Genomic DNA, 576,716 nt, shown 5'->3' on the forward strand with positions numbered 1-576,716 from the left:
TATGTTCCTTAATTACCATAAACAGTTCTCAGAAAGCACTTCAGAAAGGAAAGTTGGACTCACGTCCCTGCCCACAAAGAAGAGGAATTCTGCCTTGCCTTCTCCTGTAACGTGCAGAAATCCTTCCCATTCACCACCGAATACTTTTGTATGCTCCCTCTGTGTTCATGTTTGCACACGGCTTATTAAAGTAGAAGTTACCTGCAGTAATTCCATCTCGGTTCCTTTCCAAGGTTCCAGATTATCCATAATCAGGGTAATATGATAATTTTCTGTGAACGAAAATACTACAATGTGAATGAAAATACTGCAACCATGTCACTAAACAAAGAATGCTGAAAACAAGTCATCAGCGACTGCTGCCGCACCCCAGTGAAAACAGGCCTGCAGCCACTCACAACGGTGCCCTCTGAGCAGACTCAGAATAAGAAAGGACAGATTACTGGCCCTAGATAGCTAGGTGCTTGTCTAAAGAATATATTCAGTGAGCCCAAATGTTGGCTTCCTCCCATATATTGAAAAGCACTAAATTCTTGAACGTGAGATACCTGGCTTTCTTTAGATAACAAGCAATGTTTTATTGTTCTAACTACCTGGTCTTTGTTGTAAAGCTCCTATATAATCCTAGCTTCTCCACTACTCTTGGGAGCAGTCCCTCAGAGTGTTCCGAGAGGCGGTCATCCTGGCTCGAGTCCTCCTGACAAATAAAACATAACTCTTAATATTCAGGCTGCACGTTTATTTCAATCAAGTCCCAGAATAGACACAACTCATCAATTCTGTAATGGGACACACTGGATCAGGAACCAAAAGAGTGTAGTAGTCCCGAAGAACTACGGCTCCCTCTTTCTTCCTGTCATTATACAATCCCACCAGAACTCATTACTATGCTGTCTGCTCCTCTGGCAACCAAACTCATAGAAGAATGAACTCAGCAGAGCACCATGCTGGGGAGAACCCCCCGCAGCAGCACTGCAGGCTGCCTGCCCTCCCGCACGCTCTGCCGACCGCTAGTGTCCTCCGTGGAGACCAGGTCAAAAGAGCTGTTCCCAACAACTGCAAAGTCCCACATATTAAATAAAAACATTTTATTTTATACGATATGTTACATATATACCCATCTCTGAAAACAGCTTTGCCAGAAGCCCAAACCTTCAATATTAATATGCAAAGGCAAACCCGGTCCCCAAGGGAAAACAAGTCTTAAGACGACGCTAAGGCCTCCAAAGTCCTCTCCACGACAATGAACCAATCTGCCTGCAGGTCTGCAGCTGCAGGAGGCTACATGTCTGCTTTTAAAGCAGCCCCTTCCTGCCCTCGTGTGCTACAATGCCCTTTTATGCCCTCCCATCGCAGGGCAAGAGCAGCCGCTGCAGAAACTTGCAGGGGGCTCAGAGCCAGGGATTATGCCCAGGTCACACTGCAAACCTACTGCCCGCCTCACAGCCCCCAGCCAGCAGGTCACCTGGAAGTCACAGCAAGTGCCCCAATCCAGAAGTCTCTTCATTTGCCAGCACAACTGATCACTGGTCTCCAACCTTCGTCAGTTTTGCACAAAACAGCACCTTCTACTGTGAAGCGGGTTGTTTTCGCTTCTGTGCCCCATCCTTACTGGAAACGTTAAGGGAAACCAAAAGGCCTCTTCTCAACCCTTTTCTGATGACACCCTCCCACCCACAATACTCATATGCTCAAGAGTTTGGATCCACGTGATTTTGTTTCCCTTATGCTAAGTGGCTCAAAACACTGCGGGATTCTTTCTCCTTTGAGTGTATTAGCACTCAGTTTCTCGGCTTTAATCTGTTTTGGTCTCTCTCTTCAGTGTCCCTAGAAGTTGCCACCTCTTACTCCCTTCAGCAGCCTCCCTCCCAACATCTATTCTAGGGAATCAGCTGTGATGAGGGAGGGGCCCGGGGGCAGTCACAGAAGATGCAACTAAGGCACAGAGAGGCTACATAATTTGCCCAAGAAATCACCTTGAGCCACCAACAGAGTGTGTCATGTCCATCTATTTAACAGTTATGCTAAGCAAGTTAACTTTTTGTAGATTATGTTTATAAACAGATGAGAAATCAAAATTCATACAAGGACACACATCAACTCTAAGATGTTCATTAACTCCACTGTTTTGTTTCAATTTATTTTATTTCTATTAAAAAATTGAGAACCCCTGCAGCCTATATAGCAAAATGTTACTGGGTTTTAAATCCAGAATATAGAGGGGTTATGTCATTACTCATTCTTATATGTATGTTCAGAAGACAAAATGATTTGAAAGTCTCTCTCCCCGCCACCTACTCACTACTGGCTCTCACCAGAGCTCCCAGATCACACATCTAATACCGTTTCACTTTACCCACAGCTGAACTCATCAGTTTTCCCCCAGAACTCCCTCTGCAGCTTTCCGTCCTCAGAACACAGCAGGACCATTATTTAACTCATTAATCCACCCAGAAACCTGGGCCTTACTCCATCCTACCTTCACAGACAGCATTCATCCTTTCCTTTTAACCATCAAAACATGCCTTCAATCTGTTCGCTTTTACCCACTGACTGTCCTACCGCTCAAGTGGAAGCCACCAACACTGCCCACCTGGACTCACGAGTCTCCCAAGTGGCCCCACAGCCACTCTTCCCTACTTTAGACAAATGGGATTGTGTCACTCCCTCGCTTTTTGGACTCTTCAGACCCAATTTTCTTAGAAGAAACTTCAATTTCTTCACCTGGTGAAGGTCTTTGCCATGAAACTGTCAGCTCAGGGAGGGCAGGACCCGCCCTCTCCCCTTGGCCCCGCCCTCTGGCAGAGCTTCAGCTTGGGAGGACCTGCTGAGCTAAATCAGCCTGTATTATAAACCTGGTCTTGAGTTCTTAGCAAACAACTTCACTTATCCATACAAATCCAACGTAGATTAGAAAGATTTTAGATGTTGAGCTAGAAAATTGATTTGGGGATTTTGCACTGGCAACCTGCAAGTATATGTTCTAATGATTGTGTCTTGTTAAAACCACACACAGATTAAAGGAGTATTTGTGGAATGTCTTCGGAGTAAAAGGGACTGTACTTTTACAGATTTTATGTTTTATTACATGAACAACCAGGACAGGGTCACAAATGGAACCGCCTCACAAGTGACAGAAGACAGGTGAGACGCATATAGCAACAGGTCACAAAGATGGTAAGAGCAAAGTTGTTTATCCAACCCCCGAAAAAATTCCTCCAAGAACAGAAAACTCACAATTTTGAAAATAAAATTCTATCATCTAAAGAAAGAAAATAAATAATCCTCTTCATCAGGGTTTCAAGATCTGAATGCAGAGTTATTAGCAGGCCATACTGAATCCTAGCACAGAAAAATCAGATGGACTAGTGGTGAGTAAGTTCCAGGAAAACGGCAGTAATTCCTTCACTTGAAAGAGGACACACACTCACTTGTTGAAGGTGACTGTAAACAGCATTCTGCAGAAATTCAGATGATTCAGACACCGCTTCTACATGGTGATGACACGGAAGGACGGCTTGGATGCATGCTTCTAACTGAGTCACCGGCATTCTTACACTGCAGGGGGAAATGGAGGCCCTCAGCCAAGAGCACAGATGTTCCTGTCATGTATCCCAGATCGTGCCTCGGGGACTCAGTGTCCTGTAGCAGTCCGGCCCCAGGCGAAGACCCGCAGCGTGGCCCAAGCAAGCAGGAGGGGCACTGTGCTTGAGAAATCCCATCCCCGATGGGGGCAAGACGGGCTGGTGGGGTTGTGTGAACCTATAAATGCTCATAGAAATAAACCTGCATACATTCACGTGATAAAATTAACTGTAGCAGGCTATTTAACAAAATTTCAATTATCAGTGTTAATTTTACCATTCCTTTCCTCTTGTCCCCTGCACTCTGAGACAGGCTTAGGCTCTCTCACACATGCAGCTCTGATGCAATAGTTGTGAATTTATTTTATTTTGCTACAAGTGTTTTCGCTCCTAGTGTCGCTGTGACTGTCGTCTCTTAACACAGTCAGATGTCTTCCTGGATCTCTCCCTGTGTTCCTTGCTCCTGCTTCTCAGATCCTGAGATAAAGAACAGGTGAAGGCATATGACTGGGAATGTCAATGTGGACTTGATCAAAGTCCTCAGTGACCCCCTAGGTGAGTGCTGCCCACCCCTTACCTTCAATTCTCAAGGTTCTGCCCAGGGTGACATCCAGACAGGAGAGATTCCTGGGCCCAATTAAGAGCTGTGTGGCTTGGGTGCGGGGAAAGGTGCAGGAGCTGGTTCCGTAGACGGTCACTTCCATATCTCTGCTACTCTCTCTCCCGAGGCCCCGCTGCCAAGCCCCCAGGCTCCCTGATCTTCTGTCCTTCTCTTCTACTCTAATTCAAGCCCATTTCCTCTTCCTTTATTCCCTGATTATCCCCAGCTGGAGTGATTTTCCCATCACAGATTCTGAAAAATTTTCCTGCAGCTGAAAAACAGGTCTCCAGAGGTCAATGCCCATATGGTGGTTCCTGAAGAGAGCCCCTGGTTAGGGGGACCCTCACCAACACTCACGGGGCATCAGACATGTTGCAGGGTCAACCACCCCCAACAAGAGTTTGCTGTGACCCCAAAGCACGCACAGCATCCCTGCTCACTAAAGTGTAGTTTTAGTCCTTTATTAAGAAGCAAAAATAAAATAATTGCTCATGTTTCTTACTAAAATTATTTATGAGGTAGAAAAAGTAATTCTAATAGAAAAGAACAAATTTCACTCCATGTTAGATGTGTTCGTCTGACTTTAAACCTGTACCTTGTTTTCTAGGCTCAGATTTGCTGTTTCTGCACCTTTTGTAAAAGAATGTTGCCTTTAGCCTGAAATACCCAGGAGGGCCTATTCTCCGGGCTCTGATCTTTAAGGATATTAGCTCTTCTACACTTATGTACAGATGGCAAGTTGCAAAATAGAGAATAACCTTTCTTTTTTTTGGAGGTTATACGGGGGCACCATAATTTGACCCACATGGACAGCTGCAGGAACAAAGGATTCCAAGGACAAACAATTCGTACAGCAAGAAGTTTGCAACAACCAGCCACATCCCCGCTGCTTTTAGTATAAAAGGAGACTGAATTCTGCCTTGGGGAAGAGAGTTCTACTGGATATCAATATGCCATTTTCTGGGTCTGCCGTCTTTTCAAATAAAGTCACTATTCCTTACTCCAACATCTCATCTCCCGATTTATTGGCCTGTCATGCAGCAAGCAGAACGAGTTTGGACTTGGTAACAAAATGACTGCATTAGAGGTAGTATGTCTCCACTGTTTCCTCATTTCCAGAATGTCACAACCTATCAGTTTTATATGCTGTTTAACAACACGAACAAAAAATCTATTATACGGAACTGATTCCAAGAAATAAAATTATTTCTACTCCTTCAAACATTTTTTTTATTTTGTTTTGTTATGCCTATTGAAAAGAAAATAAAAGTCAAATCATTTTATTTCACGTATTTTTTAAAGCTACATATTGTAAGTACTACAAAGATATTTAAATTGCAATAAAAATTGTTCATATATTAGTATAAAGATATATACACAATCAATGCAGATTAGGAAAGGAGTAGATATTTAGTAAAAATCCACCGCACATCCAGTCTCTTACAAGCATATCCTGGAATATAAACTCTATTACCCCGGAGTCCCCCACCCCCATTCTCACTGCGGAGTCCCTTAGTAATCAACTACCAAGGCACCAGCATAGAACCATGCAATCACTATTTTAGGTATAAATGAGAGTATTAGCTCATTCAATTCTAAAACAGAAACCTTAAAATAAATACTGAACTTATTTACAGATAAACAAATTTGGACACAAAAAAGTACAGTTTCTCCCCCAAGACACAAAGATAATAATTGGTAAAGGCAAGATTTGAACTAATCTGCCTGATTCTAAAAGCTAAGGTGGAAATCCCCTTTGACTTTGGAGGTACAGCAGCACAACCTATCACCCTATCTTTGTTCAGATCTAGCTTTAGACAGCCTGAGACAGCACCCCATTCCTATGGAACTCGAGGGCAAACAATAACAATAAGGATTTTATATTCAGTATTTTCTTAAGTCTCAATTATATAAAGTGTCAGCAGATCAGCAGAAAACTCTGGGAAATATGAGTGGGTCCAGAGCTTTTTGCTGATAAGAAACTCATTCTATCAGGACAGAGTGACCTTCCCATGAGAGGCCTCATGTACATAAACTAAAGCCAGCTGAGCAATGAAAACTAGCAAGAACATGGAACTCAAGCAAGAAGGATGCCTGCCATCCCCTGCCCAGTTGCCTCTTCACCCGCATGGACAAGATGGCAGAAGATCCAAGTTCTTGTCCAAGTGACAACATCATGGATTCTCACCCATGAAATGTTATGACTCTATGCTGTCTTAAGTCCTTTCCAACTAAAATATGATGACACCAATATCTCAGCAGAATGTCTATGTCTCCACCTTCTCTCTTCTATTAGGAGACTATATCTATGGCTACAAAGCCGAAATTCAATTAAAAACACCATGCACGAAGCCTAGTGGAAGTCTGTGTAAGAGACATTGTTCTCACGCTCAGTGAGTGAAAACTCAGAAAAAGTGGTCCTTCTCCCTCTGCAAGTGGGAGGTAGCCTGATTGTGTGTGTGTGTATGTGTGTGTGTGTGTGCACACGTGTGTGTGTGTAAATCAAATACAACGTATTCTGGGATGTGCACAGATTTATTTTTTATGTTACTATTATTTCGTGAGAATGAGCCTACCTTTAAATTAATTTGAATCTATTATTCTGAGAGAGTCTCAGGCTCTTTTGGTGGAGGATGTGAAAGGGGAAAGGAAAGGAGGAAAGAAGTAAATGAAGCAAAGCTGTAAGAGTACTGCTAGGGAAAGGCAAGACATTATTTTTGTTCCTACTTGCATCACACACAAATTAGGGACTGGCTTTCCCCCATGTCTTGTCAAGCACTGAGTTGCAGAAGAACAGGCAACAGCCCTTTTCTCACTGAGCTTGTGACTATACGTGGCATCTTATAGACACAAATTATTTAACCTGATCAAACACTCTAGCAGCAGGATGTAATTCTCCTACTTTGAGAGACAAGGAAACAGGAAGTGAAAGAGGGTATATAGCTTGACCAAAGTCAGAGGACAAGTAAACTAAAGAGGATGAATTCAAACTCAGATCTGAATGCAGAGTCTGATCTTCCCACTACTAGGGCTGGAAAATCCTTAACACACAGGGTCCCCAGCTCCTCTGCATTGTTCCTGGCACCAAGCATTTCCCATGGCGATGGTCTCCAGTTCTCAGACACAGCGCTCTGTGCAGCCAATAACCTCCATTCGACCTTGATCATCTACCTGCCACGCCCACCAGGCTTCACCATACAGGCAGGAAAGCTGGCTTTCAAGTGCATACAAACCCACCCCTGGTCTAACCTGGACTCTTCAGCAGCTTTTCCAGCATAAAGGCAGCCATGAAAGTGCTCACAGTTTGTACATGAGCCACACTACCTCTCTCCATCTGTCTCCCCACGTATACTACTTAGCTATGACCATTTTGAGAATCTTGGAAACAAATTTTTAAAAACAGAAAAGAAAGGATTCTGTAACAAGTACTTAATACTTACAATTTTAAATGAGAAGTTACAAAGTGAGTATTTACAAACCGAATCTGCCTTCCTAGGTGTCAGTTTTAACAGTTAAAAAATATAATAGCAAAAATTTCTCACTTAAAAAATTAACAAAAACATCAACAATAATCTGGAATAAACTCAAAAACAATGCCCATGTTGTATATGGAGGAAGTACAGGACTGTACTGAGGGGTAAAGTAAGAAGTGTGAAAGTAGAGACATCAACCTTTTGTATGGAGGAAAGCAGTTTTGTAAAGATGTACGTTCTCCTAAAGATAATTCAAAATTACTAAAAAATCCCATGGCAACACTTATCCTTTTTTTAACTTGAAAAAATTATATTAGAATTCTTCAGGAAAAATGAAGTCATAATAATAGCAAAGAAAAATAGGGATCAAAAAGCAAATCAAAAAATTGCACTGTCAGATATTAAATAAATTTTTACAATATGTAAGATATAGTGCTAGAGTAAGAAAGTAAGATTGACAGAAATAAACCATGAGCTCAAAAAGAGACTCTAGTGTACATAAGTATTTTTTACAGGTGGGATTTCAAATTAAAAAGCAAAGTATGAATTCAATAATTGTCTTGGTACAATCAGAGAATCCCTGGAAAAAACAAATTCTTTTCCAGTCATAATGACCACAAGAAAAGTTACTGAAAGTGATGTAAATATTAGAAAGTACTAATAAGGGCAAATACAACTCTTTGCTCATATCAATTCAGCTTCTCCTCACTGTAACAAGTACCATTCTCATCTCCATCTTAGAGATTAGAAAAACCTACAGAAGAGATTTGTAGCATTATAAGAAAGCATTTCTAAGAATAATATCAAGAATAAAACCCAAAAAGAAGACATTTGCTATCTAAAGGTTATTTTGGGCCACAACAAAAATGAACCTACTGAACAAAATGAAAGGCAAAAAATGACAAGGGAAAGCTCTGTGATACATGTTGATGAAGACAAGGGGCTAATGTTCATAATATACATAGAGCTGTCACAAAGCAACAAGAAGCTCCCCCACTTAAATGTTTGCAAAGGACAAAAGGGATCATTCACTTTTTAAAAGTTAGGTGGCTAATGAGTGAAAAATGCTCAATACCACACTGGTCATAAAGGGCAAACTAAAACAATGGAAATCATTTTGCTCATCATATTGGCAAATATTTGTAAAAGATATTCTAGCTAGTGTCCATTTTTGAGACAACAAACTGTGAGCGATCTTTTGGAGGACGACATGTCAATGGATATATAAACCCTGGAAAACGTGTGTACACACAGGCTGAACTTCACTTTTAGGAATCGTTTCATTTACAAAAAGAATCAGTTCAAAAAGATGTACTCATCAGAGCATTTACACAGCACTGTTTACATTGGTGGGAAGAAAACCTGAAGTGGAATCATACCCAGGGATAGAGAATTGGTTACAAAATTTATTCTACATCTTTTCATTCCCCACAGGAGAAGGAATTTCTAGATTCACTTGAAAGGAGCCTGTGATTTATGTAGTTGTCACATCCAAGGACTAAATTTCCAGAAACCTTAACTAAAGGAATACTCATACAAGATCACAGGAATGTTTGTACAAGAAGGATGCCAGTCAGACACCCTTTCTGACAGTGGAAAATGGAGAAAACTTAAGTGTCCACCATCAAGACAATGATGCGGTAAATCACGGTGAGCTGTGGCCACTAAAGTTCCGGTGTTTCGGCGTGGTCCAAGGCCTTGTCCACAGTTCTCTCCCACGAAAGGTGTCCTTACACAAGAGACCAAACCTGCACATCAGGAGACCACTCTACTCTATCTGAAAGGACCGGATGAGTCTGGAGGGAGAGGACGTCTGTGATATATACCTTAGTGAATAAACCGAGCTGCAGAAAACATATAGTATGGCCTTATTTTTCAATAAAGCTTATATACACACACATATACATAGATTTCTCATATACGTTTATGTATGTGTATATATATATGACATAGGCCTAAAGGTCATGAAATATATACTCCACATTGTCAGCAGTTTTTACTCTCAGGAAAAAAGGGGAAGGGAAGTAGGGGACTTTCGGTACCACCACAGTTCTCTTTTCAGTATTCCAGTTAAGTTTACTTGGAATTTAAAAGTTTACTTAAGTCCAAAGTAAAATGGACAGGGATTCCACAACACAGAATGCTATAATGGTCATTAAAAATCATGCCAGCAGAGATAGAATACTGTAAAAAAAATTGTAATAAGCCGAATGGAAAATGGAGGTCTCCATACAGCAAACAGGCACACAGTGCTCGCTGGTTTTTATGACAGAGTTAATACACACTGATGAAAAGAACAGAAAATAGATTTTAAAGTGTTAATTATTATCTCTGAATACTGGGAACAGGATAGACCCTTTTGACCCTTTTTTCAGACTTTTATACTTAATACACATTATTTTTCATCTGAAAAATGCATTTATAGATGTCTAGTACCACACATTGGAAAAAATACATGAGTACTTACAGAAACAAATAACTAGGAGACACCACAGCACCATCACACAGTGCAGAATGGGTGATCCTGAATAACACCACGCAGTTACATAAGGACCCAAAAAGTGAAAGCACCCGCTGTAACAGGGTGCAGCCCCCTTCTATTTGTCAGTTGTGTCTTCAGGGCTGAGGCAGTTCTGAGCACGGCCAGTGTCAGTGCTGGTGTCTGGATGGATGCCACTGGAGGTGAAGGCACCTGCAAGCCGAGAGAAAGAACAGAAATCATCCTCTGCTTTTTCTGTCTTGTTCCTTTTTCACTTTTAAAGAGAGGCGGAAATAAGATAAACTGAATCTTCCCTACTGAAATTTCAGTAAACAGCTTTATATTGTTCACAACTTATATTCTGCCTATAACTGTCTTTTCAACAAACCATTATATTTATTAAATGTTAATTAACTCAGGTAATTAACTACCTGTTGAAACCTATTAAAGAACATAACATGCACTACGTGAAAGCACCACACCTGCAGTGACTAGCACAGCTGTCTTGACGACAGTGCAGTCAGCCCCCACCATCCCGTGGCCCTGAGCTCCTGATGCTGGGAAGAGAGCACGCTGCCGCCTCAGGCGGAGAAATATGGTAAAAGCATTTTCTGAAATCTACAGCACTGACAAAACATAACTGATTAATCCCAGGCTCCTTTGAGGCTGTCATTTTCCGTTTCTGGCCAACACCCGTCAATGAGCAGAACCACCCCATTCCCGAGTCATGGGACTCACGTGGGCAGAAGTTTTGGAGAAATTTCCAGGTATAGAATGTAAACCAACTATACATAAAACTCTGAAAAAGAAAAGATGCAATAATCTGATTTTGGAAGACACTCAATATATTCTCCTAAGCCTTAGTAGTTGGAAAGGCTGGGCTTCTCCTAAGCCACTTATTTATTTCACAGCCAGTGAGCATCTCCCACAAACCCTGCTTCCCTGTGTGTGCTGGGAGCCTCAGGCACATTGATGCTGTCTATCTTATAAGTCACAAGGCAGAGGCGTGTGTCTCACGCCTGCAACTCTCACACAGGCTCAACTCCGAGCCTCAATTTGTGAACTTGGCCCCATTTTCTCACCTGTTTATTTGGTATCTGTTCTTCTGTAAGCTGCCTGAAATGCTTCTTGAAACAAGTCAGAAGAATGAGTGGGTAGAGAAATGGACAGATGGACAGGTGAGAGATGGGCAGACAAATAGTGAGACTCCAAGAGAAGGGGAGCAAACAAAATTTCCTATGCAAAACCCTCTTCTAGTCAAGGAAGAAAACCACCACAAAGAAGTGTGAAGAGGCAGGTGGCTTAGGACTGTTTCCTGGATTCCATGAAACGTCACACCAAGAGATGAGAGGGTAAAAGTATAAATAATAAAAGAAAAAAGCATGCATGTTTGAAAAATATATCTACATTTAGTACTTTCTAAAGAATAGATTCAAATCATCAAGGCCCAATAACCCAATCCTTGGGTATTTACAGAAGTGAGAATCCCTTCTCCAATCAGCAAGGCATCCATTCGGAGCACTGAGAGTCTACACGGTGTGGTCATAAAGGCGTCACCGCAAAAGCTGTGCTATCCTGCACTTGCGAGGAATGAGCAGGTGTGCTCGGGCTGCCCACTCGCATCATTTACACCCCACAGCACCTCTACAGGGTAGGGATGCCTAGCGAACCCCGTCTCTGCAGGACAGAAAACCAGTCCTGGAGAGGCTAAGCCGATCTACCAGTTCTCCATCTCACAATACTTGTCACTCCAGAGCAGGACTCGAACTCGGACCCACGTTTGTAACCACAGTACTACCGTACTTTATGTGCTTTTTGTGTGTATAATACATTTGTTTCTGGCATGAAAGGGTATTTAATAAATGATTGGTTGTCTTGTCTATCTCATTATCTCACAATCTTTATATTTTTGAATTGTACACTTCCCCTGGAGAAATGAACGGAAAGAGCGGTGGTCAGAATGAGGTGGGGCTCCATTCTTTATCTGTTACCTCATCTCATCCAAGTCCCCAAACATGGAGAAGGAGCAAAGGTTTTCTTCATCATTTAAAGAGAGGGCTCCAGTGATGGTGACTTACTCAACTCCAAAACCGAGTCTGGGGGAAGGGCACATGCAGCAACGAGAACAGTATCACCTGTAGGAAAGCAAAAAGAGCTCAGGGGATGGTCAATGGGTCAGCCTGATTTAATTTCAATCGATAATACAATAACACACTCTAAAAATACTAGCATGCAACGGATTTGATCTTTCTTGACATCAAGCAAGTTTCCACAGCCCACATGTAACATTATCATGAACTAGTGAAAGGATGAGTCCACAGACAAGAAAAATCAATGCCACAGGCAGGCTGAAACCCAGGCTGGAAGAAAGGAAGGGAAAGGGCATAGTTAAGAAGACGGGAAAGTCTGGGAAAAAGACATCATCACAAGGACTCTCAAGCATCATCCAGCAATCATATAATCATTCTTTCAAGAGAGAATTACTTAGGTCCTATTTTGTGCGAGATTTTACAAAGGGCAGAGAGACCGCAGCGTCCATGGTGGCAGCAATTTGCGGGGCTATAGTACAATTCAAATCCGGTAACTTGCAACTTGTACTCAGTATAAAGGGAAAAAAATAAAGTAAAATAATACTATGTAAACCCTACACATTGCTGAAAAAAAATTAAAGAACACCTAAATACCTGGACACACAACGCAGATTCCTGGATCAGATCACAACATTCCTGGGATGGCAGTGGTCCCCAGAGCGATGCAAACATACAACGTGGTCTCGATCACAATCCCAGCGGGCTCCTCTGCAGAAACTGACTAGCTGCTGCTACAATTCCTATGGGAATTTGAGGGTCTCAGTAACCAAAACGTACTTGAAATAGAAGAACAACGTGAGAGGACTTGTAATTCTCAATTTCAAACCTTACAGCTGTATCTCCAAGTGAGATTAGAGGCCATTTTTAAGTTATTATTTTGTTTATCCTTATTTTCTAAATTCTGTACAATGAATATACCTGTTAGAATAAGAAAAATAAAAAGTTAGGTATCTTTTAAAACTTGCACACCGATTCATTTATTGGGAAAAAATTATTTTAACTCTAAAGAAGTAAACATATATCTAGTGAAAAAGGACTACTTAAAAACAAGCGTGCATTTACAATTTTCATACATTGAAAACTGAAAAGCACAAACACATCAAGTTTCTTGGGAGACTCGTGAAACATATTAATAATTATTTTCAAAAATTCTAATTGAAAAATGAAAACTCAAGAAAGGGAAATTCGTGATTGATAGGCAACTGCGAACACGTGGAGAGCAAAGGCCTTGAAATCACTGTTCCTTTAACTCTGCTACTAGCTCAATACGAGAGGAAATTCCTCACTGAGGGGACAGTGGAATCCCATGCATAAGATAGGATACACAGTACAAACTGCAGTAGTATCGGGAGTGAATATGTTAGAAGAATTCTGAAGTTACAACATTGCTGAAAAACTATAAAAACACTGACAGACAGATTAAAACACACAGTCATACATATTATATAGAAACATGAACTCTGCTCCCATGTTGCATAGAAATACAAACATATTTGTTCATTTATGGGCACTGATTACTTTATCCCAGGTAGAATATTTCAACTAAAACAAATAATCAATTTTACACTCCTATTGTCAAATGTACTTGATAAGTTACTCTGCTATGTAACCATATGTGTCTAAGATAGATCTAAAATTAGTGAAAAAGAGCTTTGTATGGTTTCTTGAATTCTTCTCAAAATTCCAAGCTTAATTTTAAAATAGATCTGAGCAGTATTTCTATATTATCTTTTCCCTTGTGAAATGAACAACACAGTCTTTTTTCAAAATTCTGTCCTTACAATGATTCACGAGCACATTATCCTCACAAAACTGCTGGACAGCAGAGCACTATCCAGACACTGTGACCAAATAAATGAAACACAAGGAAGACAGTGACCCTATTCTGGAGGGCTTATAGTCTGTGTCAACACTGGGGTTTTTACTTGGTTGGTTTGATTGGGTAGCAAAATAAAATCAATCAAGTACTTTCTTCTTTGAGCATTCTATAAGTCATGACTGTTTTTAGTGTCATTAGCAGGAAAGACTTCAGCATGACTTGGTTAGGTCAACTAGCAACAATCATCACTGGAGAGTGAGTAATAAAGAAGTTAACTGATAGCAATGCTTCTGCCTACATGAGACCTAAAATAAATCTACACTGACATCTGAAAGGAAAATAAGGAGATGAGGTCCCCAATGAGAAAACAAACTAACAAGAAATCAAAAAAGGAAAGATGTATTCATTAACGATTCCAGGCAGTAGTGGAGCATGGTGGTGAAGATCACAGATTCTGGGGACAAACATGAGGGTCTGAACTCCCACAGCACTGGGTAGCTGTGACACTGATATTTCAGGGAAATTTTCTGCATCTCAGTCTCCTATCCATAGACTGGGGACAACAACCGTACCCATCTCCTAGAATGTTCCTACAAATTTAGATATTTTATACATAAAATTTTAAATAAAATACTTCAGATTTTAAATAATACCCCAAAAGCAGAAGGAACAAAGAAAACAGAGATAAATTGGAGTTCATCAAAATTTAAAATTTGCTTCAAAGGGAACCATACAGAAAGTGAAAAAACAACACACTGGAGAAAATTTTTTCAAATCACTTATCTGGTAAGGAATTTGTATCTCCAAATGAAGAAAAAACAACCCTACAACTCAACAATAAAAAGGCAACTCAATTAAAAGGTTAATAAAGGATCTGAGAAGGTATTTTTCAAGAAAAATATAGAAATGTCAAATAAGCACAATGAAATGATGTTCAATAGCATTAGCTGTAAGCGAAATCAAGTCAAAACCACTAGGAGAAACAGCTTCACACTCACAACAATAGGTTATAATAAAAAAAAAAGGGTAACAAGCACTAATGAGGACACAGAGGAAGCGGAGCGCACAGCCATTGCTGGTGAGGACGTAACACAGCGTGGCCACTTTGGAAAACAGCCTGGCAGGGCCTCAGAGACTTGAACATTTGGTTTCTGTCTGACCCAGCAATTCTGCTCTCTGGGCACACACGTAAGAGAACATAAAACAGATATCGACATAAAAAATCCCACATGAGTGTTCACGGCGACATTACTCATCACAGACAAAAAGCAGAAACAACCCAAATGCCTATCACCTGGTAAATGGGTAAACAGAGGGGCCCAGCCATACAGTGGAAAGTTATTCAGCAATAGCAAAGAATAGAAGAGTGACTCAGGCCACAACATGGACAAACATTGAAAACGTTACTGAGTGTGAAAGAAGTCAGTCACAATAGACGGTTCCACTTACATGAAGTGACTCGATTTACATGAAATGTCCAGCACAGGCAAATCCACAGAGAGAAAAGTGGCTCCTTAGGGCTGGGGGAGGATGGGGAAGATGGGAATGTCTGCTTATGCATACGGGGCTTCCTGTTGGGGGGATGAAAATGTTCTAAGATTGACTGGGATGCACAATTCTGGGCATAGAGTAAAAACCGCTGTACATTTTAATGGGTGAATTGTATTAAAACTGTTAAGAACAAAAGCATCTCGGGCCAGTACCTTCCATTGTAAATGCAAATTGCTAAATTTTATTAGAGGAAAAAGAAACTGCCCTCAGCATGAAAGCAGGAGATTAGCAAATGTGAGTTAACCGAAATTGGACAAGAGCATTTCACTTGAAACAGTTGCTGAGTGTACACGAAATATTCAGAAATAGGAAAAATCACCTTGACATCACGAAGAACATTCTGCTTCAAATGCAGATCAAGTATTCGGCAAGCCCAGCTGCCAGAAATGACCAGAGAAGAATCCTGGTTCATAAAACTAGCACCAGAGCCAACAAGGAATTGGTGGTGAGGAAAGTAGGTGGCGAATATCTGGAACAGTTTGCTGCAAATAATTTCTCCACCGAAAATATAAAAATAAAATGAAAGTGATGAAATGGTCTGTTGACATCACGTGAATGGGCTTCCTTCGGTGCTCGACTCTTCTGTAACCCAGACTGAGAGACTCAGGAGAATCAGCATGGCTCCTGGGGGTCCCCAAAGGACTGCCCACCAGCACACTGACCACCATCACATCTACCAGGGTTGAATTGCAGGGAAGAGACCAAGTTCTGAAAGGTACAGGAAATGTTGACAAGGGAAGAAAAGGCTGAGTTCAGTCCTGGGACAGAGGCCCTCTGAGCAGAGGCCAGAAGGCTGCAGGTGAACTGCTGTAGCCCTGGGGCAGGAAGGGATCACGGGGGAGCATATCTCAATTCTCTTCTCTCTCTCCCTCCAGTAGGAGAGCTAAAGCCTGCATCCTCCTCACATGGAACTGTGGGTTCTGGCTGGCGGAAGTCTTACAGACACGGAATGATTATTCAAGACTCTGTGGAAAAAGTCAAGAAATCGAGAGGGAGTAGGGAGCCATCTCCATGAGCCTCTCAAATATTCCCATATTTATTGTGTATAATCAAAGGGAAAATTCGTTAACAGTTGTGAGAGAGTAAGGAGGAAATTCGGGAAAGACAGGATGAGGCAGAGATTGTAGAATACACAATGAGTACAAAGGATTAGTGTATCTTTAGGGAAGTCATGGGTGAGGGGAACAAGATACATTTTTTATATGTTCATTACAAAGCAGACCACCAGACCAGCCAGGTCCTTGTTTTGGGGATTATAGACTATCTAACAGCACACAAGCCCAGCGTTTATAGCTGAGGGTCTCGGTCCTTCGTTTGCAACCAGCAGAGTGCTATCTAAAACCTCAACTACACAAGCAAAGCATTGTCTCTGCTTTTTAAGGCAACGAGACTGGAGTGAGGATGCACCGGCACTCGCTTGCAAAGCAGTATCAAAGCATATTTTTTCTTCTTAAAGTTCAGAGGCGACTGGGCTCTGTTATAAATTGTTAACCCAAACATGGGCTCCCACATGGAACCATTATGGAGGACACCCTAGGATGACAAATCCTGGATGTGGGTCTTTTCCTGCCATCTTCAGCCACTCTAGCAGGGTCTAGGCACATCCGAGATTAACGATCCTACGGAACCACCCACTCTCTTAACTCCTGGTGCTTGAAACTTAATTTTAGCTCTACACAACTTTCCGTAGAAAAGTTTCAGAAATAAAAGATATAATATTCCTTTTATATCTCATCATATTACTGATTTTTCTGATTGCTCTATGCTGCTTCTACTTGGTAAAACACCTCATTCTGCAGGTGAATTCAGTAATTTCCATTGTGCATTTCTAGCCAGTTTGGGCTCGCTAACTTCTATTGGTCAAATATCGATACACTTAATTGATTTCTTTGTTTATCAATTTCAGCCAGGTGGAGAGGGATTGTCACTCGTTTCCTCAGCTCAACCTCAACTCTTTTCTCATCAACTCAGGCCTCCTGAAAACAAAACAAAGTATTTGTTTCCCTTCTACTCTTTCCACAAACCCAACAGGAAACATCAGCCTGGAGAAAGAATTCAACACAAATGTTAAAACAAAAATCTATAAACCTGAAGCAACTCCATCTCCGAATCATGATACACAATGACATGAGAGTAATTGTGTCAGCCACAAAGCATGAGGGAGCCTGACTACCTGATTCCTATTCTTCAAAGGAAGGAAGGAAGGTTTTCGTATTTTTTATTATCATTCTTGGTCATTGTTTCTGATTATGCCAAAAAATAGTTTATGAAATAATTATGCACTGCAATAACAGATTTTTAATGTATCAATTTTAGAAGGCATTCAGAGGGGATAGGAAAACCCACCTCTGTAAAACATGCAAAATTTCTTCCCCTGTTAAGAACACGAATACAAATTGCAACAGAGAATTCAAATTCTTGTGGAGAGGAGCAAAAGCCACAGAATCAAAGCAAAGTAATTACAATGAGTCAATTTAAAATTCACTGGACAAACATGCTCAATGCAAACAAATAATTTCAAAGGCACACTGAAAACCATTCACTTAATGATCTGCAGGCTAGAGGAAGAATTTCCCTCTTTAACAGACAACAGAAATCATTAGGGTGCCCCACCAAACCTGGAGCAGAGAACAATCAGGTTTTTAACAGTTCTGATAAATCAGCATGTTCTAAAGATCAAAATCCAGAAATTTTAAACATTCATTCAAACCACAATGAAACAAGCACTTCAAGAAAAAAAAACACAAAGAAACTAATCACAGAGATCATTTAGATAGATCAATGAGAATTTCTTGTACCGCTGGAAGAAAGAACAGGCTATAACCTTTTACTTGAAAAATAAAACTTCTTTTAAAGGTAAATGCTAAAACACATTTCATCATTCATGTTGCCTTAAAAAATCTGAGGTATTTGTATCTGATCAGAAAAGCAATTCTGAGTAATAGTATGTTACAATTCAGTGCCAGTTTGCTTTAGAAGAAAAGAGAAAAGTTACTGTTTCTCATTCTGCACAAAGTTTAAAGTACCTCCCTGCCTCTATCTCCTCCATTTCCTAAGCTCAATCTCCCTAATCTTTCTGAAACAAGTATGAGAAAGTCTTATTCCCAATATGCCAAATGAAAAAAGTATATCAATTTATTTGTGTAAATATATGCCTACACCTTGAAATGTAGGCGAAAGTTATCAGAAGTCTATATGGAACTTCTTTCTACCTTCCTGAAATCACACACACAAACGTTCACACAGACACAGACACATACCCCCTGGATTACTGGGCACTTCACAAGCTTAGTACTTACAACTTGTAGAAGATAACTTTGTAGTTAATTTAAAATACAAATCTGTCAGCTTTTGAAAGTCTTCATCATCTGCTAAAGCATCTAAATATCAAAGAGACCCAATTAGCCTTCTCTGTAGAATGTAATTTCCTTTGATGGCAAAACAGACCCTAAGAATTACTGGATTAAAGATTCGTGTTTATCACTACCTATGATCGTTTTTAAGCACATTAACAGATTCAGAAATGTATGTCTCATCAACATTTATTCCTATAGAAATAGCATACGTGTTCAATTGTCTATACAGTGACTAGTTCCCATGATGGTGTTTAAGAGCTATTTTGTGTATAGCAATATTTATATTCAAGTGCAGAAAAGGAGGGTGTGTATTACTCAGTTGTAGAGCACCGGATTAGCATGCACAATGTCCTGGCTTCAGTCCCCAGTACCTCCAATAAAATAAATAAACTAAGTGCATATTTAAAAATAAGAATAAACACAGGGAAATATACACAAAATGTTATGATAAATCACAGAGAAAAAATGTGACAATGAGTGTGTATATGTCCATGAATGACTGAATCATTGTGCTGAACACTGGAATTTGACCCAACACTGTAAAATGATTATAAATCAATAAAAAATGTTAAAAAAATAAAAATAAAAATAAATAAATAAAGTTGCAAAACAAAAAAAATAAGAATAAAGTTACAAAAAAATGCAGACTAAAACCCACTGCAACCTAGGTGCTACAATTACACTAAAAAAACAAGTGTTTCTATCAAATATTCACTATGTGCCAATCACAGAGACAACCACAAGTCACACCTGAAGCATCACGTGTGATTCTCAACAACCCTACTAAGTAGACACGGATGAGAAACCCGGCTCTGCGGATGAGGAGACGGAGCTCGGAGGAGCCGGGGACGCTGACCGTCCTGCTCCGTGTGACACCGCGTCAGCCCAGGGCAAGCACTGACAGTGCTGCACTGAGGGGACACCCAGCTGCATGGACCCTTGGGGTACTGGGGAGTCCCAGGAAACACTAAAAATTTTTCAGTGAAAAACCAGCTAAAATATATTACACTGTGCCGCATCCCTTAAACAGGGAACGTGAATGAGACCTTTTTGATGCCTCCGTGTCCTTTCTGCCATCATCAGTTACTTGCCCTCACAGCGCGACCAGTGATGATCTGGATCCCATATGAAGTGCACTCAGATGGCAGAGCTTTTAAAGCTGTTTTATGAAGTTTGTAAGACTCTGTCTATGCTTCACAGTGGCGGTCATCCATCACTTCTCACCAGTGTGGACGTACCACCTGAAATCATTCCTTTCTGCTTTTTAAAATCCCTTCATCTACTCCAGACTTTTCAACAGCAAAGAAGCAGCTCAACCACAGACACTGGATAGCTTTTCAACAAATGGACTCGAACAGCCCATCTGACTACCTGGAAGCCCTTGTCTTCTATTAAACCCACTTCCAGGCACTTCATCATTTTCTGATTGGTGGACTCGGCCTCTGACTGGCCTACTCAGAGAGCTCCCAACCTCACATCCAGGGGTGGGAGAGGACCCTGCTGTTGGGGGTAATCAGTGAGGAAGGTGGACATCCTTCAGCCACGTCTGCACGGGTAGAAGTGCCACAGAGTGCTCAGAAATTATACCGTCATCACCCCTGGGCTCCCATGGACTGGTTTCACATTAACCAAACCCATGAGACACTGATGCAAGAAAACCAGAAACTTAGCTTATTAATGTAACAGAAGACGTGAATCTATGAACCAGACTGAAATATCAGAGTTCAACCATGAGTACATTTTCTCCTCCACGGCCCAATCACGGGCAGGCAGTCACATGGCAAGCATGGACAGAAACGGAGCAGGAAAGGTTTCTAGATTAACTCAATGGACTAAATTTCTATTATACGAACAGATCTACTGCCCAGAAGACAATTAACGCCAATCATGGTGCACTCTCCGTGGACAGTGGCAAGACATGACAATGAGCACCCGTGTAACTCTCCTTTCCCTGTCCTTTATTGGCTAACTGATGCACAGAGGTACAAAGATTCAGGGATGCTGATAACGCTAAACACCCAAAGCCCATCTCTGGGAGCATCAAAACCAGACAGCCAGGGTTTAAATACCAGCTCTGCCAATTACTAGTTCTGTGATTTTGCCAACTTACTTACCCTCTGTGTGCCTCAATTTCCACACTGTAAAACTGGGATAATAATCAAACCTTCCTTACTCGCTTGTTGAGAAGATTGAAGGATTCATTTCTGTAAAACACTCAGAAAAGATTGTAGCACATTTTGGGTGTTCAACTAATGTCAACTTAATATCAAAGTGATTTACAAGTCTCCCCTCTAATCATCTTATGTGTTTCCTGGCTAGCCTAAGTCCCAAAGAACATCCTTATTTCTCCTTTTATAAACTCTTGGGGAGTACCCTTATGATCCATCCAACCACCTGTTTAAACTGAGGGAGGGGATGCCTCCTAACCACTCCTCTGGGCCATGGAGTGTGCTTCTCCCTTCACACCCCTGGCCCCTGGCCCACAGTTACCACTCATCACACTAACAGAGTAAGGTGTGAGTCCGGGGAGACAAGTGGGGCATGTGAAACCCTTCCTTTCACTCCAGTGTTGGTCACCATTGGGAAGCACCTGGGATGCTCAGCTCCATGGCAGGAAAGCCCTATGCATGAAGGGGCACGTCCTCTCAAGGGAAGGCTCGCTGTGGCCCAGAGCTTCATGGGACAGGGTGAGTCTCTACTTCTGGGACACAGTATCATGACACGCATTTTCCCACAGCCTTGAAGTTCATGGAGAATGTGGCTTCATCAGTAACAAAGAAGACATTTATCGCCTGTCTACTCTTTTGTGTCATCTCTCAGTTGGCTGCTGGAGACAACATGAGTATAAGTATTGGATCTCCTTAAGCCCCAAAATATATGAAGTAACAAATAATTCTGTGGCTTAACATTGGTTCAGGGTGACTGTGTAACAGTTTTGACTCTGCTGATGCTAAATTATGGGTATAGGAACTATGGAACCTCCTCAAATATCTTTCATCATAAAAACAGCTCTTCTTATTTTCCTGTATATTCCTGTCTTCACCTCAAAGAGCAGATACTATAAATTCCTGATGTAGGATGAGGCTGCCGCCACAAACTGACTCAGCTTGAAATTAATATCCAAGATGAAGCAGCGGATACACGTAAATATTCACGATTGTCAACTCTGCTCACGGGTCTGGGCCCGTCACTGCCTGAACGGGGGTGAAATCCCCACCCGTGTCTGGGAGAGAAGCGCGGCTCTTCCCCGGCTGACCCAGGCTTCACGGGCTATTTCCCCCCACAGACTGGCTTCAACGATTAAAAGCTCTCAAGGTTTTTACACCATGCAAAACTAAAAGACATTTCTGCAAATGGAGCACTTCTCAGGCTTAAATCTTTTTTTGCCTAAATCACCCAGGGGGAAAAAAGAAACATGACTCTGCAAAGTCTCTGACCCTCACCACTCACAGGAGTAGAACGGCCACAGCAGAAGATGGCTCTTCACATTGCAGGATGAGAACAAAATAAAGATGCCCCAACAGGCACTCCCAGAGACAGCGCTCAGCAGTCTTCTGCACAATCACGGTTGTGCAGCCCTCATCACCTTCTATTTCCAGAACACTTCATCAGCCCAAAAGAATCCCCCTATCACTAGCATTCACTCCCTAATCCCCCTCCACTCAGCCCCTTCCAACCATCACCTGCTCTCTGCCTCTGCATGTGCCTATTCTGGGCATTTCAGATCACTGAAATCAACAATTTGTGACCGTTTGTGTCTGCTTCCTTTCAAGTAACAAGCTGTTATCAAGGCTTGTATATTTTGAAGTGGTATCAGTATCTCTTTCTTTTTTTTTTTGAAAACTTTAAAGATTATTAGAAGGTGGTAAGTACTATCAAAAAGAGTAGAGTGGAGCATAAGTGATTGGGTTTCAAACGGAAAAGTGTGGGTTGAACAGTCAGGGTGGACTTCCAAAAACAGGTGGCCTTTTTTATTTTCCTCTTTTTTTTTTCTTTTTAATTCGTTCTTACGTGTGAATAATGTTCCACTACATGGAGATACTACATTCTGTTCATCCATTCAGCAGCTATTTATGGACGAGGCCAGAAAAATGAGTGTAAGAGGTGACTAGCATGGATGGCCTTTAAGCAAAGGGCAAAATGTGCTTTCAAAAAAAGCCAACAAACAGAGGCACAAGGAAATTCAGTGCGTTTCTGAGCAAAGTGCTTGCTTGCTTCGGCAGGACTACCATGCAGGACTGTGGCGGATATTGGCAGGAGTCATGGTGTGGGAGTCACCTGAGAAGACACCCTACTGCAAGTAGCTCAGCCAATTCTCCTCCCTCATCCTGTATTGTTAGAGCAATGTTTCTAGGTTACTCTTATTTCAAGTAATAGCACTTTAACTGCACATCTGATCATCTCCATCAGACCACCTTACCTCCAAGCCACAGAAAATCATTCACAGTCCGGAGCAGCTCCAGGACATAATGGTGACGGATTAGGGAGTCCTGCAGCATTCCAGCCTGCAGGCACAAACCCCACATGTGCCCTGGTGATGTCCAGAAAATAAAATGCATGGAAATATCTCACTGTTTGTACACGACATCTGCCCTCAAATTGCCCGAAAATCATGCTGGCAAAGCACTACTCAACTCTCTCACTACAAAAAAAAAAAAAAAAAAAAAAGCTAAGAAGGCAAATTTAGGCTCTTGCATTGAAAACCAGCAACCATCACTGCCAGTATCTGAGCTGGAATGCTCCTGACTTCGAAAACCACTGCGCAGTTACTTTTCAAGCGTGAAACTCATAGATGTATTCCACGTAGATGATATTGCAGTAGGATTTTTCTTTTCAAAATTTCCACTTGCAACATTAGCACAAGAAAGTTTATGTTTAGGCTTTAAAAAAAATCAATTATCCTCCACTTTCTTAATTTTGAACTTATTATTATTTTATCAATTGGGCTATGCTACGTATTATAAACCGTTTGATTTCTGAAAACAAGACCTTTATGACCTCACTATTTCAGAGAAAACTTTAACGATTCTTTGAGAGGTGGGGCCTGGGGCGCCCACTAACAGCTCTTTAAATACTGACAAGGATGTGCTATTAAGTAATGCAAAGGTTCTAACTCCACATTAGCTCAGAAAGCAAAGAAACTACACCAAAGACTTCCTTAAATATTTTATATATTCCTATTCTTTTGAATATTAAATTTCTTAAAAGATATGATTTTTTTGAAAAAGAAAACAGCTGTATTAAATTTCCTCTCACCAAGAAAGCAATCTTTATGAAGAAAAAAACCCCTGTGGAAATCGAAATGCCAGGACGTTTCTATCTAAGTGAACATCCAGATCTGAACACAAACCTAAATCCTATCAGATCTCACTTGAAGGAGCTCAACAAAGGCCTGGGCAACTCTGGAAATTAGCTCTTTTGTTCCAAATGTTGGCTGAGCTAAGATCATCACACTAGGCAGGGAAGGAGAGAAGAGGACAGTCCACCTGGCGGCCTCATCCGTTTTCTTCCAGGCACAAAGTGCCTCTAGGGCGGCCCGCTAACAAGCCCCCATAAGAAAAGCCGGCATCCACACTGCCCCTGATGTCCTCAAGAAGCCCCGATGCCCATATCCCAGCCTGTGAATGGTCTTCTACTGAACCCCCATTTGGTGGCACCCACCCCCTCTTCGCCGCTACACAAACACACAGAGCCACGGCAGCCTTCCCAAATCACAAATTTGATTAGGTCAACCCCACTTCAAATGCTTCAGAGGCTCCCTGTTAGAGTTCTAGCCCCACCCCAGACCCTGCTCGCCCAGCCTCACCTAAGTACACAGGTCCTCAGTGACCTCAGTGGCCCCCTGACCTGCTCCTACTTCCCACTTGCTCCAGTCTCATTTTGACTGTTTCCCAAGGAAGCCTTCCCTCCCTCCAAACTCCACAATTTGTTCCTCTCTTCCTAGAACATTCTAGGCTAAGTCAACTTCTGACAATGCTAAGCTCTCAAGAAGCAAATACATTTAGCTTAATAAAGTGGCTACACTCTGTCTCCACTAGACTCACAAAAGTGCACGTGTAATGAATAAATGAATGACGGCTTGGGTCTCAAAGGGACAGACATACATGCTCTCTCCTGTCCCGACCCATCTGTCTGTAGAATATCAGAAGCAAAACCAGAAGTTCCTTTCCTGATTATCACTTCTGTTGACACCCTTCACTGCCTACTGTGTCAGTTCTAGTAAAACTCAGCTTATTCCAAAGCCCTACATCACGGACTCCTTCCAGTGTCCTCCCCAGCAGGGGCTCCCTCCACCCTGGACCACACAGGGCACTCTCCCCGGGTCCCCACGCCAAAAGCCTCCAGGCCTCTGCCCGGGCTGCACCTGCGACCTGAGCCACATTCTTGACTCCTTCTCCTGGCTGACTCTTACTCTGTCCTCACAACTGAATTTAGAGCCCATTTCTTCCAGGAAGTCCTCTCTGATAATGTCCTTAAGTCTTGTCTGGGCTCTGTCTATAGCAGCAATATATGGAGACCAACTGGTTGCCTGCTCCTAATAAGACCACGAACCCTTGGGGGCCACGTGGGAAGGAGTGAGAGATTACAAGACGGGTGGGGGAATCAAAAAGCAAAAATCACAGCCCAAGTCCCAGATTCAAGGATACTTTCTCAGAAAAAAGTATAAACTATTTCACACGTGTCCAATTTGGCTACTATTTTTGTGGCTTGTGGACAGCAAGAACTTGGTGTTCTAGTCCAAAACCCAGGTTACATGCAAAGAAATGTATATATTCATATCCAAAGGAAACAAGAGCTGCTCAACAACAGTTTGCAGTTAGAACTGAAAGGAATTTTGATAAAGGCAATCTCTCTCTCTCTCTTCTTTCTTTTCTGGAATCATATAATTTTAGAAGTATTTGCATGACTAACAGATGGCTACAGCCCGTGATTCTGCACTGGAGTGTTTGGGGCTGAGGAAGACCAGATTACATTCACTCTGTAAATGAAATCACACCAACACACTGATAGGTGCCGTGGTCGTGCAGCTGATGTTCCAAAGCAGGCAACCTTATTCGGTAAGAGAACTCTAAATAGAAAGGAAGAAATGCAATGTCCTACACTGAATTTCATTTGCTATATGGGCCATTAAATGATAGTATATCTTGACTAATGAAACCCAAAAATAAATTGTCAAGTCGGGTTTCTTCATCTGACCGTTTTATGCTAACATCGGATATTAAACCCTCACTCCATATGGAAAGCTGAGGCCTACGCTGCAACACGTTTACATCCCGTGGAAGAAAGCCGACCAAGGGAGAATTGGAGAGTTCCCTGTAAAAGCTGTGAAGTGTGGTTTTGAACCTATACATCATTTGCAACCACATAATCGACAATGGAGTTAGATGTTACCTCTGTGGGCGAAAAGCACTGCATGCTTCAGAACCATCAAAGAACGCTGAGCTTTGTGAAACAGTCCTGAGGCACTTAAATCATACTTTTTCTGAAAGGCTCCTAATCTGACCCACTTCACCATTCCAGGTATAAGAGGGAAGTACTGGAAACAGTACAGAGAACATGCCCTTGAAGTCTGACAAGGTCCTGCTTGAATCCTGCTACAGCATTTACCAACCGCTAAACAGACCAATTCCTTAACCCCTCTGAGAAGGCTTCCCAATCTGCAAAAGGGGGCTGCCACCGCCCACCTGGGAGTCATGGATGTGAATGAAATACGCAAGTAGGGCGGCCGACTGGTACCTGACACGGGGCCTGGCTAGTTTCCCTCCGCTGCCCTTCTCCCCCTTTAAACTTGCACTGATCCCCCTGGTAAGGATCAAGCCCCCGGAACAGACTGCCCCTATCTTCTGTGTATCCCTGGATACATGCCTTACCCTTAGGAGGCCAGAAAAACAACTGCCTCCTCCCAAGTCACTAACAATATTCTTAAGAGTCTGGGTATTTTTAACTATAGTTTTCAGGGAGACTATTCCAGAACTTTCCAAGCACCATTCTCCAGGTTGGCTGCCCTCCCAGTGCCCATCCTTCTCACCTCAGATCCTCTGTCTGACTGCCTTCTGTTCATGGGAAAGCGAGTCCGGTAGGGTGGGGACTCCCTAGGCCTCCCTCCCTCCCTCACAGGTGACTGTGACTACCTTCTCCCCACTCCAACTCCAGCTTCTGAGGATTCTAACCTCCCGTATCCTGCAGCCTCTACATCTTCCCAAGACTCACAAGTGGCCAAGAATCTCCCTTCAGATTTCTTTCTGGCTGGCCCTGCCGACCCCCAGGCCCCTTAAGGATAAATGGCTTTGCTCTGAAAATGGCAAACACCTCTGAATGACACACCAAAGCTGCATGGTCTGGGCTTTCCTCCAACCCAGGCACAGCCCTGCCCCCCCTCAGCCTCAGTCTGCAGCCCTCGAGAAGATCTAATTCACATGCAAGGCTGTGAACACCAGCTAAGAATGACGACTCCCAACGTGTATCTCTAGTCCGGCTCCTTCACTTGAGCCCCAGTCTCATAGAGCCGAGTGCCTCTTTGAAGTCCTAACTTGGATGACAATTGGCATCTTAAAAATGCCTCATGTCCACCATTTACTCTGGAATTTGATTCCTGGCAGGTACCTCCCAGACTCTTCATTTTAGTTACAGCCCCAGCACCCACCTAGATGTCTGAGGTCACATTAAATTTCCACTGTTCCCTACCCCCGTCCCTGCCCTGGAATCAGTCCTGTTATTTCTGACAATAAGCCCATCTCAAGTGTGGTTCTGCAGGGACCATGGCCAGAACCCCACAAGCTCACAGCATGGTGCACTGAATAACAGTCCTCCGTAGGGTGCTTCCTGGAGGGGGAGGCATCTCCTGCCGCTGGTCACCTCAGAAGGCATGGATTCTCACACAGGAGGCCCAGGAGAAGGGAGTCAAGGTTTTCCCGTGGTCTGAACTTTGAAGGGCTCGAGGTCTGGGGGAGCTCCTAGTTAGCAGACACACTTGCCAGTGAGCAGATGAGGATGGGGGAACCCAGGCAAGGCTGTTCTCACTCCAACTCCTGGGCTCTCGGGAGCCATGGGAAAGGCCTGTGTCCAGGGTACAGCCCGGCCATCACAGATCCCAGCCTGCATTTTCCAACCCGGACAGCCTAGACTCCATCTACTTGAGACACTTATTTCTGTTCTGTTCCCCACCCAGAATGTGATGGACTCATTCAGATATTCTGGCCTGTCTCAAGCGAGACAAATTCAGTGAAAAATGAAGTGTCCACATTTGGACCAGAGCATGAAAGGAGAAACAAGGCCTCATGGTCAGCATGCTGGTGGTGGCCAAACCCTTTCAACGGGTGAGATGAACTATGGTGAGGGTGAGAATCCAAGGTCCTAGGTCGGCCAAATCATCTTCCTTCACGGTTGTCTGGGGTGTTGGAGACTGACTAACACAAACTAACGACACCGCTATCAGTGGTGAACGTCAGCTGCAAGAGAAACGGTTTCAGCTCTTTACTGCTAACACGGGTTAAAAGTAAATGCCGGGGCAGGGAGGTCTGCACGGCTGCTGGGGCAAACCACAGACCCAGCTCTGAATGCCCACTGACTGGAGCAGAGAGGAAGCTATGGCCCTTTTAGCTGTCCCTGTGTCCAACAGATCCAGGTGAGCCAGATACTTAGGAGAAGGCCATGTATTCCTGATACTCAGAAAAACCAGCCTCGTAAAGGGAACAAATAGTGGCATGGATTTTAGAACCTATTCTGCCCCTTTATGTAGGCAAAGTAAAGTAAATGGCACGGGGAAGTTGAATGCAAAAAAAAAAAAATTAAAGAACCAAACGGTGACTGCTTCCTCCAACAGCATCCCCTGCAGCTGCTCACCCCCGAGACGGCCACTTCCTCACCAGTGACCGCCGGCCAGGAAGCGACGTCACGCACTTCACACAGAGACAGCCAGGAATAGCGGGCCGAGCACGTTTCTGTAAAAGAAAGAATCGAGCAAGATGCTGCAGAATTTGACTTAACAAGTTTAAATACTCCATGAAAAGAATCCCTCAGCAGCCGCCTAAATCAATTCGCATCTCACTTCTTCAAAACAATCAAATTTAATAAGGACGCATTTGTCACCAAATAAAAGGAGGACCAAACAGGTTCCTCAAAGCAAGGATTTTAACAGGTATCAAACACCAGTGGGTAATGTGCTAATAAGTAAATATTCCAAAATATTAGAAAATAAAAAATTACTAGGATAATACATGGATCAAGACAGCTGTTAAGTTTTGGCTTTTAAAAGCGATTGAGACAGCACGGATGGTAATCTGTCTATTTCCAATGCAGGGTGTGCACAGCCCACATTTCCAGATGCAACAACATGCTCACTGGGCAGTACAAGTGAAAAAGGAATAAAGAAAAAGGAAAAGAGGAACAAGAGAAAATTAGAAACACACAAGAACAAAAATGATTTTGACAGCATGTACAAGAATTTACGTGAGTGTGTGAGGCCAGGAACGCGGGGATGGTGAGACTCAACCACACCTCCTGCTCCAGGGAAAGCAGGGGCCTGAGGGGAGCGGCGCTGCCCGTGGACCCCAACGTGTTCAGCGCCCCTAACCAAAATTCCACCTACAAGCGTCTAGGCAGATGTTGAGCTACAAATTGTGGTCGCATTTCAGTCTGAACCGTTTTACTCACTTCCACCAAGAGTAGCAGGAGAGAATTAGGCTCTGCTCCTGCAACATATCATTGTTTAAAAAAATTAATGACTGTGGAATACTAAAAGCAACAATGGGGTAAAAGTGACTGGAGGAGAATGTGCTTGACCCGAGCTCACTGGCCGCATTATCTCACTGACGTTCAGATGCTGGCTGAGCTCTTATGGTACCAGAACAGACAGACCCAAGAGGAGGGAGGTTTAATGCGCTGCTGTATTTTGATGCCGGGAGCCATGCCTGGTACACGAGGTTCTGGGTAATCAATGGTGACAGTGTCAATCACTGTGGGATAAGTACACATCCGGCTAATCCGCCAAGTCCCAAGGGCAGACTTCAAAAGACAAAAACAAGGTGGCATTCTCTGGTGGGTCTGCAGACTCAGAGACAAGCATTTGTTGAGCAAAAATGTCACCAGTGCCTCCTATGACAACAGAGGAGGCACTGGCGTGGGGGCTGGAGCAGGGTTCCAGGCTTCCACTGCTCACTCACCAGTCTGTCCAGGGGGAGAAGGTGGCCCTGCTTACGTTGCACCGATGCACCTACCTTGACTAATGCCTGGGGCCTCAGCAGGAGTTGACAGGTGAGGGGAACGGAGCCAGACTCTGTGTAGCACGGTGCTGGCAGCTATGCCCTCAGCAGTGCCCAGGCTCCTAAACATGCTAGCTCATCCCCTAGAAGCAGATGGGGAGTGCGGGCATGTAGATCACAGGGCCCTGAGAGGACAAGTACAGATCATGGCCACGACATGCCTCTCCCCTTCCTTAAGCCATTGAGGTATTACTGGGAGGAACAGAAAATTCATCCAGAACCCGCTAGGTTGTGTCTCACAGGTGGGACTCGTGTCCCCTGTGCTTCTCACTCACAGGGCTGGTCTAGACATTCTTTTTATCAATTCTCTAGCATCTTCTCCTCCAACTTATCAACAACCAGAAAGTAGGATCTGATCTTAGGTAAGTTCAAGAATCACAGAGCACTTCCTTCACGGCAGGCCCAGCAGCATGTGCCAGGTTCTGCGACAGTTACCTGTGGGACCACCATGAGCCCTCTCCAGACTCAAGGACAGAGGCCGTAGGCCGGGGTGACACAGCTTCCCTCACTCTCCCCAGCAAAGGGGTCCATGTCTCGGCAAAGACATCTCACCCTCTTCTGCCCGAGGGACAACACGATAGATACACCGGGAAACAGAGCAGAAGTTGGGGTGGTAGGCAGCCCAGAAGAGCTCGTCTGTATTTCCGAGGCAAAGTGGGGCCTTTGACTTAATCACAGGGACAAACTGAGAATGAACATTTCCCTGCTCTGTCCCAAACACCGTGATACGCCTTTCCCTGCATAAGGAGTTCATTCGGAAGTCCCTGGCGGTGTTTCTGATGTCCTAACTTGACATGGTGGCTGTCGGGCAGGAAGAGAGGGCTTGAGCAGAACAGGTGCTGGTCCTGGGAGGCAGGAGACACCGGCTCCAGCCCCAGCTCAACCAGCGCCTCGTTCCGCCTCTCGGGGTTCAGCATCTCATCTATAAGCAAAGGGATGAGACTGTCCCAGGACAGGCTGCCCAACAGAAATGAAATGAGAGCCATGTAAAGAAAGTTTCCCAGTTGCCAGTTTAAAATGGTAAACAAAGTAAGAAACCAACAAACAAAAACCAATACTAGAAACTGATTTTAAGAACAGATCTTACTTAATCTACTGTATGTTAAATACTATCATTTTGACATGTAATCAATATAGGAAGTAAAGAGATAGTTTATATACTTTTACTAGGCAAGCCTCAGCGTCTGATGTGCATTTGACCTACAGCACATCTCAGCTCAGTCCAGCCTCCTACCCAGTGCTCCTAGCATCCGTGGATTTGGCTACTTTATTGGACAGCAACTCCAGGGTTCTCACCATGTTCCTGGCTGTAAAGCGGGAGTCAGTGTCCACACTAACCCTAAAAGGATCTCTCTGAAACAAAGGCGGATTCACTTTGAAATGTCTGTAAACCCGCGGGCTGCACCTCCCTCCCCCCTTGGCTACAAGACAGACTTCTTCCTTGCTGATCCCTTTCTGGCTGTAGGGAAGCAATCCAGCACACAGCCAGGGTGGACTGTCCTCCAGGTAAATTTACCTGCTCTCTGTGTCCAGTCTCATGAATTCCTCCTTCTCAAACGGGATGCAGAGGAGGGGGATCTTGTCCCCAGATTTCTTGGGGCCACCAGCCAGCCACTTGGACTTGAGCAAGATGAAGAGTGACTCAGTGAAGTTCTCAATCTTCTTCTCCACGACCCTGCAGTCCTCGTAGTTTGAAGGCAAAGTCGGTGCGCGGCTGCTAGACTACATCCACATGCAGTACAAAGACAAAAAGCTGAGAGTCATTATCGAGGTGCCATACAACTCCTCTGCACGTGGAGCTTCTCGAAGGCCTTGGCAGAGAGACAGTCGTTAATGGTGACAAGGCCCACAACATTGCGGTGGGTCTGGAAGATGCTCCACCCAATGTCGGGCACATAGTGGTGCCTGTAGTGGATAAAGAGTGTCCACTGGGAGCCGCATGGGCTGATATGGCTCACCAAGGTGAGTAGCTGATAGATGCAAAAGAAATTCTCCTCTGACATGATCTCTAAGTATTGGACCACAACGGGACGAGGCTGGTGGTCCTCAGCACACTGCACGTAGTCAGGGATGCTCATGTTGCAGGCCCTGCCGAGTGGGGAGAGGAGATCGAGGTACATAATCTGCTGTGTGCTAAGGGCCCATCTGGGTTGCGGTGACCTGGTGTGTACCAGCCAGAAGGCAAGGGAAGCCAAAGCAAATCCAACGGTACAGTTTGTCCTCAGAGTCTGCACATGGCTACTGTAGCTCGGATCACATTACCCAGCTTTTGTTCTAGGCTTCCTGCCTCTGCAGAGAAGGGTCATTTCTTATTTTATATTTCCAAGCACCTAGCAAGGCCCTGATGCAAAGTCACTGCTCAAAAATGCTGAATAAAGAAATGAACAAAGGAAATGCTTTCCCCAACCCCCTTCAGCAGAATATAAAGAAAAGGAACACAGTAGGATCAAAAGATCTGGATTTCTATCCAATTTATTTGAACTCCTAAGCTTCATAATAATGGATAAGAAAACTTGCCTTGGGGAAGAGTGTACAGTTCAGTGGTAGAGCACATGCTTAGCATGTACGACGTCCTGGGTTCAAACCCCACTACCTCATTTTAAAAAAATGACACAAATAAATACACCTAATTACCCAGCTGAAAAAGTGTTTTTTAATTCAAAACTCAAAAAAAAACCTTGCAATTGACACAACATTGTGAACTTGACCATACTTCAATTAAAAAAAAAAATCCTTGCCTTACAAGAATATATCTGGATTACGGATGTTTGAAAATGTAATATGCCTAGGGTACCACCTGCATAAGAGGAGGTGACTGTACAAATGTTCTATCCCTCCTTTATGAGCTATACTTCCTTTGGGGGGTTATAACCTCTCAGAGCTAATTTTCTCAGATTAAAAATATAAATATTACCTGATTCTCAGTACTGCTGAAGAATCAGATAACCCTAAGAAAGCATCTGACCCACAGAGTTTACTCAATAAATGTTTGTTGAATGAATGAATAAACAAGCAATGTGAATGCTGCTCCCTGCCACAAACCATCATAATGGTACTGCCTGGAATTCCCAAGCCCACGTACACCCGACACTGCACTAAAAAAGTGGGTGACCTGGGCAGGCCTGTGTTCTTCTCTAAGCCCCAGTTTAATCATGTATAGAAATAAGGGCAATAACACAAACCTCAAATTGTTAGTGAGCCAGTAATGAATTGTACCCCAACACTGCAAGATGGAACCATTAAGAAACCTGGGCAAAGGGTCCATATGCCCTCTCCATATAATCTCTTACTACCACATGGGAATCTACATTACATCTCAAAATAAGAAGTCTAATATTTTAAAGAGGTCATTGAGGTTAGGTGAGCTCACTGTCTCAAATAAGGAACACACAGTAAAATAGGACAATGCCCAGCCCATGAGATACACTCAGTTAACATTCCCACTGAACCCACTAGTCCCTCCAACTTCAGAGCAAGAGGATGGGTCCTCGTGGCAACAGGCCACAGCACCTGAATCTAACAAAGCTAATGGTGTCCACTTCCAAGAGCCCCTGTCACCAACCTTGTTCTAATTTTCTATTTGTAATTTTTTACTTTTCATTAAATTGAAACTCCCAATTGCATACAATTCTTACCAGATATCATGATGGCAGCCCTTCAAAGCCTGACCACAGAGATCATGATGGCAGCCCTTCTTGGTGAAACAATAAAATGAAAAGCCATTTCCACAAGACCTCTGTGTAAATCTACTAGGAAACTTCATCCTGGACTGAGGAAGAGGACTGGGGAGTAGTGGGTAAACTGGGGTATGGAGAACTATGGGCCACCTGTCCCACGATGGACTTTAGACTCACCCTCACCCTACAGGAACTTCAAAATACACACAGACAGAGTGCTATGGACAAGAATTTCTTTTTAATCAAATTCCTGAATCCCTAGCAGATCTTGTTTCTACCGAGACACAAATGGCTTATGTGTATAATGTTTCACAAAAGCCTTAAAATATTATCACCCCAACTTGACCCATCAAGAAACTGAGGTAGAGAAGTTTATCACATTCTACAAGATTAGAGAGAGGCCACGTCAGACACCGTATTTAAATCCAAGTCCCTGCTCCAGTGCTCACACTAGAAAATGTCACATACTGCCTCTTTCCTGCCCTCTCCCTGCAATAAATCCCTGAAGAGTCTTTTCTGTGTCACCTGGAATCAAACTCACATCAATATTTCACAAAGAGCTATGTAACTCCTTAGAGGATTTATCAAAATCTAAAGGGTTGGGTTGATAGGAGAAATTTGCATTTTCTGTTTCTCAAAGGAAACATGGCTTTAAAAGAAACTGAAAAGTACTTATCTAGTCTAAGCCCTCATTGTGCACAGAAAGAAACGGAGGCTCAGAGGAGAAGAGGAAAGGGCGTTATTAACAAATATTGCCTCAGCGCGGCACCAAGCCAGCCCTGGGCACTTCTAGGGGAGGATCTGGAAGGCCCAGGAGAATGAGTGTTAGAAAATAGAAAGAGAAGAAGCATATAAGGCCCCGTCTCTACACCACCATACCATGAATTTCCACCAATTACCCAGTATGGGTGCAGCCAATATTAAGGTTGTCTAAACAGGTTATTGAAACCTGGAATTCTCAACCATAGTGGAAATTCCAGCATTTACTGTGCTTGTTTCCCAGTTCAAGCATCAATTCAGTGGGCACTCTGTACCAGGGACTACACGAGGCCTGGAGTTCTCCCAAATACAGATCTCTATTACCACGTGTGCAAACCACATAAAGGCCAGCAGAAGAAAAGTGCCCACAGATAAGATGGAATTACTGAAACCGAAAGCAGCCAAAGAGCATATATTACTAGGAAAAACGGTGCTCCTAGAAATGGACTCATGGACATAGAAAGCAAACTGTGTTTAGCAGGCAGGAAAGGGGGGATTAACAGATACAAATTAGTAAATATAAAACAAATGACAAGGACCTGCTATATAACACAGGGAACTGTATTCAATTTCTTGTAATGAGCTATACTAAAAACAATCTAAAACATATGTATATACATATGCATATGTTTATAACTGAATCTCTGCTGTACACCTGAAACTAACATTGTAAATTGACTACACTTAAATAAAAAATAATTTAAAAAATAAGTAAAAATAAAAGCAACGCCATTAAGAAAAAATAAAAGAACACTCTAATCCCCTTAGCTGTAGGTGGTGGAGAATTCTGGTTGCAAGCACCAAGTCCACTGGATCACTCCAGCACTGGCTGTCACTCTTTCTGACCATCAGAGAGTCACTTGCTTCACTGAGGTTTCTTTTCTCTTCTGTGAAAGGCTACAGCTGCAACTAACGATGTATAGAATCTCATCATTCACAAGCCCAACAAGTAGTGAGGACTTCCCATGGGCCCGGCTCTGGACAGAGGAAAAGATAGGGTCCGAGATATATTCATGGGTAGAAGAAGTTTATGCCTTAAAGACATTAATTCTTCCTGTTTTGATAGACAGATTCATTGCAATTCTGATTAGAATTCCTACCAGATTTTTCTTGGAATGTAACAAGTGAATTTATGGTCAAGAATAGCCATGAAATTTCTTTAGAACCACCACTGGGGAGGGGTGGATAGGTCATTAATTTCCACTGCTCTTTCTGAAGTGATAAAAACGTTCTGGAATAATAATGGTTGCACCACTGTGAATATGCTAAAAGCTGCTGAATTTTACCATTTAAATGGATGGATTTCATGGTGTGTGAACTATATCACAATAACACTGTTATATGAAAAAATATTTCTTGACAAATATTTTTCTGTTTATACCACTACTCTGTCCCACAATTTAAGAAAAACAAAAAACCAATACAAACCAAACTCTGCCAGGAGCTCTTTAGGACTGCAATATCCCTGGGTCTCCAAGGCCTCTGGTGGTGCTGTTCCTCTTAACACACACTAGCTGGGCTGGGCAAGTTAGGGACTGTAACTATCTTTTAAAAATCGACGGTCACACGTTTCACCCTTGGAGAGGGAAGGAAGGAGGATATTACAGCTTCATGCCTTCAGCTCATTTTTAACAGAACCAAGCCCTGCTTGCACCACTGTAATCCCTCTCACTATAAAAACACGTGACATCAACAAGCATCGCCATCATAACACCTGAAAGTGTTCAAGGTACTTACCTGGGGCAGAAACCCTGAGGGAGGAGACAGAAGCTCGCTCAGCACTCATGCTCCCTTTTCCCGACTCCACCAGGTGAAGCTGGGCGATACAGCCAGAGGCTCTCATCCCGGGGAGCAGCACACACGCCACTGAGCTGGTCCTGAGGGAGGGTGAAAGGGAAAGGAGGGCAGCCCCTGGGGGAAGGGAAAGCGGGGCGGGGGGGGGGACGCGGGCTGCAGCCCCGCTCGGAGGCCAGCCCCAGCCCCACCATAAGCAGCCCGCTCCCGTCCGGGTCCGTAGACCAAGCCAGCCCGGGACACAGCCCGCCCATTGGTAGAGACGGGCAGGCGGCCAAGGAGAGGAAGCCCGGGAGGAGAGGACTCGAGGGAGGGAGAGGGGAAGGGGACGCCAGCCGCGGACTGAGGGGAGCCCGGCTGGGTGAGAGGTGGCAGGCGCACACCTGGACCCGGACAGCTGTGGCCGGGGCCCCGGGGCAGGTGGTGCTGTCAGAGGGGTCTGGCCGGAGCAATTCAGCTGAACACGGGCTGACTGGCGCCCTTGGGGGCTGTGAAAGGCGGACCACCCTCCCGCAGCCGCCTGACCCCTTTCCCGGGAGCCCCCCACCTTGCACTTCCACAGCCAGAAGCCCCGGCCCCAGGCAGGAACCAAAGGCATACCGGGCGACAGAGTTGAGAAGCATTTGGGGCCAATCCCCGGCTCGGACACGGAGCTTTCAACCAGCGGACCACCTGGCACCGACTGCGCATGCGCAGGAGGGCCATCGATCCTCTCTGGGTTCTGCAAGAGAAGGTGGGACAGCGAGGGAGGGAGAAGATGGGAGCGGGTGGAGAGGAGGGGAAAAGTGGAGGGGTACAGATGGACAGGAAGAGCAGAGAAGGGATGGATCTGGATAGGGGAGTGTCGTAGCGGAGTTGGAGAGAAAAAGCTTTACCTCTGGGGCACCCCGAGAGGGCAGACCTGCCTCTGTACCATTCTGTAACCGTTGAAGTCCCGCAGCTCATGTTTTACCTCCCTGATCCAGCCCTCTATCAGATGCTTCTGCAGAAACCCTATGGGGATAACACCCGTTGCCCCCACGCGGAGCTGGGTTTTCTGTTGCTCTGAGAACCAAGCACCCGCAGGTGTTGTCGCTCAGAACTTCCTTGGGAAGAGTACATATTCCCGGTTAACACGCTGGGAAACAGGCAGGAAGGATCTCTGCCTTAGCTCCACTGTCCCAGGTGTTGGGCTGGCAGGGAGCGGTGTGGTACAAGATCAGAGCCCCAGACAGAGCAGACTGCCTGAGTGTTGGTGCATAGTCCCCATCCCTCCTGGGTAAACCATACCCAACACTAGTGGAAACATCAAGGGCTCACAGTAGTTCCCTGGGTGTGGGAGAGCTGTCCTCATGTGAAGGAAAAGTCCAGCTGGGCTAACAAGCTAAGTCACAAATCTAAGTGTGATTAGTGTCGGTTTAATGATCTAAATTCTGCTGGGCTATCTCATATATCTGAAGTTTAGTGTCAGTTTATTGGGCTAACAACCTAACTCGTAATTCCAAGCTCAACAAGTGTCAGTAATGTGATCTACTACAAATTGATAAGCTCCAGTGTACTGATTCCTTGCTTTTTGTTCTTTGAGCCTTATTGGCTAATTCCCCCTTACTTGTAATTAAGCCTCTAAAACCTCATGTGCACGTCTTGAAGGTGCTCAGAACTTCGGAGCAGGAGCCCCTCTGAGCCCACCGGCATAATACTTCTGAGTACACCAACACCCCGATTGGTGCTTTTCTTGGCTGGCCTGTTTCCATAACACTCAGCTCCAGTGCCCAGCTTTCTAGGTAGATAGGAGTGTTACCAAGTCGAAATTCTTTCTCCTCAGTGCAGGGCAGGACAATAAGTTGGGAGACCAGATGTTGGGGCATGGAATAGCAAGTTTCTGTAGACCTAGATGGCAAACTAATGTCCTGGAAAACCATCTCCCCAAGTCACAATTCAGGCTCCTTTCCTATGTGCTTGGTTGTTGCAAACTTCTTAGTGTAGGAATTCCTTCTTGTTAGAATCCTTTGTTCTTGCAGCTATCTGCGTGGGTCAGATCCCTGCAAACCTCCAACAAAACAAACGTTATTTTCTATTCTGTAATTTGCTATCTTTAAATGAATGAAAAAGTGTTAAATATCCTTAAAGGTCAGAGGCTTCAGAATAGGCTCTCCTGTATATTTCAGGCTCCAGGCAACATTGATTACAAGCAAGATGAAGCCTAGGAGACAGAGCATAGGGTTAAATTCAAAGGAACAGATCTAATATGGAGTCAGATTTGTTCTGTTCTATTACCCGGCCAGAAGCCACTTGAGGATTTAAATCCGTTTAAGTTAAAAATAACTAAAATTTTAAAGGAATTTACATACATATGTGGGAATGTGCAAAGCATATCTGGAACAGCACCCAAAGGATAGCAAACAGTGGCATCTCCAGAGAGGGCTGAAAAAACAGAAGATGAGGGAAAACTTCTTTCACTTGTGTATTTTTGTGCTCTGTTTGAGTTTTTTTTTTAACCATTTGCTTGTATTTCTTTTTCAGTTAAAAAAAATGTGTAATGGAACAAAGGAGTAACTAGCATAGCAAATACAGCAGCCATGGAATCACTGAGTCATCACTTTTGATTTAAGCCAGAAAGCATTTATTGACTCTCTCCAATGTGCAGTCGTGTTTTAAGAATTCTTTTAATATAATTATTATTATTATTATTATTATTATTATTATTATTATTATTATTACTACTACTACTGCTACTACTATTAATATTACTATTATTACTATTATTTTATGAAATAATAACACGGTTTATCTCACCCCTGCCCATGGCTGGTGGAAAACCAACTGAGTTTTTCTTGAGTTGTTTTCCAAGGAGTAGAGATGAGTTTATAAACAGAACACATCTTCAGGGTAAAACAGGCAGAGTGCTTTTCCAGCAGGCCAGACATCTATGAAGGGTTTTCAACAGAGGCACCCAGAAGCTGAGAGAGAAAGCCTCCAGGACACTACAAAAAGCTGCCCAAACTGCCTTCTCCATGGCACTACTGAAATAGGAAAGAACAAATCTGACTCCATATTTGATCTGTACCTTTGACTTTAACAAAGCCAAGTTAATATGCTCCGGTCCTTTCATGGGTTATGATGTCACAGAGGAGATGGACAGGCCAATAAGGAACCACTCTGCCGTGATTACAGAGCCGGAGAAAGGGATGGGCTGCAAGATGTATGACGCAGCCGCAACTGTGCCCGTGCTTCTAGGCAGGTATCCAAAATCGCCTCGACAATGTGTCAAACACTTGTGCCCACGTCCTCATCAACAGACATGTATTAAAGACAAATGGAAACATATAAAAGGCCAATACCCTTGCTGGGTACACCGTCCAAATAACAAAGTCTCAGTTTGACAACTGGCCATCTCGGTTCCCTGGGATTCATTCTTGGAGAACCTTAAAAACCACTCCTCTGTCCTCAAGAAGTACTGCATATTTGTCCTATCTTTGGCTCAGGGATGGAACACGTTCAAGTGAACTTTAATGTCTGCACAGATTTGACTGTCTTTCTCCAGGTTCACTTGTCCATTCCAAAGAGGCCTGAGCTAACTCCATCCTCCGTAAGATCTATTCCCTCCAGGGACAGCTCATTGAGCCTGCAATTAAAAGCCAAGTGAACAAGACTGTCCTCAGCTAAAAAGTTCACCCACCCTTCACTGTTTTCTTAATCTCCTCTCCTGGCTAATTGCAACAGACTAACACCTCCCTCCACCAAGATACCCAACTATGTCATTTTGTCTCCCCAAAGAGAAAGTAAGGTCCATAAAAGAGGAGAAAACTACATAGTCACCTCTGAATTCTTAGCATATAGTAATGTCAATAAATAGAACTCAGATTATTGCTACTTTCCTTTAAAACCATTCTGGTTATTTGAATGAGACCTTGGAAGAGAGGTGTTTGCTGTCCAGTATCTTGATCCACAAGACTCTGGAGGCCTTTTTCGGAATAGCTGTTCACTGATTCATTCAAAACACAACTTATCAATCAAGGAGTAGCTGTGGTTTTCTGCCAGGAGTTTGTGGTCACTCTCATGCCAGAACAGCTTTAAACTATATCCTTACTTTGGATTTGTTATTTTTCCCCTCTTCCAAAAAATTGACTTTCCTTACTTTCTTGTCTTGAGGAATTTTTTTTTTCCTCTTTCACCCTTTAGTAAACCAAGATTCTCAGGATGGGCTAGGCCCATTATATGATCACCCATCCAACTCCTAGTGTGAGAGACCTGGGGCTAAACTCCTGCCCTCCTGTCAAGGCAACTGAAAATCAGTTCAGGAGCCAACCAGCACACCACGGATTCTAATGCTCACTTATCTCCCAGAATCCCTGTTTTCTCGTTTGTCTTGGCTTCTGAGGATTTCCCCTTTCTTGACAATTAGTTGTGCAGCTTGAAAGATGAGGAAGGAAGGTTTTATTTCTCAATCAGCATTTTAAGAAACTTGTCTAATGAAGGTTTCCAAGAGGTTCTACAACCCTCCATTGCCGAGATAGAAAACACACTAGACATTTTCTAAATTTAGCTCTCATGTGCATTTTTTCTTTGCTTTTTTTTCTTAACTGCTAACAGACATTATTTAATTAAAAAAATATAAGGCCCCAAAAAGGATAGAACACTGAAGGGGCAAACAATATTAAAGGGCAAAGACAGAAAAATGACAACTACTCTACAAAGTTAATATAATACATACACTATGTATCAGATCAGCACTTCTCAGTAACAGCTAATTGAAACATGACCATGAGGTAAAATTTCTCTCCTGTCAGGACATGGCCAACAGAAAATACAATTAAACCAACACACTAATATCCTAAGTCTGGCAAGGTACCGAAGGCTACAAGCTAAATGTGTCTTCTTCTGGAAAAGAAGGAGACACACCAGCTCTTCTCTGTGGAGCCGGAGCCCACGGGAGGACGGTGAAGTGAGCTCTGTAAGTACCCAATTAGCAAAGTGAGTGATGAATAAATAGACGTGAGCTTTGTTGACAGTGATGATACTACTATTCATTTGTCCTTTAAAGTATGACTTCACTTTCAGTGATCAATAATTCGGCGTCCTCAGGAGTTGAGATTTTAGGAAAATGCACAGCCTGGGCCCAGACTTCCTCTTTAAGCTCGTGACTCTGCGTAGATATCTCAAGGGCACTCCCAACTCAACCTGCAAAGAGCTGACTTCACGGTGCTCCTCCCATAGCCGTCCTGCCCAGGGCTCCTGGTCGGAGGGTAAGGTCTCCCTGCGTCTCCCAACTCAGGCCCATTACTCACAGATGTGAATGGACCCCTCCTTCAGGGACCAGATATCCTCAGTCACAGAGTACCACCACCCTCAACTGACCTACCAGATACTCACTGGCACTCACTCAGCACTGACTCTGTGCTGGAGACCACACTGCACACTGCACAGTGTATCTCTCTGGATCTCCACAACAGTCCTGGGAATTGGGTACATCACTGCTTCAATTGATTAGATAAATTGTTTCAATTCCTTGCGTGTGTCATTCAAACTGACACGGCTACTAAGCCACAAGCCTGGGCCTGAAAACCACTTGAAAATTGAACACTGCTACACCTCGCAGCCACCCTACTCTGACTCATCACATCACCTCCTGCCAAGCCTTCTTAACTTTTCCAAGCATTCTACAAGACAAATGTGAACTACGAGAGCACCCTACTCTCCTACTTAAAATCTGTCAAGGATGGTGCACTGCCCTTAGGAGAAAGCCCCACCGGGCTTGAGCACAGCCTAAGACCCCAGCGTCCGCGTTCCCTGCGTGGCTGCGCTGCCTCACCCACCACGCAGCTCTACACGTGCCGTGTCCAGGACAGGGATGCTGACTCCGCACAACCCAGGGCTTGTCTCACTCGAACAATGATCACATTCTTCAGTTTCATCTTCATTACTGACTCTCACAAAAATGTTTTCTCATGATGAATCAATATCTTTTTCCTTACAATTTCCCATCATTGATAATGAGCTCCCCCCAAAAGAGAGAAGACCTAATTCTGTCTCCTTATCTGTAAAGTGAGAATAACAAGGAAATATATGAGGTTTTAAGAGAAATAATATTCATGTGAGGCTGAGGGACAATTCCATCATACAGTAAGCACTCAATGTGTGCTTAATTAATATTAGTAAGAATATATTGCATTCTAGCAACCTTCAATCAATGTTTTATGACTTTGTCCAACAGACTACTGACAAACTGTTGGACAAACCACTTTGAGCAGATCAGCACTAGCGTACTGGGAGAGGTAAGCGCTGACTCCAGTTACAGCTTCAGCCACCCAGCACTACGGGGCGGGGGCAGTTTGCTCAAACTCTTACATGTTGCTTGAGCATTTAGTCCTCGTTATAGAATAAAGACAGGTGTACTTTAGTCAAATCTCCTGAAACATAAATCTTCAAAGATTGATGCAAATTAGGTTTCAAGTACAACACTCTCACTAGAATTTATTTGAAAATTATAGTCTTAGCTACTCCGCACATCAAAAGGGCATAATCTTAATGTATCTGACTAAATACACTGAAAGGGTTGTTTAAAAGAAATTAAGAAGAAGCCATTCTGAATAAGCTCTCAGTATCATCTGCACAAAGCCCCACCCATGGGTCTCCTTTTTCACTTCCACATAGGTGTTTTCAAGTAGCTTACCTTGGGTCTTGGTTTCTTATAACACGGGGCGGGGAATAGTTGTGGATAGATTTATGTAGCAAATATATACCTAGGGTATTTGCTGTGAAGGAATTCTAGAAATAAGAAGATTGATATATAGTACCACCCATAAGAAACTCAGCCTTTCCATTTACAACAGCATTAAGAATAAAGTGAGAGATACATTTAACAAAAATTTACAAGATTTGTACATTGAACTTTTTGAAGTATCACCAAAATAAATTTTAAAAGATCTACATATATGGAAGACATTCCATTTTCATGGAATGATTGACAATATTATTAAAAATGTTAAGACTCCTCAAAGTGATCTATATATTCAGTGGAATCCCTATCAAAATTCCAGCTAACTTCATTGCAAAAATTGAAAAACTGATCCCTAAATTCATATGGACGTGCAAGGGGCCCAGGACAGCAAAAACAACCTTGAAAAAGAAGAGTAAAGTTGGAGGACTCACTTTAAAGTGTACCAAAATGCTATAGCACTAAGTCAGTATGAAACTGGCATAAGTTTGGATAAATAAATTTAAGAGACACAATAAAAACCCACGGGGAAAACTTTCATTTACAGACAGTTTTCCACCTGGGGGCCAAAAACACTCCATTGAAAGAATAGTCTATTCAACAAATGGTGCAGGGACAGCTGGGTATCTGCAGGCAAAAGAATCAATCTGGAATCTGAACACCCATATTTTATATAACAAATAAAATTAATTCAAAATAGATCACAGACAGAAATGTAAAAATTAAACTTATAAACTTTCTAAAAGAAGACACAGTATAAATCTTTGTGGGCCTAGGATAGGCTTTGGTTTCCTGGATACAATACCAAGAGCACAAGTGATAGAAGAAAAAAGCAGATAAACTGGACTTCATCAAAATTAAAATTTTTTATTACAAAGGACATCATCAAGAAAGTGAAATGACAGGGGAAATGGTTATCTCAAGTCAGAGAGGGCTTAGCAAGAAAAATAAAATAAATCATTTCATCTATCTGCCTCCCCTGTAAAGAAATTGTTTTAATGTTTAAAAAAATATAGTGAAAAGACAGTTTGCAGAATAGAAGAAAAATTTTGCAAAGCATGTATCTAATAAGAGAGTAGTATCCAGGATATATAATGAATGCTTTCAACTGAACAATACAAGGAAATAGACACAATTTTAAATTTACCATGAATTTAAATAGATATACAAATGGCCAATAAGCATATGAAAAGATGCTCAGCATCACTAGCGAAATCAAAATCAAAATGAGATCTCATTTTACACCCACTAGGATGGTTATAACCAAAACATGGACAATAACAAATGTCATTCAGGAGGCAGAGAAACCTCATATGCGGCCAGGGGAAAGGGACAATGGTGCAGCTTCTTTGGAGAAGTCTGGTATTTCCTCAAAAGCTTAGAGTTATATGGCTCAGCAATTCCACTCCTATATGTAGAGTCATCCCTCAATACCCTTGGGTAGTTGGTTTCAGGAACCCCACACCCTGGATACCATAATCCAAGGATGTTCGAGTCCCTTTACAATCAGCCATCTGGATCCATGTAGTGGAAACTACAGATATGGAGGGCCAAATGTACAGCCAAAAGAATGAAAACATATTCTCATAAAAAATTTCACATCAATATTCATAGCAGTATCATTCAGAGTAGCCAAAAGTTACTAACAATATCCATCCATCAATGAACGGATAAACAAAATTACCAAGAATAGGCCCACAAACTTTTGGTCATTGAAACTTTGACAAAGGAGGTGACAACATACAATGGAGTAAAGACAGCCTCTTCAGCAAATGGTGTAGGGAAAACTGAACAGCTGCATCTTAATCATTGAAGTTGGACTACTGCCACACAGCATACACAATAAAGAATTAAAAATGTGTTAAAGACTTAAACATGTAGACAAGACACTGTAAACCTCTTAGAAGCAACCATAGGCAAAACATCTGACATACATCTCAGCAATGTTTTCCTAGAGCCGTCTACTCAAGCAATAGAAAAACAACCAAAAATATACAAGAGGGATCTAATTAAACTTACAAGCTTTTGCACAGCTATGGAAACAGTAAGCAAAACAAAAAGACAACCAACCTATGGAATGGGAGAAAATATTTGCAATAAATGAAACTGCTAGTGGCTTAATTCCCAGAATATGTAAGCAGCTTTTACAGTTAATATGAAAAAAAACAAACAATCAATTCAAAAATTGGCAGAAGTCCTAAAGAAACATTTCTCCAATGAAGACGTACAAATGGCCAGTAGCCACATGAAAAAATGTTCAATATCATTATCAGAGAAATGCAAATCAAAACTGCAATCAAGTATCACCTCTCACCAGTCAGAATAGGCATCATTCAGAAGTTCACTGACAATAAATACTGGAGAGGCTGCGGAGAATTGGGAACACTCCTACACTGTGGAGGGAATTCAGTTTGGTGGAGCCATTGTGGAAAAGTGTATAGCTGTTCCTCTAAAGACAAAAAATTGACCTCCCATATGAACTAGCAATGCCATTCCTGGGCATATATCCAGAAGGAACCCTAATTCAAAAAGACACCTACACCCCAATGTTCACAGCAGCACTATTTACAATAGCAGAACATGGAAACAACCGAAATGTCCACTGAGAGATGACTGGATTAAAAAGGTTGTAGCATATTTGTCCAATAGACTACTATTCAGCCATAAAATAATAATAAAATAATGCAATTTGTAGCAACATCAATGGACCTGGAGAATGTCATTCTAAGTGAAGTAAGCTATAAAGAGAAAGGAAAATACCATATGAGATTGCTCACATGTGGAATCTAAAAAAAAAACAAAGAAACAAAAAGATAAACTTATCTACAGAACAGAAACAGACACAGAGACATAGAAACCAAACTATGGTTACCAGAGGGGAGAGGGTGTGGGAAGGAATAAATTGGGAGTTCAAGATTTGCAGATACTGAGTATGTAACAAATAAACAGCAAGTTTATACTGTATAGCACAGGAGAATATATTTAATATCTTATAGTATCTTGTGTTTAAAAAGAGTATGAAAATGAATACAGGTATGTTCCTATTTAACTGAAGTGTTGTGTTGCACACAAGAAACTGACACAAAATTATAAACTGACTAGACTTCAATGAAAATATTTTTAAATAGACCAAAAACGAATAAAAGGAAAATGACATTATCAAACAAAAAGAATAAAGTACTAATTCAAGCTACAATATGGATGAACCTTGAAACTTTATGCTAAAAAGCCAGACACAAAAAGTCAAATAGTGCCCTTTAAGGTGAACTGTATCTAAGCTTTTATTTTACTACTCCTGTAAATTTTCCGGTGGTTTGAAATCTATCAATATCAAAATAAGATGTATTATACATTAAAAGCTTAAAACACTTCCTCACAGGAGGGCTTTTATTATTAAATTCAGAAACGCATATAAAGCTCTTGGAAAAACACTTTGCACCTCCACACACAATCACTGCTGTCACTGCCACTCAGAGGGTGGTGCCAGCACTGATGAGAGCAGCCTCCACTCGCTCCCCTGCAGAAAGGAGTGAAGGCCTGAGCTCTGACAGGCAGGGTGAGCGTGAACCTGGGTCAGACACAGCCATGTCCCAGGCTCTGCGTTACCCAACTTTCTTATAAAAACTGCAACATGAAATGTAAACATGCTAGAGGGATGTATCTTACAACACAGGGAATACAGACAATGTTTTACAGTAACTATAAATGGAGCATCTATTGTACACCTGAAACTAATATCATATTTTAAATCAGCTATAACTTTCTAAAAAATTAATAAATATTTCTAAATTGTTTTCACTTTAATATTCAATTCGGTTTTTAAGTAACTACTAAACAGCTTAGAATGTATAAAAGCATTTAATTGTGCTGTTTGTTTACATAATTATTCACATTCAGCCTCTTGCTAAAGAGAATTTAAACAATTCTTTTAAAAACAGCTTAACAACCTTAACAACAAAAAGGCAAACCTGAGAGTGAAGAGAAAATGGAGATTCAATACTTAAATGAAACCAGGGGGAGATAAACTCATAAAAATGGATTCCATGAAGTCAGAGCAAGTGTTAAAGGCTGACTAGAAATTCAGCTGTAGGATTCTTGGCAGCTAAACCAAAAAGAAAAGATGATGGGGCGGGTGGTAGAGCGTGTGCTTAGCGTGCACGGGGTCCTGGGTTCAAGCCCCAGGGCTTCCACTAACAGATAAATACATCTAATTACCTGCCCCCATAAAAGATCACCAAAGAAAAGAAAAAGAGAAATTTCTTTCCCAAAAAACCCTGATATTAAATTTGGATTAAATACTTAAAAAAAGCAAAAAAGAAAAATAGAAAAGATAAGTGACACTGTGAAGGAAAACCACAGCCGGTCTAACAAGCTAAGTCACAAATCTAAGTGTGATAAGTGTCGGTTTACTGATCTAAGTTTTGCTGGGATACCTGGTAAATCTGAAGTTTAGTGTCAGTTTACTGGGCTAATAAGCTAACCCGAAAATCCAAGGTCAACAATTGTCAGTAACGGGATCTGTTCCAAATTGATAAGTTTCAGTGTACTGATTCCTTGCTTTTTGTTGTTTGAGCCTTATTGGCTGATAGCCCCATACATGTAATTAACCGTATAAAACATCATGTGCACATCTTGGAGGGGCTCAGAGCTTTGGAAAAGAAGCCCCTCTGAGCCCACCAACGTAATAAATCTCAATACTCCAACACTCTGAATGATTCTTGTTTCTTGGCTGGCCTGTTGTTTCCATAACAACACAAGGGATAATGCCCGTGAGATAAATCTGCAGTGGCTGCTGGCAGGTCCCCATGTCTCACGTGGGAAAATCTGAAACATCCTTCTCAATACTCAGAGTCATCATAAGCCCACCCCAAACCTGCAGCCTTTAAATGCAGGAGCACAGGTAGGGCCTGGCCTTTGCTGTCTCTGTGTCATCACAGTTAGACAGGATGGAAGGGGGAAGAGCACAGCCATTCAAGGAAGGCCACCGCAATTAACAGAAAAATGGTGAAGGATTCAAACCCCAATAGGTCTTGAGGCTCAGGATGAAGAGATTTAACTTCTAGCAGATCTTGAGATTCAGTAAACACCCATTGTAATAGTAATGTGGTGAATAACATGCCCCAGGCAACATGGCAGTCCCAATGATAGCTACAAAAGGTCAAAGGGTGGGAAATGGCCAACTCCCTGGAAATCCCAGCCCCTTGCCCTAAGGCTGGTCCTTCTACTTATTAGCATATGAAACCACCAAGCCCAAGAAAACAAGCAACACAGCGCCACCTCGTGGTCACCAATCTCTTTCCCTCTTTGGTGAAGGCCCACATTCTGTCTGTGAAGTGTGTACCTACTTCTAATCTGAGCATCAAACCCCCACACCTCGTGAAGTTTCTCTTGCCTATCAATGTATCTCTCTGAATAAATATACCTTTACTCAACACTGGCTTGCTCTTGAATTCTTTACTGCATGAAGTCAAGGAACAAAATCTGGTGGGGCACATCCCAGGGACTCAACAAAAGCCTGGGACACAGCCCTTCTCATGCCCAACCTTTTTTTATTCTTGTATCAACAGGACTGGTCTGTGAAGGGAGGTCTGAGACCCCAGCTAAGAGACAGAAGCAGCCTCCAGGGCTCCAGCTTGCAGGCAGCCTCTCCCCCAGCATGGGTCTTGGGGCCTGCCCGGTTCTCTGTGTTTCTCTGTTGTGCTGACTCCCCAGCCAGACAGCGTACTCCTAGGCCTGTCCCCACAAAACCCTTCTCTCCAAAATACAAGCACATCATGTCACAATCCTCTTGTTCAACCAGGAAATGTTCAGCCCACTTTTTTCCTCCCCAATAAAGTACCCAACTGTCCTCCTTCCCATCACATCACTTCTTTTTTTGTGAGAACTCTGCACTCGCCACACCCCATCCTGAACACAGGTGTCTTGCTAGCTGTGACCGAGATGTTTCTTTCTCACATAGCCTGCGTCCTTTCTCTTTCCCTTTATTACCTTAAAAAAGCCTTTCCTGAGTCACCCACCCCACTGATTCTGAACTCACAAAGTGCTGAGGTTGCAGTCACTATGTGCATACATCCCAGTTTTGGTTAAGTTTCCATCGCAAGATCTTCATTAAGGAGCTGCATCAAGAAGTTTAAAGAGGCTATTCTTACATCTGAGTGGAGGAGCCTGCAAAAAATTTACATGGCTTTGAAGAGAGAGTTAACCAGGGACAGAGAAGTCACGGGTCCTAGTCAAAAGTTTCATGAGGCAAAATGTTCTCCCAAGGCTCAGAGTGGCTTCTGAACATGGAGTCGGCAGGAAGGAGGTGACAGGCAGTGATTAGGGTGGGTGATACAGGGTACGCTCCCCCAGCCGGGAAAGAATAGGTTTTTTTCTAGTTTTCCAAACAATTTCTTGCTGCCTTTCTTCCCTTATTACCACATACCATTTCCTACGAATTAAGCATATCAATGTAAGTCATTTGGGGCACTTGGGAGAAGCTACACGATGCCATTCACAGGGCCGGGACATGACAGCCACACCTGTCAAGGTTGAAAGACCAGTGGGAATATTTCCATGGTAATCATGGGCATGCAGCAAACTCCCCAGCTTCAATGACCTCCTCTCAAAGTTGGCGCCAATAAAGCTACCAGTCAAAATGCGTGATGATTATGGCCAACATCTGTTTATTAGTTAAGTGCCCGAGACAGCTGTCGCTTAATGGGGAATGAGTACGATCAACGAGGCCCTGTCCACCTGGCCACACGCGCCCTGCCTTCCTGCTTTGGTGCAGCAGCAGAGTTTGTTAAGCTGAGGTGAACGCCCCCACAGCAGCCCGACGGGAAAGCTCCCAGCTCTGCACGGCGAGATGTGTTCCTTTCCTTCTCAGAGCTGATCACAGTTTGCTGTCGTCTGTTTTTATGTTTATCCCTTTTGTAACTGCCTCTCCTCCGGAGATTTTGCTCAAGCAGCACGGGGCCAGTTGTGTCTTGCGGCCTGCCGGATATTTTGGGCAGGGAAACAGCCGAGCCCACATCTGGCTCTGGTACTGAACGGAGAATGCACAAGGCCCAGGAGCCCATGCTGAACCGAGGCCCCTGCATCCAAAATTATGGTCTGACTTTGGGCAAATTACATAGTCTTTTTTACCCTGAGATTCCTCATCTGTCTATGAAAATAACTGCCCATGGAACACAGCGTTACAAGTATTAAAGGAAATCACCAAATTCACAACCTAGCCAAGGGGCTACCAGTGCATCCTCAACAGATAAATACTGCCTTTACAGTTCTGACACACGCCAAGCTTGGTGGCCGCACAAAGTGTAAACTGCTAAGTGCCAGTGTGTTAAGTGTTTCATGTGTGCTATAATACCCTTTAGAACTTACAACAATCCCAGGAAGTAACGAATATTATCATGCCCATTTCACAGATTCACCAACAGGTTAAGAGTGGTTACATTCTAGTCCAAGGCGCTACGGTGAGGTAATGGCGATTTCAACGTGAATATGGCCCCAGGCCTGGGCTCCATCTCTGTCCCATCCACCTGACCACTTGCCTATGAAATCCACCTGTCCAATACCCAAGTTTGAAGCCGGCCAGCTCTTAAATGCAATGTGTGCCACCGTTTGTCTATGTTCCTTAATTACCATAAACAGTTCTCAGAAAGCACTTCAGAAAGGAAAGTTGGACTCACGTCCCTGCCCACAAAGAAGAGGAATTCTGCCTTGCCTTCTCCTGTAACGTGCAGAAATCCTTCCCATTCACCACCGAATACTTTTGTATGCTCCCTCTGTGTTCATGTTTGCACACGGCTTATTAAAGTAGAAGTTACCTGCAGTAATTCCATCTCGGTTCCTTTCCAAGGTTCCAGATTATCCATAATCAGGGTAATATGATAATTTTCTGTGAACGAAAATACTACAATGTGAATGAAAATACTGCAACCATGTCACTAAACAAAGAATGCTGAAAACAAGTCATCAGCGACTGCTGCCGCACCCCAGTGAAAACAGGCCTGCAGCCACTCACAACGGTGCCCTCTGAGCAGACTCAGAATAAGAAAGGACAGATTACTGGCCCTAGATAGCTAGGTGCTTGTCTAAAGAATATATTCAGTGAGCCCAAATGTTGGCTTCCTCCCATATATTGAAAAGCACTAAATTCTTGAACGTGAGATACCTGGCTTTCTTTAGATAACAAGCAATGTTTTATTGTTCTAACTACCTGGTCTTTGTTGTAAAGCTCCTATATAATCCTAGCTTCTCCACTACTCTTGGGAGCAGTCCCTCAGAGTGTTCCGAGAGGCGGTCATCCTGGCTCGAGTCCTCCTGACAAATAAAACATAACTCTTAATATTCAGGCTGCACGTTTATTTCAATCAAGTCCCAGAATAGACACAACTCATCAATTCTGTAATGGGACACACTGGATCAGGAACCAAAAGAGTGTAGTAGTCCCGAAGAACTACGGCTCCCTCTTTCTTCCTGTCATTATACAATCCCACCAGAACTCATTACTATGCTGTCTGCTCCTCTGGCAACCAAACTCATAGAAGAATGAACTCAGCAGAGCACCATGCTGGGGAGAACCCCCCGCAGCAGCACTGCAGGCTGCCTGCCCTCCCGCACGCTCTGCCGACCGCTAGTGTCCTCCGTGGAGACCAGGTCAAAAGAGCTGTTCCCAACAACTGCAAAGTCCCACATATTAAATAAAAACATTTTATTTTATACGATATGTTACATATATACCCATCTCTGAAAACAGCTTTGCCAGAAGCCCAAACCTTCAATATTAATATGCAAAGGCAAACCCGGTCCCCAAGGGAAAACAAGTCTTAAGACGACGCTAAGGCCTCCAAAGTCCTCTCCACGACAATGAACCAATCTGCCTGCAGGTCTGCAGCTGCAGGAGGCTACATGTCTGCTTTTAAAGCAGCCCCTTCCTGCCCTCGTGTGCTACAATGCCCTTTTATGCCCTCCCATCGCAGGGCAAGAGCAGCCGCTGCAGAAACTTGCAGGGGGCTCAGAGCCAGGGATTATGCCCAGGTCACACTGCAAACCTACTGCCCGCCTCACAGCCCCCAGCCAGCAGGTCACCTGGAAGTCACAGCAAGTGCCCCAATCCAGAAGTCTCTTCATTTGCCAGCACAACTGATCACTGGTCTCCAACCTTCGTCAGTTTTGCACAAAACAGCACCTTCTACTGTGAAGCGGGTTGTTTTCGCTTCTGTGCCCCATCCTTACTGGAAACGTTAAGGGAAACCAAAAGGCCTCTTCTCAACCCTTTTCTGATGACACCCTCCCACCCACAATACTCATATGCTCAAGAGTTTGGATCCACGTGATTTTGTTTCCCTTATGCTAAGTGGCTCAAAACACTGCGGGATTCTTTCTCCTTTGAGTGTATTAGCACTCAGTTTCTCGGCTTTAATCTGTTTTGGTCTCTCTCTTCAGTGTCCCTAGAAGTTGCCACCTCTTACTCCCTTCAGCAGCCTCCCTCCCAACATCTATTCTAGGGAATCAGCTGTGATGAGGGAGGGGCCCGGGGGCAGTCACAGAAGATGCAACTAAGGCACAGAGAGGCTACATAATTTGCCCAAGAAATCACCTTGAGCCACCAACAGAGTGTGTCATGTCCATCTATTTAACAGTTATGCTAAGCAAGTTAACTTTTTGTAGATTATGTTTATAAACAGATGAGAAATCAAAATTCATACAAGGACACACATCAACTCTAAGATGTTCATTAACTCCACTGTTTTGTTTCAATTTATTTTATTTCTATTAAAAAATTGAGAACCCCTGCAGCCTATATAGCAAAATGTTACTGGGTTTTAAATCCAGAATATAGAGGGGTTATGTCATTACTCATTCTTATATGTATGTTCAGAAGACAAAATGATTTGAAAGTCTCTCTCCCCGCCACCTACTCACTACTGGCTCTCACCAGAGCTCCCAGATCACACATCTAATACCGTTTCACTTTACCCACAGCTGAACTCATCAGTTTTCCCCCAGAACTCCCTCTGCAGCTTTCCGTCCTCAGAACACAGCAGGACCATTATTTAACTCATTAATCCACCCAGAAACCTGGGCCTTACTCCATCCTACCTTCACAGACAGCATTCATCCTTTCCTTTTAACCATCAAAACATGCCTTCAATCTGTTCGCTTTTACCCACTGACTGTCCTACCGCTCAAGTGGAAGCCACCAACACTGCCCACCTGGACTCACGAGTCTCCCAAGTGGCCCCACAGCCACTCTTCCCTACTTTAGACAAATGGGATTGTGTCACTCCCTCGCTTTTTGGACTCTTCAGACCCAATTTTCTTAGAAGAAACTTCAATTTCTTCACCTGGTGAAGGTCTTTGCCATGAAACTGTCAGCTCAGGGAGGGCAGGACCCGCCCTCTCCCCTTGGCCCCGCCCTCTGGCAGAGCTTCAGCTTGGGAGGACCTGCTGAGCTAAATCAGCCTGTATTATAAACCTGGTCTTGAGTTCTTAGCAAACAACTTCACTTATCCATACAAATCCAACGTAGATTAGAAAGATTTTAGATGTTGAGCTAGAAAATTGATTTGGGGATTTTGCACTGGCAACCTGCAAGTATATGTTCTAATGATTGTGTCTTGTTAAAACCACACACAGATTAAAGGAGTATTTGTGGAATGTCTTCGGAGTAAAAGGGACTGTACTTTTACAGATTTTATGTTTTATTACATGAACAACCAGGACAGGGTCACAAATGGAACCGCCTCACAAGTGACAGAAGACAGGTGAGACGCATATAGCAACAGGTCACAAAGATGGTAAGAGCAAAGTTGTTTATCCAACCCCCGAAAAAATTCCTCCAAGAACAGAAAACTCACAATTTTGAAAATAAAATTCTATCATCTAAAGAAAGAAAATAAATAATCCTCTTCATCAGGGTTTCAAGATCTGAATGCAGAGTTATTAGCAGGCCATACTGAATCCTAGCACAGAAAAATCAGATGGACTAGTGGTGAGTAAGTTCCAGGAAAACGGCAGTAATTCCTTCACTTGAAAGAGGACACACACTCACTTGTTGAAGGTGACTGTAAACAGCATTCTGCAGAAATTCAGATGATTCAGACACCGCTTCTACATGGTGATGACACGGAAGGACGGCTTGGATGCATGCTTCTAACTGAGTCACCGGCATTCTTACACTGCAGGGGGAAATGGAGGCCCTCAGCCAAGAGCACAGATGTTCCTGTCATGTATCCCAGATCGTGCCTCGGGGACTCAGTGTCCTGTAGCAGTCCGGCCCCAGGCGAAGACCCGCAGCGTGGCCCAAGCAAGCAGGAGGGGCACTGTGCTTGAGAAATCCCATCCCCGATGGGGGCAAGACGGGCTGGTGGGGTTGTGTGAACCTATAAATGCTCATAGAAATAAACCTGCATACATTCACGTGATAAAATTAACTGTAGCAGGCTATTTAACAAAATTTCAATTATCAGTGTTAATTTTACCATTCCTTTCCTCTTGTCCCCTGCACTCTGAGACAGGCTTAGGCTCTCTCACACATGCAGCTCTGATGCAATAGTTGTGAATTTATTTTATTTTGCTACAAGTGTTTTCGCTCCTAGTGTCGCTGTGACTGTCGTCTCTTAACACAGTCAGATGTCTTCCTGGATCTCTCCCTGTGTTCCTTGCTCCTGCTTCTCAGATCCTGAGATAAAGAACAGGTGAAGGCATATGACTGGGAATGTCAATGTGGACTTGATCAAAGTCCTCAGTGACCCCCTAGGTGAGTGCTGCCCACCCCTTACCTTCAATTCTCAAGGTTCTGCCCAGGGTGACATCCAGACAGGAGAGATTCCTGGGCCCAATTAAGAGCTGTGTGGCTTGGGTGCGGGGAAAGGTGCAGGAGCTGGTTCCGTAGACGGTCACTTCCATATCTCTGCTACTCTCTCTCCCGAGGCCCCGCTGCCAAGCCCCCAGGCTCCCTGATCTTCTGTCCTTCTCTTCTACTCTAATTCAAGCCCATTTCCTCTTCCTTTATTCCCTGATTATCCCCAGCTGGAGTGATTTTCCCATCACAGATTCTGAAAAATTTTCCTGCAGCTGAAAAACAGGTCTCCAGAGGTCAATGCCCATATGGTGGTTCCTGAAGAGAGCCCCTGGTTAGGGGGACCCTCACCAACACTCACGGGGCATCAGACATGTTGCAGGGTCAACCACCCCCAACAAGAGTTTGCTGTGACCCCAAAGCACGCACAGCATCCCTGCTCACTAAAGTGTAGTTTTAGTCCTTTATTAAGAAGCAAAAATAAAATAATTGCTCATGTTTCTTACTAAAATTATTTATGAGGTAGAAAAAGTAATTCTAATAGAAAAGAACAAATTTCACTCCATGTTAGATGTGTTCGTCTGACTTTAAACCTGTACCTTGTTTTCTAGGCTCAGATTTGCTGTTTCTGCACCTTTTGTAAAAGAATGTTGCCTTTAGCCTGAAATACCCAGGAGGGCCTATTCTCCGGGCTCTGATCTTTAAGGATATTAGCTCTTCTACACTTATGTACAGATGGCAAGTTGCAAAATAGAGAATAACCTTTCTTTTTTTTGGAGGTTATACGGGGGCACCATAATTTGACCCACATGGACAGCTGCAGGAACAAAGGATTCCAAGGACAAACAATTCGTACAGCAAGAAGTTTGCAACAACCAGCCACATCCCCGCTGCTTTTAGTATAAAAGGAGACTGAATTCTGCCTTGGGGAAGAGAGTTCTACTGGATATCAATATGCCATTTTCTGGGTCTGCCGTCTTTTCAAATAAAGTCACTATTCCTTACTCCAACATCTCATCTCCCGATTTATTGGCCTGTCATGCAGCAAGCAGAACGAGTTTGGACTTGGTAACAAAATGACTGCATTAGAGGTAGTATGTCTCCACTGTTTCCTCATTTCCAGAATGTCACAACCTATCAGTTTTATATGCTGTTTAACAACACGAACAAAAAATCTATTATACGGAACTGATTCCAAGAAATAAAATTATTTCTACTCCTTCAAACATTTTTTTTATTTTGTTTTGTTATGCCTATTGAAAAGAAAATAAAAGTCAAATCATTTTATTTCACGTATTTTTTAAAGCTACATATTGTAAGTACTACAAAGATATTTAAATTGCAATAAAAATTGTTCATATATTAGTATAAAGATATATACACAATCAATGCAGATTAGGAAAGGAGTAGATATTTAGTAAAAATCCACCGCACATCCAGTCTCTTACAAGCATATCCTGGAATATAAACTCTATTACCCCGGAGTCCCCCACCCCCATTCTCACTGCGGAGTCCCTTAGTAATCAACTACCAAGGCACCAGCATAGAACCATGCAATCACTATTTTAGGTATAAATGAGAGTATTAGCTCATTCAATTCTAAAACAGAAACCTTAAAATAAATACTGAACTTATTTACAGATAAACAAATTTGGACACAAAAAAGTACAGTTTCTCCCCCAAGACACAAAGATAATAATTGGTAAAGGCAAGATTTGAACTAATCTGCCTGATTCTAAAAGCTAAGGTGGAAATCCCCTTTGACTTTGGAGGTACAGCAGCACAACCTATCACCCTATCTTTGTTCAGATCTAGCTTTAGACAGCCTGAGACAGCACCCCATTCCTATGGAACTCGAGGGCAAACAATAACAATAAGGATTTTATATTCAGTATTTTCTTAAGTCTCAATTATATAAAGTGTCAGCAGATCAGCAGAAAACTCTGGGAAATATGAGTGGGTCCAGAGCTTTTTGCTGATAAGAAACTCATTCTATCAGGACAGAGTGACCTTCCCATGAGAGGCCTCATGTACATAAACTAAAGCCAGCTGAGCAATGAAAACTAGCAAGAACATGGAACTCAAGCAAGAAGGATGCCTGCCATCCCCTGCCCAGTTGCCTCTTCACCCGCATGGACAAGATGGCAGAAGATCCAAGTTCTTGTCCAAGTGACAACATCATGGATTCTCACCCATGAAATGTTATGACTCTATGCTGTCTTAAGTCCTTTCCAACTAAAATATGATGACACCAATATCTCAGCAGAATGTCTATGTCTCCACCTTCTCTCTTCTATTAGGAGACTATATCTATGGCTACAAAGCCGAAATTCAATTAAAAACACCATGCACGAAGCCTAGTGGAAGTCTGTGTAAGAGACATTGTTCTCACGCTCAGTGAGTGAAAACTCAGAAAAAGTGGTCCTTCTCCCTCTGCAAGTGGGAGGTAGCCTGATTGTGTGTGTGTGTATGTGTGTGTGTGTGTGCACACGTGTGTGTGTGTAAATCAAATACAACGTATTCTGGGATGTGCACAGATTTATTTTTTATGTTACTATTATTTCGTGAGAATGAGCCTACCTTTAAATTAATTTGAATCTATTATTCTGAGAGAGTCTCAGGCTCTTTTGGTGGAGGATGTGAAAGGGGAAAGGAAAGGAGGAAAGAAGTAAATGAAGCAAAGCTGTAAGAGTACTGCTAGGGAAAGGCAAGACATTATTTTTGTTCCTACTTGCATCACACACAAATTAGGGACTGGCTTTCCCCCATGTCTTGTCAAGCACTGAGTTGCAGAAGAACAGGCAACAGCCCTTTTCTCACTGAGCTTGTGACTATACGTGGCATCTTATAGACACAAATTATTTAACCTGATCAAACACTCTAGCAGCAGGATGTAATTCTCCTACTTTGAGAGACAAGGAAACAGGAAGTGAAAGAGGGTATATAGCTTGACCAAAGTCAGAGGACAAGTAAACTAAAGAGGATGAATTCAAACTCAGATCTGAATGCAGAGTCTGATCTTCCCACTACTAGGGCTGGAAAATCCTTAACACACAGGGTCCCCAGCTCCTCTGCATTGTTCCTGGCACCAAGCATTTCCCATGGCGATGGTCTCCAGTTCTCAGACACAGCGCTCTGTGCAGCCAATAACCTCCATTCGACCTTGATCATCTACCTGCCACGCCCACCAGGCTTCACCATACAGGCAGGAAAGCTGGCTTTCAAGTGCATACAAACCCACCCCTGGTCTAACCTGGACTCTTCAGCAGCTTTTCCAGCATAAAGGCAGCCATGAAAGTGCTCACAGTTTGTACATGAGCCACACTACCTCTCTCCATCTGTCTCCCCACGTATACTACTTAGCTATGACCATTTTGAGAATCTTGGAAACAAATTTTTAAAAACAGAAAAGAAAGGATTCTGTAACAAGTACTTAATACTTACAATTTTAAATGAGAAGTTACAAAGTGAGTATTTACAAACCGAATCTGCCTTCCTAGGTGTCAGTTTTAACAGTTAAAAAATATAATAGCAAAAATTTCTCACTTAAAAAATTAACAAAAACATCAACAATAATCTGGAATAAACTCAAAAACAATGCCCATGTTGTATATGGAGGAAGTACAGGACTGTACTGAGGGGTAAAGTAAGAAGTGTGAAAGTAGAGACATCAACCTTTTGTATGGAGGAAAGCAGTTTTGTAAAGATGTACGTTCTCCTAAAGATAATTCAAAATTACTAAAAAATCCCATGGCAACACTTATCCTTTTTTTAACTTGAAAAAATTATATTAGAATTCTTCAGGAAAAATGAAGTCATAATAATAGCAAAGAAAAATAGGGATCAAAAAGCAAATCAAAAAATTGCACTGTCAGATATTAAATAAATTTTTACAATATGTAAGATATAGTGCTAGAGTAAGAAAGTAAGATTGACAGAAATAAACCATGAGCTCAAAAAGAGACTCTAGTGTACATAAGTATTTTTTACAGGTGGGATTTCAAATTAAAAAGCAAAGTATGAATTCAATAATTGTCTTGGTACAATCAGAGAATCCCTGGAAAAAACAAATTCTTTTCCAGTCATAATGACCACAAGAAAAGTTACTGAAAGTGATGTAAATATTAGAAAGTACTAATAAGGGCAAATACAACTCTTTGCTCATATCAATTCAGCTTCTCCTCACTGTAACAAGTACCATTCTCATCTCCATCTTAGAGATTAGAAAAACCTACAGAAGAGATTTGTAGCATTATAAGAAAGCATTTCTAAGAATAATATCAAGAATAAAACCCAAAAAGAAGACATTTGCTATCTAAAGGTTATTTTGGGCCACAACAAAAATGAACCTACTGAACAAAATGAAAGGCAAAAAATGACAAGGGAAAGCTCTGTGATACATGTTGATGAAGACAAGGGGCTAATGTTCATAATATACATAGAGCTGTCACAAAGCAACAAGAAGCTCCCCCACTTAAATGTTTGCAAAGGACAAAAGGGATCATTCACTTTTTAAAAGTTAGGTGGCTAATGAGTGAAAAATGCTCAATACCACACTGGTCATAAAGGGCAAACTAAAACAATGGAAATCATTTTGCTCATCATATTGGCAAATATTTGTAAAAGATATTCTAGCTAGTGTCCATTTTTGAGACAACAAACTGTGAGCGATCTTTTGGAGGACGACATGTCAATGGATATATAAACCCTGGAAAACGTGTGTACACACAGGCTGAACTTCACTTTTAGGAATCGTTTCATTTACAAAAAGAATCAGTTCAAAAAGATGTACTCATCAGAGCATTTACACAGCACTGTTTACATTGGTGGGAAGAAAACCTGAAGTGGAATCATACCCAGGGATAGAGAATTGGTTACAAAATTTATTCTACATCTTTTCATTCCCCACAGGAGAAGGAATTTCTAGATTCACTTGAAAGGAGCCTGTGATTTATGTAGTTGTCACATCCAAGGACTAAATTTCCAGAAACCTTAACTAAAGGAATACTCATACAAGATCACAGGAATGTTTGTACAAGAAGGATGCCAGTCAGACACCCTTTCTGACAGTGGAAAATGGAGAAAACTTAAGTGTCCACCATCAAGACAATGATGCGGTAAATCACGGTGAGCTGTGGCCACTAAAGTTCCGGTGTTTCGGCGTGGTCCAAGGCCTTGTCCACAGTTCTCTCCCACGAAAGGTGTCCTTACACAAGAGACCAAACCTGCACATCAGGAGACCACTCTACTCTATCTGAAAGGACCGGATGAGTCTGGAGGGAGAGGACGTCTGTGATATATACCTTAGTGAATAAACCGAGCTGCAGAAAACATATAGTATGGCCTTATTTTTCAATAAAGCTTATATACACACACATATACATAGATTTCTCATATACGTTTATGTATGTGTATATATATATGACATAGGCCTAAAGGTCATGAAATATATACTCCACATTGTCAGCAGTTTTTACTCTCAGGAAAAAAGGGGAAGGGAAGTAGGGGACTTTCGGTACCACCACAGTTCTCTTTTCAGTATTCCAGTTAAGTTTACTTGGAATTTAAAAGTTTACTTAAGTCCAAAGTAAAATGGACAGGGATTCCACAACACAGAATGCTATAATGGTCATTAAAAATCATGCCAGCAGAGATAGAATACTGTAAAAAAAATTGTAATAAGCCGAATGGAAAATGGAGGTCTCCATACAGCAAACAGGCACACAGTGCTCGCTGGTTTTTATGACAGAGTTAATACACACTGATGAAAAGAACAGAAAATAGATTTTAAAGTGTTAATTATTATCTCTGAATACTGGGAACAGGATAGACCCTTTTGACCCTTTTTTCAGACTTTTATACTTAATACACATTATTTTTCATCTGAAAAATGCATTTATAGATGTCTAGTACCACACATTGGAAAAAATACATGAGTACTTACAGAAACAAATAACTAGGAGACACCACAGCACCATCACACAGTGCAGAATGGGTGATCCTGAATAACACCACGCAGTTACATAAGGACCCAAAAAGTGAAAGCACCCGCTGTAACAGGGTGCAGCCCCCTTCTATTTGTCAGTTGTGTCTTCAGGGCTGAGGCAGTTCTGAGCACGGCCAGTGTCAGTGCTGGTGTCTGGATGGATGCCACTGGAGGTGAAGGCACCTGCAAGCCGAGAGAAAGAACAGAAATCATCCTCTGCTTTTTCTGTCTTGTTCCTTTTTCACTTTTAAAGAGAGGCGGAAATAAGATAAACTGAATCTTCCCTACTGAAATTTCAGTAAACAGCTTTATATTGTTCACAACTTATATTCTGCCTATAACTGTCTTTTCAACAAACCATTATATTTATTAAATGTTAATTAACTCAGGTAATTAACTACCTGTTGAAACCTATTAAAGAACATAACATGCACTACGTGAAAGCACCACACCTGCAGTGACTAGCACAGCTGTCTTGACGACAGTGCAGTCAGCCCCCACCATCCCGTGGCCCTGAGCTCCTGATGCTGGGAAGAGAGCACGCTGCCGCCTCAGGCGGAGAAATACGGTAAAAGCATTTTCTGAAATCTACAGCACTGACAAAACATAACTGATTAATCCCAGGCTCCTTTGAGGCTGTCATTTTCCGTTTCTGGCCAACACCCGTCAATGAGCAGAACCACCCCATTCCCGAGTCATGGGACTCACGTGGGCAGAAGTTTTGGAGAAATTTCCAGGTATAGAATGTAAACCAACTATACATAAAACTCTGAAAAAGAAAAGATGCAATAATCTGATTTTGGAAGACACTCAATATATTCTCCTAAGCCTTAGTAGTTGGAAAGGCTGGGCTTCTCCTAAGCCACTTATTTATTTCACAGCCAGTGAGCATCTCCCACAAACCCTGCTTCCCTGTGTGTGCTGGGAGCCTCAGGCACATTGATGCTGTCTATCTTATAAGTCACAAGGCAGAGGCGTGTGTCTCACGCCTGCAACTCTCACACAGGCTCAACTCCGAGCCTCAATTTGTGAACTTGGCCCCATTTTCTCACCTGTTTATTTGGTATCTGTTCTTCTGTAAGCTGCCTGAAATGCTTCTTGAAACAAGTCAGAAGAATGAGTGGGTAGAGAAATGGACAGATGGACAGGTGAGAGATGGGCAGACAAATAGTGAGACTCCAAGAGAAGGGGAGCAAACAAAATTTCCTATGCAAAACCCTCTTCTAGTCAAGGAAGAAAACCACCACAAAGAAGTGTGAAGAGGCAGGTGGCTTAGGACTGTTTCCTGGATTCCATGAAACGTCACACCAAGAGATGAGAGGGTAAAAGTATAAATAATAAAAGAAAAAAGCATGCATGTTTGAAAAATATATCTACATTTAGTACTTTCTAAAGAATAGATTCAAATCATCAAGGCCCAATAACCCAATCCTTGGGTATTTACAGAAGTGAGAATCCCTTCTCCAATCAGCAAGGCATCCATTCGGAGCACTGAGAGTCTACACGGTGTGGTCATAAAGGCGTCACCGCAAAAGCTGTGCTATCCTGCACTTGCGAGGAATGAGCAGGTGTGCTCGGGCTGCCCACTCGCATCATTTACACCCCACAGCACCTCTACAGGGTAGGGATGCCTAGCGAACCCCGTCTCTGCAGGACAGAAAACCAGTCCTGGAGAGGCTAAGCCGATCTACCAGTTCTCCATCTCACAATACTTGTCACTCCAGAGCAGGACTCGAACTCGGACCCACGTTTGTAACCACAGTACTACCGTACTTTATGTGCTTTTTGTGTGTATAATACATTTGTTTCTGGCATGAAAGGGTATTTAATAAATGATTGGTTGTCTTGTCTATCTCATTATCTCACAATCTTTATATTTTTGAATTGTACACTTCCCCTGGAGAAATGAACGGAAAGAGCGGTGGTCAGAATGAGGTGGGGCTCCATTCTTTATCTGTTACCTCATCTCATCCAAGTCCCCAAACATGGAGAAGGAGCAAAGGTTTTCTTCATCATTTAAAGAGAGGGCTCCAGTGATGGTGACTTACTCAACTCCAAAACCGAGTCTGGGGGAAGGGCACATGCAGCAACGAGAACAGTATCACCTGTAGGAAAGCAAAAAGAGCTCAGGGGATGGTCAATGGGTCAGCCTGATTTAATTTCAATCGATAATACAATAACACACTCTAAAAATACTAGCATGCAACGGATTTGATCTTTCTTGACATCAAGCAAGTTTCCACAGCCCACATGTAACATTATCATGAACTAGTGAAAGGATGAGTCCACAGACAAGAAAAATCAATGCCACAGGCAGGCTGAAACCCAGGCTGGAAGAAAGGAAGGGAAAGGGCATAGTTAAGAAGACGGGAAAGTCTGGGAAAAAGACATCATCACAAGGACTCTCAAGCATCATCCAGCAATCATATAATCATTCTTTCAAGAGAGAATTACTTAGGTCCTATTTTGTGCGAGATTTTACAAAGGGCAGAGAGACCGCAGCGTCCATGGTGGCAGCAATTTGCGGGGCTATAGTACAATTCAAATCCGGTAACTTGCAACTTGTACTCAGTATAAAGGGAAAAAAATAAAGTAAAATAATACTATGTAAACCCTACACATTGCTGAAAAAAAATTAAAGAACACCTAAATACCTGGACACACAACGCAGATTCCTGGATCAGATCACAACATTCCTGGGATGGCAGTGGTCCCCAGAGCGATGCAAACATACAACGTGGTCTCGATCACAATCCCAGCGGGCTCCTCTGCAGAAACTGACTAGCTGCTGCTACAATTCCTATGGGAATTTGAGGGTCTCAGTAACCAAAACGTACTTGAAATAGAAGAACAACGTGAGAGGACTTGTAATTCTCAATTTCAAACCTTACAGCTGTATCTCCAAGTGAGATTAGAGGCCATTTTTAAGTTATTATTTTGTTTATCCTTATTTTCTAAATTCTGTACAATGAATATACCTGTTAGAATAAGAAAAATAAAAAGTTAGGTATCTTTTAAAACTTGCACACCGATTCATTTATTGGGAAAAAATTATTTTAACTCTAAAGAAGTAAACATATATCTAGTGAAAAAGGACTACTTAAAAACAAGCGTGCATTTACAATTTTCATACATTGAAAACTGAAAAGCACAAACACATCAAGTTTCTTGGGAGACTCGTGAAACATATTAATAATTATTTTCAAAAATTCTAATTGAAAAATGAAAACTCAAGAAAGGGAAATTCGTGATTGATAGGCAACTGCGAACACGTGGAGAGCAAAGGCCTTGAAATCACTGTTCCTTTAACTCTGCTACTAGCTCAATACGAGAGGAAATTCCTCACTGAGGGGACAGTGGAATCCCATGCATAAGATAGGATACACAGTACAAACTGCAGTAGTATCGGGAGTGAATATGTTAGAAGAATTCTGAAGTTACAACATTGCTGAAAAACTATAAAAACACTGACAGACAGATTAAAACACACAGTCATACATATTATATAGAAACATGAACTCTGCTCCCATGTTGCATAGAAATACAAACATATTTGTTCATTTATGGGCACTGATTACTTTATCCCAGGTAGAATATTTCAACTAAAACAAATAATCAATTTTACACTCCTATTGTCAAATGTACTTGATAAGTTACTCTGCTATGTAACCATATGTGTCTAAGATAGATCTAAAATTAGTGAAAAAGAGCTTTGTATGGTTTCTTGAATTCTTCTCAAAATTCCAAGCTTAATTTTAAAATAGATCTGAGCAGTATTTCTATATTATCTTTTCCCTTGTGAAATGAACAACACAGTCTTTTTTCAAAATTCTGTCCTTACAATGATTCACGAGCACATTATCCTCACAAAACTGCTGGACAGCAGAGCACTATCCAGACACTGTGACCAAATAAATGAAACACAAGGAAGACAGTGACCCTATTCTGGAGGGCTTATAGTCTGTGTCAACACTGGGGTTTTTACTTGGTTGGTTTGATTGGGTAGCAAAATAAAATCAATCAAGTACTTTCTTCTTTGAGCATTCTATAAGTCATGACTGTTTTTAGTGTCATTAGCAGGAAAGACTTCAGCATGACTTGGTTAGGTCAACTAGCAACAATCATCACTGGAGAGTGAGTAATAAAGAAGTTAACTGATAGCAATGCTTCTGCCTACATGAGACCTAAAATAAATCTACACTGACATCTGAAAGGAAAATAAGGAGATGAGGTCCCCAATGAGAAAACAAACTAACAAGAAATCAAAAAAGGAAAGATGTATTCATTAACGATTCCAGGCAGTAGTGGAGCATGGTGGTGAAGATCACAGATTCTGGGGACAAACATGAGGGTCTGAACTCCCACAGCACTGGGTAGCTGTGACACTGATATTTCAGGGAAATTTTCTGCATCTCAGTCTCCTATCCATAGACTGGGGACAACAACCGTACCCATCTCCTAGAATGTTCCTACAAATTTAGATATTTTATACATAAAATTTTAAATAAAATACTTCAGATTTTAAATAATACCCCAAAAGCAGAAGGAACAAAGAAAACAGAGATAAATTGGAGTTCATCAAAATTTAAAATTTGCTTCAAAGGGAACCATACAGAAAGTGAAAAAACAACACACTGGAGAAAATTTTTTCAAATCACTTATCTGGTAAGGAATTTGTATCTCCAAATGAAGAAAAAACAACCCTACAACTCAACAATAAAAAGGCAACTCAATTAAAAGGTTAATAAAGGATCTGAGAAGGTATTTTTCAAGAAAAATATAGAAATGTCAAATAAGCACAATGAAATGATGTTCAATAGCATTAGCTGTAAGCGAAATCAAGTCAAAACCACTAGGAGAAACAGCTTCACACTCACAACAATAGGTTATAATAAAAAAAAAAGGGTAACAAGCACTAATGAGGACACAGAGGAAGCGGAGCGCACAGCCATTGCTGGTGAGGACGTAACACAGCGTGGCCACTTTGGAAAACAGCCTGGCAGGGCCTCAGAGACTTGAACATTTGGTTTCTGTCTGACCCAGCAATTCTGCTCTCTGGGCACACACGTAAGAGAACATAAAACAGATATCGACATAAAAAATCCCACATGAGTGTTCACGGCGACATTACTCATCACAGACAAAAAGCAGAAACAACCCAAATGCCTATCACCTGGTAAATGGGTAAACAGAGGGGCCCAGCCATACAGTGGAAAGTTATTCAGCAATAGCAAAGAATAGAAGAGTGACTCAGGCCACAACATGGACAAACATTGAAAACGTTACTGAGTGTGAAAGAAGTCAGTCACAATAGACGGTTCCACTTACATGAAGTGACTCGATTTACATGAAATGTCCAGCACAGGCAAATCCACAGAGAGAAAAGTGGCTCCTTAGGGCTGGGGGAGGATGGGGAAGATGGGAATGTCTGCTTATGCATACGGGGCTTCCTGTTGGGGGGATGAAAATGTTCTAAGATTGACTGGGATGCACAATTCTGGGCATAGAGTAAAAACCGCTGTACATTTTAATGGGTGAATTGTATTAAAACTGTTAAGAACAAAAGCATCTCGGGCCAGTACCTTCCATTGTAAATGCAAATTGCTAAATTTTATTAGAGGAAAAAGAAACTGCCCTCAGCATGAAAGCAGGAGATTAGCAAATGTGAGTTAACCGAAATTGGACAAGAGCATTTCACTTGAAACAGTTGCTGAGTGTACACGAAATATTCAGAAATAGGAAAAATCACCTTGACATCACGAAGAACATTCTGCTTCAAATGCAGATCAAGTATTCGGCAAGCCCAGCTGCCAGAAATGACCAGAGAAGAATCCTGGTTCATAAAACTAGCACCAGAGCCAACAAGGAATTGGTGGTGAGGAAAGTAGGTGGCGAATATCTGGAACAGTTTGCTGCAAATAATTTCTCCACCGAAAATATAAAAATAAAATGAAAGTGATGAAATGGTCTGTTGACATCACGTGAATGGGCTTCCTTCGGTGCTCGACTCTTCTGTAACCCAGACTGAGAGACTCAGGAGAATCAGCATGGCTCCTGGGGGTCCCCAAAGGACTGCCCACCAGCACACTGACCACCATCACATCTACCAGGGTTGAATTGCAGGGAAGAGACCAAGTTCTGAAAGGTACAGGAAATGTTGACAAGGGAAGAAAAGGCTGAGTTCAGTCCTGGGACAGAGGCCCTCTGAGCAGAGGCCAGAAGGCTGCAGGTGAACTGCTGTAGCCCTGGGGCAGGAAGGGATCACGGGGGAGCATATCTCAATTCTCTTCTCTCTCTCCCTCCAGTAGGAGAGCTAAAGCCTGCATCCTCCTCACATGGAACTGTGGGTTCTGGCTGGCGGAAGTCTTACAGACACGGAATGATTATTCAAGACTCTGTGGAAAAAGTCAAGAAATCGAGAGGGAGTAGGGAGCCATCTCCATGAGCCTCTCAAATATTCCCATATTTATTGTGTATAATCAAAGGGAAAATTCGTTAACAGTTGTGAGAGAGTAAGGAGGAAATTCGGGAAAGACAGGATGAGGCAGAGATTGTAGAATACACAATGAGTACAAAGGATTAGTGTATCTTTAGGGAAGTCATGGGTGAGGGGAACAAGATACATTTTTTATATGTTCATTACAAAGCAGACCACCAGACCAGCCAGGTCCTTGTTTTGGGGATTATAGACTATCTAACAGCACACAAGCCCAGCGTTTATAGCTGAGGGTCTCGGTCCTTCGTTTGCAACCAGCAGAGTGCTATCTAAAACCTCAACTACACAAGCAAAGCATTGTCTCTGCTTTTTAAGGCAACGAGACTGGAGTGAGGATGCACCGGCACTCGCTTGCAAAGCAGTATCAAAGCATATTTTTTCTTCTTAAAGTTCAGAGGCGACTGGGCTCTGTTATAAATTGTTAACCCAAACATGGGCTCCCACATGGAACCATTATGGAGGACACCCTAGGATGACAAATCCTGGATGTGGGTCTTTTCCTGCCATCTTCAGCCACTCTAGCAGGGTCTAGGCACATCCGAGATTAACGATCCTACGGAACCACCCACTCTCTTAACTCCTGGTGCTTGAAACTTAATTTTAGCTCTACACAACTTTCCGTAGAAAAGTTTCAGAAATAAAAGATATAATATTCCTTTTATATCTCATCATATTACTGATTTTTCTGATTGCTCTATGCTGCTTCTACTTGGTAAAACACCTCATTCTGCAGGTGAATTCAGTAATTTCCATTGTGCATTTCTAGCCAGTTTGGGCTCGCTAACTTCTATTGGTCAAATATCGATACACTTAATTGATTTCTTTGTTTATCAATTTCAGCCAGGTGGAGAGGGATTGTCACTCGTTTCCTCAGCTCAACCTCAACTCTTTTCTCATCAACTCAGGCCTCCTGAAAACAAAACAAAGTATTTGTTTCCCTTCTACTCTTTCCACAAACCCAACAGGAAACATCAGCCTGGAGAAAGAATTCAACACAAATGTTAAAACAAAAATCTATAAACCTGAAGCAACTCCATCTCCGAATCATGATACACAATGACATGAGAGTAATTGTGTCAGCCACAAAGCATGAGGGAGCCTGACTACCTGATTCCTATTCTTCAAAGGAAGGAAGGAAGGTTTTCGTATTTTTTATTATCATTCTTGGTCATTGTTTCTGATTATGCCAAAAAATAGTTTATGAAATAATTATGCACTGCAATAACAGATTTTTAATGTATCAATTTTAGAAGGCATTCAGAGGGGATAGGAAAACCCACCTCTGTAAAACATGCAAAATTTCTTCCCCTGTTAAGAACACGAATACAAATTGCAACAGAGAATTCAAATTCTTGTGGAGAGGAGCAAAAGCCACAGAATCAAAGCAAAGTAATTACAATGAGTCAATTTAAAATTCACTGGACAAACATGCTCAATGCAAACAAATAATTTCAAAGGCACACTGAAAACCATTCACTTAATGATCTGCAGGCTAGAGGAAGAATTTCCCTCTTTAACAGACAACAGAAATCATTAGGGTGCCCCACCAAACCTGGAGCAGAGAACAATCAGGTTTTTAACAGTTCTGATAAATCAGCATGTTCTAAAGATCAAAATCCAGAAATTTTAAACATTCATTCAAACCACAATGAAACAAGCACTTCAAGAAAAAAAAACACAAAGAAACTAATCACAGAGATCATTTAGATAGATCAATGAGAATTTCTTGTACCGCTGGAAGAAAGAACAGGCTATAACCTTTTACTTGAAAAATAAAACTTCTTTTAAAGGTAAATGCTAAAACACATTTCATCATTCATGTTGCCTTAAAAAATCTGAGGTATTTGTATCTGATCAGAAAAGCAATTCTGAGTAATAGTATGTTACAATTCAGTGCCAGTTTGCTTTAGAAGAAAAGAGAAAAGTTACTGTTTCTCATTCTGCACAAAGTTTAAAGTACCTCCCTGCCTCTATCTCCTCCATTTCCTAAGCTCAATCTCCCTAATCTTTCTGAAACAAGTATGAGAAAGTCTTATTCCCAATATGCCAAATGAAAAAAGTATATCAATTTATTTGTGTAAATATATGCCTACACCTTGAAATGTAGGCGAAAGTTATCAGAAGTCTATATGGAACTTCTTTCTACCTTCCTGAAATCACACACACAAACGTTCACACAGACACAGACACATACCCCCTGGATTACTGGGCACTTCACAAGCTTAGTACTTACAACTTGTAGAAGATAACTTTGTAGTTAATTTAAAATACAAATCTGTCAGCTTTTGAAAGTCTTCATCATCTGCTAAAGCATCTAAATATCAAAGAGACCCAATTAGCCTTCTCTGTAGAATGTAATTTCCTTTGATGGCAAAACAGACCCTAAGAATTACTGGATTAAAGATTCGTGTTTATCACTACCTATGATCGTTTTTAAGCACATTAACAGATTCAGAAATGTATGTCTCATCAACATTTATTCCTATAGAAATAGCATACGTGTTCAATTGTCTATACAGTGACTAGTTCCCATGATGGTGTTTAAGAGCTATTTTGTGTATAGCAATATTTATATTCAAGTGCAGAAAAGGAGGGTGTGTATTACTCAGTTGTAGAGCACCGGATTAGCATGCACAATGTCCTGGCTTCAGTCCCCAGTACCTCCAATAAAATAAATAAACTAAGTGCATATTTAAAAATAAGAATAAACACAGGGAAATATACACAAAATGTTATGATAAATCACAGAGAAAAAATGTGACAATGAGTGTGTATATGTCCATGAATGACTGAATCATTGTGCTGAACACTGGAATTTGACCCAACACTGTAAAATGATTATAAATCAATAAAAAATGTTAAAAAAATAAAAATAAAAATAAATAAATAAAGTTGCAAAACAAAAAAAATAAGAATAAAGTTACAAAAAAATGCAGACTAAAACCCACTGCAACCTAGGTGCTACAATTACACTAAAAAAACAAGTGTTTCTATCAAATATTCACTATGTGCCAATCACAGAGACAACCACAAGTCACACCTGAAGCATCACGTGTGATTCTCAACAACCCTACTAAGTAGACACGGATGAGAAACCCGGCTCTGCGGATGAGGAGACGGAGCTCGGAGGAGCCGGGGACGCTGACCGTCCTGCTCCGTGTGACACCGCGTCAGCCCAGGGCAAGCACTGACAGTGCTGCACTGAGGGGACACCCAGCTGCATGGACCCTTGGGGTACTGGGGAGTCCCAGGAAACACTAAAAATTTTTCAGTGAAAAACCAGCTAAAATATATTACACTGTGCCGCATCCCTTAAACAGGGAACGTGAATGAGACCTTTTTGATGCCTCCGTGTCCTTTCTGCCATCATCAGTTACTTGCCCTCACAGCGCGACCAGTGATGATCTGGATCCCATATGAAGTGCACTCAGATGGCAGAGCTTTTAAAGCTGTTTTATGAAGTTTGTAAGACTCTGTCTATGCTTCACAGTGGCGGTCATCCATCACTTCTCACCAGTGTGGACGTACCACCTGAAATCATTCCTTTCTGCTTTTTAAAATCCCTTCATCTACTCCAGACTTTTCAACAGCAAAGAAGCAGCTCAACCACAGACACTGGATAGCTTTTCAACAAATGGACTCGAACAGCCCATCTGACTACCTGGAAGCCCTTGTCTTCTATTAAACCCACTTCCAGGCACTTCATCATTTTCTGATTGGTGGACTCGGCCTCTGACTGGCCTACTCAGAGAGCTCCCAACCTCACATCCAGGGGTGGGAGAGGACCCTGCTGTTGGGGGTAATCAGTGAGGAAGGTGGACATCCTTCAGCCACGTCTGCACGGGTAGAAGTGCCACAGAGTGCTCAGAAATTATACCGTCATCACCCCTGGGCTCCCATGGACTGGTTTCACATTAACCAAACCCATGAGACACTGATGCAAGAAAACCAGAAACTTAGCTTATTAATGTAACAGAAGACGTGAATCTATGAACCAGACTGAAATATCAGAGTTCAACCATGAGTACATTTTCTCCTCCACGGCCCAATCACGGGCAGGCAGTCACATGGCAAGCATGGACAGAAACGGAGCAGGAAAGGTTTCTAGATTAACTCAATGGACTAAATTTCTATTATACGAACAGATCTACTGCCCAGAAGACAATTAACGCCAATCATGGTGCACTCTCCGTGGACAGTGGCAAGACATGACAATGAGCACCCGTGTAACTCTCCTTTCCCTGTCCTTTATTGGCTAACTGATGCACAGAGGTACAAAGATTCAGGGATGCTGATAACGCTAAACACCCAAAGCCCATCTCTGGGAGCATCAAAACCAGACAGCCAGGGTTTAAATACCAGCTCTGCCAATTACTAGTTCTGTGATTTTGCCAACTTACTTACCCTCTGTGTGCCTCAATTTCCACACTGTAAAACTGGGATAATAATCAAACCTTCCTTACTCGCTTGTTGAGAAGATTGAAGGATTCATTTCTGTAAAACACTCAGAAAAGATTGTAGCACATTTTGGGTGTTCAACTAATGTCAACTTAATATCAAAGTGATTTACAAGTCTCCCCTCTAATCATCTTATGTGTTTCCTGGCTAGCCTAAGTCCCAAAGAACATCCTTATTTCTCCTTTTATAAACTCTTGGGGAGTACCCTTATGATCCATCCAACCACCTGTTTAAACTGAGGGAGGGGATGCCTCCTAACCACTCCTCTGGGCCATGGAGTGTGCTTCTCCCTTCACACCCCTGGCCCCTGGCCCACAGTTACCACTCATCACACTAACAGAGTAAGGTGTGAGTCCGGGGAGACAAGTGGGGCATGTGAAACCCTTCCTTTCACTCCAGTGTTGGTCACCATTGGGAAGCACCTGGGATGCTCAGCTCCATGGCAGGAAAGCCCTATGCATGAAGGGGCACGTCCTCTCAAGGGAAGGCTCGCTGTGGCCCAGAGCTTCATGGGACAGGGTGAGTCTCTACTTCTGGGACACAGTATCATGACACGCATTTTCCCACAGCCTTGAAGTTCATGGAGAATGTGGCTTCATCAGTAACAAAGAAGACATTTATCGCCTGTCTACTCTTTTGTGTCATCTCTCAGTTGGCTGCTGGAGACAACATGAGTATAAGTATTGGATCTCCTTAAGCCCCAAAATATATGAAGTAACAAATAATTCTGTGGCTTAACATTGGTTCAGGGTGACTGTGTAACAGTTTTGACTCTGCTGATGCTAAATTATGGGTATAGGAACTATGGAACCTCCTCAAATATCTTTCATCATAAAAACAGCTCTTCTTATTTTCCTGTATATTCCTGTCTTCACCTCAAAGAGCAGATACTATAAATTCCTGATGTAGGATGAGGCTGCCGCCACAAACTGACTCAGCTTGAAATTAATATCCAAGATGAAGCAGCGGATACACGTAAATATTCACGATTGTCAACTCTGCTCACGGGTCTGGGCCCGTCACTGCCTGAACGGGGGTGAAATCCCCACCCGTGTCTGGGAGAGAAGCGCGGCTCTTCCCCGGCTGACCCAGGCTTCACGGGCTATTTCCCCCCACAGACTGGCTTCAACGATTAAAAGCTCTCAAGGTTTTTACACCATGCAAAACTAAAAGACATTTCTGCAAATGGAGCACTTCTCAGGCTTAAATCTTTTTTTGCCTAAATCACCCAGGGGGAAAAAAGAAACATGACTCTGCAAAGTCTCTGACCCTCACCACTCACAGGAGTAGAACGGCCACAGCAGAAGATGGCTCTTCACATTGCAGGATGAGAACAAAATAAAGATGCCCCAACAGGCACTCCCAGAGACAGCGCTCAGCAGTCTTCTGCACAATCACGGTTGTGCAGCCCTCATCACCTTCTATTTCCAGAACACTTCATCAGCCCAAAAGAATCCCCCTATCACTAGCATTCACTCCCTAATCCCCCTCCACTCAGCCCCTTCCAACCATCACCTGCTCTCTGCCTCTGCATGTGCCTATTCTGGGCATTTCAGATCACTGAAATCAACAATTTGTGACCGTTTGTGTCTGCTTCCTTTCAAGTAACAAGCTGTTATCAAGGCTTGTATATTTTGAAGTGGTATCAGTATCTCTTTCTTTTTTTTTTTGAAAACTTTAAAGATTATTAGAAGGTGGTAAGTACTATCAAAAAGAGTAGAGTGGAGCATAAGTGATTGGGTTTCAAACGGAAAAGTGTGGGTTGAACAGTCAGGGTGGACTTCCAAAAACAGGTGGCCTTTTTTATTTTCCTCTTTTTTTTTTCTTTTTAATTCGTTCTTACGTGTGAATAATGTTCCACTACATGGAGATACTACATTCTGTTCATCCATTCAGCAGCTATTTATGGACGAGGCCAGAAAAATGAGTGTAAGAGGTGACTAGCATGGATGGCCTTTAAGCAAAGGGCAAAATGTGCTTTCAAAAAAAGCCAACAAACAGAGGCACAAGGAAATTCAGTGCGTTTCTGAGCAAAGTGCTTGCTTGCTTCGGCAGGACTACCATGCAGGACTGTGGCGGATATTGGCAGGAGTCATGGTGTGGGAGTCACCTGAGAAGACACCCTACTGCAAGTAGCTCAGCCAATTCTCCTCCCTCATCCTGTATTGTTAGAGCAATGTTTCTAGGTTACTCTTATTTCAAGTAATAGCACTTTAACTGCACATCTGATCATCTCCATCAGACCACCTTACCTCCAAGCCACAGAAAATCATTCACAGTCCGGAGCAGCTCCAGGACATAATGGTGACGGATTAGGGAGTCCTGCAGCATTCCAGCCTGCAGGCACAAACCCCACATGTGCCCTGGTGATGTCCAGAAAATAAAATGCATGGAAATATCTCACTGTTTGTACACGACATCTGCCCTCAAATTGCCCGAAAATCATGCTGGCAAAGCACTACTCAACTCTCTCACTACAAAAAAAAAAAAAAAAAAAAAAGCTAAGAAGGCAAATTTAGGCTCTTGCATTGAAAACCAGCAACCATCACTGCCAGTATCTGAGCTGGAATGCTCCTGACTTCGAAAACCACTGCGCAGTTACTTTTCAAGCGTGAAACTCATAGATGTATTCCACGTAGATGATATTGCAGTAGGATTTTTCTTTTCAAAATTTCCACTTGCAACATTAGCACAAGAAAGTTTATGTTTAGGCTTTAAAAAAAATCAATTATCCTCCACTTTCTTAATTTTGAACTTATTATTATTTTATCAATTGGGCTATGCTACGTATTATAAACCGTTTGATTTCTGAAAACAAGACCTTTATGACCTCACTATTTCAGAGAAAACTTTAACGATTCTTTGAGAGGTGGGGCCTGGGGCGCCCACTAACAGCTCTTTAAATACTGACAAGGATGTGCTATTAAGTAATGCAAAGGTTCTAACTCCACATTAGCTCAGAAAGCAAAGAAACTACACCAAAGACTTCCTTAAATATTTTATATATTCCTATTCTTTTGAATATTAAATTTCTTAAAAGATATGATTTTTTTGAAAAAGAAAACAGCTGTATTAAATTTCCTCTCACCAAGAAAGCAATCTTTATGAAGAAAAAAACCCCTGTGGAAATCGAAATGCCAGGACGTTTCTATCTAAGTGAACATCCAGATCTGAACACAAACCTAAATCCTATCAGATCTCACTTGAAGGAGCTCAACAAAGGCCTGGGCAACTCTGGAAATTAGCTCTTTTGTTCCAAATGTTGGCTGAGCTAAGATCATCACACTAGGCAGGGAAGGAGAGAAGAGGACAGTCCACCTGGCGGCCTCATCCGTTTTCTTCCAGGCACAAAGTGCCTCTAGGGCGGCCCGCTAACAAGCCCCCATAAGAAAAGCCGGCATCCACACTGCCCCTGATGTCCTCAAGAAGCCCCGATGCCCATATCCCAGCCTGTGAATGGTCTTCTACTGAACCCCCATTTGGTGGCACCCACCCCCTCTTCGCCGCTACACAAACACACAGAGCCACGGCAGCCTTCCCAAATCACAAATTTGATTAGGTCAACCCCACTTCAAATGCTTCAGAGGCTCCCTGTTAGAGTTCTAGCCCCACCCCAGACCCTGCTCGCCCAGCCTCACCTAAGTACACAGGTCCTCAGTGACCTCAGTGGCCCCCTGACCTGCTCCTACTTCCCACTTGCTCCAGTCTCATTTTGACTGTTTCCCAAGGAAGCCTTCCCTCCCTCCAAACTCCACAATTTGTTCCTCTCTTCCTAGAACATTCTAGGCTAAGTCAACTTCTGACAATGCTAAGCTCTCAAGAAGCAAATACATTTAGCTTAATAAAGTGGCTACACTCTGTCTCCACTAGACTCACGAAAGTGCACGTGTAATGAATAAATGAATGACGGCTTGGGTCTCAAAGGGACAGACATACATGCTCTCTCCTGTCCCGACCCATCTGTCTGTAGAATATCAGAAGCAAAACCAGAAGTTCCTTTCCTGATTATCACTTCTGTTGACACCCTTCACTGCCTACTGTGTCAGTTCTAGTAAAACTCAGCTTATTCCAAAGCCCTACATCACGGACTCCTTCCAGTGTCCTCCCCAGCAGGGGCTCCCTCCACCCTGGACCACACAGGGCACTCTCCCCGGGTCCCCACGCCAAAAGCCTCCAGGCCTCTGCCCGGGCTGCACCTGCGACCTGAGCCACATTCTTGACTCCTTCTCCTGGCTGACTCTTACTCTGTCCTCACAACTGAATTTAGAGCCCATTTCTTCCAGGAAGTCCTCTCTGATAATGTCCTTAAGTCTTGTCTGGGCTCTGTCTATAGCAGCAATATATGGAGACCAACTGGTTGCCTGCTCCTAATAAGACCACGAACCCTTGGGGGCCACGTGGGAAGGAGTGAGAGATTACAAGACGGGTGGGGGAATCAAAAAGCAAAAATCACAGCCCAAGTCCCAGATTCAAGGATACTTTCTCAGAAAAAAGTATAAACTATTTCACACGTGTCCAATTTGGCTACTATTTTTGTGGCTTGTGGACAGCAAGAACTTGGTGTTCTAGTCCAAAACCCAGGTTACATGCAAAGAAATGTATATATTCATATCCAAAGGAAACAAGAGCTGCTCAACAACAGTTTGCAGTTAGAACTGAAAGGAATTTTGATAAAGGCAATCTCTCTCTCTCTCTTCTTTCTTTTCTGGAATCATATAATTTTAGAAGTATTTGCGTGACTAACAGATGGCTACAGCCCGTGATTCTGCACTGGAGTGTTTGGGGCTGAGGAAGACCAGATTACATTCACTCTGTAAATGAAATCACACCAACACACTGATAGGTGCCGTGGTCGTGCAGCTGATGTTCCAAAGCAGGCAACCTTATTCGGTAAGAGAACTCTAAATAGAAAGGAAGAAATGCAATGTCCTACACTGAATTTCATTTGCTATATGGGCCATTAAATGATAGTATATCTTGACTAATGAAACCCAAAAATAAATTGTCAAGTCGGGTTTCTTCATCTGACCGTTTTATGCTAACATCGGATATTAAACCCTCACTCCATATGGAAAGCTGAGGCCTACGCTGCAACACGTTTACATCCCGTGGAAGAAAGCCGACCAAGGGAGAATTGGAGAGTTCCCTGTAAAAGCTGTGAAGTGTGGTTTTGAACCTATACATCATTTGCAACCACATAATCGACAATGGAGTTAGATGTTACCTCTGTGGGCGAAAAGCACTGCATGCTTCAGAACCATCAAAGAACGCTGAGCTTTGTGAAACAGTCCTGAGGCACTTAAATCATACTTTTTCTGAAAGGCTCCTAATCTGACCCACTTCACCATTCCAGGTATAAGAGGGAAGTACTGGAAACAGTACAGAGAACATGCCCTTGAAGTCTGACAAGGTCCTGCTTGAATCCTGCTACAGCATTTACCAACCGCTAAACAGACCAATTCCTTAACCCCTCTGAGAAGGCTTCCCAATCTGCAAAAGGGGGCTGCCACCGCCCACCTGGGAGTCATGGATGTGAATGAAATACGCAAGTAGGGCGGCCGACTGGTACCTGACACGGGGCCTGGCTAGTTTCCCTCCGCTGCCCTTCTCCCCCTTTAAACTTGCACTGATCCCCCTGGTAAGGATCAAGCCCCCGGAACAGACTGCCCCTATCTTCTGTGTATCCCTGGATACATGCCTTACCCTTAGGAGGCCAGAAAAACAACTGCCTCCTCCCAAGTCACTAACAATATTCTTAAGAGTCTGGGTATTTTTAACTATAGTTTTCAGGGAGACTATTCCAGAACTTTCCAAGCACCATTCTCCAGGTTGGCTGCCCTCCCAGTGCCCATCCTTCTCACCTCAGATCCTCTGTCTGACTGCCTTCTGTTCATGGGAAAGCGAGTCCGGTAGGGTGGGGACTCCCTAGGCCTCCCTCCCTCCCTCACAGGTGACTGTGACTACCTTCTCCCCACTCCAACTCCAGCTTCTGAGGATTCTAACCTCCCGTATCCTGCAGCCTCTACATCTTCCCAAGACTCACAAGTGGCCAAGAATCTCCCTTCAGATTTCTTTCTGGCTGGCCCTGCCGACCCCCAGGCCCCTTAAGGATAAATGGCTTTGCTCTGAAAATGGCAAACACCTCTGAATGACACACCAAAGCTGCATGGTCTGGGCTTTCCTCCAACCCAGGCACAGCCCTGCCCCCCCTCAGCCTCAGTCTGCAGCCCTCGAGAAGATCTAATTCACATGCAAGGCTGTGAACACCAGCTAAGAATGACGACTCCCAACGTGTATCTCTAGTCCGGCTCCTTCACTTGAGCCCCAGTCTCATAGAGCCGAGTGCCTCTTTGAAGTCCTAACTTGGATGACAATTGGCATCTTAAAAATGCCTCATGTCCACCATTTACTCTGGAATTTGATTCCTGGCAGGTACCTCCCAGACTCTTCATTTTAGTTACAGCCCCAGCACCCACCTAGATGTCTGAGGTCACATTAAATTTCCACTGTTCCCTACCCCCGTCCCTGCCCTGGAATCAGTCCTGTTATTTCCGACAATAAGCCCATCTCAAGTGTGGTTCTGCAGGGACCATGGCCAGAACCCCACAAGCTCACAGCATGGTGCACTGAATAACAGTCCTCCGTAGGGTGCTTCCTGGAGGGGGAGGCATCTCCTGCCGCTGGTCACCTCAGAAGGCATGGATTCTCACACAGGAGGCCCAGGAGAAGGGAGTCAAGGTTTTCCCGTGGTCTGAACTTTGAAGGGCTCGAGGTCTGGGGGAGCTCCTAGTTAGCAGACACACTTGCCAGTGAGCAGATGAGGATGGGGGAACCCAGGCAAGGCTGTTCTCACTCCAACTCCTGGGCTCTCGGGAGCCACGGGAAAGGCCTGTGTCCAGGGTACAGCCCGGCCATCACAGATCCCAGCCTGCATTTTCCAACCCGGACAGCCTAGACTCCATCTACTTGAGACACTTATTTCTGTTCTGTTCCCCACCCAGAATGTGATGGACTCATTCAGATATTCTGGCCTGTCTCAAGCGAGACAAATTCAGTGAAAAATGAAGTGTCCACATTTGGACCAGAGCATGAAAGGAGAAACAAGGCCTCATGGTCAGCATGCTGGTGGTGGCCAAACCCTTTCAACGGGTGAGATGAACTATGGTGAGGGTGAGAATCCAAGGTCCTAGGTCGGCCAAATCATCTTCCTTCACGGTTGTCTGGGGTGTTGGAGACTGACTAACACAAACTAACGACACCGCTATCAGTGGTGAACGTCAGCTGCAAGAGAAACGGTTTCAGCTCTTTACTGCTAACACGGGTTAAAAGTAAATGCCGGGGCAGGGAGGTCTGCACGGCTGCTGGGGCAAACCACAGACCCAGCTCTGAATGCCCACTGACTGGAGCAGAGAGGAAGCTATGGCCCTTTTAGCTGTCCCTGTGTCCAACAGATCCAGGTGAGCCAGATACTTAGGAGAAGGCCATGTATTCCTGATACTCAGAAAAACCAGCCTCGTAAAGGGAACAAATAGTGGCATGGATTTTAGAACCTATTCTGCCCCTTTATGTAGGCAAAGTAAAGTAAATGGCACGGGGAAGTTGAATGCAAAAAAAAAAAAAATTAAAGAACCAAACGGTGACTGCTTCCTCCAACAGCATCCCCTGCAGCTGCTCACCCCCGAGACGGCCACTTCCTCACCAGTGACCGCCGGCCAGGAAGCGACGTCACGCACTTCACACAGAGACAGCCAGGAATAGCGGGCCGAGCACGTTTCTGTAAAAGAAAGAATCGAGCAAGATGCTGCAGAATTTGACTTAACAAGTTTAAATACTCCATGAAAAGAATCCCTCAGCAGCCGCCTAAATCAATTCGCATCTCACTTCTTCAAAACAATCAAATTTAATAAGGACGCATTTGTCACCAAATAAAAGGAGGACCAAACAGGTTCCTCAAAGCAAGGATTTTAACAGGTATCAAACACCAGTGGGTAATGTGCTAATAAGTAAATATTCCAAAATATTAGAAAATAAAAAATTACTAGGATAATACATGGATCAAGACAGCTGTTAAGTTTTGGCTTTTAAAAGCGATTGAGACAGCACGGATGGTAATCTGTCTATTTCCAATGCAGGGTGTGCACAGCCCACATTTCCAGATGCAACAACATGCTCACTGGGCAGTACAAGTGAAAAAGGAATAAAGAAAAAGGAAAAGAGGAACAAGAGAAAATTAGAAACACACAAGAACAAAAATGATTTTGACAGCATGTACAAGAATTTACGTGAGTGTGTGAGGCCAGGAACGCGGGGATGGTGAGACTCAACCACACCTCCTGCTCCAGGGAAAGCAGGGGCCTGAGGGGAGCGGCGCTGCCCGTGGACCCCAACGTGTTCAGCGCCCCTAACCAAAATTCCACCTACAAGCGTCTAGGCAGATGTTGAGCTACAAATTGTGGTCGCATTTCAGTCTGAACCGTTTTACTCACTTCCACCAAGAGTAGCAGGAGAGAATTAGGCTCTGCTCCTGCAACATATCATTGTTTAAAAAAATTAATGACTGTGGAATACTAAAAGCAACAATGGGGTAAAAGTGACTGGAGGAGAATGTGCTTGACCCGAGCTCACTGGCCGCATTATCTCACTGACGTTCAGATGCTGGCTGAGCTCTTATGGTACCAGAACAGACAGACCCAAGAGGAGGGAGGTTTAATGCGCTGCTGTATTTTGATGCCGGGAGCCATGCCTGGTACACGAGGTTCTGGGTAATCAATGGTGACAGTGTCAATCACTGTGGGATAAGTACACATCCGGCTAATCCGCCAAGTCCCAAGGGCAGACTTCAAAAGACAAAAACAAGGTGGCATTCTCTGGTGGGTCTGCAGACTCAGAGACAAGCATTTGTTGAGCAAAAATGTCACCAGTGCCTCCTATGACAACAGAGGAGGCACTGGCGTGGGGGCTGGAGCAGGGTTCCAGGCTTCCACTGCTCACTCACCAGTCTGTCCAGGGGGAGAAGGTGGCCCTGCTTACGTTGCACCGATGCACCTACCTTGACTAATGCCTGGGGCCTCAGCAGGAGTTGACAGGTGAGGGGAACGGAGCCAGACTCTGTGTAGCACGGTGCTGGCAGCTATGCCCTCAGCAGTGCCCAGGCTCCTAAACATGCTAGCTCATCCCCTAGAAGCAGATGGGGAGTGCGGGCATGTAGATCACAGGGCCCTGAGAGGACAAGTACAGATCATGGCCACGACATGCCTCTCCCCTTCCTTAAGCCATTGAGGTATTACTGGGAGGAACAGAAAATTCATCCAGAACCCGCTAGGTTGTGTCTCACAGGTGGGACTCGTGTCCCCTGTGCTTCTCACTCACAGGGCTGGTCTAGACATTCTTTTTATCAATTCTCTAGCATCTTCTCCTCCAACTTATCAACAACCAGAAAGTAGGATCTGATCTTAGGTAAGTTCAAGAATCACAGAGCACTTCCTTCACGGCAGGCCCAGCAGCATGTGCCAGGTTCTGCGACAGTTACCTGTGGGACCACCATGAGCCCTCTCCAGACTCAAGGACAGAGGCCGTAGGCCGGGGTGACACAGCTTCCCTCACTCTCCCCAGCAAAGGGGTCCATGTCTCGGCAAAGACATCTCACCCTCTTCTGCCCGAGGGACAACACGATAGATACACCGGGAAACAGAGCAGAAGTTGGGGTGGTAGGCAGCCCAGAAGAGCTCGTCTGTATTTCCGAGGCAAAGTGGGGCCTTTGACTTAATCACAGGGACAAACTGAGAATGAACATTTCCCTGCTCTGTCCCAAACACCGTGATACGCCTTTCCCTGCATAAGGAGTTCATTCGGAAGTCCCTGGCGGTGTTTCTGATGTCCTAACTTGACATGGTGGCTGTCGGGCAGGAAGAGAGGGCTTGAGCAGAACAGGTGCTGGTCCTGGGAGGCAGGAGACACCGGCTCCAGCCCCAGCTCAACCAGCGCCTCGTTCCGCCTCTCGGGGTTCAGCATCTCATCTATAAGCAAAGGGATGAGACTGTCCCAGGACAGGCTGCCCAACAGAAATGAAATGAGAGCCATGTAAAGAAAGTTTCCCAGTTGCCACGTTTAAAATGGTAAACAAAGTAAGAAACCAACAAACAAAAACCAATACTAGAAACTGATTTTAAGAACAGATCTTACTTAATCTACTGTATGTTAAATACTATCATTTTGACATGTAATCAATATAGGAAGTAAAGAGATAGTTTATATACTTTTACTAGGCAAGCCTCAGCGTCTGATGTGCATTTGACCTACAGCACATCTCAGCTCAGTCCAGCCTCCTACCCAGTGCTCCTAGCATCCGTGGATTTGGCTACTTTATTGGACAGCAACTCCAGGGTTCTCACCATGTTCCTGGCTGTAAAGCGGGAGTCAGTGTCCACACTAACCCTAAAAGGATCTCTCTGAAACAAAGGCGGATTCACTTTGAAATGTCTGTAAACCCGCGGGCTGCACCTCCCTCCCCCCTTGGCTACAAGACAGACTTCTTCCTTGCTGATCCCTTTCTGGCTGTAGGGAAGCAATCCAGCACACAGCCAGGGTGGACTGTCCTCCAGGTAAATTTACCTGCTCTCTGTGTCCAGTCTCATGAATTCCTCCTTCTCAAACGGGATGCAGAGGAGGGGGATCTTGTCCCCAGATTTCTTGGGGCCACCAGCCAGCCACTTGGACTTGAGCAAGATGAAGAGTGACTCAGTGAAGTTCTCAATCTTCTTCTCCACGACCCTGCAGTCCTCGTAGTTTGAAGGCAAAGTCGGTGCGCGGCTGCTAGACTACATCCACATGCAGTACAAAGACAAAAAGCTGAGAGTCATTATCGAGGTGCCATACAACTCCTCTGCACGTGGAGCTTCTCGAAGGCCTTGGCAGAGAGACAGTCGTTAATGGTGACAAGGCCCACAACATTGCGGTGGGTCTGGAAGATGCTCCACCCAATGTCGGGCACATAGTGGTGCCTGTAGTGGATAAAGAGTGTCCACTGGGAGCCGCATGGGCTGATATGGCTCACCAAGGTGAGTAGCTGATAGATGCAAAAGAAATTCTCCTCTGACATGATCTCTAAGTATTGGACCACAACGGGACGAGGCTGGTGGTCCTCAGCACACTGCACGTAGTCAGGGATGCTCATGTTGCAGGCCCTGCCGAGTGGGGAGAGGAGATCGAGGTACATAATCTGCTGTGTGCTAAGGGCCCATCTGGGTTGCGGTGACCTGGTGTGTACCAGCCAGAAGGCAAGGGAAGCCAAAGCAAATCCAACGGTACAGTTTGTCCTCAGAGTCTGCACATGGCTACTGTAGCTCGGATCACATTACCCAGCTTTTGTTCTAGGCTTCCTGCCTCTGCAGAGAAGGGTCATTTCTTATTTTATATTTCCAAGCACCTAGCAAGGCCCTGATGCAAAGTCACTGCTCAAAAATGCTGAATAAAGAAATGAACAAAGGAAATGCTTTCCCCAACCCCCTTCAGCAGAATATAAAGAAAAGGAACACAGTAGGATCAAAAGATCTGGATTTCTATCCAATTTATTTGAACTCCTAAGCTTCATAATAATGGATAAGAAAACTTGCCTTGGGGAAGAGTGTACAGTTCAGTGGTAGAGCACATGCTTAGCATGTACGACGTCCTGGGTTCAAACCCCACTACCTCATTTTAAAAAAATGACACAAATAAATACACCTAATTACCCAGCTGAAAAAGTATTTTTTAATTCAAAACTCAAAAAAAAACCTTGCAATTGACACAACATTGTGAACTTGACCATACTTCAATTAAAAAAAAAAATCCTTGCCTTACAAGAATATATCTGGATTACGGATGTTTGAAAATGTAATATGCCTAGGGTACCACCTGCATAAGAGGAGGTGACTGTACAAATGTTCTATCCCTCCTTTATGAGCTATACTTCCTTTGGGGGGTTATAACCTCTCAGAGCTAATTTTCTCAGATTAAAAATATAAATATTACCTGATTCTCAGTACTGCTGAAGAATCAGATAACCCTAAGAAAGCATCTGACCCACAGAGTTTACTCAATAAATGTTTGTTGAATGAATGAATAAACAAGCAATGTGAATGCTGCTCCCTGCCACAAACCATCATAATGGTACTGCCTGGAATTCCCAAGCCCACGTACACCCGACACTGCACTAAAAAAGTGGGTGACCTGGGCAGGCCTGTGTTCTTCTCTAAGCCCCAGTTTAATCATGTATAGAAATAAGGGCAATAACACAAACCTCAAATTGTTAGTGAGCCAGTAATGAATTGTACCCCAACACTGCAAGATGGAACCATTAAGAAACCTGGGCAAAGGGTCCATATGCCCTCTCCATATAATCTCTTACTACCACATGGGAATCTACATTACATCTCAAAATAAGAAGTCTAATATTTTAAAGAGGTCATTGAGGTTAGGTGAGCTCACTGTCTCAAATAAGGAACACACAGTAAAATAGGACAATGCCCAGCCCATGAGATACACTCAGTTAACATTCCCACTGAACCCACTAGTCCCTCCAACTTCAGAGCAAGAGGATGGGTCCTCGTGGCAACAGGCCACAGCACCTGAATCTAACAAAGCTAATGGTGTCCACTTCCAAGAGCCCCTGTCACCAACCTTGTTCTAATTTTCTATTTGTAATTTTTTACTTTTCATTAAATTGAAACTCCCAATTGCATACAATTCTTACCAGATATCATGATGGCAGCCCTTCAAAGCCTGACCACAGAGATCATGATGGCAGCCCTTCTTGGTGAAACAATAAAATGAAAAGCCATTTCCACAAGACCTCTGTGTAAATCTACTAGGAAACTTCATCCTGGACTGAGGAAGAGGACTGGGGAGTAGTGGGTAAACTGGGGTACGGAGAACTATGGGCCACCTGTCCCACGATGGACTTTAGACTCACCCTCACCCTACAGGAACTTCAAAATACACACAGACAGAGTGCTATGGACAAGAATTTCTTTTTAATCAAATTCCTGAATCCCTAGCAGATCTTGTTTCTACCGAGACACAAATGGCTTATGTGTATAATGTTTCACAAAAGCCTTAAAATATTATCACCCCAACTTGACCCATCAAGAAACTGAGGTAGAGAAGTTTATCACATTCTACAAGATTAGAGAGAGGCCACGTCAGACACCGTATTTAAATCCAAGTCCCTGCTCCAGTGCTCACACTAGAAAATGTCACATACTGCCTCTTTCCTGCCCTCTCCCTGCAATAAATCCCTGAAGAGTCTTTTCTGTGTCACCTGGAATCAAACTCACATCAATATTTCACAAAGAGCTATGTAACTCCTTAGAGGATTTATCAAAATCTAAAGGGTTGGGTTGATAGGAGAAATTTGCATTTTCTGTTTCTCAAAGGAAACATGGCTTTAAAAGAAACTGAAAAGTACTTATCTAGTCTAAGCCCTCATTGTGCACAGAAAGAAACGGAGGCTCAGAGGAGAAGAGGAAAGGGCGTTATTAACAAATATTGCCTCAGCGCGGCACCAAGCCAGCCCTGGGCACTTCTAGGGGAGGATCTGGAAGGCCCAGGAGAATGAGTGTTAGAAAATAGAAAGAGAAGAAGCATATAAGGCCCCGTCTCTACACCACCATACCATGAATTTCCACCAATTACCCAGTATGGGTGCAGCCAATATTAAGGTTGTCTAAACAGGTTATTGAAACCTGGAATTCTCAACCATAGTGGAAATTCCAGCATTTACTGTGCTTGTTTCCCAGTTCAAGCATCAATTCAGTGGGCACTCTGTACCAGGGACTACACAAGGCCTGGAGTTCTCCCAAATACAGATCTCTATTACCACGTGTGCAAACCACATAAAGGCCAGCAGAAGAAAAGTGCCCACAGATAAGATGGAATTACTGAAACCGAAAGCAGCCAAAGAGCATATATTACTAGGAAAAACGGTGCTCCTAGAAATGGACTCATGGACATAGAAAGCAAACTGTGTTTAGCAGGCAGGAAAGGGGGGATTAACAGATACAAATTAGTAAATATAAAACAAATGACAAGGACCTGCTATATAACACAGGGAACTGTATTCAATTTCTTGTAATGAGCTATACTAAAAACAATCTAAAACATATGTATATATATATGCATATGTTTATAACTGAATCTCTGCTGTACACCTGAAACTAACATTGTAAATTGACTACACTTAAATAAAAAATAATTTAAAAAATAAGTAAAAATAAAAGCAACGCCATTAAGAAAAAATAAAAGAACACTCTAATCCCCTTAGCTGTAGGTGGTGGAGAATTCTGGTTGCAAGCACCAAGTCCACTGGATCACTCCAGCACTGGCTGTCACTCTTTCTGACCATCAGAGAGTCACTTGCTTCACTGAGGTTTCTTTTCTCTTCTGTGAAAGGCTACAGCTGCAACTAACGATGTATAGAATCTCATCATTCACAAGCCCAACAAGTAGTGAGGACTTCCCATGGGCCCGGCTCTGGACAGAGGAAAAGATAGGGTCCGAGATATATTCATGGGTAGAAGAAGTTTATGCCTTAAAGACATTAATTCTTCCTGTTTTGATAGACAGATTCATTGCAATTCTGATTAGAATTCCTACCAGATTTTTCTTGGAATGTAACAAGTGAATTTATGGTCAAGAATAGCCATGAAATTTCTTTAGAACCACCACTGGGGAGGGGTGGATAGGTCATTAATTTCCACTGCTCTTTCTGAAGTGATAAAAACGTTCTGGAATAATAATGGTTGCACCACTGTGAATATGCTAAAAGCTGCTGAATTTTACCATTTAAATGGATGGATTTCATGGTGTGTGAACTATATCACAATAACACTGTTATATGAAAAAATATTTCTTGACAAATATTTTTCTGTTTATACCACTACTCTGTCCCACAATTTAAGAAAAACAAAAAACCAATACAAACCAAACTCTGCCAGGAGCTCTTTAGGACTGCAATATCCCTGGGTCTCCAAGGCCTCTGGTGGTGCTGTTCCTCTTAACACACACTAGCTGGGCTGGGCAAGTTAGGGACTGTAACTATCTTTTAAAAATCGACGGTCACACGTTTCACCCTTGGAGAGGGAAGGAAGGAGGATATTACAGCTTCATGCCTTCAGCTCATTTTTAACAGAACCAAGCCCTGCTTGCACCACTGTAATCCCTCTCACTATAAAAACACGTGACATCAACAAGCATCGCCATCATAACACCTGAAAGTGTTCAAGGTACTTACCTGGGGCAGAAACCCTGAGGGAGGAGACAGAAGCTCGCTCAGCACTCATGCTCCCTTTTCCCGACTCCACCAGGTGAAGCTGGGCGATACAGCCAGAGGCTCTCATCCCGGGGAGCAGCACACACGCCACTGAGCTGGTCCTGAGGGAGGGTGAAAGGGAAAGGAGGGCAGCCCCTGGGGGAAGGGAAAGCGGGGCGGGGGGGGGGGACGCGGGCTGCAGCCCCGCTCGGAGGCCAGCCCCAGCCCCACCATAAGCAGCCCGCTCCCGTCCGGGTCCGTAGACCAAGCCAGCCCGGGACACAGCCCGCCCATTGGTAGAGACGGGCAGGCGGCCAAGGAGAGGAAGCCCGGGAGGAGAGGACTCGAGGGAGGGAGAGGGGAAGGGGACGCCAGCCGCGGACTGAGGGGAGCCCGGCTGGGTGAGAGGTGGCAGGCGCACACCTGGACCCGGACAGCTGTGGCCGGGGCCCCGGGGCAGGTGGTGCTGTCAGAGGGGTCTGGCCGGAGCAATTCAGCTGAACACGGGCTGACTGGCGCCCTTGGGGGCTGTGAAAGGCGGACCACCCTCCCGCAGCCGCCTGACCCCTTTCCCGGGAGCCCCCCACCTTGCACTTCCACAGCCAGAAGCCCCGGCCCCAGGCAGGAACCAAAGGCATACCGGGCGACAGAGTTGAGAAGCATTTGGGGCCAATCCCCGGCTCGGACACGGAGCTTTCAACCAGCGGACCACCTGGCACCGACTGCGCATGCGCAGGAGGGCCATCGATCCTCTCTGGGTTCTGCAAGAGAAGGTGGGACAGCGAGGGAGGGAGAAGATGGGAGCGGGTGGAGAGGAGGGGAAAAGTGGAGGGGTACAGATGGACAGGAAGAGCAGAGAAGGGATGGATCTGGATAGGGGAGTGTCGTAGCGGAGTTGGAGAGAAAAAGCTTTACCTCTGGGGCACCCCGAGAGGGCAGACCTGCCTCTGTACCATTCTGTAACCGTTGAAGTCCCGCAGCTCATGTTTTACCTCCCTGATCCAGCCCTCTATCAGATGCTTCTGCAGAAACCCTATGGGGATAACACCCGTTGCCCCCACGCGGAGCTGGGTTTTCTGTTGCTCTGAGAACCAAGCACCCGCAGGTGTTGTCGCTCAGAACTTCCTTGGGAAGAGTACATATTCCCGGTTAACACGCTGGGAAACAGGCAGGAAGGATCTCTGCCTTAGCTCCACTGTCCCAGGTGTTGGGCTGGCAGGGAGCGGTGTGGTACAAGATCAGAGCCCCAGACAGAGCAGACTGCCTGAGTGTTGGTGCATAGTCCCCATCCCTCCTGGGTAAACCATACCCAACACTAGTGGAAACATCAAGGGCTCACAGTAGTTCCCTTGGTGTGGGAGAGCTGTCCTCATGTGAAGGAAAAGTCCAGCTGGGCTAACAAGCTAAGTCACAAATCTAAGTGTGATAAGGGTCGGTTTACTGATCTAAATTCTGCTGGGCTATCTCATAAATCTGAAGTTTACTGTCAGTTTATTGGGCTAACAACCTAACTCGTAATTCCAAGCTCAACAAGTGTCAGTAACGTGATCTATTACAAATTGATAAGCTCCAGTGTACTGATTCCTTGCTTTTTGTTCTTTGAGCTTTATTGGCTAATACCCCCTTACTTGTATTTAAGCCTTTAAAACCTCATGTGCACGTCTTGAAGGTGCTCAGAATTTCGGAGCAGGAGCCCCTCTGAGCCCACTGGCATAATAATTCTGAGTACTCCAGCACTCAGATTGGTGCTTGTTTCTTGGCTGGCCTGTTTCCATAACACTCAGCTCCAGTGCCCAGCTTTCTAGGTAGATAGGAGTGTTACCAAGTACAAATTCATTCTCTTCAGTGCAGGACAGGCCAATAAGTTTGGAAACAAGATGTTTGGGCATGGATTTGCAAGTTTCTGTAGACCTAGTTGGCAAACCAATGTCCTGGAAAACCGTCTCCCCAAGTCACAATTCAGGCTCCTTTCCTACTTGCTTGGTTGTTACAAACTTCTTAGTGTAGAAATTCCTTATTCTTAGAATCCTTTGTTCTTACAGCTATCTGCGTGGGTCAGATCCCTGTAAACCTCCAACAAAAGAAACGTTATTTTCTATTCCGTAATTTGCTATCTTTTAATGAATGAAAAAGTGTTAAATATCCTTAAAGGTCAGAGCCTTCAGAATAAGCTCTCCTGTGTATTTCAGGCTCTAGGCAACGATTTTTTACAAGCAAGATGAAGCCTAGGAGACAGAGCATATGGTTAAAGTCAAAGGAACAGATCTAATATGGAGTCAGATTTGTTCTGTTCTATTACCCGGCCAGAAGCCACTTGAGGATTTAAATCCGTTTAAGTTAAAAATAACTAAAATTTTAAAGGAATTTACATACATATGTGGGAATGTGCAAAGCATATCTGGAACAGCACCCAAAGGATAGCAAACAGTGGCATCTCCAGAGAGGGCTGAAAGAACAGAAGATGAGGGAAAACTTCTTTCACTTGTGTATTTTTGTGCTCTGTTTGAGTTTTTTTTTTTAACCATTTGCTTGTATTCCTTTTTCAGTTAAAAAAAATGTGTAATGGAACAAAGGAGTAACTAGCATAGCAAATACAGCAGCCATGGAATCACTGAGTCATCACTTTTGATTTAAGCCAGAAAGCATTTATTGACTCTCTCCAATGTGCAGTCGTGTTTTAAGAATTCTTTCAATATAATTATTATTATTATTATTATTATTATTATTATTATTATTATTATTATTATTATTACTACTACTACTGCTACTACTATTAATATTACTATTATTACTATTATTTTATGAAATAATAACACGGTTTATCTCACCCCTGCCCATGGCTGGTGGAAAACCAACTGAGTTTTTCTTGAGTTGTTTTCCAAGGAGTAGAGATGAGTTTATAAACAGAACACATCTTCAGGGTAAAACAGGCAGAGTGCTTTTCCAGCAGGCCAGACATCTATGAAGGGTTTTCAACAGAGGCACCCAGAAGCTGAGAGAGAAAGCCTCCAGGACACTACAAAAAGCTGCCCAAACTGCCTTCTCCATGGCACTACTGAAATAGGAAAGAACAAATCTGACTCCATATTTGATCTGTACCTTTGACTTTAACAAAGCCAAGTTAATATGCTCCGGTCCTTTCATGGGTTATGATGTCACAGAGGAGATGGACAGGCCAATAAGGAACCACTCTGCCGTGATTACAGAGCCGGAGAAAGGGATGGGCTGCAAGATGTATGACGCAGCCGCAACTGTGCCCGTGCTTCTAGGCAGGTATCCAAAATCGCCTCGACAATGTGTCAAACACTTGTGCCCACGTCCTCATCAACAGACATGTATTAAAGACAAATGGAAACATATAAAAGGCCAATACCCTTGCTGGGTACACCGTCCAAATAACAAAGTCTCAGTTTGACAACTGGCCATCTCGGTTCCCTGGGATTCATTCTTGGAGAACCTTAAAAACCACTCCTCTGTCCTCAAGAAGTACTGCATATTTGTCCTATCTTTGGCTCAGGGATGGAACACGTTCAAGTGAACTTTAATGTCTGCACAGATTTGACTGTCTTTCTCCAGGTTCACTTGTCCATTCCAAAGAGGCCTGAGCTAACTCCATCCTCCGTAAGATCTATTCCCTCCAGGGACAGCTCATTGAGCCTGCAATTAAAAGCCAAGTGAACAAGACTGTCCTCAGCTAAAAAGTTCACCCACCCTTCACTGTTTTCTTAATCTCCTCTCCTGGCTAATTGCAACAGACTAACACCTCCCTCCACCAAGATACCCAACTATGTCATTTTGTCTCCCCAAAGAGAAAGTAAGGTCCATAAAAGAGGAGAAAACTACATAGTCACCTCTGAATTCTTAGCATATAGTAATGTCAATAAATAGAACTCAGATTATTGCTACTTTCCTTTAAAACCATTCTGGTTATTTGAATGAGACCTTGGAAGAGAGGTGTTTGCTGTCCAGTATCTTGATCCACAAGACTCTGGAGGCCTTTTTCGGAATAGCTGTTCACTGATTCATTCAAAACACAACTTATCAATCAAGGAGTAGCTGTGGTTTTCTGCCAGGAGTTTGTGGTCACTCTCATGCCAGAACAGCTTTAAACTATATCCTTACTTTGGATTTGTTATTTTTCCCCTCTTCCAAAAAATTGACTTTCCTTACTTTCTTGTCTTGAGGAATTTTTTTTTTCCTCTTTCACCCTTTAGTAAACCAAGATTCTCAGGATGGGCTAGGCCCATTATATGATCACCCATCCAACTCCTAGTGTGAGAGACCTGGGGCTAAACTCCTGCCCTCCTGTCAAGGCAACTGAAAATCAGTTCAGGAGCCAACCAGCACACCACGGATTCTAATGCTCACTTATCTCCCAGAATCCCTGTTTTCTCGTTTGTCTTGGCTTCTGAGGATTTCCCCTTTCTTGACAATTAGTTGTGCAGCTTGAAAGATGAGGAAGGAAGGTTTTATTTCTCAATCAGCATTTTAAGAAACTTGTCTAATGAAGGTTTCCAAGAGGTTCTACAACCCTCCATTGCCGAGATAGAAAACACACTAGACATTTTCTAAATTTAGCTCTCATGTGCATTTTTTCTTTGCTTTTTTTTCTTAACTGCTAACAGACATTATTTAATTAAAAAAATATAAGGCCCCAAAAAGGATAGAACACTGAAGGGGCAAACAATATTAAAGGGCAAAGACAGAAAAATGACAACTACTCTACAAAGTTAATATAATACATACACTATGTATCAGATCAGCACTTCTCAGTAACAGCTAATTGAAACATGACCATGAGGTAAAATTTCTCTCCTGTCAGGACATGGCCAACAGAAAATACAATTAAACCAACACACTAATATCCTAAGTCTGGCAAGGTACCGAAGGCTACAAGCTAAATGTGTCTTCTTCTGGAAAAGAAGGAGACACACCAGCTCTTCTCTGTGGAGCCGGAGCCCACGGGAGGACGGTGAAGTGAGCTCTGTAAGTACCCAATTAGCAAAGTGAGTGATGAATAAATAGACGTGAGCTTTGTTGACAGTGATGATACTACTATTCATTTGTCCTTTAAAGTATGACTTCACTTTCAGTGATCAATACTTCGGCGTCCTCAGGAGTTGAGATTTTAGGAAAATGCACAGCCTGGGCCCAGACTTCCTCTTTAAGCTCGTGACTCTGCGTAGATATCTCAAGGGCACTCCCAACTCAACCTGCAAAGAGCTGACTTCACGGTGCTCCTCCCATAGCCGTCCTGCCCAGGGCTCCTGGTCGGAGGGTAAGGTCTCCCTGCGTCTCCCAACTCAGGCCCATTACTCACAGATGTGAATGGACCCCTCCTTCAGGGACCAGATATCCTCAGTCACAGAGTACCACCACCCTCAACTGACCTACCAGATACTCACTGGCACTCACTCAGCACTGACTCTGTGCTGGAGACCACACTGCACACTGCACAGTGTATCTCTCTGGATCTCCACAACAGTCCTGGGAATTGGGTACATCACTGCTTCAATTGATTAGATAAATTGTTTCAATTCCTTGCGTGTGTCATTCAAACTGACACGGCTACTAAGCCACAAGCCTGGGCCTGTAAACCACTTGAAAATTGAACACTGCTACACCTCGCAGCCACCCTACTCTGACTCATCACATCACCTCCTGCCAAGCCTTCTTAACTTTTCCAAGCATTCTACAAGACAAATGTGAACTACGAGAGCACCCTACTCTCCTACTTAAAATCTGTCAAGGATGGTGCACTGCCCTTAGGAGAAAGCCCCACCGGGCTTGAGCACAGCCTAAGACCCCAGCGTCCGCGTTCCCTGCGTGGCTGCGCTGCCTCACCCACCACGCAGCTCTACACGTGCCGTGTCCAGGACAGGGATGCTGACTCCGCACAACCCAGGGCTTGTCTCACTCGAACAATGATCACATTCTTCAGTTTCATCTTCATTACTGACTCTCACAAAAATGTTTTCTCATGATGAATCAATATCTTTTTCCTTACAATTTCCCATCATTGATAATGAGCTCCCCCCAAAAGAGAGAAGACCTAATTCTGTCTCCTTATCTGTAAAGTGAGAATAACAAGGAAATATATGAGGTTTTAAGAGAAATAATATTCATGTGAGGCTGAGGGACAATTCCATCATACAGTAAGCACTCAATGTGTAAGTAAGAATATATTGCATTCTAGCAACCTTCAATCAATGTTTTATGACTTTGTCCAACAGACTACTGACAAACTGTTGGACAAACCACTTTGAGCAGATCAGCACTAGCGTACTGGGAGAGGTAAGCGCTGACTCCAGTTACAGCTTCAGCCACCCAGCACTACGGGGCGGGGGCAGTTTGCTCAAACTCTTACATGTTGCTTGAGCATTTAGTCCTCGTTATAGAATAAAGACAGGTGTACTTTAGTCAAATCTCCTGAAACATAAATCTTCAAAGATTGATGCAAATTAGGTTTCAAGTACAACACTCTCACTAGAATTTATTTGAAAATTATAGTCTTAGCTACTCCGCACATCAAAAGGGCATAATCTTAATGTATCTGACTAAATACACTGAAAGGGTTGTTTAAAAGAAATTAAGAAGAAGCCATTCTGAATAAGCTCTCAGTATCATCTGCACAAAGCCCCACCCATGGGTCTCCTTTTTCACTTCCACATAGGTGTTTTCAAGTAGCTTACCTTGGGTCTTGGTTTCTTATAACACGGGGCAGGGAATAGTTGTGGATAGATTTATGTAGCAAATATATACCTAGGGTATTTGCTGTGAAGGAATTCTAGAAATAAGAAGATTGATATATAGTACCACCCATAAGAAACTCAGCCTTTCCATTTACAACAGCATTAAGAATAAAGTGAGAGATACATTTAACAAAAATTTACAAGATTTGTACATTGAACTTTTTGAAGTATCACCAAAATAAATTTTAAAAGATCTACATATATGGAAGACATTCCATTTTCATGGAATGATTGACAATATTATTAAAAATGTTAAGACTCCTCAAAGTGATCTATATATTCAGTGGAATCCCTATCAAAATTCCAGCTAACTTCATTGCAAAAATTGAAAAACTGATCCCTAAATTCATATGGACGTGCAAGGGGCCCAGGACAGCAAAAACAACCTTGAAAAAGAAGAGTAAAGTTGGAGGACTCACTTTAAAGTGTACTAAAATGCTATAGCACTAAGTCAGTATGAAACTGGCATAAGTTTGGATAAATAAATTTAAGAGACACAATAAAAACCCACGGGGAAAACTTTCATTTACAGACAGTTTTCCACCTGGGGGCCAAAAACACTCCATTGAAAGAATAGTCTATTCAACAAATGGTGCAGGGACAGCTGGGTATCTGCAGGCAAAAGAATCAATCTGGAATCTGAACACCCATATTTTATATAACAAATAAAATTAATTCAAAATAGATCACAGACAGAAATGTAAAAATTAAACTTATAAACTTTCTAAAAGAAGACACAGTATAAATCTTTGTGGGCCTAGGATAGGCTTTGGTTTCCTGGATACAATACCAAGAGCACAAGTGATAGAAGAAAAAAGCAGATAAACTGGACTTCATCAAAATTAAAATTTTTTATTACAAAGGACATCATCAAGAAAGTGAAATGACAGGGGAAATGGTTATCTCAAGTCAGAGAGGGCTTAGCAAGAAAAATAAAATAAATCATTTCATCTATCTGCCTCCCCTGTAAAGAAATTGTTTTAATGTTTAAAAAAATATAGTGAAAAGACAGTTTGCAGAATAGAAGAAAAATTTTGCAAAGCATGTATCTAATAAGAGAGTAGTATCCAGGATATATAACGAATGCTTTCAACTGAACAATACAAGGAAATAGACACAATTTTAAATTTACCATGAATTTAAATAGATATACAAATGGCCAATAAGCATATGAAAAGATGCTCAGCATCACTAGCGAAATCAAAATCAAAATGAGATCTCATTTTACACCCACTAGGATGGTTATAACCAAAACATGGACAATAACAAATGTCATTCAGGAGGCAGAGAAACCTCATATGTGGCCAGGGGAAAGGGACAATGGTGCAGCTTCTTTGGAGAAGTCTGGTATTTCCTCAAAAGCTTAGAGTTATATGGCTCAGCAATTCCACTCCTATATGTAGAGTCATCCCTCAATACCCTTGGGTAGTTGGTTTCAGGAACCCCACACCCTGGATACCATAATCCAAGGATGTTCGAGTCCCTTTACAATCAGCCATCTGGATCCATGTAGTGGAAACTACAGATATGGAGGGCCAAATGTACAGCCAAAAGAATGAAAACATATTCTCATAAAAAATTTCACATCAATATTCATAGCAGTATCATTCAGAGTAGCCAAAAGTTACTAACAATATCCATCCATCAATGAACGGATAAACAAAATTACCAAGAATAGGCCCACAAACTTTTGGTCATTGAAACTTTGACAAAGGAGGTGACAACATACAATGGAGTAAAGACAGCCTCTTCAGCAAATGGTGTAGGGAAAACTGAACAGCTGCATCTTAATCATTGAAGTTGGACTACTGCCACACAGCATACACAATAAAGAATTAAAAATGTGTTAAAGACTTAAACATGTAGACAAGACACTGTAAACCTCTTAGAAGCAACCATAGGCAAAACATCTGACATACATCTCAGCAATGTTTTCCTAGAGCCGTCTACTCAAGCAATAGAAAAACAACCAAAAATATACAAGAGGGATCTAATTAAACTTACAAGCTTTTGCACAGCTATGGAAACAGTAAGCAAAACAAAAAGACAACCAACCTATGGAATGGGAGAAAATATTTGCAATAAATGAAACTGCTAGTGGCTTAATTCCCAGAATATGTAAGCAGCTTTTACAGTTAATATGAAAAAAAACAAACAATCAATTCAAAAATTGGCAGAAGTCCTAAAGAAACATTTCTCCAATGAAGACGTACAAATGGCCAGTAGCCACATGAAAAAATGTTCAATATCATTATCAGAGAAATGCAAATCAAAACTGCAATCAAGTATCACCTCTCACCAGTCAGAATAGGCATCATTCAGAAGTTCACTGACAATAAATACTGGAGAGGCTGCGGAGAATTGGGAACACTCCTACACTGTGGAGGGAATTCAGTTTGGTGGAGCCATTGTGGAAAAGTGTATAGCTGTTCCTCTAAAGACAAAAAATTGACCTCCCATATGAACTAGCAATGCCATTCCTGGGCATATATCCAGAAGGAACCCTAATTCAAAAAGACACCTACACCCCAATGTTCACAGCAGCACTATTTACAATAGCAGAACATGGAAACAACCGAAATGTCCACTGAGAGATGACTGGATTAAAAAGGTTGTAGCATATTTGTCCAATAGACTACTATTCAGCCATAAAATAATAATAAAATAATGCAATTTGTAGCAACATCAATGGACCTGGAGAATGTCATTCTAAGTGAAGTAAGCTATAAAGAGAAAGGAAAATACCATATGAGATTGCTCACATGTGGAATCTAAAAAAAAAACAAAGAAACAAAAAGATAAACTTATCTACAGAACAGAAACAGACACAGAGACATAGAAACCAAACTATGGTTACCAGAGGGGAGAGGGTGTGGGAAGGAATAAATTGGGAGTTCAAGATTTGCAGATACTGAGTATGTAACAAATAAACAGCAAGTTTATACTGTATAGCACAGGAGAATATATTTAATATCTTATAGTATCTTGTGTTTAAAAAGAGTATGAAAATGAATACAGGTATGTTCCTATTTAACTGAAGTGTTGTGTTGCACACAAGAAACTGACACAAAATTATAAACTGACTAGACTTCAATGAAAATATTTTTAAATAGACCAAAAACGAATAAAAGGAAAATGACATTATCAAACAAAAAGAATAAAGTACTAATTCAAGCTACAATATGGATGAACCTTGAAACTTTATGCTAAAAAGCCAGACACAAAAAGTCAAATAGTGCCCTTTAAGGTGAACTGTATCTAAGCTTTTATTTTACTACTCCTGTAAATTTTCCGGTGGTTTGAAATCTATCAATATCAAAATAAGATGTATTATACATTAAAAGCTTAAAACACTTCCTCACAGGAGGGCTTTTATTATTAAATTCAGAAACGCATATAAAGCTCTTGGAAAAACACTTTGCACCTCCACACACAATCACTGCTGTCACTGCCACTCAGAGGGTGGTGCCAGCACTGATGAGAGCAGCCTCCACTCGCTCCCCTGCAGAAAGGAGTGAAGGCCTGAGCTCTGACAGGCAGGGTGAGCGTGAACCTGGGTCAGACACAGCCATGTCCCAGGCTCTGCGTTACCCAACTTTCTTATAAAAACTGCAACATGAAATGTAAACATGCTAGAGGGATGTATCTTACAACACAGGGAATACAGACAATGTTTTACAGTAACTATAAATGGAGCATCTATTGTACACCTGAAACTAATATCATATTTTAAATCAGCTATAACTTTCTAAAAAATTAATAAATATTTCTAAATTGTTTTCACTTTAATATTCAATTCGGTTTTTAAGTAACTACTAAACAGCTTAGAATGTATAAAAGCATTTAATTGTGCTGTTTGTTTACATAATTATTCACATTCAGCCTCTTGCTAAAGAGAATTTAAACAATTCTTTTAAAAACAGCTTAACAACCTTAACAACAAAAAGGCAAACCTGAGAGTGAAGAGAAAATGGAGATTCAATACTTAAATGAAACCAGGGGGAGATAAACTCATAAAAATGGATTCCATGAAGTCAGAGCAAGTGTTAAAGGCTGACTAGAAATTCAGCTGTAGGATTCTTGGCAGCTAAACCAAAAAGAAAAGATGATGGGGCGGGTGGTAGAGCGTGTGCTTAGCGTGCACGGGGTCCTGGGTTCAAGCCCCAGGGCTTCCACTAACAGATAAATACATCTAATTACCTGCCCCCATAAAAGATCACCAAAGAAAAGAAAAAGAGAAATTTCTTTCCCAAAAAACCCTGATATTAAATTTGGATTAAATACTTAAAAAAAGCAAAAAAGAAAAATAGAAAAGATAAGTGACACTGTGAAGGAAAACCACAGCTGGTCTAACAAGCTAAGTCACAAATCTAAGTGTGATAAGTGTCGGTTTACTGATCTAAGTTTTGCTGGGATACCTGGTAAATCTGAAGTTTAGTGTCAGTTTACTGGGCTAATAAGCTAACCCGAAAATCCAAGGTCAACAATTGTCAGTAACGGGATCTGTTCCAAATTGATAAGTTTCAGTGTACTGATTCCTTGCTTTTTGTTGTTTGAGCCTTATTGGCTGATAGCCCCATACATGTAATTAACCGTATAAAACATCATGTGCACATCTTGGAGGGGCTCAGAGCTTTGGAAAAGAAGCCCCTCTGAGCCCACCAACGTAATAAATCTCAATACTCCAACACTCTGAATGATTCTTGTTTCTTGGCTGGCCTGTTGTTTCCATAACAACACAAGGGATAATGCCCGTGAGATAAATCTGCAGTGGCTGCTGGCAGGTCCCCATGTCTCACGTGGGAAAATCTGAAACATCCTTCTCAATACTCAGAGTCATCATAAGCCCACCCCAAACCTGCAGCCTTTAAATGCAGGAGCACAGGTAGGGCCTGGCCTTTGCTGTCTCTGTGTCATCACAGTTAGACAGGATGGAAGGGGGAAGAGCACAGCCATTCAAGGAAGGCCACCGCAATTAACAGAAAAATGGTGAAGGATTCAAACCCCAATAGGTCTTGAGGCTCAGGATGAAGAGATTTAACTTCTAGCAGATCTTGAGATTCAGTAAACATCCATTGTAATAGTAATGTGGTGAATAACATGCCCCAGGCAACATGGCAGTCCCAATGATAGCTACAAAAGGTCAAAGGGTGGGAAATGGCCAACTCCCTGGAAATCCCAGCCCCTTGCCCTAAGGCTGGTCCTTCTACTTATTAGCATATGAAACCACCAAGCCCAAGAAAACAAGCAACACAGCGCCACCTCGTGGTCACCAATCTCTTTCCCTCTTTGGTGAAGGCCCACACTCTGTGAAGTGTATACCTACTTCTAATCTGAGCATCAAACCCCCACACCTCGTGAAGTTTCTCTTGCCTATCAATGTATCTCTCTGAATAAATATACCTTTACTCAACACTGGCTTGCTCTTGAATTCTTTACTGCATGAAGTCAAGGAACAAAATCTGGTGGGGCACATCCCAGGGACTCAACAAAAGCCTGGGACACAGCCCTTCTCATGCCCAACCTTTTTTTATTCTTGTATCAACAGGACTGGTCTGTGAAGGGAGGTCTGAGACCCCAGCTAAGAGACAGAAGCAGCCTCCAGGGCTCCAGCTTGCAGGCAGCCTCTCCCCCAGCATGGGTCTTGGGGCCTGCCCGGTTCTCTGTGTTTCTCTGTTGTGCTGACTCCCCAGCCAGACAGCGTACTCCTAGGCCTGTCCCCACAAAACCCTTCTCTCCAAAATACAAGCACATCATGTCACAATCCTCTTGTTCAACCAGGAAATGTTCAGCCCACTTTTTTCCTCCCCAATAAAGTACCCAACTGTCCTCCTTCCCATCACATCACTTCTTTTTTTGTGAGAACTCTGCACTCGCCACACCCCATCCTGAACACAGGTGTCTTGCTAGCTGTGACCGAGATGTTTCTTTCTCACATAGCCTGCGTCCTTTCTCTTTCCCTTTATTACCTTAAAAAAGCCTTTCCTGAGTCACCCACCCCACTGATTCTGAACTCACAAAGTGCTGAGGTTGCAGTCACTATGTGCATACATCCCAGTTTTGGTTAAGTTTCCATCGCAAGATCTTCATTAAGGAGCTGCATCAAGAAGTTTAAAGAGGCTATTCTTACATCTGAGTGGAGGAGCCTGCAAAAAATTTACATGGCTTTGAAGAGAGAGTTAACCAGGGACAGAGAAGTCACGGGTGCTAGTCAAAAGTTTCATGAGGCAAAATGTTCTCCCAAGGCTCAGAGTGGCTTCTGAACATGGAGTCGGCAGGAAGGAGGTGACAGGCAGTGATTAGGGTGGGTGATACAGGGTACGCTCCCCCAGCCGGGAAAGAATAGGTTTTTTTCTAGTTTTCCAAACAATTTCTTGCTGCCTTTCTTCCCTTATTACCACATACCATTTCCTACGAATTAAGCATATCAATGTAAGTCATTTGGGGCACTTGGGAGAAGCTACACGATGCCATTCACAGGGCCGGGACATGACAGCCACACCTGTCAAGGTTGAAAGACCAGTGGGAATATTTCCATGGTAATCATGGGCATGCAGCAAACTCCCCAGCTTCAATGACCTCCTCTCAAAGTTGGCGCCAATAAAGCTACCAGTCAAAATGCGTGATGATTATGGCCAACATCTGTTTATTAGTTAAGTGCCCGAGACAGCTGTCGCTTAATGGGGAATGAGTCTTAGAAACAACCATAGGCAAAACATCTGACATACATCTCAGCAATGTTTTCCTAGAGCAGTCTACTCAAGCAATAGAAAAACAACCAAAAATATACAAGAGGGATCTAATTAAACTTACAAACTTTTACACACCTAAGAAAACAGTAAGCAAAACAAAAAGACAACCAACCTATGGAATGGGAGAAAATATTTGCAATAAATGAAATGGCTAGGGGCTTAATTCCCAGAATATGTAAACAGCTTTTACACTTAATAAGAAAGAATAACAAACAATTCAATTCAAAAGTTAGCAGAAGTCCTAAAGAAACATTTCTCCAATGAAGACGCACAAATGGCCAGTAGGCACATGAAAAAATGTTCAATATCATTATCAGAGAAATGCAAATCAAAACTGCTATCAAGTATCACCTCTCACTAGTCAGAATAGCCATCATTCAGAAGTTCACAGACCATAAATACTGGAGAGGCTGCGGAGAATTGGGAACCCTCCTACACTGTGGTGGGAATGCAGTTTGGTGGAGCCATTGTGGAAAAATGTATAGAGGTTCATCAAAAGACAAAACCTTGACCTCCCAGGTGACCCTGCAATCCCACTCCTGGGCATATATCCAGAAGGAACCCTAATTCAAAAAGAGACCTACACCCCAATCTTCACAGCAGCACTATTTACAATAGCAAGACATGGAAACAACCGAAATGTCCACTGACAGATGGCTGGATAAAGAGGTTGTAGCATATTTGTCCAATAGACTACTATTCAGCCATAAAATAATAATAAAATAATGCCATTTGCAGCAACATCAATGGACATGGAGAATGTCATTCTAAGTGAAGTAAGCCAGAAAGAGAAAGGAAAATACCATATGAGATTGCTCACATGTGGAATCTAAAAAAAAAAAAAAAAAAGAAACAATAAGATAAATTTATCTACAGAACAGAAACAGACACAGAGTCACAGAAACCAAACTATGGTTACCAGAGGGGGGAGGGTGTGGGAAGGAATAAATTGGGAGTTCAAGATTTGCAGATACTGAGTATGTAAAGAATAAACAGCAAGTTTATACTGTATAGCACAGGGGAATATATTTAATATCTTATAGTAACTTATGTTTAAAAAAGTATGAAAATGAATGCAGGTATGTTCCTATTTAACTGAAGTGTTGTGCTGCACACAAGAAACTGACACAACATTATAAACTGACTAGACTTCAATGAAAATATTTTTAAATAGACTAAAACCAAAAAAAATGGAAAAGGATATTATCAAACAAAAAGAATAAAGTACTGATGCAGGCTACAATATGGATGAACCTTGAAATTTTATGCTAAAATAAGCCAGACACAAAAAGGGAAATAGTGCCCTTTAAGGTGAACTGTATCTAAGCGTTTACTGTACTACTCCTGTAAATTTTCCGGAGATTTGAAATCTATCAATATCAAAATAAAATGTATTATGCATTAAAAACTTAAAACGCTTCCTCACAGGAGGGCTTTAATTATTAAATTCAGAAACGCATATAAAGCTCTTGGAACAACAATTTGCAAGTCCACACACAGTCACTGCTGTCACTGCCACTCAGAGGGTGGTGCCAGCGCTGATGAGAGCTGCCTCCACTGGCTCCCCTGCAGAAAGGAGTGAAGGCCTGAGCTCTGACAGGCAGGGTGAGCGTGAACCTGAGTCAGACACAGCCACGTCCCAGACTCTGCATTACCCAACTTTCTTACACAAACTGCAACATGTAATGTACACACGCTAGAGGGATGTATCTTACAACACAGGGAATACAGACAATGTTTTACAGTAACTACAAATGGAGCATTTTTGTACACCTGAAACTAATATCATATTTTAAATCAGCTATATCTCTATAAAAAATTAATAAATATTTTTAAAATGTTATCACTTTAATATTCAATTCGGTTTTTATGTAACTACTAAACAGCTTAGAATATATAAAAGCATTTATTTGTGCTGTTTGTTTACATATTTATTTACATTCAGACTCTTGCTAAAAGAGAATTTAAACATTTTTTTAAACACAGCTTAACAACCATAACAACAAAAAGGCAAAACGGAGAGTGAAGAGAAAATGGACATTCAATACTTAAATGAAACTAGGGAGAGATAAACTCATAAAAATGGATTACATGAAGTCAGGGCAAGTGTTAAAGCCCGACTAGAAATTCAGCTGTAAGATTCTTGGCAGCTAAAGCAAAAAGATGATGGGGCGGGTGGTAGAGCGTGTGCTTAGCGTGCACGGGGTCCTGGGTTCAAGCCCCAGGGCCTCCAATAACAGATAAATACATCTAATTACCTGCCCCCCAAAAGAGCCCCAAAGAAAAGATAAAGAGAAATTTCTTTCCCAAAAAACTCTGATATTAAATTTGGATTAAATACTTAAATAAAAGATAAAAAGAAAAATAAAAAAGATAAGTGACACTGTGAAGGAAAACCCCAGCTCGGCCAGCAAGCTAAGTCACAAATCTAAGTGTGAGAAGTGTCGGTTTACTGATCTAAGTTTTGCTGAGCTACCTGGTAAACCTGAAGTTTAGTGTCAGTTTACTGGGCTAATAAGCTAACACGTAAATCCAAGGACAACAATTGTCAGTAGCGGGATCTGTTCCAAATTGATAAGCTTAAGTGTACTGATTCCTTCCTTTTTGTTGTTTGAGCCTTATTGGCTAATAACCCCATACTTGTAATTAACCCTATAAAACCTCATGTGCACGTCTTGGAGGTGCTCAGAGCTTTGGAAAAGAAGCCCCTCTGAGCGCGCCAGCGTAATAAATCTCAGTACTCCAACCCTCTGAGTTATTCTTGTTTCTTGGCTGGCCTGTTGTTTCCGTAACAACACAAGCGATAATGCCCATGAGATAAATCTGGGGAGGCTGCTGTCAAGTCCCCATGTCTCACGTAGGAAAATCTGAAACATCTTTCTCACCACTCAGAGTCATCATAAGCCCACCCCACACCTCCCGCCGTTAAATGCAGGAGCACAGGTAGAGCCCGGCCTTTGCTGTCTTTGTGTCATCACAGTGAGACAGGATGGAAGGGGAAGAGCACAGCCATTCAAGGAAGGCCACAGCAATTAACATCAAAATGTTAAAGGATTCAACCCCCAATAGGCCTTGAGGCTCAGGATGAAGAGATTTAACTTCTAGCAGATCTTGAGATTCAGTAAACATCCATTGTAATAGTAACGTGGTGAATAACATGCCCCAGGCACATGGCAGTCCCAATGATAGCCACAAAAGGTCAAAGGGTGGGAAATGGCCAACTCCCTGGGAATCCCAGCCCCTTGCCCTAGGGCTGGTCCTTCTACTTATTAGCATATGAAACCACCAAGCCCAAGAAAACAAGCAACACAGTGACACCTCGCGGTCACCACTCTCTCTCCCTCTTTGGGGAAGGCCCAAAATCTGTGGAGTGTGTACCTACTTCTAATATGAGCATCAAACCCCCACACATCTTAACGTTTCTCTTGCATTTCAATGTATCTCTCTGAATAAATCTACCTTTACTCAACACTGGCTTGCTCTTGAATTCTTTACTGCATGAAGTTAAGGAACAAAATCTGGTGGGGCACATCCCAGGGGCTCAACGAAAGCCTGGGACACACCCCTTCTCATGCCCAACGTTTTTTATTCTTGTATCAACAGGACTGGGCTGTGAAGGGAGGTCTGAGGCCACTGCTAAGGGTCAGAAGCAGCCTCCAGGGCTCCAGTTGGTGGGCAGTCTCTCCCCCAGCATGGGTCTTGGGGTCTCCCCAGTTCTCTGTGTTTCTCTGTTGTGCTGACTCCCCAGCCAGACAGCGTACTCCTAGGCCTGTCCCCACAAATCCCTTCTCTCCAAAATACAAGCACATCTTGTCACAATCCTCTTGTTCAACAAGGAAATGTACAGCCCACTTTTTTTCCTCCCCAATAAAGTACCCAACTGTCCTCGCTCCCATCACACCACTCTTTTCTTAGTGAGAACTCTGCACTCGCCACACCCCATCCTGAACACAGGTGTCTTGCTGGCTGTGACCGAGATGTTTCTTTCTCACACAGCCTGCGTCCTTTCACTTTCCCCTTATTACCTTAAAAAAGCCTTTCCTGAGTCACTCACCCCTCTGATTCTGAACTAACAAACTGCTGAGGTTGCAGTCACTATGTGCATAACTCCCAGGTTTTGGCTATGTTTCCTTCGCAAGATCTTCATTACGGAGCTGCATCAAGAAGTTTAAAGAGGCTATTCTTACATCTGAGTGGAGGAGCCTGCAAAAAATTTAAATGGCTTTGAAGAGAGAGTTAACCAGGGACAGAGATGTCGCGGGTCCTAGTCAAAAGTGTCATGAGGCAAAATGTCCTCCCAAGGCTCAGAGTGGCTTCTGAACACGGAGTCGGCAGGGAGGAGGTGACAGGCAGTGAGTAGGGTGAATGATACAGGTTACGCTCCCCCAGCTGGGGAAGAATAGGTTTTTTCCAGTTTTCCAAACAATTTCTTACTACCTTTTTCTATTATTGTCACATACCATTTCCAACGAATTAAGCATATCAATGTCAGCCATTTGGGCCACTTGGGAGAAGCTACACGATGCCATTCACAGGGCTGGGGCATGACAGCCACACCAGTCTAGATTGAAAGAACAGTTGGGGTATTTGCAAGGTAATCACCGGCATGCAGCAAACTCCCCAGGTTCAATGACCTCCTCTCAAAGTGGGGCCAATAAAACTACCAAGCAAAGTGCGTGATGATTATGGCCCACATCTGTTTACTAGGTAAGTGCCCGTGAAAGCTGCCGCTTAATGGGGAATGAGTACGATCAACGAGGCCCTGTCTACCTGGCCACACGCGCCCTGCCTTCCTGCCTTGGTGCAGCAGCAGAACTTGTTTAGCTGAGATGAACACCCCCAGAGCAGCCCCGACGGGAAAGCTCCCAGCTCTGCACGGAGAGACGTGTTCCTTTCCTTCTCAGAGCTGATCACAATTTGCTGTCGTCTGTTTTTATGTTTATCCCTTTTGTAACTGCCTCTCCTCCAGAGATTTTGCTCAAGCAGCACAGGGCCAGATGTGTCTTGCGGCCTGCCGGATACCCTGGGCAGGGAAACAGCCGACTCCACATCTGGCTCTGGTGCTGAACAGAGAGGGGAGAAGGCCCAGGGGCCCATGCTGAACCGAGGCCACTGAACCCAAAATTATGGTCTGATTTTTGGCAAATTATACAGTCTTTTTACCATGAGATTCCTCATCTGTCCATGAAAATAACTGTCCATGGCACATAGAGTTACAAGGATTAAAGGAAATCACCAAATTCATAACCTAGCCAAGGGGCTACAAGTGCATCCTCAACAGACAAATGCTGCCTTTACGGCTCTGACACATGCTAAGCGGGGCGGCCCCACACAGTGAACGCTGCTACCTGCCAGTGGGTTAAGTGCTTCATGTGTGCTATAATACTCTTTAGATCTTACAACAATCCCAGAATGAAACGAATATTATCATGCCAATTTCACAGATTCACCAACAGGTTAATAGAATTTGAATTCTATTCCAAGGCCCTATGTTGAAGAAATGGCGATTTAAACCGGAATCTGGGCCCAGGCCTTGGCTCCATCTCTCTCCAATCCACCTGACCACTTGCCTATGAATTCCACCTGTCCAATACACAAGTTTCAGCCGGCCAGCTCTTGAATGCAATTTGTGCCGTTTGTCAATGTTGTTTAATTACCATAAAATGTTCTCAGAAACCACTACAGTAAAGAAAGGTGGACTTAAGTATTTCTGCATTGCGTTCTCCTGTAATGTGCAGAAACCCTTCCCTGCACCACCAAATCCAAGTGCATACTTCCTCCATGTTTATGTTTGCACACGGCTTATTAAAGCAGAAGGTACCTGCAGTAATTCCATCTCGGTTGCTTTCCAAGGTTGCAGATTATCCATAATCAGTCTGTGAACGAAAATACTACAATGTGAATGAGAATACTGCAACCATGACAGTAAACAAAGAATACTGAAACCAAGTCATTAAAGGCTGCCGCCACCCCCCAGCGAGGACAGGCCTGCAGCCCAGCTGCTACAGCAACTCACAATGGTGTCGTCTGAGCAGACTCAGAATAAGAAAGGACAGGCTACTGGCCCGAGATAGCTAGGTGCTTGTCTAAAAAATGAATTCAGTGAGTCCAAATATTTGCTTCCTCTCATACATACAAAAGTACTAAATTCTTGAACTTGAGATACCTGGCTTTCTTTAGATAACAAGCAATCTTTTATTGTTCCAACAACCTGGTCTTTGTTGTAAAGCTCCTATATATCCTAGCTCTTCCTCAACCTCTTGGGAGCAGTCCCTCATAGAGTTCTGTGTGGCTGTCCTCTCAGCTCGAGTCCTCCCGCCAAATAAAACATAACTCTTAACTTTTAGACTGCACATGTATTTCAGTCAACAGTTTTGGACACCATGAAGCACCACAGCAGATTTCTCTCCACCTGAACTCTCCGAGTAACCGGAGCCTTGGTACCAGCAGTGGCCCTTTGTGCCCATCCGCCTCCTCGGGGAGTCCAGATGAATTTGGGTGAGTCTCTCCTGGTTCTCGGATCTCACATATTGGTTGATGATCCTAAGTTTTATCTGGCGGTGTATCCAGGTACGTGGCCCTCCAGTTGAAAGAAACTGAGGTGAATTACCCACCCAGTGGAGACATACTGGGTGGGGCCTGGTTGAAAGGTAATAGGAAATACCCACCTTGAGGATATGTCCAAAGTGGGGCTGGTGGAAACATATGAGGAAAATATTCACCCAGTGGAGACATCCCGAGTGAGTCCAAGTTGAAAGACACTGGGTTCAGGACTGAGTGGTTAGGTAAGAGTCTGGTCTAATATTTTCCTCAATTTGGTTACCTCCATTGAATTTTTCAGGATAAAAGTAAAACTCTTATGAGGAAACTTTCAACTCCAAAATTCGGAACATCCTCCTGGCTGGTGACAGCTTTCTCGGGTGACAGAGAGTCTTCCAGGAGTGGTAGAGACAAAGACTTCATGCCACAGAGTTGTCCCTGTGGGAAACCTTACTAGCAAATTTATTTTGAGAACCCGACCTTACAATGGGGAATAGAACTTTCAAAAAAAAAAAAAGAACAGAAAAAAAAAGAAAAGAAAAAGAAATGACAGATTGCCAGTCTCCAACTATTACCCCAGCCAGGTTTATGTACATACAAAACTTACAACATTAATTGGGAATAAGGAAAAAAAAAACTTACTCTGAAAATAACTAACCAGGCCTGATAAAAGCATTTTTTGGAATTCTGAACTTATAAAAACAAAATCCCCTTTAGGGGGAACTTGGATTTCTCTTCCTGTGTCCTTGAAATGTAAATGTTTTATCTTTCTCTGGGTGTTTTAAGTGTGTGTAGGTATGTATATGTATGTTTAGTTTATTTTTTAAAGGAAACCTTGGACTCCGCCATACGAAAGTTTCAAGTATTGTGTACATATGGTGGCCACGCAAATAAATTGGGATTCTAAGGAATTCTTTGATTGTACCAATTTTCAGATATTTTGTCATCTTAAACTTTGTTGCATCAGCTTGGACCACAAAGGCTTTTAGCTTTTGGAGAGTAAACCTTTGAATTTCATTTAGGCAACACCCTGACTCTCATGTGGAAGGGCCTCTTCATCTTATTGGTTTAAAATCAATATATATATATATATATATATATTTGTATATATATATATATATATTTGTATATAATTTGATGGCCATATGATGGATTTTTTAATTTGGAAAAACTTTTTAATTGGTGAAAGTTTAAAGTGATCTCATTATAAACAGCTGTTTTATTGGTATCTATTAAAATCAAGTTTAAATGTAGAAAAACATATCTAATGGTTAACCTAAGAACTTAGTTAAAAAAATAAAACTGGTTTGAAAAGCTACATTTGTGTTTTTCCTTCCCGATAAATGTTTCTAGATATGCTAATAAAAATTTAGGTTAATTAATGTTAATTAGGTTGAATAACTGGAAAAATGATTGTAAAAATGTCGAAAAAAAAATAAGTGGCTTATCCCAAAAGGATAAATATTTTTATATGGTTATTTTGAATCAAATAAATAAAATGGACATTTTTGGATTTACAAACAAGGTTTTGATACTACACAACGTAAAGTTAAAAAAAAAGGGCCAAAGAGTTCACCTACCCCCCCCAAGATTAAAGTTCAAACAAGTCAATTTTATTTACCACAGTTTAAAATATATGTATATATAGACTGAAATACTTGATCAATAATTGTGATAACAGACCAATTAATGAAATTAAAAACTGAGAAGTGCCTAAGCTCTTTGGCTGAAACTTGGGCATCCTAGAGACTGTTCTATAAAATTAGATACAATGCACAAAAAAAAAAAAAAGGTTTCTTGCACTCCTTCTAGAAATAAGAATTATTGATTAAACTTAATAAATATAAAAATTAAAGGTATAAGATTTAATAAAATTGAGATAAAAGTTTGTGAAATTGGTATATTTAAATGGTCTTTATACAAAACTTTTGCTTATGTTGTGGGATACATATGTTTCAGAGGAAAAACGCTTCCCCTTCTTGGTATTATAAGGCTGGGCACATATCTGTCCCTCTGAAAATATTAATTGAACAAATTAAAATAAACCAATATAGTTACATAAGCCTTCCAATATAATGTAAAACTAAAAACTAATTTGAGTGGCTAATAAAAAAATACAGGTTTACCCTGGGTTTAACTTATAACACAAGGAAAAGAGACCTTACTAAATGCCTTATGCAAGTTTTGGAAGACATAATTAAGTAAACCTTAAAGTTTTAAAACATGGAATTCTTTGTTTACAGCTCTTCTCACTGATACAAAAATGCCAATTAAGGAGATAAAATACGGCCTGGGTGACAGAGCAGTTATCTGGGGACCTGGAAGTCAGTGTCTTTGTCTTGCAGATCAGAAATATAAATACAACAAACAGTGACCTAGAACTGAGCCTAAATAGCTCAACGAAATAAAACTTAAGGCCAAGAAATTTTTGGCATATTAGAACTCAGAACTCTGACGGGTCCTTCAGACTTTGTGAAGAAATTTTAACTGTCTGTTTCATAAATAGTAAGCCTTAGTGATTTGAGCAAGCAAATTCAGCTTACTCCAACTATTATTATACCTATCTTATAAGTAAGTTTTAAAGTGAAGCTATGAGATCTCTAGCTTTTGTCTGATTATAAGCCTGTGTACACATTATAGAAGTGAGATATTTCTACTGCTAAAGAAAAAAAATTCAAAGTCAAAGAGCTCTGCTTAATTGACATAAAAATATAAGAGCTTAAACATTAAGTATTTTTAAAATAAAAACTGAACAAATTGACTTTCAGAGTCATGTGAATTGGAAAATATTCAATATTAAGATAATATTTGATATTGTTTAGTTTAAGTATGTTCTAATTAATATAGACATCTTTAAAGTCATCAATATTATGTATAATACCTTTACTGTACCTAGGTTTAATGAAAGTCAAATAAGATCCTGTTATATCTGTTTCAGATTTGTCAAAAAAAAAATAAAAGTAATGTGCTGTGGTAAAATTTTAAGTAAATTAAATGCAAATGAGCTGAGAGCTTTGGGTAAATATTTAAAATATATTTTTAAAATGTATGCTTAAGATAATCTCTAAATGTTTGGTATCTTTAAATTCTAGTGTTGTGCTAAATTAAGTTAAATTACAAGATTTTATTAAATAGCTATGCCATTTTCAGATAAAATAACATTGAAATACGAATTACTTAACATTTAACTTCCTCTTACAGTGAAACTAAAGGTGTATAGAAATATTAATATATGGTTGGTGCCACACGGAAATAGTCTCTATTAGTAAGGGAATGATCTCAGTATCCTAGGAAAGTAATATAAATATGTAAAGGAAGATATAAGAATGGAATTATATTTCGTTAATGAAAAATAGTGACTTTCTCCTGAACCTAGTTACTTCTGAATGGAAGAAAAATAAGGGACACACTAATATAAGTATAGAAAGCTGTGGAAGGCTTGTGGAAAAGGAACCCCGAGGAAAGAGTTTTGTACATGGTCAGAATTGGCTAAGTTTAGAAACAAATTGGGCAACGTAAATGAATCTTAGAAGTAAGCTGGTACAAGATTAGAATTGTTTTTCTCTCTGTTAAGAGGAAAAAATTTTCTTAAAATGTTAATCCACCTTCAGTAACAGATTGTAAAACTTCTTATACCACTTAGCTGATCTGTTCTGCCTTTACATTTGACGTATTTTCTTGTTAATGAATTAGTACTACTTTACAGTGATCTATATGTTTATCTGACCAAGTGTTCTGAAATCTTTCAAAAAGCTCCCAAATATAAAATTCTAATTAATTAAATAAAAATTAATTTAATTAATTAAAATTCTTTTAATCTCCAGTTAAGTTTGGGATGCTACAGAATGCCCCTGAAATATCCCAAAGAGAGATTTTAAACTATAAATTTTCATTTGGCATTTTAAATAACATGGAATTGTCAAATGAATCATAAAACTTCTAAGGTTATATTGAATGAGACAATATTATTAATATAGATATTGTAGAAATTATATGGACTCCCTAAAATTCTGGTATATCTGAAATGTTACCAGTGATAATTATGGGTATAGTGAACATGTTCCTTTATTGATTATAGTGTAATGGTGTTTAACCATGCTTTTAAATCTTTTGTCATTTATAGACAGTTAATTGTTTTCTTCTGATGGTTTTGCAAAATGCTTTCTCTTCAAGGAGATTTACTGATTTCTAATAAATTTCAAACTATAGCACTGAACTAAACTGGCTAAGACATTTTAAAGTTCTAATGAAAACTCTCATTAAAAGAATTAGTTACATGGGACTGAGTAACCTGGTGAATATGGTTATAATTTTTGATATTGTTTGAAATACTACTGGCTTTTAACCTGTTTCCCAGACATAAAGAATCTCTTCTCCTTAAGCTAGTTACGGTTCACAGCAATTTGATAAATTATACCTATGTAATCACACTTGGAACAGTTATCTTTTCTCTCTATCTGATCCCTCAAGAGACTAAAAACACTTAGGTCCCCAGTGGCTTTATCAAACAAATTAGGGAGATCATCTCTTAACAGATATAGGAGTATAAAGGTATTTTAAGGATTTTAAAGAGAAAAGAATTTACCTAAATCTGTAAGGCAGAAACCCATGAAAAGCCTTGACGTGGCTTTCTTGGCCTTAGCAAACCTTAACATTCTACCTTGAGACTCCGTATTAAAACTTCCAACACAGCCAATTTAAAAAAGCCTATATGATCAAATAATCAGACTTAACTTGTAAAAAATTAATCTTGATTTGGCTATATTTGAGAAAACTGAGGGTAACTTAAGAGAGAAGAATAATTATATTTTAGTGGATATTAAATTCTAGTTTTGTTAATTGAGGTCCATATTTACTAAGACACTTCCCAGATCATTCCTTGCTGTTATGTCACATTACTGTACAGTTTAATTGAATTATGAAAAGGATACTCTAGGTTTGTTCTGAAGCTCAGTAATCTATCCTTGGGTAAAGTTCCAATGCCTCATGACCTGCAGCCAGGGGATTATACATACTGCAACAGGCATGACTTAAAGAACTGTCTCCAACCTGAATGGAAGGACCCTTTTTCAGGTACTCTTAACTAGACCATACAAACCAAAGCTGAAGGAAACGGAGTCTCGGATTCATTTCCTATCAGAAACATCCCCTGCAGTGCACTGGCCTATCGAGCGCTGCTCACCTTAAAACAATGCCCAAATGGAGAAAAAGCTACCAGACCAGGATGAGAAGAAGACGACATCTGAGCTAGACAGCTGACCCAAGACACCGGACCAGGCCTGTATACCAATTACTTTGATAATTTCTCCAACCTTTGATTATGAACTACTCCACTTGTTAAGTTTATGATAAATTACCTATGTCTAGTACTTCTGTGTTACCTTGGTGGGTTTCCCTACTCCAAGGCTCTAACTAGATAGCCCTCAGAAACGTTATTCTAAAAAGAAATTATAGTTCTGTTTAGGCCACTGTTGATCTTACAAGGTGGGAGATTTCACCTGGCCAATTAACACCTGCTCTGACCCTGACCATAAATATGAACTTTCTCATAGGATCAAACTCAGAAACACAAGCAAAATTTTTACCCAAAAATACAACTTCTCGACTATTAAATTCTTACTCGTGACTTTATTAACATTACTAGCTGTATTATTTATATCCTGTCTATTTTATAAAATTGTTGTCTGTTACATTTCCCAATGTGTAACTAGGCCCACAAGATTGATGATGGCTAAACATCTTGAAGAAACAGATAAAATTTATAACCCTGAATAAAATAAATATAATAGTGTGATTCTAGGTATGGAAATGAGCAAAGAAGGGTTAACACTTTCTGGATCATAATAGACTAGTAAGACAGGTGATCCAGATAACTTTTAGTTATCAACAGGGCCTGATAAAAAAAATTACACCTTGAATGGCAACTCAGAAGATTCTTCACCTGAACTAGGAATGAGCCATCCTAGCACCGTGGGACAAAATTGGTCATGAAATGTCTCTCAAAATATTGGTCGAATTTAGGACCAAACGGGAGCACTGTGAATGAAAATACTACAATGTGAATGAAAATACTGCATCCATGACAGTAAACAAAAGAATGCTGAATCCAAGTCATCAGCGGCTGCTGCCAATCCCCAGCGAGTACATGCCTGCAGCCCGGCCTCTCAGCCACTCACAGTGGTGCCCTCTGAGCAGACTCAGAGTAAGAAAGGACAGGATACTGGCCCTAGATAGCCAGGTGCTTGCCAAAAAATGAATTCAATGACCCAGATATTTGCTTCTCACCATACATAGAAAAGCAGTAAATACTTGAACTTGAGATATCTGGTTTTCTTTAGATAACAAGCAATATTTTATTGTTCCAATTACCTGGTCCTTGTTGTATGCTTCTATATATCCTAGCTCCTCCCCTACCTCTTGGGAGCAGTCCCTCAGAGTGATCTGAGAGGCTGTCATCCCGGCTCGAGTCCTCCAGCCAAATTAAAAAAAGCCCTTAACATTTAGGCTGAACGTTTATTTCAATGACGTTCCAGAATAGACACAACTCATCAATTCTGTAATGGAACACACTGAATCAGGAACCAAAAGCGTGTTTTAGTCCGGAAAATCTCCAGGTTCCTATTTCTTCCTGTCATTATACAATCCCTCCAGAACTCATTAATTTGCTGTCTGCTCCTCTGGCAACCAAACTCATAGAAGACTCAACTCAGCAGAGCGCCCTGCTGGGGAGAACACCCCGCAGAAGCACTGCAGGCTGCCTGCCCTCCTGCACGCTCTGCTCACCCTTGGTGTCCTCCGTGGAGACCAGGCCAACAGAGCTGTTCCTAACAGCTACAAAGTCGCACACGTTAAATAAATCATTTTAATTTATATGATATTTTACGTATATACACATCTCTGAAAACAGCTTTGCAGAAGCTCAAATCTTCAACATCAATCCCCAAAGGCAAATCCGGTCCCCAAGGGGAAACAAGACTTAAGACGACGCTAAGGCCTCCAAAGTCCTCTCAAGGACCGTCAACCAAACTGCCTGCAGGTCTGCAGCTGCAGGCGGTTACATGTCTGCTTTTAAAGCAGCCCCTTCCTGCCCTCGGGTATTACAATGTCCCTCTAAGCCCTCCCATCTCAGGGTAAAAGCAGCCGTTGCAGAACCTTGCAGGGAAGCACTGACAGGACTGGACAAAGAGGATCAGAGCTAAGCTAATACTTCTGATGACACGACCTTGTCACTGTGTCACTTTACAGATGAATATATAGAGAGAGAGATATGGGGTGATATTGCTCAAAGTCACACAGCTAATAAGTGGCAAAGTCTATAACTCTGTTCTTCCCTTCGGCGTGACACCCCAGCTGGGACGCCCACAGGGTTCTCTCATGCCTGCCTGAACAGTCCTCTCCTGTCACTCATAACCCACCACAGGATCTGACCCTAGCCTGCCTTTTCAGCATCTATTCCCTCCAGTCTCTCAGGAACAAGGCCGTTTGGGCCACTGTATGACTTCCGGCTCCCGGAAACCTCATTGCTCAGGCTGGTCTTGCCTGTGCATCCGGCCCGCTGCTCAGAGGCTCTTCCTCCCCTGCAGGTGTAGGTTTCCAATCTCCGCAGGGACACCCCCTCAGGGGAGCCCTCTTCTCGCTCTCAGCACGGCAGGTGTCCCAGGCCACATCCCGAGCTGCCCCATTAGGACAGTGTGCACCCAGATCTGTTAATCAGACCAACAGCATCAGAGCCAGGGATTATGCCCGGGCCACCCTGCAAAACTACTGCCCGCCTCACAGCCCCCAGCCAGCAGGTCACCTGGAAGTCACAGCAAGTGCCCCACCCAATCCAGAAGCCTCTTCATTTGCCAGCATCGCTGATGACTGGTTTCCAAACTTTGGTCAGATTCGCACAAAACAGCACCTTCAACTGTGAAGCAGAGGGTTTCGCTTCTGCTCCCCATCCTTACTGGTAATGTCAAGGAAAACAAAGAGGCCTTTTCTCAACACTTTTATAAAGACACCCTCCCACCCACAATACTCATATGCTCAAGAGCTTTGGATCCACGTGATTTTCTTTCTCTTATGATAAACGGCTCAAAACACTGTGGGATTCCTTCTATTTAGATGGTATTTGTACTCAGTTTATCGGCTTTAATCTGTTTTTGTCTCTCTCTTCAATATCCCTAGCAGTTGCCACCTCTTAATCCCTTCAGCAGCCTCCCTCCCAACATCTACTCTAGGAAATCAGCTGTGATGAAGGGCCCTGGGGCAGTCACAGACGATGCAACTAAGGCAAAGAGAGGGTCCATAATTTGCACGAGAAGATCAGCTTCAACCCCCAACAATGTGTGTCACGTCCCTGTGTTTAACTCTTATGCTAAGCAAGATAACTTTTTGTAGATTATGGTTATACACAGATGAGGTATAAAAATACATACAAGGACACATATCTACTCTAAGATGCTCACTAACTCCACTATTTTGTTTCTACTTATTTCTATTAAAAAATATTAAGAACCTCTGCAGTCAGTATAGCAAAATGTTACTGGGCTTTAAATCCAGAATATAGAGGTGTTAATTGTGTGATTACTCATACTTATTTGTATGTTCACAAGACAGAATTATTTGAAAGTCCCTCTCACCTCCCCCTATTCACTACTGGCTCTCACCTGAGCTCCCAGACCACACATCTAACAACCTTTCACTTTACCCACAGCTGAACCCATCAGTTTTCCGCAGAACTCCCTCTGCAGCTTTCCCTCCTCAGAGCACAGAAGGACCATCATTTAACTCATTAATCCACCCAGAAACCTGGGCCTTACTCCATCCTGCATTCACAGACAGCCTTCATCCTTTCCTTTTTACCATCTAAACATGCCTTCAATATGTTCGCTTTTAAACACTGACCGTCCCACCGCTCAAGTGGAAGCCACCAACACTGCCCACCTGGACTCACGAGTCTCCTAAGTGGCCCCACAGCCACTCTCCCCTACTTGAGACAAATGGGACTGTGTCACTCCCGCGCTTTTTGGACTCTTTTCAGACCCACTCTTCTTAGAAGAAACCCCAAGTTCTTCACCAGGTGAAAGTCTTTGCCATGAAATTGTCACCTCAGGGAGGGCAGGACCCGCCCTCTCCCCTCGGCCCCGCCCTCTGGCAAAGCATCAGCTTGGGAGGACCTGCTGAGCTACACCAGCCTCTATTCTAAACCTGGTCTGAGTTCTTAGCAAACTGCTTCACTTATCCATACAATTCCAAGGTAAATTAGAAAGATTTTAGATGTTGAGCTAGACTATTGATTTTGGGATTTTGCACTGGCAACTTGCAAGTATATGTTCTAAAGATTCTGTCTTCTTAAAACCACACCCAGGTTAAAGGAGTATTTGTGGAATGTCTTCGGAGGAAAAGGGACTGTACTTTTACAGGCTTTATGTTTTATAACATGAACAACCCGGACAGTGTCACAAATGGAACCGCCTCACAAGTGACAGAAGACAGGTGAGAGGCACAAAGCAACAGGTCGCAAAGATGATTCTCCAGCCCCCCCAAAAAATTCCTGAAACAACCAAAAATTCTGAATTTTAAAAGTAAAAGAGTATCATATAGAGAAATGAAATAAATAATGCTCTTCATCAGGGTTTCAAGATCTCACTCCAGAGTTTTTTAGCAGGCCATACTGAATCCTAGCACAGAAAAATCAAATGGACTTGTAGTGAGAAAGTTCCAGGAAAACTGCAGTAATTCCTCCACTTGTGTAAAGACATACACTCACCTGATGAAGGTGAATGTAGACCGCATTCTGGATAAATTCGGAAGCTTCCAGGCTCCGCTTCTGGATGCCAAGGACATGGACAGCTTGGAAGCATGCTTCTAACTCAGTCACCGGCATTTTTAGACTGCAGGGGAAACGGAGGCACCCAGTCAAGGGCAGAGATGTTCCTGTCTGTCTCACAGTCCGTGTCTCGGGGATTCAGTGCCCTGCAGCAGCCCGGCCCCAGGCAAGGACCAGCAGCGTTTTCCACCCAAGCAGGAGGGGCACTGTGCTTGAGAAAGCCCTTCTCCGATGGGGGCAAGAGGGGCTGGTGGGGTTGAGTGAACCTATAAATGCCCACAGAAATATGCCTGCATTCATTCAAGTGATGAAACAACTGTAGCAGGCTATTTAACAAAATTTCAACTGTCAGTGGAAATTTTGCCATTCCTTTCCGCTTGTCCACTGCACTCTGAGACAGGCTTAGGCTCTCTTACACCTGCAGCTCTGTGCAATAGTTGTGAAGTCATTTTACTTTACAGATACCACGGTTTTGCCCAGGGTGATATCCAGCCCAGAGAGGTGGCCCAGGCCAATTTAAAGCTATGTGGCTTGGGTGCGGGGACAATTACAGGAGCTGGTTCCGGAGCCAGGCCCCTCCCCACCTCTGCTCCCCTCTCTCCTGAGGCCCCGCTGCCAAGCACTCAGGCTCCATGATCTTATGTCCTACTCTTCTACTCTACTCCAAACCCTTTTCCTTTTCTTTTTTTCCCTAATTATTCCCAGCTGGAGTGATTTTTCAATCTCAATATCTGAAAAAAATTCCTGCAGCCGAAAAAGAGGTCTCCAGAGGTCAATGCCCATATGCTGGTTCCTGAAGAGAGCCCCTGGCTACGGGGACCCTCACCAACACTCACGGGGCATCAGAGATGTTGCAGGGTCGGCCACCCCCAACAAGAGTTTGCTGTCACCCCAATGCCTGCACAGCATCCCTGCTCACAAAATATAGTTGGTCCACTTATCAGTTATTAAGAAGCAAAAATACAAAATTGCTCATGTTTCTTACTAAAATTATCTATGAAGCTGGAAAGGGAATTGTAATAAAATATAACTGTTTTTACCCTATGTTAGATCTGTTCCTTTGGGTTTAAACCTGTGCCCTCTTTCCTAGGCTCAGACTTGGTAGCTCTGCACCATTTGAAAAAGAAAGTTGCCTTTAGCCTGAAATCTACAGGAAAGCCTATTCTCCTGGCCCTGATCTTTAAAAATGTTAGCTCATCTGCACTTCTGTAGAGATGGCAAGTTGCATACTAGAGAATAGCCTTTGTTTTTTTGGAGGTTTTACAGGGGTACCATGATTTGATCCACATGGACAGCTGCAAGAACAGCGGATTCAAAGGACAAACAATTCATAAAGCAAGAAGTATGTATGCAACAACCAACCACAACCCCGCCCCTTTTTAGTATAAAAGGAGACTGAATTCTTACTTGGGGAAGATAGTTCTCCAGGACATCAGTCTGCCGTCTTCTGGGTCTGCCAGCATTGCAAGTGAAGTCACTATTCCTTGCTCCAACACCTCATCTCCCGGTTTATTGGCCTGTCATGCGGCTAGCAGAACGAGTTTGGACTCGGTAACAAAATGACTGCATTGGAGGTAGTATGTCTCCAATGTTTCCTTGTTTCCAATATGTAACATGCACATCATTTATGATCTAGTGCAAATAATTCATCAAAGACAACCACAAAAAGAAACTATACTCACCTAGCTATCAACACTGAAGTCACAACCTGTCAATTTTATATGCTGTTGAACAACACAATGGAAAAACCTAACATAGGGAGTTGATTCCACGGAAATAAAATTATTTCTACTCCTTCAATACTTTTTCTTTTCTTTTCTATTTTATTTTGTTTTGCTTATTGAAAGGAAAATAAAAGTCAAGTCATTTTATTTCACGTATTTTTTATAGCTACATTCTTTAAATACTACAAAGAGATTTAAATTGCAAAAAAATTGTTCATATATTAGTATAAAGATATATACACAATCAATGGGGATTAGGAAAGGAATGGACATTTACTAAAAATCCACTGCAATCCTGTCTTTTACAAGCATATCCTGGAATATAAGCTGTATGATCCAGGGGCCCCACTCCCATTCTCACTGTTGTGTCCCTTAGTAATCAACTACTAAGGCACCAGCATAGAACCATGTGATCAGTATTTTAGGAATAAATTAGGGAATTAGCTCATTCAATTCTAAAACAAAAACCCTAAAATAAATACTGAACTTATTTACAGATAAAGAAAATTGGAACCAAAAAAGTAGTTATTTCCCCAAGGTCACAAAGCTAATAACTGATAAAGACAAGATTTGAACTCATCTGCCTGATTCTAAAAACTAAGGTGGAAATCCCATTTGACTGGGGAGGGTCCAGCAGCACAGCCTATCACCCTATCTTTGTTCAGATCTAGCCTTAGACAGCCTGAGACAGCACCCCATTCCTATTGAACTTGAGGGCAAATGATAACAATAAGGATTTTATATCCAGTAGTTTGTTAGATCTCATTTATATAAAGTGTCAGCAGGTCAGCAGAAAAACTCTGGAAAATATGAGTGGGTCCAGAGCTTTCTGCTGATTAGTAACTCAGTCTCTCAGGACATAGTGACCTTCCCATGAGAGGCCTCATGGACATAAACTAAAGGCAGCTGAGCAATGAAAACTAACAAGAACCTGGAACTCAAGCAAGAAGGTTCCCTGCCATCCCCCACCCAGTTGCCTCTTCACCCGCATGGACACGTTGGCAGGAGACCCAGGTTCTTGTCCAAGGTACATCATCATGGATTCTCATCCATAAAAATTTATGACTCTATGCTGTCTTATGTCCATTAAAACTCAAATATGATAACACCAATATCTCAGCAGAATATCTATGTCTCCACTTCCTGTCTTCTAATAGGAGAATATTTTTATGGACAAAAAGCAGAAATCCAATTTAAAAAACCATGCACGAAGCCAGGTGAAATTCTGCTTAAGAGACTGCTCTCACGCTCAGTAAATGAAAACTCAGTAAAAGTGGTGCTTCTCCCTCAGCAAATGGGAGGTAGCCTGATGTGTGTGTGTGTGTACGTGTGTGTGTGTAAATCAAATACAATGAATTCTGGGATGTGTACAGTTTTTTTTAAGTCACTGTCATTTCATGGGAATGAGCCAACATTTAAATAATTTGAATCTAGTGTTCTGAGAGAGTCTCAGGCTCTTGGTGGAGGAGGTGAAAGGGGAGAGTGAAGGAGGAAAGAGGTACATGAAGCAAAGAAGTAAGAATACTGCCAGGGAAAGGCAAGACGTTAGTTTTGTTCTTCCTTGCACCACATACAATTTAGGGACTCACTTTCCGCTGATGACTTATCTAGCATTGAGTTGAAGGAGAAGAGGGGTCAGCTCATTGCTCACTGAGCTTGTGACTGTATGTGGCATCTTATAGACACAGATCATTTACCCTGATCAAACACTCTAGCAGCAGGCTGTAATTCTCCTGTTTTGAGAGACAACAAAGCAGGAGTTCAAACAGGTTGCATAACTTGACAAAAGTCAGAGGTCCAGTAAATTAAAGAGGATTAATTCAAACTCAGATCTGAATGCAGAGTCTGATCTTCCCACTCCCAGGACTGGAAAATCCTTAACACAGGCTCCCCAGCTCCCCTGCATTGTTCCTGGCACCAAGCATTTCCCATGGCAATGGTCACCATTTCTCACAGACACAGCGCTCTGTGCACCAAATGACCTTGATCAGACCTTGATCATCTACCTGCCACGCCCACCAGGCTTCACCATACAGGCAGGAAAGCTGGCTTTCAAGTGCATACAAAGCCATTCCTTGTCTAACCTGGGCTCTTCTGTGGTTTCTCCAGCCTAAAGGCAGCCATGACACTGCTCACAGTTTGTACATGAGCCACACTACCTCTCTCCATCTGTCTCCCCACCTATACTGCTTAGCTATGACCATTTTGAGAATCTTTGACACAAATTTTTAAAAACAGAAAAGAAAGGATTCTGGAACAACTACTTAATACTTACAATTTTAAATGACAAATTACAAAGTGAGTATTTACAAACCGAATCTTCCTTTCTAAATTTCAGTTTTAAGCGTTTAAAAATATAATAGCAAAAAATTTTCACTTACAAAATTGACAAAAACAGAAACAATAATCTGGAATAAGTTAAAAAATAATGCCCATGTTCTAAATGGAGAAACTTCAGGACTGTACTGAGGGGTAAAGTAAGAGGTGAGAATGTAGAGACATAAACAAATTGCATGGAGGAAAGCAGTTTTGTAAAGATGTAAGTTCTCATCAGAATAATTCAAAACTTACTAAAAAATCCCATGACAACTCCAATCTGATTTTTTTTAACTTGAACAAAATATTTTGGAATTCTTCAGGAATAATAAAATCATAATACTAGACAAGAAAATTTGGGATGGAAGTAAAGAATCAAAAAAAAATTCAAACTGCCAATTATTAAATAAATTTTTACAATATGTAAGTTATGGTGCTGGAGTAAGAAAGACAGATTGACAGAAGGGAACCATGAGCTCAAAAAGAGACTCTAGTGTACATAAGTATTTTGTAAAGGTGGGATTTCAAATCAAAGAGAAAAGTATGACTTCAATAATTGTCCTGAGACAATCTGAGAATCACCTGGAAAGAATAAATACTATTCCTCTCATAAGGACCACAAGATAAATTACAGACAGTAATGTAAATATTAAAAAGTACTAATAACAGCAAATACAACACTTTGCTCTTATTAACTCAACTTACCCTTACATTATCAAGCACTATTATCATCTCCATCTTAGAGATTAAAAAAAACCTACAGAGGAGATTTATTCCAGTATAAGAAATTATTTTTAAGAATAATGTCAAAGATAAAACCCATAAGGAATACATTTATTATCATAAGAATATTTTGAGACACTACCAAAATAAAAATCCTCCTAAACAAAATGAAAGGCAAGAAATGACAAGAAAAAGCTCTGTGATACATGTTGTTGAAGACAAGAAGTTAATGTTCATAACATACAAAGAGCTTCACAAAGCAACAAGAAGCTCCCCCACTTAAATGTGTGCAAAGGATAAAAGGAATCATTCATTTTAAAAAAGTCAAATGGCTAATGAGTGAAAAATGCTCAATACCTCACTGGTCATCAAATGCAAACTAAAACAATGAAAAAGCACTTTTGCTCATCATATTGGCAAATGTTTTTAAAAGATATTCTAGCTAGTGTCCATCTGTGGGAGAAGAAACCATGAGCGACATTTTCAGAGGATGACATGTCAATGGATATGTAAACTCTGAAAAACGTACGTACACACTGACTCAACACCACTTCTAACAATCGTTTCCTTTAGGAAAAAACAAATTTAGTCCAAAAAGATGTACCCATCAGGGCATTTACACAGCACTGTTTACAATGGTGGGAAGAAAAACTGAAGTGAAATCATATCCAGCAATAGAGAATTCGTTACATAAGTAATTGTGCATCTTTTCATTCCCCTATGGAAGGAATTTCTAGAGTCACTTGAAAGGAGTCTGTGATGAATGCAAATGTCACATCCAGGGACTAAATTTCCAGAAGCCTTAACTAAAGGAATACTCATAAAAGATCACAGGAATGTCTGTGCAAGAAGGATGCCAGTCAAATATCCTTTCTGACAGTGGAAAATGGAGAAAACTTAACTGTCCACCATCAAGACAATGATGTGGTAAATCACGACGAGCTGCGAGCAATGAGGGAGCCGGCGTTTCGCCGTGGTCCAGGGCCTTGTCCACAGCATTCTCTCACCAAAGGTGTGCGTGGGAAAGAGACCACACCCGCAAATCAGGAGACCCCTCCACTCTATCTGAAAGGACCGTGTGAGTCTGGAGTGGGAGGACGTCTATGATATACACCTGAGTGATTAAAGCGAGCTGCAGAAAAACATATAGTATGGTCTCATTTTTAAATAAAGCATATATACACACACGTATACATGGAATTCTCATATGTGTGTATATATGTATGTCATAGGCATAAAGGTCATGAAATATATATACCAAATTTTCAACAGCTTTTAATCTTCAGAAATAAGGGGAAGGGAGGTAGGGCCTTCCTGTACCACCACAGTTCCCTTTTCAGTATTTCAGTTAAGTATACTTGGAATTTAAAAGTTTATTTAAGTCCGAAGTAAAATGGACGATGCCTCCACAAGACAGAATGCTATACTGGTCATCAAAAATCATGCCAGAGGAGATAGAATATTGTAGAAAAACATATAAAAAGCCGAATGGAAAATGGAGGTGTCCACACAGTAAACAGTCACAGAGTGCTCTCTGGTTTTTTATGACAGAGGTGATACACACTGACGAAAATATACGTTAACGTGTTAATTATTATCTTTGAATAGCGGGACAAGGATAGCCTCTTTTGCCTACTTTTTCAGACTTATTATTTTAAATGCACATTCTTTTTCATCTGAAAAAAAGCATTTTTAGGTGTGTAGTACTACGCATTGGAGAATAATACAAGAATACTTAGAGGAACAAGTAACTAGGAGACAAGGCAGCAGCATCACACAATGTAGGACGGACGATCCTGATTAACACCATGCAGTTACATAAGGACCCACAAATTGAGAGCACCTGCTGTAACAGGGCGTGATCCCCTTCTATTTGTCAGCAGTGTCTTCAGGCCTGAGGCAGTTCTGAGCACGGCCAGTGTCAGTGCTGGTGTCTGGATTGATGCTACTGGGGGTGAGGGCACCTGCAAGCCGAGAGGAAGAACAGAAATCATCCTCTGCCTTTTCTGTCTTGTTTCTTTGTTACTTTAAAAGAGAGGCATATATAAGATAAACTGTGTATCTACCCAAATGAAATTTCAGTAATGAAACCGTTTTTAAAGACTTCACAGCTTATATTCTGCCTATAACTGTCTTTTCAACAAAGCATCATATTTATTAAATGTTAATTAACTCAGTTAATTAACTCCCTGTTGAAACATTCTAGTAAAGAACATGAAATGCAGTATGTAAAAGAACCACACCTGCAGTGACTAGCTCAGCTGTCTTGACGCAAGTGCAGTCAACCCCCACCATCTTGTGGCCCTGAGCTCCTGATGCTGGTAAGACATCACGCTGCTGCCTCAGATGGAGAGAAATGGTGAAAGCATTTCTTGAACCCTACAGCACTGACAAAACATAACTGACAAATCCCAGGCTCCTTTGAGGCTCTCATTTTCTGTTTCTGGCCAACCCCCGTCAGTGAGCAGAACCACCCAATTCCCGAGCCATGGGACTCACGTGGGAAGCAGTTTTGGAGAAATTTCCAGGTATAGAATGTAACCAACTATACATAGAACTCTGAAAAAAGAAAAGATGCCATACTCTGATTTTGGAAGACACTCAAAATATTCTCCTGAGCCTTAGTAGCTGGAAAGGCTGAGCTTCTCCTAAGCCACTTATTTATTTCACAGCCAGTAAGCATCTCTCACAAACCCTGCTTCCCTGTGTCTGCTGGGAGCTTGAAGCACACTGCTGCTGTCGATCTTATAAGTCACAGGGCAGAGGCGTGTGTCTCACGCCTGCAACACTCACACAGGCCCGCCTCCTAGCCTCACTGTCTGAACTTGGCTCCATTTTCTCACCTGTTTATTTAGTATCTGTTCTTCTGTAAGCTGCCTGAAATGCGTTTTGGAACATGTCAGAAGAATCAGTGGGTTGAGAAATGGACAGATTGAGAGGTGAGAGATGGGCAGACAGAGAGAGAGACTCCAAGAAAAGGGGAAAAAATAAAATTTCCTATGCAAAACCCTCTTCTAATCAGGGAAGGAAACCACCACGGAAAAGTGTGAAGAGGCAGGTAGCTTAGGACTGTTTCCTGGATTCCATGAAAAGTAACACCAAGAGATGAGAGGGTAGAACTTTAAATAGTAAAAGAAAAAAAGCACGCATGCTTGAAAAATATATCTACAATATGTACTTTCTAAAGAATAGACTCAAATCTACAGGGCCCAATAACACTATACTTGGGTATTTACAGAAGTGAGAATCCCATCTCCAAACCACAAGGCATCCCTTCGGAGCACTGACAGTCTACATGGGGCGGTCATAAAGCCGTCACTGCAAAAGCTATGCTACCCTGCACTTACGAGGAACTAGCAGCTGTGCTCGGGCTGCCCACGCGCGTCATTTGCACCCCACAGCACCTCTACGGGGGGGGACGCCTAGCGAGCCCCGTCTCTGCAGGACAGAAAATCAGTTCTGGAGAGGCTAAGCCAACCTACCAGTTCTCCATCACACAGGACTTGTCACTCCAGAGCAGGAATCGAACTCGGTCCCACGAATGTAACCATGGTACTACCGTGCTTTGTGTGCTGTTTGTGTGTATAATACATTTGTTTCTATCATGAAAGGTTATTTAATAAATGATCGGTTGTCTTGTCTATCTCATTAGCTCACAATTAATCTTTATACTGTTGAATAGTACTCTTTTCCCGTGAAGAAATGAACGGAAAGAGCGGAGGTCAGAATGAGGTGGGGCTCCATTCTTTATCTGGGATCTCATCTCATCGAAGTCCCCAAACAGGGAGAAGGAGCAAATGTTCTCTTTATCTTTTAAAGGGAGGGCTCCAGTGATGGTGACTTACTCAACTCCAAAACCAAAGCTGGGGAAAGGGCACATGCAGCAATTAGAGCAGTATCAGCTGTAGGAAGGCGAAAAGAGCTCATGGGAGGGCTCAGGGGGCAGCCTCATTTAATTTCAATCGATAAAACAATAACACACTCTAAAAATATTAGCATACAATGGATTTGCTCTTTCTTGACATCTAGCAAGTTTCCACAGCCCACATGTAACATTATCGTGAACTAGTGAAAGGAAGAGTCCACAAACAGGGAAAATCAATGCCACAGGCAGGCTGAAACCCAGGCTGGAGTTTAGGAAGGGAAAGGGCATAGTTAAGACCTGAGGAAAGGCTGGGGGAAAAAATCATCACAATGACTCTCAAGCATCATCCAACAATCATGTAATCATTCATTCAAGAGAGAGTTACTGAGGTCGTATTCTGTGCAAGATTGTACAGCGGGCGAAGCAAGAGCGCAGCATCCATGGTGGCAGCAAGTTGCGGGGCTCAAATACATTTCTGATCCCGGTAACTTGCACACTTGTCCTCAGTATAAAGGCAAAGATAAAAAAAGTAAAATAGTACTCTGTAAACTCAAAGCATTGTTGAAAAAAAAGTTAAGAAGACCTAAATACAAGGACAGACACTCCACACACTTTCCTCTATCAAAAGACAGTGCTCTTGGAATGGCAGTGCTCCCCAGAGCGATTCGTATATTCAACGTGGTCTCGATCACAATCCCAGCGGGCTCCTCTACAGAAACTGACTATCTGCTGCTACAATTCATTTGGAATTTCGAGGATCTCAGTAAACAAAACGTACTTGAAAAAGAAAAATTTGAGAGGACTTGTAATTCTCAATTTCAAACCTTACAACTGTACCTCCAGGTGAGATTAGAGGCCATTGTGAAGTTATTACTGTGTTTATCCTTATTTACTAAATTCTCTACAATGAATATTACTGTTACAATAAGAAAAATAAAAAATAAGTTATCCTTTAAAACATGCACACAGATTCATTCATTGGGAAAACATTATTTTATCAATAAAGAGATAAACAAATATCTAGTGAAAAAGGACAACTTAAAAACAAGAGTGCATTTGCATTTTTCATAAATTGAAAACTGAAAAGCACTAAGACGTCAAGTTTCTAGGGAGACCAATGCAACATAGTAATAGTTATTTTCAGAAATCCTAATATAACAATGAAAACTCAGGAAAGGGAAAATCGTGACTGACAGCCAACTGCAAACACATGGAGAGCAAAGACCTAGAAATCACAGTTCCTTTAACTCTGCTCCTAACACAATAGGAGAGGAAATTCCTCACTGAGGGGACAGTGGAATCCCATGCATAAGACAGGATACACAGTACAAACTGCACTAGAATCGGGGGTGATTTTCTTAGAATTCTAAAGTTACAAAATTGCTGAAAAACTATTAAAACACTGACAGAAAGATTAAAACACACAGTCATACATATTATATAGAAACATATGAAGTCTGCTCCCATGTTGCATAGAAATACAAACATATTTTTTCATTTATAGGCACTGATTACTTTATCCCAGGTAGAATATTTCAATTAAAACAAATAATCAATATTACACTCCTCTTGTCAAATCTACTTGATAAGTTACTCTGCTATGTAAACATAATGTGTCTAAGATAGATCTAAAATTAGTGAAAAAAATCTTTTTATGGTTTCTTGAACTATTCTCAAAATGCAAAGCTTAATTTTAAAACAGATCTGAGAAGTAATTCTATACTACCTTTTCCCTCATGGAATAAACAACAGTCTATTGTCAAAATTCTGTCCTTAAAATGATTCACGAGCACCGTATCCTCACAAAACTGCTGGACAGCAAGGCACTATCCAGACACTGTGACCCAACAAATGAAACACAAGGAAGACAGTGACCCTATTCTGGAGGGCTTATAGTCTGTGTCAACACTGGGGTTTTTATTTGATTGATTTGATTGGGTAGCAAAATAAAATCAGTCAAGTACTTTCTTCTTTGAGCATTCTATAAGTCATGACTCTGCTGTTAGTGTCATGAGCAGGAAAGACTTAAACATGACTTGATTAGGTCAACTAGTAGCAATCATCACTGGAGAGTGAGTAATAAAGAAGTTAACTGATAGCAATGCTTCTCCATATATGAGACCTAAAATAAATCTACACTGATATCCAAAAGTAAAATGAGGAGATGAGGTCCCCAATGAGAAAAAAATCTAACAAGAAATCAAAAAAGTAAAGACTTTTTCTTTAACGATTCCTGGAAAGAGTGGAGCATGGTGGTGAAGAGCTCAGATGCTAGGGGAAAATATGAGGGTCTGAATTCCCACAGCACTGGGTAGCTTTGACACTGATATGTCAGTGAAATTCTCTGCATCTCAGTCCCCGATGCATAGACTGGGGACAACAACAGTACCCATCTCCAAGAACGGTCTAAGAATTAAGTTATTTTAAATATACAAGTTTAAATAAAATACATCAGATATTTAATATTACCCCAAAAGCACAAGGAAAAATGAAAACAGACATAAATTGGAGTTCATTAAAATTTAAAACTTTGCTTCAAAAGTCACCATCCAGAAAGTGAAAAAACAACACTCAGGAGAAAATTTTTTCAAATCATTTGTCTGATAAGGAATTTGTGTATCAAAAATAAAATTCCACAGCTCAACAATAAAAAGACAACTCAATTAAAAAATGAATAAAGGATCTGAAAATATATTTTTCAAGGAAAATATACAAATGGCCAATAAGCACAATGAAACGATGTTGAATAACATTAGCTCTAAAGGAAATCAAGTCAAAACAACTAGGAGAAACCGCTTCACACTCACTACAATAGATTATAATCAAAAACAGATTAACAAGCATTAATGAGGACACAGAGGAAGCGGAGCTCGCAGCCCTTGCTCATGAGAACGTAACACAGCGTGGCCTCTTTGGAAAACATCCTGGCATGTCCTCAGAGAATTGAATATTAGGTTTCTGAATGATCCAGCAATTCTGCTTCCTGGGCACAGAAGTAAGACAACTGAAAACAAATGTTCACATAAAAACTCCTACAGAAATTTTCACCATTACTTTTCTCCATTACTTTTCAGAGCCAAAAAACAGAAACAACACAAATGTCTATCACGTGATGAATGGGTAAACAGAGGGGCCCAGCCATACAGTGGAATATTATTCAGCAATAGCGAAGCATAGAGTACTGACCCAGGGCCACAACGTGGACAAATATTGAAAACGTTACTCAGTGTGAAAGAAGTCAGTCAAAATAGACGGTTCCACTTACATGAAGTGACTCGATTTGCATGAAATGTTCAGCACACGCAAATCCACAGAGACAGAAGAGTGGCTCCCTGGGGCTTGGGGAGAATGGGGAAGTTGATAATGTCTGCTTATGCGTACTGGGTTTCCTGTTGGGGGGATGAAAATGTTCTAAGATTGACTGGGATGCACATTTCTGGGCATAGAGTAAAATCCGCTGTACATTTTAATGGGTGATTTGTATTAAAACTATTAAGAACAAAAGCACCTTGGGCTAGTACCTTCCATAGTAAATGCAAATTGCTAACATTTATTACAGGAAGAAGAAACTGCCCTCAGCATGAAAGCAGGAGATCAGCAAATATTAGTTAACCGAAATTGGACAAGAGCATTTCACTTGAAACTGTTACTGAGTGTACACGAAATATTCAGACATGACAAGGAAAATCAGTTTGACATCACAAAGAAGCATTCTGCTTCAAATGCAATTCAATGATTCGGCAAACCCAGCTGCTACAAATGACCAGAGAAGAAACCTGGTTCTTAAAACAAGCACCAGAGCCAACAAGGAAATGGTGGTGAGGAAAGCAGGCGGCCTAAAATCTGGAATAGTGTGCTACAAATAATTTCTCCACTGAAAATTCAAAAATAAAATGAAAGTGATGTAATGCTGTGTTGAACCCACGTGAATGGCCTTCCTGCAGTGCTTGACAGTTCTGTAACCCCGAATGACTCAGGAGAATCAGCATGGCTCCTGGGAGTCCCCAAGTAACTGCCCACAAGCACGCTGACCACCATCACATCTGCCAGGGTTGAATTGCAGAGAAGAGACCAACCTCTGAAAGGCACAGGGAATGTTGACAAGGGAATAAAAGGCTGCAGTCAATCCTGGGACAGAGGCCCTGTGAGCAGAGGCCAGAAGGCTGCAGGTGAACTGGAGTGGCCCTGGGGCAGGAAGGGACCACAGGGGAGCATATCTCAATTATCTCCTCTCTCTCCCTCGGGTAGGAGGGATAAAGCCTGCATCCTTCTCACCTGGAACTGTGGGTTCTGGCTGGCGGAAGTCTTACCGACAAGGAATGAATTACTCAAGACTGCGGAAAAAGGAAAGAAAGCGAGAGGGATTAGGGAGCCAACTCCACGAGTCTCTCAAATGCTCCCATATTTATTGTGTATAATCAAAGGAAAAAGTCATTAACAGTTGTGAGATAGTAGGCAGGAACTTGGGGAAAGAAGGGATGAGACAGAGATTGTAGACTCCACCATGAGTACTAAGGCTTAGTTTACCTTTAGGGAAGTCATGGGGTGAGGGGAACAAGATACATTTTTTAGACATGTTCATTACAAAGCAGACCACCAGACCAGCCTGGTCCCTGTTTTGGGGATAATAGACTATCTAACACCACGCAGGCCTGGCGTTTATAGCTGAGGGCCTGGGTCATTGCTGTGCAATAAGCAGAGTGCTATCTATACCCTCAAATATGTAAGCAAGGCATTGTCTCTCCTTTTTATGGCAAGGAGACAGAAGTGAGGATGCACAGGTGCTTGCTTTAAAGCAGTTACTAAGCACATTTTTTCTTCTTAAAGTTGACAGTCGGCTGGGATGTGTTACAATTTGTTAACCCAATCATGGGCTCCCACATGGAACCATTATGGAGGACATCCTTGGATGACAAATCCTGGCTCTGGGTCTTTTCCTGCCAGCTTCGGCCACTCCAGCAGCGTCTAGACACATCCCTGAATAACGATCCCACAGAACCACCTAAACTATTAACTCCTGGTGCTTGAAAATTAATTTTAGCTCTACACAACTTTCCGTAGAAAACTTTCAGAAATAAAAGATATTGTATTCTTTTTATATCTCATCATAAGACTGATTTTTCTGATTGCTCTAAGCTGCTTCTACATGGAAAAGCACCTAATTCTGCAGGTGAATTCAGTACTTTCCTTTGGGCATAACTAGACAGTCTGGGCTGTCTGACTTCTATTAGTCAAATACCGATACACTTAATTGATTTCTTTGTTCATCAATTTCAGCCTGGAGGTGAGGGTCTGTCACTATTTTCCTCAGCCCACCCTCTTCTCTTTTCTCATCAGCATCTCAGGCCTCCTGAAAACAAAACAAAGCATTTGTTTCCCTTCATCTACACTTTCCACAAAGGCAACAGGAATCATCATGCCTAGAGAATGAATTCAACACAAATGTTACAACAAAAATCTATAAACCTGAAGCAACTCCATCTCCGAATCATGATACACAATGACATGAGAGTAAGTGTGTCAGGTACAAAGCACGCGTGAGCCTGAACACCTCATTTCTATTCTTCAAAGGAAGGAAGGTTTTCATATTTTTTCTTATCATTCTTTGTCATTGTTTCTGATTAAGCCAAAAAATTTTTTATGAAATAATTAAGCACTGCAATAACAGATTTTCGCTGTATCAATTACAGAAGGAATTCAGAGGGGATAGGAAAACCCACCTCTGTAAAATATGCAAAATTCCTTCCCCTGTTAAGAACACGAATACAAAATTCAACAGAGAATTCAAATTCTTGTGGAGAGGACAAAAGCCACAGAATCAAAGCAAAGTCATTATTATGACTCAACCCAAAATTCACTGGACAAACATGCTCAATGCATTCAAATAATTTTTAAGGCACACTGCAAACCATTCACTTAATTATCTACAGGCTAGAGGAAGAATTTCCCTCTATAACAGACAACATAAATCAATAGGTTGCCCCACCAAACAAGGAACAAACATCAGATTTTTAGCAGTTTTGATAAATCAGCAAGTTTTAAAGATCAAAACCCAGAAATTTTAAACATTCATTCACACCAGAATGAATCAAGCACTTAAAAAAAAAAAACCCAAAGAAACTAAACACATTGATCACATACCTGGATCAATGAGAAATTCTTGTACAGCTGGAAAAAAAGAACAGGCTATAGCCTTTTACTTGAAAAATAAAGCTACTTTTAAAGATAACTGCTAAAACACATTTCATCATTCATGTTGCCTTGAAAAATCTGAGGAACTTGTCTCTGATCAGAAAAGCAATTCTGAGTATTACTATTTTACAATTCAGTGCCAGTTTGCTTTAGAAGAAAAAAGAAAAGCTATTGTTTCTCATCTTGCACAAGGTTTAAAGAACCTCCCTGCCTCTATCTCCTCTCATTTTCTAAGCTCATGGTCCCCAACCCTTCTGAAATAATTATGAGAACCTCTTATTCCCACCAATATGCCAAATCACAAAAGAGTATCAATTTATTTGTGTAAACATATACCTACACGTTGAACTGGAGGAGAAAGGTTTCAGAAGGCTATATGGAACTTATTTCTACATTCCTGAAATCACACACATACACGTTCACAGAGACACAGACATATACAAACTGAATTACTGGGCACTTCACAAGCTAAGGACTTACAACTTCTAGAAGATAACTTTGTAGTTAGTTTAAAATACAAAACGGTCAGCTTTTGAAAGCCTTGAACATTGCAAAATCATCCAAATATCAATGAGATCCAATTAGCCTTCTCTGTGGAATGTAATTCCCCATGATGGCAAAGCAGACCCTAAGAAGTAGTGGATCCAAGACTCGTGTTTTTCACTAGCTATGATCGTTCTAAAACACGTTAACAGATTTAGAAAGGTATGTCCCTACGACATTTATTCGTATTGAGATGGCATAAGTATTCAATTGTCTATGCAGAAAATAGGACCCATGAAGGTGTTTAAGAAATATTTTGTGTATTGAAATGTTTATTTTAAAGTGCAGACAAGGAGGGTGGGTATTACTCCGTTGTAGAGCACCTGTTGAACATGCAAATGTTCCTGGCTTCAATCCCCAGTACCTTCATGAAAATAAATAAATACAAGTGTTTATTTAAAAATAAGAATAAATTTATATAAAAAAATAAATGCAGACTAAAAACCACTGCAATCTAGGAGCCACAATTATAATAAAAAACAAGTGTTTCTATCAAATATTGACTATACGCCAATCACAGAGACAACCACAAATCACACCTGACAAGCATCACGTGTGATTCTCAGCAACCCTACTAAGTAGACACGGATGAGAAACCAGGCTCTGCGGATGAGGAGACGGAGCTCGGAGGAGCCGGGGACGCTGACCGTCCTGCTCCCCGTGACACCGCATCAGCCCAGGGAAAGCGCTGACAGAGCTGCACTGAGGGGACACCCAGCTGCATGGAACCTTGGGGGATTGAGGAGTCCTAGAAAATACTCTAAAGTGTTCAGTGAAAAAACAGCTCAAATATATTACACTGTGCTCCATCCTCTAAACACGGAACATGACTGAGACCTTTTTGATGCCTCCGTGTCCTTTCTGCCATCATCAGTTACGTGCCCTCTCAGCGCGACCAGTCATGAACTGGACCCCATACGAAGTGCACCCCATATGCAGAGCTTTTAAGGCTGTTTTATGAAGTTTGTAAGACTCAGTCTATTCCTCACAAAGGCGGTCATCCAGCACTAGTCACCGGTGCGGATGTACCACCTGAAATCACACCTTTCTGCTTTTTAAAATCCCTTCATGTAATACAGAGTTTTAAACAGCAAAGAAGCAGCTCAACCACAGACAGTGGACAGCTTTTCACCAAATGGACTCGAACAGCCCATCGGACTACCTGGAAGCCCTTTTCTTCTATTAAACCCACTTCCAGGTACTTCATCTGATTGGTGGACTCGGCCTCTGACTGACCTACTCAGAGAGATCCCATCCTCACATCCGGGGGTGGGAGAGGACCCTGCTGCTGGGAGAAATCAATGAGGAAGGTGGACATCGTCCAGCCACATCTGCACGGGTAGAAATGCCACATGCTCAGAAATTATACCGTCAGCACCCCTGGGCTCCCATGGACTGGTTTCACATTAACCAAACTTATGACACACTGATGCAAGAAAACCAGAAATTTAATTTATTAATGTAACAGGAGATGTGAAACTACAAAAGAGATTGAAATATCAGAGTTCAACCATGAGTACAGATTCTCCTCCATGGCCCAATCTCGGGCAGGCAGTCACATGGCAAGCTTAGACAGAAGCAGAGCAGGAAGAGTTTCTAGATTAACTCAATGGACTAAATTTCTGTTATAAGAACAGATCTACTGCCTGGAAAACAATTAACGCCAATCACGGGGCACACTCCATGGGCAGTGGCTGAGACACGACTGTGAGCCCCTGTATAACTCCCCTTTCCCTGTCCTTTCTGGTCTAACTGATGCAGAGGTACAGAGATCCGGGATGCAGATACCTCTAAACTCCCAAAGCTCATCCCTGGGAGCCTGGAAACCAGATAGCCAGGGTTTAAACCCCAGCTCTGCCACTTACTAGCTCTGTTACGTTGGCCAAATTACTTACCCTCTGTGTGCCTCAATTTCCACACTGTAAACCTGGGATAACAATCTAATCTTTCTTACTCACTTGTTGTGAAGATTGAAGGATTCATTTCTGTAAAACTCTCAGAAAAGAATGTAGCATATTTTTGGTGCCCAACAAATGTCAATTTAATAAGAAAGTGATTTACAAGTCTCCCATCTAATCATCTTCTGTGTTTCATGGCTAGTCTGAGTCCCAAAGGAAATCCTTATTTCCCCTCTTATAAACTCTTGAGGAGCACCCTTCTCTTTCAAGCCACCACCTGTTTAAACTGAGGGAGGGGATCCCTCCTCCCCACTCCTCTGGTCCATGGGAGACTGCTTCTCCCTTCACACCCCTGACCACTGGCCCACGGCTATCCCTCCTCACACTAAAAGATTGAGGTGTGAGTCCGGGGAGACAAGCAGGGCATATGAAACCTTTCCTTTCCCTCCAGTGTTGGCCACCATTAGGAAGCAGCTGGGATGCTCAGCTCCATGGCAAGACACTCCTGTGCATTATGGGCCAGATCCTCTCAAGGGAATGCTCGCTGTGGCCCAGAGTTACCTGGGACTGCGTGAGTCTCTAATTCTGGGACATAGTGTCATGACACTCACTCTCCCACAGCCCTGAATTTCATGGAGAACGTGGCTTCATCAGTAATAAAGGAGACATTTATCGCCTGCCTGTTCTTCTTTGTCATCTCTCAGTTGGCTGCTGGACACAACATGTGTATAAGTATTGGGTCCCCTTAAGCCCCAACATATATGAAGTAACAAAAAATTCTGTGGCTTAACATTGGTTCAGGGCGACTGTATAACGGTCCTGACTCTGCTGATGCTAAATTATGTGTTTAGGAACTATGGAACTTCCTCAAATATCTTTCATCATAAAACCAGCTTTCCTTATTTTCCTGTTTCTCAGTAATTGCCAAAGACTATCAAATGATGGCTTCACACCAAACAGCAGTTAAGTTTATGAGCCCTCTTGACATACACACTGTGCTAAACACTTTACATAATTTCTTATTCTCACAATTCTACAAAGCAGAAATGAGTGTCCCCATTTCACAGACGAGGGAAAAACTCCGAACGAACTGACTCAGGATCACTTAGCTCAGTGGCAGCGCGTGCACGCAAACCCAAGTCAAAACACTACACCCCTTCGTATATGTACCAAATCTCCTACCACCCATTGACATACAGCGGTGGGGATAATACTTAGAGAACTCAGTACACTTTTCAGCTTTAAGGTGCTCTTGTAGCTCTTTTATAAAATCCCGGCTCACTGGTTTCTAACACTGCAAGAGAAGTCCGATGTTCGGAGCGCCGGCCAGGGCGGAGCACCGGTGGAGAGCACGCAGCCGCACAGAGCAGCGGAGCTACCGGCGGCGCAGGCAGGGGGAGAGCGGCCCCCCCGCCTGTCGGGCAGGAACACAACCCCTGACCGAGGTGCTGGGAGGGGGCACGACCCGCCATCATGCCTGTCCAGTCTGCAACATCTGACTGCGGCATCCGGAGGGGCAGTGACCCGCCCGCCCGCAGCAAAAGAGAGCTGCATCTGACGCCGTGTTAGGAGGAGGCGCGATCTGCTTGCCGACAAGTGCTGGGAGCAGCACAGAAGAGGGCGCCAACGGAGGGCCTATGAAAACAAGCTGAGCTTCCAAAACAGGACGAAGACAGAAGGACTTCACATTAAAAGCACACAGACTCCAGGAGAACAACGACAACAACCCTTTTTTTCGGTTTGTTTTGTTTTGATTTTTGTTTTTCGGTTTTTGGTTTTTGTTTTTGTTTTGTTTTGTTTTTAATCTGTTTTTACCTGTTCTATTTTCAATTACTCTCTTAATTTTTACTTCTTAATTCATTTCTATTTCTCTTGGATTTTGATGTCCTGTTATTGATTAGACACAGGCTTCAAACACATATATTCATCTCCCCACCCCCCTTTTTTATTTTTTAAAGGTTTTAAAAGGACGTCTCCACCCGATTAATACTCTACTTCAACTCGCTCTTCTATTATTCATTATACAATGTTTTCAAACCCTTTCTCCCTTCTTTTAAAAATATTTCTCTCTCTCTCTTATTTTTTTCTCTTTTTTCTCTTTATTTTCTTTTTTCTTTTTTTTTCTTTTTTTTCTAAGTTCTATTCCTAAATAGGCATTAGATAGATAAAATTCTTAAGATCCAAAATAGAGAACTGATACTCCATAAACCACAATGCCAGAGAGGTATAAGCAAGATGAAGAAGCAGAGAAACCTTTCCCAATTAAAAGAACAAGAGGAGTCCCCTGAAAGAAAGCTCAATGAAATAGACTTCAATAGCCAACTAGATCAAGATTTCAAAAAAGGAGTGGTCAAATTGCTGAAGGAATTAAAAGAGATAGTGCTTAGAGAAATAAAATATGTCAAAAATGAAATTGAAGCTATAAAGAAGAGCCAAGCAAAATGGGAAAACTCATTGACAGAGATGAGGAATGATCTAACAGCTGTGCAAAGCCGACTAGTTAATGCAGAGGAACGAATTAGTGATCTAGAAGACAGGGCAACAGAAAGCACCCATTCAGAAGAACTACAAGATAAGCAAATAAAAAATAATGATAATAGCATAAGGGACCTATGGGATAATATAAAGCATCCCAATCTTCGCATAATAGGGGTCCCAGAAGGGGAAGAAGGATCAAAGGGGATTGAAAAGGTTTTTGAAGAAATCATTACTGAAAACTTCCCAAACTTAAAGAAGGAATCAGATATACAAGTACAGGAAGCTCAGAGGGTCCCAAACAGGAAGAACCCAAATAGACCCACACCAAGACATATCATAACCAAGATGGCCAGAGTCAAGGATAAAGAAATGATTATAAAGGCAGCAAGAGCAAAGCAAAGAGTGAATTACAAGGGAACCCCCATAAGGCTCTCAGCTGATTTCTCTACACAAACACTACAGGCCAGAAGGGAGTGGCAAGATATATTCAAAGCCCTGAATGAAAAAAAGATGCAGCCTATGATACTTTATCCAGCAAGGCTACCCTTTAGGATAGAAGGAGAAATAAAGAGTTTCACAGACAAAAAAAAAAAAAAGCTGCAGGAGTTTAGCAACACTAAACCCATGCTAAAAGAAATATTGAAATGGCTATTCTAAATTGAAAAGCAGCAGGATGCTACAGAAATGAGAACGTACAGCTGGAAAGGTGATAACCCATGAATTACAGATAAAGAAAACACGAAATTATAAAAGAAGACATACAAATCACTGAGAGTGGGAGAGGGAGGCAGGGAAATATAGAATCTTTTTTTCTTTCTTTTTTAAATTTTTTTAACAGTAGGATGGGTTTGAGATCATGTTATTATCAGTTTAATAAAAACGGGTAAAGGTTAATAGATTTACAAAAAAGGGTAACCACAAGTCAAAAATTTACAAGGGAGTCACAAAAATTAAATAAAATCCATGATAATACAAAGGAAAATTACCAAACCACAAAAGGAAGAAGAAAGGAACAAAGAGGATATATCAATTCAACTGCAAAGATAAGTTCAAAATGGCAATAAACACACATCTATCATTAATTACTGTAAATGTTAATGGACTAAATGCTCCAGTCAAAAGACATAGAGTGGCAGAGTGGATAATAAAGCAAGAACCTTCAATATGCTGCATACAAGAGACCCACTTTAGGGAGGACACATATAGATTGAGAGTGAAAGGATGGAAAAGGATATTCCATGCAAATGGAAAAGCCAAAAAAGCAGGTGTTGCAGTACTGATTTCAGACAAAATAGACTTTAAAACAAAGGCCATAAATAAAGATAAAGAGGGACATTTTATAATGATTAAAGGAGTGATACAAGATGAAGACATTACACTCGTTAATATATATGCACCCAATATAGGAGCACCTAAGTACATACAAGAATTACTAACAGAGATAAAGGGGGATATTGATGGGGATACAATCATAGTTGGAGATTTTAACACTGCATTAACATCACTAGACAGATCTTCCAGACAGAAAATACACAAGGCAACAGAGAAATTAAATACTACAATAGAAAAACTAGATTTGGTGGATATTTTCAGAGCTTTACACCCCCCAAAAATAGAATATACATTCTTTTCAAGTGCACATGGAACATTTTCCAGGATCAATCATGTACTTGGGCACAAAAGAAACCTCAACAATATTAAGAAGATAGAAATTATCTCAAGCATCTTTACTGACCACAATGCCATGAAACTGGAAATCAACAACAGAGAAACAAAAGAGAAAAAAAGAAAAGCATGGACATTAAACAATATGTTATTGAAAAAACAATGGATCAATGAGGAAATCAAAGCTGAAATTAAAAAATACCTTGAGAAAAATGATAATGAAAGCACAACCACTCAAAACCTATGGGACAGCAAAGGCAGTGCTAAGAGGGAAGATTATAGCAATACAGGCCTTCCTCAAAAAAGAACAATCTCAAATAAACAAGTTAACCCAACACCTGAATGAATTAGAAAAAGAACGAAAAGCCCCAAAAAGCAGCAGAAGGAAGGAAATAATAAAGATCAGAGAGGAATTAAATACAATAGAGATTAACAAGACCATAGGAAAAATCAACAGAATCAAAAGCTGTTTTTTTGGGAAAGTAAATAAAGTCCACAAACCTCTGGCCAAACTCACAAAGAAGGAAAAAGAGAGAGCACAAATTAGCAAAATAAGAAAGGAAAATGGAGAAATTACAACAAACAAAATAGAAATATAGAATATCATATGAAAATATTATGAAAAAGGATATGGAACCAAACTGGATAACCTAGAGGAGATGGACAAATTTCTGGAAACATACTGTCCACCAAAACTGAATCAAGAAGAAACTGAACACTTGAACAATCCGATCACTAGAAAGGAAATAGAAATAGCAATTAAAAACCTCCCAACAAATAAAACTCCAGGACCGGATGGCTTCACCAGGGAATTCTACCAAACATAAAAGAAGAACTCACACCAGCCCTTCTCAAACTCTTCCAGATGATTGAAAAGGAGGGAATTCTCCCAAACTCATTCTATGAAGCCACCATCACCCTGATACCAAAACCAGGCAAAGACACTACAAAAAAAAAAAGAGAATTATAGGCCAATATCACTGACGAACATAAACGCCAAAATCCTCACCAAAATTTTAGCAAATAGAATTCAACAACACATAAAAAAGATTATACGTCATGACCAAGTGAGGTTCATCGCAGGGACACAAGGCTGGTTCAACATACGCAAATCAATCAATGTAATACATCACATCAACAAGAGAAAGGACAAAAACCACATGATCATCTCAATCGATGCAGAAAAAGCATTTTATAAAATTCAACATCCATTTATGATAAAAACTCTCGCCAAAGTGGGTATAGAGGGAACATATCTCAACATAATAAAAGCTATATATGACAAACCTACAGCCAGCATAGTACTCAACGGTGAAAATCTCAAAAGCTTCCCACTAAAATCTGGACAAGACAAGGATGCCCACTATCACCACTCCTATTCAAAATAGTCCTGGAAGTCCTAGCCACAGCAGTCAGGCAAGGGAAAGAAATAAAAGGGATCCAAATTGGAAAAGAAGAGTTAAAAGTGTCATTATATGCTGATGACATGTTACTATATATAGAAAACCCTAAAAGGTCCACACAAAAGTTTCTAGAGCTGATTGAAGAATTCAGCAAGGTAGCAGGTTACACATTTAACGTTCAAAAATCAGTTGCATTTCTTTACACTAACGATAAATCAACTGAAAAAGAAAGTAAAGAAACACTCCCCTTTAAAATAGCACCCAAAGTAATAAAATATCTGGGGATAAATCTAACCAAGGAGGTGAAAGAATTATACACAGAAAACTATAAACCATTGATGAAGGAAATTAAAGAAGACTTTAAAACATGGAAAGATATTTCATGCTCCTGGATTGGAAGAATCAATATTGTTAAAATGGTCACACGGCCCAAGGCAATCTACAGATTTAATGCAATCCCTATCCAATTACCCAGGACATATTTCACAGAACTAGAACAAATCATAATAAAATTTATATGGAACCATCAAAGACCTAGAATTGCCAAAGAATTACTGAAGAGAAAGAAAGAGGCTGAAGGAATAACTCTCCCAGACTTCAGACAATACTATAGAGCTACAGTCATCAAGACAGCATGGTATTGGTACCAAAACAGACATATAGATCAATGGAACAGAATAGAGAGCCCAGAAATGAACCCACAAACTTTTGGTCAACACATCTCGACAAAGGAGGCAAGAATATACAATGGAATAAAGACAGTCTCTTCAGCAAATGGTGTTGGGAAAACTGGACAGCAGCATGTAAAACAATGAAGCTAGAACACTCCCTTACACCATATATAAAAATCAACTCAAAATGGATTAAAGACTTTAACATAAGAAAAGATACAATGAACCTCCTGGAGGAATACATAGGCAAAACATTATCTGACATACATTTCAAAAATTTTCTCCTAGAAGAAATAAAAGCAAGAATAAACAAATGGGACCTAATGAAACTTACAAGCTTCTGCAGAGCAAAGGAAATCAGAAGTAAAGGAAGAAGAAAATCTATGGAATGGGAGAAAATTTTTGCAAATGTAACCGACAAAGGCTTGATCTCCAGAATATATAAACAGCTCATACATCTCAATAAGAAAAAAATAAACAACCCAATCCAAAAATGGGCAGAGGACCTAAACAAGCAATTCTCCAAGGAAGACATACAAATGATCAAAAAGCACATGAAAAAGTGCTCAATATCACTAATTATCAGAGAAATGCAAATCAAAACTACAATGAGGTATCACCTCACACCAGGCAGAATGGCCGTCATTCAAATATCCACAAATGACAAATGCTGGAGAGGCTGTGGAGAAAGGGGAACCCTCCTGCACTGCTGGTGGGAATGCAGTTTGGTGCAGCCACTATGGAAAACAGTGTGGAGATTCCTCAAAAGACTAGGAATAGACTTACCATATGGCCCAGGAATCCCACTCCTGGGCTTGTATCCAGAAGGAAATCTACTTCAGGATGACACCTGCACTCCAATGTTCATAGCAGCACTATTTACAATAGCCAAAACATGGAAACAGCCTAAATGTCCATCAACAGGTGACTGGATAAAGAAGATATGGTATGTTTATACAATGGAATATTACTCAGCCATAAAAACCGACAACATAACACCATTTGCAGCAACATAGATGCTCTTTGAGAATGTCATTCTAAGTGAAGTAAGCCAGAAAGAGAAAGAAAAATACCATATGAGATCGCTATTGTGTGGAATCTAAAAAACCAAAACAAACAAACAAACAAAAACAAAGCATAAATACAGGACAGAAATAGACTCATGGACAGAGAATACAGACTTGTGGTTACCGGGGAGGGGGTAGAGGGTGGGAAGGGATAGACTGGTATTTCAAAGTTGTAGAATAGATAAACAAGATTACACTGTATAGCACAGGGAAATATACACAAAATGTTATGATAAATCACAGAGAAAAAAATGTGACAATGAGTGTGTATATGTCCATGAATGACTGAAAAATTGTGCTGAACACTGGAATTTGACACAACACTGTAAAATGATTATGAATCAATAAAAAATGTAAAAAAAGAAAAAGAAAAGTCCGATGTTGCCACTGTTTGCACAGGAAGTCTGAAATGTTCACAGCGAGATCACAGAATAAAACTAAGTCATAAGCAGAATAATATTTCCAGGTAGTCAGACATAATGGACAATTTGCTACCCTGAAGCACTAAACAAAGGAATAAAAAAAAAATAACGTTGTTTAAGACTTCCTTTACAAACAGGAAAGTTAAGACTGTAAGAAAGTGCAACAGCGCCACCTATGGCTTAAAAGGCCTTCCAGGTTGCCTGGAAAGATGCAACACAAAAATTGTCTGTGGATCAGAAACAAGAATCAGATAACTAAATGCTTTTGTAGCACATACTGCACTTCGCTTCAGGAAAGGGAGGGGTATTCAGTACTTAATCAGATATTGCTAATACTCCTGAATATATACAAAAGACACAGGCTCATGGAAACTCATCTTTGAAGTGGAAAGAATCCAGTCCAGCCACTTCATTTTACAGGAGGGGAGACTGAGATCTGGGATCTATCCTCCTGGCCATCAGCAGCAAAGCTCTCCTAGTCCTCATGTCTTGCACTGTAGCAAAAACCAACAGACCTGTACTAGCCCTATATTCATAAATGTCATGTCTGTATTTTTTCCAACAGTAGGTAATCTAAGTATCTTGCAAAATACTTCTCAAAGAGCCAGGAAGTCATAGAAGTGTATTGAAATACAAAAACATTTATTTACATATTAAAACAGCATGAGCTTTTTTCTATTAAAAAAGCTGACATGTCAAATCAATGTTTTGATATTTTAAAACTTATTAAGAGTGCAGAAAAATAAATCAAAATTTTCTTTAATCACAAAAGAGAGAAGCTTATTCCCTGAAAATGATCAATGTGGATTTTTCTAAACTTAATGCTTCTGGTCAGATTCCTACGAATTTAAATGTCTGAGTGTATAGTTACACGGCAGCATGTACACTGAGTTGTAACAATACACATTCTGTGTAAATAATCTTCAAGGTCGTCTGCTTAAGTCAATTTAACTAGTCCCTGTCTCAATAGAATGATACAGATTTCATTAAAACTTCATACTGCACGCACACACACACACAAAACCCTGAATCCTTGTTACTTTAAGCCATATTCATATATATCCATATTGAATATGCATCAGAAACAAGCCACCCTCTTTAGTATTCACAGTTGATCCTTCTAAACTATCTGTCATTGTGACAGCACATTTTTACTAAGCAGCTCTTGAATGCTTTGTATACAAGGCATCTACCTCTCACAGTCAGACACGGTAAACGGCATCACTCAAATTTCACAAATGAGGAAATATACTTAAGCCATGGAAACAACGTACATATTTATCATCAGTAAAGAAAAGAGTAAAGATTTTACTTTCAATATTCACTGACAAACTTTTCCTCCATACTAAGACTACATACATAAAATAAATTCAGTCACTGTAAATTATTCTGTCAAAAAGCACCACTAGAGAAAAACAAGCAACATCAATAGCAATGATTGGACTTTCAAAGCCCACTCCTATTTTGCACTATAATCATTTTTAATGTTTTGTTTTTAGTGCTTACATAGCACTAAAATAAAGAAAACATAAACTATTTAAGTCATTACCTGAGAATGCAACATTTGTGAAAATGTACAATTTTAATTTATGCCACTCTGTCTCACATTCTCAATGGTGTCTCTCCTCTGAAGGCCTCATCAGGCTGAGATCGCCAAAATCGGTCATTTATGGACTCACAGGTGTTCTGGAAACCACTCAACGGGAGGCTGATCAGAGGAGAAATTGAGAATGCATCCTGTGCAGCCTGGGTTCCAGCACCGAGCTAGGCACCGCCAGCTGCGTTTGATTTGGGACAAGCTGCCCACCTCTCAATCCCTCAGCTGCAAAAAGGAGACATTTATACCTATCGTCAAATACCTGCTTTGAAGTAAAACATGAGAAAAACAGTTTAGCCTTTGGTAGGTGTCCACTCACAGCAAGCTTGATCATGATGATGATGAGGATTACTTTTAATAAGTTAAGCTAGACCAAAAATTAGAAATCACCATAAAGGAGAAACATTTTAACTCAATAAGCATTTCCTTTTGAATGGATTGAAGAAAGTTCTAATGATTTTTTTAATAAACCAAATTTTGTCCATTAATTTTAGATTTACAAGTTTATAGACAAGTCTCCAAAAAAAGAATTAGAGGCCTCTAACCTCTGCATACTAAGAAAGTAAAGTTTAAAAAAATTATGGGGGAGAGTATACCTCAGTTGAGATAGTATGTGCTCAGCACGCGTGAGGCCCTCAGTTCAGTCCCCAGTAACTCCATTTAAAACCTTTTTTTTAAAAAAAAAAGGAGAATTAAAGGAAAAAGATGGAGGACTACGGAATTTTTTTAGAGAATCCACTCAGATTTAAGATGGGGAAAAAATATCCATTTCTCACAGGAAATCTTGAGAACTATGTAAACCGGATCTGAGTTGCCTAGTCTTCTTTAACATTATTCATGAATTCATATTACCAAGTCTTAAAACTACCTGATAACCCACAGTGGTGATAGTGATCATAAAACCTGCCAATGCGGATCGAACTCCGGCTAGGGCTGCTCTGTTCTGACATCTCTGTCCCTGAGGCCTCACCAGGCTGACAGCACTAAATTTTGTCATTCATGAGCATCTCGTGTAAGTCTTCCATTTGTGCTTCTCAGTCTCCTCTCACCAGCCCCTCTGAGGGAAGCACTGTTATAAACTTCCCCACCCGCAGATAAGGCCACTGAGGCACAGAAACTAAACCTGCTCCAGGTCGCATCGGCATTAAAGGACGTCTGTATTTCTGCTGTTTTGCGATTGACAAAGGAATTTGAGATATCAATACAAGATAGACTGTTAAATAATCAAGTCTGTCAGGTCTTCACCTCAAAGAGCAGATACTATAAATTCCTGATGTAGGAAGAGTCTGCCGCCACAAAATGACTCAGCTAGAAATTAATATCCAAGATGAAGCAGCGGATACACATAAATATTCACGACTGTCAACTTCACTCACGGGTCTTGGCCCTTCACTGCCTGAACGGGGGTGAAATCCCCACCCGTGTCTGGGAGGGAAGAGCGGCTCTTTCAGGTCTCACCCAGGCTTCACGGGCTGTTTCCCCCTACAGACTGTCCTAAACGATTAAAAAGCTCTCAAGATTTTTACACCAGGCAAAACTGAAAGACATTTCTGCATATGGAGCACTTTCTCAGGCTTAAACCATTTTTGTCTACACTCAGCAAGGGGGAAAAAAGAAACATGACTCTGCAAAGTCTCTTAGCCTTACCACTCACAGGAGTTGAATGATCTCAGCACAAGATGACACTTCACATTACAGGATGAGAACAAAATAAAGCCGCCCCAACAATAGGCACTCCCAGAGACAGCGCTAAGTAGTCTTCTGCACACTCACGGTTGTGCAGCCCTCACCACCATCTATTTCCAGAACACTTCATCATCCCAATAGAACACACCTGTCACTAGCAGTCACTCCACAACCCTCCTCCACCCAGCCCCTTGCAACCATCATCTGCTCTCTGCCACTGCATGAGCCTATTCTGGGCATTTCAGATCACTGAAATCAACAATATGCGGCCGTTTGTGTCTGGTTCCTTTCAATTAACGTGCTGTTATCAAGGCTTTCCCATGTTGAAGTGGTATCAGCATGTGTCTTTTCTTTTGAAAATGTTAAACTTTATTAGAAGGTGGTAAATACTATCAAAAATATTAGAGAGGGGTATAAGGGATGGGGTTTCAAAGGGAAAAGGCCGGGTTGAGCAGTCAGGGTGGACTTCCCAGAGCAGATGGATTTTTCATATTCCCCTTTATTTATTTTTTCTTTTTTATTCACTCTTATGTCTGAATAATGTTCCGTTAAATGGAGATACTACATTTTGTTCATCCATTCAGCAGCTATATATGGACGAGGTCCAGAAGAATGAGTGTAAGTGGTGGCTAGCAAGGCCGGCATTTAAGCAAAGGGCAAGATGTGCTTTCAAAAAAAAAAAAAAAAGCGAACAATCAGAGGCACAAGGAAATTCAGCGCGTTTCTGAGAAAGTGCATGGTTGCTTCAGTAGGACTGCCGTGCAGGGCTGTGGGGGAGAGTGACAGGAGACACAGTGAGGGAGTCACCTGAGAATATTCCCCACTGCAAGCAGCTCAGCCAATTCTCCTCCCTCATCCTGTATTTTAGAGACATTTTTGCTAGCTTTTCTCTTATTTCAAGTAACAGTACTTTAGTTACACATCTGATCATCTGCATCAGACCACATTAGCTCCAAGCCACAGAAAATCATTCACTGACCGGAGCAGCTCCAAGACATAACATTGATGGACCAGGGAGTCCTGCAACATCGCATCCTGCAGGCACAAACCACACATGTTCCCTGGTGATGTCCGGAAAGTAAAAGGCATGGAAATATCTCACTGCTGCTGCACGACATCTGCCCCCAAATTGCCCCCAAATCATGCTGGCACAGCACTACTCAACCCTCGCACTACCAAAAAAAAAAAGAGAGAAAAGGAAAGGAAAGGAAAGGAAAGGAAAGGAAAGGAAAGGAAAGGAAAGGAAAGGAAAGGAAAGGAAAGAAAAGAAAAAAGAAAAGAAAAAGAAAAGAATAAAGCTAAGAAAGCAAATTTAGGTTCTTACATTGAAAACCAGCAACCATCACTGCCAGTATCTGAGCTGGAATGATCCTGACTTCAAAAACCACTGTGCAGTTACTATTCAAACGTGACAGACATATATGTATTTCACGTAGATGATATTACAGTGGGATTTTTCTTTTCGAAATTTCCAGTTGCAACATTAGCACAAGAAAGTTTATGTTTCAGTTTTTAAAAAAATCAATTATTTTCCACTTTCTTAATTTTGAACCTATTATTATTTTATAAAGGGAGCTATGCTGCAGATTATAAACCAAATATCTGGCTTCTGCAAAAAAGACCTATATGACTTCACTATTTCAGAGCAAGCTTAAATGATGCTTTCAAAAGTGGGGTCTAGGGCGCTCACTAACAGCTCTTTAAATACTGACAAAGATGTGCTATTATGTAATGCAAAGGGTCTACCTACACATCAACTCAGAAACCATAGAAACTACACGAAATCCTTAGTTTATCATTTTAAAATATTCCTATTATTTTGAATATTAAATTTCTTAAAAGATAAGATTTTTTTTTGAGAAAGACATCAGTTGTATTAAATTTCCTCTCACCAAGAAAGCAATCTTTATCAAGAATTAATACCCCTATGGAAATCCAAAAGACGGGACGTTTCTAGCTAAGTTAACCTACAGATCTCAACACAAGACTAAATCCTATCAAATCTCACTTGAACGAGCTCAGCAAAGTCCTGGGCTACTCTGGAACTTAGCTCTTCTTTTCCATATGTTGGCAGAGCTAAGATCATCACACAAGGCAGGGAAGGAGAGAAGAGGTAAGTCCACCTGGCGGCCTCCATCTGTTTACTTCCAGCCACAAGGTGTCGCTAGAGCGACCCCGCTAACAAGTCCTCCCCATAAGGAAATCCGGCATCCACACTGCCCCTGCGGTCCCCAAGCAGTCCCAACGCCCCTCTCCCACTGGTGGCCTCCGAGCCTGTGAATGGTCTTCTAATGACCCTCCCAGTTGGTGACACCCTCCCCCTCTTCCCTGCTACACACACACACACACACATACACACACACACACACAGCCAAGGCAGCCTTCCCAAAGCACAAATTTGATTACATCTCCCCCCTTCAAACCCTTCAGAGGCTCCCTGGTAGAGTTCTAGCCCCACCCCCGACCCTGCTTGCCTATCATCACCTCAGTACCAGGTCCCCAGTGACCTCAGGGGCCCCGTGACCTGCTGCTACTGCCCACTAGCCTCCAGGTTCATTTTGACTGTTTGTCAAGGAAGCCTTCCTTCCCTCCAACCTCCGCACTTTGGATTAGGTGCCCTGCTGTGTTAATAGAACATTTTAATCTAAGTCAACTTCTGACACTGCTAAGCTCTCAAGAAGCAAGTACATTTTGCTTACTACTGTGGGTCCACCCCCTCTCCCCTAGGCACTCAGAATTGCGTGTCTTATGAATAAAAGAATGAAGGGGTGGGACTCAAACGGACAGGCAGAGCTGCTCTCCTAAAGGTCACTTCCTGCTGACACCATTCACTGCCTCCTCTGTGTCAGTTCTAGTAAAAACCAAGCTCCTCCAAAGCCCTCCACCGCTAGGCCCTCTCCAGTGTCCTTCAAAGCAGGGTCACCCACCACCCTGGACCACACAGGGCAGTCTCCCCGAGTCCCCACCCCACAAGCCTCCAGGCCTCTACCCGGGCTGCTCCTGCCTCCTGAGTCACCCTCTTGATTCCTTCTCATGGCTGACTCTTACTCTGTCGTCAGAACTGAATGTAGAGCCAATTTCTTCCAGGAAGTCCTCCCTGATGATGTCCTTTAGCTCTTGGCTGGGCTCCGTCTACAGCAGCACTTCTTGGCGACCAACTGGTATTTGTCCACCTGTTCCTTTGAGACCATGAACTCTTGGAGGCCACGTGGGAAAAAGGAGTGAGGTGACAAGAGGGGTGGGAAGAGCAAACAGCAAAATCACAGCTCAAGTCCCAAATTCAAGGATTCTGTCTCAGATAAAAAGAATAAAATGTTTCATACGTGTGTCATTTGGCTATGATTTTTGTGGCTCATGGAAAACAAGAGCTTGGTGTTCAAGCCTAAAATCCAAGTTACATGCAAAGAAATGTATATATTCATATCCAAAGGAAACCAGAGTTGCTCAACAACACTTTGCAGTTAAAATCCAAAGGAACTTTGATAAAGGCAATCTCCCTCTCTCTCTTTATTTTTATTTATTTTCTTTTGGTATCATATAGTTTTAGAAGTATTTGTATAACTAAGTGTTGGCTGCAGCCTATGATTCTGCACTGGAGTGTTTGGGGCTAAGGAAGCCCAGACTACATGCACTGTGTAAATGCAATCACACCAACACAACGACAGGCGCCCTAGTGGCAGAGCTGAAGTTCCAAAGCAGAGAATCTTATGTTGGAAGACATCTCTCAGTAGAAAGTAAGAAATGCAATGTTCTGTACTCAATTTCATTCACTTTATGGGCCATTAACAGATAGTATATCTTGTCTAATGAAACCCGAAAATATATTGTCATCTTCGATTTTCTCCATCTGACTGTTTTATGTTAAATTTGGATATCAAACCCTCACTCCATACGGAAAGCTCAGGCCTACGCTGCAGCACAGTTACATCCCGTGGAAGAAAGCGGATCAAGGGAGAACTGGAGAGTTTCCCTTCAGAAGCTGCTAAGTGTGGTTTTGCACCTGTACGTCATTTACAACCACACCATCGTCAAAAGAGTAAGACCTTACATCTGTGGAGCAAAAAGCACTGCGGTGCTTCCGAACCATCAAAGAACACTGAGCTTTGTGCAACAGTCCTGAGGCACTTAAAGCGTACTTTCTCTGAAAGGCTCCGAAACTGACTCACTTCACCATTTCAGGTACAACGGGGAGGTACCGGAATTAGTAGAGAGAACATGCCCTTGAAGTCTGACAAGGCCCTGCTTGAATTCTGCTACAGCATTTACTAGCCGCTAAACGGACCAATTCCTTAACCCCTCTGAGAAGGCTTCCCAATCTTCAAAACAGGGCTGCCACCGCCCATTTGGGAGGCATGGATGTGAATGCAACACGCAAGTAGGGCGGCCGACTGGTACGTGACACGGGGCCTGGCTAGTTTCCCTCAGCTGCCCTTCTCCCCCTTTAAACTTGCACTTTTCCCCCTGGTACGGGTGAAGCCCCCGGAACAGACTGCCCAATTCTTCTGTGTATCCCTGGATACATACCTTACCCTTAGGAGGCCAGAAAAACAACTGCCTCCTCCCCAGTCACTATCAATATTCTTAAGAGTCTGGGTTTTTTTAACTCTATGTTTCAGGGAGACTATTCCAGAATTGTTCAACCACCTTTCTCCAGGTTGGCTCCTCTCCCAGCGCCCATCCCTTCTCACTTCAAATCTTCTGTCTGATTGCCTTTTGTTCGTGGGAAAGAGAGTCCGCTAGGGTGCGGACTCCCGAGGCCTGCCTCCCTTCCTCACAGGAGAGTGTGACTACATTCTTCCAACTCCCCACTGCGACTCCAGCTTCTGAGGAGTTTCCCCTTGTGGACCCTGCAGCCTCTGGATCGTCCCAAGATGCGCACACGTGGCCAAAACCCTCCCTTCAGATTTCTTCCTGGGTGGCCCTGCCCACCCCCCAGAACCTTAAGGATAAATGCCATTCCTCTGAAAATCACAAACGCCGCTGACTGACACACCAAAGCTGCATGGTCTGGGCTTTCCTCCAAACCAGGCACAGCCCTGCCCCCACCAGCCACAGTCTGCACCTCTTGAGATGAGCTGATCCACTTGCACGGCTGTGAACACCAGCTAAGAATGACGAATCCTAACGTGTATCTCTAGTCCGGCTCCTTCACCTGAGCCCCAGGCTCATAGACCCGAGTGCCTCTTGGAAGTCCTAACTTGGATGACAAATGGCATCTTAAAAATGCCTTATGTCAAAAAAAAAAAAGCCTTATGACCACCATTTACTCTAGACTTCGATTCCTGGCAGGTACCTCCCAGGATCCCCATTTTAGTAACAGCCCCATCACCCACCTAGGTTTTTGAGGTCACATTCAATTTCCACTGTTCCCTCCACCTGGCCCTGCCCTGGAATCAGTCTTGTCATTTCTGTCGCTAAGCCAGTCTCAAGTCTGGTTCTGCAGGGAGCACGGATGGAAAACGTTAAGCTCACAGCAAGGTGCACTGAGTCACAGTCCTCCGATGGGAGTTCCCTGGAGGGATAGGCATCTCCTGCTGCCGGTCACCTCAGAAGGCACTGGATTCTCACAAAGAAGGACCAGGAGAAGGGACTCAAGGATCTCCCGTGGTCTGAGCTTTGAAGGGCCTGAGGTTTGGGGGAGCTCCTAGTTAGCTGACACTCATGTCAGTGAGTAGATGAGGATGGTAGGAACCCAGGCAAGTCTGTTCTCGCTCCGACCCCTTTTCTCTCGGGAGCCACGGGAAAGGCCTGTTTCCAGGGCACAGACCAGACATCACAGATCCCAGCCTGCATTTGCCTACCCAGACAGCCTAGACTCCTACTTGCGACTCTTACTTTTGTTCTGTTCCCCCCCCCCCAGAATGTGATGGACTCTTTCAGAAAGTCTGGACTGTCTCAAGCGAGACCAAGTCAGTGAAGGATGAAGTGTCCACATTTGGACCAGAGCATGAAAGGAGAAACAAGGCCTCATGTCCAGTATGACAGTGGTGGCCAAACCCTTCCCCTGGGTGAGATGAAACAGGGTCGGGGTGAGAATGCAAGGTCCCTTCACGGCTGACAGGGGTGTTGGAGACTCACTACCGCAAAATAACGACATGGCCGTCAGTGGTGGACATCAGCTGCAACAGACACAGAGTCAGCTATTAACTGCCAAAAAGGGGTAAAAGTAAAGGCCGGTGCAGGGAGGCCTGCACGGCTGCTGAGGCAAACCACAGACCCGGCTCTGAATACCCACTGGCTGAAGAAGAGAGGAAGCTACGGTCACCTTTAGCGGTCCCTGTGTCCACCAGATCCAAGTGAACCAGCTCCTTAGGACAAGGCAATGTTTTCCTGATACTTAGAAAAACCAGCCTCATAAAGGGAACAAAAGAGTGGCATGGTTTTAGACCCGCTTCTGCCCCTCTATGAATGCAAAATAAAGTAAATGGCTCTGGGAAGGTGAATGCAAAAATAAAACCAAAAAAACAAAAAACTGGTGACTGCTTCCTCCAACAGAGTCCACTGCAGCTGCTCACCCCCGAGCCGGCCACTTCCTCACCAGTGACCGCCGGCCAGGAAGCGCCGTCACGCACGTCACACAGCGACAGCCAGGAACCGTGTGCCGAGCACGTTTGTGTAAAAGCCAGAATCAAGCAAGGTGCTGCAGATTTTGACTTTCCAAGTTTAAATACTCCATGAAAAAAATCCCTCAGCAGCCGCCTAAATCAATTCGCATCTCTCTTCTTCAAAACAAATAAACAAAATTAGTAAGAGAGCATTTGTTACCAAATATAAGGAGGAACAAACAGGTTCCTCAAAGCAAGGACTTTAACAGGTATCAAACTCCAGTGGGTGATGTGCTAACAGAGCAAAAATTTCAAAAAACTAGAAAATAAGAAGATGACTAGGATAATATATGAATCATGGCAACTGTTAAGTTTTTGCTTTTTAAAGCGATGGAGACAGCACAGAGGGCGATCTGGCTATTCCAATGCAGGGTGTGCACAGCCCACATTTTCAGACCCAACAACATGCTCACAGGGTGGTATAAGAGAAAAAGGAAAATAGAAAAAGGAAAAGAGGAAAAGCGAAAATAAGAAACACACAAGAACAAAAATAACTGACAGCATTTACAAGAAATTACGTGAGTGTGATGAGGACAGAGACGCGGGGACGGTGAGACCCACCCTCACCTCCTGATCCAGGGAAGGCAGGGGCCTGAGGGGAGCGGTGTTGCTGGGGGACCCCAACGTGGTCAGCGCCCCAAGCCAAAACTTCACCTAGTTGCGTGTAGACAGCTTTTGGGCTACAAAATGTGTTCACATTTCAAGCTGGACAATGTTACTCACTCCCACCAAGAGGAACAGGGGAGAATTAGGTTCTGCTCCTGAACCAAAGCATTGTTTAAAAAATTAATGACTGTGCAATAGTAAAAGTAACTATGGAGTAAAAGTGACTGGAGGAGAACGTGCTTGACCCGAGCTCACTGGCCGCGTTATCTCACTGACGTTCAGATGCTGGCTGAGCCCTTGTGGTACCAAAACAGACAGACCCACAAGGAGGGAGGTTTAATGCACTGCTGTATTTTGATGCTTGGAGCCATGCCTGGTACACGAGGTTCTGGGTAAACAATGGTGACAGTGTCAACCACTATGGGCTAAGCACACATCCAGCTACTCCACCAAATCCCAAGGGCAGACTTCAAAAGGCAAAAACAATCTGGCATTCTCCGGTGGGTCTGCAGACTCAAAGCCAAGCAGTTGCTGAGCAAAAATGTCACCAGTGCCTCCTTTGACAAAAGAGGAGGCACTGGCCTGGGGGCTGGTGCAGGGCTCCGGGCTTCCACTGCTCACCCACCAGTCTGTCCAGGGCGAGAAGGTGGTCCCTGCTTACATTGCACCGATGCACCTACCTTGAATGACGCCTTGGGACTCAACAGGAGGTGACAGGTGAGGTGAACGGAGCCAGCCTTGGTGTAGCACGGTTCTGGCAGCTATGCCCTCAGCAGTGCCCAGTTTCCTAAACCTGACACCTCATCTCCAAGGAGCAGAAGGGTAGTGTGGGCATGTAGATCACAGGACCATGTGAGGACAAGTACAGATCATGGCCACGACATGCCTCTCCCCTTCCTTAAGCCATAGAGGAATGTCCGGGGAGGAAGTGAAAATTAATCCAGAGCCTGCCAGGCACCACACGCAGGTGGGACACGGATCCCCTGTGTCTGTCATTCACAGGACTGGTGTGGATTTTCTTTTTATCAATTCTCTGGCATCTTCTCCTCCATCTTACCAACAACAAGAAAGGAGAATCTGACCTTAGAATCAGACAATCACAGAGACCCTCCTGCACAGCGGGCCCGGCAGCACGTGTCATGTCCTCCGACCGTTACCTGTGGGACCGCCATGAATGCTCTCGAGACTCAAGGCCCGAGACCGCAGGCCGGGGGGGACACAGCTCCCCTCAATCTCCCCAGTAAAGGGGGACCACCTCTCGGCAAAGACATCTCACCCTCTTCTGCCCGAGGGACAGCTTGAAAGATACACAGGGAAACATAGTAGAGGGTGAGGGGGTAGGCAGCCCAGAAGAGCTCGTCTGCCCTTCCAAGGCAGAGTGGGGCCTTTGACATAATCACAGGGACAAAGTGAGGACGAATTTTTCCCTGCTCTGTTCCATTCTCCGTGACACGCCTTTCACTGCATAAGGAGCTCATTCGGATGCCCCTGGCAGTGTTTCTGATGTCCTAAATTGGCATGGTGGCTGTCAGGCAGGGGAGAGGGCCTGAGCCGTGCTGGTGCTGGGCCTGGGAGGCAGGAGACACCGGCTCCACCCCGAGCTCAACCAGCACCTCGTTCTGCGTCTCGGGAATCAGAGTCTCATCTATAAGCAAAGGGATGAAACTGTCCCAGGACAGGCTGTCCAACAGGAATGAAATGAGAGTCATGTAAATAACGTTTCCCAGTTGCCACGTTTAAAATGTAAAAAAAAAAACAAAAAACAAGTAACTGATTTTAAGAGCAGACCTTACTTATTCTACTGTATGTAAAATACTATCATTTTGACATGTAATCAATATAGAAAGTAACAAGATAGTTTATATTCTTTTTACTAGACAAGTTTCAGCGTCTGATGTGCATTTGACCTACAGCACATCTCAGCTCAGACCAGCCTCCTCCCCAGCACTCCTAACATCAGTGGCTGTGGCTACGCTATTGGACAGCAACTCCAGGGGTCCCACCAAGTTTCCTGGCTGGAAAGGGGGAGTAAGTGTCCACACTAACCCTAAAAGAATCTCTCTGAAACAAAAGCAGATTTACTTTTAAACGTCTGAAAGCCGGCGGGCTGCACCTCCTTTCCGCCTTGGCTACAAGACAGCCCTCCTCCTTGCTGATCCCATTCTGGATGTAGGGAAGCAATCTTTCACACAGCCAGGGTGGCCCGGCCTTCAGGTTGACTTGCCTGCTGTCTGTGTCCAGTCCCACGATGTCCTCCTACTCAAATAGGATGTAGAGGAGGGGGGTCTTCTCCCCAGAATTTTCGGGGGCCCCATCCAGCCACTTGGACTTGGGCAAGATGAAGAGTGACTCAGTGACGTTGTCGATCCTCTTCTCCACCACCCTGCAGTCCTCGTAGATTGAAGGCCACGTCGGTGCGCGGCTGCTCGGCCACCTCCCCATGCAGCACAAAAGACAAAGAGCTGAGAGTCGTAGAGCGTGGTGCCATACAGCTCCTCTGTGCGTGGAGCTTCTAGAAGGTCTCGGCCAAGAGGCAGTTGGTAATGGTGACAAGGCCCACGACATTGCGGTGGGTCTGGGAGTCACTCCATCCATTCTCGGGCACATAGTGATACCTATAGTAGATACAGAGTGCCCACTGGGAGCCGCACGGGCTGATTTGGCTCACCAAGGGGATTCCATTATAGATGCAAAAGAAATTCTCTAAGATGATCCCCACGGGTTGGACCACAACGGGGAGAGTCTGGTGGTCCTCAGTACACTGCACGTAGTCAGGGGCGCTCATGTTGCAGTCCCTGCCGAGAAGGGAGTGTAAATCGATGTACATACTGTGCTGTGGGCTGCGGGCCTCACTGGGTTGCAGCGACCTGGTGTGCACCATCCAGAAGGCAAGGGAAGTCCAAGCGAATCGTGGATAAGTTTGTCCTCAGAGTCTGCACATGGCTACTGAAGCTCAGATCACATTACCCAGCTTTTGGTCTAGGCTTCCATCCCCTGCAGAAAAGGGTCATTTCTTATTTTCTGTTTCCAACCACCTAGGCAGGCCCTGATGCAGTCGGTGCTCAAAACTGCTGAATAAAGGAATGAATAAAGGAACTGCTTCCCCACCCCTCAGCAGGATATAATGCAAAGAACCATAGTAGGATCAAAATATCTGGATTTCAACTCCAATTTATTTGAACTCCTAAGGTGCAGAATAATGGGTAAGAAAACTTGCTTTGGGGAGGAGGGTACAGTTCAGTGGTAGAGCATGTGCTTAGCATGTTCAAGGACCTAGGCTCAATCCTCAGTACCTCATTTTAGAACAATGAAACAAATAAATAAACTTAACTAACCCCCTCAAAAAATATTTTCTCAACTCAAAATTCAAAAAAAAACCCACCTTGCAATTGACACAACATTGTAAACTTGACTATAATTCAATTAAAAAAAAACTCCTTGCCTTACAAGAATATATCTGGATTATGGAATTATGCAGATGTAAAATGCCTAGGGTACCACCTGCATAAGAAGAAGGAACTGTACAAGTGTACTATCCCTCATTTATGAGCTATTTTTCCTTTGGGGAGGTTATAACCTCTCAGAGATATTTTTCTCATATTAAAAAAAAAAAAGAAAATATTACCTGATTCTCCATACTGCTGAAGAATCAGATAACCCTATGAAAGCATCTGAACCACAGAGTTTATTCAATAAATGTTTGTTGAATGAATGAATAAACAAGCAAAGTGAATGCTGCTCCCTGCCACAGACCATCATAATGGTACTGCTTGGAAATGCCAAGCCCACGTTCCACCCAAATCTACACTAACCACGTGGTTGACCTGGGCAGACCTGTGTGCTTCTCTCAACACCAGTTTATTCATAAATAGAAATGAGGGCAATAACACAAACCTAAAAGGGTTAGTGAGTCACGAATGAATAGTACCCCAACTTTGCAAGATGGAACCATTAAAGAAAATTGGACAAAGAGTCCATAGGCCCTCTCCATATTATCTCTTACAACTACATGGGAATCTACATTACATCTAAAAATAAAAAGTCTAATATTTTAAAGAGGCTATTGTGTTTAAATGAGCTCACTGTCTCAAATAAGGAACACACAGTACAATTAAGACAATGCGCAGCCCATGAGATGCACTCAGTAAATAGTCCCACTGAACCCACTGGTCCCTCCAACTTCAGAGCATGAGGATGTGTCCTCGTGGCCAGAGGCCACTGCACCTGAAGCTAACAAAGCTAATGGCCCCCACTTTCAAAAGCCCCTGCCACCAACCTAGGTCTAATTTTGTATTTGTAATTATTTTTCTTTTTATTAAATAGAAATCCCCAATTGCATAGCCTTCAGGTCACCAAAACCTGACCACAGAGATCATGATGGCAACCCTCCTTGGTGAAACAATAAAATGAAGAGCCATTTCCACAAGACCTCTGTGTAAATCTACTAGGGAACTTCATCCTGGACTGAGAGGAAGAGGACTGGGGAGGAGGGGGAAATCTGAGGCACACAGACCCATGGGCCACCTGTCCCACAATGGACATTACACTCAACCCTCACCCTCCAGGAACTTCAAAATACACACAGACAGAGTGCTGTGGACAATATATATGTATTTTTAAAGAAATTCCGACTCTCTAGCAGGTCTTGAATCTACAGAGACACAAATGGCTTATGTGTATAATGTTTCACAAAAGCCTTAAAATATTACCACCCCAACTTGACACATTAAGAAACTAGGGATAGAGGTTTATCACATTGTGCAAGATTAGAGAGATGCCACATCAGACACCGTATTTAAACCCAACCTTTGCTCCAGTGCTCACACAAGAAAGTGTGACATACTGCCCCTTTCCTGCCCTCTCCCTGCAATCAATCTCTGAAGAGTCTTTTCTGTGCCACGTGGAATCACAATCACATCAATTTACCACAAAGAGCTATGTGACTCCTTGGAGGACGTGTCAAAATCTAAAGGGTTGGGATGGGAGGAGAGATTTGCATTTTCTGTTTCTCAAAGGAAACATGGCTTTAAAAGAAACTGAAAAGCACTTATCTAGTCTAAGCCCTCATTGTGCAGAGAAGGAAATGGAGGCTCAGAAGAGATGAGGAAAGGGACTTATTAACAAATATTGCCTAAGTGCAGCACCAAGCCAGCCCTGGGCCCTTCTGGGGGAGTACCTGGAAGGCCCAGGAGAATGACTGTTAGAAAAAGGAAAGAGAAGAAGCATACAAGGCCCTGTCTCTATACCACCATACCATGAAGTTCCACCAAATTATCCAGTATGGGTGCAGCCAACATTTAGGTGGGCTAAACAGGTTATAGAAACCTGGAAGTCTCAACCATAGTGGAAATTCCAACTTTTACTGTTTTCTTCCAAGTTCAAGCATCAGTTCAGTGGGCGCTCCATACGAGGGACTACACAAGGCCTGGAGTCCTCCCAAATACAGATCTCTATTATCACGTGTGCACACCACACACAGGCCCACCAGAAGAAAAACGCCCACACATAAGATGGAATTACTGAAACAGAAAAGAGCCAACCAGCATATATTGCTAGCAAAAACGGTGCTGCTAGAAATACTCATGGACATAGAAAGCAAACTGTTGTTAGCAGGCAGGAAAGGGAGGATTAACAGATACACATTAATAAATATAAAATAAATGACAAGGACCTACTATATAGCACAGGGTACTATTTTCAATTACTTGTAATGAGTTGTACTAAAAACAATCTGAAAAACATTTATATACATATGCATAAGCTTATAACTGAATCTCTGCTGTAAATCTGAAGCTAACATGGTAAATTGACTACACTTCAATAAAAAATAATTTTATATAATAAGTAAAAATAAAAGCAACGCCATAAAAAAAAAGTAAAAGAACACGGTAATCCCCTTAGCTGTAGGTGGTGGAGAACTCTGCAAGCACCAAGTCCACTCGAACACTCCAGCACTGGCGGTCACTCATTCTAACCATCAGAGAATCACTTGGCTTCTACGAGGTTACTTTTCTCTTCAGTGAAAGGCTACAGTTGCATCTAATGATGTATTGAACCTCATCATTCACAAACCCAAGAATTAATGAGGATTTCCCATAGGCCTGGCTCTGGATAGATGAAAAGATAGGGTCCCAGATATATTCATGTGTAGAAGAAGTTTATGCCATAAAGACATTAATTCTTCCTGCTTTGATAGACAGATACATTGCAATTCTGATTAGAATTCCTTCTAGATATTTCATGGAATGTAACAAGTTAATTTATGGTCAGGAACAGCCAAGAAACTTCTTTAGAACCACCACTGGGAAGGGGTGGATAGGTCATGCATTTCAACTGGTCTTTCTGATGTGATGAAAACGTTCTGGAATAATAATGGTTGCACAAATGTGAATATGCTAAAAGCTGCTGAATTGTAACATTTAAGTGGGTGGACTTCATGGTGTGTGAACAATATCACAATAAAGCTGTTATATGAAAACATCCTTCTTGCCAATTATTTTTCCCTCTATACTACTAGTCTGTCCCACAATTTAAGAAAAACAAAGAAAAACAAAACAAAACAAAACAAACCAGATTTTGCCAGGAGCTCTTTAGGAGTGCAGTGTCACTGGGTCTCCAACGCCTCGGGTTGTGCTGTTCCTGTTAACACACAATAGCTGGGCTGGACTAGTTAGGGACTATAAGTATCTTTTTAAGATCAACGGTCTCACGTTTCACCCTGGGAGAGTGAAGGATGGAGGATGAGACAGCCTCATGCCTTCAGCTCATTTTTAACTGAACAAAGCCCTGCTTTCACCACTGTAATTCCTCTCAGTATAAAAACACGTTACATCAACAAGCACCGCCATCATAACACCTGAAAGAGTTCAAGGTACTTACCTGGGGCAGAAATACTGATCAAGGAGACAGACGCTCCCTCAGCACTGCTGCTCCATTTTCCCGACTCCATCAGGAGAAGCTGGGCGTTAGAGCCGCGGGCTCTCAGCCCAGGGAGCAGCACCCACGCCGCTAATCTCGACCTCAGGGATCGGGAAACGGAGAGGAAGGCAGCCCCGGTGTCGCGGGGCAGGGAGAGCGGGGTGGGGGACGCGGGCTGCAGCCCCGCTCGGAGGCCAGCCCCAGCCCCAGCCCAAGCCGCCCGCCCCGTCCGGGTGTGCAGACCTCGCCCACCCGGGACACAGCCCGCCCAGTGGTGGGGACGGGTCGGCGGCCAAGGAGAGGAAGCCCGGGAGGAGAGGACTCGCGGGCGGGAGAGGGGAAGGGGACGCCAGCCGCGGACTGAGGGGAGCCCGGCTGGGCCAGAGGCGGCAGGGGCACACCTGGCCCTGGAAAGCTGTGGCCGGGGCGCCGGGGCAGGTGACGCGGGCAGAGGGGCCTGGCCCGAGCAATCCAGCTGAACACACGCTGACTGGCGCCCTGGGGGGCTGCGACACGCCGACCGCCCTCCCGCAGCCGCCTCACCCCTTTCCCGATATCCCCTCACCTTGCACTTCCACAGCCAGAGGCCCCGGCCCCAGGCAGGAGCCAAAGGCCTACAGGGCGACAGAGCTGAGAAGCCATTGGGGCCGATCCCCGGCTCGGAGCTGGAACTTCCAACCCGCGGTCCAGCTGGCAGCGACTGCGCATGCGCAGGAGGGCCATCGATCTGCTCTGGGTCCTGAGAGAGAAGGGGAACCGAGGGAGGGAGAAGAGGGGAGGAGAAGGGGAGGAGGGGAAAAGTGGAGGGAGACACATGGACAGGAGGAGCAGAGAGAAGGCAGTTATCTGGAATTGGGAGGGGAGTAGCAGAGATGGGGAGAAAGCGTTTTACCTCTTGGGGCATCCCGAAGGAGGCAGCAGTCCTGCCTATACACCCTTCTCTAACCCGTCATTGCCCACAGCTCATATTTTACGTCCCTGGCCCAGCCCTCCAGCTAAGGTCTCTGCAGAAACCTTACGGGTATCACACCCGTTGCCCCCACAAGGAGCTAGGTTTACTGTTGCTCCGGGAACCAAGCACCCGCAGGTGTTGTTTCTCAGAACTACCTTGGGAAGAGTACATATTCCCCTTTTACACGCTGGGAAACAGGCAGGCACGATCTCTGCCTTAGCTCCACTGTCCCAAGTGTTGGGCTGGCAGGGAGCGGGAGGTAAAATGTCAGAGCCCCAGAAGGAGCAGACTGCCTGAGTGTTGGTGTATAGTCCCCATCCCTCCTGGGTAAACCACACCCCAACCTCTGGGAATAATCAAGGGCTCACGGTAGGCCCCTGTGTGTGGGAGAGCTGCCCTCAGTCCCAGTACCCAGCTTGCTAGGTAGGTGGAAGTGTTATTGAGTCCAAATTCATTCTCCTCAGTGCAGGACAGGCCAGTAAGTTGGGAGACCAAGTGTTGGGGCATGGAATAGCAAGTTTCTGTAGACCTAGATGGCAAACTAATGTCCTAGAAAACCATCTCGCCAAGTCAGAATTCAGGCTGCTTTCCTATGTGCTTGGTTTTTGCAAACTTCTTGGTGTAGGAATTCCTTCTTTTTAGAATCCTTTGTTCTTGCAGCTATCTCCCGGGGTCAGATCCCTGTAAACCTCCAACAAAACAAACGTTATTTTCTATTCTGCAACTTGTTATCTTTATATGATTGGAAAAGTGTTAAATACCCTTAAAGGTCAGAGCCTTCCAAATAGGCTCTCCTGTATATTTTAGGCTCTAGGCAACATTGTTTTACAAGCAAGATGAAGCCTAGGAGACAGAGCACAGGGTTAAAGTCAAAGGAACAGATCTAATATGGAGTCAGATTTCTTCTTTTCTATTACTGTGGCAGAAGCCACTTGAGGATTTAAGTCCCTTTAAGTTAAAAATAAGTAAAACTTTAAAGGAATTTACATACATTGGTGGGAACGTGCATAGAATATCTGGAACAGCACACAAAGGATTGTAAACATTGGCATCTCCAGGGAGGCGTGTAAGAACAGAGGATGAGGGAAAACTTCTTTCACTTGAGTATTTTTTGCTCTGTTTGAATTTTTTTATCCATATGCATATATTTCTTTTTCAGTTAAAATAAATGTGTAATGGAGCAATGGAGTAACTAGCTCAGCAAATACAGCAGCCATAGACTCACTGAGTCATCACTTTTGATTTAAGCCAGGAAGCATTGTTTGTCTCTCTCCTATGTGTCCAGTGTTGTTTTAAAACTTCTTTTATATATTTTTTTTTATAAAATAATAACATGCTATCCCTCACCCCTGCCCAGGGCTGGTGGAAAACCAACTGAGTCTTTATTGAGTTGTTTTCCAAGGAGTAGAGATGAGTTATAAACAGAACACAACTTCAGGGCAAAACAGGCGGAGTGGTTTTCCAGCAGGCCAATAGCGCTGACCGGTTTTCAATAGAGGTGCACAGAGGCTGAGAGAGAAAGCCTCCAGGACCCTACAGAAAGCTGCCCAAAGTGTCTTCCCCATGGCACTACTGAAATAGGAAAGAAGAAATCTGAATCCATATTAGATCTGTTCCTTTGACTTTAACCCTGTGCCCTGTGTCCTAGGCTTAGTCTTGTTGTTTCTGCACCTTTTGTGAAACAATGTAGCCTAGATCCTGAAATATACAGGAGACCCTATTCTCAAGGCTCTGACTTTGAAGGATATTAACACTTTTCCATTCGTATAAAGATAACAAGATACAAAATAGAAAATAACATTTGCTTGTTGGAGGTTTACAAGGATCTGACCCAGGTGAAGAGCTGCAAGAACAAAGGATTCTAACAACAAAGAATTCATACACCAAGATTGCAACAACCAAGCATTCCCGCTTCCGCTTTTTAATATAAGAGCCTGAATTCAGATTTGGGATGATGGTTCTCCAGGACATTGGTCTACCATCTTCTCCGCTGGCTTTACAAATTTAAGCCGCTCTTTCTTGCCCCAAATCCTTGTCTCCTGTTGTGTTGGCCTGTAATACACGAGTAGAACAAGCCTGGACTCGGAAACACAAACATACATTGAAAGTACGCATTTGGTATATTAAATGACATGCTTCCACTCGTATTCCTGAGGTTATCTTCTCTTGACCACTCCTACTATATTTTTGAAAAACCTGTCATGTGGACACAATTCCATCTCTAGCCACTACCCTTCCAGGTAAGAACTGATGCCAAGAAGGTAATGAAAGTTGCTAGAAGGTATTACCTCGCCAAAAAAGAGCAGAAGTGGGTTCTGGCTGATGTTCAGGAGCAGGCCGGGGCACCTGACCAGATGTCATAAGTACGGATAGACATCTGGGCACCAAAGGAGAAGCTTCTAAACTTCCATGAGGGACTTGTTGGATAGGAAGGAACAGTCCCAGACTATAGTTCTGATCCCACCACGAGCTTCCTGGGCAAGGCTGGGCAAGTTATTTAAATTCTCTAGACCCGTGCTGTCCAACACGGGAGCCACCAGCCACATGCAGGATTATGATGTTATTCTGTAGCCAGACAGAATTATAAATAAACACTTTATTGCAAAGGGTCAGCAGGTATAATATTTAAAAACATTATTGGTTATCTTGCCCTAACAAGTTATTTTTGTATGTCTAGATTTCTGTGGTTTGTAATGCCTGCAACTAATGATTCCCTTACAGTGAGGTATTTTGAAATTATAAGTTACTGGACACAGTACACTCATATCACAGTTGAAAAAACTGATCCAAATAAGCAAGGTGATCTGACTTATTAGTTATGAGCAGGGGCTCTGGGGCCAGCCTGCATAAGTATTAATTCTCACTCTCCCTCCAGGGAGTTCTGTGTGAATCTTGGACAAATTATTGTTGTTGTTGTTGTTGTTGTCGTTGTCGTTGTTATTATTTGTGCCTCTTTTTCCTTACCTTTTAAATAGCGAGGAATATGTTGACTCTATCCCCTACAGTGTTGGCAGGATTAAATGAGTAAACGTCTGTGCTGCCCACTTCCTGGGTTTCAGCATTCTCCAGGCAATCAGTGCCAAACGCAGTGGCATTCTTCACTGTCTTCGTCAGTCTGGGATTCTGTAACAAATTACCGTGGGTCGGGTGGCTTAAACAACCAGCATATTCCTTACGGTTTGGAGGCTGAGGCTTTCAAGGTCAGTGTATCTGGGAGAGGATTGCCAGCTCGAAGATGGCTGTCTTCCCACTATCTTCATGGCCCAGAGAGGAGAGAGAAGCAAGCACTTTGGGGCCCTGTATAAGAACACTAATACCATTCATGAGGGCTCTACTCTCATGACCTCATTTTATCCTACTAATCACCTCCCAAAGGCCCCGCCTCCCTGTACCATCACCCTGGGAGATGAGGTTTTGACAGATGGATTTTGAGGGGATGCATTCAGTCCACACATTGGCTAACTCTCCCAAATATGCAGTCATCAAACCTGTAGCTAATTTCAAAATAATGTTTATATCTCTCTACCCATTTCCATTCCTACATCTACTAACACTGAAGCCCTGTTACATTTTATTTCTTATTTTCCTTGTAGAGGTTTAATTGATTCCTCTAACTCCAAGGCTTCACTCGCTCCAGTCTGCTTGACAGCCCTGCCAGGTAGGTCTTCCTTAAATCACCTTCCCACTTCACCTGGTTGTTTTTTAGCGGTAAATGTCAGAATTCTCTCCACACCCGATCCTACACCTTTAATCCCTTACACTACCGCTCACTATGTTATTTTCCTATTACCACTGTAACAAATTCCCATAAGCTTAATAGCTTAAACTAGCACAGAATTTTCAGCTTATGGGTGTGTAGGTCAGAGATCCAACACAGTTCTCATTGGGCTAAATTCAAGGTACCAGCAGGATTCCTTCCTTCTAGAGGGTCTAGAAGAGAATGTTTCCTTTTTTTTTCCCCCAGTTTACAGAGGTCACCCACCTTCCATAGCTTGTGCCCCTCAACTTCCTCCATTTTCATGGTCAGCAGCCTTTCTGAACATTGCTCCATCGCTACACCTCCCTCTGATTTTAAACTCAGCTGGGAAATATCCTCCATTTTAAGGACACCTGTGATTACATTGGGCCCACTTGGACAATCCGGGCTACTCACCCTATTGTCTCATCTCAGGATCCCCTTGTCCCATCCCACTCAGGCAGTATGTATGTGGCTGTGACATTCACCTTGTGTAACATTTTCTCTCATGAGCAATTTATGGTTCAAGGCACTTATAAGTGCCTTTTTGTTTTTCTTCCTTATCCTTTCTACATTCAGTATGTCTGGTGAGATTATATGAATCCTTTTTATTTGTGCCCCTGCACTAATCTTTAATAATGTATCATGGGTTTAAAAGGCTAACTAATAGACAATTTAGGAGACAGAAATCCTCTAAGATTTTTATCCTAAAATATCTGTCATCCCTTTTGCCATGTACAGTAACATGGCACAGGTGGCTACCCTGTGGCCGGGGAGGGACATGATTCTGCCATCACACTCCTCTCATTCTCACCAATGTGCTGATCAACTAACCAAGGACCTATGCTCTCCACTTCACTCACTTCCTCCTCCTTTCCATTGACTATCCTGTTCCCACCGCTTCCTTCATTCACCACATCAGGATTTCATGACCACATTCTTCTCTAAATGAAATGGGTATCTTGCATCTAATGTCTGACAGCTGTTCTTATTGTATATGCACACACTGTCCTACACATAATCCCGTCCATCTCTTTATTTTCCTTGAATCATCCAGAAGAATCAGTTCCATGATGATGATGACGATAGTGACAATGATGACAGGGGCCTCTCAAGGATTCTGATAAAGAGGGAATCGATAAAGGGAGGGAATCATTGCAAAATTGCCCCAGAAACAGGCTTAAAGGTAAATAACTCTTATAGTGTTTAATGAAATTGACTAATATTTAACTATTTTTAAGACTTTATATCACTGAATTTAAAATTTTAACGGGAATTTTCATTCACCACTAACCAAGATTCAACTCTAGGACCAAAATCTAAGGATTTCTGTCTTCTAAAAAATTGCCCACTAGCCTTTTAAACACGTGATCCTTTTAAAAAGTTTAGTGCTGGGCTGACAATAAGCAGGATTCATATAATCTCACGAGACACAGTGAATGTGGAAAGACTAAGAAATAAAAACAAAAAGCCATTCATAACGTCTTGAACTTTACGTTGCTCATAGGAGAAAATGTTTGCCAATGTGAGTGTCACATCAACATGATGACTGAGTGGGATGGGGAAGCTGATCTTCCTCATCAGTCATTTATGCTGATTTGTTAGATGCCAAAACAGTTTCCTCATTGAAATTGCTTCTAACAAATATGGAAGAATTTAGGTTCTACCAAAAGCAGGCTAAACATTTTCCCCTGCTTTCAGGTCTCTGGACTGAATGTCCCCACAAGAAGGACATGATTATGTTTCATAGGGAAGTCTTCCTGAGAAGCAACAGGCTTTCCTAGGGCAGAACTGCAGGGCCCCCCATGGAGGGCTGGAGGAGGTCTAGAGGGGACACTGGAAAAACAGCAGGAGTGAGTTCAGATACTGCTGCTCAGGTCGCCAAAGTCAGCATTGCTATCTCTAAGGATATGACATTCTCCCAAATGTTCCATGAGTGAAGGAGCCTGTGAACACTAAGCAGGTTGTTAAGACACAGCAGCACATAACTTGCGTGACAACACAATTAGAGTATGATTTGATATTTGGAAAATAATTAGCCCATTGTTCTTTGAAACTGCAGCAGTAGCAATAGAAATAAAAAAGACTGAGCCGTCTTGGAGACAACAATCAATAAACAATTCTAAATCTGCAGAATTCCTTGACAATATTCAAGCAATGAGCTAGATGTGTGCTGCAGATACCTCTTACTGCAGGGCTCACTCCTGCAAAGCATAGAACTAGTTTCTCAGCACACAGAGGGAACCAAGTCAAGATTCCTAATCTTTTGAGATTTACTATATGGCTGGAAAGATCAGACAAGTACATACAGCCAAATATGATTAAATGTAATCAAATATTATCAAATGTGATTTGAGCACAGACAAAAGTGAAATTCCTTTCACCTGGGATGTAGAGAGACTTCTTCAGAAAATGTGGCTTTGGAGACGGCCAAAGACATGGGTGGAATTTTGGCAGAACAGGATGTAAGGAATTTAAAAACTTATTCTAAAATTCATATAAAAATTCAAAGGATCCAAATATCCAAAACAACTTTGAACAAGAAAAACAAAGTTGGAAGACTTGCACTATCTGATTTTCAGACTTTATTTTATAAAGCTACAGTAATCAGAAATTATGGTGTTGGTGTAAAACAGGAAAATAGAATAATGGAACACAATAGAATGTTCAGAACTAAACCAACACTTATACAGACAATTGATTCTCAAAAAGGATGCTGTGGAGAAAGGGTCTTTTCAACATGTAGTGCTGGAACAATTAGATAGTGATACACAAAAAAAAAATGAACTTTGATCCACACCTCACAAAATATACAAAATTTACCTCAAAATGGATCATAGATCTTAATAGGAAATCTAAAACTATAAAAGAGCTAGGAGAACAAGCATAGGCTTAAGCTTTATGGCCTTGGGTTTGGCAAATATTTCTTTGCTATGACACCAAAAGTATCATCTATTTTAAAAAGAAACTGATAGAGTGAACTTTGTCAACATTAAGACTCTTCAAAGCTCTTCTAAACACTGCTAAGCAAATGAAAAGACAAGCCATAGACAGAAGCTATTTGCAGATCATAAATCTGATAAAGGTCTCTCTTTGTATCTGATCCAGAATAGAGGTCTCAAAATTCAATAATAATTCTAACACCTGAATGAATGAATGAGGCCAGAAAACACAATTCAGTAAAGATATCCAGATGGATAATAAGCATATGAAAAGATGCTGATTAAAGATGTCATTAGTCATTAGAGAAATACTTTTAAAAGCCACAGTAAGATACTAGTTCACATACATACTAGAAAGAATACGATTAGAAAGACTGACCTTACAAGGTGCTGGCAAGGAAGTAGAGCAACCAGAACTGATACACACCACGAGGAATTTACAATAGTACAACCATTTTGGAAAAGTCTTTAACAGATTCTTTTAAAAAGGTAAACACCTATGTACCATATAATCCAGACATTCCTCATCTGGTGCTTTAGAAAGGAAAAGCATATGTCCATACAAAGACTTGTAACCAAATATTCACTGCTATTTTATTTATAATAGCACAAGTTGTAGATAACCCATACATCCATCAAGAAGTAAATGCAGAAAGAAATGATGGTCTATACAAACACTGCTCACAATAAACTCTTCAGTAAAAACTCAGCACTAAACAATACTCTACTATAAGACAAATAAGCTATTAATACAGCAACACAGATGATTCTCAAAATAATTACACTGAATGAAAGAAATCAGACAACATAGAGTAGATAATGCATGAATCCATTCATATAAGGATCTTGAAAATGCAAACCAATATGTTGTGATAGAAAGCAGATCAATGGTTCCCAGGGGAAGAGACGGGGAGGGAGGGAGGGACAACAAAAGGCAGGAGAGAAGCTTTGTGGGTGATGGGTATGTTCACTGTCTTGAGTGTGGTCATGGTTTCTTGGGGATATTCTTATGTCAAAATGTATTAAGCTGTACACTTTAAACGTGTGAAAATTATTTTGCCAAGTATACCTCAAAGCTGTTTTAAGAAAAAAGGCACTTTAGTCCTGATCCACCTCAGCGCCTGATTGGAGTGACATGATCAGTCCCTCACACTGTCTGCCTAACGGGAAGGTAGAAAAGCTCTCACGGAAGATAACATGGATTTTTCATTTGCAATGTCTGCCATGTAATAAAGAATTTCTAGACATGCAACATGTCCAGACTATATGACAGATAACATGAGAATAAGGAGCATTAGACAAAGGATGCAAACCCCCAGGTGATGTAGGCATCAGAGCTACCAATAAAGGCTATAAAATACTTTTAATATATTCAAGAAAATAAGGAAATGATGGGAGAATAGATAACAGGGTAGAGACTTTCACCAGAGAAATATACTGGAATGTATTTTTAAGAAAAATCAAACAGATACTCTAGAACTGAAGCTTTCAGCTCTGGAAACAGGTAAACAGAGCTAATTAGGATCTCTTTTAAGTAAAACTTTCAGTAATTCCGGGTAAAATATAACAACAATGTAACACAGAGCTAACTATGGAGAGAGAAGTTCCCTGATGACAAAACAAAGGGGACATTTAAAGCCCAGAGTGGTCATCTTGTGAGCTGATGCCACCGCACCCTGGAGGGAAGGGGTTTTCATCTGCACATAAATAGGGATAAAATGTCCATTTAGGAAAAAGGGTCCATACCAGATGTTGAAGACTCTTCCTCTATATCTATATAGTCAGAGACAGAGATGTAAAGTGGCAGCAGAGGTCACAGTGACACAGGGCCCTGGGCCAAGGAGTGTGAGCACCTCTGCAAGCTGGGAAAGGTAGGAAGACGAATCCCTCCCAAGAGCCTCGGTGTGGAACTTAGCCTTGGCCACTCGTTGGTTTTAGCAACTGACATTGACCTTGCACTTCTGCACCCTAGAACAGTGGGAAGATGAATGTGTATTGCTTTAAGCCACTGAGTCTGTGGTCCTTTGTTACAACAGCAATAGGAAAGGAACTCAGGAACCAATATGAACTTGAACCACAGGCTGCCTGCTGTGCTGGCTGGAAGTCCTTTGTCTCTGATCCTGGGGGAGTGTCCTGTCCTCTGGCAGCATCCACAAACTACCTCATGCTAACTTGGCAGTTTGCAGAGGGTTAAATCTTAACCCTGCACAGTTCTTGATATTTAGTTAATAAAAATGATGGTGTCATCATGGGTATTTTTCCATCTTTTAAATACCCTTCAGTCTTCTAATAAAGCTACTTCTAATTAAGAGACTGTGTAAATAGTTTTCAATCTTCATAATAAATAACTGTGGTTTTATCTGGTTACTTAAATTATGAATAATAATGTTCACATTTGTAAAAGTTATTAAAATCAACATTGTTTAATGAAAAGATCATTTCTTTTTGCATGAACATGTATTAACTACAAGAAATGTTCCATGCTTTGTTCTACGATTTACTGTTAGAGCCTTAAAGAATAATATTTTCCTCAAAAGATATTACGACAAAGGGATTTCTTTTGGTGGAACAGTTCCGGCATCAAATCTGGTGCATGTCTCAGGCCACTGGCAACACAGAGATGATAGAAATTAGGAGGCATTATAAACACAGAATCATTTTTAAAGGAATTAAAAAAACTGGATGTGTGTAAACAAAGAATCAGAGGATATTCTGGTGAAATAAATGTATTTTTCAGCTTAAGCAAGACACGGGGTGAATAAATCTGAAATGAAAAAAACACCCAGAGATTAGCAGCGAGTCATGCATGCAGTGTGAATGATCAAAACCAAGTTGTTTCCAAACCAGTGTGCAGGCTTGATGCCTTCATGAATCAAATCTGTGTGGCAACAGGCCACCTCGAATACATGTTGATGAGGTATTTATAAGCCCTTCACCATCCCAAATCAAAGCCCACGCACGAGCCACAAGACCATCACCTACACATTTGGAAAACACACAACATGGTGAATAGCACTTTTCTTGTTCAGTAGCCGGTGGCCGCGAACTGTGAGCAGACAGAGATACAGGGACACAGAGGCACCTCCCCTCACTCAGCTGATAAACTTCCGTGCATTCCTGGGGACAGGATTGTCATAAAATGCACCATGGATTGATCCTCCTCCTAGGAAAGGAACCGTAGGGCTGTCATTAGGTTTGAGCAGGGGTGGGTGGAGGATCTCGGAAGAGTTGTTTCAGAACAACCAATAGAATTCTTGGCCACCGTGACCACGAAAGACAAGTCCCCTGCCATCCCGGTAGGCACTTGGGCTCCTGACAAAAGCTGGGCTCAGTAAAGGATTAAGTAGAAGGCACAGGCCTGAGGGATGCCCCAGCAATAGGCAGGAGGTAGGGCCTGGTTTATACTGCTCTAGGTGTATCCCAGCCTCATCTGAATACGAAATCAGAAATTTGCAAAACAGCAGAGTTGGGGTGGATCATCCACTCCAGACTCCTCACCTTACAGTTAAAAGGGTGGCAACCCTGACAGGCAAAGCAACGTGCTAAAGGCAGAGCGTGGAAGTGGCAGCGCCAGATGAAACGCAGCGTGAAACCCCCGTTCAAGGCCGCTGACTCTGACGACGGGGCCAAGGTTTCCAACGAGGAGAATAAGACAGTGTAAATACTTTGTTCCCCCTAAAACCCCAAATGTTTTTTAAAGGCACAAAAACTCACCTTAACTAGCTCTCTTCTGAGGGGGCTCTCTTCTGCTTCTTCGTCTTTCTGTCTCCATTTCCCTCTCTCAGACACAAACACATTCAGTTTTGTGAAAGGGGACTTCCTGCCATACAAAGACAGACTTCACATCTTCAGAAAGATACCTGACAAAGCACGTTTCTCAATTCAAGTCTTTGTGTGAGTTCTGGGCAACTGGCTTATTTTCTAGAACAATCGGTAGTTACAAAATCAGGAAATCATTTTCCACAAAGGAAGAGTTCAGGTCCGTGTTGATAAAGCTGGGGATGTCACATTTCATGAGTCTGTTCGGCTCCTCCTCTGGCCACCTACTGCTTCTGATGGCTTCCTGGAGCGGAATATCACTGTAAAGGGCTATGGTAGGGATACCAGCTTTGGCCTTGTCCAAGTGGTCCACTCCATTGATGTAGCAGTGGAAGAGGGACCTAGATTCGTGATTGCACTGCCAGAGAACACCTTGGGCAGCAGCCATCTTCCAAAGTCTGACACAAAGCTGTTCAGTCTGAATCTCTTCTCGGGAGACTCTGCATTGCTATAAAGAAAACCAAAAATAAAATATCGTTCACACTTTAGCTCGGTGACCTGAAGAATCAGTTTTTGCCATCTGCTGAGAGTAAATCCCTGCACAGAGCATACTGACATGCACTGGAAGTGAAAGACATCACTTCTGAACACATACAATTAAACCTAAGGCAAAAGTCTAAAGTGAGGGCCCTTGGACCAACCTGAAAAGACATCGTTCCCTGAGAATCCTCAATATTGGTGTCTCGTACACCAGTGTTTCTCCGTGGGACACTCAGATCTCTTCATCAGGATTCGTTAAAGTGCTTCTTAAAATGCAGTATTCTGGGGTGCACACCCTCAGAGTCTCCAGAGGTAGAGACTGGTAGTCTGTATTTTCATAGCCACCAGGATCACTAAACATGCTCAGGTTTAGCACCGTGGTCCACATCGGGTCACCTGAGCATCGACAATTCTGTCTCACGGGGTGGGGGGTGCCATGTGTGTCAGGGTGCTGTCCTACCCACGTGTCTCCCCTGATTCTCAGAACTGACAGTGCTGCCCCATTGGGCACGAAATACCACCATTTCACAATGCATACGCAGGGCGCCCGACTGACAGATACAATCAGTGATAGGACAGGGGACAAAACTCAGCTTCCTGATACCTACTTTCAGAAGAGTGATCAATTCAAGGGTAATAAATCAGTGAATGAGTGAATAACATGACTCTCGTTAGTCCCACGAGTGCCTGGAAGAGCAAGCCTGGGCACACTGAGAACCATAACAGCCCATCTACTTAAATGTCATCCTCCACAGATCTATGTAAAGGTTACTTCCATCCAGGCAGTGACTCCAGAAGGGCAAGAATCATGTATGAACACACTCTCAAATCCAGAACAGAACCTGACAACAATTAGGCTCTGGAGTCTGTGTTTAGCGAGTGTGGAATCTCAGTGATTCCAGCTCTTACACATTGTCTTCCCATCCCACCCCTCACGATATGGCCCCTATGACCAGTTCTCCCAGGGCTGGGGCCACGGAACCCATTTATAGGACTGGAAGAATCTGATCATATAAACCATCCCCCAGATTATCATCAAGAGTCACCTGCATTTCAGGGAACAGTAATCCCAGAAGCTTTGCAGTTCAGGCAGCTGAGGGATTTTTATATCAGCTCTGTCTTCTACTGTGACTGCCTGGGTGACATCAGACAAGGAATTCTGAAAAGCCTGAACTTTTCCTTTCAGGAATAATCTAATTAACAAATCTCGTTGACCACTCAAGAAATGTGATGTGAAGATCAATGATTTACACAGGAGTACAACATTCACTAGGTCGTGGATTTAGAATCAGAGAAAAATCATTTGAGAAAGATTGACAGAATGTAGCTTTAATGCGAATTTAAGTAGTCTTACCTTTCAGTAAATCATCTTCCCCTACTTATCACTTCACCCAAGTTTAAAAATGTTTGAGAACAGGGATGAGTGTGCCAGCAATCTGAGACCCAATAACCTAAAATGTCACCTAGGAAAAAGAGGGGAGTAACATATTTTTAAAAAGCATGGTGAGGATGGCGGGGCCATCACCAACCCCAGACTAAGAAGCTCTGAGTAATAGCTTTCCTGCCTGCCTGGGACATCAGCTGATATGAAAATCCACCCAGAAAACTCACTGTCCAGCAGCTCTTCCGTAACACAGGATACACTTTCTCAGAATTAAGAATTGCGTCCAGTAACCACTTCGCTGAAGAATAAAGACAAAGGAGAACAAGAGATTTCTGCCCCTCCCAAGGGAGAGCCCAGACCTCGGGCTGCATGCACTGCGTCCACCTCCCTGGAGAAGAATAAACGGACAAGGGCGTTCTGCGAAACTGGGGCAACAAATGTTGAGATGGGAACTAATTGATCAGCTGACCAGGGACAGCCCCCTCCGTCGCTGCCTTGGCGGCTGCCTCAGTGCTCTCAGCCCATCCTGCCCACCTCTGGTGGCTAAGCTGTCAGGGAAACTGCTTTGCGACCTGGAGCAAGAGAGGCTGCCCTCAGGCCAAGCTGCGGAAAAGATGGGAGCTAAACCCCCTGCTCCCAAGCAGCAGGCTCCATACCCTCGCCAACACCCCGCGGCCCCCGCACCCTACTGCAACCCCGGGGAAATATGACCCGAAGAAGTGTGACCTGGGAACGAGGGGCAGCAGAGGCCGCCCCCACGTCAGGCCTCCAGAGAGATTGGTGCTTATCCTCCAGCTGTCCAGGGGCAGCCCCCGTCCTCTCCACCTCCTGATCTCACTGCGCCCACCTCCCAGGAGCAATCAGACCGGGTGTGCGGTGTCAGGCGAATCTTGCGCCGGAGAGGACGTCCCCAGGCCAGGTCAGGGGAGAGGAGAAGAAGTGGCCCCATTAGGCGGGGCAGCAGGCCGTCGCAACTGCTTCTGCCCCTCGACCTCATCGGGCCCGTCTCCCAGGAGCAAGCTGACCTGGAGACGGGCATCCGGCTTCTTGGGCAGCAGAGGACGCCCCCAGGATTGGTCGTGGGGAAGACGAGAGCAAATTGACAGGCCCTGCGCTGCAGGTCTTCTACCTCCGCCATCGCCACCCCCTCACCTTAAAGTCACCGCCCAGGGCGCCCCTCCCCCAGCAGGCTGATTGGGACAGGTGCGTCTGGTGATCTGGGGCAGGAGAGGCCACTCCCACACCAAGCCATCGGGAAGACGGGAGCCAATCCACCAGCTCCCCAAGGCAGCCCCTACCCCCGCAGCAGCCACCACTCTTGCCCATGACCTCACAGTGGCCTCCTCTAGGGAGCAGGCTGACCTGGAGATGGACGTCCGGCGAACTTGGGACAACAGGGACCGTCCCCAGGGCAAACCATGAGGGGAAGTGGGAGCAAATGGACAAGCTCCATGGGAAAACCTGCCGCTGCTGCCACCACCCCCAAAGTACCAAGTCCAACTCCCGGGGTCAGGCCGACTAGGATACACGGGTCTCGTAACACAGGGCAACAGCGACAGCCCCCAGGGCAAGACGCGGGGAAGATGGGAGCAAATGGGCCGCTCCCCCGCTGCAGGCCGCCGACCACCGCCACCCCTGCACCCTGACTACCCTGCCTCCCGCCCCCAGCAGGCAAAGTGGGACAGGGGTGTCCCGGGACCTGGAGCAGCAGAGGCCGCCTTCAGGCCACGCGGTGCAGACATGGAGCTAATCCACAAGATCCTCCGGGGCAGCCTCCCTATGCCCGCAGCCACCACCTTACCAGCCCCCTGACCGCACCGCACCCATCTCCCAGGAGCAAGCTCACCTGGAGTCGGACCTCAGGCAAATCTCCGGCGGCAGAGGTCGCCCCCAAGCCAGGCCACGGGGGAGAGAAGAAATGGAGCAGCTCCCTGGAACACATCCCCTGCCCCTGCCGCCTCCGCCGCCGCCTCCCAGGAGCAAGCTCATCTGGAGAACCGCGTCCCGCCTCTAGGGCAGCAGAAGCCGCCCCTCGCTCCGCCGCTGGGGAGAGCGGAGCGAATTGACCGGCTCCCCCGCGGCAGCCCCCCTCCCCCCGTGGGCCCCGCACCTTAACGGCCCCGCCCCCACTCCGCACTCAGCAAGCTGAGTGGGACAGGAGTGTCCGGCGACCTGGGGAAGCAGAGGCCGCTCCCAGGCCCAGCAGCCGGGAAATGGCAGCTATTCCACCCGTTCGCCAGGGGTAGCCCCGCTCCGCCCCTCTGCGGCTGCCGCCGCCCGCTGACCTAACCGCCCCACCTCCCAGGAGCAGGCTTACCTGGAGTCCAACATCTGGCGAATCTCCGGCGGCCAAGCCCCACCCCAGGCCAGGCTGCAGGGAAGAGAAGAAATCGACCGGCTTGCCCGGGCAGCCTCCCAACCGCCACCGCCGCCGCCGCCGCCCCAAAGCATTGCAATAGCCTCCCGGGGTCAGGCTGACTGCAAGGATATGCACTTGCCTTCTAATCCTGGCCACGTCCCTGAGCACCTCCCTGCATCCCTACACTCCCTGCACCTCTGAACCCCTGCTACACTCTGCAATTCTGCATCCCTCCACCCCCACATCCCCTGAAATGCCTGCACCCTCCACAGCCCCTGCAGCCCTGTCACCAGTTACACTTTTGCACTGCTTACACTCCTGCACCCCTGCATGTCCCACACACCACCTCTTGGGCCTTTGGCAGAGTCTCTGCTGTTAGACCAATGCACAGGGACTCACTCTTTGCCAGTACATGATGCATCAGTGGACGTCAGGGGTTGCCTGCAGGAAGGTACATGTTCCCGGTCACTAGCCTGGGCCACTAGGGTGATCTCTGTGAGGTCACCCAGGATGGGTTCAGAGATGCTGTTCTCTGGGAAGAGAGGAGTTGAAACCGGTCTTGAGGGCAGAGCTGTGCTCACCAGGCAGTCCACGCTTCATGTTTTACACAGGGCTTCGGAGAAGTGAAATGGATCCGGCCAAGTAAGACCGGCCTGCTGTGCGCCCAACTCAGTCCTGGGCTCTGAGTCAGACCGACTGGCTCCCACACTCAGGGCCCAGTTTGGGCACCTGAATTGTCCCTTTGAGGCATCCCATCAGTTCTCAGGATGAAGCCTGGCTGCTTCCACCCCATGGCCCTCCCTCCTACTGTGCTGGCCTCAGGAAGGTTCCTTATTTGGGGAAGAAGGCAGCCCACACCCTACCCCACCCCTCACGTTTCTCTAACCCAGGCTGGTGCTCTCTCTGCTCCTCAGAGTCTGGGAAGCCATCCCTCTTCAGTTATGTCCCTTCTGAGATGGACTTGCTTCCACTCAATTCTAGGCGAGGATGCACCATGGAATGCACTGGGTAAGAGAACCAAAATAAATAATTTCTTCTGTGAGGTTGTCTGTTTATCTGCTGGGGCTGGGCTGTGTGTAGTTTGCTACAGCTATTGGTGTGAGAGGCTAAAACAGCCTGTGTGTCCTTGTTTTCATCTCCCCGCTGTCTTTGGGTTTTCCCTAGACACTCCTGAGACATTTACTTCTTTTAGTTTTACTCCTGTTATTACACACGGGCCCTACTGACATGGAGGTAAGGTGTTGGGGGAGCGGGACAGAGCAGGGCATCTGCAGTCCTGTGATTAGTTCTTATTGAGCCTGTGCCCTGAGCTGTGACCTCCACAAGTGTGTCTCTTTCCCCCCACCCCAATTTGGGTGACACAGAAGGGATTTCCCTTCTCCCAGGTTGGTTAGGCTCTGGTAAAATTATTTCTCATTAAAAAAACAAACAAACAAAAAACAACTTCCCCCAATGAAACGGAATGTTCTGGGTGTATTTCAATACAGTTATTTTCTCCTTTCCAGGCAGGAAGAATGAGGAGTTATCCTCTGACCTTCATTCTGAGAACAGGACACGGTCCTGGATGTAAAATACATGTAAAAGAGCATGGGGCCCCTCTGACTGGCCCCCTGGAGTTGTCACACTCTGATTTCCCCACACTGAGCCTCCTGCTGGCCTCAGGGACCTGTTAAATCTACCTGCCCCCAGGGTTCTTACAAAAGCAGGTTCTGCCTTGGGAGCTGTGTCTCTCCAAGCCTGCCCGCTGTTCCCTTTGCAACCTCTCTGGGTTGGGAGCATCTTTCCCCCTCAGTTTTCTGGGATCTAAGAAGAGCAGTGGGTTTGCAGCTCCCTCAGATCTGGTGTTATTTTCAGGACAGGAGGAAGAACTTCTGAGCTGCACACGAGCTGGACCAGAGGCTGGAATCCTCCCTTCCTCTGCCACTGTGCAATCAGTGGCTGTGGTTCTAGCCGAGTTTCTGAAGATGTGGACTTAAACACACATATCCCAGCCCCCACAGGAGCACACAGTCTCATAAATCCACCTAGTTTCCACTGGTAACTATGGAGCCGATGGGGACACGGGTTTCGGGACCACAGAGGCCTGACTGCACGACTTGCTCCGTGGCCTATTTACGTGGTTGCTCTGGGCCTTGTCTGAAGTGGCTTGCTTACCACACCTGGTACGTGGGAAACACAAAATAAGTACTAGAACCTTCACTTTTTCTCCCTCCAGGGCCTTCAAACATAGAAAGTAATAAGTGAACTCAGACAGCCTAGTCACCACAATGAGGTCCGTCCAGCCTGGCTCTCCTGAGTGACGGGCACTGACTTGCACCTTAACTCGGAACAGTAGGGGAACCGCCTTCCTCTAACTGGGCCTCTCCCCACACCAGGCACGCCCGCAGCTCACACGGGGCCAGCTGCCCCACTGAGGTGTGTGCTGGTGGCTTCAGTGTGACCTGGCCCTGCCGGGACATGAACCTGCAGTGAGTGAGGTGGAGGGTCGGGTGGAGGGGGGTCCCTTCTGGGGTGGCAGAGGGCCCGGTAGCACCCCTCCCAGCCTGGTGCCTGGGGCTCCCTAACACCTCCTACAGCTCCTTGGTTGGCTCCGGTCCTGGCCACTCCACACACCCTCCGAGTATCTTTTCATTATGTCCCTTTTCTGCTTTTATCAGCGAGAAGTGGCTTCTGTTGCTTGTTCAGTGAAACAGTACATCGGGAAACCAGACTACTTCTAACATCAGTAAAATACCAACCTCGGTCAGCTCGCCGGGCAGACCGTGCAGCACAAAGGCTTGAACAGGGCTGTGCGAACGGCTTACGTGAAGGGCCCTCAGCATCTGTCTTCAGAGATACAGAAGCTGATGGTTCAGGTAAAACCTCAGGGTGGGATTGAGGAATCCAAAGCTGGTTGGTTTCAAAGGCTAACTGGTCAGAACAGACCCCTGAGCTGTGGTCAGAAGCCTGGCTCAACGTCACGCAGACTCAGCGCCCTAAGTGCCGGGTGGGGCCGGTGCTGTTCCCTTTGCAGGCTCTCGTTGGGGATTCACTGTAGCCCCTTAAATACAGCAGAAATTCCAGCCCCATTAGCCCCCACCCTGAGTGTTCCATGACACAAATCCCGGGAGTGTTTAATTTTCATCTTTGTTTAGGAGGATGAAGGTGGTTCAAGAGAAGACATAAATTCACACTTAGTGACACAAGGTCACAGCCAGTACTTCCTCCACGGAGAGCTATGTGCTCCCACAGTGGTGGCTGGGGGCTGGGCAGAGACTATCTGCTGGTCCCAGAGGGACTCGCTCCTCTGGCCACAACTCATGGGTTGGACAACAGATCCAGAGGGTGACAGAGCATCTTTCCTGGGAATTTGGAACTGACACATAGAAATCAAGTTCACTCATCTGGGGATTGGCGGAGGGGAGGGGCGGTGGTTGGAAATCAAATGAAACCAGAGCATGAGAGAAAGTTAGAAGTGAAAGAGCGAGAGACAGATAGACTGAGCTTGTGAGAGCAAAGAGTCAGAAAGAAGGCAAACAATCAGGGGACAGAGGAATTCCAGCTCCTGACTGTCCAGTCTGTCCCAGCCCATCAACGACCCCGTGAGATGTTTAAAAACATTCCAGTTTTGCAGATTAGGAAACAGGCTGAAAGAGGTGGGGGCTGGGTTTGGGTGCACAGTTAATTCAATTGCCGCTGGACCCCACACTTCCCATTGCCTGAAGGCACCCTAATCCTCACTGGGACCCCTGTGGTCCTCTGACAGCCCAGCACCCTGATCAAAGGGCCCCTGCAGGAGTGGGAACCCCTCTTGAGTGTGGAGAGTTCCCTGCCCCGAGATGCCATGCATCAGCAGGCTCCCGCTCACCCCAGGTTAACATCAGCCCAGCTGTACAGTCTCCCGACCCGCTTCCCTCCCTGCCAGGCACCCCCATCCTTACCACCGAGTGTACTGCAGGAATTCAGGCACAGGGATGCCCAAATCAACTCGAGCCCACCGGCTATAGAAACAGCAGACTCCCAGCCCCACCTGGGTTGCGAGGGGACAGAAGGTGTCCTCAACTTTCATGTGTCTAAGACAATCTTCTTCAGCTGGAGGTTCTAGAGAAAAATAAAAGGTCCAAAACATAGTTCAGTGAGGAATTCCTCCAAGGACCTGACTCCGGTGTCTACAACCATGTGTACCTACCCCCGGACTTGGGGTGAAGGTGGATTTATTGATCAGCACAACCCCTGGTGGCCCAGCTCCTTGGCTTGGCTGCCCAGAGGGGGCTGGGGGAATGGGTAAGGCCAGGGCACTCAGGAAAAGCACAGAGGACCTGACCTCTCCCTTCTGCACTCGTAAACCCTTCCCCAAATCTCAAGGCATTGGACAGAGAGCCGCCACAATAATGAGATGCTCCCATCTCTTCACTCACTCCTGTCGGTTCACTTACATGCTGAGCATCCACTGGGTCCCAGGACATGACACATAGGAAGGCTGATGGGACAGGCTTGGTCCTTCCCCCTGGAACCTGTTCAATCTGATCAAAGAATGATCACTCATAAAGAGTTTCTCAAAATTATACAGAGACCAAAGACCAACTGCAGAGTGAACCAAATTTAAAAATATATATGAAGATTCCCCAGTCTCCCCGCCTAAGGTTAACAGCATAAAGCAAAAAATTCTTGCCTTTAATCACCAAGGAAGTTGTCACCCGCTCTCAGGTGGAAAGGAGAGTTATTCTTTGAGCACGTCACAGAAGTGCTCCATCGGATTGGACCAGGGCACCTACATTCATTCAGCAAATTTGTATAAGCTCCTACTACGTACGGGAATCTCCTAACTAGACCGTTCCCAAGGCTCTCGGGCTTTATCAGTCAACAAAATAGACATGACTCCCCATCACTGGGGGCTCAGAATTTTAGCAGAGGAAACAGGCAGCATGTTGGGGTAGCAAGAGTTTGGAAAAATTTTTAAAAAAGAGTGATATGAGCAAACTCGGGTGATGGCGGTGGGGTGGGAGGCAGGCAGGAGGGAATAAGGCGATCCTGGCAGATCTCACGGAGTAATGAACTTGAAGCAGAATAGATCCGGAGGAAGAAGGAAGAGCCGGAGCCAGAGGCCCCCAGAGTGAGGGGGAGAGTGTGGGCGGAGAGGCAGAACACGCCGGGTCCTGAGGCCTTTGTGACGACTTTGGCTCCTAATGACATGGTGACCCGTTTAGTGAGTTTTGAGGGGAGGGGTGATGTAGTCCAACTTATGCTTTTGTGTTTGTGTCTTTTGGGGGGAGGTAATTTATTTATTTTAATGAATGTGCTGGTGATTGAACCCAGGATCTCAAGCATGCTAAGCATGCGGCCTACCACTGAGCTACACCCACCACCCCAATGTATGTTTTTACAGGCTCCCTCTGACTCTGTGTGGATGAGAGATTGTAGGAAAGCAAAGATGAAAACAGGAGGCTATTGGTATCCAGGAAGGGCTGAAGGTGGCTCTTAGGAGGGCAGGGAGCAGAGAGCAGGTATTTAATTAAGACAGAATATCCAGAATTTTCTAACAAGCTGGATTTGCTGTCTGTGAGTGTAAAAGAAAGAGAGAGAAAGGACATGGTTCCAACATCTGGGCCTGGACAATGGGAGGGATGTCCTCTCCGGATGGGAAAGGGGATGGGAAAAGGTGGGGCTGAGCAGGTGGAAAGGGGCTGGTATCAGCTCAGTTCTTTAATGTCATGGTTAAGGGGTGTATTACATATTGCCACAGAAGTGCCTAATAGGTAGAGGAATCTGTTTTCTTTTTCTTTTTAACATTTAAAAAATATAATTTAAACATATTAATTGTATTATGTGAATGATTTGGGAATTTTGTTTCATGCCAAGGTATATGTTATATATAGCCAAATGGAACATATATCAAAAAAGGGGAGAAACGAGGGCTTTCACATAAACTGACTGTCCGTAACGTAGGTAAAATTTCAATAAAACCAGTCTTCAGGGCAAAAACCTCATCTCGGTGTTACATAAAAATAAATGAAAAACGACTATGTTGATGTACCATTATTTCATGTTACATAATAGCCCCAAACTAACACAGTGTTTAACTATGAGGCTTGTAGAAATACTATTCGCTTTATTCACATAAATACAGAAGTGCAGAAATGTTCTAAGGTAGAGTTAGCATCTTAGTGGAAATAATACATATTTGAGCATTTTACATGATATATATGTACTGATTCAAAATTTGGAAAAGTAATTACATAGTAGAACATATGTATGAATGAGAAAGCAAGATGAATGAAAGGAAAAGAATGTGATGTGAGTCTCAGGGATAAAGGCTCAGATGGAAAGGGGAAATCAGGGAATTTTGGAGAAATCGAGAAATTGATGGCATGCCAATTTCCAAGGCTGGGTTGCTTCCACCAAAGGAATAGCAGAGAGAGAGAGGAGAGGCCCAGGAACCCACCCTGGGGAACACCCACAGTATATGTTTGGAAAAAACAGGAGACATTGGCAAAGGACCAGCCAGCAGGCCAAAAGCAGAAACAGACAGAGCAATGGGCTGGAGGTTGAATGAAGCAGGAACACGGGTAGGAGGGATGGAAGAGCTGGGTCAAATGCTGCCGAGGGGCCAAGCATGATGAGGAGTCAAAATTGACCACTCTATTTAGCAACATGGGGTCACTGATGGCCTTGACAGGGCAGTTTCCATAGAGCGAGGGATCAGGCGAAAAGCCAGAGTGGGTGTAAAAGGGGATGGCTCAAGAGAAGATGCAGACAGTGAGTTTAAACAACTCCTTAAAGATTTGCTGCAAAGACACAGGGTGGCAATTGGTGGGGGTGAATTAGGGTCAAGGAGTGCTGTTTGTTTAAGAGGATGGACGTTTATATACTGATGGTGCCAACTAGCAGGACAACAAAATAGATGAGGCAGTGAAAGAGAGGATGGTTTTGGGAGTGACAACCCAGAGAAGATGGGAGGGATGGGGCCTCGGGGACTTTTGGAGGAACTGGCTTTCGATGCCAATTTTAATAAGCAGTGGGGCACCGAGAGTGAGGTCACAGACATCAGAAGGTGAGCGCATGTGCTGGGAGTTGCTTGTGAAATTTCTCTTCTGTTGGCTTGTTTGCTTGTTCAAAGTATAAAACTAACGTTACCAGCTGAGGAACAAGGAGGAAGAAAGAGTTACTGGAGCCATGAGCAGAAGATAAGAAAGAGCCTTCCAGGGAGAATGGGACAGTAAAAAGGGCAGGGGGAGGCGGGGGAGTGAGCTCCCAGAAAGTTACATTTTCTCTTTGACGTCCCCAAATGTGTGATGTGTTATTACCCTTCCTGCTGTCTACAAAATAAAAATTAATTATATTTCAGAGGAAATGCTATTTCATTCTAAGAGGCTGCCTGTTTCTCAGGAATGGTCATCTTAAACTGCAAATATTACAAACAACGTTGAAAAGATGAACCTGTGTACATAAAATCCCCTATTTTCTATTAATCTGTTTACTACTTAGTTCCCCTATCAATAACACATAACAAATACTGCCATGATGGAGGTACATCGATGCTTAAAAGGAAATGAGATCTGTATCCTTTTGCTAAATTCCATGGCTTCCTTAATATGCAGTTCCACTTGGAATTTAGGAATGTCTGGTATAAGAAGTGAGAAACAGTTTGAGAAAATCCCGGCTCAGAATTATACATCACAACCACATCTCACAAGTATATACAGCCGTAAAAAAGTTTAAAAGCAAAACTCCGTAACTATTCTTAAAGACCTTTGCAAACCTGGGCCTGCCAAGATGTTTCCAAACTGGAAAGGAACTCCAATCTCTTGCCTGGTACCGGACCAGAGGCTGGCCAGCCTTTTCTGTAAAAGCGAGAGAGTAAATATTTTCAGTTTTGCAGATCATTTTGTTGTAACCATGCAGGTAGGCAATAAGAAAGCTAAGAGCACTGGGAGACAGGAAACAAACGGGCATGCCCACACTCTCCCTTCCACTCAGGGCAGCTTCTCTGTGGTGGGGAGCTTTGCCACAATCACTTGCTTCTTTGTTTCCATTGGTTTCTTTGTTTCCACCTTACTGCTCAAGCTCAGAACTTCAGGTGGGCCTGGTCCTTCAGCATCCATGCAGAGAAGGCTGAGCGGGGTTGGGAACCCCACCTGATGGAGAAGAGAGATTACTGGGAGGGACATTGTGGAGGCCACCATGACACGAGACAATCACACCTTCCGGGGTGAAAGGGAATGAAGACAAGGGAAGGACACAGTTGTGGGACCCCTAGGTCGCCTGCCAGGCTTGTTCTCCCTCCACGGCAACCATGGGGGACTGGGGGGTGTTGGGCTTCAGCTACGGTGATTAGGATGAAGGGACTCAATATAAAGGACCCTCCACCTCCTCACTAGGTTCCAAACGCAGCCCCTCTAAGTCCACCCTCTGAGTTTCTGGAACTCTGCTGGAAGAATACATGAGCAGGCCAGAGCCAGAGCCCAAGCCAAACATGACAGGGGTCTCGTGGGGCTGTAACCCCATGCTCAGTGGTCGGGGACTCCTTGCAAATCTGCAGAAATCCCTGTTCCACCTCATTCCTGGGAGAAACCCCAGATCTCCTCCTGCTCTGTCTGTTCTTCTCTTGAGGCTATTGTCCTGGAGGGATGCTGAGTCCTTGAACCTGGTCCTCCAAACGTACATAAGCAGCCTGTTCAATAAAACAAATTATGCACTTTTTCACATTTGCCAGTTTTTTGATTCCAGAAAGGCTGTGGGACTCATTCTCACAGTCTCCTGTGCCGCCACCACATGGTGGCCCTCTGCTCATGTAAACACGATTTCCCACAACCGCACCCTGCCTCCCAGCTTGTCAGAGGGGAGTGTCCCACAAAGACACAGGTGTTTGTGAGGATCCTGTCCCCCAGCAGAAAGCCTGCTCCTGGAGCCACGGACAGGGATCTGGCCTCCTAAGCCGCTCAGCTCTAATTCAAAGCCTAAAGTGGGGGCCCCGAACATTGCTGAATGACTTTCTGAATCACCTGGACTGGAGGGGACTGATTTTCTTTCCAGGAATGGAGGTAGCGTAGCCTCCATTTTCAGGGCTGACCTTGACGATGGATCTAGTTCCCCCGACTGCACCGCAGGAAGGAGAGGCCCTTCCATCCCACAGCTTGGAAACCCAACCCAAGGGAGTACTGAAGCAGTGCATTGCTGCAAGGTCCAGCATCCCTGCAGAGTGGCCTCTGCCCTTGAATGAGCCCCTTCCCAGGGCCTTTCTTGCCCGGACACGACCACACCCCAGGCTGTGCCAGAGCTCTGGGGCTCTGCGTGTCCAGGGCACACAGGTGGGACCTGAGCCAGGTGTCCCCTGGGCCTCAAGGGAGAGAGGTCTGCTTCTGTATCAGGGGAAGGTGACCCCACAAGGCTGGCAGGACACTCTCAATATGGACCTCCAGGAGCCCTGAGAGCAGTTTCCCTGCAGGTGTTAAGAGCCATCATCAGGAGGGCAGGCCCCTCTTTGTGCAGACCATCCCGCAGTGCTGGGCCCACGTGCTGACCACAGAAATCTACATGCCCCCAGGATACCCCAGGCAACCTCACAACTTCGTCACTTGGTGACCTGGGTACCACGAGCTCCTTGGCCATCCCATGAGGGTGGTCCTTGCAGGCATGGTCTCCAGGTTCTCCCGTTGAGAAATCCCCCTGGGTTTCTGTGGTCACAGAGCACACACCAGAAGATTCTAGTCCTGCAGTGACCCCCACAGCAGTCAGCTCCCCTGTGCATGTCCAGGGACAAATGACAGCAATTTATTGCCAGGAACCGTGATGAACAAGGGGGTGGGATTCCATACTAAGTTCAGGATCCTGGTAACTCACTCTGCACCCCAAAAAGCTTCCATGAGAAATGTGTGTATTGGGATGTCTGTGCCCCTAGAAGAGCTGTTCCTGAGGGTTCCTGGGACCCTCCAGCCCCTCTCAAGGTTCTCAGATCCTGGGTCTAAATTTCTATCTTCCTCTTTTGGTGTATGGCCACCTGTGTCTCGTGGTCACAGGTCACTTTATTGCATGACTTGGCATGTTCTTAGTGCTCGTCCTCCACCCCTGCACTAGACTCCCAAGATGTTCCCACTGACCCTTGGCTCCCTGGGTGGCTCGGGGGGCCCTAAGTCTGCACCCTTCACTCTCCTCCTCTATCCCCACCTCTGGGGCCACCCCTAGGTGGACTTGGAGGTGTTTGTAAATGAGTCTTACACAAGGACATGTCTGGACAAAGCAGGACCCCACCCCCGGAAAACTCACCTGCTCCCTTCTCAGAAGAGGACCCCACAGCCCCACATTGCCTCCCAGGGGTCTACTCAGGACACAGTCCTCCAGTTCTGGGCAAGGTGGCTCCCTGGAATCCTTGCTCCAGGAAGAGTCTCTCTGTCCTTCTTCAGAGTTTAGAGGTGTTCCCATGTCCCTGACCACCAAGATGCCCAGCACAGTCCCTTCAGTGACCTGGAGAGACAAGGAACTTATGTGGCCACAGGTCTCACAGGACACACCTGCAGGGACCCCAGGCTAAAGGGCTGTCCTTCTGCCTTCTCAGGTGTGGCTCCCGTGGTACCTTTTTGCAGGGGGTCCAAACGGGGAGTGTGGCCCAAAGCAGTTCATGGGGCTCTCTGGGCAGGGAAGACTTGGGCCAGGTGGCCTTGCCTGGTTTCCCTGCTGGGCCACTCTGAAAACCCCCACTCCTCTGGCTGTGGCTGGAGGCCCCCCAAACCTCAGGGCGGGGCCCTTTCTCTCAGCCTCCACTGACTCCAAAGCCACGCTGGTGCTGGCCAGGGGAAAGAGCTTTCTTGCCTTCTTTTGGCCAAGTTGCCACAGGTGGATGCTGCGGGGAGCTGGAGAGAGAGGTAGCACTTGCTCAGATGTGAGTGGTTAAGCAATTTGACACCCTGTCAACTAGCCTTAAACATTGGAATGAGGACTTTCCCGGTAAAGCTGGAAGTTACTTTCAGTAACTTGTCTAAAGATTTCTTTCTTTTTTTTCCACTTAAAGACTCATAAAATCTCTCCCAGGTCATTCCTGGTATGGACCATTATCCAGGGATCAATCAGGAAATGCAGGAGGAGAGGGGTGGGGGTGGGGGAGAGGGGAGGTTAGATCAGAGCCCACGGAGAGGAGATGCCCCTCCCAGGAGCCACACACTGGGCTGTGGCTTCTGGCATCCAGCTCTCCTGTTCTCAGGCCCATTCCATCTGCGGAGTTTTCCCAAAAAAACAATGGTGGAAGGGCCATGGAGGACACCTAGACCTTCCAGAATAGACAGGGGGAGCAGAGTCACCATGCTGGCCCTGGGTTTGGAGACAGACCTGCAGTGGAGACCACAGGCTTCTGAGAAGCCAGTTTCGAAATAAAGGCAGTATGCGCTGGAATACCCGGTTCTAGCGAGTTCTTCATCATAGACATGTAATTTACATAGTTCTCACCACGAAATTCTGTGTTCCCAACACGCTACATGAATGACGGCTTCAACACACATTCACTTCTGAGATGTGAACAAGTGTAGAGCCGCTCTTTCATCCAGCATAATGGGCATGGCTACACCTAAGAACACTTACCAAGATTTCTCAGCAAGAGCCAATTTCGAAATAAAGGCAGTTTGTGCAGGAAAAGCCTGTTGGAGTGAGGGCTTCCCCATACACATGTAAGTTATATAGTTCCCCTCACCATGAAACGCTGTTCCCAACATGCTACATGCATGAAGGCTTCGACACACATTCAGTTCTAAGATGTAAGCATGTGGAGAGCCGCTCTTTCATTCAGCACAAAAGGCATGGTTACACCCAGGAAGATTTACCCAGATTTCTCAGCTGCTTCCTTCAGCCAGATTCAAAATAAAGGCAGTTTGTGCTGGGAAAGCCTGTTGGAGCGTGTTCAGAGCTGTTTCGGGCTCTGTCCCAGCTGGAGGGTGCAAAGCCCAACCTCCAGAAAGAGGGACCAGGACCCCACCCGCCAGGTGGTGTTGCCTTTGTTGGGGAACAGTGATCTTTGGGTAAGATATTTTGCGGCTCTCTCTAAAAACTGCTTTGACTTAAGTTTGCATCCTAGTCACCAGTTCCAGGACAACAGAAAAGGCATACCCTACATCCCTTTGCACTCAACTCTTCCCAAAAGAGCAAATATTTGTCCATGAAAATACCAGCTGCTCTTCTAAGGCCCACTAAATACCCAGCAGTGTGGGCGGTGCACTCTTGATCAGGGACAGGAGGAGAGGGAACAGCGGTCCTCCGGCAGGCTTGACCTGGTGTGGCAGCTGCGCTGTGGGTGCGTGGTGGGGAGGGAATGCAGGGAATCCTGTTTGAGGGGCCTCTGTGCACGCCTGCATTATAGTCTGAGGTTTCATACAAAGGCTCCAGGCATCCTAACTGATCAAATACAGCCCCCACCCTTGGGCTGGAACCACCAGGAGATAAGTACCTGTAACAGGGACAGTGCCTGGTGTGGGGAGAGGTCATGGGACACTCCGGGGTCAGGGGCGGTGGTGCTGGGGAAGGCAGGGTATGCAGTGAAGGGTGGAGGGAGCAGGGTCCTTTGCTTGGGGGTGCGAGTTCTTTGGGAGACCACAGGGCATGGCACACATCATCCCCACCCTATACCCCAAATTCCTAGCCCCGCCAACACAGGGGCTGCTCTGCACCCTCTCAACGTGGCTCTCCTGTAAGACCGCACCCAACCAGGCATCTGGCACCCTGCCCTACCTCCCCTCTTGGGACAGATCCCGTCTTCTTGGAAACTGCCTAACAGCGCGTATTCAAGGCCGGCAGCCGGCCTGGCGGATCTGCACTTCAGGTGCCCTACCTGGCCAGCCGTGCCTGCCTGGGCTCAGTCCTCTATCTTGCCCACCGGTAGCCTGGGTCCACTTCCGGTGCAAGCGGAGGCCCCGGAGCCCAGGCTGAGCCCCGCACACAGACAGGTGAGGGTGCCCCCACCCCGCTGCCCCGCCGCCCCGCCGCCCCGCCCACTGGTGGCAGCACTGCCCCAGCCTCCGGCCGGTGCCACCTGCAGGTGAGGACGTCCGCGCGGCCCCGCTCGCCCCGGCCCCACCCAGCTGCCCCATAAGCCTCCCCCCACCCCCGTCCTGGCCGCGCCCTGGCTCCCATTGGCTCCGAAAGTTCTGCCCTCGCACTTCTAGCCTCGGGAGGACGCAGACGTAAGCGCTAGGGGAGGGCCCCGCAGCGTTACCATGGATACAGACGCCGCGCTCCTCGCGGGCCGGCGTGCGCTTCTGGGGCAGGCAGCGGGCTCCGGAAGTGTGCAGCTGCCCGGGACCATGGCGGTGTTTTCTGCTGGGGATGGCGGCTTGCTTGGCCGGGCCACTAGTTCTGGCCGCGTCAGTCGGCGGCCGACATCCTTTCTGGGGCGGCGTCTCACAGACGGTAAACGTACGGCCGCGCCGTTGGCGGGGCCAGTGGACATGGACCGGGGTGGATCCGGGTTGGTGTGGCGGCCGGGGAGGGCTGTGGTGCCGGGGAGCGGGTTGGGGCGGGGGGGACAGGGCTGGGGCACAGCCTCCGGCTTTCCTCCCCCTCGGGCTCTGGGGCTTGGACCGCGAGTCCGGGTAGCCCTGCGTGGCCGCGGCCTCCCAGAACCCCTGGGAAGGGCAGGTGGAGGACCAGTCTTTTATGAAGCGGGGCCTTACCCGGGTTTTGAAGAGCCCCAAAATCAGATGTTGGAATAAGGTGGTTTATCAGCCTTGTATATCAGCAGGGAAATTTCAGTTCCATCCAGATGTTGGCTCCTTCGATAAAACTCAGGAGTAAGTCAAGGGTCAGTGTCAATTAGCAGTTATCTAGGGCTTGACTCAAAATAGACTGTGCGGGGTGTAGAGATGGTAGATGGGCCCTCCCTTTCAAGGTTGGTAGTCTTCTGGGATTAGAGGCCTCAGTTGAGGATTACATCCTCATCTGCAGTAATGGAGGTTGTGGGAAACATTAACACAGAGAAGGGAGGGGTGTTGCTGCGGTAACTCATTAAAGAAGCCAGGACCCTTGCCTGGCTCTTGTGTAGGAGAGTCTCGCCTAGGGTAGGGCAGCAGTTATCAAAGTGAGTCCGAGGCCCCTGAGATGCAAGACTATTTTCGTAGAAACGCCGGGAAGTCACCTGCCTTTTGCACACTCTTGCACTCCCGAGTTTCCTGTGGGGTTTTCCAGGGAAAACCTGGTCTGTGATATCACAAAACAGGTAATGTAGAGGCAGATATAATTAAGCTCTCAGCAGTCCAAAAGAGATTTTCAGAAATTAAAATCACTGCTATTCCTCTCATTAATGATTTTTGTTTAGAAAAATATACTTATTTTTTGCTTAAGAGTATTAATGGTATCATGTAGTAGGTTGTTATTATTTTTAAGTGAACTCATAAGCATTTTTTAAAGTTCTTATTTAACTTCTAACACAGGAACTATTGATAGATTTAACCTACATAAACAGCAGCCTTTTGAAGTCCTCAGTAATTAAGAGTGTACAGGGGTCTTTAGGCCAAGAAGTTTGAGAGCCCCTGGAGAACGGGTGCTCAGGTACTAGTCAGGTGCTTAGCGTTGATAGACAGATGCCAAGATGTCTTCTGCATGTGCTCCCGGACTCGAAATAATTGGCCACACAGAGATCGGTGGGCAGTGCCTCCACTATACAAACCAGAAGCTGCTGAACGTGTCTTGAGTCTAGGCCATGTGCTGTGCAGAGATTCCCATTGTATCTGTTCTAAGCCGGGATTCCTGTGCAGAGACCTGGCCCTGAAGACCCGCTCTCCTTTGCTCCCTGCCAGGTACCTTCTGTGTTATGTCAACCCTCCGGAGGGCTTCAGCCTCCGTAGGGGCGTCTGTATCCACATCGCCTTCCTCCTGAAGACCCTGCTGAAAATGGAGGAGTCGGTGCTGGTGATACCCCCTTGGGGCCGCCTCTACCATTGGCAGAGCCTGGACATCCACCAGGTCTGGATTTCCTGGTCTGAATTTTTTGATCTCTCAAGTCTCAACAGAAACATCCCTGACACTGAGTACGAACAGTTCATTGCAGGTGAGATGGTGATCATTTAACTGGGGCCAGACGGTTTTTGTTCTGGTTCCGATGTGAACATCGGGCCGTCTTGCTTCGGGCTTGTCAGTCTGCTTAGGGGCCGTGCTCATGTTTCCTGCACTGCAGGTGAATTTGGTCTTTCCACAGTTTTTCTCAGGAAATATATCTGAAGTGTATGAGCACTGTGTTCCCTCCCCTCTGAAAACCCTGGCCTTCTGGTGAGATGGAGCGGTGACAAGGAGGCCACTGCCACAGAGGCCTTGTCCCAGCAGGACTCGCTCCCTGGGCAGTAAGGGCCATTCTTACCTGAAGGAAAACACGATGTATGTGTACCATGGGCCACGTGCTGGAGAAGGTATGTAACCTCTCATTCAGTATAATTTGGTCCTGCTCAAGCTTCCCATTTTACTTTTTGTAGGAGGTAAGAGTTGAAGATTTTCTTTGAATACAGCTATTTAGAGCTTATCTTTTTTTTAAAATTGAAATGTGGTTGATTTACAATGTTTAGTTAGTTTCAGATATACAGCTGTTTTGTTAGTTTCAGGTATACAGCATAGTGATTCAGTTGTACATATACATAGTCTATTCTTTTTCAGGTTCTTTTCCATTATAGGTTGCAAGATACTGAACATTTTCCCCTGTGTTCTACAGTGAATCCTTGCTGTTTGTCTGTTTTACATATAGTAGTTTGTAATTGTTAATCCCAAACTCCTAAGTTTGTTTTCTAAGTCTGTGATTCTGTTTTTGTTTTGTAAATAAGTTTATTTGTATCTTTTTTAAAAATTCCACATATAAGTGATATCATTATGTTACTTGTCTTTCTCTGTCTGAGTTATTTCACTTTAGTGTGATAATCTCCAAGTCCATCCATGTTGCTGTTAATGGCATTATTTCCTTCTTTGTTACAACTGAGTAATGTTCTTTTATATCTAAATACTACATCTTTATCCAGTCATTTGTCAGTGGGCGTTTAGGTTGCTTCTATGTCTTGGTCATTGAAAACAATGCTGCTGTGAACATTGGGGTGCAGGTATCTTTTGAAATTAAGGTTCCCTCTGGATATATGCCCAGGAGTGGGATTGCTGGATCAAATGATGTCTTTTTTTAGTCTTTTGAGGAATCTCCATACTGTTTTCCACATTGGCTTCACCAAACTACATTCCCAGCAATAATGTAGGAGGGTCCCCTTTTCTCCAAGCCTCTCCAGCATTTATGGTGAGTGGATGTTTGAATGTTGGCCATTCTGAGTAGTGTGAGATGATAGCTTATTGTAGTTTTGATTTGCATTTCTCAGATAATTAACGATATTTTGCCTTTTTTTCATATGACTATTGGCCATTTGTATATCTTCACTGGAGAATTGCTTGTTTAGTTGTTCTGCCCATTTTTGGATTGGGTTCTTTATTTTTTTTTCTTATAAAGTTGTATGAACTATTTTTATAGTCTACAAGTTAAGCCATGTTCAGTCTCATCTTTTGCAAATATTTTCTCACATTCCATAGGTTGTCTTTTCGTTTTGCTTATGGTTTCTATTGCTTTGAAATAGCTGATAGGTGTAACTAGGTCCCATTTGTTTATTTTGGCTTTTATTTTCTGTTGCTTGGGTGGATTGCCCTAGGAAAACACTGCTGATATATATGTCAAATAATGTTTTGCCTATGTTTTCTTCTGAGAGTTTTTTAGCGTCTTGTCTAATGTTTAAGTCTTTAAGCCATTTAGAGTTTGTTTCTTTTTTGGGTTTTTTTTTTCAACTCTATTATATTCTTTCAATTTGTGGTTACCCTATTTTTCAAGTATATCAACCCATTATCATATCTATTTCCTTTAGACTGATAATCACGTAGGCTCCAACACATCCTAAGAATAATGAGAAAAAGGAAAAAGAAAGAGAAAAAAATCTATCTTTTCTTGCTACCGTCTCCCTTTCCCACCTTTTTGTATTTTGATGTACTTTTTCTTTTTTACATCTTCATGTTTATTGTCTTGTAACTCGTTATTTCATTTCCAATGATGGTTTTCCCATTTCTATAGCATCCTGCTTCCTTTCTGTTTAGAGTAGAACCTTTTAATGTCTCTGTTTGGTTCCATAATGCTGAATTATCTCCCTAACCCCCTCCCTCCTGAGCCTCTGAATACTCAGTACAGGGAAGCCAAACCATCCTAGCCTTCATCGGTCTTGAGATGCAATCTTCAGAGTAGGAAAGAAGAATCATTGAAAAATAATATTCTGTTTGTTGCTTTCTACCCTTGCCCAGAGAGTGAGAATCACCTCTGAAGGCGGAGGAAGAAAGATGGGGGCACGGGGCACAAAGTCTTTTCTCCTTTTGCTACTGAAAAAATGATTTCTTTTGTAATTAGTGATGATGCCCTTTAGATTGGTAAGATCGAGATTCCACAGCTTCAGCGCCTGTGAATAACCAGCTGGGAGAAAGCTCTCCAGGGCCCCTGCAGTGGGAAAGGCAGCCCCTCTGAGCACCTGTTGTTCTGTATTCTTCCTGCCTCCACACAGGTTCGCTAGGCACTGTGCAGGACGATGCAGTTCCCCAAGGTGGAGGACTGGGAGACCCCTGCTTGGTGGCGAGCCACAGGAGCCCACACTTGAAGGACAAAGTGAAGAGTAGTGGGGCCGACATAGGAACAGAGGATGGTTGAGACCCAGGATAGTTTCCTGGAGGCCAGCAGGTGAGACTGGTGGGGCAGATGGGGCCCTGGTGCATGGGCAGTCCTTGAGGGATCTGAAGCAAATATGAACCAAGATACTGGATTCGTGTGGGGGTAAATCTCCCCCTGGAGGCTACGTGGCAGTGCAGCGAGCCCAGGAGGAGCGGGCATTTCCCCAACGTTGGGTTGACAGATCACAACCAACTCACTGGGAACCGAGAGGTACAGAGATATTGTTAACTTTTTGTCCCTCTTCCTGGAAAAAAATTGCTTCCTGTTGAATAGCCTGTGTAGTTAGTGAGAATTAAAGACATGAAGTAACATTTCCTCAAAAGTCATCCATTGTGTAGTTGTTAATAAGGGTCAAATGCAAACTTGAATAGATTAAATCAAACAGTCATCATCATATTTTAAAATCTTTTAAAATAAAAATTCTTGCTGTCTTTGTTCTTCATTTCAGGGTTCACTTGGTGATAATAGTAACAAAAGCAACAGCAAACCTTTAAAGAATTCTGTCCTGCTTTTCCAGGAACTCTGTGTTCATGACAAACCAATGAGGTGGCACTTTACAGGAAATACAGTCATTAATCACACAGCTAGTAAATGGCAGGGGTGGGACTTGAACCCAAGCTGTCTGGCCCCAGAGCCCCCTCTCAGGCCCTTCAGTGCAGCTCATCACTTGGTATGCCCAACAGAGGCCAGCATTAAAGAGCAGCGTGACCTTGGCCAAGGCTGCTTCACTGCTTGGCCTCTGTTTCTTCATCTGTAGAATGGGGGTGTGGGCAGTGAACTCTGTGAGCTCAGTGGTCACTTCCTCCAGCTCTGCTATTCTACTGCTTTGAGTTAATTTAAGAAGTATCCGAGCCCCTGAATGGCCCACCCATAGGCGGGCGCTTTGCTAGGCCGTGGGTTACGGAGAAAAATAAGATCAGCCTGCTTCTCCGAGGAGCCTGTGTCCCTCCACGGCAAACGGCTGTGAGGCCCAGGCTCCCTCGCTGGCAGTCGGGGACTGGGCAGGAATGTCTGATAGAAGATGGAAGCAGAGCCCCTCCGGGAACAGTGGTGGCCACAGAGCTATCAGGAGCGGGAGCATCTGTCCAGGCTGCTGAGAGGGGGGCCCTCATGAGGCCAGTAGCCCCCCCAAACTAAGCCCTCAGGACAAAGATCCAGCCATTCCTGCAGTGTCACAACAGAGCCAGTCCATCCTCATCACTGTGCCCCTGTGCTCCTTTGTCCTGGGGCCTCTCTTCCCCCTACAGCCAGAAGACTCTTCTCCCTCTCTTCTCTGAGTGTCCCCTCACTTCACCCATGGTCCCTGCTTCCTGGGCCACCATCTCTGGAGTTGACGATTTGCCCCCTCACACCCTCCGTTTGATCAGGAGCCTGGGTTGACCTTCTTATGCTCACTTTCCCCCATGAGGTGATTTCTCCTCCTCTCTTGGGAACACCTGGAAAACCCAGTCCATTCCTAGCAGTGCCTGCCACCCTGGCCTCCCTGCTCATCTGCCTCAGTCAGGAGCAGCTGGACCACCAACTCTGTATTGCCTCACCGCTTACCATCAAGACGTCAATGTTGATTCTCCCTCCACCACCCAGTATGGTCATTGTAGGGTCTTCTTCTCCGTCAGCCTGAGCCAGACACCTCCCATTCACCCTACCCCCGGGCTCATACCCGGGCGTGTCTCCACCCCAGGTCCAGCCTCTCTCCTTTATGTGCCCAACTCTAGCCATCCAGCTGCTTCTCCACCAGCCTCCTTGGCCCTCCTTCACCCTCACTGGGGCATCATGCACTGGCTCCTCTGCTTTCCTACCTGTCCATGTTCCTCTTCCTTCCACTTCCCCACCTTCCAGCTCTGCATCCACAGTCAGCACTCTCTTTATGACAAACAAAACTCCCTTGACCCTTGATCTTTTCATTTCCTCACCAGGACGACTTCCATCTCGGTTCACCCAGCTCTATTTGTTCTGAGCCTGCAGGCAGCAGGCTCTCCCAGCACAGATTTCTAAGACTACAAATCAATGCCCAGCATGTTGCCACTGCCAGGCAATCCTCCAGGATTTCTCTAGTGAGCACATTTCCCCACTTGTCACACAGTGGTGTCAACATTCTATGCTCTCTGCACACCTCTAAGCTTCCCTCTGTCTCTTCCCTGACTCCCAGCAGATGGCCTTGCCTCCTGCTTCAGAGAGAATGACATGTTACTGGAAAGGAACTCACTCACCTGCAGCAAATCTGCTCACCTCACCTTTTATCTGTCCCTCTCCCACCTGGACTCTAGCTGTAGTTGTTCTTAATTTAGTGAGTTTAGTTGACATATATATACACAGTTAAAAGCTTAGCACACTATAGGCTACCTTCTTGGGCTTACTTTTTCAATTTAACATAGAGTGTATGATGCATCCACTTCGTTGCATGTACCTGCAGTTCATTTGTTTTAACTGATCTTAAATGTTGTGTGTGTGAAAGTAACACAAGGCAAGTGTAAGCCAGGATTCAGGATGCTGGTTACTTCCTGTGAGAAGAGGCCTAGGGCAGGATAGGACACAGTATGTCACTGTCAATAGTCCTGTTCTGGTGCTGGGTGATAGGTTCACAACTGTTTCTTATAATATTAATTTTAATACATAAATACTTCTGACAGGCACCTAAGGTGAGAATGTGTCATGAGCCAAGATATACAATGAATAATATTACATCATTATTGTTATGTAATCTTGTTATAAAATATATTAATCATAATCCTACATTGTTATGTGTTATATATTATATAGATGCATGAATTATATATTATGTATATAAATAACTACATATGTATTATATACTATCTGATAATAAATAAACAGAACATAACATGCTAGTATATCTACTATTATGTATTATTTAATAAATAATATACTATATCCTGTTATATGACATGGCACCTAATCTTTAATCAAATAAAAATATGTCACTATATGTAATGGTAATTAATAAAATTAAACGAAAATGCCCTCAGCTTTTAACGCCAACACCGCTCCAGCTGTCACTGTCTATCTTCTTCCCTTTCATGGTCGAGGTCCTCACGGTGCTATCTGTTCCCCTTTTCATCTCGTTATCCTGAACCTTCCTCCCCCTCCCATCCCATGCTGCCTTCTTCCCCGTGGTCCCTCTAGTCACCAGCGGCCTCTGGGGCACTGATTTCCGGGCAGTGTCTCAGGCCCAATCTCACCAGCCTGTCCTCCGCCTCTGCCACCGCTGGTGGGGACGGGTCGGGGGGCAGAGTGCACCTGTTGTCCTGGAAGAGAATGCAGCACAGACTCCGTGACCAGCAGGAGGTGTGGCCGGGACCTGCAGGACTGGGGGAGAGCCAGACTGTCTGCATCCAGACCGGGGGCACTTGGAGTGTGAAGAAGCCCAGACCTCACTGCCCCTGAAGTGAGGAAAACACCCTCAGGTGAGTTAAAGTGCTTATGACCTAGGTCTGTTGGCTGCAAAGGACAAAGGGGTCTCTAAGGGGAGGTTAGTTGATGTTCCAGGCCCCACCAAGGCCCTAAGGGCTGGCGGGGAAGCAGGCTGGATGCTCCACTGGACCCAGTGTCCCCTCAGGGGTGGGACCTTCCGGAACAAGCAGAAAGCCCTCAGTCTCTGGGGGAACGCGGCAGTGTGGGAGCATCCCTGCAGTGAGTCAAGTGACGTCAGGGCCTGTGGGATCCGTTTTTATGGCCACATTGAGCCACAGCAGGAGTGGATTCCTGTCTCTCCAGCTGACATCCTCGTGTCTGAGTGCCAGGTTTCAGACCCGATCCCCTGGGGCGCTAGGACAGTTATACACAGAGGCGGCTCGGGGAGGCCTCAAGAGGGCTGTACTGTCCTTGCTGCCGACACGATTACACAAAGATCAAACAATCCATCAATGGGAAGAAAATAAGAACCATGGTCACATCTGGACCGCAAGCTTAGATGTGGTATATGGGTGATATTTATCGACAATCTGGCGAGGATCTGGTCAAAGCTAGAGGCCAAGGCAGCAAACCGGTAGTGACACTAAGGAATATCGTGGTGCAGAGGCTGGACTGGGGTTCTGCAGGCTCCTCCCAGGAGGAGCCTGTGTTTGGGAGGTGGCTAACGTGCCTGCTTCATGTCACTAGCAAGTGATGCCACCTGCGGAAAATCAGCTATAATCCTGAGCCGGGTCAGCCCTGGGTGATGTGATAAAGGCTCCTACAAGAGGAGGCGCCAGACGGATAGTGAACCAACCAACAGGCTGATGAGTTTCTGGCCTGTGTTTACCGTGCTTTCGCAGCCAAGAATGAGGAGAGAGTTGAGTGGCTCACCATGAAGATTTTAACAACTTAAGAGAGTTCCGTGTCTCACTGCATTTCAGTGTCACCCGGAGGAATTCAGGAGGTGTTTAGACCCAGAGGGGACTAACGGCCTCTTGGTTCCTCATCAACCTGACAAACCCACCAGCCCTCTATGGCCAGACCTTGGCAAGTGCCTTCCCTTGTTCTAACAAATCCCTTTCCACTCACGCCTGTGGTATGCTTTTATTTTTGTTTAATTAATGGGAATGAAGATACCTTACAGCCTCTTCAGACCTTTCCTTAGGCATTCTGCTCTTAGACCCCGGCAAGGGGGCCCGCTGCCCTGGGTCCTGCACTGCAGAGGGTCCCTCTGGCCCTGACACTTCCTCTGGCCACGCCCTCCATGGGGTGGAGTCAGCAGGGCCAAGGGGACAGGGTCATTGGCTCCATCCCGTGCTCTAGAAACCCAGGACCCCAGATGCCCTGTCTCAGCAGCCCCTGACCCATTCCTAGTGCCTGCACCGGCTCTCCTGGAAGCTCAGATTCCCAGGACTCACAGAGAGGCCAAAGGGCAGCTGTATGTATGGAGGGTATGAGCAGATCCCGGATGTGAGTTTTGAGTGTTCCCCTGTGCACATCCAAGGCCCCTTGTGGCAAGGGATGGACCCAGCATTGGGAAGAAAAGGATCAGGCTAGTGGTCAGAGACTGGGAATCAGCTCTCCCCACACGATCACTTTCTTTGCCGGACTCCCTTTGTCTTGGAATTCTAAATTTGAACCTGGCCTTCCCCCTTATAATGAACGTATATTTGTAAAGGCAGGACTTTAGAACCTACTGCACTTAACATGTTTACATGTATAGGATGTGAGTTCCCAGGTATGCTCTGGCCCTGCACTTCCAAAGGTCCAGAGCAGTTATGTTGGCTCTACTGAGACTGTAATTGGTAAAGACCATCTCCAGAGAGGAGGGCTCCTGCTTCATGCTCCAAAGTCAGGATCTTCTGAGTGGATAAAACAATGGACACTGGACCCTCAATTGTAAATTGATTTAGAATAACGCCAAAGTGTGTAAGACGTGTGTGTGTGCACGCGCGCACCTGGGGACGTGTGTTGTCCATGACTGTGTGTTTGTGTGTGCTCACGTGCACCTGGGGATGTATGTGGTTCTGTATGTTATGTGTGTGTGTGTGCCTGAGGACGTGTGTGGTTGTGTGTATGTTATGGGTGTGTGGGTGGTACATGACTCCATGTGTGTGTGCCCGTGGGGATGTATGTGGACCAGAGCAAGTGTGTCTGCACGTGTGTTTGTGTGTATGTGCATGCATTACTTTTAATAGTAGAAGCTGTCCTTTAGAAATACGATGTAGTAAAAATTGTATGATGCCCTTTGCTGTATAAAGCAAAATTAAAATTATCTTCAATCACCAGAAATTTAGTCCCCCTCAGATTCTGTTTTTTTCCATATTGATTATGTCCTCATTTTACTGATGAGGAAACTGTAGCTTAGAGATGTTAACTGACTCAACCAAGGGCATGGATCTCGCGCGCCCAGGGCCAGGACCCAGTCCAAGCCGTGCTGCTCCAGAGGCCTGGAGCCCTGCTCACGATCATGCGTGGCCTCTTGGCGAGGGAACAGATTCTGATGGGCTGTGGCCAGCGTGCAGGCTGCCCGTGCCGGGGACTCGGGAAGCTGAGTGGAGAGTACCAGACAGCAGACAAGAGTGAAGGGCTGCTCAGAAGTCAGATAGGTTCCTAGGTCTTGGATGAGGAAGGATGTTCACTGCTCATCCTTGATCCCTTTGCTGGTGGCCAAAAGGGGCCAAGGCCCACGAGAGCACTTCTGGGAGCTGCCTGCCAACACCTGGAAAAGGACTGCTCAGGACTGGCTCTGCAGTAGGAGCAGAGGAAGGAAATGTTGCCTCCTGGTGGACATCCTTTGTGATGGCAGTAGGAGGCCTAGGAGCCTTGGTATCGAGGTGGCAAGGCAAGGTCCTAGTGGATGATCGTTTCCACGTGTCTTAAAAATCATTGCTTCATATATTTTATCCATTTTGTGGTTTATTTTAGGGTGGTAAATATGGTCAGTGTTACTCCATATTACCTAGATTAATTAATTTTTTTATTGTTAATTTTCTCTTCAGTGATTTGGAAGCTATATTGCCTCTTAAAGAAAATTCTCTCTAAATCTTTATAAATCATCTGTAAGTTCATATATTTATACGCAATTGGACCAGTATTCCTTTAAGTGTCTCAAAAATGAAATAATCTATTAGATCCTGTTCCTCAATAATGATAAATTTAGCATATTTTACCTCTCTGTTGTTCTAAATTGTGTGTGTGTGTGTTTGTGTGCTCCAGTTACTACTTTTTAGACAGTTGCTTTAAGTTTGTTACATTAACAAAGAAAATATAGGTATATACATCTTGGATTTCATTGCTCACTACCACTATTTAATCCCATGTCTTTCCCACTTTTGAGTTATTTACTTATTGGGATTTCCCAATCAACTGGACACATGATTGACTAATTGTTTTTGAGTGGTGGACTTGGAACACTTACATATCTATATGCAGATTTATGTTCTCCTCATCAACAACTCTCAGAGTGTTGTTGATGGCCCAAGCCTTGTTTTAAATTAAGGCATTGTTTTTCATCACCAAAAAAAAAAAATTATTAATTTAAGGTGCTGTCTTTTTATGGCTGGCTAGTCTTTTATGGTGAATGGATATTAATAGAGATTTCCTTAACCTTCCTCCTTCTTTTTGCCATAACTCGAATTCATTGAGAAGCATGTTTTTACCATTTCTCAGATTGGCTTCAACTTTGACTTCTGCTTTAAACCATCGCCCCACTCTTTTTCTCCATGCTTATTCCTGAAAAAGTGAGCTCTCTATTGGTTTATAGGTGGTTCCCATCAAAGATGTGTGACTCCCTGTCCCAAGTTCCAAAGGAAGAGAAAAGGAAAGATTCCTGTTTCTGGTGGTTACATTTTGTCAGGTTAGAGATCTAGTTATCCGTGTGGCTGCGGTGGAATCTGCAATATCTTGGCTCAGAGTTTCCTTTTTCTGGCTTACTAGGGGAACCGCATTAGCTGGGGTCATGTCGCTGTGGCCGTTGTCAGGATCCTGGGACTGAGGCAGCCCCTTTCCCTCCTTGTTATTTTGATCTTGCAAACTGGGTCCCAGCTATGTGATCCCTGCACCTGGTGGCCAGGATCGCCCCACACGTGACGTGTACCCAATTCCTTGGCGTTCCTCACTGCTATCAGCTAGTTCCAGTAAGTGTACGTGATGGCTTCCACTACTGTCCTTCCTCCATCCTCTCCAGGCAGGCCCTCCTTTCCCACTAGTTGGCCCTAAGCCTTCTCTCCTGCGCTACATACGCTGACGGAATTCCTCAGGGTTTCCAGCAGGTAGATGGGTCTCTTCTATGTTTGGACCCCTTCAGTGCTTGCAGTGAAAATTTAGGATGTGGGAAGGAGGAGCTTGAGGCTTCTCCGTATCTAGGGGCTCCCTATCCAGCAGATTCAACTAACGGTGGATTGAAAATATTGTTGAAAAAACAGAAAGTTTCAAAAAGCAACACTTGAATTTGCCATACACTGACAACTACTTACATAGCATTCATGTTGTATTAGATACCATGAGTAATCTAGGACACAGTGAAAGAGAAAGTGACAACAAATACATGTGTATATTCATGTATAACTGAAAACTTGTGCTGTATGCTGGAATTTGATACAACTTTGCAAAATGACTATAACTCAATTAAAAAAGTTTGTATATATATATAAAAGTAGATGGGAGGATGTACATGAGTCCCATGCAAGTCCTATGTCATTTTATACAAGAGGCGTCAGCATCCATGGATGTTGACTTCAGGGTGAGTCCTGGAACCAGTGCCCCATGGTTACCAAGGGATTACTGGAAGTCCAGGCTCCTTATCCCAGCCTGCCATGTCCCCACATGGTCTGACTCCTACCTGTACCACACTTCCCTTGTCACTCTCCTCCAGCCCTGGCAGACTGCCCTCTGATTCTTGAACAGGCCACACTCACTGCGCATCATGTCTGGCCTTTAGAAATACCCGTTACTTTCTGAGCATGGCTCTGCTTTCACAAGATGGGCTGCATTGTCACTAGAGAAGTCAGTGTGGAGGTTCCTTTAAAAACTGAAAATGGACTTAACTCATGATCCAGCCTTCCCACTCCCGGGCATATGTCAGAAGAAAACTCTAATTCAAAAAGTCACATGCACCTCAATGCTCACAGAAGCAGTATTTATAATAGCCAGGACATGGCAACAACCCAAATGTCCATTGACAGGTGACTGGATAAAGAAGTAGTAGTATATTTATACAATGGAATACTACTGAGCCATGAAAAAACAAATAATGTCATTTGCAGCAACATGGATGGACGTAGAGATAGTCATTCTAAGTGAAGTAAACCAGAAAAAGAGAAAAATGCCATATGATATCACTTATATGTCGAATCAAAAAAAGACACAAATGAACTTAAATACAGAAGAGAAACAGACCCACAGACATAGAGAAACAAACTTATGGTTCACAGGGAGAGAAGGGGATGGGAAGGGATAAATATGGGGATTCGAAAAGTGCCCCTCTTGGGGAGTGATGGAAATGTTAGCTATCTTGATCGTGGTTATGGTTTTCTGGGTGTAGACATTTATCAAATTCACCAAGTAGTTCATGTGAAATATGTGTATTTTATTGTACAGGTATCATACCACAATAAAGGTGCCCTTAAAAAAAACAGGAAAACACTGGCAGCATTTTGTCCTACGTTTTTATGTGTCTTAAGTGAGTGGGTCTTCAAGATTCTGGTCTGCCATATTTTCTGAACCAGAAGTGCCCTCCTTCCCTTTTCTTTGGTAAACTGTCAGTGGGTGGCATTTATTCCCGTGGCTTCAACTGCTCTCTGTCCAGTGATTAACTGTCAAATCTTTTCCAGCATGGACATTTCAGTTCAGTCCCAGAAATATACTTCTAATTGACAAGTAGACATTCCCATTTGATTAGCCCATAAAAATCTCAAGCTCTGTTTGTCTGGATTTACACTCGCTCAGAACTAGTTTTACTTTTTCAAACAATGGCATCACTGTCCCATCTCTTTTCTGTGCCAAACATCTGGGAGTTTTCCTTTACTTTTCCACTCCCTCACCCCCGTCAGTACTACAATTCTATTCCTTAATGTCCCCCAACTAAGTCCCTGCTCCTCGCTCCCCACTGCATTAATTCCCACCCCTTGCTAGTCTCCCCAGTGCTGTACTTTAGAGTGAACAATCCACTTTGCTCACTTTTAATGACTAATCTGTGTCAGTCTCCTCTTATAACCCCAAAGAATTCCCCGCTGCGTGTGTGAGGAAGTCCATGCTCCCTGATTTAACGTCACACCTTCTCATCACCTAGTTGCTGCTTTTTTTCAGCCTCAGCTTCCGTTAGTTCCTCACAGCCTCTAGCCTCACTGACATTCCTTCCCTAAGTGCAAAGTGCTCTTAGACATGACCAGGGGTCTGCACGAGACACGCAAGCTGCTGAGAATCCCGTCCCCACCATGCACTCTCCTGGTCTAGAGATTTGCTGGAATCCGCCAGATGTCAGTGCAGAAAGCATTTCCTCTCTGACACCTTCCCTATCTTTTAGAACACAGCCCCAGGCAGTGCAAGAGCCCCTCTGAACATATAGTATATATGATGCAAAGTGACTCTTACCACATTGTTTTGAAAATCTATTTAAATTTGTATCTTCCATGACACACTGTGATCTCCTTGAGGGATGGGGGGCTGTGTGGTATTTGTCTAGACAGCTAATGTCTGGCATAGACCCCGGGCCATCGGAAACAGTGTGCTGACTCACCAAGAAGACTTGTCGTCTTTGCGATGTACGAAAGACTACATGCTCTCTGATCTTACACCATCCGGCAAGGGTCAAAATAATTTCACATAGAACTACAGAGGCAAAATATGTGTATTCTTTTCCTCTTTGTGAGCCCGAGATCATAGGCATCCTGGAACGGAGGTGTCACTCAAAGCTGTCTGTCCCCTAGGCTGTTACGCTCAGCTTCAACATATTTTTTGAAGTTGTAGGGATACGTGTACATCACCCCGTCTTAGAGCAAATGGTGCTTCAGCCTGACCAAGTTTAATGTCCATATAAAAATCAGAAATCTTCCAAACTGAACCCTGAAGAAACATTTCCCTTTTCTCCTTCCAGTCTGTGTGTCATCTGCACCCCACATCCCCACTGCTCATCTGCGTCAGGCCACGTTCTATCTAGAAACATTTCCGGTGGGACTCTTGGACAAGAACTAATTACAGCAGTAATGAAACTGGTCCCATGAACCTAGGCTCTGCACAACAAGGATGTTTGACGGGAGGCCTCAGCCGCGGCCTGCAGGGTCTGTTCACGTTTTCTGCCTGGCTTCCCTGCAGATGTTGTGCAGAAATTCAAGCCCGCAGTTAAAGTCATAGAAGGCCCAAGAAATTCAGAAAAAATGGAGTGAGATTCATCTCCTTGGGAATATTTTTGAAAACCATCCACTAATAAGAAGAAGAGATTTAAGAGGTACGTTTCAGACCAGATGATGTCCAACTGCAGGTGGGTCAGTTTTGTCATTGTTGCTCGCTAGTTGGCTTTCTGCTGCTTCTAACACGCCGCTTGTAAGAGAAGTGGCCTGAGTCGGCCCTCAGAGCAGAAAGGTGAGCTGGGCCTGGAGACAGCCAAGCTCCTCTGCTGTGTAGTGACCCGCTGAGAAGGAAGGGTTGGCCCAGGGCTTCCTCTGACTCTCTCCCTCAGTTATAAACTCTATGAAGGGAAAATGGAACAAAAATCTTAATTCAATATGGTATTGTCAATGTATAAAAATAATTGTCTTTGGAGGGGATGGTATAGTTCAAGGGGTAGAGTACATGCTGGATTCAATTTGCGGTACCTCAATGTAAAAAAATAATTTAAAAAATCTTTAAAAAAAGAAAAATAATGAAGAAGAAAAGAGATCTCAAACAACCCCAGTTTAAAAAGAAAGAATTCCTTTAAAAATAGTAGTCAGCTAGGTCTTTTGCTAGACTAGGAGTTTGGGATTAACAGGTACACACTACTATGTATAAAATAAATAACCAACTCTCAGGTCCTTAATAAATTAGTTCAACCTGAATCCTTTTTCTTTTTTCCCCTAAGCAACCCGTGGAAGCCTCTGAAATTCTCATCTTATAAAAGAATTCATTTAAAGGTGGTTTGAAAGTTACTGGTTAAAACAGTTATTTGTGGTTCCATGAATATAGGTCTAGTAAGAAAGACAGACAGTAAACCAGTAAGCAAATAAATATATGATGTACTGCCAGGTACTAATAATTGCCACAAAGAAACATAAAGCATATTAGGAGAGAAAATGTTTGAATAGGAAATATGTGTGTGCTATTTTAAATAATCTGGTCAGATAAGTCCTCTCTGAGGGTAAATAATTTGAACAAAGTCCTGAATAAAGCAAAAGAATAAGCCACGTAGGTAACAGACAAGAAAAGCCTCCCAGGCCGGAAGAAGTGTAAGTACTAGACTTGGAGTTAGAAACGCAGCTGTCCTGGTGGGGACCATCGGGCCGGTGAAGATGGGCTGGAGCAGAACGGTGAGAGCTGAGGCTGCAGAGATCGGTGAGGGCCCGGATCACATAGGGCCTTGGTAGGGACTCTGGATATCCTTCTGAATACAATGGAAAATCACGAAAGTATTTTGCAATGCGGAACAACTTGATCTGATTCATACTTTAATAAGACCGTTGTGGGTAACGTATGGGGAATAAGCAATGGAAACAGGGCAAGGTAAGCTGATGGGAAGCCAGTGGGAAGAGTGCTGCTGACCTGGAGAGAGACACCGAGGTTGGACTGGGATGATGGCGGGAGACGGGCAGAAAGGGGGACACGATTTAACAGTAACGGTCACAGGCCTTAATGCTCGAGTTGGACACAGACACAGAGTGGTACAGGGTGATGGGTATGTGATATTTGGGGATGAGCCACAGTTTTTGTGCAGAGACCTGACGGGAGAATAAAGTGGGGACGTTGACGTCGGTAAGAAGGGTTGGTGGGTGTTGAATTCCCCCTAGAGTCGCGTCTCTGTATCTCTGGAGATGACGTCAGCAGAGCAGGAATGGGTGTTCCTACTTCTGCAGAGAATTGCGTGTCCTCCTCATCGACTAATTCGAGAGGCCGACCTGCCCGTCCAACTGCAACATCTTGAATGCTTCTTTCTATCCAGGAGGAGATTTCCAACTAAGATGCCAATCAAAAATTCCCGTGTCCAGATTTAGAGATGTGTGCCTTTGGGATGACCTCAGAGATGCCTCCACAGAGGCTCGGTGTGCTCTCTCTCCCTCAGAGAAGACAGTTACCTTCAGTCCGCTGGGTCTCAGCAGAGAAGATTTCACAAATAGCCCCTCTCAGGCCCTGGGGACCAACCACTTGCTTGGCCGAGCTCTGAAAATGAGCACGAGTTCCGGGCAAAGGGCCTTCTCCAGGGGGCCATCTGGCAGAATACATGAGGACAGTGTACAAAAGGGTGAGAAGGTTGATAGTATAAATGCATTTTAATTTTTGCTCTGAAACTGACTCTGTCCTTCCGTTTTGTTAAGCAAGTGTTCTTAGGCCAGACATGATTCTCCTTTTTTCTTTCTATTTGATCATCCAAAAGGTTTAGATAGGGGATTTGTTTTAGGGTAAGAATCTTTAAAAAAAAAAACCTTGCAAATAGCGTCTTGTTAGGCATTTTGACAAGTGAATTCTCCAGGCAGTATTGAACCCCCTTGTTCCTCCAGGGGGTCTCCAAAGGTATACATGTTGCAATTCTGACCCAAAACCAATGAGCCTTTTATTTTTTTAAGAACTTCACCATGGACAAAAGATGTCACTAAAGAAGGTGAGAAAAGAGCAATTCCCCATCATCCAGAGTCCCTCCCAAAGAGCCCACCTCTGGAGGAGATGAAGGAGAGAAACGGTTTATTTATACACACGCAGGAGTCAACCAGAAAATTACCTACCATATTAAATGGTGAAAGTTAAAGGCTTTGTTATCAAACTAACTTATTAGGGCAAAGGGAGAGGAGAGAATTGTCTTCCATGACAAGTTTTCTTCTACATCTTTTGAATCTCAGTTATCTTCAGCTTAAAGAGGATTTGTATTAGCCGTGGGTTCCATCTGACTTTCCATTCCTCGAAATTTGTTCTTCTTTTTCAAGATTCACTCATGTATTCTGACCCCCTGGATTTTCCACGTGAATTTTAGATTGATTGTCAATTCCTGCAAAACACCACCTGGGATTTGGGTAGGCATTCTTTGAAGCCTTAGATCTACTCGTGGACTATTGTCATCTTAGTAGAATGAAGCCTTCTGCTCCATGAATATGGGATTATTCTCTGTGAATGTAGGTCTTAATTTCTCTCAACAGACTCTCATCTATTGTAGTCTTCAGTGTCCAAGTCGGGTACTTCTTCCTCGCCTCTATTGGATGCTGATTCAGAAGAGACACGACCTCCTGGAGAACCTCTGCTGCCACGGAGCTGACAAGGAACTGAGTCCTGAGAAGGCTTTAAATTCTTTTAAAAATAGGATTAATGTACTTTAATTACTCCATAGATGAGTAATGAATGGGTCACATTAGCATATGATTTTAATCCTTTTAGAATTAGTAGAGTAATACAGACACAGTACAAAAAATTGAAATATTGCCTAAAAGAGAAGAGATTTGTAATTCCCACCCACAGCAGTGTCTGTCATGAATGATTTGGTGCTTATGTCTTAGTCTCTGTGTCTCTCAGTATGTCTCTCTCCATCTCTGTCTCTCACACACTCACAATCAGATAAATTTCCATCTATATTGATTTCACACACATGTGGTCGTGCAGATGGGACCATGGATGCAGAGAGTGGGTCTGCATACTTCCACCCTGAGGCCTCCCTTGATATTGGGTTGAGACCAAGCACCCATTTTTCCAACTGCACAGCATTCTTTCATCCACATGAACCAGAACGAATGGACCCCATCCCCTCCCCATCAACATTAGTCTTGCTTTAATTCCGACTGTTTCAACCAGTGCTGTGATGAACAGCCTTGAAAAGGCATCTTTGAATAGGTGTGTAAGGGCTTTAGTGGGGTGAACTGTACGGATCAGAACTTCTGGGGAAGAGATGCATCTGTGGCCCTTTGATGCGTCCTGCACCCTGTTCTCCTGAAGAGGAGCGTCCCTTCACTCTTCCCTCCAGGGGATCTGCTGGAGCCTCTGCCTGCTTACATTGTCACCAGGGCTGGTTGTCACCTGACTAAAAACCGCCAGTGTGATGGTGACCGGTGCTGTCTCTGCAGTGTTTCCGTCTGCCTCTGTTCTCACCAGAGAGGTCAAGCATCTCTAACACACACTGGCCACCTGCATTGCCTCTCATTGGAACTGCCCATGCCTGTTCTGTTACTGTTTAGAACACTGGGTTTCGAAAGGATTTTGGACTACAGGGATGGGAAAAATTTCTCCAACCTTGAGTTATGAGGAATGCATTTTCCAGGTTGTGGTTTGTCTTTCAAGCAATTTTTCTGGGCTTTTACTAATTTTTTTGATTCGTTTGGTTTTGTTTTTGCCACAGGAAGAGCTAAGCATCTCCCTTGTGTCTTCTGGCTGTGGTGCCACAGGGGGAACAGCAGTGTCTACCATGAGATTATGCACAGAGTTACTAAAAGGGCTTCATTTTGTGCATCACATCTTTAATCCCCCTGGATAACCCTTGAAAATAATAAAAATGCTGTTTCAAGTGAAAACAAACAAAAGTCCTCAGCCCCAGCTTAAAACATGTGGGCAGGGAGGAAAAAACCCTTTTTTTAAATTTCTTTGGCATGGAACAACCAGTAGAGGTAAAGACACGCAAAGAGAAAGAGGACTTGGGTTTGTCAGGGGCTGGGTGAGGAGGAAGGGGAGTGCGTGCTCTGGATCCAAGGTTTCAGATTGAGGAAAGAAATAGCGTGAAACTAGATGGTAGTGATGGTCGCACAACACTGTGATTGCCCCTAATGCTCCTGAATTGCACAACTTAAAAGGGGAAAAGTCTATATTTTATTACATGAAACTCTGAAAAGAAAAATAAAGGATGTCATAAATCATGTGAAACAAGCAAAGGAAACTAAAGAAAATGAAACAAAAACATCTCCAGCGGAAGTGACGTGAAGTTTGATAGGGGGAGGGGACTGATGATGGGATGTTGGAGATCATTTTGGAGAAGAAGTTGTGGGTGGGTGCAGAGGTGGCTCTGCCCCAGGTGGTGGTGTTTCCTGAACTGGTTCTCCGTTACCCAGCAGTTCAGCTGCAGATTAAGGTTCAGGAGGAGCTGCAGGAGAGGCAGGAGGGAGCTCGGTGTCTCCTGCTGGATCCAGATCGTCCTTTTTCTGGCCTCTGATATCTTCACTTGCCCCTGCCTCCTCTGTAACTATTGGATGTGGAGACAGTTTTAAGTCTTGTGGAAGAGCTCATGCTGTGAAAGAGGAAAAATTTACGCACCTACCTCCCTTTGCATGTGCCTCTTCAAGGACAGAAAACTTCCCAGAGCTTTCCAGACAGCTCCCACCCAGAAAGTGCCCACAGGATGTGTTCTGTGACTGAATTTTTCCAGACAGGTGGTCTGAGGCCATTCTTTTTCTGGTCCCAACAGTAGCCTCTAGGGACACTTCCCTGTGTGGCCCAGCCCTCGCCCCTCCCTCACCTACACTCATACACCAGTCCTGCCTTTCTGACCTTTGGTCTCTGCTTCAGGGGCTCCTGGTCCTCCACCTGACTTGCAGCGAGGTGGGCACGGTGTTCCAGGTCAGACCCGGGTGTGCTGAGCTACCCGTCAGCCCCGGGTAGGTCCCTGGGAGAGCCCTGGGTGATGTCTGCGTTGGAGGCCTGCCCCACTGATTTGTGGGCCATGTTGGTGGGGACCGCTCCATATCCAGACCCACCAGGAGTCTGCGCTGGCCCTCAGAAGAGTGGCACACCAGCCCTTCACTTGGGGAGGGGGCGTTGGTGTTCTTATTCATCAGCTTCTGTTCAATATGTGGTATCTGGCTCTGCAATGATAGTGACCAGCAGCTGACCCAGCATGGAAGTCTCAGAGTCCTTCCCGACCAGGAACACTCCTGATTCTGTCGACTCTACCCTCTGCTGCTAGATCAGACCGGAACCTTGTTCAGCTCAGACATCCGGGAGGGAAAATACATACCCAGAGAGCATGGGCTCCACCTCGGGCAGCAGGACCCTTCCCCGGCTCTCCACATCCCAGCCAGCCAGCTTTGTCCTGGGCTGTCTATGTGACCGGGACCCCCAGGCCTCTGTCCTGCTCTTTCTGGAGACAGAAACCCATCCCCAACATGACTGCTCCACCTCCACCAGCCAGGATGGGGCCGTGTGGCTACCTGGGTGGGATCTGAGTGGTGGCCCAGCCTGGGCAGGCCTGCCCTGGGCCTCCCTGTGTTACCTTTGGGTCTCTCTGGCCAAAAGGCCAGAGGTGCCTTGGGTGAGACCTGACCCAGTGCCGGCAGCATTGGCACAGCCCCTCGCTGCGGGCTTTCCGGGGGCTGCGGCCTCGGGATATTGGGTTGCAGCAGAACATGCCTCTGTCTCCAACCAGGTGAGCTGAGTAGGGACTTCTCTACTGAGTGGGTGCCTGGTGACTTCGGTTCCAAGTTCTGTTGGGCTCTATTGCCAGGGAAGTGAGGTCACTTCCTGGGGTCCACTTATCCAAGCTTCCTCCTGACACAAAGCTCCTCAAGGGCCTTTCTGGGCTGCCAATCTCTCATTTCTCTCTCCATGCCATGTCCACACACAGTGACACCAACTCAGCCCCTCCATAGCCCTGGGGAGGCCTGGATGCAACCAGTGCCGCAGCTCTGAAGACACAGCTGGGTTCAGACATGGCTCCCCCTACTCAGCAGTGTTATCATCCTAGACAAGCCACGTGACTCTCAGGGTCTCCCCAATCCCCCATCGGCACAGTGGGGATCATTCTGGCCCCTGCTTCCTAGAGAAGCCATCCTGTCTCTAGACCTAGAAACACCTACTGCACATGCCACCCCCACGGGCTGGCATCAAACGGAGCTCGTGCACAGACTCAGCAAAGGAAGGACCCCACAGAGGGCTGGCGGAGCGCAGAGCACATGCCACACAGGCCGGGGTCTCCCCTGGTGTCTGGAGAAAGTCACTTTCCTTGCTGCTTGCTTCCCCGCTCCCAGTCGTGAGACTGAAATTAAATACAACTCTGACATAGTCGGCTCTGGAATACAACCTCCTAGGTCATTCTGTCATGTTGACATACAGGCCCAGTGTCCCATCTCGGCCTCTGTGGGGCTGCCCCTCAATGGCTTCCTATTTTTTGCCTTCTGTTCCCACACCCTTGTGTGATCCCCACACCCTCACCTGGAGGGTGGATGGACTTTGGGACCAGGTTCTGACACGTAGACTTACTTGTGAAAATGTATGTGAGTTCCACTCATTACCAGCTCCAGTGTTCCTTCTCTCTGTCTCTGTCTCTCAGTGCCTCTCTCTCTGACTTGCCTCTCTGTCTGTTTCTCTGTCTCCCCATGCTTCTCTGTGTTTCAGTCTGTCTGTCTCTTTTCCTGTATGTATGTGTGTATATATTTATGTGTATATGTGTGTATTTATGTGTGTGTATTGTTCGGGTCCTGGGCAGGTCACTTCTGAAAATCCCTTGATGACATATTGATTATTTTGAATTCATGTTACTGAAGAAACATTATCTTTGAAAATTGTGCAAGCACTTTGGTGGGATCTTCTCTAAGGCTCAGCACTGCTAGGGAAGGAATGCACCTGTGGAATTTTGATGTATCCTGCACCTTGTTCTGCTCTTCCTTCCAGAGTACCTCCTGGGGCCTCTGCCTTCTCACGTTGTCACCAGGGCTGGTTGTCACCGGGCTAAAGACCTGCCAGGGTGATGGTGGCCAATGCTGTCTCTGCAGTCTGTCTTTCTGCCTGTGTCCTCACCTGAGAGTTCGAGCATCTCTAGCACAAACCGGCCACATGCACCGCCTCTCGTTGGAACTGACTCTGTGTGTTTTGTTTCTTTTCAGAACACTGGGCTTTAAGAGGGTTTTGGACCACAGGGATGTGAAGCTTTTCTCAGACCTTGGGTCATGAGGAAAGCTTTTTCCAGGCTGTGGTTTGTCTTTACACCTGTCTTTCTTTTCCTTTGTTTTCTTCTTTTGTTTGGTTTTATTTTGCCACAAGAAGAGCTAAGCATCTCCCTTCTGGTTCTGGTTTCACTTAGAACAGCAGTGCCTACCCCGAGATTATGCACAGAGTTACTAAAAGGGCTTCATTTGGTATGTCTCATCTTTAATCAATCTGGATTTTCCTCTCAAAATACAAAAATGCTAATTCACGTGAATACAAACAAGCTAAAATTTCACCCATCCCTACTTAAGATATGTGGGCAGACAAACAAAAAAAAAGCCAACTTTTATATGATTTCATTGCTAGGGAACCTCCAGGATAGGTAAAGACATAGAGAGAGAAAGGGGATTAGGGCTTGTCATGGGCTGGGGGACGTAGGACGTGGGGTGCACTTTGTATACAGGATTTTACTTTGACGAAGGAAATAGTCTGAAACCAGTGTTGTTGGTCTCACAGCACTGTGAATGCACTTAATGCTCCTTAAAGTTGCAGAATTTAAAATGGGAAAAGGCTAACTTTATTCTTATGTACTTAAAACAAAAATAGAATATAGTATAATAGAAAAGAAAAAAATCTGACTCCACAGAAAGTCTGTCCCTTTGGCTTCAACCCTTTGCCCTCTTTTCTAGGCTTAGTTTTACTAGCTCAGCACCTTTTGTAAAACAATGTTGCCTTTAGCCTTAAATATACAGGAGAGCCTACTTTCAAGGCTCTGATCTTTAAGGATATTAACACTTTTGCACTTGCATAAAGACAACAGGTTGTAGAATAGAAAACTACTTTTGTTTTGTTAGAGGATTTACAGAGGCACTATGACCTGGTCTACGTAAACAGCTGCAAAACAAGATAATGGCGGACAAATATCTTGGAGAACCATCTTCCCCATGTCAACTTCAGGCTCCTTTTCTACTAAAAAGGGGAGGGGCTGTGGTTGGTTGTTGCAAACTTATTGGTGTAGGAATTCTTTGTTCTTGGAATCCTTTGCAGCTGTCCACGTGGGTCAGATCATGGTGTTTCTGCAAAACCTGCAACAAAACAAACTTTTTCTATTCTGCAACTTGTTATCTTTATAGGAGTGAAAATTATTTATATCCTTAAAGCTCAGAGTTTTGGGAATAGGCTCTCCTGTTTATTTCAGGCAAAAGGCAACATTGTTTTACAAAAGGTGCATAACTAGCAAGTCTAAGCCTAGAAAACACAGCAGAGTGTTAAAGGAAAAGGAACAGATCCAATATGGAGTCAGATTTGTTCTTCTCTATTACAGTGACTTTTGGTGAGAGCTAAGTGGATGATTCCTGGGTGGGTCCTCCACTGTCCAAGGCTGGAGTTCAGGCAGGATCCCTGCCAGATTCACCATGACTTTGGACCTAATCTACTGCAGAGAAAGTGACAATTATTGGATTAAAATTGCCTCTCAAAATCCCTTCAATTGCCTGTAAACTATACCACAGCAGGGGATGTCTCATTGGCCAGTCAACTGCCAGTCTCCCCTGATGTAAGGGACCAGCGTCGCGGCGAGATCCATGGTGGCCTGGCCAGTGCACCTTCCTACTTTGCTCTAAAACTTTGGCTTCCTCACTTTGACGCCTTGACAGCTCCCTTCCCTCTGGCCTGGTGTGAATGAACAAGGTCCCTGCACCCACCTGGGCTGAGACCAGGCCACGCACACAGCCCACCATCTGCTGTCTACCCCTGGGCTCAAGTGCAAACTCTGAACTCCCCCACCCCAAAGGTCCGCGTGCCCAATGCCTCCGCCTTAGGGGTCCAGATCACCATCAGTACCATCAACCACCCAAAGCCCAAGGCCAGTGCCTGGCAGCCTGGGATCAACCTGACCCATTGGGTCAGTTGAGGCACAGGCTGCGGGAATCAGGGTGCCAAGGCGGGAATTGGAACCACCTTCAGCCCAGCCTGCCTCACCCTGTAGCCTCAGACATTAACTATGAATGTGCACACTAGGCTGGATCCCCCACTGGTGGCAGTAGTAATCATTACTGGAGCACGGATTTCCCCACCCCAACCACAGGGTGAGGGGTGGGGGAGTGAGCTCAGGGTAAGGGTGCACTCAGAGTGAAGGGGATCCCATGGTGAGGGGGTACAGGTTGAGAGGTGTGGGCCCGATCAGATTGGAACTGACCTGGTTGAGAGGTGAGGGGGACAATTTCAGGATGTTGGGTGTCCTGTGCTGAGACATGAGGGGTAAGCTTGTGGGTGTAGGGGCCATAGGTTAGGACCTAGCAGGATGGAGTGTCAGGGCATGGACCTCGGTGTGAGGAGAAGGAGCCGTGTCTTCAAGGTCTGGTGGGAGACTGGGCCTGGCCAGGGGTGGGAAGGTAGTAACAGCGAGGAAAAGGTGAGCAGGGGAAGTGGGGCTGGCGGGGTGTGGCCTGGCCCAGGGCAGTCGTGGTTCTAGTTCAGTGCCAGGACCCAGTCAGTGGCTGGGTGAAGGCTCTGGGGATGGAGACCCGGCGGGACAAGCAGGAGGGGCCCCACCTGGCTCCTCCCGGCCCCAGCGGCCAGGGCCGGTAAAGCAGGAGACCCACCCGAGCAGTTTGCGCTGCGGGCGGGAGGAGGAGGGGCGCGCACGTGCAGACGGACAGACTCGCGGACACCGGAACCCACCCAGAACGCGTGGAAGCTGGCGGCAGCCGGTTGCTCCTGGACCAGCTCCTGGAAGAGGAACACGGCCTGGGGCCTGGGCCGCCGCTTGCCCGCGGCTCGGCTGCCGCTGCCGGACAGTTAAGAGGGCGCTGGTGGGGGCGCGCTGCTCGGGGATCCGGCGGGTGACGCCCGGGCTGTGCAGCTGAGGATGCGCCCAGGGAGGGGTGCGGAGGTGAGGTCCCGGCTGCGCGTCCCGTTAGGACCCTGAGGCGGGTCCCAGCCGCTGCTGTGGTTCGTGGTAAGCCCGGTATTAGTAGTTCCTGAACACCGCATTTTTACCGCCAGTTATACCCGGGTTTAGGAGAGCAGGTACAGCCCCGGGAGGTGGGAGGGCGCCGGACGGCTCCGGAGCATCTCCTATTGGCCCTCAGATCATGGCCTGCACCTGGGAGGCTGGTGCGGTGCGGTCGCGGGGCCTCGGATGGAATGGGGGCTGCCCCATGAGAGCCCCTGGATTTGCTTCCATCTTACCCGCGGCCTGACCTTAGGGGCGGCCTCTAAAGACCCAGGTTCGTGGGACTCAGGTTACAGGTCAGTCTGCTCCTGGGAGGTGGGCTCGGTGTGATCAGTGTGCTGGGATGGCTGCAGCGGCAGCGGGAAATGGTCGCAAACCCCGCGCTCTCACAGGGCAGCCCCAATCCCGCCATAGCAGCCGCCACCTTTCCCTGACAGCACAGCACCCGCCTTCCAGGAGCAGGCTGACCTGTAACCTGAGTTCCACGAACCTGAGGCAGCAGAGGCCAAGCTCAGGCCATGCGCTGGGGAGTTTGAAGCAAATCCACGGGCCCCCATGGTCAGACTCCATAACCCGCCACTCCCTTCGACCACACCGCGCCCTCCTCCCGGGAGCAGGCTGACCTGGGGACCGTGCCTGGAGCAGCAGAGGCCGAGCACTTGACAGGCCGTGGGGAAGATGGGGGCAAGTCGACCAGCTTGCCAGGTCGCTGCCCATCTCCCTGCCGCTGCCCCAGGTTCGTGGATCACTTGTTTTCAAGCCAGTGGTTTCCTGAGGGGCAGGCGCGGTGCAAGTCAGGTGGCGGGGGCTGCGGGGAGGGATGCTGCCCCAAGGGAAGCAGGTGGACTTGCTCCCATCTCCCCCAGGGCCAGACCTGTGGACGGCCTCTGCTGCCCCAGGTTTGCAGGACACATGTCATGTCAGCCTGTCCCTGGGAGGAAGGCTCAGTGTCCTCAGGGCAGCATCAGTGGCTGAAAAGAATTTTAGAAGTGGGCTCTAGCCCAGCATAACTAACTCTCCTTTCTCCTCTTGCTTCCTCAGTTGGTGGCTGTATCGGCTTTTTCATTATAGGTTATTGCTGGATAATGAACATAGGTTTCTGTGCTATATAGAAGAAACTTTATTTAAAATCTCTTTTTATATGTAGTGGCTAACATTTGTAAATCTCGAACTCCCCTTTCCCTGGTAACCTTAAGATTGTTTACTAAGTCTGCAAGTCTGTTTCTGTTCTGCAGATGAGTTCACATTGTCTTTTTCTCTCTTTTTTTAGATTGCACATGTGAGTGGTATCATTTGGTATTTTTCTGTTTCTGGCTGATTTCACTTAGAATGACGATCTCTAGCTCCATCCATGTTGCTGCAAATGGTTTTATTTTGTCCTATTCATGGTAGAGTAGTATTCCAGTGTATAAATATGCAGCAACTTCTTTACCCAGTCATCTGTTACTACATTTAACTTACCTCCATGTCTCAGGCTATTGTATACAGTGGTGCTGTGAATACTGGTGAGCAGGTATCTTTTCACATTGGAGTTATTTCCAGTTATGTACACAGATGTGGAATTGCTGGGTCATAGGGTAAGTCTACTTTTAGTTTTATCAGGGATTTCCATGCTTTCCATAATGACTACACCAAACTAGATTTCTACCAGCAGTGTAAGAGGGTACCTTTCCCTCTACAGCCTCTCTAGCATTTATCATTCATGAACTTTTGAGCGATGGCCATTCTGACTAGTGTGAGCTGATTCTTCATGGTAGTTTTGATTTGAATTCCTCGGTTTATTAGTGATATCGAGCATTTTTTCCTGTGCCTATTGGCCAATTTTGTCTTCATTGGAGAAATGCTTGTTTAGGTCTTCTGCCTATTTTAGGATTGAGCTGTTTGTTTTTTTGCTATTATGTTGTATGAGCTGTTTATATATTCTGAAAATTAAGCCTTTGTTAGTCGTATAATTTGCAAATATTTTCTCCCATTCGTAGGTTGTTGTTTACTTTTGTTTTACTTATGGTTGTCTTTGTTGTGAAGAAATTTATGAGTTTAATTACGTCCCTTTTGTTTATTTTTTTCTCTTATTTCCATTGCCTTGGTAGATTACCCTAGGAGAATGTTGCTAAGATTTATGTCAGATAATGTTTTGCCTATGTTTTCTTTTAGGAGATTTATCATGTCTTGTCCATCTGCATCTTTAAGCCTGTACTCTACATCTGTGCTTCAGTTTTGAATTTTGAGCTTCTTAGAGAAAACCTACTCTTAGCTCATACGTCAGATTCAACATGTCTAAAGCTGATTTCATAATCTTTCTTCTTGCAGCGTCTCCACTTATTCAGTGGGATAATCATTCTTCCGGTCTTAAATACCCAAAGGCTTGGAGTGGTCTTTGATTTATCTTTTTCTCACCACCCTCCATATTTTGTCAGCTTCTTGAACTGTATGTTTTTGGTTTCAAGTGTCTATTCTGATTGCTGATACTCTGATGAAGAGCTTTCATCCCTGATACGTTATTTTTTCCTTCTGCTGAATTCTTGGATATTCTCTCCCCCCCCCTTTCAGTCAACCTACAGTTTTGGCTCTCCAACATCTAGAGTCAAGTCAAAGAGTTAACACAACCAGATCTCAGTCAGGTAGTCTCGACCCATCATCATTTTGTACTTACCTAATGTGTTCCAATTATTATGTAACTTAGCCTCCTATGGTAACCTGTGCCTTATTAAAAACCAGGAGTCACCAGCCTTTTCCTATCCAGTCCTCAGTTAAAACAGATTACAATTGCCCTGAGAACTAGTTGGAGCCCCATCCCCTTCATAGAGTCTTCCCTATTTACTCCAAATACTTCTAGCTCCTCTTTGTATTCCTGCACTGTTTATGATCAGTAGCCTGTAATCTTGGCTTTGAGTACTGACTTGGTACCATCCCTGGGTGGTTTCCAATGTTTTTCCTCACTTAGCTGGTAACTGGAGAAGACTACCTTGTTCAGCCTCCTTTATAACCCTCACCCTGCTTAGCATCGGACAAAACATGCATCCAGGCAGTGCTTACCTACTTTATTTATTCGCAGGGGTGGTGGTGTGGATTATAGCTAATAACTATTAATTCAGTGTTGCAATTAAAAAAGAAAGGCAAGAAAATCCATAAAACTTTATCTCCATGTTCAGTTTAGCGCTTTACCTCAATAGTTTTCTTAAGTCTGTATTTACATTCACATAGTGTTCAGTGCTTGTACAGTTCCCTGAGGCAAGCAGGTGAAATGTCATTATGTTTGACTTTCACGTTACATTTCATATTGGATATATTTGTGCAATGACAAAACCTTCTTTTATAAGTAAACAGCCGGAAGCCCAGAGAGACTAAGAGCCTAACCCAGGGTCACCTGGTTAGTGTTTGGCACAGGCCAGGACCACAGTTCACATCATCCAGCTGATCGTCTTCCAGTGCCTTTTTATTCCAGTGCTGGGAAATGTAGCCCCATCAGCCAAACGGCCAAGTCACATTGCTGCCCCTTTACCTGCCAGTGATGGCAGTGCTACAAATAGTGGCAAAGGAAAGGTCAGAAATAGGAGTGATAAAACACATGGAAGTGCTGGAAATGGATCCTCAACCTCCTCCTCCCTACTTGAGCGCCTCACAAGTGTCCCACTCTGACAGTGCTGTCCATTGTTTATAACATAGCCTTAAAATCAGACATCTTTTATAAGACAAGCTTTTATCTTGGTCCCTTTCCTGCTAGTAGTCACCGTCATGGGCAGAAAGTGCTTGGTTATGTTCTGTTTGTCACATAGGTGGGAGGGAAAGTGGGAGAGGGAGTGGGTTGTACTGAAGCCGAGCATTTTACAGCTCTGTTGTTCTAGGACCAGAGCAGTTCCACTCTTGCTTTCATCACCTCTCCACCTCCGAGTCCCAGCCACCCATTCATGCCTGCTTCCCCACATGCCACGTCCTGGGGAAGGACAGAGTGGTGGGAAATGCCCCCTCCGCCCTCTGCTCTGGGAGGTGTAGGAGTCTGCATTAACTTTTGAGCTGTTTTAGTAATTGGGCTTTTCCAGCTTTTCTAGACATCTCCTTTCCATCTCTGAGAAATTGGATGTGTAACTTAACCATACATGGACTATACTAATGTATTCAGTGACATTAGTGTGATGTTGTCTCTAAGGTGTTCTGTGACTGAATAGGAGGTTTTTATTTCACAGGATGCTTCACATCCAATTCCAAAGGCCTACAGGCTGCAGGTGTAATCCAAGTTCTTACATGTCTGTAAGGTAGACATGAACATTATTTGATAATATGACCATATGTTCATAGATTACGGTTAGTCCTCTGGCTCTGTATCTAATGAAAGTTTAAATTCCAAACACCTGAAGAAATTTTGTGGACCATGTCTTTTTGCCTGTAACCAGTTGCAAAAACTGAAATCACAACTCTACCACAAGCCACAGTGTTTCCCAGTAGAGAAAGCCCTCTAATTTTACAACCTCTAAGTAATGCAGTGGTTGTTTGGGTGAGATGAGGGATGCCAGAGTATTTTTTGGGACACTAGAGTGGCATGACAAGTATTCTGGGACTGGTTACAGTTGAATCTCTACTTCCTGTATCCTGGATTGATTACAGAGGCAATGTTAGTGCAGTAACCATCTTGTGTATGCAAGTGTAGGTAGGAAGACAAGAGAGAAAATAGAAGGGATATAAAGTAATGGAGGGACTTCATAGCAGTACAAACAGTGACTTTGACACCACCAGCTGATGACGTGAACTTGGCAAGAATTTGTGAGAATTGGTGGGTGTCATTGCAAGCAGGAGAGTCCTGCAGCTCTTGGGGTGAACAGGCAAAGGGGAGAGCAGATATGGTGGCTATCCGGGGGCTATTTTTGTCCTGAATGTGAAAATGTCCAGTCCCCTGTTCAATTTGGCAGCCACAACTTCACATGGCTCAGGGCATTATTTCCACCAGAAATCCATAAAAATATAAACAACCTCTGTTTCCCAAAGTGTTTGTTCTCGATCTGAGATGATTGTCCTGTGGTGGGAGGTAAGTGGGCGATGGGCCCTGTTACATCACCCCCTTTCACTAGAAGTCTACCTCGCTGCTTTTCATCCTACTCCTAGAGGTGCTGTCATTCTGTTACACCTAGGCCTGTAAGACGGGCTTGCCTGAATCCTCACGTGAAGAGGGATAGTTATGTGCAGTTTTAAAAAATTGCTTGGGTCATGTGGTCCTTTGTTCCTTCCATTGGAAATCACTATTCCAGAGCAAATAGTATGCATCTATAGAAACTATATTGTTTGTAAGATGTCTTCAGAAGTTTTGCAGTAGGTTTAAATATTTGCTTGCTGATGGCATCTTGATTGTTTGAAGGAGGGAACCCTCACTAGAGGCATTGTGTGCTTTCGGTCTGAGAGTTCCTTTCCTGGCAGCAGAGTGTTCGTAGGCAGAGTTAGAAAGTTACCTGGTCTGAGAAGCCGAATTTGCCCGCAGCTGGGAATTGGCGGAAGAGTCTGTTATGGAAGGAAAGCTTTAGGATTATCTGGTAGCAGAGTTCTGGGATCCAAACCCTGGGAAACCTCAGCTTTTGTAGAGTATGTTCTGTAACAATAGGCTATAGGATAATTTTTACACTTGTTATGGGATGTAGAGTTTGGGAAAGACTTAAAAATGAAAGAACTTTAAAAGAGAATCTTCGAATATTTTAAAGAAGACAGTTCTCAGAATGAGAGCTTTTCTAGAAAAGACTAGTTCTTCACTTCACAGGGGAAGCAGGGAGCAGGTGTAACTGCACTTACGGTAACTTAAAAGGTAAACCTTACCCTCCCACTTAGCTGTTTCCTGGTGTAAGTTCATCTCGCACATCTGTAGTTATAGACCTGATGTGTCATTTTCTGGTACTCCATTCTGCTTCTTAGTGAGAGACTGACACAAAGTCACATAGCAATTGAAAAATTGCACAAACGACTTTATTGTTAAAAATGTAGACCTGTGGCTGGGTGCTTCATTTGCAAGTGACTTTCAGAACAGAGAACACTGAAAAGAATGCAGTGTTATTTGTTTTTTTATTCCTTTAAGCCTTTGAAAAGAAGGTTTTCTTTGCAGAGTGTCTGGAGTACATCAGAACAAGCAGAAACTAAAAATAGCTTTAAGAAAGCTCCAGTATAGACGTTGCTTATAGTATGGTATCTGTCTTAAAGTTAATTCTTTAAAGCAGGAAGCTGTAACTCTCAATTTCTTAAGCAAATATAAACATTCTTGACACTTAATGACATTCTTTGTGGGGTGAAGCTGCTTTTGCTTCCATTCTGAGCATTGAAAGGCCTTCTAGGATACTTCTACCAGTCCTCAGTATTTTATTTTCCCTCTGTTGTGAACTTGTTATTAAACTTGAAGCAGATTTAAATATCATTAACTTGCTACATATGTAGATATTCAGTGTTACATAGTCAGAAAGTTTGTGTACATCACACGTATCTACATAATTCCCCCCTTTCCAACTGTGTTCCTGATGAAAGGATGGTGGGAAATGGCAGTATGGGGATATGTCTTACAGTCCACAGTGTTTCCCCTCTTCCCTCTACCAGATCTGGATTTTCTTTCATCTTTCGGCTTCTAGACTTACTAGCTCTTTTTGTTAAGCCAGGTATGTCTCATCCCCCTGTGCACACAAACATGCATACACACACACACACACACACACACACACATATATTCTGCCGTAGGGAGTAGCGTGCAGAATCCCATTCTCCCACTCCTTCTCTGGATCCACCCACTGGAGGCAGTGTCTTGCACGAATTCATTTGTAAGTTCCTTTATAAAATTCGAGTGGTTGGGAATTAGGACTGATATCCACACCTAGTAGGCAGGCCCTCAAGGACAACTTCTATGGTTAATGCCAGGTTATCTTAATGTTTGAGTATCTGGGTTTCATGTCTTCCTCTACCACCTGTGTGACCCATGATTCCCACATTTCTGCCTCCCTCTAGACTTTTTCTCTCCAACTCTGAACTCTTACAATCTTCTGCTGATTTGACATCTTCACTTGGAACTCTGATATCTTAAAATCAACATGTGTAAAAACTGAGCTCTTTGTCGTCCTACCCCCCAAACTGGTCCTTTCTGCAACATCCCCCATTCAGTTAGTGGAAACTTAATCCTTCCAGCTGCTTGGGTCAAAAAACTTGGAGTTATTCTGATTTTCACTGACATACCACATGAATTCTGTGAATAGATCTGGTTTAACACTGCCTTTAAAACAGATCCAGAACCCAGCCACTTCTCACCATGGCTCCTGCCTCCACTGCTGCTTCCCTGCCCTGAGCCACTGTCCTCTCCTCCTGCACAGCCCTTCTCAGAGGCTTCCCTCCTTTCATCTCTGACCCATTTTGACTATTCTCACCCGGCAGTCAAGTGAGCCTTGGAAACCTAAGTTAGATTGTGTCGTCATTCTGCAGTGCCTCCCAATTTCAGTCCGGTAAAAGCCACAGTCCTTGCAACGTCCTCGAAGGCCATACAGGATCTGCACTGACCCTTCTCTGCAGCTCCAGCAGTGCCCCCATTCTGGAACATGCGAGGTGCACGCTGGCCTCGGTGATGGTTATTCCGTCTACCTGGGACTTCTCACCTCCTAGTCTTATTTCTAACCTCAGTCCTCAGTGTGGCCTGCTCTGGTATTTAATACAACATCACCATCATCCCAAACCCTAACTCTCTTTACCTTGCCCTTTTTTTATTTTTTCCATGGTTCCTCTTTCTTAACATGCCACTTCCTCTGCCTCTCTGTTGTGTGAATTGTCATCTCCACCCCCCACCCCAGCTAGACTCCAACTCAGCTCCGTGAGGACAGGAATTTTGTTTTGTTTATTGATCTATTCCAAGTGCCTAGATTAGTCCTGGGTACATAGTAGTGTGTCAAAAATTATTTGCTAAATAAACTAAAAGACTATTTTAAAAATGAGTCATCCTTTCAGGAACGGGTGAGGAAAGGAAGCTGCATGAAAGAATGGTGCAGTAAATAATGATATTTGCCTGTTGTTCTTTGTGTGATATATATATATATGTGTTTTAGTCTTAATTTGGTATCCAGTTTCTTGATTTAATAGCTATATTAAGGTGTAATTTACAGGCCATAAAATTCACAAATTATAATTGCACAAATCAGCCATTTTAGCTATTTCTAGAGTTGTGCAACTGTGTCCTCACAAAGTCCCCTTTTGTCCATCCATATGCAGTTCGCCCTCCACTCAGCGGCACCCTGATTTTATTTGTTTTTGTTTTTTTGGCAATCACATCTCAAAAGAATAATTTACACAGCAGTACTAATATAGCTTTGGCTTTTAGAAATGACACACTTAAATATGAATTCAGTTGTCATTGCTGAATGTAGGTAGCAGTATCAGACATCGGTGAGAAGAATGGACTTGAGTGTCAGACTGGCTGCAGTCTTACTCAGCTCCACCAGTTACTAAGTTACCCAAATTATTTTCTGCCTCAAGCTCTTTATCTGTTATATGGGGGTAATAATAGCAGCTTACAGAGTTGTTGTGAGGATTAAGCAAACAGGGAAACAAAATTTAGTATAGTGGCCTGCTTATGTAATTACGTAAGAAATAGCCTTGCAGGTAGAGAGCAAAATTCAAATCAGTTTCTAAAGTATGTGTAAAATATGATCCAGTTCCTGCCTGGTTTGTAAACACGTATGCCTACTGCAGAATGTAAAAGCAGGCTAATTTCCAACAGAAAAGATCATTTCTTAGCATTTCTTTCAAAGATATATGCAAAATCATTTTTACTAAATTTCGGGTGCCCATCTCTGAAAGAGCTTTGACACCAGGGAGGTAATTATCTACTTTTTTGTTAAAATCATGCTGACCATCACAAAGTGTTCTGAATTATATTTTAGCCTTTATGTTGGGAAATACTGTGAGACTTCTTCTAAATTAATGGGGGGGGCATTCACTGTAGCTCTTGTAGCTGTTTTGTTGTTTTCTTTTATGTACAGATGCACAAAGCAGGTTCATCAGAAGCCTCTCAATTCCAAAGATAATAACAGTGAAAAATATTGTACAGTGACAGTGAATCCTTGGCATATGAAGAAAGATTGTAAAGTCCTGAATGAATTAAGAAGGTATTGTTACATTAACATACATGTAACCATGGCTCTCTTACCTTTATTTTTCACTTTATAATGAAGATACTCCCCACCCGTCAAGGTTGCTTTGTTTGATATAGGGAATATCTAAAGCCTTTTCTGCAAGTTTTTAAAATAAGTAACAGAAGGTAATTTATCAGAAGTGTGAATGGTGTAATCTGCTCTGTCTAGTATAGTAGCCACTAGCCACATGTGGCTATTTTGAATTGAGATGTTCTATAAGTGGAAAATACATAATAGATTTTTAAGACTTCATACAACAAAACTAATGTAAAATATTTATTAATAAGTTTTAAAAGTGTCAATCACACTTTTGAAATGATAGTATATTGGATATTTTGGGATAAATATAATTATTACTGGAATTAATTTCACTTGTTCCTTTTTATTTTCTAAATGGTATTACTGGAAATTTGTGACTTACACTATGTTTCTATTGACAGTTCTGGCTTCTAACTTATTGCAAATACTATGAAAAGAAAACTTTGATGAAAAATTTTGTAATTCAATAGTTGATTTACATCATAATATTTTCAGGTGTGCAACAGAGAGGCTCAACATTTTTATAGATTATATTCCATTTAAAGTCACCATAAAATAATGGCTATATTTCCCTGTGCTGTATGATACAGCCCTGTAAGCTATCCAATTTATACATAGTAATTTTTACCTCTCAATACCCTACACCTTTCCTGCCTCCCCTCTCCTCCTTCTCCCCATTGGTAACCACCAGTCTGTTCTATGTACCTGTGAGTCTATTTCTGTTTTATTATAGTAATTAATTTGTTCAATTTTTTATATATACATATAAGTTAATACATAGAATATTTGTTTTTCTTTCTCTGACTTATTTCACTATGCATAATACCCTGTAGGTCCATCCATGTTATTGCAAATGGCATTATTTTATTTTTTATGGCTGATCAGTATTCCATTGTGTGTGTGTGTTCATGTGTGTATATCTGTGTGTATATACATAATATACCACAACTTCTTTATCCAGTTATCTGTCAGTGAACACTTGGGTTGTTTCAGTGTTTTGGCTATTGTAAATAGTGCTGCTGTGAACATTGGGGTGCATGTGTCTTTTTGAATTATATTTTTCTCCAGAAATATACCCATGAATGGGATTGCTGGATCACACGGAAGTCTATTTTCAGTTTTTTATGGAAACTCTATACTGTCCTCCAAAGTGGCTGCGCAATTTACATTCCCACCAAACGAGTAGGAGGGTTCCTTTCTCTCTTAAAAGGTCAAAAATTCTCTAAATTCATATACTTTCCTTACAGTTTAGGACACAATTTGGCAAAAGCCAGAAAGAATTTGATAGCAGTAAATACAGTATTTTTTTAAATGTCCATGCATTACGGATAGATATGTTATTGATGAGTTGGTTCCCTACATTTGTAGATGCAGAAGTTTTTATACCTTCATAGACATTTCAGTCTAGCAGAGAGAAAAATTTCTTTGCATTTTGCTGAACATGTCCGGGTGGCTTTATCGAATATGGTCCAGGCCTCCAGAGGTGAATACACATCCAAACCTGAAACATTTGAATGTCTGCAAGATTTTAATAGTCCAGATTGTCAGATCTGGACTATAACTCTGGTAAATGACATCAGTGAGTGGACTCAAGAAAACTCCATTTGAGTGCAAAACCTTTCATAAGCCAAAAAAGGCATTGAAATTGTGGCAAAGCCAGAGACTTGTGTGTGCCACATATGGCCACAAACCCATGGGGACAACCACAGGCGTCCTGGAGTGCCAAGGGAATTCCATGTGAGGAGTCCAGCACTCACAGGAATCTAATAAGTCCCTGCCAGCCAGAGCAACTTCATTGCTACCGTGCTGTTTTGAGCAAATGTCTTTTCAACAGGTTCAAATTGGTTTGTATTTTTTTTTTACATTTTTTATTCATTCATACTCATTTTACAGTGTTGTGTCAAATTCCAGTGTTCAGCACAATTTTTCAGTCATTCATGGACATATACACACTCATTGTCACATTTTTTTCTCTGTGATTTATCATAACATTTTGTGTATATTTCCCTGTGCTATACAGTGTAATCTTGTTTATCTATTCTACAATTTTGAAATCCCAGTCTATCCCTTCCCACCCTCTACCCCCCCCCCAGTAACCACAAGTCTGTATTCTCTGTCCATGAGTCTATTTCTGTCCTGTATTTATGCTTGGTTTTTGTTTGCTTTTGTTTTTTAGATTCCACATATGAGCGATCTCATATGGTATTTTTCTTTCTCTTTCTGGCTTACTTCACTTAGAATGACATTCTCTAGGATCATCCATGTTGCTGCAAATGGTGTTATGTTGTCGGTTTTTATGGCTGAGTAGTATTCCATTGTATAAATATAACACATCTTCTTTATCCAGTCACCTGTTGATGGACATTTAGGTTGTTTCCATGTTTTGGCTATTGTAAATAGTGCTGCTATGAACATTGGGGTGCAGGTGTCACCCTGAAGTAGATTTCCTTCTGGGTACAAGCCCAGGAGTGGGATTCCTGGGTCATATGGTAAGTCTATTCCTAGTCTTTTGAGGAATCTCCACACTGTTTTCCATAGTGGCTGCACCAAACTGCATTCCCACCAGCAGTGTAGGAGGGTTCCCCTTTCTCCACAGCCTCCGCAGCATTTGTCATTTGTGGATTTTTGAATGACGGCCATTCTGACTGGTGTGAGGTGGTACCTCATTGTAGTTTTGATTTGCATTTCTCTGATAATTAGTGATATTGAACATTTTTTCATGTGCTTTTTGATCATTTCTATGTCTTCCTTGGAGAGTTGCTTGTTTAGGTCTTCTGCCCATTTTTGGATTGGGTTGTTTATTTTTTTCTTATTGAGTCATATGAGCTGCTTATATATTTTGGAGATCAAGCCTTTGTCGGTTTCACTTGCAAAAATTTTCTCCCATTCCATAGGTTTTCTTCTTGTTTTATTTCTGGTTTCCTTTGTTCTGCAGAAGCTTGTAAGTTTCATTAGGTCCCATTTGTTTATTCTTGCTTTTATTTCTTCTAGGAGAAAATTTTTGAAATGTATGTCAGATAATGTTTTGCCTATGTTTTCCTCTAGGAGGTTTATTGTATCTTGTCTTATGTTTAAGTCTTTAATCCATTTTGAGTTGATTTTTGTATATGGTGTAAGGGTGTGTTCTAGCTTCATTGTTTTACATGCTGCTGTCCAGTTTTCCCAACACCATTTGCTGAAGAGACTGTCTTTATTCCATTGTATATTCTTGCCTCCTTTGTCGAAGATGAGTTGACCAAAAGTTTGTGGGTTCATTTCTGGGCTCTCTATTCTGTTCCATTGGTCCATAGGTCTGTTTTGGTACCAATACCATGCTGTCTTGATGACTGTAGCTCTATAGTATTGTCTGAAGTCTGGAAGAGTTATTCCTCCAGCCTCTTTCTTTCTCTTCAGTAATGCTTTAGCAATTCTAGGTCTTTGATGGTTCCATATAAATTTTATTATGATTTGTTCTAGTTCTGTGAAATATATCCTGGGTAATTGGATAGGGATTGCATTAAATCTGTAGATTGCCTTGGGCAGTGTGACCATTTTAACAATATTGAATCTTCCAATCCAAGAGCATGAAATATCTTTCCATTTTTTAAAGTCTTCTTTAATTTCCTTCATCAATGGTTTATAGTTTTCTGTGTATAATTCTTTCACCTCCTTGGTTAGATTTATTCCCAGATATTTTATTACTTTGGGTGCAATTTTAAAGGGGATTGCTTCTTTACTTTCTTTTTCTGTTGATTTATCGTTTGTGTAAAGAAAGGCAACTGATTTTTCAACATTAATTTTGTAACCTGCTACCTTGCTGAATTCTTCGATCAGCTCTAGTAGCTTTTTTGTGGCCCTTTAAGGGTTTTCTATATATAGTAACATGTCGTCAGCATATAATGACACTTTTACCTCTTCTTTTCCAATTTGGATCACTTTTATTTTTTTCTCTTGCCTGATTGCTGTGGCTAGGAATTCCAGGACTATATTGAATAGGAGTGGTGATAGTGGGCATCCTTGTCTTGTCCCAGATTTTAGTGGGAAGCTTTTGAGTTTTTCACCGTTGAGAACTATGCTGGCTATAGGTTTGTCATATATAGCTTTTATGATGTTGAGATATGCTCCCTCAATACCCCTTTTGTGAGAATTTTTATCATAAATGGGTGTTGAATTTTATCAAAAACTTTTCTGCATCTATTGAGATGATCATGTGGTTTTTGTCCTTTCTCTTGTTGATGAGAAGTATTACAGTGATTGATTTGCATATGTTGAACCACCCTTGTGTCCCTGAGATGAACCCCATTTGAGCATGATGTATAATCTTTTTTATGTTCTGTTGGATTCTATTTGCTAGTATTTTGGTAAGGACCTTTTGCATCTGTGTTCATCAGTGATATTGGTCTGTAATTCGCTTTTTTGGTGGTGTCTTTGCCTGGTTTTTCTATCAGGGTGATGGTGGCTTCATAGAAAGTGTCTGGGAATATTCCTTCTATTCAATCTTCTGGAAGAGTTTGAGAAGGACTGGTATGAGTTCTTTTTTGTGTGTGTGTTAGAATTACCCGGTGAAGCTGTCCAGTACTGGACTTTTATTTGTAGGGATTTTTTTTTATTGTTTATTCGATTTCATTCCTAGTGATCAAGTTGTTCAAGTGGTCAGTTTCTTCTTGATTCAGACTTGGTGGTCTGTATGTTTCCAGAAACTTGTCCATCTCCTCTAGGTTATCCATTTTTTTCCATGTAGTTTTTCATGATATTCTCATATGATATTCAGTATTTCTATGTTATTTGATGTAATTTCTCCATTTTCCTTTCTTATTTTGCAAATTTGTGTTCTCTCTTTTTTCTTCTTTGTGAGTTTGGCCAGAGGTTTGTTGATTTAATTTACTCTTTCAAAAAACTAGCTTTTGGTTTGATTATTTTCTTTATCTTTTTTAATCTCTATTTTATTTATTTCCTCCCTGATCTTTATTGTTTCCTTCCTTCTGCTGACTTTTGGGTGTTTTTGCACTTCTGTTTCTAGTTCTTTTAACTGGTGGGTTAGATTGTTTATTTGATATTGTTCTTATTTGAGGAAGGCCTGTATCGCCCTAAACTTTCCTCTTAGCACTGCTTTTGCTGCGTCCCAAAAGTTTTGTGTGGTTGTGTTTTCATTTTCATTTGTCTCAAGGTATTCTTTAATTTCAACTTTGATTTCATCATTGACCCATTGGTTTTTTAATAGCATGTTGTTTAATCTCTATGCTTTCCCTTTTTTCTCCTTTGTTTCTCCTTAGTTGATTTCTAGTTTCAACAGCATTGTTGTCAGTAAAGTTGCTTGAGATAATTTCTATGTTCTTAAAATTGTTGAGGCTTCTTTTGTGAACAAGTACATGATCAATCCTAGAAAATGTTCCACGTGCACTTAAAAAGAATATATATCCTATTCTAGGGGGTTGTAATGCTCTGAAAATATCCACTAAATCTAATTTTTCTATTGAATCATTTAATTTCTCTGTTGTATTCTTTATTTTCTTTCTGAAAGATCTGTCTAGTGATGTTAATGTGGTGTTAAAATTTCTGACAATGATTGTATTCCCATCAGTTTCCCCCTTTATCTCTGTTAGTAGTTGTTTTATGTACTTAGGTGCTCATGTTGGGTGCATATATACTAATGATTGTAATATCCTCATCTTGTATTGCTCCCTTAATGATTATAAAATGTTTTTGTTTATCTTTCTTTATGACCCTTGTTTTAAAGTCTATTTTGTCTCAAATCAGTACTGTTACATCTGCTTTTTTGGCATTTCCAGTTGCATGGAATATCCTTTTCCGTCCATTCACTCTCAATCTATATGTGTCCTTCTCCCTAAAGTGTGTCTCTTGTATGCAGAATATTGAAGGTTCTTGCTTTATTATCCAGTCTGCCACTCTGTCTTTTGACTGGAGGATTTAGTCCATTAACATTTACAATAATTAATGATAGATGAGTGTTTATTCCTATTTTGAACTTATTTTTGCAGTTGATTTGGTATTTCTTTTTCGTTCCTTTCTTCTTCCTTTTGTGGTATGGTAACTTTGTTTTGTATCATCTTGGATTGTATTTAGTTTTTGTGACTCACTTGTAAGTTTTTGGCTTGTGGTTACACTTTTTTGTAAGTTTGTTAACCAATTACTGTAACTGTGTGTACTAAACAGATGGAAATGTAATCTCAAACCCATTCTACCAAGAATAAAATATTTTAAAAAAAGAAGAAAGAAAAAATACTCTATATTTTCTTGCTTCCCTCTCCCACTCAATGATTTAGATATCTTCTTTTACAGTTTCATGTTTATTCTATTTGTAATTCATGGTAGTTATCACCTTTCCATTTATAAGTTCTCATTTCTGTAGCATCCTGCTTCTTTTCTATTTAGAGTAGACCTTTCAATATTTTTTTTGCATGCGTTTAGTGTTGCTAAAGTCTTTTAGTTTTTGCTTCTCTGTGAAATTCTTTATCTCTCCTTCTATTCTAAAGGATAGCCTTGCTGGAGAAAGTATCCTAGGCTGCATCCTTTTTTTCATTAAGAACTTTCAATATATCTTGCCACTTCCTTCTGGCCTGTAGTGCTTCTGTAGTGAAATCATCTGAGAGCCTTCTCTTCTAACTCACTCTTTGTTTTTCTCTTGCTGCCTTTAGAATCATTTCTTTATCCTTCAGTCTGGCCATCTTGATTATGATATGTCTTTGTATGGGTCTCTTTAGGCTCTTCCTGTTTGGGAACCTCTGAGCCTCCTGTGCTTGGGTGTCTGAATCCTTCTTTAGGTTTGGGAAGTTTTCAGTCATGATTTCTTTAAATACCTTTTCCATCCCCTTTGTTCTTTCTTCCCCATCTGGAACCCCTATTTTGCATAGATTGGCATGCTTTATATTACCCCATAGGTTCCTTACATTGCTTTCATTGTTTTATATTTGTTTTTCTCTCAGCTGTTCTGATTGGGTACTTTCTGTTGTCCTCTCTTCTAGGTCACTTATTCGTTCCTCTGCATTATCTAGCCTGATTTTTACAGCCTTTAGGTCAGATCTCATTTCAGCCAATGAATTTAACAATTCTAATTGGCTCTTCTTTATAGCTACATATTTTGTTTTTGACATATTTTATGTCTCTAAACACTATCTCTTTTAGTTCCTTCAGTAATTTGATCACTTCTTTTTTGAAATCTTGATCTAGTAGGCCATCAATGTCTATTTCATTGATCGTTCTTTCAGGGGATTTCTCTTGCTCTTTTAATTGCGAATACTTCCTCTGCTTTTTCATACTGCTCATATCTCTCTGGCACTGTGGCTTAAGGTATATCAGTTATCTATTGTGGTCCTTAAAGGAGTTTATTCATTTATCTATCTAAAGCCTATGTGGAAATAAAACTTAAAAATGAGAGAGAGAGAGAATTTTAAAAGAATGGAGGAAAAGAAGGTTTGAAAACAGTGTATAATCAGTAATAGAAGAGCAAGTTGAAGCAGAATAGCAGTCGAGTTGAGATGTCTTTTAAAAGCCTTAATAAAATGAAGAAAAATATCAAAACACAATATTTAAAACCTGTGAATAATCAATAACAGATCAAAACCAAGAGAATTAAAAATGAAATGAGAAGTGTAAACGTAGAGAACTGTTTAAACACTAAGGATTAATAAGGTGATAGAACATAAAACAGGTATAAAAAGATTTAAAAAACAAAGATGCATTCTCCTAGAGACTGTGCACTCTTAATGGTTTTATTGAGAGGTGTTTGTGTCTTCACCCTGTTTCACAAACTCAGCTTGCTCTGTTGGCCCCCTTGTCTGTGCTACTCACAGTGTCCGTCAGCAAGAATATCGTGCCCCTCCAACACTGGGTCAGGTGCTGCTCTCCTTCGTGGTGGGCAGGTGGGTCACTCCCCCTCCAGATGCCGCAGTCAGTGATATGCCATTTGCTCCATAGGTGGGCTCAGCTTCAAGAATAACAGCTTTGTGGAGATATAATTCACATACCATAAAATGCAGCATTTGAAAGTGTGCATTAGGGTTTTAAGTACATTTCAGGGCTTTGTAGCCATCACCCCCAAAAGGAACGGGTACCCTTTAATAAGTCAGTCCCTAACCTTCCTTTCCCTTAGCCCCCAGCAGCCACCACTCTACTTTCTGCCTCTATGGATTTGCCTGTTCTGGGCATTTCATATAAGTAGAAACATACAGTATGCCGCCTTATTTGTTTGTCGTCTTTCATTTAGTGTGACGTTGTCTAGGCTCATCCATGGTGTAGCATATATCAGTACCCAAATTCCTTTTTGTGTTCAAATAATATGCCATTGTTATAAATACTCCACATTGCTTGTCCATCCATCAGTTGATGATGAATAATTCTGCTGTAAATGCTCATGGACAAGTTTTTGTGTGAACACATATTTTCAGTTCTCTTGACGATATATCAGAAAATGGAATTGCTGGGATTTATTCTACTTTTAACATTTTGAGGAATTGCTAAAGTAGTTTTTAAAGTGACTGCACCATTTTATATTTCCAGTAGTAATGTATGAGGAGTCCAGTTTCTCCACATCATCATCAACACTACTTATTACCGGGTTTATAGATACATATTTATATATCCTATATCATGTATATTTGTCATCCTAGTTGGTATGAAGTGGCATGTCATTGTACTTTTGATTTCTGTTTCCCTGATGCCTACTGATGTTGAACATCTTTTTATGTGCTTATTTCCCATTCGTAGGTTTTTTTGGAGAAATATGTATTCAAATTCTTTGCCCAATTTTATTGTATTTGTCTTTGTATTGTCACGTTTTAAGTCTTCTTTGTCTATTCTGGATAAAAGTCCCTTATCTTGGAAAATATTGGAAATAATTTCATCCATCCTGTGGATTGTCTTCTTACTTTCTTGATGAAGTCCTTTGAAGCACAAAAGATTTTAATTTTACTGAAGTCCAGTTTACTTGATTTTTTTTCTTTTGTTGTTTGTGCTTTTGGTGTCATATATTACAAGTATTTGTAATCCAAAGTCTTGAAGATTTTCTCATTGTTCATTTTCTAAAAGTTTTATAGTTTCAGGTCTGTGATTTATTTTCAGTTAACTTTCATAAATGGTGTTAAGATAAAAGTTCCGTTTTCTTTCTTTCCAGGTGTATGTGCAGGAGTCCCAGCATCATTTTTGTAAAGATTATTTTTTCCCCATTGGATTGTCATGGCACCTTTTTCAAAAATTAAATGGTTACGTGTAAGAGATTGTTTATGGACTCTCAGTTCTTTTCTCGCAATCTATTTTTCTGTCCTTTATGCAAGTACCACACTGTGTGGATTAGTTTTGTTAGTGAGTTTTGAATTTGGAAACTTCAAATCTTTGTTCTTTTTCAAGATTGTTTTGACTATTCTGGGTATCTTGCATTTCCATATTAGTTTTAGGATCAGCTTGTTCATTTCTGCCAAAAAGCCAGAGTTGCATTGCATCTATAGGTCATTTTGAGGACAATGGCCATTCTAACATTAATAAGGCTTCTGATCCATGAACACAGAAGAGCTTTCCATTTATTTAAGGTCATTTTTAACTTCTACCACTAGTATTTTATTTTTCTATATACAAGTTTCAGTATTCCACATGTTTTTCTTAATATTCCTAAGTATTTTATTCTTTTTGATGCTATTGTTAATGAAAATGTTTCCTCCATTTTATTTTTTGGTTATTCACTGCTGTTGTATAGAAATATAATTACTTTTTTATGTATTGATTTGTGTCTTACAATTTTGGTCAGACTGGGTTATTAATTTTAATAGGATTTTTTTCTTTTCTCTCTTTTTTTTCCTTTGTGGATTCCTTGTGATTTCAATATATAATATCATGTCATCTGGAATCGAAACACTTTTATTTGTTTCTTTCTAATCTAGAGGCTTTATTTTCTTTGTCTGTTTGCTTTGACTAGAACCTCTAGTACAATGTTGATTGTGGGAGGAAATAATTCAGTCTTTCAACAATATGTATGATCTTTACTCCAGGTTTTTCATAGATGTTCTCTGTCAAATTGAGGAAGTTCTCTTCTATTTCTAGTTTTTATCCATTTTTCTATTAATATGGTGTATTACATGAATTGACTATTGTTTGTTGAACTGCCTTTGCATAACTGGATGCATCCCACTTAATTGTGGTCTATTTTATATGTTACTGGATTGGATTTGCTTGTATTCTGTTGAAGATTTTTGCATTTATATTCATAAGAGATAGTCTTTAGATTTCTTGTGATGCTTTTGTCTGGTTTTTGTATCAGTGTGATACTAGTCTCATTGAATGAATTGGGAAGTGTTCCCTCCTCTTTATTTTTAGACGAGTTTGTGAAGCATTGTTTTCTTTTTTTGTTTGTTTTTATTTTTGTTTTTTCTTTAAGTAGTTGATGGAATTCACCAGCAAAGCCATACAGGCCTAGCATTTCTTTGTGTGAATGTTTTGGATTGCTATTTCAGTCACTACTTACTGTAGGATTATTTGAGTTTTCTATTTCTCCTTGAATTAGCTTCAGCCATTTATGTCCTACTAGGAATTTATCCATTTCATCTAGATTATCTCATTCATTGGCTATATAATTATCCATACTATTCCCTTATATTCCTTGTTATCTTTGTAAGGGCAGTAGTGACATCCTTCCTTTCGTTTCTCATTTTAGTAATTTGAATCTTCTCTCTTTTTTTTTAATATTAGCTAAAAATTTGTCAATTTTGTTAATCTTTTCAAAGAACCAACTTTTCTTTTGGTTGATTATTTTCTGTTGTTCATCTATTCTCTATTCCTTTTATTTCTGCCTTTAGTATTTTGATTAGAATGTTAAATTCATTTACATTAATATAATTTCTTATTAGGTTGAAGTTACATCTGCTATCTACTTTCTATATGTCTTTTTTCCCCATTCCTCTATTACTACACTTTTTTGTACAAAGTAGGCATTTTCAAGTGTGCCATTTTAATTTGTTGTTTATTTTATATTTTTCCTCCTCCTCCTCCTCCTCTTCCTCCTCCTTACTTCTCCTCCATTGCTCTGGAGATTATAATTAACATCTTGTTTTAAAGCAATCTAGTTCACATGAGTGCCAACTTAATTTCAATAGTACACCAAAACTTTGCTTTGGTATCAATCTTTTCCCTCCCCCCCTCATGATGTCACTGTCTTACAAATTACACCTTTATGCATTTATAAGTGCATCTACACAGTTTCATAAGTATTGTTTTATGCAGTTGTCCTTTACATCAAATAGAACAAAACATTTACATGTAATACTCAATTTATGAAATCAGTGGTCATTGCTGAATGTAGGTAGCAGTATCAGACATCGGTGAGAAGAATGGACTTGAGTGTCAGACTGGCTGCAGTCTTACTCAGCTCCACCAGTTACCAAGTTACCCAAATTATTTTCTGCCTCAAGCTCTTTATCTGTTATATGGGGGTAATAATAGCAGCTTACAGAGTTGTTGTGAGGATTAAGCAAACAGGGAAACAAAATTTAGTATAGTGGCCAGCTTATGTAATTACCTAAGAAATAGCCTTGCAGGTAGAGAGCAAAATTCAAATCAGTTTCTAAAGTATGTGTAAAGTATGATCCAGTTCCTGCCTGGTTTGTAAACTCGTATGCCTACTGCAGAATGTAAAAGCATGCTAATTTCCAACAGAAAAGATCATTTCTTAGTATTTCCTTCAAAGGTATATGCAAAATCTTTTTTACTAAATTTTGGGTGCCCATCTCTGAAAGAGCTTTGACACCAGGGAGGTAATTATCTACTTTTTTGTTAAAATCATACTGACCATCACAAAGTGTTCTGAATTATATTTTAGCCTTTATGTTGGGAAATACTGTGAGACTTCTTCTAAATTAATGGGGGGGCATTCACTGTAGCTCTTGTAGCCTGATAAGCCTGCACTAAATTATCTTTTTTAACTTTTAATTAAAGTAATTAATTCATTTTTTTCAGGGGGTGGTAATTAGGTTTTTATTTATTTTATTTTTAGAAGAAGTACTGGGGATTGAACCCAGGCCCTTCTGTATGCTAAGAATATGATCTTTCACTTGAGATATACACTCCACTCTAAATTATCTTTAATAAGGTCTTTTTCTCTGTTTTGTTGTTTTCTTTTATGTACAGATACACAAAGCAAGTTCATCAGAAGCCTCTCAATTCCAAAGATAATAACAGTGAAAAATATTGTGCAGTGACAGTGAATCCTTGGCATATGAAATAAGATTGTAAAGTCCTGAATGAATTAAGAAGGTATTGTTACATTAACATACATGTAACCATGGCTCTCTTACCTTTATTTTTCACTTTATAATGAAGATACTTCCCACCCATCAAGGTTGCTTTGTTTGATATAGGGAATATCAAAAGCCTTTTCTGCAAGTTTTTAAAATAAGTAACAGAAGGTAATTTATCAGAAGTGTGAATGGTGTAATCTGCTCTGTCTAGTATAGTAGCCACTAGCCACATGTGGCTATTTTGAATTGAGATATTCTATAAGTGGAAAATACATAATAGATTTTCAAGACTTTGTACAACAAAACTAATGTAAAGTATTTATTAATAAGTTTTAAAAGTGTCAATCACACTTTTGAAATGAAAGTATATTGGATATTTTGGGATAAATATAATTATTACTGGAATTAATTTCACTTGTTCCTTTTTATTTTCTAAATGGTATTACTGGAAAATTGTGACTTGCACTATGTTTCTATTGAAAGTTCTGGCTTCTAACTTATTGCACATAATATGAAAAGAAAACTTTGATGAAAAATTTTGTAATTGAGTAGTTGATTTACATCATAATATTTTCAGGTGTGCAACAGAGAGGCTCAACATTTTTATAGATTATATTCCATTTAAAGTCACCATAAAATAATGGCTATATTTCCCTGTGCTGTATGATACAGCCCTGTAAGCTATCCATTTTATACATAGTACTTTTTACCTCTCAATCCCCTACCCCTTTCCTGCCTCCCCCTCCTCCTTCTCCCCATTGGTAACCACCAGTCTGTTCTATGTACCTGTGAGTCTATTTCTGTTTTATTATAGTCATTAATTTGTTTTATTTTTTATATATACATATAAGTTTTTTTTTACATTTTTTTATTGATTCATAATCATTTTACAGTGTTGTGTCAAATTCCAGTGTTCAGCATGTTCAGCACAATTTTTCAGTCATTCATGGACATATACACACTCATTGTCACATTTTTTTCTCTGTGATTTATCATAACATTTTGTGTATATTTCCCTGTGCTATACAGTGTAATCTTGTTTATCTATTCTACAATTTTGAAATCCCAGTCTATCCCTTCCCACCCTCTACCGTATAAGTTAATACATAGAATATTTGTTTTTCTTTCTCTGACTTATTTTACTATGCATAATACCCTGTAGGTCCATCCATGTTATTGCAAATGGCATTATTTTATTTTTTATGGCTGATCAGTATTCCATTGTGTGTGTTCATGTGTGTATATCTCTGTGTATATATATGCATATATGTATATATATATACATATATATAATATACCACAACTTCTTTATCCAGTCATCTGTCAGTGAACACTTGGGTTGTTTCAGTGTTTTGGCTATTGTAAATAGTGCTGCTGTGAACATTGGGGTGCATGTGTCTTTTTGAATTATGTTTTTCTCCAGACATATACCCATGAATGGGATTGCTGGATCACACGGAAGTCTATTTTCAGTTTTATATGGAAACTCTATACTGTCCTCCAAAGTGGCTGCACAGTTTACATTCCCACCAAACGAGTAGGAGGGTTCCTTTCTCTCTTAAAAGTTCAAAAATTCTCTAAATTTATATACTTTCCTTACAGTTTAGGACACAATTTGGCAAAAGCCAGGTAGAATTTGATAGGAGTAAATACAGTATTGTTTTTAAATGTCCATGCATTATGGATAGATATGTTATTGATGAGTTGGTTCCCTACATTTGTAGATGCAGAAGTTTTTATACCTTCATAGACATTTCAGTCTTGCAGAGAGAAAAATTTCTTTGCATTTTGCTGAACTTGTCCGGGTGGCTTTATCAAATATGGTCCAGGCCTCCAGAGGTGAATACACATCCAAACCTGAAACATTTGAATGTCTGCAAGATTTTAATAGTCCAGAATGTCAGATCTGGACTATAACTCTGGTAAATGACATCAGTGAATGGACTCAAGAAAACTCCATTTGAGTGCAAAACCTTTCATAAGCCAAAAAAGGCATTGAAATTGTGGCAAAGCCAGAGACTTGTGTGTGCCACATATGGCCACAAACCCATGGGGCAACCACAGGCGTCCTGGAGTGCCAAGGGAATTCCATGTGAGGAGTCCAGCACTCACAGGAATCCAATAAGTCCCTGCCAGCCAGAGCAACTTCATTGCTACTGTGCTGTTTTGAACAAATGTCTTTTCAACAGGTTCAAATTGGTTTGTTGTTATTTTTTTGCATAAAAAAATCAAACAACTTCTTGTTCCCTTGGTGAAAGTAAAAGCCTAACATTTTCTGATTTCTTTTGACAGAGAAAATATGAGCCTGTGAATCTAACTTCATCTGTGATGGTCTCCAGCTGGGAGCAACCAGATCAGTGTCAGTCTCCTTGCAGCCATTGGCTGGGAGCCTGCATGTTTCCTGGAATGATATTTGAAACATGTCACACTAGCCGTGCCTTCGCTGTGGGCTGGGAGGCGAGTCAGTCAGAATCTGCATTATGGAATGTATGTTTCAGATCCACAGCTAGGAGATATTATTTAATAGCCAGAGAATATAGTCATAAATATATCTAGTAATGTATTTATGCAAGAAATTTTCTGAAGATTTTTTTATTATAAAAAGTTACCCCCCAAATTTGAAAATGAAAGAACTGTGTTATAAAAAATCATCTGTACCTTAATTATACATAAAGAATCTTAAAATCCTTCTAAACTTTTTTTGTTCAAATGAAGATATTTTTACCTTCCAAAAAGGAAAATTATTGTTTCACATTTTTTTGCTTTCTCCTTTTATTATATATTCCATATCAATAAATATAATTCTTTTAAATCCCTTTTAATGGCTGTTTAATATTATATTGAACAGATATGTAAACAGCCCTAGGTTTCAGAAATTTATAAAATTGTCATTACAATACCACTGCAAAGAATATTTTGGTGTTTCTATTTTTAGTTACTAATTTGGACTAAAAATTAACAAGTTTGCTTTTTTAGTCTAAAACATTGGTTATTTTATGAATGAACTGTAAGGATTTTAAATAACTTTTCAGTAATTTCAACAAAGAAATTATCTTTAAGGCAAAAATATATGATAGTTTACAAATCTATTTTTATTATATCTTCACTTTTACCAGTGTCATATGTGTGTGTGTTTACACAAGTGTTTTAACTACCAGCAATGTAAGAAAAATCTGTGTACTAAAAATGTGAAAATAGTTTCCTGGTTTGTGTTTTCATTCTCCCAATATAGGTTTTGGATGACAAGCTTGTATTTGCAAAAGTACACACCCTGTGGGAGGTGCTCTGTACATACGCTGAGATACTGCACATAATATTGCCTCTGAAGCCCAATGATCTGAAAACCCGGTCCTCAGCCTTTGGTAATTTCAGCTGTTTTATGAAAGTCCTCCAAGTGGATCAAAGTATCATCAAGCCGAAGCAAGAGTTTTTCATTTCCCTATTTGAGAAGAGCTGCGTGAAAGATTTTTATATTCAGGATAGAGATATATTCTTCAATCCCACCACCAGAAGCCGCATTGTAAGTCTAAACCGAGTTTAGCTGCTGTCTTGGGGGTGATTTAGTACCTGCTGTTGAATTATCAGTGATTTGGTTTGGTTGGTTTGGTTTGGTTTTTAAAAGCTGCCCATAAAATGAAAAAAGAGAAAGAAAAGGAATATGCCTACAGATTCCTGTTAGGATGGTAAACAGTGGCTGGTTTGTTACCCTGTATAAACCACACGCTCTCTTAGAATCTTTTTAGGTTTACTTCAACCTTTCTCAGATCAAGTATCAAGTAAGGGACAGTGTTAAAAAAAATTCGGGATTAACAGGCTTGTGAGCTCCGGGATCTGCAAGGCAGCTTTCCCTCCCCATGGTGTAAGTCAAATGGCAAAAATGAAATAAAGCACCACATATCTCCTCCTGTGTTAACAGGAAAAGGGTAATCTTCTGGACCTTGTTTGTTCCTGGGTAAAATGAAGGTAATATGTCAGAAGATGACAAGCTCATTTAAGGCAGGCACCATGTTGCCTTGTTCACTGCTGAATCCCAGGCACCGGGAAGGCTAAGTTTAATGAGTGAATGAATGAACTATAGTCCCCCCAGAGTTACCATGTGGGACAGTGAGGATTAGCAGCTAAGAGCATAGACTCGAGAGGGGAGGGTACAGCTCAAGTGATGGGGTGCATGCTTAGCAAGCATAAGGTCCTGGGTTCAGCCCCCAACATCTCCTCTAAAATAGACAAATAATCCTAATTACCTCCCCACCCCCCACTAGAATTACCTTATTATATCCCCGCCACCAAAAAAGAAAAAAAAAAAGAGGAGTGGCCAAGAGCGTAGACTCAAGCTGGAACACCCATGCTGGTTTCTCGCTGTCGACCTTGTAAATGTCAATTAGCCTCTGGGTCTATCAAGTTCCTCACCAATGAAATGGGGATAATTTTAGTACCCACCTCGTAGAGTTGCTATGGGTATTAATGAATCTGTGTCAATGTTAGAACAGCCCTGGCTAACATTAAGTACTATGCATCTGTCAGCTCTTTTCATAATTACTGACAGATGTTATTATCGACCAAAGAAGTATTAGTTCTTTGTGAGGGAAATGCATGTTAGACCATTTCATTTATCACTTTCTGTAATTCAGGCTTTTCCCTCTGAAATACCATTTTCTGTCTGTGCACTAGAAAGCCACAGGTTTTTCCAAATTTCATCTGTCTGGGTTCTTGTCATGATGGCAATACTGCAGAGTGCTGACATTTTTTAGGGACTCTGTGAGATGACAGCAACCCCTCAAATTCAGGAGCGCTTCTCTAACTGATAACATCTGGCTTGAAATGAAGTTTTTAAAATGTAACAGCTTCAGACGCTTAATGATTCCATAGATGCCAGGATGTTATATATAAGCTCTTTAAATAAATCCTGTCATTGAAATAAAGGAAATACTATATTATAGCACTCAATGACTTTGTTATATTTGCCATCCATTTATCTGACTCTCTAAGACCAAAGAAAGCAAAGACTGAGATTGATCATTACTACTGTGTGGTACACGTATTTGTGGATGAAGACAATACTGAAATGCACTGTTTAAGATATTACAATGGGCACTAAACAGCTGCTTGATGCACATGCACGAACAGAACTGGGAGCTGGGTGCAGGGAGCAGACACTGAGCTTCCTGGATCAGAGACCCAGCATAGCAGTCCAGCCCAGCAGTCCATATGATTCATATTTATGTCCCAGCAATATTAGCAGTGAGAGTCTGAAATGAACTTTGGGGACACTTGCAAACAGCTGTCATGATTACTAATGTGGGACACCAGGATTCTACAGTGTTTAGTTGGCAGCTGCGCAAACCAGTTCTTTTCCACTAAAGCCTCTTGTAATTGCTGGTCCCACATCCAGGCTGAGGAATAATCTCATGTGGTGTTTGAGAGGGAGATAAGTGGAGTCAGGACCCATGTTAAGGCTGGGTCATTAATAATCTTGTGCTAGTACAGGAGAAAGGAAAGTAGGTCAGGTAGGAAGGAAAATAACTGGATTTAAATTTTGTTTCTTGAGTAAGCTAATTATATAACCTCATGTCAAGTTTCTTTATTGTTTATATTCCATGTGCTGTCACCGAATAACTGCTGAATTGTGGGGACAAAAAAGCCTGGGTTTTAGAATTGACCCTGCCCCCAACCTGCCAGAGTCCAGGTTCCTCTGGGTGTCCAAGGAGGGGGCTAGACCGTCAGGTGTCCCTCCACTGTAGCAGTTTGTGCAATTGGGTGGCCTAGTTTTTTTGCTGTGGAAGACTGGCTCGGTTGTAGGACATTAAGCATCTGCAAGTCTCTCACCAGGTACCCATGGTGGTCCCAGGACTGTGACATCCAAGCGTTCCTTTCCACCCACGTTTGCAAATGACCCTCAAGGGGTTAGTGTTAATCCTGGGTGAGAATTATGAAAAATTATATGGTACCTCCATCCCTTCTGGCAAGTGAGGGCCCCTTATTTACAAATGACCACGAAGTGTTAACACCACATTTTATCAACAGAACACGTGAACACGTGGTGACAGTGATGCTCACCTGTTTGCTTCTGCTTCCCAATGCAACTTCAGCCTCCGTCAGAGGACATCAGCTGCCCCAGAGAACAGGGCCTTCTGTACAGGGAATGGGCTCCTCCTCGAAGCAAAGACAAGAAGCAGCCCTTAGATCTCCTCAGGTGAGCTGTTGTGGAGAGCACTCCAGTGGGAAGGGCTCAGGGTTGCCCTCACGGCATCTGAGTGTGACAGTCCTCCAAGAGTGTTACCAACCAGGAAGCGCACAGGAGCTCTGAGCTTTGTTGCCCCAGGTTTTTACTGGAGGCTTTATTACAAAGACATGATTTATTGGGTCACTACCATCATGGCTAACCCAAACCCTAATTGTAAGTTAAACATTTACTTAGCCTTAACCGCTGAGCCCCTTCCTCTCCTGGTGGCCACTCACTTGTCACATAGCTCAAAGCCCCACTCCTCTAATCACATGGTTGGTGTCTCTGGCAGGCCAGTCCCCATCCTGAGTTGTCTCATGGACACAAGCCATCCAAGGGTCCACCATGAATAGCAAAGGCACTCCTATCTTGGGAAATTTCAAGGCTTTAGTGGTTGCTGTCCTGAAACTGGGACCAAAGACCTACCAAATTCTTCATTAAACAGGAGTAAATGTTCAATTTCACTTAAATTATAAAATAAGAGAGAAATTCTCACTGCTTTGCTGTATCTGCTGTTTGACACCGTTTCACTACACTACGTGACTGTAATGTCACGCTCAGCATGTGTCTTCTCAGAGCAGCAGTGCCGGCTGCTCCCCGGGAGCTTATGCTGTTTGGGCAAGGCTGCTGGGGGGAGGGAGGCCAAGGACAACCGAGCAAACAAAAATAATCGGGTGAATAAGGAAACAATGTCAGATTGAAAAGAAGGAAATAACACAGTGTTGAGATGGGAGACTTGGGGGGAAGTGAGTCAAGAAAGCTATCTTTGAGTAGGTTACATGTGAGCTGAGATGGCGATAAGGAGGCTGGACTTTGAGGATCTGGGAAAGTTCACCCCAGGAATAGAGGCAGCTTGTCCATTGGCCCCGAGGCACAAATGTGCTCTGCAGGTTTGAGGAGATACTGGAGCCAACGCTGGTGAGAGTGCTGAGACGCGAGGTTTAGAAGGGCATCAGGAGCACGGACAGGAGTGTAGACGCTAAGTGCAGTGAGAAGCAGTCACGATACTTTAATCACTAAAGTAATTTTCTCTCACTCACATTTTGCAAAGATAATGTGGAGAATGAATGGCAGAGACCCAGGAAGCAGGGAGGCCGGGTAGGAGGCTCTTGGATTGGGACAGATGAGAGATGGTGGGAGCCAGGGAGGAATGCGTTTGGGGAGTGGAGCTGACAGGATGCAGTTATGGGCTGGCTGTGGATGGTGAGAAGAAGAGGAGGTTCTAGGTAACCCCAGGTCGGCCTGGAGCCAGGTGCCTGTTCTTTCTCATCTCAGTGCCTCATGCAGGTGCCCACCTACTTGGGCAAACCTCTTAACCTTCAAAGTGAGGGTTTTATAACACGGAAGTCTTTGTGTTTGTTTCACATTTTTTGGAAAGATTCAAATATGTACAGAAGTAGAGAGAACAGCACAGCCAGCCTACCTGTATCAGTCACCCAGATCCAGAATTATAAACTCAGAGTCACTGTTGTTGCATCTTTAATCTCCACCATCTCCCCTCCCCCACTACGGGATCATTTTGAAGACAATCCTACATAGCTTAACCTTTCATTAGTGAAATGACAAGGTCTCATTCAAATACAATTAGAATATTCCTTTTTTTTTTAGGGTTACAAAATAATTCCTTGATTGTCACAAAAATACACTTTTAAGTAGTTTTGGGGTTGAAATCAAGAACCAGACTAGGTTCAGACATTGCAGCTAGCATATCTGTCAAGTAGGTTCTAATCTATAATTTTCCTGTTTCTCATTTTCCTTGAAATTGCTGAGAGGTTTCTCTATTTCCTGTTTGGCTGATTTCATTCTCCCCTGTGGTGTTAGACTTGTTTCTCCATCCTATGTATTTGCTTTAGCTAAGTGATTTGATCCTCCCCTAAAAGCTTGATCTGATTGAGGTTCAACTTAGTGCAAGAATACTTGTTATGTGAAGTTTTGTACTCCTGTCATAAGGTACATATTGTCTAGTTGACTCTCTTGTTTGTGGTGACAGCAGTCAATAATGATTATCACCCGGGATCATTATTTCATAAGGGATTTTATTTCATGTGTTCATACTCTAATTTCCTCCCTCAATTATCAGCAGGATCACAGTCATGAAGAGGCACTTTCTCCTTAACCCGGGTTATCCTATAGAACACAGTTTTAAAAGAGGATGTTTGTACATATGTAAATATTTAAAGTTGATACATTTTCCTTTACTTTTTAAATTTTTTTTTCTAATGGAGGTACTGAAGATTGAATCAAGGACTTTCTGCATGCTGAGCACACACTCTGCCACAGTGTGTACCCCATCCCCATTGAGATTAATATTTATATGATATTTTCCTTCTGTTATTTTTGTTTTATGTTACACAGAAATTGATGGCAGGGCAATGGGTTTGATGGCTCTTTAATCATTCATTATGGGCTTTTGGGGTTTGTGTGTGTGTTTGTGTTTGTAAAGAAAACCATTTTCCCACAATTTTAAGTATGTTTTACTAAGGAAAATATGTTGATCTATTCCCTGCTCCTGGTCCATGTGTTCCCTTTGTTGCTTCCCACTAGTGGCCCCTTGATCTCTTTGACAAGACTAGCATGTCGTTAATCCAGGTTGCAGGAGATCTGAAGAGATTTATTCAAGGAGATGAAATTTGTAGACAATGTATTGGAAAGTATTGAGAAAGTTATTCATTAAGAGAAGGTATGGGGTTGAATTGTTAAGTGTACAGAAATCTAAGCTATGAACCACCAAGACAATTATTAACTCCAGGGAAAACAATGCAGGGAAGGAAAAAGTAAGCCTAGCAGACAACTTGCTACACCTGTGAACAGTCTGTACAGAGTCCTAATAATGTAAAGCAAGGATACTGAGCTGATCAAAATTATAATGTAATTGTATCAAAAGGTTGGAAGAATGAAGGTTTGGGTGTGTAGATGAGATGGGGTTTGAAAGACAGCTGAATCCTCATTTTCCAAAATAGAAAGTTAAATAGGTGATACATGAAGCTGAAAAAGTCTGTAGGCTGTGTTACAAGGATATTAGTCATAGGTAGGGAGTAATTATTCTAAAAGTCAGCAGTAGGAGCTGAACGTGGTTGCTTCTGGCCGGGAAATGTGGCGGTTGCTGGGAACTGCTCCTTTTTACAATCGGTGTTCGAGAACTGACTCTTTAATGAATGTATGGTATAACTTTGATAAAAGGAATTCAAAGCTGAATTTTGAAAAATTGATGTTAATAATTGGGATGTTTTTGACAGAGAGAGATAACAATCAGACAAAACTACATTTGAACGGATCCTCATTATTCCTAGAATTTCAGCAAGGACTAGGAGGCAGACATCCGTTTAAGATTCAAAAATTCTTTCTGACCTTCTTGCTGACATGTAACCTTTGGAAGTAATGAACTCCCAGTCACTGTAAATATCCAGGCAGAGGCTGCCTGACCAGCTCTCTAACTGTAGCAGGGTGTGTTTACCATTGGGCAGTTGGAGCAGGCAACTTCTAACATTCTTTCAGTTTTGAATGTGGCATTTTCAGGACGGATATTTGACAAGTATGTATCGCAAAAAGCTTAACAAGAAAGAGTCCAAGACACCTCAAACCCATTGCCAGGGTTTTCTCAGCCAGACACCATCCTGAGCCTGCCATCTGTGAGCCAGGCCACAAAACTCAGTCAAATGAGAATGAACACAATTTGTCGCTCCTATCTGATTTGGCATCGGGCTCAGCCCTTTTCCCCATGTAATAGTCCACGCCCAGGTCTCTGACGATGGAGCTGGTCTCACAGCAGCCCTGTGAGCGCTGGTCCAGCCCAAGGGGGTTCCTGCGTGAAGTTTCCCAGGACTGCAGGCTGTTCTCAGAGCTGAGTCCCCCTAGGCTAAGCCCGCGGAGCTCATCTCAGCTCCAGACTGAGCCGGAAGCCTCAGAGAGAACTCAGAGCTGAGGAAATCCACAGGTTTTACCCAGCACTGCCGAGTCAGCAGTGAGCCAGTTGAGGGAATTATCAGCAAAAGCAAGAAACACCTGAGCCGCTGTCTCATTGTTCCGCCTCATCCCTAAACCCTCTGTGTCTACCTGTCTGTGTCTGTCTCCCTTTCAGGACCAGCCTGGCACCACTTCATGCCCTACCTCCTTTCTCCTAATCTTGCCTCCCTGGCTTGTTCCACCTACTCCAGATTAACTGAGAAACACTAAAGAGTTTTTAAAACCTAGGAACAGCAGTCATGCTAGATACAAGGAATACAGGGCAGTACTTTCCTCAGTCACATCCCTCCTGCCCTCTCCCATTCCCACAATGAGTTTTTTAAATATTTTTTCAGAGAGACATTGCACTCCCAGTTGTTATCATTATCAGCCATTTCCTTATTATCTGTGGTTTACGATGCATTTGCTCCAGGGAAGTTCCCGAGATAAGGCTGGAGTAGATGACTGAGCCAGTTGTTGATGTCCACTTGTGTCAAGCCTGTTAAGAATGATCTTTGGGGGGATTTGTTGAATGTGCCAGACTGTCCAGTGAGTGGTGATGATCCCCTGCATCTGCTCTGGAGTCGGCCTCGTCTGTTCTCATTTATCTCTCTTCAGCATGTGAACAAGTGATCTGTATTTCTATGATACATAAAACACTTATTTCATGGTAGAATTTGGGGGCTGCTATGAAAACGCATATGTTTTAAGTGTGAATTGAGTCAGAGGTTTAAACTTAAAGCCACCTTGATTTAGAATCAGAAATTAATATGATGGAGGGATGGTATAGCTCAGTGGTAGAGTGCATGCCTAGCATGCATGAGGTCCTGGGTTCAATCCCCAATGCCTCCATTTAAAAAATAAATAAATAAACTTAATTATGACCTCCAAAAAACAAAAAAAAAAAAGAAATTAACATGAGGATGAAGCTACAGAGTGATTATGTGTGTCTTCTGAAACTTCGTTCTGTCTTTCTGCAGGAAATTCTATGGAGAGAAGGTCTGAATCTTCTTTGCTTGGCTGGGCTATTACACTCAGATGCTCCTCCTGGCAGCAGTCGTGGTGGTGACTTGCTTTCTGTATGGATATTTTAATCAAAATAACTGTACCTGGAGGTAATTTCTCTTTATTTCTTGTTACCGTGCTTACTTAACTTAGAATGACATTCGCCAGGAGCATCCATGTTGCCGTAAATGGCCTATATTGTCAATATTTATGGCCGAGTAGTATTCCATTGTATAAATTTACCACTTCTTTAACCAGTCATCCGCTGATGGACATTTAGGCTGTCTCCATGTCTTGGCTATTGTAAATACTGCTGCTATGAACATTGGGGTGCAGGTGTCATCTTGAAATAGGGTTCCTTCAGGATATATGCCCAGGAGCGGGATTCCTGAGTCACATGGCAAGTCTATTCATAGTCTTTTGAGGAAACTCAATACTGTTTTTCACAGTGGCTGCACCAAACTGCATTCCCACCAGAAGTGTAGGAGGTTCCCCTTTATTCACAACCTCTCTAGCATTTGACATTTGTGGATTTTTGAATGATGGCCATTCTGACTGCTTTGAGGTGATACCTCATTGTACTTTTGATTTGTGTATCTCTGATAATTAGTGATATTGAGCATTTTTTTCATGTGCCCATTGATCATTTGTATGTCTTCATGGGATAATTGCTTGTTTAGGTCTTCTGCCCATGTTTGGATTGGGTTATTTGTTTGTTTCTTATGAAGTCATATGAGCTGCTTATACATTCTGGAGATCAAGCCTTTGTCAGTTTCATTTGCAAAAATGTTCTCCCATTCTGTAGGTTGTTTTTTTGTTTTACTTATGGTGTCCTTTGCTGTGCAGAAGCTTGTAAGTTTCATTAGGTCCCATTTTTTTTATTCTTGCTTTTATTTCTATTGCTTGGGTAGACTGCCCTAGGGGAACATTTCTGAGATGTATGTCAGATATTTTGCCTGTATTTTCTTCTAGGATGTTTATTGTATCTTGTCTTATGTTTATCTTGCTGAAGAGACCGTCTTTATTCCATTGTATATTCTTGCTTCCTTTGTCAAAAATTAGTTGACCAAAAGTATGTGGGTTCATTTCTGGGCTCTCTATTCTGTTCCATTGGTCTATATGTCTGTTTTTGTACCGATACCATGCTGTCTTGATGACTGTAACTCTACAGTATTGTCTGACGGCTGGGAGAGTTATTCCTCCAGCCTCTTTTTTTTTCCTTCAGTAATGCCCTGGAAATTCTATGTCTTTGATGGTTCCATATAAATTTTATTGTGATTTGTTCTAGTTCTATGAAATATGTCCAGGGTAATTTGATAGGGATTGCATTAAATCTGTAGATTGCCTTGGGGTGTGTGACCATTTTAACAATATTGATTCTTGCAATCCAAGAGCATGGGATACCTTTCCATTTTTTAAAGTCTTCTTTAATTTCCTTCACCAGTGGTTTAGAGTTTTCTGTGTATAATTCTCTCACCTCTGTGGTTAGATTTATTCCTAGATATTTTATTACTTTGGGTGCTGTTTTAAAGGGGATTGTTTCTTTACATTCTTTTTCTGTTGATTCATCATTTATGTAAAGAAATACAACTGATTTTTGAACATTAATCTCGTAACCTGCTTCCTTGCTAAATTCTTCGATCAGCTCTAGTAGGTTTTGTGTAGAACTTTTAGGGTTCTCTATATATAGTATCATGTCATCTGCATATAGTGACACTTAGCCACTTCTTTTCCAATTTAGACCACTTTTACTTCTCTTACTTGCCTGATTGCTGTGGCCAGGACTTCCAAGACTATGTTGAATAGGAGTGGTGATAGTGGGCATCATTTTCTTGTCCCAGATTTTAGTGAGAAGCCTTTGAGTTTTTCACCGTTGAGTACTATGCTGGCTGTAGGCTTGTCATATATATCTTTTATGATGTTGAGATATGCTCCCTCAATACCCACTTTGGTGAGAATTTTTATCATAAATGGGTGTTGAATTTTATCAAAAACTTTTGCATCTATTGAGATGATCATGTGGTTTTTGTCCTTTCCCTTGTTGATGTGAAGTATTACATTGATTGATTTGCATATGTTGAACCACCCTTGTTTCCCTGAGATGAACCCCATTTGAGCATGATGTATAAACTTTTTTATGTTCTGCTGGATTCTATTTGCTAGTATTTTGGTAAGGACCTTTTGCATCTGTGTACATCAGTGATATTGGTCTGTAATTCTCTTTTTTTGGTGGTGTCTTTGCCTGGTTTTTGTATCAGGGTGATGGTGGCTTCATAGAAAGAGTCTGGGAATATTCCTTCTTTTCAATCTTCTGGAAGAGTTTGAGAAGGACTGGTATGAGTTCTTTTTTGTGTGTGTGTTAGAATTCCCCGGTGAATCTGTCCAGTACTGGACTTTTATTTGTAGGGAATTTTTTTTATTGTTTATTCGATTTCATTCCTAGTGATCAGTTTGTTCAAGTGGTCAGTTTCTTCTTGATTCAGACTTGGTGGTCTGTATGTTTCCAGAAACTTGTCCATCTCCTCTAGGTTATCCATTTTTTTCCATGTAGTTTTTCATGATATTCTCATAAGATATTCAGTATTTCTATGTTATTTGATGTAATTTCTCCATTTTCCTTTCTTATTTTGCAAATTTGTGTTCTCTCTTTTTTCTTCTTTGTGAGTTTGGCCAGAGGTTTGTCGATTTAATTTACTCTTTCAAAAAACTAGCTTTTGGTTTGATTATTTTCTTTATCTTTTTTAATCTCTATTTTATTTATTTCCTCCCTGATCTTTATTGTTTCCTTCCTTCTGCTGACTTTTGGGTGTTTTTGCTCTTCTGCTTCTAGTTCTTTTAACTGGTGGGTTAGATTGTTTATTTGATATTGTTCTTATTTGAGGAAGGCTTGTATCACCCTATACTTTCCTCTTAGCACTGCTTGTGCTGCGTCCCAAAAGTTTTGTGTGGTTGTGTTTTCATTTTCATTTGTCTCAAGGTATTCTTTAATTTCAACTTTGACTTCATCATTGACCCATTGGTTTTTTAATAGCATGTTGTTTAATCTCTATGCTTTCCTTTTTTTCTCCTTTGTTTCTCCTTAGTTGATTTCTAGTTTCAATGGCATTGTTGTCAGTAAAGTTGCTTGAGATAATTTCTATCTTCTTAAAATTGTTGAGGCTTCCTTTGTGACCAAGTACATGATCAATCCTAGAAAATGTTCCACGTGCACTTAAAAAGAATATATATCCTATTCTAGGGGGTTGTAGTGCTCAGAAAATATCCACTAAATCTAATTTTTCTATTGTATAATTTAATTTCTCTGTTGCCTTCTTTACTTTCTGTCTGGAAGATCTGTCTAGTGATGTTAATGTGGTGTTAAAATTTCTGACAATGATTGTATTCCCATCAATTTCCCCCTTTATCTCTGTTAGTAGTTGTTTTATGTACTTAGGTGCTCATGTTGGGTGCATATATACTACTGATTGTAATATCCTCATCTTGTATTTCTCCCTTTATTATTATAAAATGTCTTTATTTATCTTTCTTTATGGTCCTTGTTTTAAAGTCTATTTTGTCTCAAATCAGTACTGTTACATCTGCTTTTTTGGCATTTCCATTTGCATGGAATATCCTTTTCCGTCAATTCACTCTCAATCTATATGTGTCCTTCTCCCTAAAGTGTGTCTCTTGTATGCAGTGTATTGAAGATTCTTGCTTTATTATCCAGTCTGCCACTCTGTCTTTTGACTGGAGGATTTAGTCCATTAACACTTACAATAATTAATGATAGATGAGTGTTTATTGCTATTTTGAACTTATATTTGCAGTTGATTTGATATTTCTTCTTTGTTCCTTTCTTCTTCCTTTTGTGGTATGGTAACTTTGTTTTCTATCATCTTGAATTGTATTTAGTTTTTGTGACTCACTTGTAAGTTTTTGGCTTGTGGTTACACTTTTTTGTAAGTTTGTTAACCAATTACTTTAACTGTGTGTACTAAACAGATAGAAATGTAATCTCAAACCCATCTTACTGAGAATAAAATATTTAAAAAAGAAGAAGAAGAAAGAAAAATTACTCTGTATTTTCTTGCTTCCCTCTCCCACTCAATGATTTAGATATCTTCTTTTACAGTTTCATGTTTATTCTACTTGTAATTCATGGTAGTTATCACCTTTCTAGTTATGAATTCTCATTTCTGTAGCATCCTGCTTCTTTTCTATTTAGAGTAGACCTTTCAATATTTTTTTTGCATGGGTTTAGTGTTGCTAAAGTCTTTTAGTTTTTGCTTCTCTGTGAAATTCTTTATCTCTCCTTCTATTCTAAAGGATAGCCTTGCTGGAGAAAGTATCCTAGGCTGCATCCTTTTTTTCATTAAGAACTTTGAATATATCTTGCCACTTCCTTCTGGCCTGTAGTGTTTATGTAGAGAAAGCAGCTGAGAGCCTTCTCTTGTAACTCACTCTTTATTTTTCTCTTCCTGCTTTTAGGATCATTTCTTTATCCTTCAGTCTGGCCATCTTGATTATGATGTCTTGGTGTGGGTCTCTTTAGGCTCTTCCTGTTTGGGAACCTCTGAGCCTCCTGTGCTTGGGTGTCTGAATCCTTCTTTAGGTTTGGGAAGTTTTCAGTCATGATTTCTTTAAATACCTTTTCCATCCCCTTTGTTCTTTCTTCCCCTTCTGGAACCCCTATTATGCATAGATTGGCATGCTATATATTATCCCATAGGTTCCTTATATTGCTTTCATTGTTTTATATTTGTTTTTCTCTCAGCTTTTCTGATTGTGTGCTTTCTGTTGTCCTGTCTTCTAGGTCACTTATTCGTTCCTCTGCATTATCTAGCCTGATTTTTACAGCCTTTAGTTCAGATCTCATTTCAGCCAATGAATTTACCAATTCTACTTGGCTCTTCTTTATAGCTACTATTTTGTTTTTGACATATTTTAGGTCTCTAAACACTATCTCTTTTAGTTCCTTCAGTAATTTGATCACATGTTTTTTGAAATCTTGATCTAGTAGGCCATCAATGTCTATTTCATTGATCATTCTTTCAGGGGATTTCTCTTGCTCTTTTAATTGGGAATACTTCCTCTGCTTTTTCATACTGCTCATATCTCTCTGGCACTGTGGCTTAAGGAGTATCAGTTATCTATTGTGGTCGTTAAAGGAGTTTATTTATTTATCTATCTAAAGCCTATGTGGAAACAAAACTTAAAAATGGGAGAGAGAGAGAATTTTAAAAGAATGGAGGAAAAGAAGGTTTGAAAACTGTATAATCAATAATAGAAGAGCAAGTTGAAGCAGAATGGCAGTCGAGTTGAGATGTCTTTTAAAAGCCTTAATAAAATGAAGAAAAATATCAAAACACAATATTTAAAACCTGTGAATAATCAAAAACAGATTAAACCCAAGAGAATTAAAAATGAAATGAGAACTGTAAATGTATAGAACTGTTTAAAAACTAAGGATTAAAAAGGTAATAGAAAATAAAACAGGTATAAAAAGATTTAAAAAACAAAGATGCATTCTCCTAGAGACTGTGCACTCTTAATGGTTTTATTGAGAGGTCTTTTTGTCTTCGCACTGTTTCACGAACTCATCTTGCTCTGTTGGCCCCCTCGTCTGTGCTACTCACAGTGTCCGTCAGCAAGAATATCGTGCCGCTCCAACACTGGGTCAGATGCTGCTCTCGTTCGTGGTGGGCAGGTGGGTCACTTCCCCTCCAGATGCCGCAGTCAGTGCTGTGCCAGTTGCTCCATAGGTGGGCTCAGCTTCAAGAATAACAGTTTATGGAGATATAGTTCACATACCATAAAATGCAGCATTTGAAAGTGTGCATTAGGGTTTTAAGTACATTTCAGGGCTTTGTAGCCATCACCCCCAAAAGGAACCGGTACCCTTTAGTAAGTCAGTCCCTAACCTTCCTTTCCCTTAGCCCCCAGCAGCCACCACTCTAATTTCTGCCTCTATGGATTTGCCTGTTCTGGGCATTTCATATAATTAGAGCCATACAGTATGCCGCCTTATTTGATTGTCGTCTTTCATTTAATGTGACATTGTCTAGGCTCATCCATGGTGTAGCATATATCAGTACCCAAATTACTTTTTGTGTTCAAATAATATGCCATTGTTATAAATACTCCACATTGCTTGTCCATCCATCAGTTGATGATGAATAATTCTGCTGTAAATGCTCGTGGACAAGTTTTTGTGTGAACACATATTTTCAGTTCTCTTAATGACATATCAGAAAATGGAATTGCTGGGATTTATTCTACTTTTAACATTTTGAGGAATTGCTAAAGTAGTTTTTAAAGTGACTGCACCATTTATATTTCCAGTAGTAATGTATGAGGAGTCCAGTTTCTCCACATCCTCATCAACACTTTTTATTACCAAGTTTATAGATACATATTTATATATCCTATATCATATATATTTGTCATCCTAGTTGGTATGAAGTGGCATGTCATTGTGCCTTTGATTTTTGTTTCCCTAATGCCTACTGATGTTGAACATCTTTTTATATGATTTCCCATTCGTATTTTTTGGGGGGAAACATGTATTCAAATTCTTTGCCGAATTTAATTGTATTTGTCTTTCTATTGACACGTTTTAAGTCTTCTTTGTCTATTCTGGATAAAAGTCCCTTATCAGGGAAAATATTGGAAATAATTTCATCCATCCTGTGGATTGTCTTCTTACTTTCTTGATGAAGTCCTTTGAAGCACAGAAGATTTTAATTTTACTGAAGTCCAGTTTACTTGATTTTTTTTTCTTTTGTTGTTTGTGCTTTTGGTGTCATATATTACAAGTACTTCTAATCCAAAGTCCTGAAGATTTTCTCATTGTTCATTTTCTAAAAGTTTTATTATTTCAGGTCTGTGATTTATTTTCAGTTAACTTTCATAAATGGTGTTAAGATAAAAGTTCAGTTTTCTTTCTTTCCAGGTGTATGTGCAGGCATCCCAGCCTCATTTTTGTAAAGATTATTTTCCCCATTTGATTGTCATGGCCCCTTTGTCAAAAATTAAATGGCTATGTGTAAGAGATTGTTTATGGACTATCAGTTCTTTTCTCTCAATCTATTCTTCTGTCCTGTATGCAAGTACCACACTGTATGGATGAGTTTTGTTAGTGAGTTTTGAATTTGGAAACTTCAAAACTTTGTTCTTTTTCAAGATTGTTTTGACTATTCTGGGTATCTTGCATTTCCATATTAGTTTTAGGATCAGCTTGTTCATTTCTGCCAAAAAGCCAGAGTTGCATTTCATCTATAGGTCATTTTGAGGACAATGGCCATCCTAACAATAATAAGGCTTCTGATCCATGAACACAGAAGAGCTTTCCATTTATTTAAGGACATTTTTAACTTCTATCAGTAGTATTTTAGTTTTCTATATACAAGTTTCAGTATTCCACATATTTTTCTTAATATTACTAATTATTTTATTCTTTTTGATGCTATTGTAAATGAAAATGTTTCCTCCGTTTTATTTTTAGGTTATTCACTGATGTTGTATAGAAATATAATTACTTTTTTATGTATTGATTTGTGTCTTACAATTTTGGTCAGACTGGGATATTAATTTTAATAGGATTTTTTTTCTTTTCTCTCTTTTTTTTCCTTTGTGGATTCCTTGTGATTTCAATATATAATATCATGTCATCTAGAATCGAAACACTTTTATTTGTTTCTTTCTAATCTAGAGGCTTTATTTTCTTTGTCTGTTTGCTTTGACTAGAACCTCTAGTACAATGTTGATTGTGGGAGGAAATAATATTCAGTCTTTCAACATTATGTATGATCTTTGCTCCAGGTTTTTCATAGATGTTCTCTGTCAAATTGAGGAAGTTCTCTTCTATTTCTAGTTTTTATCCATTTTTCTATTAATATGGTGTATTACATGAATTGACTATTGTTTGTTGAACTGCCTTTGCATACCTGGAAGCATACCACTTAACTGTGGTCTATTTTATATGTTACTGGATTGGATTTGCTTGTATTCCATTGAGGATTTTTACATTTATATTCATAAGAGATAGTCTTTAGATTTCTTGTGATGCTTTTGTCTGGTTTTTGTATCAGTGTGATACTAGTCTCATTGAATAAATTGGAAAGTGTTCCCACCTCTTTATTTTTACGCGAGTTTGTGAAGCATTGTTTTCTTTTTTTGTTTGTTTCTGTTTTTCTTCTTTCTTTAAGTAGTTGATGGAATTCACCAGCAAACCCATACGGGCCTAGCATTTCCTTGTGGGAATGTTTTGGATTGCTATTTCCGTCACTACTTACTGTAGGATTATTTGAGTTTTCTATTTCTCCTTGAATTAGCTTCAGTCATTTATGTCCTACTAGGAATTTATCCATTTCATCTAGATTATCTCATTCATTGGCTATATAATTATCCATAATATTCCCTTATATTCCTTGTTATCTTTGTAAGGGCAGTAGTGACATCCTTCCTTTCATTTCTCATTTTAGTAATTTGAATCTTCTCTCTTTTTTTTTTAATACTAGCTAAAATTTGTCAATTTTGTTGATCTTTTCAAAGAACCAACTTTTCTTCTTGTTGATTATTCTCTGATGTTCATCTATTTTCTATTCCATTTATTTCTGCCTTTAGTATTTTGATTAGAATGTTTAATTCATTTACATTAATGTAATTTCTTATCAGGTTGAAGTTACATCTGCTGTCTGCTTTCTATATGTCTTTTTTTCCCCATTCCTCTATTTCTACACTTTTTTGTACAAAGTAGGCATTTTCAAGTGTTCCATTTTAATTTGTTGTTTATTTTATATTTTTCCTCCTCCTCCTCCTCCTCTTCCTCCTCCTTACTTCTCCTCCATTGCCCTGGAGATTATAATTTACATCTTGTTTTTAAAGCAATCTAGTTCACAGGAAAGCCAACTTAATTTCAATAGTACACCAAAACTTTGCTTTGGTATCAATCTTTTCCCTCCCCCTCCTCATGCTGTCACTGTCTTACAAATTACACCTTTATGCATTTATAAGCGCATCTACACTGTTTCATAAGTATTGTTTTATGCAGTTGTCCTTCACATCAAATAGAACAAAACATTTACATGTAATACTTGATTTATACTGTTTTATTTTTTTACTCATGTAGTAGTGCTGTTTATTTTTCAGGTGAGTGTCCTTTCATTTACACCTCCTGGACTATCCTTAGTATTTCTTGTAGGGCAGGCCTGCTAGCAATGGATTTTTTCAGATTTTGTTTTTGTAGGTGTGTCTTAATTTCTCCTTTAATTTTTTTAAAGAATCATTTTGCTGGCTATAAAATACTTGGTGACAGTCTTTTCCTTTTATCACTTTGACGATACCATCCCACTGCCTTCTAGTCTCCATGGTTTTTGATGAGAAATCAACTGTCTTACTGAGGAGCCTTTCTATATGTTGAGCGACTTTTGTCTTTCTGCTGTCAAGATCCTTTGTTTTTGTGTTTTGACACACTGAGTCTGATATGCCTATTTTAGATGTCTCTACGTTTATACCACGTGGAGTTTGTTGAGCTGCTGGGATGTACAAATAAATGTTTTCATCAAATTTGGGAAGTTTTCAGCTATTATTTCTTTATATATCCTTTCTGCCCCTTTTTTTCTCTCCTTCCTTTTTGCGCTCCCATTAAGTGTGTATTGGTATTTTTGATGGTGTCCCACCTATCTCTGACACAGTGCTCATTTATTTTCATTCATTTTTCTTTCTGTTCCACAGACTTGATAATCTCAGTAGTTTTAAGTTAACTGACTTTTTCTTCAACAATTTCATATCTACATAGAAACCTCTTATTGAAGTTTTCATTTTAGTCATTATATTTGAATTTCTAGAATTTCTAGTTGGCTTTTAATACAAATTTTATTTATTGATATTCTCTGTACAATGAGATGTTCACATAATTTAATTCTTTAGGCATGGTTTCTCTTACTTTTTGAACATGTGTAATTGCTTATTTATGTCTTTGTCTAGTAAGTCCAGTGTCTGGGCTTCCTCAGGGAGTTTCTATTGACTATTTTTTCCCCTCTGTTATGGCCAAACTTTTCTGTTTCTTTGTACCTCTTGTAATTCTGTTGAAAGCTGGACATTTAAAATATTACAATGTGGCAGATCTGAAAGCCAAATTTTCCTCATCTCAAGGGTTTATTGTTGCTTCCATTGTCATTTCTGCTGCAGCTATTTATTTAGTTACATTCCTGAACAAATTCTGTAAAGTCTGTATTCTTTATCATGCATGGCCATGAGATCAGTGTGTGTGAAGAAAGCCTAGTTGTCAGAACTATAATAATGATTGGACAGTGATTTCTTTCAATGCCTGGAGCCAATCATTTGAGCTGTTGCCCGGTGGCTGTGTGTCTGCGTGCTGAGGGAGGCCCTCAGCACCGGCATGCAGTCTGTAGCTCTTCCGTAGCCTTTAGTTCTTGCTTATGCAGAATCTCAAGTTCAGCCAGAGTTGAAGGCTTAAGGTTGTCTCAGATCTTTCCTTGCCTTGTGCCACACATGTGTATGGCCTTCTATATTTCTCAGAATTTTTTGGAGCTTTTTATCCCTACCTTCACCCCCAGAACGTCTCATTACTCAATTTTGCCTTCTAAGTTTCCTAGTCAGCATCTAGTTAGCCTCTACTGGTCCCACTGCCTCAGTCGGTTGTAATGTTAGATACTCACTGCTGATTGTTTCCCACAAACACTCTGGGGACAGGCTGTTTGCACAGCATGAGTTTGTGATGGGTCACATAGTGACAGCTCTCTGGGGGCGGATTTTTTGGGTAACTTTAAATCACTTCTGCCCCTACCTTCATTGTGAGACTGTTGCTTTTAAAGGCCACCATTTAGGTGAGGATAAGGGGATGGGGTAGATCAAGTTACAATGCCACAAAACTCACTATCTTTATGGAGATTTAGCTGTTTTTTTCCTCAAATAACACTCCCCAGATTGCTGGAAGTCTTGGTTTAATTTCCAGAGTTCTTCAGAGGTAAATTTTGACAAATTTTGCCATTGTCATTGCTTCATAGAGGAGTAAGTTTTCCAAGATGTTTACTCAGATAGTCTAGAAGTGTATCCCATTTGCATTTGTTTTTAACTGAGTTACTTGCAAGACTAATTCTACAGCTCCAGCCCCATTCACATGAGTCCACCTGCATGGCTTCTCCTACAGGGAGCAGTGTGCAACCTGTTGTCAGATTGTTGTTTTTCTTATGAAAGTGTAGGGGTTTTTAAAAATATGCTCATGAATAGCCTTTTGTCATTTTTACAAGTTATGAAACTTCCACTAGTCTGTGGCTATTTTTTCCCCCTCACTTTTCGTTGCTTTAATGAAGTTCTCACTTTTAAGGATTTTCAGTATAGCAGTTTGTGGATGCTGATCACAAGGGTGAGGCATTTAACTACTGTCTAATCCTCAGTCTTTGCTCTGATTCACTGTCTAGAACATCTGAACACATCTACTGAACCCCGTATACCAATGGATGCTGACAGCCCTAATTAAAAATATGCTTTTTAAGTAAAGAAAAAATATTAACTTTGACACTGGAAAAGACAAATCTCAAATTTCCTTGCTGATCTTGCTTTCTGTGATCATGAGCTACATCATGTTTTTAGAGCCGACAGACATATTGAGCTACTGATTTTATTTCATCGGATTTTAGAATGCAGAACACATTTCAGGCCCACTTATGGCACCATATGTGTATCTTTAAGGATATGTACATATGATTATATCTTTATTATAAGTACCTTATTTTAAGTACCTACTGCTGTTCACCTCATTAAGGAAAGCTTGAAACTGCAGAGCTGAAATTTTTCATACCACCATCATCCCGTAGCATCTCTTTTGCACTTAGATGTTGTGTGACAGAGTATTTTTCTGCTCCCTAGAATTGATCAATGTTGAAGGGGGAAAAAAAAACCCTCCTCAAATAAATATACTCCAAATCACACACTTATCTGAAAAATGGCCACCATTTTAGTCCGCACCAATCCATCTACTCATACTGACTCAGAGTCCTCAACATAGACAATCCACCCCTGAAGTCAGGGTCCTCAGTACACGTTCTATCCCCTCCCCATTCCTTGTTGATTCTGACCTACTTTTGTCCAATGCGTCCTGCCAGTCTCTTCGCTGCCTGACTGCAGTTTTTAATTTTTACCTTTGAGTTCCAGGCTGCGCCTAGTGATTTCCAGAAAAACGCCAGACACCTGGCTCATCAGGAGGGGTGGGGAAGATTTCAGGAAGCTGTTAACCTAACTGACTTGCAGATAAGTGAGTGGCTATTGTTAGCATTCCTTCTAGATATCTGTCATGCCGGCTGCATCCACCCCAGCAAAATAACGTAGCTCCTCCAGCCACCTCTGCCTCCATTCTTCTGGGTTTCTGCTTTCAGTGACACTCACATGCTGCTGATGGACATTATATATATATACATATATATATATATATTAATTGCAGTATAGTCAGTTACAATGTGTCAATTTCTGATGTACAGCACAATGTTCCAGTCCTTCATATTCACATATATATGTATGAATTCCTTTTCATATTTTTTTACTAAAGTTTATTACAAGATATTAAATATTGTTCCCTGTGCTATATAGAAGACATTTAGTTTTTTAAGCTATTTTTATATATAGTAGTTAATATTTGCAAATCTCAATCTCCAATGGGCATTTTTAAAGCCACATCTGGAACCCTTGTTGCAGAAGAGTCTGAGAAATATATTTTCAACCTCATAGCCTTTTGGTTAGGAAGTTGGAATAAAGGCTGAGCTGGCTCACCTTACTTGTCTGCCTTTATGAGTAAAGGGGTCTGGAGTTTCAAGGCCCAATGAAATGTCCCAGCCCTACAGCAGCAAACTCTTAAAGCAACCAAAATTCTCCCATCTACCAGAGCATGACTTGTCCTTAGACACTGTTGGACATAACCACCGACGCTGTCTAAGGCATCGTCTTCATCTGGTGCACACTTCCTTTCGATGTGTAATATCCTGATTAACAGGACAAGCTGGTTTGGATTCCCAAGGTCACAGGCAGCCTTCTGCCTGACTTTGGTATATATGTGTTCATTAAAGAGTCCTCTCTCAGATCAGCTAGAGCTGCCTGGTCTGTGGTTTGCCAGAGAATGTGGGTGCAGTGCTCCCCACCAGAGTCCTACCAGTTGTTTTATTGCAGGAAGAGAGAGAGCAAAAGAGACAGAACAGGAAGTTCTTGTCCAGCCTCAAACACAGTCACCCCCGCCCAGGGCTCATGCTCTGGGACACACAGCAGTGCAGGTCAGCAGTGATGTGGCCCCGGTGTACTCCAAAACATGGTGTGGTTGTACTGGGCTATCTGTGTCTTTCATGGACCCTGTAAAGTTCTCGGCTTTGTTAAATGGGGAACTAAGGAACTCCCACCCATGCCTGTAACTCCCAGGGTTTGCACCCTTACGGGTTTTGAGGATTTGCTGGCAACTCATTCTTTTTCGCTGGGTCTTTTCTCGGTTACACCTGCAGTCCTGTAACTTCCTTATCAGAACTGCTCCTTATGTTCGGGATTTAGTGAAAGATGCCATTTTAGCCTATAAGTTGATGTTCAGGGAGGAGGAGGAAGAACAGATCAGAATTGCTGTTTTGCTTTTTTTTATTATTGTTTTCATAAGCCATCTCCTGTTGTCGAATGGACACTGAGCAAATGAATGACTGTTACACTCCCATTTGAAGGATGACAAAAACGACACTCAGGGAGAGGAGGCAAACTTCCTGAGGTTCCAAAGACAAAAAGGGATGAGCACAGAATAAGATCACTGCAAATTTCTTGGCTGTCATTCGCCTTTAGGTCAATGACAGAGTGTCGTGTGTAGTAGTAAAGTTGTAGCGTGCTTTTAAAAGGGTGCAGATGTTCTTGTTTTGTTTATAAAATCACAGTGTTTAGTCTGAGACTCTGAAAAAGAGAAATGAGTTAGAAAATGTTGGTTTCTCATCCTTGGTCCTTCCTCCCCTTCACAGATATAGACCCTTCCATCTGTAGCAGGAATAAGACAGCCCCAGCCTTCCCGTCTCATGAGATCAGTACTCATTCATTTCATTCCTGCCCACCTGTAGGTGATAAAGCACAGCGTGATTTTCACGTCCTGCTTCACTGATTCTTGTGAAATTAGGTGTTTGAAGATAGAAACTCATGAAAGGCAGCTGCTTTTCTTAAAATAAAGTGCAGTAAATTTCTTAGCAGAGAAGGAAATTGAGGATTTTCTTCATTGAAAATCAAAAGAGATTTCAAGAGCATCTGTATTTCTGATGCATAGATTAAAATGACAAAATCTAGAGGGATTACAGAAATACAAGGAAGATACCAAAAGTGTCTTCAAAGACCTTTTCTAAGACTGGGCTTGTAAAGAGACTGTTAGTTGACAGAGACCCTCTTCTCACCCATAGTCCCTCTCCTTAGGTTGGAAAGGGCCAGCGTTTCCCCTGTGTACAGTCCTGGTGCTTCAAGTGAGTTGTAGGTTAGGGCGGTGCACATGGTGCTGCCTTCAGTTTGTCCGTCGAAAGTAACCCCTGGCAGTCAGAGGGCGAGTGTGTTGCAACGACATGAACCAGCTGCCACGCTCTCAGGGGTGTGTGCTCATCTCAGCTCATCCAGGCTCAGGTGATGGCAGAGGAGAGAATGGTGGCAAGAGGTCAGCCATGAGTAGGAGGAAGCAACTGGAGTCAGCTTGGAGCCAAGTGGCTAGGAGTTCCAAGTTGAATTCCCAGGACTTCCCACAGTTCATTCATTCAGCTGATACTTCTCAAGCACCTGTGATGTGCTGGTGTTTCCTTTGTGAACAGAACCAAATCCCTGTCCTCATGAAGATGACGTTCTAGTGGACATAAGAAATGATAAACGCAGAAGCAGATCCAGGTCAGGACACATGGGTGCTGTCTATTTTGGAGTGCACAAGGTGAGATCCTTTGGGAAGGAATGTATGATACAGGAAAATGTGGGGGAGAGGATGGCCGTATCCCAGGTCTTATTTGGGTCCCTGAGATGCACCTCGTGAAATGTGGGTCCTTGGTTTGCACAGGAATGAATCCAAGAGAGAGCCACAGTTCAGTAAATGTAGATTTATTCAGAGAGATATATACTCCACAGACAGAGTGGGCTGTTTCAGAAGGCAAGAGAAAGGCCATGAGGCGTGGGGGTTGGGTGCTCCAGTTTAAAGTAAAAATAGTTACACACTCCTCTGACATAGTGTGGGCTGTCTCCCTCAGCAGAGAGAGCAGCCACGAGGTGTGGTTGTTAGTTTTTAGGCACTCAGGATTTTCATATGCTAATAAGTGTGAGGATTATTCCAACCGCTTTGGGGAAGGTGTTGGGATTCCCAGGAATTGGGCCACCACTCACCCTTTGACCTTTCATGGTCAGCCTTGAACCTGTCCTGGCACCTGTGGGAGTGCCTTTTAGCATCCTGCTGTATTTCAGTGAGTGTGTATTGAAGCTCAAGATCTACTGGGAGTTGACTTTTCCACCGTCTCGGTGCTAATGGCTGTGCCATTCTTTTAATGGCTGTGCCCTGCCCCCTTCCCTCCTGTCTCATGAAGGAGCTCTGGACAGATTGCACAATTGCAGAGCAGGGGACAGAGTGGAAAGAACTTCATAAGTGGAAGGTGGGAGGCAGTGTTGACAGTAGAATTCTCAAGTCAATTATAAAGTAAGGGTCTTCTGTTTGCTGGGGGTACCTGTTGTCACATTAGGGAGCTGTGAGCCTTGGGGACTTCAATGAGTGGGTGGCTCACTGTATATACTGTGTTGCTTCTTAGGCGGCCCGAGAACAGTTGGCTTATAGGTGACCCATTCATTCAAGCAGGGGTCTCTTTGGGGATTTTCTGCACTTGAGGCTAACATGGGTCACATGGGGGGGCAGGACCGGCCAGTCACAGCTTGGTCCACAGTCACCTAGTGCCCTCGCGGCTTTCATCCCATGGATGCGTCACCTCCCCCTGGATGGGGACAAGGTCATAAGTGGTGGGGCAGCTTCTCAGTGGTGGAGGCATTGCTCTCCAGACCCAACACTCAACAGCATGGACCCCTGGTGTTGGCCACAGTCTTGGCTAGATGAGGCTGTTGAGTAGCTGAGCTCATGAGACGTGGGTGCCATGCTTCAATTCTCACCAAGAGCTCTACTTTGGAAGGTTCTGGTCAGACAGCCATAAATACTCCCTAGCCCATAAACAAAGAACAGTCCCTTTCACTCGGGGAAGGGCACACAGAAGGAGAACGGATCATCCCGAGAGCAGGAGAGGCCAAATCAGCCCTGCCATCAGGGGTCTGACAGACGAGCCAGCTCAGTTCCTCTTACTAGTTGTTTACTTGGAGGATCTGGGGTATTTGGGTGACCTGCAAGTGTCAGGAAATAGTACACGAGGGCTTTGTAGATTTTCTGGTCCGGTGTTAACTCACCCCATTGTAGCTATCATGCAAGGAAACAAAACTTGGTGTACAACAGGCCATGGCCTCTCCTCCCTGGTGGAGCCAGGAAATTACAATGCTAAGAACGACTGCGGGGGCATCATTTCTATGTTGAGAGGCCAGATGGCCTTACATATCTCTCATACTGGATGTCTAAGTTGCAAAGGGAAACTGGATTTCATCCAGCTCTCCAGCCAAGGAGGAGACCACAAGAGGCCTCCCCCACCAACTGTGAGCTCTTTGCCTCCACTGACAGCAGCATCTATAGCAAAAAGCTGGGCTGCCACCTGCGTTTCCGTGTAAACATCCGAGTAGCCACAGCAATGGCCTCATGAGCGATGGTGTGCCCAAGGAAGCGCTGTGTGGGACAGAGGGAGGAGTGCCGGGGTCAGACACCGGGAGGACAGGCAGGCAGTGAGGACATCTGTGCAGCACAGGCACCATGGAACTGAGCCAAAGGGAGACGAGTTTTGGAGCAGGAAGCCTGGGCAGTGCCGTGTTGTTCGTAAGAAGATCCTGGGCTCTGGATCCAAGAAGACATTGGCTTGATTCCTGATCCCAACCCTCATCTTGGGCAAATGTTTGAAGCTTTCTGTGCCTCTGTTTCTTGGTGTCCCAATTGGGGACAATAGTAGCAATTACCTCTGAGAGTCAGGAGCGCCTTTATAGATGTCATTTCATTACGCTCACAGCAGCCCACGAGCAAGGTGCTAGGTCCCCCATTTTACACGTGGCAGATGAGTAACTTTTAATCAGTAATCACGCAGCTAAGTATGATCATAATCAGCATTTGAATTTGATCCCTGTGTCCAGATTATTTCTATTCTCACTCAGTATTACTGGAAAACTAGTAACGTCAGAACAAACACTGCTGGGAAGTGGGTGCTTGAAACATGTTTGTCGTCTTCACCATTGGGGAGTGTTGAGTTCACATTCCTCACTGCCCGTCCGAGGCTCCCTGCGTCTCTGGCTGCCCCTGGTGGGGTCTTCAGGGCTCTGGGCAGCTTCTCCTTGTTCTCTACCCCCAAGACTCTCTGCTCTCTGCAGGTTGATTCTCAACCCTGACTGCTCGGTAGAGCTAATGTCTAAAAACAAAAAAAGGTGGGGAGGGTTCGGCTCAGTGTTAGAGCATGTGCTTAGCATGAAAGAGGTCCTGGGTTCAATTCCCAGTACCTCAATTAAAATAAATAAATCTAACTATCCCCCGCAAAAAGGAAAACAGTGTTTAAAAAACAATAAACAGTACAAAGGCCCCACTCCAGGCTGTGGTGTACTATTTTTTAAAGGCTCCCAGATGCTTCCCATATGCAGGAGGGTGAGAGCTATCCCTTTACACCTCTTGTGAGCTTGTCCACTCACACCCGTTAGCCTCTTGAAACAGGAAAACTACTTGGCTCGGCCTAGAACTTTCTCCCGATTTCTAGACTTTTATTTGCCTACTGCACATCTCTCCTGGAGCCCACAGGCACCCAGCCAGAACTGAATCAGTTGTCTGCTCTCATGACTTGCCCCTCTTCCTGCCCTTCTTTTTTTGTTTAAAATTTTTTATTGATTTATAATCATTTTACAATGTTGTGTCAAATTCCAGTGTTCAGCACAGTTTTTCAGTCATTCATGGACATATACACACTCATTGTCACATTTTTTTCTCTGTGATTTATCATAACATTTTGTGTATATTTCCCTGTGCTATACAGTGTAATCTTGTTTATCTATTCTACAATTTTGAAATCCCAGTCTATCCCTTCCCACCCTCTACCTCCCTGGTAACCACAAGTCTGTATTCTCTGTCCATGAGTCTATTTCTGTCCTGTATTTATTCTTTGTTTTTATTTGTTTGTTTGTTTTTGTTTTTTAGATTCCACATATGAGCGATCTCATATGGTATTTTTCTTTCTCTTTCTGACTTACTTCACTTAGAATGACATTCTCCAGGATCATCCATGTTGCTGCAAATGGCATTATGTTGTCGGGTTTTATGGCTGAGTAGTATTCCATTGTATAAATATAACACATCTTCTTTATCCAGTCACCTGTTGATGGACATTTAGGCTGTTTCCATGTTTTGGCTATTGTAAATAGTGCTGCTATGAACATTGGAGTGCAGGTGTCATCCTGATGTAGATTTCCTTCTGGATTCAAGCCCAGAAGTGGGACTCCTGGGTCATATGGTAAGTCTATTCCTAGTCTTTTGAGGAATCTCCACACTGTTTTCCATAGTGGCTGCACCAAACTGCATTCCCACCAGCAGTGTAGGATGGTTCCCCTTTCTCCACAGCCTGTCCAGCATTTGTCATTTTTGGATTTTTGAATGATGGCCATTCTGACTGGTGTGAGGTGATACCTCATTGTAGTTTTGATTTGCATTTCTCTGATAATTAGTGATATTGAACATTTTTTCATGTGCTTTTTGATCATTTCTATGTCTTCCTTGGAGAGTTGCTTGTTTAGGTCTTCTGCCCATTTTTGGATTGGGTTGTTTATTTTTTACTTATTGAGTCATATGAGCTGCTTATATATTTTGGAGATCAAGCCTTTGTCAGTTTCACTTGCAAAAATTTTCTCCCATTCCATAGGTTTTCTTCTTGTTTTATTTCTGGTTTCCTTTGTTCTGCAGAAGCTTGTAAGTTTCATTAGGTCCCATTTGTTTATTCTTGCTTTTATTTCTTCTAGGAGAAAATTTTTGAAATGTATGTCAGATAATGTTTTGCCTATGTTTTCCGCTAGGAGGTTCTTGCCCTTCTTATTTCAGGGAATGGCACTATAATTTAGACACTGCCAAGCCCAGAAAGCTGGCCGGTATCTTTGACCTCTTCCTGCCCTTCCATCACACCTGTGGCCAATCCGTCCACCTGCTGAAATGTTTTCTTCTCTCTCCTCCTGAGAGGGCCTCAGCAGGCCTCCACATGAACCTGCCAATAGTCCTCCCTGCCTCTATCTTGTCTCTTTCTAGATCACTTTGCATGTCTCCTCTACCTTGGAGGCACACAGAGTCCTTTGTGATGTGCACCTGTGATCTCTCCACCTGGTTGCTCATCTGCCTCCCGCACCCTGTGCTCGCTTGTAGACTATTTGCAGTTCCTGGAAGGGACCTGGCTTTGTTTGGCCTCCCTCCTTTGCATGCGCAGCTCCCCAGGGAGAAATGGCCTTAACATTATACGTTCACCTGATCACTTCTAGGGCATCTCAGAACTCAGCACAGTGGTTCCCTCCTCTGGGAGAGCCTTGGCTACAGTTCTGGCTCTCTGCCCTGAGCACCCTCTGCTGACTGTTATCAAGCCCTCTTAACACGCCTCCTCAGCCATCACTTTACAATGAGTCCTGTGCTCCTAGGAGCTCCCGGAAGCAGGGACTGTGTCTTTTTCCTCTTTATTCTCAGAGCATTGTAGAGACTCAGGTACAATGGTGGAAGGCACAGTGGTTATTCTGCAATTTCTCTAGAGTTGGGGCCTAGGGGTAACAGTCTGGTGGGAAGAAGGGCTTAGGGAATTTACCCTGAAGCCACATTTTCAATTAACATTTCATGTTGTTTTTGTCTGCTATTTAAACTTACGAGTCTTAAAACAGAATGATGATTTCTAAAAATTACTTTACCGATGATTGAGGAAAATGGCAGTTTTCCATATTTAAGAATATTATTTTAAGTTTGTGTGACTGGGGTGGTGGAAAATGGAAATTCAGGGGCTACTAAAGCATTCTCATCCCCTTCCCCACCCTCAGGTCCTTTGGACAGAAGAGACAGAGGGATGTGAGGAGAAGGCTTGGAGGGTGTACCGTGCAGTGCTTTTAAATTGTGACAGTTACTTGTGCTTTTTTTACTTTTTTTTTAATGGAGGTAATGGGGCTTGAACCCAGGACCTTGTACATGCTTAGCACGTGCTCTACCACCGAGCTATACCCACCCTTCCCCCCGATATTTATGTTTTTAGTGGGAATAATGTGCTGGTAGCAGGTACTTTAGCATCAGACAGTCACCTGCCTCTGACCATCACGTTAATACCTTTCCCCTGAGCTAGAGAGCTAGTCTGTTTCCAAAAGTTCAATAAATTATCTACATTTTCTTTTTTCTTAAACAAAAGGTATTAACTCATTTTTTTAGTATCGCCTATAAATATAATGCGATTTTATTAACCATTTACCAAAGTGTTAAGTGTAATAAATATTAAGTACAGATTTCTGAAGCATGAGTCATCACTGAAGATCCACATTCTGCTGTTCTCTCTCTCTGTTAGTCACCTTACTATTGGAGTTCTGAAAGCAGCGCCAGGCAGAACTTGAGTACAAATGGGACACGGTTGAGCAGGAAGAACAAGTCCGACCAGAATAGGAGGCGCGGTGTCCCCACGTGGAGATAGATGAGATTACCCAGGAAGAGCGGGTGCTGTTTAGATGCACTTTAGTCTGTTTACTTCTGGACTTGTCAGCCTTGGCTGCATGTTGGAATCACCAGGGGACCTTAAAAAATGTTGGTGCCTGGATTCCATCACTGCAAACTCTGATGGTACTTAGTGGCCTGGGGTGCATTCTGGCATAGGGAAGTTTTTAAAGCTCCTCTGGTTATTCTAATGTGCAGCCAAGGTGAAGGAGCACTGCCTGGAATGGTTGACACAGAAGACAAGTGAGGCCCTTCCTTCATAATAACAGTAAAAAGGGGGAAAAGAAAAAGACTAGTATAAGTGTATAAGAGGCATTGATTTGTATCCTTTCATAACACCAAAAAAAAAATGCAAAATATAAATTAGCTGCAATGACATAGTTGTAGAAGGAAAGACAAATTGGTTTTTATAGTTGACTCCCATTTTTTCACATGCGGCCTCGTTTTCATCGTAGATTAATTGCCCCTTTGTCTTGAACTAAGTCCCGGTCACTGCTCCCCCTTCCTGTTGGGATGTGCACAAAGAAGCATGGCTCTCATCCTAAAGTCAGAGAAAGGGTAGAAGAAGCAGGGAAACATTTGTTGAGGTGCCGTCAGTGTTTGAGCAGTGTTTGAGCTAGTCATTTTTCATAATTGGAAATGTAAATTTATTGCTGCCACTCCTGCTGCAAAATTAAAAAAATAAAACTGTATATCTTTGTATCAACATTCTAGAGCTATGAAAAGATGATTTTTGAGTTATTTTTATTATTGCTTCTTTCCATCAGCTGAGATAATTTAGAGCTGTTTGTTCTTGCAGTCAGCAGCAGCAGGACAGAAGGTTATGAACATAAATATCTCTTGGAAAAAATGCTTTTATTAGGAGCATCTGAAAATGTCTCCAAATATACATTTAATAAATGAATCACAGATCTACAGAATGTTGGCACTGAAAAGATATGGAGAGAGCAGGTCAAAATCCTCTTTTATAAATGGAAAAAAATGAGGTTCAGCTACCAATAGAAAGTGACATTTGTCTTTTACAATGTAATAAGCTTCTAATAATCCCCATTATGAATAGCTCCCATTGTTTACAACTGAAGATGGGGGTAAAAGCATATGTTGGTGAAAGACTGTACATTCAGAGATGAAAACTGAATCTTAGACAAAATTAGATGTTCATAATGCTTTTGAGTCCTGAAAAACAAAAACTTATCATATTGGCAGCATACAAAAAATACTGAAGAAAAGTTTTTTGGTCATTTAAACTACCAAGTTTAAATTTAAAATTGCCAGCTAATTAGTTTCAATTTTCATTGGAACATGCTTGTTGAAAAATTGAAGATGAAGACTCATTTAACTTTATCGTTCTTCCTTATTTAAAAATTGCCTTTTTTTTTTTTAGTTTTGTATTTGAAGTATTTTACTTTACTTGTGAAAGCATGCTCCATTGTTTAGAGAGGCCAGCGTTGTGGTAGTGAGATCTTGCGAATGAAGTTGCCTAAATTCATATTTGAACACAGCAGCTTGCTTCCTGAGTGATCTTGGACAACTTAACTTCTCTGTGCCATAGTTTCCTATAAAATAAGAATAAGAGAGTTGCTTCTTCATGACAGTGGTAAGGACGGGTCGAAGTAATGTACAGAATATACTTGGAAGGCTTCCTGGCCCAGAGGAAGGGCCATGTACTTAGTTACAGCTATTATTATACTATATCTGGTTTTATAATCCAGTTAAATCTTGAGTCTAACTGATTTCATCTCTTAAAAAATTCTAAATATAAACTCTAAAATGGAAACTCTTAAACTTCATAGTTGTAGCTAATTAACACATAAAGCTCAACGAAGAAACACACAGTGGAGACCAGTTAGCTGCAGACACCTGTGATTCTTTGTGTCCTGCACAGACTCTAAGCTGTCACTACCTTCACTTCTGAAATCAAAGGCAAGCTAAGGAATAGAGCTTCACAGCTTGGCCTCGTCAGGTGCTCAGACCATGGCAGGGAAATAGTTTACTGTTTACATGTGCATTTTCAAAAAATTGTATTAAAACGAACACTGTACATATTTTGTTGTGTGTTTGACATCGTTAACAGAAAAGAAAAGGAAAAAAAAAAGGAAAAAAACCCATGCATTTACAAACAAGGAGGCAATGTCTGAAAATTATTATTTTTTTTTTATGTTTAGGATTTAGTGACCAGTTAGGAGAAATAGCATTTCATTGGTGTAATCCCTTGATTGACTAAACTTGTTTTTTTAATAAGGAAGAAGAGCGTGTTCCCTTTACCACCTGGGGAAAGTATATACATATAACCCTTTGTGCAAGTGCTCATTTTCTGGGAAAGAACCTGCCACAGACTTTTAAAATCTAATGTGAAATGCTAAGAAAACTGAAAGTCAAGTTGGGAACTATGTAGTCTCATAGAGAAAACTTTTTCCAGAGAAAATCTGAGCCAATGCAGGGCGCCACTCTGGAGGTTCCACAGTCTCTTCTGCTCACAGTGCTTCCCCCAATTCTTTTCACCTCATTTGTTCAAATCAGATCAGTGGTTTAGGATTCTCCAGGGTCTGATTAAGAGACCAGATGGAGGCATTAAGATTTCTAAAATTTTCCAAGTGTAACAACCTAGGTAAAATGTCTAAGAATAGCCTAACAAAAGGATAGTAGGAACTATCAAAAAATAAAAGTAAAAACTACTGAAAGATATAAAAGATACTTTAATCACATGATTCTAGATTAAAAGATCATATCTCCAAAATATCAGAAGTTATAAAATTCATTTGGGTTTATTGTGAATAAAATCATATTAGCAATATACTAATTAATAAGATAATGAGAGTTTTACTAGTTCAAGAATAGCCAGATTAGAAAATAGGGCAGGAAGTCCAGATATGGGCTCTGATATCAATAATAATTTAATATAAGAGATGGAAGGCATTACATATCAGGGAGATAAATAAAGGTTATTCAGTGAATGGAACACTTGTTAGCTACTTGGGGGGAAAGGAAAGATTGAAATCATACAGTGAACCATATATTGTGATAAATTCCAGAAACATTTAAAAAGTAACACAATTAGAAAAAAAACTAGAAATAAATATGGATGAGTATACAACCTCTAGATGAACAGTAAGTTTCAGAGGAAAGTATACAAAGACTTCCATGCATCAGAAGCATCCTAATTTTAAACAAAACACCAGAGGATGTTATTTGTTTACAAATCTGACAAGGGGCTAATTTCTTCAATACATAGAGAGTTCAGGTCACTTCAAAGGTAACATCAAAATATCTCAGGAGCGTAGAAGGCAGAGAAGATGAACACACATTCACAAAGGAAAAAATAGATGTCACACTTCAATGGTAATTCACTCAGTGCACATCAAAATGAAATAGTTTTCCACCTCTCAAGTGACACAGCTCTGTTTATGAGGATGAAATGCCAGTGATCACCAATCCCATGACTAGGTTACTGGAAAATTTTTGTGAAGTATGGTTGATTTACAATGCTGTGTTAATTTCTGGTGTACTCCTCAAGCCTTCTTAGAAAGCAGTCTGGCAGTTGATATCAAGAGTCAAAAATATTCATATGTTTTAATCCACTAATTCAGCTTTGAAAATCTTTTAATCAGGAATTATTTCAAAATGGCAGGGAAAAGTCAGTATGGATGCAAGTCACAGACATACTTTTATATGTATATATATATATAAAATCTCAGCCAAAATATTCTTCCAACTCTTCACAAAGTACAATAGTACACAGCCATGAAAAAGTGTGTCCATGAAAATATTTTATGACATGTCAAACTGTTATGCTTATGGTAGATTTGAGAATAAAATTAATATATAAAATTATTTGTAATATACAAACAATGCACCGTTCTGAAGAAATTATGTCTATAGGTCAAAGCATTATTCTTATTTTATTTTTTATTCATTTTCAGAGTTGGAGTCTTTTGATTGTAGGTGACAAAATCAATCTCCAATGTGTTTAAACAACAACAAAAAATGGGAATGCATGGGATTTATTGGTTCCTGTAAATGAAAACCTCAGGTCTGAGGTCTGGCTTCAGTCAAGGAGAGATACTCTAGCCCAGATGATGTCAAGGGCTGCTTTTGTCCTGTCTTCATTCTGTGTTCAAAGATGTCTCAGCATGTTGCTTCTAGGCACGCAGCATCCCAGATCATCCATCCAAACCAAGACAGGTCTCTTTTGGCAGCTTCCTCTCTTAATAGAGGAAGCTTATGGTTCACATGGGCACCAGTATGTATCTCCTCACATACTAGTGGCTCTTCCTGGGTTATTTGCCAATTCTCCAATCATGTGCGAGGCCAATACTATGAGGGGTATTATTTGTCTTAAACCAACTGAGATCTACTTCTGGTGCTTCAGAAAGTGGGTCAATCGAGGTTAAATCACAGGACTAAAAACAAAAGGGAGGTTACTTATCCTAAAGCAAGTTCTGGGTCCTCTTCTAAGACTGGGGACAGATCCAGGACAGCAGTTCTGTCCACTACTGTGTACTTTCAAATTTTCTTTAATGAGCAAATGTTAAATTTATGATCAGAAAAGATGATAAATAAGAAGAAACTTGAGGAAGGAGAATGGAAAGCTTTCCTGTTTCTTAAGAAATATTGAACCCATTAAGTGCTTGGAAGAAAAATGGAAATGTGTCAAGTTTGTAAAAGTTCTGAAATGAATTAGAATTGATTTTACAGACCATGTAGGAGACAGTGCTATACAGTTAGTGTGTCTTTGGGCTCTTTGAGTATTTCAGTACTTTCACTTAATAGTTGCTTCATTTGGGGCAAATTGCATCATCTCCACGTGGCTCTATTTCTTCATCTGTAAAAGAGATATAATATTACCTTCCCCACAGGGTGATTGTGAGGATTTTGAAAAATAGATGTGTGCTGAAGCAATAGTAAGCATTTAAGGATTCTTAACTATTATGTTTACTTAATACATAATTAAAAATTTATTATGCAGACTTTTAAAAATGCATACTATTTAAATGGCCTATATGTGCTGTACAAGAGAGGAAGGCTTAATATACCTTCTATAATACATTTTTCTCAGCCTTAACTAATTTTCACATTTAATCACACACACACCAAAAAGTTATTCCTTTCACAAGCATGAAGATTTAACTGTGAAGTAAAGGATGATTAAAGAGTGTAGAGGAGAAAATAAAATGCTTCCTGTACAAACTGATGGCTTAAAAACTAAGAAAAACACCTTTTTAAGACTTTGGTCACCATATTCGTAGCTAATACTTACGTAGAGTTTTTCACATGCCTGCGGTTAATGTTCCAGTTGTTTTTACAATTAGTAAATAATTGATTCATCACAATAGTCCTATAAATTGCTATTATTATTCCCCCATTATATGGGTGAGGAGATTGAAGCCCCAAGAGGTTAAGAAATTTGCAGAAGGCCCCACAGCTAGCATCGGAGCTGGGATCCAGATGCAGGAGTGTGGCTCCAAGAGGGGCTTGTAAACACTCCCTCTGCTCTCCCCTGCAGGTGCAAGCCAGCCGCCCGCTGTTACTGTAAATAACATGATGTGGTTCACTTAGTCCTGAAATTCACATTCTTTGTAGCTTTCTCTCTGGGGCTGCCATCAGGAGCAGCCAGGGACACTGAGTACATGCTTCTGGACTATGACCAAGTAGGTAGATGGAAGGAAAACTGTTTAAAAATGGGATCTCTAATGCGCATTCTTCAGTGGCCAGAAAAAACCTGCCTAGTGAGGAACTGAAACCCTATTAGCCACGTGCAAGTTATGCTTCAGACACCCCCGCTGCCCTTGGGTCCACACAGTCAGAACTACAGGGGATCAGGGACATGAAACTTGTGCAAATGCAGGGAGTATGAATACCTGCCATTTTAAGATCTTAAGGAGTATGAAAAGCATGTGAAGTTTCCATCAGCAGAGACCTGCTGTCACTTCCACTGTTTCCCTCAGGGCATGTCCACAGCTTCACTGGTTCTATTCAAAATGAAGACGACAGCTAGCACCTGCTGAACCCTGAATCAGTGATAGGTTCTCCCATGAAAGGAAGCATATCCCCTTCATGGGTTACAACTAGTTCATAACCTAAGTAATTCTACAGATGTAGAAGGGATACTTTCATTGGTTCTGCTATCACAGACTTCCCTCCAAAAGAACATGCCAACAGTTACCCCATTTTCACCCATTAAAATATACTTAACAGGCTCCCTTCTTTAGTGCAGTTTTAGGTTTACAAAAAAATTCACAGAAATTGGAGTTCCCATATATTCCCTATGCCCTGCACACAGCTGCTCCTGCTGTCAGCGTGTTACATTAGTGGATGCACTCATTCTTTTTGACATCTTTCATTCCTCCCCCATAAATTTAACATGCCAGATATTCACATCTCTTATGGCATTTACGTGCGATTTATATCACTTCTCACGTTTATGTGATGTTTACAACACATGCATGTTTTCTGTTTAAGCTGGGTTGGGGGCAAGTTTTCTGTGTAAAAATACGATCATTAGTGAGTCTCATGCTGCTGGGTTTTTGGGTTGTCAGGTCCTGCTGACCATTGCTTCAGTTATTGGGATCATTGTCTACGGACTTTCAGTGTTCATTGTATTTTCTGCAAAACTTCCCAAGAACCTGAGTGGAACAGACCCAATCCAAAAGTACCTGACTGTGCAGGTGGGCCACGCCCATCACTGCTTCCCTCATCAGTTTTATCATCTTCATGACCCTGAACGCCATATATGAGAAAGTGGCAGTCATGATGACTGACTCTGGTAAGCTCCTCCTGCAGCTGAGATAATTTCTACACAAGTTTTAGAACCAGGTCAAAACAGAGACTATCTTTTAGGCACTTCAATTGCAGTACATTACAGTCTTAAGTTAACTTCAAGTGTAAACTTATTTTCTCTAGCCTATATGAGAAGTGAATTAGCTCATTTTTGCATTAGTAAAAGGGACAAAGGACGCTTTAGAATGTCCAAGCTCTGTGTAAATATGTCAGGGTTTAATAATAATTTCAATTACATTAGATAATGTACCCTATTGTTGAAAGTAAATAGTCTCTGTATTGCAAATAAGTGGAAGAGGGTTGTGGTTCCAGAGGCAGATTTGCTTGCGCGTTATGGAGAGGACAAGTTATCACACTGTTATGTGTCTTCCCCCCATGCCGTTCCTGTTAGTGTAGCTCCATTCTCATCAGCTGCAGAATCTATAATAAATGTTTCTTCTCTCTGGCTTGTATCCCACCCAGCGGCTTAGCAGCCTAAGTTAAGTGCTTCCCACACGTTGCATGTGGCTGGGTGGTTCTCCCAGTAGTCTGCTCAGTGGTCATCTTCTGAAAATACTAAGACCAATTCAAATTCTGAACTAGGAGGATGACCCGTTTTATGTTCCCCAAATGCTTCTAGCAAGTTGCCCCGTGTTTTGTTTGTCTTCTTCAATAGTCCTACCTTACTGCTGTTCAGGGAGACAAGAGAATATTATTTACAAGGATGTTTAGAAGTAGCTTTCTTTCAAATTACACCTGACAGAGGACAGTTCTTGCCCATTGGATACTGTTGTGCTTATAAATTTTAAGGAACAGATGACTTTTTTTTTTTTTTATGCCTTGAGGGATATTGCGTTCTTAGTGGGAGAAACTCTTTCAACAGTGTGTACAGTTGGAATTAACATAGTGGATATGTTAAGAAATTCAAAACAGCTGATATGAAAACAGTGTGAATTGTGTATATATATATACACATATCTATTGTGTTAACTCATGTGTCCGTGGCTTTGATTAGGGTCTCAAAGCCGTTCACAGTTTTACAGACTTACTTTTTCTTTATTCTAGCTGCAGAGCTCCCAAGGACCAGACTGACTATGAGAACAACCCAGCCATGAAGATGTTCTTGTTCCATTTTGTCAACTACTACTCCTCTTGTTTCAACATCACATTCTTTAAGCTCAGATTTGTGACTTATCCATGAGATCTGATGTATTGCCTGTAAAAATACAGAAATGAAGAGGTGTGAATACAGCTTTGTGTTCTGACATTCTAACCTGTTTTAGGTTTTCTCTTAGTTGTCCAATGAAGAGTGTCTTTACTCTCTGTTCCTTAGATTCTTTTAGGCATAAAATAATGACTTTATTTCATGTTAGAGCTATCTAAAATTTAAATGAGATTTTCTTTCTAATATTCCAGTTTGACCCAAGTGACTGTCTCCTTGAACTGATGGCACAGCTGACAATAATCATGGGAGGACAGTCCATCTGGAATAACATACAAGAGGTGTTACTTCCGTGAGTACTCAGTCATGTGATCTTGGGGTGAGAATGGCCCACCGACCCACGTCATTTTCCTGCTTGCCCATCTCTAATACTGGGGAGACTCTCTGCTTAGTAATGTTCTCCAGATAAGATGATCCAGCCAACAGTATAAACGTACCTGCTGTTTAATAATTATGTTTAAATACCTTCCTTTTTGTGTTTAATATAAATCCTCAAGTGCTATAGTCTCTGCTTATTAGCCCACTACTGGGGACTGACTGATCAGAGACCATTGAGAGATGGCCTTTCTGGGGCCATGAACTAAGTTTTCCCACAACTTCCTGCAAATTTCATCTCCTTTTATATATGCATTTAAAAATCCATAACAGGAATTTGTTGAGTGCCTAGTATGTGCTAGTCACTGTATTAAATGTTGTACATATATGTATGTGTGCGTGTGTGTGTGTGTGTGTACAATTTAATCACCCAAACAATCCTTATTCTTATCTTCCTTTTGCAAATGAAGATCCTGTGGCTTAAAGAGGGTAACTGATTTGCCCAAGCTCTCATTGCCAATAAGAGACCACTGTGGGACTCAGATGTAAGACCCTATCTCTCTGAATCCATGTTCTTCTAAGAACAGAGGCTCCCTTGGGGTCCTAAGGCACAGGGTTACATAATGTTTTAAGAGACACTTGTCTAAAATAATAACAACAGAGGTTTTGACATACTGTTCTCTTCCTAAAAATGAGAAAAGCAGATGTTAGCAAAGGTCACACTGTCTTTTTGATTTTCACATAAGCCCAATCCCACATCAAAGTGGAAAGTCCAGTGTTATCTGCAATTTCTGAACATTTCAAGGAGCTTACTGTATTCGCTTTCTGTTGCTGTTTTAACTAGTATCCCCAAACATCATGGTAGTAGGAAGAAAAAAGAATAAGACTCCACTAAACAACACAAATTTAACCTTGTAATTTTCTTGAATGCAGAAGCCTGCTGAAGTCAAAGTGTTGGCACGGCTGTTTCTGAAGGCCTCGGGGGAACCTGTATCTTTGAATTTTCTGGCTTCCAGAGGCCACCTGCGTCACTTGGCCTGTGACCTCTTTTCTCTATCTCAAGGTCAGCATGGTTGTGTGCCTCTGACTCTGATCCTGTGGTCAGATCTCCTCTCCTCTCTCCCCTCTTCTGCCTCCTTCTTCCTCCTTTAACGACCTTGGTGATTACACTGGGCCCACATCTATAATCCAGCTGGTCTCTCTTAGAGTCGACTGGTTAGCAACCTTAACCACATCTGCAACCATAGGCCCCCTTTCCCAGGGAATCTGACCTCTTCCTATGTTCTGGGGTAAGGACATAGACATATTGGGGCAGAACATTTTTCTGCCTACCACACTAAACTTTTTAAGATAATTTCTGGCTTTGAGTTTCTGTTTTCATGAAACTGTTGATCTCTCTTCTGTCTTGCCTTCCACACCAGCATTCTGCTCCTGGCCAACGTAACTGCAGAGCTCGCCCCTCTCTGTGGTGTCCCCCAAAACCACTTACACAAGCAGGTCTTACTGTTGTTTGGAGCATGGGGGAGAAACTCAAACAACTTGAATTTTGAGATAAAAAACCTCCATCATTTTAAAATCTTCCATGCCACTATAAAAAAATTTATTTTTTTAACTTTGTTTTTTAATTTTTAAACTATTTTAAACTTTGTTACTTTTTTTAAACTTTACTTTTTTTTCTTATCATCCTTCATTGTAGATTCCAGAAAACTGCTCTTCTGCCCACCGCATCCAAGTTCCCTTTCATTGTTTCTCCTCCCTTCCCTAACCTTCCTTCTCTCACCCTTATTACCAATTTTCTGTCCATTCTCTTTATAGGGCAGGTAAATTATTTTTTCTTTCTTTCTTTCTGTTTTTGCAGAGTGAACACCTTTGCGTGTCAGTGTGTCCTTCCACATTTCTTCACAAGGGCTTCATCTTTCAGCTTCAGTATGGATAACTGGGGTCTGTCTCAAAACAAAGGCATTTCCCTTGTCCCCCAGCTCACCACGCCCCTCAAAAAAAAGATTCTGATCTTCGCTGTGAAATGAATCTTTTTTTCCCTACTGTGCAGTAGACAACCCTTGCCCTGAGCTCACAGTCAGATATTTCCAGAGGAGTAAAAGTAGGTCATGTGCAAATAATACTACTTTTCTCTGTGAAAAGAAATAGATCGGATAGAGGAAATACTTAACTCAGATTACTCAAAAGCATTTCCTGAAGGAAATAAGTAAATTATTTAACACTAAATTTTGTTGAATCTGGTTTTCCGTGAGCTATTTTTACCAATCAAGAAGGATATATTTCCTAAACTGGTACTGAGCAATTCATGTGAAATGAAACTTGATCACATGAACTAGTTTAAATTAAAGGATGCATTATAGTATCTGTGGTCTGTTTATACCTTTGCTTAAGTAAGCACATTGTTCTAGGTTCCAGTGAGCTGAACTTTGCCTCCATGTATTTCTACTATGGGCTAAAATATTTAGGGAATTTATTTTGAATTGTGTTTCCCTTTTTTGAAAACCAGGAATTCTGAATTGTAGCCAAGCTCAAGGGTGGCTAGTGTTTTCCTCACTGCCTCTTCTCTTTGTATAAGTGCAGTTTCCTTCTTAATTTTTCATATAAAATCCTAACATACCAAAGATCTATCAATTACTCTTGCTGCACCAAAACTATACCCATCCTCAAAAATACATAGGAAGGGAAAAGAAAAGTTATCAAAATTAGCGACTATTTTCATGCTATTTAAATAGGTCTAAAGGAACATAATGAAATGAATTTCACTATATCTCACCTGCCTCCACCCCCCCAATCCCATTTGGGGTTCTTGAGTAGGATTCTGGGAGCAAAAGAAGAAGGACAGTGATGCCGTGATCCAGGCTCCCTCTGGGGTCTCCCCAGCACTTGGATCGGCACCTGGTATAAAGTAGGTCTCAGTCCGAGCCAGCTGAGTGAGTGAGCGACTCACAGGCATCGAATGCGTGACATCAGTGAATTAACAGCATTCTTTGTAGGACTCAGAGAATAAGCTGACTGCCCTGTGGCCTTCTAAGCCTCACATACTATTTTGATGTTGGGGTCATTTCTGGGAATGTTATTCTGTACTGGACAAAAGGCTAGTACAATTCCAGGGTTAAGCAAATTTCCTAGGGAAATTTTATGATAAAATATTAAGAAAAATAGTTAAATGCCCAAAATGACATAGCATTGTCCTTTGGTGTTTAGATGATGTATGGCTGTAATTTTCTTACTTTATATGTATTCTACATTTTCCACTGTGTGTATGCACTACTGTATAATAAGAAAAAGCAAATGTTTAAAAGAGAAAATCTCTCTTCTCCAGATATGATTTGGTTAGAGGATGAGTCAGATACATATAATAAGAGAATCTTAAATACATGTGTCCATAATTCACTCTTTAAATTCAGGAACAGGAAACTCAGGAATGCAATAGATTAAGAGAATCAAAGATACTTGTATTCAAGATTAGCAAGTAGGGGTGTCCTCAACAGAAATGGTGATAATCTATAATTCAGGGATTAAATGTGATAATGAAAGTACAAAGACAACATGAAGTAGAAAATGCCACGTGGCAAGCACAGAGTAAAGGGCAATTTACTATGATTATGCCAATATGTGTGATGAATTCCCAAGCAAATGATTGTGTAACCCCTGCTAGAGGGAGAAAGCTTCCAGCCTTGGCTGGAGAGGCGGGAGGTTCCAGTGTCTGTATTTTTTAAAATGTCTACAGGTGCTTCTCATGTGCAAATTGATATCCCTGCACGAGAACCTTAAACCAACAGAAAACCCAAAAGACCGTTGACAATGATGGGTAGACGACAGCCCAAGCTTTTCTGCCACAGATGAATGGTTCCACTCAGGAAGACTGAGCAAGGGGCTCAGGGTCTTAGCTAAGGACAAGCAAGTCGGGACTTCTAATATGACCTAATGCCATCGACGGGGGAGGGCAGTTCAGCACGAGAAGGGAGCGCCAGGTGAGTTAACATGGAAGTTTCATTCTGGATCCAAACCGTGATGGATTTGGGTCCCAGAGGGTAAAAGCCCTTCTTCCCTGGGACATGGACCGGATTCCACAAGAGGCTGAGACAGGAAGTATGAGGCAGAGAAAAATTCCCCAAGGAGAATCCCGAGTCTGGGTGCCAGGGAGGGTGATGGACGAGCGTGGTCCCAGCGCCACCCGCACCGCAGGGCTCCGAGGGGCTGTGGAGCTGCGTGCCCCCGGCCGGACCTCAGACCTGCCTGCAGCGCTCCGGGCTGCGGCCTGGGGAGCGGCTTCAGCAGCAGGCTGGCCGCATCATTCTCGTAGGTGCTGCAGTGACCCCCAACCCTGTGGCCACGGTGATCCCAAGCCAAGGGTCTAAGTGACTTCAACCCTATTTACAGGTGACCACAGCCGGTTAGCCTGTGCTGCTCAAAAGGAAGACCCCACATTTGGTTTTGCTGTGTCAGGGTGGTTGCTAATACCTGGCCTGCTTTGAATCGTTTCATCCTGACAGCAGCCTGGGAGGTGGAAGTTTCATCTCTTAATTTTATTTCAACTTTTCCTGTTGAAAGTATACTTGGTTTAAAATATTGTGTTAATTCTTGGTGTACAGCATAGTGATTCATATATATCTATATCTATATCTATATATATATATTTCTTTTCATATACTTTTCCACTATAGGCTTTTAAAAGTTATTGAGTGTACTTCCCTGTGTACTTTTCCACTACAGGCTATTAAAAGTTATTGAGTGTAGTCTTGTTGTTTGAAACAAAAATTACTAAACAAAGTAACAAAGTAAGCAGACTAAACCTAGCCATGTACATGACACAGCTGAGTTTATCTCAGGATTTAAATGTGGTTTTGATCTCCAGGATTTCTTTATCAACTTATCATATGTAAAGTGCCTGTGGAACACTTCTCAGAAAAATGTTTTAAAATCATAAGATTTAGAGAATAAAGAAGGAATATAATTATACTGAAAAGCAGATATCAAAATATAGAAATGGGCATTTGTGATACAGTAATATCTGAAATATTGTAAGAACGTGTTGAATAAGAGGATCCAGTGGTGGTTCTACTAACCGCAACATTCTGCCATAGAAGTGAGTGTAAGTCATCTTCTGAGATCTGCAACAATTGCATTTTGAATGTAAATAAAGTTAAATAACAAATAAGCCATGAACTGTGGATTCAGATTCAGGGGTATCTCGAGTCCCTATCCCCAGCACTTCCCAGAGCTCCCTGCTCTTCCCCTAATGTCATTGAAAGAAGTGGGGAAAGTTTGTGAAGCGAAGGGCATGTTCCATTGCAAAGAAATCTCATAGCAAACCTGGGAGCATGGCCAGTTAAAGGTTAATGCTGAGATTAGAGGCAGTGGGAAACCAAGCAGAGGCAGCTCTTTACAAGTCACATCATATGTTCTGTGTGTGTATACGTGTGTATGCATACAGACGTGTGGCATGTATGATGTATACACCTGCCTTTCGTGTGAAGCCGCCTCACTGTCCAAATTTGAAATCCATCCAAACGTGCAGTGCAGTCAGCTGAAGCTCAGCCAGATGCTAAGTTGTCTGTTGTTGCTCTGTCTCTTCTGCTGAACTCCACGAGTAAACCACGCGCCAGCTGTTGCTTTCAGGGACAACAGCTCTGGAGGCTACATGTCCATGCCTTGTTTCACTGCCAACTCTGATTTCCTTTCAGGACAAATTGCCATTTGAGAAAGGGGGAAGCATTCATTTGGCCCACAAGCCTCTGAGTGAGGAAAAAACATAACCTTAGAGACAGCTCTGTGGGACAGCATCCAGAAGGGGGCAGAGCACTGGGCTGCGAGTCGAGGCTGTGTTTCTTTCAAGCTCTGCACTGAATTTAAGGTGGCATGCCACTTCTCTGGCCCTTGATTTGTTCAGCTTAAATTAGGGTCTTGGACCTGTTCTATCCAACGTTAGAGTATCACTTTTTTGCTCGGAGACCCTCCATGGCTCCACAATTCCTTCAAAGGGAAAAATGCCGACATCCTCATGGCAGCCTCTAAGGCTCCACCCACAAAACCACCACTTATTTCCTATTCACTGTTTCCCACACCAGTCTCCATGCTGTCTGTTCAGCGTGAGGGACCTCCAGGCGTGTGATCACTGTTCCCTCTGCCCCTCCTCTGCCCACCCCTTTGCTTCCGTCTTTGCCTAATTCAAAGGTCACTGCCCCATCCCCACTCCTCCCTAGCACACATTCCTCGCCCTCCTTTATTTTCCTCCACAGCACTTATCACCAGCTCACAGACCCTGTATTACTTTCTTTTACTTATTTTCACTTACTATTTTCAGACTGGAAAGGCCATGGTGGATAATAGCAGAGAAATGGTGGTAAAAAAGACAAATGAGGGAAGGCATCTTCTAAAAGCTAAAATGCCCACCTGAAAAGGAGGTAGGAGATAAATTAGCAATAGTCGTTACAATTTTGGTAAACCCAAGGCACGTAGTCAGGACTAGTTTTCACAATATTTGAGGGTAGGGAGGCAGCAATAAAAATATATTTATTCTGAAAACAAGAAATTAAATTCTTGGGACGATGATGTGTTCAGCTTGAGATGTCAGGAATACTTTTATGACCTTGGTCTGATAATATCCTGCCTTATTATTTGATCTATTTGACAGCTGTGTCATGAATCTAATGGTGCCACAGTTTCGGGAGCAGAACAGATCACCCCACGATGGGAAAGGGACAACCGTCTGTATCCCATGGGCAAACTGGGGTTACTTTATGAATACCCTGAAATGAGTAAGTCATCAGTGGAGATTTCTGTGCTGTCGGTTATACTAGAATATGCTTTGGGTCTCAGAAGCATCGGTTACCGAGCCAAACAATGACCTAGCATACCGACACGGAGCCCGCTTTTCTCCATTAGATGCAATTATGCAGTCAGGCTTTCAAATAGGGTGCCTGTGTGTATCTTTGTCAATATTTATGTTGTACAAAGCTGAAGATTTACTACCAAGGAATGAAATGGAATACTCATTCAGATACGTCTCCAACATTGATTCTCAAATCCTTCTGGTCATGTCGTCTAAGGATGAACTCAGAACCGTTACTAGATATGACTCAGCTCGGGCTGTAGCCCTTGTGGCACAGCTGTTGGCTGATATCCTTCTAAACAGAGTCATGTGAGCCAGCCAGCCGGTGCAGAAAGCCCGCAAGAGCATCCTGCCTCATGGCAGCAAGGTTCACAGGGTCACCCCTTCCACATCACACACCTACCTTTGATATTGTTCCTATTTCTTCTGGCCGATGGTTTCTGCCTGATTCCTTGAGTGACCTCATGGCACATCACTGGCTTGAATTCAGAATGAATTTGCTGATCTGGAGTATCGGTAGAACACAGATCTCCTCCTTCTCCAATGTCTTTGTCCATTTCTGTACATTTGCTTGGGCTCTGTTTCTCTTTGGTTGAACTTGGTTTTGAGCTCTCAGTTGCCTTTTAATTGTTGCATCTCAAAATAGATTTCCATAGGAAACGTTATCTTTTCTATTATGCATGGCGCACTTTTATCTGCTAGAAGGCTGATGATGTGCACGTTTTGTATCTGAGCCCTTTCAGCTCACCACTGCCTTGAAGTAGTTTTTTTTTTTTTTAAGCTTAGGAGACAGGAAAAGATTTTTGTTAATAGGCTTCGCATTTATGCATGCAGATTCATGTCTGCAAAGGCACCCCTTTGTGCTTCCTGTTTATAAGTCTATAGATAGAGGGAGTTTTCTTTTTCCTAAATTACATTCTATATATAAAATAATTGCTTTTAAAAATATACATTATACATAGAAACACATCTGGTTCCCTCGGTGAATGAAAGGTCACCTTGTGGCATCTTCAGTCAGCTATGCTTTGTGGCCTGGTGTCTGATTTGAGTTTCATCTTTGCTTTTGTTGTGTTTAGTGACCAGGTGCCATTAAGGGTTCAGCTTCTGTCCCTGGTGTAGAAATTATGTTCGTTTATTCTTCTTATTTTCAAAAGGACTTTAAGCCAATGACCTGTTAATCCAAAATGAGTCATAATGGTAAATATGTCTTATTGGGGCTATTATCAGCATTAATAATAACAACAACATTCTGGGGGCAGCATATCATTTGGTATTTTAACACACACAAAAAAAACCTTGGAAAAAAGTTATTGTTCTACTTAAGTCAAATAAAGGTCATGAAAGGAAAAGTTGTATGCTTTTGGGAAAAATTGATAGGGCTTTTAGAACTTTATAGTCTAATTAAAATACAAATTAAATAATTCAGCCTAACTCTACCCTACATAACAGGGTGGAGTAACAGCTATTCTAGAGAGATTGTTCAGATTTATTCGTTTTCGTATTATCTAAAAAATCCCTGACTAATTAGATAATTCAATCCATTTCTGAAAGTAGGCCGTCTGTTATTCTGTATTCAATGCTGGAGTGAAACTTATTTTGCGTTCTTTTCGTTCATGGGAGATAGAATTTCCTAGTGCTTTTGAAAGATTTTTGTTCTTCTAAAATAAAGTGCCTTTGGTGGTGATCTCCTGACCTCAGTTTCCTCCTCCCAGTTTTCCTCGTGATCATTAATGACACCCCACCTGCCTTTTTAGTTACGCCTCTTAGCTGCTGAAGGGGAATAGCTTCTGACAGATGACCCTGGAGCCCTTTACCCGTGCTTCGTTAGGCCTCGCTCTCAGCCACCAACACTAGTCTCCTTCGCCTGAAGTACTTTTATCTGTTTTTCTGCCAGGAAGGACACTTGCCATGCCTTGGCAGGGACCCCTCCACTTTTTAGAGATTTTCTACTCTCCTTTCTAGGCATGAATTGCACTTGATTCTTGTCTTGATGGTGCGTGATCGTGTCCGTGTGCATTGTGCTCCCCGGCTGCACTGATCTGTCGGAGGCAGTAGTCAGGCTTTTCATCTTCCCGTCCATGTCTGGAACACCACAGCCTGGACCCTGGTTCTCATACGTGTTTAAGTGACTTGAGCTTGGAGTTTCAACATACTCATATACAACTGTTAGATGAGTTGGCCGTAACATTGCCCCCAAGGCCCCCACAAGGTTCTATATGGCATTTGTTTTATTCTGAGTGAAATTTCTCTTTTATTTGTTTTAGTGAATTCCCCACTGTCCTTTGAGATTATTAGAGTAACTCTGAGTTGTTAACCACAATAGCTCTCCCCCCACCAGTGAATGATCTTGCTATCTGAGAACTCAGACATGGGACATAAGAGAAATAATCTATGAGTCTTAAAATCTGGAAACCATAAGATACCGTTTTGTACTTAGAGCACCCACAGCACAAACACCAGTATCTCAAGAATTTGGCGCTTCCTTCCCAGAGGGCGAGTGCCATAAGTAAAATGCTTTGAGGGATGAAGTGAGAGGTCTTCATCTCTGGTACTGCCTTTTCCACCCTTACTGTGTTAACTTGATCTTCCCTTCATATATTATGTTCTCCATTTAATTTACTGCATTTAATATCAGTTGTTCTTCAACATCTCCTTGTACCTGCCCCCTCCTTTCCCTCTCTCTCCAGTGCTCTCCCACCCACGCCTCTCCTGCACTCTCCAGGACCAGGTCTGTCTCCCCCACGCCCTCACCTCTGTTCTGTCTGCCCAACACCTGCACTGACATTTCCATAACTCCACAGAATGAACTTTCCAAAATGGCAGCTGAGTAACTGGGGGGGATTGTAGACCTCTCATCTCTTTACTGATTCATTCATTTATCCAACCAACAAACATTGAGCACTGCTATGCCAAACACTGTATCAACTGCTGGGGAGACCAAGACAGGTAAGACGTGGTGTCTGCACTCCCCAGGCCAGGCGAGGCATGGCGAGTAGTTGATGGATTGCTAAGCAGGTGAACACAAATTGGACTTCCTAGAGCTGGAAATATTTGAACTGAATCTTGAAAGGTGAAAGGAAGTTAGCTCTCTATTTTGCAGTAGAGGGAGTGGACAATTCATGCAGAGAGGTAGAGACATATAAGAGTACACGCCATGAAGCCACTTGGCCAGACTGAAGAACAACAAGTAGGGCTAGAACAAAGGATGCATAGGTGGGAATATCAGGTGCACAAGGCCTCTGTCACGATGGGCCTTGTGTGCTTAGACTTCAATGTATCCTTAAGGAAACAGGGATATATTGGAATATTTGTAAGTAAGAGAATTGCATAATGTTTATGTTGAAGAATATCTGGTTATTCTGGCAGCAGAATGGAAGATACTATTTTTGGGGGGAGGCCCATATTTTGGGGGGAAAGAATTTTTCGGGGACCACCCCAGGTATCCCAGACAACAAGTGGCAGACGCCTGCAGAGAGGCCCTGTGCAGAAGGAGAGAGACATGGGCGGCAGAAGTGGTGACTGCTGCAGGGGGGACTGCAGGGCCGGGGCGGCGGGCCACAGAGATGCTGAGGTGACTTTCCAGTGACCCATCCAGGGAGCGGATCTGCAGGGGGAGTGTAAGGGGAGGAGCTGGTTTCGAGGAGATGGTTCTGTGTGTGGCATTTTGAGTGCGAATTATCTACAGGACATCTGAGGGGTGATGTCCATTGTTAAGCTGGATTCACCAGTCAGGAGCTCAGAGGAGCTGTGGGTGAGGCCGTGGGGGAGATTCAGTCCTGCCAGGCAGAGGACTGAAGATGAGGCCCTGGGGAAAGGGTCATGTACATGGCAAATGGGAGGAGAGTAATCCACCAAGAGAAAGAAGAATAGCAGAGCAGTTGAGAGAAAACTAGTTGAGGCAACACAGAGAAGGCTGTAACCTGGCTAAAGAGGGATTTGAACACTGACTAAAAGGAGCATAGTGAGAAAGAGTGGTGTGTGGGGCAAAAAAGCACGGGCTAAAGCCCACCTTTAATTGTCTAAACTGAGGAAAAGGCAGAGGAAGACTACATTTAGGTAGCCTTTAGAAAACAGATCTGTGTGTATCTGAGTTTGTGCATATGTGCGCACACACTTTTCTGCCTGGGCTTTTAAAATTTATTTAAGTAAAACAAAAATTAAGGGCGGAAATCATTCCACTGAGAGGAAAATATTTGTCCACGGCAAAAGCTACCTGGTAAACAAATAAGCAGGAGCTGAAAATGCCCACTGGTTTGAAACATGCAGCCACCGGCAGTGCAACTCCTGTCTCAGTGCCGCGGTGAGGGCCGTGGGGGATGCAGGGCTCTGAGCCCTGGAGGAGTCATCAGCGCAGGCACTTCTCCTAGAAACTGGACTTTAAAGGGAAGAAGAAAGTATAGAAAGTATCAGAGAGCAATACAGGGCCGTGAGAGAGGGTTGGGCGAGTGTCTGTATTGTTACAGGGGCGTTTCTGGCCTTGGTGAGTTGCTAGGCCTTTGCTCTTGTTGGTATTTGTTCCAAAAGCTTTTTAGAAAGTTCTTCTCGCTTGAATATCTGAATAGATTAAATCATGTTGGGTTATTTCTAGTGTTTTATTTTTTAATTAAAAAATTATCTGGAATTTATTTTAATGTCAAAAGTGAGGACAATGTACCAGGCCTTCTAATGATTTAGCAAATTACACCAGTATTGAATCCACTGATTTTAAGTGTCAGTTTTATAATATTACTAAAATCTCTTAAATATCCATGTCTATTCTTGAAATGTATTCTATTTCTTTCATACTCTCAGTGCACTATTTCTATACTGTTTCCACGACCATAGATTAATACCTCCTACAGTTGGTCCTATTTTATCCTTTTCCAGGATGTCCCTAATACTACAAATTCAAACATCCCTCCTCATTATTTTATTTGTACATTTGTGTATATTTCTGGAAGAAATTTAGGATCACCTTTCAGAATTTTTTCTTAAATCCATTCTGGATTATTAACTAAATTTGCATTCAGATACTAAATTGATTTTGGAGAAAAAATGTTCTATGTTCCCCAAATTTGAGTCTGCCAATTGAAGAGGGTGGTGCATTCTACTGTTCATTCAATCATCATTTTTTTTCTTTTTTAAAGTCATTTATCAGAATCATTTTAACATTTTTCATTCATTTATTTCTGAATAGTCTGTGCCTTTGTTCTCATTATAAATGATATCTTTTCTGGATTTGAACAGGGATGATTGCTAATGAAGTCTTAATTTCTAGTTTCTCTTGAATAAGAAGGGGATCTGACAGTGTGGGGCCCTCTTTCCAATATAGTGACTGTGAGCAGTGCTTTTCATTAGGATGTCAACTTGCCAATTTGCCAGTGGCTGCACCCACTCCAAACATTTCTGCTACTTACCAGCCCCTGTAGGCAGATGTGTTCATGTAGGGTTAGGTGGGTTATGGAAACAGATACTGACGTCACTGCTGCCACGCTACTGAACCTGTGGCATCATTAACTCTGGTTTTTTCTCTGTGACCTCTCTGAATATGACAGCTCCTTTGGGCTGTGGACATGAGGCATCTTTCCAGCACTGTCGGCTTTTCTGCAACACACCCCTGCCTCTCAGGTCAGAAACAAACGTCAGCTCCTCCTACCCATCCTCCCCATTCACGGTCTTGCCGTTCCGGGCCAGAGTGGTCCCTACCCCTTGACTGAGCAGTAACACTAAAGGGACTATAAATTTGCCTCTCATCCAGTGTCTTAGTTACATACCTGTGTTAGTTTAACTTAAAGGTCTGTCAGTTAGGAGGGGAGGATCTAAAAGTCTTTTAGATCTCTGGCCTTATCATTTCTAACCGCTCCCCAACTACATGGAACAGCTTACCACAGATCTCTGCTGCCCCATCTGTAGCAATGCCCTGTAAATTATAGACAGAGAGAAAAGGACTTCTAAGCCATCAGCATAACTTTGACTTCCTGTGACCACACAGACCATAGAAATATCAAGATAAAAATTCCTGAAGAGGGATACTTTGCTTAGGAAGACACTTTAGTTGCATACCTTTCTGTGACTTGTAATAACTTCAAAGACTCTCTGAATGTGCTGCACTCACCTTCCCAGACTCAAGGGAGCTTGCTCACTTGCCTGTTTTCAGTGCATTTCCTCCAACATTCTCTTTGCAGAGCTTTCCCAAAAGTACATTCCTTATTCCTAGTTAAATTCTTATATACAACCACAATATTCTTTTTCTTAATCCTCAATGACAAATCATCTTCCAAGATTGTATTATTTCAACACTGAGAGTGAATAATATGCTTCAAGATTCCCAAGTTTATTATGAGCAAACAACTATGGTTGGTTGAAGATTTTTAAGTATGTTATTCCTACTAAGGGTATATACGTGAAAGTAACAAGTTGTAATGAGTCTTCTTCCGAGAGATTTTATATTTGCCTTTTGTTTGGATTCTTTTACTGTTGAACATTATTATTACCATGAATGTCTTTTCTCTTTGGGATTTAGTTCACCATTTGCCCCTCTCTCTTTACAGGAGTAGAGGAATTGTTGTTGTCCTTCCATCTGTCCACCACTCCATGTTGTGTGTCCATTCCTTCAACAGGTATTCAGTTTGGGTTCACCACCTTATCTGTGGCCTCTTTCCATTGGCCCCTCTGTTGGCTCTGGAGAACAATATATTGCAAATCAGAGTGGGTATGTGGAAACTTGACTACCCAGTATAGACGCATGGTGCCAGAAAAAGCCCAGGACATCACAGCGTGGCAGCCCACCATACAAGGAACAGCAATTCTGGCTGTGGTGGACCAATGTGAGTAAAATGGCTTCATGGGCTGAAGACTATGAAAAGTCCAAACATGCATTGGCATTGCTTCCTAAGGAATCCAGTGTTGGGTATTGTTTAATATGAGAGGGAGATGCTAACACTATCATCGTTATAAACAACATATTTGTTGTAAATGTAATTGTTATTATTTTAATATATTTTCTTTATAATTATTATTTGTGACTTACAAGAGCTCTTACAGAGGCAGTTGTTAAGAAGCGTGGCCATTATACTGTTGCTGAAGTGTTAATTCAGTAGAAGCATGGTAATAGTATTAATAAGTACTCACTCGTTTGATCCTCACATGGCTCTAAAGGTTACCCAGCAGTGCTTGTATAATGGAGATAGAAATCCATCCGTTTAGGAGTTTGTAGAAACTAAAATAAGAGCAGTCATTCCACCGTATTTTACCATATATTCCAGACTATCAGTTTAAAGTAGGAACTACCTGATGAGGCCATACAAACCCTTTGTGCATCCCCAAGCATTCATTACATTTCTGGACCCCTGGGGCAGAAGTTCTTCCAGAAGGTGGTCCCATCTCTCCTCCCCACGGCACTCTTGGCCTTTGCTAACCGCTGTTGGTCATTAGCTAAGCATCCTCATGTCCTGCATGTGTCTGAGCTGTGAGGGAACAGAACTCAGCTGTTTACAAACTGTAGTGACTATGACCAGTCTGAGCAGCCTCTCTCCTTCCCTGCCCACACCCCCACAGGGCAACGGGGGGCTCACAACCACAGCGATTCCCATGCCAGCCCATCAGGGAACCTTCTTCCCTAGAAATATTCTTACAACCAGGGCTGTTTCCTCCCTTACTTCACTCCCAGGTTACAGTCCCCAACAAAAGGCTATTCCAGTTTGAATTCCTTAATCAAGTCATATTTACGCTAAGTCCCTGGCACTTTCCCATGAGCACTCATAGAAACAGAACAGGGCCTGGCAGTGGCTGTGGGCCAGGTTCCTTGGTGAGGGGACTTGCTTGGCCCTTCAGGTTCTGTAGTCTGGCCCGAGCTTAGCTCCCAGCACTGCGTCTTCCCATCTGCATGATTTCGGGCAAGGCTTCAACACTTCAGAGCTTCATTTTATCCCTGCTTCATATTTTAAGACTGTTATGTAGCAAAAAGTGTGCTTAGGGAACTCAGTGAGTCAATGAATGGATGTCACATAAGGTGGTCCTCAGGGAATGCTAGTTATCTTCATTATGCACCATTGATAAAATTGGCTTCACAGACTTGGCCAGGTATCACAGCTACAGGCACAAGAATTTGACAATGTGTCACTGTGGATCATAGTCACCATTATACACAGTAAAACAGCTACCTGAGACCACCCAGCTGTCAGCCCACCCGACTCCCCACCCCAAGATCCCTGAATTTATCTGATTTGCTTGCTACCCCTACTATTTGGAGAAAGTTGGCAAATCACACACAGTCAGTGACTGCTAGGTTATGTCCATTCCCATTCACTCAAGTTGCCCCATTTTCAGTATCCACTGTGCTGCAAAACATAGACTAATGTTCAGAATAGGACAGCAAGGCCTTTCCCGTTCCACAGTCAGAGAAGCATGAATGTGTCATGTTTAATATGGCATATGACACTAAGCAAGGCAGGAAAACAGGCTCCTGTGCTTTAGGGAAATTTTTAGTAATGACGTTTGATAGTAAAAGTGTTTTTGTTTGACCTTCAGCTAACCAGAAAATTTAATTGACTCCTATTACCCATTCCTCTGGTGTCGTGGTTTGATTGTATTAGGCAATTTTTCCTCATCTCCCCAGCATGACTTTGCTCCATCAGCACAGATGGAGTGTCTCCAAGGCTGCTCCGTGTGCATGGGCGTGTGTGTGCACACATGTGCCCCCACTGATTGGTGCCACTGATTCATATCCAGGGGTTGTTCTGTCTTATAACTCAGGCATTGCTTTATTATATCCTAGAAAACTGCTTTTAGATCATTGATTGAACTATGGACAATCCTCTTGCCCACATTAAGAAGTGACGCCTTCCAAGACACAGGTCCTCTGTGCTTGTATTTATGTATAAGTAAGAACTAAATATGCATGTCATCCCCTCACATATTTAATTTGTGCCTTCCCAATTGAATGTGCACAGTAAAGGCTAACTTCCAATAACAGGAGAAATTTAGGAAGAAAGAAGAAGGAATTAGCCATCAGGGAGAAGACAGGACATCAAGCAGGAGTTTGGTATAAAATCATTTACTCTAAAGCTGCTCTGGCTCAATAAATAAGTGGAATTGGCATTGTTGTATCATGCCAGAGCATCTGCTATTGAAGACCGATTTTAATTTACTTTGATATAACTGCAAAATTGTGTTGGAACAACATGGGAATTGAAGCACACTGCATCTATCTGTACTCCTGAAGTGTGTCTCACAGCTACTCAGTTTTGAGGAAAAGTATCTTGTCTGGAGACAATACAATTATTTTCATTGTTGGAATTTTTCTAGCTTCCAGAAGCACATCTGCAGGTGATTCTGTAAAAGTCTAGAGTTGACTTAAATAGCAGGAAATTTTTGCCTTTTGAAATCAGGAGAAGTGAAATATTTTTGCCTACCACCACCACCACCACCACCACCACCAGGCAAGCACGTGTACACCCAGAAAGATTTCACATCAGACGGAATGACAAAGCTGAGTCTGTTACCGAGGCCAAAGTTGTTCTGCTCGCTGCACAACAGTGATAAAAAAATAAATCAGGAGACAATGTTTTGGAGCAAGGTATAGTAACTTTATTCAGAAAGCTGGCAGACCAAGAAGATGGGGGACATATGTCCTGGAGAATCATCTTGCCCAAGTCAGAATTCAGGCCCCTTTTAAGCTGAAAAGGGGAGGGGGTGTGGTTGGCTGTGCAAACTTCTTGCTGCAGGCATTCCTTGTTCTTGCCGTCATCCATGTTGGTCAGGCTGTGGTGTCCCTGTAAACCTCCAACAAAACAAAGGTTATTCTCTATTTTGCAAATTGCCATCCGTGCATAAGTGCAGAAGTGCTAACATCATTAAAGGTCAGAGCCCCGAGAATTGGCTTTCCTGTAGGTTTTAGGCTAAAGGCAACGTTGTTTTACCAAAGATGCAGAGCCAGCAAGATTAAGCCTGGAAAACAGGGCACAGTGCTTCAAACTAAAGGAACAGATCCAATGTGGCGTCAGATTTGTTCTCTATTACAGTTTGAGTTAGGGGAAATTTTGCAGTAGAAAATTCCATCAGTTTTTTTTCTTGCTTTACCTGACATCTTGTTTGTTGGCTTATGGTCTCATGGTGTCTAAACCATATGTTCAGTTGAATACTATTAAAATCATATGGTGCAGAAAATATATCTGTTTTGCTTCAAAAAATGACTGAAACATTTAGCTTTGTTTATTCCCATAGAATTTGGATTGAATCATTTCTCGACTTTCTTCTTCCTTCAAACCAGTATTTTATTGGAGGGTTTAAAGCCCAAATTAAAGAGTTTTGCTGGAAAATATACACAAAATGTTATGATAACTCACAGAGAAAAAAATGTGATAATGAGTGTGTATATATCCATGAATGACTGAAAAATTGTGCTGAACACTGGAATTTGACACAACATTGTAAAATGATTATAAATCAATAAAAAATGTTAAAAAAAAGAATTTTGGAGAAGACTCATGTAATTCATAATAGATTTACATCCGAATTTAAGGGTGATCCATATTTATACTTTTAATCAAGGAACAAAATAAACTTTCTTAGTCAATCATTTATGGCGTTTTTAATTTTGTCCATGTAATCTTTTGGAAGTTGAGAGGCCTAGACACCTGATCTAACAAAACAGGAATCATTGCTTGACTCTGTGATTGAATGAATCCCAGTATAGTTTCCTGCAAGTATATTTTATTAAAAATAATAAGGAATTCTTGCTCTCTAATAAAGCAACAGACAGAAGAACATTCTGAGTGTTTAAAATAAATCAGACTATGGCTTAACTTATCTAAACAAGTCAAGATAGTTTAGGGAAAAAAGTATGAACTTGAAGGAAAATACATATTGTGCAATTAATATCCTATTTTTAAGAAGCAAATGATAAAAAAAAACCCAAAATTTAATCATTTATCTAGAAAGAAGTTATATAAAGCCAACTTATTTTCATAAGTTACATAAATAAAGGGCTATCAAAATCTACATTATTAAAGATTAAATTATACCAAAAAGATCACCAAGGTTGATTGATTTTCATGATATTAATAATTTTTGAAAATATAACTTACATATAACATATCCAAGCAGCCCTTCAGTTATCCACAGTACCCAAGTCTACAGTTATTCTTACTGTACTTAAAACAAGTAATAGGCAAGGTTCAGGCCCTTGTTTTTGAACTGCCACTGGAATTCTGGATATTCTCTTAGGTTAAAGACCAAAAGCAAAGTAACAATTCTAGTTTAAAGCAGTTGCTCAAAGACTTTAAAACATTCACTATCTATATCCAGGTACAGGAAAGAATTAAGTTTTCTGAACCTTAAAAAAAAGAAATCTTCTGCTGAAAACGAAATTCTGTCATGTATGCTGACCATAACTATACAGGCTCTAAATTAATGCTCCCTTTACTGTTTTCCTACCAACATAGGTCATTATAATTGCTTTCAAATTCCATTTATGCTAGATGAATGAACGCCTCTCCACATGCTCAATTCTGATAGTTGAGTGTGTGTGAAAGCCGTCAATCACCTAGCTTGTTGGGAACACACAGTTTCTTATCAGTGGGAAAATACATGACATAAATATATATGGGGAGGTAGTAGCTCCAACTCGGTTTAACAGAGAAAAGTGCATGAACTTGAAACTGACACTAAGAAGCATACTGAGAAATCACATTAAGTGTTTCTATGGCTCCTCAATCCCTTTATGCTACATAAACGAACGCGTCTCCACATGCTCAATTCTGAGAGTTGAATGTGCGTGTAATCGGTCAATGACCTATCTTGTTGTGAACACACAGTTTCTTTAGAGTGTGGAACTAAACTACATATATATATATATGGATAGGTAGTAGCTCCAACACGGTTTTACACTGAAAACTGCATGAACTTCAAACCGGCACTAGAAAACATACTTACAAATCGCAGTAAGTGTTTCTAAAGTTACAAAATCCATTTATGCTACATCAACGAACGCCTCTACACATGTTCAATTCTGAGAGTTGAATGTGTGTGAAAGCCATCAAACAACTAGCTTGTTGGGAAAATACAGTTTATTTTCTATTGGAAACTACACGATATCTATATGGTGAGATACTAGCACCAACCTGGTTTTACAGAGGAAATTGCATGAAATTCAAACCGGACCTAGGAAAAATAATGAGAAACCAGACTAAGTGTTTCTACTGCAACCCATTGCCCTCATCCTAGATGAATGAACGCCTCTCTCTATGCTCATTTCTGAGAGTTGAATGTGTTCAAAAGCCATCAATCAGTTAGCTTGTAGGGAACACACAGTTTCTTTTGAGTGGGGAAAAACAATATATACATATATATGGGAGGTAATATTTCCAAGTCGACTTTACAGTGAAATCTGCATGAAATTCAAACCAGCACTAGAAACGAAACTGATAAACCAGAGTAAGACTTTCTAATGCAACCCATTCCCTTTATGCTAGATGAATGAAAGTATCTTAAAATGCTCTATTCTGAGACTTAAGTGTGTGTGAAAGCCGTCAATCACCTAGCTTTTTGGGAAAACACAGTTTCTTTTGAGTTGGGAATAACACTATATAAATATATATGGGGAGGTACAAGCTCCAACTCTGTTTTACAGTGAAAAATGCATGAAATTCAAACCGGCACTAGGAAACATACTGAGAAACCATAGTAAGTGTTTATATGGCAACTCATTCCCTTCATCCTAGATGAACGAACGGCTCTCCACAGGCTTAGTTCTGAGAGTTGAATGTGTGCGAAATCATCTATCACTAGTCTTGTAGGGAACACAGTTTCTTTTGTCTGGGGAATTACACTACATACATATATATGGGGAGGTACTAGCTCCAAGTCGATTTTACAGTGAAAACTGCATGAACTTCAAACCCGAAATAGGAAACATACTGAAAAAAAAGAGTAAATGTTTCTACTGCAAATCATTCCCTTTATGCTAGATGAAGGAACCAGACTCCACATGCTAAATTCTGAGAGTTAAGTGTGTGTGAAAGCCGACAATCACCTAGCTTGTTGGAGACAAACATATTCTTTTGAGTGGGAAACTACAATACATTCATATATATGGAGAGGTACTAGCTCCAACACTGTTTTACCGTGAAACCTGCAGCAAATTTACCGACACTAGGAAACATACTAAGAAACAAGAGTAATTATTTCTACTGCAACCCATTCCCTTTATGCTAGACAAACGAAAACCTGTCCACATGCTCTTTTCTGAGTTTAATGCTAGCGAATACCATCAATCACTTAGCTTGTACGGAACACAGTTTCTTTGAGTGCCAAACTAACTACATACATATATACGGGGAGTTACTAGCCCCAAGTCGATTTTACAGTGAAAACTGAATGAACTTCAAACCGGCACTAGGAAACATAACTGAGAAACCAGATAAGTGTTTCAACTGCAACCCATTCCCTTCATCCTAGATGAACTAACGCTTCACCCCATGCTCAGTTCTGAGAGATGACTCTGTGCAAGAGCCATCTATCACTTAGCTTGTAGGGAACACACAGTTACTTTTGATTGGGGAAATACACTACATACGTATAAATGAGGAGGTACTAGTTCTAAGTCGGTTCAAAAGTGGAAAATGCATGAAGATCAGACCGGCACTAGTTAATATACTGAGAAACCAGAGTAAGTGTTTCAATTGCTAACTATTCCCTTTATGCTATATGAATGAACGTCTCTACACATGCTCAAGTCTGAGAGTTAAATGAGTGTGAAGCCCGTTAGTAAGCTAACTTTTTGGGAACACACAAATTCTTTTCAGTGGGAAACAACACTAAATAACTATATATGGGGAGGTACTAGTTCCAACTCGGTTTTACAGTAAAAACTGCATGAACTTCAAACCCGAAATAGGAAACATACTGAGAAAACAGAGTAAGTGTTTCTACTGAAAATCATTCCCTTTATGCTAGTTGAAAGAACGCCTCTCCGCATGCTCAGTTCTGAGAGTTGAACATGTGCGAATGTAAACTATAACTAAGCTTGTATGGAAAACATAGTTTCTTTTCAGTGGGGAAATACACTGCATACATCTATATTGGAAGGTAATTGCTCCAAGTCATTTTTACACTGAAAACTGCATGAATTTCAAACCGTCACTAGGAAACATACTGAGCACCCAGAGTAATTATTTCAAGTGCTACCTCTTCTCTTTATGCTAGATGAAAGAACGTATCTTAACATGCTCAATTCTGAGAGTAAGTGAGTGTGAAAGCCATCAATCACCTAGCTTGTTGGGGAAAAACAATTTTTTTCATGGGGAAAATACATGACATAATTTTATATGGGGAGGTACTAGCCCCAACACAGTTTTACAGTGAAAACTGCAAGAAATTCAAACCGGCACTAGGAAACAGACTGAGAAACCAGTGTAAGTGTTTCAACTGCAAAGAATTCCCTTCATCCTAATTGAACGAAAGCCTCTACACATGCTCAGTTATGAGGGATGAATGTGTGCAAATGTAAAACATCACTTAGCTTGAAGGGAAAACATAGTTTCTTAAGAGTGCAGAACAACACTACATATATATATATGGGGGTACTACCTCCAAATCGGTTTTACACTGAAAAACACATGAACTTTAAATGGACACTAGGAAACATCCTGAGAAACCAGGGTAGTTCTTTCTACTGCAAACCATTGTCTTTCTGCTAAAAGAACGAACGTCTCTCCACACGCTCAATTCTGAGAATTAATTGTGTGTGACAGCCGTCAATCAACTAGCACCTTGGGAACACACAGAATCTTTTCAGTGGGAAACTACTCTATATACATATATATAGGGAGGTACAAGCTCCAACTCGTGTCTAAAGTGAAAAGTGTATCAACTTCAAAACGGCACTAGAAAACATACAGAGAAACCAGAGTAAATGTTTCAACTACAACACATTTCCTTCATGTTAGATGAAAAAACGTCTCACCTCATGCTCAATTATGAGAGTTAAGTGTGTGTGAAAGCCGTCAACCAGCTAGCTTGTTTGGAACACACACTTTCTTTACACTGGAAAACTACACTATATAAATATATATGGGGAGGTAATATTTCCAACTCGGTTTTACAGTGAAAACTGCATGAAATTCAAACAGGCACTAGGAAACCTACTGATAACCCAAGTTAGCGTTTCTACAGCAAACCATTCCCTTTAGGTTAGACGAACGAAAATCTCTCCACATGCTAAATTCTGAGATTTAGGTCAGTGTAAAAGCCATCAATTACCTAGCTTGTTGGGAAAACAAACTTTTATTGAGCGGGAAACTACACCGTATATATATATATGGGATGGTACTAGCTCCAACTCGGTTTTACAGAGAAAAATGCATCAATTTCAAACCGTAATTAGGAAATAAAATCAGACCCCACAGTAACTGTATCTATAGCAATCCATTCTGTTTAGGGTAGATGAACGAATACCTCCTCATATACTCAGTTTAAAAATTGAATGTGTGTGAAAGCCGAAAATCACAAATCTTCTCGGGATTACATGGTTTGTTTACAGTGAGGAACACACTACATAAATATGCATCGGCAGGTACAGTTTCCAACTAGGTTTTACAGTGAAAACATCATGAAGTTCAAACCGAAAACATTAAAAATACTGTGAAAACAGAGTATGAGATTCTAGTGGTACCTATTCTCTTTATGCTATAAGAACAAACGTCTCTCCATTTGCCCAGTACTGAGAGTTAAGACTGTGTGGAAGCCATCAATAAACAAGCTTGAAAGGAACACAGAGTTTCATTCAGTGAGAAAACAATCTACATACATATATATAGGGGTAATAGCTCAACACGGTTGTACAGTGAAAATTGCATGAACTTCAAACAGACACTAAAAAACATACTGAGAAGCCAGAGTAAGTGTATCTACTGCAACCCATTCACTTTCTGCTAGATGAATGGACGTCTGTCCACAAGCTGAACTCTGATAATAAAACTTGTGTAAAATCCGAGAATCACCTAGCTAGATGTGAACACATAGTTTTATTCTACTGGAAAAAAAATACATAAATATATACTGGGAGGTAATAGCTCAAACTCGACTTAACAGTGAAAACTGCATGAACGCCTAAGAGGCTCTAGGAAACATAATGAGAAACAAGAGTCAGTGTTATAACTGCCACCCATTCACTTAATGTTAGATACACAAAAAACACTACATATGCTCAATTATTAGAGAGAAGTGTGTGTGAAAACCGACAATCACCTAGCTTTTTGGGAACGCAAAGATGCTTTTCAGTTGGAAACTACACTACAAATATATATATGGGGAGGTAAAAGCTCCGAATCTGTTTTACGTTGAAAATTGCAGGAAATTAAAAAAGGCACTAAGAAACAGACTGAGAAAAAATGGTGAGGGTTCCCCCAGAAACACATTTCCATTGTGCTAGATGAATGAAAGTCTCTCCATATGTGTAGCTTTTAACCGAAATGAAAGGTGGTGTTCCCAACAAGCTAGGTGAAGGACGGCTTTCACACACACTTATCTCTCAGAACTGAGCATGTGGAGAGACGTTCGTTCATCCAGCACAAAGGGAACGGGTTGCAGGAGAGACACTTACTCTGGTTTCTCAGTCTGTTTCCTAGTGCCGGTTTGAAGTGCCTGCCGTTTTCACTGTAAAACCGAGTTGGAGCTTGTACCACTCCATATATAAGTATGTAGCAGAATTTGCAACTGAAAAGACACTTTTTGTTCCCTTCAAGCTAGTTGAATGACGGCTTTCACACACACTAATGTTTCAGAAATCAGCATGTGGAGAGACGTTCTTTCATCCAGCAAAAATGGAAAGGGAATAAGGAGAAACACTTACTCTGGATTCTCAGTTTGTTTCCTAGTACCGGTTATAAATCGTGCAGTTTTCACTGTAATACCGAGTTGGAGTTTGTGTCTCCCCATATATATTTAAGTGTTGGTGTTTGCAACTGAAAAGAAACTTTGTTTTCCCTTCAAGCTAGGTGAAGGACGGCATTCACACACACTTATCTCTCAGAACTGAACATGTGGAGAGACGTTCTTTCATCCAGCACAAAGAGAAAAGTTTGCAGGAGAAACACTTACTCTGGTTTCTCACTCTGTTTCCTAGTGCCGGTTTGAAGCGCCTGTCATTTTCAAGTAAAACCGGGTTGGAGCTTGAACCTCCCCATATTTATGTATGGAGTGGAATTTGCAACTGAAAGGAAACTTTGTGTTCCCTTCAAGCTAGGTGAAGGACGGCTTTCACACACACTTATCCCTCAGAACTGAACATGTGGAGAGACGTTCGTTCATCCAGCACTAATGGAACCGGTTGCAGGAGAAACACTTACTCTGGTTTCTCAGTCTGTTTCCTAGTGCCGGTTTGAAGTGCCTGCCGTTTTCACTGTAAAACCGGGTTGGTGCTTGAACCTCACCATATATATGTATGGAGTGGAGTTTGCAACTGAAAAGAAACTTTGTGTTCCCTTCAAGCTAGGTGAAGAACGGCTTTCACACACACTTACCTCTCAGAACTGAGCATGTGGAGAGACGTTCGTTCATCCAGCACAAAGGGAACGGGTTGCAGGAGAGACACTTACTCTGGTTACTCAGCCTGCTTCCTAGTGCCGGTTTGAAGTGCCTGCCGTTTCCACCTTAAAACCGAGTTGGAGCTTGTACTTTCCCATATATATGTATGGAGGGTAGTTGGCAACTGAAATGAAACTTTGTGTTCCTTTCAAACTAGGTGAAGTACGGCTTTAACTCACACTTATCTCTCAGAACTGAGTATGTGGAGAGACGTTCGTTCATCCAGCACAAAGAGAAAAGGTTGCAGGAGAAACACTTACTCTGGTTTCTCAGTCTGTTTCCTTGTGTCGGTTTGAAGTGCCTGCAGTTTTCAATGTAAAACCGTGTTGGAGCTTATACCTCCCTATATATATGTATGAAGTGGAGTTGTCAACTGAAAAGAAACTTTGTGTTCCCTTCAAGCAATATGAAGTTAGGCTTTCACACACACTTATCTCTCAGAACTGAGCATGTGGAGAGACGTTCTTTCATCCAGCACAAAGAGAAAAGGTTGCAGGAGAAACACTTACTCTGGTTTCTCACTCTGTTTCCTAGTGCCGGTTTGAAGTGCCTGTCGTTTTCAAGTAAAACCGGGTTGTAGCTTGAACCTCCCCATATTTATGTATGGAGTGGAATTTGCAACTGAAAGGAAACTTTGTGTTCCCTTCAAGCTAGGTGAAGGACGGCTTTCACACACACTTATCTCTCAGAACTGAGCATGTGGAGAGACGTTCGTTCATCCAGCACAAAGGGAACCGGTTGCAGGAGAGACACTTACCCTGGTTTCTCATTATGTTCCCTAGTGCCGGTTGGAAGTGCCTGCCGTTTTCACTGTAAACCGAGTTGGAACTTGTACATCCCCATATATATGTATGGAGGGGAGTTGGAAACTGAACAGAAACTTTGTGTTCCATTCAATCTAGGTGAAGGACGTCTTTCATACACACTTATCTCTCAGAACTGAGCATGTGGAGAGTCGTCCGTTCATACAGCACAAAGGGAACGGGTTGCATGAGAGACACTTACACTGGTTTCTCAGTCTGTTTCCTAGTGCCGGCTTAAATTGCCTGCCGTTTTCACTGTAAAATCGTGTTGGAGCTTGTACCTCCCCATATATATGTATGGAGTGGAGTTGGCAACTGAAAAGAAACTTTGTGTTCCCTTCAAGCTAGGTGAAGGACGGCTTTCACACACACTGATCTCTCAGATCTGAGCATGTGGAGAGACGTTCGTTCATCCAGCACAAAGGAATCGGGTTGCAGGAGAAACAATTACTCTGGTTTCTCAGTCTGTTTCCTAGTGCCGGTTTGAAGTGCCTGCCGTTTTCACTGTAAAACCGGGTTGGAGCTTGAACCTCCCATATATATGTATGGAGTGGAATTTACTACTGAAAAGAAACTTTGTGTTCCCTTCAAGCTTAGTGAAGGACGGTTTTCACACACACTTATCTCAGAACAGAGCATGTGGAGTGACGTTCGTTCATCCAGCACAAAGTGAACGGGTTGCAGGAGAAACACTTACTATGGTTTCTTAGACTGTTTCCTAGTGCCGGTTTGAAGTGCCTGCCTTTTTCATTGTAAAACCCGGTTGGAGATTGAACCTCCCCATATATATGTATGGAGTGGAATATGCTACTGAAAAGAAACTTTGTGTTCCCTTCAAACTAGGTGAAGCACGGCTTTCACACACACTTATCTCTCCGAACTGATCATGTGGAGAGACGTTCGTTCATCCAGCACAAAGGGAACGGGTTGCAGGAGAAACACTTACTCTGGTTACTCAGCCTGTTTCCTAGTGCCGGTTTGAAGTGCCTGCCGTTTTCACTGTAAAACCGGGTTGGAGCTTGAACGCCCCCTTATATATGTATGGAGTGGAGTTTGCTACTGAAAACAAAATTTGTGTTCCCTTCAAGCTAGGTGAAGGACGGCTTTCACACACACTTATCTCTCAGAACTGAGCATGTGGAGAGACGTTCGTTCATCCAGCACAAAGGGAACGGGTTGCAGGAGAAACACTTACTCTGGTTTCTCAGTCTGTTTCCTAGTGCCGGTTTGAAGTGCCTGCCGTTTTCACTGTAAAACCGGCTTGGAGTTTGAACCTCCCCATATGTATGTATGGAGTGGAGTTGGCAACTGAAAAGAGACTTTGTGTTCCCCTCAAGCTAGGTGAAGGACGGCTTTAACACCCACTTATCTCTCAGAACTGAGCATGTGGAGAGACGTTCGTTCATCCAGCACAAAGGGAACGGGTTGCAGGAGAAACACTTACTCTGGTTACTCAGCCTGTTTCCTAGTGCCGGTTTGAAGTGCCTGCCGTTTTCACTGTAAAACCGTGTTGGAGCTTGCACCTCCCCATATATATGTATGGAGGGGAGTTTGCAACTGAAAAGAAGCTTTGTGTTCCCTTCAAGCTAGGTGAAGCACGGCTTTCACACACAATTATGTCTCAGAGCTGAGCAGGTGGAGAGACGTTCTTTCATCCAGCACAAAGGAACGTGTTGCAGGAGAGACACTTACTCTGGTTTCTCAGTTAGTTTCCTAGTGCCGGTTTGAAGTGCCTGCCGTTTTCATTGTAAAACCGAGTAGGAGCTTGTACCTCCCCATATATATCTATGGAGTGGAGTTGGCAACTGAAAAGAAACTTTGTGTTCCCCTCAAGCTAGGTGAAGGACGGCTTTAACACACACTTATCTCTCAGAACTGAGCATGTGGAGAGACGTTCCTTCATCCAGCACAAAGGGAACGGGTTCCAGGGGAGACACTTACCATGCTTTCTCAGTCTATTTCCTAGTGGCGGTTTGAAGTGCCTGCCATTTGCACTATAAAACGGAGTTGGAGCTAATACATCCCCGTATATATGTATGCAGGAACGTTGGCAATTGAAAAGAAACTTTGTGTTCCCTTCAAGCTAGGTGAAGAACCGCTTTCACACACACTTATCTCTCAGAACTGAGCATGTGGAGAGACGTTCGTTCATCCAGCACAAAGGGAACGGGTTGCAGGAGAAACACTTACTCTGGTTTCTCAACCTGTTTCCTAGTGCCGGTTTGAAGTGCCTGCCGTTTTCACTGGAAAACCGGGTTGGAGCTTCAACGTCCCCATATATATGTATGGAGTGGAGTTTGCTACTGAAAACAAAATTTGTGTTCCCTTCAAGCTAGGTGAAGGACGGCTTTCACACACACTTATCTCTCAGAACTGAGCATGTGGAGAGACGTTCGTTCATCCAGCACAAAGGGAACCGGTTGCAGGAGAGAGACTTACTCTGGTTTCTCAGTCTGTTTCCTAGTGCCGGCTTAAATTGCCTGCCGTTTTCACTGTAAAATCGTGTTGGAGCTTGTACCTCCCCACATATATGTATGGAGTGGAGTTTGCAACTGAAAAGAAACTTTGTGTTCCCCTCAAGCTAGGTGAAGGACGGCTTTAACACCCACTTATCTCTCAGAACTGAGCATGTGGAGAGACTTTCGTTCATCAAGCACAAAGTGAACGGGTTGCAGGAGAGACACTTACTCTGGTTTCTCAGTCTGTTTCCTACTGCCGGCTTAAATTGCCTGCCGTTTTCACTGTAAAATCGTGTTGGAGCTTGTACATCCCCGTTTATATGTATGAAGTCGAGTTTGCAACTGAAAAGAAACTTTGTGTTCCATTCAATCTAGGTGAAGGACGGCTTTCATACACACTTATCTCTCAGAACTGAGCATGTGGAGAGTCGTCCGTTCATATAGCACAAAGGGAACGGGTTGCAGGAGAGACACTTACTCTGGTTTCTCAGTCTGTTTCCTAGTGCCGGCTTAAATTGTCTGCCGTTTTCACTGTAAAATCATGTTGGAGCTTGTACCTCCCCATATATATGTATGGAGTGGAGTTGGCAAGTGAAAAGAAACTTTGTGTTCCCTTCAAGCTAGGTGAAGGACGGCTTTCACACACACTGATCTCTCAGATCTGAGCATGTGGAGAGACGTTCGTTCATCCAGCACAAAGGAATCGGGTTGCAGGAGAAACAATTACTCTGGTTTCTCAGTCTGTTTCCTAGTGCCGGTTTGAAGTGCCTGCCATTTTCACTGTAAAACCGGGTTGGAGCTTGAATCTCCCCATATATATGTATGGAGTGGAGTTTGCAATTGAAAAGAAACTTTGTGTTCCCTTAAAGATAGGTGAAGGACAGCTTTCACACACTCTTATCTCTCAGAACTGAGCATGTGGACAGACGTTCGTTCATCCAGCACAAAGGGAACGGGTTCCAGGTGAGACACTTACCATGCTTTCTCAGTCTGTTTCCTAGAGCCGGTTTGAAGTGCCTGCCATTTTCACTGTAAAACCGAGTTGGAGCTTGTACTTTCCCATATATATGTATGGAGGGTAGTTGGCAACTGAAATGAAACTTTGTGTTCCTTTCAAACTAGGTGAAGTACGGCTTTCACTCACACTTATCTCTCAAAACTGAGCATGTGGAGAGACGTTCGTTCATCCAGCACAAAGGGAACGGGTTGCAGGAGAAACATGTACTCTGGTTTCTCAGTCTGTTTCCTAGTGCCGGTTTGAAGTGCCTGCCGTTTTCACTGTAAAACCGGGTTGGAGCTTATACCTCCCTATATATATGTATGGAGTTGAGTTGTCAACTGAAAAGAAACTTTGTGTTCCCTTCAAGCAATATGAAGTTAGGCATTCACACACACTTATCTCTCACAACTGAACATGTGGAGTGACGTTCGTTCATCCAGCACAAAGGGAACGTGTTGCAGTAGAAACACTTACTCTGGTTTCTCAGACTGTTTCCTAATGCCGGTTTGAAGTGCCTGCCTTTTTCACTGTAAAACCCGGTTGGAGCTTGAACCTTCCCATATATATGTATGGAGGGGAGTTGGCAACTGAAAAGAAACTTTGTGTTCCATTCAATCTAGGTGAAGGACGTCTTTCATACACACTTATCTCTCAGAACTGAGCATGTGGAGAGACGTTCGTTCATCCAGCACAAAGGGAACGGGTTGCAGGAGAAACACGTACTCTGGTATCTCAGTCTGTTTCCTAGTGCCGGTTTGAAGTGCCTGCCGTTTTCACTGTAAAACCGGGTTGAAGCTTGAACCTCCCCATATATATGTATGGAGTGGAGTTTGCAACTGAAAAGAAACTTTGTCTTCCCTTCAAGCTAGGTGAAGGACAGCTTTCACACACACTTATCTCTCAGAACTGAGCATGTGGAGAGACGTTCGTTCATCCAGCACAAATGGAACCGGTTGCAGGAGAAACACTTACTCTCGTTTCTCACTCTGTTTCCTAGTACCGGTTTGAAGTGCCTGCCGTTTTCACTGTAAAACCGGGTTGGAGCTTGAACCTCCCCATATATATGTATGGAGTGGAGTTTGCAACTGAAAAGAAACTTTGTGTTCCCTTCAAGCTAGGTGAAGAACGGCTTTCACACACACTTATCTCTCAGAACTGAGCATGTGGAGAGACGTTCGTTCATCCAGCACAAAGGGAACGGGTTGCAGGAGAGACACTTACTCTGGTTTCTCACTCTGTTTCCTAGTGCCGGTTTGAAGTGCCTGCCGTTTACACTGTAAAACCGGGGTTGAGCTTATTCCTCCCCATATATATGTATGGAGTGGAGTTTGCAACTGAAAAGAAACTTTGTATTCCCTTCAAGCTAGGTGAAGTACGGCTTTCACTCACACTTATCTCTCAGAACTGAGCATGTGGAGAGACGTTCGTTCATCCAGCACAAAGGGAACGGGTTGCAGGAGAGACACTTACTCTGGTTTCTCACTCTGTTTCCTAGTGCCGGTTTGAAGTGCCTGCCGTTTACACTGTGAAACCGGGGTTGAGCTTATTCCTACCCATATATATGTATGGAGTGGAGTTTGCAACTGAAAAGAAACTTTGTATTCCCTTCAAGCTAGTTGAAGTACGGCTTTCACACACACTTATCTCTCAGAACTGAGCATGTGGAGAAACGTTCGTTCATCCAGCACAAAGGGAACGGGTTGCAGGAGAAACCCTTACTCTGGTTTCTCAGTCTGTTTCCTAGTGCCGGTTTGAAGTGCCTGCCGTTTTCATTGTAAAACCGAGTAGGAGCTTGTACCTCCCCATATATATGTATGGAGTGGAGTTGACAACTGAAAAGAAACTTTGTGTTCCCTTCAAGCTAGGTGAAGGACGGCTTGCACACACACTTACCTCTCAGAACTGAGAATGTGGAGAGACGTTCGTTCATCCAGCACAAAGAGAAATGTTTGCAGGAGAAACACTTACTCTGGTTTCTCAGTCTATTTCCTAGTGGCGGTTTGAAGTGCCTGCCATTTTCACTATAAAACGGAGTTGGAGCTAATACATCCCCGTATATATGTATGGAGGAAAGTTGGCAATTGAAAAGAAACTTTGTGTTCCCTTCAAGCTAGGTGAAGAACCGCTTTCACACACACTTATCTCTCAGAACTGAGCATGTGGAGAGACGTTCGTTCATCCAGCACAAAGGGAACGGGTTGCAGGGAGACACTTACTCTGGTTTCTCAGTCTGTTTCCTAGTGCCGGTTTGAAGTGCCTGCCGTTTTCACTGTAAAACCGAGTTGGAGCTTGAACCTCCCCATATATATGTATGGAGTGGAGTTTGCAACTGAAAAGAAACTTTGTATTCCCTTCAAGCTAGTTGAAGTACGGCTTTCACACACACTTATCTCTCAGAACTGAGCATGTGGAGAGACGTTCGTTCATCCAGCACAAAGGAATCGGGTTGCAGGAGAAACAATTACTCTGGTTTCTCAGTCTGTTTCCTAGTGCCGGTTTGAAGTGCCTGCCATTTTCACTGTAAAACCGGGTTGGAGCTTGAATCTCCCCATATATATGTATGGAGTGGAGTTTGCAATTGAAAAGAAACTTTGTGTTCCCTTAAAGATAGGTGAAGGACAGCTTTCACACACTCTTATCTCTCAGAACTGAGCATGTGGACAGACGTTCGTTCATCCAGCACAAAGGGAACGGGTTCCAGGTGAGACACTTACCATGCTTTCTCAGTCTGTTTCCTAGAGCCGGTTTGAAGTGCCTGCCATTTTCACTGTAAAACCGAGTTGGAGCTTGTACTTTCCCATATATATGTATGGAGGGTAGTTGGCAACTGAAATGAAACTTTGTGTTCCTTTCAAACTAGGTGAAGTACGGCTTTCACTCACACTTATCTCTCAAACCTGAGCATGTGGAGAGACGTTCGTTCATCCAGCACAAAGGGAACGGGTTGCAGGAGAAACATGTACTCTGGTTTCTCAGTCTGTTTCCTAGTGCCGGTTTGAAGTGCCTGCCGTTTTCACTGTAAAACCGTGTTGGAGCTTATACCTCCCTATATATATGTATGGAGTTGAGTTGTCAACTGAAAAGAAACTTTGTGTTCCCTTCAAGCAATATGAAGTTAGGCATTCACACACACTTATCTCTCACAACTGAACATGTGGAGTGACGTTCGTTCATCCAGCACAAAGGGAACGTGTTGCAGTAGAAACACTTACTCTGGTTTCTCAGACTGTTTCCTAATGCCGGTTTGAAGTGCCTGCCTTTTTCACTGTAAAACCCGGTTGGAGCTTGAACCTTCCCATATATATGTATGGAGGGGAGTTGGCAACTGAAAAGAAACTTTGTGTTCCATTCAATCTAGGTGAAGGACGTCTTTCATACACACTTATCTCTCAGAACTGAGCATGTGGAGAGACGTTCGTTCATCCAGCACAAAGGGAACGGGTTGCAGGAGAAACACGTACTCTGGTATCTCAGTCTGTTTCCTAGTGCCGGTTTGAAGTGCCTGCCGTTTTCACTGTAAAACCGGGTTGAAGCTTGAACCTCCCCATATATATGTATGGAGTGGAGTTTGCAACTGAAAAGAAACTTTGTCTTCCCTTCAAGCTAGGTGAAGGACAGCTTTCACACACACTTATCTCTCAGAACTGAGCATGTGGAGAGACGTTCGTTCATCCAGCACAAATGGAACCGGTTGCAGGAGAAACACTTACTCTCGTTTCTCACTCTGTTTCCTAGTACCGGTTTGAAGTGCCTGCCGTTTTCACTGTAAAACCGGGTTGGAGCTTGAACCTCCCCATATATATGTATGGAGTGGAGTTTGCAACTGAAAAGAAACTTTGTGTTCCCTTCAAGCTAGGTGAAGAACGGCTTTCACACACACTTATCTCTCAGAACTGAGCATGTGGAGAGACGTTCGTTCATCCAGCACAAAGGGAACGGGTTGCAGGAGAGACACTTACTCTGGTTTCTCACTCTGTTTCCTAGTGCCGGTTTGAAGTGCCTGCCGTTTACACTGTAAAACCGGGGTTGAGCTTATTCCTCCCCATATATATGTATGGAGTGGAGTTTGCAACTGAAAAGAAACTTTGTATTCCCTTCAAGCTAGGTGAAGTACGGCTTTCACTCACACTTATCTCTCAGAACTGAGCATGTGGAGAGACGTTCGTTCATCCAGCACAAAGGGAACGGGTTGCAGGAGAGACACTTACTCTGGTTTCTCACTCTGTTTCCTAGTGCCGGTTTGAAGTGCCTGCCGTTTACACTGTGAAACCGGGGTTGAGCTTATTCCTACCCATATATATGTATGGAGTGGAGTTTGCAACTGAAAAGAAACTTTGTATTCCCTTCAAGCTAGTTGAAGTACGGCTTTCACACACACTTATCTCTCAGAACTGAGCATGTGGAGAAACGTTCGTTCATCCAGCACAAAGGGAACGGGTTGCAGGAGAAACCCTTACTCTGGTTTCTCAGTCTGTTTCCTAGTGCCGGTTTGAAGTGCCTGCCGTTTTCATTGTAAAACCGAGTAGGAGCTTGTACCTCCCCATATATATGTATGGAGTGGAGTTGACAACTGAAAAGAAACTTTGTGTTCCCTTCAAGCTAGGTGAAGGACGGCTTGCACACACACTTACCTCTCAGAACTGAGAATGTGGAGAGACGTTCGTTCATCCAGCACAAAGAGAAATGTTTGCAGGAGAAACACTTACTCTGGTTTCTCAGTCTATTTCCTAGTGGCGGTTTGAAGTGCCTGCCATTTTCACTATAAAACGGAGTTGGAGCTAATACATCCCCGTATATATGTATGGAGGAAAGTTGGCAATTGAAAAGAAACTTTGTGTTCCCTTCAAGCTAGGTGAAGAACCGCTTTCACACACACTTATCTCTCAGAACTGAGCATGTGGAGAGACGTTCGTTCATCCAGCACAAAGGGAACGGGTTGCAGGGAGACACTTACTCTGGTTTCTCAGTCTGTTTCCTAGTGCCGGTTTGAAGTGCCTGCCGTTTTCACTGTAAAACCGAGTTGGAGCTTGAACCTCCCCATATATATGTATGGAGTGGAGTTTGCAACTGAAAAGAAAGTTTGTGTTCCCTTCAAGGTAGGTGAAGGACGGCTTTCACACACACTTATCTCTCAGAACTGAGCATGTGGAGAGACGTTCGTTCATCCAGCACAAAGGGAACGGGTTGCAGGAGAAACACTTACTCTGGTTTCTCAACCTGTTTCCTAGTGCCGGTTTGAAGTGCCTGCCGTTTTCACTGGAAAACCGGGTTGGAGCTTCAACGTCCCCATATATATGTATGGAGTGGAGTTTGCTACTGAAAACAAAATTTGTGTTCCCTTCAAGCTAGGTGAAGGACGGCTTTCACACACACTTATCTCTCAGAACTGAGCATGTGGAGAGACGTTCGTTCATCCAGCACAAAGGAATCGGGTTGCAGGAGAAACAATTACTCTGGTTTCTCAGTCTGTTTCCTAGTGCCGGTTTGAAGTGCCTGCCATTTTCACTGTAAAACCGGGTTGGAGCTTGAATCTCCCCATATATATGTATGGAGTGGAGTTTGCAATTGAAAAGAAACTTTGTGTTCCCTTAAAGATAGGTGAAGGACAGCTTTCACACACTCTTATCTCTCAGAACTGAGCATGTGGACAGACGTTCGTTCATCCAGCACAAAGGGAACGGGTTCCAGGTGAGACACTTACCATGCTTTCTCAGTCTGTTTCCTAGAGCCGGTTTGAAGTGCCTGCCATTTTCACTGTAAAACCGAGTTGGAGCTTGTACTTTCCCATATATATGTATGGAGGGTATTTGGCAACTGAAATGAAACTTTGTGTTCCTTTCAAACTAGGTGAAGTACGGCTTTCACTCACACTTATCTCTCAAAACTGAGCATGTGGAGAGACGTTCGTTCATCCAGCACAAAGGGAACGGGTTGCAGGAGAAACATGTACTCTGGTTTCTCAGTCTGTTTCCTAGTGCCGGTTTGAAGTGCCTGCCGTTTTCACTGTAAAACCGTGTTGGAGCTTATACCTCCCTATATATATGTATGGAGTTGAGTTGTCAACTGAAAAGAAACTTTGTGTTCCCTTCAAGCAATATGAAGTTAGGCATTCACACACACTTATCTCTCACAACTGAAAATGTGGAGTGACGTTCGTTCATCCAGCACAAAGGGAACGTGTTGCAGTAGAAACACTTACTCTGGTTTCTCAGACTGTTTCCTAATGCCGGTTTGAAGTGCCTGCCTTTTTCACTGTAAAACCCGGTTGGAGCTTGAACCTTCCCATATATATGTATGGAGGGGAGTTGGCAACTGAAAAGAAACTTTGTGTTCCATTCAATGTAGGTGAAGGACGTCTTTCATACACACTTATCTCTCAGAACTGAGCATGTGGAGAGACGTTCGTTCATCCAGCACAAAGGGAACGGGTTGCAGGAGAAACACGTACTCTGGTATCTCAGTCTGTTTCCTAGTGCCGGTTTGAAGTGCCTGCCGTTTTCACTGTAAAATCGTGTTGGAGCTTGTACCTCCCCACATATATGTATGGAGTGGAGTTGGCAACTGAAAAGAAACTTTGTGTTCCCCTCAAGCTAGGTGAAGGACGGCTTTAACACCCACTTATCTCTCAGAACTGAGCATGTGGAGAGACTTTCGTTCATCCAGCACAAAGTGAACGGGTTGCAGGAGAGACACTTACTCTGGTTTCTCAGTCTGTTTCCTACTGCCGGCTTAAATTGCCTGCCGTTTTCACTGTAAAATCGTGTTGGAGCTTGTACATCCCCGTTTACATGTATGAAGTCGAGTTTGCAACTGAAAAGAAACTTTGTGTTCCATTCAATCTAGGTGAAGGACGGCTTTCATACACACTTATCTCTCAGAACTGAGCATGTGGAGAGTCGTCCGTTCATATAGCACAAAGGGAACGGGTTGCAGGAGAGACACTTACTCTGGTTTCTCAGTCTGTTTCCTAGTGCCGGCTTAAATTGTCTGCCGTTTTCACTGTAAAATCGTGTTGGAGCTTGTACCTCCCCATATATATGTATGGAGTGGAGTTGTCAACTGAAAAGAAACTTTGTGTTCCCTTCAAGCAATATGAAGTTAGGCTTTCACACACACTTATCTCTCACAACTGAACATGTGGAGTGACGTTCGTTCATCCAGCACAAAGGGAACGTGTTGCAGTAGAAACACTTACTCTGGTTTCTCAGACTGTTTCCTAATGCCGGTTTGAAGTGCCTGCCTTTTTCACTGTAAAACCCGGTTGGAGCTTGAACCTTCCCATATATATGTATGGAGGGGAGTTGGCAACTGAAAAGAAACTTTGTGTTCCATTCAATCTAGGTGAAGGACGTCTTTCATACACACTTATCTCTCAGAACTGAGCATGTGGAGAGACGTTCGTTCATCCAGCACAAAGGGAACGGGTTGCAGGAGAAACACGTACTCTGGTATCTCAGTCTGTTTCCTAGTGCCGGTTTGAAGTGCCTGCCGTTTTCACTGTAAAACCGGGTTGAAGCTTGAACCTCCCCATATATATGTATGGAGTGGAGTTTGCAACTGAAAAGAAACTTTGTCTTCCCTTCAAGCTAGGTGAAGGACAGCTTTCACACACACTTATCTCTCAGAACTGAGCATGTGGAGAGACGTTCGTTCATCCAGCACAAATGGAACCGGTTGCAGGAGAAACACTTACTCTCGTTTCTCACTCTGTTTCCTAGTACCGGTTTGAAGTGCCTGCCGTTTTCACTGTAAAACCGGGTTGGAGCTTGAACCTCCCCATATATATGTATGGAGTGGAGTTTGCAACTGAAAAGAAACTTTGTGTTCCCTTCAAGCTAGGTGAAGAACGGCTTTCACACACACTTATCTCTCAGAACTGAGCATGTGGAGAGACGTTCGTTCATCCAGCACAAAGGGAACGGGTTGCAGGAGAGACACTTACTCTGGTTTCTCACTCTGTTTCCTAGTGCCGTTTTGAAGTGCCTGCCGTTTACACTGTGAAACCGGGGTTGAGCTTATTCCTACCCATATATATGTATGGAGTGGAGTTTGCAACTGAAAAGAAACTTTGTATTCCCTTCAAGCTAGTTGAAGTACGGCTTTCACACACACTTATCTCTCAGAACTGAGCATGTGGAGAAACGTTCGTTCATCCAGCACAAAGGGAACGGGTTGCAGGAGAAACCCTTACTCTGGTTTCTCAGTCTGTTTCCTAGTGCCGGTTTGAAGTGCCTGCCGTTTTCATTGTAAAACCGAGTAGGAGCTTGTACCTCCCCATATATATGTATGGAGTGGAGTTGACAACTGAAAAGAAACTTTGTGTTCCCTTCAAGCTAGGTGAAGGACGGCTTGCACACACACTTACCTCTCAGAACTGAGAATGTGGAGAGACGTTCGTTCATCCAGCACAAAGAGAAATGTTTGCAGGAGAAACACTTACTCTGGTTTCTCAGTCTATTTCCTAGTGGCGGTTTGAAGTGCCTGCAATTTTCACTATAAAACGGAGTTGGAGCTAATACATCCCCGTATATATGTATGGAGGAAAGTTGGCAATTGAAAAGAAACTTTGTGTTCCCTTCAAGCTAGGTGAAGAACCGCTTTCACACACACTTATCTCTCAGAACTGAGCATGTGGAGAGACGTTCGTTCATCCAGCACAAAGGGAACGGGTTGCAGGGAGACACTTACTCTGGTTTCTCAGTCTGTTTCCTAGTGCCGGTTTGAAGTGCCTGCCGTTTTCACTGTAAAACCGAGTTGGAGCTTGAACCTCCCCATATATATGTATGGAGTGGAGTTTGCAACTGAAAAGAAAGTTTGTGTTCCCTTCAAGGTAGGTGAAGGACGGCTTTCACACACACTTATCTCTCAGAACTGAGCATGTGGAGAGACGTTCGTTCATCCAGCACAAAGGGAACGGGTTGCAGGAGAAACACTTACTCTGGTTTCTCAACCTGTTTCCTAGTGCCGGTTTGAAGTGCCTGCCGTTTTCACTGGAAAACCGGGTTGGAGCTTCAACGTCCCCATATATATGTATGGAGTGGAGTTTGCTACTGAAAACAAAATTTGTGTTCCCTTCAAGCTAGGTGAAGGACGGCTTTCACACACACTTATCTCTCAGAACTGAGCATGTGGAGAGACGTTCGTTCATCCAGCACAAAGGGAACCGGTTGCAGGAGAGACACTTACTCTGGTTTCTCAGTCTGTTTCCTAGTGCCGGTTTGAAGTGCCTGCCATTTTCACTGTAAAACCGGGTTGGAGCTTGAATCTCCCCATATATATGTATGGAGTGGAGTTTGCAATTGAAAAGAAACTTTGTGTTCCCTTAAAGATAGGTGAAGGACAGCTTTCACACACTCTTATCTCTCAGAACTGAGCATGTGGACAGACGTTCGTTCATCCAGCACAAAGGGAACGGGTTCCAGGTGAGACACTTACCATGCTTTCTCAGTCTGTTTCCTAGAGCCGGTTTGAAGTGCCTGCCATTTTCACTGTAAAACCGAGTTGGAGCTTGTACTTTCCCATATATATGTATGGAGGGTAGTTGGCAACTGAAATGAAACTTTGTGTTCCTTTCAAACTAGGTGAAGTACGGCTTTCATTCACACTTATCTCTCAAAACTGAGCATGTGGAGAGACGTTCGTTCATCCAGCACAAAGGGAACGGGTTGCAGGAGAAACATGTACTCTGGTTTCTCAGTCTGTTTCCTAGTGCCGGTTTGAAGTGCCTGCCGTTTTCACTGTAAAACCGGGTTGGAGCTTATACCTCCCTATATATATGTATGGAGTTGAGTTGTCAACTGAAAAGAAACTTTGTGTTCCCTTCAAGCAATATGAAGTTAGGCATTCACACACACTTATCTCTCACAACTGAACATGTGGAGTGACGTTCGTTCATCCAGCACAAAGGGAACGTGTTGCAGTAGAAACACTTACTCTGGTTTCTCAGACTGTTTCCTAATGCCGGTTTGAAGTGCCTGCCTTTTTCACTGTAAAACCCGGTTGGAGCTTGAAACTTCCCATATATATGTATGGAGGGGAGTTGGCAAATGAAAAGAAACTTTGTGTTCCATTCAATCTAGGTGAAGGACGTCTTTCATACACACTTATCTCTCAGAACTGAGCATGTGGAGAGACGTTCGTTCATCCAGCACAAAGGGAACGGGTTGCAGGAGAAACACGTACTCTGGTATCTCAGTCTGTTTCCTAGTGCCGGTTTGAAGTGCCTGCCGTTTTCACTGTAAAACCGGGTTGGAGCGTGTACCTCCCCATATATATGTATGGAGTGGAGTTGGCAACTGAAAAGAAACTTTGTGTTCCCTTCAAGCTAGGTGAAGGACGGCTTGCACACACACTTACCTCTCAGAACTGAGAATGTGGAGAGACGTTCGTTCATCCAGCACAAAGAGAAATGTTTGCAGGAGAAACACTTACTCTGGTTTCTCAGTCTATTTCCTAGTGGCGGTTTGAAGTGCCTGCCATTTTCACTATAAAACGGAGTTGGAGCTAATACATCCCCGTATATATGTATGGAGGAAAGTTGGCAATTGAAAAGAAACTTTGTGTTCCCTTCAAGCTAGGTGAAGAACCGCTTTCACACACACTTATCTCTCAGAACTGAGCATGTGGAGAGACGTTCGTTCATCCAGCACAAAGGGAACGGGTTGCAGGGAGACACTTACTCTGGTTTCTCAGTCTGTTTCCTAGTGCCGGTTTGAAGTGCCTGCCGTTTTCACTGTAAAACCGAGTTGGAGCTTGAACCTCCCCATATATATGTATGGAGTGGAGTTTGCAACTGAAAAGAAAGTTTGTGTTCCCTTCAAGGTAGGTGAAGGACGGCTTTCACACACACTTATCTCTCAGAACTGAGCATGTGGAGAGACGTTCGTTCATCCAGCACAAAGGGAACGGGTTGCAGGAGAAACACTTACTCTGGTTTCTCAACCTGTTTCCTAGTGCCGGTTTGAAGTGCCTGCCGTTTTCACTGGAAAACCGGGTTGGAGCTTCAACGTCCCCATATATATGTATGGAGTGGAGTTTGCTACTGAAAACAAAATTTGTGTTCCCTTCAAGCTAGGTGAAGGACGGCTTTCACACACACTTATCTCTCAGAACTGAGCATGTGGAGAGACGTTCGTTCATCCAGCACAAAGGAATCGGGTTGCAGGAGAAACAATTACTCTGGTTTCTCAGTCTGTTTCCTAGTGCCGGTTTGAAGTGCCTGCCATTTTCACTGTAAAACCGGGTTGGAGCTTGAATCTCCCCATATATATGTATGGAGTGGAGTTTGCAATTGAAAAGAAACTTTGTGTTCCCTTAAAGATAGGTGAAGGACAGCTTTCACACACTCTTATCTCTCAGAACTGAGCATGTGGACAGACGTTCGTTCATCCAGCACAAAGGGAACGGGTTCCAGGTGAGACACTTACCATGCTTTCTCAGTCTGTTTCCTAGAGCCGGTTTGAAGTGCCTGCCATTTTCACTGTAAAACCGAGTTGGAGCTTGTACTTTCCCATATATATGTATGGAGGGTATTTGGCAACTGAAATGAAACTTTGTGTTCCTTTCAAACTAGGTGAAGTACGGCTTTCACTCACACTTATCTCTCAAAACTGAGCATGTGGAGAGACGTTCGTTCATCCAGCACAAATGGAACGGGTTGCAGGAGAAACATGTACTCTGGTTTCTCAGTCTGTTTCCTAGTGCCGGTTTGAAGTGCCTGCCGTTTTCACTGTAAAACCGTGTTGGAGCTTATACCTCCCTATATATATGTATGGAGTTGAGTTGTCAACTGAAAAGAAACTTTGTGTTCCCTTCAAGCAATATGAAGTTAGGCATTCACACACACTTATCTCTCACAACTGAAAATGTGGAGTGACGTTCGTTCATCCAGCACAAAGGGAACGTGTTGCAGTAGAAACACTTACTCTGGTTTCTCAGACTGTTTCCTAATGCCGGTTTGAAGTGCCTGCCTTTTTCACTGTAAAACCCGGTTGGAGCTTGAACCTTCCCATATATATGTATGGAGGGGAGTTGGCAACTGAAAAGAAACTTTGTGTTCCATTCAATCTAGGTGAAGGACGTCTTTCATACACACTTATCTCTCAGAACTGAGCATGTGGAGAGACGTTCGTTCATCCAGCACAAAGGGAACGGGTTGCAGGAGAAACACGTACTCTGGTATCTCAGTCTGTTTCCTAGTGCCGGTTTGAAGTGCCTGCCGTTTTCACTGTAAAATCGTGTTGGAGCTTGTACCTCCCCACATATATGTATGGAGTGGAGTTGGCAACTGAAAAGAAACTTTGTGTTCCCCTCAAGCTAGGTGAAGGACGGCTTTAACACCCACTTATCTCTCAGAACTGAGCATGTGGAGAGACTTTCGTTCATCCAGCACAAAGTGAACGGGTTGCAGGAGAGACACTTACTCTGGTTTCTCAGTCTGTTTCCTACTGCCGGCTTAAATTGCCTGCCGTTTTCACTGTAAAATCGTGTTGGAGCTTGTACATCCCCGTTTACATGTATGAAGTCGAGTTTGCAACTGAAAAGAAACTTTGTGTTCCATTCAATCTAGGTGAAGGACGGCTTTCATACACACTTATCTCTCAGAACTGAGCATGTGGAGAGTCGTCCGTTCATATAGCACAAAGGGAACGGGTTGCAGGAGAGACACTTACTCTGGTTTCTCAGTCTGTTTCCTAGTGCCGGCTTAAATTGTCTGCCGTTTTCACTGTAAAATCGTGTTGGAGCTTGTACCTCCCCATATATATGTATGGAGTGGAGTTGTCAACTGAAAAGAAACTTTGTGTTCCCTTCAAGCAATATGAAGTTAGGCATTCACACACACTTATCTCTCACAACTGAACATGTGGAGTGACGTTCGTTCATCCAGCACAAAGGGAACGTGTTGCAGTAGAAACACTTACTCTGGTTTCTCAGACTGTTTCCTAATGCCGGTTTGAAGTGCCTGCCTTTTTCACTGTAAAACCCGGTTGGAGCTTGAACCTTCCCATATATATGTATGGAGGGGAGTTGGCAACTGAAAAGAAACTTTGTGTTCCATTCAATCTAGGTGAAGGACGTCTTTCATACACACTTATCTCTCAGAACTGAGCATGTGGAGAGACGTTCGTTCATCCAGCACAAAGGGAACGGGTTGCAGGAGAAACACGTACTCTGGTATCTCAGTCTGTTTCCTAGTGCCGGTTTGAAGTGCCTGCCGTTTTCACTGTAAAACCGGGTTGAAGCTTGAACCTCCCCATATATATGTATGGAGTGGAGTTTGCAACTGAAAAGAAACTTTGTCTTCCCTTCAAGCTAGGTGAAGGACAGCTTTCACACACACTTATCTCTCAGAACTGAGCATGTGGAGAGACGTTCGTTCATCCAGCACAAATGGAACCGGTTGCAGGAGAAACACTTACTCTCGTTTCTCACTCTGTTTCCTAGTACCGGTTTGAAGTGCCTGCCGTTTTCACTGTAAAACCGGGTTGGAGCTTGAACCTCCCCATATATATGTATGGAGTGGAGTTTGCAACTGAAAAGAAACTTTGTATTCCCTTCAAGCTAGTTGAAGTACGGCTTTCACACACACTTATCTCTCAGAACTGAGCATGTGGAGAAACGTTCGTTCATCCAGCACAAAGGGAACGGGTTGCAGGAGAAACCCTTACTCTGGTTTCTCAGTCTGTTTCCTAGTGCCGGTTTGAAGTGCCTGCCGTTTTCATTGTAAAACCGAGTAGGAGCTTGTACCTCCCCATATATATGTATGGAGTGGAGTTGACAACTGAAAAGAAACTTTGTGTTCCCTTCAAGCTAGGTGAAGGACGGCTTGCACACACACTTACCTCTCAGAACTGAGAATGTGGAGAGACGTTCGTTCATCCAGCACAAAGAGAAATGTTTGCAGGAGAAACACTTACTCTGGTTTCTCAGTCTATTTCCTAGTGGCGGTTTGAAGTGCCTGCAATTTTCACTATAAAACGGAGTTGGAGCTAATACATCCCCGTATATATGTATGGAGGAAAGTTGGCAATTGAAAAGAAACTTTGTGTTCCCTTCAAGCTAGGTGAAGAACCGCTTTCACACACACTTATCTCTCAGAACTGAGCATGTGGAGAGACGTTCGTTCATCCAGCACAAAGGGAACGGGTTGCAGGGAGACACTTACTCTGGTTTCTCAGTCTGTTTCCTAGTGCCGGTTTGAAGTGCCTGCCGTTTTCACTGTAAAACCGAGTTGGAGCTTGAACCTCCCCATATATATGTATGGAGTGGAGTTTGCAACTGAAAAGAAAGTTTGTGTTCCCTTCAAGGTAGGTGAAGGACGGCTTTCACACACACTTATCTCTCAGAACTGAGCATGTGGAGAGACGTTCGTTCATCCAGCACAAAGGGAACGGGTTGCAGGAGAAACACTTACTCTGGTTTCTCAACCTGTTTCCTAGTGCCGGTTTGAAGTGCCTGCCGTTTTCACTGGAAAACCGGGTTGGAGCTTCAACGTCCCCATATATATGTATGGAGTGGAGTTTGCTACTGAAAACAAAATTTGTGTTCCCTTCAAGCTAGGTGAAGGACGGCTTTCACACACACTTATCTCTCAGAACTGAGCATGTGGAGAGACGTTCGTTCATCCAGCACAAAGGGAACCGGTTGCAGGAGAGACACTTACTCTGGTTTCTCAGTCTGTTTCCTAGTGCCGGTTTGAAGTGCCTGCCATTTTCACTGTAAAACCGGGTTGGAGCTTGAATCTCCCCATATATATGTATGGAGTGGAGTTTGCAATTGAAAAGAAACTTTGTGTTCCCTTAAAGATAGGTGAAGGACAGCTTTCACACACTCTTATCTCTCAGAACTGAGCATGTGGACAGACGTTCGTTCATCCAGCACAAAGGGAACGGGTTCCAGGTGAGACACTTACCATGCTTTCTCAGTCTGTTTCCTAGAGCCGGTTTGAAGTGCCTGCCATTTTCACTGTAAAACCGAGTTGGAGCTTGTACTTTCCCATATATATGTATGGAGGGTAGTTGGCAACTGAAATGAAACTTTGTGTTCCTTTCAAACTAGGTGAAGTACGGCTTTCATTCACACTTATCTCTCAAAACTGAGCATGTGGAGAGACGTTCGTTCATCCAGCACAAAGGGAACGGGTTGCAGGAGAAACATGTACTCTGGTTTCTCAGTCTGTTTCCTAGTGCCGGTTTGAAGTGCCTGCCGTTTTCACTGTAAAACCGGGTTGGAGCTTATACCTCCCTATATATATGTATGGAGTTGAGTTGTCAACTGAAAAGAAACTTTGTGTTCCCTTCAAGCAATATGAAGTTAGGCATTCACACACACTTATCTCTCACAACTGAACATGTGGAGTGACGTTCGTTCATCCAGCACAAAGGGAACGTGTTGCAGTAGAAACACTTACTCTGGTTTCTCAGACTGTTTCCTAATGCCGGTTTGAAGTGCCTGCCTTTTTCACTGTAAAACCCGGTTGGAGCTTGAAACTTCCCATATATATGTATGGAGGGGAGTTGGCAAATGAAAAGAAACTTTGTGTTCCATTCAATCTAGGTGAAGGACGTCTTTCATACACACTTATCTCTCAGAACTGAGCATGTGGAGAGACGTTCGTTCATCCAGCACAAAGGGAACGGGTTGCAGGAGAAACACGTACTCTGGTATCTCAGTCTGTTTCCTAGTGCCGGTTTGAAGTGCCTGCCGTTTTCACTGTAAAACCGGGTTGGAGCGTGTACCTCCCCATATATATGTATGGAGTGGAGTTGGCAACTGAAAAGAAACTTTGTGTTCCCTTCAAGCAATATGAAGTTAGGCATTCACACACACTTATCTCTCACAACTGAACATGTGGAGTGACGTTCGTTCATCCAGCACAAAGGGAACGTGTTGCAGTAGAAACACTTACTCTGGTTTCTCAGACTGTTTCCTAATGCCGGTTTGAAGTGCCTGCCTTTTTCACTGTAAAACCCGGTTGGAGCTTGAAACTTCCCATATATATGTATGGAGGGGATTTGGCAAATGAAAACAAACTTTGTGTTCCATTCAATCTAGGTGAAAGACGTCTTTCATACACACTTATCTCTCAGAACTGAGCATGTGGAGAGACGTTCGTTCATCCAGCACAAAGGGAACGGGTTGCAGGAGAAACACGTACTCTGGTATCTCAGTCTGTTTCCTAGTGCCGGTTTGAAGTGCCTGCCGTTTTCACTGTAAAACCGGGTTGGAGCGTGTACCTCCCCATATATATGTATGGAGTGGAGTTGGCAACTGAAAAGAAACTTTGTGTTCCCTTCAAGCTAGGTGAAGGACGGCTTTCACACACACTGATCTCTCAGATCTGAGCATGTGGAGAGATGTTCGTTCATCCAGCACAAAGGAATCGGGTTGCAGGAGAAACAATTACTCTGGTTTCTCAGTCTGTTTCCTAGTGCCGGTTTGAAGTGCCTGCCATTTTCACTGTAAAACCGGGTTGGAGCTTGAATCTCCCCATATATATGTATGGAGTGGAGTTTGCAATTGAAAAGAAACTTTGTGTTCCCTTAAAGATAGGTGAAGGACAGCTTTCACACACTCTCATCTCTCAGAACTGAGCATGTGGACAGACGTTCGTTCATCCAGCACAAAGGGAACGGGTTCCAGGTGAGACACTTACCATGCTTTCTCAGTCTGTTTCCTAGAGCCGGTTTGAAGTGCCTGCCATTTTCAGTGTAAAACCGAGTTGGAGCTTGTACTTTCCCATATATATGTATGGAGGGTAGTTGGCAACTGAAATGAAACTTTGTGTTCCTTCCAAACTAGGTGAAGTACGGCTTTCACTCACACTTATCTCTCAAAACTGAGCATGTGGAGAGACGTTCGTTCATCCAGCACAAAGGGAACGGGTTGCAGGAGAAACATGTACTCTGGTTTCTCAGTCTGTTTCCTAGTGCCGGTTTGAAGTGCCTGCCGTTTTCACTGTAAAACCGTGTTGGAGCTTATACCTCCCTATATATATGTATGGAGTTGAGTTGTCAACTGAAAAGAAACTTTGTGTTCCCTTCAAGCAATATGAAGTTAGGCATTCACACACAGTTATCTCTCACAACTGAACATGTGGAGTGACGTTCGTTAATCCAGCACAAAGGGAACGGGTTGCAGGAGAAACACGTACTCTGGTATCTCAGTCTGTTTCCTTGTGCCGGTTTGAAGTGCCTGCCGTTTTCACTGTAAAACCGGGTTGGAGCTTGAACCTCCCCATATATATGTATGGAGTGGAGTTTGCAACTGAAAAGAAACTTTGTCTTCCCTTCAAGCTAGGTGAAGGACGGCTTTCACACACACTTATCTCTCAGAACTGAGCATGTGGAGAGACGTTCCTTCATCCAGCACAAAGGGAACGGGTTCCAGGGGAGACACTTACCATGCTTTCTCAGTCTGTTTCCTAGAGCCGGTTTGAAGTGTCTGCCGTTTTCACTGAAAAACCGGGTTGGAGCTTGAACCTCCCCATATATATGTATGGAGTGGAGTTTGCAACTGAAAAGAAACTTTGTGTTCCCTTCAAGCTAGGTGAAGGACGGCTTTCACACACTCTTATCTCTCAGGACTGACCATGTGGAGAGACGTTCGTTCATCCAGCACAAAGGGAACGGGTTGCAGGAGAAACACGTACTCTGGTTTCTCAGTCTGTTTCCTAGTGTCGGTTTGAAGTGCCTGCCATTTTCACTGTAAAACCGTGTTGGATTTATACCTCCCTATATATATGTATGGAGTTGAGTTGTCAACTGAAAAGAAACTTTGTGTTCCCTTCAAGCAATATGAAGTTAGGCTTTCACACACACTTTTCTCTCAGAACTGAACATGTGGAGTGACGTTCTTTCATCCAGCACAAAGGGAACGTGTTGCAGGAGAAACACGTACTCTGGTTTCTCACACTGTTTCCTAGTGCCGGTTTGAAGTGCCTGCCGTTTTCACTGTAAAACCGGGTTGGAGCTTGAACCTCCCCATATATATGTATGCAGTGGAGTTTGCAACTGAAAAGAAATTTTGTGTTCCCTTCAAGCTAGATGAAGGACGGCTTTCACACCCACTTATCTCTCAGAACTGAGCATGTGGAGAGACTTTCGTTCATCCAGCCAAAGTGAACGGGTTGCAGGAGAGACACTTACTCTGGTTTCTCAGTCTTTTTGCTAGTCCCGGTTTGAAGTGCCTGCCGTTTTCACTGTAAAACCGGGTTGGAGCTTGCACCTGCCCATATATATGTATGGAGGGGAGTTGGCAACTTAAAAGAAACTTTGTGTTCCCTTCAAGCTAGGTGAAGGACGGCTTTCACACACACTTATGTCTCAGAACTGAGCAGGTGGAGAGACGTTCTTTCATCCAGCACAAAGGGAACGTGCTGCAGGAGAGACACTTACTCTGGTTTCTCAGTCTGTTTCCTAGTGCCGGTTTGAAGTGCCTGCCGTTTTCACTGTAAAACCGAGTTGGAGCTTGTACCTTCCCATATATATTTTTGGAGGGTAGTTGGCAACTGAAATGAAACTTTGTGTTCCATTCAACCTAGGTGAAGGACGGCTTTCACACACACTTATCTTTCAGAACTGAGCATGTGGAGAGACTTTCGTTCATCCAGCACAAAGGGAACCGGTTGCAGGAGATACACTTACCCTGGTTTCTCATTATGTTTCCTAGTGCCGGTTTGAAGTGCCTGCCGTTTTCACTGTAAAACCGAGTTGGAACTTGTACATCCCCCTATATATGTATGGAGGGGAGTTGGCAACTGAAAAGAAACTTTGTGTTCCATTCAATCTAGGTGAAGGACGGCTTTCATACACACTTATCTCTCAGAACTGAGCATGTGGAGAGTCGTCCGTTCATACAGCACAAGGGGAAGGGGTTGCAGGAGAGACACTTACTCTGGTTTCTCAGTCTTTTTCCTAGTGCTGGCTTGAATTGCCTGTCGTTTTCACTGTAAAATCGTGTTGGAGCTTGTACCTCCCTATATATATGTATGGAGTGGGGTTGGCAACTGAAAAGAAACTTTGTGTTCCCTTCAAGCTAGGTGAAGGACGGCTTTCACACACACTGATCTCTCAGAACTGAGCATGTGTAGAGACGTTCGTTCATCCAGCAGAAAGGGAACGGGTTGCAGGTGGGACACTTACTGTGGTTTCTCAGTCTGTTTCCTAGTGCCGATTTGAAGTCCCTGCTGTTTTCACTGTAAAACCAGGTTGCAGCATGTACCTACCCATATATATGTATGGAGGGCAGATGGCAAATGAAAAGTAACTTTGTGTTCCCTTCAAGCTAGGTGAAGGACGGCTTTCACACACACTTATCTCTCAGAACTGAGCATGTGGAGAGACGTTCGTTCACCCAGCAGAAAGGAACGGGTTGCAGGAGAGACAGTTACTCTAGTTTCTCAGTCTGTTTCCTAGTCCCGGTTTGAAGTGCCTGCCATTTTCACTGTGAAACCGATTTGAAGCTTCTACCTCCCCATATATATGTATGTACTATTGGCCGATACAAAAGAAGAGATTGTAGAAAAGATGAAAACTCTGAAATCAATGTCCGGAAAACATAGCTAAGTTTCCTAAATGGCCCAACTTAACTAACCACAGCACTGCCGCATCAAGAATGGGGCAAATAGCACCTAGTGGATTTTTTTTTAATAAATAAATCATGATCCAGTTCCTACCACAGGCAATTATGTTAAGACTGATTATAAGTTCTAACAACAATTATTGTACAAATCATAATTTCTACTTGATTCAAACTGCTTGTTCTTTAAAATGTGAATCTTTTTTCTTAAGATGGATTTGTGCCATATGACCTAGTGATAAAATTTTCAACTGCCTTTTATTAAAAATGTTCACCCTAGTGAGAGTTTATTACATCAACTATTCCTTTATTGGAAACCCATGTGCCTTGTTACTCTCTTTCATAAGATTTCCTGTGGAAAATTCAATCCTTCATTCAGGAAAAGTCTGAGCAATTTATCTCATGGAAAACCGTCATAAACTGCTACACAAGAAAATTAAAATGACACTGAGCAGCCCGTGAAGCCGGCAAACACACACAGTGCACTGTTGTGTTCCCGCCTCGAATTTCTTTAACCAGCAGGGAAATGTGCATCTCAAGAAATAGACATAAACAATTTTCAGGACCTGAGCACACAATTTCCCTTTCAGGGTTTAGTGGCCTTCCATTTAATTCTATGAGAAATGTTTGAAACAACAAAACAAATGCTGAGATAGGGTTTAAAGTAACTTTTATGTCAGTGAAAATAAAGCCAACTTACAGTTATCATTTTTACTTTATTTGGTCTCACTCTCTTACTTTACCTCCCCAACCTCCTCCACAAAATGATGGTGAACATCCCCTCCTGGGTCAGAAATCTAAGTAGAAATTACCAATCACATTGAGGTGTGCTTTGTTGTTTTATTTTTCAAAACAAACAAGTTTCATTCATATGATTTAATAATTAAGATCAGAAACAAAGTCTACTCTATAAATGGTAGACAACACATGTCGTCATAGCTGCTCATCAGGTTTGGCCCCACGTTACACACTTTTACATGGACATGTGCCATGTGCTGTCATGGGAAACGGTGAGTGGGGACAGGGCCTCTGCTCTCACAGGGCACACAACCTGGTGGGGCAGGCGGTGTTCAATCATTGCCCTTTTCTCTTTAATGTACTTACAAATTATGGGAAATGCTATTTAAAAAGAACAAAATGAGTCAATGAAAGTGAAAAATACAAGGACATTATTTAGGCTGAGGGAAGACAGGGAATCTCTTTGAAGATCTGACACTCCACTGAGACCCAAAGGACAACTCTGGCACTGCAGGTGAAGGGCAGGGACACACTGATAAAGGGCTGAAATCCAGAATATACCAAAATTTCTTTACACTCAACAAGAAGGATGAATAACCTGATTAAAAAATGAGCAAAATGCCTGAACACACACCTCATCAAAGAAGAAATCTAGATGCCAAAGAAGCCTTTGGAAAGATGCTCCACAGCACCTGTCATCAAGGGGATGCAGACTGAAACAGAGAGATACCACTGCACACCTGTCAGAACTGCCAAAATGCAGAACACTGACAGCACCGAATGGTGGTGAGGATGTGGAGCACCAGAAATTATAATGCATTGTTGGTGGGAATGAAAAATGGCCCAGGTACTTTGGAAACGGTCTGGCAATTTTTTACAGAGCTAAACATAATTCTAACATATGATCCGGCAACTGTGCTCCTTGGTGTTTACTCGATGAAATGGAAACTTATGTTCACTCACAAATCTGCATACAGATGTTAATAGCAGCTTTATTCATACTCAACAGAATTCAGAAGCAACTAAGCTCTTCTTCAGTAGGTGAATGGATAAATAAACTGTGGTCCCACCAGAAAATGGACTATTATTTGGTGCTAAAATGAAATGAGTTATCAAGGAATGGAAAGACATGGAGGAACCTTAAATGCATATTACCAAGTGAAAGAAGCCAATCTGGGAAGTTTCAGCAACTGTCTGATTCCAACTGTATGGTGTTCTGGGAAAGGGAAAAACACAGAGACTGAAAGATCAGTGGCTGCCAGAGGCTAGAGGGGAAAGAGCAATGAATGAGGTGCAGCATGGAGCATTTTAAGGCCACTAAGACAGACGACTCTGTATGATGCTGTGATGGTGGATACATGTCATTGTACATCTGTCCAAACCCACAGAGTGCACAACACAATGTGTAAATCCTAGTGTCAACTATGGGCTATGGGTGATGATGACGTGTCAGTGTAGGTTCACCCATTGTCACAAATGTACACTCTGGTGCAGGTGTCAATATTGAGGAGGCTGTGGGGACAAACTGCAGTGCATACACCCAATCCAGCCCCAGCCACCGCTGTTAATAAAGCTCTATGGGTGTGTGGACTGTCTGGCTGTTCTGGCATCTAAACAGCAGAGCTGAGCAGCTGCACCAGAGATCAGGAGGTTTTCAGACCCTGAAATATTTACCCCCAAGCCCTTGAAAGGAAAAGTCTGCTGAGCCCTGTTCTAAATGAATCAAAATTCACCCTGATGAGGCAGGACAGCAGGGCCCAAACCAGGCATGGTTAATGGGGCTGAAGCAATGTTTTAGTTCCAACACATTTGCTGAAGTCCTGCAGGTCCAGCGACAGACTGTAGCCAGGAAGCGTCTGCAGGAGGAGTTGGGAGCAGGCCTTCCCGCCAGGCTCTGGGATGCCGGGGGCCGCGTGCCGCACGGGGGCCATCCGCTTGAAGAAGGTGGACTTGCAGTGGAAGCCGATCAACTCGTAGAGCTCGGAGAGGATGCTGCACGGCTGAATTCTCTCCTCGGAACGCTGAAGCACAAGGAGAAAAGCAACAAGCATCTGAATGAAACACGTAAGTGAAAAAAGACCCTTAAAAATGGTTTTCCCTTAAAACAGAGACCCGATGACACAGGAAGGAAGAGGAAGGCTGACTTAGTGCACTGATGTGACCGGATGCAGAAACGCAGGGAAGCAGCACTGTGCAGACACTCCAGACCCCCTCTGGGCCCCACCTCTCCGCATTCCACATGTCCCTTTACTAGAAAAGCCCGTATTCCCTGAAATAGAGGAATCTGCTACCTAAACATGGGACACAGAGAAGGGAAAGAGGAAAAGGAAGGGAAAGTAAAGGAACAACAGTTCATCTAGACCCTAGGGTCTGGGTGGGACTTTCACCAAACACACAACTTCTCAAAGCACAGAGCGCACAGGGAGAGGCTGACAGAGTGACTGCGACTTCTGCTCCTAAAGCACCCAGCTACCTGTCAGCACACGCTGCGCCCGTTACTGAATCATTACAATCTTCTCAGAAACAACTACTACCCCGGCTCACAGGCAAGGAAATCTGAAACTCGGGGAGGAATTATTATCATCCTGGACAAAGTCCCACAGCCCAGTAGTCTCAGAGCCTCCGGCAGACCCTGGGCTAAAATGCTCCTCATCACCACGGGCCCTGAGACTCAGGCTGAGGCCACGTCAGGTCTGCACGGGCCCAGAGCACAGTCTGTGGGACAGGGAATGCTCCCACTCGAAGTGCCAGGTCAAGGCCCTCAGGAACTTGTGTAATGAAACCAAATCCCCAAACTCATTTCCAACCCACTGCCCTGTCCGGGAGGACTGCTCGGCACAACTGCGCTGTCACCTGTGCACAGGCTGAGCAAGGGGCCCAGACGGTGATGTGACATCCCAGTGGAAGTGGCTCGGAGACCACTTCATCACAGGACAGATTCTCCCGGCTTCCAACGTTAACTCTCCATTCCATTTCCAACTGGAAAGTAAGTTTAGACTTGTTTTCCTCTCTTAGAAACAAAGAGAGCGGTAAAATCAGAGGGTAACTCAAGACTGAGGAAGAGTCTCCTGGTCATTTGCAAGGATAGGCCGGGGAGGGAACAGAGACAGGGATCAGAAAGACCCGTGTTCCAGTCCAAAGTCTGCACGTCACTCGCTTTGACAGTTTCCTTTTTAATACAGGTGATAAAATCTAATTATGATTGTTGGGAAAACTAAATGAAATAACGTATTCCACTAGCATAGGTGTAAAATCCTCCATGAGTGTTCCAGAAATGGACGTGATCGTGGTTAGTTACTGTCTGCCAATTCTTGTGTTCTCAGCTCACATCACCCAACCAGAGATGTGCGAGAGAATGCCTCACCAGCCAGCAGCCTTCTCCAACTTGGAAACTTACAGTGTCCGAAGAGCAGGCAGTTTTGGATGCTTTGCGGCACTCTGGAGGTAGCACTCCAGTGATGACTTTAAAAAGCTGGGGAGAATTTAGGGGACCATACAGTTCAAATACAGAGTACTCATTCCATGTCTACAAATATTCATCTCTAGCCATGATGATTAAGAGAGGAAATACATATTTAAACATACATCATTTTCCCACATAAGTGCATCAAAACAATTTGGAAAGAGTGTAACTTTCTTCTCTAGATCACACAGCGGGGATTACAAGGTTTGTACTGACAGCCCTACTTGTAAATCATCTGCAAACGTAACTGGGTCCACTATCGGTCATCATAATTTGAAGGGAATGTTAGAAAAGAAAAAAGCCAAGCTAATACTCTCCAGTCTTTTGTTTGGTTACGATGTCACAGAAGAAATGGACAGCTCAATAAGGAACCACTCTGCCGTGATCACGGAGCCGGGGAGCGGGATGTGCGGCCACCTTGACAAGGTGTGAAACGTTTATGCCCACGTCCTCAAAACCTGACATGTATTAAAGAGAAATGGAAACTTATAAACGGCCAATACCCTTGGTGGATACACCGTCCAAAGAGCAAAGTCACAGTTTGACAACAGGCCATCCCGGTACCTTGGGATTCATTCTTGAAGAACCTTAAAAACCACTCCTCTGTCCTCAAGAAGTGCTGCCTACTAGTCCTATCTTTGGCTCATGGATACCGCATGTTGAAGTGAACTTCAATGTCTGCACAGATTTGACTGTCTTTCTCCAGGTTCACTTGTCCATTCTGAAGAGGCCTGAGTTAAGTCCAAATTCCTTAAGATTAATTCCCTCCAGTGACAACTCAACGAGCCTGTAATTACAAGCCAACTGAACAGGACTGTCCTCAGCGAAAAATGTCACCAACCCTTCACTGCTTTCTTAAACTCCTCTCCTGGTTAATTGCAACATACTAACATCACCCTCCACCAAGTTCCCCAACTATGTCAAATAGAAAGTAAGGTCCATAAAAGAGGAGACAACTCCATAGTCACCTTTGAATTCCTAGCATAAAGTAATGTCAATAAATAGAACTATGATTATGGCTTCTTTCCTTTAAAACCTTTCTGGTTATTTAAATGAGACCATGGAAGGGAGGTATTTGAGTCCAGTATCTTGATCCAGAAGACTCTGGAGGCCTTTTTCAGAATGGCTGTCCACTGATTCATTCAAAACACACCTTCTCTTTCCGGGAGGAGCTGTGATTTTCTGCCATGGGTTTGTGGTCACTCTCATGCCAGAACAGCTTTAAACTAAATCCTTACTTTGGATATGTTATTTTTTCCCGCTTCCAAAAAATTTTACTTTCCTTACTTCCTTGCCTTGAGGAATGTTTTTATTCTTTTCTTTCTAATTCAACCTTTTATAAAGCAGGATTCTCAGGATGTGCTTGGCCTTACATAAGAACAGCCATCCAACTCCCAGTGTGAGAGGCCACAGGCTCACCTCCTGCCCTCCTGCCAGGGCAACTGAAACTCAGTTCAGGAGCCAACCGGCACCCCAGGGCTTCTAAGGCTCACGTATCTCCCAGAATCCCTGCTTTCTGGTTTGTCTTGGCTTCTGAGAATTTCCCCTCACTTTCTTGACAATTAGCTGTGCAGCTTGAAAGATGAGGAAGGAAGGTTTTATTTCTTAATCAGAATTTAAAGGAACTTATGTAATGAAGCTTTTCACGAGTTTCTAGAACCCTCCATTGCTGAGACAGAAAACACACAAGATATTTTCTAAATTTAGCTATCATGTGCATTTTTTCTTTGCTTTTGTTTTGTTAACTGCTAATAGACATTTTTTAATTAAAAAATAAAATAAGGCCCCAAATAAGATAGAAAATTGAAGGGGCAAACAAAATTAAAGAGCAAAGACAGAAAAATGATAAGTACTCTACAAAGTTAATAGAATAAATACACTATGGATCAGACCAGCAATTCTCAGTAACAGCTAATTGAAACCTGACCATGAGGTAAAACGTCTCTCCTGTCAGGAGATGACCAACAGAAAATAGAATTAAATCAACAACCTAAAATTCTAAGTCTGGCGAGGTATAGAAGTCTACCAGCTAAATGTGTCTTCTTCTGGAAAAGAGGGAGACTCACCAGCTCTTTTCTGTGGAGCCTGAGCCCAGGGGAGGACAGTGAAGTGTGTTCTGTAAGTACCCAATTAGCAAAGTGAGTGATGAATAAAGAGATGTGAGCTTTGATGAGAGATGATACTACTATTCACTTGTCCTGTAAAGTATGTCTTCGCGTTCAGAGATCAATATCTCGGCAGGAAAATGCACAGCCCGGGACCAGACCACTTCTGTGATTGTGACACTGCACTTAGATGTCTCAAGGGCACCTCCAACTCCACCTGCAAAGAGCTAACTTCACGGTGTTCCTCCCATAGCCATCCTGCCCAGGGCCCCTAGTCGGGGGCAAAGTCTCCCTGCCTCTCCCAGCTCAGGCCAATCACTCACAGATGTGACAAGATCCCTCCTTCAAGGACAAATTTCCTCAGTCAACGAGATCCACCACCCACACCTGTCCTACCAGGTACTCACTGGCACTCCCTCAGCACTGACTCTGTGCTGGGGACCATGCTGCACACTGTGCACACGTTATCTCACTGGATCTACACAGCAGTCCTGGGAGTTCGGTACATCACTGCTTCTATTGATTAGATAAATTGTTTCACTTCCTTGGGTGTGTCATCCAAAGTGACACGGCTACTGAGCCACAAACCTGGGACTGAAAATCACTTGAAAACTGAACACTGCTACACCTCGCAGCCACCCTACTCTGACTCATCACATCACCTCCTGCCGAGCCTTCTAAATGTTTCTAAGCATTCTACAAGACAAAAGTGATCTACGAGGGCACCGCACTAGCCTACTTAAAATCTGTCAATGACGGTCCACTGCTCTTAGGAGAAAGCCCCACCGGGCCTGAGCACAGCCCAACGGCCCGGCATCCGCTTTCCCTGCGCGGCCGCGCCACCTCACCCACCACGCAGCTCTACACGTGCAGCGTCCAGGACAGGGATGCTGACTCCGTACAACCCGGGGCTCGTCTCACTCAAACAATGATCACCCTCTTCAGTGGTTACCTTCTTCAATACTGAATCTCAGAAAAATATTTTCTCTGGATGAATCAATATCTTTTTCCTTACAACTTCCCATCATTGATAATGAGCTCCCCCCAAAAGAGAGAAGACCTAATCCTCAGTCTCCTTATCTGTAAAGTGCAAATAACAGGGAAATATGAGAGGTTTTATTAGAAGTAATATTCATGTGAGGCTGAGGGACAATTCCCAACATACAGTAAGTACTCAATATGTGCTTACTTAATATTAATAAGAATAGATTACATTCCAGTAACCTTAAATCAATGCTTTATGGCTTTGTCTAAAAGACTACCGACAAACTGTTGGACGAACTGTGTTGAGCAGATCAGCACAAGTGTACTGGGCGAGGTAAGCGCTGACTCCAGTTACAGCTGCAACCAACCAGCACTACGGGGCGGGAGCAGTTTGCTCAAACTCTTACATGTTGCTTGAGCATTTAGTTGTAGTTATTGAATAAAGACAGGTATTATTTACTCAAAGCTCCTGAAACATAAATCTTCAAAGATTGATGCAAATTATGTTTCAAGTACAACACTCTCACTAGAAATTACTTGAAAATTATAGTCTTAGTTCCTCCGCACATCAAAAGAGCATTTTCCTAATGTATCTGACTATATACTCTGAAAGGATTGTTTAAAAGAAATTAAGATGAAGCCATCCTGAATAAGATCTCAGTATCATCTACACAAACCCCACCCAAAAGTCTCATTTCTCACTTCCACATAGGTGTTCAGATGGCTTAAGCTGGGTCTTGGTTTCTTATGACACGGGGGTGGGAAGAATTGTGGATAGATCAATGTAGCAAATATAAACCTAGTGTATTTGCTATGTAGGAATCCTAGAAATAAATAAATTGATATATATAGTCCCACCCTTATGAAGCTAAGCCTTTCCATTTACAACAGCATAAAAAATAAAATGAGAGATACATTTAACAAAAGTTTACAAGATTTGTACATTGAATATTTTGAAGTATCACCAAAAAAAATTTAAAATATCTTCATATATGGAAGGCATCCCGTGATCATGCAGTGGTAGAAAATATTGTTAAAAATGTTAAGACTTCCCAAAGTAATCTACATATTTAATGGAATCCCTATCAAAATTCCAGCTGACTTCTTTGCAAAAATTGAAAAACTGATCCCAAAATTCTTATTGAAAACAAGGGACCCAGGTCAGCCAAAACAATCTTGAAAAAGAAGAGCAAATTTGGAGGACTCACTCAAAGGTTACAGCAAATCTATAGCACTCAAGTCATTATGCTTCTGTCATAAGTTTGGATGCAGAAATCTATGAGACACAATAAAAAATCCTGGGGGGAAACTTACATTTACAGTCAGTTTTCCAGAAATGTGCCAACAACACTCCATTGAAAGTATAGTCTATTCAACAAATGCAGCAGAGACACCTGGGTATCTGAAGGCAAAAGAATGAATCTGGAATCTGGACCCCGTATTTTATATAACAAATATTAATTCAAAATGGATCACAGACAGAAACGTAAAAACTAAATGTATGAACTTTCTAAAAGAAGACATAGTATGAATCTTTGTGGTCATAGGATAGGCTATGGCTTCCTAGATACAATACCAAGAGCACAAGTGATAATACAAAATAGATAAAATGGACTCCATCAAATTAAAATCATTTGTTACAAAGGACATCATCAAGAGTGTGAAATGAAAGGGGAAAGGGGTAGCTCAAATGATAGAGTGCGTGCTAAGGAAGAAAAACAAAATGAATAAATCTAATTACCTCCCCTATAAAGAAATTGTTTTAATGTTTAAAAAAATTAAAGTGAAATGACAATCTGCAGAATAGGAGAAAAATCTTGCAAAGCATATATCTAATAAGAGACTAGTATCCAGGATATAAAACAAATGCTTACAACTGAACAATACAAAGAAAATCGACCCAATTTTTTAATTCGCCAAGGATTTAAATAGAGACACAATTGGCCAATAAGCATCTGAAAAGATGCTCAGCATCACTAGCGAAATCAAAATCAAAATGAGATCTCATTTTAAACTCACTAGGATGGTTATAATCAAAACATGGACAATAACAAGTGTCAGTCAGGAGGCAGAGAAATGGATACCCTCAATATGCAGCCGTTGGAAAGGGGCAATGGTGCAGCTTCTTTGGAAAAGCCCGATGTTTCCTCAAAAGGTTAGAGTTATGTGGCTGAGCAATTCCACTCCTACATGTAGAGTCATCCTTCAGTGTCCTCGGGGGGTTGGTTTCAGGAGCCCCCCACCCTGGATACCATAATCCAAGGATGATCAAGTCCCTTTGCAATCAGCCATCTGGATCCATGAAGTGGAAACTACAGATATGGTGGGCCAACTGTACAGCCAACAGAATGGAAATGTATTCTCACAAAAACTTGCACATCAATATTCATAGCAGTATCATTCAGAGTAGCTAAAAGTCACTAAAAATATCCATCTATCAATGAATGGATCAACAAAATTACCAAGAATAGTCCCACAAACTTTTGGTAATTGAATCTTTGACAAAGGAGGTGAGAACATACAATGGAGTAAAGACAGCCTCTTCAGCAAATGGTGCAGGGAAAACTGCACAGCTGCATGTAAATCAATGAAGTTAGACTACCCCCTCACAACATACAAAAAAATGAATTCAAAATGGCTTAAATACTTAAAATTGTAGACAAGACACTATAAACCTCTTAGAAGAAGACATAGGCAAAACATCTGACATATATCTCAACAATGTTTTCCAAGAGCAGTCTACTCAAGCAATAGAAATACAAGCAAAAATATACAAGTGGGTTCTAATTAAACTTACAAGCTTTTGCACAGGAAAGAAAACAAAAATTAAAGCAAAAAGACAACCTATGTAATGGGAGAAAATAGTTGCATTAAATGAAAGTGACAAGGGCTTAATTCCCAGAATATGTAAACAGCTTTTACACTTGATAAAAAAGAAAAACAAACAATTCAATCCAAAAATGGGCAGAAGTCCTAAAGAAACATTTCTCCAATGAAAACATGCAAATGGCCAATAGGCACATGAAAAAATGCTCAATATCATTATCAGAGAAATGCAAATCAAAACGGCAAACAAGTATCACCTTTCACCAGTCAGAATAGCCATCATTCAGAAGTTCATAGACACTAAATGCTGGAGAGGCTGTGGGGAATTGGGAACACTCCTACACTGTGGTGGGAATGCAGTTTGGTGGAGCCATTGTGGAAAACTGTATAGAGGTTCCTCAAAAGACAAAACCTTGGGGGCCCAGATGACACAGCAATCCCACTCCAGGGCATATATCCGTAAGGAACCGTAATTCAAAAAGACACTTTCACCCCAATGTTCACAGCAGCACTATTTACAATATCAAGACATGGAAACAACCTAAATGTCCACTGACAGACGACTGGATAAAGAGGTTGTAGTATATATGTCCAATAGACTACTATTCAGCAATAAAATAATAATAAAATAATGCCATTTGCAGCAATATGAATGGACCAGGAGAATGTCATTCTAAGTGAAATAAGCCAGAAAGAGAAAGAAAAATACCATATGAGATCGCTCACATGTGGAATCTAAAACAAACAAACAAACAAACAAAAAAACAAAGAAACAAAAAGATAAACTTATCTACAGAACAGAAACAGACACAGAGACATAGAAACCAAACTATGGTTACCAGAGGGGAGAGGGTGTGGGAAGGAATAAATCGGGGGTTCAAGATTTGCAGATGCTGAGTATGTATACAATAAACAGCAAGTTTATACTGTATAGCACAGGAGAATATATTTAATAACTTATAGTAACTTATGTTTAAAAAGAATATGAAAATGAATACAGGTATGTTCCTATTTAACTGAAGTTTTGTGCTGTACACAAGAAACTGACGCAACACTATAAACTGACTAGACTTCAATGAAAATATTTTTAAATAGACCAAAAACGAAAAAAAAGGAAAAGGATATTATCAAACAAAAAGAACAAAGTACTGATTCACGCTACAATATGAATGATCTTTGAAAATTTATGCTAAAATAAGCCCGTTACAAAAGGGCAAATACTGCCCTTTAAGGTGAACTGTATCTAAGCATTTATTGTACTACTCCTGTAAATTTTCCGGAGTTTTGAAGTCTATCAATATCAAAATAAAATGTATTATTCATTAAAAACTTAAAACGCTTCCTCACAGGAGGGCTTTAATTATTAAATGCAGAAAAGCATGTAAAACTCTTGGAACAACAATTTTCACGTCCACACACAGTCACTGCTGTCACTGCCACTCAGAGTGTGGTGCCAGCGCTGATGAGAGCTGCTTCCACTCGCTCCCCTGCAGACAGGAGTGAAGGCCTGAGCTTTGACAGGCAGGGTTTGCGTGAACCTGGGTCAGCCACAGCCACGTCCCACACTCTGCGTTACACAAATTTCTTATACAAACTGCAACATGTAATGTAAACACTCTAGAGGGATGTATCTTACAACACAGGGAATACAGACAATGTTTTACAGTAACTATAAATGGAGCATCTATTGTACACCTGAAACATATATTTTAAATCAGCTATGTCTTTATAAAAAATTAAAAAATAATTTAAAAATCTTATCCCTTTAATATTCAATTTGGTTTTTAATTAACTACTAAACAGCTTAGAATATATAAAAGCATTTAAGTGTGATGTTTGTTTACATATTTATTTACTTCAGCCTCCTGCTAAAAGAGAAATTAAACAATTTTTTTAAACAGAGCTTAACAACCATAACAACAAAAAGGCAAAACTGAGACTGAAGAGAAAATGGAGATTCAATACTTAAATGAAACCAGGGGGAGGTAAACTCATAAAAATGGATTCCATGAAGTCAGGGCAAGTGTTAAAGGCCGACTAGAAATTCAGCTGTAAGATTCTTGGCAGCTAAAGCAAAAAGAAAAAGATGATGGGGCAGGTGGTAGAGCGTGTGCTTAGTGTGCACGGGGTCCTGGGTTCAAGCCCCAGGGCCTCCACTAACAGATAAATATACCTAATTACCTACCCCCCAAAAGAGCCCCAAAGAAAAGAAAAAGAGAAATTTCTTTCCAAAAAAATCCTGATATTAAATTTGGATTAAATACTTAAAAAAAAAAAAGAAAAATAGAAAAGATGAGTGACACTGTGAAGGAAAACCCCAGCTGGGCTAACAAGCTAAGTCACAAATCTAAGTGTGATAAGTGTCGGTTTACTGATCTAAGTTTTGCTGGGCTAACTCGTAAATCTGAAGTTCAGTGTCAGTTTACTGGGCTAACAAGCTAACTCGTAAATCCAAGGTCAACAATTGTCAGTAACGTGATCTGTTCCAAATTGATAAGCTTCAGTGTACTGATTCCTTGCTTTTTGTTGTTTGAGCCTTATTGGCTAAAAGCCCCATACTTGTAATTAGCCCTATAAAACCTCATGTGCACATCTTGGAGGTGCTCAGGGCTTGGGAACAGAAGCCCCTCTGAGCCCGCTGGCATAATAAATCTCAGTACTCCCACCCTCTGAGTGGTGCTTATTTCTTGGCTGGCCTGTTGTTTCCGTAACAACACAAGCGATATTGCCCGTGAGATAAATCTGCGATGGCTGCTGGCAGGTCCCCATTTCTCATGTGGGAAAATCTGAAACATATTTCTCACCACTCAGAGTCATCCTCAGCCCACCCCACATCTCCCGCTGTTAAATGCAGGAGCACACGCAGGGCCCGGCCTTTGCTCTCTCTGTGTCATCACAGTGAGACAGGATGGAAGGGGGCAGAGCAAGCCATTTAAGAAAGACCACAGCAATTAACATCAAAATGGTGAAGAATTCAACCCCCAATAGGCCTTGAGGCTCAGGATGAAGAGATTTAACTTCTAGCAGATCTTGAGCTTCATTATACACCCATTGTAATAGTAACATGGTGAATAACGCGGCCCCAGGCACCATGGCAGTCACAAGGCTAGCCACAAAAGGTCAAAGGGTGGGAAATGGCCAACTCCCTGGAATCCCAGCCACTTGCCCTAAGGCTGGTCCTTCTACTTATTAGCATATGAAACCACGAAGCCCAAGAAAAGGAGCAACACAGAGCCACCTCCCAGGAACCCCTCTCTCTACCTCTTCGGAGAAGGCCCACACTATTTCTGTGGAGTGTGTGCCTACTTTTAATCTGAGCATCAAACCCCCATACTTCGTGACGTTTCTCATGCCTGTCAATGTATCTCTCTGAATAAATCTACCTTTACTCAACACTGGCTTGTTCTTGAATTCTTTACTGCATGAAGCCAAGGAACAAAATCTGGTGGGGCACATCCCAGGGGCTCAACGGAAGCCTGGGACACAGCCCTTCTCATGTCCCACTTATTTTTTCTTGTATCAACAGGACTGGGATGTGAAGTGAGGTCTGAGGCCCCAGCTAAGGGACAGAAGCAGCCTCCAGGTCTCCAATTGGTGGGCAGCCTCTCCCCCATCGGGGGCCATGGGGTCTGCCCGGTTCTCTGTGTTTTTTTGTTGTGCTGACTTCCCAGTCAGAGAGATTTCTCCTTAGGCCTGGCTCCACAAAACCCTTCTCTCCAAAATACAAGCACATCATGTCACAATCCTCTTGTTCAACCATGAATTGTTCAGCCAACTTTTTCCTTCCCCAGTTAAGTACCTAAATGTCCTCCCTGCCATCCCACCACTTCTTTCTTTTTGAGAACTCAGCACTCCCCACACACCATCCTGAACGCAGGTGCCTTGCTGGCTGGGACAGAGATGTTTCAGTCTCAAACATCCTGAGTCCTTTCTCTTTCCACTTTCTAACTTAAAAAGGCCTTCCTGTGTCTCCCACCGCTCTGATTCTGAACGTCAAAAAATGCTCAGGTTACATTCACTATGTGAATACCTCCCAGGTTTTGGCTAGGTTTCCTTCCCAAGATCTTCATTAAGGAGCTGCATCAAGAAGTTTAAAGGGGCTATTCTTACATTTGAGTGGAGGAGCCTGCAAGAAATTTAAATGGCTTTGAAGAGAGAGTTAACCAGGGACAGAGAGGTCGCAGGTCCTAGTCAACACTGTCATGAGGTAAAATGTTCTTCAAAGGCTCAGAGTGGCTTCTGAACATGGGGTCCTCAGGGAGGAGGTGACAGGCAGTGAGTGGGGTGAGTGACACAGGGTACGGTCCCCCAGCAGGGGAAGAATTGGTTATTTTCTAGTTTTGCAATTTCTTACTAACTTTTTCTCTTATTGTCACATACCATTTCCTACGAATTAAGCATATCAATGTCAGTCATTTGGGCCACTTGGGAGAAGCTACACGATGCCATTCACAAGGCTGGGACATGACAGCCACACCAGTGTAGGTTGAAAGACCAGTGGGGGTATATCCATGGAAATCACGGGCATGCAGCAAACTCCCCAGATTCAATGACCTCCTCTCAAAGTTGGCGCCAATAAAACTACCAAGCAAAATGCGTGATGATTATGGCCAACATCTGTTTATTAGTTAAGTGCCTGTGACACCTGCTACTCAATAGGGAATGAGTACGATCAACGAGGCCCTGTCTACCTGGCCACACGCTCCCTGCCTTCCTGCCTTGGTGTAGCAGCAGAGCTTGTTTAGCTGAGATGAGCGCCCCCAGAGCAGCCCCGACGGGAAAGCTCCCAGCTCTGCACGGCCAGACGTGTTCCTTTCCTTCTCAGAGCTGATCACAATTTGCTGTCGTCTGTTTTTATGTTTATCCCTTTTGTAACTGCCTCTCCTCCGGAGATTTTGCTCAAGCAGCACAGGACCAGGTGTGTCTTGTGGCCTGCCGGATATTCTGGGCTGGGAAACAGCCGAGCCCACATCTGGCTCTGGTGCTGAATGGAGAGAGCAGAAGGCCCAGGAGCCCATGCTGAACCGAGGCCCCTGCACACAAAATTATGGTCTGACTTTGGGCAAATTACACAGTCTTATTTACCCTGAGATTCCTCATCTGTCCATAAAAATAACTGCCCATGGCACACAGAGTTACAAGTATTAAAGGAAATCACCAAATTCACAAACTAGCCAAGGGGCTACCAGTGCATCCTAAACACACACATGCTGCCTTTAAGGCTCTGACACACACCAAGCGTGGTGGTCGAACAAAGTGTACACTGCTAAGTGTCAGTGTGTTAAGTGCTTCATGTGTGCTATAATAATCTTCAGAACTTACAACAATCCCAGGAAGTAACGAATATTATCATGCCCATTTCACAGATTCACCATCAGTTTGAGAGGTTACGTTCAAGTCCAAGGCACTATGGTGAGTAAATGCCGATTTCAACGTGAATATGGGCCCAGGCCTGGGCTCCATCTCTGTCCCATCCACCTGACCACTGCCTATGAATTCCACCTGTCCAATACCCAAGTTGAAGCCAGCCAGCTCTTAAATGCAATGTTTGTCACCGTTTGTCAATGTTGGTTCATTACCATAAACAGTTCTCAGAAAGCATTTCAGAAAGGAAAGTTGGACTCACATACCTGCCCACAAAGAAGAGGAATTCTGCCTTGCCTTCTCCTGTAACGTGCAGAAACCCTTCCCATTCACCACCGAATCCTTTTGTATGCTTCCTCCGTGTTCATGTTTACACATGGCTTATTAAAGTAGAAGTTACCTGCAGTAATTCCATCTCGGTTCCATTCCAAGCTTCCAGATTATCCATAATCAGGGTAATATCATAATTTTCTGTGAATGAAAATACTACAAATTGAATGAAAATATTGCAACCATGTCACTAAACAAAGAATGCTGAAAACAAGTTATCAGCGGCTGCCGCCACCCCCCAGTGAAGACAGGCCTGCAGCCATTCACAACGGTGCCCTCTGAGCAGACTCAGAATAAGAAAGGACAGATTACTGGCCCTAGATAGCTAGGTGCTTGTCTAAAGTATATATTCAGTCAGCCCAAATGTTGGCTTCCTCCCATATATTGAAAAGCATTAAATTCATGAACTTGAGATACCTGGCTTTCTTTAGATAACAAGCAATGTTTTATTGTTCTGTCTACCTGGTCTTTGTTGTAAAGCTCCTATATAATCCTAGCTTCTCCACTACTCTTGGGAGCAGTCCCTCAGAGTGTTCTGAGAGGCGGTCATCCTGGCTCGAGTCCTCCTGACAAATAAAACATAACTCTTAACATTCAGGCTGCACGTTTATTTCAATCAAGTCCCAGAATAGACACAACTCATCAATTCTGTAATGGGACACACTGGATCAGGAACCAAAAGAGTGTAGTAGTCCCTAAGAACTACGGCTCCCTCTTTCTTTCTGTCATTATACAATCCCACCAGAACTCATTACTTTGCTGTCTGCTCCTCTGGCAACCAAACTCAGAGAAGAGTCAACTCAGCAGAGCGTCCTGCTGGGGAGAACCCCCGCAGCAGCACTACAGGCTGCCTGCCCTCCCACACGCTCTGACGACCGCTAGTGTCCTCCGTGGAAACCAGGCCAACAGAGCTGTTCCCTACAGCTACAAAGTCCCAAATATTAAATAAAACCTTTCATTTTATACTATATGTTACATATATACCCATCTCTGAAAACAGCTTTGCCAGAAGCCCAAATCTTCAACATTAATCTGCAAAGGCAAATCAGGTCCCCAAGGGAAAACAAGTCTTAAGACGATGCTAAGACCTCCAAAGTCCTCTCCACGACCATAAACCAAACTGCCTGTAGGTCTGCAGCTGCAGGAGGCTACATGTCTGCTTTTAAAGCAACCCCTTCCTGCCCTCGGGTGCTACAATGCCCTTCTACACCCTCCCATCTCAGGGTAAGAGCAGCCACTGCAGAACCTTGCAGGGCAGCACTGACAGGACTGGACAAAGATGATCAGAGCTAAACTAAGCCTTCTGATGACATGAGTTGTCACTCTGTCACTTTACAGATGAAGATATATATAGAGAGAGGTGGGGTGATATTGTTCAAAGTCACACAGATAAAAAGTGACAAAGTCTATAACTCTGCTCCTCCCTCTGGTGTGACGCCCCAACTGGGACAACCACAGGGTTCTCTCGTGCCTGCCTGACCAGTTCTTTCCTATCACTCATGACCCACCACAGGGTCTGATATTAGCCTGCATTTGCAGCATCTTTTCCCTCCAGTTTCTCAGGAACAAGGCTGTTCGGGCCACTTTATGACTTCCAGGTCCCCGAAATCTCCGTGCTCAGGCTGCTCTTGTCTGTGCATCCGGCCCGCTGCTCAGAGGCTCTTCCTCCCCAGCAGGAGGACGTTTCTACTCTTCACAGGGACACCCCCTTAGGGGATCCCTCCTCTCGCCCTCAGCATGGCAGGTGTCCCAGGCCACATCGCGAGATGCCCCAATAGGACTGCATCTGCCCAGGTCTGCTAGTCAGAACAGCAGCTTCAGAGCCAGGGATTATGTCCAGGTCACACTGCAAACCTACTGCCCGCCTCACAGCCCTCAGCCAGCAGGTCACCTGGAAGTCACAGTAAGTGCCCCACCCAATCCAGAAGCCTCTTCATTTCCCAGCACCACTGATGACTGGTTTCCAAACTTTGGTCAGTTTCGCACAAAACAACACCTTCTACTGTGAAGCGGGTGGTTTTCGCTTCTGCGCCCCATTCTTACTGAAAACGTTAAGGGAAACCAAAAAGCCTCTTCTCAACCCTTTTCTGATGATACCCTCCCACCCACAATATACATATGCTCAAGAGATTTGGATCCACGTGATTTTGTTTCCCTTACAGTAAGTGGCTCAAAACACTGCAGGATTATTTCTCCCTTGAGGGTATTAGGACTCAGTTTCTTGGCTTTAATCTGTTTTTGTCTCTGTCTTCTTTGTTCCTAGCAGTTGCCACCTCTTACTCCCTTCAGCAGCCTCCCTCCCAACTTCTAGTCTAGGAAATCAGCTGTGATGAGGGGCCCAGGGGCATTCACAGAAGATGCAACAAAGGCAAAGAGAGGCTACATAATTTGCCAAAGATATCACCTTCAACCCCCAACAGAGTGTGTCATGTCCCTGTGTTTAACTCTTATTCTAAGCAAGTTAACTTTTTGTAGATTATGTTTATAAACAGCTGAGAAATCAAAATACATACAAGGACACACATCAACTCTAAGATATTCATTAACTCCACTATTTTGTTTCTATTTATTTTATTTGTATTAAAAAATTAAGAACCCCTGCAATCAATATAGCAAAATGTTACTGGGTTTTAAATCCAGAATATAGAGGGGTTAAGTGTGTCATTACTCATCCTTATATGTATGTTCACAAGATAAAATTATTTGAAAGTCTCTGTCCCCTCTCCCTACTCACTACTGGCTCTCACCTGAGCTCCCAGACCACACATCTAACAACCTTTCACTTTACCCACAGCTGAACTCATCAGTTTTCCCCCAGAAATCCCTCTGCAGCTTTCCCTCCTCAGAACACAGCAGGACCATCATTTAACTCATTAATCCACCCAGAAACCTGGGCCTTACTCCATCCTACCTTCACAGACAGCTTTAATTCTTTCTTTTTACCATCTAAACATGCCTTCAATCTGTTCGCTTTTACCCACTATCCTACCGCTCAAGTGGAAGCCACCAACACTGCCCACCTGGACTCACGAGTCTCCCAAGTGGCCCCACAGCCACTCTCCCCTACTTGAGACAAATGGGATTGTGTCACTCCCACGCTTTTTGGGCTCTTTTCAGACCCACTGTTCATAGAAGAAACTCCAATTTCTTCACCTGGTGAAGGTGTTTGCCATAAATCTGTCAGCTCATTGAGGGCAGGGCACGCCCTCTCCCCTCGGCCCCGCCCTCTGGCAGAGCATCAGCTTCGGAGGACCTGCTGAGCTACATCAGCCTGTATCCTAAACCTGGTCTTGAGTTCTTAGCAAACTGCTTCACTTATCCATACATATCCAAGGTAGATAAGAAAGAATTTAGATGTTGAGCTAGACTATTCATTTGGGGATTTTGCACTGGCAACCTGCAAGTATATGTTCTAATGATTGTGTCTTGTTAAAACCACACCCAGATTAAAGGAGTATTTGTGGAATGTCTTCGGAGTAAAAGGGTTCTGTACTTTTACAGATTTTATGTTTTATAACATGAATAACCCGGACAGGGTCACAAATGGAACCGCCTCACAAGTGACAGAAGACAGGTGAGACGCATATAGCAACAGGTCACAAAGATGGTAAGAGCAAAGTTGTTTATCCAACCCCCGAAAAAATTCCTCCAAGAACAGAAAACTCAGAATTTTGAAAGTAAAATACTATCATATAAGGAAAGAAAATAAATAATCCTCTTCAACAGGGTTTCAAGATCTGACTGCAGAGTTATTAGCAGGCTATACTGAATCCTAGCACAGAAAAATCAGATGGACTAGTGGTGAGTAAGTTCCAGGAAAACGGCAGTAATTCCTTCACTTGAAAGAGGACACACACTCACTTGTTCAAGGTGATTGTAAACAACATTCTGCAGAAATTCAGAATATTCAGGCACCGCTTCTAGATGGTGATGACACGGAAGGATGGCTTGGATGCATGCTTCTAACTGAGTCACTGGCATTCTTACACTGCAGGGGGAAACGGAGGCCCTCAGCCAAGGGCAGAGATGTTCCTGTCATGTATCCCAGGCCGTGCCTCGGGGACTCAGTGTCCTGTAGCAGTCCGGCCCCAGGCGAGGACCAGCAGCATGGCCCACCGAAGCAGGAAGGGCACTGTGCTTGAGAAAGCCCACACCAGATGGAAGCAAGAGTGGCTGGTGGGGTTTTGTGAACCTATGAATGCTCATAGAAAAACACCTGCATGCATTCAAGTGATACAATTAACAGTAGTATTCTTTTTAACAAAATTTCAAATGTCAGTGTTAATTTTACCATTCCTTTCCTCTTGTCCCCTGCACTCTGAGGCAGGCTTAGGCTCTCTCACACTTGCAGCTCTGATGCAATAGTTGTGAAGTTATTTTACTTTACTGCAAGTGTCTTCGCTCCACGTGTCGCTGTGACTGTCGTCTCTTAACACAGTCAGATGTCTTCCTGGATCTCTCCATGAGTTCCTTGCTCCTGCTTCTCAGATCCTGAGATAAAGAACAGGTGAAGGCACATGACTGGAAAAGTCAATGTGGACTTGAGCAAAGTCTTCAGTGACCCCCTAGGTGAGTTCTGCCCACCCCTTACCTTCGATTCTCAAAGTTCTGCCCAGGGTGACATCCAGACAGGAGGGAGTCCTGGGCCCAATTAAAAGCTGCGTGGCTTGGGTGCAGGGAAAGGTGCAGGAGCTGGTTCCGTAGCCGGGACCCTCCACACCTCTGCTCCTCTCTCTCCCGAGGCCACGCTGCCAAGCCCCCAGGTTCCCTGATCTTCTGTCCTTCTCTTCTCCTCTACTTCAAGCCCTTTTCCTCTTCCTTTATTCCCTGATTATCTGCAGCTGGAGTGATTTTTCCATCACAAAATCTGAAAAAATTTCCTGCAGCTGAAAAAGAGGTCTCCAGAGGTCAATGCCCATATGGTGGTTCCTGAAGAGAGCCCCTGGTTAGGGGGATCCTCACCAACACTCACGGGACATTAGGCATGTTGCAGGGTCGACCATCCCCAACAAGAGTTTGCTGTGACCCCAAGGCACGCACAGCATCCCTGCTCACTAAAGTGTAGTTGTAATCCGTTATTAAGAAGCAAAATTAAAAAAAATTTCTCATGTTTCTTACTAAAATTATTTATGAGTTAGAAAAAGAAATTGTAATAGAAAAGAACAAATTTGACTCCATGTTAGATGTGTTCGTTTGGCTTTAAACCGGTACCTTGTTTTCTAGGCTCCGACTTGCTATCTCTGCACCTTTTGTAAAAAAAGTTGCCTTTAGCTTGAAATATCCAGGACAGCCTATTCTCCGGGTTCTGATCTTTAAGGATATTAGCTCTTCTACACTTATGTACAGATGGCAAGTTGCAAAATAGATAATAACCTTTCTTTTATTTGGAGGTTTTACGGGGGCACCTTAATTTGACCCACATGGACAGCTGCAGGAACAAAGGATTCCAAGGACAAACAATTCGTACAGCGAGAAGTTTGCAACAACCAACCACATCCCTGCCGCTTTTTAGTATAAAAGGAGACTGAATTCTGCTTTGGGGAAGAGATTTCTACTGGATATCAATATGCCATTTTCTGGGTCTGCCAGATTTTCAAATAAAGTCACTATTCCTTACTCCAACATCTCATCTCCCCATTTATTGGCCTGTCATGCAGCAAGCAGAACGAGTTTGGACTTGGTAACAAAATGACTGCATTAGAGGTAGTATGTCTCCACTGTTTCCTCATTTCCAGTATGTCACAACCTATCAATTTTATATGCTGTTTAACAACACGACAAAAAACCTATTATACGGAATTGATTCCACAGAAATAAAATTATTTCTACTCCCTCAAAACATTTTTCTTTTCTATTTTATTTTGTTTTGCTTATTGAAAAGAAAATAAAAGTCAAATCATTTTATTTCACGTATTTTTTATAGCTACATAATGTAAATACTACAAAAATATTTAAATTGCAATAAAAATTGTTCATATATTTGTATAAAGATATATAAACAATCAATGAAGATTAGGAAAGGAGTAGATATTTACTAAAAATCCACTGCACATCCAGTCTTTTACAAGCATATCCTGGAATATAAGCTCTATTATCCAGGGGTCCCCCACCCCCATTCTCACTGCCGATTCCCTTAGTAATCAACTACCAAGGCAACAGCATAGAACCATGCGATCACTATTTTAGGTATAAATGAAGGAATTAGCTCATTCAATTCTAAAACAGAAACCTTAAAATAAATACTGAACTTATTTACAGATAAACAAATTTGGACACAAAAAAGTACAGTTTCTCCCCCAAGACACAAAGATAATAATTGGTAAAGGCAAGATTTGAACTAATCTGCCTGATTATAAAGCTAAGGTGGAAATCCCCTTCGACTGGGGAGGTCCAGCAGCACAGCCCATCACCCTATCTTTGTTCAGATCTGGCTTTAGACAGCCTGAGACAGCACCCCATTCCTATGGAACTCGAGGGGAAATGATAACAATAAGGATTTTATATTCAGTAGTTTCTTAGGTCTCAATTATATAAAGTGTCAGCAGGTCAGCAGAAAACTCTGGGAAATATGAGTGGGTCCAGAGCTTTTCGCTGATAAGAAACTCAATCTATCAGGACAGAGTGACCTTCCCATGAGTGGCCTCATGAACATAAACTAAAGGCAGCTGAAATGAAATCTAGCAAGAACATGGAAGTGAAGCAGGAAGGATCCCTACTATCCCCTGCCCAGTTGCCTCTTCACCCGCATGGACAAGATGGCAGAAGACCCAGGTTCTTGTCCAAGTTACAACATCATGGATTCTCACCCATAAAATGTTGCGACTCTATGCTGTCTTAAGTCCTTTACAACTAAAATATGATGACACCAATATCTCAGCGGAATGTCTATGTCTCCACTTTCTCTCTTCTATTAGGAGACTATATCTATGGCCACAAACAGAAATTCAATTAAAAACACCATGCACGAAGCCTGGTGAAAGTCTGTGTAAGAGACAATGTTCTCACTCTCTGTGAATGAAAACTCAGAAAAAGTGGACCTTCTCCCTCTGCAAGTGGGAGGTAGCCTGATTTTCTTTGTGTGTGTGTTTGCACGCACATGTGTGTGTGTAAATCAAATAAAATATATTCTGGGATGTGCAGTTTTTTTTATGATACTACCATTTTATGAGGATGAGCCAACCTTTAAAGTAATTTGAATCTACTTTTCTGAGAGGCTCTTTTGGTGGAGGATGGGAAAGGGGAAAGGAAAGGAGGAAAGAAGTAAATGAAGCAAAGCTGTAAGAATACTGCTAGGGAAAGGCAAGACATTAAATTTGTTCCTACTTGCATCACACACAAATTAGGGACTGGCTTTCCCCCATGTCTTGTCAAGCACTGAGCTGCAGAAGAAGAGGCGACAGCCCATTTCTCACTGAGCTTGTGACTGTACGTGGCATCTTATAGACACAAATTATTTAACCTGATCAAACACTCTAGCAGCAGGCTGTAATTCTCCTAATTTGAGAGACAAGAAAACAGGAAGTGAAAGACGGTATATAGCTTGACAAAAGTCAGAGGACAAGTAAACTAAAGAGGATGAATTCAAACTCAGATCTGAATGCAGAGTCTGATCTTCCCACTCCCAGGGCTGGAAAATCCTTAACACACAGGGTCCCCAGCTCCTCTGCATTGTTCCTGGCACCAAGCATTTCCCATGGCGATGGTCTCCAGTTCTCAGACACAGTGCTCTGTGCAGCCAATAACCTCCATTCGACCTTGATCATCTACCTGCCACGCCCACCAGGCTTCACCATACAGGCAGGAAAGCTGGCTTTCAAGTGCATACAAAGCCACCCTGGCTTAAGCTGGACTGTTTATCAGCTTTTCCAGCATAAAGGCAGCCATGAAAGTGCTCACAGTTTGTACATGAGCCACACTACCTCTCTCCATCTGTCTCCACACCTATACTACTTATCTATGACCATTTTGAGAATCTTGGAAACAAATTTTTAAAAACAGAAAAGAAAGGATTCTGTAACAAGTACTTAATACTTACAATTTTAAATGAGATGTTACAAAGTGAGTATTTACAAACCGAATCTGCCTACCTAGGTGTCAGTTTTAACAGTTAAAAAATATAATAGCAAAAATTTCTCACTTAAAAAATTAACAAAAACATCAACAATAATCTGGAATAAACTCAAAAACAATGCCCATGTTGTACATGGAGAAAGTACAGGACTCTACTGAGGGGTAAAGTAAGAAGTGTGAAAGTAGAGACATCAACATATTGTATGGAGGAAAGCAGTTTTAAAGATGTACGTTATCCTAAAGATAATTCAAAATTACTAAAAAATCCCATGACAACACTTATCTGTTTTTTTTTTAACTTGAAAAAATTATATTAGAATTCTTCAGGAATAATAAAGTCATAATACAAGCCATGAAATTTAGGGATCGAAAAAAGAATCAAAAAATTCACACTGTAATATATTAAATAAATTTTTACAAAATGTAAGATATAGTGCTAGAGTAAGAAAGTAAGATTGACAGAAATAAATCATGAGTTCAAAAAGAGACTCTAGTGTACATAAGTATTTTTTACAGGTGGGATTTCAAATTAAAAAGCAAAGTATGAATTCAATAATTGTCTTGGTACAATCAGAGAATCCCTGGAAAAACAAATTCTTTTCCAGTCATAATGACCACAAGAAAAGTTACTGAAAGTGATGTAAATATTAGAAAGTACTAATAAGGGCAAATACAACTCTTTGCTCATATCAATTCAGCTTCTCCTCACTGTAACAAGTACCATTCTCATCTCCATCTTAGAGATTAGAAAAACCTACAGAAGAGATTTGTAGCATTATAAGAAAGCATTTCTAAGAATAATATCAAGAATAAAACCCAAAAAGAAGACATTTACTATCTAAAGGTTATTTTGGGCCACAACAAAAATGAACCTACTGAACAAAATGAAAGGCAAAAAATGACAAGGGAAAGCTCTGTGATACATGTTGATGAAGACAAGGGGCTAATGTTCATAAAATACATAGAGCTGTCACAAAGCAACAAGAAGCTCCCCCACTTAAATGTTTGCAAAGGACAAAAGGGATCATTCACTTTTTAAAAGTCAGATGGCAAATGAGTGAAAATTGCTCAAAACCTCACTGGTCATCAAGTGCAAACTAAAATAATGAAAATCATTTTGCTCATCATATTGGCAAATATGTTTAAAAGATATTATAGCTAGTGTCCATCTTTGAGACAACAAACTGTGAGCGATCTTTTGGAGGATGACATGTCAATGGATATGTAAACTCTGAAAAACGTGTGTGCACACAGGCTGAACTCCACTTTTAGGACTTGTTACATTTAGAAAAAATCAGTTCAAAAAGATGTACTCATCAGAACGTTTACACAGCACTGTTTACAACGGTGGGAAGAAAAGCTGAAGTGAAATCATATCCAGCGATAGAGAATTGGTTACATAATTTATTCTACATCTTTTCATTCCCCACAGGAGAAGGAATTTCTAGATTCACTTGAAAGGATCCTGTGATGTATGAAGTTGTCACATCCAAGGACTAAATTTCCAGAAACCTTAGCTAAAGGAATACTCATACAAGATCACAGGAATGTTTGTACAAGAAGGATGCCAGTCAAACACCCTTTCTGACAGTGGAAAATGGAGAAAACTTAAGTGTTCACCATCAAGACAATGATGCGGTAAATCACGGCGAGCTGTGGGCACTAAAGTTGCGGCGTTTCGGCGTGGTCCAAGGCCTTGTCCACAGTACTCTCCCACGAAAGGTGTCCTTACACAAGAGACCAAACCTGCACATCAGGAGACCCCTTTACTCTATCTGAAAGGACCGGGTGAGTCTGGAGGGGGAGGACGTCTATGATATATACGTTAGTGAATAAACCGAGCTGCAGAAAACATATAGTATGGCCTTATTTTTCAATAAAGCATATATACACACACATATACATAGATTTCTCATATACGTGTATGTATGTGTGTATATATATATGACAAAGGCATAAAGGTCATGAAATATATACTCCACATTGTCAGCAGCTTTTACTCTCAGGAAAAAAGGGGAAGGGAAGTAGGGGACTTTCGGTACCACCACAGTTCTCTTTTCAGAAGTTCAATTAAGTATACTTGGAATTTAAAAGTTTACTTAAGTACAAAGTAAAATGGACGATGCCTCCACAAAACAGAATGCTATACTGGTCATTAAAAATCATGTCAGGGGAGATAGAATATTGTAGAAAAATGTGTAATAAGCCGAATGGAAAATTGAGGTCTCCACACAGTAAACAGGCACACAGTGCTCGCTGGTTTTTATGACAGAGCTGATACACACTGATGAAAAGAACAGAAAATAGATGTTAAAGTGTTAATTATTATCTCTGAGTACTGGGACCAGGATAGACTCTTTTGACTCTTTTTTCAGACTTTTATATTAAATACACATTATTTTTCATCTGAAAAATGCATTTTTAGATCTCTAGTACCACACATTGGAAAAAATATATGAGTAGTTACAGAAACAAATAACTAGGAGACACCGCAGCACCGTCACACAGTGTATAAAGGGCGATCCTGAATAACACCACGCAGTTACATAAGGACCCACAAAGTGAGAGCACCCCCTGTAACAGGCCGCGGCTCCCTTCTATTTGTCAGTTGTGTCTTCAGGGCTGAGGCATTTCTGAGCACGGCCAGTGTCAGTGCTGGTGTCTGGATGGATGCCACTGGAGGTGAGGGCACCTGCAAGCCGAGAGGAAGAACAGAAATAATCCTCTGCTTTTTCTGTCTTGTTCCTTTTTCACTTTTAAAGAGAGGCGGAAATAAGATAAACTGAATCTTCCCTACTGAAATTTCAGTATTGAAGCCATTTTTAAAGTGTTCACAACTTATATTCTGCCTATAACTGTCTTTTCAAAAAAGCCTCATATTTATTAAATGTTAATTAACTCAGTTAATTAACTACCTGTTGAAACCTTTTAAAAAACATGAAATGCACTACGTGAAAGCACCACACATGCAGTGACTAGCTCAGCTGTCTTTACGGCAGTGCAGTCAGCCCCCACCATCCCGAGACCCTGAGTTCCTGATGCTGGGAAGAGAGCACGCTGCTTCCTCAGATGGAGAGAAACGGTAAAAGCATTTTCTGAAATCTACAGCACTGACAAAACATAACTGACAAATCCCAGGCTCCTTTGAGGCTGTCATTTTCCGTTTCTGGCCAACACCCGTCAATGAGCAGAACCACCCCATTCCCGAGTCATGGGACTCACATGGGCAGCAGTTTTGGAGAAATTTCCAGTTATAGAATGTTAACCAACTATACATAAAACTCTGAAAAAAAAAGATGCAATACTCAGATTTTGGAAGACACTCAAAATATTCTCCTAAGTCTTAGTAGTTGGAAAGCCTGGGCTTCTCCTAAGCCACTTATTTATTTCACAGCCAGTGAGCATCTCCCACAAACCCTGCTTCCCTGTGTGTGCTGGGAGCCTCAGGCACATTGATGCTGTCTATCTTATAAGTCACAAGGCAGAGGCGTGTGTCTCACGCCTGCAAATCTCACACAGGCTCAACTCCGAGCCTCAATTTGTGAACTTGGCCCCATTTTCTCACCTGTTTATTTGGTATCTGTTCTTCTGTAAGCTGCCTGAAGTGCTTCTTGGAACAAGTTAGAAGAATGAGTGGGTAGAGAAATGGACAGATGGACAGGTGAGAGATGGGAAGACAAACAGGGAGACTCCAAGAGAAGGGGAGCAAACAAAATTTCCAATGCAAAACCCTCTTCTAGTCAAGGAAGGAAACCATCACGAAGAAGTGTGAAGAGGCAGGTGGCTTAGGACTGTTTCCTGGATTCCATGAAACGTCACACCACATGATGAGAGGGTAGACGTATAAATAATAAAAGAAAAAAAGCATGCATGTTTGAAAAATATATCTACATTATGTACTTTCTAAAGAATAGATTTATATCAGCAAGGCTCAATAACACAATCTTTGGGTATTTACAGAAGTGAGAAACCCATCTCCAATCCGCAAGACATCCCTTCGGAGCACTGAGAGTCTACACGGTGCGATCATAAAGCCGTAACCGCAAAAGCTGTGCTATCCTGCACTTACGAGGAAAGAGCAGCTGTGCTCGGCCTGCCCACGCGCGTCATTTACAACCCACAGCACCTCTACGGGGGAGGGATGACTAGCGAGCCCTGTCTCTGCAGGACAGAAAAAAAGTCCGGAGAGGCTAAGCCGACCTACAAGTTCTCCATCTCACAGGACTTGTCACTCCAGAGCAGGACTCGAACTCGGACCCACGTTTGTAACCACAGTACTACCGTACTTTATGTGCTTATTGTGTGTATAATACATTTGTTTCTGGTATGAAAGGGTATTTAATAAATGATCGGTTGTCTTGTATATTTCATTAGCTCACAATCTTTATATTTTTGAATTGTACTCTTCCCCTGGAGAAATGAACGGAAAGAGCAGTGGTCAGAATGAGGTGTGGCTCCATTCTTTATCTGTTACCTCATCTCATCCAAGTCCCCAAGCAGGGAGAAGGAGCAAATGTTCTCTTCATTTTTAAAGAGAGGGCTCCAGTGATGGTGATTTACTCAACTCCAAAACTAAGTCTGGGGGAAGGGCACATGCAGCAACGAGAACAGTATCACCTGTAGGAAAGCAAAAAGAGCTCAGGGGATGGCTCAATGGGTCAGCCTGATTTAATTTCAATTGATAATTCAATAACACACTCTAAAAATATTAGCATGCAATGGATTTGCTCTTTCTTGACATCTAGCAAGTTTCCACAGCCGACATGTAACATTATCATGAACTAGTGAAAGGAAGAGTCCACAGACAAGGAAAATCAATGCCACAGGCAGGCTGAAACCCAGGCTGGAGGAAAGGAAGAGAAAGGGCATATTTAAGAAGAGGGGAAAGTCTGGGAAAAAGACATCATCACAAGGACTCTGAAGCATCATCCAGCAATCATATAATCATTCTTTCAAGAGAGAGTTACTTAGGTCCTATTCTGTGCGAGATTTTACAAATGGCAAAGAGAGACCGCAGCGTCCATGGTGGCAGCAAGTTGCGGGGCTATAATACAATTCTAATCCTGGTACCTTGCACACTTGTCCTCAGTATAAAGGCAAAAATTAAAGTAAAATAATACTATGTAAACCATACACATTGCTGAAATAAATTAAAGAAGACATAAATACCTGGAAAGACAAACCACGCAAATTCCTGGATCAGATGACAATATTCTTGGGATGGCAGTGCTCCCCAGAGTGAAGCACACATAGAACGTGGTCTCGATCACAATCCCAGCGGGCTCCTCTGCAATAACTGACTAGCTTCTGCTACAATTCATATGGAAATTCGAGGGTCTCAGTAACCAAAACGTACTTGAAAGAGTAGAACAAAGTGAGAGGACTTGTAATTCTCAATTTCAAACATTACAACTGTATCTACAAGTGAGATTAGAGGCCATTTTTAAGTTATTATTGTGTTTATCCTTATTTTCTAAATTCTGTACAACGAATATACCTGTTAGAATAAGAAAAATAAAAAGTAAGGTATCTTTTAAAACAAGCACACCGATTCATTCATTGGGGAAAAATTATTTTAACTATAAAGAGGTAAACAAATACCTAGTGAAAAAGGACTACTTAAAAACAAGTGTGCATTTACAATTTTCATAAATTGAAAACTGAAAAGCACAAACACATCAAGTTTCTAGGGAGACTGGTGAAACATATTAATAATTATTTTCAAAAATTCTAATTGCACAATGAAAACACAAGAAAGGGAAAATCGTGATTGACAGGCAACTGCGAACACGTGGAGAGCAAAGGCCTTGAAATCACTGTTCCTTTAACTCTGCTACTAGCTCAATACGAGAGGAAATTCCTCACTGAGGGGACAGTGGAATCCCATGCATAAGATAGGATACACAGTACAAACTGCAGTAGTATCGGGAGTGAATATGTTAGAAGAATTCTGAAGTTACAACATTGCTGAAAAACTATAAAAACACTGAAAGACAGATTAAAACACATAGTCATACATATTATATAGAAACATGAACTCTGCTCCCATGTTGCATAGAAATACAAACATATTTGTTCATTTATGGGCACTGATTACTTTATCCCAGGTAGAATATTTCAACTAAAACAAATAATCAATTTTACACTCCTATTGTCAAATGTACTTGATAAGTTACTCTGCTATGTAACCATATGTGTCTAAGATAGATCTAAAATTAGTGAAAAAGAGCTTTGTATGGTTTCTTGAATTCTTCTCAAAATTCCAAGCTTAATTTTAAAATAGATCTGAGCAGTATTTCTATATTACCTTTTCCCTTGTGAAATGAACAACACAGTCTGTTGTCAAAATTCTGTCCTTACAATGATTCACGAGCACCTTATCCTCACAAAACTGCTGGACAGCAAGTCACTATCCAGACACTGTGACCAAATAAATGAAACACAAGGAAGACAGTGACCCTATTCTGGAGGGCTTATAGTCTGTGTCAACACGGGTTTTTACTTGATTGGTTTGATTGGGTAGCAAAATAAAATCAATCAAGTACTTTCTTCTTTGAGCATTCTATAAGTCATGACTGTTTTTAGTGTCATTAGCAGGAAAGACTTAAGCATGACTTGGTTAGGTCAACTAGCAACAATCATCACTGGAGAGTGAGTAATAAAGAAGCTAACTGATAGCAATGCTTCTGCCTACATGAGACCTAAAATAAATCTACACTGATATCCGAAAGGAAAATAAGGAGATGAGGTCCCCAATGAGAAAACAAACTAACAAGAAATCAAAAAATGAAAGTCATTTTCATTAACGATTCCAGGCAGTAGTGGAGCATGGTGGTGAAGATCACAAATGCTGGGGACAAACATGAGGGTCTGAAATCCCACAGCACTAGGTAGATGTGACACTGATATTTCAGTGAAATTTTCTGCATCTCAGTCTCCTATCCATAGACTGGGGACAACAACTGCACCCATCTCCTATAACGGTCCTAAGAATTAAGTTATTTTATATATAAAAGCTTAAATAAAATACCTCAGAGTTTAAATAATACCACAAAAGAACAAGAAACAAAGAAAACAGAGACAAATTGCAGTTCATCAAAATTTAAAATTTGCTTCAAAGGGAACCATACAGAAAGTGAAACAACAACACAGAGGAGAAAATTTTTTCAAATCACTTATCTGGTAAGGAATTTGTATCTCAAAATGAAGAAAAAAACATACCCTACAACTCAACAATAAAAAGGCAACTCAATTAAAAGGTTAATAAAGTATCTGAAAAGGTAATTTTCAAGGAAAATATACAAATGTCCATAAAGCACAATGTAATGATGTTCAATAGCATTAGCTGTAAGGGAAATCAAGTCAAAACCACTAGGAGAAACCACTTCACACTCACTACAATAGGGTATAATAAAAAAAAAAGGGTAACAAGCACTAAAGAGGACACAGAGGAAGCGGAGCACGCAGCCCTTGCTGGTGAGGACGTAACACAGCGTGGTCACTTCGGAAAACAGCCTGGCAGGGCCTCAGAGACTTGAACATTTGGTTTCTGACTGACCCAGCAATTCTGCTCTCTGGGCACACACGTAAGAGAACTGAAAACAAATATCCACATAAATAATACCACATGAGTGTTCACGGCGACATTACTCATCACAGCCAAAAACAGAAACAACCCAAATGCGTATCACCTGATGAATGGGTAAACAGTGGGGCCCAGCCATAGAGTGGAATGTTATTCAGCAATAGCATAGCATAGAATAGTGGCTAAGGCCACAACATGAGCAAACATTGAAAACGTTACTCAGTGTGAAAGAAGTCAGTCACAATAGACGTTTCCACTTATATGAATGAAGTGACTCGATTTACATGAAATGTCCAGCACAGGCAAATCCACAGAGAGAAAAGTGGCTCCTTGGGGCTGGGGGAGCATGGGGAAGATGGGAATGTCTGCTTATGCATACGGGGCTTCCTGTTGGGGGGATGAAAATGTTCTAAGATTGACTGGGATGCACAATTCTGGGCATAGAGTAAAAACCAATGTACATTTTAATGGGTGAATTGTATTAAAACTCTTAAGAAGAAAAGGACCTTGGGCCAGTATCTTCCATAGTAAATGCAAATTGCTAACTTTTATTAGAGGAAAAAGAAACTGCTCTCAGCATGAAAGCAGGAGATCAGCAAATGTGAGTTAACTGAAATTGGACAAGAGCATTTCACTTGAAACAGTTGCTGAGTGTACACGAAATATTCAGAAATAGGAAAATCACCTTGACATCACGAGGAAGCATTCTGTTTCAAATACAGATCAAGGATTCGGCAAGCCCAGCTGCCAGAAATGACCAGAGAAGAAACCTGGTTTATAAAACTAGCACCAGAGACAACAAGGAATGGTGATGAGGAAAGCACGCGGCGAATATCTGGAACAGTTCGCTACAAATAATTTCTCCACCAAAAATAAAATGAAAAATAAAATGAAAGTGATGAAATGCTCTGTTGACCTCTCGAGAATGGGCTTCCTTCGGTGCTCGACTGTTCTGTAACCCAGATTGAGAGACTCAGGAGAATCAGCATGGCTCCTGGGGGTCCCCAAAGGACTGCCCAACAGCACGCTGACCACCATCACATCTGCCAGGTTTGAATTGCAGAGAAGAGACCAAGTTCTGAAAGGCACAGGAAATATTGACAAGGGAAGAAAACGCTGAGGTCAGTCCTGGGACAGAGGCCCTCTGAGCAGAGGCCAGAAGGCTGCAGGTGAACTGCAGTAGACCTGGGGCAGGAAGGGATCACAGGGGAGCATATCTCAATTCTCTTCTGTCTCTGCCTCCGGTAGGAGAGATAAAGCCTGCATCCTTCTCACCTGGAACTGTGGGTTCTGGCTGGCAGAAGTCTTACTGACACGGAATGATTATTCAAGACTCTGTGGAAAAAGTCAAGAAATCGAGAGGGAGTAGGGAGCCATCTCCATGAGCCTCTCAAATGCTCCCATATTTATAGGGTATAATCAAAGGAAAACTTCGTTAACAGTTGTGAGATAGTAAGGAGGAAATTCGGGAAAGACAGGATGAGGCAGAGATTGTAGAATACACAATGAGTACAAAGGATTAGTGTATCTTTAGGGAAGTCATGGGTGAGGGGAACAAGATACATTTTTATATATGTTCATTACAAAGCAGACCACCAGACCAGCCAGGTCCTTGTTTTGGGGATAATACACTATCTAACAACACACAAGCCCAGTGTTTATAGCTGAGGGTCTCGGTCCTTGCTTTACAACCAGCAGAGTGCTATCTAAAACCTCAACTACACAAGCAAAGCATTGTCTCTGCTTTTTAAGGCAAGGAGTCTGGAGTGAGGATGCACAGGAACTTGCTTGTAAAGCAGTATCAAAGCATATTTTTTCTTCTTAAAATTCAGACGCGACTGGGGTGTGTTACAATTTGTTAACCCAATCATCTGCTTCCACATGGAACCATTATGGAGAACACCCTAGGATGAAAATCCTGGATGTGGGTCTTTTCCTGCCATCTTCAGCCACTCTATCAGGGTCTAGGCACATCCGTGAATAACGATCCTACAGTACCACTCACTCTCTTAACTCCTGGTGCTTGAAACTTAATTTTAGCTCTACACAACTTAAGGTAGAAAAGTTTCAGCAATAAAAGATATAATATTCCATTTATATCTCATCATATTACTGATTTTCTGATTGCTCTAAGCTGCTTCTACTTGGTAAAGCACCTCATTCTGAAGCTGAATTCAGTAATTTCCATTGTGCATTTCTAGCCAGTTTGGGCTCGCTAACATCTTTTGATCAAATATCGATACACTTAATTGATTTCTTTGTTTATCAATTTCAGCCAGGAGGAGAGGGAGTGTCACGCGTTTCCTCAGCCCACCCTCAACTCTTTTCCCATCAACTCAGGCCTCCTGAAAACAAAACAAAGTATTTTTTTCCCTTCTACTCTTTCCACAAACCCAACAGGAAACATCAGCCTGGAGAAAGAATTCAACACAAATGTTAAAACAAAAATCTATAAACCTGAAACAATACCATCTCCGAATCATGATACACAATGACATGAGAGTAAGTGTGTCAGGCACAAAGCATGCGGGAGCCTGACTACCTGATTTCTATTCTTCAAAGGAAGGAAGGTTTTCGTATTTTTTATTATCATTCTTGGTCATTGTTTCTGATTATGCCAAAAAATAATTTATGAAATAATTATGCACTGCAATAACTGATTTTAATTGTATCAATTTTAGAAGGCATTCAGAGGGGATAGGAAAACCCACCTCTGTAAAAAATGCAAAATTTCTTCCCCTGTTAAGAACACGTATACAAAATGCAACAGAGAATTCAAATTCTTGTGGAGAGGAGCAAAAGCCACAGAATCAAATCAAACTCATTACAATGAGTCAATCTAAAATTCACTGGACAAACATGCTCAATGCATACAAATAATTTTAAAGGCACACTGCAAACCATTCACTTAATGATCTGCAGGCTAAAGGAAGAATTTCACTCTTTAGCAGACAACAGAAATCAATAGGGTGCCCCACCAAACAAGGAGCAGTGAACAATCAGGTTTTTAACAGTTCTGTTAAATCAGCATGTTCTAAAGATCAAAATCCAGAAATTTTAAACATTCATTCAAACCACAATGAAAAAAGCACTTAAAGAAAAAAAAAAAGTAAGCACATAGATCATTTCAACAGAACAATGAGAATTTCTTGTACCGCTGGAAGAAAGAACAGGCTATAGCCTTTTACTTGAAAAGAGACTACTTTTAAAAATAACTGCTAAAACACATGTCATCATTCATGTTGCCTTTAAAAATCTGAGGTACTTGTATCTGATCAGAAAAGCAATTCTGAGTAATAGTATGTTAAAATTCAGTGCCAGTTTGCTTTAGAAGAAAAGAGAAAAGTTACTGTTTCTAATTCTGCACAAAGTGTAAAGAAGCTCCCTGCCTCTATCTCCTCCCATTTCCTAAGCTCATGCTCCCTAACCCTTCTGAAACAAGTATGAGAAAGTCTTATTCCCAATATGCCAAATGACAACTGAATATCAATTTATTAGTGTAAATATATGCCAACACCTTGAAATGGAGGAGAAAGGTATCAGAAGTCTATATGGAATTTCTTTCTACCTTCCTGAAATCACACACACCAACGTTCACACAGACACAGACACAGACACAGACACATACCCCCTGGATTACTGGGCACTTCACAAGCTTAGTGCTTACAACTTGTAGAAGGTAACTTTGTAGTTACTTTAAAATACAAAACTGTCAGCTTTTGAAAGCCTTCATCATCTGCTAAACCATCCAAATATCAAAGAGACCCAATTAGCCTTCTCTGTAGAATGTAATTTCCCTTGATGGCAAAACAGACTCTAAGAAGTACTGGATCAAAGATTCGTGTTTATCACTACCTATGATCGTTTTTAAGCACATTAACAGATTCAGAAATGTATGTCTCAAAAACATTTATTCCTATTGAAATAGTATACGTGTTCAATTGTCTATACAGTGACTAGGTCCCATGACGGTGTTTAAGAGCTATTTTGCGTATAGCAATATTTACTTTCAAGTGCAGAAAAGGAGGGTGTGTATTACTCAGTTGTAGAGCACCTGCTTAGCATGCACAATGTCCTGTTTTCAGTCCCCAGTACCTCCAAAAAAAAAATAAAAATAAGTGCATATTTAAAAATAAGAATAAAGTTATAAAAAATGCAGACTAAAAACCACTGCAATCTAGGTGCTACAATTATACTAAAAAAACAAGTGTTTCTATCAAATATTAACTATATGCCAATCACAGAGACAACCACAAGTCACACCTGAAGCATCACGTGTGATTCTCAGCAACCCTACTAAGTAGACACGGATGAGAAACCCGGCTCTGCGGATGAGGAGACGGAGCTCGGAGGAGCCGGGGACGCTGACCGTCCTGCTCCCCGTGACACCGCGTCAGCCCAGGGCAAGCGCTGACAGTGTTGCGCTGAGGGGACACCAAGCTGCATGGAACCTTGGGGCACTGGGGAGTCCCAGAAAACACCAAAAACTTTTCAGTGAAAAACCAGCTAAAATATATTACACTGTGCTGCATCCTTTAAACAGGGAAAGTGACTGAGACCTTTTTGATGCCTCCGTGTCCTTTCTGCCATTATCAGTTACTTGCCCTCACAGTGCGACCAGTGATGATCTGGACCCCATATGAAGTGCACTCAGATGGAAGAGCTTTTCAAGCTGTTTTATGAAGTTTGTAAGACTGTCTATGACTTACAAAGGCGGTCATCCATCACTTCTCACTGGTGTGGACGTACCACCTGAAATGACTCCTTTCTGCTTTTTAAAATCCCTTCATCTACTCCAGACTTTTCAACAGCAAAGAAGTAGCTCAACCACAGACAGTGGACAGCTTTTCACCAAATGGACTCGAACAGCCCATCTGACAACCTGGAAGCCCTTGTCTTCTATTAAACCCACTTCCAGGTACTTCATCATTTTCTGATTGGTGGACTCGGCCTCTGACTGGCCTACTCAGAGAGCTCCCAACCTCACATCCAGGGGTGGGAGAGGACCATGCTGTTGGGGGAAATCAGTGAGGAAGCTGGACATCCTCCAGCCACGTCTGCACGGGTAGAAGTGCCTCAACGTGCTCAGAAATTATACCGTCATCATCCCTGGGCTCCCATGGACTGGTTTCACATTAACCAAACTCATGAGACACTGATGCAAGAAAACCAGAAACTTAACTTTTTAATGTAACAGAAGACGTGAATCTATGAACCAGACTGAAATATCAGAGTTCAACCATGAGTACATTTTCTCCTCCACGGCCCAATCACGGGCAGGCAGTCACATGGCAAGCATGGACAGAAACGGAGCAGGTAGGGTTTCTAGATTAATTCAATGGACTATATTTCTATTATACGAACAGATCTACTGCCCAGAATTCAATTAACGCCAATCACGGTGCACTCTCCATGGACAGTGGCCAAGACATGACTATGAGCTCCTGTGTAACACTCCTTTCCCTGTCCTTTCTAGGCTAACTGATGCACAGAGGTACAAAGATTCAGGGATGCTGATAATGTTAAACACCCAAAGCCCATCTCTGGGAACCTCAAAACCAGACAGCCAGGGTTTAAATACCAGCTCTGCCAATTACTAGTTCTGTGATTTTGCCCACTTAATTGCCCTCTGTGTGCCTCAATTTCCACACTGTAAAACTGGGATAACAATCAAACCTTCCTTACTCGCTTGTTGAGAAGATTGAAGGATTCATTTCTGTAAAACTCTCAGAAAAGAATGTAGCACATTTTGGGTGTTCAACAAATGTCAACTTAATATCAAATTGTTTTACAAGTCTCCCCTCTAATCATCTTATGTGTTTCCTGGCTAGCCTATGTCCCAAATAAAATCCTTATTTCTCCTTTTATACACTCTTGGGGAGCACCCTTATGTTCCACCCAACCACCTGTTTAAACTGAGGGAGTGGATGTCTCCTAACCACTCCTCTGGGCCATGGAGAGTACTTCTCCCTTCACACCCCCGGCCCCTGGCCCACAGCTAGCACTCATTACACTAACAGAGTGAGGTGTGAGTCCAGGGAGACAAGCAGGGCATGTGAAACCCTTCCTTTCACTCCAGTGTTGGTCACCATTGGGAAGCACGCAGGATGCTCAGCTCCATGGCAGGAAAGCCCTGTGCATGAAAGGGCAGGTCTTCTCAAGGGAAGGCTCGCTGTGGCCCAGAGCTACATGGGACAGGGTGATTCTGTATTTCTGGGACACAGTTATCATGACACGCATTTTCCCACAGCCTTGAAGTTCATGGAGAACGTGGCTTCATCAGTAACAAAGAAGACATTTATCGCCTGTATACTCTTTTGTGTCATCTCTCAGTAGGCTGCTGGAGACAACATGTGTATAAGTATTGGATCTCCTTAAACCCCAAAATATATGAAGTAACAAATAATTCTGTGGCTTAACGTTGGTTTAGGGCGACTGTGTAACAGTTCTGACTCTGCTGATGCTAAATTATGGGTATAGGAACTATGGAACCTCCTCAAATATCTTTCATCATAAAACCATCTCTTCTTATTTTCCTGTTTGTTAGTAATTGCCAAAGACTCTCAAATGATGGCTTCACACGAAACAGTAGCTAAAGTTTAAGAGCCCTCTTGACATACTCACTGTGGTAAACACTGCACATAATTTCTAATTCTCACAATTCTACAAATCAGATACGAATGTCCCCATCTCACAGACGAGGGAAAAACTCAAAACGAACTGACTCAGGCTCAAGTGGCTCAGTGGCAGCGCTTGCAGGCAAACCATATCAAAAACTACACCCCTTCGTATATGTACCAAATCTCCTACCACCAATTAACACACAGCGGCGGGGTCAAAACTCAGGGAACTCAATACACTTTTCACCTTTAAGGTCCTCCAGATGCCGCTTCTAGCTGTTTTATAAAATCCCGGCTCACTGGTTTCTAACACTAGAAGAAAAGCCTGATTTTGCTATTGTTTGCACAGCAAGTCTGAAATGTTCACAGTGAGATGACAGAATAAATCTAAGATATAAGCAGAATAACTTTTCCAGTTAGACAGACATAATGGACATTGGGCTATTCTGAAGCATTAAGCAAATAAACCAAAATAAAATAACGTTGTTTAAGCCTTCTTTTACAAACAGGAAAGTTAAGACTGTAAGAAGGTGCAACAGTGCCACCTATGGCTAAAATGACCTTCCAGGTTATCGGGAATGATGCAACACAAAAATTGCCTGTAGGATCAGTAACGAGTATCAGATAAATAAACGCTTATGTAGCACATGCTGCACTTTGATTCGGGGGAAGGGAGGGATATTCAGTATTTAATCTGATATTGCTAATACTCCTGAATATAAACAGAAGACATAGGCTCATGGAAACTCATCTTAGAAGAGGAAAGAATCCAGTTCAGCCACTTCATTTTACAGGAGGGGAAACTGAGACATGGGATCTGTCCTCCTGGCAATCTGCAGCAAAGCTCTCCTATGCCTCATGTCTTGCACTGTAGCAAAAACCAACAGATCTGTACTAGGCCTATATTCATAAAATTCACGTTTGTGAATTTTTCCAACAGTAGGTTATCTAAGTATCTTGCAAAATACTAAAAGAGCCAGGATATCATACAATTTTGTTGCCATACCAAAACATTTATTTACATAATAAAACAGCATGAGCTTTATTCTCTCTATTAAAAAAGTGACATGTCAAATCAATGTTTTGATATTTTAAACCTGTTAAGAATGTAGAAAAAAATCAAAATTTTCTTTAATCACAAAATAGAGGAGCTTATTCCCTGAAAATGATCAATATGGATTTTACTAAACTTAATGGATCTGGTCAGAATCCCACGAATTTAAATGTCTGAGTGGATGGTTACACGGCAACATAAATTCTGATTTGTAACAATACATATTCTGTGTAAATAATCTTCAAGGTCATCTGATTAAGGCAATTTAACTAGTCCCTGTCTCACTAGAATGATACAGATTTCATTAAAACTTCATACTACACCAAAAAAAAAATGACTCCTTGTTACTTTAAACCATATTCAAATAATCATACAAATACATATTGAATATGTATCAGAAATAAGCGACACTCTTTAGTATTCAGAGTTGATCCTTCTAAAATATCTGTCATTGTGACAGCACACTTTTATTAAGCACCTCTTGGGTTCTTTGTATACAAGGCATCTACCTCTCACAGTCAGACAAATTAAACGATATTACTCAAATTTCACAAATGAGGAAATGTACTTAAGCCATGAATATAACGTACATATTCATCAACAGGAAAGAAAAGAGTAAAGACTTTTCTTACAATATTCACTGACAATCTTTTCTTCCATATTAAAACTACATAAAACCAATTCAATCTTTGTAAGTATTTCTGTCAAAAAGGGCCACAAGAGAAAAACAAGCAACATCATTAGCAGTGGTTGGACTTTAAGAGCTCACTTCTCTTTTGCACCATAATTATTTTTAATGTTTTGTTTTTAGTGCTTACAGAGCACTAAAATAAAAAAAACAACTTTTTATGTAATTACCTGAGAATTAAAAAATTGTGAAAATGAGCAATTTTAATTTCTGCCACTCTGTCTCAACTTCTCAATGGTGTCTCTCCTTTCAAGGCCTCATCAGTCTGAGATCACTAAACTCGGCCATTTATGGAGTCACAGGTGTTCGGGTAACCACTTAACGGGAGGCTGATTAGAGGAGCAATTAAGAATGCATTCTGTGCAGCCTGGGTTCCAGCACTGAGCTAGCCACAGCCTGCTGCGTGTAATTTGGGACAAGTTGCTCCATCTCTCAATCCCTCAGCTGCAAAAAAGGAGACACTGATACCTACAATCAAACACCTGCTATGAAGTAAAACATGAGGAAAGCATTTTAGCCTTAGGTAGGTGTCCACCCACAGCGAGTTTGGTCATTATGATGATGAGGATGCCTGTTAATAAATTAAGCTAGACAAAACAGGAGAAATCACCTTAAAGGAGAAACATTTTAAGTCAAAGAGCATTTCCTTTTGGATGAATTGCAGAATATTCTAATGATTTTTTAATAAACCAAATTTTGTCCATTAATTATAGATTTACAGGTTCATGGACAAGTCTCCAGAAAAAGAATTAGAGGCCTCTTACCTCTGTAAACTAAGAAAGTAAATTTAAAAAAAATCACGGAGGAGATTATACCTCATTTGGGAGAGTATGTGCTTAGCATGCATGAGGCACTCAGTTCAGTCCCCATTAACTCCATTTAAAAACATTGTTTTTTTAAGAAATGGAAAATTAAAGCAAAAAGATGGAGGAATACAGAATTTTTTAGAGACTCATCTCAGATTTAAGATGGGGAAGAAACCATCCATTTCTCAGAAGAAATCTTGAGGACTATGTAAACTGGATCTGAGATGTCTTGTCCTTTAACATTATTCAAGAATTCATATTACCAAGTCTTAAAATTACCTGATAACGCACAGTGGTGATACTGATCATAACAGCTGCCATCACGGATCGAGCTCCGGCTAGGACTGCTCTGTCCTGACATCTCTGCCCCTCAGGCCTCACCAGGCTGAGAGCACTAAATTCGGTCATTCAAGAGCATCTTTTGTAAGTCCTCCATTTGTGCTTCTGACTCTCCCCTCACCAGCTCCTCTGAGGGAAGCACTGTTATCATCTTCCCCACTCACAGATAAGGCCACTGAGGCACAGAGACTAAACCCGTTCCAGGTCACATTGGCATTAAAGGACTTCTGTATTTCTGCTGTTTGCTTTTGACAAAGGAACCTGAGATATCAATTCAAGGTAGACTGTTAAATAATCAAGTCTGTCAGGTCTTCACCTCAAAGAGCAGATACTATAAATTCCTGATGTAGGATGAGGCTGCCGCCACAAACTGACTCAGCTTGAAATTAATATCCAAAATGAAGCAGCGGATACACGTAAATATTCACAATTGTCAAGTCTGCTCACGGGTCTGGGCCCTTCACTGCCTGAACGGGGGTGAAATCCCCACCCATGTCTGGGAGAGCAGTGTGGCTCTTCCCCGGCTCACCCAGGCTTCACGGGGTATTTCCCCCCACAGACTGGCCTCAACGATTAAAAGATCTCAAGATTTTTACACCATGCAAATCTAAAAGACATTTCTGCAGATGGAGCACTTTCTCAGGCTTAAATCTTTTTTGCCTACACTCAGCCAGGGGGAAAAAAGAAACATGACTCTACAAAGTCTCTGACCCGCACCACTCACAGGAGTAGAACGGCCAGAGCAGAAGATGGTTCTTCACATTGCAGGATGAGAAAAAAATAAAGATGCCCCGACAACAGGCACTTCCAGAGACAGTGCTCAGCAGTCTTCTGCACACTCACGGTTGTGCAGCCCTAATCACCTTCTATTTCCAGAACACTTCATCACCCCAAAAGAATCCCCCTGTCACTAGCAGTCACTCCCTAATCCCCCTCCAACCAGCTCCTTCCAAACATCACCTGCTCTCTGCCTCTGCATGTGCCTATTCTGGGCTTTTCATATCACTGAAATCAACAATATGTGGCCATTTGTGTCTGCTTCCTTTCAATTAACATGCTGTTATCAAGTCTTGTACATTTTGAAGTGGTATCAGCATCTCTTTCTTTTTTAGTTTTTGAAAACTTTAAAGATTATTAGAAGGTGGTAAGTACTATCAAAAAGAGTAGAGTGGAGCATAAGTGATTGGGTTTCAAAGGGAAAAGTGTGGGTTGAACAGTCAAAGTGGACTTCCCAAAACAGGTGGCATTTTTCATTTTCCTCTTCTTTTTTGTCTTTTTTATTAACTCTTACGTGTGAATAATGTTCCACTACATGGAGATACTATATTCTGTTCATCCATTCAGCAGCTATTTATGGACGAGGCCAGAAAAATGAGTGTAAGAGGTGACTAGCATGGATGGCATTTAAGCAAAGGGCAAAATGTGCTTTCAAAAAAAGCCAACAAAGAGAGGCACAAGGAAATTCAGTGTGTTTCTGAGCAAAGTGCTTGCTTGCTTCGGCAGGACTACCGTGCAGGGCTGGGGTGGATATTGGCAGGAGTCACGGTGAGGGAGTCAACTAAGACTCCCCACTGCAAGCAGCTCAGCCAATCCTCCTCCCTCATCCTGTATTGTTAGAGAAATGTTTCTAGGTTACTCTTACTTCAAGTAATAGCAATTTAACTGCACATCTGATCATCTCCATCAGACCACATTATCTCCAAGCCACAGAAAATCATTCACTGACCGGAGAAGCTCCAGGACATAAAGGTGAATGATCAAGGAGTCCTGCCGCATTCCAGCCTGCAGGCACAAACCCCACATGTGCCCTGGTGATGTCCAGAAAATAAAATGCATGGAAATTTCTCACTGCTGGTACACGACATCTGCCCTCAAATTGCCCCAAAATCATGCTGGAAAGCACTACTCAACCCTCTCACTATAAAAAAACCAAAAAGCTAAGAAGGCAAATTTAGGCTCTTCCATTGAAAACCAGCAACCATCACTGCCAGTATCTGAGCAGGAATGCTCCTGACTTCGAAAACCACTGCGCAGATACTTTTCAAACGTGAAACTCATATATGTATTCCAAATAGATGATATTGCAGTAGGATTTTTCTTTTCAAAATTTCCAGTTGCAACATTAGCACAAGAAAATTTATGTTTAGGCTTTAAAAAAATCATTTATCCTCCACTTTCTTAGTTTTGAACTTATTATTATTTTATAAATGGAGTTATGCTGTGTATTATAAACCGTTTGATTTCTGAAAACAAGACCTTTATGACCTCACTTTTTCAGAGCAAACTTTAACGATTCTTTGAGAGGTGGGACCTGGGGCGCTCACTAACAGCTCTTTAAATACTGACAAGGATGTGCTATTAAGTAATGCAAAGGCTCTAACTCCACATTAGCTCAGAAAGCAAAGAAACTACACCAAAGACTTCCTTAAATATTTTATATATTCATATTCTTTTGAATATTAAAATTCTTAAAAGATGATTTTTTTGAAAAAGACAACAGCTGTTTTAAATTTCCTCTCACCAAGAAAGCAATCTTTATCAAGGATAAAAACCCATATGGAAATCGAAATGACAGGACGTTTCTAGCTAAGTGAACATCCAGATCTGAACACAAACCTAAATCCAATCAGATCTCACTCGAACGAGCTCAACAAAGTCCTGGGCAACCCTGGAAATTAGCTCTTTTGTTCCAAATGTTGGCTGAGCTAAGATCATCAAACAAGGAAGGGAAAGAGAGAAGACGAAAGTCCACCTGGCAGCCTCCATCAGTTTTCTTCCAGCCACAAGGTGCCTCTAGGGCGGCCCCGCTAACAAGCCCCCATAAAGAAAGCCGGCATCCACACTGCCCCTGCCGTCCCCAAGTAGCCCCGATGCCCATATTCCAGCCTGTGAATGGTCTTCTAATGATCCCCCAGTTGGTGGCACCCACCCCCTCATCCCCGCCACACACACAGAGCCACGGCAGCCTTCCCAAATCACACATTTGATTACATCAACCCCACTTCAAATGCTTCAGAGGCTCCCTGTTAGAGTTCTAGCCCCACCCCAGACCCTGCTTGCCCAGCCTCACCTCAGTACACAGGTTCCCAGTGACCTCAGGGGTCCCCTGACATGCTCCTACCTCTCACTTGCCTCCAGGCTCATTTTGACTGTTTCCCAAGGAAGCCTTCCCTCCCTCCAACCTCCATAATTTGTTCCTCTCTTCCTAGAGCTTTCTAGGCTAAGTCAACTTCTGACAATGCTAAGCTCTCAAGAAGCAAATACATTTTGCTTATTATCGTGGCTACACCCTCTCTCCCCTATACACACAGAAGTGCACGTGTTATGAATAAATAAATGACGGGTTGGATCTCAAAGGGACAGACATACCTGCTCTCGCCCATCCCGATCCTTCTGTCTGTAGAATATCAGAAGCAAAACCTGAAGTACCTTTCCTGAGGGTCACTTTCTGTTGACACCCTTCACTGCCTACTGTGTCAGTTCTAGTAAAACTCAACTTATTCCAAAGCCCTAAACCCCAGACTCTCTCCAGTGTCCTCCCCAGCAGGGGCTCCCTCCACCCTGGACCGCACAGGGCACTCTCCCCGGGTCCCCACGCCACAAGCCTCCAGGCCTCTGCCCGGGCTGCACCTGCGACCTGAGCCACATTCTTGACTCCTTCTCCTGGCTGACTCTTACTCTGTCCTCACAACTGAATTTAGAGCCCATTTCTTCCAGGAAGTCCTCTCTGATAATGTCCTTAAGTCTTGTCTGGGCTCTGTCTATAGCAGCAATATATGGAGACCAACTGGTTGCCTGCTCCTAATAAGACCACGAACCCTTGGGGGCCACGTGGGAAGGAGTGAGAGATTACAAGACGGGTGGGGGAATCAAAAAGCAAAAATCACAGCCCAAGTCCCAGATTCAAGGATACTTTCTCAGAAAAAAGTATAAACTATTTCACACGTGTGCAATTTGGCTACTATTTTTGTGGCTTGTGGACAGCAAGAACTTGGTGTTCTAGTCCAAAACCCAGGTTACATGCAAAGAAATGTATATATTCATATCCAAAGGAAACCAGAGCTGCTCAACAACAGTTTGCAGTTAGAACTGAAAGGAAATTTGATAAAGGCAATCTCTCTCTCTCTCTTCTTTCTTTTCTGGAATCATATAATTTTAGAAGTATTTGCGTGACTAACAGATGGCTACAGCCCGTGATTCTGCACTGGAGTGTTTGGGGCTGAGGAAGACCAGATTACATTCACTCTGTAAATGAAATCACACCAACAAACTGATAGGTGCCGTGGTGGTGGAGCTGATGTTCCAAAGCAGGCAACCTTATTCTGTAAGAGAACTCTAAATAGAAAGCAAGAAATGCAATGTCCTATACTGAATTTCATTTGCTATATGGGTCATTAACTGATAGTATATCTTGACTAATGGAACCCAAAAATAAATTGTCAACGTCGGTTTTCTTCATCTGACCGTTTTATGCTAACTTTGGATATTAAACACTCACTCCATACGGAAAGCTCAGGCTTACGCTGCAGCACAGTTACATCCCGCGGAAGAAAGCTGACCAAGGGAGAACTGGAGAGTTTCCGTTCAGAAGCTGCAAAGTCTGGTTTTGCACCTGTACATCATTTGCAACCACGTCATCTTCAAAGGAGTTAGACGTTACCTCTGTGGGGCGAAAAGCACTGCGTGCTTCAGAATCATCAAAGAACGCTGAGCTTTTGAAACAGTCCTGAGGCACTTAAATCATACTTTTTCTGAAAGGCTCCAAAACTGACCCACTTCACCATTCCAGGTATAACAGGGAAGTACTGGAAACAGTAGAGAGAACATGACCTTGAAGTCTGACAAGGCCCTGCTTGAATCCTGCTACAGCATTTACTAGCCTCTAAACAGACCAATTCCTTAACCCCTCTGAGAAGGCTTCCCAATCTTCAAAACGGGGCTGCCACCGCCCACTTTGGAGGCATGGATGTGAATGCAACACGCAAGTAGGTCGGCCGACTGGTACCTGACACGGGGCCTGGCTAGTTTCCCTCCGCTGCCCTTCTCCCCCTTTAAACTTGCACTGTTCCCCCGGTAACGATCAAGCCACCAGAACAGACTACCCGTATCTTCTGTGTATCCCTGGATACATGCCTTACCCTTAGGAGGCCAGAAAAACAACTGCCTCCTCCCAAGTCACTAACAATGTTCTTAAGAGTCTGGGTATTTTTAACACTATTTTTCAGGGAGACTACTCCAGAACTTTCCAAGCACCATTCTCCAGGTTGGCTTCCCTCCCTTTGCCCATCACTTCTCACCTCAGATCCTCTGTCTGACTGCCTTCTGTTCATGGGAAAGAGAGTCTGGTAAGGTGGGGACTCCCTAGGCCTCCCTCCCTCCCTCACAGGTGACTGTGACTACCTTCTCCCCACTCCCCACTCCAACTTCAGCTTCTGAGGACTCTACCCTCCCAGACCCTGCAGTCTCTGCACCTTCCCAAGACGCACATGTGGCCACGACCCTCCCTGCAGATTTCTTCCTGGCTGGCCCTGCCCACCCCCCGGACCCTTAAGGATAAATAGCATTGCTCAGAAAATGGCAAACGCCGCTAACTGACACACCAAAGCTGCATGGTCTGGGCTTTCCTCCAACCCAGGCACAGCCCTGCCCCCCCTCAGCCTCACTCTGCAGCCCTCGAGAAGATCTAATTCACATGCAAGGCTGTGAACACCAGCTAAGAATGACGACTCCCATCGTGTATCTCTAGTCCGGCTCCTTCACTTGAGCCCCAGTCTCATAGAGCCGAGTGCCTCTTTGAAGTCCTAACTTGGATGAAAAATGGCATCTTAAAAATACCTCATGTCCACCATTTACTCTGGAATTCGATTCCTGGCAGGTATCTCCCAGACTCCCCATTTTAGTAACAGCCCCAGCACCCACCTAGTTGTCTGAGGTCACATTCAATTTCCACTCTTCCCTCCCCCAGGCCCTGCCCTGTAATCAGTCCTGTTATTTATGGCAATAAGTCCATCTCAAGTGTGGTTCTGCAGGGAACATTGCCGGAACCCTACAAGCTCACAGCATGGTGCACTGAATAACAGTCCTCCGTAGGGTGCTCCCCGGCGGGGGAGGCATCTCCTGCCACTGGCCATCTCAGAAGGCACTGGATTCTCACACAGGAGGCCCAGGAGAAGGGAGTCAAGGTTCTCCCGTGGTCTGAGCTTTGAAGGGCCCGAGGTCTGGGGGAGCTCCTAATTAGCAGACACACTTGAAAGTGAGCAGATGAGGATGAGGGAACCCAGGCAAGGCTATTCTCACTCCAACTCCTGGGCTCACGGGAGCCACGGGAAAGGCCTGTGTCCAGGGTACAGCCCGGCCATCACAGATCCCAGCCTGCAATTGCCAACCCGGACAGCCTAGACTCCATCTACTTGCGACACTTACTTCTGTTCTGTTCACCACCCAGAATGTGATGGACTCATTCAGATATTCTGGCCTGTCTCAAGTGAGACAAATTCAGTGAAAAATGAAGTGTCCACATTTGGACCAGAGCATGAAAGGAGAAACAAGGCCTCATGGTCAGCATGATGGTGGTGGCCACACCCTTCCACCGGGTGAGATGAACCATGGTGAGGGTGAGAATCCAAGGTCCTAGGTCGGCCAAATCATCTTCCTTCACGGTTGTCTGGGGTGTTGGAGACTGACTACCACAAACTAATGACACGGCCGTCAATGGTGAACGTCAGCTGCAACAGAAACGGATTCAGCTATTTACTACCAACATGGGTTAAAAGTAAATCCCTGGGTAGGGAGGTCTGCACGGCTGCTGAGTCAAACCACAGACCCAGCTCTGAATGCCCACTGGCTGAAGCAGAGAGGAAGCTATGGCCCTTTTAGCTGTCCCTGTGTCCAACAGATCCAGGTGAGCCAGCTACTTAGGAGAAGGCCATGTTGTCCTGATACTCAGAAAAACCAGCCTCGTAAAGGGAACAAAAGAGTGGCATGGATTTTAGACCCAATTCGGCCCCTTTATGAAGGCAAAGTAAAGTAAATGGCACGGGGAAGTTGAATGCAAAAAAAAAAAAATTAAAGAACCAAACGGTGACTGCTTCCTCCAACAGCGTCCCCTGCAGATGCTCACCCCCAAGCCGGCCACTTCCTCACCAGTGACCGCCGGCCAGGAAGCGCCGTCACGCACGTCACACAGCGACAGCCAGGAACCGCGTGCCGAGCACGATTGTATAAAAGCAGGAATCGTGCAAGTTGCCGCAGAATTTGACTTTACAAGTTTAAATACTCCATGAAAAGAATCCCTCAGCAGCTGCCTAAATCAATTCGCATCTCACTTCTTCAAAACAATGAAACAAATTAAATAAGGGCGCATTTGTCACCAAATAAAAGGAGGACCAAACAGGTTCCTCAAAGCAAGGATTTTAACAGGTATAAAACACCAGTGGGTAATGTGCAAACAAAGTAAATATTCCAAAAATTAAGAAAATAAAAAATGACGAGGATAATACATGGATCAAGACAGCTGTTAAGTTTTTGCTTTTTAAAACGATTGAGACAGCACGGATGGCAGTCTGGCTATTTCCAATGCAGGATGTGCACAGCCCGCATTTTCAGATGCAACAACATGCTCACTGGGCAGTACAAGTGAAAAAGGAATAAAGAAAAAGGAAAAGATGAAGAAGAGAAAATGAGAAATACACAAGAACAAAAATGATTTTGACAGCATGTACAAGAATTTATGTGAGTGTGTGAGGCCAGGGACGCGGGGACGGTGAGACCCACCCTCACCTCCTGCTCCAGGGAAGGCAGGGGCCTGAGGGGAGCGGTGCTGCCGGACGACCCCAACGTGGTCAGCGCCCCTAACCCAAATTCCACCTACAAGCGTCTAGGCAGATTTTGAGCTACAAATTGTGGTCGCATTTCATTCTGGACCGTTTTACTCACTTCCACCAAGAGTAGCAGGAGAGAATTAGGCTCTGCTCCTGCACCAAAGCATTGTTTAAAAAACTAATGACTGTGGAATACTAAAAGCAACAATGGGGTAAAAGTGACTGGAGGAGAATGTGCTTGACCCGAGCTCACTGGCCGTGTTATCTCACTGACGTTCAGATGCTGGCTGAGCTCTTATGGTACCAGGACAGACAGACCCACAAGGAGGGAGATGTAATGCGCTGCTGTATTTTGATGCCGGGAGCCATGCCTGGTACATGAGGTTCTGGTAATCAATGGTGACAGTGTCAAACACTGTGGGCTAAGTACACATTCGGCTACTCCGCCAAGTCCCAAGGGCAGTCTTCAAAAGACAAAAACAAGCTGGCATTCTTTGGTGGCTCTGCAGACTCAGAGACAAGCATTTGTTGAGTAAAAATGTCACCAGTGACTCCCATGACAAAAGAGGAGGCAGTGGCGTGGGGGCTGGGGCAGGGCTCAAGGCTTCCACTGCTCACTCACCAGTCTGTCCAGGGGGAGAAGGTGGTCCCTGCTTACGTTGCACCGATACATCTACCTTGACTAATGCCTGGGGCCTCAGCAGGTGTTGACAGGTGAGGTGAACAGAGCCAGACTCGGTGTAGCACGGTGCTGGGAGCTATGCCCTCAGCAGTGCCCAGGCTCCTAAATATACCAGCACATCCCCAAGAAGCAGAAGGGGAGTGCGGGCATGTAGATCACAGGGCCCTGTGAGGACAAGCACAGATCATGGCCACGACAAGCCTCTCCCCTTCCTTAAGCCATACAGGTATATCTGGGAGGAACAGAAAATTCATCCAGAGACCGCTAGGTGGGCTCTCGCAGGTGGGACTGGGGTCCACTTCTCTTCTCACTCACAGGGCTGGTCTAGACATTCTTTTTATCAATTCTCTAGCATCTTCTCCTCCAACTTACCAACAACCAGAAAGTAGGATCTGATCTTAGGTAAGTTCAAGAATCACAGAGCACTGCCTTCACGGCGGGCCCAGCAGCATGTGCCAGGTTCTCCGACCGTCACCTCTGGGACCACCATGAGCCCTCTCCAGACTCAAGGACAGAGGCCGTAGGACGGGGGGACACAGCTTCCCTCACTCTCCCCAGCAAAGGGGGACCACTTCTCGGCAAAGACATCTCACCCTCTTCTGCCCGAGGGACAGCACGATAGATACACCAGGAAACAGAGCAGAAGTTGGGGGGGTAGGCAGCCCAAAAGAGCTCGTCTGTACTTCCGAGGCAAAGTGGGGCCTTTGACTTAATCACAGGGACAAAGTGAGAATGAACATTTCCCTGCTCTGTCCCATACACCGTGATACGCCTTTCCCTGCATAAGGAGTTCATTCGGAAGTCCCTGGCGGTGTTTCTGATGTCCTAACTTGGCATGGTGGCTGTCGGGCAAGAAGAGAGGGCCTGAGCCGAACAGGTGCTGGGCCTGGGAGGCAGGAGACACCGGCTCCAGCCCCAGCTCAACCAGCGCCTCGTTCCGCCTCTCGGGGTTTAGCATCTCATCCAAAAGCAAAGGGATGAGACTGTCCCAGGACAGGCTGCCCAACAGAAATGAAATGAGAGCCATGTAAATAAAGTTTCCCAGTTGCCACGTTTAAAATAGTAAACAAAGAAACAAACCAACAAACAAAAAACAAATACTAGAAACTGATTTTAAGAACAGATCTTACTTAATCAACTGTATGTAAAATACTATCATTTTGACATGTAATCAATGTAGGAAGTAAAGAGATAGTTCATATACTTTTGCTAGACAAGCCTCAGCGTCTGATGTGCATTTGACCTACAGCATATCTCAGCTCAGTCCAGCCTCCTACCCAGTGCTCCTAGCATCAGTGGCTTTGGCTAATTTATTGGACAGCAACTCCAGGGTTCCCACCATGGTCCTGGCTGTAAAGCGGGAGTAAGTGTCCACACTAACCCTAAAAGGATCTCTCTGAAACAAAGGCGGATTCACTTTGAAATGTCTGTAAACCAGGGGGCTGCACCTCCCTCCCCCCTTGGCTACAAGACAGACTTCTTCCTTGCTGATCCCTTTCTGGATGTAGGGAAGAAATCCGGCACACAGCCAGGGTGGGCTGGCCTCCAGGTAAACTTACCTGCTGTCTGTGTCCAGTCCCATGAAGTCCTCCTTCTCAAACAGGATGCAGAGGAGGGGAATCTTGCCCCAAAATTCTTGTGGCCACCATCCAGCCACTTGGACTTGAGCAAGATGAAGAGTGACTCAGTGAAGTCCTCGATCCTCTTCTCCACCACCCTGCAGTCCTCGTAGTTTGAAGTACACGTCGGTGAACGGCTGCTCGGCTACCTCCCCATGCAGCACAAAGACAAAGAGCTGAGAGTCATTAAGCGCGGTGCCATACAGCCCCTCTGCACGTGCAGCTTCTCCAAGGCCTTGGCAGAGAGACAGTTGGTAATGGTGACAAGGCCCACGACTTTGCGGTGTGTCTGGAAGACGCTCCACCCATTCTCGGGCACATAGTGGTGCCTGTAGTGGATACAGAATGTCCACTGGGAGCCGCATGGGCTGATATGGCTCACCGAGGTGAGTAGCTGATAGATGCAAAAGAAATTCTCCTCTGAGATGATCTCCATTGGTTGGACCACAACGGGAAGTGTCTGGTGGTCCTCAGCACACTGCACGTAGTCAGGGATGCTCATGTTGCTGGCCCTGCCGAGAGGGGTGAGGAGATCGAGGTATATAATCTGCTGTGTGCTAAGGGCCCATCTGGGTTGCGGTGACCTGGTGTGTACCAGCCAGAAGGCAAGGGAAGCCAAAGCAAATCCGGGGGTACAGTTTGTCCTCAGAGTCTGCACATGGCTAATGTATCTCGGATCAGATTACCCAGCTTTTGGTCTAGGCTTCCTGCCTCTGCAGAGAAGGGTCATTTCTTATTTTCTATTTCCAAGCACCTAGCAAGGCCTTGATGCAAAGTCACTGCTCAAAAATGCTGAATTAAAAATGAACAAAGAAAATTCTTTTCCCAAACCCCTTCAACAGAATATAAAGAAAAGGACCACAGTAGGATTAAAAGATCTGGATTTCTATCCAAATTATTTGAACCCCTAAGCTTCATAATAATGGATAAGAAAATTGCCTAGGGGAAGAGGATACAGTTCAGTGGTACAGCACATGTTTACCATGTACGAGGTCCTGGGTTCAAAACCCAGTACCTCATTTTAAAAAATGAAACAAATAAATACACCTAATTACCCTCCTGAAAAAGTATTTTTTAATTCAAAAGTCAAAAAACACCTTGCAATTGACACAACATTGTAAACTTGACTATACTTCAATTAAAAAAAAATCCTTGCCTTACAAGAATATATCTGAATTACGGATGTTTGCAAATGTAAAATGTCTAGGGTACCACCTGCATAAAAAGAGGTGACTGTACAATTGTACTGTCCCTCCTTAATGAGCTATACTTCCTTTGGGGGAGTTATAACCTCTCAGAGCTAATTTTCTCAGATTAAAAAATACAAACTTTGCCTGATTCTCAGTAGTGATGAATAATCAGATAAGCCAAAGAAAGCATATGACCCACAGAGTTTACTCAATAAATGTTTGTTGAATGAATGAATAAACAAGCAAGTGAATGCTGCTCCCTGCCACAGACCATCATAATGGTACTGCCTGGAAATCCCAAGCCCACGTTCACCCGACTCTGCACTAACAAAGTGGGTGACCTGGGTAGGCCTGTGTGCTTCTCTAAGCCCCAGTTTAATCATGAATAGAAATGAGGGCAATAACACAAACCTCAAATTGTTAGTGAGCCAGTAATGAATTGTACCTCACCACTGCAAGATGGATCCATGAAGGAAAACTGGACAAAAGGATCCATAAGCCCTCTCCATATAATCTCTTACTACCACATGGGAATCAACATTACATCTCAAAATAAAAAGTCTAATTTTTTTAAAGAGGTTATTGAGGTTAGGTGAGCTCACTGTCTCAAATTAGGAACACACAGTACAAATAGGTCAATGCCCAGCCCATGAGATACACTCAGTTATCATTCCCACTGAACCCACTGGTACCTCCAACTTCAGAGCAAGAGGATGGGTCCTCGTGGCAACAGGCCACAGCACCTGAAGCTAACAAAGCTAATGGTGTCCATTTCAAAGAGCCCCTGAAACCACCCTTGTTCTAATTTTCTATTTGTAATTTTTTTTTCCTTTTCATTAAATAGAAACTCCAAATTCCATAGAATTCTTACCAGATATCATGATGGCAGCCCTTCAAAGCCTGACCAAAGAGATCATGATGGCAGAACTTCTTGGTGAAACAATAAAATGAAAAGCTATTTCCACAAGACCTCTGAGTAAATCTACAAGGGAACTTCATCCTGGACTGAGGAAGAGGACTGGGGAAGAGGGGGTAATCTGGGGCATAGAGAACTATGGGCCACCTGTCCCACGATGGGCTTTAGACTCACCCTCACCCTCCAGGAACTTAAAATACACACAGACAGTCTGCTATGGACAAGATTTTTTTTAAACAAATCCCTGAATCCCTAGCAGGTCTTGTTTCTACCGAGACACAAATGGCTTATGTGTATAATGTTTCAGAAAAGCCTTAAAATATTATCACCCCAACTTGACACATCAAGAAACTGAGGTAGAGAAGTTTATCACATTCTACAAGATTAGAGAGAGGCCACGTCAGTCACCATATTTAAATCCAAGCCCCTGCTCCAGTGCTCACACTAGAAAGTGAGACATAATGCCCCTTTCCTGCCCTCTCCCTGCAATCAATCTCTGAAGAGTCTTTTCTGTTTCACCTGGGATCACAATCACATTCATTTTCCACAAAGAGCTATGTCACTCCTTGGAGGACTTATCAAAATCTAAAGGGTTGGGCTGAGAGGAGAGATTTGCATTTTCTGTTTCTCAAAGGAAACATGGCTTTAAAAGAAACTGAAAAGTACTTATCAAGTCTAAGCCCTCATTGTGCAGAGAAAGAACTGGAGGCTCAGATGAGAAGAGGAAAGGGCCTTATTAACAAATATTGCCTCAGCGCAGCACCAAGCCAGCCCTGGGCCCTTCTGGGGGAGGATCTGGGAGGCCCAGGAGAATGAGTGTAATAAAACAGAAAGAGAAGAAGCATACAAGGCCCTGTCTCTACACCACCATACCATGAATTTCCACCAAATTACCCAGTATGGGTGCAGCCAATATTAAGGTTGTCTAAACAGGTTATAGAACCCTGGAATTCTCAACCATAGTTGAAATTCCAAAATTTACTGTGCCTTTTTCCCAGTTCAAGCATCAATTCAGTGGGCACTCTGTACCAGGGACTACAGAGGCCTGAATTTCTCCCAAATACAGATCTCTATTACCACGTGTGCAAACCACATAAAGGCCACCAGAATAAAAGCACCCACAGATAAGATGAAATTACTGAAACTGAAAGCAGCCAAAGAGCATATATTACTAGGAAAAACGGTGCTCCTAGAAATGGACTCATGAACATAGAAAGTAAACTGTGTTTAGCAGGCAGGAAAGGGGGGATTAACAGATACAAATTAGTAAATATAAAATAAATGAGAAGGACCTGCTGTATAACACAGGGAACTATATTCAATTTCTTGTAATGAGTTATACTAAAAACAATCTAAAACATATATATACATATGCATATGTTTATAACTGAATCTCTTCTGTACACCTGAATCTAATATTGTAAATTGACTACACTTAAATAAAAAATAATTTAAAAAAATAGGTAAAAATAAAAACAACGCCATTAAGAAAAAATAAAAGAACACTCTAATCCCCTTAACTGTAGGTGGTAGAGAATTCTGGTTGCAAGCACCAAGTCCACTAGATCACTCCAGCACTGGCTGTCACTCTTTCTGACCATCAGAGAGTCACTTGCTTCACTGAGGTTTCTTTTCTCTTCTGTGAAAGGCTACAGCTGCAACTAACGATGTATAGAATCTCATCATTCACAAGCCCAACAAGTAGTGAGGACTTCCCATGGGCCAGGCAATGGACAGATGAAAAGATAGGGTCCCAGATATATTCATGGATAGAAGAAGTTTATGCCATAAAGACATTAATTCTTCCAGTTTTGATAGACAGATTCATTGCAATTCTGATTAGAATTCCTACCAGATTTTTCTTGGAATGTAACAAGTTAATTTATGATCAGGAATAGCCAAGAAATTTCTTTAGAACCACCACTGGGGAGGGGTGGATAGGTCATTAATTTCCACTGCTCTTTCTGAAGTGATGAAAACGTTCTGGAATAATAATGGTTGCACCACTGTGAATATGCTAAAAGCTGCTGAATTGTACCATTTAAATGGATGGAATTCATGGTGTGTGAACTATATCACAATAACACTGTTACATGAAGAAATATTTCTTGACAATTATTTTTCTGTTTATACCACTAGTCTATCACACAATTTAAGAGAAACAAAAAACCAAAACAAACCAAACTGTGCCAGGAGCTCTTTAGGACTGCAATATCCCTGGGTCTCCAAGGCCTCTGGTGGTGCTGTTCCTCTTAACACACACTAGCTGGGCTGGGCAAGTTAGGGACTGTAACTACCTTTTTAAAATCGAGGATCACTCCTTTCACCCTGGGAGAGGGAAGGAAGGAGGATGTCACAGCCTCATGCCTTAAGCTCATTTTTAACAGAACCAAGCCCTGCTTTCACCACTGTAATCACTCTCACTATAAAAACACGTGACATCAACAAGCACAGCCATGATAACACCTGAAAGTGTTAAAAGTACTTACCTGCAGCAGAAAAACTGAGGGAGGAGACAGAAGCTCGCTCAGCACTGAGGCTCCCTTTTCCCGACTCCAACTGGAGAAGCAGGGCGTTACAGCCAGAGGTTCTCAGCTCAGGGAGCAGTGCCCAGGCCACTGAGCTGGTCCTCCGGGAGCGGGAAAGGGAGAGGAGGGCTGCCCCGGGGGGGAGGGAAAGGGGAGGGACGCGGGCTGCAGCCCTGCTCGGAGGCCAGCCCCAGCCCCAGCCCCAGCCGCCCGCCCCGTCCGGGTCCACAGTCCCCGCCCGCCCGGACACAGCCCTCCCAGGGGCGTGATCGGGCCTGCGGCCGAGGAGAGGAAGCCAGGGAGGAGAGGACTCGCGGGCGGGAGAGGGGAAGGGGACGCCAGCCGCGGACTGAGGGGATCCCGGCTGGGTGAGAGGTGGCAGGTGCACACCTGGCCCTTGGCAGCTGTGGCCGGGGCGCCGGGGCAGGTGGCGCGGGTAGAGGGGTCTGGCCTGAGCAATTCATCTGAACACGGGCTGACTGGCGCCCTTGGGGACTGTGACAGGCGGACCGCCCTCCCGCAGCCGCCTGATCCCTTTCCCGGGAGCCCCCCACCTTGCACTTCCACAGCCAGAGGCCCCGGCCCCAGACAGGAACCAAAGGCCTAACGGGCGACAGAGTTGAGAAACCTTTGGGCCCGATCCCCAGCTAGGATATGGAGCTTCCAACCAGCGGACCACTTGGCACTGACTGCGCGTGCGCAGGAGGGCCATCGATCCTCTCTGGGTACTGTGAGAGAAGGTGGGACAGGGAGGGAGGGAGAAGATGGGAGCGGGTGGAGAGGACGGGAAAATTGGAGAGATACAGATGGACACGATGAGCAGAGAGTAGGGAGGGATCTGGAGAGGGGAGGGTCTTAGCGGAGTTGGAGAGAAAAAGCTTTACCTCTGGGGCACCCCTAGGCTGCAGACCTGCCTCTGTAACATTCTGTAACCCTTCAAGTCCCGCAGCTCAAGTTTTACCTCCCTGATCCAGCCCTCCATCAGATGCTTCTGCAGAAACCCTATGGGGATCACACCCATTGCCCCCACGCGGACCTGGGTTTTCTCTTGCTCTGAGAACCAAGCACCCGCAGGTGTTGTCGCTCAGAACTACCTTGGGAAAGGTACATAATCCCCTTTTACACGCTGGGAAACAGGCAGGCAGGATCACTGCCTTAGCTCCACTGTCCCAGGTGTTGGGCTGGCGGGGAGCGGGATGGTACAAGATCAGAGCCCCAGACAGAGCAGACTGCCTGAGTGTTGGTGCATAGTCCCCATCCCTCCTGGGTAAACCATACCCAACACTAGTGGAAACATCAAGGGCTCACAGTAGTTCCCTGGGTGTGGGAGAGCTGTCCTCATGTGAAGGAAAAGTCCAGCTGGGCTAACAAGCTAAGTCACAAATCTAAGTGTGATTAGTGTCGGTTTAATGATCTAAATTCTGCTGGGCTATCTCATATATCTGAAGTTTAGTGTCAGTTTATTGGGCTAACAACCTAACTCGTAATTCCAAGCTCAACAAGTGTCAGTAATGTGATCTACTACAAATTGATAAGCTCCAGTGTACTGATTCCTTGCTTTTTGTTCTTTGAGCCTTATTGGCTAATTCCCCCTTACTTGTAATTAAGCCTCTAAAACCTCATGTGGACGTCTTGAAGGTGCTCAGAACTTCGGAGCAGGAGCCCCTCTGAGCCCACCGGCATAATACTTCTGAGTACACCAACACCCCGATTGGTGCTTTTCTTGGCTGGCCTGTTTCCATAACACTCAGCTCCAGTGCCCAGCTTTCTAGGTAGATAGGAGTGTTACCAAGTCGAAATTCTTTCTCCTCAGTGTAGGGCAGGACAATAAGTTGGGAGACCAGATGTTGGGGCATGGAATAGCAAGTTTCTGTAGACCTAGATGGCAAACTAATGTCCTGGAAAACCATCTCCCCAAGTCACAATTCAGGCTCCTTTCCTATGTGCTTGGTTGTTGCAAACTTCTTAGTGTAGGAATTCCTTCTTGTTAGAATCCTTTGTTCTTGCAGCTATCTGCGTGGGTCAGATCCCTGCAAACCTCCAACAAAACAAACGTTATTTTCTATTCTGTAATTTGCTATCTTTAAATGAATGAAAAAGTGTTAAATGTCCTTAAAGGTCAGAGGCTTCAGAATAGGCTCTCCTGTATATTTCAGGCTCCAGGCAACATTGATTACAAGCAAGATGAAGCCTAGGAGACAGAGCATAGGGTTAAATTCAAAGGAACAGATCTAATATGGAGTCAGATTTGTTCTGTTCTATTACCCGGCCAGAAGCCACTTGAGGATTTAAATCCGTTTAAGTTAAAAATAACTAAAATTTTAAAGGAATTTACATACATATGTGGGAATGTGCAAAGCATATCTGGAACAGCACCCAAAGGATAGCAAACAGTGGCATCTCCAGAGAGGGCTGAAAGAACAGAAGATGAGGGAAAACTTCTTTCACTTGTGTATTTTTGTGCTCTGTTTGAGTTTTTTTTTTTAACCATTTGCTTGTATTTCTTTTTCAGTTAAAAAAAATGTGTAATGGAACAAAGGAGTAACTAGCATAGCAAATACAGCAGCCATGGAATCACTGAGTCATCACTTTTGATTTAAGCCAGAAAGCATTTATTGACTCTCTCCAATGTGCAGTCGTGTTTTAAGAATTCTTTTAATATAATTATTATTATTATTATTATTATTATTATTATTATTATTATTATTACTACTACTACTACTACTGCTACTACTATTAATATTACTATTATTACTATTATTTTATGAAATAATAACACGGTTTATCTCACCCCTGCCCATGGCTGGTGGAAAACCAACTGAGTTTTTCTTGAGTTGTTTTCCAAGGAGTAGAGATGAGTTTATAAACAGAACACATCTTCAGGGTAAAACAGGCAGAGTGCTTTTCCAGCAGGCCAGACAGCTATGAAGGGTTTTCAACAGAGGCACCCAGAAGCTGAGAGAGAAAGCCTCCAGGACACTACAAAAAGCTGCCCAAACTGCCTTCTCCATGGCACTACTGAAATAGGAAAGAACAAATCTGACTCCATATTTGATCTGTACCTTTGACTTTAACAAAGACAAGTTAATATGCTCCGGTCCTTTCATGGGTTATGATGTCACAGAGGAGATGGACAGGCCAATAAGGAACCACTCTGCCGTGATTACAGAGCCGGAGAAAGGGATGGGCTGCAAGATGTATGACGCAGCCGCAACTGTGCCCGTGCTTCTAGGCAGGTATCCAAAATCGCCTCGACAATGTGTCAAACACTTGTGCCCACGTCCTCATCAACAGACATGTATTAAAGACAAATGGAAACATATAAAAGGCCAATACCCTTGCTGGGTACACCGTCCAAATAACAAAGTCTCAGTTTGACAACTGGCCATCTCGGTTCCCTGGGATTCATTCTTGGAGAACCTTAAAAACCACTCCTCTGTCCTCAAGAAGTACTGCATATTTGTCCTATCTTTGGCTCAGGGATGGAACACGTTCAAGTGAACTTTAATGTCTGCACAGATTTGACTGTCTTTCTCCAGGTTCACTTGTCCATTCCAAAGAGGCCTGAGCTAACTCCATCCTCCGTAAGATCTATTCCCTCCAGGGACAGCTCATTGAGCCTGCAATTAAAAGCCAAGTGAACAAGACTGTCCTCAGCTAAAAAGTTCACCCACCCTTCACTGTTTTCTTAATCTCCTCTCCTGGCTAATTGCAACAGACTAACACCTCCCTCCACCAAGATACCCAACTATGTCATTTTGTCTCCCCAAAGAGAAAGTAAGGTCCATAAAAGAGGAGAAAACTACATAGTCACCTCTGAATTCTTAGCATATAGTAATGTCAATAAATAGAACTCAGATTATTGCTACTTTCCTTTAAAACCATTCTGGTTATTTGAATGAGACCTTGGAAGAGAGGTGTTTGCTGTCCAGTATCTTGATCCACAAGACTCTGGAGGCCTTTTTCGGAATAGCTGTTCACTGATTCATTCAAAACACAACTTATCAATCAAGGAGTAGCTGTGGTTTTCTGCCAGGAGTTTGTGGTCACTCTCATGCCAGAACAGCTTTAAACTATATCCTTACTTTGGATTTGTTATTTTTCCCCTCTTCCAAAAAATTGACTTTCCTTACTTTCTTGTCTTGAGGAATTTTTTTTTTCCTCTTTCACCCTTTAGTAAACCAAGATTCTCAGGATGGGCTAGGCCCATTATATGATCACCCATCCAACTCCTAGTGTGAGAGACCTGGGGCTAAACTCCTGCCCTCCTGTCAAGGCAACTGAAAATCAGTTCAGGAGCCAACCAGCACACCACGGATTCTAATGCTCACTTATCTCCCAGAATCCCTGTTTTCTCGTTTGTCTTGGCTTCTGAGGATTTCCCCTTTCTTGACAATTAGTTGTGCAGCTTGAAAGATGAGGAAGGAAGGTTTTATTTCTCAATCAGCATTTTAAGAAACTTGTCTAATGAAGGTTTCCAAGAGGTTCTACAACCCTCCATTGCCGAGATAGAAAACACACTAGACATTTTCTAAATTTAGCTCTCATGTGCATTTTTTCTTTGCTTTTTTTTCTTAACTGCTAACAGACATTATTTAATTAAAAAAATATAAGGCCCCAAAAAGGATAGAACACTGAAGGGGCAAACAATATTAAAGGGCAAAGACAGAAAAATGACAACTACTCTACAAAGTTAATATAATACATACACTATGTATCAGATCAGCACTTCTCAGTAACAGCTAATTGAAACATGACCATGAGGTAAAATTTCTCTCCTGTCAGGACATGGCCAACAGAAAATACAATTAAACCAACACACTAATATCCTAAGTCTGGCAAGGTACCGAAGGCTACAAGCTAAATGTGTCTTCTTCTGGAAAAGAAGGAGACACACCAGCTCTTCTCTGTGGAGCCGGAGCCCACGGGAGGACGGTGAAGTGAGCTCTGTAAGTACCCAATTAGCAAAGTGAGTGATGAATAAATAGACGTGAGCTTTGTTGACAGTGATGATACTACTATTCATTTGTCCTTTAAAGTATGACTTCACTTTCAGTGATCAATACTTCGGCGTCCTCAGGAGTTGAGATTTTAGGAAAATGCACAGCCTGGGCCCAGACTTCCTCTTTAAGCTCGTGACTCTGCGTAGATATCTCAAGGGCACTCCCAACTCAACCTGCAAAGAGCTGACTTCACGGTGCTCCTCCCATAGCCGTCCTGCCCAGGGCTCCTGGTCGGAGGGTAAGGTCTCCCTGCGTCTCCCAACTCAGGCCCATTACTCACAGATGTGAATGGACCCCTCCTTCAGGGACCAGATATCCTCAGTCACAGAGTACCACCACCCTCAACTGACCTACCAGATACTCACTGGCACTCACTCAGCACTGACTCTGTGCTGGAGACCACACTGCACACTGCACAGTGTATCTCTCTGGATCTCCACAACAGTCCTGGGAATTGGGTACATCACTGCTTCAATTGATTAGATAAATTGTTTCAATTCCTTGCGTGTGTCATTCAAACTGACACGGCTACTAAGCCACAAGCCTGGGCCTGTAAACCACTTGAAAATTGAACACTGCTACACCTCGCAGCCACCCTACTCTGACTCATCACATCACCTCCTGCCAAGCCTTCTTAACTTTTCCAAGCATTCTACAAGACAAATGTGAACTACGAGAGCACCCTACTCTCCTACTTAAAATCTGTCAAGGATGGTGCACTGCCCTTAGGAGAAAGCCCCACCGGGCTTGAGCACAGCCTAAGACCCCAGCGTCCGCGTTCCCTGCGTGGCTGCGCTGCCTCACCCACCACGCAGCTCTACACGTGCCGTGTCCAGGACAGGGATGCTGACTCCGCACAACCCAGGGCTTGTCTCACTCGAACAATGATCACATTCTTCAGTTTCATCTTCATTACTGACTCTCACAAAAATGTTTTCTCATGATGAATCAATATCTTTTTCCTTACAATTTCCCATCATTGATAATGAGCTCCCCCCAAAAGAGAGAAGACCTAATTCTGTCTCCTTATCTGTAAAGTGAGAATAACAAGGAAATATATGAGGTTTTAAGAGAAATAATATTCATGTGAGGCTGAGGGACAATTCCATCATACAGTAAGCACTCAATGTGTAAGTAAGAATATATTGCATTCTAGCAACCTTCAATCAATGTTTTATGACTTTGTCCAACAGACTACTGACAAACTGTTGGACAAACCACTTTGAGCAGATCAGCACTAGCGTACTGGGAGAGGTAAGCGCTGACTCCAGTTACAGCTTCAGCCACCCAGCACTACGGGGCGGGGGCAGTTTGCTCAAACTCTTACATGTTGCTTGAGCATTTAGTCCTCGTTATAGAATAAAGACAGGTGTACTTTAGTCAAATCTCCTGAAACATAAATCTTCAAAGATTGATGCAAATTAGGTTTCAAGTACAACACTCTCACTAGAATTTATTTGAAAATTATAGTCTTAGCTACTCCGCACATCAAAAGGGCATAATCTTAATGTATCTGACTAAATACACTGAAAGGGTTGTTTAAAAGAAATTAAGAAGAAGCCATTCTGAATAAGCTCTCAGTATCATCTGCACAAAGCCCCACCCATGGGTCTCCTTTTTCACTTCCACATAGGTGTTTTCAAGTAGCTTACCTTGGGTCTTGGTTTCTTATAACACGGGGCAGGGAATAGTTGTGGATAGATTTATGTAGCAAATATATACCTAGGGTATTTGCTGTGAAGGAATTCTAGAAATAAGAAGATTGATATATAGTACCACCCATAAGAAACTCAGCCTTTCCATTTACAACAGCATTAAGAATAAAGTGAGAGATACATTTAACAAAAATTTACAAGATTTGTACATTGAACTTTTTGAAGTATCACCAAAATAAATTTTAAAAGATCTACATATATGGAAGACATTCCATTTTCATGGAATGATTGACAATATTATTAAAAATGTTAAGACTCCTCAAAGTGATCTATATATTCAGTGGAATCCCTATCAAAATTCCAGCTAACTTCATTGCAAAAATTGAAAAACTGATCCCTAAATTCATATGGACGTGCAAGGGGCCCAGGACAGCAAAAACAACCTTGAAAAAGAAGAGTAAAGTTGGAGGACTCACTTTAAAGTGTACTAAAATGCTATAGCACTAAGTCAGTATGAAACTGGCATAAGTTTGGATAAATAAATTTAAGAGACACAATAAAAACCCACGGGGAAAACTTTCATTTACAGACAGTTTTCCACCTGGGGGCCAAAAACACTCCATTGAAAGAATAGTCTATTCAACAAATGGTGCAGGGACAGCTGGGTATCTGCAGGCAAAAGAATCAATCTGGAATCTGAACACCCATATTTTATATAACAAATAAAATTAATTCAAAATAGATCACAGACAGAAATGTAAAAATTAAACTTATAAACTTTCTAAAAGAAGACACAGTATAAATCTTTGTGGGCCTAGGATAGGCTTTGGTTTCCTGGATACAATACCAAGAGCACAAGTGATAGAAGAAAAAAGCAGATAAACTGGACTTCATCAAAATTAAAATTTTTTATTACAAAGGACATCATCAAGAAAGTGAAATGACAGGGGAAATGGTTATCTCAAGTCAGAGAGGGCTTAGCAAGAAAAATAAAATAAATCATTTCATCTATCTGCCTCCCCTGTAAAGAAATTGTTTTAATGTTTAAAAAAATATAGTGAAAAGACAGTTTGCAGAATAGAAGAAAAATTTTGCAAAGCATGTATCTAATAAGAGAGTAGTATCCAGGATATATAACGAATGCTTTCAACTGAACAATACAAGGAAATAGACACAATTTTAAATTTACCATGAATTTAAATAGATATACAAATGGCCAATAAGCATATGAAAAGATGCTCAGCATCACTAGCGAAATCAAAATCAAAATGAGATCTCATTTTACACCCACTAGGATGGTTATAACCAAAACATGGACAATAACAAATGTCATTCAGGAGGCAGAGAAACCTCATATGTGGCCAGGGGAAAGGGACAATGGTGCAGCTTCTTTGGAGAAGTCTGGTATTTCCTCAAAAGCTTAGAGTTATATGGCTCAGCAATTCCACTCCTATATGTAGAGTCATCCCTCAATACCCTTGGGTAGTTGGTTTCAGGAACCCCACACCCTGGATACCATAATCCAAGGATGTTCGAGTCCCTTTACAATCAGCCATCTGGATCCATGTAGTGGAAACTACAGATATGGAGGGCCAAATGTACAGCCAAAAGAATGAAAACATATTCTCATAAAAAATTTCACATCAATATTCATAGCAGTATCATTCAGAGTAGCCAAAAGTTACTAACAATATCCATCCATCAATGAACGGATAAACAAAATTACCAAGAATAGGCCCACAAACTTTTGGTCATTGAAACTTTGACAAAGGAGGTGACAACATACAATGGAGTAAAGACAGCCTCTTCAGCAAATGGTGTAGGGAAAACTGAACAGCTGCATCTTAATCATTGAAGTTGGACTACTGCCACACAGCATACACAATAAAGAATTAAAAATGTGTTAAAGACTTAAACATGTAGACAAGACACTGTAAACCTCTTAGAAGCAACCATAGGCAAAACATCTGACATACATCTCAGCAATGTTTTCCTAGAGCCGTCTACTCAAGCAATAGAAAAACAACCAAAAATATACAAGAGGGATCTAATTAAACTTACAAGCTTTTGCACAGCTATGGAAACAGTAAGCAAAACAAAAAGACAACCAACCTATGGAATGGGAGAAAATATTTGCAATAAATGAAACTGCTAGTGGCTTAATTCCCAGAATATGTAAGCAGCTTTTACAGTTAATATGAAAAAAAACAAACAATCAATTCAAAAATTGGCAGAAGTCCTAAAGAAACATTTCTCCAATGAAGACGTACAAATGGCCAGTAGCCACATGAAAAAATGTTCAATATCATTATCAGAGAAATGCAAATCAAAACTGCAATCAAGTATCACCTCTCACCAGTCAGAATAGGCATCATTCAGAAGTTCACTGACAATAAATACTGGAGAGGCTGCGGAGAATTGGGAACACTCCTACACTGTGGAGGGAATTCAGTTTGGTGGAGCCATTGTGGAAAAGTGTATAGCTGTTCCTCTAAAGACAAAAAATTGACCTCCCATATGAACTAGCAATGCCATTCCTGGGCATATATCCAGAAGGAGCCCTAATTCAAAAAGACACCTACACCCCAATGTTCACAGCAGCACTATTTACAATAGCAGAACATGGAAACAACCGAAATGTCCACTGAGAGATGACTGGATTAAAAAGGTTGTAGCATATTTGTCCAATAGACTACTATTCAGCCATAAAATAATAATAAAATAATGCAATTTGTAGCAACATCAATGGACCTGGAGAATGTCATTCTAAGTGAAGTAAGCTATAAAGAGAAAGGAAAATACCATATGAGATTGCTCACATGTGGAATCTAAAAAAAAAACAAAGAAACAAAAAGATAAACTTATCTACAGAACAGAAACAGACACAGAGACATAGAAACCAAACTATGGTTACCAGAGGGGAGAGGGTGTGGGAAGGAATAAATTGGGAGTTCAAGATTTGCAGATACTGAGTATGTAACAAATAAACAGCAAGTTTATACTGTATAGCACAGGAGAATATATTTAATATCTTATAGTATCTTGTGTTTAAAAAGAGTATGAAAATGAATACAGGTATGTTCCTCTTTAACTGAAGTGTTGTGTTGCACACAAGAAACTGACACAAAATTATAAACTGACTAGACTTCAATGAAAATATTTTTAAATAGACCAAAAACGAATAAAAGGAAAATGACATTATCAAACAAAAAGAATAAAGTACTAATTCAAGCTACAATATGGATGAACCTTGAAACTTTATGCTAAAAAGCCAGACACAAAAAGTCAAATAGTGCCCTTTAAGGTGAACTGTATCTAAGCTTTTATTTTACTACTCCTGTAAATTTTCCGGTGGTTTGAAATCTATCAATATCAAAATAAGATGTATTATACATTAAAAGCTTAAAACACTTCCTCACAGGAGGGCTTTTATTATTAAATTCAGAAACGCATATAAAGCTCTTGGAAAAACACTTTGCACCTCCACACACAATCACTGCTGTCACTGCCACTCAGAGGGTGGTGCCAGCACTGATGAGAGCAGCCTCCACTCGCTCCCCTGCAGAAAGGAGTGAAGGCCTGAGCTCTGACAGGCAGGGTGAGCGTGAACCTGGGTCAGACACAGCCATGTCCCAGGCTCTGCGTTACCCAACTTTCTTATAAAAACTGCAACATGAAATGTAAACATGCTAGAGGGATGTATCTTACAACACAGGGAATACAGACAATGTTTTACAGTAACTATAAATGGAGCATCTATTGTACACCTGAAACTAATATCATATTTTAAATCAGCTATAACTTTCTAAAAAATTAATAAATATTTCTAAATTGTTTTCACTTTAATATTCAATTCGGTTTTTAAGTAACTACTAAACAGCTTAGAATGTATAAAAGCATTTAATTGTGCTGTTTGTTTACATAATTATTCACATTCAGCCTCTTGCTAAAGAGAATTTAAACAATTCTTTTAAAAACAGCTTAACAACCTTAACAACAAAAAGGCAAACCTGAGAGTGAAGAGAAAATGGAGATTCAATACTTAAATGAAACCAGGGGGAGATAAACTCATAAAAATGGATTCCATGAAGTCAGAGCAAGTGTTAAAGGCTGACTAGAAATTCAGCTGTAGGATTCTTGGCAGCTAAACCAAAAAGAAAAGATGATGGGGCGGGTGGTAGAGCGTGTGCTTAGCGTGCACGGGGTCCTGGGTTCAAGCCCCAGGGCTTCCACTAACAGATAAATACATCTAATTACCTGCCCCCATAAAAGATCACCAAAGAAAAGAAAAAGAGAAATTTCTTTCCCAAAAAACCCTGATATTAAATTTGGATTAAATACTTAAAAAAAGCAAAAAAGAAAAATAGAAAAGATAAGTGACACTGTGAAGGAAAACCACAGCTGGTCTAACAAGCTAAGTCACAAATCTAAGTGTGGTAAGTGTCGGTTTACTGATCTAAGTTTTGCTGGGATACCTGGTAAATCTGAAGTTTAGTGTCAGTTTACTGGGCTAATAAGCTAACCCGAAAATCCAAGGTCAACAATTGTCAGTAACGGGATCTGTTCCAAATTGATAAGTTTCAGTGTACTGATTCCTTGCTTTTTGTTGTTTGAGCCTTATTGGCTGATAGCCCCATACATGTAATTAACCGTATAAAACATCATGTGCACATCTTGGAGGGGCTCAGAGCTTTGGAAAAGAAGCCCCTCTGAGCCCACCAACGTAATAAATCTCAATACTCCAACCCTCTGAATGATTCTTGTTTCTTGGCTGGCCTGTTGTTTCCATAACAACACAAGGGATAATGCCCGTGAGATAAATCTGCAGTGGCTGCTGGCAGGTCCCCATGTCTCACGTGGGAAAATCTGAAACATCCTTCTCAATACTCAGAGTCATCATAAGCCCACCCCAAACCTGCAGCCTTTAAATGCAGGAGCACAGGTAGGGCCTGGCCTTTGCTGTCTCTGTGTCATCACAGTTAGACAGGATGGAAGGGGGAAGAGCACAGCCATTCAAGGAAGGCCACCGCAATTAACAGAAAAATGGTGAAGGATTCAAACCCCAATAGGTCTTGAGGCTCAGGATGAAGAGATTTAACTTCTAGCAGATCTTGAGATTCAGTAAACACCCATTGTAATAGTAATGTGGTGAATAACATGCCCCAGGCAACATGGCAGTCCCAATGATAGCTACAAAAGGTCAAAGGGTGGGAAATGGCCAACTCCCTGGAAATCCCAGCCCCTTGCCCTAAGGCTGGTCCTTCTACTTATTAGCATATGAAACCACCAAGCCCAAGAAAACAAGCAACACAGCGCCACCTCGTGGTCACCAATCTCTTTCCCTCTTTGGTGAAGGCCCACACTCTGTGAAGTGTATACCTACTTCTAATCTGAGCATCAAACCCCCACACCTCGTGAAGTTTCTCTTGCCTATCAATTTATCTCTCTGAATAAATATACCTTTACTCAACACTGGCTTGCTCTTGAATTCTTTACTGCATGAAGTCAAGGAACAAAATCTGGTGGGGCACATCCCAGGGACTCAACAAAAGCCTGGGACACAGCCCTTCTCATGCCCAACCTTTTTTTATTCTTGTATCAACAGGACTGGTCTGTGAAGGGAGGTCTGAGACCCCAGCTAAGAGACAGAAGCAGCCTCCAGGGCTCCAGCTTGCAGGCAGCCTCTCCCCCAGCATGGGTCTTGGGGCCTGCCCGGTTCTCTGTGTTTCTCTGTTGTGCTGACTCCCCAGCCAGACAGCGTACTCCTAGGCCTGTCCCCACAAAACCCTTCTCTCCAAAATACAAGCACATCATGTCACAATCCTCTTGTTCAACCAGGAAATGTTCAGCCCACTTTTTTCCTCCCCAATAAAGTACCCAACTGTCCTCCTTCCCATCACATCACTTCTTTTTTTGTGAGAACTCTGCACTCGCCACACCCCATCCTGAACACAGGTGTCTTGCTAGCTGTGACCGAGATGTTTCTTTCTCACATAGCCTGCGTCCTTTCTCTTTCCCTTTATTACCTTAAAAAAGCCTTTCCTGAGTCACCCACCCCACTGATTCTGAACTCACAAAGTGCTGAGGTTGCAGTCACTATGTGCATACATCCCAGTTTTGGTTAAGTTTCCATCGCAAGATCTTCATTAAGGAGCTGCATCAAGAAGTTTAAAGAGGCTATTCTTACATCTGAGTGGAGGAGCCTGCAAAAAATTTACATGGCTTTGAAGAGAGAGTTAACCAGGGACAGAGAAGTCACGGGTCCTAGTCAAAAGTTTCATGAGGCAAAATGTTCTCCCAAGGCTCAGAGTGGCTTCTGAACATGGAGTCGGCAGGAAGGAGGTGACAGGCAGTGATTAGGGTGGGTGATACAGGGTACGCTCCCCCAGCCGGGAAAGAATAGGTTTTTTTCTAGTTTTCCAAACAATTTCTTGCTGCCTTTCTTCCCTTATTACCACATACCATTTCCTACGAATTAAGCATATCAATGTAAGTCATTTGGGGCACTTGGGAGAAGCTACACGATGCCATTCACAGGGCCGGGACATGACAGCCACACCTGTCAAGGTTGAAAGACCAGTGGGAATATTTCCATGGTAATCATGGGCATGCAGCAAACTCCCCAGCTTCAATGACCTCCTCTCAAAGTTGGCGCCAATAAAGCTACCAGTCAAAATGCGTGATGATTATGGCCAACATCTGTTTATTAGTTAAGTGCCCGAGACAGCTGTCGCTTAATGGGGAATGAGTACGATCAACGAGGCCCTGTCCACCTGGCCACACGCGCCCTGCCTTCCTGCTTTGGTGCAGCAGCAGAGTTTGTTAAGCTGAGGTGAACGCCCCCACAGCAGCCCGACGGGAAAGCTCCCAGCTCTGCACGGCGAGATGTGTTCCTTTCCTTCTCAGAGCTGATCACAGTTTGCTGTCGTCTGTTTTTATGTTTATCCCTTTTGTAACTGCCTCTCCTCCGGAGATTTTGCTCAAGCAGCACGGGGCCAGTTGTGTCTTGCGGCCTGCCGGATATTTTGGGCAGGGAAACAGCCGAGCCCACATCTGGCTCTGGTACTGAACGGAGAATGCACAAGGCCCAGGAGCCCATGCTGAACCGAGGCCCCTGCATCCAAAATTATGGTCTGACTTTGGGCAAATTACATAGTCTTTTTTACCCTGAGATTCCTCATCTGTCTATGAAAATAACTGCCCATGGAACACAGAGTTACAAGTATTAAAGGAAATCACCAAATTCACAACCTAGCCAAGGGGCTACCAGTGCATCCTCAACAGATAAATACTGCCTTTACAGTTCTGACACACGCCAAGCTTGGTGGCCGCACAAAGTGTAAACTGCTAAGTGCCAGTGTGTTAAGTGTTTCATGTGTGCTATAATACCCTTTAGAACTTACAACAATCCCAGGAAGTAACGAATATTATCATGCCCATTTCACAGATTCACCAACAGGTTAAGAGTGGTTACATTCTAGTCCAAGGCGCTACGGTGAGGTAATGGCGATTTCAACGTGAATATGGCCCCAGGCCTGGGCTCCATCTCTGTCCCATCCACCTGACCACTTGCCTATGAAATCCACCTGTCCAATACCCAAGTTTGAAGCCGGCCAGCTCTTAAATGCAATGTGTGCCACCGTTTGTCTATGTTCCTTAATTACCATAAACAGTTCTCAGAAAGCACTTCAGAAAGGAAAGTTGGACTCACGTCCCTGCCCACAAAGAAGAGGAATTCTGCCTTGCCTTCTCCTGTAACGTGCAGAAATCCTTCCCATTCACCACCGAATACTTTTGTATGCTCCCTCTGTGTTCATGTTTGCACACGGCTTATTAAAGTAGAAGTTACCTGCAGTAATTCCATCTCGGTTCCTTTCCAAGGTTCCAGATTATCCATAATCAGGGTAATATGATAATTTTCTGTGAACGAAAATACTACAATGTGAATGAAAATACTGCAACCATGTCACTAAACAAAGAATGCTGAAAACAAGTCATCAGCGACTGCTGCCGCACCCCAGTGAAAACAGGCCTGCAGCCACTCACAACGGTGCCCTCTGAGCAGACTCAGAATAAGAAAGGACAGATTACTGGCCCTAGATAGCTAGGTGCTTGTCTAAAGAATATATTCAGTGAGCCCAAATGTTGGCTTCCTCCCATATATTGAAAAGCACTAAATTCTTGAACGTGAGATACCTGGCTTTCTTTAGATAACAAGCAATGTTTTATTGTTCTAACTACCTGGTCTTTGTTGTAAAGCTCCTATATAATCCTAGCTTCTCCACTACTCTTGGGAGCAGTCCCTCAGAGTGTTCCGAGAGGCGGTCATCCTGGCTCGAGTCCTCCTGACAAATAAAACATAACTCTTAATATTCAGGCTGCACGTTTATTTCAATCAAGTCCCAGAATAGACACAACTCATCAATTCTGTAATGGGACACACTGGATCAGGAACCAAAAGAGTGTAGTAGTCCCGAAGAACTACGGCTCCCTCTTTCTTCCTGTCATTATACAATCCCACCAGAACTCATTACTATGCTGTCTGCTCCTCTGGCAACCAAACTCATAGAAGAATGAACTCAGCAGAGCACCATGCTGGGGAGAATCCCCCGCAGCAGCACTGCAGGCTGCCTGCCCTCCCGCACGCTCTGCCGACCGCTAGTGTCCTCCGTGGAGACCAGGTCAAAAGAGCTGTTCCCAACAACTGCAAAGTCCCACATATTAAATAAAAACATTTTATTTTATACGATATGTTACATATATACCCATCTCTGAAAACAGCTTTGCCAGAAGCCCAAACCTTCAATATTAATATGCAAAGGCAAACCCGGTCCCCAAGGGAAAACAAGTCTTAAGACGACGCTAAGGCCTCCAAAGTCCTCTCCACGACAATGAACCAATCTGCCTGCAGGTCTGCAGCTGCAGGAGGCTACATGTCTGCTTTTAAAGCAGCCCCTTCCTGCCCTCGTGTGCTACAATGCCCTTTTATGCCCTCCCATCGCAGGGCAAGAGCAGCCGCTGCAGAAACTTGCAGGGGGCTCAGAGCCAGGGATTATGCCCAGGTCACACTGCAAACCTACTGCCCGCCTCACAGCCCCCAGCCAGCAGGTCACCTGGAAGTCACAGCAAGTGCCCCAATCCAGAAGTCTCTTCATTTGCCAGCACAACTGATCACTGGTCTCCAACCTTCGTCAGTTTTGCACAAAACAGCACCTTCTACTGTGAAGCGGGTTGTTTTCGCTTCTGTGCCCCATCCTTACTGGAAACGTTAAGGGAAACCAAAAGGCCTCTTCTCAACCCTTTTCTGATGACACCCTCCCACCCACAATACTCATATGCTCAAGAGTTTGGATCCACGTGATTTTGTTTCCCTTATGCTAAGTGGCTCAAAACACTGCGGGATTCTTTCTCCTTTGAGTGTATTAGCACTCAGTTTCTCGGCTTTAATCTGTTTTGGTCTCTCTCTTCAGTGTCCCTAGAAGTTGCCACCTCTTACTCCCTTCAGCAGCCTCCCTCCCAACATCTATTCTAGGGAATCAGCTGTGATGAGGGGCCCGGGGGCAGTCACAGAAGATGCAACTAAGGCACAGAGAGGCTACATAATTTGCCCAAGAAATCACCTTGAGCCACCAACAGAGTGTGTCATGTCCATCTATTTAACAGTTATGCTAAGCAAGTTAACTTTTTGTAGATTATGTTTATAAACAGATGAGAAATCAAAATTCATACAAGGACACACATCAACTCTAAGATGTTCATTAACTCCACTGTTTTGTTTCAATTTATTTTATTTCTATTAAAAAATTGAGAACCCCTGCAGCCTATATAGCAAAATATTACTGGGTTTTAAATCCAGAATATAGAGGGGTTATGTCATTACTCATTCTTATATGTATGTTCAGAAGACAAAATGATTTGAAAGTCTCTCTCCCCGCCACCTACTCACTACTGGCTCTCACCAGAGCTCCCAGATCACACATCTAATACCGTTTCACTTTACCCACAGCTGAACTCATCAGTTTTCCCCCAGAACTCCCTCTGCAGCTTTCCGTCCTCAGAACACAGCAGGACCATTATTTAACTCATTAATCCACCCAGAAACCTGGGCCTTACTCCATCCTACATTCACAGACAGCATTCATCCTTTCCTTTTAACCATCAAAACATGCCTTCAATCTGTTCGCTTTTACCCACTGACTGTCCTACCGCTCAAGTGGAAGCCACCAACACTGCCCACCTGGACCCACGAGTCTCCCAAGTGGCCCCACAGCCACTCTTCCCTACTTTAGACAAATGGGATTGTGTCACTCCCTCGCTTTTTGGACTCTTCAGACCCAATTTTCTTAGAAGAAACTTCAATTTCTTCACCTGGTGAAGGTCTTTGCCATGAAACTGTCAGCTCAGGGAGGGCAGGACCCGCCCTCTCCCCTTGGCCCCGCCCTCTGGCAGAGCTTCAGCTTGGGAGGACCTGCTGAGCTAAATCAGCCTGTATTATAAACCTGGTCTTGAGTTCTTAGCAAACAACTTCACTTATCCATACAAATCCAACGTAGATTAGAAAGATTTTAGATGTTGAGCTAGACAATTGATTTGGGGATTTTGCACTGGCAACCTGCAAGTATATGTTCTAATGATTGTGTCTTGTTAAAACCACACCCAGATTAAAGGAGTATTTGTGGAATGTCTTCGGAGAAAAAGGGACTGTACTTTTACAGATTTTATGTTTTATTACATGAACAACCAGGACAGGGTCACAAATGGAACCGCCTCACAAGTGACAGAAGACAGGTGAGACGCATATAGCAACAGGTCACAAAGATGGTAAGAGCAAAGTTGTTTATCCAACCCCCGAAAAAATTCCTCCAAGAACAGAAAACTCACAATTTTGAAAATAAAATTCTATCATCTAAAGAAAGAAAATAAATAATCCTCTTCATCAGGGTTTCAAGATCTGACTGCAGAGTTATTAGCAGGCCATACTGAATCCTAGCACAGAAAAATCAGATGGACTAGTGGTGAGTAAGTCCCAGGAAAACGGCAGTAATTCCTTCACTTGAAAGAGGACACACACTCACTTGTTGAAGGTGACTGTAAACAGCATTCTGCAGAAATTCAGATGATTCAGACACCGCTTCTACATGGTGATGACACGGAAGGACGGCTTGGATGCATGCTTCTAACTGAGTCACCGGCATTCTTACACTGCAGGGGGAAATGGAGGCCCTCAGCCAAGAGCACAGATGTTCCTGTCATGTATCCCAGATCGTGCCTCGGGGACTCAGTGTCCTGTAGCAGTCCGGCCCCAGGCGAAGACCCGCAGCGTGGCCCAAGCAAGCAGGAGGGGCACTGTGCTTGAGAAATCCCATCCCCGATGGGGGCAAGACGGGCTGGTGGGGTTGTGTGAACCTATAAATGCTCATAGAAATAAACCTGCATACATTCACGTGATAAAATTAACTGTAGCAGGCTATTTAACAAAATTTCAATTATTAGTGTTAATTTTACCATTCCTCTTGTCCCCTGCACTCTGAGACAGGCTTAGGCTCTCTCACACATGCAGCTCTGATGCAATAGTTGTGAATTTATTTTATTTTGCTACAAGTGTTTTCGCTCCTAGTGTCGCTGTGACTGTCGTCTCTTAACACAGTCAGATGTCTTCCTGGATCTCTCCCTGTGTTCCTTGCTCCTGCTTCTCAGATCCTGAGATAAAGAACAGGTGAAGGCATATGACTGGGAATGTCAATGTGGACTTGATCAAAGTCCTCAGTGACCCCCTAGGTGAGTGCTGCCCACCCCTTACCTTCAATTCTCAAGGTTCTGCCCAGGGTGACATCCAGACAGGAGAGATTCCTGGGCCCAATTAAGAGCTGTGTGGCTTGGGTGCGGGGAAAGGTGCAGGAGCTGGTTCCGTAGACGGTCACTTCCATATCTCTGCTACTCTCTCTCCCGAGGCCCCGCTGCCAAGCCCCCAGGCTCCCTGATCTTCTGTCCTTCTCTTCTACTCTAATTCAAGCCCATTTCCTCTTCCTTTATTCCCTGATTATCCCCAGCTGGAGTGATTTTCCCATCACAGATTCTGAAAAATTTTCCTGCAGCTGAAAAACAGGTCTCCAGAGGTCAATGCCCATATGGTGGTTCCTGAAGAGAGCCCCTGGTTAGGGGGACCCTCACCAACACTCACGGGGCATCAGACATGTTGCAGGGTCAACCACCACCAACAAGAGTTTGCTGTGACCTCAAAGCACGCACAGCATCCCTGCTCACTAAAGTGTAGTTTTAGTCCTTTATTAAGAAGCAAAAATAAAATAATTGCTCATGTTTCTTACTAAAATTATTTATGAGGTAGAAAAAGTAATTCTAATAGAAAAGAACAAATTTCACTCCATGTTAGATGTGTTCGTCTGACTTTAAACCTGTACCTTGTTTTCTAGGCTCAGATTTGCTGTTTCTGCACCTTTTGTAAAAGAATGTTGCCTTTAGCCTGAAATACCCAGGAGGGCCTATTCTCCGGGCTCTGATCTTTAAGGATATTAGCTCTTCTACACTTATGTACAGATGGCAAGTTGCAAACTAGAGAATAACCTTTCTTTTTTTTTGGAAGTTATACGGGGGCACCATAATTTGACCCACATGGACAGCTGCAGGAACAAAGGATTCCAAGGACAAACAATTCGTACAGCAAGAAGTTTGCAACAACCAGCCACATCCCCGCTGCTTTTAGTATAAAAGGAGACTGAATTCTGCCTTGGGGAAGAGAGTTCTACTGGATATCAATATGCCATTTTCTGGGTCTGCCGTCTTTTCAAATAAAGTCACTATTCCTTACTCCAACATCTCATCTCCCGATTTATTGGCCTGTCATGCAGCAAGCAGAACGAGTTTGGACTTGGTAACAAAGTGACTGCATTAGAGGTAGTATGTCTCCACTGTTTCCTCATTTCCAGAATGTCACAACCTATCAGTTTTATATGCTGTTTAACAACACGAACAAAAAATCTATTATACGGAACTGATTCCAAGAAATAAAATTATTTCTACTCCTTCAAACATTTTTTTTATTTTGTTTTGTTATGCCTATTGAAAAGAAAATAAAAGTCAAATCATTTTATTTCACGTATTTTTTAAAGCTACATATTGTAAGTACTACAAAGATATTTAAATTGCAATAAAAATTGTTCATATATTAGTATAAAGATATATACACAATCAATGCAGATTAGGAAAGGAGTAGATATTTACTAAAAATCCACCGCACATCCAGTCTCTTACAAGCATATCCTGGAATATAAACTCTATTACCCCGGAGTCCCCCACCCCCATTCTCACTGCGGAGTCCCTTAGTAATCAACTACCAAGGCACCAGCATAGAACCATGCAATCACTATTTTAGGTATAAATGAGAGTATTAGCTCATTCAATTCTAAAACAGAAACCTTAAAATAAATACTGAACTTATTTACAGATAAACAAATTTGGACACAAAAAAGTACAGTTTCTCCCCCAAGACACAAAGATAATAATTGGTAAAGGCAAGATTTGAACTAATCTGCCTGATTCTAAAAGCTAAGGTGGAAATCCCCTTTGACTTTGGAGGTACAGCAGCACAACCTATCACCCTATCTTTGTTCAGATCTAGCTTTAGACAGCCTGAGACAGCACCCCATTCCTATGGAACTCGAGGGCAAACAATAACAATAAGGATTTTATATTCAGTATTTTCTTAAGTCTCAATTATATAAAGTGTCAGCAGATCAGCAGAAAACTCTGGGAAATATGAGTGGGTCCAGAGCTTTTTGCTGATAAGAAACTCATTCTATCAGGACAGAGTGACCTTCCCATGAGAGGCCTCATGTACATAAACTAAAGCCAGCTGAGCAATGAAAACTAGCAAGAACATGGAACTCAAGCAAGAAGGATGCCTGCCATCCCCTGCCCAGTTGCCTCTTCACCCGCATGGACAAGATGGCAGAAGATCCAAGTTCTTGTCCAAGTGACAACATCATGGATTCTCACCCATGAAATGTTATGACTCTATGCTGTCTTAAGTCCTTTCCAACTAAAATATGATGACACCAATATCTCAGCAGAATGTCTATGTCTCCACCTTCTCTCTTCTATTAGGAGACTATATCTATGGCTACAAAGCCGAAATTCAATTAAAAACACCATGCACGAAGCCTAGTGGAAGTCTGTGTAAGAGACATTGTTCTCACGCTCAGTGAGTGAAAACTCAGAAAAAGTGGTCCTTCTCCCTCTGCAAGTGGGAGGTAGCCTGATTGTGTGTGTGTGTATGTGTGTGTGTGTGTGCACACGTGTGTGTGTGTAAATCAAATACAACGTATTCTGGGATGTGCACAGATTTATTTTTTATGTTACTATTATTTCGTGAGAATGAGCCTACCTTTAAATTAATTTGAATCTATTATTCTGAGAGAGTCTCAGGCTCTTTTGGTGGAGGATGGGAAAGGGGAAAGGAAAGGAGGAAAGAAGTAAATGAAGCAAAGCTGTAAGAGTACTGCTAGGGAAAGGCAAGACATTATTTTTGTTCCTACTTGCATCACACACAAATTAGGGACTGGCTTTCCCCCATGTCTTGTCAAGCACTGAGTTGCAGAAGAACAGGCAACAGCCCTTTTCTCACTGAGCTTGTGACTATACGTGGCATCTTATAGACACAAATTATTTAACCTGATCAAACACTCTAGCAGCAGGATGTAATTCTCCTACTTTGAGAGACAAGGAAACAGGAAGTGAAAGAGGGTATATAGCTTGACCAAAGTCAGAGGACAAGTAAACTAAAGAGGATGAATTCAAACTCAGATCTGAATGCAGAGTCTGATATTCCCACTACTAGGGCTGGAAAATCCTTAACACACAGGGTCCCCAGCTCCTCTGCATTGTTCCTGGCACCAAGCATTTCCCATGGCGATGGTCTCCAGTTCTCAGACACAGCGCTCTGTGCAGCCAATAACCTCCATTCGACCTTGATCATCTACCTGCCACGCCCACCAGGCTTCACCATACAGGCAGGAAAGCTGGCTTTCAAGTGCATACAAAGCCACCCCTGGTCTAACCTGGACTCTTCAGCAGCTTTTCCAGCATAAAGGCAGCCATGAAAGTGCTCACAGTTTGTACATGAGCCACACTACCTCTCTCCATCTGTCTCCCCACGTATACTACTTAGCTATGACCATTTTGAGAATCTTGGAAACAAATTTTTAAAAACAGAAAAGAAAGGATTCTGTAACAAGTACTTAATACTTACAATTTTAAATGAGAAGTTACAAAGTGAGTATTTACAAACCGAATCTGCCTTCCTAGGTGTCAGTTTTAACAGTTAAAAAATATAATAGCAAAAATTTCTCACTTAAAAAATTAACAAAAACATCAACAATAATCTGGAATAAACTCAAAAACAATGCCCATGTTGTATATGGAGGAAGTACAGGACTGTACTGAGGGGTAAAGTAAGAAGTGTGAAAGTAGAGACATCAACCTTTTGTATGGAGGAAAGCAGTTTTGTAAAGATGTACGTTCTCCTAAAGATATTTCAAAATTACTAAAAAATCCCATGACAACACTTATCCTTTTTTTAACTTGAAAAAATTATATTAGAATTCTTCAGGAAAAATGAAGTCATAATAATAGCAAAGAAAAATAGGGATCAAAAAGCAAATCAAAAAATTGCACTGTCAGATATTAAATAAATTTTTACAATATGTAAGATATAGTGCTAGAGTAAGAAAGTAAGATTGACAGAAATAAACCATGAGCTCAAAAAGAGACTCTAGTGTACATAAGTATTTTTTACAGGTGGGATTTCAAATTAAAAAGCAAAGTATGAATTCAATAATTGTCTTGGTACAATCAGAGAATCCCTGGAAAAAACAAATTCTTTTCCAGTCATAATGACCACAAGAAAAGTTACTGAAAGTGATGTAAATATTAGAAAGTACTAATAAGGGCAAATACAACTCTTTGCTCATATCAATTCAGCTTCTCCTCACTGTAACAAGTACCATTCTCATCTCCATCTTAGAGATTAGAAAAACCTACAGAAGAGATTTGTACCATTATAAGAAAGCATTTCTAAGAATAATATCAAGAATAAAACCCAAAAAGAAGACATTTGCTATCTAAAGGTTATTTTGGGCCACAACAAAAATGAACCTACTGAACAAAATGAAAGGCAAAAAATGACAAGGGAAAGCTCTGTGATACATGTTGATGAAGACAAGGGGCTAATGTTCATAATATACATAGAGCTGTCACAAAGCAACAAGAAGCTCCCCCACTTAAATGTTTGCAAAGGACAAAAGGGATCATTCACTTTTTAAAAGTTAGGTGGCTAATGACTGAAAAATGCTCAATACCACACTGGTCATAAAGGGCAAACTAAAACAATGGAAATCATTTTGCTCATCATATTGGCAAATATTTGTAAAAGATATTCTAGCTAGTGTCCATTTTTGAGACAACAAACTGTGAGCGATCTTTTGGAGGACGACATGTCAATGGATATATAAACCCTGGAAAACGTGTGTACACACAGGCTGAACTTCACTTTTAGGAATCGTTTCATTTACAAAAAGAATCAGTTCAAAATGATGTACTCATCAGAGCATTTACACAGCACTGTTTACATTGGTGGGAAGAAAACCTGAAGTGGAATCATACCCAGGGATAGAGAATTGGTTACAAAATTTATTCTACATTTTTTCATTCCCCACAGGAGAAGGAATTTCTAGATTCACTTGAAAGGAGCCTGTGATTTATGTAGTTGTCACATCCAAGGACTAAATTTCCAGAAACCTTAACTAAAGGAATACTCATACAAGATCACAGGAATGTTTGTACAAGAAGGATGCCAGTCAGACACCCTTTCTGACAGTGGAAAATGGAGAAAACTTAAGTGTCCACCATCAAGACAATGATGCGGTAAATCACGGTGAGCTGTGGCCACTAAAGTTCCGGTGTTTCGGCGTGGTCCAAGGCCTTGTCCACAGTTCTCTCCCACGAAAGGTGTCCTTACACAAGAGACCAAACCTGCACATCAGGAGACCACTTTACTCTATCTGAAAGGACCGGATGAGTCTGGAGGGAGAGGACGTCTGTGATATATACCTTAGTGAATAAACCGAGCTGCAGAAAACATATAGTATGGCCTTATTTTTCAATAAAGCTTATATACACACACATATACATAGATTTCTCATATACGTTTATGTATGTGTATATATATATGACATAGGCCTAAAGGTCATGAAATATATACTCCACATTGTCAGCAGTTTTTACTCTCAGGAAAAAAGGGGAAGGGAAGTAGGGGACTTTCGGTACCACCACAGTTCTCTTTTCAGTATTCCAGTTAAGTTTACTTGGAATTTAAAAGTTTACTTAAGTCCAAAGTAAAATGGACAGGGATTCCACAACACAGAATGCTATAATGGTCATTAAAAATCATGCCAGCAGAGATAGAATACTGTAAAAAAAATTGTAATAAGCCGAATGGAAAATGGAGGTCTCCATACAGCAAACAGGCACACAGTGCTCGCTGGTTTTTATGACAGAGTTAATACACACTGATGAAAAGAACAGAAAATAGATTTTAAAGTGTTAATTATTATCTCTGAATACTGGGAACAGGATAGACCCTTTTGACCCTTTTTTCAGACTTTTATACTTAATACACATTATTTTTCATCTGAAAAATGCATTTATAGATGTCTAGTACCACACATTGGAAAAAATACATGAGTACTTACAGAAACAAATAACTAGGAGACACCGCAGCACCATCACACAGTGCAGAATGGGTGATCCTGAATAACACCACGCAGTTACATAAGGACCCAAAAAGTGAAAGCACCCGCTGTAACAGGGTGCAGCCCCCTTCTATTTGTCAGTTGTGTCTTCAGGGCTGAGGCAGTTCTGAGCACGGCCAGTGTCAGTGCTGGTGTCTGGATGGATGCCACTGGAGGTGAAGGCACCTGCAAGCCGAGAGAAAGAACAGAAATCATCCTCTGCTTTTTCTGTCTTGTTCCTTTTTCACTTTTAAAGAGAGGCGGAAATAAGATAAACTGAATCTTCCCTACTGAAATTTCAGTAAACAGCTTTATATTGTTCACAACTTATATTCTGCCTATAACTGTCTTTTCAACAAACCATTATATTTATTAAATGTTAATTAACTCAGGTAATTAACTACCTGTTGAAACCTATTAAAGAACATAACATGCACTACGTGAAAGCACCACACCTGCAGTGACTAGCACAGCTGTCTTGACGACAGTGCAGTCAGCCCCCACCATCCCGTGGCCCTGAGCTCCTGATGCTGGGAAGAGAGCACGCTGCCGCCTCAGGCGGAGAAATATGGTAAAAGCATTTTCTGAAATCTACAGCACTGACAAAACATAACTGATTAATCCCAGGCTCCTTTGAGGCTGTCATTTTCCGTTTCTGGCCAACACCCGTCAATGAGCAGAACCACCCCATTCCCGAGTCATGGGACTCACGTGGGCAGAAGTTTTGGAGAAATTTCCAGGTATAGAATGTAAACCAACTATACATAAAACTCTGAAAAAGAAAAGATGCAATAATCTGATTTTGGAAGACACTCAATATATTCTCCTAAGCCTTAGTAGTTGGAAAGGCTGGGCTTCTCCTAAGCCACTTATTTATTTCACAGCCAGTGAGCATCTCCCACAAACCCTGCTTCCCTGTGTGTGCTGGGAGCCTCAGGCACATTGATGCTGTCTATCTTATAAGTCACAAGGCAGAGGCGTGTGTCTCACGCCTGCAACTCTCACACAGGCTCAACTCCGAGCCTCAATTTGTGAACTTGGCCCCATTTTCTCACCTGTTTATTTGGTATCTGTTCTTCTGTAAGCTGCCTGAAATGCTTCTTGAAACAAGTCAGAAGAATGAGTGGGTAGAGAAATGGACAGATGGACAGGTGAGAGATGGGCAGACAAATAGTGAGACTCCAAGAGAAGGGGAGCAAACAAAATTTCCTATGCAAAACCCTCTTCTAGTCAAGGAAGAAAACCACCACAAAGAAGTGTGAAGAGGCAGGTGGCTTAGGACTGTTTCCTGGATTCCATGAAACGTCACACCAAGAGATGAGAGGGTAAAAGTATAAATAATAAAAGAAAAAAGCATGCATGTTTGAAAAATATATCTACATTTAGTACTTTCTAAAGAATAGATTCAAATCATCAAGGCCCAATAACCCAATCCTTGGGTATTTACAGAAGTGAGAATCCCTTCTCCAATCAGCAAGGCATCCATTCGGAGCACTGAGAGTCTACACGGTGTGGTCATAAAGGCGTCACCGCAAAAGCTGTGCTATCCTGCACTTGCGAGGAATGAGCAGGTGTGCTCGGGCTGCCCACTCGCATCATTTACACCCCACAGCACCTCTACAGGGTAGGGATGCCTAGTGAACCCCGTCTCTGCAGGACAGAAAACCAGTCCTGGAGAGGCTAAGCCGATCTACCAGTTCTCCATCTCACAATACTTGTCACTCCAGAGCAGGACTCGAACTCGGACCCACGTTTGTAACCACAGTACTACCGTACTTTATGTGCTTTTTGTGTGTATAATACATTTGTTTCTGGCATGAAAGGGTATTTAATAAATGATTGGTTGTCTTGTCTATCTCATTATCTCACAATCTTTATATTTTTGAATTGTACACTTCCCCTGGAGAAATGAACGGAAAGAGCGGTGGTCAGAATGAGGTGGGGCTCCATTCTTTATCTGTTACCTCATCTCATCCAAGTCCCCAAACATGGAGAAGGAGCAAAGGTTTTCTTCATCATTTAAAGAGAGGGCTCCAGTGATGGTGACTTACTCAACTCCAAAACCGAGTCTGGGGGAAGGGCACATGCAGCAACGAGAACAGTATCACCTGTAGGAAAGCAAAAAGAGCTCAGGGGATGGTCAATGGGTCAGCCTGATTTAATTTCAATCGATAATACAATAACACACTCTAAAAATACTAGCATGCAACGGATTTGATCTTTCTTGACATCAAGCAAGTTTCCACAGCCCACATGTAACATTATCATGAACTAGTGAAAGGATGAGTCCACAGACAAGAAAAATCAATGCCACAGGCAGGCTGAAACCCAGGCTGGAAGAAAGGAAGGGAAAGGGCATAGTTAAGAAGAGGGGAAAGTCTGGGAAAAAGACATCATCACAAGGACTCTCAAGCATCATCCAGCAATCATATAATCATTCTTTCAAGAGAGAATTACTTAGGTCCTATTTTGTGCGAGATTTTACAAAGGGCAGAGAGACCGCAGCGTCCATGGTGGCAGCAATTTGCGGGGCTATAGTACAATTCAAATCCGGTAACTTGCAACTTGTACTCAGTATAAAGGGAAAAAAATAAAGTAAAATAATACTATGTAAACCCTACACATTGCTGAAAAAAAATTAAAGAACACCTAAATACCTGGACACACAACGCAGATTCCTGGATCAGATCACAACATTCCTGGGATGGCAGTGGTCCCCAGAGCGATGCAAACATACAACGTGGTCTCGATCACAATCCCAGCGGGCTCCTCTGCAGAAACTGACTAGCTGCTGCTACAATTCCTATGGGAATTTGAGGGTCTCAGTAACCAAAACGTACTTGAAATAGAAGAACAACGTGAGAGGACTTGTAATTCTCAATTTCAAACCTTACAGCTGTATCTCCAAGTGAGATTAGAGGCCATTTTTAAGTTATTATTTTGTTTATCCTTATTTTCTAAATTCTGTACAATGAATATACCTGTTAGAATAAGAAAAATAAAAAGTTAGGTATCTTTTAAAACTTGCACACCGATTCATTTATTGGGAAAAAATTATTTTAACTCTAAAGAAGTAAACATATATCTAGTGAAAAAGGACTACTTAAAAACAAGCGTGCATTTACAATTTTCATACATTGAAAACTGAAAAGCACAAACACATCAAGTTTCTTGGGAGACTCGTGAAACATATTAATAATTATTTTCAAAAATTCTAATTGAAAAATGAAAACTCAAGAAAGGGAAATTCGTGATTGATAGGCAACTGCGAACACGTGGAGAGCAAAGGCCTTGAAATCACTGTTCCTTTAACTCTGCTACTAGCTCAATACGAGAGGAAATTCCTCACTGAGGGGAGAGTGGAATCCCATGCATAAGATAGGATACACAGTACAAACTGCAGTAGTATCGGGAGTGAATATGTTAGAAGAATTCTGAAGTTACAACATTGCTGAAAAACTATAAAAACACTGACAGACAGATTAAAACACACAGTCATACATATTATATAGAAACATGAACTCTGCTCCCATGTTGCATAGAAATACAAACATATTTGTTCATTTATGGGCACTGATTACTTTATCCCAGGTAGAATATTTCAACTAAAACAAATAATCAATTTTACACTCCTATTGTCAAATGTACTTGATAAGTTACTCTGCTATGTAACCATATGTGTCTAAGATAGATCTAAAATTAGTGAAAAAGAGCTTTGTATGGTTTCTTGAATTCTTCTCAAAATTCCAAGCTTAATTTTAAAATAGATCTGAGCAGTATTTCTATATTATCTTTTCCCTTGTGAAATGAACAACACAGTCTTTTTTCAAAATTCTGTCCTTACAATGATTCACGAGCACATTATCCTCACAAAACTGCTGGACAGCAGAGCACTATCCAGACACTGTGACCAAATAAATGAAACACAAGGAAGACAGTGACCCTATTCTGGAGGGCTTATAGTCTGTGTCAACACTGGGGTTTTTACTTGGTTGGTTTGATTGGGTAGCAAAATAAAATCAATCAAGTACTTTCTTCTTTGAGCATTCTATAAGTCATGACTGTTTTTAGTGTCATTAGCAGGAAAGACTTAAGCATGACTTGGTTAGGTCAACTAGCAACAATCATCACTGGAGAGTGAGTAATAAAGAAGTTAACTGATAGCAATGCTTCTGCCTACATGAGACCTAAAATAAATCTACACTGATATCCGAAAGGAAAATAAGGAGATGAGGTCCCCAATGAGAAAACAAACTAACAAGAAATCAAAAAAGGAAAGATGTATTCATTAACGATTCCAGGCAGTAGTGGAGCATGGTGGTGAAGATCACAGATTCTGGGGACAAACATGAGGGTCTGAACTCCCACAGCACTGGGTAGCTGTGACACTGATATTTCAGGGAAATTTTCTGCATCTCAGTCTCCTATCCATAGACTGGGGACAACAACCGTACCCATCTCCTAGAATGTTCCTACAAATTTAGATATTTTATACATAAAATTTTAAATAAAATACTTCAGATTTTAAATAATACCCCAAAAGCAGAAGGAACAAAGAAAACAGAGATAAATTGGAGTTCATCAAAATTTAAAATTTGCTTCAAAGGGAACCATACAGAAAGTGAAAAAACAACACACTGGAGAAAATTTTTTCAAATCACTTATCTGGTAAGGAATTTGTATCTCCAAATGAAGAAAAAACAACCCTACAACTCAACAATAAAAAGGCAACTCAATTAAAAGGTTAATAAAGGATCTGAGAAGGTATTTTTCAAGAAAAATATAGAAATGTCAAATAAGCACAATGAAATGATGTTCAATAGCATTAGCTGTAAGCGAAATCAAGTCAAAACCACTAGGAGAAACAGCTTCACACTCACAACAATAGGTTATAATAAAAAAAAAAGGGTAACAAGCACTAATGAGGACACAGAGGAAGCGGAGCGCACAGCCATTGCTGGTGAGGACGTAACACAGCGTGGCCACTTTGGAAAACAGCCTGGCAGGGCCTCAGAGACTTGAACATTTGGTTTCTGTCTGACCCAGCAATTCTGCTCTCTGGGCACACACGTAAGAGAACATAAAACAGATATCGACATAAAAAATCCCACATGAGTGTTCACGGCGACATTACTCATCACAGACAAAAAGCAGAAACAACCCAAATGCCTATCACCTGGTAAATGGGTAAACAGAGGGGCCCAGCCATACAGTGGAAAGTTATTCAGCAATAGCAAAGAATAGAAGAGTGACTCAGGCCACAACATGGACAAACATTGAAAACGTTACTGAGTGTGAAAGAAGTCAGTCACAATAGACGGTTCCACTTACATGAAGTGACTCGATTTACATGAAATGTCCAGCACAGGCAAATCCACAGAGAGAAAAGTGGCTCCTTAGGGCTGGGGGAGGATGGGGAAGATGGGAATGTCTGCTTATGCATACGGGGCTTCCTGTTGGGGGGATGAAAATGTTCTAAGATTGACTGGGATGCACAATTCTGGGCATAGAGTAAAAACCGCTGTACATTTTAATGGGTGAATTGTATTAAAACTGTTAAGAACAAAAGCATCTCGGGCCAGTACCTTCCATTGTAAATGCAAATTGCTAAATTTTATTAGAGGAAAAAGAAACTGCCCTCAGCATGAAAGCAGGAGATTAGCAAATGTGAGTTAACCGAAATTGGACAAGAGCATTTCACTTGAAACAGTTGCTGAGTGTACACGAAATATTCAGAAATAGGAAAAATCACCTTGACATCACGAAGAACATTCTGCTTCAAATGCAGATCAAGTATTCGGCAAGCCCAGCTGCCAGAAATGACCAGAGAAGAATCCTGGTTCATAAAACTAGCACCAGAGCCAACAAGGAATTGGTGGTGAGGAAAGTAGGTGGCGAATATCTGGAACAGTTTGCTGCAAATAATTTCTCCACCGAAAATATAAAAATAAAATGAAAGTGATGAAATGGTCTGTTGACATCACGTGAATGGGCTTCCTTCGGTGCTCGACTCTTCTGTAACCCAGACTGAGAGACTCAGGAGAATCAGCATGGCTCCTGGGGGTCCCCAAAGGACTGCCCACCAGCACACTGACCACCATCACATCTACCAGGGTTGAATTGCAGGGAAGAGACCAAGTTCTGAAAGGTACAGGAAATGTTGACAAGGGAAGAAAAGGCTGAGTTCAGTCCTGGGACAGAGGCCCTCTGAGCAGAGGCCAGAAGGCTGCAGGTGAACTGCTGTAGCCCTGGGGCAGGAAGGGATCACGGGGGAGCATATCTCAATTCTCTTCTCTCTCTCCCTCCAGTAGGAGAGCTAAAGCCTGCATCCTCCTCACATGGAACTGTGGGTTCTGGCTGGCGGAAGTCTTACAGACACGGAATGATTATTCAAGACTCTGTGGAAAAAGTCAAGAAATCGAGAGGGAGTAGGGAGCCATCTCCATGAGCCTCTCAAATATTCCCATATTTATTGTGTATAATCAAAGGGAAAATTCGTTAACAGTTGTGAGAGAGTAAGGAGGAAATTCGGGAAAGACAGGATGAGGCAGAGATTGTAGGATACACAATGAGTACAAAGGATTAGTGTATCTTTAGGGAAGTCATGGGTGAGGGGAACAAGATACATTTTTTATATGTTCATTACAAAGCAGACCACCAGACCAGCCAGGTCCTTGTTTTGGGGATTATAGACTATCTAACAGCACACAAGCCCAGCGTTTATAGCTGAGGGTCTCGGTCCTTCGTTTGCAACCAGCAGAGTGCTATCTAAAACCTCAACTACACAAGCAAAGCATTGTCTCTGCTTTTTAAGGCAACGAGACTGGAGTGAGGATGCACCGGCACTCGCTTGCAAAGCAGTATCAAAGCATATTTTTTCTTCTTAAAGTTCAGAGGCGACTGGGCTCTGTTATAAATTGTTAACCCAAACATGGGCTCCCACATGGAACCATTATGGAGGACACCCTAGGATGACAAATCCTGGATGTGGGTCTTTTCCTGCCATCTTCAGCCACTCTAGCAGGGTCTAGGCACATCCGAGATTAACGATCCTACGGAACCACCCACTCTCTTAACTCCTGGTGCTTGAAACTTAATTTTAGCTCTACACAACTTTCCGTAGAAAAGTTTCAGAAATAAAAGATATAATATTCCTTTTATATCTCATCATATTACTGATTTTTCTGATTGCTCTATGCTGTTTCTACTTGGTAAAACACCTCATTCTGCAGGTGAATTCAGTAATTTCCATTGTGCATTTCTAGCCAGTTTGGGCTCGCTAACTTCTATTGGTCAAATATCGATACACTTAATTGATTTCTTTGTTTATCAATTTCAGCCAGGTGGAGAGGGATTGTCACTCGTTTCCTCAGCTCAACCTCAACTCTTTTCTCATCAACTCAGGCCTCCTGAAAACAAAACAAAGTATTTGTTTCCCTTCTACTCTTTCCACAAACCCAACAGGAAACATCAGCCTGGAGAAAGAATTCAACACAAATGTTAAAACAAAAATCTATAAACCTGAAGCAACTCCATCTCCGAATCATGATACACAATGACATGAGAGTAATTGTGTCAGCCACAAAGCATGAGGGAGCCTGACTACCTGATTCCTATTCTTCAAAGGAAGGAAGGAAGGTTTTCGTATTTTTTATTATCATTCTTGGTCATTGTTTCTGATTATGCCAAAAAATAGTTTATGAAATAATTATGCACTGCAATAACAGATTTTTAATGTATCAATTTTAGAAGGCATTCAGAGGGGATAGGAAAACCCACCTCTGTAAAACATGCAAAATTTCTTCCCCTGTTAAGAACACGAATACAAATTGCAACAGAGAATTCAAATTCTTGTGGAGAGGAGCAAAAGCCACAGAATCAAAGCAAAGTAATTACAATGAGTCAATTTAAAATTCACTGGACAAACATGCTCAATGCAAACAAATAATTTCAAAGGCACACTGAAAACCATTCACTTAATGATCTGCAGGCTAGAGGAAGAATTTCCCTCTTTAACAGACAACAGAAATCATTAGGGTGCCCCACCAAACCTGGAGCAGAGAACAATCAGGTTTTTAACAGTTCTGATAAATCAGCATGTTCTAAAGATCAAAATCCAGAAATTTTAAACATTCATTCAAACCACAATGAAACAAGCACTTCAAGAAAAAAAAACACAAAGAAACTAATCACAGAGATCATTTAGATAGATCAATGAGAATTTCTTGTACCGCTGGAAGAAAGAACAGGCTATAACCTTTTACTTGAAAAATAAAACTTCTTTTAAAGGTAAATGCTAAAACACATTTCATCATTCATGTTGCCTTAAAAAATCTGAGGTATTTGTATCTGATCAGAAAAGCAATTCTGAGTAATAGTATGTTACAATTCAGTGCCAGTTTGCTTTAGAAGAAAAGAGAAAAGTTACTGTTTCTCATTCTGCACAAAGTTTAAAGTACCTCCCTGCCTCTATCTCCTCCATTTCCTAAGCTCAATCTCCCTAATCTTTCTGAAACAAGTATGAGAAAGTCTTATTCCCAATATGCCAAATGAAAAAAGTATATCAATTTATTTGTGTAAATATATGCCTACACCTTGAAATGTAGGCGAAAGTTATCAGAAGTCTATATGGAACTTCTTTCTACCTTCCTGAAATCACACACACAAACGTTCACACAGACACAGACACATACCCCCTGGATTACTGGGCACTTCACAAGCTTAGTACTTACAACTTGTAGAAGATAACTTTGTAGTTAATTTAAAATACAAATCTGTCAGCTTTTGAAAGTCTTCATCATCTGCTAAAGCATCTAAATATCAAAGAGACCCAATTAGCCTTCTCTGTAGAATGTAATTTCCTTTGATGGCAAAACAGACCCTAAGAATTACTGGATTAAAGATTCGTGTTTATCACTACCTATGATCGTTTTTAAGCACATTAACAGATTCAGAAATGTATGTCTCATCAACATTTATTCCTATAGAAATAGCATACGTGTTCAATTGTCTATACAGTGACTAGTTCCCATGATGGTGTTTAAGAGCTATTTTGTGTATAGCAATATTTATATTCAACTGCAGAAAAGGAGGGTGTGTATTACTCAGTTGTAGAGCACCGGATTAGCATGCACAATGTCCTGGCTTCAGTCCCCAGTACCTCCAATAAAATAAATAAACTAAGTGCATATTTAAAAATAAGAATAAACACAGGGAAATATACACAAAATGTTATGATAAATCACAGAGAAAAAATGTGACAATGAGTGTGTATATGTCCATGAATGACTGAATCATTGTGCTGAACACTGGAATTTGACCCAACACTGTAAAATGATTATAAATCAATAAAAAATGTTAAAAAAATAAAAATAAAAATAAATAAATAAAGTTGCAAAACAAAAAAAATAAGAATAAAGTTACAAAAAAATGCAGACTAAAACCCACTGCAACCTAGGTGCTACAATTACACTAAAAAAACAAGTGTTTCTATCAAATATTCACTATGTGCCAATCACAGAGACAACCACAAGTCACACCTGAAGCATCACGTGTGATTCTCAACAACCCTACTAAGTAGACACGGATGAGAAACCCGGCTCTGCGGATGAGGAGACGGAGCTCGGAGGAGCCGGGGACGCTGACCGTCCTGCTCCGTGTGACACCGCGTCAGCCCAGGGCAAGCACTGACAGTGCTGCACTGAGGGGACACCCAGCTGCATGGACCCTTGGGGTACTGGGGAGTCCCAGGAAACACTAAAAATTTTTCAGTGAAAAACCAGCTAAAATATATTACACTGTGCCGCATCCCTTAAACAGGGAACGTGAATGAGACCTTTTTGATGCCTCCGTGTCCTTTCTGCCATCATCAGTTACTTGCCCTCACAGCGCGACCAGTGATGATCTGGATCCCATATGAAGTGCACTCAGATGGCAGAGCTTTTAAAGCTGTTTTATGAAGTTTGTAAGACTCTGTCTATGCTTCACAGTGGCGGTCATCCATCACTTCTCACCAGTGTGGACATACCACCTGAAATCATTCCTTTCTGCTTTTTAAAATCCCTTCATCTACTCCAGACTTTTCAACAGCAAAGAAGCAGCTCAACCACAGACACTGGATAGCTTTTCAACAAATGGACTCGAACAGCCCATCTGACTACCTGGAAGCCCTTGTCTTCTATTAAACCCACTTCCAGGCACTTCATCATTTTCTGATTGGTGGACTCGGCCTCTGACTGGCCTACTCAGAGAGCTCCCAACCTCACATCCAGGGGTGGGAGAGGACCCTGCTGTTGGGGGTAATCAGTGAGGAAGGTGGACATCCTTCAGCCACGTCTGCACGGGTAGAAGTGCCACAGAGTGCTCAGAAATTATACCGTCATCACCCCTGGGCTCCCATGGACTGGTTTCACATTAACCAAACCCATGAGACACTGATGCAAGAAAACCAGAAACTTAGCTTATTAATGTAACAGAAGACGTGAATCTATGAACCAGACTGAAATATCAGAGTTCAACCATGAGTACATTTTCTCCTCCACGGCCCAATCACGGGCAGGCAGTCACATGGCAAGCATGGACAGAAACGGAGCAGGAAAGGTTTCTAGATTAACTCAATGGACTAAATTTCTATTATACGAACAGATCTACTGCCCAGAAGACAATTAACGCCAATCATGGTGCACTCTCCGTGGACAGTGGCAAGACATGACAATGAGCACCCGTGTAACTCTCCTTTCCCTGTCCTTTATTGGCTAACTGATGCACAGAGGTACAAAGATTCAGGGATGCTGATAACGCTAAACACCCAAAGCCCATCTCTGGGAGCATCAAAACCAGACAGCCAGGGTTTAAATACCAGCTCTGCCAATTACTAGTTCTGTGATTTTGCCAACTTACTTACCCTCTGTGTGCCTCAATTTCCACACTGTAAAACTGGGATAATAATCAAACCTTCCTTACTCGCTTGTTGAGAAGATTGAAGGATTCATTTCTGTAAAACACTCAGAAAAGATTGTAGCACATTTTGGGTGTTCAACTAATGTCAACTTAATATCAAAGTGATTTACAAGTCTCCCCTCTAATCATCTTATGTGTTTCCTGGCTAGCCTAAGTCCCAAAGAACATCCTTATTTCTCCTTTTATAAACTCTTGGGGAGTACCCTTATGATCCATCCAACCACCTGTTTAAACTGAGGGAGGGGATGCCTCCTAACCACTCCTCTGGGCCATGGAGTGTGCTTCTCCCTTCACACCCCTGGCCCCTGGCCCACAGTTACCACTCATCACACTAACAGAGTAAGGTGTGAGTCCGGGGAGACAAGTGGGGCATGTGAAACCCTTCCTTTCACTCCAGTGTTGGTCACCATTGGGAAGCACCTGGGATGCTCAGCTCCATGGCAGGAAAGCCCTATGCATGAAGGGGCACGTCCTCTCAAGGGAAGGCTCGCTGTGGCCCAGAGCTTCATGGGACAGGGTGAGTCTCTACTTCTGGGACACAGTATCATGACACGCATTTTCCCACAGCCTTGAAGTTCATGGAGAATGTGGCTTCATCAGTAACAAAGAAGACATTTATCGCCTGTCTACTCTTTTGTGTCATCTCTCAGTTGGCTGCTGGAGACAACATGAGTATAAGTATTGGATCTCCTTAAGCCCCAAAATATATGAAGTAACAAATAATTCTGTGGCTTAACATTGGTTCAGGGTGACTGTGTAACAGTTTTGACTCTGCTGATGCTAAATTATGGGTATAGGAACTATGGAACCTCCTCAAATATCTTTCATCATAAAAACACCTCTTCTTATTTTCCTGTATATTCCTGTCTTCACCTCAAAGAGCAGATACTATAAATTCCTGATGTAGGATGAGGCTGCCGCCACAAACTGACTCAGCTTGAAATTAATATCCAAGATGAAGCAGCGGATACACGTAAATATTCACGATTGTCAACTCTGCTCACGGGTCTGGGCCCGTCACTGCCTGAACGGGGGTGAAATCCCCACCCGTGTCTGGGAGAGAAGCGCGGCTCTTCCCCGGCTGACCCAGGCTTCACGGGCTATTTCCCCCCACAGACTGGCTTCAACGATTAAAAGCTCTCAAGGTTTTTACACCATGCAAAACTAAAAGACATTTCTGCAAATGGAGCACTTCTCAGGCTTAAATCTTTTTTTGCCTAAATCACCCAGGGGGAAAAAAGAAACATGACTCTGCAAAGTCTCTGACCCTCACCACTCACAGGAGTAGAACGGCCACAGCAGAAGATGGCTCTTCACATTGCAGGATGAGAACAAAATAAAGATGCCCCAACAGGCACTCCCAGAGACAGCGCTCAGCAGTCTTCTGCACAATCACGGTTGTGCAGCCCTCATCACCTTCTATTTCCAGAACACTTCATCAGCCCAAAAGAATCCCCCTATCACTAGCATTCACTCCCTAATCCCCCTCCACTCAGCCCCTTCCAACCATCACCTGCTCTCTGCCTCTGCATGTGCCTATTCTGGGCATTTCAGATCACTGAAATCAACAATTTGTGACCGTTTGTGTCTGCTTCCTTTCAAGTAACAAGCTGTTATCAAGGCTTGTATATTTTGAAGTGGTATCAGTATCTCTTTCTTTTTTTTTTTGAAAACTTTAAAGATTATTAGAAGGTGGTAAGTACTATCAAAAAGAGTAGAGTGGAGCATAAGTGATTGGGTTTCAAACGGAAAAGTGTGGGTTGAACAGTCAGGGTGGACTTCCAAAAACAGGTGGCCTTTTTCATTTTCCTCTTTTTTTTTTCTTTTTAATTCGTTCTTACGTGTGAATAATGTTCCACTACATGGAGATACTACATTCTGTTCATCCATTCAGCAGCTATTTATGGACGAGGCCAGAAAAATGAGTGTAAGAGGTGACTAGCATGGATGGCCTTTAAGCAAAGGGCAAAATGTGCTTTCAAAAAAAGCCAACAAACAGAGGCACAAGGAAATTCAGTGCGTTTCTGAGCAAAGTGCTTGCTTGCTTCGGCAGGACTACCATGCAGGACTGTGGCGGATATTGGCAGGAGTCATGGTGTGGGAGTCACCTGAGAAGACACCCTACTGCAAGTAGCTCAGCCAATTCTCCTCCCTCATCCTGTATTGTTAGAGCAATGTTTCTAGGTTACTCTTATTTCAAGTAATAGCACTTTAACTGCACATCTGATCATCTCCATCAGACCACCTTACCTCCAAGCCACAGAAAATCATTCACAGTCCGGAGCAGCTCCAGGACATAATGGTGACGGATTAGGGAGTCCTGCAGCATTCCAGCCTGCAGGCACAAACCCCACATGTGCCCTGGTGATGTCCAGAAAATAAAATGCATGGAAATATCTCACTGTTTGTACACGACATCTGCCCTCAAATTGCCCGAAAATCATGCTGGCAAAGCACTACTCAACTCTCTCACTACAAAAAAAAAAAAAAAAAAAAAAGCTAAGAAGGCAAATTTAGGCTCTTGCATTGAAAACCAGCAACCATCACTGCCAGTATCTGAGCTGGAATGCTCCTGACTTCGAAAACCACTGCGCAGTTACTTTTCAAGCGTGAAACTCATAGATGTATTCCACGTAGATGATATTGCAGTAGGATTTTTCTTTTCAAAATTTCCACTTGCAACATTAGCACAAGAAAGTTTATGTTTAGGCTTTAAAAAAAATCAATTATCCTCCACTTTCTTAATTTTGAACTTATTATTATTTTATCAATTGGGCTATGCTACGTATTATAAACCGTTTGATTTCTGAAAACAAGACCTTTATGACCTCACTATTTCAGAGAAAACTTTAACGATTCTTTGAGAGGTGGGGCCTGGGGCGCCCACTAACAGCTCTTTAAATACTGACAAGGATGTGCTATTAAGTAATGCAAAGGCTCTAACTCCACATTAGCTCAGAAAGCAAAGAAACTACACCAAAGACTTCCTTAAATATTTTATATATTCCTATTCTTTTGAATATTAAATTTCTTAAAAGATATGATTTTTTTGAAAAAGAAAACAGCTGTATTAAATTTCCTCTCACCAAGAAAGCAATCTTTATGAAGAAAAAAACCCCTGTGGAAATCGAAATGCCAGGACGTTTCTATCTAAGTGAACATCCAGATCTGAACACAAACCTAAATCCTATCAGATCTCACTTGAAGGAGCTCAACAAAGGCCTGGGCAACTCTGGAAATTAGCTCTTTTGTTCCAAATGTTGGCTGAGCTAAGATCATCACACTGGGCAGGGAAGGAGAGAAGAGGACAGTCCACCTGGCGGCCTCATCCGTTTTCTTCCAGGCACAAAGTGCCTCTAGGGCGGCCCGCTAACAAGCCCCCATAAGAAAAGCCGGCATCCACACTGCCCCTGATGTCCTCAAGAAGCCCCGATGCCCATATCCCAGCCTGTGAATGGTCTTCTACTGAACCCCCATTTGGTGGCACCCACCCCCTCTTCGCCGCTACACAAACACACAGAGCCACGGCAGCCTTCCCAAATCACAAATTTGATTAGGTCAACCCCACTTCAAATGCTTCAGAGGCTCCCTGTTAGAGTTCTAGCCCCACCCCAGACCCTGCTCGCCCAGCCTCACCTAAGTACACAGGTCCTCAGTGACCTCAGTGGCCCCCTGACCTGCTCCTACTTCCCACTTGCTCCAGTCTCATTTTGACTGTTTCCCAAGGAAGCCTTCCCTCCCTCCAAACTCCACAATTTGTTCCTCTCTTCCTAGAACATTCTAGGCTAAGTCAACTTCTGACAATGCTAAGCTCTCAAGAAGCAAATACATTTAGCTTAATAAAGTGGCTACACTCTGTCTCCACTAGACTCACAAAAGTGCACGTGTAATGAATAAATGAATGACGGCTTGGGTCTCAAAGGGACAGACATACATGCTCTCTCCTGTCCCGACCCATCTGTCTGTAGAATATCAGAAGCAAAACCAGAAGTTCCTTTCCTGATTATCACTTCTGTTGACACCCTTCACTGCCTACTGTGTCAGTTCTAGTAAAACTCAGCTTATTCCAAAGCCCTACATCACGGACTCCTTCCAGTGTCCTCCCCAGCAGGGGCTCCCTCCACCCTGGACCACACAGGGCACTCTCCCCGGGTCCCCACGCCAAAAGCCTCCAGGCCTCTGCCCGGGCTGCACCTGCGACCTGAGCCACATTCTTGACTCCTTCTCCTGGCTGACTCTTACTCTGTCCTCACAACTGAATTTAGAGCCCATTTCTTCCAGGAAGTCCTCTCTGATAATGTCCTTAAGTCTTGTCTGGGCTCTGTCTATAGCAGCAATATATGGAGACCAACTGGTTGCCTGCTCCTAATAAGACCACGAACCCTTGGGGGCCACGTGGGAAGGAGTGAGAGATTACAAGACGGGTGGGGGAATCAAAAAGCAAAAATCACAGCCCAAGTCCCAGATTCAAGGATACTTTCTCAGAAAAAAGTATAAACTATTTCACACGTGTCCAATTTGGCTACTATTTTTGTGGCTTGTGGACAGCAAGAACTTGGTGTTCTAGTCCAAAACCCAGGTTACATGCAAAGAAATGTATATATTCATATCCAAAGGAAACAAGAGCTGCTCAACAACAGTTTGCAGTTAGAACTGAAAGGAATTTTGATAAAGGCAATCTCTCTCTCTCTCTTCTTTCTTTTCTGGAATCATATAATTTTAGAAGTATTTGCGTGACTAACAGATGGCTACAGCCCGTGATTCTGCACTGGAGTGTTTGGGGCTGAGGAAGACCAGATTACATTCACTCTGTAAATGAAATCACACCAACACACTGATAGGTGCCGTGGTCGTGCAGCTGATGTTCCAAAGCAGGCAACCTTATTCGGTAAGAGAACTCTAAATAGAAAGGAAGAAATGCAATGTCCTACACTGAATTTCATTTGCTATATGGGCCATTAAATGATAGTATATCTTGACTAATGAAACCCAAAAATAAATTGTCAAGTCGGGTTTCTTCATCTGACCGTTTTATGCTAACATCGGATATTAAACCCTCACTCCATATGGAAAGCTGAGGCCTACGCTGCAACACGTTTACATCCCGTGGAAGAAAGCCGACCAAGGGAGAATTGGAGAGTTCCCTGTAAAAGCTGTGAAGTGTGGTTTTGAACCTATACATCATTTGCAACCACATAATCGACAATGGAGTTAGATGTTACCTCTGTGGGCGAAAAGCACTGCATGCTTCAGAACCATCAAAGAACGCTGAGCTTTGTGAAACAGTCCTGAGGCACTTAAATCATACTTTTTCTGAAAGGCTCCTAATCTGACCCACTTCACCATTCCAGGTATAAGAGGGAAGTACTGGAAACAGTACAGAGAACATGCCCTTGAAGTCTGACAAGGTCCTGCTTGAATCCTGCTACAGCATTTACCAACCGCTAAACAGACCAATTCCTTAACCCCTCTGAGAAGGCTTCCCAATCTGCAAAAGGGGGCTGCCACCGCCCACCTGGGAGTCATGGATGTGAATGAAATACGCAAGTAGGGCGGCCGACTGGTACCTGACACGGGGCCTGGCTAGTTTCCCTCCGCTGCCCTTCTCCCCCTTTAAACTTGCACTGATCCCCCTGGTAAGGATCAAGCCCCCGGAACAGACTGCCCCTATCTTCTGTGTATCCCTGGATACATGCCTTACCCTTAGGAGGCCAGAAAAACAACTGCCTCCTCCCAAGTCACTAACAATATTCTTAAGAGTCTGGGTATTTTTAACTATAGTTTTCAGGGAGACTATTCCAGAACTTTCCAAGCACCATTCTCCAGGTTGGCTGCCCTCCCAGTGCCCATCCTTCTCACCTCAGATCCTCTGTCTGACTGCCTTCTGTTCATGGGAAAGCGAGTCCGGTAGGGTGGGGACTCCCTAGGCCTCCCTCCCTCCCTCACAGGTGACTGTGACTACCTTCTCCCCACTCCAACTCCAGCTTCTGAGGATTCTAACCTCCCGTATCCTGCAGCCTCTACATCTTCCCAAGACTCACAAGTGGCCAAGAATCTCCCTTCAGATTTCTTTCTGGCTGGCCCTGCCGACCCCCAGGCCCCTTAAGGATAAATGGCTTTGCTCTGAAAATGGCAAACACCTCTGAATGACACACCAAAGCTGCATGGTCTGGGCTTTCCTCCAACCCAGGCACAGCCCTGCCCCCCCTCAGCCTCAGTCTGCAGCCCTCGAGAAGATCTAATTCACATGCAAGGCTGTGAACACCAGCTAAGAATGACGACTCCCAACGTGTATCTCTAGTCCGGCTCCTTCACTTGAGCCCCAGTCTCATAGAGCCGAGTGCCTCTTTGAAGTCCTAACTTGGATGACAATTGGCATCTTAAAAATGCCTCATGTCCACCATTTACTCTGGAATTTGATTCCTGGCAGGTACCTCCCAGACTCTTCATTTTAGTTACAGCCCCAGCACCCACCTAGATGTCTGAGGTCACATTAAATTTCCACTGTTCCCTACCCCCGTCCCTGCCCTGGAATCAGTCCTGTTATTTCCGACAATAAGCCCATCTCAAGTGTGGTTCTGCAGGGACCATGGCCAGAACCCCACAAGCTCACAGCATGGTGCACTGAATAACAGTCCTCCGTAGGGTGCTTCCTGGAGGGGGAGGCATCTCCTGCCGCTGGTCACCTCAGAAGGCATGGATTCTCACACAGGAGGCCCAGGAGAAGGGAGTCAAGGTTTTCCCGTGGTCTGAACTTTGAAGGGCTCGAGGTCTGGGGGAGCTCCTAGTTAGCAGACACACTTGCCAGTGAGCAGATGAGGATGGGGGAACCCAGGCAAGGCTGTTCTCACTCCAACTCCTGGGCTCTCGGGAGCCACGGGAAAGGCCTGTGTCCAGGGTACAGCCCGGCCATCACAGATCCCAGCCTGCATTTTCCAACCCGGACAGCCTAGACTCCATCTACTTGAGACACTTATTTCTGTTCTGTTCCCCACCCAGAATGTGATGGACTCATTCAGATATTCTGGCCTGTCTCAAGCGAGACAAATTCAGTGAAAAATGAAGTGTCCACATTTGGACCAGAGCATGAAAGGAGAAACAAGGCCTCATGGTCAGCATGCTGGTGGTGGCCAAACCCTTTCAACGGGTGAGATGAACTATGGTGAGGGTGAGAATCCAAGGTCCTAGGTCGGCCAAATCATCTTCCTTCACGGTTGTCTGGGGTGTTGGAGACTGACTAACACAAACTAACGACACCGCTATCAGTGGTGAACGTCAGCTGCAAGAGAAACGGTTTCAGCTCTTTACTGCTAACACGGGTTAAAAGTAAATGCCGGGGCAGGGAGGTCTGCACGGCTGCTGGGGCAAACCACAGACCCAGCTCTGAATGCCCACTGACTGGAGCAGAGAGGAAGCTATGGCCCTTTTAGCTGTCCCTGTGTCCAACAGATCCAGGTGAGCCAGATACTTAGGAGAAGGCCATGTATTCCTGATACTCAGAAAAACCAGCCTCGTAAAGGGAACAAATAGTGGCATGGATTTTAGAACCTATTCTGCCCCTTTATGTAGGCAAAGTAAAGTAAATGGCACGGGGAAGTTGAATGCAAAAAAAAAAAAAATTAAAGAACCAAACGGTGACTGCTTCCTCCAACAGCATCCCCTGCAGCTGCTCACCCCCGAGACGGCCACTTCCTCACCAGTGACCGCCGGCCAGGAAGCGACGTCACGCACTTCACACAGAGACAGCCAGGAATAGCGGGCCGAGCACGTTTCTGTAAAAGAAAGAATCGAGCAAGATGCTGCAGAATTTGACTTAACAAGTTTAAATACTCCATGAAAAGAATCCCTCAGCAGCCGCCTAAATCAATTCGCATCTCACTTCTTCAAAACAATCAAATTTAATAAGGACGCATTTGTCACCAAATAAAAGGAGGACCAAACAGGTTCCTCAAAGCAAGGATTTTAACAGGTATCAAACACCAGTGGGTAATGTGCTAATAAGTAAATATTCCAAAATATTAGAAAATAAAAAATTACTAGGATAATACATGGATCAAGACAGCTGTTAAGTTTTGGCTTTTAAAAGCGATTGAGACAGCACGGATGGTAATCTGTCTATTTCCAATGCAGGGTGTGCACAGCCCACATTTCCAGATGCAACAACATGCTCACTGGGCAGTACAAGTGAAAAAGGAATAAAGAAAAAGGAAAAGAGGAACAAGAGAAAATTAGAAACACACAAGAACAAAAATGATTTTGACAGCATGTACAAGAATTTACGTGAGTGTGTGAGGCCAGGAACGCGGGGATGGTGAGACTCAACCACACCTCCTGCTCCAGGGAAAGCAGGGGCCTGAGGGGAGCGGCGCTGCCCGTGGACCCCAACGTGTTCAGCGCCCCTAACCAAAATTCCACCTACAAGCGTCTAGGCAGATGTTGAGCTACAAATTGTGGTCGCATTTCAGTCTGAACCGTTTTACTCACTTCCACCAAGAGTAGCAGGAGAGAATTAGGCTCTGCTCCTGCAACATATCATTGTTTAAAAAAATTAATGACTGTGGAATACTAAAAGCAACAATGGGGTAAAAGTGACTGGAGGAGAATGTGCTTGACCCGAGCTCACTGGCTGCATTATCTCACTGACGTTCAGATGCTGGCTGAGCTCTTATGGTACCAGAACAGACAGACCCAAGAGGAGGGAGGTTTAATGCGCTGCTGTATTTTGATGCCGGGAGCCATGCCTGGTACACGAGGTTCTGGGTAATCAATGGTGACAGTGTCAATCACTGTGGGATAAGTACACATCCGGCTAATCCGCCAAGTCCCAAGGGCAGACTTCAAAAGACAAAAACAAGGTGGCATTCTCTGGTGGGTCTGCAGACTCAGAGACAAGCATTTGTTGAGCAAAAATGTCACCAGTGCCTCCTATGACAACAGAGGAGGCACTGGCGTGGGGGCTGGAGCAGGGTTCCAGGCTTCCACTGCTCACTCACCAGTCTGTCCAGGGGGAGAAGGTGGCCCTGCTTACGTTGCACCGATGCACCTACCTTGACTAATGCCTGGGGCCTCAGCAGGAGTTGACAGGTGAGGGGAACGGAGCCAGACTCTGTGTAGCACGGTGCTGGCAGCTATGCCCTCAGCAGTGCCCAGGCTCCTAAACATGCTAGCTCATCCCCTAGAAGCAGATGGGGAGTGCGGGCATGTAGATCACAGGGCCCTGAGAGGACAAGTACAGATCATGGCCACGACATGCCTCTCCCCTTCCTTAAGCCATTGAGGTATTACTGGGAGGAACAGAAAATTCATCCAGAACCCGCTAGGTTGTGTCTCACAGGTGGGACTCGTGTCCCCTGTGCTTCTCACTCACAGGGCTGGTCTAGACATTCTTTTTATCAATTCTCTAGCATCTTCTCCTCCAACTTATCAACAACCAGAAAGTAGGATCTGATCTTAGGTAAGTTCAAGAATCACAGAGCACTTCCTTCACGGCAGGCCCAGCAGCATGTGCCAGGTTCTGCGACAGTTACCTGTGGGACCACCATGAGCCCTCTCCAGACTCAAGGACAGAGGCCGTAGGCCGGGGTGACACAGCTTCCCTCACTCTCCCCAGCAAAGGGGTCCATGTCTCGGCAAAGACATCTCACCCTCTTCTGCCCGAGGGACAACACGATAGATACACCGGGAAACAGAGCAGAAGTTGGGGTGGTAGGCAGCCCAGAAGAGCTCGTCTGTACTTCCGAGGCAAAGTGGGGCCTTTGACTTAATCACAGGGACAAACTGAGAATGAACATTTCCCTGCTCTGTCCCAAACACCGTGATACGCCTTTCCCTGCATAAGGAGTTCATTCGGAAGTCCCTGGCGGTGTTTCTGATGTCCTAACTTGACATGGTGGCTGTCGGGCAGGAAGAGAGGGCTTGAGCAGAACAGGTGCTGGTCCTGGGAGGCAGGAGACACCGGCTCCAGCCCCAGCTCAACCAGCGCCTCGTTCCGCCTCTCGGGGTTCAGCATCTCATCTATAAGCAAAGGGATGAGACTGTCCCAGGACAGGCTGCCCAACAGAAATGAAATGAGAGCCATGTAAAGAAAGTTTCCCAGTTGCCACGTTTAAAATGGTAAACAAAGTAAGAAACCAACAAACAAAAACCAATACTAGAAACTGATTTTAAGAACAGATCTTACTTAATCTACTGTATGTTAAATACTATCATTTTGACATGTAATCAATATAGGAAGTAAAGAGATAGTTTATATACTTTTACTAGGCAAGCCTCAGCGTCTGATGTGCATTTGACCTACAGCACATCTCAGCTCAGTCCAGCCTCCTACCCAGTGCTCCTAGCATCCGTGGATTTGGCTACTTTATTGGACAGCAACTCCAGGGTTCTCACCATGTTCCTGGCTGTAAAGCGGGAGTCAGTGTCCACACTAACCCTAAAAGGATCTCTCTGAAACAAAGGCGGATTCACTTTGAAATGTCTGTAAACCCGCGGGCTGCACCTCCCTCCCCCCTTGGCTACAAGACAGACTTCTTCCTTGCTGATCCCTTTCTGGCTGTAGGGAAGCAATCCAGCACACAGCCAGGGTGGACTGTCCTCCAGGTAAATTTACCTGCTCTCTGTGTCCAGTCTCATGAATTCCTCCTTCTCAAACGGGATGCAGAGGAGGGGGATCTTGTCCCCAGATTTCTTGGGGCCACCAGCCAGCCACTTGGACTTGAGCAAGATGAAGAGTGACTCAGTGAAGTTCTCAATCTTCTTCTCCACGACCCTGCAGTCCTCGTAGTTTGAAGGCAAAGTCGGTGCGCGGCTGCTAGACTACATCCACATGCAGTACAAAGACAAAAAGCTGAGAGTCATTATCGAGGTGCCATACAACTCCTCTGCACGTGGAGCTTCTCGAAGGCCTTGGCAGAGAGACAGTCGGTAATGGTGACAAGGCCCACAACATTGCGGTGGGTCTGGAAGATGCTCCACCCAATGTCGGGCACATAGTGGTGCCTGTAGTGGATAAAGAGTGTCCACTGGGAGCCGCATGGGCTGATATGGCTCACCAAGGTGAGTAGCTGATAGATGCAAAAGAAATTCTCCTCTGACATGATCTCTAAGTATTGGACCACAACGGGACGAGGCTGGTGGTCCTCAGCACACTGCACGTAGTCAGGGATGCTCATGTTGCAGGCCCTGCCGAGTGGGGAGAGGAGATCGAGGTACATAATCTGCTGTGTGCTACGGGCCCATCTGGGTTGCGGTGACCTGGTGTGTACCAGCCAGAAGGCAAGGGAAGCCAAAGCAAATCCAACGGTACAGTTTGTCCTCAGAGTCTGCACATGGCTACTGTAGCTCGGATCACATTACCCAGCTTTTGTTCTAGGCTTCCTGCCTCTGCAGAGAAGGGTCATTTCTTATTTTATATTTCCAAGCACCTAGCAAGGCCCTGATGCAAAGTCACTGCTCAAAAATGCTGAATAAAGAAATGAACAAAGGAAATGCTTTCCCCAACCCCCTTCAGCAGAATATAAAGAAAAGGAACACAGTAGGATCAAAAGATCTGGATTTCTATCCAATTTATTTGAACTCCTAAGCTTCATAATAATGGATAAGAAAACTTGCCTTGGGGAAGAGTGTACAGTTCAGTGGTAGAGCACATGCTTAGCATGTACGACGTCCTGGGTTCAAACCCCACTACCTCATTTTAAAAAAATGACACAAATAAATACACCTAATTACCCAGCTGAAAAAGTGTTTTTTAATTCAAAACTCAAAAAAAAACCTTGCAATTGACACAACATTGTGAACTTGACCATACTTCAATTAAAAAAAAAAATCCTTGCCTTACAAGAATATATCTGGATTACGGATGTTTGAAAATGTAATATGCCTAGGGTACCACCTGCATAAGAGGAGGTGACTGTACAAATGTTCTATCCCTCCTTTATGAGCTATACTTCCTTTGGGGGGTTATAACCTCTCAGAGCTAATTTTCTCAGATTAAAAATATAAATATTACCTGATTCTCAGTACTGCTGAAGAATCAGATAACCCTAAGAAAGCATCTGACCCACAGAGTTTACTCAATAAATGTTTGTTGAATGAATGAATAAACAAGCAATGTGAATGCTGCTCCCTGCCACAAACCATCATAATGGTACTGCCTGGAATTCCCAAGCCCACGTACACCCGACACTGCACTAAAAAAGTGGGTGACCTGGGCAGGCCTGTGTTCTTCTCTAAGCCCCAGTTTAATCATGTATAGAAATAAGGGCAATAACACAAACCTCAAATTGTTAGTGAGCCAGTAATGAATTGTACCCCAACACTGCAAGATGGAACCATTAAGAAACCTGGGCAAAGGGTCCATATGCCCTCTCCATATAATCTCTTACTACCACATGGGAATCTACATTACATCTCAAAATAAGAAGTCTAATATTTTAAAGAGGTCATTGAGGTTAGGTGAGCTCACTGTCTCAAATAAGGAACACACAGTAAAATAGGACAATGCCCAGCCCATGAGATACACTCAGTTAACATTCCCACTGAACCCACTAGTCCCTCCAACTTCAGAGCAAGAGGATGGGTCCTCGTGGCAACAGGCCACAGCACCTGAATCTAACAAAGCTAATGGTGTCCACTTCCAAGAGCCCCTGTCACCAACCTTGTTCTAATTTTCTATTTGTAATTTTTTACTTTTCATTAAATTGAAACTCCCAATTGCATACAATTCTTACCAGATATCATGATGGCAGCCCTTCAAAGCCTGACCACAGAGATCATGATGGCAGCCCTTCTTGGTGAAACAATAAAATGAAAAGCCATTTCCACAAGACCTCTGTGTAAATCTACTAGGAAACTTCATCCTGGACTGAGGAAGAGGACTGGGGAGTAGTGGGTAAACTGGGGTACGGAGAACTATGGGCCACCTGTCCCACGATGGACTTTAGACTCACCCTCACCCTACAGGAACTTCAAAATACACACAGACAGAGTGCTATGGACAAGAATTTCTTTTTAATCAAATTCCTGAATCCCTAGCAGATCTTGTTTCTACCGAGACACAAATGGCTTATGTGTATAATGTTTCACAAAAGCCTTAAAATATTATCACCCCAACTTGACCCATCAAGAAACTGAGGTAGAGAAGTTTATCACATTCTACAAGATTAGAGAGAGGCCACGTCAGACACCGTATTTAAATCCAAGTCCCTGCTCCAGTGCTCACACTAGAAAATGTCACATACTGCCTCTTTCCTGCCCTCTCCCTGCAATAAATCCCTGAAGAGTCTTTTCTGTGTCACCTGGAATCAAACTCACATCAATATTTCACAAAGAGCTATGTAACTCCTTAGAGGATTTATCAAAATCTAAAGGGTTGGGTTGATAGGAGAAATTTGCATTTTCTGTTTCTCAAAGGAAACATGGCTTTAAAAGAAACTGAAAAGTACTTATCTAGTCTAAGCCCTCATTGTGCACAGAAAGAAACGGAGGCTCAGAGGAGAAGAGGAAAGGGCGTTATTAACAAATATTGCCTCAGCGCGGCACCAAGCCAGCCCTGGGCACTTCTAGGGGAGGATCTGGAAGGCCCAGGAGAATAAGTGTTAGAAAATAGAAAGAGAAGAAGCATATAAGGCCCCGTCTCTACACCACCATACCATGAATTTCCACCAATTACCCAGTATGGGTGCAGCCAATATTAAGGTTGTCTAAACAGGTTATTGAAACCTGGAATTCTCAACCATAGTGGAAATTCCAGCATTTACTGTGCTTGTTTCCCAGTTCAAGCATCAATTCAGTGGGCACTCTGTACCAGGGACTACACGAGGCCTGGAGTTCTCCCAAATACAGATCTCTATTACCACGTGTGCAAACCACATAAAGGCCAGCAGAAGAAAAGTGCCCACAGATAAGATGGAATTACTGAAACCGAAAGCAGCCAAAGAGCATATATTACTAGGAAAAACGGTGCTCCTAGAAATGGACTCATGGACATAGAAAGCAAACTGTGTTTAGCAGGCAGGAAAGGGGGGATTAACAGATACAAATTAGTAAATATAAAACAAATGACAAGGACCTGCTATATAACACAGGGAACTGTATTCAATTTCTTGTAATGAGCTATACTAAAAACAATCTAAAACATATGTATATACATATGCATATGTTTATAACTGAATCTCTGCTGTACACCTGAAACTAACATTGTAAATTGACTACACTTAAATAAAAAATAATTTAAAAAATAAGTAAAAATAAAAGCAACGCCATTAAGAAAAAATAAAAGAACACTCTAATCCCCTTAGCTGTAGGTGGTGGAGAATTCTGGTTGCAAGCACCAAGTCCACTGGATCACTCCAGCACTGGCTGTCACTCTTTCTGACCATCAGAGAGTCACTTGCTTCACTGAGGTTTCTTTTCTCTTCTGTGAAAGGCTACAGCTGCAACTAACGATGTATAGAATCTCATCATTCACAAGCCCAACAAGTAGTGAGGACTTCCCATGGGCCCGGCTCTGGACAGAGGAAAAGATAGGGTCCGAGATATATTCATGGGTAGAAGAAGTTTATGCCTTAAAGACATTAATTCTTCCTGTTTTGATAGACAGATTCATTGCAATTCTGATTAGAATTCCTACCAGATTTTTCTTGGAATGTAACAAGTGAATTTATGGTCAAGAATAGCCATGAAATTTCTTTAGAACCACCACTGGGGAGGGGTGGATAGGTCATTAATTTCCACTGCTCTTTCTGAAGTGATAAAAACGTTCTGGAATAATAATGGTTGCACCACTGTGAATATGCTAAAAGCTGCTGAATTTTACCATTTAAATGGATGGATTTCATGGTGTGTGAACTATATCACAATAACACTGTTATATGAAAAAATATTTCTTGACAAATATTTTTCTGTTTATACCACTACTCTGTCCCACAATTTAAGAAAAACAAAAAACCAATACAAACCAAACTCTGCCAGGAGCTCTTTAGGACTGCAATATCCCTGGGTCTCCAAGGCCTCTGGTGGTGCTGTTCCTCTTAACACACACTAGCTGGGCTGGGCAAGTTAGGGACTGTAACTATCTTTTAAAAATCGACGGTCACACGTTTCACCCTTGGAGAGGGAAGGAAGGAGGATATTACAGCTTCATGCCTTCAGCTCATTTTTAACAGAACCAAGCCCTGCTTGCACCACTGTAATCCCTCTCACTATAAAAACACGTGACATCAACAAGCATCGCCATCATAACACCTGAAAGTGTTCAAGGTACTTACCTGGGGCAGAAACCCTGAGGGAGGAGACAGAAGCTCGCTCAGCACTCATGCTCCCTTTTCCCGACTCCACCAGGTGAAGCTGGGCGATACAGCCAGAGGCTCTCATCCCGGGGAGCAGCACACACGCCACTGAGCTGGTCCTGAGGGAGGGTGAAAGGGAAAGGAGGGCAGCCCCTGGGGGAAGGGAAAGCGGGGCGGGGGGGGGGGACGCGGGCTGCAGCCCCGCTCGGAGGCCAGCCCCAGCCCCACCATAAGCAGCCCGCTCCCGTCCGGGTCCGTAGACCAAGCCAGCCCGGGACACAGCCCGCCCATTGGTAGAGACGGGCAGGCGGCCAAGGAGAGGAAGCCCGGGAGGAGAGGACTCGAGGGAGGGAGAGGGGAAGGGGACGCCAGCCGCGGACTGAGGGGAGCCCGGCTGGGTGAGAGGTGGCAGGCGCACACCTGGACCCGGACAGCTGTGGCCGGGGCCCCGGGGCAGGTGGTGCTGTCAGAGGGGTCTGGCCGGAGCAATTCAGCTGAACACGGGCTGACTGGCGCCCTTGGGGGCTGTGAAAGGCGGACCACCCTCCCGCAGCCGCCTGACCCCTTTCCCGGGAGCCCCCCACCTTGCACTTCCACAGCCAGAAGCCCCGGCCCCAGGCAGGAACCAAAGGCATACCGGGCGACAGAGTTGAGAAGCATTTGGGGCCAATCCCCGGCTCGGACACGGAGCTTTCAACCAGCGGACCACCTGGCACCGACTGCGCATGCGCAGGAGGGCCATCGATCCTCTCTGGGTTCTGCAAGAGAAGGTGGGACAGCGAGGGAGGGAGAAGATGGGAGCGGGTGGAGAGGAGGGGAAAAGTGGAGGGGTACAGATGGACAGGAAGAGCAGAGAAGGGATGGATCTGGATAGGGGAGTGTCGTAGCGGAGTTGGAGAGAAAAAGCTTTACCTCTGGGGCACCCCGAGAGGGCAGACCTGCCTCTGTACCATTCTGTAACCGTTGAAGTCCCGCAGCTCATGTTTTACCTCCCTGATCCAGCCCTCTATCAGATGCTTCTGCAGAAACCCTATGGGGATAACACCCGTTGCCCCCACGCGGAGCTGGGTTTTCTGTTGCTCTGAGAACCAAGCACCCGCAGGTGTTGTCGCTCAGAACTTCCTTGGGAAGAGTACATATTCCCGGTTAACACGCTGGGAAACAGGCAGGAAGGATCTCTGCCTTAGCTCCACTGTCCCAGGTGTTGGGCTGGCAGGGAGCGGTGTGGTACAAGATCAGAGCCCCAGACAGAGCAGACTGCCTGAGTGTTGGTGCATAGTCCCCATCCCTCCTGGGTAAACCATACCCAACACTAGTGGAAACATCAAGGGCTCACAGTAGTTCCCTTGGTGTGGGAGAGCTGTCCTCATGTGAAGGAAAAGTCCAGCTGGGCTAACAAGCTAAGTCACAAATCTAAGTGTGATAAGGGTCGGTTTACTGATCTAAATTCTGCTGGGCTATCTCATAAATCTGAAGTTTACTGTCAGTTTATTGGGCTAACAACCTAACTCGTAATTCCAAGCTCAACAAGTGTCAGTAACGTGATCTATTACAAATTGATAAGCTCCAGTGTACTGATTCCTTGCTTTTTGTTCTTTGAGCTTTATTGGCTAATACCCCCTTACTTGTATTTAAGCCTTTAAAACCTCATGTGCACGTCTTGAAGGTGCTCAGAATTTCGGAGCAGGAGCCCCTCTGAGCCCACTGGCATAATAATTCTGAGTACTCCAGCACTCAGATTGGTGCTTGTTTCTTGGCTGGCCTGTTTCCATAACACTCAGCTCCAGTGCCCAGCTTTCTAGGTAGATAGGAGTGTTACCAAGTACAAATTCATTCTCTTCAGTGCAGGACAGGCCAATAAGTTTGGAAACAAGATGTTTGGGCATGGATTTGCAAGTTTCTGTAGACCTAGTTGGCAAACCAATGTCCTGGAAAACCATCTCCCCAAGTCACAATTCAGGCTCCTTTCCTACTTGCTTGGTTGTTACAAACTTCTTAGTGTAGAAATTCCTTATTCTTAGAATCCTTTGTTCTTACAGCTATCTGCGTGGGTCAGATCCCTGTAAACCTCCAACAAAAGAAACGTTATTTTCTATTCCGTAATTTGCTATCTTTTAATGAATGAAAAAGTGTTAAATATCCTTAAAGGTCAGAGCCTTCAGAATAAGCTCTCCTGTGTATTTCAGGCTCTAGGCAACGATTTTTTACAAGCAAGATGAAGCCTAGGAGACAGAGCATATGGTTAAAGTCAAAGGAACAGATCTAATATGGAGTCAGATTTGTTCTGTTCTATTACCCGGCCAGAAGCCACTTGAGGATTTAAATCCGTTTAAGTTAAAAATAACTAAAATTTTAAAGGAATTTACATACATATGTGGGAATGTGCAAAGCATATCTGGAACAGCACCCAAAGGATAGCAAACAGTGGCATCTCCAGAGAGGGCTGAAAGAACAGAAGATGAGGGAAAACTTCTTTCACTTGTGTATTTTTGTGCTCTGTTTGAGTTTTTTTTTTTAACCATTTGCTTGTATTTCTTTTTCAGTTAAAAAAAATGTGTAATGGAACAAAGGAGTAACTAGCATAGCAAATACAGCAGCCATGGAATCACTGAGTCATCACTTTTGATTTAAGCCAGAAAGCATTTATTGACTCTCTCCAATGTGCAGTCGTGTTTTAAGAATTCTTTCAATATAATTATTATTATTATTATTATTATTATTATTATTATTATTATTACTACTACTACTACTGCTACTACTATTAATATTACTATTATTACTATTATTTTATGAAATAATAACACGGTTTATCTCACCCCTGCCCATGGCTGGTGGAAAACCAACTGAGTTTTTCTTGAGTTGTTTTCCAAGGAGTAGAGATGAGTTTATAAACAGAACACATCTTCAGGGTAAAACAGGCAGAGTGCTTTTCCAGCAGGCCAGACATCTATGAAGGGTTTTCAACAGAGGCACCCAGAAGCTGAGAGAGAAAGCCTCCAGGACACTACAAAAAGCTGCCCAAACTGCCTTCTCCATGGCACTACTGAAATAGGAAAGAACAAATCTGACTCCATATTTGATCTGTACCTTTGACTTTAACAAAGCCAAGTTAATATGCTCCGGTACTTTCATGGGTTATGATGTCACAGAGGAGATGGACAGGCCAATAAGGAACCACTCTGCCGTGATTACAGAGCCGGAGAAAGGGATGGGCTGCAAGATGTATGACGCAGCCGCAACTGTGCCCGTGCTTCTAGGCAGGTATCCAAAATCGCCTCGACAATGTGTCAAACACTTGTGCCCACGTCCTCATCAACAGACATGTATTAAAGACAAATGGAAACATATAAAAGGCCAATACCCTTGCTGGGTACACCGTCCAAATAACAAAGTCTCAGTTTGACAACTGGCCATCTCGGTTCCCTGGGATTCATTCTTGGAGAACCTTAAAAACCACTCCTCTGTCCTCAAGAAGTACTGCATATTTGTCCTATCTTTGGCTCAGGGATGGAACACGTTCAAGTGAACTTTAATGTCTGCACAGATTTGACTGTCTTTCTCCAGGTTCACTTGTCCATTCCAAAGAGGCCTGAGCTAACTCCATCCTCCGTAAGATCTATTCCCTCCAGGGACAGCTCATTGAGCCTGCAATTAAAAGCCAAGTGAACAAGACTGTCCTCAGCTAAAAAGTTCACCCACCCTTCACTGTTTTCTTAATCTCCTCTCCTGGCTAATTGCAACAGACTAACACCTCCCTCCACCAAGATACCCAACTATGTCATTTTGTCTCCCCAAAGAGAAAGTAAGGTCCATAAAAGAGGAGAAAACTACATAGTCACCTCTGAATTCTTAGCATATAGTAATGTCAATAAATAGAACTCAGATTATTGCTACTTTCCTTTAAAACCATTCTGGTTATTTGAATGAGACCTTGGAAGAGAGGTGTTTGCTGTCCAGTATCTTGATCCACAAGACTCTGGAGGCCTTTTTCGGAATAGCTGTTCACTGATTCATTCAAAACACAACTTATCAATCAAGGAGTAGCTGTGGTTTTCTGCCAGGAGTTTGTGGTCACTCTCATGCCAGAACAGCTTTAAACTATATCCTTACTTTGGATTTGTTATTTTTCCCCTCTTCCAAAAAATTGACTTTCCTTACTTTCTTGTCTTGAGGAATTTTTTTTTTCCTCTTTCACCCTTTAGTAAACCAAGATTCTCAGGATGGGCTAGGCCCATTATATGATCACCCATCCAACTCCTAGTGTGAGAGACCTGGGGCTAAACTCCTGCCCTCCTGTCAAGGCAACTGAAAATCAGTTCAGGAGCCAACCAGCACACCACGGATTCTAATGCTCACTTATCTCCCAGAATCCCTGTTTTCTCGTTTGTCTTGGCTTCTGAGGATTTCCCCTTTCTTGACAATTAGTTGTGCAGCTTGAAAGATGAGGAAGGAAGGTTTTATTTCTCAATCAGCATTTTAAGAAACTTGTCTAATGAAGGTTTCCAAGAGGTTCTACAACCCTCCATTGCCGAGATAGAAAACACACTAGACATTTTCTAAATTTAGCTCTCATGTGCATTTTTTCTTTGCTTTTTTTTCTTAACTGCTAACAGACATTATTTAATTAAAAAAATATAAGGCCCCAAAAAGGATAGAACACTGAAGGGGCAAACAATATTAAAGGGCAAAGACAGAAAAATGACAACTACTCTACAAAGTTAATATAATACATACACTATGTATCAGATCAGCACTTCTCAGTAACAGCTAATTGAAACATGACCATGAGGTAAAATTTCTCTCCTGTCAGGACATGGCCAACAGAAAATACAATTAAACCAACACACTAATATCCTAAGTCTGGCAAGGTACCGAAGGCTACAAGCTAAATGTGTCTTCTTCTGGAAAAGAAGGAGACACACCAGCTCTTCTCTGTGGAGCCGGAGCCCACGGGAGGACGGTGAAGTGAGCTCTGTAAGTACCCAATTAGCAAAGTGAGTGATGAATAAATAGACGTGAGCTTTGTTGACAGTGATGATACTACTATTCATTTGTCCTTTAAAGTATGACTTCACTTTCAGTGATCAATACTTCGGCGTCCTCAGGAGTTGAGATTTTAGGAAAATGCACAGCCTGGGCCCAGACTTCCTCTTTAAGCTCGTGACTCTGCGTAGATATCTCAAGGGCACTCCCAACTCAACCTGCAAAGAGCTGACTTCACGGTGCTCCTCCCATAGCCGTCCTGCCCAGGGCTCCTGGTCGGAGGGTAAGGTCTCCCTGCGTCTCCCAACTCAGGCCCATTACTCACAGATGTGAATGGACCCCTCCTTCAGGGACCAGATATCCTCAGTCACAGAGTACCACCACCCTCAACTGACCTACCAGATACTCACTGGCACTCACTCAGCACTGACTCTGTGCTGGAGACCACACTGCACACTGCACAGTGTATCTCTCTGGATCTCCACAACAGTCCTGGGAATTGGGTACATCACTGCTTCAATTGATTAGATAAATTGTTTCAATTCCTTGCGTGTGTCATTCAAACTGACACGGCTACTAAGCCACAAGCCTGGGCCTGTAAACCACTTGAAAATTGAACACTGCTACACCTCGCAGCCACCCTACTCTGACTCATCACATCACCTCCTGCCAAGCCTTCTTAACTTTTCCAAGCATTCTACAAGACAAATGTGAACTACGAGAGCACCCTACTCTCCTACTTAAAATCTGTCAAGGATGGTGCACTGCCCTTAGGAGAAAGCCCCACCGGGCTTGAGCACAGCCTAAGACCCCAGCGTCCGCGTTCCCTGCGTGGCTGCGCTGCCTCACCCACCACGCAGCTCTACACGTGCCGTGTCCAGGACAGGGATGCTGACTCCGCACAACCCAGGGCTTGTCTCACTCGAACAATGATCACATTCTTCAGTTTCATCTTCATTACTGACTCTCACAAAAATGTTTTCTCATGATGAATCAATATCTTTTTCCTTACAATTTCCCATCATTGATAATGAGCTCCCCCCAAAAGAGAGAAGACCTAATTCTGTCTCCTTATCTGTAAAGTGAGAATAACAAGGAAATATATGAGGTTTTAAGAGAAATAATATTCATGTGAGGCTGAGGGACAATTCCATCATACAGTAAGCACTCAATGTGTAAGTAAGAATATATTGCATTCTAGCAACCTTCAATCAATGTTTTATGACTTTGTCCAACAGACTACTGACAAACTGTTGGACAAACCACTTTGAGCAGATCAGCACTAGCGTACTGGGAGAGGTAAGCGCTGACTCCAGTTACAGCTTCAGCCACCCAGCACTACGGGGCGGGGGCAGTTTGCTCAAACTCTTACATGTTGCTTGAGCATTTAGTCCTCGTTATAGAATAAAGACAGGTGTACTTTAGTCAAATCTCCTGAAACATAAATCTTCAAAGATTGATGCAAATTAGGTTTCAAGTACAACACTCTCACTAGAATTTATTTGAAAATTATAGTCTTAGCTACTCCGCACATCAAAAGGGCATAATCTTAATGTATCTGACTAAATACACTGAAAGGGTTGTTTAAAAGAAATTAAGAAGAAGCCATTCTGAATAAGCTCTCAGTATCATCTGCACAAAGCCCCACCCATGGGTCTCCTTTTTCACTTCCACATAGGTGTTTTCAAGTAGCTTACCTTGGGTCTTGGTTTCTTATAACACGGGGCAGGGAATAGTTGTGGATAGATTTATGTAGCAAATATATACCTAGGGTATTTGCTGTGAAGGAATTCTAGAAATAAGAAGATTGATATATAGTACCACCCATAAGAAACTCAGCCTTTCCATTTACAACAGCATTAAGAATAAAGTGAGAGATACATTTAACAAAAATTTACAAGATTTGTACATTGAACTTTTTGAAGTATCACCAAAATAAATTTTAAAAGATCTACATATATGGAAGACATTCCATTTTCATGGAATGATTGACAATATTATTAAAAATGTTAAGACTCCTCAAAGTGATCTATATATTCAGTGGAATCCCTATCAAAATTCCAGCTAACTTCATTGCAAAAATTGAAAAACTGATCCCTAAATTCATATGGACGTGCAAGGGGCCCAGGACAGCAAAAACAACCTTGAAAAAGAAGAGTAAAGTTGGAGGACTCACTTTAAAGTGTACTAAAATGCTATAGCACTAAGTCAGTATGAAACTGGCATAAGTTTGGATAAATAAATTTAAGAGACACAATAAAAACCCACGGGGAAAACTTTCATTTACAGACAGTTTTCCACCTGGGGGCCAAAAACACTCCATTGAAAGAATAGTCTATTCAACAAATGGTGCAGGGACAGCTGGGTATCTGCAGGCAAAAGAATCAATCTGGAATCTGAACACCCATATTTTATATAACAAATAAAATTAATTCAAAATAGATCACAGACAGAAATGTAAAAATTAAACTTATAAACTTTCTAAAAGAAGACACAGTATAAATCTTTGTGGGCCTAGGATAGGCTTTGGTTTCCTGGATACAATACCAAGAGCACAAGTGATAGAAGAAAAAAGCAGATAAACTGGACTTCATCAAAATTAAAATTTTTTATTACAAAGGACATCATCAAGAAAGTGAAATGACAGGGGAAATGGTTATCTCAAGTCAGAGAGGGCTTAGCAAGAAAAATAAAATAAATCATTTCATCTATCTGCCTCCCCTGTAAAGAAATTGTTTTAATGTTTAAAAAAATATAGTGAAAAGACAGTTTGCAGAATAGAAGAAAAATTTTGCAAAGCATGTATCTAATAAGAGAGTAGTATCCAGGATATATAACGAATGCTTTCAACTGAACAATACAAGGAAATAGACACAATTTTAAATTTACCATGAATTTAAATAGATATACAAATGGCCAATAAGCATATGAAAAGATGCTCAGCATCACTAGCGAAATCAAAATCAAAATGAGATCTCATTTTACACCCACTAGGATGGTTATAACCAAAACATGGACAATAACAAATGTCATTCAGGAGGCAGAGAAACCTCATATGTGGCCAGGGGAAAGGGACAATGGTGCAGCTTCTTTGGAGAAGTCTGGTATTTCCTCAAAAGCTTAGAGTTATATGGCTCAGCAATTCCACTCCTATATGTAGAGTCATCCCTCAATACCCTTGGGTAGTTGGTTTCAGGAACCCCACACCCTGGATACCATAATCCAAGGATGTTCGAGTCCCTTTACAATCAGCCATCTGGATCCATGTAGTGGAAACTACAGATATGGAGGGCCAAATGTACAGCCAAAAGAATGAAAACATATTCTCATAAAAAATTTCACATCAATATTCATAGCAGTATCATTCAGAGTAGCCAAAAGTTACTAACAATATCCATCCATCAATGAACGGATAAACAAAATTACCAAGAATAGGCCCACAAACTTTTGGTCATTGAAACTTTGACAAAGGAGGTGACAACATACAATGGAGTAAAGACAGCCTCTTCAGCAAATGGTGTAGGGAAAACTGAACAGCTGCATCTTAATCATTGAAGTTGGACTACTGCCACACAGCATACACAATAAAGAATTAAAAATGTGTTAAAGACTTAAACATGTAGACAAGACACTGTAAACCTCTTAGAAGCAACCATAGGCAAAACATCTGACATACATCTCAGCAATGTTTTCCTAGAGCCGTCTACTCAAGCAATAGAAAAACAACCAAAAATATACAAGAGGGATCTAATTAAACTTACAAGCTTTTGCACAGCTATGGAAACAGTAAGCAAAACAAAAAGACAACCAACCTATGGAATGGGAGAAAATATTTGCAATAAATGAAACTGCTAGTGGCTTAATTCCCAGAATATGTAAGCAGCTTTTACAGTTAATATGAAAAAAAACAAACAATCAATTCAAAAATTGGCAGAAGTCCTAAAGAAACATTTCTCCAATGAAGACGTACAAATGGCCAGTAGCCACATGAAAAAATGTTCAATATCATTATCAGAGAAATGCAAATCAAAACTGCAATCAAGTATCACCTCTCACCAGTCAGAATAGGCATCATTCAGAAGTTCACTGACAATAAATACTGGAGAGGCTGCGGAGAATTGGGAACACTCCTACACTGTGGAGGGAATTCAGTTTGGTGGAGCCATTGTGGAAAAGTGTATAGCTGTTCCTCTAAAGACAAAATATTGACCTCCCATATGAACTAGCAATGCCATTCCTGGGCATATATCCAGAAGGAACCCTAATTCAAAAAGACACCTACACCCCAATGTTCACAGCAGCACTATTTACAATAGCAGAACATGGAAACAACCGAAATGTCCACTGAGAGATGACTGGATTAAAAAGGTTGTAGCATATTTGTCCAATAGACTACTATTCAGCCATAAAATAATAATAAAATAATGCAATTTGTAGCAACATCAATGGACCTGGAGAATGTCATTCTAAGTGAAGTAAGCTATAAAGAGAAAGGAAAATACCATATGAGATTGCTCACATGTGGAATCTAAAAAAAAAACAAAGAAACAAAAAGATAAACTTATCTACAGAACAGAAACAGACACAGAGACATAGAAACCAAACTATGGTTACCAGAGGGGAGAGGGTGTGGGAAGGAATAAATTGGGAGTTCAAGATTTGCAGATACTGAGTATGTAACAAATAAACAGCAAGTTTATACTGTATAGCACAGGAGAATATATTTAATATCTTATAGTATCTTGTGTTTAAAAAGAGTATGAAAATGAATACAGGTATGTTCCTCTTTAACTGAAGTGTTGTGTTGCACACAAGAAACTGACACAAAATTATAAACTGACTAGACTTCAATGAAAATATTTTTAAATAGACCAAAAACGAATAAAAGGAAAATGACATTATCAAACAAAAAGAATAAAGTACTAATTCAAGCTACAATATGGATGAACCTTGAAACTTTATGCTAAAAAGCCAGACACAAAAAGTCAAATAGTGCCCTTTAAGGTGAACTGTATCTAAGCTTTTATTTTACTACTCCTGTAAATTTTCCGGTGGTTTGAAATCTATCAATATCAAAATAAGATGTATTATACATTAAAAGCTTAAAACACTTCCTCACAGGAGGGCTTTTATTATTAAATTCAGAAACGCATATAAAGCTCTTGGAAAAACACTTTGCACCTCCACACACAATCACTGCTGTCACTGCCACTCAGAGGGTGGTGCCAGCACTGATGAGAGCAGCCTCCACTCGCTCCCCTGCAGAAAGGAGTGAAGGCCTGAGCTCTGACAGGCAGGGTGAGCGTGAACCTGGGTCAGACACAGCCATGTCCCAGGCTCTGCGTTACCCAACTTTCTTATAAAAACTGCAACATGAAATGTAAACATGCTAGAGGGATGTATCTTACAACACAGGGAATACAGACAATGTTTTACAGTAACTATAAATGGAGCATCTATTGTACACCTGAAACTAATATCATATTTTAAATCAGCTATAACTTTCTAAAAAATTAATAAATATTTCTAAATTGTTTTCACTTTAATATTCAATTCGGTTTTTAAGTAACTACTAAACAGCTTAGAATGTATAAAAGCATTTAATTGTGCTGTTTGTTTACATAATTATTCACATTCAGCCTCTTGCTAAAGAGAATTTAAACAATTCTTTTAAAAACAGCTTAACAACCTTAACAACAAAAAGGCAAACCTGAGAGTGAAGAGAAAATGGAGATTCAATACTTAAATGAAACCAGGGGGAGATAAACTCATAAAAATGGATTCCATGAAGTCAGAGCAAGTGTTAAAGGCTGACTAGAAATTCAGCTGTAGGATTCTTGGCAGCTAAACCAAAAAGAAAAGATGATGGGGCGGGTGGTAGAGCGTGTGCTTAGCGTGCACGGGGTCCTGGGTTCAAGCCCCAGGGCTTCCACTAACAGATAAATACATCTAATTACCTGCCCCCATAAAAGATCACCAAAGAAAAGAAAAAGAGAAATTTCTTTCCCAAAAAACCCTGATATTAAATTTGGATTAAATACTTAAAAAAAGCAAAAAAGAAAAATAGAAAAGATAAGTGACACTGTGAAGGAAAACCACAGCTGGTCTAACAAGCTAAGTCACAAATCTAAGTGTGATAAGTGTCGGTTTACTGATCTAAGTTTTGCTGGGATACCTGGTAAATCTGAAGTTTAGTGTCAGTTTACTGGGCTAATAAGCTAACCCGAAAATCCAAGGTCAACAATTGTCAGTAACGGGATCTGTTCCAAATTGATAAGTTTCAGTGTACTGATTCCTTGCTTTTTGTTGTTTGAGCCTTATTGGCTGATAGCCCCATACATGTAATTAACCGTATAAAACATCATGTGCACATCTTGGAGGGGCTCAGAGCTTTGGAAAAGAAGCCCCTCTGAGCCCACCAACGTAATAAATCTCAATACTCCAACACTCTGAATGATTCTTGTTTCTTGGCTGGCCTGTTGTTTCCATAACAACACAAGGGATAATGCCCGTGAGATAAATCTGCAGTGGCTGCTGGCAGGTCCCCATGTCTCACGTGGGAAAATCTGAAACATCCTTCTCAATACTCAGAGTCATCATAAGCCCACCCCAAACCTGCAGCCTTTAAATGCAGGAGCACAGGTAGGGCCTGGCCTTTGCTGTCTCTGTGTCATCACAGTTAGACAGGATGGAAGGGGGAAGAGCACAGCCATTCAAGGAAGGCCACCGCAATTAACAGAAAAATGGTGAAGGATTCAAACCCCAATAGGTCTTGAGGCTCAGGATGAAGAGATTTAACTTCTAGCAGATCTTGAGATTCAGTAAACACCCATTGTAATAGTAATGTGGTGAATAACATGCCCCAGGCAACATGGCAGTCCCAATGATAGCTACAAAAGGTCAAAGGGTGGGAAATGGCCAACTCCCTGGAAATCCCAGCCCCTTGCCCTAAGGCTGGTCCTTCTACTTATTAGCATATGAAACCACCAAGCCCAAGAAAACAAGCAACACAGCGCCACCTCGTGGTCACCAATCTCTTTCCCTCTTTGGTGAAGGCCCACACTCTGTGAAGTGTATACCTACTTCTAATCTGAGCATCAAACCCCCACACCTCGTGAAGTTTCTCTTGCCTATCAATGTATCTCTCTGAATAAATATACCTTTACTCAACACTGGCTTGCTCTTGAATTCTTTACTGCATGAAGTCAAGGAACAAAATCTGGTGGGGCACATCCCAGGGACTCAACAAAAGCCTGGGACACAGCCCTTCTCATGCCCAACCTTTTTTTATTCTTGTATCAACAGGACTGGTCTGTGAAGGGAGGTCTGAGACCCCAGCTAAGAGACAGAAGCAGCCTCCAGGGCTCCAGCTTGCAGGCAGCCTCTCCCCCAGCATGGGTCTTGGGGCCTGCCCGGTTCTCTGTGTTTCTCTGTTGTGCTGACTCCCCAGCCAGACAGCGTACTCCTAGGCCTGTCCCCACAAAACCCTTCTCTCCAAAATACAAGCACATCATGTCACAATCCTCTTGTTCAACCAGGAAATGTTCAGCCCACTTTTTTCCTCCCCAATAAAGTACCCAACTGTCCTCCTTCCCATCACATCACTTCTTTTTTTGTGAGAACTCTGCACTCGCCACACCCCATCCTGAACACAGGTGTCTTGCTAGCTGTGACCGAGATGTTTCTTTCTCACATAGCCTGCGTCCTTTCTCTTTCCCTTTATTACCTTAAAAAAGCCTTTCCTGAGTCACCCACCCCACTGATTCTGAACTCACAAAGTGCTGAGGTTGCAGTCACTATGTGCATACATCCCAGTTTTGGTTAAGTTTCCATCGCAAGATCTTCATTAAGGAGCTGCATCAAGAAGTTTAAAGAGGCTATTCTTACATCTGAGTGGAGGAGCCTGCAAAAAATTTACATGGCTTTGAAGAGAGAGTTAACCAGGGACAGAGAAGTCACGGGTCCTAGTCAAAAGTTTCATGAGGCAAAATGTTCTCCCAAGGCTCAGAGTGGCTTCTGAACATGGAGTCGGCAGGAAGGAGGTGACAGGCAGTGATTAGGGTGGGTGATACAGGGTACGCTCCCCCAGCCGGGAAAGAATAGGTTTTTTTCTAGTTTTCCAAACAATTTCTTGCTGCCTTTCTTCCCTTATTACCACATACCATTTCCTACGAATTAAGCATATCAATGTAAGTCATTTGGGGCACTTGGGAGAAGCTACACGATGCCATTCACAGGGCCGGGACATGACAGCCACACCTGTCAAGGTTGAAAGACCAGTGGGAATATTTCCATGGTAATCATGGGCATGCAGCAAACTCCCCAGCTTCAATGACCTCCTCTCAAAGTTGGCGCCAATAAAGCTACCAGTCAAAATGCGTGATGATTATGGCCAACATCTGTTTATTAGTTAAGTGCCCGAGACAGCTGTCGCTTAATGGGGAATGAGTCTTAGAAACAACCATAGGCAAAACATCTGACATACATCTCAGCAATGTTTTCCTAGAGCAGTCTACTCAAGCAATAGAAAAACAACCAAAAATATACAAGAGGGATCTAATTAAACTTACAAACTTTTACACACCTAAGAAAACAGTAAGCAAAACAAAAAGACAACCAACCTATGGAATGGGAGAAAATATTTGCAATAAATGAAATGGCTAGGGGCTTAATTCCCAGAATATGTAAACAGCTTTTACACTTAATAAGAAAGAATAACAAACAATTCAATTCAAAAGTTAGCAGAAGTCCTAAAGAAACATTTCTCCAATGAAGACGCACAAATGGCCAGTAGGCACATGAAAAAATGTTCAATATCATTATCAGAGAAATGCAAATCAAAACTGCTATCAAGTATCACCTCTCACTAGTCAGAATAGCCATCATTCAGAAGTTCACAGACCATAAATACTGGAGAGGCTGCGGAGAATTGGGAACCCTCCTACACTGTGGTGGGAATGCAGTTTGGTGGAGCCATTGTGGAAAAATGTATAGAGGTTCATCAAAAGACAAAACCTTGACCTCCCAGGTGACCCTGCAATCCCACTCCTGGGCATATATCCAGAAGGAACCCTAATTCAAAAAGAGACCTACACCCCAATCTTCACAGCAGCACTATTTACAATAGCAAGACATGGAAACAACCGAAATGTCCACTGACAGATGGCTGGATAAAGAGGTTGTAGCATATTTGTCCAATAGACTACTATTCAGCCATAAAATAATAATAAAATAATGCCATTTGCAGCAACATCAATGGACATGGAGAATGTCATTCTAAGTGAAGTAAGCCAGAAAGAGAAAGGAAAATACCATATGAGATTGCTCACATGTGGAATCTAAAAAAAAAAAAAAAAAAGAAACAATAAGATAAATTTATCTACAGAACAGAAACAGACACAGAGTCACAGAAACCAAACTATGGTTACCAGAGGGGGGAGGGTGTGGGAAGGAATAAATTGGGAGTTCAAGATTTGCAGATACTGAGTATGTAAAGAATAAACAGCAAGTTTATACTGTATAGCACAGGGGAATATATTTAATATCTTATAGTAACTTATGTTTAAAAAAGTATGAAAATGAATGCAGGTATGTTCCTATTTAACTGAAGTGTTGTGCTGCACACAAGAAACTGACACAACATTATAAACTGACTAGACTTCAATGAAAATATTTTTAAATAGACTAAAACCAAAAAAAATGGAAAAGGATATTATCAAACAAAAAGAATAAAGTACTGATGCAGGCTACAATATGGATGAACCTTGAAATTTTATGCTAAAATAAGCCAGACACAAAAAGGGAAATAGTGCCCTTTAAGGTGAACTGTATCTAAGCGTTTACTGTACTACTCCTGTAAATTTTCCGGAGATTTGAAATCTATCAATATCAAAATAAAATGTATTATGCATTAAAAACTTAAAACGCTTCCTCACAGGAGGGCTTTAATTATTAAATTCAGAAACGCATATAAAGCTCTTGGAACAACAATTTGCAAGTCCACACACAGTCACTGCTGTCACTGCCACTCAGAGGGTGGTGCCAGCGCTGATGAGAGCTGCCTCCACTGGCTCCCCTGCAGAAAGGAGTGAAGGCCTGAGCTCTGACAGGCAGGGTGAGCGTGAACCTGAGTCAGACACAGCCACGTCCCAGACTCTGCATTACCCAACTTTCTTACACAAACTGCAACATGTAATGTAAACACGCTAGAGGGATGTATCTTACAACACAGGGAATACAGACAATGTTTTACAGTAACTACAAATGGAGCATTTTTGTACACCTGAAACTAATATCATATTTTAAATCAGCTATATCTCTATAAAAAATTAATAAATATTTTTAAAATGTTATCACTTTAATATTCAATTCGGTTTTTATGTAACTACTAAACAGCTTAGAATATATAAAAGCATTTAATTGTGCTGTTTGTTTACATATTTATTTACATTCAGACTCTTGCTAAAAGAGAATTTAAACATTTTTTTAAACACAGCTTAACAACCATAACAACAAAAAGGCAAAACGGAGAGTGAAGAGAAAATGGACATTCAATACTTAAATGAAACTAGGGAGAGATAAACTCATAAAAATGGATTACATGAAGTCAGGGCAAGTGTTAAAGCCCGACTAGAAATTCAGCTGTAAGATTCTTGGCAGCTAAAGCAAAAAGATGATGGGGCGGGTGGTAGAGCGTGTGCTTAGCGTGCACGGGGTCCTGGGTTCAAGCCCCAGGGCCTCCAATAACAGATAAATACATCTAATTACCTGCCCCCCAAAAGAGCCCCAAAGAAAAGATAAAGAGAAATTTCTTTCCCAAAAAACTCTGATATTAAATTTGGAATAAATACTTAAATAAAAGATAAAAAGAAAAATAAAAAAGATAAGTGACACTGTGAAGGAAAACCCCAGCTCGGCCAGCAAGCTAAGTCACAAATCTAAGTGTGAGAAGTGTCGGTTTACTGATCTAAGTTTTGCTGAGCTACCTGGTAAACCTGAAGTTTAGTGTCAGTTTACTGGGCTAATAAGCTAACACGTAAATCCAAGGACAACAATTGTCAGTAGCGGGATCTGTTCCAAATTGATAAGCTTAAGTGTACTGATTCCTTCCTTTTTGTTGTTTGAGCCTTATTGGCTAATAACCCCATACTTGTAATTAACCCTATAAAACCTCATGTGCACGTCTTGGAGGTGCTCAGAGCTTTGGAAAAGAAGCCCCTCTGAGCGCGCCAGCGTAATAAATCTCAGTACTCCAACCCTCTGAGTTATTCTTGTTTCTTGGCTGGCCTGTTGTTTCCGTAACAACACAAGCGATAATGCCCATGAGATAAATCTGGGGAGGCTGCTGTCAAGTCCCCATGTCTCACGTAGGAAAATCTGAAACATCTTTCTCACCACTCAGAGTCATCATAAGCCCACCCCACACCTCCCGCCGTTAAATGCAGGAGCACAGGTAGAGCCCGGCCTTTGCTGTCTTTGTGTCATCACAGTGAGACAGGATGGAAGGGGAAGAGCACAGCCATTCAAGGAAGGCCACAGCAATTAACTTCAAAATGTTAAAGGATTCAACCCCCAATAGGCCTTGAGGCTCAGGATGAAGAGATTTAACTTCTAGCAGATCTTGAGATTCAGTAAACATCCATTGTAATAGTAACGTGGTGAATAACATGCCCCAGGCACATGGCAGTCCCAATGATAGCCACAAAAGGTCAAAGGGTGGGAAATGGCCAACTCCCTGGGAATCCCAGCCCCTTGCCCTAGGGCTGGTCCTTCTACTTATTAGCATATGAAACCACCAAGCCCAAGAAAACAAGCAACACAGTGCCACCTCGCGGTCACCACTCTCTCTCCCTCTTTGGGGAAGGCCCAAAATCTGTGGAGTGTGTACCTACTTCTAATATGAGCATCAAACCCCCACACATCTTAACGTTTCTCTTGCATTTCAATGTATCTCTCTGAATAAATCTACCTTTACTCAACACTGGCTTGCTCTTGAATTCTTTACTGCATGAAGTTAAGGAACAAAATCTGGTGGGGCACATCCCAGGGGCTCAACGAAAGCCTGGGACACACCCCTTCTCATGCCCAACGTTTTTTATTCTTGTATCAACAGGACTGGGCTGTGAAGGGAGGTCTGAGGCCACTGCTAAGGGACAGAAGCAGCCTCCAGGGCTCCAGTTGGTGGGCAGTCTCTCCCCCAGCATGGGTCTTGGGGCCTGCCCGGTTCTCTGTGTTTCTCTGTTGTGCTGACTCCCCAGCCAGACAGCGTACTCCTAGGCCTGTCCCCACAAATCCCTTGTCTCCAAAATACAAGCACATCTTGTCACAATCCTCTTGTTCAACAAGGAAATGTACAGCCCACTTTTTTTCCTCCCCAATAAAGTACCCAACTGTCCTCGCTCCCATCACACCACTCTTTTCTTAGTGAGAACTCTGCACTCGCCACACCCCATCCTGAACACAGGTGTCTTGCTGGCTGTGACCGAGATGTTTCTTTCTCACACAGCCTGCGTCCTTTCACTTTCCCCTTATTACCTTAAAAAAGCCTTTCCTGAGTCACTCACCCCTCTGATTCTGAACTAACAAACTGCTGAGGTTGCAGTCACTATGTGCATAACTCCCAGGTTTTGGCTATGTTTCCTTCGCAAGATCTTCATTACGGAGCTGCATCAAGAAGTTTAAAGAGGCTATTCTTACATCTGAGTGGAGGAGCCTGCAAAAAATTTAAATGGCTTTGAAGAGAGAGTTAACCAGGGACAGAGATGTCGCGGGTCCTAGTCAAAAGTGTCATGAGGCAAAATGTCCTCCCAAGGCTCAGAGTGGCTTCTGAACACGGAGTCGGCAGGGAGGAGGTGACAGGCAGTGAGTAGGGTGAATGATACAGGTTACGCTCCCCCAGCTGGGGAAGAATAGGTTTTTTCCAGTTTTCCAAACAATTTCTTACTACCTTTTTCTATTATTGTCACATACCATTTCCAACGAATTAAGCATATCAATGTCAGCCATTTGGGCCACTTGGGAGAAGCTACACGATGCCATTCACAGGGCTGGGGCATGACAGCCACACCAGTCTAGATTGAAAGAACAGTTGGGGTATTTGCAAGGTAATCACCGGCATGCAGCAAACTCCCCAGGTTCAATGACCTCCTCTCAAAGTGGGGCCAATAAAACTACCAAGCAAAGTGCGTGATGATTATGGCCCACATCTGTTTACTAGGTAAGTGCCCGTGAAAGCTGCCGCTTAATGGGGAATGAGTACGATCAACGAGGCCCTGTCTACCTGGCCACACGCGCCCTGCCTTCCTGCCTTGGTGCAGCAGCAGAACTTGTTTAGCTGAGATGAACACCCCCAGAGCAGCCCCGACGGGAAAGCTCCCAGCTCTGCACGGAGAGACGTGTTCCTTTCCTTCTCAGAGCTGATCACAATTTGCTGTCGTCTGTTTTTATGTTTATCCCTTTTGTAACTGCCTCTCCTCCAGAGATTTTGCTCAAGCAGCACAGGGCCAGATGTGTCTTGCGGCCTGCCGGATACCCTGGGCAGGGAAACAGCCGACTCCACATCTGGCTCTGGTGCTGAACAGAGAGGGGAGAAGGCCCAGGGGCCCATGCTGAACCGAGGCCACTGAACCCAAAATTATGGTCTGATTTTTGGCAAATTATACAGTCTTTTTACCATGAGATTCCTCATCTGTCCATGAAAATAACTGTCCATGGCACATAGAGTTACAAGGATTAAAGGAAATCACCAAATTCATAACCTAGCCAAGGGGCTACAAGTGCATCCTCAACAGACAAATGCTGCCTTTACGGCTCTGACACATGCTAAGCGGGGCGGCCCCACACAGTGAACGCTGCTACCTGCCAGTGGGTTAAGTGCTTCATGTGTGCTATAATACTCTTTAGATCTTACAACAATCCCAGAATGAAACGAATATTATCATGCCAATTTCACAGATTCACCAACAGGTTAATAGAATTTGAATTCTATTCCAAGGCCCTATGTTGAAGAAATGGCGATTTAAACCGGAATCTGGGCCCAGGCCTTGGCTCCATCTCTCTCCAATCCACCTGACCACTTGCCTATGAATTCCACCTGTCCAATACACAAGTTTCAGCCGGCCAGCTCTTGAATGCAATTTGTGCCGTTTGTCAATGTTGTTTAATTACCATAAAATGTTCTCAGAAACCACTACAGTAAAGAAAGGTGGACTTAAGTATTTCTGCATTGCGTTCTCCTGTAATGTGCAGAAACCCTTCCCTGCACCACCAAATCCAAGTGCATACTTCCTCCATGTTTATGTTTGCACACGGCTTATTAAAGCAGAAGGTACCTGCAGTAATTCCATCTCGGTTGCTTTCCAAGGTTGCAGATTATCCATAATCAGTCTGTGAACGAAAATACTACAATGTGAATGAGAATACTGCAACCATGACAGTAAACAAAGAATACTGAAACCAAGTCATTAAAGGCTGCCGCCACCCCCCAGCGAGGACAGGCCTGCAGCCCAGCTGCTACAGCAACTCACAATGGTGTCGTCTGAGCAGACTCAGAATAAGAAAGGACAGGCTACTGGCCCGAGATAGCTAGGTGCTTGTCTAAAAAATGAATTCAGTGAGTCCAAATATTTGCTTCCTCTCATACATACAAAAGTACTAAATTCTTGAACTTGAGATACCTGGCTTTCTTTAGATAACAAGCAATCTTTTATTGTTCCAACAACCTGGTCTTTGTTGTAAAGCTCCTATATATCCTAGCTCTTCCTCAACCTCTTGGGAGCAGTCCCTCATAGAGTTCTGTGTGGCTGTCCTCTCAGCTCGAGTCCTCCCGCCAAATAAAACATAACTCTTAACTTTTAGACTGCACATGTATTTCAGTCAACAGTTTTGGACACCATGAAGCACCACAGCAGATTTCTCTCCACCTGAACTCTCCGAGTAACCGGAGCCTTGGTACCAGCAGTGGCCCTTTGTGCCCATCCGCCTCCTCGGGGAGTCCAGATGAATTTGGGTGAGTCTCTCCTGGTTCTCGGATCTCACATATTGGTTGATGATCCTAAGTTTTATCTGGCGGTGTATCCAGGTACGTGGCCCTCCAGTTGAAAGAAACTGAGGTGAATTACCCACCCAGTGGAGACATACTGGGTGGGGCCTGGTTGAAAGGTAATAGGAAATACCCACCTTGAGGATATGTCCAAAGTGGGGCTGGTGGAAACATATGAGGAAAATATTCACCCAGTGGAGACATCCCGAGTGAGTCCAAGTTGAAAGACACTGGGTTCAGGACTGAGTGGTTAGGTAAGAGTCTGGTCTAATATTTTCCTCAATTTGGTTACCTCCATTGAATTTTTCAGGATAAAAGTAAAACTCTTATGAGGAAACTTTCAACTCCAAAATTCGGAACATCCTCCTGGCTGGTGACAGCTTTCTCGGGTGACAGAGAGTCTTCCAGGAGTGGTAGAGACAAAGACTTCATGCCACAGAGTTGTCCCTGTGGGAAACCTTACTAGCAAATTTATTTTGAGAACCCGACCTTACAATGGGGAATAGAACTTTCAAAAAAAAAAAAAAGAACAGAAAAAAAAAGAAAAGAAAAAGAAATGACAGATTGCCAGTCTCCAACTATTACCCCAGCCAGGTTTATGTACATACAAAACTTACAACATTAATTGGGAATAAGGAAAAAAAAAACTTACTCTGAAAATAACTAACCAGGCCTGATAAAAGCATTTTTTGGAATTCTGAACTTATAAAAACAAAATCCCCTTTAGGGGGAACTTGGATTTCTCTTCCTGTGTCCTTGAAATGTAAATGTTTTATCTTTCTCTGGGTGTTTTAAGTGTGTGTAGGTATGTATATGTATGTTTAGTTTATTTTTTAAAGGAAACCTTGGACTCCGCCATACGAAAGTTTCAAGTATTGTGTACATATGGTGGCCACGCAAATAAATTGGGATTCTAAGGAATTCTTTGATTGTACCAATTTTCAGATATTTTGTCATCTTAAACTTTGTTGCATCAGCTTGGACCACAAAGGCTTTTAGCTTTTGGAGAGTAAACCTTTGAATTTCATTTAGGCAACACCCCGACTCTCATGTGGAAGGGCCTCTTCATCTTATTGGTTTAAAATCAATATATATATATATATATATATATTTGTATATATATATATATATATATTTGTATATAATTTGATGGCCATATGATGGATTTTTTAATTTGGAAAAACTTTTTAATTGGTGAAAGTTTAAAGTGATCTCATTATAAACAGCTGTTTTATTGGTATCTATTAAAATCAAGTTTAAATGTAGAAAAACATATCTAATTGTTAACCTAAGAACTTAGTTAAAAAAATAAAACTGGTTTGAAAAGCTACATTTGTGTTTTTCCTTCCCGATAAATGTTTCTAGATATGCTAATAAAAATTTAGGTTAATTAATGTTAATTAGGTTGAATAACTGGAAAAATGATTGTAAAAATGTCGAAAAAAAAATAAGTGGCTTATCCCAAAAGGATAAATATTTTTATATGGTTATTTTGAATCAAATAAATAAAATGGACATTTTTGGATTTACAAACAAGGTTTTGATACTACACAACGTAAAGTTAAAAAAAAAGGGCCAAAGAGTTCACCTACCCCCCCCAAGATTAAAGTTCAAACAAGTCAATTTTATTTACCACAGTTTAAAATATATGTATATATAGACTGAAATACTTGATCAATAATTGTGATAACAGACCAATTAATGAAATTAAAAACTGAGAAGTGCCTAAGCTCTTTGGCTGAAACTTGGGCATCCTAGAGACTGTTCTATAAAATTAGATACAATGCACAAAAAAAAAAAAAAGGTTTCTTGCACTCCTTCTAGAAATAAGAATTATTGATTAAACTTAATAAATATAAAAATTAAAGGTATAAGATTTAATAAAATTGAGATAAAAGTTTGTGAAATTGGTATATTTAAATGGTCTTTATACAAAACTTTTGCTTATGTTGTGGGATACATATGTTTCAGAGGAAAAACGCTTCCCCTTCTTGGTATTATAAGGCTGGGCACATATCTGTCCCTCTGAAAATATTAATTGAACAAATTAAAATAAACCAATATAGTTACATAAGCCTTCCAATATAATGTAAAACTAAAAACTAATTTGAGTGGCTAATAAAAAAATACAGGTTTACCCTGGGTTTAACTTATAACACAAGGAAAAGAGACCTTACTAAATGCCTTATGCAAGTTTTGGAAGACATAATTAAGTAAACCTTAAAGTTTTAAAACATGGAATTCTTTGTTTACAGCTCTTCTCACTGATACAAAAATGCCAATTAAGGAGATAAAATACGGCCTGGGTGACAGAGCAGTTATCTGGGGACCTGGAAGTCAGTGTCTTTGTCTTGCAGATCAGAAATATAAATACAACAAACAGTGACCTAGAACTGAGCCTAAATAGCTCAACGAAATAAAACTTAAGGCCAAGAAATTTTTGGCATATTAGAACTCAGAACTCTGACGGGTCCTTCAGACTTTGTGAAGAAATTTTAACTGTCTGTTTCATAAATAGTAAGCCTTAGTGATTTGAGCAAGCAAATTCAGCTTACTCCAACTATTATTATACCTATCTTATAAGTAAGTTTTAAAGTGAAGCTATGAGATCTCTAGCTTTTGTCTGATTATAAGCCTGTGTACACATTATAGAAGTGAGATATTTCTACTGCTAAAGAAAAAAAATTCAAAGTCAAAGAGCTCTGCTTAATTGACATAAAAATATAAGAGCTTAAACATTAAGTATTTTTAAAATAAAAACTGAACAAATTGACTTTCAGAGTCATGTGAATTGGAAAATATTCAATATTAAGATAATATTTGATATTGTTTAGTTTAAGTATGTTCTAATTAATATAGACATCTTTAAAGTCATCAATATTATGTATAATACCTTTACTGTACCTAGGTTTAATGAAAGTCAAATAAGATCCTGTTATATCTGTTTCAGATTTGTCAAAAAAAAAATAAAAGTAATGTGCTGTGGTAAAATTTTAAGTAAATTAAATGCAAATGAGCTGAGAGCTTTGGGTAAATATTTAAAATATATTTTTAAAATGTATGCTTAAGATAATCTCTAAATGTTTGGTATCTTTAAATTCTAGTGTTGTGCTAAATTAAGTTAAATTACAAGATTTTATTAAATAGCTATGCCATTTTCAGATAAAATAACATTGAAATACGAATTACTTAACATTTAACTTCCTCTTACAGTGAAACTAAAGGTGTATAGAAATATTAATATATGGTTGGTGCCACACGGAAATAGTCTCTATTAGTAAGGGAATGATCTCAGTATCCTAGGAAAGAAATATAAATATGTAAAGGAAGATATAAGAATGGAATTATATTTCGTTAATGAAAAATAGTGACTTTCTCCTGAACCTAGTTACTTCTGAATGGAAGAAAAATAAGGGACACACTAATATAAGTATAGAAAGCTGTGGAAGGCTTGTGGAAAAGGAACCCCGAGGAAAGAGTTTTGTACATGGTCAGAATTGGCTAAGTTTAGAAACAAATTGGGCAACGTAAATGAATCTTAGAAGTAAGCTGGTACAAGATTAGAATTGTTTTTCTCTCTGTTAAGAGGAAAAAATTTTCTTAAAATGTTAATCCACCTTCAGTAACAGATTGTAAAACTTCTTATACCACTTAGCTGATCTGTTCTGCCTTTACATTTGACGTATTTTCTTGTTAATGAATTAGTACTACTTTACAGTGATCTATATGTTTATCTGACCAAGTGTTCTGAAATCTTTCAAAAAGCTCCCAAATATAAAATTCTAATTAATTAAATAAAAATTAATTTAATTAATTAAAATTCTTTTAATCTCCAGTTAAGTTTGGGATGCTACAGAATGCCCCTGAAATATCCCAAAGAGAGATTTTAAACTATAAATTTTCATTTGGCATTTTAAATAACATGGAATTGTCAAATGAATCATAAAACTTCTAAGGTTATATTGAATGAGACAATATTATTAATATAGATATTGTAGAAATTATATGGACTCCCTAAAATTCTGGTATATCTGAAATGTTACCAGTGATAATTATGGGTATAGTGAACATGTTCCTTTATTGATTATAGTGTAATGGTGTTTAACCATGCTTTTAAATCTTTTGTCATTTATAGACAGTTAATTGTTTTCTTCTGATGGTTTTGCAAAATGCTTTCTCTTCAAGGAGATTTACTGATTTCTAATAAATTTCAAACTATAGCACTGAACTAAACTGGCTAAGACATTTTAAAGTTCTAATGAAAACTCTCATTAAAAGAATTAGTTACATGGGACTGAGTAACCTGGTGAATATGGTTATAATTTTTGATATTGTTTGAAATACTACTGGCTTTTAACCTGTTTCCCAGACATAAAGAATCTCTTCTCCTTAAGCTAGTTACGGTTCACAGCAATTTGATAAATTATACCTATGTAATCACACTTGGAACAGTTATCTTTTCTCTCTATCTGATCCCTCAAGAGACTAAAAACACTTAGGTCCCCAGTGGCTTTATCAAACAAATTAGGGAGATCATCTCTTAACAGATATAGGAGTATAAAGGTATTTTAAGGATTTTAAAGAGAAAAGAATTTACCTAAATCTGTAAGGCAGAAACCCATGAAAAGCCTTGACGTGGCTTTCTTGGCCTTAGCAAACCTTAACATTCTACCTTGAGACTCCGTATTAAAACTTCCAACACAGCCAATTTAAAAAAGCCTATATGATCAAATAATCAGACTTAACTTGTAAAAAATTAATCTTGATTTGGCTATATTTGAGAAAACTGAGGGTAACTTAAGAGAGAAGAATAATTATATTTTAGTGGATATTAAATTCTAGTTTTGTTAATTGAGGTCCATATTTACTAAGACACTTCCCAGATCATTCCTTGCTGTTATGTCACATTACTGTACAGTTTAATTGAATTATGAAAAGGATACTCTAGGTTTGTTCTGAAGCTCAGTAATCTATCCTTGGGTAAAGTTCCAATGCCTCATGACCTGCAGCCAGGGGATTATACATACTGCAACAGGCATGACTTAAAGAACTGTCTCCAACCTGAATGGAAGGACCCTTTTTCAGGTACTCTTAACTAGACCATACAAACCAAAGCTGAAGGAAACGGAGTCTCGGATTCATTTCCTATCAGAAACATCCCCTGCAGTGCACTGGCCTATCGAGCGCTGCTCACCTTAAAACAATGCCCAAATGGAGAAAAAGCTACCAGACCAGGATGAGAAGAAGACGACATCTGAGCTAGACAGCTGACCCAAGACACCGGACCAGGCCTGTATACCAATTACTTTGATAATTTCTCCAACCTTTGATTATGAACTACTCCACTTGTTAAGTTTATGATAAATTACCTATGTCTAGTACTTCTGTGTTACCTTGGTGGGTTTCCCTACTCCAAGGCTCTAACTAGATAGCCCTCAGAAACGTTATTCTAAAAAGAAATTATAGTTCTGTTTAGGCCACTGTTGATCTTACAAGGTGGGAGATTTCACCTGGCCAATTAACACCTGCTCTGACCCTGACCATAAATATGAACTTTCTCATAGGATCAAACTCAGAAACACAAGCAAAATTTTTACCCAAAAATACAACTTCTTGACTATTAAATTCTTACTCGTGACTTTATTAACATTACTAGCTGTATTATTTATATCCTGTCTATTTTATAAAATTGTTGTCTGTTACATTTCCCAATGTGTAACTAGGCCCACAAGATTGATGATGGCTAAACATCTTGAAGAAACAGATAAAATTTATAACCCTGAATAAAATAAATATAATAGTGTGATTCTAGGTATGGAAATGAGCAAAGAAGGGTTAACACTTTCTGGATCATAATAGACTAGTAAGACAGGTGATCCAGATAACTTTTAGTTATCAACAGGGCCTGATAAAAAAAATTACACCTTGAATGGCAACTCAGAAGATTCTTCACCTGAACTAGGAATGAGCCATCCTAGCACCGTGGGACAAAATTGGTCATGAAATGTCTCTCAAAATATTGGTCGAATTTAGGACCAAACGGGAGCACTGTGAATGAAAATACTACAATGTGAATGAAAATACTGCATCCATGACAGTAAACAAAAGAATGCTGAATCCAAGTCATCAGCGGCTGCTGCCAATCCCCAGCGAGTACATGCCTGCAGCCCGGCCTCTCAGCCACTCACAGTGGTGCCCTCTGAGCAGACTCAGAGTAAGAAAGGACAGGATACTGGCCCTAGATAGCCAGGTGCTTGCCAAAAAATGAATTCAATGACCCAGATATTTGCTTCTCACCATACATAGAAAAGCAGTAAATACTTGAACTTGAGATATCTGGTTTTCTTTAGATAACAAGCAATATTTTATTGTTCCAATTACCTGGTCCTTGTTGTATGCTTCTATATATCCTAGCTCCTCCCCTACCTCTTGGGAGCAGTCCCTCAGAGTGATCTGAGAGGCTGTCATCCCGGCTCGAGTCCTCCAGCCAAATTAAAAAAAGCCCTTAACATTTAGGCTGAACGTTTATTTCAATGACGTTCCAGAATAGACACAACTCATCAATTCTGTAATGGAACACACTGAATCAGGAACCAAAAGCGTGTTTTAGTCCGGAAAATCTCCAGGTTCCTATTTCTTCCTGTCATTATACAATCCCTCCAGAACTCATTAATTTGCTGTCTGCTCCTCTGGCAACCAAACTCATAGAAGACTCAACTCAGCAGAGCGCCCTGCTGGGGAGAACACCCCGCAGAAGCACTGCAGGCTGCCTGCCCTCCTGCACGCTCTGCTCACCCTTGGTGTCCTCCGTGGAGACCAGGCCAACAGAGCTGTTCCTAACAGCTACAAAGTCGCACACGTTAAATAAATCATTTTAATTTATATGATATTTTACGTATATACACATCTCTGAAAACAGCTTTGCAGAAGCTCAAATCTTCAACATCAATCCCCAAAGGCAAATCCGGTCCCCAAGGGGAAACAAGACTTAAGACGACGCTAAGGCCTCCAAAGTCCTCTCAAGGACCGTCAACCAAACTGCCTGCAGGTCTGCAGCTGCAGGCGGTTACGTCTGCTTTTAAAGCAGCCCCTTCCTGCCCTCGGGTATTACAATGTCCCTCTAAGCCCTCCCATCTCAGGGTAAAAGCAGCCGTTGCAGAACCTTGCAGGGAAGCACTGACAGGACTGGACAAAGAGGATCAGAGCTAAGCTAATACTTCTGATGACACGACCTTGTCACTGTGTCACTTTACAGATGAATATATATAGAGAGAGATATGGGGTGATATTGCTCAAAGTCACACAGCTAATAAGTGGCAAAGTCTATAACTCTGTTCTTCCCTTCGGCGTGACACCCCAGCTGGGACGCCCACAGGGTTCTCTCATGCCTGCCTGAACAGTCCTCTCCTGTCACTCATAACCCACCACAGGATCTGACCCTAGCCTGCCTTTTCAGCATCTATTCCCTCCAGTCTCTCAGGAACAAGGCCGTTTGGGCCACTGTATGACTTCCGGCTCCCGGAAACCTCATTGCTCAGGCTGGTCTTGCCTGTGCATCCGGCCCGCTGCTCAGAGGCTCTTCCTCCCCTGCAGGTGTAGGTTTCCAATCTCCGCAGGGACACCCCCTCAGGGGAGCCCTCTTCTCGCTCTCAGCACGGCAGGTGTCCCAGGCCACATCCCGAGCTGCCCCATTAGGACAGTGTGCACCCAGATCTGTTAATCAGACCAACAGCATCAGAGCCAGGGATTATGCCCGGGCCACCCTGCAAAACTACTGCCCGCCTCACAGCCCCCAGCCAGCAGGTCACCTGGAAGTCACAGCAAGTGCCCCACCCAATCCAGAAGCCTCTTCATTTGCCAGCATCGCTGATGACTGGTTTCCAAACTTTGGTCAGTTTCGCACAAAACAGCACCTTCAACTGTGAAGCAGAGGGTTTCGCTTCTGCTCCCCATCCTTACTGGTAATGTCAAGGAAAACAAAGAGGCCTTTTCTCAACACTTTTATAAAGACACCCTCCCACCCACAATACTCATATGCTCAAGAGCTTTGGATCCACGTGATTTTCTTTCTCTTATGATAAACGGCTCAAAACACTGTGGGATTCCTTCTATTTAGATGGTATTTGTACTCAGTTTATCGGCTTTAATCTGTTTTTGTCTCTCTCTTCAATATCCCTAGCAGTTGCCACCTCTTAATCCCTTCAGCAGCCTCCCTCCCAACATCTACTCTAGGAAATCAGCTGTGATGAAGGGCCCTGGGGCAGTCACAGACGATGCAACTAAGGCAAAGAGAGGGTCCATAATTTGCACGAGAAGATCAGCTTCAACCCCCAACAATGTGTGTCACGTCCCTGTGTTTAACTCTTATGCTAAGCAAGATAACTTTTTGTAGATTATGGTTATACACAGATGAGGTATAAAAATACATACAAGGACACATATCTACTCTAAGATGCTCACTAACTCCACTATTTTGTTTCTACTTATTTCTATTAAAAAATATTAAGAACCTCTGCAGTCAGTATAGCAAAATGTTACTGGGCTTTAAATCCAGAATATAGAGGTGTTAATTGTGTGATTACTCATACTTATTTGTATGTTCACAAGACAGAATTATTTGAAAGTCCCTCTCACCTCCCCCTATTCACTACTGGCTCTCACCTGAGCTCCCAGACCACACATCTAACAACCTTTCACTTTACCCACAGCTGAACCCATCAGTTTTCCGCAGAACTCCCTCTGCAGCTTTCCCTCCTCAGAGCACAGAAGGACCATCATTTAACTCATTAATCCACCCAGAAACCTGGGCCTTACTCCATCCTGCATTCACAGACAGCCTTCATCCTTTCCTTTTTACCATCTAAACATGCCTTCAATATGTTCGCTTTTAAACACTGACCGTCCCACCGCTCAAGTGGAAGCCACCAACACTGCCCACCTGGACTCACGAGTCTCCTAAGTGGCCCCACAGCCACTCTCCCCTACTTGAGACAAATGGGACTGTGTCACTCCCGCGCTTTTTGGACTCTTTTCAGACCCACTCTTCTTAGAAGAAACCCCAAGTTCTTCACCAGGTGAAAGTCTTTGCCATGAAATTGTCACCTCAGGGAGGGCAGGACCCGCCCTCTCCCCTCGGCCCCGCCCTCTGGCAAAGCATCAGCTTGGGAGGACCTGCTGAGCTACACCAGCCTGTATTCTAAACCTGGTCTGAGTTCTTAGCAAACTGCTTCACTTATCCATACAATTCCAAGGTAAATTAGAAAGATTTTAGATGTTGAGCTAGACTATTGATTTTGGGATTTTGCACTGGCAACTTGCAAGTATATGTTCTAAAGATTCTGTCTTCTTAAAACCACACCCAGGTTAAAGGAGTATTTGTGGAATGTCTTCGGAGGAAAAGGGACTGTACTTTTACAGGCTTTATGTTTTATAACATGAACAACCCGGACAGTGTCACAAATGGAACCGCCTCACAAGTGACAGAAGACAGGTGAGAGGCACAAAGCAACAGGTCGCAAAGATGATTCTCCAGCCCCCCCAAAAAATTCCTGAAACAACCAAAAATTCTGAATTTTAAAAGTAAAAGAGTATCATATAGAGAAATGAAATAAATAATGCTCTTCATCAGGGTTTCAAGATCTCACTCCAGAGTTTTTTAGCAGGCCATACTGAATCCTAGCACAGAAAAATCAAATGGACTTGTAGTGAGAAAGTTCCAGGAAAACTGCAGTAATTCCTCCACTTGTGTAAAGACATACACTCACCTGCTGAAGGTGAATGTAGACCGCATTCTGGATAAATTCGGAAGCTTCCAGGCTCCGCTTCTGGATGCCAAGGACATGGACAGCTTGGAAGCATGCTTCTAACTCAGTCACCGGCATTTTTAGACTGCAGGGGAAACGGAGGCACCCAGTCAAGGGCAGAGATGTTCCTGTCTGTCTCACAGTCCGTGTCTCGGGGATTCAGTGCCCTGCAGCAGCCCGGCCCCAGGCAAGGACCAGCAGCGTTTTCCACCCAAGCAGGAGGGGCACTGTGCTTGAGAAAGCCCTTCTCCGATGGGGGCAAGAGGGGCTGGTGGGGTTGAGTGAACCTATAAATGCCCACAGAAATATGCCTGCATTCATTCAAGTGATGAAACAACTGTAGCAGGCTATTTAACAAAATTTCAACTGTCAGTGGAAATTTTGCCATTCCTTTCCGCTTGTCCACTGCACTCTGAGACAGGCTTAGGCTCTCTTACACCTGCAGCTCTGTGCAATAGTTGTGAAGTCATTTTACTTTACAGATACCACGGTTTTGCCCAGGGTGATATCCAGCCCAGAGAGGTGGCCCAGGCCAATTTAAAGCTATGTGGCTTGGGTGCGGGGACAATTACAGGAGCTGGTTCCGGAGCCAGGCCCCTCCCCACCTCTGCTCCCCTCTCTCCTGAGGCCCCGCTGCCAAGCACTCAGGCTCCATGATCTTATGTCCTACTCTTCTACTCTACTCCAAACCCTTTTCCTTTTCTTTTTTTCCCTAATTATTCCCAGCTGGAGTGATTTTTCAATCTCAATATCTGAAAAAAATTCCTGCAGCCGAAAAAGAGGTCTCCAGAGGTCAATGCCCATATGCTGGTTCCTGAAGAGAGCCCCTGGCTACGGGGACCCTCACCAACACTCACGGGGCATCAGAGATGTTGCAGGGTCGGCCACCCCCAACAAGAGTTTGCTGTCACCCCAATGCCTGCACAGCATCCCTGCTCACAAAATATAGTTGGTCCACTTATCAGTTATTAAGAAGCAAAAATACAAAATTGCTCATGTTTCTTACTAAAATTATCTATGAAGCTGGAAAGGGAATTGTAATAAAATATAACTGTTTTTACCCTATGTTAGATCTGTTCCTTTGGGTTTAAACCTGTGCCCTCTTTCCTAGGCTCAGACTTGGTAGCTCTGCACCATTTGAAAAAGAAAGTTGCCTTTAGCCTGAAATCTACAGGAAAGCCTATTCTCCTGGCCCTGATCTTTAAAAATGTTAGCTCATCTGCACTTCTGTAGAGATGGCAAGTTGCATACTAGAGAATAGCCTTTGTTTTTTTGGAGGTTTTACAGGGGTACCATGATTTGATCCACATGGACAGCTGCAAGAACAGCGGATTCAAAGGACAAACAATTCATAAAGCAAGAAGTATGTATGCAACAACCAACCACAACCCCGCCCCTTTTTAGTATAAAAGGAGACTGAATTCTTACTTGGGGAAGATAGTTCTCCAGGACATCAGTCTGCCGTCTTCTGGGTCTGCCAGCATTGCAAGTGAAGTCACTATTCCTTGCTCCAACACCTCATCTCCCGGTTTATTGGCCTGTCATGCGGCTAGCAGAACGAGTTTGGACTCGGTAACAAAATGACTGCATTGGAGGTAGTATGTCTCCAATGTTTCCTTGTTTCCAATATGTAACATGCACATCATTTATGATCTAGTGCAAATAATTCATCAAAGACAACCACAAAAAGAAACTATACTCACCTAGCTATCAACACTGAAGTCACAACCTGTCAATTTTATATGCTGTTGAACAACACAATGGAAAAACCTAACATAGGGAGTTGATTCCACGGAAATAAAATTATTTCTACTCCTTCAATACTTTTTCTTTTCTTTTCTATTTTATTTTGTTTTGCTTATTGAAAGGAAAATAAAAGTCAAGTCATTTTATTTCACGTATTTTTTATAGCTACATTCTTTAAATACTACAAAGAGATTTAAATTGCAAAAAAATTGTTCATATATTAGTATAAAGATATATACACAATCAATGGGGATTAGGAAAGGAATGGACATTTACTAAAAATCCACTGCAATCCTGTCTTTTACAAGCATATCCTGGAATATAAGCTGTATGATCCAGGGGCCCCACTCCCATTCTCACTGTTGTGTCCCTTAGTAATCAACTACTAAGGCACCAGCATAGAACCATGTGATCAGTATTTTAGGAATAAATTAGGGAATTAGCTCATTCAATTCTAAAACAAAAACCCTAAAATAAATACTGAACTTATTTACAGATAAAGAAAATTGGAACCAAAAAAGTAGTTATTTCCCCAAGGTCACAAAGCTAATAACTGATAAAGACAAGATTTGAACTCATCTGCCTGATTCTAAAAACTAAGGTGGAAATCCCATTTGACTGGGGAGGGTCCAGCAGCACAGCCTATCACCCTATCTTTGTTCAGATCTAGCCTTAGACAGCCTGAGACAGCACCCCATTCCTATTGAACTTGAGGGCAAATGATAACAATAAGGATTTTATATCCAGTAGTTTGTTAGATCTCATTTATATAAAGTGTCAGCAGGTCAGCAGAAAAACTCTGGAAAATATGAGTGGGTCCAGAGCTTTCTGCTGATTAGTAACTCAGTCTCTCAGGACATAGTGACCTTCCCATGAGAGGCCTCATGGACATAAACTAAAGGCAGCTGAGCAATGAAAACTAACAAGAACCTGGAACTCAAGCAAGAAGGTTCCCTGCCATCCCCCACCCAGTTGCCTCTTCACCCGCATGGACACGTTGGCAGGAGACCCAGGTTCTTGTCCAAGGTACATCATCATGGATTCTCATCCATAAAAATTTATGACTCTATGCTGTCTTATGTCCATTAAAACTCAAATATGATAACACCAATATCTCAGCAGAATATCTATGTCTCCACTTCCTGTCTTCTAATAGGAGAATATTTTTATGGACAAAAAGCAGAAATCCAATTTAAAAAACCATGCACGAAGCCAGGTGAAATTCTGCTTAAGAGACTGCTCTCACGCTCAGTAAATGAAAACTCAGTAAAAGTGGTGCTTCTCCCTCAGCAAATGGGAGGTAGCCTGATGTGTGTGTGTGTGTACGTGTGTGTGTGTAAATCAAATACAATGAATTCTGGGATGTGTACAGTTTTTTTTAAGTCACTGTCATTTCATGGGAATGAGCCAACATTTAAATAATTTGAATCTAGTGTTCTGAGAGAGTCTCAGGCTCTTGGTGGAGGAGGTGAAAGGGGAGAGTGAAGGAGGAAAGAGGTACATGAAGCAAAGAAGTAAGAATACTGCCAGGGAAAGGCAAGACGTTAGTTTTGTTCTTCCTTGCACCACATACAATTTAGGGACTCACTTTCCGCTGATGACTTATCTAGCATTGAGTTGAAGGAGAAGAGGGGTCAGCTCATTGCTCACTGAGCTTGTGACTGTATGTGGCATCTTATAGACACAGATCATTTACCCTGATCAAACACTCTAGCAGCAGGCTGTAATTCTCCTGTTTTGAGAGACAACAAAGCAGGAGTTCAAACAGGTTGCATAACTTGACAAAAGTCAGAGGTCCAGTAAATTAAAGAGGATTAATTCAAACTCAGATCTGAATGCAGAGTCTGATCTTCCCACTCCCAGGACTGGAAAATCCTTAACACAGGCTCCCCAGCTCCCCTGCATTGTTCCTGGCACCAAGCATTTCCCATGGCAATGGTCACCATTTCTCACAGACACAGCGCTCTGTGCACCAAATGACCTTGATCAGACCTTGATCATCTACCTGCCACGCCCACCAGGCTTCACCATACAGGCAGGAAAGCTGGCTTTCAAGTGCATACAAAGCCATTCCTTGTCTAACCTGGGCTCTTCTGTGGTTTCTCCAGCCTAAAGGCAGCCATGACACTGCTCACAGTTTGTACATGAGCCACACTACCTCTCTCCATCTGTCTCCCCACCTATACTGCTTAGCTATGACCATTTTGAGAATCTTTGACACAAATTTTTAAAAACAGAAAAGAAAGGATTCTGGAACAACTACTTAATACTTACAATTTTAAATGACAAATTACAAAGTGAGTATTTACAAACCGAATCTTCCTTTCTAAATTTCAGTTTTAAGCGTTTAAAAATATAATAGCAAAAAATTTTCACTTACAAAATTGACAAAAACAGAAACAATAATCTGGAATAAGTTAAAAAATAATGCCCATGTTCTAAATGGAGAAACTTCAGGACTGTACTGAGGGGTAAAGTAAGAGGTGAGAATGTAGAGACATAAACAAATTGCATGGAGGAAAGCAGTTTTGTAAAGATGTAAGTTCTCATCAGAATAATTCAAAACTTACTAAAAAATCCCATGACAACTCCAATCTGATTTTTTTTAACTTGAACAAAATATTTTGGAATTCTTCAGGAATAATAAAATCATAATACTAGACAAGAAAATTTGGGATGGAAGTAAAGAATCAAAAAAAAATTCAAACTGCCAATTATTAAATAAATTTTTACAATATGTAAGTTATGGTGCTGGAGTAAGAAAGACAGATTGACAGAAGGGAACCATGAGCTCAAAAAGAGACTCTAGTGTACATAAGTATTTTGTAAAGGTGGGATTTCAAATCAAAGAGAAAAGTATGACTTCAATAATTGTCCTGAGACAATCTGAGAATCACCTGGAAAGAATAAATACTATTCCTCTCATAAGGACCACAAGATAAATTACAGACAGTAATGTAAATATTAAAAAGTACTAATAACAGCAAATACAACACTTTGCTCTTATTAACTCAACTTACCCTTACATTATCAAGCACTATTATCATCTCCATCTTAGAGATTAAAAAAAACCTACAGAGGAGATTTATTCCAGTATAAGAAATTATTTTTAAGAATAATGTCAAAGATAAAACCCATAAGGAATACATTTATTATCATAAGAATATTTTGAGACACTACCAAAATAAAAATCCTCCTAAACAAAATGAAAGGCAAGAAATGACAAGAAAAAGCTCTGTGATACATGTTGTTGAAGACAAGAAGTTAATGTTCATAACATACAAAGAGCTTCACAAAGCAACAAGAAGCTCCCCCACTTAAATGTGTGCAAAGGATAAAAGGAATCATTCATTTTAAAAAAGTCAAATGGCTAATGAGTGAAAAATGCTCAATACCTCACTGGTCATCAAATGCAAACTAAAACAATGAAAAAGCACTTTTGCTCATCATATTGGCAAATGTTTTTAAAAGATATTCTAGCTAGTGTCCATCTGTGGGAGAAGAAACCATGAGCGACATTTTCAGAGGATGACATGTCAATGGATATGTAAACTCTGAAAAACGTACGTACACACTGACTCAACACCACTTCTAACAATCGTTTCCTTTAGGAAAAAACAAATTTAGTCCAAAAAGATGTACCCATCAGGGCATTTACACAGCACTGTTTACAATGGTGGGAAGAAAAACTGAAGTGAAATCATATCCAGCAATAGAGAATTCGTTACATAAGTAATTGTGCATCTTTTCATTCCCCTATGGAAGGAATTTCTAGAGTCACTTGAAAGGAGTCTGTGATGAATGCAAATGTCACATCCAGGGACTAAATTTCCAGAAGCCTTAACTAAAGGAATACTCATAAAAGATCACAGGAATGTCTGTGCAAGAAGGATGCCAGTCAAATATCCTTTCTGACAGTGGAAAATGGAGAAAACTTAACTGTCCACCATCAAGACAATGATGTGGTAAATCACGACGAGCTGCGAGCAATGAGGGAGCCGGCGTTTCGCCGTGGTCCAGGGCCTTGTCCACAGCATTCTCTCACCAAAGGTGTGCGTGGGAAAGAGACCACACCCGCAAATCAGGAGACCCCTCCACTCTATCTGAAAGGACCGTGTGAGTCTGGAGTGGGAGGACGTCTATGATATACACCTGAGTGATTAAAGCAAGCTGCAGAAAAACATATAGTATGGTCTCATTTTTAAATAAAGCATATATACACACACGTATACATGGAATTCTCATATGTGTGTATATATGTATGTCATAGGCATAAAGGTCATGAAATATATATACCAAATTTTCAACAGCTTTTAATCTTCAGAAATAAGGGGAAGGGAGGTAGGGCCTTCCTGTACCACCACAGTTCCCTTTTCAGTATTTCAGTTAAGTATACTTGGAATTTAAAAGTTTATTTAAGTCCGAAGTAAAATGGACGATGCCTCCACAAGACAGAATGCTATACTGGTCATCAAAAATCATGCCAGAGGAGATAGAATATTGTAGAAAAACATATAAAAAGCCGAATGGAAAATGGAGGTGTCCACACAGTAAACAGTCACAGAGTGCTCTCTGGTTTTTTATGACAGAGGTGATACACACTGACGAAAATATACGTTAACGTGTTAATTATTATCTTTGAATAGCGGGACAAGGATAGCCTCTTTTGCCTACTTTTTCAGACTTATTATTTTAAATGCACATTCTTTTTCATCTGAAAAAAAGCATTTTTAGGTGTGTAGTACTACGCATTGGAGAATAATACAAGAATACTTAGAGGAACAAGTAACTAGGAGACAAGGCAGCAGCATCACACAATGTAGGACGGGCGATCCTGATTAACACCATGCAGTTACATAAGGACCCACAAATTGAGAGCACCTGCTGTAACAGGGCGTGATCCCCTTCTATTTGTCAGCAGTGTCTTCAGGCCTGAGGCAGTTCTGAGCACGGCCAGTGTCAGTGCTGATGTCTGGATTGATGCTACTGGGGGTGAGGGCACCTGCAAGCCGAGAGGAAGAACAGAAATCATCCTCTGCCTTTTCTGTCTTGTTTCTTTGTTACTTTAAAAGAGAGGCATATATAAGATAAACTGTGTATCTACCCAAATGAAATTTCAGTAATGAAACCGTTTTTAAAGACTTCACAGCTTATATTCTGCCTATAACTGTCTTTTCAACAAAGCATCATATTTATTAAATGTTAATTAACTCAGTTAATTAACTCCCTGTTGAAACATTCTAGTAAAGAACATGAAATGCAGTATGTAAAAGAACCACACCTGCAGTGACTAGCTCAGCTGTCTTGACGCAAGTGCAGTCAACCCCCACCATCTTGTGGCCCTGAGCTCCTGATGCTGGTAAGACATCACGCTGCTGCCTCAGATGGAGAGAAATGGTGAAAGCATTTCTTGAACCCTACAGCACTGACAAAACATAACTGACAAATCCCAGGCTCCTTTGAGGCTCTCATTTTCTGTTTCTGGCCAACCCCCGTCAGTGAGCAGAACCACCCAATTCCCGAGCCATGGGACTCACGTGGGAAGCAGTTTTGGAGAAATTTCCAGGTATAGAATGTAACCAACTATACATAGAACTCTGAAAAAAGAAAAGATGCCATACTCTGATTTTGGAAGACACTCAAAATATTCTCCTGAGCCTTAGTAGCTGGAAAGGCTGAGCTTCTCCTAAGCCACTTATTTATTTCACAGCCAGTAAGCATCTCTCACAAACCCTGCTTCCCTGTGTCTGCTGGGAGCTTGAAGCACACTGCTGCTGTCGATCTTATAAGTCACAGGGCAGAGGCGTGTGTCTCACGCCTGCAACCCTCACACAGGCCCGCCTCCTAGCCTCACTGTCTGAACTTGGCTCCATTTTCTCACCTGTTTATTTAGTATCTGTTCTTCTGTAAGCTGCCTGAAATGCGTTTTGGAACATGTCAGAAGAATCAGTGGGTTGAGAAATGGACAGATTGAGAGGTGAGAGATGGGCAGACAGAGAGAGAGACTCCAAGAAAAGGGGAAAAAATAAAATTTCCTATGCAAAACCCTCTTCTAATCAGGGAAGGAAACCACCACGGAAAAGTGTGAAGAGGCAGGTAGCTTAGGACTGTTTCCTGGATTCCATGAAAAGTAACACCAAGAGATGAGAGGGTAGAACTTTAAATAGTAAAAGAAAAAAAGCACGCATGCTTGAAAAATATATCTACAATATGTACTTTCTAAAGAATAGACTCAAATCTACAGGGCCCAATAACACTATACTTGGGTATTTACAGAAGTGAGAATCCCATCTCCAAACCACAAGGCATCCCTTCGGAGCACTGACAGTCTACATGGGGCGGTCATAAAGCCGTCACTGCAAAAGCTATGCTACCCTGCACTTACGAGGAACTAGCAGCTGTGCTCGGGCTGCCCACGCGCGTCATTTGCACCCCACAGCACCTCTACGGGGGGGGGACGCCTAGCGAGCCCCGTCTCTGCAGGACAGAAAATCAGTTCTGGAGAGGCTAAGCCAACCTACCAGTTCTCCATCACACAGGACTTGTCACTCCAGAGCAGGAATCGAACTCGGTCCCACGAATGTAACCATGGTACTACCGTGCTTTGTGTGCTGTTTGTGTGTATAATACATTTGTTTCTATCATGAAAGGTTATTTAATAAATGATCGGTTGTCTTGTCTATCTCATTAGCTCACAATTAATCTTTATACTGTTGAATAGTACTCTTTTCCCGTGAAGAAATGAACGGAAAGAGCGGAGGTCAGAATGAGGTGGGGCTCCATTCTTTATCTGGGATCTCATCTCATCGAAGTCCCCAAACAGGGAGAAGGAGCAAATGTTCTCTTTATCTTTTAAAGGGAGGGCTCCAGTGATGGTGACTTATTCAATTCCAAAACCAAAGCTGGGGAAAGGGCACATGCAGCAATTAGAGCAGTATCAGCTGTAGGAAGGCGAAAAGAGCTCATGGGAGGGCTCAGGGGGCAGCCTCATTTAATTTCAATCGATAAAACAATAACACACTCTAAAAATATTAGCATACAATGGATTTGCTCTTTCTTGACATCTAGCAAGTTTCCACAGCCCACATGTAACATTATCGTGAACTAGTGAAAGGAAGAGTCCACAAACAGGGAAAATCAATGCCACAGGCAGGCTGAAACCCAGGCTGGAGTTTAGGAAGGGAAAGGGCATAGTTAAGACCTGAGGAAAGGCTGGGGGAAAAAATCATCACAATGACTCTCAAGCATCATCCAACAATCATATAATCATTCATTCAAGAGAGAGTTACTGAGGTCGTATTCTGTGCAAGATTGTACAGCGGGCGAAGCAAGAGCGCAGCATCCATGGTGGCAGCAAGTTGCGGGGCTCAAATACATTTCTGATCCCGGTAACTTGCACACTTGTCCTCAGTATAAAGGCAAAGATAAAAAAAGTAAAATAGTACTCTGTAAACTCAAAGCATTGTTGAAAAAAAAGTTAAGAAGACCTAAATACAAGGACAGACACTCCACACACTTTCCTCTATCAAAAGACAGTGCTCTTGGAATGGCAGTGCTCCCCAGAGCGATTCGTATATTCAACGTGGTCTCGATCACAATCCCAGCGGGCTCCTCTACAGAAACTGACTATCTGCTGCTACAATTCATTTGGAATTTCGAGGATCTCAGTAAACAAAACGTACTTGAAAAAGAAAAATTTGAGAGGACTTGTAATTCTCAATTTCAAACCTTACAACTGTACCTCCAGGTGAGATTAGAGGCCATTGTGAAGTTATTACTGTGTTTATCCTTATTTACTAAATTCTCTACAATGAATATTACTGTTACAATAAGAAAAATAAAAAATAAGTTATCCTTTAAAACATGCACACAGATTCATTCATTGGGAAAACATTATTTTATCAATAAAGAGATAAACAAATATCTAGTGAAAAAGGACAACTTAAAAACAAGAGTGCATTTGCATTTTTCATAAATTGAAAACTGAAAAGCACTAAGACGTCAAGTTTCTAGGGAGACCAATGCAACATAGTAATAGTTATTTTCAGAAATCCTAATATAACAATGAAAACTCAGGAAAGGGAAAATCGTGACTGACAGCCAACTGCAAACACATGGAGAGCAAAGACCTAGAAATCACAGTTCCTTTAACTCTGCTCCTAACACAATAGGAGAGGAAATTCCTCACTGAGGGGACAGTGGAATCCCATGCATAAGACAGGATACACAGTACAAACTGCACTAGAATCGGGGGTGATTTTCTTAGAAGAATTCTAAAGTTACAAAATTGCTGAAAAACTATTAAAACACTGACAGAAAGATTAAAACACACAGTCATACATATTATATAGAAACATATGAAGTCTGCTCCCATGTTGCATAGAAATACAAACATATTTTTTCATTTATAGGCACTGATTACTTTATCCCAGGTAGAATATTTCAATTAAAACAAATAATCAATATTACACTCCTCTTGTCAAATCTACTTGATAAGTTACTCTGCTATGTAAACATAATGTGTCTAAGATAGATCTAAAATTAGTGAAAAAAATCTTTTTATGGTTTCTTGAACTATTCTCAAAATGCAAAGCTTAATTTTAAAACAGATCTGAGAAGTAATTCTATACTACCTTTTCCCTCATGGAATAAACAACAGTCTATTGTCAAAATTCTGTCCTTAAAATGATTCACGAGCACCGTATCCTCACAAAACTGCTGGACAGCAAGGCACTATCCAGACACTGTGACCCAACAAATGAAACACAAGGAAGACAGTGACCCTATTCTGGAGGGCTTATAGTCTGTGTCAACACTGGGGTTTTTATTTGATTGATTTGATTGGGTAGCAAAATAAAATCAGTCAAGTACTTTCTTCTTTGAGCATTCTATAAGTCATGACTCTGCTGTTAGTGTCATGAGCAGGAAAGACTTAAACATGACTTGATTAGGTCAACTAGTAACAATCATCACTGGAGAGTGAGTAATAAAGAAGTTAACTGATAGCAATGCTTCTCCATATATGAGACCTAAAATAAATCTACACTGATATCCAAAAGTAAAATGAGGAGATGAGGTCCCCAATGAGAAAAAAATCTAACAAGAAATCAAAAAAGTAAAGACTTTTTCTTTAACGATTCCTGGAAAGAGTGGAGCATGGTGGTGAAGAGCTCAGATGCTAGGGGAAAATATGAGGGTCTGAATTCCCACAGCACTGGGTAGCTTTGACACTGATATGTCAGTGAAATTCTCTGCATCTCAGTCCCCGATGCATAGACTGGGGACAACAACAGTACCCATCTCCTAGAACGGTCTAAGAATTAAGTTATTTTAAATATACAAGTTTAAATAAAATACATCAGATATTTAATATTACCCCAAAAGCACAAGGAAAAATGAAAACAGACATAAATTGGAGTTCATTAAAATTTAAAACTTTGCTTCAAAAGTCACCATCCAGAAAGTGAAAAAACAACACTCAGGAGAAAATTTTTTCAAATCATTTGTCTGATAAGGAATTTGTGTATCAAAAATAAAATTCCACAGCTCAACAATAAAAAGACAACTCAATTAAAAAATGAATAAAGGATCTGAAAATATATTTTTCAAGGAAAATATACAAATGGCCAATAAGCACAATGAAACGATGTTGAATAACATTAGCTCTAAAGGAAATCAAGTCAAAACAACTAGGAGAAACCGCTTCACACTCACTACAATAGATTATAATCAAAAACAGATTAACAAGCATTAATGAGGACACAGAGGAAGCGGAGCTCGCAGCCCTTGCTCATGAGAACGTAACACAGCGTGGCCTCTTTGGAAAACATCCTGGCATGTCCTCAGAGAATTGAATATTTGGTTTCTGAATGATCCAGCAATTCTGCTTCCTGGGCACAGAAGTAAGACAACTGAAAACAAATGTTCACATAAAAACTCCTACAGAAATTTTCACCATTACTTTTCTCCATTACTTTTCAGAGCCAAAAAACAGAAACAACACAAATGTCTATCACGTGATGAATGGGTAAACAGAGGGGCCCAGCCATACAGTGGAATATTATTCAGCAATAGCGAAGCATAGAGTACTGACCCAGGGCCACAACGTGGACAAATATTGAAAACGTTACTCAGTGTGAAAGAAGTCAGTCAAAATAGACGGTTCCACTTACATGAAGTGACTCGATTTGCATGAAATGTTCAGCACACGCAAATCCACAGAGACAGAAGAGTGGCTCCCTGGGGCTTGGGGAGAATGGGGAAGTTGATAATGTCTGCTTATGCGTACTGGGTTTCCTGTTGGGGGGATGAAAATGTTCTAAGATTGACTGGGATGCACATTTCTGGGCATAGAGTAAAATCCGCTGTACATTTTAATGGGTGATTTGTATTAAAACTATTAAGAACAAAAGCACCTTGGGCTAGTACCTTCCATAGTAAATGCAAATTGCTAACATTTATTACAGGAAGAAGAAACTGCCCTCAGCATGAAAGCAGGAGATCAGCAAATATTAGTTAACCGAAATTGGACAAGAGCATTTCACTTGAAACTGTTACTGAGTGTACACGAAATATTCAGACATGACAAGGAAAATCAGTTTGACATCACAAAGAAGCATTCTGCTTCAAATGCAATTCAATGATTCGGCAAACCCAGCTGCTACAAATGACCAGAGAAGAAACCTGGTTCTTAAAACAAGCACCAGAGCCAACAAGGAAATGGTGGTGAGGAAAGCAGGCGGCCTAAAATCTGGAATAGTGTGCTACAAATAATTTCTCCACTGAAAATTCAAAAATAAAATGAAAGTGATGTAATGCTGTGTTGAACCCACGTGAATGGCCTTCCTGCAGTGCTTGACAGTTCTGTAACCCCGAATGACTCAGGAGAATCAGCATGGCTCCTGGGAGTCCCCAAGTAACTGCCCACAAGCACGCTGACCACCATCACATCTGCCAGGGTTGAATTGCAGAGAAGAGACCAACCTCTGAAAGGCACAGGGAATGTTGACAAGGGAATAAAAGGCTGCAGTCAATCCTGGGACAGAGGCCCTGTGAGCAGAGGCCAGAAGGCTGCAGGTGAACTGGAGTGGCCCTGGGGCAGGAAGGGACCACAGGGGAGCATATCTCAATTATCTCCTCTCTCTCCCTCGGGTAGGAGGGATAAAGCCTGCATCCTTCTCACCTGGAACTGTGGGTTCTGGCTGGCGGAAGTCTTACCGACAAGGAATGAATTACTCAAGACTGCGGAAAAAGGAAAGAAAGCGAGAGGGATTAGGGAGCCAACTCCACGAGTCTCTCAAATGCTCCCATATTTATTGTGTATAATCAAAGGAAAAAGTCATTAACAGTTGTGAGATAGTAGGCAGGAACTTGGGGAAAGAAGGGATGAGACAGAGATTGTAGACTCCACCATGAGTACTAAGGCTTAGTTTACCTTTAGGGAAGTCATGGGGTGAGGGGAACAAGATACATTTTTTAGACATGTTCATTACAAAGCAGACCACCAGACCAGCCTGGTCCCTGTTTTGGGGATAATAGACTATCTAACACCACGCAGGCCTGGCGTTTATAGCTGAGGGCCTGGGTCATTGCTGTGCAATAAGCAGAGTGCTATCTATACCCTCAAATATGTAAGCAAGGCATTGTCTCTCCTTTTTATGGCAAGGAGACAGAAGTGAGGATGCACAGGTGCTTGCTTTAAAGCAGTTACTAAGCACATTTTTTCTTCTTAAAGTTGACAGTCGGCTGGGATGTGTTACAATTTGTTAACCCAATCATGGGCTCCCACATGGAACCATTATGGAGGACATCCTTGGATGACAAATCCTGGCTCTGGGTCTTTTCCTGCCAGCTTCGGCCACTCCAGCAGCGTCTAGACACATCCCTGAATAACGATCCCACAGAACCACCTAAACTATTAACTCCTGGTGCTTGAAAATTAATTTTAGCTCTACACAACTTTCCGTAGAAAACTTTCAGAAATAAAAGATATTGTATTCTTTTTATATCTCATCATAAGACTGATTTTTCTGATTGCTCTAAGCTGCTTCTACATGGAAAAGCACCTAATTCTGCAGGTGAATTCAGTACTTTCCTTTGGGCATAACTAGACAGTCTGGGCTGTCTGACTTCTATTAGTCAAATACCGATACACTTAATTGATTTCTTTGTTCATCAATTTCAGCCTGGAGGTGAGGGTCTGTCACTATTTTCCTCAGCCCACCCTCTTCTCTTTTCTCATCAGCATCTCAGGCCTCCTGAAAACAAAACAAAGCATTTGTTTCCCTTCATCTACACTTTCCACAAAGGCAACAGGAATCATCATGCCTAGAGAATGAATTCAACACAAATGTTACAACAAAAATCTATAAACCTGAAGCAACTCCATCTCCGAATCATGATACACAATGACATGAGAGTAAGTGTGTCAGGTACAAAGCACGCGTGAGCCTGAACACCTCATTTCTATTCTTCAAAGGAAGGAAGGTTTTCATATTTTTTCTTATCATTCTTTGTCATTGTTTCTGATTAAGCCAAAAAATTTTTTATGAAATAATTAAGCACTGCAATAACAGATTTTCGCTGTATCAATTACAGAAGGAATTCAGAGGGGATAGGAAAACCCACCTCTGTAAAATATGCAAAATTCCTTCCCCTGTTAAGAACACGAATACAAAATTCAACAGAGAATTCAAATTCTTGTGGAGAGGACAAAAGCCACAGAATCAAAGCAAAGTCATTATTATGACTCAACCCAAAATTCACTGGACAAACATGCTCAATGCATTCAAATAATTTTTAAGGCACACTGCAAACCATTCACTTAATTATCTACAGGCTAGAGGAAGAATTTCCCTCTATAACAGACAACATAAATCAATAGGTTGCCCCACCAAACAAGGAACAAACATCAGATTTTTAGCAGTTTTGATAAATCAGCAAGTTTTAAAGATCAAAACCCAGAAATTTTAAACATTCATTCACACCAGAATGAATCAAGCACTTAAAAAAAAAAAACCCAAAGAAACTAAACACATTGATCACATACCTGGATCAATGAGAAATTCTTGTACAGCTGGAAAAAAAGAACAGGCTATAGCCTTTTACTTGAAAAATAAAGCTACTTTTAAAGATAACTGCTAAAACACATTTCATCATTCATGTTGCCTTGAAAAATCTGAGGAACTTGTCTCTGATCAGAAAAGCAATTCTGAGTATTACTATTTTACAATTCAGTGCCAGTTTGCTTTAGAAGAAAAAAGAAAAGCTATTGTTTCTCATCTTGCACAAGGTTTAAAGAACCTCCCTGCCTCTATCTCCTCTCATTTTCTAAGCTCATGGTCCCCAACCCTTCTGAAATAATTATGAGAACCTCTTATTCCCACCAATATGCCAAATCACAAAAGAGTATCAATTTATTTGTGTAAACATATACCTACACGTTGAACTGGAGGAGAAAGGTTTCAGAAGGCTATATGGAACTTATTTCTACATTCCTGAAATCACACACATACACGTTCACAGAGACACAGACATATACAAACTGAATTACTGGGCACTTCACAAGCTAAGGACTTACAACTTCTAGAAGATAACTTTGTAGTTAGTTTAAAATACAAAACGGTCAGCTTTTGAAAGCCTTGAACATTGCAAAATCATCCAAATATCAATGAGATCCAATTAGCCTTCTCTGTGGAATGTAATTCCCCATGATGGCAAAGCAGACCCTAAGAAGTAGTGGATCCAAGACTCGTGTTTTTCACTAGCTATGATCGTTCTAAAACACGTTAACAGATTTAGAAAGGTATGTCCCTACGACATTTATTCGTATTGAGATGGCATAAGTATTCAATTGTCTATGCAGAAAATAGGACCCATGAAGGTGTTTAAGAAATATTTTGTGTATTGAAATGTTTATTTTAAAGTGCAGACAAGGAGGGTGGGTATTACTCCGTTGTAGAGCACCTGTTGAACATGCAAATGTTCCTGGCTTCAATCCCCAGTACCTTCATGAAAATAAATAAATACAAGTGTTTATTTAAAAATAAGAATAAATTTATATAAAAAAATAAATGCAGACTAAAAACCACTGCAATCTAGGAGCCACAATTATAATAAAAAACAAGTGTTTCTATCAAATATTGACTATACGCCAATCACAGAGACAACCACAAATCACACCTGACAAGCATCACGTGTGATTCTCAGCAACCCTACTAAGTAGACACGGATGAGAAACCAGGCTCTGCGGATGAGGAGACGGAGCTCGGAGGAGCCGGGGACGCTGACCGTCCTGCTCCCCGTGACACCGCATCAGCCCAGGGAAAGCGCTGACAGAGCTGCACTGAGGGGACACCCAGCTGCATGGAACCTTGGGGGATTGGGGAGTCCTAGAAAATACTCTAAAGTGTTCAGTGAAAAACCAGCTCAAATATATTACACTGTGCTCCATCCTCTAAACAGGGAACATGATTGAGACCTTTATGATGCCTCCGTGTCCTTTCTGCCATCATCAGTTACGTGCCCTCTCAGCGCGACCAGTCATGAACTGGACCCCATACGAAGTGCACCCCATATGCAGAGCTTTTAAGGCTGTTTTATGAAGTTTGTAAGACTCAGTCTATTCCTCACAAAGGCGGTCATCCAGCACTAGTCACCGGTGCGGATGTACCACCTGAAATCACACCTTTCTGCTTTTTAAAATCCCTTCATGTAATACAGAGTTTTAAACAGCAAAGAAGCAGCTCAACCACAGACAGTGGACAGCTTTTCACCAAATGGACTCGAACAGCCCATCGGACTACCTGGAAGCCCTTTTCTTCTATTAAACCCACTTCCAGGTACTTCATCTGATTGGTGGACTCGGCCTCTGACTGACCTACTCAGAGAGATCCCATCCTCACATCCGGGGGTGGGAGAGGACCCTGCTGCTGGGAGAAATCAATGAGGAAGGTGGACATCGTCCAGCCACATCTGCACGGGTAGAAATGCCACATGCTCAGAAATTATACCGTCAGCACCCCTGGGCTCCCATGGACTGGTTTCACATTAACCAAACTTATGACACACTGATGCAAGAAAACCAGAAATTTAATTTATTAATGTAACAGGAGATGTGAAACTACAAAAGAGATTGAAATATCAGAGTTCAACCATGAGTACAGATTCTCCTCCATGGCCCAATCTCGGGCAGGCAGTCACATGGCAAGCTTAGACAGAAGCAGAGCAGGAAGAGTTTCTAGATTAACTCAATGGACTAAATTTCTGTTATAAGAACAGATCTACTGCCTGGAAAACAATTAACGCCAATCACGGGGCACACTCCATGGGCAGTGGCTGAGACACGACTGTGAGCCCCTGTATAACTCCCCTTTCCCTGTCCTTTCTGGTCTAACTGATGCAGAGGTACAGAGATCCGGGATGCAGATACCTCTAAACTCCCAAAGCTCATCCCTGGGAGCCTGGAAACCAGATAGCCAGGGTTTAAACCCCAGCTCTGCCACTTACTAGCTCTGTTACGTTGGCCAAATTACTTACCCTCTGTGTGCCTCAATTTCCACACTGTAAACCTGGGATAACAATCTAATCTTTCTTACTCACTTGTTGTGAAGATTGAAGGATTCATTTCTGTAAAACTCTCAGAAAAGAATGTAGCATATTTTTGGTGCCCAACAAATGTCAATTTAATAAGAAAGTGATTTACAAGTCTCCCATCTAATCATCTTCTGTGTTTCATGGCTAGTCTGAGTCCCAAAGGAAATCCTTATTTCCCCTCTTATAAACTCTTGAGGAGCACCCTTCTCTTTCAAGCCACCACCTGTTTAAACTGAGGGAGGGGATCCCTCCTCCCCACTCCTCTGGTCCATGGGAGACTGCTTCTCCCTTCACACCCCTGACCACTGGCCCACGGCTATCCCTCCTCACACTAAAAGATTGAGGTGTGAGTCCGGGGAGACAAGCAGGGCATATGAAACCTTTCCTTTCCCTCCAGTGTTGGCCACCATTAGGAAGCAGCTGGGATGCTCAGCTCCATGGCAAGACACTCCTGTGCATTATGGGCCAGATCCTCTCAAGGGAATGCTCGCTGTGGCCCAGAGTTACCTGGGACTGCGTGAGTCTCTAATTCTGGGACATAGTGTCATGACACTCACTCTCCCACAGCCCTGAATTTCATGGAGAACGTGGCTTCATCAGTAATAAAGGAGACATTTATCGCCTGCCTGTTCTTCTTTGTCATCTCTCAGTTGGCTGCTGGACACAACATGTGTATAAGTATTGGGTCCCCTTAAGCCCCAACATATATGAAGTAACAAAAAATTCTGTGGCTTAACATTGGTTCAGGGCGACTGTATAACGGTCCTGACTCTGCTGATGCTAAATTATGTGTTTAGGAACTATGGAACTTCCTCAAATATCTTTCATCATAAAACCAGCTTTCCTTATTTTCCTGTTTCTCAGTAATTGCCAAAGACTATCAAATGATGGCTTCACACCAAACAGCAGTTAAGTTTATGAGCCCTCTTGACATACACACTGTGCTAAACACTTTACATAATTTCTTATTCTCACAATTCTACAAAGCAGAAATGAGTGTCCCCATTTCACAGACGAGGGAAAAACTCCGAACGAACTGACTCAGGATCACTTAGCTCAGTGGCAGCGCGTGCACGCAAACCCAAGTCAAAACACTACACCCCTTCGTATATGTACCAAATCTCCTACCACCCATTGACATACAGCGGTGGGGATAATACTTAGAGAACTCAGTACACTTTTCAGCTTTAAGGTGCTCTTGTAGCTCTTTTATAAAATCCCGGCTCACTGGTTTCTAACACTGCAAGAGAAGTCCGATGTTCGGAGCGCCGGCCAGGGCGGAGCACCGGTGGAGAGCACGCAGCCGCACAGAGCAGCGGAGCTACCGGCGGCGCAGGCAGGGGGAGAGCGGCCCCCCCGCCTGTCGGGCAGGAACACAACCCCTGACCGAGGTGCTGGGAGGGGGCACGACCCGCCATCATGCCTGTCCAGTCTGCAACATCTGACTGCGGCATCCGGAGGGGCAGTGACCCGCCCGCCCGCAGCAAAAGAGAGCTGCATCTGACGCCGTGTTAGGAGGAGGCGCGATCTGCTTGCCGACAAGTGCTGGGAGCAGCACAGAAGAGGGCGCCAACGGAGGGCCTATGAAAACAAGCTGAGCTTCCAAAACAGGACGAAGACAGAAGGACTTCACATTAAAAGCACACAGACTCCAGGAGAACAACGACAAGAACCCTTTTTTTCGGTTTGTTTTGTTTTGATTTTTGTTTTTCGGTTTTTGGTTTTTGTTTTTGTTTTGTTTTGTTTTTAATCTGTTTTTACCTGTTCTATTTTCAATTACTCTCTTAATTTTTACTTCTTAATTCATTTCTATTTCTCTTGGATTTTGATGTCCTGTTATTGATTAGACACAGGCTTCAAACACATATATTCATCTCCCCACCCCCCTTTTTTATTTTTTAAAGGTTTTAAAAGGACGTCTCCACCCGATTAATACTCTACTTCAACTCGCTCTTCTATTATTCATTATACAATGTTTTCAAACCCTCTTTCTCCCTTCTTTTAAAAATATTTCTCTCTCTCTCTTATTTTTTTCTCTTTTTTCTCTTTATTTTCTTTTTTCTTTTTTTTTCTTTTTTTTCTAAGTTCTATTCCTAAATAGGCATTAGATAGATAAAATTCTTAAGATCCAAAATAGAGAACTGATACTCCATAAACCACAATGCCAGAGAGGTATAAGCAAGATGAAGAAGCAGAGAAACCTTTCCCAATTAAAAGAACAAGAGGAATCCCCTGAAAGAAAGCTCAATGAAATAGACTTCAATAGCCAACTAGATCAAGATTTCAAAAAAGGAGTGGTCAAATTGCTGAAGGAATTAAAAGAGATAGTGCTTAGAGAAATAAAATATGTCAAAAATGAAATTGAAGCTATAAAGAAGAGCCAAGCAAAATGGGAAAACTCATTGACAGAGATGAGGAATGATCTAACAGCTGTGCAAAGCCGACTAGTTAATGCAGAGGAACGAATTAGTGATCTAGAAGACAGGGCAACAGAAAGCACCCATTCAGAAGAACTACAAGATAAGCAAATAAAAAATAATGATAATAGCATAAGGGACCTATGGGATAATATAAAGCATCCCAATCTTCGCATAATAGGGGTCCCAGAAGGGGAAGAAGGATCAAAGGGGATTGAAAAGGTTTTTGAAGAAATCATTACTGAAAACTTCCCAAACTTAAAGAAGGAATCAGATATACAAGTACAGGAAGCTCAGAGGGTCCCAAACAGGAAGAACCCAAATAGACCCACACCAAGACATATCATAACCAAGATGGCCAGAGTCAAGGATAAAGAAATGATTATAAAGGCAGCAAGAGCAAAGCAAAGAGTGAATTACAAGGGAACCCCCATAAGGCTCTCAGCTGATTTCTCTACACAAACACTACAGGCCAGAAGGGAGTGGCAAGATATATTCAAAGCCCTGAATGAAAAAAAGATGCAGCCTATGATACTTTATCCAGCAAGGCTACCCTTTAGGATAGAAGGAGAAATAAAGAGTTTCACAGACAAAAAAAAAAAAAAAGCTGCAGGAGTTTAGCAACACTAAACCCATGCTAAAAGAAATATTGAAATGGCTATTCTAAATTGAAAAGCAGCAGGATGCTACAGAAATGAGAACGTACAGCTGGAAAGGTGATAACCCATGAATTACAGATAAAGAAAACACGAAATTATAAAAGAAGACATACAAATCACTGAGAGTGGGAGAGGGAGGCAGGGAAATAAAGAATCTTTTTTTCTTTCTTTTTTAAATTTTTTTAACAGTAGGATGGGTTTGAGATCATGTTATTATCAGTTTAATAAAAACGGGTAAAGGTTAATAGATTTACAAAAAAGGGTAACCACAAGTCAAAAATTTACAAGGGAGTCACAAAAATTAAATAAAATCCATGATAATACAAAGGAAAATTACCAAACCACAAAAGGAAGAAGAAAGGAACAAAGAGGATATATCAATTCAACTGCAAAGATAAGTTCAAAATGGCAATAAACACACATCTATCATTAATTACTGTAAATGTTAATGGACTAAATGCTCCAGTCAAAAGACATAGAGTGGCAGAGTGGATAATAAAGCAAGAACCTTCAATATGCTGCATACAAGAGACCCACTTTAGGGAGGACACATATAGATTGAGAGTGAAAGGATGGAAAAGGATATTCCATGCAAATGGAAAAGCCAAAAAAGCAGGTGTTGCAGTACTGATTTCAGACAAAATAGACTTTAAAACAAAGGCCATAAATAAAGATAAAGAGGGACATTTTATAATGATTAAAGGAGTGATACAAGATGAAGACATTACAATCGTTAATATATATGCACCCAATATAGGAGCACCTAAGTACATACAAGAATTACTAACAGAGATAAAGGGGGATATTGATGGGGATACAATCATAGTTGGAGATTTTAACACTGCATTAACATCACTAGACAGATCTTCCAGACAGAAAATACACAAGGCAACAGAGAAATTAAATACTACAATAGAAAAACTAGATTTGGTGGATATTTTCAGAGCTTTACACCCCCCAAAAATAGAATATACATTCTTTTCAAGTGCACATGGAACATTTTCCAGGATCAATCATGTACTTGGGCACAAAAGAAACCTCAACAATATTAAGAAGATAGAAATTATCTCAAGCATCTTTACTGACCACAATGCCATGAAACTGGAAATCAACAACAGAGAAACAAAAGAGAAAAAAAGAAAAGCATGGACATTAAACAATATGTTATTGAAAAAACAATGGATCAATGAGGAAATCAAAGCTGAAATTAAAAAATACCTTGAGAAAAATGATAATGAAAGCACAACCACTCAAAACCTATGGGACAGCAAAGGCAGTGCTAAGAGGGAAGATTATAGCAATACAGGCCTTCCTCAAAAAAGAACAATCTCAAATAAACAAGTTAACCCAACACCTGAATGAATTAGAAAAAGAACGAAAAGCCCCAAAAAGCAGCAGAAGGAAGGAAATAATAAAGATCAGAGAGGAATTAAATACAATAGAGATTAACAAGACCATAGGAAAAATCAACAGAATCAAAAGCTGTTTTTTTGGGAAAGTAAATAAAGTCCACAAACCTCTGGCCAAACTCACAAAGAAGGAAAAAGAGAGAGCACAAATTAGCAAAATAAGAAAGGAAAATGGAGAAATTACAACAAACAAAATAGAAATATAGAATATCATATGAAAATATTATGAAAAAGGATATGGAACCAAACTGGATAACCTAGAGGAGATGGACAAATTTCTGGAAACATACTGTCCACCAAAACTGAATCAAGAAGAAACTGAACACTTGAACAATCCGATCACTAGAAAGGAAATAGAAATAGCAATTAAAAACCTCCCAACAAATAAAACTCCAGGACCGGATGGCTTCACCAGGGAATTCTACCAAACATAAAAGAAGAACTCACACCAGCCCTTCTCAAACTCTTCCAGATGATTGAAAAGGAGGGAATTCTCCCAAACTCATTCTATGAAGCCACCATCACCCTGATACCAAAACCAGGCAAAGACACTACAAAAAAAAAAAGAGAATTATAGGCCAATATCACTGACGAACATAAACGCCAAAATCCTCACCAAAATTTTAGCAAATAGAATTCAACAACACATAAAAAAGATTATACGTCATGACCAAGTGAGGTTCATCGCAGGGACACAAGGCTGGTTCAACATACGCAAATCAATCAATGTAATACATCACATCAACAAGAGAAAGGACAAAAACCACATGATCATCTCAATCGATGCAGAAAAAGCATTTTATAAAATTCAACATCCATTTATGATAAAAACTCTCGCCAAAGTGGGTATAGAGGGAACATATCTCAACATAATAAAAGCTATATATGACAAACCTACAGCCAGCATAGTACTCAACGGTGAAAATCTCAAAAGCTTCCCACTAAAATCTGGACAAGACAAGGATGCCCACTATCACCACTCCTATTCAAAATAGTCCTGGAAGTCCTAGCCACAGCAGTCAGGCAAGGGAAAGAAATAAAAGGGATCCAAATTGGAAAAGAAGAGTTAAAAGTGTCATTATATGCTGATGACATGTTACTATATATAGAAAACCCTAAAAGGTCCACACAAAAGTTTCTAGAGCTGATTGAAGAATTCAGCAAGGTAGCAGGTTACACATTTAACGTTCAAAAATCAGTTGCATTTCTTTACACTAACGATAAATCAACTGAAAAAGAAAGTAAAGAAACACTCCCCTTTAAAATAGCACCCAAAGTAATAAAATATCTGGGGATAAATCTAACCAAGGAGGTGAAAGAATTATACACAGAAAACTATAAACCATTGATGAAGGAAATTAAAGAAGACTTTAAAACATGGAAAGATATTTCATGCTCCTGGATTGGAAGAATCAATATTGTTAAAATGGTCACACGGCCCAAGGCAATCTACAGATTTAATGCAATCCCTATCCAATTACCCAGGACATATTTCACAGAACTAGAACAAATCATAATAAAATTTATATGGAACCATCAAAGACCTAGAATTGCCAAAGAATTACTGAAGAGAAAGAAAGAGGCTGAAGGAATAACTCTCCCAGACTTCAGACAATACTATAGAGCTACAGTCATCAAGACAGCATGGTATTGGTACCAAAACAGACATATAGATCAATGGAACAGAATAGAGAGCCCAGAAATGAACCCACAAACTTTTGGTCAACACATCTCGACAAAGGAGGCAAGAATATACAATGGAATAAAGACAGTCTCTTCAGCAAATGGTGTTGGGAAAACTGGACAGCAGCATGTAAAACAATGAAGCTAGAACACTCCCTTACACCATATATAAAAATCAACTCAAAATGGATTAAAGACTTTAACATAAGAAAAGATACAATGAACCTCCTGGAGGAATACATAGGCAAAACATTATCTGACATACATTTCAAAAATTTTCTCCTAGAAGAAATAAAAGCAAGAATAAACAAATGGGACCTAATGAAACTTACAAGCTTCTGCAGAGCAAAGGAAATCAGAAGTAAAGGAAGAAGAAAATCTATGGAATGGGAGAAAATTTTTGCAAATGTAACCGACAAAGGCTTGATCTCCAGAATATATAAACAGCTCATACATCTCAATAAGAAAAAAATAAACAACCCAATCCAAAAATGGGCAGAGGACCTAAACAAGCAATTCTCCAAGGAAGACATACAAATGATCAAAAAGCACATGAAAAAGTGCTCAATATCACTAATTATCAGAGAAATGCAAATCAAAACTACAATGAGGTATCACCTCACACCAGGCAGAATGGCCGTCATTCAAATATCCACAAATGACAAATGCTGGAGAGGCTGTGGAGAAAGGGGAACCCTCCTGCACTGCTGGTGGGAATGCAGTTTGGTGCAGCCACTATGGAAAACAGTGTGGAGATTCCTCAAAAGACTAGGAATAGACTTACCATATGGCCCAGGAATCCCACTCCTGGGCTTGTATCCAGAAGGAAATCTACTTCAGGATGACACCTGCACTCCAATGTTCATAGCAGCACTATTTACAATAGCCAAAACATGGAAACAGCCTAAATGTCCATCAACAGGTGACTGGATAAAGAAGATATGGTATGTTTATACAATGGAATATTACTCAGCCATAAAAACCGACAACATAACACCATTTGCAGCAACATAGATGCTCTTTGAGAATGTCATTCTAAGTGAAGTAAGCCAGAAAGAGAAAGAAAAATACCATATGAGATCGCTATTGTGTGGAATCTAAAAAACCAAAACAAACAAACAAACAAAAACAAAGCATAAATACAGGACAGAAATAGACTCATGGACAGAGAATACAGACTTGTGGTTACCGGGGAGGGGGTAGAGGGTGGGAAGGGATAGACTGGTATTTCAAAGTTGTAGAATAGATAAACAAGATTACACTGTATAGCACAGGGAAATATACACAAAATGTTATGATAAATCACAGAGAAAAAAATGTGACAATGAGTGTGTATATGTCCATGAATGACTGAAAAATTGTGCTGAACACTGGAATTTGACACAACACTGTAAAATGATTATGAATCAATAAAAAATGTAAAAAAAGAAAAAGAAAAGTCCGATGTTGCCACTGTTTGCACAGGAAGTCTGAAATGTTCACAGCGAGATCACAGAATAAAACTAAGTCATAAGCAGAATAATATTTCCAGGTAGTCAGACATAATGGACAATTTGCTACCCTGAAGCACTAAGCAAAGGAATAAAAAAAAAATAACGTTGTTTAAGACTTCCTTTACAAACAGGAAAGTTAAGACTGTAAGAAAGTGCAACAGCGCCACCTATGGCTTAAAAGGCCTTCCAGGTTGCCTGGAAAGATGCAACACAAAAATTGTCTGTGGATCAGAAACAAGAATCAGATAACTAAATGCTTTTGTAGCACATACTGCACTTCGCTTCAGGAAAGGGAGGGGTATTCAGTACTTAATCAGATATTGCTAATACTCCTGAATATATACAAAAGACACAGGCTCATGGAAACTCATCTTTGAAGTGGAAAGAATCCAGTCCAGCCACTTCATTTTACAGGAGGGGAGACTGAGATCTGGGATCTATCCTCCTGGCCATCAGCAGCAAAGCTCTCCTAGTCCTCATGTCTTGCACTGTAGCAAAAACCAACAGACCTGTACTAGCCCTATATTCATAAATGTCATGTCTGTATTTTTTCCAACAGTAGGTAATCTAAGTATCTTGCAAAATACTTCTCAAAGAGCCAGGAAGTCATAGAAGTGTATTGAAATACAAAAACATTTATTTACATATTAAAACAGCATGAGCTTTTTTCTATTAAAAAAGCTGACATGTCAAATCAATGTTTTGATATTTTAAAACTTATTAAGAGTGCAGAAAAATAAATCAAAATTTTCTTTAATCACAAAAGAGAGAAGCTTATTCCCTGAAAATGATCAATGTGGATTTTTCTAAACTTAATGCTTCTGGTCAGATTCCTACGAATTTAAATGTCTGAGTGTATAGTTACACGGCAGCATGTACACTGAGTTGTAACAATACACATTCTGTGTAAATAATCTTCAAGGTCGTCTGCTTAAGTCAATTTAACTAGTCCCTGTCTCAATAGAATGATACAGATTTCATTAAAACTTCATACTGCACGCACACACACACACAAAACCCTGAATCCTTGTTACTTTAAGCCATATTCATATATATCCATATTGAATATGCATCAGAAACAAGCCACCCTCTTTAGTATTCACAGTTGATCCTTCTAAACTATCTGTCATTGTGACAGCACATTTTTACTAAGCAGCTCTTGAATGCTTTGTATACAAGGCATCTACCTCTCACAGTCAGACACGGTAAACGGCATCACTCAAATTTCACAAATGAGGAAATATACTTAAGCCATGGAAACAACGTACATATTTATCATCAGTAAAGAAAAGAGTAAAGATTTTACTTTCAATATTCACTGACAAACTTTTCCTCCATACTAAGACTACATACATAAAATAAATTCAGTCACTGTAAATTATTCTGTCAAAAAGCACCACTAGAGAAAAACAAGCAACATCAATAGCAATGATTGGACTTTCAAAGCCCACTCCTATTTTGCACTATAATCATTTTTAATGTTTTGTTTTTAGTGCTTACATAGCACTAAAATAAAGAAAACATAAACTATTTAAGTCATTACCTGAGAATGCAACATTTGTGAAAATGTACAATTTTAATTTATGCCACTCTGTCTCACATTCTCAATGGTGTCTCTCCTCTGAAGGCCTCATCAGGCTGAGATCGCCAAAATCGGTCATTTATGGACTCACAGGTGTTCTGGAAACCACTCAACGGGAGGCTGATCAGAGGAGAAATTGAGAATGCATCCTGTGCAGCCTGGGTTCCAGCACCGAGCTAGGCACCGCCAGCTGCGTTTGATTTGGGACAAGCTGCCCACCTCTCAATCCCTCAGCTGCAAAAAGGAGACATTTATACCTATCGTCAAATACCTGCTTTGAAGTAAAACATGAGAAAAACAGTTTAGCCTTTGGTAGGTGTCCACTCACAGCAAGCTTGATCATGATGATGATGAGGATTACTTTTAATAAGTTAAGCTAGACCAAAAATTAGAAATCACCATAAAGGAGAAACATTTTAACTCAATAAGCATTTCCTTTTGAATGGATTGAAGAAAGTTCTAATGATTTTTTTAATAAACCAAATTTTGTCCATTAATTTTAGATTTACAAGTTTATAGACAAGTCTCCAAAAAAAGAATTAGAGGCCTCTAACCTCTGCATACTAAGAAAGTAAAGTTTAAAAAAATTATGGGGGAGAGTATACCTCAGTTGAGATAGTATGTGCTCAGCACGCGTGAGGCCCTCAGTTCAGTCCCCAGTAACTCCATTTAAAACCTTTTTTTTTAAAAAAAAAAGGAGAATTAAAGGAAAAAGATGGAGGACTACGGAATTTTTTTAGAGAATCCACTCAGATTTAAGATGGGGAAAAAATATCCATTTCTCACAGGAAATCTTGAGAACTATGTAAACCGGATCTGAGTTGCCTAGTCTTCTTTAACATTATTCATGAATTCATATTACCAAGTCTTAAAACTACCTGATAACCCACAGTGGTGATAGTGATCATAAAACCTGCCAATGCGGATCGAACTCCGGCTAGGGCTGCTCTGTTCTGACATCTCTGTCCCTGAGGCCTCACCAGGCTGACAGCACTAAATTTTGTCATTCATGAGCATCTCGTGTAAGTCTTCCATTTGTGCTTCTCAGTCTCCTCTCACCAGCCCCTCTGAGGGAAGCACTGTTATAAACTTCCCCACCCGCAGATAAGGCCACTGAGGCACAGAAACTAAACCTGCTCCAGGTCGCATCGGCATTAAAGGACGTCTGTATTTCTGCTGTTTTGCGATTGACAAAGGAATTTGAGATATCAATACAAGATAGACTGTTAAATAATCAAGTCTGTCAGGTCTTCACCTCAAAGAGCAGATACTATAAATTCCTGATGTAGGAAGAGTCTGCCGCCACAAAATGACTCAGCTAGAAATTAATATCCAAGATGAAGCAGCGGATACACATAAATATTCACGACTGTCAACTTCACTCACGGGTCTTGGCCCTTCACTGCCTGAACGGGGGTGAAATCCCCACCCGTGTCCGGGAGGGAAGAGCGGCTCTTTCAGGTCTCACCCAGGCTTCACGGGCTGTTTCCCCCTACAGACTGTCCTAAACGATTAAAAAGCTCTCAAGATTTTTACACCAGGCAAAACTGAAAGACATTTCTGCATATGGAGCACTTTCTCAGGCTTAAACCATTTTTGTCTACACTCAGCAAGGGGGAAAAAAGAAACATGACTCTGCAAAGTCTCTTAGCCTTACCACTCACAGGAGTTGAATGATCTCAGCACAAGATGACACTTCACATTACAGGATGAGAACAAAATAAAGCCGCCCCAACAATAGGCACTCCCAGAGACAGCGCTAAGTAGTCTTCTGCACACTCACGGTTGTGCAGCCCTCACCACCATCTATTTCCAGAACACTTCATCATCCCAATAGAACACACCTGTCACTAGCAGTCACTCCACAACCCTCCTCCACCCAGCCCCTTGCAACCATCATCTGCTCTCTGCCACTGCATGAGCCTATTCTGGGCATTTCAGATCACTGAAATCAACAATATGCGGCCGTTTGTGTCTGGTTCCTTTCAATTAACGTGCTGTTATCAAGGCTTTCCCATGTTGAAGTGGTATCAGCATGTCTCTTTTCTTTTGAAAATGTTAAACTTTATTAGAAGGTGGTAAATACTATCAAAAATAGTAGAGAGGGGTATAAGGGATGGGGTTTCAAAGGGAAAAGGCCGGGTTGAGCAGTCAGGGTGGACTTCCCAGAGCAGATGGATTTTTCATATTCCCCTTTATTTATTTTTTCTTTTTTATTCACTCTTATGTCTGAATAATGTTCCGCTAAATGGAGATACTACATTTTGTTCATCCATTCAGCAGCTATATATGGACGAGGTCCAGAAGAATGAGTGTAAGTGGTGGCTAGCAAGGCCGGCATTTAAGCAAAGGGCAAGATGTGCTTTCAAAAAAAAAAAAAAAGCGAACAATCAGAGGCACAAGGAAATTCAGCGCGTTTCTGAGAAAGTGCATGGTTGCTTCAGTAGGACTGCCGTGCAGGGCTGTGGGGGAGAGTGACAGGAGACACAGTGAGGGAGTCACCTGAGAATATTCCCCACTGCAAGCAGCTCAGCCAATTCTCCTCCCTCATCCTGTATTTTAGAGACATTTTTGCTAGCTTTTCTCTTATTTCAAGTAACAGTACTTTAGTTACACATCTGATCATCTGCATCAGACCACATTAGCTCCAAGCCACAGAAAATCATTCACTGACCGGAGCAGCTCCAAGACATAACATTGATGGACCAGGGAGTCCTGCAACATCGCATCCTGCAGGCACAAACCACACATGTTCCCTGGTGATGTCCGGAAAGTAAAAGGCATGGAAATATCTCACTGCTGCTGCACGACATCTGCCCCCAAATTGCCCCCAAATCATGCTGGCACAGCACTACTCAACCCTCGCACTACCAAAAAAAAAAAAAGAGAGAAAAGGAAAGGAAAGGAAAGGAAAGGAAAGGAAAGGAAAGGAAAGGAAAGAAAAGAAAAGAAAAGAAAAGAAAAGAAAAAGAAAAGAATAAAGCTAAGAAAGCAAATTTAGGTTCTTCCATTGAAAACCAGCAACCATCACTGCCAGTATCTGAGCTGGAATGATCCTGACTTCAAAAACCACTGTGCAGTTACTATTCAAACGTGACAGACATATATGTATTTCACGTAGATGATATTACAGTGGGATTTTTCTTTTCGAAATTTCCAGTTGCAACATTAGCACAAGAAAGTTTATGTTTCAGTTTTTAAAAAAATCAATTATTTTCCACTTTCTTAATTTTGAACCTATTATTATTTTATAAAGGGGGCTATGCTGCAGATTATAAACCAAATATCTGGCTTCTGCAAAAAAGACCTATATGACTTCACTATTTCAGAGCAAGCTTAAATGATGCTTTCAAAAGTGGGGTCTAGGGCGCTCACTAACAGCTCTTTAAATACTGACAAAGATGTGCTATTATGTAATGCAAAGGGTCTACCTACACATCAACTCAGAAACCATAGAAACTACACGAAATCCTTAGTTTATCATTTTAAAATATTCCTATTATTTTGAATATTAAATTTCTTAAAAGATAAGATTTTTTTTTGAGAAAGACATCAGTTGTATTAAATTTCCTCTCACCAAGAAAGCAATCTTTATCAAGAATTAATACCCCTATGGAAATCCAAAAGACGGGACGTTTCTAGCTAAGTTAACCTACAGATCTCAACACAAGACTAAATCCTATCAAATCTCACTTGAACGAGCTCAGCAAAGTCCTGGGCTACTCTGGAACTTAGCTCTTCTTTTCCATATGTTGGCAGAGCTAAGATCATCACACAAGGCAGGGAAGGAGAGAAGAGGTAAGTCCACCTGGCGGCCTCCATCTGTTTACTTCCAGCCACAAGGTGTCGCTAGAGCGACCCCGCTAACAAGTCCTCCCCATAAGGAAATCCGGCATCCACACTGCCCCTGCGGTCCCCAAGCAGTCCCAACGCCCCTCTCCCACTGGTGGCCTCCGAGCCTGTGAATGGTCTTCTAATGACCCTCCCAGTTGGTGACACCCTCCCCCTCTTCCCTGCTACACACACACACACACACACACACACACACACACACACACACAGCCAAGGCAGCCTTCCCAAAGCACAAATTTGATTACATCTCCCCCCTTCAAACCCTTCAGAGGCTCCCTGGTAGAGTTCTAGCCCCACCCCCGACCCTGCTTGCCTATCATCACCTCAGTACCAGGTCCCCAGTGACCTCAGGGGCCCCGTGACCTGCTGCTACTGCCCACTAGCCTCCAGGTTCATTTTGACTGTTTGTCAAGGAAGCCTTCCTTCCCTCCAACCTCCGCACTTTGGATTAGGTGCCCTGCTGTGTTAATAGAACATTTTAATCTAAGTCAACTTCTGACACTGCTAAGCTCTCAAGAAGCAAGTACATTTTGCTTACTACTGTGGGTCCACCCCCTCTCCCCTAGGCACTCAGAATTGCGTGTCTTATGAATAAAAGAATGAAGGGGTGGGACTCAAACGGACAGGCAGAGCTGCTCTCCTAAGGGTCACTTCCTGCTGACACCATTCACTGCCTCCTCTGTGTCAGTTCTAGTAAAAACCAAGCTCCTCCAAAGCCCTCCACCGCTAGGCCCTCTCCAGTGTCCTTCAAAGCAGGGTCACCCACCACCCTGGACCACACAGGGCAGTCTCCCCGAGTCCCCACCCCACAAGCCTCCAGGCCTCTACCCGGGCTGCTCCTGCCTCCTGAGTCACCCTCTTGATTCCTTCTCATGGCTGACTCTTACTCTGTCCTCAGAACTGAATGTAGAGCCAATTTCTTCCAGGAAGTCCTCCCTGATGATGTCCTTTAGCTCTTGGCTGGGCTCCGTCTACAGCAGCACTTCTTGGCGACCAACTGGTATTTGTCCACCTGTTCCTTTGAGACCATGAACTCTTGGAGGCCACGTGGGAAAAAGGAGTGAGGTGACAAGAGGGGTGGGAAGAGCAAACAGCAAAATCACAGCTCAAGTCCCAAATTCAAGGATTCTGTCTCAGATAAAAAGAATAAAATGTTTCATACGTGTGTCATTTGGCTATGATTTTTGTGGCTCATGGAAAACAAGAGCTTGGTGTTCAAGCCTAAAATCCAAGTTACATGCAAAGAAATGTATATATTTATATCCAAAGGAAACCAGAGTTGCTCAACAACACTTTGCAGTTAAAATCCAAAGGAACTTTGATAAAGGCAATCTCCCTCTCTCTCTTTATTTTTATTTATTTTCTTTTGGTATCATATAGTTTTAGAAGTATTTGTATAACTAAGTGTTGGCTGCAGCCTATGATTCTGCACTGGAGTGTTTGGGGCTAAGGAAGCCCAGACTACATGCACTGTGTAAATGCAATCACACCAACACAACGACAGGCGCCCTAGTGGCAGAGCTGAAGTTCCAAAGTAGAGAATCTTATGTTGGAAGACATCTCTCAGTAGAAAGTAAGAAATGCAATGTTCTGTACTCAATTTCATTCACTTTATGGGCCATTAACAGATAGTATATCTTGTCTAATGAAACCCGAAAATATATTGTCATCTTCGATTTTCTCCATCTGACTGTTTTATGTTAAATTTGGATATCAAACCCTCACTCCATACGGAAAGCTCAGGCCTACGCTGCAGCACAGTTACATCCCGTGGAAGAAAGCGGATCAAGGGAGAACTGGAGAGTTTCCCTTCAGAAGCTGCTAAGTGTGGTTTTGCACCTGTACGTCATTTACAACCACACCATCGTCAAAAGAGTAAGACCTTACATCTGTGGAGCAAAAAGCACTGCGGTGCTTCCGAACCATCAAAGAACACTGAGCTTTGTGCAACAGTCCTGAGGCACTTAAAGCGTACTTTCTCTGAAAGGCTCCGAAACTGACTCACTTCACCATTTCAGGTACAACGGGGAGGTACCGGAATTAGTAGAGAGAACATGCCCTTGAAGTCTGACAAGGCCCTGCTTGAATTCTGCTACAGCATTTACTAGCCGCTAAACGGACCAATTCCTTAACCCCTCTGAGAAGGCTTCCCAATCTTCAAAACAGGGCTGCCACCGCCCATTTGGGAGGCATGGATGTGAATGCAACACGCAAGTAGGGCGGCCGACTGGTACGTGACACGGGGCCTGGCTAGTTTCCCTCAGCTGCCCTTCTCCCCCTTTAAACTTGCACTTTTCCCCCTGGTACGGGTGAAGCCCCCGGAACAGACTGCCCAATTCTTCTGTGTATCCCTGGATACATACCTTACCCTTAGGAGGCCAGAAAAACAACTGCCTCCTCCCCAGTCACTATCAATATTCTTAAGAGTCTGGGTTTTTTTAACTCTATGTTTCAGGGAGACTATTCCAGAATTGTTCAACCACCTTTCTCCAGGTTGGCTCCTCTCCCAGCGCCCATCCCTTCTCACTTCAAATCTTCTGTCTGATTGCCTTTTGTTCATGGGAAAAAGAGTCCGCTAGGGTGCGGACTCCCGAGGCCTCCCTCCCTTCCTCACAGGAGAGTGTGACTACATTCTTCCAACTCCCCACTGCGACTCCAGCTTCTGAGGAGTTTCCCCTTGTGGACCCTGCAGCCTCTGGATCGTCCCAAGATGCGCACACATGGCCAAAACCCTCCCTTCAGATTTCTTCCTGGGTGGCCCTGCCCACCCCCCAGAACCTTAAGGATAAATGCCATTCCTCTGAAAATCACAAACGCCGCTGACTGACACACCAAAGCTGCATGGTCTGGGCTTTCCTCCAAACCAGGCACAGCCCTGCCCCCACCAGCCACAGTCTGCACCTCTTGAGATGAGCTGATCCACTTGCACGGCTGTGAACACCAGCTAAGAATGACGAATCCTAACGTGTATCTCTAGTCCGGCTCCTTCACCTGAGCCCCAGGCTCATAGACCCGAGTGCCTCTTGGAAGTCCTAACTTGGATGACAAATGGCATCTTAAAAATGCCTTATGTCAAAAAAAAAAAAAGCCTTATGACCACCATTTACTCTAGACTTCGATTCCTGGCAGGTACCTCCCAGGATCCCCATTTTAGTAACAGCCCCATCACCCACCTAGGTTTTTGAGGTCACATTCAATTTCCACTGTTCCCTCCACCTGGCCCTGCCCTGGAATCAGTCTTGTCATTTCTGTCGCTAAGCCAGTCTCAAGTCTGGTTCTGCAGGGAGCACGGATGGAAAACGTTAAGCTCACAGCAAGGTGCACTGAGTCACAGTCCTCCGATGGGAGTTCCCTGGAGGGATAGGCATCTCCTGCTGCCGGTCACCTCAGAAGGCACTGGATTCTCACAAAGAAGGACCAGGAGAAGGGACTCAAGGATCTCCCGTGGTCTGAGCTTTGAAGGGCCTGAGGTTTGGGGGAGCTCCTAGTTAGCTGACACTCATGTCAGTGAGTAGATGAGGATGGTAGGAACCCAGGCAAGTCTGTTCTCGCTCCGACCCCTTTTCTCTCGGGAGCCACGGGAAAGGCCTGTTTCCAGGGCACAGACCAGACATCACAGATCCCAGCCTGCATTTGCCTACCCAGACAGCCTAGACTCCTACTTGCGACTCTTACTTTTGTTCTGTTCCCCCCCCCCCAGAATGTGATGGACTCTTTCAGAAAGTCTGGACTGTCTCAAGCGAGACCAAGTCAGTGAAGGATGAAGTGTCCACATTTGGACCAGAGCATGAAAGGAGAAACAAGGCCTCATGTCCAGTATGACAGTGGTGGCCAAACCCTTCCCCTGGGTGAGATGAAACAGGGTCGGGGTGAGAATGCAAGGTCCCTTCACGGCTGACAGGGGTGTTGGAGACTCACTACCGCAAAATAACGACATGGCCGTCAGTGGTGGACATCAGCTGCAACAGACACAGAGTCAGCTATTAACTGCCAAAAAGGGGTAAAAGTAAAGGCCGGTGCAGGGAGGCCTGCACGGCTGCTGAGGCAAACCACAGACCCGGCTCTGAATACCCACTGGCTGAAGAAGAGAGGAAGCTACGGTCACCTTTAGCGGTCCCTGTGTCCACCAGATCCAAGTGAACCAGCTCCTTAGGACAAGGCAATGTTTTCCTGATACTTAGAAAAACCAGCCTCATAAAGGGAACAAAAGAGTGGCATGGTTTTAGACCCGCTTCTGCCCCTCTATGAATGCAAAATAAAGTAAATGGCTCTGGGAAGGTGAATGCAAAAATAAAACCAAAAAAACAAAAAACTGGTGACTGCTTCCTCCAACAGAGTCCACTGCAGCTGCTCACCCCCGAGCCGGCCACTTCCTCACCAGTGACCGCCGGCCAGGAAGCGCCGTCACGCACGTCACACAGCGACAGCCAGGAACCGTGTGCCGAGCACGTTTGTGTAAAAGCCAGAATCAAGCAAGGTGCTGCAGATTTTGACTTTCCAAGTTTAAATACTCCATGAAAAAAATCCCTCAGCAGCCGCCTAAATCAATTCGCATCTCTCTTCTTCAAAACAAATAAACAAAATTAGTAAGAGAGCATTTGTTACCAAATATAAGGAGGAACAAACAGGTTCCTCAAAGCAAGGACTTTAACAGGTATCAAACTCCAGTGGGTGATGTGCTAACAGAGCAAAAATTTCAAAAAACTAGAAAATAAGAAGATGACTAGGATAATATATGAATCATGGCAACTGTTAAGTTTTTGCTTTTTAAAGCGATGGAGACAGCACAGAGGGCGATCTGGCTATTCCAATGCAGGGTGTGCACAGCCCACATTTTCAGACCCAACAACATGCTCACAGGGTGGTATAAGAGAAAAAGGAAAATAGAAAAAGGAAAAGAGGAAAAGCGAAAATAAGAAACACACAAGAACAAAAATAACTGACAGCATTTACAAGAAATTACGTGAGTGTGATGAGGACAGAGACGCGGGGACGGTGAGACCCACCCTCACCTCCTGATCCAGGGAAGGCAGGGGCCTGAGGGGAGCGGTGTTGCTGGGGGACCCCAACGTGGTCAGCGCCCCAAGCCAAAACTTCACCTAGTTGCGTGTAGACAGCTTTTGGGCTACAAAATGTGTTCACATTTCAAGCTGGACAATGTTACTCACTCCCACCAAGAGGAACAGGGGAGAATTAGGTTCTGCTCCTGAACCAAAGCATTGTTTAAAAAATTAATGACTGTGCAATAGTAAAAGTAACTATGGAGTAAAAGTGACTGGAGGAGAACGTGCTTGACCCGAGCTCACTGGCCGCGTTATCTCACTGACGTTCAGATGCTGGCTGAGCCCTTGTGGTACCAAAACAGACAGACCCACAAGGAGGGAGGTTTAATGCGCTGCTGTATTTTGATGCCTGGAGCCATGCCTGGTACACGAGGTTCTGGGTAAACAATGGTGACAGTGTCAACCACTATGGGCTAAGCACACATCCAGCTACTCCACCAAATCCCAAGGGCAGACTTCAAAAGGCAAAAACAATCTGGCATTCTCCGGTGGGTCTGCAGACTCAAAGCCAAGCAGTTGCTGAGCAAAAATGTCACCAGTGCCTCCTTTGACAAAAGAGGAGGCACTGGCCTGGGGGCTGGTGCAGGGCTCCGGGCTTCCACTGCTCACCCACCAGTCTGTCCAGGGCGAGAAGGTGGTCCCTGCTTACATTGCACCGATGCACCTACCTTGAATGACGCCTTGGGACTCAACAGGAGGTGACAGGTGAGGTGAACGGAGCCAGCCTTGGTGTAGCACGGTTCTGGCAGCTATGCCCTCAGCAGTGCCCAGTTTCCTAAACCTGACACCTCATCTCCAAGGAGCAGAAGGGTAGTGTGGGCATGTAGATCACAGGACCATGTGAGGACAAGTACAGATCATGGCCACGACATGCCTCTCCCCTTCCTTAAGCCATAGAGGAATGTCCGGGGAGGAAGTGAAAATTAATCCAGAGCCTGCCAGGCACCACACGCAGGTGGGACACGGATCCCCTGTGTCTGTCATTCACAGGACTGGTGTGGATTTTCTTTTTATCAATTCTCTGGCATCTTCTCCTCCATCTTACCAACAACAAGAAAGGAGAATCTGACCTTAGAATCAGACAATCACAGAGCCCCTCCTGCACAGCGGGCCCGGCAGCACGTGTCATGTCCTCCGACCGTTACCTGTGGGACCGCCATGAATGCTCTCGAGACTCAAGGCCCGAGACCGCAGGCCGGGGGGGACACAGCTCCCCTCAATCTCCCCAGTAAAGGGGGACCACCTCTCGGCAAAGACATCTCACCCTCTTCTGCCCGAGGGACAGCTTGAAAGATACACAGGGAAACATAGTAGAGGGTGAGGGGGTAGGCAGCCCAGAAGAGCTCGTCTGCCCTTCCAAGGCAGAGTGGGGCCTTTGACATAATCACAGGGACAAAGTGAGGACGAATTTTTCCCTGCTCTGTTCCATTCTCCGTGACACGCCTTTCACTGCATAAGGAGCTCATTCGGATGCCCCTGGCAGTGTTTCTGATGTCCTAAATTGGCATGGTGGCTGTCAGGCAGGGGAGAGGGCCTGAGCCGTGCTGGTGCTGGGCCTGGGAGGCAGGAGACACCGGCTCCACCCCGAGCTCAACCAGCACCTCGTTCTGCGTCTCGGGAATCAGAGTCTCATCTATAAGCAAAGGGATGAAACTGTCCCAGGACAGGCTGTCCAACAGGAATGAAATGAGAGTCATGTAAATAACGTTTCCCAGTTGCCACGTTTAAAATGTAAAAAAAAAAACAAAAAACAAGTAACTGATTTTAAGAGCAGACCTTACTTATTCTACTGTATGTAAAATACTATCATTTTGACATGTAATCAATATAGAAAGTAACAAGATAGTTTATATTCTTTTTACTAGACAAGTTTCAGCGTCTGATGTGCATTTGACCTACAGCACATCTCAGCTCAGACCAGCCTCCTCCCCAGCACTCCTAACATCAGTGGCTGTGGCTACGCTATTGGACAGCAACTCCAGGGGTCCCACCAAGTTTCCTGGCTGGAAAGGGGGAGTAAGTGTCCACACTAACCCTAAAAGAATCTCTCTGAAACAAAAGCAGATTTACTTTTAAACGTCTGAAAGCCGGCGGGCTGCACCTCCTTTCCGCCTTGGCTACAAGACAGCCCTCCTCCTTGCTGATCCCATTCTGGATGTAGGGAAGCAATCTTTCACACAGCCAGGGTGGCCCGGCCTTCAGGTTGACTTGCCTGCTGTCTGTGTCCAGTCCCACGATGTCCTCCTACTCAAATAGGATGTAGAGGAGGGGGGTCTTCTCCCCAGAATTTTCGGGGGCCCCATCCAGCCACTTGGACTTGGGCAAGATGAAGAGTGACTCAGTGACGTTGTCGATCCTCTTCTCCACCACCCTGCAGTCCTCGTAGATTGAAGGCCACGTCGGTGCGCGGCTGCTCGGCCACCTCCCCATGCAGCACAAAAGACAAAGAGCTGAGAGTCGTAGAGCGTGGTGCCATACAGCTCCTCTGTGCGTGGAGCTTCTAGAAGGTCTCGGCCAAGAGGCAGTTGGTAATGGTGACAAGGCCCACGACATTGCGGTGGGTCTGGGAGTCACTCCATCCATTCTCGGGCACATAGTGATACCTATAGTAGATACAGAGTGCCCACTGGGAGCCGCACGGGCTGATTTGGCTCACCAAGGGGATTCCATTATAGATGCAAAAGAAATTCTCTAAGATGATCCCCACGGGTTGGACCACAACGGGGAGAGTCTGGTGGTCCTCAGTACACTGCACGTAGTCAGGGGCGCTCATGTTGCAGTCCCTGCCGAGAAGGGAGTGTAAATCGATGTACATACTGTGCTGTGGGCTGCGGGCCTCACTGGGTTGCAGCGACCTGGTGTGCACCATCCAGAAGGCAAGGGAAGTCCAAGCGAATCGTGGATAAGTTTGTCCTCAGAGTCTGCACATGGCTACTGAAGCTCAGATCACATTACCCAGCTTTTGGTCTAGGCTTCCATCCCCTGCAGAAAAGGGTCATTTCTTATTTTCTGTTTCCAACCACCTAGGCAGGCCCTGATGCAGTCGGTGCTCAAAACTGCTGAATAAAGGAATGAATAAAGGAACTGCTTCCCCACCCCTCAGCAGGATATAATGCAAAGAACCATAGTAGGATCAAAATATCTGGATTTCAACTCCAATTTATTTGAACTCCTAAGGTGCAGAATAATGGGTAAGAAAACTTGCTTTGGGGAGGAGGGTACAGTTCAGTGGTAGAGCATGTGCTTAGCATGTTCAAGGACCTAGGCTCAATCCTCAGTACCTCATTTTAGAACAATGAAACAAATAAATAAACTTAACTAACCCCCTCAAAAAATATTTTCTCAACTCAAAATTCAAAAAAAAACCCACCTTGCAATTGACACAACATTGTAAACTTGACTATAATTCAATTAAAAAAAAACTCCTTGCCTTACAAGAATATATCTGGATTATGGAATTATGCAGATGTAAAATGCCTAGGGTACCACCTGCATAAGAAGAAGGAACTGTACAAGTGTACTATCCCTCATTTATGAGCTATTTTTCCTTTGGGGAGGTTATAACCTCTCAGAGATATTTTTCTCATATTAAAAAAAAAAAAGAAAATATTACCTGATTCTCCATACTGCTGAAGAATCAGATAACCCTATGAAAGCATCTGAACCACAGAGTTTATTCAATAAATGTTTGTTGAATGAATGAATAAACAAGCAAAGTGAATGCTGCTCCCTGCCACAGACCATCATAATGGTACTGCTTGGAAATGCCAAGCCCACGTTCCACCCAAATCTACACTAACCACGTGGTTGACCTGGGCAGACCTGTGTGCTTCTCTCAACACCAGTTTATTCATAAATAGAAATGAGGGCAATAACACAAACCTAAAAGGGTTAGTGAGTCACGAATGAATAGTACCCCAACTTTGCAAGATGGAACCATTAAAGAAAATTGGACAAAGAGTCCATAGGCCCTCTCCATATTATCTCTTACAACTACATGGGAATCTACATTACATCTAAAAATAAAAAGTCTAATATTTTAAAGAGGCTATTGTGTTTAAATGAGCTCACTGTCTCAAATAAGGAACACACAGTACAATTAAGACAATGCGCAGCCCATGAGATGCACTCAGTAAATAGTCCCACTGAACCCACTGGTCCCTCCAACTTCAGAGCATGAGGATGTGTCCTCGTGGCCAGAGGCCACTGCACCTGAAGCTAACAAAGCTAATGGCCCCCACTTTCAAAAGCCCCTGCCACCAACCTAGGTCTAATTTTGTATTTGTAATTATTTTTCTTTTTATTAAATAGAAATCCCCAATTGCATAGCCTTCAGGTCACCAAAACCTGACCACAGAGATCATGATGGCAACCCTCCTTGGTGAAACAATAAAATGAAGAGCCATTTCCACAAGACCTCTGTGTAAATCTACTAGGGAACTTCATCCTGGACTGAGAGGAAGAGGACTGGGGAGGAGGGGGAAATCTGAGGCACACAGACCCATGGGCCACCTGTCCCACAATGGACATTACACTCAACCCTCACCCTCCAGGAACTTCAAAATACACACAGACAGAGTGCTGTGGACAATATATATGTATTTTTAAAGAAATTCCGACTCTCTAGCAGGTCTTGAATCTACAGAGACACAAATGGCTTATGTGTATAATGTTTCACAAAAGGCTTAAAATATTACCACCCCAACTTGACACATTAAGAAACTAGGGATAGAGGTTTATCACATTGTGCAAGATTAGAGAGATGCCACATCAGACACCGTATTTAAACCCAACCTTTGCTCCAGTGCTCACACAAGAAAGTGTGACATACTGCCCCTTTCCTGCCCTCTCCCTGCAATCAATCTCTGAAGAGTCTTTTCTGTGCCACGTGGAATCACAATCACATCAATTTACCACAAAGAGCTATGTGACTCCTTGGAGGACGTGTCAAAATCTAAAGGGTTGGGATGGGAGGAGAGATTTGCATCTTCTGTTTCTCAAAGGAAACATGGCTTTAAAAGAAACTGAAAAGCACTTATCTAGTCTAAGCCCTCATTGTGCAGAGAAGGAAATGGAGGCTCAGAAGAGATGAGGAAAGGGACTTATTAACAAATATTGCCTAAGTGCAGCACCAAGCCAGCCCTGGGCCCTTCTGGGGGAGTACCTGGAAGGCCCAGGAGAATGACTGTTAGAAAAAGGAAAGAGAAGAAGCATACAAGGCCCTGTCTCTATACCACCATACCATGAAGTTCCACCAAATTATCCAGTATGGGTGCAGCCAACATTTAGGTGGGCTAAACAGGTTATAGAAACCTGGAAGTCTCAACCATAGTGGAAATTCCAACTTTTACTGTTTTCTTCCAAGTTCAAGCATCAGTTCAGTGGGCGCTCCATACGAGGGACTACACAAGGCCTGGAGTCCTCCCAAATACAGATCTCTATTATCACGTGTGCACACCACACACAGGCCCACCAGAAGAAAAACGCCCACACATAAGATGGAATTACTGAAACAGAAAAGAGCCAACCAGCATATATTGCTAGCAAAAACGGTGCTGCTAGAAATAGACTCATGGACATAGAAAGCAAACTGTTGTTAGCAGGCAGGAAAGGGAGGATTAACAGATACACATTAATAAATATAAAATAAATGACAAGGACCTACTATATAGCACAGGGTACCATTTTCAATTACTTGTAATGAGTTGTACTAAAAACAATCTGAAAAACATTTATATACATATGCATAAGCTTATAACTGAATCTCTGCTGTAAATCTGAAGCTAACATGGTAAATTGACTACACTTCAATAAAAAATAATTTTATATAATAAGTAAAAATAAAAGCAACGCCATAAAAAAAAAGTAAAAGAACACGGTAATCCCCTTAGCTGTAGGTGGTGGAGAACTCTGCAAGCACCAAGTCCACTCGAACACTCCAGCACTGGCGGTCACTCATTCTAACCATCAGAGAATCACTTGGCTTCTACGAGGTTACTTTTCTCTTCAGTGAAAGGCTACAGTTGCATCTAATGATGTATTGAACCTCATCATTCACAAACCCAAGAATTAATGAGGATTTCCCATAGGCCTGGCTCTGGATAGATGAAAAGATAGGGTCCCAGATATATTCATGTGTAGAAGAAGTTTATGCCATAAAGACATTAATTCTTCCTGCTTTGATAGACAGATACATTGCAATTCTGATTAGAATTCCTTCTAGATATTTCATGGAATGTAACAAGTTAATTTATGGTCAGGAACAGCCAAGAAACTTCTTTAGAACCACCACTGGGAAGGGGTGGATAGGTCATGCATTTCAACTGGTCTTTCTGATGTGATGAAAACGTTCTGGAATAATAATGGTTGCACAAATGTGAATATGCTAAAAGCTGCTGAATTGTAACATTTAAGTGGGTGGACTTCATGGTGTGTGAACAATATCACAATAAAGCTGTTATATGAAAACATCCTTCTTGCCAATTATTTTTCCCTCTATACTACTAGTCTGTCCCACAATTTAAGAAAAACAAAGAAAAACAAAACAAAACAAAACAAACCAGATTTTGCCAGGAGCTCTTTAGGAGTGCAGTGTCACTGGGTCTCCAACGCCTCGGGTTGTGCTGTTCCTGTTAACACACAATAGCTGGGCTGGACTAGTTAGGGACTATAAGTATCTTTTTAAGATCAACGGTCTCACGTTTCACCCTGGGAGAGTGAAGGATGGAGGATGAGACAGCCTCATGCCTTCAGCTCATTTTTAACTGAACAAAGCCCTGCTTTCACCACTGTAATTCCTCTCAGTATAAAAACACGTTACATCAACAAGCACCGCCATCATAACACCTGAAAGAGTTCAAGGTACTTACCTGGGGCAGAAATACTGATCAAGGAGACAGACGCTCCCTCAGCACTGCTGCTCCATTTTCCCGACTCCATCAGGAGAAGCTGGGCGTTAGAGCCGCGGGCTCTCAGCCCAGGGAGCAGCACCCACGCCGCTAATCTCGACCTCAGGGATCGGGAAACGGAGAGGAAGGCAGCCCCGGTGTCGCGGGGCAGGGAGAGCGGGGTGGGGGACGCGGGCTGCAGCCCCGCTCGGAGGCCAGCCCCAGCCCCAGCCCAAGCCGCCCGCCCCGTCCGGGTGTGCAGACCTCGCCCACCCGGGACACAGCCCGCCCAGTGGTGGGGACGGGTCGGCGGCCAAGGAGAGGAAGCCCGGGAGGAGAGGACTCGCGGGCGGGAGAGGGGAAGGGGACGCCAGCCGCGGACTGAGGGGAGCCCGGCTGGGCCAGAGGCGGCAGGGGCACACCTGGCCCTGGAAAGCTGTGGCCGGGGCGCCGGGGCAGGTGACGCGGGCAGAGGGGCCTGGCCCGAGCAATCCAGCTGAACACACGCTGACTGGCGCCCTGGGGGGCTGCGACACGCCGACCGCCCTCCCGCAGCCGCCTCACCCCTTTCCCGATATCCCCTCACCTTGCACTTCCACAGCCAGAGGCCCCGGCCCCAGGCAGGAGCCAAAGGCCTACAGGGCGACAGAGCTGAGAAGCCATTGGGGCCGATCCCCGGCTCGGAGCTGGAACTTCCAACCCGCGGTCCAGCTGGCAGCGACTGCGCATGCGCAGGAGGGCCATCGATCTGCTCTGGGTCCTGAGAGAGAAGGGGAACCGAGGGAGGGAGAAGAGGGGAGGAGAAGGGGAGGAGGGGAAAAGTGGAGGGAGACACATGGACAGGAGGAGCAGAGAGAAGGCAGTTATCTGGAACTGGGAGGGGAGTAGCAGAGATGGGGAGAAAGCGTTTTACCTCTTGGGGCATCCCGAAGGAGGCAGCAGTCCTGCCTATACACCCTTCTCTAACCCGTCATTGCCCACAGCTCATATTTTACGTCCCTGGCCCAGCCCTCCAGCTAAGGTCTCTGCAGAAACCTTACGGGTATCACACCCGTTGCCCCCACAAGGAGCTAGGTTTACTGTTGCTCCGGGAACCAAGCACCCGCAGGTGTTGTTTCTCAGAACTACCTTGGGAAGAGTACATATTCCCCTTTTACACGCTGGGAAACAGGCAGGCACGATCTCTGCCTTAGCTCCACTGTCCCAAGTGTTGGGCTGGCAGGGAGCGGGAGGTAAAATGTCAGAGCCCCAGAAGGAGCAGACTGCCTGAGTGTTGGTGTATAGTCCCCATCCCTCCTGGGTAAACCACACCCCAACCTCTGGGAATAATCAAGGGCTCACGGTAGGCCCCTGTGTGTGGGAGAGCTGCCCTCAGTCCCAGTACCCAGCTTGCTAGGTAGGTGGAAGTGTTATTGAGTCCAAATTCATTCTCCTCAGTGCAGGACAGGCCAGTAAGTTGGGAGACCAAGTGTTGGGGCATGGAATAGCAAGTTTCTGTAGACCTAGATGGCAAACTAATGTCCTAGAAAACCATCTCGCCAAGTCAGAATTCAGGCTGCTTTCCTATGTGCTTGGTTTTTGCAAACTTCTTGGTGTAGGAATTCCTTCTTTTTAGAATCCTTTGTTCTTGCAGCTATCTCCCGGGGTCAGATCCCTGTAAACCTCCAACAAAACAAACGTTATTTTCTATTCTGCAACTTGTTATCTTTATATGATTGGAAAAGTGTTAAATACCCTTAAAGGTCAGAGCCTTCCAAATAGGCTCTCCTGTATATTTTAGGCTCTAGGCAACATTGTTTTACAAGCAAGATGAAGCCTAGGAGACAGAGCACAGGGTTAAAGTCAAAGGAACAGATCTAATATGGAGTCAGATTTCTTCTTTTCTATTACTGTGGCAGAAGCCACTTGAGGATTTAAGTCCCTTTAAGTTAAAAATAAGTAAAACTTTAAAGGAATTTACATACATTGGTGGGAACGTGCATAGAATATCTGGAACAGCACACAAAGGATTGTAAACATTGGCATCTCCAGGGAGGCGTGTAAGAACAGAGGATGAGGGAAAACTTCTTTCACTTGAGTATTTTTTGCTCTGTTTGAATTTTTTTATCCATATGCATATATTTCTTTTTCAGTTAAAATAAATGTGTAATGGAGCAATGGAGTAACTAGCTCAGCAAATACAGCAGCCATAGACTCACTGAGTCATCACTTTTGATTTAAGCCAGGAAGCATTGTTTGTCTCTCTCCTATGTGTCCAGTGTTGTTTTAAAACTTCTTTTATATATTTTTTTTTATAAAATAATAACATGCTATCCCTCACCCCTGCCCAGGGCTGGTGGAAAACCAACTGAGTCTTTATTGAGTTGTTTTCCAAGGAGTAGAGATGAGTTATAAACAGAACACAACTTCAGGGCAAAACAGGCGGAGTGGTTTTCCAGCAGGCCAATAGCGCTGACCGGTTTTCAATAGAGGTGCACAGAGGCTGAGAGAGAAAGCCTCCAGGACCCTACAGAAAGCTGCCCAAAGTGTCTTCCCCATGGCACTACTGAAATAGGAAAGAAGAAATCTGAATCCATATTAGATCTGTTCCTTTGACTTTAACCCTGTGCCCTGTGTCCTAGGCTTAGTCTTGTTGTTTCTGCACCTTTTGTGAAACAATGTAGCCTAGATCCTGAAATATACAGGAGACCCTATTCTCAAGGCTCTGACTTTGAAGGATATTAACACTTTTCCATTCGTATAAAGATAACAAGATACAAAATAGAAAATAACATTTGCTTGTTGGAGGTTTACAAGGATCTGACCCAGGTGAAGAGCTGCAAGAACAAAGGATTCTAACAACAAAGAATTCATACACCAAGATTGCAACAACCAAGCATTCCCGCTTCCGCTTTTTAATATAAGAGCCTGAATTCAGATTTGGGATGATGGTTCTCCAGGACATTGGTCTACCATCTTCTCCGCTGGCTTTACAAATTTAAGCCGCTCTTTCTTGCCCCAAATCCTTGTCTCCTGTTGTGTTGGCCTGTAATACACGAGTAGAACAAGCCTGGACTCGGAAACACAAACATACATTGAAAGTACGCATTTGGTATATTAAATGACATGCTTCCACTCGTATTCCTGAGGTTATCTTCTCTTGACCACTCCTACTATATTTTTGAAAAACCTGTCATGTGGACACAATTCCATCTCTAGCTACTACCCTTCCAGGTAAGAACTGATGCCAAGAAGGTAATGAAAGTTGCTAGAAGGTATTACCTCGCCAAAAAAGAGCAGAAGTGGGTTCTGGCTGATGTTCAGGAGCAGGCCGGGGCACCTGACCAGATGTCATAAGTACGGATAGACATCTGGGCACCAAAGGAGAAGCTTCTAAACTTCCATGAGGGACTTGTTGGATAGGAAGGAACAGTCCCAGACTATAGTTCTGATCCCACCACGAGCTTCCTGGGCAAGGCTGGGCAAGTTATTTAAATTCTCTAGACCCGTGCTGTCCAACACGGGAGCCACCAGCCACATGCAGGATTATGATGTTATTCTGTAGCCAGACAGAATTATAAATAAACACTTTATTGCAAAGGGTCAGCAGGTATAATATTTAAAAACATTATTGGTTATCTTGCCCTAACAAGTTATTTTTGTATGTCTAGATTTCTGTGGTTTGTAATGCCTGCAACTAATGATTCCCTTACAGTGAGGTATTTTGAAATTATAAGTTACTGGACACAGTACACTCATATCACAGTTGAAAAAACTGATCCAAATAAGCAAGGTGATCTGACTTATTAGTTATGAGCAGGGGCTCTGGGGCCAGCCTGCATAAGTATTAATTCTCACTCTCCCTCCAGGGAGTTCTGTGTGAATCTTGGACAAATTATTGTTGTTGTTGTTGTCGTTGTCGTTGTCGTTGTTATTATTTGTGCCTCTTTTTCCTTACCTTTTAAATAGCGAGGAATATGTTGACTCTATCCCCTACAGTGTTGGCAGGATTAAATGAGTAAACGTCTGTGCTGCCCACTTCCTGGGTTTCAGCATTCTCCAGGCAATCAGTGCCAAACGCAGTGGCATTCTCCACTGTCTTCGTCAGTCTGGGATTCTGTAACAAATTACCGTGGGTCGGGTGGCTTAAACAACCAGCATATTCCTTACGGTTTGGAGGCTGAGGCTTTCAAGGTCAGTGTATCTGGGAGAGGATTGCCAGCTCGAAGATGGCTGTCTTCCCACTATCTTCATGGCCCAGAGAGGAGAGAGAAGCAAGCACTTTGGGGCCCTGTATAAGAACACTAATACCATTCATGAGGGCTCTACTCTCATGACCTCATTTTATCCTACTAATCACCTCCCAAAGGCCCCGCCTCCCTGTACCATCACCCTGGGAGATGAGGTTTTGACAGATGGATTTTGAGGGGATGCATTCAGTCCACACATTGGCTAACTCTCCCAAATATGCAGTCATCAAACCTGTAGCTAATTTCAAAATAATGTTTATATCTCTCTACCCATTTCCATTCCTACATCTACTAACACTGAAGCCCTGTTACATTTTATTTCTTATTTTCCTTGTAGAGGTTTAATTGATTCCTCTAACTCCAAGGCTTCACTCGCTCCAGTCTGCTTGACAGCCCTGCCAGGTAGGTCTTCCTTAAATCACCTTCCCACTTCACCTGGTTGTTTTTTAGCGGTAAATGTCAGAATTCTCTCCACACCCGATCCTACACCTTTAATCCCTTACACTACCGCTCACTATGTTATTTTCCTATTACCACTGTAACAAATTCCCATAAGCTTAATAGCTTAAACTAGCACAGAATTTTCAGCTTATGGGTGTGTAGGTCAGAGATCCAACACAGTTCTCATTGGGCTAAATTCAAGGTACCAGCAGGATTCCTTCCTTCTAGAGGGTCTAGAAGAGAATGTTTCCTTTTTTTTTCCCCCAGTTTACAGAGGTCACCCACCTTCCATAGCTTGTGCCCCTCAACTTCCTCCATTTTCATGGTCAGCAGCCTTTCTGAACATTGCTCCATCGCTACACCTCCCTCTGATTTTAAACTCAGCTGGGAAATATCCTCCATTTTAAGGACACCTGTGATTACATTGGGCCCACTTGGACAATCCGGGCTACTCACCCTATTGTCTCATCTCAGGATCCCCTTGTCCCATCCCACTCAGGCAGTATGTATGTGGCTGTGACATTCACCTTGTGTAACATTTTCTCTCATGAGCAATTTATGGTTCAAGGCACTTATAAGTGCCTTTTTGTTTTTCTTCCTTATCCTTTCTACATTCAGTATGTCTGGTGAGATTATATGAATCCTTTTTATTTGTGCCCCTGCACTAATCTTTAATAATGTATCATGGGTTTAAAAGGCTAACTAATAGACAATTTAGGAGACAGAAATCCTCTAAGATTTTTATCCTAAAATATCTGTCATCCCTTTTGCCATGTACAGTAACATGGCACAGGTGGCTACCCTGTGGCCGGGGAGGGACATGATTCTGCCATCACACTCCTCTCATTCTCACCAATGTGCTGATCAACTAACCAAGGACCTATGCTCTCCACTTCACTCACTTCCTCCTCCTTTCCATTGACTATCCTGTTCCCACCGCTTCCTTCATTCACCACATCAGGATTTCATGACCACATTCTTCTCTAAATGAAATGGGTATCTTGCATCTAATGTCTGACAGCTGTTCTTATTGTATATGCACACACTGTCCTACACATAATCCCGTCCATCTCTTTATTTTCCTTGAATCATCCAGAAGAATCAGTTCCATGATGATGATGACGATAGTGACAATGATGACAGGGGCCTCTCAAGGATTCTGATAAAGAGGGAATCGATAAAGGGAGGGAATCATTGCAAAATTGCCCCAGAAACAGGCTTAAAGGTAAATAACTCTTATAGTGTTTAATGAAATTGACTAATATTTAACTATTTTTAAGACTTTATATCACTGAATTTAAAATTTTAACGGGAATTTTCATTCACCACTAACCAAGATTCAACTCTAGGACCAAAATCTAAGGATTTCTGTCTTCTAAAAAATTGCCCACTAGCCTTTTAAACACGTGATCCTTTTAAAAAGTTTAGTGCTGGGCTGACAATAAGCAGGATTCATATAATCTCACGAGACAGAGTGAATGTGGAAAGACTAAGAAATAAAAACAAAAAGCCATTCATAACGTCTTGAACTTTACGTTGCTCATAGGAGAAAATGTTTGCCAATGTGAGTGTCACATCAACATGATGACTGAGTGGGATGGGGAAGCTGATCTTCCTCATCAGTCATTTATGCTGATTTGTTAGATGCCAAAACAGTTTCCTCATTGAAATTGCTTCTAACAAATATGGAAGAATTTAGGTTCTACCAAAAGCAGGCTAAACATTTTCCCCTGCTTTCAGGTCTCTGGACTGAATGTCCCCACAAGAAGGACATGATTATGTTTCATAGGGAAGTCTTCCTGAGAAGCAACAGGCTTTCCTAGGGCAGAACTGCAGGGCCCCCCATGGAGGGCTGGAGGAGGGCTAGAGGGGACACTGGAAACACAGCAGGAGTGAGTTCAGATACTGCTGCTCAGGTCGCCAAAGTCAGCATTGCTATCTCTAAGGATATGACATTCTCCCAAATGTTCCATGAGTGAAGGAGCCTGTGAACACTAAGCAGGTTGTTAAGACACAGCAGCACATAACTTGTGTGACAACACAATTAGAGTATGATTTGATATTTGGAAAATAATTAGCCCATTGTTCTTTGAAACTGCAGCAGTAGCAATAGAAATAAAAAAGACTGAGCCGTCTTGGAGACAACAATCAATAAACAATTCTAAATCTGCAGAATTCCTTGACAATATTCAAGCAATGAGCTAGATGTGTGCTGCAGATACCTCTTACTGCAGGGCTCACTCCTGCAAAGCATAGAACTAGTTTCTCAGCACACAGAGGGAACCAAGTCAAGATTCCTAATCTTTTGAGATTTACTATATGGCTGGAAAGATCAGACAAGTACATACAGCCAAATATGATTAAATGTAATCAAATATTATCAAATGTGATTTGAGCACAGACAAAAGTGAAATTCCTTTCACCTGGGATGTAGAGAGACTTCTTCAGAAAATGTGGCTTTGGAGACGGCCAAAGACATGGGTGGAATTTTGGCAGAACAGGATGTAAGGAATTTAAAAACTTATTCTAAAATTCATATAAAAATTCAAAGGATCCAAATATCCAAAACAACTTTGAACAAGAAAAACAAAGTTGGAAGACTTGCACTATCTGATTTTCAGACTTTATTTTATAAAGCTACAGTAATCAGAAATTATGGTGTTGGTGTAAAACAGGAAAATAGAATAATGGAACACAATAGAATGTTCAGAACTAAACCAACACTTATACAGACAATTGATTCTCAAAAAGGATGCTGTGGAGAAAGGGTCTTTTCAACATGTACTGCTGGAACAATTAGATAGTGATACACAAAAAAAAATGAACTTTGATCCACACCTCACAAAATATACAAAATTTACCTCAAAATGGATCATAGATCTTAATAGGAAATCTAAAACTATAAAAGAGCTAGGAGAACAAGCATAGGCTTAAGCTTTATGGCCTTGGGTTTGGCAAATATTTCTTTGCTATGACACCAAAAGTATCATCTATTTTAAAAAGAAACTGATAGAGTGAACTTTGTCAACATTAAGACTCTTCAAAGCTCTTCTAAACACTGCTAAGCAAATGAAAAGACAAGCCATAGACAGAAGCTATTTGCAGATCATAAATCTGATAAAGGTCTCTCTTTGTATCTGATCCAGAATAGAGGTCTCAAAATTCAATAATAATTCTAACACCTGAATGAATGAATGAGGCCAGAAAACACAATTCAGTAAAGATATCCAGATGGATAATAAGCATATGAAAAGATGCTGATTAAAGATGTCATTAGTCATTAGAGAAATACTTTTAAAAGCCACAGTAAGATACTAGTTCACATACATACTAGAAAGAATACGATTAGAAAGACTGACCTTACAAGGTGCTGGCAAGGAAGTAGAGCAACCAGAACTGATACACACCACGAGGAATTTACAATAGTACAACCATTTTGGAAAAGTCTTTAACAGATTCTTTTAAAAAGGTAAACACCTATGTACCATATAATCCAGACATTCCTCATCTGGTGCTTTAGAAAGGAAAAGCATATGTCCATACAAAGACTTGTAACCAAATATTCACTGCTATTTTATTTATAATAGCACAAGTTGTAGATAACCCATACATCCATCAAGAAGTAAATGCAGAAAGAAATGATGGTCTATACAAACACTGCTCACAATAAACTCTTCAGTAAAAACTCAGCACTAAACAATACTCTACTATAAGACAAATAAGCTATTAATACAGCAACACAGATGATTCTCAAAATAATTACACTGAATGAAAGAAGTCAGACAACATAGAGTAGATAATGCATGAACCCATTCATATAAGGATCTTGAAAATGCAAACCAATATGTTGTGATAGAAAGCAGATCAATGGTTCCCAGGGGAAGAGACGGGGAGGGAGGGAGGGACAACAAAAGGCAGGAGAGAAGCTTTGTGGGTGATGGGTATGTTCACTGTCTTGAGTGTGGTCATGGTTTCTTGGGGATATTCTTATGTCAAAATGTATTAAGCTGTACATTTTAAACGTGTGAAAATTATTTTGCCAAGTATACCTCAAAGCTGTTTTAAGAAAAAAGGCACTTTAGTCCTGATCCACCTCAGCGCCTGATTGGAGTGACATGATCAGTCCCTCACACTGTCTGCCTAACGGGAAGGTAGAAAAGCTCTCACGGAAGATAACATGGATTTTTCATTTGCAATGTCTGCCATGTAATAAAGAATTTCTAGACATGCAACATGTCCAGACTATATGACAGATAACATGAGAATAAGGAGCATTAGACAAAGGATGCAAACCCCCAGGTGATGTAGGCATCAGAGCTACCAATAAAGGCTATAAAATACTTTTAATATATTCAAGAAAATAAGGAAATGATGGGAGAATAGATAACAGGGTAGAGACTTTCACCAGAGAAATATACTGGAATGTATTTTTAAGAAAAATCAAACAGATACTCTAGAACTGAAGCTTTCAGCTCTGGAAACAGGTAAACAGAGCTAATTAGGATCTCTTTTAAGTAAAACTTTCAGTAATTCCGGGTAAAATATAACAACAATGTAACACAGAGCTAACTATGGAGAGAGAAGTTCCCTGATGACAAAACAAAGGGGACATTTAAAGCCCAGAGTGGTCATCTTGTGAGCTGATGCCACCGCACCCTGGAGGGAAGGGGTTTTCATCTGCACATAAATAGGGATACAATGTCCATTTAGGAAAAAGGGTCCATACCAGATGTTGAAGACTCTTCCTCTATATCTATATAGTCAGAGACAGAGATGTAAAGTGGCAGCAGAGGTCACAGTGACACAGGGCCCTGGGCCAAGGAGTGTGAGCACCTCTGCAAGCTGGGAAAGGTAGGAAGACGAATCCCTCCCAAGAGCCTCGGTGTGGAACTTAGCCTTGGCCACTCGTTGGTTTTAGCAACTGACATTGACCTTGCACTTCTGCACCCTAGAACAGTGGGAAGATGAATGTGTATTGCTTTAAGCCACTGAGTCTGTGGTCCTTTGTTACAACAGCAATAGGAAAGGAACTCAGGAACCAATATGAACTTGAACCACAGGCTGCCTGCTGTGCTGGCTGGAAGTCCTTTGTCTCTGATCCTGGGGGAGTGTCCTGTCCTCTGGCAGCATCCACAAACTACCTCATGCCAACTTGGCAGTTTGCAGAGGGTTAAATCTTAACCCTGCACAGTTCTTGATATTTAGTTAATAAAAATGATGGTGTCATCATGGGTATTTTTCCATCTTTTAAATACCCTTCAGTCTTCTAATAAAGCTACTTCTAATTAAGAGACTGTGTAAATAGTTTTCAATCTTCATAATAAATAACTGTGGTTTTATCTGGTTACTTAAATTATGAATAATAATGTTCACATTTGTAAAAGTTATTAAAATCAACATTGTTTAATGAAAAGATCATTTCTTTTTGCATGAACATGTATTAACTACAAGAAATGTTCCATGCTTTGTTCTACGATTTACTGTTAGAGCCTTAAAGAATAATATTTTCCTCAAAAGATATTACGACAAAGGGATTTCTTTTGGTGGAACAGTTCCGGCATCAAATCTGGTGCATGTCTCAGGCCACTGGCAACACAGAGATGATAGAAATTAGGAGGCATTATAAACACAGAATCATTTTTAAAGGAATTAAAAAAACTGGATGTGTGTAACCAAAGAATCAGAGGATATTCTGGTGAAATAAATGTATTTTTCAGCTTAAGCAAGACACGGGGTGAATAAATCTGAAATGAAAAAAACACCCAGAGATTAGCAGCGAGTCATGCATGCAGTGTGAATGATCAAAACCAAGTTGTTTCCAAACCAGTGTGCAGGCTTGATGCCTTCATGAATCAAATCTGTGTGGCAACAGGCCACCTCGAATACATGTTGATGAGGTATTTATAAGCCCTTCACCATCCCAAATCAAAGCCCACGCACGAGCCACAAGACCATCACCTACACATTTGGAAAACACACAACATGGTGAATAGCACTTTTCTTGTTCAGTAGCCGGTGGCCGCGAACTGTGAGCAGACAGAGATACAGGGACACAGAGGCACCTCCCCTCACTCAGCTGATAAACTTCCGTGCATTCCTGGGGACAGGATTGTCATAAAATTCACCATGGATTGATCCTCCTCCTAGGAAAGGAACCGTAGGGCTGTCATTAGGTTTGAGCAGGGGTGGGTGGAGGATCTCGGAAGAGTTGTTTCAGAACAACCAATAGAATTCTTGGCCACCGTGACCACGAAAGACAAGTCCCCTGCCATCCCGGTAGGCACTTGGGCTCCTGACAAAAGCTGGGCTCAGTAAAGGATTAAGTAGAAGGCACAGGCCTGAGGGATGCCCCAGCAATAGGCAGGAGGTAGGGCCTGGTTTATACTGCTCTAGGTGTATCCCAGCCTCATCTGAATACGAAATCAGAAATTTGCAAAACAGCAGAGTTGGGGTGGATCATCCACTCCAGACTCCTCACCTTACAGTTAAAAGGGTGGCAACCCTGACAGGCAAAGCAACGTGCTAAAGGCAGAGCGTGGAAGTGGCAGCGCCAGATGAAACGCAGCGTGAAACCCCCGTTCAAGGCCGCTGACTCTGACGACGGGGCCAAGGTTTCCAACGAGGAGAATAAGACAGTGTAAATACTTTGTTCCCCCTAAAACCCCAAATGTTTTTTAAAGGCACAAAAACTCACCTTAACTAGCTCTCTTCTGAGGGGGCTCTCTTCTGCTTCTTCGTCTTTCTGTCTCCATTTCCCTCTCTCAGACACAAACACATTCAGTTTTGTGAAAGGGGACTTCCTGCCATACAAAGACAGACTTCACATCTTCAGAAAGATACCTGACAAAGCACGTTTCTCAATTCAAGTCTTTGTGTGAGTTCTGGGCAACTGGCTTATTTTCTAGAACAATCGGTAGTTACAAAATCAGGAAATCATTTTCCACAAAGGAAGAGTTCAGGTCCGTGTTGATAAAGCTGGGGATGTCACATTTCATGAGTCTGTTCGGCTCCTCCTCTGGCCACCTACTGCTTCTGATGGCTTCCTGGAGCGGAATATCACTGTAAAGGGCTATGGTAGGGATACCAGCTTTGGCCTTGTCCAAGTGGTCCACTCCATTGATGTAGCAGTGAAAGAGGGACCTAGATTCGTGATTGCACTGCCAGAGAACACCTTGGGCAGCAGCCATCTTCCAAAGTCTGACACAAAGCTGTTCAGTCTGAATCTCTTCTCGGGAGACTCTGCATTGCTATAAAGAAAACCAAAATAAAATATCGTTCACACTTTAGCTCGGTGACCTGAAGAATCAGTTTTTGCCATCTACTGAGAGTAAATCCCTGCACAGAGCATACTGACATGCACTGGAAGTGAAAGACATCACTTCTGAACACATACAATTAAACCTAAGGCAAAAGTCTAAAGTGAGGGCCCTTGGACCAACCTGAAAAGACATCGTTCCCTGAGAATCCTCAATATTGGTGTCTCGTACACCAGTGTTTCTCCGTGGGACACTCAGATCTCTTCATCAGGATTCGTTAAAGTGCTTCTTAAAATGCAGTATTCTGGGGTGCACACCCTCAGAGTCTCCAGAGGTAGAGACTGGTAGTCTGTATTTTCATAGCCACCAGGATCACTAAACATGCTCAGGTTTAGCACCGTGGTCTACATCGGGTCACCTGAGCATCGACAATTCTGTCTCACGGGGTGGGGGGTGCCATGTGTGTCAGGGTGCTGTCCTACCCACGTGTCTCCCCTGATTCTCAGAACTGACAGTGCTGCCCCATTGGGCACGAAATACCACCATTTCACAATGCATACGCAGGGCGCCCGACTGACAGATACAATCAGTGATAGGACAGGGGACAAAACTCAGCTTCCTGATACCTACTTTCAGAAGAGTGATCAATTCAAGGGTAATAAATCAGTGAATGAGTGAATAACATGACTCTCGTTAGTCCCACGAGTGCCTGGAAGAGCAAGCCTGGGCACACTGAGAACCATAACAGCCCATCTACTTAAATGTCATCCTCCACAGATCTATGTAAAGGTTACTTCCATCCAGGCAGTGACTCCAGAAGGGCAAGAATCATGTATGAACACACTCTCAAATCCAGAACAGAACCTGACAACAATTAGGCTCTGGAGTCTGTGTTTAGCGAGTGTGGAATCTCAGTGATTCCAGCTCTTACACATTGTCTTCCCATCCCACCCCTCACGATATGGCCCCTATGACCAGTTCTCCCAGGGCTGGGGCCACGGAACCCATTTATAGGACTGGAAGAATCTGATCATATAAACCATCCCCCAGATTATCATCAAGAGTCACCTGCATTTCAGGGATCAGTAATCCCAGAAGCTTTGCAGTTCAGGCAGCTGAGGGATTTTTATATCAGCTCTGTCTTCTACTGTGACTGCCTGGGTGACATCAGACAAGGAATTCTGAAAAGCCTGAACTTTTCCTTTCAGGAATAATCTAATTAACAAATCTCGTTGACCACTCAAGAAATGTGATGTGAAGATCAATGATTTACACAGGAGTACAACATTCACTAGGTCGTGGATTTAGAATCAGAGAAAAATCATTTGAGAAAGATTGACAGAATGTAGCTTTAATGCGAATTTAAGTAGTCTTACCTTTCAGTAAATCATCTTCCCCTACTTATCACTTCACCCAAGTTTAAAAATGTTTGAGAACAGGGATGAGTGTGCCAGCAATCTGAGACCCAATAACCTAAAATGTCACCTAGGAAAAAGAGGGGAGTAACATATTTTTAAAAAGCATGGTGAGGATGGCGGGGCCATCACCAACCCCAGACTAAGAAGCTCTGAGTAATAGCTTTCCTGCCTGCCTGGGACATCAGCTGATATGAAAATCCACCCAGAAAACTCACTGTCCAGCAGCTCTTCCGTAACACAGGATACACTTTCTCAGAATTAAGAATTGCGTCCAGTAACCACTTCGCTGAAGAATAAAGACAAAGGAGAACAAGAGATTTCTGCCCCTCCCAAGGGAGAGCCCAGACCTCGGGCTGCATGCACTGCGTCCACCTCCCTGGAGAAGAATAAACTGGACAAGGGCGTTCTGCGAAACTGGGGCAACAAATGTTGAGATGGGAACAAATTGATCAGCTGACCAGGGACAGCCCCCTCCGTCGCTGCCTTGGCGGCTGCCTCAGTGCTCTCAGCCCATCCTGCCCACCTCTGGTGGCTAAGCTGTCAGGGAAACTGCTTTGCGACCTGGAGCAAGAGAGGCTGCCCTCAGGCCAAGCTGCGGAAAAGATGGGAGCTAAACCCCCTGCTCCCAAGCAGCAGGCTCCATACCCCCGCCAACACCCCGCGGCCCCCGCACCCTACTGCAACCCCGGGGAAATATGACCCGAAGAAGTGTGACCTGGGAACGAGGGGCAGCAGAGGCCGCCCCCACGTCAGGCCTCCAGAGAGATTGGTGCTTATCCTCCAGCAGTCCAGGGGCAGCCCCCTGTCCTCTCCACCTCCTGATCTCACTGCGCCCACCTCCCAGGAGCAATCAGACCGGGTGTGGGGTGTCAGGCGAATCTTGCGCCGGAGAGGACGTCCCCAGGCCAGGTCAGGGGAGAGGAGAAGAAGTGGCCCCATTAGGCGGGGCAGCAGGCCGTCGCAACTGCTTCTGCCCCTCGACCTCATCGGGCCCGTCTCCCAGGAGCAAGCTGACCTGGAGACGGGCATCCGGCTTCTTGGGCAGCAGAGGACGCCCCCAGGATTGGTCGTGGGGAAGACGAGAGCAAATTGACAGGCCCTGCGCTGCAGGTCTTCTACCTCCGCCATCGCCACCCCCGCACCTTAAAGTCACCGCCCAGGGCGCCCCTCCCCCAGCAGGCTGATTGGGACAGGTGCGTCTGGTGATCTGGGGCAGGAGAGGCCACTCCCACACCAGGCCATCGGGAAGACGGGAGCCAATCCACCAGCTCCCCAAGGCAGCCCCTACCCCCGCAGCAGCCACCACTCTTGCCCATGACCTCACAGTGGCCTCCTCTAGGGAGCAGGCTGACCTGGAGATGGACGTCCGGCGAACTTGGGACAACAGGGACCGTCCCCAGGGCAAACCATGAGGGGAAGTGGGAGCAAATGGACAAGCTCCATGGGAAAACCTGCCGCTGCTGCCACCACCCCCAAAGTACCAAGTCCAACTCCCGGGGTCAGGCCGACTAGGATACACGGGTCTCGTAACACAGGGCAACAGCGACAGCCCCCAGGGCAAGACGCGGGGAAGATGGGAGCAAATGGGCCGCTCCCCCGCTGCAGGCCGCCGACCACCACCACCCCTGCACCCTGACTACCCTGCCTCCCGCCCCCAGCAGGCAAAGTGGGACAGGGGTGTCCCGGGACCTGGAGCAGCAGAGGCCGCCTTCAGGCCACGCGGTGCAGACATGGAGCTAATCCACAAGATCCTCCGGGGCAGCCTCCCTATGCCCGCAGCCACCACCTTACCAGCCCCCTGACCGCACCGCACCCATCTCCCAGGAGCAAGCTCACCTGGAGTCGGACCTCAGGCAAATCTCCGGCGGCAGAGGTCGCCCCCAAGCCAGGCCACGGGGGAGAGAAGAAATGGAGCAGCTCCCTGGAACACATCCCCTGCCCCTGCCGCCTCCGCCGCCGCCTCCCAGGAGCAAGCTCATCTGGAGAACCGCGTCCCGCCTCTAGGGCAGCAGAAGCCGCCCCTCGCTCCGCCGCTGGGGAGAGCGGAGCGAATTGACCGGCTCCCCCGCGGCAGCCCCCCTCCCCCCGTGGGCCCCGCACCTTAACGGCCCCGCCCCCACTCCGCACTCAGCAAGCTGAGTGGGACAGGAGTGTCCGGCGACCTGGGGAAGCAGAGGCCGCTCCCAGGCCCAGCAGCCGGGAAATGGCAGCTATTCCACCCGTTCGCCAGGGGTAGCCCCGCTCCGCCCCTCTGCGGCTGCCGCCGCCCGCTGACCTAACCGCCCCACCTCCCAGGAGCAGGCTTACCTGGAGTCCAACATCTGGCGAATCTCCGGCGGCCAAGCCCCACCCCAGGCCAGGCTGCAGGGAAGAGAAGAAATCGACCGGCTTGCCCGGGCAGCCTCCCAATCGCCACCGCCGCCGCCGCCGCCCCAAAGCATTGCAATAGCCTCCCGGGGTCAGGCTGACGGCAAGGATATGCACTTGCCTTCTAATCCTGGCCACGTCCCTGAGCACCTCCCTGCATCCCTACACTCCCTGCACCTCTGAACCCCTGCTACACTCTGCAATTCTGCATCCCTCCACCCCCACATCCCCTGAAATGCCTGCGCCCTCCACAGCCCCTGCACCCCTGTCACCAGTTACACTTTTGCACTGCTTACACTCCTGCACCCCTGCATGTCCCACACACCACCTGTTGGGCCTTTGGCAGAGTCTCTGCTGTTAGACCAATGCACAGGGACTCACTCTTTGCCAGTACATGATGCATCAGTGGACGTCAGGGGTTGCCTGCAGGAAGGTACATGTTCCCGGTCACTAGCCTGGGCCACTAGGGTGATCTCTGTGAGGTCACCCAGGATGGGTTCAGAGATGCTGTTCTCTGGGAAGAGAGGAGTTGAAACCGGTCTTGAGGGCAGAGCTGTGCTCACCAGGCAGTCCACGCTTCATGTTTTACACAGGGCTTCGGAGAAGTGAAATGGATCCGGCCAAGTAAGACCGGCCTGCTGTGCGCCCACCTCAGTCCTGGGCTCTGAGTCAGACCGACTGGCTCCCACACTCAGGGCCCAGTTTGGGCACCTGATTTGTCCCTTTGAGGCATCCCATCAGTTCTCAGGATGAAGCCTGGCTGCTTCCACCCCATGGCCCTCCCTCCTACTGTGCTGGCCTCAGGAAGGTTCCTTATTTGGGGAAGAAGGCAGCCCACACCCTACCCCACCCCTCACGTTTCTCTAACCCAGGCTGGTGCTCTCTCTGCTCCTCAGAGTCTGGGAAGCCATCCCTCTTCAGTTATGTCCCTTCTGAGATGGACTTGCTTCCACTCAATTCTAGGCGAGGATGCACCATGGAATGCACTGGGTAAGAGAACCAAAATAAATAATTTCTTCTGTGAGGTTGTCTGTTTATCTACTGGGGCTGGGCTGTGTGTAGTTTGCTACAGCTATTGGTGTGAGAGGCTAAAACAGCCTGTGTGTCCTTGTTTTCATCTCCCCGCTGTCTTTGGGTTTTCCCTAGACACTCCTGAGACATTTACTTCTTTTAGTTTTACTCCTGTTATTACACACGGGCCCTACTGACATGGAGGTAAGGTGTTGGGGGAGCGGGACAGAGCAGGGCATCTGCAGTCCTGTGATTAGTTCTTATTGAGCCTGTGCCCTGAGCTGTGACCTCCACAAGTGTGTCTCTTTCCCCCCACCCCAATTTGGGTGACACAGAAGGGATTTCCCTTCTCCCAGGTTGGTTAGGCTCTGGTAAAATTATTTCTCATTAAAAAAACAAACAAACAAAAAACAACTTCCCCCAATGAAACGGAATGTTCTGGGTGTATTTCAATACAGTTATTTTCTCCTTTCCAGGCAGGAAGAATGAGGAGTTATCCTCTGACCTTCATTCTGAGAACAGGACACGGTCCTGGATGTAAAATACATGTAAAAGAGCATGGGGCCCCTCTGACTGGCCCCCTGGAGTTGTCACACTCTGATTTCCCCACACTGAGTCTCCTGCTGGCCTCAGGGACCTGTTAAATCTACCTGCCCCCAGGGTTCTTACAAAAGCAGGTTCTGCCTTGGGAGCTGTGTCTCTCCAAGCCTGCCCGCTGTTCCCTTTGCAACCTCTCTGGGTTGGGAGCATCTTTCCCCCTCAGTTTTCTGGGATCTAAGAAGAGCAGTGGGTTTGCAGCTCCCTCAGATCTGGTGTTATTTTCAGGACAGGAGGAAGAACTTCTGAGCTGCACACGAGCTGGACCAGAGGCTGGAATCCTCCCTTCCTCTGCCACTGTGCAATCAGTGGCTGTGGTTCTAGCCGAGTTTCTGAAGATGTGGACTTAAACACACATATCCCAGCCCCCACAGGAGCACACAGTCTCATAAATCCACCTAGTTTCCACTGGTAACTATGGAGCCGATGGGGACACGGGTTTCGGGACCACAGAGGCCTGACTGCACGACTTGCTCCGTGGCCTATTTACGTGGTTGCTCTGGGCCTTGTCTGAAGTGGCTTGCTTACCACACCTGGTACGTGGGAAACACAAAATAAGTACTAGAACCTTCACTTTTTCTCCCTCCAGGGCCTTCAAACATAGAAAGTAATAAGTGAACTCAGACAGCCTAGTCACCACAATGAGGTCCGTCCAGCCTGGCTCTCCTGAGTGACGGGCACTGACTTGCACCTTAACTCGGAACAGTAGGGGAACCGCCTTCCTCTAACTGGGCCTCTCCCCACACCAGGCACGCCCGCAGCTCACACGGGGCCAGCTGCCCCACTGAGGTGTGTGCTGGTGGCTTCAGTGTGACCTGGCCCTGCCGGGACATGAACCTGCAGTGAGTGAGGTGGAGGGTCGGGTGGAGGGGGGTCCCTTCTGGGGTGGCAGAGGGCCCGGTAGCACCCCTCCCAGCCTGGTGCCTGGGGCTCCCTAACACCTCCTACAGCTCCTTGGTTGGCTCCGGTCCTGGCCACTCCACACACCCTCCGAGTATCTTTTCATTATGTCCCTTTTCTGCTTTTATCAGCGAGAAGTGGCTTCTGTTGCTTGTTCAGTGAAACAGTACATCGGGAAACCAGACTACTTCTAACATCAGTAAAATACCAACCTCGGTCAGCTCGCCGGGCAGACCGTGCAGCACAAAGGCTTGAACAGGGCTGTGCGAACGGCTTACGTGAAGGGCCCTCAGCATCTGTCTTCAGAGATACAGAAGCTGATGGTTCAGGTAAAACCTCAGGGTGGGATTGAGGAATCCAAAGCTGGTTGGTTTCAAAGGCTAACTGGTCAGAACAGACCCCTGAGCTGTGGTCAGAAGCCTGGCTCAACGTCACGCAGACTCAGCGCCCTAAGTGCCGGGTGGGGCCGGTGCTGTTCCCTTTGCAGGCTCTCGTTGGGGATCCACTGTAGCCCCTTAAATACAGCAGAAATTCCAGCCCCATTAGCCCCCACCCTGAGTGTTCCATGACACAAATCCCGGGAGTGTTTAATTTTCATCTTTGTTTAGGAGGATGAAGGTGGTTCAAGAGAAGACATAAATTCACACTTAGTGACACAAGGTCACAGCCAGTACTTCCTCCACGGAGAGCTATGTGCTCCCACAGTGGTGGCTGGGGGCTGGGCAGAGACTATCTGCTGGTCCCAGAGGGACTCGCTCCTCTGGCCACAACTCATGGGTTGGACAACAGATCCAGAGGGTGACAGAGCATCTTTCCTGGGAATTTGGAACTGACACATAGAAATCAAGTTCACTCATCTGGGGATTGGCGGAGGGGAGGGGCGGTGGTTGGAAATCAAATGAAACCAGAGCATGAGAGAAAGTTAGAAGTGAAAGAGCGAGAGACAGATAGACTGAGCTTGTGAGAGCAAAGAGTCAGAAAGAAGGCAAACAATCAGGGGACAGAGGAATTCCAGCTCCTGACTGTCCAGTCTGTCCCAGGCCATCAACGACCCCGTGAGATGTTTAAAAACATTCCAGTTTTGCAGATTAGGAAACAGGCTGAAAGAGGTGGGGGCTGGGTTTGGGTGCACAGTTAATTCAATTGCCGCTGGACCCCACACTTCCCATTGCCTGAAGGCACCCTAATCCTCACTGGGACCCCTGTGGTCCTCTGACAGCCCAGCACCCTGATCAAAGGGCCCCTGCGGGAGTGGGAACCCCTCTTGAGTGTGGAGAGTTCCCTGCCCCGAGATGCCATGCATCAGCAGGCTCCCGCTCACCCCAGGTTAACATCAGCCCAGCTGTACAGTCTCCCGACCCGCTTCCCTCCCTGCCAGGCACCCCCATCCTTACCACCGAGTGTACTGCAGGAATTCAGGCACAGGGATGCCCAAATCAACTCGAGCCCACCGGCTATAGAAACAGCAGACTCCCAGCCCCACCTGGGTTGCGAGGGGACAGAAGGTGTCCTCAACTTTCATGTGTCTAAGACAATCTTCTTCAGCTGGAGGTTCTAGAGAAAAATAAAAGGTCCAAAACATAGTTCAGTGAGGAATTCCTCCAAGGACCTGACTCCAGTGTCTACAACCATGTGTACCTACCCCCGGACTTGGGGTGAAGGAGGATTTATTGATCAGCACAACCCCTGGTGGCCCAGCTCCTTGGCTTGGCTGCCCAGAGGGGGCTGGGGGAATGGGTAAGGCCAGGGCACTCAGGAAAAGCACAGAGGACCTGACCTCTCCCTTCTGCACTCGTAAACCCTTCCCCAAATCTCAAGGCATTGGACAGAGAGCCGCCACAATAATGAGATGCTCCCATCTCTTCACTCACTCCTGTCGGTTCACTTACATGCTGAGCATCCACTGGGTCCCAGGACATGACACATAGGATGGCTGATGGGACAGGCTTGGTCCTTCCCCCTGGAACCTGTTCAATCTGATCAAAGAATGATCACTCATAAAGAGTTTCTCAAAATTATACAGAGACCAAAGACCAACTGCAGAGTGAACCAAATTTAAAAATATATATGAAGATCCCCCAGTCTCCCCGCCTAAGGTCAACAGCATAAAGCAAAAAATTCTTGCCTTTAATCACCAAGGAAGTTGTCACCCCCTCTCAGGTGGAAAGGAGAGTTATTCTTTGAGCACGTCACAGAAGTGCTCCATCGGATTGGACCAGGGCACCTACATTCATTCAGCAAATTTGTATAAGCTCCTACTACGTACGGGAATCTCCTAACTAGACCGTTCCCAAGGCTCTCGGGCTTTATCAGTCAACAAAATAGACATGATTCCCCATCACTGGGGGCTCAGAATTTTAGCAGAGGAAACAGGCAGCATGTTGGGGTAGCAAGAGTTTGGAAAAATTTTTAAAAAAGAGTGATATGAGCAAACTCGGGTGATGGCGGTGGGGTGGGAGGCAGGCAGGAGGGAATAAGGCGATCCTGGCAGATCTCACGGAGTAATGAACTTGAAGCAGAATAGATCCGGAGGAAGAAGGAAGAGCCGGAGCCAGAGGCCCCCAGAGTGAGGGGGAGAGTGTGGGCGGAGAGGCAGAACACGCCGGGTCCTGAGGCCTTTGTGACGACTTTGGCTCCTAATGACATGGTGACCCGTTTAGTGAGTTTTGAGGGGAGGGGTGATGTAGTCCAACTTATGCTTTTGTGTTTGTGTCTTTTGGGGGGAGGTAATTTATTTATTTTAATGAATGTGCTGGTGATTGAACCCAGGATCTCAAGCATGCTAAGCATGCGGCCTACCACTGAGCTACACCCACCACCCCAATGTATGTTTTTACAGGCTCCCTCTGACTCTGTGTGGATGAGAGATTGTAGGAAAGCAAAGATGAAAACAGGAGGCTATTGGTATCCAGGAAGGGCTGAAGGTGGCTCTTAGGAGGGCAGGGAGCAGAGAGCAGGTATTTAATTAAGACAGAATATCCAGAATTTTCTAACAAGCTGGATTTGCTGTCTGTGAGTGTAAAAGAAAGAGAGAGAAAGGACATGGTTCCAACATCTGGGCCTGGACAATGGGAGGGATGTCCTCTCCGGATGGGAAAGGGGATGGGAAAAGGTGGGGCTGAGCAGGTGGAAAGGGGCTGGTATCAGCTCAGTTCTTTAATGTCATGGTTAAGGGGTGTATTACATATTGCCACAGAAGTGCCTAATAGGTAGAGGAATCTGTTTTCTTTTTCTTTTTAACATTTAAAAAATATAATTTAAACATATTAATTGTATTATGTGAATGATTTGGGAATTTTGTTTCATGCCAAGGTATATGTTATATATAGCCAAATGGAACATATATCAAAAAAGGGGAGAAACGAGGGCTTTCACATAAACTGACTGTCCGTAACGTAGGTAAAATTTCAATAAAACCAGTCTTCAGGGCAAAAACCTCATCTCGGTGTTACATAAAAATAAATGAAAAACGACTATGTTGATGTACCATTATTTCATGTTACATAATAGCCCCAAACTATCACAGTGTTTAACTATGAGGCTTGTAGAAATACTATTCGCTTTATTCACATAAATACAGAAGTGCAGAAATGTTCTAAGGTAGAATTAGCATCTTAGTGGAAATAATACATATTTGAGCATTTTACATGATATATATGTACTGATTCAAAATTTGGAAAAGTAATTACATAGTAGAACATATGTATGAATGAGAAAGCAAGATGAATGAAAGGAAAAGAATGTGATGTGAGTCTCAGGGATAAAGGCTCAGATGGAAAGGGGAAATCAGGGAATTTTGGAGAAATCGAGAAATTGATGGCATGCCAATTTCCAAGGCTGGGTTGCTTCCACCAAAGGAATAGCAGAGAGAGAGAGGAGAGGCCCAGGAACCCACCCTGGGGAACACCCACAGTATATGTTTGGAAAAAACAGGAGACATTGGCAAAGGACCAGCCAGCAGGCCAAAAGCAGAAACAGACAGAGCAATGGGCTGGAGGTTGAATGAAGCAGGAACACGGGTAGGAGGGATGGAAGAGCTGGGTCAAATGCTGCCGAGGGGCCAAGCATGATGAGGAGTCAAAATTGACCACTATATTTAGCAACATGGGGTCACTGATGGCCTTGACAGGGCAGTTTCCATAGAGCAAGGGATCAGGCGAAAAGCCAGAGTGGGTGTAAAAGGGGATGGCTCAAGAGAAGATGCAGACAGTGAGTTTAAACAACTCCTTAAAGATTTGCTGCAAAGACACAGGGTGGCAATTGGTGGGGGTGAATTAGGGTCAAGGAGTGCTGTTTGTTTAAGAGGATGGACGTTTATATACTGATGGTGCCAACTAGCAGGACAACAAAATAGATGAGGCAGTGAAAGAGAGGATGGTTTTGGGAGTGACAACCCAGAGAAGATGGGAGGGATGGGGCCTCGGGGACTTTTGGAGGAACTGGCTTTCGATGCCAATTTTAATAAGCAGTGGGGCACCGAGAGTGAGGTCACAGACATCAGAAGGTGAGCGCATGTGCTGGGAGTTGCTTGTGAAATTTCTCTTCTGTTGGCTTGTTTGCTTGTTCAAAGTATAAAACTAACGTTACCAGCTGAGGAACAAGGAGGAAGAAAGAGTTACTGGAGCCATGAGCAGAAGATAAGAAAGAGCCTTCCAGGGAGAATGGGACAGTAAAAAGGGCAGGGGGAGGCGGGGGAGTGAGCTCCCAGAAAGTTACATTTTCTCTTTGACGTCCCCAAATGTGTGATGTGTTATTACCCTTCCTGCTGTCTACAAAATAAAAATTAATTATATTTCAGAGGAAATGCTATTTCATTCTAAGAGGCTGCCTGTTTCTCAGGAATGGTCATCTTAAACTGCAAATATTACAAACAACGTTGAAAAGATGAACCTGTGTACATAAAATCCCCTATTTTCTATTAATCTGTTTACTACTTAGTTCCCCTATCAATAACACATAACAAATACTGCCATGATGGAGGTACATCGATGCTTAAAAGGAAATGAGATCTGTATCCTTTTGCTAAATTCCATGGCTTCCTTAATATGCAGTTCCACTTGGAATTTAGGAATGTCTGGTATAAGAAGTGAGAAACAGTTTGAGAAAATCCCGGCTCAGAATTATACATCACAACCACATCTCACAAGTATATACAGCCGTAAAAAAGTTTAAAAGCAAAACTCCGTAACTATTCTTAAAGACCTTTGCAAACCTGGGCCTGCCAAGATGTTTCCAAACTGGAAAGGAACTCCAATCTCTTGCCTGGTACCGGACCAGAGGCTGGCCAGCCTTTTCTGTAAAAGCGAGAGAGTAAATATTTTCAGTTTTGCAGATCATTTTGTTGTAACCATTCAGGTAGGCAATAAGAAAGCTAAGAGCACTGGGAGACAGGAAACAAACGGGCATGCCCACACTCTCCCTTCCACTCAGGGCAGCTTCTCTGTGGTGGGGAGCTTTGCCACAATCACTTGCTTCTTTGTTTCCATTGGTTTCTTTGTTTCCACCTTACTGCTCAAGCTCAGAACTTCAGGTGGGCCTGGTCCTTCAGCATCCATGCAGAGAAGGCTGAGCGGGGTTGGGAACCCCACCTGATGGAGAAGAGAGATTACTGGGAGGGACATTGTGGAGGCCACCATGACACGAGACAATCACACCTTCCGGGGTGAAAGGGAATGAAGACAAGGGAAGGACACAGTAGTGGGACCCCTAGGTCGCCTGCCAGGCTTGTTCTCCCTCCACGGCAACCATGGGGGACTGGGGGGTGTTGGGCTTCAGCTACGGTGATTAGGATGAAGGGACTCAATATAAAGGACCCTCCACCTCCTCACTAGGTTCCAAACGCAGCCCCTCTAAGTCCACCCTCTGAGTTTCTGGAACTCTGCTGGAAGAATACATGAGCAGGCCAGAGCCCAAGCCAAACATGACAGGGGTCTCGTGGGGCTGTAACCCCATGCTCAGTGGTCGGGGACTCCTTGCAAATCTGCAGAAATCCCTGTTCCACCTCATTCCTGGGAGAAACCCCAGATCTCCTCCTGCTCTGTCTGTTCTTCTCTTGAGGCTATTGTCCTGGAGGGATGCTGAGTCCTTGAACCTGGTCCTCCAAACGTACATAAGCAGCCTGTTCAATAAAACAAATTATGCACTTTTTCACATTTGCCAGTTTTTTGATTCCAGAAAGGCTGTGGGACTCATTCTCACAGTCTCCTGTGCCGCCACCACATGGTGGCCCTCTGCTCATGTAAACACGATTTCCCACAACCGCACCCTGCCTCCCAGCTTGTCAGAGGGGAGTGTCCCACAAAGACACAGGTGTTTGTGAGGATCCTGTCCCCCAGCAGAAAGCCTGCTCCTGGAGCCACGGACAGGGATCTGGCCTCCTAAGCCGCTCAGCTCTAATTCAAAGCCTAAAGTGGGGGCCCCGAACATTGCTGAATGACTTTCTGAATCACCTGGACTGGAGGGGACTGATTTTCTTTCCAGGAATGGAGGTAGCGTAGCCTCCATTTTCAGGGCTGACCTTGACGATGGATCTAGTTCCCCCGACTGCACCGCAGGAAGGAGAGGCCCTTCCATCCCACAGCTTGGAAACCCAACCCAAGGGAGTACTGAAGCAGTGCATTGCTGCAAGGTCCAGCATCCCTGCAGAGTGGCCTCTGCCCTTGAATGAGCCCCTTCCCAGGGCCTTTCTTGCCCGGACATGACCACACCCCAGGCTGTGCCAGAGCTCTGGGGCTCTGCGTGTCCAGGGCACACAGGTGGGACCTGAGCCAGGTGTCCCCTGGGCCTCAAGGGAGAGAGGTCTGCTTCTGTATCAGGGGAAGGTGACCCCACAAGGCTGGCAGGACACTCTCAATATGGACCTCCAGGAGCCCTGAGAGCAGTTTCCCTGCAGGTGTTAAGAGCCATCATCAGGAGGGCAGGCCCCTCTTTGTGCAGACCATCCCGCAGTGCTGGGCCCACGTGCTGACCACAGAAATCTACATGCCCCCAGGATACCCCAGGCAACCTCACAACTTCGTCACTTGGTGACCTGGGTACCACGAGCTCCTTGGCCATCCCATGAGGGTGGTCCTTGCAGGCATGGTCTCCAGGTTCTCCCGTTGAGAAATCCCCCTGGGTGCCTGTGGTCACAGAGCACACACCAGAAGATTCTAGTCCTGCAGTGACCCCCACAGCAGTCAGCTCCCCTGTGCATGTCCAGGGACAAATGACAGCAATTTATTGCCAGGAACCGTGATGAACAAGGGGGTGGGATTCCATACTAAGTTCAGGATCCTGGTAACTCACTCTGCACCCCAAAAAGCTTCCATGAGAAATGTGTGTATTGGGATGTCTGTGCCCCTAGAAGAGCTGTTCCTGAGGGTTCCTGGGACCCTCCAGCCCCTCTCAAGGTTCTCAGATCCTGGGTCTAAATTTCTATCTTCCTCTTTTGGTGTATGGCCACCTGTGTCTCGTGGTCACAGGTCACTTTATTGCATGACTTGGCATGTTCTTAGTGCTCGTCCTCCACCCCTGCACTAGACTCCCAAGATGTTCCCACTGACCCTTGGCTCCCTGGGTGGCTCGGAGGGCCCTAAGTCTGCACCCTTCACTCTCCTCCTCTATCCCCACCTCTGGGGCCACCCCTAGGTGGACTTGGAGGTGTTTGTAAATGAGTCTTACACAAGGACATGTCTGGACAAAGCAGGACCCCACCCCCGGAAAACTCACCTGCTCCCTTCTCAGAAGAGGACCCCACAGCCCCACATTGCCTCCCAGGGGTCTACTCAGGACACAGTCCTCCAGTTCTGGGCAAGGTGGCTCCCTGGAATCCTTGCTCCAGGAAGAGTCTCTCTGTCCTTCTTCAGAGTTTAGAGGTGTTCCCATGTCCCTGACCACCAAGATGCCCAGCACAGTCCCTTCAGTGACCTGGAGAGACAAGGAACTTATGTGGCCACAGGTCTCACAGGACACACCTGCAGGGACCCCAGGCTAAAGGGCTGTCCTTCTGCCTTCTCAGGTGTGGCTCCCGTGGTACCTTTTTGCAGGGGGTCCAAACGGGGAGTGTGGCCCAAAGCAGTTCATGGGGCTCTCTGGGCAGGGAAGACTTGGGCCAGGTGGCCTTGCCTGGTTTCCCTGCTGGGCCACTCTGAAAACCCCCACTCCTCTGGCTGTGGCTGGAGGCCCCCCAAACCTCAGGGCGGGGCCCTTTCTCTCAGCCTCCACTGACTCCAAAGCCACGCTGGTGCTGGCCAGGGGAAAGAGCTTTCTTGCCTTCTTTTGGCCAAGTTGCCACAGGTGGATGCTGCGGGGAGCTGGAGAGAGAGGTAGCACTTGCTCAGATGTGAGTGGTTAAGCAATTTGACACCCTGTCAACTAGCCTTAAACATTGGAATGAGGACTTTCCCGGTAAAGCTGGAAGTTACTTTCAGTAACTTGTCTAAAGATTTCTTTCTTTTTTTTCCACTTAAAGACTCATAAAATCTCTCCCAGGTCATTCCTGGTATGGACCATTATCCAGGGATCAATCAGGAAATGCAGGAGGAGAGGGGTGGGGGTGGGGGAGAGGGGAGGTTAGATCAGAGCCCACGGAGAGGAGATGCCCCTCCCAGGAGCCACACACTGGGCTGTGGCTTCTGGCATCCAGCTCTCCTGTTCTCAGGCCCATTCCATCTGCGGAGTTTTCCCAAAAAAACAATGGTGGAAGGGCCATGGAGGACACCTAGACCTTCCAGAATAGACAGGGGGAGCAGAGTCACCATGCTGGCCCTGGGTTTGGAGACAGACCTGCAGTGGAGACCACAGGCTTCTGAGAAGCCAGTTTCGAAATAAAGGCAGTATGCGCTGGAATACCCGGTTCTAGCGAGTTCTTCATCATAGACATGTAATTTACATAGTTCTCACCACGAAATTCTGTGTTCCCAACACGCTACATGAATGACGGCTTCAACACACATTCACTTCTGAGATGTGAACAAGTGTAGAGCCGCTCTTTCATCCAGCATAATGGGCATGGCTACACCTAAGAACACTTACCAAGATTTCTCAGCAAGAGCCAATTTCGAAATAAAGGCAGTTTGTGCAGGAAAAGCCTGTTGGAGTGAGGGCTTCCCCATACACATGTAAGTTATATAGTTCCCCTCACCATGAAACGCTGTTCCCAACATGCTACATGCATGAAGGCTTCGACACACATTCAGTTCTAAGATGTAAGCATGTGGAGAGCCGCTCTTTCATTCAGCACAAAAGGCATGGTTACACCCAGGAAGATTTACCCAGATTTCTCAGCTGCTTCCTTCAGCCAGATTCAAAATAAAGGCAGTTTGTGCTGGGAAAGCCTGTTGGAGCGTGTTCAGAGCTGTTTCGGGCTCTGTCCCAGCTGGAGGGTGCAAAGCCCAACCTCCAGAAAGAGGGACCAGGACCCCACCCGCCAGGTGGTGTTGCCTTTGTTGGGGAACAGTGATCTTTGGGTAAGATATTTTGCGGCTCTCTCTAAAAACTGCTTTGACTTAAGTTTGCATCCTAGTCACCAGTTCCAGGACAACAGAAAAGGCATACCCTACATCCCTTTGCACTCAACTCTTCCCAAAAGAGCAAATATTTGTCCATGAAAATACCAGCTGCTCTTCTAAGGCCCACTAAATACCCAGCAGTGTGGGCGGTGCACTCTTGATCAGGGACAGGAGGAGAGGGAACAGCGGTCCTCCGGCAGGCTTGACCTGGTGTGGCAGCTGCGCTGTGGGTGCGTGGTGGGGAGGGAATGCAGGGAATCCTGTTTGAGGGGCCTCTGTGCACGCCTGCATTATAGTCTGAGGTTTCATACAAAGGCTCCAGGCATCCTAACTGATCAAATACAGCCCCCACCCTTGGGCTGGAACCACCAGGAGATAAGTACCTGTAACAGGGACAGTGCCTGGTGTGGGGAGAGGTCATGGGACACTCCGGGGTCAGGGGCGGTGGTGCTGGGGAAGGCAGGGTATGCAGTGAAGGGTGGAGGGAGCAGGGTCCTTTGCTTGGGGGTGCGAGTTCTTTGGGAGACCACAGGGCATGGCACACATCATCCCCACCCTATACCCCAAATTCCTAGCCCCGCCAACACAGGGGCTGCTCTGCACCCTCTCAACGTGGCTCTCCTGTAAGACCGCACCCAACCAGGCATCTGGCACCCTGCCCTACCTCCCCTCTTGGGACAGATCCCGTCTTCTTGGAAACTGCCTAACAGCGCGTATTCAAGGCCGGCAGCCGGCCTGGCGGATCTGCACTTCAGGTGCCCTACCTGGCCAGCCGTGCCTGCCTGGGCTCAGTCCTCTATCTTGCCCACCGGTAGCCTGGGTCCACTTCCGGTGCAAGCGGAGGCCCCGGAGCCCAGGCTGAGCCCCGCACACAGACAGGTGAGGGTGCCCCCACCCCGCTGCCCCGCCGCCCCGCCGCCCCGCCCACTGGTGGCAGCACTGCCCCAGCCTCCGGCCGGTGCCACCTGCAGGTGAGGACGTCCGCGCGGCCCCGCTCGCCCCGGCCCCACCCAGCTGCCCCATAAGCCTCCCCCCATCCCCGTCCTGGCCGCGCCCTGGCTCCCATTGGCTCCGAAAGTTCTGCCCTCGCACTTCTAGCCTCGGGAGGACGCAGACGTAAGCGCTAGGGGAGGGCCCCGCAGCGTTGCCATGGATACAGACGCCGCGCTCCTCGCGGGCCGGCGTGCGCTTCTGGGGCAGGCAGCGGGCTCCGGAAGTGTGCAGCTGCCCGGGACCATGGCGGTGTTTTCTGCTGGGGATGGCGGCTTGCTTGGCCGGGCCCCTAGTTCTGGCCGCGTCAGTCGGCGGCCGACATCCTTTCTGGGGCGGCGTCTCACAGACGGTAAACGTACGGCCGCGCCGTTGGCGGGGCCAGTGGACATGGACCGGGGTGGATCCGGGTTGGTGTGGCGGCCGGGGAGGGCTGTGGTGCCGGGGAGCGGGTTGGGGCGGGGGGGACAGGGCTGGGGCACAGCCTCCGGCTTTCCTCCCCCTCGGGCTCTGGGGCTTGGACCGCGAGTCCGGGTAGCCCTGCGTGGCCGCGGCCTCCCAGAACCCCTGGGAAGGGCAGGTGGAGGACCAGTCTTTTATGAAGCGGGGCCTTACCCGGGTTTTGAAGAGCCCCAAAATCAGATGTTGGAATAGGGTGGTTTATCAGCCTTGTATATCAGCAGGGAAATTTCAGTTCCATCCAGATGTTGGCTCCTTCGATAAAACTCAGGAGTAAGTCAAGGGTCAGTGTCAATTAGCAGTTATCTAGGGCTTGACTCAAAATAGACTGTGCGGGGTGTAGAGATGGTAGATGGGCCCTCCCTTTCAAGGTTGGTAGTCTTCTGGGATTAGAGGCCTCAGTTGAGGATTACATCCTCATCTGCAGTAATGGAGGTTGTGGGAAACATTAACACAGAGAAGGGAGGGGTGTTGCTGCGGTAACTCATTAAAGAAGCCAGGACCCTTGCCTGGCTCTTGTGTAGGAGAGTCTCGCCTAGGGTAGGGCAGCAGTTATCAAAGTGAGTCCGAGGCCCCTGAGATGCAAGACTATTTTCGTAGAAACGCCGGGAAGTCACCTGCCTTTTGCACACTCTTGCACTCCCGAGTTTCCTGTGGGGTTTTCCAGGGAAAACCTGGTCTGTGATATCACAAAACAGGTAATGTAGAGGCAGATATAATTAAGCTCTCACCAGTCCAAAAGAGATTTTCAGAAATTAAAATCACTGCTATTCCTCTCATTAATGATTTTTGTTTAGAAAAATATACTTATTTTTTGCTTAAGAGTATTAATGGTATCATGTAGTAGGTTGTTATTATTTTTAAGTGAACTCATAAGCATTTTTTAAAGTTCTTATTTAACTTCTAACACAGGAACTATTGATAGATTTAACCTACATAAACAGCAGCCTTTTGAAGTCCTCAGTAATTAAGAGTGTACAGGGGTCTTTAGGCCAAGAAGTTTGAGAGCCCCTGGAGAACGGGTGCTCAGGTACTAGTCAGGTGCTTAGCGTTGATAGACAGATGCCAAGATGTCTTCTGCATGTGCTCCCGGACTCGAAATAATTGGCCACACAGAGATCGGTGGGCAGTGCCTCCACTATACAAACCAGAAGCTGCTGAACGTGTCTTGAGTCTAGGCCATGTGCTGTGCAGAGATTCCCATTGTATCTGTTCTAAGCCGGGATTCCTGTGCAGAGACCTGGCCCTGAAGACCCGCTCTCCTTTGCTCCCTGCCAGGTACCTTCTGTGTTATGTCAACCCTCCGGAGGGCTTCAGCCTCCGTAGGGGCGTCTGTATCCACATCGCCTTCCTCCTGAAGACCCTGCTGAAAATGGAGGAGTCGGTGCTGGTGATACCCCCTTGGGGCCGCCTCTACCATTGGCAGAGCCTGGACATCCACCAGGGCCGGATTTCCTGGTCTGAATTTTTTGATCTCTCAAGTCTCAACAGAAACATCCCTGACACTGAGTACGAACAGTTCATTGCAGGTGAGATGGTGATCATTTAACTGGGGCCAGACGGTTTTTGTTCTGGTTCCGATGTGAACATCGGGCCGTCTTGCTTCGGGCTTGTCAGTCTGCTTAGGGGCCGTGCTCATGTTTCCTGCACTGCAGGTGAATTTGGTCTTTCCACAGTTTTTCTCAGGAAATATATCTGAAGTGTATGAGCACTGTGTTCCCTCCCCTCTGAAAACCCTGGCCTTCTGGTGAGATGGAGCGGTGACAAGGAGGCCACTGCCACAGAGGCCTTGTCCCAGCAGGACTCGCTCCCTGGGCAGTAAGGGCCATTCTTACCTGAAGGAAAACACGATGTATGTGTACCATGGGCCACATGCTGGAGAAGGTATGTAACCTCTCATTCAGTATAATTTGGTCCTGCTCAAGCTTCCCATTTTACTTTTTGTAGGAGGTAAGAGTTGAAGATTTTCTTTGAATACAGCTATTTAGAGCTTATCTTTTTTTTAAAATTGAAATGTGGTTGATTTACAATGTTTAGTTAGTTTCAGATATACAGCTGTTTTGTTAGTTTCAGGTATACAGCATAGTGATTCAGTTGTACATATACATAGTCTATTCTTTTTCAGGTTCTTTTCCATTATAGGTTGCAAGATACTGAACATTTTCCCCTGTGTTCTACAGTGAATCCTTGCTGTTTGTCTGTTTTACATATAGTAGTTTGTAATTGTTAATCCCAAACTCCTAAGTTTGTTTTCTAAGTCTGTGATTCTGTTTTTGTTTTGTAAATAAGTTTATTTGTATCTTTTTTAAAAATTCCACATATAAGTGATATCATTATGTTACTTGTCTTTCTCTGTCTGAGTTATTTCACTTTAGTGTGATAATCTCCAAGTCCATCCATGTTGCTGTTAATGGCATTATTTCCTTCTTTGTTACAACTGAGTAATGTTCTTTTATATCTAAATACTACATCTTTATCCAGTCATTTGTCAGTGGGCGTTTAGGTTGCTTCTATGTCTTGGTCATTGAAAACAATGCTGCTGTGAACATTGGGGTGCAGGTATCTTTTGAAATTAAGGTTCCCTCTGGATATATGCCCAGGAGTGGGATTGCTGGATCAAATGATGTCTTTTTTTAGTCTTTTGAGGAATCTCCATACTGTTTTCCACATTGGCTTCACCAAACTACATTCCCAGCAATAATGTAGGAGGGTCCCCTTTTCTCCAAGCCTCTCCAGCATTTATGGTGAGTGGATGTTTGAATGTTGGCCATTCTGAGTAGTGTGAGATGATAGCTTATTGTAGTTTTGATTTGCATTTCTCAGATAATTAACGATATTTTGCCTTTTTTTATATGACTATTGGCCATTTGTATATCTTCATTGGAGAATTGCTTGTTTAGTTGTTCTGCCCATTTTTGGATTGGGTTCTTTATTTTTTTTTCTTATAAAGTTGTATGAACTATTTTTATAGTCTACAAGTTAAGCCATGTTCAGTCTCATCTTTTGCAAATATTTTCTCACATTCCATAGGTTGTCTTTTCATTTTGCTTATGGTTTCTATTGCTTTGAAATAGCTGATAGGTGTAACTAGGTCCCATTTGTTTATTTTGGCTTTTATTTTCTGTTGCTTGGGTGGATTGCCCTAGGAAAACACTGCTGATATATATGTCAAATAATGTTTTGCCTATGTTTTCTTCTGAGAGTTTTTTAGCGTCTTGTCTAATGTTTAAGTCTTTAAGCCATTTAGAGTTTGTTTCTTTTTTGGGTTTTTTTTTTCAACTCTATTATATTCTTTCGATTTGTGGTTACCCTATTTTTCAAGTATATCAACCCATTATCATATCTATTTCCTTTAGACTGATAATCACGTAGGCTCCAACACATCCTAAGAATAATGAGAAAAAGGAAAAAGAAAGAGAAAAAAATCTATCTTTTCTTGCTACCGTCTCCCTTTCCCACCTTTTTGTATTTTGATGTACTTTTTCTTTTTTACATCTTCATGTTTATTGTCTTGTAACTCGTTATTTCATTTCCAATGATGGTTTTCCCATTTCTATAGCATCCTGCTTCCTTTCTGTTTAGAGTAGAACCTTTTAATGTCTCTGTTTGGTTCCATAATGCTGAATTATCTCCCTAACCCCCTCCCTCCTGAGCCTCTGAATACTCAGTACAGGGAAGCCAAACCATCCTAGCCTTCATCGGTCTTGAGATGCAATCTTCAGAGTAGGAAAGAAGAATCATTGAAAAATAATATTCTGTTTGTTGCTTTCTACCCTTGCCCAGAGAGTGAGAATCACCTCTGAAGGCGGAGGAAGAAAGATGGGGGCACGGGGCACAAAGTCTTTTCTCCTTTTGCTACTGAAAAAATGATTTCTTTTGTAATTAGTGATGATGCCCTTTAGATTGGTAAGATCGAGATTCCACAGCTTCAGCGCCTGTGAATAACCAGCTGGGAGAAAGCTCTCCAGGGCCCCTGCAGTGGGAAAGGCAGCCCCTCTGAGCACCTGTTGTTCTGTATTCTTCCTGCCTCCACACAGGTTCGCTAGGCACTGTGCAGGACGATGCAGTTCCCCAAGGTGGAGGACTGGGAGACCCCTGCTTGGTGGCGAGCCACAGGAGCCCACACTTGAAGGACAAAGTGAAGAGTAGTGGGGCCGACATAGGAACAGAGGACGGTTGAGACCCAGGATAGTTTCCTGGAGGCCAGCAGGTGAGACTGGTGGGGCAGATGGGGCCCTGGTGCATGGGCAGTCCTTGAGGGATCTGAAGCAAATATGAACCAAGATACTGGATTCGTGTGGGGGTAAATCTCCCCCTGGAGGCTACGTGGCAGTGCAGCGAGCCCAGGAGGAGCGGGCATTTCCCCAACGTTGGGTTGACAGATCACAACCAACTCACTGGGAACCGAGAGGTACAGAGATATTGTTAACTTTTTGTCCCTCTTCCTGGAAAAAAATTGCTTCCTGTTGAATAGCCTGTGTAGTTAGTGAGAATTAAAGACATGAAGTAACATTTCCTCAAAAGTCATCCATTGTGTAGTTGTTAATAAGGGTCAAATGCAAACTTGAATAGATTAAATCAAACAGTCATCATCATATTTTAAAATCTTTTAAAATAAAAATTCTTGCTGTCTTTGTTCTTCATTTCAGGGTTCACTTGGTGATAATAGTAACAATAGCAACAGCAAACCTTTAAAGAATTCTGTCCTGCTTTTCCAGGAACTCTGTGTTCATGACAAACCAATGAGGTGGCACTTTACAGGAAATACAGTCATTAATCACACAGCTAGTAAATGGCAGGGGTGGGACTTGAACCCAAGCTGTCTGGCCCCAGAGCCCCCTCTCAGGCCCTTCAGTGCAGCTCATCACTTGGTATGCCCAACAGAGGCCAGCATTAAAGAGCAGCGTGACCTTGGCCAAGGCTGCTTCACTGCTTGGCCTCTGTTTCTTCATCTGTAGAATGGGGGTGTGGGCAGCGAACTCTGTGAGCTCAGTGGTCACTTCCTCCAGCTCTGCTATTCTACTGCTTTGAGTTAATTTAAGAAGTATCCGAGTCCCTGAATGGCCCACCCATAGGCGGGCGCTTTGCTAGGCCGTGGGTTACGGAGAAAAATAAGATCAGCCTGCTTCTCCGAGGAGCCTGTGTCCCTCCACGGCAAACGGCTGTGAGGCCCAGGCTCCCTCGCTGGCAGTCGGGGACTGGGCAGGAATGTCTGATAGAAGATGGAAGCAGAGCCCCTCCGGGAACAGTGGTGGCCACAGAGCTATCAGGAGCGGGAGCATCTGTCCAGGCTGCTGAGAGGGGGGCCCTCATGAGGCCAGTAGCCCCCCCAAACTAAGCCCTCAGGACAAAGATCCAGCCATTCCTGCAGTGTCACAACAGAGCCAGTCCATCCTCATCACTGTGCCCCTGTGCTCCTTTGTCCTGGGGCCTCTCTTCCCCCTACACCCAGAAGACTCTTCTCCCTCTCTTCTCTGAGTGTCCCCTCACTTCACCCATGGTCCCTGCTTCCTGGGCCACCATCTCTGGAGTTGACGATTTGCCCCCTCACACCCTCCGTTTGATCAGGAGCCTGGGTTGACCTTCTTATGCTCACTTTCCCCCATGAGGTGATTTCTCCTCCTCTCTTGGGAACACCTGGAAAACCCAGTCCATTCCTAGCAGTGCCTGCCACCCTGGCCTCCCTGCTCATCTGCCTCAGTCAGGAGCAGCTGGACCACCAACTCTGTATTGCCTCACCGCTTACCATCAAGACGTCAATGTTGATTCTCCCTCCACCACCCAGTATGGTCATTGTAGGGTCTTCTTCTCCGTCAGCCTGAGCCAGACACCTCCCATTCACCCTACCCCCGGGCTCATACCCGGGCGTGTCTCCACCCCAGGTCCAGCCTCTCTCCTTTATGTGCCCAACTCTAGCCATCCAGCTGCTTCTCCACCAGCCTCCTTGGCCCTCCTTCACCCTCACTGGGGCATCATGCACTGGCTCCTCTGCTTTCCTACCTGCCCATGTTCCTCTTCCTTCCACTTCCCCACCTTCCAGCTCTGCATCCACAGTCAGCACTCTCTTTATGACAAACAAAACTCCCTTGACCCTTGATCTTTTCATTTCCTCACCAGGACGACTTCCATCTCGGTTCACCCAGCTCTATTTGTTCTGAGCCTGCAGGCAGCAGGCTCTCCCAGCACAGATTTCTAAGACTACAAATCAATGCCCAGCATGTTGCCACTGCCAGGCAATCCTCCAGGATTTCTCTAGTGAGCACATTTCCCCACTTGTCACACAGTGGTGTCAACATTCTATGCTCTCTGCACACCTCTAAGCTTCCCTCTGTCTCTTCCCTGACTCCCAGCAGATGGCCTTGCCTCCTGCTTCAGAGAGAATGACATGTTACTGGAAAGGAACTCACTCACCTGCAGCAAATCTGCTCACCTCACCTTTTATCTGTCCCTCTCCCACCTGGACTCTAGCTGTAGTTGTTCTTAATTTAGTGAGTTTAGTTGACATATATATACACAGTTAAAAGCTTAGCACACTATAGGCTACCTTCTTGGGCTTACTTTTTCAATTTAACATAGAGTGTATGATGCATCCACTTCGTTGCATGTACCTGCAGTTCATTTGTTTTAACTGATCTTAAATGTTGTGTGTGTGAAAGTAACACAAGGCAAGTGTAAGCCAGGATTCAGGATGCTGGTTACTTCCTGTGAGAAGAGGCCTAGGGCAGGATAGGACACAGTATGTCACTGTCAATAGTCCTGTTCTGGTGCTGGGTGATAGGTTCACAACTGTTTCTTATAATATTAATTTTAATACATAAATACTTCTGACAGGCACCTAAGGTGAGAATGTGTCATGAGCCAAGATATACAATGAATAATATTACATCATTATTGTTATGTAATCTTGTTATAAAATATATTAATCATAATCCTACATTGTTATGTGTTATATATTATATAGATGCATGAATTATATATTATGTATATAAATAACTACATATGTATTATATACTATCTGATAATAAATAAACAGAACATAACATGCTAGTATATCTACTATTATGTATTATTTAATAAATAATATACTATATCCTGTTATATGACATGGCACCTAATCTTTAATCAAATAAAAATATGTCACTATATGTAATGGTAATTAATAAAATTAAATGAAAATGCCCTCAGCTTTTAACGCCAACACCGCTCCAGCTGTCACTGTCTATCTTCTTCCCTTTCATGGTCGAGGTCCTCACGGTGCTATCTGTTCCCCTTTTCATCTCGTTATCCTGAACCTTCCTCCCCCTCCCATCCCATGCTGCCTTCTTCCCCGTGGTCCCTCTAGTCACCAGCGGCCTCTGGGGCACTGATTTCCGGGCAGTGTCTCAGGCCCAATCTCACCAGCCTGTCCTCCGCCTCTGCCACCGCTGGTGGGGACGGGTCGGGGGGCAGAGTGCACCTGTTGTCCTGGAAGAGAATGCAGCACAGACTCCGTGACCAGCAGGAGGTGTGGCCGGGACCTGCAGGACTGGGGGAGAGCCAGACTGTCTGCATCCAGACCGGGGGCACTTGGAGTGTGAAGAAGCCCAGACCTCACTGCCCCTGAAGTGAGGAAAACACCCTCAGGTGAGTTAAAGTGCTTATGACCTAGGTCTGTTGGCTGCAAAGGACAAAGGGGTCTCTAAGGGGAGGTTAGTTGATGTTCCAGGCCCCACCAAGGCCCTAAGGGCTGGCGGGGAAGCAGGCTGGATGCTCCACTGGACCCAGTGTCCCCTCGGGGGTGGGACCTTCCGGAACAAGCAGAAAGCCCTCAGTCTCTGGGGGAACGCGGCAGTGTGGGAGCATCCCTGCAGTGAGTCAAGTGACGTCAGGGCCTGTGGGATCCGTTTTTATGGCCACATTGAGCCACAGCAGGAGTGGATTCCTGTCTCTCCAGCTGACATCCTCGTGTCTGAGTGCCAGGTTTCAGACCCGATCCCCTGGGGCGCTAGGACAGTTATACACAGAGGCGGCTCGGGGAGGCCTCAAGAGGGCTGTACTGTCCTTGCTGCCGACACGATTACACAAAGATCAAACAATCCATCAATGGGAAGAAAATAAGAACCATGGTCACATCTGGACCGCAAGCTTAGATGTGGTATATGGGTGATATTTATCGACAATCTGGCGAGGATCTGGTCAAAGCTAGAGGCCAAGGCAGCAAACCGGTAGTGACACTAAGGAATATCGTGGTGCAGAGGCTGGACTGGGGTTCTGCAGGCTCCTCCCAGGAGGAGCCTGTGTTTGGGAGGTGGCTAACGTGCCTGCTTCATGTCACTAGCAAGTGATGCCACCTGCGGAAAATCAGCTATAATCCTGAGCCGGGTCAGCCCTGGGTGATGTGATAAAGGCTCCTACAAGAGGAGGCGCCAGACGGATAGTGAACCAACCAACAGGCTGATGAGTTTCTGGCCTGTGTTTACCGTGCTTTCGCAGCCAAGAATGAGGAGAGAGTTGAGTGGCTCACCATGAAGATTTTAACAACTTAAGAGAGTTCCGTGTCTCACTGCATTTCAGTGTCACCCGGAGGAATTCAGGAGGTGTTTAGACCCAGAGGGGACTAACGGCCTCTTGGTTCCTCATCAACCTGACAAACCCACCAGCCCTCTATGGCCAGACCTTGGCAAGTGCCTTCCCTTGTTCTAACAAATCCCTTTCCACTCACGCCTGTGGTATGCTTTTATTTTTGTTTAATTAATGGGAATGAAGATACCTTACAGCCTCTTCAGACCTTTCCTTAGGCCTTCTGCTCTTAGACCCCGGCAAGGGGGCCCGCTGCCCTGGGTCCTGCACTGCAGAGGGTCCCTCTGGCCCTGACACTTCCTCTGGCCACGCCCTCCATGGGGTGGAGTCAGCAGGGCCAAGGGGACAGGGTCATTGGCTCCATCCCGTGCTCTAGAAACCCAGGACCCCAGATGCCCTGTCTCAGCAGCCCCTGACCCATTCCTAGTGCCTGCACCGGCTCTCCTGGAAGCTCAGATTCCCAGGACTCACAGAGAGGCCAAAGGGCAGCTGTATGTATGGAGGGTATGAGCAGATCCCGGATGTGAGTTTTGAGTGTTCCCCTGTGCACATCCAAGGCCCCTTGTGGCAAGGGATGGACCCAGCATTGGGAAGAAAAGGATCAGGCTAGTGGTCAGAGACTGGGAATCAGCTCTCCCCACACGATCACTTTCTTTGCCGGACTCCCTTTGTCTTGGAATTCTAAATTTGAACCTGGCCTTCCCCCTTATAATGAACGTATATTTGTAAAGGCAGGACTTTAGAACCTACTGCACTTAACATGTTTACATGTATAGGATGTGAGTTCCCAGGTATGCTCTGGCCCTGCACTTCCAAAGGTCCAGAGCAGTTATGTTGGCTCTACTGAGACTGTAATTGGTAAAGACCATCTCCAGAGAGGAGGGCTCCTGCTTCATGCTCCAAAGTCAGGATCTTCTGAGTGGATAAAACAATGGACACTGGACCCTCAATTGTAAATTGATTTAGAATAACGCCAAAGTGTGTAAGACGTGTGTGTGTGCACGCGCGCACCTGGGGACGTGTGTTGTCCATGACTGTGTGTTTGTGTGTGCTCACGTGCACCTGGGGATGTATGTGGTTCTGTATGTTATGTGTGTGTGTGTGCCTGAGGACGTGTGTGGTTGTGTGTATGTTATGGGTGTGTGGGTGGTACATGACTCCATGTGTGTGTGCCCGTGGGGATGTATGTGGACCAGAGCAAGTGTGTCTGCACGTGTGTTTGTGTGTATGTGCATGCATTACTTTTAATAGTAGAAGCTGTCCTTTAGAAATACGATGTAGTAAAAATTGTATGATGCCCTTTGCTGTATAAATCAAAATTAAAATTATCTTCAATCACCAGAAATTTAGTCCCCCTCAGATTCTGTTTTTTTCCATATTGATTATGTCCTCATTTTACTGATGAGGAAACTGTAGCTTAGAGATGTTAACTGACTCAACCAAGGGCATGGATCTCGCGCGCCCAGGGCCAGGACCCAGTCCAAGCCGTGCTGCTCCAGAGGCCTGGAGCCCTGCTCACGATCATGCGTGGCCTCTTGGCGGGGGAACAGATTCTGATGGGCTGTGGCCAGCGTGCAGGCTGCCCGTGCCGGGGACTCGGGAAGCTGAGTGGAGAGTACCAGACAGCAGACAAGAGTGAAGGGCTGCTCAGAAGTCAGATAGGTTCCTAGGTCTTGGATGAGGAAGGATGTTCACTGCTCATCCTTGATCCCTTTGCTGGTGGCCAAAAGGGACCAAGGCCCACGAGAGCACTTCTGGGAGCTGCCTGCCAACACCTGGAAAAGGACTGCTCAGGACTGGCTCTGCAGTAGGAGCAGAGGAAGGAAATGTTGCCTCCTGGTGGACATCCTTTGTGATGGCAGTAGGAGGCCTAGGAGCCTTGGTATCGAGGTGGCAAGGCAAGGTCCTAGTGGATGATCGTTTCCACGTGTCTTAAAAATCATTGCTTCATATTTTTTATCCATTTTGTGGTTTATTTTAGGGTGGTAAATATGGTCAGTGTTACTCCATATTACCTAGATTAATTAATTTTTTTATTGTTAATTTTCTCTTCAGTGATTTGGAAGCTATATTGCCTCTTAAAGAAAATTCTCTCTAAATCTTTATAAATCATCTGTAAGTTCATATATTTATACGCAATTGGACCAGTATTCCTTTAAGTGTCTCAAAAATGAAATAATCTATTAGATCCTGTTCCTCAATAATGATAAATTTAGCATATTTTACCTCTCTGTTGTTCTAAATTGTGTGTGTGTGTGTTTGTGTGCTCCAGTTACTACTTTTTAGACAGTTGCTTTAAGTTTGTTACATTAACAAAGAAAATATAGGTATATACATCTTGGATTTCATTGCTCACTACCACTATTTAATCCCATGTCTTTCCCACTTTTGAGTTATTTACTTATTGGGACTTCCCAATCAACTGGACACATGATTGACTAATTGTTTTTGAGTGGTGGACTTGGAACACTTACATATCTATATGCAGATTTATGTTCTCCTCATCAACAACTCTCAGAGTGTTGTTGATGGCCCAAGCCTTGTTTTAAATTAAGGCATTGTTTTTCATCACCAAAAAAAAAAAATTATTAATTTAAGGTGCTGTCTTTTTATGGCTGGCTAGTCTTTTATGGTGAATGGATATTAATAGAGATTTCCTTAACCTTCCTCCTTCTTTTTGCCATAACTCGAATTCATTGAGAAGCATGTTTTTACCATTTCTCAGATTGGCTTCAACTTTGACTTCTGCTTTAAACCATCGCCCCACTCTTTTTCTCCATGCTTATTCCTGAAAAAGTGAGCTCTCTATTGGTTTATAGGTGGTTCCCATCAAAGATGTGTGACTCCCTGTCCCAAGTTCCAAAGGAAGAGAAAAGGAAAGATTCCTGTTTCTGGTGGTTACATTTTGTCAGGTTAGAGATCTAGTTATCCGTGTGGCTGCGGTGGAATCTGCAATATCTTGGCTCAGAGTTTCCTTTTTCTGGCTTACTAGGGGAACCGCATTAGCTGGGGTCATGTCGCTGTGGCCGTTGTCAGGATCCTGGGACTGAGGCAGCCCCTTTCCCTCCTTGTTAATTTGATCTTGCAAACTGGGTCCCAGCTATGTGATCCCTGCACCTGGTGGCCAGGATCGCCCCACACGTGACGTGTACCCAGTTCCTTGGCGTTCCTCACTGCTATCAGCTAGTTCCAGTAAGTGTACGTGATGGCTTCCACTACTGTCCTTCCTCCATCCTCTCCAGGCAGGCCCTCCTTTCCCACTAGTTGGCCCTAAGCCTTCTCTCCTGCGCTACATACGCTGACGGAATTCTTCAGGGTTTCCAGCAGGTAGATGGGTCTCTTCTATGTTTGGACCCCTTCAGTGCTTACAGTGAAAATTTAGGATGTGGGAAGGAGGAGCTTGAGGCTTCTCCGTATCTAGGGGCTCCCTATCCAGCAGATTCAACTAACGGTGGATTGAAAATATTGTTGAAAAAACAGAAAGTTTCAAAAAGCAACACTTGAATTTGCCATACACTGACAACTACTTACATAGCATTCATGTTGTATTAGATACCATGAGTAATCTAGAGATAATTTAAAGTACACAGGAGGACACAGTGAAAGAGAAAGTGACAACAAATACATGTGTATATTCATGTATAACTGAAAACTTGTGCTGTATGCTGGAATTTGATACAACTTTGCAAAATGACTATAACTCAATTAAAAAAGTTTGTATATATATATAAAAGTAGATGGGAGGATGTACATGAGTCCCATGCAAGTCCTATGTCATTTTATACAAGAGGCGTCAGCATCCATGGATGTTGACTTCAGGGTGAGTCCTGGAACCAGTGCCCCATGGTTACCAAGGGATTACTGGAAGTCCAGGCTCCTTATCCCAGCCTGCCATGTCCCCACATGGTCTGACTCCTACCTGTACCACACTTCCCTTGTCACTCTCCTCCAGCCCTGGCAGACTGCCCTCTGATTCTTGAACAGGCCACACTCACTGCGCATCATGTCTGGCCTTTAGAAATACCCGTTACTTTCTGAGCATGGCTCTGCTTTCACAAGATGGGCTGCATTGTCACTAGAGAAGTCAGAGTGGAGGTTCCTTTAAAAACTGAAAATGGACTTAACTCATGATCCAGCCTTCCCACTCCCGGGCATATGTCAGAAGAAAACTCTAATTCAAAAAGTCACATGCACCTCAATGCTCACAGAAGCAGTATTTATAATAGCCAGGACATGGCAACAACCCAAATGTCCATTGACAGGTGACTGGATAAAGAAGTAGTAGTATATTTATACAATGGAATACTACTGAGCCATGAAAAAACAAATAATGTCATTTGCAGCAACATGGATGGACGTAGAGATAGTCATTCTAAGTGAAGTAAACCAGAAAAAGAGAAAAATGCCATATGATATCACTTATATGTGGAATCAAAAAAAGACACAAATGAACTTAAATACAGAAGAGAAACAGACCCACAGACATAGAGAAACAAACTTATGGTTCACAGGGAGAGAAGGGGATGGGAAGGGATAAATATGGGGATTCGAAAAGTGCCCCTCTTGGGGAGTGATGGAAATGTTAGCTATCTTGATCGTGGTTATGGTTTTCTGGGTGTAGACATTTATCAAATTCACCAAGTAGTACATGTGAAATATGTGTATTTTATTGTACAGGTATCATACCACAATAAAGGTGCCCTTAAAAAAAACAGGAAAACACTGGCAGCATTTTGTCCTACGTTTTTATGTGTCTTAAGTGAGTGGGTCTTCAAGATTCTGGTCTGCCATATTTTCTGAACCAGAAGTGCCCTCCTTCCCTTTTCTTTGGTAAACTGTCAGTGGGTGGCATTTATTCCCGTGGCTTCAACTGCTCTCTGTCCAGTGATTAACTGTCAAATCTTTTCCAGCATGGACATTTCAGTTCAGTCCCAGAAATATACTTCTAATTGACAAGTAGACATTCCCATTTGATTAGCCCATAAAAATCTCAAGCTCTGTTTGTCTGGATTTACACTCGCTCAGAACTAGTTTTACTTTTTCAAACAATGGCATCACTGTCCCATCTCTTTTCTGTGCCAAACATCTGGGAGTTTTCCTTTACTTTTCCACTCCCTCACCCCCGTCAGTACTACAGTTCTCTTCCTTAATGTCCCCCAACTAAGTCCCTGCTCCTCGCTCCCCACTGCATTAATTCCCACCCCTTGCTAGTCTCCCCAGTGCTGTACTTTAGAGTGAACAATCCACTTTGCTCACTTTTAATGACTAATCTGTGTCACTCTCCTCTTATAACCCCAAAGAATTCCACGCTGCGTGTGTGAGGAAGTCCACGCTCCCTGATTTAACGTCACACCTTCTCATCACCTAGTTGCTGCTTTTTTTCAGCCTCAGCTTCCGTTAGTTCCTCACAGCCTCTAGCCTCACTGACATTCCTTCCCTAAGTGCAAAGTGCTCTTAGACATGACCAGGGGTCTGCACGAGACACGCAAGCTGCTGAGAATCCCGTCCCCACCATGCACTCTCCTGGTCTAGAGATTTGCTGGAATCCGCCAGATGTCAGTGCAGAAAGCATTTCCTCTCTGACACCTTCCCTATCTTTTAGAACACAGCCCCAGGCAGTGCAAGAGCCCCTCTGAACATATAGTATATATGATGCAAAGTGACTCTTACCACATTGTTTTGAAAATCTATTTAAATTTGTATCTTCCACGACACACTGTGATCTCCTTGAGGGATGGGGGGCTGTGTGGTATTTGTCTAGACAGCTAATGTCTGGCATAGACCCCGGGCCATCGGAAACAGTGTGCTGACTCACCAAGAAGACTTGTCGTCTTTGCGATGTACGAAAGACTACATGCTCTCTGATCTTACACCATCCGGCAAGGGTCAAAATAATTTCACATAGAACTACAGAGGCAAAATATGTGTATTCTTTTCCTCTTTGTGAGCCCGAGATCATAGGCATCCTGGAACGGAGGTGTCACTCAAAGCTGTCTGTCCCCTAGGCTGTTACGCCCAGCTTCAACATATTTTTTAAGTTGTAGGGATACGTGTACATCACCCCATCTTAGAGCAAATGGTGCTTCAGCCTGACCAAGTTTAATGTCCATATAAAAATCAGAAATCTTCCAAACTGAAGCCTGAAGAAACATTTCCCTTTTCTCCTTCCAGTCTGTGTGTCATCTGCACCCCACATCCCCACTGCTCATCTGCGTCAGGCCACCTTCTATCTAGAAACATTTCCGGTGGGACTCTTGGACAAGAACTAATTACAGCAGTAATGAAACTGGTCCCATGAACCTAGGCTCTGCACAACAAGGATGTTTGACGGGAGGCCTCAGCCGCGGCCTGCAGGGTCTGTTCACGTTTTCTGCCTGGCTTCCCTGCAGATGTTGTGCAGAAATTCAAGCCCGCAGTTAAAGTCATAGAAGGCCCAAGAAATTCAGAAAAAATGGAGTGAGATTCATCTCCTTGGGAATATTTTTGAAAACCATCCACTAATAAGAAGAAGAGATTTAAGAGGTACGTTTCAGACCAGATGATGTCCAACTGCAGGTGGGTCAGTTTTGTCATTGTTGCTCGCTAGTTGGCTTTCTGCTGCTTCTAACACGCCGCTTGTAAGAGAAGTGGCCTGAGTCGGCCCTCAGAGCAGAAAGGTGAGCTGGGCCTGGAGACAGCCAAGCTCCTCTGCTGTGTAGTGACCCGCTGAGAAGGAAGGGTTGGCCCAGGGCTTCCTCTGACTCTCTCCCTCAGTTATAAACTCTATGAAGGGAAAATGGAACAAAAATCTTAATTCAATATGGTATTGTCAATGTATAAAAATAATTGTCTTTGGAGGGGATGGTATAGTTCAAGGGGTAGAGTACATGCTGGATTCAATTTGCGGTACCTCAATGTAAAAAAATAATAAAAAAAATCTTTAAAAAAAGAAAAATAATGAAGAAGAAAAGAGATCTCAAACAACCCCAGTTTAAAAAGAAAGAATTCCTTTAAAAATAGTAGTCAGCTAGGTCTTTTGCTAGACTAGGAGTTTGGGATTAACAGGTACACACTACTATGTATAAAATAAATAACCAACTCTCAGGTCCTTAATAAATTAGTTCAACCTGAATCCTTTTTCTTTTTTCCCCTAAGCAACCCGTGGAAGCCTCTGAAATTCTCATCTTATAAAAGAATTCATTTAAAGGTGGTTTGAAAGTTACTGGTTAAAACAGTTATTTGTGGTTCCATGAATATAGGTCTAGTAAGAAAGACAGACAGTAAACCAGTAAGCAAATAAATACATGATGTACTGCCAGGTACTAATAATTGCCAGAAAGAAACATAAAGCATATTAGGAGAGAAAATGTTTGAATAGGAAATATGTGTGTGCTATTTTAAATAATCTGGTCAGATAAGTCCTCTCTGAGGGTAAATAATTTGAACAAAGTCCTGAATAAAGCAAAAGAATAAGCCACGTAGGTAACAGACAAGAAAAGCCTCCCAGGCCGGAAGAAGTGTAAGTACTAGACTTGGAGTTAGAAACGCAGCTGTCCTGGTGGGGACCATCGGGGCGGTGAAGATGGGCTGGAGCAGAACGGTGAGAGCTGAGGCTGCAGAGATCGGTGAGGGCCCGGATCACATAGGGCCTTGATAGGGACTCTGGATTTCCTTCTGAATACAATGGAAAATCACGAAAGTATTTTGCAATGCGGAACAACTTGATCTGATTCATACTTTAATAAGACCGTTGTGGGTAACGTATGGGGAATAAGCAATGGAAACAGGGCAAGGTAAGCTGATGGGAAGCCAGTGGGAAGAGTGCTGCTGACCTGGAGAGAGACACCGAGGTTGGACTGGGATGATGGCGGGAGACGGGCAGAAAGGGGGACACGATTTAACAGTAACGGTCACAGGCCTTAATGCTCGAGTTGGACACAGACACAGAGTGGTACAGGGTGATGGGTATGTGATATTTGGGGATGAGCCACAGTTTTTGTGCAGAGACCTGACGGGAGAATAAAGTGGGGACGTTGACGTCGGTAAGAAGGGTTGGTGGGTGTTGAATTCCCCCTAGAGTCGCGTCTCTGTATCTCTGGAGATGACGTCAGCAGAGCAGGAATGGGTGTTCCTACTTCTGCAGAGAATTGCGTGTCCTCCTCATCGACTAATTCGAGAGGCCGACCTGCCCGTCCAATTGCAACATCTTGAATGCTTCTTTCTATCCAGGAGGAGATTTCCAACTAAGATGCCAATCAAAAATTCCCGTGTCCAGATTTAGAGATGTGTGCCTTTGGGATGACCTCAGAGATGCCTCCACAGAGGCTCGGTGTGCTCTCTCTCCCTCAGAGAAGACAGTTACCTTCAGTCTGCTGGGTCTCAGCAGAGAAGATTTCACAAATAGCCCCTCTCAGGCCCTGGGGACCAACCACTTGCTTGGCCGAGCTCTGAAAATGAGCACGAGTTCCGGGCAAAGGGCCTTCTCCAGGGGGCCATCTGGCAGATTACATGAGGACAGTGTACAAAAGGGTGAGAAGGTTGATAGTATAAATGCATTTTAATTTTTGCTCTGAAACTGACTCTATCCTTCCGTTTTGTTAAGCAAGTGTTCTTAGGCCAGACATGATTCTCCTTTTTTCTTTCTATTTGATCATCCAAGAGGTTTAGATAGGGGATTTGTTTTAGGGTAAGAATCTTTAAAAAAAAAAAAACCTTGCAAATAGCGTCTTGTTAGGCATTTTGACAAGTGAATTCTCCCAGCAGTATTGAACCCCCTTGTTCCTCCAGGGGGTCTCCAAAGGTATACATGTTCCAAATCTGACCCAAAATTAATGAGCCTTTTCTTTTTTTTAAGAACTTCACCATGGACAAAAGATGTCACTAAAGAAGGTGAGAAAAGAGCAATTCCCCATCATCCAGAGTCCCTCCCAAAGAGCCCACCTCTGGAGGAGATGAAGGAGAGAAACGGTTTATTTATACACACGCAGGAGTCAACCAGAAAATTACCTACCATATTAAATGGTGAAAGTTAAAGGCTTTGTTATCAAACTAACTTATTAGGGCAAAGGGAGAGGAGAGAATTGTCTTCCATGACAAGTTTTCTTCTACATCTTTTGAATCTCAGTTATCTTCAGCTTAAAGAGGATTTGTATTAGCCGTGGGTTCCATCTGACTTTCCATTCCTTGAAATTTGTTCTTCTTTTTCAAGATTCACTCATGTATTCTGACCCCCTGGATTTTCCACGTGAATTTTAGATTGATTGTCAATTCCTGCAAAACACCACCTGGGATTTGGGTAGGCATTCTTTGAAGCCTTAGATCTACTCGTGGACTATTGTCATCTTAGTAGAATGAAGCCTTCTGCTCCATGAATATGGGATTATTCTCTGTGAATGTAGGTCTTAATTTCTCTCAACAGACTCTCATCTATTGTAGTCTTCAGTGTCCAAGTCGGGTACTTCTTCCTCGCCTCTATTGGATGCTGATTCAGAAGAGACACGACCTCCTGGAGAACCTCTGCTGCCACGGAGCTGACAAGGAACTGAGTCCTGAGAAGGCTTTAAATTCTTTTAAAAATAGGATTAATGTACTTTAATTACTCCATAGATGAGTAATGAATGGGTCACATTAGCATATGATTTTAATCCTTTTAGAATTAGTAGAGTAATACAGACACAGTACAAAAAATTGAAATATTGCCTAAAAGAGAAGAGATTTGTAATTCCCACCCACAGCGGTGTCTGTCATGAATGATTTGGTGCTTATGTCTCAGTCTCTGTGTCTCTCAGTATGTCTCTCTCCATCTCTGTCTCTCACACACTCACAATCAGATAAATTTCCATCTATATTGATTTCACACACATGTGGTCGTGCAGATGGGACCCTGGATGCAGAGAGTGGGTCTGCATACTTCCACCCTGAGGCCTCCCTTGATATTGGGTTGAGACCAAGCACCCATTTTTCCAACTGCACAGCATTCTTTCATCCACATGAACCAGAACGAATGGACCCCATCCCCTCTCCATCAACATTAGTGTTGCTTTAATTCCGAATGTTTCAACCAGTGCTGTGATGAACAGCCTTGAAAAGGCATCTTTGAATAGGTGTGTAAGGGCTTTAGTGGGGTGAACTGTACGGATCAGAACTTCTGGGGAAGAGATGCATCTGTGGCCCTTTGATGCGTCCTGCACCCTGTTCTCCTGAAGAGGAGCGTCCCTTCACTCTTCCCTCCAGGGGATCTGCTGGAGCCTCTGCCTGCTTACATTGTCACCAGGGCTGGTTGTCACCTGACTAAAAACCGCCAGTGTGATGGTGACCGGTGCTGTCTCTGCAGTGTTTCCGTCTGCCTCTGTTCTCACCAGAGAGGTCAAGCATCTCTAACACACACTGGCCACCTGCATTGCCTCTCATTGGAACTGCCCATGCCTGTTCTGTTACTGTTTAGAACACTGGGTTTCGAAAGGATTTTGGACTACAGGGATGGGAAAAATTTCTCCAACCTTGAGTTATGAGGAATGCATTTTCCAGGTTGTGGTTTGTCTTTCAAGCAATTTTTCTGGGCTTTTACTAATTTTTTTGATTCGTTTGGTTTTGTTTTTGCCACAGGAAGAGCTAAGCATCTCCCTTGTGTCTTCTGGCTGTGGTGCCACAGGGGGAACAGCAGTGTCTACCATGAGATTATGCACAGAGTTACTAAAAGGGCTTCATTTTGTGCATCACATCTTTAATCCCCCTGGATAACCCTTGAAAATAATAAAAATGCTGTTTCAAGTGAAAACAAACAAAAGTCCTCAGCCCCAGCTTAAAACATGTGGGCAGGGAGGAAAAAACCCTTTTTTAAAATTTCATTGGCATGGAACAACCAGTAGAGGTAAAGACACGCAAAGAGAAAGAGGACTTGGGTTTGTCAGGGGCTGGGTGAGGAGGAAGGGGAGTGCGTGCTCTGGATCCAAGGTTTCAGATTGAGGAAAGAAATAGCGTGAAACTAGATGGTAGTGATGGTCGCACAACACTGTGATTGCCCCTAATGCTCCTGAATTGCACAACTTAAAAGGGGAAAAGTCTATATTTTATTACATGAAACTCTGAAAAGAAAAATAAAGGATGTCATAAATCATGTGAAACAAGCAAAGGAAACTAAAGAAAATGAAACAAAAACATCTCCAGCGGAAGTGACGTGAAGTTTGATAGGGGGAGGGGACTGATGATAGGATGTTGGAGATCATTTTGGAGAAGAAGTTGTGGGTGGGTGCAGAGGTGGCTCTGCCCCAGGTGGTGGTGTTTCCTGAACTGGTTCTCCGTTACCCAGCAGTTCAGCTGCAGATTAAGGTTCAGGAGGAGCTGCAGGAGAGGCAGGAGGGAGCTCGGTGTCTCCTGCTGGATCCAGATCATCCTTTTTCTGGCCTCTGATATCTTCACTTGCCCCTGCCTCCTCTGTAACTATTGGATGTGGAGACAGTTTTAAGTCTTGTGGAAGAGCTCATGCTGTGAAAGAGGAAAAATTTACGCACCTACCTCCCTTTCCATGTGCCTCTTCAAGGACAGAAAACTTCCCAGAGCTTTCCAGACAGCTCCCACCCAGAAAGTGCCCACAGGATGTGTTCTGTGACTGAATTTTTCCAGACAGGTGGTCTGAGGCCATTCTTTTTCTGGTCCCAACAGTAGCCTCTAGGGACACTTCCCTGTGTGGCCCAGCCCTCGCCCCTCCCTCACCTACACTCATACACCAGTCCTGCCTTTCTGACCTTTGGTCTCTGCTTCAGGGGCTCCTGGTCCTCCACCTGACTTGCAGCGAGGTGGGCACGGTGTTCCAGGTCAGACCCGGGTGTGCTGAGCTACCCGTCAGCCCCAGGTAGGTCCCTGGGAGAGCCCTGGGTGATGTCTTGGTCGGAGGCCTGCCCCACTGATTTGTGGGCCATGTTGGTTGGGACCGCTCCATATCCAGACCCACCAGGAGTCTGCGCTGGCCCTCAGAAGAGTGGCACACCAGCCCTTCACTTGGGGAGGGGGCGTTGGTGTTCTTATTCATCAGCTTCTGTTCAATATGTGGTATCTGGCTCTGCAATGATAGTGACCAGCAGCTGACCCAGCATGGAAGTCTCAGAGTCCTTCCCGACCAGGAACACTCCTGATTCTGTCGACTCTACCCTCTGCTGCTAGATCAGACCGGAACCTTGTTCAGCTCAGACATCCGGGAGGGAAAATACATACCCAGAGAGCATGGGCTCCACCTCGGGCAGCAGGACCCTTCCCCGGCTCTCCACATCCCAGCCAACCAGCTTTGTCCTGGGCTGTCTATGTGACCGGGACCCCCAGGCCTCTGTCCTGCTCTTTCTGGAGACAGAAACCCATCCCCAACATGACTGCTCCACCTCCACCAGCCAGGATGGGGCCGTGTGGCTACCTGGGTGGGATCTGAGTGGTGGCCCAGCCTGGGCAGGCCTGCCCTGGGCCTCCCTGTGTTACCTTTGGGTCTCTCTGGCCAAAAGGCCAGAGGTGCCTTGGGTGAGACCTGACCCAGTGCCGGCAGCATTGGCACAGCCCCTCGCTGCGGGCTTTCTGGGGGCTGTGGCCTCGGGATATTGGGTTGCAGCAGAACATGCCTCTGTCTCCAACCAGGTGAGCTGAGTAGGGACTTCTCTACTGAGTGGGTGCCTGGTGACTTCGGTTCCAAGTTCTGTTGGGCTCTATTGCCAGGGAAGTGAGGTCACTTCCTGGGGTCCACTTATCCAAGCTTCCTCCTGACACAAAGCTCCTCAAGGGCCTTTCTGGGCTGCCAATCTCTCATTTCTCTCTCCATGCCATGTCCACACACAGTGACACCAACTCAGCCCCTCCATAGCCCTGGGGAGGCCTGGATGCAACCAGTGCCGCAGCTCTGAAGACACAGCTGGGTTCAGACATGGCTCCCCCTACTCAGCAGTGTTATCATCCTAGACAAGCCACGTGCCTCTCAGGGTCTCCCCAATCCCCCATCGGCACAGTGGGGATCATTCTGGCCCCTGCTTCCTAGAGAAGCCATCCTGTCTCTAGACCTAGAAACACCTACTGCACATGCCACCCCCACGGGCTGGCATCAAACGGAGCTCGTGCACAGACTCAGCAAAGGAAGGACCCCACAGAGGGCTGGCGGAGCGCAGAGCACATGCCACACAGGCCGGGGTCTCCCCTGGTGTCTGGAGAAAGTCACTTTCCTTGCTGCTTGCTTCCCCGCTCCCAGTCGTGAGACTGAAATTAAATACAACTCTGACATAGTCGGCTCTGGAATACAACCTCCTAGGTCATTCTGTCATGTTGACATACAGGCCCAGTGTCCCATCTCGGCCTCTGTGGGGCTGCCCCTCAATGGCTTCCTATTTTTTGCCTTCTGTTCCCACACCCTTGTGTGATCCCCACACCCTCACCTGGAGGGTGGATGGACTTTGGGACCAGGTTCTGACACGTAGACTTACTTGTGAAAATGTATGTGAGTTCCACTCATCACCAGCTCCAGTGTTCCTTCTCTCTGTCTCTGTCTCTCAGTGCCTCTCTCTCTGACTTGCCTCTCTGTCTGTTTCTCTGTCTCCCCATGCTTCTCTGTGTTTCAGTCTGTCTGTCTCTTTTCCTGTATGTATGTGTGTATATATTTATGTGTATATGTGTGTATTTATGTGTGTGTATTGTTCGGGTCCTGGGCAGGTCACTTCTGAAAATCCCTTGATGACATATTGATTATTTTGAATTCATGTTACTGAAGAAACATTATCTTTGAAAATTGTGCAAGCACTTTGGTGGGATCTTCTCTAAGGCTCAGCACTGCTAGGGAAGGAATGCACCTGTGGAATTTTGATGTATCCTGCACCTTGTTCTGCTGGAGAGGAGCGTCCATTTGCTCTTCCTTCCAGAGTACCTCCTGGGGCCTCTGCCTTCTCACGTTGTCACCAGGGCTGGTTGTCACCGGGCTAAAGACCTGCCAGGGTGATGGTGGCCAATGCTGTCTCTGCAGTCTGTCTTTCTGCCTGTGTCCTCACCTGAGAGTTCGAGCATCTCTAGCACAAACCGGCCACATGCACCGCCTCTCGTTGGAACTGACTCTGTGTGTTTTGTTTCTTTTCAGAACACTGGGCTTTAAGAGGGTTTTGGACCACAGGGATGTGAAGCTTTTCTCAGACCTTGGGTCATGAGGAAAGCTTTTTCCAGGCTGTGGTTTGTCTTTACACCTGTCTTTCTTTTCCTTTGTTTTCTTCTTTTGTTTGGTTTTATTTTGCCACAAGAAGAGCTAAGCATCTCCCTTCTGGTTCTGGTTTCACACTTAGAACAGCAGTGCCTACCCCGAGATTATGCACAGAGTTACTAAAAGGGCTTCATTTGGTATGTCTCATCTTTAATCAATCTGGATTTTCCTCTCAAAATACAAAAATGCTAATTCACGTGAATACAAACAAGCTAAAATTTCACCCATCCCTACTTAAGATATGTGGGCAGACAAACAAAAAAAAAGCCAACTTTTATATGATTTCATTGATAGGGAACCTCCAGGATAGGTAAAGACATAGAGAGAGAAAGGGGATTAGGGCTTGTCATGGGCTGGGGGACGTAGGACGTGGGGTGCGCTTTGTATACAGGATTTTACTTTGACGAAGGAAATAGTCTGAAACCAGTGTTGTTGGTCTCACAGCACTGTGAATGCACTTAATGCTCCTTAAAGTTGCAGAATTTAAAATGGGAAAAGGCTAACTTTATTCTTATGTACTTAAAACAAAAATAGAATATAGTATAATAGAAAAGAAAAAAATCTGACTCCACAGAAAGTCTGTCCCTTTGGCTTTCACCCTTTGCCCTCTTTTCTAGGCTTAGTTTTACTAGCTCAGCACCTTTTGTAAACCAATGTTGCCTTTAGCCTTAAATATACAGGAGAGCCTACTTTCAAGGCTCTGATCTTTAAGGATATTAACACTTTTGCACTTGCATAAAGACAACAGGTTGTAGAATAGAAAACTACTTTTGTTTTGTTAGAGGATTTACAGAGGCACTATGACCTGGTCTACGTAAACAGCTGCAAAACAAGATAATGGCGGACAAATATCTTGGAGAACCATCTTCCCCATGTCAACTTCAGGCTCCTTTTCTACTAAAAAGGGGAGGGGCTGTGGTTGGTTGTTGCAAACTTATTGGTGTAGGAATTCTTTGTTCTTGGAATCCTTTGCAGCTGTCCACGTGGGTCAGATCATGGTGTTTCTGCAAAACCTGCAACAAAACAAACTTTTTCTATTCTGCAACTTGTTATCTTTATAGGAGTGAAAATTATTTATATCCTTAAAGCTCAGAGTTTTGGGAATAGGCTCTCCTGTTTATTTCAGGCAAAAGGCAACATTGTTTTACAAAAGGTGCATAACTAGCAAGTCTAAGCCTAGAAAACACAGCAGAGTGTTAAAGGAAAAGGAACAGATCCAATATGGAGTCAGATTTGTTCTTCTCTATTACAGTGACTTTTGGTGAGAGCTAAGTGGATGATTCCTGGGTGGGTCCTCCACTGTCCAAGGCTGGAGTTCAGGCAGGATCCCTGCCAGATTCACCATGACTTTGGACCTAATCTACTGCAGAGAAAGTGACAATTATTGGATTAAAATTGCCTCTCAAAATCCCTTCAATTGCCTGTAAACTATACCACAGCAGGGGATGTCTCATTGGCCAGTCAACTGCCAGTCTCCCCTGATGTAAGGGACCAGCGTCGCGGCGAGATCCATGGTGGCCTGGCCAGTGCACCTTCCTACTTTGCTCTAAAACTTTGGCTTCCTCACTTTGACGCCTTGACAGCTCCCTTCCCTCTGGCCTGGTGTGAATGAACAAGGTCCCTGCACCCACCTGGGCTGAGACCAGGCCACGCACACAGCCCCATGCACACAGCCCACCATCTGCTGTCTACCCCTGGGCTCAAGTGCAAACTCTGAACTCCCCCACCCCAAAGGTCCGCGTGCCCAATGCCTCCGCCTTAGGGGTCCAGATCACCATCAGTACCATCAACCACCCAAAGCCCAAGGCCAGTGCCTGGCAGCCTGGGATCAACCTGACCCATTGGGTCAGTTGAGGCACAGGCTGCGGGAATCAGGGTGCCAAGGCGGGAATTGGAACCACCTTCAGCCCAGCCTGCCTCACCCTGTAGCCTCAGACATTAACTATGAATGTGCACACTAGGCTGGATCCCCCACTGGTGGCAGTAGTAATCATTACTGGAGCACGGATTTCCCCACCCCAACCACAGGGTGAGGGGTGGGGGAGTGAGCTCAGGGTAAGGGTGCACTCAGAGTGAAGGGGATCCCATGGTGAGGGGGTACAGGTTGAGAGGTGTGGGCCCGATCAGATTGGAAATGACCTGGTTGAGAGGTGAGGGGGACAATTTCAGGATGTTGGGTGTCCTGAGCTGAGACATGAGGGGTAAGCTTGTGGGTGTAGGGGCCATAGGTTAGGACCTAGCAGGATGGAGTGTCAGGGCATGGACCTCGGTGTGAGGAGAAGGAGCCGTGTCTTCAAGGTCTGGTGGGAGACTGGGCCTGGCCAGGGGAGGGAAGGTAGTAACAGGGAGGAAAAGGTGAGCAGGGGAAGTGGGGCTGGCGGGGTGTGGCCTGGCCCAGGGCAGTCGTGGTTCTAGTTCAGTGCCAGGACCCAGTCAGTGGCTGGGTGAAGGCTCTGGGGATGGAGACCCGGCGGGACAAGCAGGAGGGGCCCCACCTGGCTCCTCCCGGCCCCAGCGGCCAGGGCCGGTAAAGCAGGAGACCCACCCGAGCAGTTTGCGCTGCGGGCGGGAGGAGGAGGGGCGCGCACGTGCAGACGGACAGACTCGCGGACGCCGGAACCCACCCAGAACGCGTGGAAGCTGGCGGCAGCTGGTTGCTCCTGGACCAGCTCCTGGAAGAGGAACACGGCCTGGGGCCTGGGCCGCCGCTTGCCCGCGGCTCGGCTGCCGCTGCCGGACAGTTAAGAGGGCGCTGGTGGGGGCGCGCTGCTCGGGGATCCGGCGGGTGACGCCTGGGCTGTGCAGCTGAGGATGCGCCCAGGGAGGGGTGCGGAGGTGAGGTCCCGGCTGCGCGTCCCGTTAGGACCCTGAGGCGGGTCCCAGCCGCTGCTGTGGTTCGTGGTAAGCCCGGTATTAGTAGTTCCTGAACACCGCATTTTTACCGCCAGTTATACCCGGGTTTAGGAGAGCAGGTACAGCCCCGGGAGGTGGGAGGGCGCCGGACGGCTCCGGAGCATCTCCTATTGGCCCTCAGATCATGGCCTGCACCTGGGAGGCTGGTGCGGTGCGGTCGCGGGGCCTCGGATGGAATGGGGGCTGCCCCATGAGAGCCCCTGGATTTGCTTCCATCTTACCCGCGGCCTGACCTTGGGGGCGGCCTCTAAAGACCCAGGTTCGTGGGACTCAGGTTACAGGTCAGTCTGCTCCTGGGAGGTGGGCTCGGTGTGATCAGTGTGCTGGGATGGCTGCAGCGGCAGCGGGAAATGGTCGCAAACCCCGCGCTCTCACAGGGCAGCCCCAATCCCGCCATAGCAGCCGCCACCTTTCCCTGACAGCACAGCACCCGCCTTCCAGGAGCAGGCTGACCTGTAACCTGAGTTCCACGAACCTGAGGCAGCAGAGGCCAAGCTCAGGCCATGCGCTGGGGAGTTTGAAGCAAATCCACGGGCCCCCATGGTCAGACTCCATAACCCGCCACTCCCTTCGACCACACCGCGCCCTCCTCCCGGGAGCAGGCTGACCTGGGGACCGTGCCTGGAGCAGCAGAGGCCGAGCACTTGACAGGCCGTGGGGAAGATGGGGGCAAGTCGACCAGCTTGCCAGGTCGCTGCCCATCTCCCTGCCGCTGCCCCAGGTTCGTGGATCACTTGTTTTCAAGCCAGTGGTTTCCTGAGGGGCAGGCGCGGTGCAAGTCAGGTGGCGGGGGCTGCGGGGAGGGATGCTGCCCCAAGGGAAGCAGGTGGACTTGCTCCCATCTCCCCCAGGGCCAGACCTGTGGACGGCCTCTGCTGCCCCAGGTTTGCAGGACACATGTCATGTCAGCCTGTCCCTGGGAGGAAGGCTCAGTGTACTCGGGGCAGCATCAGTGGCTGAAAAGAATTTTAGAAGTGGGCTCTAGCCCAGCATAACTAACTCTCCTTTCTCCTCTTGCTTCCTCAGTTGGTGGCTGTATCGGCTTTTTCATTATAGGTTATTGCTGGATAATGAACATAGGTTTCTGTGCTATATAGAAGAAACTTTATTTAAAATCTCTTTTTATATGTAGTGGCTAACATTTGTAAATCTCGAACTCCCCTTTCCCTGGTAACCTTAAGATTGTTTACTAAGTCTGCAAGTCTGTTTCTGTTCTGCAGATGAGTTCACATTGTCTTTTTCTCTCTTTTTTTAGATTGCACATATGAGTGGTATCATCTGGTATTTTTCTGTTTCTGGCTGATTTCACTTAGAATGACGATCTCTGGCTCCATCCATGTTGCTGCAAATGGTTTTATTTTGTCCTATTCATGGTAGAGTAGTATTCCAGTGTATAAATATGCAGCAACTTCTTTACCCAGTCATCTGTTACTACATTTAACTTGCCTCCATATCTCAGGCTATTGTATACAGTGGTGCTGTGAATACTGGTGAGCAGGTATCTTTTCACATTGGAGTTATTTCCAGTTATGTACACAGATGTGGAATTGCTGGGTCATAGGGTAAGTCTACTTTTAGTTTTATCAGGGATTTCCATGCTTTCCATAATGACTACACCAAACTAGATTTCTACCAGCAGTGTAAGAGGGTACCCTTCCCTCTACAGCCTCTCTAGCATTTATCATTCATGAACTTTTGAGCGATGGCCATTCTGACTAGTGTGAGCTGATTCTTCATTGTAGTTTTGATTTGAATTCCTCGGTTTATTAGTGATATCGAGCATTTTTTCCTGTGCCTATTGGCCAATTTTGTCTTCATTGGAGAAATGCTTGTTTAGGTCTTCTGCCTATTTTAGGATTGAGCTGTTTGTTTTTTTGCTATTAAGTTGTATGAGCTGTTTATATATTCTGAAAATTAAGCCTTTGTTAGTCGTATAATTTGCAAATATTTTCTCCCATTCGTAGGTTGTTGTTTACTTTTGTTTTACTTATGGTTGTCTTTGTTGTGAAGAAATTTATGAGTTTAATTACGTCCCTTTTGTTTATTTTTTTCTCTTATTTCCATTGCCTTGGTAGATTACCCTAGGAGAATGTTGCTAAGATTTATGTCAGATAATGTTTTGCCTATGTTTTCTTTTAGGAGATTTATCATGTCTTGTCCATCTGCATCTTTAAGCCTGTACTCTACATCTGTGCTTCAGTTTTGAATTTTGAGCTTCTTAGAGAAAACCTACTCTTAGCTCATACGTCAGATTCAACATGTCTAAAGCTGATTTCATAATCTTTCTTCTTGCAGCGTCTCCACTTATTCAGTGGGATAATCATTCTTCCGGTCTTAAATACCCAAAGGCTTGGAGTGGTCTTTGATTTATCTTTTTCTCACCACCCTCCATATTTTGTCAGCTTCTTGAACTGTATGTTTTTGGTTTCAAGTGTCTATTCTGATTGCTGATACTCTGATGAAGAGCTTTCATCCCTGATACGTTATTTTTTCCTTCTGCTGAATTCTTGGATATTCTCTCCCCCCCTTTCAGTCAACCTACAGTTTTGGCTCTCCAACATCTAGAGTCAAGTCAAAGAGTTAACACAACCAGATCTCAGTCAGGTAGTCTCGACCCATCATCATTTTGTACTTACCTTATGTGTTCCAATTATTATGTAACTTAGCCTCCTATGGTAACCTGTGCCTTATTAAAAACCAGGAGTCACCAGCCTTTTCCTATCCAGTCCTCAGTTAAAACAGATTACAATTGCCCTGAGAACTAGTTGGAGCCCCATCCCCTTCATAGAGTCTTCCCTATTTACTCCAAATACTTCTAGCTCCTCTTTGTATTCCTGCACTGTTTATGATCAGTAGCCTGTAATCTTGGCTTTGAGTACTGACTTGGTACCATCCCTGGGTGGTTTCCAATGTTTTTCCTCACTTAGCTGGTAACTGGAGAAGACTACCTTGTTCAGCCTCCTTTATACCCCTCACCCTGCTTAGCATCGGACAAAACATGCATCCAGGCAGTGCTTACCTACTTTATTTATTCGCAGGGGTGGTGGTGTGGATTATAGCTAATAACTATTAATTCAGTGTTGCAATTAAAAAAGAAAGGCAAGAAAATCCATAAAACTTTATCTCCATGTTCAGTTTAGCGCTTTACCTCAATAGTTTTCTTAAGTCTGTATTTACATTCACATAGTGTTCAGTGCTTGTACAGTTCCCTGAGGCAAGCAGGTGAAATGTCATTATGTTTGACTTTCACGTTACATTTCATATTGGATATATTTGTGCAATGACAAAACCTTCTTTTATAAGTAAACAGCCGGAAGCCCAGAGAGACTAAGAGCCTAACCCAGGGTCACCTGGTTAGTGTTTGGCACAGGCCAGGACCACAGTTCACATCGTCCAGCTGATCGTCTTCCAGTGCCTTTTCATTCCAGTGCTGGGAAATGTAGCCCCATCAGCCAAACGGCCAAGTCACATTGCTGCCCCTTTACCTGCCAGTGATGGCAGTGCTACAAATAGTGGCAAAGGAAAGGTCAGAAATAGGAGTGATAAAACACATGGAAGTGCTGGAAATGGATCCTCAACCTCCTCCTCCCTACTTGAGCGCCTCACAAGTGTCCCACTCTGACAGTGCTGTCCATTGTTTATAACATAGCCTTAAAATCAGACATCTTTTATAAGACAAGCTTTTATCTTGGTCCCTTTCCTGCTAGTAGTCACCGTCATGGGCAGAAAGTGCTTGGTTATGTTCTGTTTGTCACATAGGTGGGAGGGAAAGTGGGAGAGGGAGTGGGTTGTACTGAAGCCGAGCATTTTACAGCTCTGTTGTTCTAGGACCAGAGCAGTTCCACTCTTGCTTTCATCACCTCTCCACCTCCGAGTCCCAGCCACCCATTCATGCCTGCTTCCCCACATGCCACGTCCTGGGGAAGGACAGAGTGGTGGGAAATGCCCCCTCCGCCCTCTGCTCTGGGAGGTGTAGGAGTCTGCATTAACTTTTGAGCTGTTTTAGTAATTGGGCTTTTCCAGCTTTTCTAGACATCTCCTTTCCATCTCTGAGAAATTGGATGTGTAACTTAACCATACATGGACTATACTAATGTATTCAGTGACATTAGTGTGATGTTGTCTCTAAGGTGTTCTGTGACTGGATAGGAGGTTTTTATTTCACAGGATGCTTCACATCCAATTCCAAAGGCCTACAGGCTGCAGGTGTAATCCAAGTTCTTACATGTCTGTAAGGTAGACATGAACATTATTTGATAATATGACCATATGTTCATAGATTACGGTTAGTCCTCTGGCTCTGTATCTAATGAAAGTTTAAATTCCAAACACCTGAAGAAATTTTGTGGACCATGTCTTTTTGCCTGTAACCAGTTGCAAAAACTGAAATCACAACTCTACCACAAGCCACAGTGTTTCCCAGTAGAGAAAGCCCTCTAATTTTACAACCTCTAAGTAATGCAGTGGTTGTTTGGGTGAGATGAGGGATGCCAGAGTATTTTTTGGGACACTAGAGTGGCATGACAAGTATTCTGGGACTGGTTACAGTTGAATCTCTACTTCCTGTATCCTGGATTGATTACAGAGGCAATGTTAGTGCAGTAACCATCTTGTGTATGCAAGTGTAGGTAGGAAGACAAGAGAGAAAATAGAAGGGATATAAAGTAATGGAGGGACTTCATAGCAGTACAAACAGTGACTTTGACACCACCAGCTGATGACGTGAACTTGGCAAGAATTTGTGAGAATTGGTGGGTGTCATTGCAAGCAGGAGAGTCCTGCAGCTCTTGGGGTGAACAGGCAAAGGGGAGAGCAGATATGGTGGCTACCCGGGGGCTATTTTTGTCCTGAATGTGAAAATGTCCAGTCCCCTGTTCAATTTGGCAGCCACAACTTCACATGGCTCAGGGCATTATTTCCACCAGAAATCCATAAAAATATAAACAACCTCTGTTTCCCAAAGTGTTTGTTCTCGATCTGAGATGATTGTCCTGTGGTGGGAGGTAAGTGGGCGATGGGCCCTGTTACATCACCCCCTTTCACTAGAAGTCTACCTCGCTGCTTTTCATCCTACTCCTAGAGGTGCTGTCATTCTGTTACACCTAGGCCTGTAAGACGGGCTTGCCTGAATCCTCACGTGAAGAGGGATAGTTATGTGCAGTTTTAAAAAATTGCTTGGGTCATGTGGTCCTTTGTTCCTTCCATTGGAAATCACTATTCCAGAGCAAATAGTATGCATCTATAGAAACTATATTGTTTGTAAGATGTCTTCAGAAGTTTTGCAGTAGGTTTAAATATTTGCTTGCTGATGGCATCTTGATTGTTTGAAGGAGGGAACCCTCACTAGAGGCATTGTGTGCTTTCGGTCTGAGAGTTCCTTTCCTGGCAGCAGAGTGTTCGTAGGCAGAGTTAGAAAGTTACCTGGTCTGAGAAGCCGAATTTGCCCGCAGCTGGGAATTGGCGGAAGAGTCTGTTATGGAAGGAAAGCTTTAGGATTATCTGGTAGCAGAGTTCTGGGATCCAAACCCTGGGAAACCTCAGCTTTTGTAGAGTATGTTCTGTAACAATAGGCTATAGGATAATTTTTACACTTGTTATGGGATGTAGAGTTTGGGAAAGACTTAAAAATGAAAGAACTTTAAAAGAGAATCTTCGAATATTTTAAAGAAGACAGTTCTCAGAATGAGAGCTTTTCTAGAAAAGACTAGTTCTTCACTTCACAGGGGAAGCAGGGAGCAGGTGTAACTGCACTTACGGTAACTTAAAAGGTAAACCTTACCCTCCCACTTAGCTGTTTCCTGGTGTAAGTTCATCTCGCACATCTGTAGTTATAGACCTGATGTGTCATTTTCTGGTTCTCCATTCTGCTTCTTAGTGAGAGACTGACACAAAGTCACATAACAATTGAAAAATTGCACAAACGACTTTATTGTTAAAAATGTAGACCTGTGGCTGGGTGCTTCATTTGCAAGTGACTTTCAGAACAGAGAACACTGAAAAGAATGCAGTGTTATTTGTTTTTTTATTCCTTTAAGCCTTTGAAAAGAAGGTTTTCTTTGCAGAGTGTCTGGAGTACATCAGAACAAGCAGAAACTAAAAATAGCTTTAAGAAAGCTCCAGTATAGACGTTGCTTATAGTATGGTATCTGTCTTAAAGTTAATTCTTTAAAGCAGGAAGCTGTAACTCTCAATTTCTTAAGCAAATATAAACATTCTTGACACTTAATGACATTCTTTGTGGGGTGAAGCTGCTTTTGCTTCCATTCTGAGCATTGAAAGGCCTTCTAGGATACTTCTACCAGTCCTCAGTATTTTATTTTCCCTCTGTTGTGAACTTGTTATTAAACTTGAAGCAGATTTAAATATCATTAACTTGCTACATATGTAGATATTCAGTGTTACATAGTCAGAAAGTTTGTGTACATCACACGTATCTACATAATTCCCCCCTTTCCAACTGTGTTCCTGATGAAAGGATGGTGGGAAATGGCAGTATGGGGATATGTCTTACAGTCCACAGTGTTTCCCCTCTTCCCTCTACCAGATCTGGATTTTCTTTCATCTTTCGGCTTCTAGACTTACTAGCTCTTTTTCTTAAGCCAGGTATGTCTCATCCCCCTGTGCACACAAACATGCATACACACACACACACACACACACACACACACACACACACACACACATATATTCTGCCGTAGGGAGTAGCGTGCAGAATCCCATTCTCCCACTCCTTCTCTGGATCCACCCACTGGAGGCAGTGTCTTGCACGAATTCATTTGTAAGTTCCTTTATAAAATTCGAGTGGTTGGGAAATAGGACTGATATCCACACCTAGTAGGCAGGCCCTCAAGGACAACTTCTATGGTTAATGCCAGGTTATCTTAATGTTTGAGTATCTGGGTTTCATGTCTTCCTCTACAACCTGTGTGACCCATGATTCCCACATTTCTGCCTCCCTCTAGACTTTTTCTCTCCAACTCTGAACTCTTACAATCTTCTGCTGATTTGACATCTTCACTTGGAACTCTGATATCTTAAAATCAACATGTGTAAAAACTGAGCTCTTTGTCGTCCTACCCCCCAAACTGGTCCTTTCTGCAACATCCCCCATTCAGTTAGTGGAAACTTAATCCTTCCAGCTGCTTGGGTCAAAAAACTTGGAGTTATTCTGATTTTCACTGACATACCACATGAATTCTGTGAATAGATCTGGTTTAACACTGCCTTTAAAACAGATCCAGAACCCAGCCACTTCTCACCATGGCTCCTGCCTCCACTGCTGCTTCCCTGCCCTGAGCCACTGTCCTCTCCTCCTGCACAGCCCTTCTCAGAGGCTTCCCTCCTTTCATCTCTGACCCATTTTGACTATTCTCACCCGGCAGTCAAGTGAGCCTTGGAAACCTAAGTTAGATTGTGTCGTCATTCTGCAGTGCCTCCCAATTTCACTCCGGTAAAAGCCATAGTCCTTGCAACGTCCTCGAAGGCCATACAGGATCTGCACTGACCCTTCTCCGCAGCTCCAGCAGTGCCCCCATTCTGGAACATGCGAGGTGCACGCTGGCCTCGGTGATGGTTATTCCGTCTACCTGGGACTTCTCACCTCCTAGTCTTATTTCTAACCTCAGTCCTCAGTGTGGCCTGCTCTGGTATTTAATACAACATCACCATCATCCCATACCCTAACTCTCTTTACCTTGCCCTTTTTTTATTTTTTCCATGGTTCCTCTTTCTTAACATGCCACTTCCTCTGCCTCTCTGTTGTGTGAATTGTCATCTCCACCCCCCACCCCAGCTAGACTCCAACCCAGCTCCGTGAGGACAGGAATTTTGTTTTGTTTATTGATCTATTCCAAGTGCCTAGATTAGTCCTGGGTACATAGTAGTGTGTCAAAAATTATTTGCTAAATAAACTAAAAGACTTTTAAAAATGAGTCATCCTTTCAGGAACGGGTGAGGAAAGGAAGCTGCATGAAAGAATGGTGCAGTAAATAATGATATTTGCCTGTTGTTCTTTGTGTGACATATATATATATGTGTTTTAGTCTTAATTTGGTATCCAGTTTCTTGATTTAATAGCTATATTAAGGTGTAATTTACAGGCCATAAAATTCACAAATTATAATTGCACAAATCAGCCATTTTAGCTATTTCTAGAGTTGTGCAACTGTGTCCTCACAAAGTCCCCTTTTGTCCATCCATATGCAGTTCGCCCTCCACTCAGCGGCACCCTGATTTTATTTGTTTTTGTTTTTTTGGCAATCACATCTCAAAAGAATAATTTACACAGCAGTACTAATATAGCTTTGGCTTTTAGAAATGACACACTTAAATATGAATTCAGTTGTCATTGCTGAATGTAGGTAGCAGTATCAGACATCGGTGAGAAGAATGGACTTGAGTGTCAGACTGGCTGCAGTCTTACTCAGCTCCACCAGTTACTAAGTTACCCAAATTATTTTCTGCCTCAAGCTCTTTATCTGTTATATGGGGGTAATAATAGCAGCTTACAGAGTTGTTGTGAGGATTAAGCAAACAGGGAAACAAAATTTAGTATAGTGGCCTGCTTATGTAATTACGTAAGACATAGCCTTGCAGGTAGAGAGCAAAATTCAAATCAGTTTCTAAAGTATGTGTAAAATATGATCCAGTTCCTGCCTGGTTTGTAAACACGTATGCCTACTGCAGAATGTAAAAGCAGGCTAATTTCCAACAGAAAAGATCATTTCTTAGCATTTCTTTCAAAGATATATGCAAAATCATTTTTACTAAATTTCGGGTGCCCATCTCTGAAAGAGCTTTGACACCAGGGAGGTAATTATCTACTTTTTTGTTAAAATCATGCTGACCATCACAAAGTGTTCTGAATTATATTTTAGCCTTTATGTTGGGAAATACTGTGAGACTTCTTCTAAATTAATGGGGGGGGCATTCACTGTAGCTCTTGTAGCTGTTTTGTTGTTTTCTTTTATGTACAGATGCACAAAGCAGGTTCATCAGAAGCCTCTCAATTCCAAAGATAATAACAGTGAAAAATATTGTACAGTGACAGTGAATCCTTGGCATATGAAGAAAGATTGTAAAGTCCTGAATGAATTAAGAAGGTATTGTTACATTAACATACATGTAACCATGGCTCTCTTACCTTTATTTTTCACTTTATAATGAAGATACTCCCCACCCGTCAAGGTTGCTTTGTTTGATATAGGGAATATCTAAAGCCTTTTCTGCAAGTTTTTAAAATAAGTAACAGAAGGTAATTTATCAGAAGTGTGAATGGTGTAATCTGCTCTGTCTAGTATAGTAGCCACTAGCCACATGTGGCTATTTTGAATTGAGATGTTCTATAAGTGGAAAATACATAATAGATTTTTAAGACTTCATACAACAAAACTAATGTAAAATATTTATTAATAAGTTTTAAAAGTGTCAATCACACTTTTGAAATGATAGTATATTGGATATTTTGGGATAAATATAATTATTACTGGAATTAATTTCACTTGTTCCTTTTTATTTTCTAAATGGTATTACTGGAAATTTGTGACTTACACTATGTTTCTATTGACAGTTCTGGCTTCTAACTTATTGCAAATACTATGAAAAGAAAACTTTGATGAAAAATTTTGTAATTGAATAGTTGATTTACATCATAATATTTTCAGGTGTGCAACAGAGAGGCTCAACATTTTTATAGATGATATTCCATTTAAAGTCACCATAAAATAATGGCTATATTTCCCTGTGCTGTATGATACAGCCCTGTAAGCTATCCAATTTATACATAGTAATTTTTACCTCTCAATACCCTACACCTTTCCTGCCTCCCCTCTCCTCCTTCTCCCCATTGGTAACCACCAGTCTGTTCTATGTACCTGTGAGTCTATTTCTGTTTTATTATAGTAATTAATTTGTTCAATTTTTTATATATACATATAAGTTAATACATAGAATATTTGTTTTTCTTTCTCTGACTTATTTCACTATGCATAATACCCTGTAGGTCCATCCATGTTATTGCAAATGGCATTATTTTATTTTTTATGGCTGATCAGTATTCCATTGTGTGTGTGTGTTCATGTGTGTATATCTGTGTGTATATACATAATATACCACAACTTCTTTATCCAGTCATCTGTCAGTGAACACTTGGGTTGTTTCAGTGTTTTGGCTATTGTAAATAGTGCTGCTGTGAACATTGGGGTGCATGTGTCTTTTTGAATTATATTTTTCTCCAGAAATATACCCATGAATGGGATTGCTGGATCACACGGAAGTCTATTTTCAGTTTTTTATGGAAACTCTATACTGTCCTCCAAAGTGGCTGCGCAATTTACATTCCCACCAACCGAGTAGGAGGGTTCCTTTCTCTCTTAAAAGGTCAAAAATTCTCTAAATTTATATACTTTCCTTACAGTTTAGGACACAATTTGGCAAAAGCCAGAAAGAATTTGATAGGAGTAAATACAGTATTTTTTTTAAATGTCCATGCATTACGGATAGATATGTTATTGATGAGTTGGTTCCCTACATTTGTAGATGCAGAAGTTTTTATACCTTCATAGACATTTCAGTCTAGCAGAGAGAAAAATTTCTTTGCATTTTGCTGAACATGTCCGGGTGGCTTTATCGAATATGGTCCAGGCCTCCAGAGGTGAATACACATCCAAACCTGAAACATTTGAATGTCTGCAAGATTTTAATAGTCCAGAATGTCAGATCTGGACTATAACTCTGGTAAATGACATCAGTGAGTGGACTCAAGAAAACTCCATTTGAGTGCAAAACCTTTCATAAGCCAAAAAAGGCATTGAAATTGTGGCAAAGCCAGAGACTTGTGTGTGCCACATATGGCCACAAACCCATGGGGACAACCACAGGCGTCCTGGAGTGCCAAGGGAATTCAATGTGAGGAGTCCAGCACTCACAGGAATCCAATAAGTCCCTGCCAGCCAGAGCAACTTCATTGCTACCGTGCTGTTTTGAGCAAATGTCTTTTCAACAGGTTCAAATTGGTTTGTATGTTTTTTTTACATTTTTTATTCATTCATACTCATTTTACAGTGTTGTGTCAAATTCCAGTGTTCAGCACAATTTTTCAGTCATTCATGGACATATACACACTCATTGTCACATTTTTTTCTCTGTGATTTATCATAACATTTTGTGTATATTTCCCTGTGCTATACAGTGTAATCTTGTTTATCTATTCTACAATTTTGAAATCCCAGTCTATCCCTTCCCACCCTCTACCCCCCCCCAGTAACCACAAGTCTGTATTCTCTGTCCATGAGTCTATTTCTGTCCTGTATTTATGCTTGGTTTTTGTTTGTTTTTGTTTTTTAGATTCCACATATGAGCGATCTCATATGGTATTTTTCTTTCTCTTTCTGGCTTACTTCACTTAGAATGACATTCTCTAGGATCATCCATGTTGCTGCAAATGGTGTTATGTTGTCGGTTTTTATGGCTGAGTAGTATTCCATTGTATAAATATACCACATCTTCTTTATCCAGTCACCTGTTGATGGACATTTAGGTTGTTTCCATGTTTTGGCTATTGTAAATAGTGCTGCTATGAACATTGGGGTGCAGGTGTCACCCTGAAGTAGATTTCCTTCTGGGTACAAGCCCAGGAGTGGGATTCCTGGGTCATATGGTAAGTCTATTCCTAGTCTTTTGAGGAATCTCCACACTGTTTTCCATAGTGGCTGCACCAAACTGCATTCCCACCAGCAGTGTAGGAGGGTTCCCCTTTCTCCACAGCCTCCCCAGCATTTGTCATTTGTGGATTTTTGAATGACGGCCATTCTGACTGGTGTGAGGTGGTACCTCATTGTAGTTTTGATTTGCATTTCTCTGATAATTAGTGATATTGAACATTTTTTCATGTGCTTTTTGATCATTTCTATGTCTTCCTTGGAGAGTTGCTTGTTTAGGTCTTCTGCCCATTTTTGGATTGGGTTGTTTATTTTTTTCTTATTGAGTCATATGAGCTGCTTATATATTTTGGAGATCAAGCCTTTGTCGGTTTCACTTGCAAAAATTTTCTCCCATTCCATAGGTTTTCTTCTTGTTTTATTTCTGGTTTCCTTTGTTCTGCAGAAGCTTGTAAGTTTCATTAGGTCCCATTTGTTTATTCTTGCTTTTATTTCTTCTAGGAGAAAATTTTTGAAATGTATGTCAGATAATGTTTTGCCTATGTTTTCCTCTAGGAGGTTTATTGTATCTTGTCTTATGTTTAAGTCTTTAATCCATTTTGAGTTGATTTTTGTATATGGTGTAAGGGTGTGTTCTAGCTTCATTGTTTTACATGCTGCTGTCCAGTTTTCCCAACACCATTTGCTGAAGAGACTGTCTTTATTCCATTGTATATTCTTGCCTCCTTTGTCGAAGATGAGTTGACCAAAAGTTTGTGGGTTCATTTCTGGGCTCTCTATTCTGTTCCATTGGTCCATAGGTCTGTTTTGGTACCAATACCATGCTGTCTTGATGACTGTAGCTCTATAGTATTGTCTGAAGTCTAGGAGAGTTATTCCTCCAGCCTCTTTCTTTCACTTCAGTAATGCTTTAGCAATTCTAGGTCTTTGATGGTTCCATATAAATTTTATTATGATTTGTTCTAGTTCTGTGAAATATATCCTGGGTAATTGGATAGGGATTGCATTAAATCTGTAGATTGCCTTGGGCAGTGTGACCATTTTAACAATATTGAATCTTCCAATCCAAGAGCATGAAATATCTTTCCATTTTTTAAAGTCTTCTTTAATTTCCTTCATCAATGGTTTATAGTTTTCTGTGTATAATTCTTTCACCTCCTTGGTTAGATTTATTCCCAGATATTTTATTACTTTGGGTGCTATTTTAAAGGGGATTGCTTCTTTACTTTCTTTTTCTGTTGATTTATCGTTTGTGTAAAGAAAGGCAACTGATTTTTCAACATTAATTTTGTAACCTGCTACCTTGCTGAATTCTTCGATCAGCTCTAGTAGCTTTTTTGTGGCCCTTTAAGGGTTTTCTATATATAGTAACATGTCGTCAGCATATAATGACACTTTTACCTCTTCTTTTCCAATTTGGATCACTTTTATTTTTTTCTCTTGCCTGATTGCTGTGGCTAGGAATTCCAGGACTATATTGAATAGGAGTGGTGATAGTGGGCATCCTTGTCTTGTCCCAGATTTTAGTGGGAAGCTTTTGAGTTTTTCACCGTTGAGAACTATGCTGGCTATAGGTTTGTCATATATAGCTTTTATGATGTTGAGATATGCTCCCTCAATACCCCTTTTGTGAGAATTTTTATCATAAATGGGTGTTGAATTTTATCAAAAACTTTTCTGCATCTATTGAGATGATCATGTGGTTTTTGTCCTTTCTCTTGTTGATGAGAAGTATTACAGTGATTGATTTGCATATGTTGAACCATCCTTGCGTCCCTGAGATGAACCCCATTTGAGCATGATGTATAATCTTTTTTATGTTCTGTTGGATTCTATTTGCTAGTATTTTGGTAAGGACCTTTTGCATCTGTGTTCATCAGTGATATTGGTCTGTAATTCTCTTTTTTGGTGGTGTCTTTGCCTGGTTTTTCTATCAGGGTGATGGTGGCTTCATAGAAAGTGTCTGGGAATATTCCTTCTTTTCAATCTTCTGGAAGAGTTTGAGAAGGACTGGTATGAGTTCTTTTTTGTGTGTGTGTTAGAATTACCCGGTGAAGCTGTCCAGTACTGGACTTTTATTTGTAGGGATTTTTTTTTATTGTTTATTCGATTTCATTCCTAGTGATCAAGTTGTTCAAGTGGTCAGTTTCTTCTTGATTCAGACTTGGTGGTCTGTATGTTTCCAGAAACTTGTCCATCTCCTCTAGGTTATCCATTTTTTTCCATGTAGTTTTTCATGATATTCTCATAAGATATTCAGTATTTCTATGTTATTTGATGTAATTTCTCCATTTTCCTTTCTTATTTTGCAAATTTGTGTTCTCTCTTTTTTCTTCTTTGTGAGTTTGGCCAGAGGTTTGTTGATTTAATTTACTCTTTCAAAAAACTAGCTTTTGGTTTGATTATTTTCTTTATCTTTTTTAATCTCTATTTTATTTATTTCCTCCCTGATCTTTATTGTTTCCTTCCTTCTGCTGACTTTTGGGTGTTTTTGCACTTCTGTTTCTAGTTCTTTTAACTGGTGGGTTAGATTGTTTATTTGATATTGTTCTTATTTGAGGAAGGCCTGTATCGCCCTAAACTTTCCTCTTAGCACTGCTTTTGCTGCGTCCCAAAAGTTTTGTGTGGTTGTGTTTTCATTTTCATTTGTCTCAAGGTATTCTTTAATTTCAACTTTGATTTCATCATTGACCCATTGGTTTTTTAATAGCATGTTGTTTAATCTCTATGCTTTCCCTTTTTTCTCCTTTGTTTCTCCTTAGTTGATTTCTAGTTTCAACAGCATTGTTGTCAGTAAAGTTGCTTGAGATAATTTCTATGTTCTTAAAATTGTTGAGGCTTCTTTTGTGAACAAGTACATGATCAATCCTAGAAAATGTTCCACGTGCACTTAAAAAGAATATATATCCTATTCTAGGGGGTTGTAATGCTCTGAAAATATCCACTAAATCTAATTTTTCTATTGAATCATTTAATTTCTCTGTTGTATTCTTTATTTTCTTTCTGAAAGATCTGTCTAGTGATGTTAATGTGGTGTTAAAATCTCTGACAATGATTGTATTCCCATCAGTTTCCCCCTTTATCTCTGTTAGTAGTTGTTTTATGTACTTAGGTGCTCATGTTGGGTGCATATATACTAATGATTGTAATATCCTCATCTTGTATTGCTCCCTTAATCATTATAAAATGTTTTTGTTTATCTTTCTTTATGACCCTTGTTTTAAAGTCTATTTTGTCTCAAATCAGTACTGTTACATCTGCTTTTTTGGCATTTCCAGTTGCATGGAATATCCTTTTCCGTCCATTCACTCTCAATCTATATGTGTCCTTCTCCCTAAAGTGTGTCTCTTGTATGCAGAATATTGAAGGTTCTTGCTTTATTATCCAGTCTGCCACTCTGTCTTTTGACTGGAGGATTTAGTCCATTAACATTTACAATAATTAATGATAGATGAGTGTTTATTGCTATTTTGAACTTATTTTTGCAGTTGATTTGGTATTTCTTTTTCGTTCCTTTCTTCTTCCTTTTGTGGTATGGTAACTTTGTTTTGTATCATCTTGGATTGTATTTAGTTTTTGTGACTCACTTGTAAGTTTTTGGCTTGTGGTTACACTTTTTTGTAAGTTTGTTAACCAATTACTGTAACTGTGTGTACTAAACAGATGGAAATGTAATCTCAAACCCATTCTACCAAGAATAAAATATTTAAAAAAAAAGAAGAAAGAAAAAATACTCTATATTTTCTTGCTTCCCTCTCCCACTCAATGATTTAGATATCTTCTTTTACAGTTTCATGTTTATTCTATTTGTAATTCATGGTAGTTATCACCTTTCCATTTATAAGTTCTCATTTCTGTAGCATCCTGCTTCTTTTCTATTTAGAGTAGACCTTTCAATATTTTTTTTGCATGGGTTTAGTGTTGCTAAAGTCTTTTAGTTTTTGCTTCTCTGTGAAATTCTTTATCTCTCCTTCTATTCTAAAGGATAGCCTTGCTGGAGAAAGTATCCTAGGCTGCATCCTTTTTTTCATTAAGAACTTTGAATATATCTTGCCACTTCCTTCTGGCCTGTAGTGCTTCTGTAGTGAAATCATCTGAGAGCCTTCTCTTCTAACTCACTCTTTGTTTTTCTCTTGCTGCCTTTAGAATCATTTCTTTATCCTTCAGTCTGGCCATCTTGATTATGATATGTCTTTGTATGGGTCTCTTTAGGCTCTTCCTGTTTGGGAACCTCTGAGCCTCCTGTGCTTGGGTGTCTGAATCCTTCTTTAGGTTTGGGAAGTTTTCAGTCATGATTTCTTTAAATACCTTTTCCATCCCCTTTGTTCTTTCTTCCCCATCTGGAACCCCTATTTTGCATAGATTGGCATGCTTTATATTACCCCATAGGTTCCTTACATTGCTTTCATTGTTTTATATTTGTTTTTCTCTCAGCTGTTCTGATTGGGTACTTTCTGTTGTCCTCTCTTCTAGGTCACTTATTCGTTCCTCTGCATTATCTAGCCTGATTTTTACAGCCTTTAGGTCAGATCTCATTTCAGCCAATGAATTTAACAATTCTAATTGGCTCTTCTTTATAGCTACATATTTTGTTTTTGACATATTTTATGTCTCTAAACACTATCTCTTTTAGTTCCTTCAGTAATTTGATCACTTCTTTTTTGAAATCTTGATCTAGTAGGCCATCAATGTCTATTTCATTGATCGTTCTTTCAGGGGATTTCTCTTGCTCTTTTAATTGCGAATACTTCCTCTGCTTTTTCATACTGCTCATATCTCTCTGGCACTGTGGCTTAAGGTATATCAGTTATCTATTGTGGTCCTTAAAGGAGTTTATTCATTTATCTATCTAAAGCCTATGTGGAAATAAAACTTAAAAATGAGAGAGAGAGAGAATTTTAAAAGAATGGAGGAAAAGAAGGTTTGAAAACAGTGTATAATCAGTAATAGAAGAGCAAGTTGAAGCAGAATAGCAGTCGAGTTGAGATGTCTTTTAAAAGCCTTAATAAAATGAAGAAAAATATCAAAACACAATATTTAAAACCTGTGAATAATCAATAACAGATCAAAACCAAGAGAATTAAAAATGAAATGAGAAGTGTAAACGTAGAGAACTGTTTAAACACTAAGGATTAATAAGGTGATAGAACATAAAACAGGTATAAAAAGATTTAAAAAACAAAGATGCATTCTCCTAGAGACTGTGCACTCTTAATGGTTTTATTGAGAGGTGTTTGTGTCTTCACCCTGTTTCACAAACTCAGCTTGCTCTGTTGGCCCCCTTGTCTGTGCTACTCACAGTGTCCGTCAGCAAGAATATCGTGCCCCTCCAACACTGGGTCAGGTGCTGCTCTCCTTCGTGGTGGGCAGGTGGGTCACTCCCCCTCCAGATGTCGCAGTCAGTGATATGCCATTTGCTCCATAGGTGGGCTCAGCTTCAAGAATAACAGCTTTGTGGAGATATAATTCACATACCATAAAATGCAGCATTTGAAAGTGTGCATTAGGGTTTTAAGTACATTTCAGGGCTTTGTAGCCATCACCCCCAAAAGGAACGGGTACCCTTTAATAAGTCAGTCCCTAACCTTCCTTTCCCTTAGCCCCCAGCAGCCACCACTCTACTTTCTGCCTCTATGGATTTGCCTGTTCTGGGCATTTCATATAAGTAGAAACATACAGTATGCCGCCTTATTTGTTTGTCGTCTTTCATTTAGTGTGACGTTGTCTAGGCTCATCCATGGTGTAGCATATATCAGTACCCAAATTCCTTTTTGTGTTCAAATAATATGCCATTGTTATAAATACTCCACATTGCTTGTCCATCCATCAGTTGATGATGAATAATTCTGCTGTAAATGCTCATGGACAAGTTTTTGTGTGAACACATATTTTCAGTTCTCTTGACGATATATCAGAAAATGGAATTGCTGGGATTTATTCTACTTTTAACATTTTGAGGAATTGCTAAAGTAGTTTTTAAAGTGACTGCACCATTTTATATTTCCAGTAGTAATGTATGAGGAGTCCAGTTTCTCCACATCATCATCAACACTACTTATTACCGGGTTTATAGATACATATTTATATATCCTATATCATGTATATTTGTCATCCTAGTTGGTATGAAGTGGCATGTCATTGTACTTTTGATTTCTGTTTCCCTGATGCCTACTGATGTTGAACATCTTTTTATGTGCTTATTTCCCATTCGTAGGTTTTTTTGGAGAAATATGTATTCAAATTCTTTGCCCAATTTTATTGTATTTGTCTTTGTATTGTCACGTTTTAAGTCTTCTTTGTCTATTCTGGATAAAAGTCCCTTATCTTGGAAAATATTGGAAATAATTTCATCCATCCTGTGGATTGTCTTCTTACTTTCTTGATGAAGTCCTTTGAAGCACAGAAGATTTTAATTTTACTGAAGTCCAGTTTACTTGATTTTTTTTCTTTTGTTGTTTGTGCTTTTGGTGTCATATATTACAAGTATTTGTAATCCAAAGTCTTGAAGATTTTCTCATTGTTCATTTTCTAAAAGTTTTATAGTTTCAGGTCTGTGATTTATTTTCAGTTAACTTTCATAAATGGTGTTAAGATAAAAGTTCCGTTTTCTTTCTTTCCAGGTGTATGTGCAGGAGTCCCAGCATCATTTTTGTAAAGATTATTTTTTCCCCATTGGATTGTCATGGCACCTTTTTCAAAAATTAAATGGTTACGTGTAAGAGATTGTTTATGGACTCTCAGTTCTTTTCTCGCAATCTATTTTTCTGTCCTTTATGCAAGTACCACACTGTTTGGATTAGTTTTGTTAGTGAGTTTTGAATTTGGAAACTTCAAATCTTTGTTCTTTTTCAAGATTGTTTTGACTATTCTGGGTATCTTGCATTTCCATATTAGTTTTAGGATCAGCTTGTTCATTTCTGCCAAAAAGCCAGAGTTGCATTGCATCTATAGGTCATTTTGAGGACAATGGCCATTCTAACATTAATAAGGCTTCTGATCCATGAACACAGAAGAGCTTTCCATTTATTTAAGGTCATTTTTAACTTCTACCACTAGTATTTTATTTTTCTATATACAAGTTTCAGTATTCCACATGTTTTTCTTAATATTCCTAAGTATTTTATTCTTTTTGATGCTATTGTTAATGAAAATGTTTCCTCCATTTTATTTTTTGGTTATTCACTGTTGTTGTATAGAAATATAATTACTTTTTTATGTATTGATTTGTGTCTTACAATTTTGGTCAGACTGGGTTATTAATTTTAATAGGATTTTTTTCTTTTCTCTCTTTTTTTTCCTTTGTGGATTCCTTGTGATTTCAATATATAATATCATGTCATCTGGAATCGAAACACTTTTATTTGTTTCTTTCTAATCTAGAGGCTTTATTTTCTTTGTCTGTTTGCTTTGACTAGAACCTCTAGTACAATGTTGATTGTGGGAGGAAATAATTCAGTCTTTCAACAATATGTATGATCTTTACTCCAGGTTTTTCATAGATGTTCTCTGTCAAATTGAGGAAGTTCTCTTCTATTTCTAGTTTTTATCCATTTTTCTATTAATATGGTGTATTACATGAA

At 43.0% G+C, this 576,716-nt stretch overlaps 3 protein-coding genes and 9 long non-coding RNA genes across 18 annotated transcripts; all 12 read right to left on the minus strand.

Annotated features, from left to right (window-relative positions):
• Positions 1-201: 201 nt before the first annotated feature.
• On the minus strand, positions 202-4,061 carry LOC140694318 (uncharacterized). Its single transcript, XR_012070049.1, has 3 exons — positions 3,862-4,061; positions 3,432-3,558; positions 202-287 (listed from the first exon to the last, which is right to left on the minus strand). It is a non-coding gene; the product is annotated as an uncharacterized lncRNA (long non-coding RNA).
• A 6,064-nt stretch (positions 4,062-10,125) lies between these two features.
• LOC140694308 (uncharacterized) lies at positions 10,126-37,305 on the minus strand. 2 transcript variants are annotated; one of them, XR_012070036.1, is made up of 9 exons: positions 37,045-37,305; positions 36,388-36,527; positions 31,731-31,936; positions 28,797-28,894; positions 13,059-13,145; positions 12,822-12,967; positions 12,129-12,272; positions 10,876-10,936; positions 10,126-10,350 (listed from the first exon to the last, which is right to left on the minus strand). It is a non-coding gene; the product is annotated as an uncharacterized lncRNA (long non-coding RNA). The 2 variants fall into 2 exon arrangements; XR_012070037.1 differs by having other exon boundaries at positions 10,183-10,350; positions 10,779-10,936.
• A 16,968-nt stretch (positions 37,306-54,273) lies between these two features.
• LOC140694313 (uncharacterized) lies at positions 54,274-371,662 on the minus strand. The gene is made up of 3 exons (XR_012070043.1): positions 371,407-371,662; positions 344,113-344,312; positions 54,274-54,309 (listed from the first exon to the last, which is right to left on the minus strand). It is a non-coding gene; the product is annotated as an uncharacterized lncRNA (long non-coding RNA).
• On the minus strand, positions 60,877-87,919 carry LOC140694309 (uncharacterized). 2 transcript variants are annotated; one of them, XR_012070038.1, is made up of 9 exons: positions 87,799-87,919; positions 87,141-87,280; positions 82,484-82,689; positions 79,549-79,646; positions 63,810-63,896; positions 63,573-63,718; positions 62,880-63,023; positions 61,627-61,687; positions 60,877-61,101 (listed from the first exon to the last, which is right to left on the minus strand). It is a non-coding gene; the product is annotated as an uncharacterized lncRNA (long non-coding RNA). The 2 variants fall into 2 exon arrangements; XR_012070039.1 differs by having other exon boundaries at positions 60,934-61,101; positions 61,530-61,687.
• LOC140694317 (uncharacterized) lies at positions 104,795-107,348 on the minus strand. Its single transcript, XR_012070048.1, has 3 exons — positions 107,093-107,348; positions 106,484-106,538; positions 104,795-104,865 (listed from the first exon to the last, which is right to left on the minus strand). It is a non-coding gene; the product is annotated as an uncharacterized lncRNA (long non-coding RNA).
• On the minus strand, positions 123,623-160,097 carry LOC140694311 (uncharacterized). Its single transcript, XR_012070041.1, has 4 exons — positions 159,961-160,097; positions 129,570-129,722; positions 128,910-129,033; positions 123,623-123,743 (listed from the first exon to the last, which is right to left on the minus strand). It is a non-coding gene; the product is annotated as an uncharacterized lncRNA (long non-coding RNA).
• LOC140694303 (uncharacterized) lies at positions 170,693-175,541 on the minus strand. 2 transcript variants are annotated; one of them, XM_072957604.1, is made up of 4 exons: positions 175,467-175,541; positions 175,026-175,079; positions 174,555-174,751; positions 170,693-171,292 (listed from the first exon to the last, which is right to left on the minus strand). In XM_072957604.1, exons 1-4 carry the CDS (start codon positions 175,486-175,488, stop codon positions 170,963-170,965), a joined length of 603 nt encoding a protein of 200 aa, XP_072813705.1. In that variant the 5' UTR covers positions 175,489-175,541; the 3' UTR covers positions 170,693-170,962. The 2 variants fall into 2 exon arrangements, 1 of the variants encoding a protein (XP_072813705.1); XR_012070031.1 differs by lacking the exons at positions 175,026-175,079; positions 175,467-175,541 and adding an exon at positions 172,679-172,787 and having other exon boundaries at positions 171,180-171,292; positions 174,555-174,754.
• Positions 326,249-343,950, minus strand: LOC140694306 (trafficking protein particle complex subunit 9-like). Of its 4 annotated transcripts, none has more exons than XM_072957608.1 (3): positions 343,683-343,919; positions 339,892-339,962; positions 326,249-326,770 (listed from the first exon to the last, which is right to left on the minus strand). In XM_072957608.1, exons 2-3 carry the CDS (start codon positions 339,937-339,939, stop codon positions 326,522-326,524), a joined length of 297 nt encoding a protein of 98 aa, XP_072813709.1. In that variant the 5' UTR covers positions 339,940-339,962; positions 343,683-343,919; the 3' UTR covers positions 326,249-326,521. The 4 variants fall into 4 exon arrangements, 2 of the variants coding, with proteins under 2 accessions (XP_072813709.1, XP_072813712.1); XM_072957611.1 differs by having other exon boundaries at positions 339,892-339,977; positions 343,683-343,782; XR_012070032.1 differs by having other exon boundaries at positions 326,711-326,770; positions 339,758-339,962.
• A 3,701-nt stretch (positions 371,663-375,363) lies between the features above and the next one.
• LOC140694319 (uncharacterized) lies at positions 375,364-397,603 on the minus strand. Its single transcript, XR_012070050.1, has 3 exons — positions 397,472-397,603; positions 394,246-394,316; positions 375,364-375,616 (listed from the first exon to the last, which is right to left on the minus strand). It is a non-coding gene; the product is annotated as an uncharacterized lncRNA (long non-coding RNA).
• A 68,384-nt stretch (positions 397,604-465,987) lies between these two features.
• Positions 465,988-506,611, minus strand: LOC140694305 (uncharacterized). Its single transcript, XM_072957607.1, has 7 exons — positions 506,595-506,611; positions 503,244-503,417; positions 472,851-473,003; positions 472,191-472,314; positions 467,300-467,393; positions 466,900-467,020; positions 465,988-466,188 (listed from the first exon to the last, which is right to left on the minus strand). The coding sequence occupies exons 2-6, from the start codon at positions 503,399-503,401 to the stop codon at positions 466,926-466,928; spliced, it is 624 nt and encodes a 207-aa protein (XP_072813708.1). The 5' UTR covers positions 503,402-503,417; positions 506,595-506,611; the 3' UTR covers positions 465,988-466,188; positions 466,900-466,925.
• Positions 506,612-514,336: 7,725 nt separating this feature from the next.
• Positions 514,337-518,037, minus strand: LOC140694316 (uncharacterized). Its single transcript, XR_012070047.1, has 3 exons — positions 517,838-518,037; positions 515,960-516,068; positions 514,337-514,574 (listed from the first exon to the last, which is right to left on the minus strand). It is a non-coding gene; the product is annotated as an uncharacterized lncRNA (long non-coding RNA).
• A 4,233-nt stretch (positions 518,038-522,270) lies between these two features.
• Positions 522,271-528,650, minus strand: LOC140694315 (uncharacterized). The gene is made up of 6 exons (XR_012070046.1): positions 528,587-528,650; positions 526,878-526,994; positions 526,289-526,464; positions 526,079-526,170; positions 522,766-522,852; positions 522,271-522,430 (listed from the first exon to the last, which is right to left on the minus strand). It is a non-coding gene; the product is annotated as an uncharacterized lncRNA (long non-coding RNA).
• Positions 528,651-576,716: the final 48,066 nt, after the last annotated feature.

This window comes from Vicugna pacos, unplaced genomic scaffold, assembly GCF_048564905.1.
Source record: "Vicugna pacos unplaced genomic scaffold, VicPac4 scaffold_21, whole genome shotgun sequence".
Classification (NCBI taxonomy): domain Eukaryota; kingdom Metazoa; phylum Chordata; class Mammalia; order Artiodactyla; family Camelidae; genus Vicugna; species Vicugna pacos.

Excerpts from the sequence above, each read along its gene's own strand:
- LOC140694303 (XM_072957604.1), bottom strand. The coding sequence starts at position 175,488 with ATGCATCATGTACTGGCAAAGA. Across the intron at positions 175,080-175,466 it reads GCATCATGTACTGGCAAAGA|CCTGGCCTGGGGTGGGGCTT; the intron begins GTGAGTCCCTGT and ends TCTTCCCTGCAG. Across the intron at positions 171,293-174,554 it reads TGCCTGAGGTCCGACTCCAG|CAATGCAGAGTCTCCCGAGA; the intron begins GTGAGCTTGCTC and ends TTTTCTTTATAG.
- LOC140694306 (XM_072957608.1), bottom strand. The coding sequence starts at position 339,939 with ATGGATAATCTGGAAGCTTGGAATGGAACCGAGATGGAATTACTGCAG. Across the intron at positions 326,771-339,891 it reads CCGAGATGGAATTACTGCAG|CGTTCCGAGGAGAGAATTCA; the intron begins GTAACTTCTACT and ends CTTGTGCTTCAG.
- LOC140694305 (XM_072957607.1), bottom strand. The coding sequence starts at position 503,401 with ATGGCCCTCCTGCGCATGCGCAGTCGCTGCCAGCTGGACCGCGGGTTG. Across the intron at positions 473,004-503,243 it reads TCTGGCTGTGGAAGTGCAAG|AGGTTGGTCTCTTCTCTGCA; the intron begins GTGAGGGGATAT and ends TGTGCCTTTCAG. Across the intron at positions 467,394-472,190 it reads TGCAAATCGAGTCACTTCAT|CAGCGTGATGTCTTACCAGC; the intron begins GTAAGTGGAACC and ends CATCTGAGGCAG.